Source organism: Rhodnius prolixus, unplaced genomic scaffold (assembly GCF_049639745.1).
Source record: "Rhodnius prolixus isolate KJV_2025 unplaced genomic scaffold, Rpr scaffold_6, whole genome shotgun sequence".
In the NCBI taxonomy this organism is placed as follows: domain Eukaryota; kingdom Metazoa; phylum Arthropoda; class Insecta; order Hemiptera; family Reduviidae; genus Rhodnius; species Rhodnius prolixus.
In genome coordinates this window covers 13,267,452-13,811,350 of record NW_027411634.1, presented here as the reverse complement: position 1 = coordinate 13,811,350, position 543,899 = coordinate 13,267,452, and the positions used below count along the sequence as shown (strand labels likewise).

The 543,899-nt window shown below is 33.3% G+C and overlaps 7 protein-coding genes, 1 long non-coding RNA gene and 2 other non-coding genes across 26 annotated transcripts; 7 read left to right on the top strand and 3 right to left on the bottom strand.

The window, feature by feature from the left end:
- Positions 1-42,179: 42,179 nt before the first annotated feature.
- On the top strand, positions 42,180-74,440 carry LOC141461157 (protein yellow-like). 3 transcript variants are annotated; one of them, XM_074141925.1, is made up of 5 exons: positions 42,194-42,340; positions 56,571-56,769; positions 62,164-62,358; positions 66,492-66,677; positions 73,305-74,440. In XM_074141925.1, the coding sequence occupies exons 2-5, from the start codon at positions 56,739-56,741 to the stop codon at positions 74,120-74,122; spliced, it is 1,230 nt and encodes a 409-aa protein (XP_073998026.1). In that variant the 5' UTR covers positions 42,194-42,340; positions 56,571-56,738; the 3' UTR covers positions 74,123-74,440. The 3 variants fall into 3 exon arrangements, with proteins under 3 accessions (XP_073998025.1, XP_073998026.1, XP_073998023.1); XM_074141924.1 differs by lacking the exon at positions 56,571-56,769 and having other exon boundaries at positions 42,180-42,340; XM_074141922.1 differs by lacking the exons at positions 42,194-42,340; positions 56,571-56,769; positions 62,164-62,358; positions 66,492-66,677 and adding an exon at positions 66,708-72,122 and having other exon boundaries at positions 73,305-73,449.
- Positions 47,102-53,654, bottom strand: LOC141460895 (uncharacterized). Its single transcript, XR_012462418.1, has 3 exons — positions 52,028-53,654; positions 51,406-51,591; positions 47,102-48,897 (listed from the first exon to the last, which is right to left on the bottom strand). It is a non-coding gene; the product is annotated as an uncharacterized lncRNA (long non-coding RNA).
- Positions 74,441-76,306: 1,866 nt separating the features above from the next.
- Positions 76,307-83,349, top strand: LOC141461161 (uncharacterized). Its single transcript, XM_074141933.1, has 5 exons — positions 76,307-76,441; positions 77,903-78,039; positions 80,010-80,308; positions 81,278-81,377; positions 83,211-83,349. Exons 1-4 carry the CDS (start codon positions 76,323-76,325, stop codon positions 81,365-81,367), a joined length of 645 nt encoding a protein of 214 aa, XP_073998034.1. The 5' UTR covers positions 76,307-76,322; the 3' UTR covers positions 81,368-81,377; positions 83,211-83,349.
- A 2,544-nt stretch (positions 83,350-85,893) lies between these two features.
- On the top strand, positions 85,894-101,867 carry LOC141461159 (arylsulfatase B-like). Its single transcript, XM_074141929.1, has 8 exons — positions 85,894-86,133; positions 91,835-91,994; positions 95,165-95,391; positions 96,438-96,693; positions 97,171-97,328; positions 97,665-97,800; positions 98,241-98,396; positions 99,859-101,867. Exons 1-8 carry the CDS (start codon positions 86,014-86,016, stop codon positions 100,278-100,280), a joined length of 1,635 nt encoding a protein of 544 aa, XP_073998030.1. The 5' UTR covers positions 85,894-86,013; the 3' UTR covers positions 100,281-101,867.
- Positions 101,868-115,677: 13,810 nt separating this feature from the next.
- Positions 115,678-168,554, top strand: LOC141461158 (arylsulfatase B-like). 2 transcript variants are annotated; one of them, XM_074141926.1, is made up of 11 exons: positions 115,678-116,095; positions 120,318-120,546; positions 145,571-145,730; positions 147,516-147,742; positions 154,984-155,091; positions 159,231-159,492; positions 163,037-163,200; positions 163,462-163,597; positions 165,392-165,577; positions 166,503-166,642; positions 167,797-168,554. In XM_074141926.1, the coding sequence occupies exons 2-11, from the start codon at positions 120,436-120,438 to the stop codon at positions 168,082-168,084; spliced, it is 1,782 nt and encodes a 593-aa protein (XP_073998027.1). In that variant the 5' UTR covers positions 115,678-116,095; positions 120,318-120,435; the 3' UTR covers positions 168,085-168,554. The 2 variants fall into 2 exon arrangements, with proteins under 2 accessions (XP_073998027.1, XP_073998028.1); XM_074141927.1 differs by lacking the exon at positions 154,984-155,091 and having other exon boundaries at positions 115,680-116,095.
- A 45,185-nt stretch (positions 168,555-213,739) lies between these two features.
- Grd (gamma-aminobutyric acid type A receptor subunit Grd) lies at positions 213,740-412,499 on the top strand. Of its 3 annotated transcripts, none has more exons than XM_074141930.1 (13): positions 213,740-213,847; positions 344,515-344,611; positions 358,204-358,304; positions 377,976-378,043; positions 378,606-378,826; positions 387,543-387,625; positions 391,855-391,989; positions 407,810-407,962; positions 409,921-410,054; positions 410,480-410,611; positions 410,683-410,778; positions 410,866-410,947; positions 411,851-412,499. In XM_074141930.1, exons 2-13 carry the CDS (start codon positions 344,523-344,525, stop codon positions 412,072-412,074), a joined length of 1,518 nt encoding a protein of 505 aa, XP_073998031.1. In that variant the 5' UTR covers positions 213,740-213,847; positions 344,515-344,522; the 3' UTR covers positions 412,075-412,499. The 3 variants fall into 3 exon arrangements, with proteins under 3 accessions (XP_073998031.1, XP_073998032.1, XP_073998033.1); XM_074141931.1 differs by lacking the exon at positions 213,740-213,847 and adding an exon at positions 317,900-317,914; XM_074141932.1 differs by lacking the exons at positions 213,740-213,847; positions 344,515-344,611; positions 358,204-358,304 and adding an exon at positions 374,521-374,718.
- Positions 260,130-290,782, bottom strand: LOC141461156 (uncharacterized). Of its 7 annotated transcripts, none has more exons than XR_012462634.1 (3): positions 290,586-290,772; positions 290,363-290,520; positions 260,130-261,135 (listed from the first exon to the last, which is right to left on the bottom strand). XR_012462634.1 is itself a non-coding variant. In XM_074141917.1 (3 exons), the coding sequence occupies exon 3, from the start codon at positions 278,022-278,024 to the stop codon at positions 272,799-272,801; it is 5,226 nt and encodes a 1,741-aa protein (XP_073998018.1). In that variant the 5' UTR covers positions 278,025-287,570; positions 290,363-290,520; positions 290,586-290,782; the 3' UTR covers positions 271,888-272,798. The 7 variants fall into 7 exon arrangements, 5 of the variants coding, with proteins under 5 accessions (XP_073998018.1, XP_073998022.1, XP_073998019.1 ...); XR_012462633.1 differs by having other exon boundaries at positions 261,117-261,135; positions 290,363-290,469; positions 290,586-290,745; XM_074141917.1 differs by lacking the exon at positions 260,130-261,135 and adding an exon at positions 271,888-287,570 and having other exon boundaries at positions 290,586-290,782.
- LOC141461526 (5S ribosomal RNA) lies at positions 370,342-370,460 on the top strand. The gene has a single exon (XR_012462965.1). It is a non-coding gene; the product is annotated as a 5S ribosomal RNA (ribosomal RNA).
- Positions 404,836-404,907, top strand: TRNAW-CCA (transfer RNA tryptophan (anticodon CCA)). Its single transcript has one exon. It is a non-coding gene; the product is annotated as a tRNA-Trp (tRNA).
- Positions 412,500-415,118: 2,619 nt separating the features above from the next.
- Positions 415,119-540,073, bottom strand: LOC141460100 (uncharacterized). Of its 6 annotated transcripts, XM_074139767.1 has the most exons (5): positions 506,476-507,915; positions 451,858-452,088; positions 422,429-422,481; positions 418,345-418,750; positions 415,119-416,423 (listed from the first exon to the last, which is right to left on the bottom strand). In XM_074139767.1, exons 3-5 carry the CDS (start codon positions 422,479-422,481, stop codon positions 416,151-416,153), a joined length of 732 nt encoding a protein of 243 aa, XP_073995868.1. In that variant the 5' UTR covers positions 451,858-452,088; positions 506,476-507,915; the 3' UTR covers positions 415,119-416,150. The 6 variants fall into 6 exon arrangements, with proteins under 6 accessions (XP_073995868.1, XP_073995864.1, XP_073995869.1 ...); XM_074139763.1 differs by lacking the exons at positions 451,858-452,088; positions 506,476-507,915 and adding an exon at positions 539,090-540,073; XM_074139768.1 differs by lacking the exons at positions 451,858-452,088; positions 506,476-507,915 and adding an exon at positions 512,092-512,772.
- Positions 540,074-543,899: the final 3,826 nt, after the last annotated feature.

The window sequence follows — 543,899 nt, the reverse complement described above, 5'->3', positions numbered from 1 at the left end:
TTTAGTTTCCTTATAAATTTTGTTTTTAATCCTGTAACATTAAAGATACCTTTTGTTGAATGAATAAAGAACATCTTATTTTGATTTTTCATTAGAGTTATCATTTATATTCTCGTAGTTGTTTACAATTATCGTGATGTTCTTTTAAGAAATAATTTAGTTTCGATTCTTTCCAATGAGTAATCTTTTTTATTTATTGCCAAAAAAATTGTTACTTTTCATATGTTTGGGTGCTCACAATATTTAATGATTACAAAATCATAAATAAAATAGAGATTAATTGGTAAATGATTAAAGATTATAGTTTTATTTCCCATAGATTGTCTGTTTTGTTTTTTTTCAGCTTTCTTCTGAAACTCTAGCATGCTCTGTTGGATAAAATCTTTGATATGTCCAAAGTTGAGGATTCAACAACATATTCTGTGAATTTTTTATTGTAATAGAAAAAGTATAATCTTATTTTGTTTTTTGAGAGAGTTTCAGGACAAATAATATTTATTTATTTGCGCTATTAATTTTATTGTGTTATTTCAAGAAGACCCATTTGTTTTGTTTTTATATGCTTTGAAACTTTCTTAATATGAGAATGTCGGCAATTATAATTTATGTTTAAAAATAAAAATTAAACTGGTGTCGATTACAAACTTATTCACTTCAAATTAACTTATGAAAGGCTTTTTTTCTTTTTTCTTTTAATGATCCTGTTAATGAATTTATCATAATCGATCAACCGGTCATCTGCCCAGAATATGAGTGATAGATTAGCTGGATTTTGGGAGCAGGGAGAGAAGAGAGAGTATATAATGTCCACCAGCTTATCTTAATGTCTACTATAAAAAGCTGAACGTGATAAACTGTGAAACGATTTAAAAAATAATAATAACATGTCTAACCACAAGAGGAATTTAAAAAATAATCTCTTAGATGTTTATTCATACAGAAATCTAAAACTTGTAACTTTTTATAATTTAATCATGGCTAATCTGCTTGATCAGCAACCTCCTTTGCTAAAAAAAAAAAATCTAATTTGGTTCCTTGAGCAATACCAACTGTTTTTAAGTACACATATTCACATCCTAAACTCGATTATACTTTGTGTATTTATTAAGAACGTGTTGTTAAGTTGTTCAATATTACAGTGCACGCATACTGTCTATTATTAACTTGTAAATTAACAGGTTTGCGGTTAGATAGAAATCTACCAGCCTAGAAAGCGGCAAATCTATTAGGAATTTCTAATCAGATTTTAGAAAATACCTCTCTACAGCTGATAATGTATTTTCTGTCGCCAGTTTAATTAAACAAACTTGGGAAGAGAACAGACGGACAAAGTCTGTTTCACATCTGCAATAGTGATTGTAAACATCTCAACTATTCGCTAGTCAATATACTGTTTTGCAAAGGCTATCTACCGGAGAAATTTATTTGTTGAAGGCAGTTGATTTAAACAGTTACTGATATTTAAGTGCAAGCTACTTCTTTCAGTGGCTTGTTAAAATTGTAAATTAATCCATCAGATCTACTTAAACTCAATGTTCGCAAAAATCTTGTTGCTAGTACAGAAGCTGCGTTCAAAACTGATAAGCCAGAAGACCAGAGATTATTCTTCAATTGATCCTAGGTAAAAAAAGGAATCGATGAGGCTGACCTGCTTGCAAAAATAAATCCAATTACTTTTAACAGAGCTAAAAGAGACCATACATATTGTAATTCGCTTGCTCATGACCGTTCCAAGAAGTAAGTCTGTTACTTCTTTCAGGTTACTTACTATTTACGAATATCACCATGAAGAACTACCATTTAATTTGAGTCAAAGACAGCCCAACATGTGTTCTGTACAATATGGACGATATGAATGCTGATTACCGCAGCATCTGCGCTTCTCTAGATGATATAAAAGAATAGTTAACAGTTAATGATAACGAGAAAACAAAATTCATAATGAACCTCGCAACACGACGCCTCCCCCCCCAAATGCAGAGCTAAATCTTACTAAAATTGTTGGCGGTCGGTGGCTACTCAGTGCTCTACGGCATTCCCATAATTCTCTCGTTGCAGGCAATGTTATTAATTGCCGAAAAGTAACTTGTAGAGTTCACATTCTATTTTCACATTCCAAGCGTAAATTATTCGGCTAGTTTTAATTTTAGAGATACAGTAAAAGTAAAGAAAAATGAAAAATCTTCATTAGTTTTACTGGAATTCCCTTGTTTCCTGTTTCTACGAATGTATCATTAATAATAATAATGTTTATTGATAATTTTGTATACTTAAAATAATATTGAATGTATCATTATGTCAAGTACACATTGTACACCTTAGGTCGGCTAGTTTAGGGCAGTAGGGTGTTTCAAAAAATGATGACTTTTAAATTTTAAAGAGCGCCGGGCGGAAAATCAAAGTTCATTTAAAAACAAAAAGTTTCGTCCGTATTAGAGCGAAATCGATTAATATTTAGAGGTCGCTACAATTAATTAATTGTAGAAGATAAAAACTTTTAGAAGATACAAAACATTTAATGAGGATTTTATATGAAAAAAAGCAAACCAAAAATTTTTTGATCGATGTTAGCGACCTCTAAATATTAATCGATTTCGCTCTAATACGGACGAAACTTTTTGTTTTTAAATGAACTTTGATTTTCCGCCCGGCGCTCTTTAAAATTTAAAAGTCATCATTTTTTGAAACACCCTAATGTGCAGGTTTCCAAACAAGAGAAAAATCTTCATTAGTTTTACTGGAATTTCCTTGTTTTCTGTTTCTAACTTTGTATTTTTATTCCAAGCGTATATTACACCACATTAGGTCGGCTAGAATTGGATGTAGAGATTTAGAAAAATAGGCTTTCATTTCTTCCATATCTAATATTGATGGCTTCTCAGCGCCTTACGGTTCCCGGTCAGTCTTCTCTCTTTGCAGAAAATAGCTGGACAGTAACTTGTAGGATTACTTTAAAAAAGAAATCTGCTTCATTAGCCACAGAGGTATTCTCTTCTCTTACTTAAACTTCTTTAAAGAAAACCGTTAGTTTGGGACATTAAGAAGTTTTTGGACAATATATTTTTATTTAAACCATTTATTTAGAAACTTATTTAATTAAATAATTCAAACGGTGGAGTAATATTACAGCATCCCACTAAAAACAATTTTGTCAGAAAGAAAATATAATAAAATTTAAGTTGAAACATATTGAACTGCAAGTATGTCAAATAATTTATTGTAATCTACATTCATGTAGTGTTAACCTAAAGTTTAGAGAATTGTATAGTACAGAATAGATCAGTTATTATGAGGAAATGGCAAGCAACAAATATATCAATAAAAGAAAATAAAAATGTAATTTGTCACTATATCTTTTGACCCTCTATCATCACTATATTAAAACTGTCCGGTAGGACAGTTGTATAAGGGTTGATCGTCAAAAAGTGCACGAAAAAGTGTAACGTTGAAAAACACCCAACTTTGACAATTTTTTTCTCTTTTTCTATAAAAGATAAAATTCCCAAATTTTCTTTAAATCTTACTCCAAACCCTCCTTTATAACTGTAATTTTTTTGCAACAACCCAGATCTAATAGGTTTTGAGAAATACATTTCTGAAAATGAGCAAAAACGGCATTTTCAGAAAATGTTCTTGTTCTTGTTCTTCTTCTTGTTGTTGTTGTTACCTTTTTTGTAAACAACGTAGCGCCTAAACGCGCGAACCGATTTTAATGGATGAGATGTCATTCAATTCGGAATTTTATGTAGATGTGCCTTTTGGGGGTCTCGACGCTGTATATCGAATGGGAGAGGAGTTAGCCCCCTTTATGTAAGGCCCCCTTCAAAATTATTATTACTAATTACTCTGTAAATCTTGGCCTGATTTTGATAAAATTTGGTAGGATGATAGAGTTAGGGCTCCCGTAGGTAACATTAAAGCGGCGATCAGTTCTTACACTTGTTAAGGGAAAGTATAGCGATCGTTTCAAATTATCGACACGTGAACCGATTTTCATGAATGAAGTGTCATTCGAATCAAAATTTTGTACAGATTTGCACTTTAAAAGTCTCGACGCTATGCCTCATTAGGAGGGGAGTTTGCCCCACCCAAGTAAGGTCCTTTCTAAAACTATTATTACCAATATTTCTATAGTCCGATTTTGATAAAATTCAGCTCGAATAAGTGGTTAAAGCTCCTCTACGTGGCTGTGAAGTGCCATCATGCTCTTACACCTACTAAGAGGAAGTACTGTAATCGTTTAAATTATCAATGAGTGAACCGATTTAAATCAATGAATTGTCGTTCGATTAAAAAATCTTTGCCTCTTTGCCTAGAAGTACTGCAATCGCAGTTTATTTTTCTTACTCCTCTTAAAAGGAAGTACTGAAATCGCAGTTTAATTTTGCTATTTACGTACAAATACCTTCCTATGTTATTCAAAACGCTTTTTTTTTAAAAAAAAAAAAATTGTTATTGAGGATGGTTTGGGGGACCGCAACTATAATCATTCTTTAAAAAGATCTCTCCAGTGGTAGTTACGGTTCCGACTTAACACCTTATCAGGTTATAATAATAGAATTGCTTATTCCAAATTTTAAAAAAATCTGTAAAGCAGATATGTAACTTTGCAAAATAGACAAAAAGGAAAATCTATCCAAAAGGTACAAAAATCTCCTTAACAAAAACTTACAGTTTAAAAAGTTAAGTATAAGGGTTGATTAAACGCCAAAAGGTACACAAATCAGCAAGCACCCAACATTTCATTAATTCTTCATTAATATTAAGTAATTTTACTGCATTATATTTAATAACATTTCTATTACCAATAATTGTGTGATTTAGTTATACAAATTAAACTGAATTCTGCCAGAAACTTTAGGCTAAGTACAGTTTTTCCTCTCTAGGATAGTTCTATACGGTAACAACAATATCTCAGCATCTATGTGCTTCTTTGGAAGATGTAAGAGGATAGTTAACAGATAATGATAATGACCAAGCAAAATTCATAATACGCTGCGCAACACGATGTCGCCAGATACCGAAGTTGTCATAAAAAGGCGACGCAAATGATTAAAAAAATAAATAAAAACAGAACTGACTGTGAAAAAAAACAATAATTATTTAATTTAAAGCGTCTGGAATTGTGACCTACATAAGACAACTTATTGACGATTTGTTAAGAATTTATAGTTATTTAATTCAAATATTATGTTTTGAAAATAATTTATTGCTCTCTTATCTGAGTTAAAGGATTAATAACTCCCTAAATATAATGAATATAGTATTTATATAATCTTATATTACTTTTACTTTCACTATATGTATTCAATCAAGTGTGAACTGAGTCACACTAATTTTTATACAACATTAATAGATGTTTAGAAGACGTGATACGACTTTTTTTCTGGTTGGCATTCGGTTATTTCATATTTTGAAGTAGTCGTTTGGATATTTATTGTGAAAGCTTACTTTAGAATTTTGGAGGTGCTTAACTTTATTCTTTCATGCAAAATTCAAGAAGACTGATTGAACTACTCACTTAGTTTTATACTGGCTGAGTGAACAATGCAGCTTGCAAGAGAACTCAATGATTCTTTTGAAGATGCTTGGATGCCTTTTACTGACCGAGGATCTTTTGAAACAGTGACTAATTACTAAACTTAGGTCGCCTTCTTTTGCAAGATCAGCCTATTTTTTTGTTGTTTTTTTTCTGTTCAACCTTTAATGCCGAGGAAGAACTGTCATGAGAAGGAGTTATATTCCATTTGACGTTCAGGCTTAAAAAATATGTTGTATAGCGTCGGTGCCATAGATATTTGGAATAGTCAAGATCCAGTCTTACTAAAGAACAACCTAACCAATTTAAAAATTGTATTTCAGAATAACCTTTTGTGTAAAGATGTTAAATAATGTTCTGAATTCCAGGATTAACTTCCATTTCAGGTTATTAAGTGCTTTAGGCATCGAGGAGCATTTTCTTATTGTCAACATGAACATTGCCATTTTAAGATTATTTGTACAGTTAAGGCTTGTTAGCAATAAATCTCCTAGTTTGTTCATAATGGGAAGGAAATTTAAATTTAAGCCAGAAAATCTCTGTTTTACCTGTTCCTGGTTTAAATCTGACAGGTTAGAACATTTCTTAATAGAGTACCCTTACTACAGTCGCTTAAGGGATCAACATTTAAATAAATATACATTGGAAATAGTTTCCCTTTTGACTTTCCACTCTAAATTAGAGTTATAGAACTTGTACCATTTTGTAACCCAAGCTTTGAAAAAGCGGCAAAAAGCAGGTGAAATATTAGGGCTCAAGTAAAGTTCTCAGTTGAGTGTATTAACTAAAAAATAAATTGAAATAACAATAATTCTTAGTAAAATGTATCATTTTATTTTTGTTTATGTTTATATTATTATTTTTTTACATTCTATTCACTTCATGTATAACATTGAAGTTTATTTTATGTTTAGCCAACTCATTGCAAAAAGTTGTAAACTTATAAGCAATAAAGTTATTTATTTACATATTTATTTATTTATATTCCATTTGACAATATTTCCGAGATTTGCTACATACAGTTAGGTTCAAAGGAACCATATTTGTAATAAAATACATTGATCTGCTTCGATAGATTATTTTCTTTGTTATGTTCCAGTGGTGATCGAAAGAAAGGTTAACTTCTTACAGTTTTATTTTTTGATAGAAATAAGTATGTAAGTGATCTTTTTGTAGTGTTACATGAAACGGAGGAGTAACAACCATCTATTTCATGACTGACTGTTTAGTAGGCGAGGAGATTAGATTTAGAATTTTGGGTCGAGATAGATTAGGCTTTGGAGGAATAAGTTTTTTTTTGTTTTCTTTTTTTGGCATTGGCTTTCGCCATACAGCCAGCATCGTCTAGGTCAGGGGTCGGCAACCTATTTTAAGTAGAGAGCCATTTCTCCGTAAATAATTTTAATAAATCTTACCAAGAGCCGCAAGGATGATAGTGTAAAAACCTCTGAAGATCATTTGTATTCACAAATTATTATTTTATGATATTCAATAACATTTAAATGTTTTATATATAGGCATGCAGCCTGAAACCTCCTTTTAAATATATTTGTATAAAACCATTTAAATTGTAAATAAACATTTTCAAATTCAATATATTTATTTTCACATATTGCAAAGTAAATAAACAAATAGATAATAACTAAACCTGTGTTTGAATGAAAATGGCGGCAGTCCTACATATTACGTACTGCATTTTAATATAATTCTATTCAATTTCAAACCTATCACATTTAAAATTCTTTTTGAAAAAATATCTTTACTTTAATAAATGAAAGTTTCATTTGTTTCAATAAAATTGAAATATACAATTTATTTTAAACAGGCTGAAGAGCCACAAAATTTGGATAAAAGAGCCGCATGCGGCTCGCGAGCCGCGGGTTGCCGACCCCTGGTCTAGGTGCTTATCACTAGAATATCACTCACTCTCCATTCTTACTTATAATTACATTCGCTTCACACATTCAACCCTCTACTAGTTATATCGAACTACTTACATATACTACAACTAATGGATGGATCAGTACTCTATATTCCTACCATCCTTATAGCTTAACCTAAATTAAAATCACGTAATCCTTCTCTAATCATTTTCTTGCATTCATTCTATAACTTTTAAATACATTCATATTTCATTGCTAGCTCTGCTATAGACTTAAGCACATATATGTTGGTGGAGAATATTATGTCTTCGTAGCGAAATGGTGCATCTAAATACCTGTATATGTCGTCAAACATTCGTTTCCTTTCTACCACATAACGTGGACATATGTTATCATTATTATATGTTTGAAATCCTCCTCCTCATTGCAATCTACGCAAAGAGGAGTGGTGGACCTTTTGTTGATCCTGTGTAGATACGATCCGCACACCGCGTGCTTCGCACTCAGCCTGCTTATTGTCGTAACAACCCATTTATTAGTGACAGTTCCCTTAAACCATGGTTGTCTAGGAATAAGTTATTGAGCTAGGCATCGGATTATAAGACACATTATAATAATACTGATTAACAACCTGTCGATAGTGAGTAATTTTGTCAGCAAAAAATGACCACCTAATTTTTTTTTTTTTGCTAAAGCAGAACACTTAAGCATATTTTAGCTTTGGTAGAGATAATTTGGATGATAATAATAAGCGTGAGTTTTCTGTTTCATTAGTTTAATAATTCATCAACTCTTAGTAAAAGAAGGGTATATTTAATTTAATATTCCCAATGGTGTACATCTACAACTACTTAAAACGGAGCACCCAACTCTACGTTGTTATCTGTTAACGGTCACGCAACAATAATGTACCAAAAGAGCCTTTCGCCACATAACAACTCTACAATATATTAAATTTAACTACTTATCTAGTGGGTAGCTGAATTATAAACTAGAAGTATTAGTAACAATTTATCCATGAGTTTTGTAACCTGCAATACTGGTTTGTTATAAACAACAACAAACTATCGATTCCAAAATTCGGCTAATGTGTCGAAATTGTAGACATTCTATTTTGTATTTAAAAAAAAAAAAAATAATGATAGAGGTGAAATATTAAACTAACGGCTTAAATAAAAATTATTTTCCAGAAAAAAAATATTACCTTTCCTAGAAATAGCTTGTTGTGGTTAACAGTTTAGGCCAGGGGTTTCAAACTCAATTTACCCGGGGGGCCGCTGGAGCTAGAGTCTGGGTGAGGCTGGGCCGCATCAGGTTTTCCACAAAGAAAAACTCTTACAAAAACATTCTAATCTTATCAAATGCCTTTATTTTTTCATCGTATTTTGTGTGAATAAAACAAAAATAACTGCCATGCATTGCAATCACAGTGAGCAACTCCTCTAAGACTTCAAAATTGTCATTAATACCACGAACATAGATTGCGAGATGGGCACAGTGTCGGTGATGTCTGTGGTCTCATCAAGAGCGACTGAGTATACACTGAAACATTTTATTTTCTCACACAGATGATCATAAATAGGGAACGGATTCGTATGCATTTACACATTTTTTTCTAGGCAATTTACAGACGTTTTTCAACTAGAAGTATTCATACTGACACTTTTTAAGCCGTTTGAGTCTACTTTTATTTCATATATTTCCACATATTTGGATGTTATCGCATATTTATACATATTTGATTAAAATAAATAAATATTTCTACATATTTAATCAAAATATGTACATATTTTTTCATATTTTTCATTTTGGGCATATTTTCATAATTTGGAGATGGTTGACAGGAACTGTGAACCACAGACTGTAGGGCTGTGAATCACAGTGGGCACAATGGTTATTGTAATTTACACAGAATGCTGCTAAACAGTGACGGGCACTTGTTAGTTCTTTGAAGTTGTCTGACGTTGTCTGTTTTTTCAGCTCGTTCGTTGAAGTGTCCAATTCATTTCGTTCGGTCACTTAGTGTATTCTTTTTTGGGTGAAATGCCACGAACATCGGCCTCAAACAAACAACTGGTTGCTAAATATCTTCGCGAGTTTCCAGCAGAACTTTTTCGAAGTGATGGAGACATTTTGTACTGCACAGCTTGTGACAAGCGCGTTTCTTGCTCTCAACGTTCCCAAGTCACCCAACATATTGCCACCGGATCGCACACAGAGAATAAAAACAGAAAGAAAGAGAGGACGTCCTATCAAGCCTTCCTTACATCTCCATCATCAAGTAAGTCTACTCTGAGTACAGATCTGTGTCGGGCTTTGGTTAGAGCAGATATCCCTTTCCACAAACTTATTTATAATTGTAAAAATGTTCTTTTCTTGTATAAATAATTATAATTTGCCCCCCCCCAAAAAAAATCCATTTTCATAAAAAAAAATGTCTATTTTACTTAAATATTCCAGAAAATATTTTAAGAAAATCACATATTTTCCACATAATTGACGAAAATAAATGCATATTTTAATTAAATATTTGGCATTTTTAAATACATAAAAATCCGTTCCTTAATCATAAATGTGACTTGACAGGTCAGAAATGCGCTCTGCTTCGGTGTGGGCAGAAAGGCTGATGTTGCTTAACTGACCTTTCTTTTCTGGACAGGCAGCTTATAATGTGCACTTTTTTACAAATTCACCTTCTTTGAATGGCTTTCCTGCTTTAGCAATCCATCTCACTAACCACGTAGCTAGAGCTTCGACTGCTGCATCATTCTTAAAGAGATCTTGTTGCCTCAGTAGGTATGTTCTAAGATTAGCAACCCGGTTTGCTCTCTCATCTCCCTGGTATTTTGCATACTCCTCAGCATGTCTAGTTGTGTTTAAAATTGTATTCTTTGTGCACGGCAACTTTCTCTGCACAAATAAGACACGTGGGGGATGCCCCTGTGCTCATCAAAGAAATATCGCACTTCCCACTTTTCCTGAAATTGTCTGTGCTCATCACCAATCTTTCTCTTCACTGCAGGGGCTTTGAAAAAGACATGTTTGGGACTGTGTAATATATAATTCCACTTGGTGTCACTGTTTCAGTGTTTAGCCGATGCGTCTTTTCGGCTTCAGCGTCCGGCTGAACAGCAATTTCCGCGGCCGCCTTCGCTTCTGGGCTTCCAGGGTTATGGCACAAGTTCGCAATAAACCCGGCTGATGTCCCACTTTCGAGAGCAATATACCCCACCTTGATTGGTAGGTTCATTCAGCTCCGCACACAACACTGAAAAGTGCAATTCGTATCAAACTCGGGCCGCACTAAAATTAAACTTTGATATTGAGGGTGGGGGCCGCAAACTATTGTCCGATGGCCGCGAGTTTGAGACCCCCTGGTTTTCGAGCAATCTTTCTACCAGCTGTGAAACTTTCTCTGATACGATTCCTTGAGTTTGGAATCAATTATCACCAGGGTTCAATTTTCAAGTTCTACGAAATTATCAATTTTTTCCCCATAAAGTGAGTGTACTTCGATCCGTACCAGTGATTGAATGGAACTATCTGATGTAAATAGAAGTTCAATAGTTTCTAAGTTCTGAATTTTTGCGTTAGTTTTTATGGGAGATGTGCACTAGCGATGTCTTGCAGGAACAAAACTAGAAATGCAAGCTATGTAAACAAGGATAATGAATAATACAACTTTAGCTTATTTGTTTCGTGTATTACTATGGAATTTTGGTTTTAAAAATAGATAAAACATTTGCAACTTGGATTAATTGGAAATCATAAATCCTGTTTAGTTTAAATCTTGCAAAATACTAGTCATAATTATGAAATTAAAGCTAATTATTATAAATTTTGTAACCTTTTTATTCATACTATAACATGCACTTTTTTTACCATATATGTTCATGTGGCTATAAAGAAAACTTGAAGTTTTAAAATGTAAAAATAGTTATAAAATAAATAAACTAGGGCTATTTTTCAGAAACATCTAACTGCTAATAACTTTTGAAATGAATATTTAAATGGAATCAGAAATATTAAGAATTATGGGCCTTTCGATTAATATCACCAAACACCTGCCAAATTATAGTCTCAATTAAGTTGCAATTATAGTAAAGGATAGTGCTATAAATTAAAGGGAATCAACTTTCATCCAAATTGATGGCTCAATCAACGGCAAGAGTTTTTTTATTGGCACTATTAATCATCTGGTTCAGAGTGAACTCTCTCCGTCTTACAAAATGTGGTTAGATCCGCAATACTGGATAATTTCCGTAATTTTTATGCAGCACGCATGTTACTTATAAACACTGATTGATTTCTGTCAGTTAGTGCAATGTGAAATGGAAACATGATTAAAGTCTTACCAAACTGATTAAATAAGGCCTTCATCTATATTTTTTTGTACAGACATGCAAATTGAAAAATTTCATTCTGGTAGAACATATTTGCATGCATATTAACAGCATTCGTTTCCTTGTTTCAAGTTCCTGGAAATCAATACATTTTATTTGATTACTTTAAATATAAAACAATATAGAGTACAAATATTATTTTACCGAATTCTCTTCCTTTTTTTTAATCAGGAACTTTTTGTTAGAAGCGTATAGAAGCCACAAAATAAATATTTCACGCGACTTAAAAACTTATTTCCCACGGACATGTAATACAAAACAAACCTGTTATGTCCTCTTATAAGATCATATAACTGATATTATAAAATATTTCCTTAAAAGGAAAATTAAAAATATACTAAATGAAATCAAAAACAACTTTATTTCCTTAACAGTGCATTGCCAATGCTCGAACTTAGTCAGTTATTATTGCCAATGTGGAGTCATATCAACTCCATAATTTATTTGTTTACATTGATTTCAATTTTAATAATAAAATTTGCATTAAAGGATGTGAAAGAATAGGAATTAAGAACGAAAAAACAAATTTTGTCCACAAATCGGCATTAACATTTCACGCAGAAGGAATTAACTTCAACTTAGGATCGCAGTAATTTCAGTATTTTCTAGAATCCTGATTGGCTGCCTTCTGATCAGGGACATTTTCATTTTTTTTAAATTACATACAGTATTTTTTCAATTACTGTGCGCTGTTGACACGGATCGAAAATTACCCAACTCGCTACAAGTTTTTGCTGCAATTCGGACAGGAAATCAATTCTAGGACGAGACTCTTTTTTTGTGCCTTGATACTTTCTATGAAAATTATGTAAATTTATCACATAAGCATTTAGACAATAAATGTTCATCATATTAAAAAAGAAACACAATGACTACCTTCAAGTTTTACGATTAGCACACAAATTTCGATGCACTGTATCATTACGTAAAGATGAGTGCAGCAACCCAGTTTATTGAGCTTCCCTTTGTACGATACCGCGGTAACATTTAGCTCAAAAAAGAATAAACATGAATGAATCTTGCTTTCGATTTTCATAATCTATGGAAATATAAATTTTATGACACTCAAAAATATCAAGAGGAAAATCTCAGAATTCTTCGCGAGGAAGACAACAGAGGGTTTGAAGTGGAAGTAAATTTCCCTGTAAGGGCAGACCAAATTGGTAATCTGGAGTCAAGTTAATATCAGAAAATCTCGGAGGGAAAAGGCACCATGTCAATTTTTTTCGATTTTCAGATTTTGGCATCATTTTACAAATTTTTTGTTGCTCTTTCTACAGGTGTAAAGCACTATGCCCTATGTTTATTATTAAGCGATTTATGTATTTTTAAAAAGCGCTATGATACTTCATTACTTAAGGGTAAAAGGCACTACATGGGCATAAATTTTTTTTACAATGGAGATCAAAATAAAATATTTTAAAATATGGGAGGTTAAGTGGCCATACCAACTGTAATAATTATGGTGAGAAGTACAGGAAAGAGTATAACCGGAAAAGTGGAACAAAAAATGAATTTGGAAAAATATCTTTATTTGGCTCCCCTGTAAAATTTACTTTTTGTGACATGGTGCCTTTTCCCTCCGAGGTACAGATTTATATTACCAAACAGGAGTCGAAATGACTCCGATATATTTACGTGTAATGCCAATCTGGTGGCAAAATTACTCCTATGATTCAAGTAAACCAATCTGCCAAAAGAAACTAAGAATTCCATGGTCTTCAGCTCGTGACTATCAAATGGTGAGAGAGTGGGGATAGCTTATCTAAGACTCCAGATTGGCAATGCAGTGTTAATTTTAAGAAGGTTGCTCCCATCTACTTCAAATGAATCCCCTTACCATGTGCAAACTAATGATAGGTAGGCCATGATATCTCATGAAATCCCCTTTCTAGATTTAATTGACTAGACATGACAACTACTATAACCTTTGCTATGAACTTACTCGTAACTACCATTATTGGAGAGTATTATACCCAGCAATTATATACGACCTATCTGCACTTACGAATCTGAACTGTGAGATACAACTTAGTTCTAGAATTCCTCTCGCTTAACGATTCATATTACGACTACTGATTGTCTCTAATCCTACGTTATGTCCCAGTATGCCTTTTTTCCTGATCTAGTTATTCGCGTTTTAGAAAACTCCACTCCAGTCTATCCATTCAAGCGGATCCCCTGATATACTCATTATAACCAAGATAATCAAGACATCTCTTCAGGCATAAGTATCTTCAAGTTCACTAGAGCAATCAAATTATGATTAAACTGAAGAAAATTCAGCACAAGGTGTGTCCTTCACTTTATCTCTGGACTCACTTTTACTTATTGCATCACATCGCAGAATAGCAAGTGTATAAAATTTGAAAACAGGTTTAGTTTAGAGGAGGAAAATTTTTTTACTGCAACTGCGCCTGGCTTTCCATTTCTGAGCCCTTCGTGAATATAACCTTACACATAAATGACTTCAATATATTATTAGTAAATGAATAAACCAAATTGAATCTGATTCCCAATAGATTACCCTTAATCACGCAATATTACTGCGCCAAAACCAAACAATCCTTCAAGACATCTGTTAACGTCAAGTAATTCTTATTTGGCGTTTGGCCTAGCTCAATAAAAAGTAGCAGTTTACGGATTCTCTGATGTGAAAATGTCATTGAAAACCGATTTGATTTTTCAGTGTGAAAGAATATATATATTTTTGACAATGCAAACTTTTAAAAATTGAGTTCTTTCGGGGGAAAAAGTACAAAAATATTTGATGATATGTTCACTTAAATGGATTGTTTTAAAAATGAAATGAATATGAATCACACTGTAGGTTTGTCACGAAAAAATGTCGATGATTGTTTCTCTAGTAAATTTGTATATGGTTTATTGAGAGAACAAAACACTTCTTACGAAATAATTGTTCTACATATTTGGTCACAATTATAAATCAGGTTATTATTACCTTATTACCACTTATAACATATGACACAACTAATAATGCTGCTTATAGATATGTACATTTCTAACTAGCTTTTTCTCAAACTAAGAAAGAAAGCTATTTTTAGCTCCAAAAGCACCTAATAAAAGTAACAATTAAGTATCATGGTGTCTAAAAATTGAAATGTGGCTTGTTATGAACAATGAAATAACTTAAGAAAATTGAGGTTTATTATAACTAAATTCCCACCTTGTATTCATCTACTAAATCTTTTTGTAAATATATCTAAGTCCAGAATTATTATCCAGCTAAGACTTGCAAATCTAAATAAAACAAGTATTTACATTAAAGGTACTAAATATATTTTTGATTCTTCTGTTATTTGTACTCTTGTGTAAGGTTTTCAAGCCCGACTCACTCTGTCAATTTATGTTTAGAGTGCCCACCTTTTGCGCCACTTAGAATTCAGTTAGCAGAAAGCCTAAATATGGATATGTCCTGTCATAATAATTTATTAGAAAAATAACTTGTAATTGAGTCCTTAGTCGAGGCCAACTTGATATACGTATAACTATTTCTGTGCAGCCACTGCACTCAGAAGTTTCCTATTAAATGAGTAATCTACCTCTGTTAATATAAATTTGGACAGGTTTGTAGTTAATTTTGTGTTTGTCTAGTTATTATTTTAGTATACCTGGTAACAAATCTATATCTAGTTTGTTGTCTTAGACTTGTATTTTTCAGTTTTTATCTTTTTTCTACTAAGAAAGTAACTATTTTGTTTATTTATTTTTCTGAGAGTGAGATAGCTGTGTTAAATCAATCAACAATAGTTATTTATTTAACAAGTGTGGAAAGTAGTACTTTTCCTCACGCGAGGCAGGGTTTGCACGCACGAGCGAGCGAAGCGAGGCGAGTGCAAGTGCAAATTGCCGAGTGTGAGGAAAATACTTAACACTCGAGTTAAATATTATATTTTTTCTGCAACCATTTATTAACTAATAAAATTAAAAATTTCATTTTTACAGTCTACAAAAAGTAATTTATTTATTATAAACATTTATTGTTATATTACAATTATTTACATTACTTACGTATTTACATTACTTATTACATTTCTGCTGTTTCTTTTATTGATGGAGGGGTGTTTTCTAAACAGGCATCACTAGAATCCATTTTAAATTTCTATAAGGTAACACTACAACCTTTTTAACTGTTATAATTAAAAATATCTAATTATTTATTAAAGTATTATTTTTATTTCTATATTCCTTTCAATTTTTATTTTATTTTTTAATATTCGTTTTTTAATTATTTAAATAAAATAAATTTAAATACGCTTATTAGAGTTTTACAGAAAATATTTATGTTAATAACAAAACTTCTTATATCAAGGAAGCACAATAAAGTTTTTCCACACACAAGTGCGGAAAGTGACACTAATGGGAATTTCCCCCCACTAGTACGGGAAGTTGGGCATTACACAGCTGATTTTAATTGAGTAATGAGAACTTCCCTACATGGTTGCAGAAAAATATTTTTTTTATTATATTACTTTGTCATATTACGTTATATTGATTTAGTTTTTCTTGACTTTTATGGTATTACTTTTATTTTTGATTTCGTTTTATTAACAGTGATTTAATTTTTATTATATTAAAATTATGTGGTAAATTTATTTTTGTACTGTATATTTTGAACTGTATTTAGTTAATAATTTAATTAATTTTTCTATATTGAGCCTAACACTTTTTATGAGTTGTATTACTCGAAAACAATACAATTTTTTATTTGATTTGATTTGAAATCTTTTTGTAACAATAAGATTTTGGTTCACAGCTTGGAAAACTCTCAATGCATTATTAAACATCCTGCTATTAACTTATTTAGGCCTTAGGTTTCCTTTAAATAAAATTAAAAATCCATAAAAATAAATTTGACCTTATGCGTGGATCAATAAATGGAAAGTTGAAATATAAATTAAAAAGTAAAAAAAAAAAAACAACGTCAAAATAACATGTTACGAAACTGTATGGAAATGAATCCTGAATGAACGAAACAAAGAGAAACGTCAGTTTTAGGAAGTAGGAAGTGAGATTTCTAACGGGAATTAAAAGAAAAGGCCGAATTAAAATTGTTGACAATCGAGAAGCTGTCAATATTCATCTGATGTAACTGGAATGAAAAGTTAGAGGAATTGGAAAAAAAAATAAAAGGAAAAAAAAAACCTCTTTTATGCATGGAAGGTTACAAAATTCTGTCAGTCTAAATTGATAATGGCTCGGGCGAAAGAGATTTTTGACAGTTCAACCCCTAAGAAAGGGGCTAGAGTCTGTGTTAACTATCTAGGTTTACGAATATCCCTTTTTGGATTGGAGCTGTCCCGTTTTGAAGGTTCCAGTGAAGGGATCATTTTGTGATATGTTATTAACAAAATTTGAAAACATTTAAATTATAGAATATATTTTCAGACCTTGCAGACACATCTGCATCCGTTAATGAATAACAAAAATTTGTCCTTAAAATGAGGAAGAATGCTTGAATCACCAGTAATTCGGCATCAAACTCAACTGCCATCTGAATTTTCAGAAATTAAAAATGACTAAGTCCTTTTGTAAACAAAGTTTTGAGCTACTGATTAATATTAGATTAGATTAGATTAGACTAGGGCGGCCTCAAGGCCTACGCCACTGCGACCCCTTTGGATCAATTGTGGCTCCCCTCACTTTAAAGCTCACCCTCCAGACCTGTCCTTTTAATCAGACTCTTAATGCTGGAGAGTGTAAAGTAATCGCCTATTTTTTCAGGCGGGGCTTAACGTCCAACTACCATTTAGTTACTAGGTGTCGTGGACGAAGGCGACTAGCAAACGTACTTTACTATTTCTCATTTAACCTTTAAATAAAATCCAAGGCCTCTAGACCGGGAATCGAACCCAGTACCACAATGCATATTAGCTTCGCAGGTCTCGCCTCTTAACCCGCTCGGGTCCGATATGTCCAAGTGTACCTAGGTCGTCATATGGCTTAGCCATCAGCGAAAAAATCTCAAGTTTGTCTAAAGACAAACTCGAAGCCCAATGCTGGAGAGTGACTCTTGAGTAAAGCTCACAGACCTTGGTTTTTCCTCCCCGAGAAGTAACATCCTTAGCCACACGAGTCCCTCACACTGACACAACACGTGAAGTGCCGTATCCTCCTCTTCCTGACAGAACCTACAGAGGCTATCATCTGTCAGGCTCATGCGATGCATGTGTTTTCTGTGCCTGCAGTGGCCGGTTAATAGGCCTACAATCATCTTTATAGCCCCACGGCCTTGACGGATTAATTCTGCAGTCAGCCTAGAAGTTACTGATTAATATAAAATACTTTTTAATAAAATGTTATGTTCATTTAAAAATTATTACTTTTTGTTAACGAGTTCTGTTTTTGGCCTTTTCAGTTATAAGTGCATAGCGTAGGAGACATTAATTTCTGTTTTGAAAAAAATCGATAAAAATGGCTTTATTTTGAACATTCGAGAATATATATTTATATTCTGGTAAGTCTAATGATACCTAATCTATGAAGTGATGAAGCAAGAGACAAGTTTTTTTTTATTGGCAGATCTCATCAGACGGCCATTAAATACATATATCAAAATAAAATATAAATAAAACATGTAAAATAGATGGAATAGAATAAAATCTTCTCTTCGGTATTCTTAGATTCTGTAATCTTTGAGCACTGGAAGGCATTAACATTAATTACAATAAAGAGATGGATTGAAGTGATTGGATACGATAAAGGTTCGAATGTTTGGCTGCCCCTTATAGTTCTATTCCTTATGTCCACCATACAGGCTAGTAATGAGTAGTACATCCGTCTTCTGCTACGTAATGTCAGTTTCGAAAGTTGGTGTATTAGTTCTTTCAAAAGATAATGATCTGTTATTTAACTCAGTTTGTTTTAGTCGAGTATGAGGATTCCTGGTTAATGGTTTGTCGAGGTACAAACCAAGGTAATGATTGATTAGGAGAAATGTATGGTAGGGAACGTTTTCTGGTTTAACCTGAAGAGTATGTGTTTGGATTTCTGTTGATTAAGTTACTCAAAATTAAAATTCTTCATATATATTAGTTAAAATTTAAGTCTAAAAAAATCTTCTCAACATGAAATTAATTTCCGATTACAAGTATTTACTATTAATCCGGACTTTCTGGAGCTAATATAAATGATCAATGTTAAAGATATTTAAATCATTAGTCGTTTACCTTCCTCGAACGCCCAGCTAAATATAGTGGCATTCGATTCCTTGAATGTCATTTGATCAGTTGTTACGTGAAATGTAAATAGATATCCAAATCCGCTCACAAAAGTTCGGTAGTTGGAAATTTAATTATTAAAAATTTTAATTATCTTGCTAATTACGAAAAAGGAGATTCTCTGTAAAAATGAGAACACCAAGCTCGTGCCTAATTATCTCGCAGTAAAAACCGCCCGTCATTTTTCATACGTCGGTCCATTACAACAATCAGTAAAATAAACAAAGAACATAATATCTAATTTTAAAAAAAAGACTCCAACATATACGTACATAATGTATATGTATATCATTTTCATTTTCCGCACTAAACATTACACATTTAATATTAATAAAGTTCAATTTTAGATTAATATATTCCTTAAACTATTGACCAGTTAAGCGTTTTTGACGTGTATACACGTCAAACCAAATCTCTATCAAGGTGCGTTCGGCGTGTATACTCGTTGTGAAAAATATAAAATTGCCATTAACTATAAAAACTCGAAATTTTAATCAAATACAATAAGAATATTATTTGGTAGGATGTTTCCTTTATCTTACCAATAGAACTGCCAAGTATTTTATACGGAGAAGGCGGTGGTAGTCAGCCAAATGATAAGTGGTTGGTACATGTTTGGTCTCTGCATTAGAGATTGGGAATTACGCACACAAATAGAAACTCTCAACCCTTGTGCAATGCCGTTTTATACCTTAGATAAGGCGCCACAGTAGCCGAGCGGTTAAGAGGCGAGACCTGCAAAACTTATATGCATTGTGGTGCTGGGTTCGATTCCCCGGTCTTAGGCCTTGGATTTTATTTATAATATATAATAAAGCCTGTATTTATACAAAGGATATACAAAAAAAACATATATGTATATAATATGTACAATTTTAAATTAAAATAAATAATTATCGTTCAGATCAATAATATATTACATAAGAAGTATTAAACTTAAAATATTTTACTTAATTGGCATAATTAACATTTTTCCCTAATTTTTTATATTTTTATTTAATTTTTTTTATTTTTTATTATTTTGTTTATTAATTTATTTTCCTATTTATTAAATTATTTATCTATTTTATTTTTATTTATTTATTAATTTTGTTATTTATTATTATTATGTTTTTTTCCTTTGTTGGATTTTATTTAAAGGTTAATAAAAGAAATTTACAGTAAAGTATGATTGCTAGTCGCCTCCATCCACGACACCTAATTGGTAGTTGGACGTTAAGCCCCGCCTGAAAAAAATAGGCGATTACTTTACTTTACTTTTACTTACTTTTTTTTACCTTAGATAGAGGTTCAGACCTCAGTACGAGCATGATTTCATTTTGCACAGAATTCAAAGCTCTTTTCTTCCTTGTAAAAGCTCTTGCGTCCCTAGTTAACTAGAGCAATTCATACGTGAAGCGGTACAAGTTTTTGAAATGCACAGAATGTTCTGTAATCTCAAGCCCGAAGAGATTGCAGAAAAAGTGCTTGCAGTGACTATTACGACGTTGTAAACTTTTGGTTGTTTTGCCTTGCTGCGTTCGACGTGTATACACAGTCATTATCTGATTTTAATTCCGCACACTGTGGGGGGATTTTTTAAAACTAAATTCTACGCTTAACTGATTTAAGAAATGAAACTAAACAATAGCAATAACACGTCTTCTTGTACTATCCAAAAACAAAATTCAACTTAGCATTTTTACTGAAAGGAATTTGATGAATTTAATCAAAGAGTGAGTGGTCAGTTAAAAAGTGGTCCAGTTTAACATAGGGTTGTAAAAAACAAATCAAAACAAAACAAAAACAAGCCTGACATGGTTAAACATGAATTTAATTAATAAAATCCGTATTTCTAAATTTTTAATGGCTTTTTTAAAATTTAAAACGTTGTTTATTTTTATGATTTTGTTTTCAGCTTTAATCTGCCGATTTGCAATACCGACAGTCAAAAGGCCGCATATGGTAGGATTACAAAATAATTTGTAGAAATCTATACAGGGTGAACCAGTAAGTATTGTCCATAGGCCTACTGTGTGTAGTACATCTAAAGTGGAGTTCAATGACGTATAGGCTAACTTCATATTTTCCTCTGTTCTTGAGTGACGTCACTTTAATTTTTTTTCTAAAATCATTACTTTTTTTGCAATAGAAATGTTATTACTCAGAAAGTTTTATTTCGAATTCGATTCTGATGACACGGTTAGAAAGACAGATAAATTTTCTAAAAATTGATACCATTTCGAAGCATAAGTTATTCTCCAAACAGCCTTAATCTTCCTCCGAATGCTGGAAAAATAAAAGTAATCGAAATTTTTAAGAAAACTCATTAAGCCCTTACGTGATCATTATCAGACCCTAGGTGCTGGCACTTTTTATAAAAAAGTTTCCTTGTCTAATGGGCTTTCAAACGGTATATCATTTTCCAGGATTCCTTTTATCTTCGTATGAGAAATTACGTTTGTTTTACAAGAAAACGTGTTCACGAGCACTCAACAGTGTTAGTTATCAAGTTGTTTAATTCATTGAAAACTCTTTTAGATGGACCAGTAGTCAATTTTTAAGGTAGATTGTCTTAAAATAAGGAAGTCAAAGGTTACAAATTGCACTTAAAAAAAAAAAAAATTACTTCTGATCTCTCTGAAATATTTGAGAAAATGTTAGGGAATATTTTAAACAAGTACTATTTTAATAAACAAAAATTCATATGTACTTACTCCAAATTACGATTTCACACATAACTACACTGTTGAAAAAGAAAAGCATGTGAATAAACTTTAAACTTTATTTTTACTTTATTTATTTTTTATTTATTTGGAAAAAAGTAATGATTTTAGAAAAAAAAATTAAAGTGACGTCACTCAAGAAGAGGGGAAAATATGAAGTTGTCCAATACGTCATTGAACTCCACTTTAGATGTACTACACACAGTAGGCCTATGGACAATACTTACTGGTTCACCCTGTATATGTTACGTTGGATCTGAAATTAATTTAACTAAAAAGACAACTGTGCACATTTAGGAGAAGAATAGCTGCTGGCTGCAATTACGCCTTACATTTAACGAAAAATTGAGTCTAGATTTTCACATGCTTCACAAATCTGCATCCTTAATAATTGTTAAGAAATTGGTCATGTTCCGAAGTATAATGTGGTGAGAGTAAAACAGGGAAATCTAAGGTGGATGGGCCATTTACTTTAGAATTGAGAAACCTGAGATAGGAAGGAAGATGGTGAAAAAAGAAAATATAGGCAGTTCGAGACTAATCTGGATCGAAGAGAAGGATTTTGTTTGAATATTAATAAGGAACACGCTGCATAAAATGCAACAGGCTGGTGGATGCAACCACCTGTTATTATTATAATAGCTATTAATATTTAGTTTTAAAAATCATGAAGCTTTTAGTGAATGAAAGGCAATATTTCACACCTGTTTCAAAGCAAAATGAAAATATGTAAATAAATAGGCCGCACAGTTGTAGAATGAAATACAGGGTGACCAAAGTTACAATATATGCTCCACCCACTTTTTTTTTAAACGGCGGGAAATACCGAAAAAATAAAAACACGCATTTAATCATTTTTAGTCTAGTTTATTTTCAGGGACTTTTTTTAAACCCCTGTATCTCGAGATACAGCATCCAACTTCTGTTTTTCAAATGGAACGTTATATTTTTTTTGCATATTTTTATAGTATTTGAGCTCCTAAAAAAAAAAATTTTTTTTTGAAATCAGTTAGGTTTTTCAAAAGTTATGGTAATTTAAAATATGAAAAACAAATTTCAGTTTATTGTCAAAATTACTTTATTCTTTTTAACGAATCTGTTCAAACTGGGCACCATCAACGGATAGGCATGCCAAAACTCTGGACTCCCACGTTTTGCTTGTAGCAGCACTTATGGTGGCGAAGTCAAGATCTAGGCAGGCTAGAGTTTCAGATCTAGCCGACGTTGTAGAGAAACATCTTCAAGCAGAACTGGCAAAATGTCTCTTGAAAAAAGTTACGATACCTTGCACCAGTAAAGTTCTGGGGCCGATAAGTTGATTTCCTAAAACTCCACACTAAACGTTTGTAGAAAAAACAACAATCTGAACGTCGAATAACTCTAGCCGGCCTAGATCTTGACTTCGCCACCACCATAAGTCTCTGGGAGACCAGAGTTTTGGCTTGCCTATCCGTTGATGGTGCCCAGTTTGAGCAGATTCTTTAAACTAATTAACGCAATTTTGACAATAAACTGAAATTTGTTTTTCATATTTTAAATTACCATAACATTTGAAAAACCTAACGATTTCAAAAAAATTATTTTTCCTTTTTTTTAGGAGCTCAAATACTATAAAAATATGCAAAAAAAAATATAACGTTCCATTTAAAAAAAAACAAAGTTGGATGCTGTATCTCGAGATACAGGGGTTTAAAAAAATGGGTCAGTCACTAAATATAAACTAAACTAAAAATTATTAAATACGAGTATTTTATTTTTTCGAAATTTCCCGCCGTTAAAAAAAAAAGTGGGTGGAGCATTTAACTCCAGATACATATTTCACCCTGTACAGTGGGAAGTCAGTATTTACATCCTTGATCTCATCCTTGCTCATTACTAAGACAAGTAACTAAGTTATTAACATTAAGAACTAATGAAACACGACAGTTATTTATATAATCGTCACATGAGTGCGCCATTTAATAAAAATCTATTAAAAATGAATATTTTGTTTGGTGAAAGTTTTAGGTTGGTATGCTGTTTGTTGATACTGGAACAGTACTGGTTTGTGTTTAACTACCAACTTCCTCGCAATGTTTTCTCAATTAAATAACTTTTGACCGGTAGAACTGGAATTTAAGTGTTTGAAAAACAAATTTAAAAAAGAAAGAAGTATACTGTCTATCACCAAATTTTATTTCGATAAAACAACTCCTTAACACATCAAGGAAACATAAATATGATATTACATGGTACACTTAATTGATTTAATGATAAAATTTATTGGTGATACACGATGTTTTACGGAAAATTGAATAAATAAATTAGCTACATCAAATATGTTATAAATATTCCCGTTAAGTAATTAATTCAAGCATAAAGTTCAACATTGACTAAAGGTCATCAAACTTCCTAATAAGGTGTCTTATGATATTTTAAATTAATTAGAAAGTAAATTGTTGTGCAATACTTGAAAAAAGATATCTGATAAATTTTTAGGAATATAGTATCTCTAAAACTATCTATCCCGGAATTTGACAAAAGATTGCAAAATAATATCGAATATGGGAAAACGCATTTTCCGTAAAAAAAAACTTTAAACTTTTTAAATTGGAAAAGGTTTATAAATTACGTAGATACGCTTACAATAAACGCACAGATTCGCTTTAATTTTTATTATATTCTTTGCTACAATCAACGTTGGCAAAATTTAATCCCCTTTATAATGTACGAGGTGTGGCTATTAAATAACGAGACTATTGATATAAAACATTTTATTTTAAATTTATACAAATTTAGTTATTGTCACCTTCAATATACACCCCTCCCCTATCCCTACAACGTTCCAAGCGAATTTACCATTGTTCGAAACCATGCTGGAAGTCTTTTTCTTTGAGCTCCAGCATGACGCGTGCCGCTTTTTCTTTCACAGCTTCAACGGACTGAAATCGTGTTCCTTTTAATGCAGATTTTACTTTAGGGAACAGATAAAAGTCACATGAGGAGCAAGCACCTCACGGTAGTAGTAATGTTGATTAATTATAATCGATATTTTCTTCCGTTTTGGACGTGAAAGGGCGTCCCAGGCGGTTATCATCTCCGACGTCTTCTCGGCCATCTTGGAAACGCTTGAACCACTCAAAAACTTGCCGCACGTGATAAACATTCATCGTCATAAACTTCTTTTAAAAAAAGATAAGTTTCAGTAGCGGTTTTACCCGGTTTCATGACAATTCGTTGCTCTACTACATGTGTAGTATCATGTTTTCGGCAAAACGAAACTAACACCTCTTATACAAAAGGACGGTCACAGTCAGACAGATTTCTCTACAAACACGTGTGACGCTGGTAACCGAAAGAGAAGGCTTTACGCTGCACAGCTGTCGGTCGTTAGGATTTGGCGCATGCATATTTCCATTAATTTTGCGACCACAACTGCTGAGGTGTGAGCTGGTGCGTTGTCGTGATGGAAAAGGACTTTTTTGTGGGCCAATCGTGGGCGTTTTTCTTGCAGCTCGGTTTTCAAACGGTCCAATAACGATGAATAATATGCACCTGTAATAGTTTTACCCTTTTCCAGATAGTCGATGAGGATTATTCCTTGCGAATCCCAAAAGACAGTCGCCATAATCTTTCCGGCCGAAGGAACGGTCTTCGCCTTTTTTTGGCGCAGATTCCCCCTTGGTAACCCATTGTTTAGATTGTTCTTTGGTCTCAGGAGTGTAGTGATGTGTCCATGTTTCATCCACAGTGACGAAACGACGCTTAAAGTCCTACGGATTCTTCTGGAACAGCTGCAAACCGTCCTTGCAACACTTCACACGATTTCGTTTTTGGTCAAGCGTGAGCAATCGCGGCACCCATCTTGCGGATAGCTTTGTCATGTCCAAATGTTGATGCAAAATATTATGTACCCGTTCATTCGAGATGCCCACAGCACTAGCAATCTCACGCACCTTCACTCTTCTGTCATCCATCACCATATCATGGATTTTATCAATGATTTCTGGAGTAGTAACCTCAACAGGGCGTCCAGAACGTTCAGCGTCACTTGTGCCCATTTGGCCACTCCGAAAATTTTGAAACCACTTATAAACTGTTCTAATCGAAGGTGCAGAGTCACCATAATGTTTATCAAGCTTCTCTTTAGTCTCCTGAGGCGTTTTGCCTTTCATAAAGTAGTGTTTAATCAACACACGAAATTCTTTTTCGTCCATTTTTTGAAAATCACTCGACTTCCTCGATTCAAACGAATGCCAAACACAAAGAAATTGACCGATCTGGCTGAAACTTGGTGTGTGTTCTTCCAAGAGATGCTACTAACTAAACATAACCTCGATACGCGCCAGTGGTGCTATCTCTCTGACTTTGCACGGACTTTTCAAACGACCCTCGTATATCTCTTGACCCTCTATCATCACTATATATTTAATAACATTTCTATTACCAATAATTGCGTGATTTAGTTATTCAAATTAAACTGAATTCTGCCAGAAACTTTAGGCTAAGTACAGTTTTTCCTCTCTAGGATAGTTCTATACGGTAACAACAATATCTCAGCATCTATGTGCTTCTTTGGAAGATGTAAGAGGATAGTTAACAGATGATGACCAAGCAAAATTCATAATATGCTGCGCAACACGATGTCGCCAGATACCGAAGTTGTCATAAAAAAGCGACGCAAATGATTAAAAAAATAAATAAATACAGAACTTGGTGTGTGTTCTTCCAAGAAATGCTACTAACTAAACATAACCTCGATACGCGCCAGTAGTGCTATCTCTCTGACTTTGCACGGACTTTTCAAACGACCCTCGTATGTTCAGAGCGATCAATAGAATCGAGTTTCTACGTAGATGATGTCTAGTTCGTATTGTCACAGGAATAGTTTGGACTTCGACAGAGTTAAGTATGAGTTAGAGTGTAGTAAATAGTAGTCAGTAAACATTATATGTCTGGAAAGTTTCTCCAATCAGCTCTTTTGAGTTTAGAGAAGTATTTATTAAGTTCATTGGTGAAGGAGAAACATGAGCCTAGATTGTAGATGACAATTTAGTATTTTGTATTAGTTTAGAGCTATTTTTTTGGTTAAATAAACAAACAAAGATTACTCTGACGAGAATAAAACCCTGCAACATAATTTCTGACAATAGAATGATTTCTGACAAACTGTTTAATACTCCTTATAACAAATAAGTGTAATTTCTGAAACCACGTTTTATGGAAATCAAGAAATCTTTATTCTATAATGAAGACAGTAACATACGTACTTAATTTTCCCTCGTAAAGTGTTTCCCTTAAATGTTTTAAAATATACGCTTCTAGAAGAGTTGCCTAGGATTAGCCATTACAGTCAGGATTTGGCAACTCTAAACTCAACTTACACCAAACATTTTGGAAGATAGCAGTAAGCGCATTACTATATCGAGAATTAGATCCGACATTCGGAAGTTAACTAAACTAAGATAATGTCAATTAACTTGAGCCAAACTCAGTGGTACCAAAGTTTCTGTATCGTCGTCTCTCATCTTGTTATCACATCTTGGGCATTAATGTAATCATTCAACAAACGATTTTCAATATTTTCACAAGTTTTAATGACTTTTTTTTTTCAATTTATTACAGATATATACAATAAGTAAATCAGGAAGTACTAAGATCAATTGGTACGTGAAGAGCAGGAGGAGTGAAACTACCCAGTGGTAGCACTCTCTACGGGATATAATGATCTTTAGTTCTTCAGACCTCAAGGAAATCGCGGGGCCACTGGCGATTCAGTCTGCGAGCAGGATTTTTAGGGATGTCAGAGGAGGCGAGAGACTGTACAAGAGGATTGGAGCAAGTGGAGAGAGCAGTATGGAACTTTTGATATTTAGTCTTGGCGTGTCTATGAAGGGAATGTTGAAGTCGCTGTTGAGGTTAGTCACCGTAGAAAGGAGCGTCAACTATCTGCCAGAGTAGTTTTTATTGAAATGTCTGTACAGTCCGTATGTTTGTAGGTTTGGCTGAACCCCACAGATCTAGTCCGTTAGTCCACATAGGTTTGAGGATAGTGTTGTATATTAAGCGTTTGAGTTCAATGGGTAATTTGGAGCATCGTCCAAGAAGTCTGTAAAAAGCAGTATAGCACGTTTCGCCATTGCTTGTCTTTTAAGTCTAGTATGTGGGTTCCACGTGAGTCGTTTGTCTATGTAGAGCCCAAGGTAGCGCACCAGATCTGTACAAAGGAGAGGATTGCTGTTGAAGAGGACAGGTGGACAGGAGACCCGCCGTAGAAAAAAAATCTAAAATTTATTCATTACAGAGTTTTAGTTCTAGCTTGCAAATTTCTCTGAATATACCTACTATTTTTCTTAATATCTACATCAGATGTTTATATTTTGGCGTAATGAGACACTAATCAGTTAACACTCTTGTTGCGTCTTGTTTTCTCTTATAAAGATAGTTCCGTTAAAATATGCTTCCTAAATACTGAATAAAGTTGGCCTTATTAAATGGTTGATAAATTTTTAAAAAAATAATATTTGAGAGCTATGAAGTTCTGTCAATATTGACGATTGTTGTGAAAATGCAGTTATTCTAGTTTACATCTCCAAGTTCCCGCTCTGTAAAATAAAAAGTACTAGCTGGGTGTTTTAATAGACGTGGCTTTCGGCAAAGTTTCGAACCCAGGAAACAAAAAAATCCTTTTAACATTTTTAAATTTTCTGCTGGAATCCTACCTGACCGAATTCAGAATGATTTATTTGCAATCTGTGCCGGAGTGCATTATAGAACTGCATAGTTAACACCTTTTTGAAATAAAATCTAAAAATTTGGTGTAAAATCTGGCGAATAAAGCAACCTAGCCAAAAGGAACCAGATTATATTCTTATGACGAGAATAACATGCGAACTGTTACAGATCAATATTACAGAATTCCAACTTCCACAAGCTACATTATCTTGGACACTACATAGACTGCCTAACATGGTACCCACACTCAAGACTGAAAAGAAAGAAACTAAACAGACTTCATGGTGTACTCAGGTGACTTCTTGAATCTACCATGACAGTACATAACGTACTCAGTTTTCACAAAACTCTGTTCAGATCGATTTGAACAGCAGAATTGACTCCAACAAACCCTCAAACAGAAATCCCATACAACTCTTCCAATAAATAGTCCTTCAGTGAATACTTAATGAACCCAATTACGTTTCCAACCGTACCTTCATCACAATCTCAATGTTAGATTTGTAACCGAATTGTGTTATTACCATTTCAATAACTTCCATACCATTGTAAAGGGAAGGGGCCGTCCTAATTCTCTTGCAAAATCTCTCTATACCTACCCTCTACCCTGAAACTCACCGCAATGTTTGAAACGTCGCTGGCCACTGATCTTCTGACTCGAATTCTAGCGCTGGGTGGTGTCTCCCATGAAAAGATACTACACTACTTGCTACTGAATTTAGTTAACTAATAACTATTGATGAAAAATATTCCCAATTACTTCGTGATTCTCTTTCCCAAATTGAAATTCCATTTTCAAAAATTTAAGAGAAATCCGTTTTTAAATAGTTTAATGATCAATGTCCTTTCTCGCGTAAGTATTGGGTTGTCCGGAAAATAACGCAGGATTAGGGTTTTAAGAGAAAAAAAAAAATTATTAATTTATAACTGTTTTTATTAATCAAAATAGTATCCATTACTTTTTATACATTTCTGCCAACGTGTGGGTAACTTTTCCATACCCTCTGTATAGAATTTGGAATCCTTAGAATTTATAAACTCAGAAAACGCATTTTCTAATGTTCTTTGGTCAATAAATTTTGTTATTTTGTAAATAGCGGTCCAGGTGTCTAAAAAATAATGGTAATCAGTAGGCGAGAGGTCCGGTGAGTAGGGCGGGTGTGGCAGAGTCTCATAGCCAAGCTCCAACAATTTTCGGGAAGTCAAACGTGAGATAAAGTGGCCGAGCGTTGTCATGCAACAGAATGGGCCCCTTTCGATTGGCTAAAGATGGCTTCATTATTGCCAATTTCTGATGCATTACTTCAATTTGGTTACAATACGATTCGGCATTGATGGTTTCGTCAGGATTCAAGAAGCTGTAATGAATCAGATCAAATGAAGCCCACCAAACATTAACCATCACCTTTTTTTTGATGATTTGGGGGCTTTAGAAAATGTCGTGCTGCTTCTCCTTTGTCAAGCCACTGTCCAGGGCGTCCTGCTGTTGTCGTAGAGGATCCATTTTTCATCGCAAGTCGTAATTCTGGACAGAAAAGGATCGCTGTTGTTTTGGGCAAAGAAGTGCAGCATAAATTTCTTACCGCTGATCTTTTTGGCGGTCGTTTAATGAGTGAGGAACCCAACTTTAAAGCTTTTTCACCTTCCCAATCGCCTTGAGATGGTCATCGACCAGTTGATTTGCTGACCGAGTTTCCCAGCCAGTTTTCGAACAGTTGTTCTGGGGTTCTCTTCCACCAAAGCTCGGAGAACATCGTCATCAAAGGCAGAACTTCTTCCACGGCCTTCTTTGTCTTTAAGGCTCAAGTCATCCCTCTCGAAATCTCTGGAACCACCGTTGAACAGTGCACTCTCACTTATACTGCCTTCGCCCTAGACATCGTTGATATTTCTGGCCGTTTGGGCCCCGTTCCGGCCGAGTTTGAACTCCGTAAAAACAAAATTATGCGAAAATCACGCTTTGGCATCTTAGTAAAGACTGAATTATTTCCAAGTAGCAAAATGTTAGAGTTAAATAAACATTTTTGTTTGAAAGGAGATTAATAAGTGTTTACATGTATAAAAGTCAAAAGTCCAACAAACATAGTTTACTATTTGGAGGGTTATTTTAAAGAAAACATAAAATCCTGCATTAATTTCCAAATTTAGGGGTTCAAAGTTGCTGTTGGTGGCCCCACAATTTTTTCCCTTGATACATTTGCAAACGTTCGTGTTCTTGACTTTCCGCCGATGTATGTCCTAATTGATAAGTGATGTACTTAATTTTTTCAATGATCATTCGTTGTTTCTTTTAAAGTACATGTTTATTGTGGGAATCAATCAAACTTGGGAGATGTGCGTAATGAGTCTTTCGAATGACTTTCAACACCAAAAAGAATTAAGCGCGTCATCAATTTTGTTTTTGAATTTGTTTTTATCTTTGAATAAACATAATTGCTGTAAAAACTGACAATAAACTTTGTTTTTCTGCAACCATTTAGGGAAGTTCTCATTACTCAATTAAAATCAGCTGTGAAATGCCCAACTTCCCACACTAGTGGGGAAAAATTCCCATTAGTGTCACTTTCCGCACTAGTGTGTGGAAAAACTTTATTGTGCTTCCTTGATATAAGAAGTTTTGTTATTAACATAAATATTTTCTGTAAAACTTTAATAAGCTTATTTAACGTAACTAAATAATTAAAAAATAAATATTAAAAAAATAAAATAAAAATTGAAAGGAATATAGAAATAAAAATAATATTTTAATAAATAATTATTAATTATAACAGTTAAAAAGGTTATAGTGTTACCTTATAGAAATTTAAAATGGATTCTTGTGATTCCTGTTTAGAAAACACTCCTCCATCAATAAAAGAAACAGCAGAAAATGTAATAAGTAATGTAAATACGTAAGTAATGTGCAAACCCTGCCTCGCGTGAGGAAAAGTATTACTTTCCACACTTGTTAAATAAATAACTATTCCCAGTTGTGAGAAATTAAAACAGGTAGAATTACTTTAAAAATGGAATTACCAGTGTACTGGTATAAAAATTTAGATTCTTAACAAGCAAAAAAAACTGCATTTTTATGTAAATTAAAATTAGCCACAGAACTTTAACGGTTATTTATTAATTAATCGATTTTAATAATAGCTCTGGAATTGTTGATTATACGAGATTAATATTAATGAATCATATTTTGTCTATAAATAAATTTATATTAAGTGCTCCCCTTCTTTGGATTAAATCTGAGATACATTTAGTGAAAATTAACAACGTCAAAATTATTATTATTAAAGAATTAAGGTCTCATTTAAGCCGCTTATCGCAATGACGTTACCCTATCTGAAAGGCAACCTTTGTTTCACGATAATGCTCCGCTCGTATGAGCCACTCAGTTAACGTTACTTTGTCAACCAATTGTATACTAAATTCTTCTCATGCAAAGCGGAGTGTCTTTCATTGATTCTGCGTGGCTTTGTTATTTGGCTCATCTAAGCTTGAAGAGAATGCTTTTGTAAATTTGTAGGGGAGGTTGAACTCCTCCAACTGCTCCACAACTTACTCTCAGACGTTCCACATTATGCCTTCTAAAACAGTCTTAATATTTCTAAAGAGATGGATCAGTAAGGATTATTTTTTGCAATTTATAACAGTATTTGTTTTAAATTTTGAAATAAAGTGTTTCTTTCAAATAAAAATCACAAATTCTTGCTGTTCAATTACAGTAATTTATGTATTAATGATTCGCAGTTCTAGTTAGCCAGTCCTTCTATTACTACGACCTAATTGGTCATATGGGAATCGACTAAACTCTCTACGCATCCAGTCATTAAAGCCAAAAATACTTCGAAAACTTCTTAACGCTCCGTTCTAATGTATCTAACCTCACCATCCATAATGATCTCAAAATCCCTTTCGTTAAAGTTCTTGCTAACACTCGTTTTTTCAAAAATTCATTTCTCTACAGCAGCTCATCCTAACTCTCTAATCGTACACTTACCTTCTTCTGCAATACCAGGTAATCCTCCAAGGAGATTGAAGAGAAGATGTATTATTATTGTGTTCTTTTTAAAGGTGCTCAACATCTAAGGTCCTTCGCACCTGACAATGTTGCTGTAAGACACTACACTAGCTCATTCTAAACTAAAACTATCATTCTAACAAATAAAAACACTCATGCATATAAATACATTCATCCAAATAAATACAATCACACACATTAAAACTAATCGCGATTTGTGATGGAGTACTTGATATTCCTCGCATCACATTAATAACCTAATCTAAGATAAAAACATATTTACTTACTTTCATAATTAGAGACTAGCATAGTGTCATATTTGACTATATAAATCTATATCTTTAAGGTATTGCAAGGCTTTCCTTGCATTGTCTTCATTATCGTCCAGGATCTCTTTCATGCTATTACCCATGTTTAACTTCCGCCTAGCCCATGTATATCTGGTACATTCTACGAAAATATGATGGACGGATAGTATTACATTGCAGGTTCCACATATGGGTTGCTGCTCACCTCTAAAGATATAGCCATGGGTTAACATCGTATGGCCTATTCTTAGTCTTGCAAGTATGACTTCTTCGTGGCGGGACTGCCTACTTGAAGTCATCCATTTCAATGGTGTGGATTTAATATTTCTCAGCTTATTCATTAATGGAAGTGTTTCCCATTCCCGTTTCCATAGCAATAAGGCTTGGGTGCGCAGATAAGCCCTCCAATCCAACGGCAGAACATTTTCCTTTGGGTTACTTATTAAGGCTGCATTCCTAGCGGCCTTGTCGGCGATTTCATTGAATTTAATCCCTGAATGTCCGGGAGTCCATAGGAAAACGACTGTTTTTCCAATTTCAGCACAAAGATGCAGACGTTTATGCACGGTCTGGATGAGTAGGTTGTCTGTATCCAACTTACATATCGGAAGAGAAGATGGCCCCGCAATCTACTCTCATCATAAGAGCAGTATAAAAAGAGCACGTTAATGGAGTGCCTTCTCCTATCCATATTCCTGATACTGTTTTATCTTGTGCCACATTTACTTGTTGCACAACAGTTGTAAATTTCAATAAAAGTTTAATAAAAATAATTAGCGAAGCTCAATTGGTTTACAAAATCGGGTATGATTTCCAGACATAAGCTTCAATTTTATTTATAATAACAAGTGAAGTTATTATTAAGTATAATAATAATATTAGGTAACCTAATCGTTAGTTGGGTGTAAAGCCAGTGGCATTACTGTAAAAATAAAAGATATTCGCGCTAACCATCCATCCTAGGCTCTAGATCAACTGGCTCGGCATAATAAAGTTCGACTGGAGTGGGTGCCGGGCCACGTGGGGATTAAGGGGAATGAAATAGCTGATCAACTAGCCAGGAATGGAGCTAGAACTCCTTTCATTGGCCCAGAACCAGTCCTGGGGATCACCAAGTGTGCAGTTCGTGAGGCTCTCAGAGATTGGATCTGAAGAGAACATGAAAAGTACTGGGTGATGCTTCCTGGGGTCAAACACAGCAAGAGGGTCATGCCCTTGTTGTGCAAAGAACTAAAGTGACTCTAAGTTTGGGCAGGAATCAGATCACTTTGATTACAGGCCTATTCACAGGGCACGGTAGGTTCAGAAAACACCTGCAAAAGATAGGGCTTATTAGCTCGGAACCGTTGTGAAGATTGTGCTAGGAAGAGGAAGAAACGGCCTTTGCAATCGAGTGACTGCGCTACGATATCTTTGGTACCTTGAGGCCAAAGGAGATTGTAGTGCAGAAAGAACTGGTTGGGAAAGCCCTCAACCTTCTTAGAAGGGGAGGTTTCATATACCAGACTTAAAAGGGAAGGCACAATAAGCCTCTTGGTGGCTGCGGTGCCGTGGGGCATAGGTCCCGTCCCGCCGTGTAAAATCTAAAAATTTAAAAAAACCATCCATCCTACTAAGCGGCTAAAACAGAAGTTGCTGGCTTCTTTTCCGTTTGTTCACATTTTATACCACAAAAGACATTTCTCTGACAGTTAGCACTTTCTTTTCCTTTTTTTAAATAATCTGTCCTTATTTTTATTATCTATAGTCTACCGCTTTCTTTCTATAAGTATGCTGTGTGTAACTTGGGCAAGGACCTTATCTGATAGTCTCCTTTTAAAGGAATGGCCATTCCATACCCGTCAAGTTGTTTTACTAATGATGTCCCCATAATTAACAAGCTATTAATAGTTTCTTTCCTTTTACATGTAACACACTCTTCTAGAGCCTGCTTTGCAAAGTTTGCAGCTAATTCTCCGGGAGCTTTCATATGTGAAATGAACAGATGTAGGTAAGAGTACCCGTATACCAATAAAATTAGAAGATTTTTTCTATTTAATTGGTTGGTCTTCAGTAATAAGTCTACCATTAAAGATGCGATCGAAATCAATTTCTCTTATCTTTAAAAGCAGGAAATCTGATAGCTGAGCCAACTGACTAAAACAGTAAACATGTTTTGTAAGTGATAGCCGTTCATGATGGGACCTTTACTTTCTTAATCAAGGTCTTTTAGTTTCTAGGGTTAAACACTTAACCCAATTTCACAATATAAACTCGTCAAACTGAATGCAAAAATAATAAACAAAATCCTGAGGAACGCTATCCTATGCATTTTCAAATAAGTATTTGGAATTACTAGTTGTAACACATGTTCTGTACATTTACCCTTTTTTTGTATCGTTTCTGCTATATTTTCATGTAGATTTAAAAGATTTAATCCTCCTTTTCTGCAAATGTTTATATTTATTTTTCTCTTTGTCTATTCAGTTTGAAAATAAATAAATACCTGTAAAGTTTGTTTTTTTATATAGGTTTAAAATTGGACATTACATGTACCTGCTAAACATTCATAAAACCTACAGCGAAAAGAACTGCTGCAGATCACAAAACTCAGTATTGATTTACGACTTTACCTAAAAAATAAAGAATAATGGGACGAAAGTTGTATTAATAATAATAACTGTATTTTATGTAAACTTACACATTACAGGGGTCCTGTTTTACAGATTACATTTCATCAACAATCTTAATGATTAATGTTCAGAAAAATAAATAAAATTATACCTGTAGTTTCACAAATAAATTGCAATAATAATAGGTAAAATATATAATGACAAAAATAGTTAAATAATAGTACAAAGTAATAAAGGAGTTCACCGTCTCTCTTACATACCATAATTATACCAAAAAACAATTCTTATTGCTTCTTTAAAGAAAGAGAAATAGGTAAATTAATAATAATAATTATTATTATATATTTATCTATTTGATTTATAGGACTCACGTCCTGTCTCAAATACAGTTGGTTACAGCATAAATTAATACAAATATATACAAACATAGGCACCAAAAAACTGAAAGAAACACTTTGAAATATGTCATTGAAATAAGCTCGAAGGAACAGCTCCATTGTGGTATTCCATGGTATTTTTTAAGTCCTTGAAAATAAGTAAAAAGATAAATAAAGCCAAAATAATTAAAAAAGAAATAAAATACAAAACATAAATTAATTTTTTAACTCATTAACTCCTCCCTTAAAGTGAAACATTCACACAGATAACAGAATACAGTTTTCATTACAGCTCTACTGCACTGAGTTAACACAAAAAGGTAAACTGAAAGAAGCTCTGTCCTTGTACTTTTCTTGGATGCTAAAATATGCAGGACAAACCATGAACATATATGGTACAAATCCTCTTTTAGAACATTGCCACATAAAAGGCAATTACTGTTTAAATCAATTCTGTACGTGGTATTTCTTAATTTTAATGAAAATGTGTATTTATTAATTGTCCTAAGTTGAGCAAATAAACGTGTGTATGATATGGGTAATTGAGTAAGGAGATATTGTTGCGGGATCGAACTACGAGGGTCGTTTGAAAAGTCCGTGCAAAAATAAAAACTACTTAATTTTTTGGGGTAAACCTTTTTTATTTTTCAACATAGTCTCCTTTAAGGCTTATACACTTCGTCCAACGCTGCTCTAGTTTGTTGATCCCTTCCGAATAATAGGATTTGTCCAAGTCTGAAAAATAGCCATTCGTTTCTGCAATCACCTCCTCGTTTGAATAAAATCTTTTTCCCGCCAGCCATTTCTTCATATTGGGGAACAAATAGTAGTCCGAGGGAGCCAAGTCTGGAGAATAGGGGGGATGTGAAACGAGTTGTAACCCTATTTCCATTAATTTTGCGACCACAACTGCTGAGGTGTGAGCTGGTGCGTTGTCGTGATGGAAAAGGACTTTTTTGTGGGCCAATCGTGGGTGTTTTTCTTGCAGCTCGGTTTTCAAACGGTCCAATAACGATGAATAATATGCACCTGTAATAGTTTTACCCTTTTCCAGATAGTCGATGAGGATTATTCCTTGCGAATCCCAAAAGACAGTCGCCATAATCTTTCCGGCCGAAGGAACGGTCTTCGCCTTTTTTGGCGCAGATTCCCCCTTGGTAACCCATTGTTTAGATTGTTCTTTGGTCTCAGGAGTGTAGTGATGTATCCATGTTTCATCCACAGTGACGAAACGACGCTTAAAGTCCTGCGGATTCTTCTGGAACAGCTGCAAACCGTCCTTGCAACACTTCACACGATTTCGTTTTTGGTCAAGCGTGAGCAATCGCGGCACCCATCTTGCGGATAGCTTTGTCATGTCCAAATGTTGATGCAAAATATTATGTACCCGTTCATACGAGATGCCCACAGCACTAGCAATCTCACGCACCTTCACTCTTCTGTCATCCATCACCATATCATGGATTTTATCAATGATTTCTGGAGTAGTAACCTCAACAGGGCGTCCAGAACGTTCAGCGTCACTTGTGCCCATATGGCCACTCCGAAAATTTTGAAACCACTTATAAACTGTTCTAATCGAAGGTGCAGAGTCACCATAATGTTTATCAAGCTTCTCTTTAGTCTCCTGAGGCGTTTTGCCTTTCATAAAGTAGTGTTTAATCAACACACGAAATTCTTTTTCGTCCATTTTTTGAAAATCACTCGACTTCCTCGATTCAAACGAATGCCAAACACAAAGAAATAGACCGATCTGGCTGAAACTTGGTGTGTGTTCTTCCAAGAGATGCTACTAACTAAACATAACCTCGATACGCGCCAGTAGTGCTATCTCTCTGACTTTGCACGGACTTTTCAAACGACCCTCGTATTGTATAGCTGAGGGTAAAGAACACCACTATGAGTCTATGTAGTCTCATGTAGTCTATCCAAATCCTGATTCACAAGAAAGTCTATATTTTTCTGAAGTTGGAGAAATCATTGCTGAAAAAACTTCAGGGTCAGATATTCCTAACAGGCTAGACTCAACGCAAAATTAATAATAATAAATATATCATATAATTGAACATACGGTGTACCAAATTAAAAAATAAATAAATACAAATGAAATGAAATAATAATAATAAATAAATAAAAATGAGTTCTGAACAAACTTAAAATATTACTTTCATATTATGGCTTGAATACATTAAAAAAAGGTTAACAAAATTAGTTTATCTTTTGAAATAAATTTAAGAGAAAGTAATTATTGTTCAATTAGAAGGATAAAAGATTGTCCATGAATTCTTAATTATTATTATTAATATTATTCTTTCACCATGATGGATCTTAACTTTAGTATTTCTATAATATAAATAGTACACACTATTCAAATGTTGGATTGAGCAGATTGTGAGAAGACCAGTAAAATTGGTGTAATTATCTACATTGAGTATATATTTACATAGACGATGCCTTCTAAGTGGTGAATATATTGAACAGACCAGAAGAATGTGCTCCAGGCTCACCTTTCAGTTTAAGTTACAGAGGGTACTGGCAGAGACTTGTCTTGGGACGAAAGTTATATCGAAACAGACACTTTTTAGTCAGAGATTCTTGTTATCCACCAGATTCTTTTGTTAATATCTTCAGATAGGAACCCACTGAGGGTCCCAAACAAATATAACAAAGAAACACTGTCATCCTGAACATTTAAATCCTGCATTGGGTCCTGCAGAGAGCGGTTGACGTGTGTAATAACTATTTGGGTCTATCGTGTCTAAAGTGCAAACTCTTAATTCGAGTAAAAAATGTCTACCTCTACTATAAGAAGGGAAATTCTAGACCACAATCAAATTTTTCAGTTTAATCATAAAGTTCGCGCCACATCCTAAGAAAAAATAATAATAATAAAATAATAATTTTGTAACTCGAAACCCAAAACTTTGTTCATTGTTAACTGTTATCATTAAATGTTTTAGAAACAGCACCGGAAATAATTTCAAATAATGCAAACAATTTTATCATTTATCTTTTAGTTAAATTTTACAAAACAGAAAGTTCATTTCAAACTTTAACTTTAAACTTTGTTCGACTTGTTTAAAGGGAAACATTATGCTTAGAACCAGTTAACTGTTTCGACCTTGTTGGAAAAAGTGTCCCCTACGTGCTTCGTACAAATTAAGCAATTCGTCAAACCCAGAGTATGTTTGATATGAAATTGGGTTGCAATGAAATGACTATTATATATTTTTTTTTCGTTATTTATTTCGTGTACATTTATTCATTTATTTATATTAACATAAATAAGAACCAAAAACATCAAAAATAAATTTCGTTGCACTCGAATTGTTGTTGATCTGGTAACACCTTGCTGCACACTGATTTACTTTCTTCGATCGGTCAAAAATATTTTCTAAATTACCTTATTATCTCAAATACGCATACAAATGGTAGTGTTATGAGGAAATCCGACAAAGAATCATAAAACTTGGAAAAACCTGGTGCCACTAAATAAACTAAGCAGCTTACTCCAATACTGTCCTTGCATAAATACCAAATTGCAAAGAATGCACACTGCTGCAATTATCCCGAGTAGGTTGCAACATTACAGGTCTGGTATTTATGCATCCCTGACCAGATGATAAAATACAAACAATTATGCAGGTTAGTAGCCCACGACGCAAGTTGCATGATCGCTAAATCTTGATCCCCGCACATGAGCCAAAAGCTCCGCCCCTTGAATACAGGTAAATAAGGAACAAAAGGATCCTCATCCCGTTTTTTATAACCAGGCGCGCCACTTACTGCATAGTCCAGCCTAGCACAATATATTATGAATTCGTTATTGATTCAGTGATGACTAAGGAACGGATTTTTATGTATTTAAAAATGCCAAATATTTAACTAAAATATGCATTTATTTTCGTCAATTTTGTGGAAAATATGTGATTTTCTTAAAAAATTTCTGGAATATTTAAGTAAAATGGACATTTTTTTTTATGAAAATGGATTTTTTTTGGGGGTGGGGCAAGTTATAATTATTTATACAAGAAAAGAACATTTTTACAATTTATAATAATTTATTAGGAACAAAATAATTTGTTTTTACAAGTTATAATGATTTATACAACAAAGAACATTTTTACTATTTATAAAAAGATGTGTTAAATTTTCAATTTTGAAAACTTCACTCTTCGAAATTGTTTGCAACCACATGAAATTTCAAATGTTGGAACGTAAAGTGACGACGATCTGGGCGTAAGATGTAACGACTAAAAGATCGTTCAACATCTACAGATGTTGTAGGTGCCTTGCTGAAAGAAGTTATCTCGTTGGTTGTAAAGGGTATACGATGTTCTGAGGTGACTTCTGTTCCACTGATATCAGAAATCTGGCAGATGGTCTCCCACCCTTTGTTCTTGCTCAGTACTTCTACCAGTTTTGATCTGATCAGATCTCCCTTACTCCCAGGTATTCCTTTCACCTTTTCGATGACTTTTTTAACGTTGGACACGTTTTCTGTCAGTCGAACATTTTGGGACTCAAGTTGGGTAATGGCTTGTGCAAGAAATACGCAATTGTCAGAAATGAATGCAAGGTCGATCCTTAAATTAGGTTTCTCGAATAAAGACTTGGCTGTATTTATTGCTACTGCTTCGTCTTCGAGATGTGAAAGGACATTCTTGATTTTATTGTAGTTTTCATAGTAATACTGAGCTGCTTCCAGCCAAGTACCCCATCTTGTCAATATTGGTTCAGGTGGAAGGCACAAGTCTGGATAGAGATCTTTTAGCATTTTAATGCGACTTGGTGCTTTTAAAAACACTTTTTTAACCACTGTGATTCACAGTCTGTGGTTCACAGTTCCTGTCAACCACCTCCCAATTATGAAAATATGCCCAAAATGAAAAATATGTACATATTTTGATTAAATATGTAGAAATATTTATTTATTTTAATCAAATATGTATAAATATGCGTTAACATCCAAATAATGTGGAAATATGTGAAATAAAAGTAGGCTCAAACGGCTTAAAGAGTGTCAGTATGAATACTTCTAGTTGAAAAACGTCTGTAAATTGCCTAGAAAAAAATATGTAAATACATACGAATCCGTTCCCTAGTGATGACTAATTAAAGACAAGGATACATTTACGAAGACTAATTCATACTATATCTATCTATTAGTTCTTTTTGTTTCGACATGGCCTCTAAAATATTCCAAACTTCTTGCAGTTTACGAATATATTTTAGTTTTAACGAAAATTACAAAATTAACTGTCGATGGTCACTACTGAAAACGCATGACCAATATACTCGTCTTAACACAAAATTTTACACCTTTTTTCATGAGGAATATCTTCGTCATAAACAGTTAATTGGTTAAAATATATTTAAACATTTCCCTCACTTTTATTAGTGTACTTCTAATGCTGGGCATGATATTTCAGGGAAATACCACCGGTATTTCAGTACTTCCGTTAAAGTGCGAAGTCAATTTACGTGAACAATTCACGGCTCACCCGGAAACTTTTAAGAACAAGTTTCTGAATTACTTTCTTAATCCCTGAATGCTAATTGTCTTTTCGTAACAAATAATCCGAATTATTTAAATACATCAAACATTTCCAAGAAATAATTGTTTGTAGAGTTTTTTTTTGAACCAGCCTACAGCTTTGTTTGTTATCTAATTGTTCTGGCTAAAGAAGAAATATATTAGCGAGCTGTAAAAGTGCAATTATCTTTAAAAAAAATTGTCTATTATAATCCAAATAATAGCAGTAAAAGAAAAATCGTAGAAGTTTTTCCACTACATATTTCTGTTTACTACTCTTAAGGTTCAAAATTTAAAATAACACTTAATTTTTTATTCTTTCATCCAATGAATTGTGATTAAAAGAAGAAGAATAATAATAATAATCAATCAAATGATGCCAAGAACAGGTACGAGTATATTAAAAAGGAAATTGGAATCTGCCAGAAAACAGTGAGAGCACTCCTTTGATAAAGAGATTTAGCAAAACGTTTCCTTCCTTTTTAAACTAAAATAATTAATTGAAGACGAATATAATATTGAAAGAGGATTTGTTAATTTATTAATACAATTATAAAAGTATCTTTTACTCCTTTGATAAATACTGCTAAACCCCTTCCAGCAAATTGCAGCCCCAATGTGAACTATAATTACATATTGTTTGTCCACATCTAGTTCACTATATATTTGGTGCGCTTATACAAACAGTTTCAAAATATAGCACACTGGTTTATTACTGAACTCCAGTTGTCAAATATCTAATATCAATTATACTGGGTATAATTATTGAAACTTATTGTATAAACATAGAATATTATCAATTTTATAATAATATTGATAGACAAAAACATATTTCGCACTGTCCATTCAAACAAGTTGACTTATACAAATAAACACCTGCTACTTGGTTTGCGTAACATGCATTTATGTATATATACATATATAAATATAAACTCACGGCACGCAACGTCCAGTTTTATGGTGCCCATTGCCAAGAACGAACGCTATGGATTCTCAAATTCTTATCAGCATTTTAGGTAAGTTCGTCACAATTTTTCTTCTAATTTCAATTTACACCCTAAGAAAAATGTTTGTTATCAATAAATGTTTATCAATTTGATAAACAATTATTCGAGTGCCTTAAAATTTTAATTGTGGGAAAAATTAAAAAGCAAAAAAGAAATATAAGATGAAATATTGTTTGAGATGAATGCTAATTTTAAATGCAACACTAGGACAATAAATGAGTGCATTCTTTGCTACTTTTTTAAGGCGTTAATATTGCTGATCTTAAAGTTTGCATTAAGTTTAACAAATTTATATTAATAATTGATTTGTGAGAAACACTTCGACAATTACAGAAACAATTCTGATAAATAAATTTAATAAAAATGTACTTTAATTTCTTCCTAAATCCTTTTCTAAATCTTAACACTCACTGAGAAAACTTTTTTGGAATCCAATGTTTCAAAATAATTTGTCAAGCCAAAGACAGTTTGAAAATTCAATATTTCTTTTATTAAAAAAGAATTGTAAAAATTCATTTAAAAACCATAATCATCTTTTCTCTATACATTCATTAGGTTAATTCTTGCCCTGAATTCGTGTAGATATATGATTTTAATTATTCTCGAATTAAACACATTTGAGATCTGCTAAATAATAAAAAAAAAATGATGTTTTTATAAATTGGGTTCAATCAATAGTGTGGGTGTCCTCGTTTCTAATCTCTTTCTGTATATTTTGGTTTATGTGGTTAGGATAAACAAAAACGGGAAAAAATCACAAAAACTTCACTTGGTATTTGATTTAGGTACATCGTACAAGCTTTTAGCGAAAAGGTCAATGGAGGCCTATTTATGGAATAAATTTGACGTTTTTTTTTGTATTTTATAATATTGTGTTTACGATTCTCATTAAATTTGGTTTGGTAGATTTCTTTTTCTCGATAGATTCTGTATTTTCTATTTGTGGAAGTTCAGAGAGAGACGGACAATTCAGCATCCTTTGTAATAAGTAAAATCTTTCTAATTCTTGACTTTTCTTTAGATATGTGTCAGATATTTTCCTAAATTCAAAATTTGTTGAAAAATCGTTTGTCCAGAAGAGCTGAACAGTTTTCACTTTTTCTTTTTCTTAACATCGATTCCATCGATGATTTTATCTAATCCTTTACTGTCACCTTTACTGCATAATCTTTCTGCTAAAATTTATTTATTTATTTTCTGAGTTCCGGAAGAATCTTTCCGTAAGACTAATTATGGCATGCTCACAGTAGATTTTGTTACAATTTCGTGAAAGAAATACAAATTTTAAAATAACTTCAGATAGTGAAATGCAGCATTATTTGTGAGGAGATTGGGCCTACGAGAATTATTAATATAAATAATGTGGTTGGAGAAGGCTATACATTTTGTGTGAGTAAGAATTAGACCTCCTGCTGTTATTCTTACTTAGCACGTATTGCAGACATCTTTCTACTTCCATATTGTCTTTTAGCCTTAGCTACTTTCTCATTTACCAGTCCTTTGATTTGGTTTATCTTTCAAAAATGTACCTCATTTAAGAAAAATTTTCTTTTTGGCTGGAAAAAGAGCTTAGTAAATTCGAAACAATTCAGTTTATTGTCTTGTTACCTGTGTTAGACAAAATAAAATAAAGTGCACCTGGTGGGCGAAAAATAATGATACGACTTAGTCTTTTTAATAAATTACATTGTTCTAAATATTTAATTTGGCTGGCACGGGCTGGTGTACCTCAAGGTAGTATTCTCGGACCGCTTCTCTATACTGTGTACACATCTGACCTACCAACTGACTCAAACACAGTGCTCTGCACTTACGCTGACGATACTGCAATTCTCTCTTCAAACTCAGACGCCACTACAGCTTCATCTCATCTACAATATCATCTACACAAAACCCTGGGCCAAGAAGTGGAGAGTCAAATTCAGTACTCAAAAGTGAGAACAGATAACTTTTACTCTGCGTCGTAATTCTTGTCCCACTTTAAAATTTAACTCAATTCCTCTTCCTTCTGCTAATTTAGTTCGCTACCTTGGGATGTACATCGACAAAAGACTAACGTGGAATCCGCACACTAAACTGAAAAGACTTGAACTCAACCGACGAAACAAATTACTACTGCGACTAATTGGCAGACAATCTAAGCTGCCACTGGAACATAAAAGACTAATATATAACTGCGTACTCAAACCGATCTGGACTTACGGACTCGAACTGTGGGGTTCAGCCAAACTTTCTAATACAAAAAAGATCCAGTCCTTCCAATCCAAAATGCTCCGTCAGATTACTAATTCTCCATTTTATGTCTCTAACACCACCCTCCATAACGACCTCAAGATCTCAAGATACGTAACTGACGAATCTAAATCTAAATATAGAAAATTCTTTGACTCTCTTCCACTCTGTACCAATCCTCTTGTCCGAAATCTCGCCTCTAAAACGATTCCAGATCGTCCTCTACGACGATTGAAACGCTTTGGCCTCGTGACCAGCTTCAATAGTACAAGAAACTCCAGCGAGAGTGTTGCCGGTGGGCAGCTTCTCTCCTCAAGCTCTTCTCAAGTGTTCTCCTCAAGCTCTTCTCTCCTCAAGCCTCTCCTGTCATGAAGTGTTCTTTTATCGTATTCACTCATTAGTCATTACATTTTATTCTTTGTAGATTGTGAATAGCCAATTAAAAAAAAAAAAAAATATTTTATTTGGATGTAAGTAATTCAAAGAATCCTGCCTTAAAATAAATATTCATGAAATGAATTTTAAACGTAATCGTCAGAGCAATATCTGTGGAAATTTAAGAAAAAGTCGGTCCAAAAAATTTTATTTCCCTTCTGATATAAAAATTTGCTTTTAACTCGAAATTAATAATACTTAATTCTCACTAATACTAAATAGTAACATTGTATCATTCACTGAAATCGTACTACAATAGAAAACGTCCAGTTCAAAAACGGTTTTCTAGAAAAAAGTTGTAGGCTTACAGGTGTGCAATGAGTGTACTAAATTTAGAAAATTCATTGAAGAAATCTTAAAACAAGAGAAATATACTAAATTTGATCAAGGATTTCGTTAACTAATATATATTATGTAGGGTAGCAATAGTCTCTCTAAATTCATTCCACAAATCATATGTCTAACTTTTTTCAATCTTTTTTCTTGCCAAAATAGTAAATAGTTTCCAAGTTTTCTTTCGTTTTTTGCAATGAGTGAAAAAAAAGAGTAACAATCGCCTCAGTTGTAACATTTATATTAAATGTTAAATTAAATAAAGGATTATTTACTTTGATTTGAAACATTGTCAGGACTGTTTTGGATGAAAGGTGGAAAAATTCCCAAATTCTTTATTATTACATAAGCATTTCTATGTAATATGCCATCCTAATACTTACTTAATCTTATCGAATGCTAGATCTATTTACAAAATTTCAAGTTTAGGGAAATTGGCGTCACTAGAAATGCATATTTTCTGATATCTTTTTAGCTTTTAAAACTCAGCGATTGCTTCTTATCATTCTTCAATGTTAATTTCCTTAAATTGGATTTACTAATTCTTTTCATATAAAGGAATAATTATAATTTGTAATTTTATCCGCAAACATGAGATCCCTTAGACTTGCCCTCAAATGTGCCAGTTCAGTGAACTGTACAGGTTTTACCACCACAATATTTTAAGAAAGTTGCTTGAACAGAGGTAGTGCGTATCTTTTGAATGATACTTCCTTTCTAATTTTTGTAAAAACCCTTGGCGAAGAAATGAATTTTTTTTATTTTGAAATTCTTTTTATAAAACTTCGTTTTTAGAGAGTACACGAAGTTTCTAACAAAATTACTTTTTTATTGTAGTGTAGAGAAGTAAAATAAAATTAATTACAAATTTGAAATTTAAATAAAATGAGTAAATACCTTTAGAATTGCAACAAGAAAAAGTATTGTAAGTAAATCACAATCATAAAGAGGTAAATCATATATTTGGTGAGCTACGAGATAGTGCGAATAACTTTTTAATAAAACAATTTCTAGCTGGTCTTACTTTAAGTGGATGATATGTTTGATCTAATGAATATAGACTAAATCTCAAATTAACGAAACAAAAATATCTCAAATTAAGATAGGGTAGTATAATTCTTTAGCCTAACAAACTCCAAAATTTATTGACAACGATCATGAAAAAGCCAATAAATACTCGAATCAGCCTTACACTAATAATTTCGCAAGTAATGAAAAAAACCTTCTTGCAGCAAGGACTGTGCTGAAACTTTTTCCAAGCTGATTGTTACTGCAATCAAAAACAGTTATGCTGAAATATTAAATATGCATTTTGAATATTCCAGTTCACTGTAATATGTCTCATAGTACAATCTTATCAATGCTATTGATCCTTCTGAGTATAGTTAAGACCCATTCTTCATATACTTCAGGCATATCGTGACTGAAAAAACTGCAAAGCAGCATTCTAGTACTGAATAAACTTCAAATATTCTGAGAAATCCTGATATTACGCATCAAATACGCTATAAATACTGTGAACCCACAATTAAAATTATCGAAAGATTTCTCATTGATTTTACCGTTCTTATAATGTTTGCTTGCACTCTTGGTGACCTGGTAAACGCTTGAACTGTTTGGAGTGTACTTGATTATTACCTTTATTACAATGATGGTTCCAGAATGAAACATACCAGCGGTCTCCTTTGACAATGGAGATCTCTTATGATGCCTCTTGATCGCGGTTTATCGATTTTTTTTTACTTGTATTTTAGTTCGACGAATAAAGGTCTTTTTCTGCAACCATGTAGGGAAGTTCTCATTACTCAATTAAAATCAGCTGTGTAATGCCCAACTTCCCACACTAGTGGGGGGAAATTCCCATTAGTGTCACTTTCCGCACTAGTGTGTGGAAAAACTTTATTGTGCTTCCTTGATATAAGAAGTTTTGTTATTAACATAAATATTTTCCGTAAAACTCTAATAAGATTATTTAACGTAACTAAATAATTAAAAAACGAATATTAAAAAATGAAATAAAAATTGAAAGGAATATAGAAATAAAAATAATACTTTAATAAATAATTAGATATTTTTAATTATAACAGTTAAAAAGGTTATAGTGTTACCTTATAGAAATTTAAAATGGATTCTAGTGATGCCTGTTTAGAAAACACTCCTCCATCAATAAAAGAAACAGCAGAAAATGTAATAAGTAATGTAAATACGTAAGTAATCTAAATAATTGTAATATAACAATAAATGTTTATAATAAATAAATTACTTTTTGTAGACTGTAAAAATGAAATTTTTAATTTTTTTAGTTAATAAATCTAATGGTTGCAGAAAAAATATAATATTTAACTCGAGTGTTAAGTATTTTCCTCACACACGGCAATTTGCACTTGCACTCGCCTCGCTTCGCTCGCTCGTGCGTGCAAACCCTGCCTCGCGTGAGGAAAAGTATTACTTTCCACACTTGTTAAATAAATAACTATTCCCAGTTGTGAGAAATTAAAACAGGTAGAATTACTTTAAAAATGGAATTACCAGTGTACTGGTATAAAAATTTAGATTCTTAACAAGCAAAAAAAACTGCATTTTTATGTTAATTAAAATTAGCCACAGAACTTTAACGATTTTAATAATAGCTCTGGAATCTAATCTAAAATTCAACCCTAAGAGCTATCCCCTAACCCTAAATACATTTCTCATAAAAATAAAGTTATTATCATCGGAAATATAAGGATTTTTGTAAATTCAATGATAAATCCTTATATACAGGGTGACCAGAGTTGAATGCTCCACCCACTTTTTTTTTTAACGGCGGGAAATTTCGAAAAAATAAATTACACGTATTTAATCATTTTTAGTCTAGTTTATTTTCAGTGATTGACCCATTTTTTTAAACCCCTGTATCTCGAGATACAGCATCCAACTTTGTTTTTTCAAATGGAACGTTATATTTTTTTTGCATATTTTTATAGTATTTGAGCTCCTAAAAAAAAAAAAAGAAAATAATTTTTTTGAAATCGTTAGGTTTTTCAAATGTTATGGTAATTTAAAATATGAAAAACAAATTTCAGTTTATTGCCGAAATTACTTTATTCTTTATAAAGAATCTGTTCAAACTGGGCACAATCAACGGATAGGCAAGCCAAAACTCTAGACTCCCACGCTTTGCTTGTAGCAGCTCTTATGGTAGCGAAGTCAAGATCTAGGCAGGCTAGAGTTATTCGACGTTTCAGACCATCGACTGAAGCCACGGGATTAAGGTTACTGTACACTTTATTTTTTAGATATCCCCCACAAAAAATAGTCCATTAGGGTTAAGACCAGAGATCGAGGTGGCCATTGGATGGGACAATGAGTCTCTAAGCACTTTTCATGGAAATTTCTGTCCAGATAACCTCGAACCACTCTCGCATTATGTGCCGGGCAACCATCTTGTTGAAAATACATATCTAGCCGACGTTGTAGAGGAACATCTTCTAGCAGAACTGGCAAAATGTCTCTTAAAAAAAAGTTAGATATCTTGCACCAGTTAAGTTGTCTCTGTAGAAGTATGGGGCCGATAAGTTGATTTCCTGTAACATCACACCAAACGTTTGTAGAAAAAACAACCTGAACGTCGAATAACTCTAGCCAATAAATTAACTGTACTAGGTGAATTACTATAATTTACCTCACAATAATATTTTTTACATAAATTTATAATATTCTCATGCCAAAACAGTTTTTTATTAATAATTTCTTGAGCAAGTAACTTGGTTAACCTGGAATTATCTAATGGCAATACTTTATGGATATACTTGATGTGCAAAGATAAAGTAAAGATACTCGTATATAACTGACTGTCCCCTGTTTCCAAATATATTATACAGTCCGGAGAATTTCGTGAAAGAGAGAATGTCAATTAACTTTTTATCGTATAAAAATTTAAAACGGAATTTTACCATAAATGATTATAAGATCCGTTTGGACAGGTGGAGTTTTTCCTACCAGTAACAGGTCCTGGACTGTCCATTAGGCAAGGCATTATCTTGGAGGGAATTCATTAAGAACACGACAGGTAAGGCAGAAAGTTAGCACCACATCTTGAAATCAATCAAAACCAGTTTGAAGCAAGACTGTGATACTACTAAATAAATGAATTTAAATTGTCTAAGACATCCGCAATCTTGTAGCTGATGCGTTAAGACCACTTCGCTAAAGAACTCATTAAATTTGACCCGAAAATTATTATTTTTTGGTAATCAGAATCAGATAAGGCACAATATTTTTTGTTAAACTAACAAAAGTTTGTAATGGTCTGTTATTAGCTGTTCCTCAGTGCCAGTTTAGCAACTTTCCCATTAGGCTTTGCCCCTCTATCTCTAATAAGCCAGTCGCTCCAAGCTCTCTATTCGCTCAGCTAATAGACTTACTTTCTCCGCTAATAAAGGCCTAACCAACCAGTTGGCCGTAGTTCCACATCAACAAGGAATACAAAGAAAGTTAAAAAAGCATTGAGAATCGTTATATTGGGGAGTATATCCTATTTGAAGACCTAATCGAAGGACTAGTTCTGCTGTCTATTGGTTTTAACATTAAGAAGTTTACCAATTGCATAGCTTCCAATGTTTTTTTAATAATAAAAAACCATTTTTATTACCGCGGTAAATAATGCCTCATTTAGGGGGCGTGATTAGCGAGCCTAAATCCTTAGAAACTTGGTTTAAACAAAAAATAATCCTTCATCATAGGCAACATTGTAAGGGCGAACCACGCGGTGTGCGGATCGTATCTACACAGGACCAACAAAAGGTCCTCTCCTCTTTGCGTAGATTACAATGAGGAGGATGATTTCAAACATATAATAATAATATGTCCACGTTATGTGGTAGAAAGGAAACGAATGTTTGACGACATATACAGGTATTTAGATGCACCATTTCGCTACGAAGTGCCGGGCAACCATCCACCAACATCTATCTGCTGAAATCTATAGCAGAGCTAGCAATGAAATATGATTGTATTTAAAAGTTACAGCCGATTAGAATGAATGCAAGCAAGATAATGATTAGAGAAGGATTACGTGATTTTAATTTCGGTTAGCTATAAGGATGGCAGGAATATAGAGTACTGATCCATCCATTAGTTGTAAGTTTTCTGTAAATAGTTGTATATAGTAGAGGGATGAATGTGTGAAGCGAATGTATCTATAAGTAAGAATGGAGAGTGAGTGATATTCTAGTGATAAACACCTAGACGATGATGGCTGTATGGTGAAAGCCAATGCCAAAAAAGAAAACAAAAAAAACTTTGTAAGGACATGGTTTCCTCAATTTTTTTGGGGGGAGGAAGATCTCTAGTTAAAATGAGCATATTCATTGCCATGATTGCCAACTGCATTACTTGTTAGTGAATTTCATAAACAACCTAGTGTTTTTCTTAAGTTAAACGATATGTTTAAAAAAAAATAACACAGTACACACGAGGAACACAACGTACATTCTGTCAGAAAAAGCCTCTAAGATAAAGGAAAATCAATAGAAATGTCTTCAGCAGCTGACGTGGATACGTTTCTTACAAATTCAAGTTGCTAACATTAAATTAAATTTTCGTTGTAACAAAAAAAATGTTTTTCCGCCAAAATTGAACCTTGAGTACCGTTAATTCTAGAATAATTATTCTCAAATTAGGTTTTATGAAACCACTCATTAAATTACATTAATTTTAACTCACTATACTTTCTAAAAATCAGAACGAGGTTATAAGAAAATAAGAATAATTAATTTCTTTTATTTCATTTATACTATCTAATTTATCATATTGAAGTAATTATATGCCCTGTTAGTTAAGTCACGAACATTGATTGACTAGTTCATGAAGTAATACTTTAAAAAAAAAAAGTTAAAATATAATACGAAATCGTATTTAAATATTTAGTGTCAAAATGTTAATTAATCAGGAAGAAATTTTTAATAAACGTTTCCTTGAATAGAAAAAGAATAACTGAATAAATCTTCCATAAAAAACACTCTCCCAAATTTTTTAATTCGAGACATGCATTTCTTTTTCTTTTTGGAAGCTATTCTAAATGTTTAACTTACGACATTGACGTTTCGACGACATTCATGAAAATGCTTTTTGCAACAATAATAGTGTGCATAACAAAAAAGATCTGCCAACGTCTCTTAACCAAAGCTTCTGGTGTGTCACTTATGGATGGATTGCCGATAATGGCGCAGTTAGCAATGGATAATTTAAATCCTTTCTTTAGAGTCTTTAGAAGCTAGCTAAAAGATGGAAATTTAAATCGAATTAAAAACTAATTCAATTTCTAATGTTATTATTAAGAAGATACGTACTTCCAGTCAAAAATATGATCTTAAATATTATATACTGCACGAGTGCAGGTGTAAATTTCAAATAAAAGATATAAAAAAAATATATATATATATTATATTAGCAGTAAAAAGAACATATTTAACGGTAACAACTTTACAAAATTACCACATTGAAAGTGAAATTACATCAGAAATAAACAAGAAATTTTATCTGCCTCCAACGTTAGCCAACGTTGCAAAGTGCACTTTTAAATTAAATTGCTTGTCTGGGCGCCAATATTTTCAACTTCGACCCTACATTAAATAACTTTAAATACTAAAACTTCCGATATATATTAAATCGATTATCTAATAATTCAAAGAGAATTATAAATTCAATTCTTACCAAATGGAAGTCGATAAACTTTACTCCAACGTCTCCACCATAACATTCCATCGAACATGATTACAGTAAAACTTCATACGAGGGTCGTTTGAAAAGTCCGTGCAAAAATAAAAACTACTTAATTTTTTGGGGTAAACCTTTTTTATTTTTCAACATAGTCTCCTTTTAGGCTTATACACTTCGTCCAACGCTGCTCTAGTTTGTTGATCCCTTCCGAATAATAGGATTTGTCCAAGTCTGAAAAATAGCCATTCGTTTCTGCAATCACCTCCTCGTTTGAATGAAATCTTTTTCCCGCCAGCCATTTCTTCATATTGTGGAACAAATAGTAGTCCGAGGGTGATCCACAGTGACGAAACGACGCTTAAAGTCCTGCGGATTCTTCTGGAACAGCTGCAAACCGTCCTTGCAACACTTCACACGATTTCGTTTTTGGTCAAGCGTGAGCAATCGCGGCACCAATCTTGCGGATAGCTTCGTCATGTCCAAATGTTGATGCAAAATATTATGTACCCGTTCATTCGAGATGCCCACAGCACTAGCAATCTCACGCACCTTCACTCTTCTGCCATCCATCACCATATCATGGATTTTATCAATGATTTCTGGAGTAGTAACCTCAACAGGGCGTCCAGAACGTTCAGTGTCACTTGTGCCCATATGGCCACTCCGAAAATTTTGAAACCACTTATAAACTGTTCAAATCTAAGGTGCAGAGTCACCATAATGTTTATCAAGCTTCTCTTTAGTCTCCTGAGGCGTTTTGCCTTTCATAAAGTAGTGTTTAATCAACACACGAAATTCTTTTTCTTCCATTTTTTGAAAATCACTCGACTTCCTCGATTCAAACGAATGCCAAACCCAAAGAAATAGTCCGATCTGGCTGAAACTTGGTGTGTGTTCTTCCAGAGATGCTACTAACTAAACATAAGCTCGATACGCGCCAGTAGTGCTATCTCTCTGACTTTGCACGGACTTTTCAGACGACCCTCGTAACTTAGAATTACAGGTTATTATCTAATAGTAGATGTGGTACAGCCAGGAACTAAAAAAAAACAGCTACCTCCTTGAGCTAAGCACCTTGCCCAACTGGCTATAAAATATTTTCAGCTCACAAAATTATTTAATACAGAAATAGAAATTAAAGAACCAAATGAAAGAAAAGAAAAATCCACAGTGTAAAATGTAATGTGTAATCTGTACAGGGTGTGGAGAACTTGAATGATTGTTCAAAACCAAGAGTTATGGCCTGTATCTTCGCTCTCTGGACCACATTGTTTTTAGCTTCAGATATGCTATGAAATCCACAGAGAACTCCAAATAAAAAAAAAAATAGCAGCCTTGATGGACTAGATGACAAGTAATATCTCCCACTCGTAAAGAAATATCTGGGTGCCAATTTCATACTTATTACATCCCGATTTCACCACATACTGCAACATTTGCAGTCAATACTGCTATCCTATCAAGACTTTGCTGATCATGTTACAGCAATATCTCGGTGCCATCAAAACAAACTGCAATCAAAACTAACTGTCAGAAATCTACATACATTTCATTCTCTCTGCGGGAATGTAAATGCCCGACAGTTCATTCATCTAAACTTCTTTCCCACAGAAAACTGTGATTCGCTGCTATCTAAGACTCTATTTAAACCTTCTCACTCACTAGATACAAAAGACAAGCCTTAAACAACAGATTTCTACTACTAAAACGATTACTCATGAAAAAAAAATTAATAACCTCTTCATGATATTCATTTACAAAACCATAATTAGACCTGTATGGTCTAACCTTGCTGTATGGTTGAGAAGATGCGCCAAATCTTCCTACTCCACAAAATGTAGACCTTTTAGTCTTAACATTTACTACACAATACTGACGCACATTACTATCTTTTAAAACCTTAACATACACTTTGTTAATAATACATTTAAAACAAATTACAAGAACTTCTATGTAAAATAACCCAGACTAACTGATCTCACACAGCAAATTTCAGTACACCTATATGTACAATATAACACTGCAATGACGAAGTGGCCTAAGGATACCTTGGATAAAATTGGCTTGAATGATCTCAATCTGGAGTTTCAATTTTTCAATAAATATCTCAGGGGATCTAATAATCTAATCTACTATTCTTTTAAATGAAAAAAGAAAATGGAAAAGAATGTATTCTGAGATCATTTAATGTGGAAAAATTCTAGATTGAACATTTATTCATCTAAGTTTGCCTTGCTACATTTCCTACATTTCTTCAAACTATCAAGTTATAAGATTGTTAATTGGCTTGGAATCTAGGTAGAAAGATCAGGTTGTATAAAAGGAATGAGGTTAAATACTTAACTCAGCAGCTAGAAATAAAAGACTGTCTAGTAAAGCCAAAGTTGCCATCCAGAGAAATAGTTGAATAAATTTACATTGTAATGCCCAATTCACCTGGCCTCAATGCATTAAATGAACTCCTGCAGTTGTGGAGGTAATAGATGATTCCGCGTACATTTTACTTTGGACTTATTTCGAAGTATGGTGTGTACGTACGAGGTGGAATGGAAAACTAAAAAAAACTTTGTGAAGAAGAAGAATTGACTGTTATAAATAATGCGAAGGTTAGATCCCTCACATTGGATCGAGGAGAATCCGGATTCTAGCAAGGTTAGATAGGTAGTAGAGTTTAAAAATGTGATTAGGTTATGCCCATTACTCAGTCAGCAGGTGTAGTGCGAGACGGAAGCAATAATGAAGTCGAAATCTCTACACAAAACTGATTTATCTAAGTCTAATGGTAAATGAAAGTCTGAAACAGGTCTGGGATGCAATAAACATGCGTGCCTACGGGATTAAATCACAGAAATTAAATTATATATGTGAGTAACTGTATGTCTGCAGGTAAAGAAATATTTACTAACTCTCTTATATTATGCTCTTTAGATCAAAAGTTCTTTCTCCCGTCAAAATACTGCCTTTTTTTTGCATTGATCACTATTTTACTGGTAGATAACTGGCTCGCGGAAAAATCTGGCGTGCACACACTAGACTTTCTCTTTTTATAATTTACTTACGTGTGTTGCGAGATATTTATTCTGTAGATATTTATTTTGTCAAATAAATATTATCGACTGTTATAATTAATTTTAATTGCTCTTGAGAATAAAAAAGTTGTTTCCATAATTTTTACTTTTTTTAAGTGATAGGGTAATTATGTGTGGTTTCAGCAGTGCAAATCACCCTCAAAACTGGGCAAAACAATTTTCAATTTCTTTTTATTCTATTTTGAGAAAATAATAAAGTAAAAATACAAATTAAGTCTTAAAGTAAGTAAATAAATTCATTGCTATGAAAGTTTTGTGAGTAATTTAAATGTTTGTTTACTGGTTGTCAGGAAACAAATACTTGGAATTGAGTTTTTAGCTGAATAATTTCGGGCAGATTTGATTTCTAAATTAAAAAATCGAAATAAAGAATGAAAAGACAAATAATATTGTTTTAAGTACCACCTTCTATTTTATACTATTTAGTTAAGAGTTAATTATAAACAGATCGCTCATTCTCGTTTTTGATTCCAGCTACCAAAGATTAGGTTTACTTGTAGTTAAACCCAGCACGTGCATGGAGGATATCTGTACAGGCTACGCTAGTTCTGAAACTGCAAAAGCAAGTCATTAGAATTATTTTCAGAACTCACAAACTTTAGTAGTTTCTGCCATTCATCCTATTGATATTGCTTTGCTTTTTTGTTTTTCTTTGAACTATTTTTAGAAAATCAGTGTCTATCACTATAATTATCGTGCAAGGACTACAATAAAATTATAGAATTATTTAAATTTAGTTTTTCACTTTATTTCTTTTTTTGTTTCGATTGATATTGATAGTTTACTTCTTGTTTTAATTTTTTATAAATATTACTTTTCAAATCCTATTCCTTTTGTTGTTCAGGGGTAATGGAAGTAAATAAAATTACTAGAGAAGCACGTGTTCGGAGAAAAAGCGAAACACGTGTCTGATAACATGTTTTGCTCAATTAAGCCAATAAAAGAAGACATTCCTTACTACCGCAAGGTCAACATTCTGAACATCGTACACATCGGCATTGGAATGTGAAAGAATTCAATGTTAAACGAGAGAAATTGTCTTTCTCTTCTTTTTTACTTAGTTTCAGTTATTCTTGTTTTTTTTTTTTAAGTAATTCCTTTTTTGTAATTCCCTTTGATTGTCTAGATGTCGACTCATAATTCTTATAATTGAAATTTTTTGTAAGTATTTAACTTAAAATTATAATCGACCATTTATATTAAACTTACATTTTAATTATTGTTAAAAGGTGTTAGATGGTATTGGTTTGATGTTAAAGAAAGGAATCATTTCCAACTTAGCACCTTCTGAACTCAAAACTGATGACTGAACCAATTTGCATTGGTTGTTCAAGATATAGATTTTTTATTTTTTTGCTTTGAGTAGAGTTGAACAGAGTGTGTGAGATAAGCATGCTGTTTCCAAATCTGTAAGAGAAGAAGTACTTACATTGAGCAATTTCTTGCAGAACGTTTGCAGAATTTCGCCTGCTTAAACTTGGCTATATGAGTTCAATATTTACGCTAAGGTTATAGAGGAACTTTCTTGGTTCAACGATTGACGATTGTAAAGGGTTGAACTAGATGTCCAGATCAACTAAACAAGGCGGCTAAAGAGACTCGCCCGTGACACGATCATGCGATTTTCATTTGACTGCGTAAATAAAAGTAAAAAATACAATTTTAAAATATTAAGAACTAAATAACATTAAGAAAGGCAAGAGAGATGGGCTGTTATAACTTTACAGCTGAAATACTACAGAACTCATAATGTTTAATTAAAAATAAGATTTGTAATTTTCAATATCAATATTAAAAAATAAAATTATAATTCACAAAAAAATGCCACAAATTTTAAATGAATTGAAGCAATACGACCATTATTAAACATTATTGTTATTATAATCCATTTCTATATCGTGAAGTAATTAAACATTTTACCGAAAGAGTCTCTTATTTCCAAAATTAGCAAGCACTTTAGAATGGTGAATATTAATTAATGTTAATTAAATTAATTTGGTTAAATTCCTTGCTGTTGACAAGTTGTCAGTATAGTTTTCAGTTTTATAATATCTGTTTATTTTTCTTATTTGAAAAAATTTCTGCTTATAATCAACTTCAGCCAGGAATATTTTATTCGATATCTACAATCTATACAATAAATCCGTGCTCATGCAGAGAGAGCAGCAGCGACTAATCCGACGTGGAGAGTTGTCCAGTATTGTAATGCTGGCCATATTTTACATTGATATATTAGAAAAACGTTATGTAGTATCTTTGGCCTAGATAATTAAATAGGTAAAAACGGGCAACTGTAATTTGATGGTGGAGAATTTTAGATTAAAAGGCCTGAATAGGAATTTTTAATTTTTATTTTTAGGTCAACTTCTATAAATGGTAATTAATAGGCGTTTCTTACATAATAAAAATACCTTTTTCTGTAATACTTTTCTTTAATTAAAGATTGTATTTGTCTTTTTAGCACGCCCCAACTTTTTCAAAAAGTAATTAGTTTCCTATAAAAATAAATTGTATGGGTTGAAAAAAATAATTGTTAAGATTGTGCAAAGTTTATAAACAAAACAGAATAAAATCAAATTGAACAATGATAGTAAATTAAAATCAAAATAAAACATTCACCCTGTAATACATAAATATTGTGTATAAAAGAAAAATTAATATTATTTATGAATCAATTTTCAGAGATATGTTCAGTTATCTAAAATCTAAAATAGTAATTTTCAAGTTTTATGACGTTTAGCTAATAACGATGTTAAATTTATCTTAATTCTACAGAATTCAAAAGAAATTATTTAGTCAAGTAATAGTTTAATTAATTCTCTTGTGCTCTACTTAAATTTGTTACTTTTTATGTTTACATTAAATAGTAAGTTACGATTGTTTACTCATATTAATAATAAATTTACTAAAAAAAACAAGTTATATAATTTGTAACGTTGAATAATACATGAAAACTAATCATATGATATTTTATACATAAACAATCATAATCAGTTGGCAACCGTAATTAATCATGTGAATATCTCCCCTTTTTTAAACCAGACTAATTTTAAACTCAGATCCAGTTCTTTTCGTCTGGCATGTTGTGCTCCTGCCACCTTCTACCTTACCATCGTTTAGAGGGGTGATTACCTGGCGTAAATTCTGATTTCGACATTAAATGGTCCCGGCTACCTCTATCAGATAAAATCGCGAACTTATTCGTTTCACAATTCTACCATTATAGGCCTCTGGAGTGAATTTTACTCTTATTACATCATCGATGGCTAGTGCTGGCAGAAATGAAATGAAATGACTTTTTTTTTTTGTTACTCTTCTTTTCTTGCTTTTGATTCTCCTAGTCATACCTTCCGCAATCTTTGGCTTTAAGAGATCGTCTAAAACTGGAAATCCTATCATTAGCGATCTAGAAAATAGTCTCGATGCTGGACTACTATTCATCTCTGAATTAATTTGGTGCGTTTATCCATTTCAATCTCCTTAACAAAAACTTACAGTTTAAAATGTTAAGTATAAGGGTTGATTAAACGCCAAAAGGTACACAAATCAGCAGGTAACCAACATTTCATTCATACTTCATTGATATTATTTAAGTAATTTTACTGCATTAACTTTTTATTAAATTTTTTAGAATTTATTAGATGTCACAGACCCTTATGCTGGCCATTTCATTCATTATAAGTTTTTTGATATAATAATAAAAGGTGAGTAATATCAACATAATTAGTTATAAAAATTTAAGTAATTTTACTGCATTAACTTTTCCTTCACATTTTTAGAATTTATTAGATGTCACAGATTATGAATGAAATGGCCAGCATAAGGGTCTGTGACATCTAATAAATTCTAAAAAATTTAATAAAAAGTTAATGCAGTAAAATTACTTAAATAATATCAATGAAGTATGAATGAAATGTTGGTTACCTGCTGATTTGTGTACCTTTTGGCGTTTAATCAACCCTTATACTTAACATTTTAAACTGTAAGTTTTTGTTAAGGAGATTTTTGTACCTTTTGGATAGATTTTTCTTTTTGTCTATTATTTGGGTGGGGCAAACTCCCCTCCTTATGAAGCATAGCGTCGAGACTTTTAAAATACAAGTCTGAACAAAATTTCGATTCGAATGACACTTCATTCATGAAAATCGGTTCACGTCTCGATAATTTGAAACGATTGCTATACTTCCTCTTAACAAGTGTAAGAGCAGAATGTCGTTTTAATGTTACGTAGGGAAGCCATAACCCTATGATCCTACCAAATTTTATCAAAATTGGGCCAAGATTTACAGAGAAAGAAATACCTTTTTTGTAAACTGCGTAGCACCTAAACGCGTGAACCGATTTTCATAAATGAGGTGTCATTCGATTCGGAATTTTATGTAGATGTGCCTTTTGGGGGTCTCGATTTACAGAGAAATTAGAAATAATAATTTTGGAGGGGGCCTTACATAAAGGGGGCTAACTCCTCTCCCATTCGATGTACAGCGTCGAGACCCCCAAAAGGCACATCTACATAAAATTCCGAATTGAATGACACCTCATTCATGAAAATCGGTTCGCGCGTTTAGGCGCTACGCAGTTTACAAAAAAGGTAACAACAACAACAAGAACAACAACCATTTTTGAAAATGTCGTTTTTGCTCATTTTCAGCAACTTTTTTCTCGAAATCTATTATATCTATGTTGTTGCAAAAAAATTACAGTTGTAAAGGAGGATTTGCCCTACATTTTAAAGAAAATTTGGGAATTTTATCTTTTATAGAAAAAGAGAAAAAAATTGTCAAAGTTGGGAGTTTTTGAACGTTACGCTTTTTCGTGCAGTTTTTGATGTTCAACCCTTATACAACTGTCCTACCGGACAGTTTTAATAGATACTGCAAGAAATCAAAGCCTTCCCCAGTATGTTTGGATATCTTCACTGCAGACTTCGCTTTTGTTTTCTAGACTGTGGTAGGCGATGATATCATATGGTCGAAATCCCAGCCTTTAGCAAAGGTCTGAAAATTCTGAGCTCATAACTAACTGTTGAGTAGTATCACTAACATCCAGCTTTGATATACCATTGCATGTAAAAAATTTTCTTGAAGCCATTGTTTATTTCTCGTCCATTTCGAGTAATAATCAGCAATTATCTGATAATTTTGGTCTTTGAACTGAAAGTTATCTACGGCTTTTTTGCCCAAGGTAGATCAGGTGGTAAGAGTATTTTCATTGGCCTTTTTGGTTGGACAGTACTGAATTCTTGGCAGACTTTCAATTGTCGAATATACAAATTAAGATCGACTTCCATACGAGGCTAATATTTCTCTCAGGCTCTGTTCAGGCTGGTACTAATATCACTGACGGGTTGCATACAATTACCTCATTATGTCAGATGACAGCATTAGGGGTGTCTGCTTTTTACCCCAACTAGTTGAAAACATAGATTCCATTTTTTATTTCATATCTGGCAATTCATTTTCTCTATTTCAAAAGGCGTTAGAATTTCACCACCATAGCAATGGAGTTTAGTGAGGCTCCCTACCTAAAATCAATTGATTTTCCCCTTGTGATATAGCAAAAATCTTTCAAACTTACTGGGAGCGCCACAATATAGCTGGCACTTTAATTCAGACCTGAATAATTATACTCGAACTATTTTTATAAGCTATTGCTTGTTGACTGGTGAGGATACTCTTATGAGTGATTCCTCAACACTGTTTTCTTCGGAGTTTGAGTCATTTTCATTCAGCCTGTTCATCGTTTGCCAAATGCTTTTAAACTTTTTTCCTCCTTGAGAAATGGTTTGTGTAATCCATAATTTTTATATCTCGAACCCAATGCAGGGCAGGGCAATTCTTTCTGGTTTGTATTTTGCTTATATCCGCAGTATTAACGACTAATAATAGCACCATTTGCTTCTTAAGCTTTAAATACTGTTGCTTGACTATAGGTTGGGGACAACTGCGAAATAATGTTATGAAACTGAAAATCTATCTTCTGCTTGGCGATACAGTTGGATAACTCTATTTAAAGTAAGACTAGGTTCATTTAACAGACGCTTTAAATGTGATTTATCAATGATGCCTAACATTAATCTAGTCTCGGAGAAATTCATTTTGAAAATAGCCCATACTCGTACTCAGTTTCCTGAACCTGCATATTTATTTTTCGATATTCATTTTCTCTTTTCCAAACACATGCCTCTCATAAATAATATTCTTTCGGAGCAAGAAATAATTATCAAAAATGTTTTATAATTTTGAGCTTACTTTTTGGCAGATAAGTTAAATATTTTTGCACAATCTTAGTCTAACCAGTAAGTGCTATTTGAATGTGGCCACTTCATACTTCATCGGCCATGCCAGCTGCTGTAGCAAAGTTATTTTACTGTTGTCTAAAGAAAGTTTTCTGCAGCTACTGTATTAAACTTAATACTCACCACCATCTCTGGAGGTGGCACTTGAAAAACAGGACTTAGAATCTTTTCTCCTTTTTCTTCATTTTGTTTTATAACATTGTCACCATGCTTAATTGTTTTAATTATGAATAGACTAAAAACGAGTTACAGAGAATATTGTTGAATAATACTTGAAAAACTAAAACTCATTACAAATTTTTTAATAAACTAATTGCAGCCAGCTGGGGAGTTGTCCCCAGCACTTGCGATCTTTCTGTTAAATGGTGGTGGTTGTAGACGCCTCTTCTACTATCAAGTCACACCTCTTATAAATACAGAACATTTTTGTTAGCTGAATTTAATTTCTAACTTAAATTCCTTTGAATTTATAGCAACATGGAAAAGTTTACTCATGAATTATGTTTTTATGTGAGCAACAATAGTTATTAAGCAACTCTAGAAAGACGGTAAAATACCAAGTCGACAAGTGCTTTTTGTTTAACTTGGTTACTTTATATCAGGATAATATGTAGTGTTTTCAATAAGTCTTTTGTATTCTAACTACAGCCAGTCTTTACTAACTTGTTCTTCAAATTATTTCGCATACAGGAATAAATAATATTTCTATTTAAATCTTATTTAAAGCATTTTCTATGTTTCAGCTTTGATTAGTTGTACCAGCGGTGTTCAATTATATCAGAAGTTTGCTTGGCGATCATTAGATTATGCGTTTCCTTCGGAACATTCAAGAATGGAAGCTTTATTTAATGGAGACTTTGTACCTGAAAATAATCTACCTGTAGGAATTGAGATTTGGAAGAACAAATTATTTGTGACTGTCCCCAGATGGAATAAAGGTAAAGTGAAATAAAATAAATTAAAATGCACTCATAAGTTATATAAATTAAACAAGAAGGAGTTTAAGATCTTTCATATTTATATTTTTTAAAAAAAGTGAATACTAGCTCTATAACATATATGTATGTAAAATTACTTTATAATGTTGTTCCGTTGCGTTTTATTGGACTAATATTTATATTCATGCTCTCGAAAAATGATCATAAGCATGGCTAAAACAAAGAAGATTACTCAAATCATTTTACATCACTTTTCACCATGCATCATTATTTTAATTGGACATGGCTTTGGTAAAAGATTAGTTAGCTAAACTTTGTCTTCAAAAACCGAAACTACGGTAAGTACTTAATTTGAAGAACTTAATTTGAAATTATTAAAATACATATGGGCATATGTATATGCGGAGGCAGATTTAAGTTGGTTCAGGCCCAGTATGCAGAAAAAATAAATGGGCCTTTCTATCCCAGAAAACTATTGTTACCAAAAAGAAATCTGGTGTGAAGATTCACTCGACTTTTTTTTTTACAATCTCGAAGTTCTGACTTTTAGTTACATTTTACCTTACTCTTCAAAATCCTTAAAACAAAATTTGTTAGAAAAATTATTCAAAAAAAAGAAAAAAAAAAAAAAAGCTTTTTGTTTATTGTGCGCATGTAAAATATATACGAGGGTCGTTTGAAAAGTCCGTGCAAAAATAAAAACTACTTAATTTTTTGGGGTAAACCTTTTTTATTTTTCAACATAGTCTCCTTTTAGGATTATACACTTCGTCCAACGCTGCCCTAGTTTGTTGATCCCTTCCGAATAGTAGGATTTGTCCAAGTCTGAAAAATAGCCATTCGTATCTGCAATCACCTCCTCGTTTGAATAAAATCTTTTTCCCGCCAGCCATTTCTTCATATTGGGGAACAAATAGTAGTCCGAGGGAGCCAAGTCTGGAGAATAGGGGGGATGTGAAACGAGTTGGAACCCTATTTCCATTAATTTTGCGACCACAACTGCTGATGTGAGCTGGTGCGTTGTCGTGTTGGAAAAGGACTTTTTTGTGGGCCAATCGTGGGCGTTTTTCTTGCAGCTCGGTTTTCAAACGGTCCAATAACGATGAATAATATGCACCTGTAATAGTTTTACCCTTTTCCAGATAGTCGATGAGGATTATTCCTTGCGAATCCCAAAAGACAGTCGCCATAATCATTCCGGCCGAAGGAACGGTCTTCGTCTTTTTTGGCGCAGATTCCCCCTTGGTAACCCATTGTTTAGATTGTTCTTTGGTCTCAGGAGTGTAGTGATGTATCCATGTTTCATCCACAGTGACGAAACGACGCCTAAAGTCCTGCGGATTCTTCTGGAACAGCTGCAAACCGTCCTTGCAACACTTCACACGATTTCGTTTTTGGTCAAGCGTGAGCAATCGCGGCACCCATCTTGCGGATAGCTTTGTCATGTCCAAATGTTGATGCAAAATATTATGTACACGTTCATTCGAGATGCCCACAGCACTAGCAATCTCACGCACCTTCACTCTTCTGTCATCCATCACCATATCATGGATTTTATCAATGATTTCTGGAGTAGTAACCTCAACAGGGCGTCCAGAACGTTCAGCGTCACTTGTGCCCATATGGCCACTCCGAAAATTTTGAAACCACTTATAAACTGTTCTAATCGAAGGTGCAGAGTCACCATAATGTTTATCAAGCTTCTCTTTAGTCTCCTGAGGCGTTTTGCCTTTCATAAAGTAGTGTTTAATCAACACACGAAATTCTTTTTCGTCCATTTTTTGAAAATCACTCGACTTCCTCGATTCAAACGAATGCCAAACACAAAGAAATAGACCGATTTGGCTGAAACTTGGTGTGTGTTCTTCCAAGAGATGCTACTAACTAAACATAACCTCGATACGCGCCAGTAGTGCTATCTCTCTGACTTTGCACGGACTTTTCAAACGACCCTCGTACAGTGGTATTTGCAGTTTTGGGATTTTATTGTTACTTGGAATTTCAGCAAGTATTTATAAATTCCTTAATATTGTAAAACACTCACTTACTTAAAAGGTATTTTAGGAAGGCAAATGGCCCCCTTTATCGAATTTTATTTTAAATTTATTCAAATAAAAGTTTCAAACCTATCCTAGGGCAATGAGGATAAAAATATGTTATAGAGAAAATAGATTGAGCATTTTTCATAATTTCTTAAAAAAGTGAATAATCCAATAAATGCAATGTTACTTTCAGTTTGTAGAATTTGCAACAAATTCTTAATTTATGTATCATTCTTAAGCAGTCCTTAATAATAGGAAATAAAATAGTAAATTTCATCAACCCACATTGACCTTAGTTGAATTTTTCTGGAAAAAAAGGTTTCAAATAAAAAGTTGTAGACCACCATGGGTCTAAAGTTTTTGAAATCGAAAAATTGGCGAATATTGTAAATCATTCCTTACCTGGTTAGAGAATCTGCACAAAGTGGGGGCTTCTTAGCTCGGAACCGTTGTGCAGAATGTGTCAGGAAGAGTAGGAGACGGCCTCTCACCGGTTATGTTGCAATCGAGCGGTTGTGTTAAGAAACCTTTGGAATGTTGAGACGAAAGGAGATTGTAGCGCAAAAAGAACTAGTAGGGAAAGTCCTCAACCATTTTAGAAGGGGAGGTTTCAACTATTAGACTCAAAAGGGGAAGGCACAATAAGCCTCTAGTGGCTGCGGTGCCGTGGGGCGTAGGTCCCGTCACGTTTTCTAATCTTAATCTTAGTTAGAGAAAGTGAAAAACCAGTTGAACATGAATGAATCCAGATGAACAAATATTGCAGGGAATGGTTAATTGTTAACGATCTTCATGATAAGTACGAGAGCTTTCTAATTATTTTCATGACGAATTTGCAATCAGATTTTGGCCTTTTACTCTTTTTTTTATTAGAAATTTATTTATTATTTAAATTAACCAATAAATTGTTGATGCCCTTGTTATTTATTTAATGGGTTTTAATAAGAACAGTTTTTATACAGAACACGTGTATCAAAAGATAACCAGAAGAACACACACAGCAAAAACTGCATACAGAAGAAAAAACCGCCAACAACGGCCAACATAACAACAATATTTTTCTTAACAGCCCTCATTGAAAATGAAGGCAGCGCCTCACTTAAAATCCACCTCTGCACGTAAATATGTGATAAATACATATTCATATTCTACATAAAATGTGAGGCAATATCTATTTATACAAAAATCCTGTCAAAATTGCATCTTATAGAAACCATACATTCGGTCTAAAAAGTTTAAATTGTACAACCTCTGTAACCTTGAAGGTTAGAGTTTATGTAAATTTCAATCAGGAAAGAAATCATCATTAATTACTCTTTCAAAATTTTAGAAAACGCATAAAATCGACTTTTTTAAATAAATGATCCCATGCTACACCCAGAAAAGCCCTCAATATTGCCTTCTGGGTCCAGGATTTCGTTTCTCACAACATATTACCACTTTTTGGCGGAAGTATTTAATGGATTTTTCACAGATATATTGATAAGTATCCATTTTTTTCTTAGCGACTTTTTGAGAAAGGAATAGGCTACATTTCCTTTTCCAAGTTGCATATCTAGGAAATAGCTGCATCAATGCCTTTAGAGTGTCAGTTCTTCGACAAATGAAAGAGTTCTTGCTAGAGCAGTTGACTCAAGATTTACCCGTAAAGCCTCACTAACCTCTCAGATAGCACACTGGAGCTGGTTCCTTTAATGGCCTTGTAAACCTATTAAATTATTGAAATTGCCACACGCAGATTATCAATCAAGAATATTATCTATTTCAGTTCCTCATAGAACTAAAAAACATTTTGGGAAATTCTTCAGAAAATAAAAGTTTTTTCTAATATAAGTTTTAATAAATTTACTTGATGTGAATAAAGGAATCATCAATTAGCATTAAGGTTATACTTCAATTGTGTTCTTTCAGTGGTTTAGAATAGAGAAAGAAAATCTAATTATTCAGTGAGTGATTCCATAGAAACCCTCAGATTGATAAAAAGAACTTTTCCTCTTCTATATTCTTCTTTAATCTTTGAGATTTTCTTTATTTTTTCTTAAAACTTTAAACATTTCGCAATTAAGATGGAAATTTCTTTTTGTTCATTAGGTGTACCATCAACTTTGAATTACGTTCCCTTGGACAATGCATATGACGCTTCACCTAAACTAGTACCATATCCTAACTGGAGTACAAATAAAGAGGGTAATTGTTATGGCCTCACAACAACTTACCGAGTCAGAGTTGATGAATGTGATAGATTATGGGTGCTAGATTCAGGAACTGTTGGTATAGGTAAATATTATCATTGTTTTTATTTTTGAGGTGCTTAATTTCTTTTTTAATTAGCGGTAACTATTTAAAATTAGAAGTTTTTCTAGATTTTTATTTATAAATCACAAGGTATGTTCAAGTGGTCCAATCAGGTCTAATATACCCTTCTTTCAATTACTTTCTCTCAGAATTAGTAAATATGGCTTTCATACATTTTTTGATTGTAAGTAAATTGTTAATCAAGAAATTAATAAGTAAAATAGAAGTAACTGAACTTTGGAAACAAGAGAAATACAATCAAGAAATCTTAAGTGTATTTATTGGAACTTAAAGAGAAAAATAGAGGTGAAATTGTGATAATAATAATATTTCGTATTCACCAATGTTTATGGAAGTTATATTTGAAATTGTTTAGAAAATAAAGTTTAATAGTATATTACTATAAATAAAGGAAATATCAATAGGAATGAGTACACATTCCTATCTATAAATTCGGAGGCAAATGCAATATTAGCAATTATCGCCCTATTGCTATATTACTTGTTATTCCTAAAATGTTTGAGTCTAATGGTGAGTAGACTTTATAATCTCTCCATTTCAATAAGGGTTTGTAAATAAACGATCGTTCTGTTCATATCAATCAACTTAGAATATTAATTATTTTGAATGAGATGAAATTTGAAATCTACTTAATTTCTTGACCCTCCACCATACCTTGCTAGGCAAGATATTGTACTGGATGCCAAACCGGAGAAACGTCATAGAACAATCCATCAGTTTGGATCAGCTGAGAGGCGCTAATGACCATAGATATCGATGCTCGAAAAAATTAAAATATAAAAAACAAAATCTAAAAAGCATCATCATGTCTCTTTGTCAATTCCTGTTTATATACATTTTTGATGTAAAGCATTTGATGCATTTTCTCGCAAAATATTAATAAAAAATATGAAAGGTACTAACTATTTACTATTGTTTGACAGAAAACTTATTACCGTGGTTTTGATCATACTTGAGTAACCTCTAACTTATAATATTGTTGCTAGTTTCAGTCATAATTTTGATTTCTTTTATTGCTTAACATTCAACTGACCTAAAGACTAGATCCGGATTGTGGAATATATTTTATGGAAACAGATTACAATATTCTTAATAAGCGCCAGATAAATAATGGGTGTAAACTATTTTTTATATTATCAAATTAATGTGTATTGTAATCTGTTTCTGTAGAATATGTTCCAGAGCCCTAAAGATTACTAGTCCTTAGGTCAAAACTTGGCATTAAAAATGAATATACCAAAATTAAAAAATTAATACATACATACACTGGGCCAAAAAAGTCTGTGAACACTAACCTAAATTTTATTACTTTTATTATTATCTTATTAGAAACTTCTTTTATTTTCAAATGAAATATACTATTCGATAGAGAGAAACCAGAGTTTTTCATTTTATATTCAATCTTTTATTTTTGTTCAGCAGGAATATCACAATTAAATGTTTAACAAAACAACACCCCAAACGAATGCAAAAAAAGTCTGTGAACAGCTGTATAAATATGTAAAAACATTAAGATAACAAACAGAAAAACGATTGAATAAAGTTTCAAAGTTCTCTATTGTATTGTAGAAACCACTACAGTCAGTTTTGTGAATAAATAATCTAATTAGTACATATTTAACCACTAATATGGAAGTTCCCAGACCAATTCGAGAACTTATTGTGACGTTGCGAAATGAAAGAAAAAGTATTCGAGAAATAGGGAAGATAGTTCAAAAAAACCCTTCAACGGTGCATAATATAATTAAAAAGTACGGAAATGTGATTAGTAGGCCACGCAGTGGACGGCCACCAAAACTTAATTCCTTTCATAAACGGCAAATTCTGAAGTCTGTTCGAGAAGAACCCAGGACAAGCGCTCAAAAAATCAGTCAAGAATTATCAAGTGGTTATGTGTAAGCGTAACACCACATACAATTAGAAATAAATTACATGAATACGATTATTGCGGTCGAGTCCCGAGGAAAAAACCTTTAATCAATAAAATAAATAGTAACCGCCGAATGGATTTCGCGAAAGAATATGTTTCTAAGCCTTCTAGTTTCTGGGAAACCGTAATCTTTTCAGATGAGTCGAAATTCAATGTATGTGGGTCTGATTGACGACAAAAAGTGTGGCAAAAAAGAAATGAAGCTATGAAAATGAAAAATATGAAGCCTACTTTTAAGCATGGGGGAGGCAACATTCTGGTGTGGGGTGCATGAGTGCTAAAGGAGTGGGCAAGTTAGATCTAATTAATGGTATGATGGACCAATATGTGTATGTGGATATATTAAGACGCAATTTAAAAGAAAATTCAAAAAAATTAGGGTTGAAGGGAACGTTTGTCTTCCAACAAGACAATGACCCGAAACATACCGCACCAAAAACTCGGGAATGGCTTTTAAATAATACACTCTGGCGCCTAAACACCCCTCCACAAATGCCAGACCTTAACCCAATAGAACATTTGTGGGATGAAATCAGCCGCGAAATAAATAAACGAGGAATAAGAAACCGTGAACAACTAAAAAACGCTATTTTCGAAGAGTGGGATAAAATTCCAACATTGACGACCACAAAATTATTAGGATCGATGAAAGCTCGTTTGTTGGAAGTGATTAGGAACATAGGAGGTCCTACAAGTTTTTAAAATTTATAATTCACGTACAATGTGTAACAATGATTTATTTCTGCAAAGTGTTCACAGACTTTTTTTGCATTCGTTTGGGGTGTTGTTTTGTTAAACATTTAATTGTGATATTCCTGCTGAACAAAAATAAAAGATTGAATATAAAATGAAAAACTCTGGTTTCTCTCTATCGAATAGTATATTTCATTTGAAAATAAAAGAAGTTTCTAATAAGATAATAATAAAAGTAATAAAATTTAGGTTAGTGTTCACAGACTTTTTTGGCCCAGTGTATGTATCTTAAATGAAATATGAATGACAAAGAAACTATAAAGAATAAGTTAAAATGAAATACAATAAAAAGAAAAGGTGTTATGTTACACTAAACTTTTAATATAGTTTAACAAGATCATTTCATAATTTTATCCAAAACCAATTACAAAAACAGGGTGAGGGGCCAAAAAAATGAAGTTCAAAAACTTTAATAAGTGATTCCTTCAAAGATATCTTCAATGTTTTTAAAATAAATTGTGTTAATGATTAAACTGTTGAAAAAGTAGTCAATTAAAATTTATTATCAAAGTGAATCGATCGTGAAATGATTTAAGTGGACGATATATGTATTCAAAGGGGAAGGTTACAGTTTGGATAGTATGGATGTGGATTGGTGAAGAGAAGGTAGTTTTAGGTTGCAGGCGTGATTATTGTTATGGAATGAATCGCTCTTTGAGAAATGCAGACCGTTCAAAAACAACTGATGGCAATTACCACAGAAGGCAACAGCCTCGTTCGGGACATAGAACACGAGGTAAATATAATTATTATAAGAAATTCTGTGGTCCAACTTATGAAAGAACCCGGTATCCACAAAACTCAAACTGTTCTGATACTGTTCAAGAATCATTTAGAAGTGAAAGATGCGCTCCTCCCATTTTTGTGAGAGAATTTGAAAAAGGAATTGACGTTCCACAAGAAAATGTTAATGATTCTTTGCATAATCAGGCTACATCAGTCAGCCAATATCCTGAGCATAAAGATCATCTTACACACCGTTTTTCATCTTGCAGTGTTTCTTCCTACAATTCTTTTAGCAATCAAGTATCACATTCAGTGTCTTCACCTGATAAATCTGTAAATATTTTTTCTTCAGAGAAAGATAATACAAACGAGATCAATCAAAGTGAAGGGCAATTGTTAGGGCCGGATAAGGAAGAGAAAAAAACTACTATAATGGAATTAATTCAACAAGTATGCAGCGATCCTGGCGCTGATGAATCCAATGTGACGGACAGGTTTTTTCGTGCACTAGTATCAACTCTGCTGAGTATAACTGATTCATGTCCTGAGCAAAAATCATTTATCTATAAGATTTTATCAGATTTAGTAAACGTGGGATTGTCTTATGCACAGAATCAAGATGATCAGGAACATCCGCATAACCAAAACACAAAGAAACTTAAAGTAGCAACACCATTCAAATTTTTACAGTCACTTACAGATATTGACTTACTCATTCAGGCCTTGATGAAGCACAAGTTGGATATTTATGATAATATATATCAAACAGTTATTATAGATCACGTAGCACAGCCAACGTCAAGTAAAGAACAATTTAATACAATAGATAAGGTTACATTTGAGATGAGTATTGAAAAAGTGAAAAGTGAAATTGTGCAAACAAATCGTTCCTTTAATGAATTACAGGCCAAAATGTTTACGGAAGAAGAGACAAGAAGTGAATCACAAGTTAATCAACTTTCATCAGCACAACCTCTTTCCAACGCTGGAAATAACAATGGAATTTTGGTGCAAGATAGTTTTCTAAGACTGCCTTGCCGAAGTGATGCATCATCTAAATCAAGTACTATTGAACGGATCACCGATGCCATTAATGATGATCAAGTTTGTATTAGTTATGGTGCTCTTCAAGGTACAGAACTTTCAAGTTTCTGTATCTACGACAAAGCCATTATTGCAGGTTATAAAAATGGGACCCTAAGGATTTTTAATTTAGAAAGCGGGGCACTTTTAGATAATGTAAAACCTCATAAAGAAGCTGTAACGAGTATCCATGTGTACCAGGACATTGTTATAACTACATCTTTAGATAGAACTATGAAATTGTACGATTTAGTTCATCATACAACAAAAATGGTGATTGTTGATCAAGAGATATTCACTTCATGCCTTTTTAAAGATATTCTTTATTTAGGGACTAAAAGAGGTTTAATTTTTCGATTGAATGTTAAAAAGATGAAACAGATTTCACACCCGTTTTGTGTTTGTTTGAAAACTGTAAATACAATACAAGTTATAGAAGAGAAAGGTTCTGTACTGATGTTTATAGCAGCTGAAGATTCAGTAGTAAGTATTCGTGATGGAACAACTGGATCTTTGCTTCAAGTATTCACCGAACTTTCAAATGCTAGATGTATAGTATTTCTTGGCCATTTAATATCTTCACCTAGAATTTGTGCTGGATTTAAGGATAAAATGTTGGCTATAGGATTACCCGGTAGTTCATTAAATGCCATCACGAAATTACATTCAGTCAGTTGTATGATCGTACAAAAAGGAATATTATTTGCAGCATCTCAAGATCACAAAATATTCATGTATGATGAAAAAACCATCGACTTACTTAATAACCCGATGGAAGTTAATGGAGAAATTAAGAAGATGGCCGTTTGGGGAAAAGTTTTGGTTGTGGCAACAACCACATCAGGAATAACTTATCTAGATATTCCAAAAATCGTTGTTGATCGATGGATTAACAAGGAAGATTAAATACTGTGGTATGCATTTTGTAGTGTTGTTTTGTAAATTAATGTAAATAGGTTTTTTTTTTAAATTTTTAAAACATTTTTGTTACAATATACTAAGTTGAATTTAATCATCCTAAACAACTATTTTTTTGTTTTTGGGTACTAACCCTATAAGTGAAACTCCCTATAGTTTACTCCATATTTTAAAACGTTAAACGTTGAAACCTTACGTTTCAATAAGCTCTTTTTATATGCTCGAATGTGGCACACATAATATCTAAACTTAAAAAATCAAATTGTACACCTCATTCTATTATTACCTCCTGTTGCTCAGCTCATTTATACTTACTGTTTATTCCTTAATGTGACTTGAAAAATTTAATTGACTTGCAATTGGTTTAATACAATTACTTAGCCTAGGTTGAAGCACCCAATATAAATTACACAATGTTCAAAGACAAATATTTATAATTTTGTCTTTTTTAATATATTTTTTAAAATTCATTATGTCCGTTGCAAACAGTTCAATAACATTCTGCTGGTTCAAACTTTGATCTTTCAAATTTTTTGTAAAAGTAATCCATATTTTTTCTAACTTTTTCAGCATTCAGATAGCCATTTTTGCAGATTACTTCTACCAGCTGGTTTTCGAGCAGCTATTTTAGAGATTTTTCGGAAATATTTTACCCTTGATCTCAACCACTTTTGGGTTTAGGATTACCAAAATTTAAGCCACCAGTTTAACTTCATTTTTTTTTTTCAAAAATTAGTTTCTTTCGAAGACACTGCTTTAACAGCAATTTTTCGGAGTAGATTCATCTTTCAATTAAGCGCAGGTTTGCTCATCATCACATGCTCCAAAAACTTTTTTTTTTTGTTAAGACAAGTTGTTTTACTCCAGAAAAAGTATAATGAAAAAATTTTTTTTGGTATTCTATGTTCATAACCAAAAACGAGAAGAAGCAATGTAGGTTTTTCCAAATGCTCCTCTGGCATTGCCATGAAGAAATCTCTTAATTTAAGTCCTAAAAAATTTGAAACCAGTATTAATATTCGTTTTGTAATTAAATTTGTAGGTAATTAAAGTATTATCTTATACAAACAGCAAACATTGAAGTAATCACATTGTTTGTGAACAATTCATGCTAGTCCTACCCAAATATTATTATTAAATTTAGCTGCTCAACTCATATTCAATATTTTATTTTACAGGAAATACTACTCAACAAGTTTGTCCATATGCACTTCATGCATTTAATTTGAAAAATGATCGTCAAATTTTGAGGTATCAGTTCAAAGATGATGATATCAATGGAAACACTTTTATAGCAAATATTGCTGTAGAAGTTGGTGATACGTGCGAAGATACTTTTGTATACGCCTCTGATGAATTAGGCTATGGTTTGCTTGTTTACGACTTAAAGGAAAATGATTCTTGGCGATTTGAACATGGTTTCTTTCATCCTGATCCATTAAAAGGTGATTTCAACGTGGCCGGACTAAATTTCCAATGGGAAGCTGAAGGAATTTTCGGTCTTGCGTTATCACCTAGATCATTTGGTGATCGTTTGCTTTTCTTCCATCCTTTAGCAAGTTACAGAGAATTTGTTGTACCAACTAATGTACTAAAAGCAAAACCTGATGAAAAATTTTATCATAAATTTATTCCACTTAATGAGCGTCTTGGACATTCAACAGCCGAAGTAATGACTGAAGATGGAATCCTCTTATTCAATCTCATTGACAATAATGCAATAGGATGTTGGAACTGGAATAATCCATACGATGCAAGGTACCATGATATTATTGCCAAAGATGATGTTGGTCTAATATTTCCGAGCGATATACGTGTGGTCAATGGTATAGTTTGGGTTATATCGGATCGTATGCCAGTTCATTTGATTTCTAAACTTGATTTTTACGACGTCAATTTTAGAATTATATTTTTTTCGTTAGATGAAGCTGTATCAGGTACAGTATGCCAACATAATAGTAAATATGTTTCAAATAACGATCTTCACTCTCACTAATATGTTTGATCAGTAATAAATTAAAAGCCACAAAATAATGAAACATACGCTTATGATTATTAAAAGCGATTAGTAACAAAAAGTTTTGATCCGTTACAAACTTCCTTAAAATTACCAAAAATAAAATGTGCTCTTGATATTTGTTTAGACAATGTTTAAATTAGAGATATTTAAGTGTTCGATGTTTATAATGAAAAAAGTTGTAATTTTTTTCCAAAGATAAAAACATACATATATTTCCAATTAAAGGAGCTTAAAACAGAAAAATGCTGTGTGTTCAGAAAATTGTAGTTCAGAGCAAAAGAACTGGTAAAAATGCAGATACAGATCTATAGAACAGTTCGGAATTGTTCATAATAAAACATTTATTCAACACCTTAGTTAGCAAAATGTATTTTGAAGACAAATATTTCTTCACTTTATTTCACAATTGATTGATTAACTTTCGATTAGAATATTGCTCCATTAAGTCGAAAAGTTAATCCTAAAAAGTCAAGAGAGTTTAGGATGTAAAAGACTCCACTTCGTTTTTCCACTGAAATGGACAAAGTACATAGTCAATCTAGATGTTATCTGGTTTCTTTCATGTTAAAAAATGAGTAGAAATAGTTTTGCTAGCATCAGTTACTTCAGCATATAATTGTGTCCAGGAAATTCAAAGCTCATCACTTTAGAATACTTCACTATGGAATATATGTAAGTATATAAAATAGAATATAGTTGTATATAGCACAATTTGAATTACTGTTAAAAAAACTGTGTTTAAACAAGTTTCATTTAATAATTACGACCTAGAAATTAAAATATTTTAAAAACAAATCAAGGCAAGCAGTGTACATTTTTAACATACTCAAAATGGACGAATAAGCAAGATGTTGATTAAAATAAAAAAAAATTGAGCATCAGCTTGTTATCTGTAATTATAACATATTGGTACAAATGTATTTGTACATATACAAACATATTGGCACAAATGTGTGTATTTAAATGTTTTTATTTATTGTAAAAAACTATTTTCATAAGTTTTTCTACCTTTGTACTTCAAGAATTAAAAAATAAATAGCTTCAGAAATTTTTTTTTTGCATTATCCAAAACCTATTATTTTTTTCTTTTAGATGTATTCTGTTTTTTAAAAAAAGAAGGCCATTATTTGAGTCAACATATAAAATTCATACACTGGTTTTAAAATTTATTTAAGTAATGCTTTTTTCCAGAAAATTTTATTTTTGGGGTTCCTGGATAATTAAAATGCCAAACTTGCCACTGAAATGCGTTTCCCCTATCGTACATAGGTAACATTTAAGTTTGTATTTTACATTTAATTTTTTCCTGCCATTTTGAGGTATTACAAACTTAGAGTGAACCAAATTATAGACTCGTTCCGAGTGAGTTGGAAGACACTTACAAAATTGTTTTAGGTTTGTTTTGCCTCCTGAACTTGGAGACTATTCATTAGTACAATTTTAACTACTTGACGTGTGATAATAATTACCTACAAGAAACTGAAGTTTTCTAGTTCTGAAGGCCAAAATAATAATTGGGGAAGTTGATTTGTTCATGTGTAAGTTGTATTACCTTTTTTATTTTTATTTATCATTAATTCAGATTATCTCAATTTGTGATAAATAAAAATGAAGTGAACCCAAATTTAATTCGAATATATGTCTCATATAATTTGTCACTTGGAATTTTCAGCTAAGCTATTTCAATAGCAATCTTCATCTGTCCTAATCTGATTTTCTAGTCTATACATTCTAGTTTTCTCATATCATGTTTTGCAACTGGAATATTATGGTAACAGGGACAAAACAGCTTTAACCAATTAAGATTCTATATTTTTTAAATTTCTCGACGAATAGTTTTGTAGTTGGAAGAAGATGATATCGACAAAAGTGGCTTACAATTTAAGATTGTGCTGTTCTTAAATTCATCATTGGATAGATATTTGTTTTTAAGAACAAAAAATATGTTTGTCACATGACTACATGACATATGGCTCTTAATAAGTTTACAATATCACATTAAGTAATTAAAAAAAAAAAAATGTATAATTTAAAGAAGCAAAAAGTATAGAACTATTAATTGTTATCTACTTTGTTATAAATAAATGAATGTTAACAGTGAATTTAGTTTCCTTGGAATCCTCAGATAAAGGTGAAAATTTGAACAATATATTCAGTTAATGTATTTAGTACAAAAATGGCTAGAAGCTGGAATAAAGTATTTATTATTATTTTGCAACTCGCCAGTACTACTCTTGATTTAACCAACTGTGGTTTAACACTATCCAAAGATGCCAATGATAAATTCTATTATACGTGAGTAATAAATATTGGATTGTACAATTTAAAATAGATATGAACGTTGAAGGACACAAGTTTCTTTAACATTAGCTTAGCTGTGCAGCTGGAGTATTACCAGTAATTGAACCCAAATATGATTCCCTCTTCTACAATTTGCTCTTTTATTATTTAATTCTTTCCTCAGGCAACGATTAAGTATTAGATACTTCTTTAAATGTAATTTATATTCACATTACTGGTTGTTATTTGAAATCTTTGGCCAGGCCATGTCAGCTCAACCACTCACTTATCTTTAATATAAAAAACCGTACAATTGTAGGCTAGTCTGGCCAAAAGAATGATTTCATAGGTTCCGATTGTGCACCATGTTAGAGAATTTAAATTGAAAGTTATTGAGAAAATATCAGAAATAGAGAAGGCCCTCATTTGAGCACTTTCTGGTATTTTAGCAATACACTTATCAATTAAATATCCCAAGCTTAATAAAATGACGGTTCACTTAATTGAGTGAGAAGTAAACGTTTACTTTTTTAGGGTCGCAATCACTGGTTATCACCATCATATCAAAATAGGTAACAACTGAACCAAAGCTTTTTATTTTTTTAATAATTTTCCAGAAAAAATATTTTTAGTTTTCTGGTAATCTAAAATATTACACTCCCTTTTATTGTAATAAATCTCGTTAATGGTGTAAATATTTAAAAATAAATATATACAAATATATTTCAATACAAATTTTAGCTCATTTGAAAGGAAACAATCGGCGACTCAAGCAATCGGTGAACATGTTCCTCCGAGGTTCTGAATTCTCTCGTTAGAGTTTTTCATTCTAGGCCTCATTGCTTTCTGTCCTACTAGAATAACTATTTAGAGGTTGTCAGCGTGTGAGGTGAAATCCTGGATGCAAATGATTTCAGATTACATATTCATAATTATATTAATGTCCTTGATCACATAAAATTATATGTTATATTGTGTGTAAAGTTATTTGTTAACTAAATTCTTTCAACTAAACTTTGAAAAGTGCAGTGTTTTATTTTATTATATGTTTCTTTTTTTTTATCCTACTCAAAATTTGATGCTACCACAGTACTCTTTATTTCCAGCAGTAAGAGTATATAAAATTATAAAAACAATAACGTACTGCCCGATAAAACATTGATGTTACTAAGAGTTATTAGTTCGTTCACAAATCACATTACTCATTTATTATGCCTAATAAAGTGAACCATTAAATTTGATGAGGGCATATCATTTAATCAAAGAATTTGTCTTAGCTGAGTATAATAGAATTCATTTGAAAAGTAGAACTATAGATACGAAAAATATTAGATGTAAAAATATGAGTTTTTCAGGCAGAAAACAATCCTTAAATATTTTTGAGCTTATTAAGACCCTATTTTCTAATTGCTATTACATTATTTTGTATTTTACCATTTCAATTATTTATTTATTTTTTTTGTTTTGTTTTATCAGAGTGAATGGACATGACTTCCCAGTTGATTTTGATGTTGGAGCAGAGATTGCTGGATTGCAGGAGAAAATCATGTTCCCAAGAGATACAAAAAATGAGAAAAAAGTTGCACCCGTTTTGAATGCATCAGAAGATTTAGGTAATGATATAAAAAAAATAGAACTAAATATTCGTTTGAGATCAACATTTATAATTGCCAGTACGCTTTTATGTGATTGGGATAATATGATCGTTTTCATTTTTTACTGATGCATATATTTCAGCTGAAGGAGGAAAGTATTTCGATCATGTAATGAATTAGAAACTAATTGTTCACGAGAAATACAAGTTTATAATTCAAACTTTTTACTTATGATTTTACAGGGTATAGGTTAAAGGAATTAATACCATTAAAAATAATTAAAATAAGGTAGCACAAAAAGTTTACATTTATAAAATATAATCAATAATCCGATCAACTTTCGATCGTTTAGTTTTTTAACACCTTTTTTTTGTGAGGAATCAATATGATAAATTAGTACTGACTACTTTTTTTGAAATATTGTCCTGGAAAATTTAATTTATAGACGTTAGGAAGAAGCTGCATTTTTATACAATGCTTTGACAATAAAATGAGGTTAAAGATTCAGATCGTTAAATAAGAAAATAAGTAATGTTTAATTTAATATTACAACATAGGAAAATCTGTGAAACTGAAGTGTTGTCATGAGCTAAGATACACTGGAATCACTAAATTTAAAGGTTCGGAATAAAATGTAAACATTCATTTCTGCACAAGCATTAAGGGAAAGTCAAAAGTTTTTCTGGCTATCTGGATACGTTCTAACATTTCAGACAGAATTAAAGAGTATAAATATGGTTTGACTTCACTTTGGACTAGATGTAACATGGTTTCACATGATGACAAACTGAGAACGGTCCAGAGTGCTTGATTTGGCAGTCTTTGTTTATGACTGACAGATAGTGGTGGTTAAAGTAGAAGCACAGAACAGAGGAGACAAAAAGCCAGAAATATATGATTGTATTCATAAAGGCTGCATGAAGAGATGAAAGGGAGAAATAGAAAATAATGAAGCCTACTTAAGAGAAGTAACAAGAGAATCTTGACGAGAGCAATTCATAGGTGTGGAATTATCTTTAGAAACTGAAGCTCCATCATATGATGGACAGTTAAAACCCTGTAATATTTAAAATGTTTCGAACGGTTATTTCTTTTTAAATGGTAAAATGGGTTAATCTTTCTGCTGAGAGGATTGATGAAGGTGACAGGGCAACTTCTTACTTTGCTGTATGAGAAAATAACAAATACAATTCTGATGAAAATTTGTAATACACAGATATTATGAAAAAATACTTGATTTAAGATTTCAACAATTTATCGAACGATTCATTAGAGAAAATATTTTTGGTACACTTTCGTTCTTTCATAGTGTTTAATGGACTTTGAACAAAAAGGGATAATCTAAGAAAAATTGTATTGAAGTACTTAAATATGATCAATTTATCTTTATTGATATCTTTGGCACCATTCTCACCTAGAAACTTAACAATCTAGCTTTTAACAGTAAACATAGGGTTTTCATTATAAACAAAACCAAAAAAAACTAGAAAACAACTTTTTTTGTTAACCTACAAATATTTGTTTTACTTACTTTTAATTTACTGCTTCTATATTTGAAGTCATTCTGCTCGGAGCACAGTGTCGGCGTTCGAAAATTGAGCTGTAAGAGACTAGGAAGAGAAAATCTATGAACATATTGGAGTCTCGAACCCAGATCTCCAAGAGAAAGTCTAATGCACTAACCATCGAGCTAATCTCTTCTTTAACCACTAACCTAATGAGTTCTCTTGTTAATTTTTGGATCAAGTCGAAAACTATTTAAGCCCACTACACTAATTGAAAATGTTTGTAAATTGTTTGACTAAAAAGAAATGAACTTAAAAATATAGATTGCTTTGTCGAATGGTAACACCAGGTTTGGTGCAACTTCCAGCTTAGAAAGCATTTTACAAAAACCAAAAGTTGATTACAACTTCGATATTACCAATACCATATTTTCGGCAAGAACATTAAAGGGTTATTTTTCTTTTAAATTCCTTATTTTTCAGGATGGGAGGATCCGGTTAAACGTTCTGTAAAACCTTCTAAAAGATTCAAGAAAAAAGATATGGAAGATAAGGAAGCTGATGATGGTAAAGATGTAAAATTGGAGGAATATGAATATGCAGATGATGATGCTGTAAGTAATGATGATGTTTATGAAAATGAACAATCAAATGAAAATGCAGAAGACATTGAATTGGTTACATCAAGACCTGCTGTGGCCAATAAAAATCACCATCGAAAAATTTCACACGCAAAAGGTAGTGATCGTCATCAAACGCAGTACGCTGATGAATATTATGAGGTAAAAACACTCTAGATTAAATGTACCAGAAATTAAAATGCTAGTGCAATCAGACTATTAGCTTAAAAAGCAGAGTGGTTTCATTAGAGTTATTATGTAATGATGGCTCGCCTTGTCAACTGCTAGTCGCGGAGGTTTTTAGTCTTCAAAAAATTGTTGGGTAGCTGCTAACAGTTTCGTGACCAGAGTTTTACAGTTTGATTAGTTTAAAGAAGGTAAATTGGGACGGAATTTAGTTATTCTTCAACAAAAAGTATTAGTATTAAATATTTGCCAATAATTTAATTGGGTAAAGAAGTCTTTTTAACCGTTGATTTCCCATGATTATTTTGTATGTTTACACTGGTTACCCTGATTTAGTGTGCTGTACGGTTTAACTAATATTAATTAATTAATATTAAGTAATATTACTAATAATTAATCAAAATTATTCTGTAGAACTTTGCTCAGTACTAGAACTGAAAATCAAGGACAATATAAGGACAAATATTTAATTTCACAACAATTTATCGATTGCGTATCCTCCATGCTTAAATGAAAACCTTTACTTAAACATTCAGTTAGAGTAAAGCTTACTAACAGCTTAACCCGCGAGAACTCATACACGATTTATGTTTAACAATTATTTATGTTATTTTTCGTATAAATAATTCCAGCGCAACTATTTAATTTCAAAAGTCTTAGTATAATGAGCTATTTGTAAGACATGATTAGTCACGTTTTTTTATAATAATCGAAAATCAATCAATGAATTTTTAAAGAGAAAGTTATTTATTTAGTAAGAGAATGTAAATACTGATTTATGTACCGAGGATTTTTATAAATGAGAAAGAAACCAAAAATACTTCCTCACTTTAATGCGTAACTCTCGAGCAATTAATGTCTTGAAAAGAAGAAATATTTTAATTAACTGTGGTATACATTTTTTTGCGCTCTACAATCTCTATTTTTAATTATTTATTTTATCAGGAATATGAGGATGACACTGCGAACAACAAGAAATCTAACAAAATGAGTAGTAAATCGAGAAATACGAGAAATGATGTGATAAGAAGGTGATTCCTCACAGGTGATACAATAAATACTATTTAATTTAATGTTTTGCTATAATTATTTTTGTGTAAGTTCTAGTGATGTTTATTTAACTTCTAAGTAGAATGAATACAATTCATTGATTCGTTATTTTACAATCTTGATTTGCAACAAACCTATCGGTATTTCAATAGTTCACTTATAATGTATTACGCTAGATTCTTACATCAATAATTTACTGATCCGTTTGATTTAAGTGTCTTTACTCTATTTGACTTTCCTCATTTTTGCTATACTTTTTTTGCTCTAGCAAAGTTTTGGCTGTTTTTGCACAAACATTGCCTTGTTTTTATTTATTTATGTAAATCATTTATGTTAGTCATTAAAAATGTCCAAATTTTATTTTACATCACTTTTGTTCGCAATCATTATAAGCAGTTTCGCATTTTTCTTTGGATATATTTGGCGGCATGTGAAGAATGGTAATTTCTGTAGGCTTGCATCTTTTGTTTTAGAAATAGTCTTCACGTAAAAATAGCTAGGGAAAATAAAAGCGAACCGGCTATGCTGAAACTAAGATCATATTGTTAATACTCGGTAAATGGAAGCTTTTAAAATCTTTATCTACTTAAGTAAAATTTATGGTAACTTATATTTATTATTTTTCTCAATGGTTTGACGAAGAGGAGCTTAGATCTCACCGTTTTAATGCACACTAAGTTAAAAACCTTCTTTTTTTTCTTCTTTTTTTTAAGAGTATGACCCAAAATCTCCTAAATTATCATTTTATTGTACAGTTCTTATTAATCGGTTGAAGATTTTTCTGTAAAATTAACATAACTAATAAAAATAATTGTCTGCTGAAAACAGATTACCAAGTTTTAACATTTTTTTTGAACTTTAACTTTTTTGAAACTTAGTTTCCTCCTTCTTTCTTATTATAGAGAACGTTTCCGACCAGTATTTATCATCTTTATTTTAATAATAAAGTCCATTGTTGTGACATTAAATTAACTTTAATGATATTTAATGGTTGAGGTTATTTGTTATTTCATTGTGACTGTGTAGGGAACAGGTTAATAGTATATTTGATTGTTTGAGAAGAAAATATGCTTGTATATTATACTTGCCCACATATTTCTCGGTTTTCAGTTTTTTTCTCCATGTCATTTGTTTAGTAATATTAAGGTTCTGTTTCCCACGAACAAATATGGTCGTTGGCTGCCCAAAAAAATAGACACACTATTATTATTTTTTTTTTTTAGCACATCAACAGCTGAGGTTATTAGCGCTTGGAGCTTTTTTCAGTGCACTGCCGGCCTCCGGACAGTGTTCTCTCGTTACAGACAACACTGTCCATCACCGGACAGTGAGCTGAAAGAAGCTCCTAGGAAGAGAAAATCTAAGGGTTAGCAGCTGGATTTGAACCCTGGACCTCCGCGTGGGAATCGAGTACGCTAACCACATAGCTAATCCCTCTCCTGACACACTATTATTATTATTATTATTATTATTATTATTATTATTAGTGAATGTGTTTAAGACGCGTCAACATCTGGGGTTATTGGCGTCTGCCAATTTTTTCAGTCCACTGCCGGCTTTCGGACAGTATACTCTCGTTACAAACTCTCCTCTTTCCGGAAAATGAGCTGTAAGAAGCTCTTAGGAAGAGAAAATTTAAGGAACCAACAGCTGGATTCGAACCCATGATCTTCGCATTGGAATCCAGTATTCGCTAATCACACATCTAATCCCTTCCCTCGCACTTATTATCATTATTATTTTTTGGGTCAGCTCTTTCAAGGCTGCAAGAAAAATAAATGTAAGTTATTTACCTTTTTTTATTATTAGAAATTCTTAATTTTTACAGATTTGTACTTGAAACTTTAAATCTGAAAGGGCCAGAACAAATCAGGACCGTAATAAATTTAATACAAAAAGATATTGATGAAGAACTCACTCGTAGATTGTCTATGAAGAAAATAAAATTATTAAAAGTGTAAACATGAGCGCCTTGTTTTTTTTTTGTTTTTTTTATATATATAAAAGAGCAAGAATTTCTTGGAAGAAAGTCTGTAGACCAGATGATTCAGAAAAAGTAGTGATATTAGTTTTTTAGAAGAACGAATGTTAATTCCTGATATAATAAAGTACCTACGAATGCTCCAGAGAGAAATACGGCTGTCTGAATATTTACTAAAGAAAGTCAAGTTGGGTAGGCAGTACTGGAGGAACATTTGAAGTATATCATATTTAGAAACAACAAAATAACTATTTGGTTGATAAAATAGCGGTATGCTGATTTTGATAAAAAATCTTTTAATTATCATTGTCTCTGGAGGCAATAAGCCGAAATATCGCATTTAAACTTTTGTTACACACAATATACGCAGACAAGTAGGTATATAAACATTTCATTGTATGGCACCTTCAAAAATGATTTCTAAAAACTCAAAATATTAACAATACTTTCGAGTAATCAGGTTTAAGATATGGTAAAAATTATGTCCAATAGTCTAATCAGGCATTACTTTATTTGTTTCACGCAATTATTTAGTTACATAATACTTGATCAGTCATAAAAACTAACCGCGTTCACATAAGCAATTATTTTGGTCGATCAAAAGAAAGAGTTGTAAGCACAGCATACACATATGCAACTAAATTGGTTCGATTGCATAACAGTGTTTTAGACTAAAGTTTTATGAGCTAGCTTTAATTATATGCATTTTTTAGTGGATCATCGGTTGCATTTGGTTGTGATTTTGTGTAACAATTTCGATGAATTCATTTCGGATAAAGGTTATAAAAAATTTATACCAGGGTTTTTACTGCTGTGTCTAACAAATATGTTTTTTATTGCAGAATATTACTATTTTTTAAAGGTGTAACTAAAGAAAATACTGAAAACTTAAAACATTATTCAACAAAAAAATAAATAAATAAATAAATGGAAAGCTCAGAAGTTAATTCTCACTTACTGCGCTTACCAACATTGGTAATCCTCCAACTTAGTTTTTTACTTCACTGCACTCGCTGAGGCAGTAATAGCATGAAGGTGGCCTTATGAAGGGCAAGAATACTACCTTCAAATTGCTTTCTTAAAATTTTATTTTCCTCATTAAAGCAGCTGAAATTAATTCTTGTTTAAAGACTTCATTCTTTTTTTTTTTTTTTTTTTTTTTGCAGTAATCAGTAAAACTATGTTGCATTTTAGATTCTCAAAACTTCAGAGTCTACTAGAAAGAACGAAGCTAGTCAGAGAACTTGTTTTACCAATATTTTTCATCTTTGTAGTAATGAATAATATAATAATAGTTAAGAGCCTAAAAGTATAATACCTACATACTGTAAACTCTTTTATGTTGCATTTCAACGGCTTGACTTCATTCTTAGATGAACTTTAGATCAAATTGATATTAAGTTTAGTGATAGCCTCACTTGAAAACTGTACCTTAAACATCATTGGTAAATGTTCATAATTATTCTACAATTCCTGGTACTAAAATTAATTTTATTATTATATTAGACTAAAAATTCAACATTAGTTTTGTTTTGATTTTCTGATTTTTGTAATTAGGCAATTTGTCCGTAATTTAAATACAAACATTATCATTCTTGAACTAGTCATCTTTGTTTGAATAAACTGTGAGAATTGTATGAATAAATATTCTTTCTTTCTTTCTTTTTTTCGAATGTAACGTTGGATTTGTTTGTTGAAATGAAGTTTAAAAGTGTATAGATATGAGATATCCCGGATCTCGAATGGAGGTCTGGAACATTCATATTGAGCGAAGTTTAACCCTACTTCTTCACCAGTAATATTTCAAATAAAAATTAGACTTCTATAAATGTGAAATGTGTACACAAAATTTAAAGAAATTCGTTTTCGAAATAATGTCAAAAGCTAAAATATCCTTTCTGAAGAGTTGCACATCGATTTATCTTTATGATCATACTTACCAAATTTTTCTTGTAACCATTTTCAACAAAAGTGGTGTCGTTTGAAAGTTTTTCTGGACCTAATTTAACTAATCATAATGATTGATAAGAATTGTGTATTTTTTTTTTAATTTTTGTTTTTCTGTAATGCAACGAATCAAGATAGCTTTCTGCTTTGTTATTGTACATCACTCACGTTGATGACAATAGGGTCGGCTAAATCAAAACTATAAACTTCAACTCTTAGAATATATCAATTTGACAAGATAACCATCAGATAACCATCAAAAGATATCCTATTTTATAAATAGATTCATACTGTTTATCTGACATAAAAAGTTTATTTACAGCCTACATTTTTTGTTTTTGTAAATATAAAGAAATACAGAGAAATCATTGTATTTCTTTTAAATTGATGCCTTTTAAAATAAATAAAAATACACAGAACCTAGAAAAACAACAATGAAAATTGAAAGCGTCATATTCCAAAAACTTATATTTATTAAATTGAAATAGATAGTAAATCACGTAGTTTGACACTTCGAACATCGTTGGTAGCTTGGTGGTGTGGGGTTTTTAAATACCTCAACTTGGGGTAAAGTGATTGAGAAAAAGTTTGCCAGAGTCTATGGAGAGTAGTTGCATTAAGTTTAGTGGGAGATATCAATAGTGTCTGTGTCCAGTGTCTAACAAATACAACTTGACACCCTACCCATTACTTAGTTAGTACTATGACAGTACTATACCTCCCTCTGTTGGCAATCAAACTCAGTATCCCTATTTTGATTAGTGCCCAGGTTCCAGTGCCCGTACAAAGGCCGAATATTATCTTCATACTTGCTGATGATCTTGTAAGTTATATTTATGTACTCGATGATTTTATTTTTAAAGAAATTTATATCTCTATTTTATTAAATAAAAATAGAACAAAGTTCATGACTTGTAAACAATAATTATATTCCACCTATAAGTTTATCTTTAAATCTTCAAAATTTAAGCTAAGACAAGCCTTTTTCTTGACAAGCCACTTGAACACCGCCTCTGCTTTATTATTACTGCTATAGTGGCAAATATTTTGGTTGTGTCAACATTTTTTATGCTAAATTTTAATTGGAAACTTATGTTTTGATTTCCCCTAGGATTGGCAAGGTGATTTTCAAAAATTCCTTTGAGTTTATGTGCAAAATAAGTTATTTCAAAAATCATGTTGAAACGCAAGAACCACCGTAGTTCATAAAATCACTCCACCCGAAACATCACGTTTTTTTCTTCCTTGATTTTAGGAATAGTCCAGGATTAAACATATTAAAAAATTATATTAATAAGAAAAATTATGAAAAGAAAAAAATTAAAATGATTGCTTCACAAAAATCTAATGACCCCTTATCTAATGTAAAAAAAAAATCTAATGAATAAAATCATTCTGAACACTCTTGAAACGCTCGTATTCTTAAGGAAAATTTTGCCAACTTATTCTTAAATTCAAAACAGTCATTTGGAAGTAAACCTTACAAAGGAATTGTATTAATGGCAGTCAGAGAATATTATTAGTCACTTTGTCTTATTTATCTGCTCTGAGAGCACAAAAGAAAGCTTTTTACGATTATAAAAACATTTTCAAAGTATATATAATTTCTACTTATTTTAGAAGAAATAACAGACTTGACATATTTAAAAATTTATTTAAAAAAGAAAAGAAAAGTTTTACCTGATTCTGAAAGCTCTGCTAGCCAGGGATTCGGACGAGGCTATATCAACAGGAACTCTACAACATGGGAACAGTTATCGAAATAACAATAAAAACCCTGATATAATTTGGTTTTATCTCAGAAAAATGTAAAAAATTGAACAAATATTAATTGATTTGTTCATTTATCTCAGAAAAATGTAAAAAATTTAACAGATATTAATTGATTTGTTCAAATTCTAATAATAACTTTGTGCAATTTGAAGATGGTGATCACGTATTCGATTCCAAGGTTGGTTGCCTAAGATAATCCTAACCATTATTGGTGCCTGGGTTTATGCAAAATAACTGTATAACCTTGTTTCGTTGTATTTGTCGTTTTATTTAGCACTTTTGCCCAAATCGACCCCTAAGAAAAGTTGTAAGTTAAAACCATTTAACATTTCCTCAACTTTTTTTTTTTTAGGAATCAAAATGTTTTATTGCAGAAAGTACTTGTGGTTTATTTTATTGCGATCTATGGTTTTTAAAAATAATTTGTTTTTCATTTTACTTTTATTGTTGGGTCTTGTTTGTAAGGTTACATAATATTATTATTTCTATTATTTTTCTACAATTTTCATTTTCCCACACTACTACTTTTTATCCATTAACTTGTTAATGGATGAAATAAAGTTCAAGGCAAAAAAACAGAGTACTGACTTGACTAAAGATTAAAACTTCCAGTTTAAACGAATAAAATCAAAACATAAAGTTATTCTTATTTAGTATAGGCAGCTTGAATAAACAGTTTAATAATTTTTACTTCATTCATCTACCATATTGTATTTCGTCAAATATTCAATCGACAAGATCAATCTACTTATGGAAACTATAGAATGCAGAATAAGAGATTGCGTTCTGTATTATTCTTGATTTATTTAAAAACCGTTAATTATTATTTTTACACATTCAATGCCAGTTTACTTAAATTAGTTTTTTAAACATGTTAATTGGCTAAAACTATTTAGCACCTCTGACAAAATTGCAGCACACTGTTGCCTTCGACTAATCTTACCTTTGTTTTTTCACTCACCAGCATTTATAATAAAAATAAATATAGCATACATACACAATTATTCTGTATTCAATGTCTGCTCAATACAACACAGTCTTGTGCTTATTTTATTCATAGAATCAATCATGTTTCAATTGGTTAAATGATTGAAATAGTCGAACATTGCAATCTATTAATTTGATTATTGTATCTTACGAGTCTTTTTGATTGTTGCCCAACCATAGCTCAGTGTTTGAAGGCAAGGACCTCAAAGCTGGCATGAATTGCGGAACTAGATGTGATTCCCAAATTTTATTGAATTCCAGTTGTATAAAAGTCACCTGACTTGGTTCATGACACCACATTGGACAATCTAACTCGACCTGAAAAAAGAAGCATTATTTTGCTTTAGAGAATTCCCCAAAGAAAAGTTTGAAAAAATCATTCTTGCTTTTTGAGAAAATCAAAAAACAAAACATACTTTACATTCAGACTTTATTTAAAGTTATTCTTTTAATATTTCCATAAAAAAACGTATTTTTAAATTAAAATAGGATGCTTTTGGTTTACTAATTATATTAGTCGGAAATAGTCTTATAAACACTTTTGTAACTTACTTAGAAAATTATATAAAATATTATTCGATTTATTTACTTACTTCTGTAACTGCTCAACACTGACCGTTAATTTTAAATAAGTCGAAGCAGGGCTTTGTTAGAGGGTGCGGCTTTTACTGAACTTTCATCGGAAATATATTTTCATCCCTGCGTAAAAATAAATAAATAAAAATAAAATGATAATAATAATGAACGAATCTGAAATATATTTAAAATCATTGAACCTTACAAGGTCATTCAAGAAAAAAAAAGAACTATTGTAATAGTTGATTTGTTATCCAGACAAGTTGAGGGAATTTGGCAATAATTTTCAGATTTACCTTGGTTAAAATTTGGCCTTTAGTTGGTGAAAATGTAATTTAGTAACCTGGTAATTCAACCTTAAATGCTTGGGATTATGTCATATTTTCGACAATGGTTTTTCTCACAAAATGTACCAAGTTTTAAAACCTCAGGTTTACAAAAATGGTATTTGTTCATTGATTTTTTTAAAATATTGACACTCTCCTAGGGAACGTTAACAAAATGCAACTTTAAACTTTGAACACTCATACACAGATTATAAATATCACTTCTTTTTATCTCAAAAACCTCTAAACATATATTTCAGATGGAATTTCTCGAAGCAGATCGCAATACCTTCAAGAAAGAAATGCGTTATTAAGTTAGCTAAATCTACAAATGATTCCTATATTATTTCACATGACATCCCATGAAATAACTGTTTGCCAATTAAAAGAGGAAGTTTAAAAGTGAAAACACTAATGAACTTGGAAGTAACTTTTTCTAAAACACTTATCAGACAACAGATTTCACTTTTACTGTTTTAGAATTGAGGAAACAACGCTGACAGATGCTTTTAAGTAAAAACCCAGTTCCTATGTTCTTAATATTATAAAAGAAAACTTTAAGTTAAGGAAATTAAGGAATTATAATCTTTAAGAATTTAATAGTCATGAATTCCATTGAAATATTAACGTTTTAAATAGGATTAGGCCGAATATAAGGGTAAAAATACATATTTTAAGCTACTTATTTTAAGTTATTTTAAATATTTACCTTCTGGATAGAATGAGCCTTAGGTTCATGAATACTTACTTTTTTTTTTAAATACTCAACATCTTTAAGAATACTGTTACTTGTGTTATAAAAATCTGTTTCATTATCTATGTAATAATACAACAGTTACATAAACTACCAACCATGAGCTTGTTAAGTGTATTGGTCATTTATTTTAAACAATTCGACTGAGAAATTTAAAAACCACAATCAGTGGTTATGAAATAATTACATCTCTTCCAATAAAATTATTAACGTGCTATTTACTGAACTATTATGATTATAAAATATAATTCGCATATAAATATAATTTTACTGTAATATATTGGCCATTGGTTTGTTCATATGGTAGATTATTATTAGAAGTTGTGAAAGGTTTTATTTATACGTAAGACAAGAAAAAGAGGAAACCTGACGTGTAAGGCTTTCATTCACTTTCTGACAATCTACTTTAATAAATGCTGGAACAGCATAGATAACATTAATTAATTAAATAATAATAATGAGGTGAACAAAAATGTTAGTCATACTGAGGAAACGGTTTCTAAAAATAAAAGTAATATTTATTTATAAGTAGTTCTACATAAAAGAGCTTAGTATACAAAAGAATTTGTTCTTAGTCGACCTAATAAACATTCCTTCTTATAAATGATTTTTTTTTTTAAACCTACCATGTAGTGGTGGCCATAGAATCAAAAGTTTAAATCAAAGCCCAGTAACCTCTGACTTTCCTTCCTTTTTTATTTCTGATTCATCTTTTTAATAAGTTTATTTACTAAAGAAAATGTTCTGCTACAACCAGGAAGTTGGACATCTGGTAACCAAAATATGTTCTTGTAACAGATTATTAACTGATCCGTTTCACTTCTTTTAATACAATAAACGAAAATTCAAATAAGTTTAATACAACTTTTATTCAACATATTTAGGTTACTTCTCAATAGATTCTTTTCCTTATTATTTATTGATTGGAAATATGAATTGGTAGAGAATTTTGTTTCTGTAAGTCAGGACTATGAAAAATTTCAACTGTCCAGATTGAGCTTATTCATTACTACAAATTTAAAGATTAATAATAATGCAAAATTTAAGCTTATCAGTTTATCAATGGAATTGCAGGTGGAATGTTCAAAATTTAAAAAAAATTCTCTGATAACTGACACATTGAAGGAACCGTTGAAGTTGGAAGACATTTGAAGTATATAGGTAAAACTATCTATTTGAACCAACTAATGTTTTGGAAATAAAAGTGACGAAGAATAAAAGAGTTACTATGACGTTACTATAATCTTGGAATGCAATAAAAAAGACTACTAACAAGAAAAACAACCCAAAGAGCAATTGATGGAAGCAGGAATGTGTTAAAAAATAAAAGACAAAACATTAGTTCAATGATTTGAAACGGAACGAAATTGAGAGTCCTAGGAGAGACCGTGAAGTCACTTAAATAGAAATGGGCTGGACATGTCATAAGATGCATTATTGTAGGAAGACATGGTACTTTCTGGAGCCCTTCTTGGTAGATGATAGAAAGGAAGACAAAAGCTACTGTGACAGGATGACAAAGTGACTGGGATAAGTGGAACAAAATGTAAAGGAAAGAAAATGGATCAGAACGAGAGTGGTATATAATTAATAAAATTAATGATTTCTGAATTGTGACGTAAATTATTTTTTAAAAGTAGTATTGATAACTACTTCTCTCTTTAATACTTAAAAATAGAATCTTTCGAGCTACGGTTACTGGTAAATAAGTGTACATTCTAAATTTTGTCTGAATACTGAATTTATTCCATCACATAATTGCAATAAAAGTATTTGGGATGACCACATTTTCTTTGAATTTTTATTTTAATTTTTATGGATAGATGCGGCGGTGCATTGTGGACTGATCTTTAAGGTAGACAGACATGCAGTTAGTTTCGAAGTACACTCACTACCAAAGTAAATGGTACACTTTCTTTCCTCCTGTATTCAAAACAATGTTTAGTCCAGAATTATGTACCTATTTCTCAAGTAGAATTGTAAAAATAGGAGAAAGGAAATAATAGATTATTTAAACATAGGACTTATGGAATATAAACTCATTGATCAGAATGTTAGAAGAAAGACGATTATGAAGTCAATGGTAATAATTACTTTTATTTGTACAGGGATGGAACGATGTGGGATTTCACGGTACAACAGAGAAGCTAACACCAAACATCGACGCTTTAGCGTATAGTGGAGTTATTTTAAACAGTCATTATTCTGAAACATTATGTACCCCGTCAAGAGGAGCTCTGCTTACCGGCAAATATCCAATACATACAGGTATGTGGATCATATATTATTACTTTATTAAGTTGCTATCCTAGAAGAATATGAATTGAAACAAATTCTGTTAAGGAATAATAATAATTTATAACTACATATAACCTTTCTAATCAGTTCACCTCCATGCGGTACTTTTAGTTTTGAACCTTGTTTTTTGTAAACAAATTTTGATTTTATCATACAGTGACTCCCATTAATATTGGGACACCTATTACAAAATGATTTAAAAGGAAAATGAAAACAACATACAAAAGTTTGGAATTTTTTTTTTTTTAAATAACATTAGCAACATCTGTAGAAATTATATATAAGTATAAATCGATGAAATTCCAAACTGTTAGAAAAAAACAACATGGTTGTCCAAATCCAAATAAAACAACTATGTTGCAGAAATCCACTTGATTGAACCATGTTTCCATCATAAGATTCAATCTAATTGAGAACTTGTAACAAAATGACTAAATATTCAGAAGGTTTCAAAGAGATTAATAGCTTTTTGTTAATTAAGATATGATCAAGTCTGTAATTGATTGCATAGATAAATTCTAGATTGCAATGAAGATTGTGTACTTCTTGCTTAGAGTTCGTAGCCCAATGCTAAGTAACCAGCTAACACTCCGTAATAATGGAGTCATAGAATGTAAAATCAATATAAATGTACTCGAACACTGTACCAGTAATTTTCCCTTTTATCACTTAGTTTTCCCGACTTAGGTCCAATTTTGAGAAAAGTTTTAGATCAGGAAAACCTCTAAAAAATCAGTTTAAAGATTTGAAGTTTTTCTGGAATAGGGTACTTCAAATAAGTACCAAAATAAGGGCTATACATACTAAATGAAAAGCCCTTTGAGAAGCTTTATTTATTCTAGTTAGCAAAGGGAAAAGGGTATTTTGAGTTTATGGCAATGGCTACTTGGGCCGGTAAAAAATGTTACATCTAGGGTGGACCTTTTGCTTTACATATGTACATAATTTCTTTCTTTATATTGATTTCTGATTTTTCTCTGATTTCTTTGCAATCAATACTATTTATTTATTGAAAACCTTGCTTTCGCTTTTGAAGGAACAAGCTTTGATTAAAAAAGAAGAGTTAAAGTTAAAATTATAATTTTAAGAAAAGATTAACGCAAAGTCGGATTAATGAATGATTTGCGATAAGTTAATTTAGTGACAGCATTTACATCACAAAGTACATTCCTCAATTATATCTTAACTAAGTAGGTACACAGAAATTAGTGATAAGATGTCTTTTTAAGAGGTTATATTCGCTTGAATGAGAAATTTGTTTAACAATGTTGAAATTGTTAAACTTAATAGTATTGAACATTTCCTGCATTAAGAGGTTGCAAAATGGCAGTTTTGTTTGGTTAGTGCTGTTGATAAAATTCACTTTACTTGGATGTGAAATCGAGACTGATAACGGTGAACGACTAGTTTATTTTCTTGGGCTAAGGAAAGTAAATAGTAAAAAGAATATATTTACCAAAAATAAACTGTTAAGAAACTATCAACAAAAAATCATTACAATTTATTAATTAATATTAATTTTGTATCATTTTTTAAAAATAATTTTAATCACACTATGAATATATACCAAACTTATGTGTTTGTCTTTCCTTTAAATTATTTATCAATTCTTGGACTAATAAGGAATTGTAAGCTGTTGATCTGAATGTGCATTTGAATCTCTGAATTTCCAAAATTCACATTATTCATAAAAGAATATAATGAAAATATTACGTACATTTCAATTTTAATAAACTCAAGAAATAGTAAGTGTTAACTTTATTCACAGGGTTTTACCCGATACCAACATTGGATACTGATTTAATTTTTGCTGTGAGAGTCCTGTCGACTTAGATTGATATTATATCAGTTTTTTTTTTCTTCAGAATAAAAAAACAAAAATCTGGTTTAACAAACGGTACAGCATAAACATCCGTCGAAGAATAATAATCAACAATTTATTTACTTTGATGTTTTACTCAGAGATGTTTAACGAAATTTGTTGAGGCACAGCAATACTAAATAAGCAGTTTCAAAAATTAAATAATAGAATTTATGATGCATTTTTATAAAAGTGAAAGTAATTCATTGAGAAATCTTAATTTAAATAATGAAGATATACTTTCAATTTAATTACTTTTAAGATTTTAAAATCTCTTTTGTAAATGAATAACAAAGACTATTTTTACTAGGTCTGTAGAACAATGACTATATTCATTCAATTATAAGATAATACATATTTAAAATTATAAATATAATTAATAATCTTAAAAAAAGATATTGTACTCATGTCATGAATAGTTCATCGACTACCAGATATGTCAAGAACATTCTTTTATTTGAAAAGTAACCTTGATTACGGAGCTTTACTTAGCTACGTACAAAGAATACGTTAATAATGCACATCTCTACGTTTATAAGATGTTTAATTGTTATATTATCTTTATTTGTTTACTCTAAATGAATTCTATATACATAATAAGCATAATCAGCATTTATTTATTTATACTACCAAGTTCAAATTCATTCAATAATAGAATTTGTTTATTTATAAGGCTGACATTACGTAATATGGTGGATCATGGATGCTATGTCCGATTAATGGATTACATCGGATGTTTATAAAGAAGAAGAGGCGTTTTTTTCTTTGAAACTGAGTCCAGGGGTACCACTACTTCATTTTCTTCTTCTTGCTTGAGGCTGCAATTGATTACTGCCAGTCAGATCCTAACTATTAAAGAGAAACTAACGTACTCGCAACACCCGTCTGCTCAGTTTGGGTGGACCAACATTTTTTAGTCTCTCCACGCTTTCTTTGCTTATCAAACTCGCACCTCATTATCTTTCATTGTGAACCAGCGACGTTTGCTAGGTCTAATTACTTTGGCAAGGCTCCAATTCTTAAAAACAAAGTCATAACCTAAACATTAGGGTCTTCTCCTCCAAACGGCTTCCTAGCTGGGCTGCAAATAAGACTGAGTAAGTGAGAGCTGAATTTGTAAAAACTATTTTTTTTTCTCTCAGGCTATCTTAAAAATTGAGCAATAATCAGTGAATTTGTAAGTAATAAAAACTATAGAGTTTGCCAATTGTTATTGTTTCTAACTTTTTCTAACCCAATAATAATAATAGTAATGAAAAAGAACAATAATATGTTCCAGGTACTCAGCACAATGTAATTGTCGAAGCATCACCATGGGGATTACCACTTGAAGAAAGTTTATTGCCACAACATCTAAATCGACTTGGATATGTTAGTCATGCAATTGGTAAATGGCATCTTGGTTTCTATAGAAAAGAATATACTCCGACTTACCGTGGATTTGCTTCACATTATGGATTCTGGAATAGTCATCAGGACTATTACACACATACTGTACAAGCTTCGGTAAGTTATCAAGCACTATTTAAAAAAAAGCTAATCTCAAGTTTTATTAAAATAACTATTATATTTTTCAAATCGCTGTTAAAACACATTGCCAACCGAAATCTCCTCGTTTGACAATGCCATGCAATGGAGTACTGAATACATGGTTTTATATGCAGGCCTATGCTATCTAGCGGCATTTATTCAAACTAATAAGCAAATATAGTTCCAGCTGTCGCGACTAAGTTGTATGAACATGAATAACAAAACAATACGAAAAGCTATGGGTAAAAAAATAGATACCAATGCCTAAAGACAATGTAGAGTCTGTTCTTCATTAAAAAAAAACTGGATATACTCGCTATATTTGTAAAAGTTGTGGAGTACCATTGTTTCGAAAGATACCACACTTTACAGAAATACTAAATTTTACAAAATACAATTTCATGTCATTTGAATTAAAATAAATGAATATTAATTATCTTATCACTAGTTTATTTCTTTCAATGTTCATAAATGCGTAATTGTTGCCTATATTTGAGAACTGCACTACACTACTGCACGTAACAAATGCGCGGTGGATAACTTATATTCAGTTGCAACTCGTGCGGTCGGCAATGTGTTAAGATGTAAATCACTTTAATTGATTAAACCATTGAATCGCTTTATTTAATGATGTTTTGCTTCATACAAACTGTTTTCTCTTTGCACATGATTCTGCATAATTGACTGAATAGAATATTTAATGATAAAATCACATTTTCTTGCTCATCTTCGAGTTGTTTTTACATTTTCTGAACATTAATAATATATAGAACAGAAGCTACTGTTGCATTCTATTTATTTTTAATGCTACTATCACCTTTTTAAAGCTTAAGTCACAGTATGTAGTATGAAGCAATTCTTAATTAAATGTGTTTCTTGTGAAATAATTTTTTAAAATTGGCCGAAGAAAAGTAATTTTAGTAACATAATTTCCTCATCAACTTTTCATTTGAACCACTTATTTATTTACTTAACTTCTTATTAACAGCACAATCTAATAATTTACTTCACATATATTACAGTTTTCTCCATTCGAGGGAATGGACATGCGATGGAACATGACTATTGATTGGGACAGTGTGGGACATTACACTACTAGACTTTTGACAGAAAAAGCTATAAAATTGATTGCTGAACATAATAAGAAAAATCCACTTTTTCTATATTTTGCTCATGCAGCTTCACATGCTGGTAATTATGAACATCCGTTGCAAGCACCTGAAGATACTGTGAAAATGTTTAGCCATTTGAAAGATGAGAAAGCTCAGGTTTATGCTGGTTAGTATAATTGCATTGTTATAAAAAATGGATTAAAATTTTGGAAAGGTCAGCCAAAGCATATAATGTCGTCATAAGCTTAACTTTAAAATTGAAAAAGTATACTTTATTTTTGCTAATAACGCGAAGCACTCGGATTCTTCACGATATTGAAGCATAAAAAATATCAGTTAACCCATAAGCATATCTAAGAGAAAATCCAAAGCAGGGCAGAGTTTTTGTATCGAATTATTGGAATATTCCATTAAAATTTATAAAAATATTCTTAGCTCCTGGCAAAAAAGAACTTGTCCCTCCAAAGAATACTTGATTTTGAAAATTCCACTCTTATGGGGTATGGTAGCAGTCATCTCACTCTTAATACATGAAATTTTCTTTATAATCTAGGTGACATTGGCGCCTATGGCTAATGCTGGCCCAACTATTGTGATACTTTTTTTAAACAAATTTTTTTAACATTAATTTCTATGCATTCAGCAATGATATGGGAACTAGATCAGTCTGTTGGAAAAATAGTGACAGCATTGAAAAATAAAGGAATGTTAAATAATACAATTATTGCTTTTGTGAGTGATAATGGTGGAGCAACTGAAGGTCTGCATAAAAATACGGGTTCAAATTTCCCACTTAAAGGGGTGAGTACTAATATTATTTAAATTATTAATTACAATAAGATTTCAATTAAGAAAATAATGTTTTTAATGATTTCACTCGTTTATATCTAAAGATGATTGCTTGTACTTTAAAAATTCACCACTTGAAACGAATTACGATGGATATTAATGTCATTAAATTTATTAATATAAATTAATAAGCAAATAAATAACAATTCCTCAGTGAATGAGCTTTAAAAATATCAGTCGATTAATTTTATTAAAATGTCTACTAAAATTTACAATGTTTAGGCATGAAAATAACCAGACAATAAAGTGATTAAATTTGTCTTATAATTCTCAACTATTCTGTTCCAGGAAAAAGCTACGCCTTGGGAAGGAGGAATTCGCACATCAGCACTCTTGTGGAGTCCAAAATTGAATAAGAAGCACAGAGTATTAAATAATTTAATGCATATAAGTGACTGGCTTCCAACATTATATACCTCTGCAGGTAAATCATTACCTTTAAAAATACTACGGATATCACTTTTTAGGATTATTTTTAAAACAAAAAGTGTGTATAAAAGTTTAACTGTAAAATATGTTGTGAGAAAGTTAGAAGTAATCCTAAAATTTCAGACCATTAAGTAAACCATTAAAACCTATTCTTTCTTCTTGTCAGAATGAAGACATTAATTCTAACTTCATTCTAACTTATATTATTTAAATGATTTAATTTATTTTTCTTTTTTTCCCCTTTAAATTTGAATATAAGTGTTTTGTTTATGAGACAGTTCAGGCAGAAACTTCATATCTTTAAGAAAAATGGTTCCACCATAACCTAGTCCGAAGGAATTTCATTATAATTAAACAAGCATAACTTTTTTTATCTTTAAGCTGGTAACTGAAGGCTTAGATTAGTTTAGATTAAATCATGTTTTTCTTTTTTAGGTGGAAATTTAGAAGACTTGGGAAATATTGATGGTATAAATCAATGGTACTATTTTGTTAATGACACTGCAGAGCCTAGAAATGAAATATTACAGAATATTGATGATATTCACGGCTATTCTGCGATGAGATTTAATGAATACAAATATGTGAATGGTAATGTTAATTTTATTTTATTTATAAATGTCTTAATGAAGTTCAATGAAGTCACAATAACTTTTCATCCTAACTTTTTTTTATTAAATTGCTTTAATTTTTTTTTCTTTTAATTTATACGTAAGGGTATCGCTTATAAAATCTTTTTTCTTCTTAGCCTCAGATTTTAAACACGTTTTGTGGTTTGTAGGTTTACTAAGATATGTGAAAAACAAAGCAGAATTCAAAATATTCCTTAATATGATAACATGATTGTTTCGTTTCTAAAAATAAGTGTTTTTTTTTCTGACATGTTTAAATAAAAATATTCTTTTTTCCAAAAATGACTGCAGTAAAGGTTTAAAATTAGGGTAGCTAGACTTAGATATAGAAGAAGGCAAGAATCTTTATTTATTAAATCGTGGCAACTGAAAAGGTTTAACTTTTAAATTTGAAGTCTGAATTTATATTCATAAGAAATAAATGTCGCACGTATGGTGTAATAACATATTCATTGAGGCTTCGGATGGCAGGCCCGAGAGCTTTTCCATAGAGAAAAAATAATAAAAACATTCATAATCATATAACTTAGCTATTTACAAGTGGATAAGAAGATTTGACAACTGTACAAGAGAATTACTACTGGTGGTTCAACCTATTGAGATTTTATGGAACTAAAAATAAAGATACATGGTCTGGTTGGTTGTACATACTTTTTTTATTTTTTAAAATTTTTTTAGTTAAATAAAATGCATTTTCTGGTTGGTTTAATCCATACCTACATTTTATCAGAAGCAGCCTCGACCAGTTGGATTTTTCAGTAATGAGTGTTTAAAAAAGTGGTGTAATCGACTATTTTTTTAGGCGGGACCTAACGTTTAATAACCTTATTAGACTATTGAATGGGGTAACAGCAAGACAGCACATACGATACTTAACTTTTAACATTTCTAACAAAGAAAGATTTCACCTGGGCCTAGAATGCGACTGCACATTTAGATTTTGTGGGGAGTTGTACATTATCTTAAAGCTATAGCGTTAATAGAAGGCACCTCTTGATACACCATTTATATCGTAGCTTATAAATGGTCTATATGTGGGATAACACTTGATAGATGAACGCAATTTTTCATAGCCAGATAGGGCATGTCATCTCTACCTCTGTTAGTGTTAGTTTTAGTGGGATGGCCAGTTAACGCTTTTCAATCTGCCCTTACATTGGCCCAGCGGTAGTAGCGTCCTTTAGGCACGTCTGCACCGGTCTTGCACATCAACCCAGATGAGGCAATGAAATCTTCTTGTAAAACGATCCCAGTGCTTGAGTAATCCCTTAAACATACAAATGTTAAAGGGTAAAGATGAAAGAATGTACCTTGCTTCTTGTACTCACTATCTGTCTCATTTTATAACAATGGAAACGGTACACTTGTATTATAGCTTTCTTTTGTTGTAATTTTCGGACTAATGATCTTTTTTGTTCTAGGTACAACTTTCTTCGGCTTTTTAGACTATTGGGGTGGCAAGGAAGACAGCAATAATTTACAGTACAACACAAGCGCTATCCTGAAATCAGAAGTAATGCAATCATTAACTAATTCTTTGAGTGAAGAATTGATAATAAAATTGCGTAATGCAGCTAAATTAAGTTGCCATAAAAGTAAACAAAGAGAAATTTGTGATTCGAAAAAATCACCATGTTTATTTAATATAAAAGAAGATCCATGTGAGACTAATAATATTTTAACAAATAACAAAAAAATTGTTCGTGAAATTGAAAGAAAATTGGTTGCTTTTCGAAGAACTATGATTCCACCGAGAAATAAAAGAACTGAAAGTATTGCAAATCCTAGGTTTTATAACAATACTTGGGTAAACTGGGATGATTATAATAACAGCACCAAATGATTTTTTATGATTTAGATTTAAATAAAATATTTTAATTGGGAAATAGTTAAACAAAAATGCTGTGTATAGAGTACAGTCAACCCTCCTATAACGCGGTGAGTGCGTACCGCGCTATATGGAAACCGCGCTATAAGAAACTCGGATTTAACTGTACAAACCAGGCTGATTCGTAGCGCGTTGTATGGAAACCATCTACCGCGTTGTATGGAAACCGTGCTATAAGAAACTCAGAATTAGTACAAATCACATCATCCGTAGCGCGTTATATGGAGACCAATAAATACATAAATTATAAATTATTTTTATTGAATTGAAGAGTTCATATAAGGAAATGATAAAAAAAATGAAACAAAAATTGAAAGGAATATAGAAATAAAAATAATATTTTAATAAATAATTAGATATTTTTAATTATAACAGTTAAAAAGGTTATAGTGTTATCTTATAGAAATTTGAAATGGATTCTAGGGATTCCTGTTTAGTTTTTTTTTTTAGTTAATAACCCTAATGGTGGCAGAAAAAATATAATATTTAACTCGAGTGTAAAGTATTTTCCTCACACTCGGCAATTTGCACTTGCACTCGCCTTGCTTCGCTCGCTCGTGCGTGCAAACCCTGCCTCGTGTGAGGAAAAGTACTACTACTTTCCACACTTGTTAAATAAATAACTATATTATTATTATATTAGAACAAATGAAGAATATTACTTGCAGTATTGTGTAATGTTGTCCAATTAAAAACCACAAATAAACCGTTTGAGTGCAACAGAGCGATTTTGCGCTTCTTCGCTGTCGCTAGAACAGTGCTAGGAACAAAATTTTAGAAAGAATTGGTCACCAACGAAACGTACTGCGAAAAAGCTCTGAGACGACTGAAACCGATGTCGTAAACGGCTAAGAGATAAGCTTGAATGTTTATATAAACATATCCAGTTAAAATCATTCATTGGTTGCACGGAAAGAACTGATGGGACGTTATTGAACGGAAACCGCGCTGTAAGTGTACCGCGTTATAGGAGGGCTGTCGCAATTTCAGCTCCGCGTTATATGGAAACCGCGTTCTGAGAGTACCGCGTTATAGAAGGGTTGACTGTATTAATTTAGGCTGAAACAAAACTGAAACATTACAAGTTATTTATTTTTAATATTTATATTATTATTATTATTATTATTACCTACATTAAATTTAAAATTATGTAATCTAAACATACGAAATGTTTATAAGAAAGCAGATGATCTTTCTTATTCTAGTCATATTTTTATTTTTTCATTTTGTAAATTCATCGGTCTTATTTATTCTGAAAACAGGGTCTTATCTAATTGAAAACTACAGCAACATTTAAAAATGATAAATGAAAAATTTTAATAAATGAAATAACAAATTAGTGTTTAAATAAATTTATTATTTTATTTTTAATTGAAAATATATTGCGCAAAAAAGAAGTGTAATGAAGTAATACATAATGTAATAACAGTAATAGATAATGAAAAATTTTTTTAATTGATTATCAATAATAAACGCACAAATAGTCAATTGATTTGGTTCAAACATTTATTTAAATTTGACCCAATATTTATATAATTCAAATCGGTATATAGAATTGATAAACATATCCTTCAAAATGCTTATAATTTAAAATGATTACTCTATAATTATTGTACACTAATCTTAGACAAAAGAAATAATTAAAACATTAAATAGAATTGTTTTATTTTTGAATTGTTTTGAGGGTCGTCAAGGATAGATTGTCATAAAGTAAGGTAATTAGTGAAAATATTGCCCGAGGTTAAGCATAAAATGTAAGATGTTTCCGCTATTATAATTCTAAGCAGATTTTATCTTCAAAATTCAAATACTCAAGAGATTGTTATAATAAATCATTGTTGTACATACATTGTATTAAACTTTTCCTGAAGTAAATAGTTTCTCTAGCCAGTTTTGAAAGATTCTACATTTGGAATGCTTACAGGATGCAGATTAGACGGTCTTGTTTCCTTCAATTAACTTTTTTTTCTCTCGTATTAATATTTTAATATCTCTTCTACGTCACATTGATTCTTCCAGTTAGGCGATAAATTAAAGGCGGCTTTATTTTCTAATAAACTCCTATGCACAAGATGATAGAATCGCGTATCTTTTAAACATTTAATAATCTTTACTATTAGTAGTTTACCATTAATGAACTGCAAGCTAATTGTGGGGTTTTGACAAGTTTAGGCTACTTAACTAAAAAAAAGGCAAGCAAAAACCCTTTTACATTTTATTAATATTATGTTTATTTATTACTTATGTGCTCATATTTATTCTGTGTTAGCATATTTTGCGGTTTTGATACAAAGAAATCATACAAGTTGATGTAACGTATGTCAGAAATTTGACGAAGTAATTGTGTCTCCAGCTAACTATTTTTTTATTTTAAAGATAGCTTAAACCTAATTTCCTCATTAAGCCGATTAGGGCTAAAGCCTAGGGAAATAAAAAAAAAAAAGATATCAAAAACCATCCATAGCCACAGTGTATGGTGGTACTGCGTTCGGTATCGGTCTAGGCCAGGGGTCGGCAACCTGCGGCTCGCGAGCCGCATGCAGCTCTTTTATCCAAATTGTGCGGCTCTTCAGACTGTCCAAAATATATCGTATAGTTTAATTTTATTGAAATGAATGGAAATTCCATTTATTAAAGGTATTTTTTCAAAAATAATTTTAAATGTGATAGGTTCGAAATTGAATAGAATTATACAATATCAAAATAAAGTACTTGATTTATATTGTAAGACTGTCGCCTTTTCATTCAAACACAGGTTTAGTTACTATTTATTTGTTTATTTACTTTGCAATATGTGAAAATAAATATATAAAACATTTAAATGTTATTGAATATCATAAAATAATAATTTGAGATTACAAATGATCTACAGAGTTTGTTTACACTACCATCCTTGCGGCTCTTGGTAAGATTTATTAAAATTATTTAAGAAGAAATGGCTCTCTACTTAAAATAGGTTGCCGACCCCTGGTCTAGGCGAACCTTTTTGAGACGTGGGTCAAATTTTGTACATTTTTTTTTTTTTTTAGTACTAGCTCTTGGGTTACTAATGCCCATTTGCACAAGAGTTAAGTTTAAAAATTTTAAACTGAATATTTTCAAAACTAAACATCTTTATAATTCAGTTGGCTTAACGGGTAAAGTGCAATGGAAGTCTCTTTTTACAAACCTAACTGAACAAAACCTTACAAAAGTGTGTTTTATCTGAAGAAAAATCTAAATACGGTTATTTGCTTTGGGTTGTCGATTTTTTTAACAAACAAAATATGAGTAAAATTATACATTTTATTTGATATTTTGTAAACACTTTTGCTTTATTTCAAATACTACAAAAGCATTTGTCGTCATTTGCGTTTTTAGAACTGTAATGATCAAACTAAAGGTTATAGATAGCATTTAAATTGTTTTTGTGTCAATGCGTGATTGAAAAAAATACAGATAGAATATAAATTATCCACACAATTAGAAAATCTAAATCAACCCGCGTAAACCAACAAATGGTTGCCTAGCAATTGTGGGTCAGTGAAAAAGCTTGCGCGGGTCAGTGTCTGACCCGCGGGTCATAGGTTCGCCATCACTGGCCTTGGATTTCAATTAATGGTTATTGTAAGAAATTTACAGTAAAGTATGTTTGCACCCCGTCTCCGTCCTCGACATCTAATTTGTTAGCTCGAAATACAGCTAAAGTCCGCCCGAAAAATTTTTCCATTCTGGCGAAAACGTAAACGACATCTCAAGATATTGTAACAAAAGGGTAAATTAGCCAAAAAAAAAATTAAATTTATCAGAAACGCTCTAACTGAAATCATTTTATTCAAATCTCATCTTTACACTTCCAAAAATAAGGGGAATTCAGAAATGTAAACAAAGCAGGCTTGCAAGGACCATTAACTCCATACTATCAGAGAGATAATCTTTTGATAAATTAATTTCTTCATTAATTAGTTCTTTTAAGTACTTGTAGTTGAGATTTATTGATGGAAGAAGCTATTTCCTGGGGTTTAATAGAACAATTGAGTTTCACTGAATTTTTTCGTTTTCATAAAAAACCAAAACTAAAGACAAGAGTAAATATCTAATTACATTGTCTAAATTAATTACCTTCTTAAACTAACAAATATTAGCGGTGGTCGAGCGGTATGTTTTATCGTGAAGGCTATCTTCATTCTACTATACCTAATTTTTATTCTTTGGAGGTTAATGTTATTTTTAAAAAAATTAACTTATACATGAACACTCAAATTTGCACTTGTTTGATCATTTTTTAAAATATTTTCTTCACATTAAGAGCTGCTGTTCTTTCTGAAGCATTACTTTATATTGTGGTTCGTAGCCATATTTAATTAAATTCGTAAAAATAATTTAAACAAATAAATAATCTGTGTACATAACTTTTTTAGGAATAGATATATGATTTAAGTAAATTTTGCTTTCAAGTAATACCCAGTTAAAAAAAAAGTGATAGATGGTTCAGCCAAGATTGTCAAAACTCCTTAATCAAATTCGCTAAATTAAAAGTGCAAATTAATCGATAAAAAACATTTAAGATACAATGTAGTACTAGCTAGATTGAAATTTTAAAGGGTTGTTTTTCATGTTGACATGTTAGAAACGCGTTTTAGTTAGATGTGCGTTCACTAGATCTCAGGAGCATCTGTGAATGCTACCAAGTATTATCAAATTTTTTAAGATATTTTCATGTCACCAGTACATCTTATTTTCTTCATAATTAATAACATTTCCAAAATTTGATTAGCATTAGAATTAAATGCCTTTAGAAGGTTGAGTTCAGGAATCTCTTATTTGTATTGAAAATATTTGATTTTATAATATTTTAATGACAACCCATTTTTAAGGCCGGATGGTGATTTCAATCTGAAAAAGATATATTATTCACAGTTTTCCGTCTCATTTTCCCTAAATAGGCTACTAATTGTGGGATGTATCATCAAAGCCTGACTTAAATTGTACAAAAAATAAAAACCAGCAAAATCAATGGTTGTTTGGCCGTTGTTACAGTAAGTTACACTACTGTAAAAAAACAAAATACTTTGCTGTAGGTTGTAACAACAAGTGAAGACGTCTAAATAAAATTATATCTTATTAAGGGAATTAAAAATAATTGTAGACAAATAAAATAAAATAAAAAAATGGATGCTGATATTCTTTAAATTAAATTAAAATTTGTTTGTTTTTTTTAAATTTAGTTTGCTTAATTTATTTAAGTAGATTATGTTTTGTACTTCATATAGTAACAAAAAGTTTGGTTGGTATAAAGCATCAAGTTAACTTTTTTTCTAAAATCACCTTGTTTTTCACAGTAAGTACCCAGCGATTACTATCTCCAATTACGATTACAGTTTATTTATAAGCCCAGTGTTATCTATGTTGTTCATAAATTTTTTGCATAGTATGCAGTCTTTTCTGGCTTCAAATTTATATCTTGAAGCTACATTTCAACACCACACCTGTAGTCAATCCACTAATTAATAGTGTTCAGGTATTTAATAAAACCTAAAGGAAAGAAGTCTTGATAGAAACTTGAAGGACCAAGATATTGGAACATGACTATTATAGTACCCATCAGCAAAATAAATTTACGATGGAGGCGTTGATGTTTAAAGCTAACTGCAACCTCCTGTCTCTTAAATGTAACCACATAAGATGTCAATGTCAAATATTCTAGTATGTTTGACAATGTGTTTCATAGACAATTGAGAAACCGTTTCACCATTTAATGTAGTTTCACAAAAAAATATCGCCTAACAATTCGATTTCTTCTTGTCCTCTCACGAATGTCGGTTACGAAAGCTAGATGCAATAATGGAAATAGCTATTTTACATTTTATCGCCTTTAATGTAGTCAGCTACAGTTTTATTTATTTTTCAATAAAGGAGAATTATTCTTTCATTTAACATTAAATGTGAATTAAAATGCATTCGAAAAAGGAGGGAATCATCAAATATTGAATTTCTGTGTGCATTTATAATTCATATAAGAAGCGATAGTAAACGTTTAGATCATTGTAAGTTAATAATTCGTTACTGAAAAACCAAAATTTCATTAACGTCCAAATAATAAATGATAAACATATTTTATCATTTTCTGAAAAAAACAAATCAACAAACCTGAGAGAATATAATTGTAATAAAAATTTTACCGTTGTAGTTTTTATTAGTGAATCATCTCCCAAAAGATTATCTGAATCAGCGAACCATTAAAGATACAGAAATAATCTCTGATAAAATCAACTTAATTAAGGGCTGACGTCCGCGGAAAACATCCGGGTATCTTTTGATAGAGAAATCTGCATGTATTTATTTATGTATTTTTAAAAAAAAATAAATTGTAACCACAAGTTGAAGTTTTCTTTGTTGTAAGTTAATGGTTATTCTATAATAGAAATAATTTAGTTATAATGAAGAGGTGATGTGGGCGGAAAAAAGTTATGGAAAATATAAGAACTCAATGACTTCGTCTATCAGAGGCATACCACAATAAGCTTTGACTATAAAATAAATCAGTCGAGCTCCTTTCTGTGACGTTTCAATACATTGTATGGTCTTAACAGCAATAATAATATTTATGAGTGTCAATATGTTGCGGAAATCCCGTTCTGAAAGAATTCATTTTACTGGACGTGTTATCAAATAAAAATTACACTTATGAGTTTTGTGACAAGTCACCAGATAGACCTAAAAGGTTTCATTTGAACTTACCTTAGGACTTCCTTAAACATATTTTAACATAGTGAACTTTTATAATATTAAAACTAATTTTTGTTTTCTGTAAACATTTCTACGTTTCAAGATAATTTCATCACACAAAATACACGAGAAAATAGCGTGAGGTATCGCACCAAATTTGTTAAGTGCAACAAGGAAACCGACAAGCCATAATTATTCTGAAATGGAATCAAATTAACAGAATATCTGTTTTAATCATCATTAAGATTGGGTTTTATGATTTGCCGGCCATTTAACATTAAAAAAAAAAACATAATTAATGATAATTTTCAAAAATATAGGAAGGAAAACATTCGCACGATGGGCTTATTTGTTTCCTGTGACCTTTACATCATTTTAATTAAACAGACCTTTGCATTCACACATGTAGTTTTACACCGTACCGTATATCAGTTTTAAGTATGTATTGTTCTCATTTAGTTCACCCTGTGCATTTTTTGTCTTTTAAAATACTTTTTAGTCATTTACATCTGCAAATAATTACAATAGAAATATATGGAGTTCTAGTTGAAAACCATACGAGCTACTTGAGAAGAGAACTGGTCCATTGCGAGACTCCTTAGAATCTAGTGATCTTGCCAACAGTCGTAGAATATAATGAGCAATTATAGAGTAACGAAGCCAGGGTCTTTCCCGTTGTCTGGGAAGGGTTATTTGGAAGAGGTGAAAAAATAGGCGGACTTAATGGAAACACTAAGATATTAGTATGATATTTGATTGATTTTCATATCATTTGATATGTTAATCACTTCATAGAGGAAGGAAATGTTGAGATCTTTATGCAGAGTAATATTAATTACTAATAAAGCAAATTGCAGTGCTCTCCATGCCGGAGGACTTCCTTCCTGCGACTCTGGATTTCCGTAGGATTTACGGGGTTCAGATACTATCAAGGGAGGAGGCTTGTGCTTCGGCTGATGTGCTTCCAACAAACGCCATTTCTGTTTTTACGGATGGTTCATTGATGGATAGGGCAGGTGCTGTCCTCTGCATCTGGGCACCCCAGTTTGGGCTCAGTTGGGAACGCACCTCCCTTGACCTTGGTAATTATGCATCTGTTTTTCAGGCGGAGTTGTTTGCCATTGAGATGGCAGCTACCTTACTCCGCTGGAAAGAATTTGCCAAAACTGATAATAGGTTCTTCACGGATAGCCAGGCTGCAATTAAAGCTCTGGCCTCTCTGGTCAATTCTTGCCATGTTGTTCTCATTTTGTTAGGAGCTTTGAATACTGTTTCGGTTGCTTGGTCCCCTGGTCATTCCGGGATTCCGAGTAACGAACTTGCTGATGGAACAGCAAAGGAAGGAGCTGCGTTGATAACAATGACTCTTCAGCTCATTATCCCTATATCCTATCGACGTTGTAGAACAGAGGTGGAGCAGTGGATTTTTGAAGGAATATCGGAAACGGTGGAGATCCCGAGCTGACTGCTGCCAGGCTAAGGAAATCCTTGGCCTGTCAAAAACGGGTATAGTCGGTTTTAGCAGGTCCCGGATCCGCCAGTTGGTTCAGGTGTTGAGTGGACATGCGAATTTAGTGTACCATCTTTTCAGATGCGGCCTCTTATCCAGTCGCCGAATTGTGCTGGCTGTGGTGAGTCCGATGAAACTGTGCGGCACTTTGTTGAGGTGTGTCCAGTTTATTCTAAAACTAGATTCCTCGTCTTCTGGAGGTTAAATGTCTCCCTATCGGAGATTGTGGCATCTGGTAATCTTTACCAGAACTTTCTAGGTTTATTCAGTGCACTGGGCGATTGAGTCGCCATGCTCCCTAGTGTCCTGTCACAACTTTATTAGTTTATTGTATTGGCATCAGGCAACCTTTAGCCGGATTTGTTGTTTTAAAGCCCCGGTATCTCTCATGAGATGAGGGGTGGGCGGGGAACAATGGGCATTTTGGATTGCCTGCGTTCCTTCCCCTCTGTGGTGGAGCCACCCGTCTAAAACAATCTAATGTAATCTAATATTAATTACTAAGGGGCACTAATTTATAAAAAACAGTGATTGTAATTTAGATCGTCTATTAAATTTCTGATTTTTTAATAGGAAAAGAGTATTCCATGTGAGTCGTTTGTCAATTTACAATCCCAAGTAGCGTGTACGGACACCTGGAGGAAATTCTATTCAGATATAATATCAGACCGCCTTTGTGTAAAAAGTTGTGTGTTGGCTTATTGCGTCGCATTAATTGTATTAATGTATGGATGTATTCTATCAATTATTATTGTTAAAAAAAGCTTCAAAGGTAATGAATGGATTTCAAATGGATGCTTTCAATTTATTGTTTCTATTAAACAGGATTTCTGAACTCTTCGGAACCTCTTTTTCATGTTGATATATTAGTTTTTCTGTTAACAGAATACTTATGTTATTTATATTAATTCATTATAATTGCTGTTATGGTTTTATATGTGCATTTATTTCTTTTTGTCTGTGACTGTTTAATTAATTTTAGGTTATTCATGATCAACTTCCAGCATTATCAAGCCTTTTCTACTTGTATAATTTCTTGTATTTTTCCCCCCTAACAAGAAGAAGTGCCCAACCGGCCATTTGATTACCGTTTCCCATAAAAATCTATAGTAACAACCTCCGGTTAGAGTGTATATCCAAGAAGAATCAAATATCTCCTGAGCCTGCAATGCTCGTACAGCAAACTCGCAAGAATTTTTTTTACAATCCATCGATACTGGCTGGGTAGATCAGATAGTTTAAGCAAGAGAATTAGAATATAATCTTTTGCCTGTCTATGTTATCATGCTTCATATTCGTTGCACACCCAGCACTTGAAGATTCTTTTCGTAACTTCTTGAACAAACAGCAGAAGAAGTGTTTCGGACCCTTAAGAGGTTTCCTAGAAACTTCGAGGAAACATTTATCGGCCTTCTCACGGCCCACATTTTGCTTTATAACTTCGCGAAAAGGATAAAGTGTGATTTAAACCACATCAGCTTAGTATTTACTTAGTAGGCACTGATGGCATTTATTTTTTTTTGTAGCTAGTTCAACATAATAATAAGGTTTGTTAATGTTAAAAGCTGTTAAAAATTATGTTAGAATTACAAATCTGAAGAAAATAGGAAAAAGCTATTACTTTTAATTGAAAATGTTTTCAGTAAAAGTTTATTCCATAGGGTTGAAGGAAACGTTCCAGCATTTGATCATTTAAATATTAATTTGAGATTATCAACTGATTAAAGAGTGACTCTGCATATGGAGGACAGCTGGACCAATCATATTTACTTATTGTTTTCTCTCGCCATTTAAAGCAATCAGGTGTTCAAATGAAATCAATGTTTCCTGTAAATAAATTTTAAAAAAAACCTATCAGAGTAAACTATGGGCAATGTTATGCATATCAATTTCTTTACGAGTAATGTTGCTTTATCATTCCAAATCTCTACCTCTTAAAACAATCTTCAAAAGAGCTGCTTCTAAGTGCTTTTCGAGGTCTACTTTCCCGTTATGTTCTCTCAGACTTCCGCTTTAGTATCTCATCAGCGATTACCTAGTAAGGAAAACTATTTACTCATTTCCTCTCACCTGGGAATCTAATTGTTTTATAAACTTCAATGATTTTGCATAACATTTTTATGAAATATTTTATTTCTTAACAAGCGTAGTTGTAATTAAATTTGTCTCTTTTCTTTTTTTATGAGTAAATGTGATAAAATGTTAGGAAAATGTTTTTTGGGGCCAAGGGGAAGGATGCAGTAAAAACTATTCTGTAATGGCTTAAGTTCATGGTTCATTGGGAGTGTTTTTATGGTTAAATAAATCCATTAACTGGAAAAAAAATATATATATTTCTTTGGAAAGTTAATTTTAGAGAAAAGTCCTTCATATTCTATTCCCAGTTTAAACAAGAATTACAAATTAGCGCTTTTACTAACCACATCTTATATTCATTCTTTGAATTATATTTTCCAAAATTTAATAAGAAATCGTTACCTAAATAATTATGAGATAGATTTTGATTGATTTATTATCTATCAAATGATATTCGAAAAAATAATATGAACATCAAATTTCTTTTCTGCAAAAACCGACTTAAAGTTCACACAGGTTAAGAAGATAATTTTTTCTACAGTAAAGGCATTCTTGATACCTAATGGCTCTAAGTCAGAATACATGTTTTTTTTTTTTTATTTATTTGGTAATTTACAATCTGTATAAATATATACAATAAGTAAATAGGAGGTGAATGAGATGAACTGGAGCGGGAAGAGCAGGAGGAGAGAAGCTACCCAGTGGTAGCACTCTCTAGATGAGATAGGGGAATGTGAAGAGGAGAATATGAGTGGGAGAGAGGAGAGATTTAGTTCTTCAGACCTCAAGGAAGTCGCGGGGCCACTGGCGATTCAGTCGGCGAGGAGTATTAGGGATGTCAGAGGAGGCGAAAGACTGTACAAGAGGTTATATGTGTTAAAGAGATATATGTTAAAGAATAGTTATTTATTTAACAAGTGTGGAAAGTAGTACTTTTCCTCACGCGAGGCAGGGTTTGCATGCACGAGCGAGCGAAGCGAGGCGAGTGCAAGTGCAAATTGCCGAGTGTGAGGAAAATACTTAACACTCGAGTTAAATACAGTATTTTTTCTGCAACCATTAGATTTATTAACTAAAAAAATTAAAAATTTCATTTTTACAGTCTACAAAAAGTAATTTATTTATTATAAACATTTACTGTTTACAATTATTTACATTACTTACGTATTCACATTACTTATTACATTTTCTGCTGTTTCTTTTATTGATGGAGGAGTGTTTTCTAAACAGGAATCACTAGAATCCATTTTAAATTTCTATAAGGTAACACTATAACCTTTTTAACTGTTATAATTAAAAATATCTAATTATTTATTAAAGTATTATTTTTATTTCTATATTCCTTTCAATTTTTATTTTATTTTTTAATATTCGTTTTTTAATTATTTAGTTATGTTAAATAAGCTTATTAAAGTTTTACAGAAAATATTTATGTTAATAACAAAACTTCTTATATCAAGGAAGCACAATAAAGTTTTTCCACTCACTAGTGAGTAAAGTGACACTAATGGGAATTTTCCCCCACTAGTGTGGGAAATTGGGCATTACACAGCTGATTTTAATTGAGTAATGAGAACTTCCCTACATGGTTGCAGAAAAAGAATATTATCCATACAGATCATGAAGCATTACTTTTATTTGAAAGATCTTTACCAGGAAATTAATGTTATGAGAGTTTGATGTATAAAAGCTGACCCACAAAGAAATATTCAAGCGGGGCTTAACGTCCAACTACCATTTACTAGGTGTCGTGGTCGGAGGCAACTAGCAAACATACTTTACTGTAAATTTATTTTATTAACCATTAAATAAAATCCAAGGCCTAAGACCGGGGAATCGAACCCAGTACCACAATGCAATATGAATTGCAGGTCTCGCCTCTTAACCCGCTCGGCTACCGTGGCCCCTCCCACAAAGAAATATAAATAATTTTTAACCACTAAAAGATTATAACTGATGACAAGTTCTAATAGAACTTCTAAAGATTTTAAATGATGATAATTCCTAGCAGAATTATCAAATGATCCTAACTCTCATATTGTTAGTAAATTCTTATTTTATTTATTAATATTTTTTTTTAGTAAGACTATTGAGGTGCACAAATAGTAGAAAATTACTTCGTTTGAGATAAGATATCATTCGCCAATGAAACTGTTAATAATTGATTATTTTATGAATTATTATAAGTTAAACATTATGGCGAACGACAAAGAAACTTCTCTACTAATTTGCCTAATTATTATTTGAATGCTCCATTTTTATGTTCAATAAAAACGAACAGTTTTGAAGAATTAATTACCATTTAGTACATATTGTTAATTAATGGCAATATTTCCAAGTTAAATGCACAGTCATTACTTAACATTTTATTGGTGTACATTTCTATATTTTATGTACCTCACGGTATGTAAGTAGTACCTAATAAAGTATCTAAAATAGTTTTATTTCAAAGTGTTTTTAAATACTTAAAAGTGTGATTTCAAGTTAATGTATTAGTTAGAGTGGTATGGTTTAAATCATTACATCAGTATCTAAACAACCTATGGTAACAATTTTGTTTAAAAGTTCGATAGCGTAGTTTTAAGAATCTTAGCCAATAATTCAAGGTTCGGCGAATTCATTTATTTTCTTGACTATGTCTATGCAGTCGTTCATTTCTTGTTTTGTATTATTCTTTAATCTAATTATCAATAATGTCTTAGTTTCTCCTTGATAATTTTCAATTCGGTTTTTGTTTTTTAGCTCTGAAAATGAACTAAATATATGTTCGAAACTTAAAGATTTTTTTAAAGTCCAAAACTCAAGATTCCACGAGAATAATATCAACTTGACTGGTTAATAACTGCTAACATCTTCAATCGTTTCTTGATTCCAGTCAAAACTTTCTGTATATTTCATGCTTTCGATATGAACTGCACTTTAAATTGCAAGAGCTAGGCACATTTTCTGAAATGTACTATACTCCTTATAAAAGACAAAGAAATAAATTCTTTGATCTCAATCTGAATTAACTCACTTTCTCAGCATCATTTACTTGATTTTTGATGGTTTGTCCGCATTCAATAAACACCCTCGTAAAGTTATGAACTTTTCATATTATTTCAGAATAATGGTAGCATTTTTAAAGCAAACAAAAAAATGTCAATAAAGAAATATTTGAACGTTATGACTTTACACATTGAAAATATTTATAAAGTTTATGAGATCTTTCAATTATTACGCTATGGTATGAAAGAATACTAGACCCATGTTTGCTATTCAAGTAGTTGGAATTTAGTAATTAATTCCTCTTATAAAAAGAATAGAATATGGGACACCAGATTTTCTAAAATTAGTTTTGTTCTAAATTTTAAAGATTATTTTATTCGTCTAAAAAATAAGAAAAAAGTAATTGAAAGGGCAAAGTTAAGGGTCACTACAGCTTTCTTGAGGTTCCCTTGAGGAACAAGATGTTCCCTTAAAAATGATAAATGTCTTTCTTTTTTATTTGTATATTTTTTTGAGACAGTCAATTTTACTGAAACTGTTTTCCGCTTGGAAGTCATTTTATCTAATATATTTTTTCGTATTTTGCGATTTTCGCGTGAACGATGCTGCTACGATTAAATTCAAACTTTGTAAAGTGATTAGAAACATATAAATCTACATTTATAAGTTAAAATTTTTAGAATAATAATAAAAGAATATCGTTGGAGTTTTCACATAACATTTTATACATTATTTTCCTCATTTTTTCCCCTTCTGATATGACAAAACACTCATTTTTCTTTTAATTTTTCACTCTCAAGGTTTCCTTTGAACAAAAAAATATTTTTGTTTAAAATGAATTGTGTGATAATGTGTTTTTAATCACTATGCATAGTTAAAATTAAATCGTAGTAGCTTTTACGAGAAAAATAACAATCTATTGAAATTTGCGACTGCAGCGGTTGTTGCAACAAGCAAATGTGATGTAATATAATGTCGTGAATGAAGATAGGAGAAGGCACCCAGTGGCGACACTCCATTAACGTGAACCAGATACACTGTACTGCTCTTACGATGAGAGTAGATCGTGGGGCCATCTTCTCTTCAATCTCCTTGGAAGGTTACCTGGTAATGTGGAAGAAGATAGGTGTTCTATTAGATGGTTAGAATGAGCTACAGTTGAGGAATGAAATTTGAGGGAAACGAGTTTCAGCAAGATCTTTAACGAAAGGGATTTTGAGAGCATTATGGTATGGTGAGGTTAGAAATATAGAATGGAGCGTTAAGTAGTTTTCGTAATATTTTTGGACTGTAAAGTCTAAATGCGTAAAGAATTAGAACGTTTAGTCGATCCTCATACTTCGATGCCGAATGACCAAATAGATCGCAGTAACAACAGGTATAATAGTCTTTTGTAGGTTGAGTTTAGATCGTTTGTCAAGTAGTCTGGCGAGCAGTTTGTAGTGTTGGTTAGTTTATACAATCTAAATTGGTAAATTCTAATTCCATTCATTAGAATTTTTTTCAAATTTTAGCATATAGTCTCTCATTAGATTATTATTATAATTATTAAAATAGGTGGTAAGGTATAATAATCAATTGTAATGGCTTTTTAGATGATGCCTAAATAACCAGTCCCCTCTTCAAGAAGAACTCTTGATTGAATTTTTCTTTTAAAAAAAATGTTTGAACATTATATCTACAAACGTGAAACTGCTACACTAAGTTCATAAAAGCCATTTTTGAGAAAATCCCTGCCAAAAAATAAAATATGGATTGTGTAAAGTCTTCTGATTGTGGCATGATGTATTGTCAGCTCATTCTAAATGTGAAATTTGAGTTTTCTTCCTCGTTTTTGAGTTACAATGGCTTCACATAATACACACGTAATGAACTCAGAATTGCAATCCTACACGAATTCATTACCTTCCCTTATTAGTGATAAACAAATGAGAAAAACCTAGGACAACGGGGAATACTGATTCTAAACACCTAGATCCCCAGACTGTACTATTTACGTTTGCTCAATTCTACTAATCTTTTTATAGTAACTGCATTCACACGCGCCCAGCTACACTTATTGCCCTAGTCAGTTATATATTGAATAAGAAATACTAACACATTATATCAAACCTTCCACAATATCCCTAATAAACCCACCTGATCTTAAATACAATCCCCTCCTCAGTCTATTTGTACTTGTGTGCGATGATGTGTCTTTTTTAAAATAATAATTGTCTGAGTAAATTGTGTGGTTTTTGGGGGGTTAATGTGACTTTATTTTGTGTTTTGTTTAAATATTTATAGAAACGTCATTATACCTCTTAGTCATGTTGTTTTCATTTCTATAAAGACAGATATGTAAGGTGTTCTTCTAATTAACCTATTAGTTCGAAAACTTTATATTTTTATTGCTACACATGAATTAAATTTGGTTACTGAAAGACCTGCAGATTATGTGAAAAGTTGCACCAGAAAAACATTACTAATTACTGATTTCAAAAAAAAGGTAAATTAAATCTTTGTAATGTGTTCGTTTTCAAATGCAAATGTTTGTTATATTATAATTACGAAACAGTACTCGTTTAATCTGATTAACTTTATCGGAACACTGTAAAGCATTCTCCTCCAAAATTTGTAGAACTTTTAACCAATAGTCTGTATTTAATGTAAATTACGATTGTAAACAATTACGTATATTAATGAGGAAACTCGGCTAAATTGAATTTTTGGGCACATAATGTACTCATCTACCACAAGATAATTTCAAATAACTAAAAAACTAGTTGAACTATTAGGTATATGCAAAATTTAAGTTTTTCTTTTTTTATAAATTCAGAAATAGTTTTCTTAGTTACACGTGTACTGACTGATTATGGCTAGAGAGTCGATAATGATCACCTCCATCAATTTTAATAATATACTACAGTCTAGATCGACCTCGTCGAAAGAATCCAGTGACGTTCCAGCGATTATTTACTTAGCCACAAACCACAGGCGATTTACCTCTCGATTGCATTCGCCAAACTATTTATCTGTACCTCTGGGCGAGACAGTTAATCATTTAGCAAAAAAAAAAAGCTGCACTTTCCACTGTCTACAATGTTTCATTGCTTTGTTTCGTTAGTTTGAAATCGTTGTGTGACATCGAGGATGTATTTTTGTGGCACTATAGGTAGCGTGTACTTCGCATAACCATTGTCATCCACAGCATATACTTTTCTCGAAGCAGGTTTAGTTGAAGTCTATAAGAATCTTCGTGATGGAGTTCATTATTGCCTGCAATGCCTATTTGACATAAGCAGAATATTGTTTGGGCAGTTCCCGAATAGATGCATGGACTTTTCATTTTCTCTGCCAAATTTGCGGCACTGATGTCCTGCGTCTTCTTTAAAATAATGGCATACACAGGGGACACTCTTTAGAGGAGAGTCAGCTCATATTCAGTTTCAGAGAGTTGAACCTATTTAATGACAGAAACTATTTGCTTTTGGCCCAAAAAAAAAAAGTAATGATGGAATTTAGGGCAGTTACTGTTGTTGCAGCAATGTTTTAGGTGATATCTAAACCGGTTATCAAATTTGAATTTCCTCCAATGTTTACTTTTGGAAGTTATGCGATCACACACCGAACTTCACCATAAAAAATACAGATCACACTTTCATACTGAGGGAGCCTAACAACGAATATTTCAGGTAAAAACGGGTACTGGAAAAGACGAATCAATCTCAATACTTCTTCATACCTGAGTAGTATTAACTTCGGAAAAATCCACCCTAAGATAATATTAACATTAGTACGGACAAATGGTTACAAAATTACAGATGAATGTAAATAGAAATAGGAGCGAAGTGTTATACAACCGGATTAGTGCTTTGCAACATCTCTTTAAAATGTATATATTTGTAGTTAGAGAGGAACGGATGATGGAACTGTTCACACATATGGGTCCTGCACTTTCTGTGACTGTCCGAATAAAACTTCTCCCTAATTGAGTAATAATTACAAAATAATATAAAGATAAGTTATTATTAATTATAAAGTTAGTTACCATTAATTTGTCAAAAATTATAAATTAGTTTGTCAGGAAGAAAATCTTATTTAATGTAATTGACTCACGACTTATTCAGTGTTATGAAATTGTAATGTTTTTAGCTTTTCATTTTAATTGGCATAAAATTTATTTAAGTAATTTTTAGAAAAAATGAAGAAATTAACTAGATTTTTTTTGTTTAATTAGAGGTTTTATAAAAGTTTGGATTATTCAGTTAGCATTTACAATTTTAGGATAAATAACTAAAACAAACAAACCTTCAAAAAGTAACCTTCCCTTTTTATTGAAATTTGCTTCTTCTCTTTACGTAAATTGAATATATTAAAGTTAATGCTAATATTCAGAATATAGTAAATCATGGTGACACCAGTTAACCATTTCACTGTGAGATTCTTGGAACTAATTTAAAGAATGAGAGTTCTCGCATCGGTGAAAAGAGCTAAATTGTAAAGTTGCCGACCTCGAAGGGAATGAGTTACCCTGTGCGGAAGAAATGGTAATCTGTCGGTGTCATATTGGGGCGGTGTTTGCAAAACATTTTGAGGATTTCAGATTCTCAAACTAAACCCTGCAAAAAAGAATAAGAACAAAAATCGCATTAAATTTTAATATTATTTTTATCTGAATAAATTAAGTTTTTGTTTTAAGAATTGCAGCTTATTTGTTCTCCGATGTTATTGTTACTAGTTGTTTTAATTATTACTAATTTTTATTTGTCATTGTTTTAAATAATATTTATATTTGATTGAAACAAATACCTGTTTAACCTACAACTACATTACAAAACATCTGACTGTACGGCCCGCTTAAAAAATATATTTATTTTTTGAAAATGGCTCGCTGCCTGAAAAAGGTTGCCGACCCCTGTTCTAGATCAAGGTAGAAGTGAGAAAACAGCTTTACCGTCTGGAATGAATTCATAATGTCTGAAACAATTCTCTTTTTTTTTTGTTTATACTGAAATCGTTCTCTAAAAGCTGAGATGATTGGGTCATAAAACTTAAATATCATCAAATTCAATCAGAAATATGACTTTAGATTCTCCTTTTATCACGAGAGAATACGATTTTTGTTATAGCTTCCCTTGCACTTGACCATATAAAAATGAAAACTGTCTTTCCAATATTGCTACATTAATGTTTCTTTATTAATGTGTCTTCATTCCCTATTTTTTTGTTCTTTTTTTGCGATAATTGGGGGTCTTAGTGAGTTGCGGAATCAAGGGTCATAGCTGAATTTCCATTTTCCTGCCAAGGAAACACAGGCATATCTAGAAGATCATTTCAGAGCCTACAATTTGCACATTTTTCCACTCAGCAAACTGATTTGATGTGTCCTTCACTTGGTAATGGTGACACATCACAAAAAGAATATTGTTCAGATAATGCTTAAGCTCCTCATTGTAGCAGAAGGATAGAACACTTTCCGATAATTAGCAACTAACTTCATGTACGAGTGAAGCGTATTAACATTGTTGGTTGTCCATTCAGGCAGAAAACAAGTCGTACTCACAGATATAGCCGTTTGCTTTAGGCGTATCTTCCAAATTTCCAGCCATGTTTTATTCCACTCCTTAAAAGCTCGATAATACTTCACCTAGTTTTGCAATGTTAGTAACTCAGTCGTTCCATACCATCTTCAGCTTCATCACCCGTAGGTGAATTTGCCTTGAAACTGTTGAACATTAACTCTAGATAATTTTTGAGCGAGATATCATTGCTAAGAAGAGCGTTCAACAATGTACAATAATTCCAGACCTTGTACCGCCTTGGTGAGTGAAGTGTAGCATTCGATGCATCCAGAGAACCTTTAAATAGCATCAGTAATTCCGGACTCAACGTATTTAAGGGTAAAGTTTGCAAAGGGTTCGTAAGCAAAATTAAAACATAATAAATTATTTGTTTTTTTTTAATTGAAGAAATCTCTGTACACAATTTTAGAAATATACTTAAATTTGAGTATAAATTAGTCACTGTTTCAGATATTTTATTTCATTGATGCAGTAATTATTGCATCCATTAGTGTAACTAATGCTATAACAATTAATTATGTTCGCACAATTATTGAAAGTTAACCAAAACAAAGTGATAATATTAAAATACATGAATACCCAAGTAAAAAATCCAAATCCTTTGACAGAAGAATACTACCCAATTAATCTGAATAGGACAACAAGACGCGATACTAGCGGTAGACATGGATGAAACTGTAACTAAGGTAGTATAATGATGGTTACCGCCAATTTCAGCTTTATTTTATTTTGAGTTCAGCATTAGGACTAGGTCATCTTCAGGGCTTGCACTGATACATTAACAATTACTCAGAGGACTTAATGTCAATTTTATAGTGGTACTTATTATTTTTTCATAGTAGCTGAATAGAAATAACCTCAAAAGATAACTGTAGATTGTTTCTTTGGATGTGACTGTTTGGGTTAGTGCATGCTTGGCAGAAATAAATAAGGTAGAAAAAAGGCAATAATTTCTTTTACTTAAATGAATCAGGCACCAAAAAAAGTGAGGAATAGAATACTATAAATAAATAAGGTGAACATACACCATAATGGATACGTTAAATAAAAGTTCTAGAAAAATGAAAATTAGAGAATAAAATGAACTTAATTAATTAAATTAAATTCCCAACAATTTTATTAATGAATGCGATGGTATGTTTTCAGTCGACGAACCAAAGACGATAGAGGGGGGAGGATTAAAGCGGTGGTTGGAGGTGTTGGGAAGAACGTGCGCTACTACCTTTGTGAAAATCCGCCAGTCCTTGCCGGGCTACTAACAGATATGGGCTGCCAGAGGATGCTGTCTTATCTGTGCATTATTGTTCTTACATCGATCTACGGGATATCAGCAGCCATTAGGCCGCATATTGTAATTTTCATTGCTGATGATTTGGTAAGTACAATAATAAATTTGGTTATAATTTTTGCCAAACATGTGGAACATTCGAACTCCGAACATTTGAATCATATTTAATTCTTACCAACAATATAATTTTAGCTAGGAAGCCTATTCTAACCGATCAATCTCTAGTAACTGCACTAAAACGAACATTTCTACAAATATTATTGAAGTTAAGTTAATAAATCAATGTGTATGTGTAATATATAATCACGGGGTTTACATAAAAGCCAAGAAACTATTTTGAAAAAAAGTGTATAATCCATCAAATGAAGAAGTACTCCCGTTGAAGATTTTTTTTTTAAAATTCGATTTTAGCAAGACTTTTTTATCTCTTTTAAACGGTTTACAAGAGTTAGAACAGTGCATCACAGAAAATGGAAATGCGGAACCCAGAGCTTCCCTAAATAACAGGACAAAGGAAACTGTTTCAAATAAAAGTATAGGTCTATAAATATGTAATTGATTTCAGTCTGAAACAATGCCTCCTCTATATTAACATTCAAAATTGCTGAGAGTACAAAACTTGGGTCCATTAATTGGATCATTTCCCAGGTGGGCATCTATTGCTCACAAGCAGTCAACTCGCTAAGAACAATTGCATAAGTTCATAAATAATACTGTTCGAAATAAAATTACCATTTCTTGTGAAAATAATTTCTTTCATCACATACTTAATATTTCCTAATACAATCCAAGTTTAAGTGAATTAATAACATATAAACTTGAAAAGTTCAAAGTAAATTTTGTTTAAATTCACCTCGTGTAGTAAAGTTATAGATACATAATTTCCTCTTTAATAACTGAAAGTAAGAAGTGTGTGTACAAAAACGATGAAATATTGTTCTTCTTTTATACTTTTTTTACTTGTTCTTGTCAGTCCTTACGATATTTTGAGATAATATTTTGTTCTCGTTTTCGGTGGGAATACAATTTGAGTTTGCCTGCTAAGAAAAGTAATCGCCTATTTTTCCAGGACGAGGTTAGAAACACAAATGTTAATTTACTGTTAACATGTTCCTATCAAATAAATAGTAGCTACACGTGAGATTTGGGGATCTTCCTCTTGCAAATCCACGCTTTATACCACCGCATCTGTTGCTATAACTGTAGTATTTTTTTTTCTCAGTTGAGTGCATAAAGTAAGATCCAAAGATACAAATCTTTGTTATCTCTTTTAGATTTTATTTGTACATTAAATTGTTTTTTCTTTTCTCCTTCCAATAATGTACCAATGAATTTCAGTTAGCTATAAGTTCATTTCATACTTTTACTTCAAACATGTTTTCTAAGAATATTGATTTTAAAACGATGATAAGGCGAATATCGTTTATTTGTAAAGCTTCCCTTCATTTTAGTGTGCACTTTTTTGGACAAGATGCATTGATCTGTCAAACTTTTTTGAGCTGTAGTACTTCTTTACCATTGAGCAATAGGTTTTTACTCATTTTAATGTTTTACTAATTTGCTAGCAAAACCAGTGAATGATTTTATTGCTCTAAAATGGCCAAGGTTGTAAAGAAAAAGTTTGTATTGAAAGAAATAGAACATTTAATGAAGATTGGAAGATAAAGTATTTCCTTATTTCTTAGAAAAGATTAATCCTGTTTATATTATGTAAGCTAGTATTTAGAATATTAATAAATTCAATGTAAATCAACACTTGGGTTCTTCTCTTAATTTGATTCTTCATAAATATTAAATATTTTATTCATGCTACTACTGTTTTTGGGTGCCTTTCCTTTGGACGATCTCCTGGAATATAACACAGTTCCAGCAGGGCTTAGCCCAAGGAAAACACCTAACGCCTTTTTCTTCGGCGTCTCGATGAAATGGTGAGGATCTCCGCTTGCTTGAACTAGTGGATAGTGAGCCATGCATTTTACACATAAGTGGTACCAACGGAGGTCCCTCTTAATTTAGGAATCATATTTAGGTTAATAGGAATTCGGTCACTGCAACATAAGATTTTTTTTTTAATTTATTTGCTATTCACTATCTACAAAGATTAAAATGTAATAAGTGAATACGATAAAAGAACACTTCATGACAGGATCAGCTTGAGGAGAGAAGCTGCCCACCGGCAACACTCTCGCTGGAGTTTCTTGTACTATTGAAGCTGGTCACGAGGCCAACAGCGTTTCAATCGTCTTGGAAGACGATCTGGAATCGTTTTGGAGGCAAGATTTTGAACAAGAGGATTGGTACAGAATGGAAGAGAGTCAAAGAATTTTCTATATTTAGATTTAGATTCGTCAGTTACGTTTGAGATCTTGAGGTCGTTATGGAGGGTGGAGTTACGAGACATAAAATGGAGAATTAGTAATCTGATGGTGTATTTTGGATTGGAAGGACTGGATCTTTTGTGAATTAGAAAGTTTGGCTGAACCCCCCAAGTTCGAGTCCGTAAGTCCAGATCGGTTTGAGTACGCTGCTGTATATTAGTCTTTTATGTTCCAGTGGCAGCTTTGACTGTCTGCCAATTAGTCTTAACAGTAATTTGTTTCGTCGGTTGAGTTCAAGTCTTTTCAGTTTAGTGTGCGGATTCCACGTTAATCTTTTGTCGATGTACAACCCAAGGTAGCAAACTAAATTAGCAGAAGGAAGAGGAATTAAGTTGAAACTTATAGAGGGACAAGAATTACGACGCAGAGTAAAAGTTATCTGTTCGCACTTTTGAGTATTGAATTTGACTCTCCACTTTTTGGCCCAGGGTTCTAATTTGTGTAGATGAGACTGTAGATGAAAGGTAGCTGTAGTGGGGTCTGAGTTAGAAGAGAGAATAGCAGTATCTAAGTGCAGAGCAGTGTGTGCAGAGTCAGTTGGTAGGTCAGATGTGTACACAGTATAGAGAAGCGGTCCGAGAATATAAGATATTTAATTTAATTATTACACTAAGTGCATAACATATTATGCAATTTACAACGATGAGAATTGTTGAACAGTTTGATTTTTATTCGTCATAAATTCTTTGACTGACTTTTCTTATAACTGCCTTATTATTTTTTTTAAAGCTTTCGAACACTTCTTTCTTGATGATCTCCTTTTTAACGGATTCTTTTTTTTGGCATTACCGAGAGCACCGTACCATAATACAAAGGATTATGCCCGATCAGTATAAATTTAGAACCAAAATTCAAGAACAAACCAGACTATTCTGGTGACTAGGCCTCCATACAGTGTTCTATGAATAAGAAATGCATGTTCGCAGGATTGGGGCTATTTAACTTGTTACCTCTGTGTAGACTTTGCCAAGGGTAAGATGAAACAGGTTCTCATCATCTGACTGAGTAGCTGAGTCGCGAGGTTCAGTATGGGATATTTGGCACTCTGCGGACACAAGAGATTATTTCAGGACGAAGTTTAAAGGGGTAATTAACTATAATCCATCGACGGAACCAACAAAAATGTATTTATTTATTTAATTTTTTACAACTGGTTTAACCATAAGATATACAGTTGGAGATGGACCTCGAAAAATGCAAAAAATAAATAAGTAAATCAAATACATAATTAATAAAAAAAGAGAAAATAATGGATGCCAAAATTTTAAATTCTGACATAAAAATCTCATGCGGCAAAAGATAAACAAAAATACACAATAGTACCAACAAAACAAAAAAATAAACAAATTAAAAAATACTTCAATAACCTTATTAAGTAACAAAAAATTCGAATCCTCCTATTTCAACAATAAATAAATCTAAGATAACTTATTGTAACAAAAAACAAAATCAAAATAATAATAAAAATAAAAAAGGTAAGAATAGTACAAAAATAAGTAAAATGATACTAAGACAAACTGTAAATAGTAACAAAAAACTGTTCTAAATTTAAAAATATTTAGACAGAAAACAGAGACTTTGTTTCAACTTACTGAGATGATCTGGATCCTTAAAAGATAGAAGACGTATAAAAATTTCATTATAATTGTCCACAGCACCACAATATTTTTGAATAAGTGGATCTCTATATGATGAAAGAGTAGGACACCTTGCGATGGCATGAGCAATATCATCAGTAGGGAACGGATTCGTATGTATTTACATATTTTTTTCTAGGCAATTTACAGACGTTTTTCAACTAGAAGTATTCATACTGACACTTTTTAAGCCGTTTGAGTCTACTTTTATTTCACATATTTGGATGTTATCGCATATTTATACATATTTGATTAAAATAAATAAATATTTCTACATATTTAATCAAAATATGTACATATTTTTCATTTTGGGCATATTTTCATAATTGGGAGGTGGTTGACAGCAACTGCGAACCACAGACTGTAGGGCTGTGAATCAAAGTGGGTACAATGGTGATTGTAATTTACACAGAATGCTGCTAAACAGTGACGGGCACTTGTTAGTTCTTTGAAGTTGTCTGACGTTGTCTGTTCTTTCAGCTCGTTCGTTGAAGTGTCCAATTCATTTCGTTCGGTCACTTAGTGTATTCTTTTTTGGGTGAAATGCCACGAACATCGGCCTCAAACAAACAACTGGTTGCTCAGCATTACATTATTAACAGTAAACAGCTCAGTATTACTATGAAAACTACAATAAAATCAAGAATGTCCTTTCACATCTCGAAGACGAAGCAGTAGCGATAAATACAGCCAAGTCTTTATTCGAGAAACCTAATTTAAGGAACGACCTTGCATTCATTTCTGACAATTGCGTATTTCTTGCACAAGCCATTACCCAACTTGAGTCCCAAAATGTTCGACTGACAGAAAACGTGTCCAACGTTAAAAAAGTCATCGAAAAGGTGGAAGAAATACCTGGGAGTAAGGGAGATCTGATCAGATCAAAACTGGTAGAAGTACTGAGCAAGAACAAAGTGTGGGAGACCATCTGCCAGATTTCTGATATTATCAGTGGAACAGAAGTCACCTCAGAACATCGTGTACCCTTTACAACCAACGAGATAACTTCTTTCAGCAAGGCAACTATAATATCTGTAGATGTTGAACGATCTTTTAGTCGTTACAAGTCCATCTTACGCCCAGATCGACGTCACTTTACGTTCCAACATTTGAAATTTCATGTGGTTGCAAACAATTTCGAAGAGTGAAGTTTTCAAAATTGAAAATTTAACACATCTTTTTATAAATAGTAAAAATGTTCTTTGTTGTATAAATCATTATAACTTGTAAAAACAAATTATTTTATTCCTAATAAATTATTATAAATTGTAAAAATGTTCTTTTCTTGTATAAATAATTATAACTTGCCCCCCCCCCCAAAAAAAATCCATTTTCATAAAAAAAATGTCCATTTTACTTAAATATTCCAGAAAATATTTTAAGAAAATCACATATTTTCCACATAATTGACGAAAATACATGCATATTTTAATTAAATATTTGGCATTTTTAAATACATAAAAATCCGTTCCTTAGTCATCAGGTTCGTTTAACGAGCACAGTTGACACATCTTATCACTATTAAAATCAAATCTTTGACGATTGAAATATACTTTACCGTTTTTTTTTTTGTAACTTAAACGAAGTTGAGCCATTCTCAGTTTTTAAATATGAATATTACAAGTAAAGTAAAGTTCCTCCCAAGTTTAAATGACTTAATTGTCTGTAAAACGGATTATATCGACTATTCAGTACTGATATCTTTAGACAGCAAATTGTGGAACCAACAATAATGGTAGATAATTAGGCAGCAAGAAAAGGAGAGACTTAGTTAGTTAAAGAGAATCATGTTAAAGGTAACTATTTACAGAAAACATTAAATAATAAAAATTAGATTATCTAGCTACATCAAAATATTTAAACTAAAATGAGTGACAATATGGTAGGTGAGAAGAATTGATTTGTGCAGATCAAGATTAGGAATCGCGATGATATGACGAACGATGATTCTCTTTGGAGTTTCAAAACGCACTGAGATTGATTCGCAAAGATTGTGGCTTCAATTGAGAGTGGAATGATACGATGAATGAGGTCGAGGATGAGTTAGTTGGCACGCGAATGTCTACGTGTCTATAATTTGCCGCTGTAACATCTTCTGAAGTTATAAGTTTCTCAGTTGCTGTTCCTCTTCTACAAACCGCCTTCTTATCTAAAAAATCAATTGCTCTAAATCTTTTTTTTCATGATTTGTACATTAATACTGTTTGTACGAGCACTTTTATCTGATTCCATAGAATCACAAAAGTGTCGACTTAAAGTCCGTGTGTTAGTAAAGTCAAGTATTTAATTTTTTTTGCACTTCTTAAAAATATTCCAATCACATTGTCGACCGTAGAGAGTATGAGAAATTAAATAATTAAAACTGAAGATATCTGTAGAAGATGATTTGTGATGAGAAAGAAAGATTATTTTCTTGTCATTAAAGGCGCAAATACTTAAGACTTTATATGAAGTACATGTGAGGATATCTTGAAAAGGTATCAGTTTTAACTGATGAACCCAGGAGATGGCTTTCCTAAAGAAAACCATATCAAAAGAGTTGATTGTTTCATACCAAGAACTATTTTCATTAGTAGATTAATTTAGTGGGTTTTTAAAGTAAACACATGATGGATACTATAACCAAGAGAACAGATTCAGACAACTCATCTTTAGGCCGATTAAGAAGTAGTGGTGACAAGTCTAAGAAGAACGCAGTGCCTCAAAAAAAATAAACAAATTCTGGCTAATAGTAAGACCGCGAAGATACTTGTACTTCCACAGTCGAATTGGGGATAGCAGAAAAAACTGTTCAAACACTTCAAACTATACAAAAGGCAGTGGATAAAAATAAGAAGAAAAAATGGAAGGAAAGGAAGCAGTTCAGGTGCAAAAAATATTATATAATTTCCTTTATTAAAATAAAATTTCTTTATTAAAAGAAAATACTGCGGCAAGAAATGTTATTTAGAATATTGGAAATTAAAAGATAATTAGATGCAAAAGAATAAAATAAATATAATTTGAAGATAATAAAGAATACAATCAGCTGATATTTGCGTGGCATTAGTAAAGGGTTGGCAAGAATGAAAGCAAATAGCTAAGCTAAAAATGGAAGAAGTTCTGTTTATCCTGTCCTCTGTGGTACCAAGAAGGTTAGACTGGGTGGAAAAGTAAAATATACTTTTTCAAATTGTTTTTATGACCTAACCTTCAGTCTAAAACTGTTATTCCTAATTTAAGTTCAATTTTTTACTAATATTTTCAATCAGAAAGCAGCTAAATTCTAATTCTTGTTGAAAAATCTGTCTTCCAATTCACCTTTTTGTCGATAATGAGAACATTTGTTAAGACATTCATTTATGAGGGACCAATGATTCAAGACTAAATTGTTCCTTAAATTTTAACTCCTTTTTTTTTAAAAAAAAGTGCTGAATTATCGATTAAGTTCCACAATAACATAACAATTAATCGAAATAAAACTGTAATGAAGGTCAGTGAGCCAGCTGGCGCACTCATGGAGCAATGTTCTTACGAACAAGGTCACGGCAATTATGTAATTCAATTTTTTTTATATATATTATTGTTTATGTATTTAACGATATGTCAATTTTTGTTTTTTCTTTATTATTTCTAAATTCTTCACGATTTGCTATGGGTCGATGTTTGTAACCTGTCAAATCCTGTCATTCATTAGCCAATAGTGCGTTAATGTTTGACCTGTTTTTATTGGTGGGGAAAAATAACTGGTTGATGAAAAATTATCACCCCTTAATTTTTCTTAAAAATTATTATTATTGTAGTTTAGATACTTTCAATATTTGATGGCGTAAAATTTTATTAACCAGCAGGAAACAACAAGTTTTAGACTCTGAAGTCCATCTTAACTAACAGTCAAAATTTAGAATTATCAGGGGAAAATGTTCCAATTACGAGGGTCGTTTGAAAAGTCCGTGCAAAGTCAGAGAGATAGCACCACTGGCGCGTATCGAGGTTATGTTTAGTTAGTAGCATCTCTTGGAAGAACACACACCAAGTTTCAGCCAGATCGGTCTATTTCTTTGTGTTTGGCATTCGTTTGAATCGAGGAAGTCGAGTGATTTTCAAAAAATGGACGAAAAAGAATTTCGTGTGTTGATTAAACACTACTTTATGAAAGGCAAAACGCCTCAGTAGACTAAAGAGAAGCTTGATAAACATTATGGTGACTCTGCACCTTCGATTAGGACAGTTTATAAGTGGTTTTTAAAATTTTCGGAGTGGCCATATGGGCACAAGTGACACTGAACGTTCTGGACGCCCTGTTGAGGTTACTACTCCAGAAATCATTGATAAAATCCATGATATGGTGATGGATGATTGCTAGTGCTGTGGGCATCTCGAATGAACGGGTACATAATATTTTGCATCAACATTTGGACATGACAAAGCTATCCGCAAGATGGGTGCCGCGATTGCTCACGCTTGCCCAAAAACCGAAATCGTGCGAAGTGTTGCAAGGACGGTTGGCAGCTGTTCCAGAAGAATCCGCAGGACTTTAAGCGCCGTTTCGTCACTGTGGATGAAACCTGGATACATCACTACACTCCTGAGACCAAAGAACCATCTAAACAATGGGTTACCAAGGGGGAATCTGCGCCAAAAAAAGGCGAAGACCGTTCCTTCGGCCGGAAAGATTATGGCGACTGTCTTTTGGGATTCGCAAGGAATAATCCTCATCGACTATCTGGTGAAGGGTAAAACTATTACAGGTGCATATTATTCATCGTTATTGGACTGTTTGAAAACCGAGCTGCAAGAAAAACGCCCACGATTGGCCCACAAAAAAGTCCTTTTCCATCACGACAACGCACCAGCTCACACCTCAGCAGTTGTGGTCGCAAAATTAATGGAAATAGGGTTCCAACTCGTTTCACATCCCCCCTATTCTCCAGACTTGGCTCCCTCGGACTACCATTTGTTCCCCAATATGAAGAAATGGTTGGCGGGAAAAAGATTTTATTCAAACGAGGAGGTGATTGCAGAAACGAATGGCTATTTTTCAGACTTGGACCTATTATTCGGAAGGCATCAACAAACTAGAGCAGCGTTGGACGAAGTGTATAAGCCTAAAAGGAGACTATGTTGAAAAATAAAAAAGGTTTACCCCCAAAAATTAAGTAGTTTTTATTTTTGCACGGACTTTTCAAACGGCCCTCGTAAAGTAAAGTAATCGCCTATTTTTTCCGGACATTTGGGGCTTATAGTCCAACTACCAATTAGGTGTCGTGGACGGAGACGACTAGCAAAGCAAACATACTTTACTGTAAATTCCTTTTATTAACCATTAGATAAAATCCAAGGCCCTAAGACCGGGAATCGAACCCAGTACCACAATGCATATTAGCTTTGCAGGTCTAGCCTCTTAACCCGCTCGGCTACCGTGGCGCCTTATAACTTTAAATAAATAAAATCTTTTTTTTTTTTTTTTTTCAGTTAAACGCTGTTGGATTTTAGAGTTAACTTAGAGCTAAAGAACTATGTGCACATAGCTCTGAATTCATTTTAAATTATTTATTATCATTATTATTTTCAATCTCATTGACAATTTTTTTTGGTATTCAGAATGTTTAGGTGACTATTCACTAAAACATAACACACGGACACTTTCGGACCCTTAGATTTTCTCTTCCTAGGAGCTTCTTACAGCTCACTGTCCGGAGGCCGGCAGTGCACTGAAAATAGCTCCGGGCGCTAATAACCTTAGATGTTGACGCGCCTTAAATAAATAAATAAAAAAAAATTTTAAATTATTTTACTTTCTCTTAACTCTCTCAAGAGAAAGTACTGCGATCGTGCTCACCTATTTACGGTAATGTGATTATACTTGATACTTTAAAAGGTGTTAAGAACCCTGAATTTTGAGATGTACTGCTATTATTCACTTAATTTTTTTTAAAAAGAAAAAGGAGCTAAAATTTATGGGGGAAATTGTTCTAATGAAGAAGTTGATGCCAATTTCGGAGCAAAACATTTATGGGAGAAGTCACAGGAAGTCGATAGAAAGACGCTGATATTTCAGAAGATTGAAGAAAGGTTAAACTTTATTTAATGACCCCGAAAAGAAATGTCATTAGAGTGATTCACATTAAAGATTTTTATTTTATTTGCACTCAACACCATCGCAGAATTCCCAGCTTCGAATCCAGCTACTACTTCTTAGATTTTCTACTACAGTTTCCCGTAGTGATGGACAGTGTTGTGTGCAACTAGAGAATAATGTCCGGACGACGATAGTGAATTGCTCCGGATGCTAAGGGGGTCTCTGTTTTGACTATGCACCTTGAGTACAGAATTGAGAAAATTTGAACATTTCATTGTGCGCAATACTGGCTGACGTATTTACACCGGTTAATCTGCCCAAAAAAGGAGAGCTATTTCGGAAGTTTATGACCCGATAAGAGATTTTACGATCTGTAAAACATTATGGTTGACATTTTATTCCTTTTTCCTTAAAATTTTCTTTATCTGTAATAATTGCTTAATGATTTATTTAGAGAATAACAAAAAAGGATCCATTTTAAGATTTTGTTACTATTTGGTCGGATACTTTTCCTTTTTTACTTTTATTTGAATGTTAAAAATGAAAAATTTAATAAAAAAATATGTAGCTTCCATAACTTGATTGCATTCGGCCAAAGCTTAGACTTAATGATTGTCCTTTTTGTAATGGTTTTTTAAAGGAAAATAGCAATTTAGGTCAAATTTTAGAGAATTTTAAAGTGACTTTAGAACTGTTACAGAAACAGGATAAGGGAAACTTGAAGACTGATATTTTATAAAAGAGAACCTTTAAGAATAGAGCAGCGTTTCCCAACTTGTGATATGCGAGTTGCTGGTTGGTGGTACACGAAAAATAATCAATAATGGCGGACATTAAAAATTAAAGCATAAAAATACCAGAGAAACGTTTTTTCCTGTAATACATAAAAATTATTTTAATTAAATAATATTATACAGTAAAGTTGTTAATATGTACAGAAATAAGGTTAGTCTGTCTCAAGATATACGAGAAAATATTTAACACATTTAACAGGATTAAAATTGTCTTTCATGGAGTACTTTTCCAAAACCCGAAAACACAAATAATAATTGGGATTCAAACCCCTTCTATAAAGAAAATTTAGGAAAAACTACATCATTATCGATAAAAGATAAAGAAAATTTACTAGAATTATCATGTGACAGAACTTAACTATGTAAAAATCTGCTTAAAGAGACTGATTGTAACGAGTAAGCTCTATCCAAGCAACATTAAATTTAATTGGTACTTACAGGTAGTTGGAATGCTTACAAGAGATTAATTTAGAAGATTTGGGCACAAATATAATAATCCTAAAAGAAGAACTTTGTAAATTAATTAATAATTTTGAAGAGAAAAATATGTACGCAATTTTTAATTATTTAAAAAAAGTTTTAAAACTAAGATCTTACACTTTACGAAGTTTATAAAGTAAACATGAACTTGAACTCCTTTGCAACAGATACATATTTGTATCTCTATACAAATAAAGATAATAATAATAAAATAACGCATTCAGAATAACAAATTTTACGAAATACAATCATTTTTACGAAGTGGTACAATTTAGCATGATGTACTACCAAGTGGTACACCTGCCAAAAAAGGTTGGGAAACGTTGGAATAGACAATGGTACCATCCTTTGCCATAATGCACTAAATTACTCCAGTAAACTAAAAAAGCCATCTCGTCCTCCAACTTGAGACAATTTAATCTTCATGAACCAAACCAAAATATGTATTTTTTCTGTTTAGGAAAACTGCATAGAGAACGATGTATCCGACCAGAAGTACCTTTTTTTGAAAAAATAAAATAAATAAATATAATTACTAAATTCATTTCATCATAAGTATCTAATTTAACTTTTTTTTATTATCCGTTAAGTAATCACATTTTTGCAATAATTAAGCAATTAAGCACTTGGCTAATCTAATCAAAATTAAAGATAATTGAGCTTATCAATACAAAAAGCAATTAGAATCACTTTAACTATGTTTATACTATCTGAAGTAAGCATTGAAAGTTTAAACATTAAGTTAACGAATTAATAACTTTCTCTATTTCTCAGAAGAAGAACATTAACAAAGCCTGTGAACATATAAACAATACTGATCTGTGAGACGCCACGGTAGCCGAGCGGGTTAAGAGGCGAGACCGCAAAGCTAATATGCATTGTGGTACTGGGTTCGATTCCCGGTCTTAGGTCTTGGATTTTATTTAATGGTTAAATGAGAAATAGTAAAGTACGTTTGCTAGTCGCCTCCGTCCACGACACCTAGTGAATGGTATTTGGACGTTAAGCCCCGTCTGAAAAAATAGGCGATTACTTTACTTTACTCTACTTTTACTGAACTGTTAAGGGTTCTCCAATTTTGACAAGAAATGTGGTCTATTTTCTTTCGTAGGCGATAAAACTTGCTGACAATGGTAGATCATACAGATAAGGTTGTTTAATTTCAAAAATAATGTTAAACAAAAAGAAAAATTAGAAATTGTTACAATTACTCGCTAGGAAAAAAGTGTTTTCTGTTGTTTTCAACAGAAAGATAAAACAGGTTTGGTTGTTATATATAAAGGGTGATCCATTTAAAACGCACCAATCGCTAATAACTTTTTAGGAAAGCAGAATTCCGAAAAAACCTACGAAGTAAACTATATGTTTTTTTTGGTATAGTTTTCAAATTTTCCACCCCCGATGCTGTATCTTCATTTTCAGCGGAGTTACTGGCAAAAACCCTGATTGCGGTTTCATAAGGACCACTGGTTTTGACAATGATTATGAAAACTACATAAAAAAAAACTGTGAAAAATGACGTTGACTCCCGTTTCGATATCTCTAATATTTGTCGAGATATTTAAGATCAAAGTTACAATTTTATCTTATTCGTGATCGGTTTTCAATATTAATTTTCCACCAGAAATAAACCTTTTTGGGAGGCCCTCTGACTGCAAAAAAAAAAAATGTGATTTGTGAGGCAAATAACAAAAATAATAATAATTGAAGATTTTACGAGGGTCGTTTGAAAAGTCCGTGCAAAGTCAGAGAGATAGCACTACTGGCGCGTATCGAGGTTATGTTTAGTTAGTAGCATCTCTTGGAAGAACACACACCAAGTTTCAGCCAGATCGGTCTATTTCTTAGTGTTTGGCATTCGTTTGAATCGAGGAAGTCGAGTGATTTTCAAAAAATGGACGAAAAAGAATTTCGTGTGTTGATTAAACACTACTTTATGAAAGGCAAAACGCCTCAGGAGACTAAAGAGAAGCTTGATAAACATTATGGTGACTCTGCACCTTCGATTAGAACAGTTTATAAGTGGTTTCAAAATTTTCGGAGTGGCCATATGGGCACAAGTGACGCTGAACGTTCTGGACGCCCTGTTGAGGTTACTACTCCAGAAATCATTGATAAAATCCATGATATGGTGATGGATGATTGCTAGTGCTGTGGGCAACTCGAATGAACGGGTACATAATATTTTGCATCAACATTTGGACATGACAAAGCTATCCGCAAGATGGGTGCCGCGATTGCTCACGCTTGACCAAAAACGAAATCGTGCGAAGTGTTGCAAGGACGGTTTGCAGCTATTCCAGAAGAATCCGCAGGACTTTAAGCGTCGTTTCGTCACTGTGGATGAAACATGGATACATCACTACACTCCTGAGACCAAAGAACAATCTAAACAATGGGTTACCAAGGGGGAATCTGCGCCAAAAAAGGCGAAGACCGTTCCTTCGGCCGGAAAGATTATGGCGACTGTCTTTTGGGATTCGCAAGGAATAATCCTCATCGACTATCTGGAAAAGGGTAAAACTATTACAGGTGCATATTATTCATCGTTATTGGACCGTTTGAAAACCGAGCTGCAAGAAAAACGCCCACGATTGGCCCACAAAAAAGTCCTTTTCCATCACGACAACGCACCAGCTCACACCTCAGCAGTTGTGGTCGCAAAATTAATGGAAATAGGGTTCCAACTCGTTTCACATCCCCGCTATTCTCCAGACTTGGCTCCCTCGGACTACTATTTGTTCCCCAATATGAAGAAATGGCTGGCGGGAAAAAGATTTTATTCAAACGAGGAGGTGATTGCAGAAACGAATGGCTATTTTTCAGACTTGGACCTATTATTCGGAAGGGATCAACAAACTAGAGCAGCGTTGGACGAAGTGTATAAGCCTAAAAGGAGACTATGTTGAAAAATAAAAAAGGTTTACCCCAAAAAATTAAGTAGTTTTTATTTTTGCACGGACTTTTCAAACGACCCTCGTAAAACATGTAGTGTAATGTAATGGTTGTGGGTGAGTCAGGATAAATTTGTTTTATGATCAAAATAAAAGCAATCATTATATCAGTTTAATGTATCCCGTATACAAGAATTTTTGACCTATGATTAGGGTAAGAATATCTTGCCAGGGTGTTGTTAGTGGTCAAGAGCGTGGCTTTGTAAGTGGGAGATCACCCAGTTCTAGTGTTGCATGCATGGAAATTCTGTTTCAATTATTTTATTTTAATGTAATATTTGATTGAAAATATATAAAATAAATGGAAGTATTGCATTAAAAGGATAGAGAACATTGCTAACGGTAATTTTGTTGCTCTTTTATCATTCTTCCATAAACGGCAATAAATATATCTAAATTACTTCCTCTGCAAGTTTCTATTTCACAACGCCTTGCGTCATTGGCGATCAGCCAATTTAGTTTTTATAATAATTAAACTTGTCATTTTACATTAGGAATTATCTAATACTTAGTTTTACTGCTGTTGACATTACTAGTGAAGTCTAATGCACACTCATAATGTGAGATAATACAATACACTGAAATGGCATATTTTTAAGGAAGAACGAATTACTATGTACTTCTGCGGCCGCAAAAACCTTTTCCTTCAAATCCTCCGGTGAATCAAGACTGTTGCTCTAAAAGACAAGCAGTGACACGTACAATATCCTTTAATGTGTACACATTTTAAACCGTCAATATCTGTAACTCCAGCTGGGTAATTACGACGAAGGATCTAACCGTTGACCACGATTTTTTTAGTATTTGACACGTTAATTCAAATGGATGAAGTATTAAAATGCATTTCATTCAATTTAGTAACACTTTGCAACAACTTTACATCGTCTATAACAGGGATGGCGAACCTTTTTGAGATGTGGGTCAAATTTTGTTCATTTTTTTTTTTTTTTGTAAGTACCTAGATCTTGGGTCACTAATGCCCATTTGCACAAGAGTTAAGTTTAAAAATTTTAAACTGAATATTTTCAAAACTAAACATCTTTAAAAATTCAGTTGGCTTAACGGGTAAAACGAATATTTACAAACATAACTGAACAAAACCTTACAAAAGTGTGTTTTATCTTAAGAAAAATCTAAATATGGTTATTTGCTTTGGGTTGTCGATTTTTTTTTAACAAACAAAATATGAGTAAAATTATACATTTTATTTGTTATTTTGTAAACACTTTTTGCTTTATTTCAAATACTACAAAAGCATTTGTCGTCATTTGCGTTTTTAGAACTGTAATGATCAAACTAAAGGTTATAGATAGCATTTAAATTGCTTTTGTGTCAATGCGTGATTGAAAAAAAATACAGATAGAATACAAATTATCGCACACAATTAGAAAATCTAAATCAACTCGCGTAAACAAACAAATGGTTGCCTAGCAATTGTAGGTCAGTAAAAAAGCTTGCGCGGGTCGGTATCTGACCCACGGGTCATAGGTTCGCCATCACTGATCTATAACTTGTTTACGTCTTTTGCGAGGAAGGTTTCTATCTCTTGTTTAGGTTAGCCATAATTCGGACACGCTGCGGTCTTTTACCAAAATTTCGGATAACTGGGTGAATAGTTTGGCAGTAGCCTTGATAAAGAGTTTTATCTTCTTTTTTTTTTTTATGGCGAAAGAGAGAGACCTTAAATGATGAAATAGTTTTAATGCAAGGCTTACTCAGAAATTTAGAGGTATGACCAACTAACTTAACTGCCAATGCATACTTTCTATAGCGTAATTTATAAAAACCTTCTAAACTGTTTGTTTTCGAAATAACTATTTCATCTTAACAGTTCATATCAGTTGAAAATAAATTAGTTATGCATTTGCGCTTTCGAATCGAAGCGTTTTAATTGTACACCATACGCGAGACTTTCGAGCTGTGAACTCAAACAAATAAATAAATAAATAACCTTGACCCAGTGTAGGTAAGATTTAATTAAAAAAAAACGAAAAAAAAACACAATTTGGAGATTAACCATGTCACTTATCACTAAATTCAGTGATAATAATTTGGTAAATTTTAAAAGCCTTGAAATTTCCTTAAATAAAAAAAACAAACAATTTAACTGAAATAGGCATTTAAAAATAATACAACAGTATTATTTGAATTTTTTTAAAAATATTTTCAACTATTGAGTTGAGAGTCCCTTACACACATTTAGATTACAACTTGGCACATAACTGTAGAATTATATTTGTAAATGGTATGTGCTTGGTTCACGTAAATCTAGAAAGAGCAACTTAATGAAGGTTTCAAAAATAAAATAATGTTTTTTTTTTGTCTTTTCAATTTTATCATTTATCATAAATTAATTTAAAAAATATATACGAGGGTCGTTTGAAAAGTCCGTGCAAAAATAAAAACTACTTAATTTTTTGGGGCAAACCTTTTTTATTTTTCAACATAGTCTCCTTTTAGGCTTATACACTTCGTCCAACGCTGCTCTAGTTTGTTGATCCCTTCCGAATAATAGGATTTGTCCAAGTCTGAAAAATAGCCATTCGTTTCTGCAATCACCTCCTCGTTTGAATAAAATCTTTTTCCCGCCAGCCATTTCTTCATATTGGGGAACAAATAGTAGTCCGAGGGAGCCAAGTCTGGAGAATAGGGGGGATGTGAAACGAATTGGAACCCTATTTCCATTAATTTTGCGACCACAACTGCTGAGGTGTGAGCTGGTGCGTTGTCGTGATGGAAAAGGACTTTTTTGTGGGCCAATCGTGGGCGTTTTTCTTGCAGCTCGGTTTTCAAACGGTCCAATAACGATGAATAATATGCACCTGTAATAGTTTTACCCTTTTCCAGATAGTCGATGAGGATTATTCCTTGCGAATCCCAAAAGACAGTCGCCATAATCTTTCCGGCCGAAGGAACGGTCTTCGCCTTTTTTTTGGCGCAGATTCCCCCTTGGTAACCCATTGTTTAGATTGTTCTTTGGTCTCAGGAGTGTAGTGATGTATCCATGTTTCATCCACAGTGACGAAACGACGCTTAAAGTCCTGCGGATTCTTCTGGAACAGCTGCAAACCGTCCTTGCAACACTTCACACGATTTCGTTTTTGGTCAAGCGTGAGCAATCGCGGCACCCATCTTGCGGATAGCTTTGTCATGTCCAAATGTTGATGCAAAATATTATGTACCCGTTCATTCGAGTTGCCCACAGCACTAGCAATCTCACGCATCTTCACTCTTCTGTCACCCATCACCATATCATGGATTTTATCAATGATTTCTGGAGTAGTAACCTCAACAGGGCGTCCAGAACGTTCAGCGTCACTTGTGCCCATATGGCCACTCCGAAAATTTTGAAACCACTTATAAACTGTTCTAATCGAAGGTGCAGAGTCACCATAATGTTTATCCTAGCTTCTCTTTAGTCTCCTGAGGCGTTTTGCCTTTCATAAAGTAGTGTTTAATCAACACACGAAATTCTTTTTCGTCCATTTTTTGAAAATCACTCGACTTCTTCGATTCAAACGAATGCCAAACACAAAGAAATAGACCGATCTGGCTGATACTTGGTGTGTGTTCTTCCAAGAGATGCTACTAACTAAACATAACCTCGATACGCGCCAGTGGTGCTATCTCTTTGACTTTGCACGGACTTTTCAAACGACCCTCGTATATATTTGTGTTCACATTCTAAAAATTACAAAATAATAAATTATCAATAACACTTTTAGAATTATTGGTTTGATTGTAAGAAATGTTGACTTTTCCTCCTTGTAAAAGCTGTTGCGTCCCTAGTTAACTAGAGCAATGCATACGAGAAGCGGTGCAAGATTTTGAAATGCACAAAATGCTTTGGTAATCTCAAGCCACAGAGATTGCAGAAAAAGTCGCTTGCAGTGGTGACTATTACGACTATTGTAAACATTTGGTTGTTTTTGCCCTGCGTTTCATTGATTTTAATTCCGCACACTTTGGTGGGTTTTTTTAAAAAATTTAAATTCTGCGCTTAACTGGTTAAAAGTTTTTGCATATCAGAAAAATGAATCAAAACTCTCCATAAATTAAAAAGTGCAATTGTGCACATATTACTTCTAACTTTAAAGATTGTTTGAAAACTGTTATTTTATGGGTTAAAGACCTTATGAGGTTAGGCTGATTAAATTCGCAATTAAGATCTTGTTGCTGTGGACGGAAGTGCTCTCTGCAAGAAGTTTTTTGTTACGTTTCAATTTTAGATTTCGTTTCATCTTTTATTTAATTTACACTATTAGGTTTTCCCTTCCGATACAGTCCTGTTTTTTTCGGTATGAAAAAGATCTCAATCATTCTTATTCTCACTCTCAAGACTGTAAATTACAATTACAGTACGAGGGTCGTTTGAAAAGTCCGTGCAAAGTCAGAGAGATAGCACTACTGGCGCGTATCGAGGTTATGTTTAGTTAGTTGCATCTCTTGGAAGAACACACACCAAGTTTCAGCCAGATCGGTCTATTTCTTTGTGTTTGGCATTCGTTTGAATCGAGGAAGTCGAGTGATTTTCAAAAAATGGACGAAAAATAATTTCGTGTGTTGATTAAACACTACTTTATGAAAGGCAAAACGCCTCAGGAGACTAAAGAGAAGCTTGATAAACATTATGGTGACTCTGCACCTTCGATTAGAACAGTTTATAAGTGGTTTCAAAATTTTCGGAGTGGCCATATGGGCACAAGTGACGCTGAACGTTCTGGACGCCCTGTTGAGGTTACTACTCCAGAAATCATTGATAAAATCCATGATATGGTGATGGATGACAGAAGAGTGAAGGTGCGTGAGATTGCTAGTGCTGTGGGTATCTCGAATGAACGGGTACTTAATATTTCGCATCAATATTTGGACATGACAAAGCTATCCGCAAGATGGGTGCCGCGATTGCTCACGCTTGACCAAAAACGAAACCGTGTGAAGTGTTGCAAGGACGGTTTGCAGCTGTTCCAGAAGAATCCGCAGGACTTTAAGTGTCGTTTCGTCACTGTGGATGAAACATGGATACATCACTACACTCCTGAGACCAAAGAACAATCTAAATAATGGGTTACCAAGGGGGAATCTGCGCCAAAAAAGGCGAAGACCGTTCCTTCGGCCGGAAAGATTATGGCGACTGTCTTTTGGGATTCGCAAGGAATAATCCTCATCGACTATCTGGAAAAGGGTAAAACTATTACAGGTGCATATTATTCATCGTTATTGGACCGTTTGAAAACCGAGCTGCAAGAAAAACGCCCACGATTGGCCCACAAAAAAAGTCCTTTTCCATCACGACAACGCACCAGCTCACACCTCAGCAGTTGTGGTCGCAAAATTAATGGAAATAGGGTTCCAACTCGTTTCACATCCCCCCTATTCTCCAGACTTGGCTCCCTCGGACTACTATTTGTTCCCCAATATGAAGAAATGGCTGGCGGGAAAATGATTTTATTCAAACGAGGAGGTGATTGCAGAAACGAATAGCTATTTTTCAGACTTGGACAAATCCTATTATTCGGAAGGGATCAACAAACTAGAGCAGCGTTGGACGAAGTGTATAAGCCTAAAAGGAGACTATGTTGAAAAATAAAAAAGATTTACCCCAAAAAATTAAGTAGTTTTTATTTTTGCACGGACTTTTCAAACGACCCTCGTAATGTTGGTATTACTGATTGTAACAGTTTGCTTGTTGACACTGTTACTTCGGATTTGTTAGTACCAACTCTTTAATAATATCAGACTACTGCCAAACAGTTGGTCAATTGATAAATTTTTTTTTTCACTCACCAGGCATTACAAAAAAATGTAGTATTTCTCTAGGTTGTTGCAATTTTATGCGCTGAACATAAAACGAAAGTAAGAAATGCAATATAGCTATAATGAAAGCAATCTGAGGATCTATTTTTTAAAAAAAAACTTCCTTAACATTTCAATATTGTCATTTCAATTCAACATATCTAGTTTCCCACATACTTCTGTAACAGATCACGCAAACAATCGAACAAAAGGACTGTCTCGTCTCCTAGTGTGGTTCAATGTTATCTCTTAAATACTTTCTGCCATTTCTGTAGTAGCTGAATTAAAGTTGAATCTATTAAACTTTCACCATTTGAATACTTGACAATATCCTACTTTTAATTGCAATGTTATAGCATCCTCCACAAATTGAACTATTCTTTGCGGTTATTGTTTAATTTAAAATTAAACAAATGTATGTTACATAACTTTTATTTCTCGTTTATTTTTACTACAATCAACGCTATAAGTAACAACGTCGACCAGTGAACAGAAGAAGTAAACGTGTAGATAAGCTACTCAGTGGTAACACACCAAAACACCGAACTATTAGGCCATCTCTTCACTACAGAGAAGATCACACGAGGCCGCTGCCTTTTAAGACGTCTTTTTGGGATTGTCAGGAAGAGTTCTAGTAGAAATATTTTGTGTTAAAGGCTTTGTCTGTGATTGCAGGTTGAAATGAAGTTTTCTGTATCGTTTTTTCAGCGACTTGGTAGATGAAAGTAATGCTCAAATCAACCAGTCTGTGTAGACAAGTTAGAGACACAAAAAGGAGCGTTTGCTATGGATCCAAAAATTTTACATAGTAGAGATTGAGTTCTAAGTTACATAACTACATATAAAAAAAAATCCGTTTGTTTTGTTTAAATTAAACATTTATCAAACACGGAATATTTTCAAAGTTAATTAATAATTCATGAAATAACATTATTGGAAGCTAGAGATAGGATCTAAAAAATTAGCCTAATTTGATAACTGCAATCATTTTCTCATCTACCTTTTGGTATTAACCGCTCCAGGTTAAGTTTATTATTGAGCTGAATAGACCAGAAGAATAGTTTTTTTCGGTATGAAAAAGATTTCAATTATTCTTATCCTTACTCTCAAGACTGTCAATTACAATTACAGTAATGTTGGTATTACTGATTGTAACAGTTTGCTTGTTGACACTGTTACTTCGGATTTGTTAGTACCAACTCTTTAATAATACGAGTATCAGACTACTGCAGAAAAGTTGGTCAATTGCTACCTTTTTGATGTCTATAGCTGTCTTACAGTTATTTTAAGCATCCAACTCTTTCAATTAAGAGAGATTGGTTTGAAGATCTATTAAATAGAGTAATCGCATGTTTTATAAGGAAGGACTTAACGTCCAACTTCTAAATTAAGTGTTTTGGTTTGAGCCCAAGAATTTAATTATTATTGGTGACATTTTTGTAACAAATAAATCTAGTTACAATTGTGACCCTTAACTAACAGTTCTTAAACCAGCGTTCATAACCACTTCACCAAAACTGTCACAAGATTTTTGTTGTTCTATAATCAACCACTATCTCGCAGTGAACAAGGTTGCCACATATCTTAAGGCACAAGGACCTTTGGCTACCCCTAAATAGCTGGAGCTGAGCCCTTCAAAATTATTAGTGAACAATTGCTGTCCTAACATCTGTATTATTGCAAACACAGAGTATATTATTCGTCTAGAACAGAGGTGGGCAAACGTTTTCTGTAAACTACCACAAAAGGTTGTTGGTTTTATTAACGAGGGCCGCTAACAGGGTGTTCAGCATAAGACTACCGTAACTTCGGGAGGCGATTCTGGGCATCATTTGCAACAAAAAATTCCATATAAACAATGGCTCGATTCGGCTCCGTTTTATAGATATTTTTAATTTTATGTTTTTTCAAGGTACTACTACTTTTTAGCAAAACGTTGTCTATATCTCTCAAACTATTAGAGCTACAGCTATTTTAATAAGCTCATTAGAAAGAAGGTTAAATTTCCTTTTAAATAAGCTAATTTGTATTCTAAAATAATAATATTAAGTATTTCACTTTGTGGCTCAAACATAAGAAATAGCAAGTTTCTAATTTTTTCCAAAAACTTTGACTTCATTTTTCTCAAAAACATTTTATATGAAAAAACCGTGCACTATTCAGGAAAAACATCTACATACGATCATCTTTCGAACGGTATACAATAATTGGGATTATGTTAAAAATTGATGCAGAAATCTGTGATTAATTGCAAAAAAGTAGGTCTCAAAACATCGTCGGCATTATGAAAGGAATTCACCTACAAAATCAACATAAAAACGGCATTAGTGACTTTTAATGGAATTGCTTCACATCTTTCTTCATAATTTTTTCTATGCCTAGTTCAAATTTGGTTGTATTTATTCTTATTGCTGCTGCCAAGTGGCCATCTTTAATTCTCCTCCTTAAGGGATTTCGTATTTATATTCATTACAGAAAATGTTTGCACGCAAATGTACGTTGATCCAAAAATTACTAGATATTTTCAAATTTAGAAAGTTTAGAATATTTGTAAATTTTTTTTAGCGCATAAAGATTTGTAGAATGATAATATTTCCTCATATTTGTATATTTCCTGTATTATTGCATTGCAGACTAAATCTATCATTTCCAGTTGTACATATATCGGTTGATACAGAATCAATTTGTACAGAAAATGGATTACGTACGAGGAAAAAAGTAGTTTCTATTTTATCGAAATCTTCAAATCTTGTTTGAAATTCGGTGAGCTAGGCGGAATGTTTTTTTTTTTTTGTTTTTTCTTAAATTTTGTACTCATTTTTTGGTATATTATTTAATGATTTCAATGTTTGAAAATGACTTAACTCCTTCTTTTTGACTTGTTCATTCGAAAAGAATTCAATTCCATTATCATTACCCTGCAATGTTGTGTTTAAAATATTTAAATGATTAATGATGTCCAGCGTGAACGCAAAATCACACTGGTGAAACTAGAAAGTTAGTCCCAATTTTTCATTTCTAAAAAATAAATCAATTTCTTCCCTTTAATTCTCAGCATCTTTTAAGAGTTTTTCCGAAACTTAACCATCGAATATGGTTATAATATAAGACATCGGAATTCCAAAAATGCTATGAATTTAAGATGATTTCATCCTCTCGAAAGAATAAAATTAACAATATTACTTATTGTTGATTTTATTAACTATTGCAAAACATTTTTGCACAACACTTGCAAAATAATAAATGGAATAATGGAATGTTTTGTGCAAAAATCTTATCTCCGTAAACGTTCTTTTTCTGTTATGAAGCTAAAATTGAGTAAAAATTGGAAGCTAGCAAATGTATCAAAGTATTTATTGATTCTGACTCTGGTTCATTGCAAAATTTATGCAATTTAAACAGAATTTGGTAGCCAAATGCACTGATTGTTCCTGTAGTTTCTTTTTTTATTTCATTTTTAGATTATTATTAAGTAATGCATATACGAGTAATTAATTTCCGAAAAATTTTATCTACAATAAAATAGGAAATTTCATAAATGTGCAAATAAATATTCATTACTGCGTTAAATTTATTCATGATGCAATTACGAGTATATCGTAATTATGTTCTGATTTATTTCATGAAGTAGACAGTAAAAGTAATTGTTAAAAAAAAGATTACTCGGTGTAGGAGAAAAAATTGGGTAATATTTTGAAATAGATTTTTTATCTAAAATCTACATCATTATTTTAGTATATTTTTATTTTACCCCAAATATGATTAGAAGCAACATTTATTGAATTATCTGACTGGTAGAATAACAGTCAAAACAGAAAGAAAACTAGTTATAGAAGTAGAAATAATGTACGAATCACTTAAGAGTCTAGATCATTTAAAAACTTTAAGCAATAAATAATAAATTTATTTATATTTCATCTCTTTTCCAAGAGGAATTACTGCAATTACACTGATTCAGTTCAGATCGGCCTTCTTGAATGGCTTTACAGTTTATATTAAAAATGTTGCATCAAATAAGTTTGATGAAATTGGTTAAGTTCTCATGAATGTCATGTAAGAGCAACCACCCGTTGATGGAACTCTTTCTCAGGGGATATTACACTCACATCTGTAGGTCCCTAGGCCACTTCCGCTTCAAGCGACGAGGAGGATTGTCTGGAAGGTGAGGAGAGGAGAGTTGTTGGACGAGAGGATTAGGATGGAGAGAGAGCTAGGGGGCTGTGAAAGTTGCGGTAGCGAGACTTTATTAGATCGGTGACAAAAGGGATGTGAAGGTCAGTGTGTATGGTAAGGTTAGAAATGTAGTATGGAGCATTCAGAATTTTCCGTAGGATTTTAGACTGTAGTGTCTGCAGGCGTTTCGAGTTACGAGGGTTTGGTTGAGCCCTACACTTCTGCTCCGTATGTCCATATCCGTCTTATAAATTGTCAGTTTGTGATTTAAGTCGAGTTTGGATCTGCCGGTCAAGTAGTCTAGTAAGTAGCGTCTGTTCACGTCTTGTCGTTTCAGTCGAGTATGTGGGTTCCACCAGGTGAGTCTCTTGTCAATGTACAGACCTTAAGTATCCTACTACGTCAGCTGGAAGAATCGTTACACCGTTCAATTGAACTGGTGGTCTCGCAGATTTTCGTAAAGTAAAAAGTTGTGTGTTCTGATTTTTGATCCGAGCATGTAAATTCAAAAGTGTATTCGTTAAAAGACAGAGGCAGTATTTTCTTTTAAATCTTCCATTGTTTTTATAATTTAAAAGAAGTATTTTCATTGGAGATTTTGTTTGCCACCATAATGAGACTTTGTCAAGATTGCAGTACTTTTAACTGAGTAAGGGGAACTAAAAGACTCTCCAATCCAGAATTTCTTTGAATTCATTTTTCCTTCGAGAAAACTAAGACAATTTAGTAACAAAATTCAATATTTTAATATAATGTTCCGTACATATTGCTCTAGGTTTATTCAAACATTTATACTTTCAATATTTTAACATGCTCTTTTTTTTTCTTTTTTTTACAGGGATGGAATGATGTAAGTTTCCATGGATCGGATCAGATACCTACACCAAATCTGGATGCTCTGGCTTACAACGGTGTAATCCTAAACAGACATTACGTACAACCAGTATGTACTCCGACAAGAGCTGCATTACTCACCGGCCGATATCCAATACATACAAGTGAGACTGAGAACAGGTTTCTAAATATGTCCTTGTTTTCATAAATTGTATTATTTACATTTTATATTTACTTTACAAACTGCGTGCCAAAAAATAAAGGAAACAAAGATATTAAAAATGTATTTAAATTAATCTTGTTATAAAATGATTTCCATTGTGGGGGCGCAATGGCAATTAAATAATTAGTAAACAGTACGATGATTGAATAGTGAATAGCCTAGTTCATGTGCCAAAAATGCATGAAGAGAATGAATACATGTACTTTATAAGGGCTGGATTAAAGGCTAACAGTTTAGGCTTCTAACTTCTTCAAGAATTGATGCAGCTCAGTACAGCCAAATTCTCTCAATAATTCTCTGGCATATCCATCGAGTTCTATGATTTAAAGCGACCATTGCGTCTTAGCTGAGAAGATATTGCATCAGTGAGTCGACAGTGGTCATTAAAAAGAAAAATATCCCAGCTTAGGGCATTTACTGGACGAAGGCACACTCTTGAACGCAGAATATACTATCTAGCTTTTGCCGTGGCGATCCAATCCTCTTAACACATATCAGTCTATGCAATTTTAAAGATTGTCATGTTTTTATAATCAGAGATACATACGAAATCAACGAAGGATTGTCAGCTCTTTTCTCTCGATTAGATCATCCGTGGAAGGTTATAAATAATATGAGAAACAAATGGCGAGCACCGTTCTTGTAGTGTTGGTCTAGTGCAGTGATGGCGAACCTATGACCCGCGGGTCAGACACTGACCCACGCAAGCTTTTTCACTGACCCACAATATTGCTAGGCAACCATTTGTTTGTTTACGCGGGTTGATTTAGATTTTCTAATTGTGTGCGATAATTTATATTCTATCTGTATTTTTTTCAATCACGCATTGACACAAAAACAATTTAAATGCTATCTATAACCTTTAGTTTGATCATTACAGTTCTAAAAACGCAAATGACGACAAATGCTTTTGTAGTATTTGAAATAAAGCAAAAGTGTTTACAAAATATCAAATAAAATGTATAATTTTACTCATATTTTGTTTGTTAAATAAAATCGACAACCCAAAGCAAATAACCATATTTAGATTATTTTTCTTCAGATAAAACACACTTTTGTTCAGTTATGTTTTGTAAAAAGAGACTTCCATAGCACTTGTTTCGTCCCGTTTTACCCCGTTAAGCCAACTGAATTTTAAAGATGTTTAGTTTTGAAAATATTCAGTTTAAAATTTTTAAACTTAACTATTGTGCAAATGGGCATTAGTGACCCAAGAGCTAGTGCTAAACAAAAAATGGAACAAAATTTGACCCACGTCTCAAAAAGGTTCGCCATCCCTGGTCTAGTGGTTATGAAGCTTAGAATTGAAAGTAACAGATCCCCGGTTCAAATCCCGCTTGTAGTGACTTTTTCTTTGTTAGAAAAAATGTTAATACTGAAGTATGTTCTTCCTCACGTACTTTCTACAACTGATTGATTAGTAGTTAGACGTTAAATTCCACCTGAAAAAATTGGTAATGACGTACTATAATTGTTTTAATAAATATTATAGATGCATAAATTATAAAGGACAGTTGATAATTTTAGTGGTACTAACTTAATAATTCGTAGTAAGTAATAATGTATCAGTGCTCCTGTAACGTTACTTTCACTGTCTGTTTAATTGATCTTTATCTGGTTGAATGTCCATCTTTAATTTTAAAATGGCATTGCAGTTACACACAATAAATTTCAGACATTTGCTGAAAATCGTAAATAAATAAATTTTTCCTTTTTCATAAAAAAGGTATGCAAGGAATTCCAATACTATCAGCTGAACCAAACGGTCTTCCTTTGGATTTTAAACTACTACCAGAATATTTAAGAGATTTAGGCTACAGAACTCATATAGTTGGCAAATGGCATCTTGGATATTTTAGAGAACCGTACACACCTTTACGCAGAGGATTTGAAACTTTCCTTGGTTGTTATAATGGTTATACCGGTTTTTATGACTACATAGTGGAAGCTCAGGTGAGTCACAATGATTAAATCTATTATTGTATATAAAATTGTTATTATTTAAGCTAATATATTTTATTGTGAGGCAAGGCTCGCCCTACTGTTAAACATCACAAGATAATCCTTAATAAGCTGTTATTAAGACCAACGATTAACCCTCTTCCTCAGGATCACTTTCATTGTAACAAACGCTCATACTCATTTGCTGGCATCTATGTATTCGAGGTGTGGCTATTAAATAACGAGACTATTGCTGTAAAACATTTTATTTTAAATTTATACATATTTAGTTATTATTACCTTCAATATACACCCCTCCCCTATCCCTAGAACGCTCCATGCGAATTTACCATTGTTCGAAATAGTGCTGGAAGTCTTTTTCTGTGAGCTCCTGCATGAAAGCGTGCCGCTTTTTCTTTCATAGCTTCAACGGACTGAAATCGTGTTCCTTTTAATACAGATTTGACTTTAGGGAACCGATAAAAGTCACATGGGGCCAGGTCAGGCGAATAAGGCGAATATAGCCTAAAACTAGGATGTTGTACTTGGCTAGAAATGTACTTGACAGACAATGCAGTGTGAGCTAGCGCGTTGTCTTGATGGAGAACCCCGTGACTTGTTCTTCCACAAATCTGGTCGTTTTTTCCTTATTCTTTCACGGAGTTGAGCAAGCACCTCACTCAGGTAGTAATGTTGATTAATTATAATCAATATTTTCATCCGTTTTGGACGTGAAAGGGCGACCCGGGCGGTCATCATCTCCGACGTCTTCTCGGCGTCATCTTGGAAACGCTTGAATCTCTCAAAAACTTGCGCACGTGATTAACATTCATCGCCATAAACTTCCTTTAATAAAAGATAAGTTTCAGTAGCGGTTTCACCAAGTTTCATGTGAAATTTCACGACAATTCGTTGCTCTACTACATGTGTAGGTATCAATGTTTTCGGCAAAACGAAACTAACACCTCTTACACAAACGACGGTTCCGGTCAGACAGATTTCTCTACAAACACGTGAGACGCTGCAATAGAAAGAGAAGTCTTTACGCTGCACAGCTGTCGGTCGTTAGGATTTGGCGCATGCATAGGTTCATCTGTAGCAGCATCAGTCTCTTTATTTAATAGCCACACCTCGTATATCAATCAATCTTACACATCTTTATTTGAATTGGCTCCATTAGACTTTGTACAGTGCTTTTCTCAGTTATTGTTAAATAGCAATCTTTTACTTGTACAGCTCCTATCTGTTACGAGAAGAGCAGACTCTTGCTGCATTCAACGAATAATGTACCAAAATATTTAATGATAATTTTTTTAAGATTTAAGAAATCTGTATACTAAATTAATTAAAGGTACATCTTAAAATTATAAAATTCATTTTTCACGATCTTTGCATAATTTTTTTTTCTATCGTCTTTATTTTATTTTATTACATATTCATGAGTTAAATGTAATTAGAGTGTTAAATTCATTGGGGAATCCCATAAAATATTATGGTAAGAGATAACTTATATTTTTTTTGGAGGAGAGCTTTTTATTGCTTCCACAAATTTTAATACTTTAATTGTCAGTTAATGTTTCTAAGACTGGATGTCATAAATTTATCCTGATTCTAGCTCATTATACTTTCTCTTAAATAACCAATTTGATGTTCAATTGATATCATTTCATCCTTCTAATCAACTGGAGCTTTTAAAATAATTACCGGCAATCAAGGAAATATTTTTAAGGATTGCATTTTTTTAATATAATTTACCATAATAACTGTACTGAATTTCTGAAACTTATTTATAAACCATTCCCAGTTTAATATTCGGTTTTAGAGTGGTTTCTAATTGCTTCTTTCCTGTGAACTCTTCACAAAGGAACCCATCTAGTTTGGAAGCTAGCGTAATGATTCGGCTAGACGCTAGAACCATCAACGTCTTTATTATTTTCTAGATTCTAGATTTTTATATTTTGTTAAAAGCTCATTTGTCTACTTAGATTTTAATATAGAAATTTAGGCTGCTACGAGGGTCGTTTGAAAAGTCCGTGCAAAAATAAAAACTACTTAATTTTTTGGGGTAAACCTTTTTTATTTTTCAACATAGTCTCCTTTTGGGCTTATACACTTCGTCCAACGCTGCTCTAGTTTGTTGATCCCTTCCGAATAATAGGATTCTATTTCCAGAAGTCTGGAGAATAGGAGGGATGTGAAACGAGTTGGACCCCTATTTCCATTAATTTTGCGACCACAACTGCTGAGGTGTGAGCTGGTGCGTTGTCGTGATGGAAAAGGACTTTTTTGTGGGCCAATCGTGGGCGTTTTTCTTGCAGCTCGGTTTTCAAACGGTCCAATATCGATGAATAATATGCACGTGTTATAGTTTTACCCTTTTCCAGATAGTCGATGAGGATTATTCCTTGCGAATCCCAAAAGACACTCGCCATAATCTTTCCGGCCGAAGGAACGGTCTTCGCCTTTTTTGGCGCAGATTCCCCCTTGGTAACCCATTGTTTAGATTGTTCTTTGGTCTTAGGAGTGTAGTGATGTATCCATGTTTCATCCACAGTGACGAAACGACGCTTAAAGTCCTGCGGATTCTTCGGGAACAGCTTCAAACCGTCCTTGCAACACTTCACACGATTTCGTTTTTGGTCAAGCGTGAGCAATCGCGGCACCCATCTTGCGGATAGCTTTGTCATGTCCAAATGTTGATGCAAAATATTATGTACCCGTTCATTCGAGATGCCCACAGCACTAGCAATCTCACGCACCTTCACTCTTCTGTCATCCATCACCATATCATGGATTTTATCAATGATTTCTGGAGTAGTAACCTCAACAGGGCGACCAGAACGTTCAGCGTCACTTGTGCCCATATGGCCACTCCGAAAATTTTGAAACCACTTATAAACTGTTCTAATCGAAGGTGCAGAGTCACCATAATGTTTATCAAGCTTCTCTTTAGTCTCCTGAGGCGTTTTGCCTTTCATAAAGTAGTGTTTAATCAACACACGAAATTCTTTTTCGTCCATTTTTTGAAAATCACTCGACTTCCTCGATTCAAACGAATGCCAAACACAAAGAAATAGACCGATCTGGCTGAAACTTGGTGTGTGTTCTTCCAAGAGATGCTACTAACTAAACATAACCTCGATACGCGCCAGTAGTGCTATCTCTCTGACTTTGCACGGACTTTTCAAACGACCCTCGTATTTATTCCGACATTTGAACCTCAACAATGCAGCTAGCTGCTTCTTACTGGCCTGTGCAAATTACATGTGTTGCCCCATCTGGTAATGCTGGGCTTCCTGTCTGAGTCCAGATCTTATTGGAGATCAAAATGTGTTCATTGGAAAAAAAAAAGTTTACGGTTTTTTCATCAGTATTCTGGAGATCATTATTTTGTGAAAATTTATTCAAACTTCTTAAGAATAATAATTTACTCGCTGATCAATTAAATTCAGCGTTTCCCAACCATTTTTTTGGCTCGCGTACCACTTGGTAGTACATCATGATAAATTGTACCACTTCGTAAAAATGATTGTATTTCGTGAAAATTGTAATTCCGAGTGTATTATTATTGTCTCTATTTGTATAGAGATACAATATATCTGTTACAAAGGAGTTCCAAGTTCATGTTCACTTTATAAACTTTGTAAAGTGTAAGATCTTAGTTTTAAAACTTTTTTTTAAATAATTAAAAATTGCGTACATATTTTTCTCTTCAAAATTATTAATTAATTTACAAAGTTCTTCTTTAGGATTATTATATTTGTGCCCAAATCTTCTAAATTAATTTCTTTTAAGCATTCAACTACCTGTAAGTACCAATTAAATTTAATGTTGCTTGGATAGAGCTTACTCATTACAATCCAGTCTCTTTAAGCAGATCTTTACACAGTTATCATGATAATTCTATTAAATTTTCTTTATCTTTTATTGATAATGATGTAACTTTTCCTAAATTTTCTTTATAGAAGGGGTTTGAAATCCAGTTATCATTTGAGTTTTCGGGTTTTGGGAAATACTCCATGAAAGACAATTTTAATCCTGTTAAATGTGCTATTAGATTTTCTCGTACTTATATCTTGAGACAGACTAACCTTATTACTTGTACATATTAACAACTTTACTGTATAACATTATTAATAAAAATAATTTTTAATTATAGAAAACAACGTTTCTATGATATTTTTATAATTTAACTTTTTTTTTTAATTTTTTATGACCGCCATTATTGATTATTTATCGCGTACCACCAGTGGTACCACAGGTTGGGAAACGCTGAATCAAATGAATGTCTACAATACTCGTGCTTGAGTAAAAAATAATTAATAATTTTTATTGGCGCGAAACTGACACGTTGAGGGCTCTTCGTAGAACTGTAGGAAATAGCTTAGAAAGTGGAAACATGAGAAATATAATTTTCAAAGACACTAAGACTAAATATTTCAAGAAATTTGTACAGATATAAATAAAGATGAAAGCTAGGATAAAACATCTTTTTTTTATTAAAATAGTAAATAAAGCTTGGAGTGTTCTAATTTAGAAAAATGCGATTTTTCACTAAATGTGTCATCTCATTATAATCAAAATGGAAATAAAATAAACAAAACTCATCTCAACCCATGTTATTTTAGTAAAATATACACCTTTTGCAAATAATTTGGCGTTGATTCTATTTTAAATAAGGATCTCCAAATTTTTTTAATGATCATTTTTAAGTAAAACTTCTTTTTTAAAAAAATAACTTAAAACATTGGTTATGTACGGAAGAATAAAACCAGTCAATCTTAATGAATATTCCAACCTATTCAAAATGGATGGAATTCAAGGTGCTATAACGGACCAGTTCCTCAAAGAAACAATTAACTGGAAAAAATAGATAATAATTATTTTTTTACGATTTTTTTTTGTGAACTTGTTTCAATTTTTAGTTTTGTTTTGAAGTTTATTTATAAGAAGTTGATGAATCTGTGGTGACGCAGTAAGGAAATACAAATTAAAACTGTACAAAAAAGCAAAATGTTGAAAAACATCGAACTTTGATAATGTTTTCTTCGTTTCGTTAAAAAAGTTAAAATTCCCAAATTTTCTTTAAAATAAAGTGCAAATCCTCGTTTAAAAACTTAGTTAATGGTATAGAATGAAGTTTTACTATACATGAGTATTTAAAAGTAGTCGCAAATTAACCAATATGTTTTATAGGTCCTTTGAACTTAGGTCAGGTTTTAGGCTAGTTATATTTAGAATTTCAAAAGGGCATAGTTTGAATGTAGCTTTTGATGCAAGAAATTGCACTTACCTTTGATAATTATTGTTCCATGATTTGGGCAAGAAGATGCTATGCTCTACCTTATTCCTAACCAATACTAGGACTTCGCCAGTGTTTTTGAGACAGGTTATTGTCGTCGCTAGTTTTTTTAAAAATTTAAATCAGGGTAAATCATTTTGTTACTGCCACGTTCTTGTGGACGGCTTCCAGTACCTCTACTAAATATTAAGTTATAAAGGAATCGGTTATTAGCTAAAGAACTGTTGTGACTTGCTACCGGGAGGGAATCTTGGAAAGATTAAGGGAGATGAACTGTCCGATGTATATCTTTCAGTGGTGGCGTCATTTTTGCGGGACAGGGAAGTTTTTGTGCGATCGGATTTTATCAGCGGGTCTTTCGGAACGTTACGCAGGTTTGCCCGCAGGGCTCTATTTCGGGGCCAATTCTGTGGAATATCGTCTACGACTATCTGTTGGCTGGTGACGTTCCGGGATTTGCTGGCTAAGGTCGCGTTCGCCGGCGATTTATTTCTCGTGTTAGGGGGCAGTTGGAGGCGAATGCGACGTCAGGTTTGAATTATGTTTGCACATGGTGTAAGCATAATAAACTAAGGATTGCTCCAAATAAGACGGTGGCAATGTTGCTGAGGAGGGAATCGCTTGCCCCTACCCGTCAGCCGGTAGTCAGATCCTGCGGCGATAGGCGGTGTTGGGTGTCACAGGTCAGATACTTGGGGATGATTCTGGACGCGAAATTAAGCTTTGTGCCAGATGTCAGGGATTTAAGAAGGAAGGATAGTTCTTTGGTAGAACAAGGAAGAAGTGGAGATTGAAAAGGAGGTAGTGAGTACCCTATACCGTGGGGTTCTGGTCGCTCGGGTGACCTACTGCGCGTCGGTTTGTGCCCATCGGGTGGGAACCGCGATTGTGAGGACGTACCTTATGGCCATGCAGCGTTCTATTCTGTTGCTCATGGGGCGTTATAACCGGACAACATTCACGGAGCTTTGCATGTGCTAACGGGGTGCTTGCCATTGGACTTGGAGGTGGTTTAGGCCGCAGTGCGTTATGGTTTGCGAAGGGGTGTGAAAGGGGTACCCCATGGTTAGAACCAAACGAGTCTGACCATGACTGAAGATTATCGGGTATGTTTGGGGAAAGGATGTGTGGTGAAGTGGAAGAATTGGTGAATCGGGAATGGAGGAATAGTTGGCGAACTTCAACTAAGGGTAGAACCACATTTAGCTTCGTCCCCGACGCTGTCGGAGGTAGACGACTGGTTCCCACGGAGATGCCATATGCGGTTGCGCGACTGGTCCGTGGGACATCGTATGTTGCGCGTGCGGAGATCCGGAGACGGTGGAGCATGTTGTCTTGAGCTGTGACCTTTACGACGATTTGCGATCTATTATGTGGCGGAAGTTGGAGTTTCCGTTCCGCGTGGTTGGGGACGTTTTCCCCCTGATATTGGAGAACGCATCAGCGTTGGTGGCTTTCCGTGATTTCTTGTTGGCGGCCTTCGACAGACGGATGACCTCGATGGTGGTTGATCTGATTGGTCAGCTGGGGCGTGAATGTTGTCTGATTGTTGGGGTTTGGTTCATGTGTGTTTCTTCGGGTGTCTACGAGTGTGGTTGTACTTTGTTTTGTTTTATTTATATTTGTATAATTGTTGGCTAATATTGCTATTGTTTTTGTCTTGTATTTGGCGATTGTTTGTGGCTATTGCTTTCTGTTGACGGAATATGGATGTATCCGTGTTTATGTACAAATGCGTCTTTAAACTATTTTTGTCCTCTCTGAGACGATTTTCTCTGTGTATAGTCTCGAAATGCAGCTGTTTTCTGTGTGGTTAAGCTTCAGAGCTATAAAATTGTACTATTAAATTGGCAAACAGCCACTCGCTATATCTTTTAATTTTTATTTCTTTTCATTAATTTTTTTTTTTTTAATATAAAATCAAAACCTAATTATTTGCATGTTTCTACAGAAAGATGGAGTATTAGACTATGGATCCGATCTAAAGCGGAATGAAACTTCAGCATGGGATTTAATAGGCAAATATGCAACGGATGTGTTTGCAAATGAAGCAGTTCGCGTAATTTATTTATTTATTATTTATATATCTTCCGTTACAGTCAAAGACAAAGAGAAGGGTTTGGCACAATTATAAGTATAAAAAAATAAATAAATAAAAAATAAACTAAAAAGTAATAATAATAAATAAAATATTTCTCCATCAATAATGAAGAACCAAACTGTTTACAAATTAAAGTACCTATCTCGAATAAATTGAAAGTTTTCTAAATTTAAAGTAAGCAATTTAAAAAATAAAAATAGTAATAAAGTAAAATAATAATATTAATAGAAAATATCATAATACAAAATTTATAAGAAAAGAAAAATAATATTAATAATTATTATAAAAATACTAAATTACAAATCAAAATATATAGAGCAATTTTCAAATACCCATATTATTCTCCTAACCAAAAATTAATTTTAATAATCATTGTCCAATACGGCGATAAAAAAATAAATAAATACTTTATAAAACTAAAATAAAATGTGCAAATATAGAAAAAAAATAAATAAATACTTTATAAAACTAAAATAAAATGTGCAAATATAGAAAAAAAATAAATAAATACTTTATAAAACTAAAAAAAAAAGGGCAAATATAGAAAAAAAATAAATAAATACTTTATAAAACTAAAATAAAATGTGCAAATATAGAAAAAAAATAAATAAATACTTTATAAAACTAAAATAAAATGTGCAAATATAGAAAAAAAATAAATAAATACTTTATAAAACTAAAATAAAATGTGCAAATATAGAAAAAAATAAAATAAATACTTTATAAAACTAAAATAAAATGTGCAAATATAGAAAAAAAATAAATAAATACTTTATAAAACTAAAATAAAATGTGCAAATATAGAAAAAAATAAATTGTCAGTAAAAAAAGAAAAAAAAAAGTCATTTAATTTAAACTAATGCGATGGCTCCAAGAAGGTCAATAAATGTATTAACTGTAGCTCCATTACTAATGGAAGGCAGAAAATGTTTAATTATAAATTTATTTCTTAACATATCAAATGCTGGACAGACAATAATATTATGAACTAAAACATCAGGCTGGTTCAGGTTATAAAATTTACAAAATACAGTGGTGTCAAAACGAAATTTCTCTTTATTTATATAAATGTTAAAACACTTTTTATAAGATAAATGTTGGTTGTGCGATTAGTCTCAATTTGTTATTGTGAGCATTGAAAGTAAGATAGAGTTCGCTAGAGTAAGAGAAGTTACAAAGAAAAATCTATAAATGGGTACTATAACGACTATCTAGAACAAAATCTAATATCCTAACTGAACTAATTGTTTTTGAAAGCGACCAACAGATTTTAGTAGTTATCGTGAAATGTTTAGGAATCGTGAGACTGCCGAATATGATCTGCTCCTATAAAAAATTAAATATTTTCTCATTTCTGCCGCCCAATTATATGGCACGGTAAAATTAAACAGTTCTATCAGTCTAGAATAGCATATTTTAGGGCAATCGAGAATTTGGCATTACAAGTAAAGATTGCCACCAATTTAATATGCGTTTAAAAATTTTAAACTGTGTATGTCATCTACCAGTTTCCAGTAAGAGTCAGGCGTGGTTCTTGGTAAGTGTAATAATTTTAAAAATCTTAATTGGCCCCTTAAAGCGAATCCCCCTTTTTTTTTAGTTTTAGTATTTTTAGTAAATTAGTTTCATTCATATTAGTGACCAAACTGTAGAGGCAAATTCATAAAACTTTTCTTTATAAAAATATTTCAGTTTTCCTTAAGCTCTGCCATTTTTATAAAGTTTCCGAGCATTCGAATAATAAAATTAGTAATTATCCCAAAATATAGGGGGCTGAAAATTATTTGAGGTTGAGCCAAGTTTCGCAAAAAACATAATACGACAACACTTAAGAAAGATTCAATTTCATCATTTAGTAAATTAAACAAGCAATTAAAATTAATTAAAATCCAAATTTTATATAATCAAAATAAACGCAGGAATAGACTCGAATTTAGAATTTTTATAAGCTACTTACCTTTCTTGAATAAATTATCTCCATTGATTTAGATTGTTGAAGTCCTTTCGTTGTTCTTTTCCTTTTCGAGATCTTAGAAACGCTTGAGGTATTCGAATAAAAAATTTCGTCTTAATTAGAGGTGTATCCAGAAGGAATTAACTGCTCAGAGGATTTAAAAATCATCAGATCATCTTTACATCTAATCATATTAGGTTTATCATTTGTATTTCTTTTTATCATTGTTCTACCGTTTTTATGCCAGAAAAATTCCTTGCTCCTTTAAATCTCTGGCTTGCTGAAATTGTTTGTTAACGAAGAACGAGGTTCATTGAAGTAGGTAAATCTCTTTTGCTCAGCATTTATTTTTTTTTTCTTTATTCTACTTAGCATTTATAACAAATTTTATTTATCTAAAGTTAATGTTAAATTTAAACAGATGACACTTTTCTAAGACCACTGAGAAAAAATAAGAATAAAAATCGGGGTAAAAATCACTAAAAAATTAGTATAAATAGCAGAGCAAAACATGTACATCTACACTCAATGACGGCTCAAGGTCAACTTCCCTCAGCTATATATTAGATTATAAAGGCATTGGATATTAGTTAAATCTATTCCGACCCAAAAGATCTATTGTGACCAGTTATATGCTCCACCCACGTTTTTTTTTAAACGGCGGGAAATTTCGAAAAAATAAAAAACACGTATTTAATCATTTTTAGTCTAGTTTATTTTAAGTGATTGACCCATTTTTTTAAACCCTTGTATCTCGAGATACAGCAACCAATTTTTGTTTTTCAAATGGAACGTTATATTTTTTGTTGCATATTTTTATAGTATTTGAGCTCCTAAAAAAAAACAAAAAAAAATTTTTTTGAAATCGGCTACGTTTTTCAAAAGTAATGGTAATTTAAAATATGAAAAACAAATTTCAGTTTACTGTCAAAGTTACGTTATTTTTTTTTTAAAGAATCTGTACAAACTGGGCACCATCAACGAATAGGCAAGCCAAAACTCTGGACTCCCACGCTTTGCTTGTAGCAGCACTTATGGTAACGAAGTCAAGATCTAGGGAGGCTAGAGTTATTAGACGTTTCAGATCATCGACTGAAGCCACGAAATTAAGGATACTATACTAAGGATACTGTACACTTTATTTTTTAGGTATCCCCACAAAAAATAGTCCATTTGGGTTAAGTACGGAGATCGAGGTGGCCATTGGATGGGACAATGAGTCCCCTAAGCACTTTTCATGGAAATTTTTGTCCAGGAAACCTCGAACCACTCTCGCATTATGTGCCGGGCAACCATCTTGTTGAAAATACATATCTAGCCGACGTTGTAGAAGAACATCTTCAAGCAGAACTGGCAAAATGTCTCTTAAAAAAAAGTTGGATACCTTTCACCAGTTAAGTTCTCTCTGTAGAAGTATGGGCCGACTAGTTGATTTCCTAAAACTCCACACCAAACGTTTCTAGAAAAAACAACCTGAACGTCGAATAAATCTACCCTGCTTAGATCTTGACCACCACCATAAGTGCTGCTACAAGCAAAGCGTGGGAGTCCAGAATTTTGGCTTGCCTATCCGTTGGTTGCGCCCAGTTTGAACAGATTCTTTAAAAAAAGACTTTGACAGTAAACTGAAATTTGTTTTTCATATTTTAAATTACCATAACTTTTGAAAAACCTAACCAATTTCAAAAAATTTTATTCTGTTTTTTTAGGAGCCCAAATACTATAAAAATATGCAACAAAAAATATAACGTTCCATTTGAAAAACAAAAGTTGGATGCTGTATCTCGAGATACATGAGTTTAAAAAAATGGGTCAATCACTGAAAATAAACTAGACTAAAAATGATTGAATACGTGTTTTTTATTTTTTCGAAATTTCCCGCCGTTTAAAAAAAAAGTGGGTGGAGCATATAACTCTGGTCACCCTGTATATGTAGACATCTGTTTTTATCCTCTCTGAGACATTTTTCTCTGTTTTCAGTTTCAAAATGCAGCTGTTTTCTGTTTGATTAAGGTTTTTTAAGCTTCAGAGCTATAAAGTTACACTATTAAATTGGCAAACAGCCACTCACTATATCTTTTAATTTTTTTTTCCATTTTTAGGTTAAATCAAAACTTCTAATTATTTACATGTTTCTCTACAGAATGATGGAGTATCCTACTATGGATTCGATCTAAGGCGAAATGAAACTTCAGCATGGGATTTAGTGGGCAAATATGCAACGGATGTGTTTACAACTGAAGCAGTTCGGGTAATTAAATCACACCCAACCAACGAGCCATTATTTCTATACATGGCGTATACAGCTGTTCATGCCACTAACAGAGGTCGTTTTTTGGAAGCGCCTCAAGCTAGAGTTAATTCTTTCAAATATATATTAGATCCAAATAGAAGGACTTTTGCAGGTAAATAATTTTAATCATTTATTTTTTAACACATTTTGCAGAAATTCATCTTATTAAGTAGCAATAAGAATAAATGCCTCTATCGGAGACTTTCCAAAAATATTGTATTATTTAGTTTTTGTTAGATTTTAGAAAAGGAATAAACATTTTTCTGCAACCATGTAGGAATGTTCTCATTACTCAATTAAAATCAGCTGTGTAATGCCCAACTTTACCTCACTAGTGGAGAAAAATTCCCATTAATGCCCAACTTTACCTCACTAGTGGGGAAAAATTCCCATTAATGCCCAACTTTACCTCACTAGTGGGGAAAAATTCCCATTAATGTCACTTTCCTCATTAGTGAGTGGAAAAACTTTATTGTGCTTCCTTGATATAAGAAGTTTTGTTATTAAATATTTTCTATAAAACTTTAATAAGCTTATTTAAATTTATTTTATTTAAATAATTAAAAAACGAATATTAAAAAATAAAATAAAAATTGAAAGGAATATAGAAATAAAAATAATACTTTAATAAATAGATATTTTTAATTATAACAGTTAAAAAGGTGTAATAGTTATTTATTTAACAGTGGAAAGTAGTACTTTTCCTCACGCGAGGCAGGGTTTGCACAAGTGCAAATTGCCGAGTGTGAGGAAAATACTTTACACTCGAGTTAAATATTATATTTTTTCTGCAACCATTTATTAACTAATAAAATTAAAAATTTCATTTTTACAGTCTACAAAAAGTAATTTATTTATTATAAACATTTATTGTTATATTACAATTATTTACATTACTTACGTATTTACATTACTTATTACATTTTCTGCTGTTTCTTTTATTGATGGAGGAGTGTTTTCTAAACAGGCATCACTAGAATCCATTTTAAATTTCTATAAGGTAACACTATAACCTTTTTAACTGTTATAATTAAAAATATCTGATTATTTATTAAAATATTATTTTTATTTCTATATTCCTTTCAATTTTTATTTTATTTTTTTAATATTCGTTTTTTAATTATTTAGATAAAATAAATTTAAATAAGCTTATTAGAGTTTTACAGAAAATAATTATGTTAATAACAAAACTTCTTATATCAAGGAAGCACAATAAAGTTTTTCCACTCACTTGTGCGGAAAGTGACACTAATGGGAATTTCCCCCCACTAGTGTGGGAAGTTGGGCATTACACAGCTGATTTTAATTGAGTAATGAGAACTTCCCTACATGGTTGCAGAAAAAGTATTTTCCTCACACACGGCAATTTGCACTTGCACTTGCCTCGCTTCGCTCGCTCGTGCGTGCAAACCCTGCCTCATATGAGGAAAAGTACTACTTTCCACACTTGTTAAATAAATAACTATTAAGACGATGAATTGTACCCAAAAATAGAAAAGAAAATATAATTTACATGAAGCAATTTTTAAAATCTATTTCTTTTTAAATTTGTAGCTGAGAGTTTTCTCGTTTACAAGAGATCTTTAAATTTCAATAGCAGTTCACGAACTGATTCGTAAATCCATTTTAGACTCCACTGAAGACGTAACAAAGTATCTTCTTGTTAGGAATGCTTTCTTTGAGATTAAAGAAATCTCTTTAAAATATGTGGTTTATGAACTAAATATAATCTTCTGAAGGTTTAGTTTCTTAGGTATACAAGAAAAGAACGCTAGAATCTTTAATCAGTCCATTTATGACCCAAAAATTCCATCAGAAAATGATCTTCCAATTTATTGAAAATTCTAAAAAAACTTGAGATTGGCCATGGAATCAAAATCAGTGTCTGGAGACACAAATTTAGATGTGGTCTTATCTTATTTTATTTATGACTAGAAGATAAAACCAAACAAAAAAAATGCTAGGAAATTGTATGTTCAAGAAGTAATAAACTTGAATAATATTCAGTTTAAATCCAAATTTTACGCATTAGTTCTTGATAAATTTAAACAGGTGCAACGGTAATCTAGAATGGGATAGGTCGTGATCGTAAAAAATAGCTAGACTTCCTTGATATAGTCCTAATGAGTAGGTAAGGTAGCCAAGAATTTAACTGTTAGCTAATAAGCAACAAAATACGTTGAAATGCTAACAATAATCTTAGCTTGCTACAGAATGTCAAGCTTGTAAAATTGATAAATTATAAATATTAAATGGTTTTTGTAACTGTAAGGCATTACAAGGTATAAAATAAATTGCTAAAGCAGATTTGGGTGAAAATTTAAAAATTTAAATACTGTCCTTTTAATCGACAAAATAAAAATAAAAAAACTCAGACCCAGTTTTTCTTTTGAAATACTAAAACTACATATATCTCGATCATCAATCTTAATATTTCGCAATGGCAAAATGGCAAGTGTAAACTTATTTTCTATAAAAAAAAAATAGAATGTAGGTTGAAAAACGAATCTGGCTAAGTTATTGAAATAAATGTTTAAATAAGGAGTAACTGACTTCAATACTTACAAGTAATTAGGTTCCGTTAGTATTGAAACAATTAGCCTGTACTCTCTGAGAAATTACTGATGCAAATCGGAGCAAATTGACCTTGGAATAATGTTTAATTTTGAACATTATTACCTACTTGTGAAAGATTTTTCATAACTTCTCTCCATTTGGTAATGAAAGATAATGAAAACCAATTCGAAACCATTTTAATTCCTTTTGGCCTGTGATTCTAGTATGAATCAGTCTTCGTAACAAGAACACTTCGAAACTTTACTGTAGGTAATTACCTTCTTAAAATGAGCTTATACATATGCCTCCAATGTGTAGAAGAAATCAGCCAATGTGCACGCTGGTAGCAGTCAAAGAGGAGATAACCTTAGTAGGTTGCAGTTATTGTTATCCTGAAATTATCAGACATACGTACTTATTCCTTGGCTAGTTCGGTTTTACAGATCCTCATGGCAATAGCATTATGAAAATAATTGTCATGGTGTACGCTCAATAAATAAAAATGTACAATGTTCGGACAGATGACTGTACTTAAAAAAAAAATAATTGTGAGGGTTATAAGTTATTAAATGGTAAGTAGTATCTCAAATGTCCTCCAAAACTTTTTCTCAGATTTTAGTTCAAGATAATTTTTTCCTTTTTTCTGTGGAAATCTGGAATGAATATTGTTGGCAAACATAAAGCAGGGTACTTTTATTAAATTAGTTTCTCTTTGTTCATCTCACAATTTAATGATTTCATTTTCAAAAATGTATACCTTTACTTAATCCTGAACTATATTAAAGCAAAATGATTCGAACACAAAGTTTTTGGAACGCTGAATGTGGAAACCCAACGTAATGTAAGGCAGTCGAGCCTAACGTTGATTACGGGAATTCCCCATATCCTGTTCATTTCTCTTATTTCTGCGTTCTATTTCCTTGAAGTTTTTTCCAACGGTAAAAAGAAATGTAGAATAAAGTATGATAGCTATATATTTTTCGCTCATACCTGATCGGTGGTTGGACTAAAATCCGCCAGAAGTACAAATTACATTATTTACTTTTACTGAACTTAGTTTGAATATTTACAGTTATTATTACTCTTATGTCTTCTTCCAGGTATGTTGTCAAAAATGGACGATAGTGTTGGAGACATTGTAGACGCTCTCAGTGAACAAGGGATGTTGGACAATACGATTATCTTATTTCTGTCTGACAATGGCGCTCCTTCTCCTCCGCAGTCTGTTTACCCAAACTGGGGCTCCAATTTTCCATTGAGAGGTGTAAGTATGTTCAATATAATATTAATTTCTTTGTACCTGCTTCTACAAATATCAGATGTTGTTGATCATTCGCTTTCACTACTTGATTGAGTGATTAGCTGTGGAAGAGACAGACTATATCTTGAAAGGCCAGCGGTATATCTTTTATTGAATTTTGTGCCCCACTTTATTTGGAGAGTTTGATTGAAACCGAAACTTAGATTTTGAAGCTTGTATCTGCTATTAAATTAGTTGATATTAAAACTTTTTATTTTTATGCAGGCAAAAGAAACATTATGGGAAGGCGGTGTTCGTAGCCCTTCATTTATCTGGTCTTCTCAACTACAAGCTCATCCTAGGGTTTCAAACCAATTGTTCCACGTCACTGATTGGTTACCAACTTTGTACATTGCTGCAGGTAAACAGTACTGTTCTTTACTTTATATTATAAACTTGTAAAAAAAGAACCAACATGTTCAATTAGAGGTCGGTTGATTTAACCACAATTTTATTTAATAGATATACTGTTTAAGAAATTTCAAAGCTCATAAAAAATAAGTAAAGTTAAAATAAATAAGTCTAACATAATAATGTTAAAAATTATTTTTACTTTTAAGCAATAAAATGAAATAAAAAAATTCCATAATAATTTAAATATTTTTTTCTTCTTATAACAACCTCCAAGAAATAATTATCTGAATCAAGGTTTTTGCATTATCTTATTGCGGAAATAAGAGCAGTTTTTGTCGTTTAAAACTGATCCTCACTTGAGAAAAATGTTAATGATAATTACATTCAAATTGCAGTTTACTTTAATAATTGCCTTTACCTTTCAATAAAATATTTTTTTGTTTTTCCTATTTGAGACCTCCATTTTAAATATGAGCCTTATCTAAACGATTTAATTTTTAAGAAATAACAAATGTATATTCATTATTTTGACTATATTTAACGTTTCCTATTTAAGTACAATTTTGTATTATCTCAAAAAACAAAATATTGAAGTTTTAGTTCTATTATAGTAATGATTATTTATATTTAATTTAAATTAATGGAAAAGTTAAGCTTTTTTCTTGAAAAATAATCGTTTTGGATCTAATAATAATAATAATAATAATAATAATATACATTTATTTTAGAAGATATAGTACATAATATTTTTTAACAATGTACAAAAGGCATGGCTAACGCCGTCTGCCAGAGTTTGGTTACTAAAATGAAAAGAAAGAAAAAACTTAATAAATTATATGAAAATAAACTTAATGGCACAAAAAAAAAAATAAAATAAAATAAAATAAAAAAAATAATAATAATAATACAACAATAAAATAATAAAATAAAATAGTACACTGTGAGCGAAAATTAAAAGTCAATTTTTTAAATCAAATTAATTGTAATTAAAAAAGCAGTATTTTCAAAATCAAAAAATTAATAATTGAATTCTCTAATGAGACTGTATCTATAGTTCCAAGCCTGCCTGGCAAAACTAATCAAATCACTGCAAATATGCTGATTCCCCAAAACATCAATGACATATTGAGCATCTAAGAATTTCACACCGAGACTCCTCAGTCGAAATTCCGAAAGGATTGGGCACTCGCAGAGGAAGTGATACAAGTCCTCCCTGCTATTCAAATTGCATAATGCACATTTCTCTTTTTGGGCAGCTTTATCAATCCATGGCACATAGTTCAGATAAAGCATTTCCCCTCTAATTTTAAACCACCACCTCAGACTTGACATGCCCAACTGGGTGGTAGAGCCAACTTTAAAGATCCCAAGCCGTCCCCTAGTCTCAAGCAGTGTCCCATAAAGGATAAAACGCTCGGATTTCAAAGCGCGGCCCACAGATTCGTCCAGACAAGCCTCTTTCATCCTGCGCGTTTTGGATCTATATAGTATACAAGGACCTCTTTCGTGTTGCAATGACAGGGATCTGGATTAGTGAATTACGAAGGTCAAGAATACTATGTTTTAAATGATATTTAAACTAATTTTCTTATCAATAAAATTGTGGATTTCAATTTTTTGCGCTTTGGTGGGCACTCAATGGCACGGGGCTATCTGTGTCATGCCACCGCACCAATCGCATATCATTAATACGCCTTGTCATCTAAACAAAAATGCAAATATAGGTAGTTTTTTTTTTCAGCTTAACTTCAATCCCAACAAATTTTTAAATTATGTATGTTTGAATTACTTAATTGTTTAGGAGGTGATCGATTTCAGTTACCAGTAGACTTGGATGGAGAAGACCAGTGGTACACTTTACTTTGGAATTTGCCATCAAATAGAGCCCAAGCACTTCTGAATATTAACGAAAGAGAAAGATCCGCGGCAATAGTTACAAATTTTAAAGCACCAGATGGAGGTGATTATCTTTGGAAACTGGTTGTCGGTAAGCTAATCTTTTTTTTTTTTGTTTACTTTTAATGCTTAAGATTATTGAAATTCTGCTAGGTTACTTTCATTCGCCTTAAGAAAATCATATTTCTTGTAAATATGAAGCTTTTTATTAAACGAAACATTTTTATAAAGTCTGAGGTACAGCTCATTGATGAAATCCTTATTTGGATTTTGTTGAAATAGTGCTGCAACCTCACGACTCCACAGTCCATATTGTACCTTGGCCTCTTTCATGATTACCTTCTTGGCTCTTCAGCGCCTTTCCTTTCTTCTCTGCAGCCTCACTCCTAAGCGCTGCAAGTCCTCCATATCCTGCAGCCATCTAAGCCTTAATCTCTTCTCGTTAGATATTGCCCAAATAATTAATATGAATTTTATTCGTCGCAATCTTTCTTTTAAACGGCTACCAAGAAATCTTGTTCTATGGTTTACAGTTTATCGTGGCCTAGTTCACTCCGTAATCGGATTGAACATTCTTTATAATAAGGATAAAAGTACGAGGGTCGTTTGAAAAGTCCGTGCAAAAATAAAAACCACTTAATTTTTTGGGGTAAACCTTTTTTATTTTTCAACAAAGTCTCCTTTTAGGCTTATACACTTCGTCCAACGCTGCTCTAGTTTGTTGATCCCTTCCGAATAATAGGATTTGTCCAAGTCTGAAAAATAGCCATTCGTTTCTGCAATCACCTCCTCGTTTGAATAAAATCTTTTTCCCGCAATTATAATTGCGTTACCTTTAAGTTTGAAAAATCATTCATTTTTATATAATATAATAAACAATTTATTAAAGTTATTGCACCTTGTCTAATTAGAAAATTGTCAGAATTATACTAGAAGAAATTCGAGTTAGTTTCTCACGATAGATTTGAGAAACATTTAGTGGATTAATGCTACATTTTTTCAATCTTTCTTTTAAGGTACAACAGCTGGAGGAAGATATGACGGTTTTTATAATGATGTGAGTTCTCGCATGAATCCTGTTTATGATGTAGGCAGAGTTGTAAATAGTAAAGCATATCGAGCTGTTAGTAGCGTATATACACCATCATCCAACGAGGTAATTATTAATAAAGGACTTTTGCTTCTATTCGTTGGTAATTTTTTAATAGTCTCAGTGCAATATTTGCTTCTAAACATGTTCTGTCATTGCTGGCAAAGCAAAAATTCTTTTTTTTTCTCAGATTCTCGAATTTGCACTACCGCTAGCTAATCCCTTCTCTTAGTTAAAATTTGTTTGTTTTTCTTCTGTAAAATAGTATGATCTTTGCATACAAGAAATAACTACTACGAGGTTTGTAAATTAAGTAATGAGACTGATTTTTTTAAAATTTTTTTTATTCAAAAAGAATTACAATTCTATATTGTCACCTTCAAAATAACTTCCTTCTGAGTCTTGGGTGGCTCCTCAGCCTCCTTATTCGCCTGACTTGAGTCCTTGTGACTTTTTTCTCTTCCCGAAGATGAAAAATCACCTCAAGGGAACTCATTTTGGGACAGTCGAACGGCTGTAACCGACCAGCTGAAGGCTATTCCAGTATCGGAGTTCGAGCACTGCTATGAGGGGTGGAAGAAACGTCTCCAGCGCTGTGTGGCTTCAGAAGGAAGTTATTTTGAAGGTCACAATACAGAATTGTAATTCCTTTTGAATAAAAAAATTTAAAAAAAAATCAGTCTTATTACTTAATTTACAGACCTCGTATATCACTTGCTAAACTGAGAGCAAAATGTTCTTAATTGCAAAACGTATTTAGTTTAAGTTTTCGCTAATCTATTCAGCATGCTGGATAGAATCGAGGCCTTTGATGTCGAGAAGTAATAAAAATCAACTTTAGAGGCTAACAATCTTGTCGTTAAATTTTATTCAGTTGATTTATTTGTCTTGCTGAAGGAAAAAGAAAGACAAGAAGTGGCAGCATTTTTTAGCAGCTCCAACTTTCCCAAGTGTTTAATGTCCTTGAAGATGTTCTACGAGAAACAATTTTGATAAAGATGGCTAGTTGCTGAAACTGAACTGGTAACAATCAAGGGACTGAAACTTAAATGTTTTTTTAAAGGCGAGAAGTAATTTTATTTGAATTCTGCTAGACATTTGGGAAAAACTAACCAAACATTAAGCTGATTAAATATAATTTTAAACACATTTTAATTTAAGCATATGTGAACTGAAATAGTAAAACCTTAATTAAATAAGATTGTTTTGTTTTTTTTCAGGGCACAATGCTGAGTTTACGAGCACAAAGTGAAGTAGTATGTAATAAAGATGTATTCGCCAGTTGGCGTACACCAGATTGCAGTGTACATCCATGTCTTTTTGATCTACACAACGATCCTTGTGAATTTGTCGATTTAGCTCCAAATAATACAGCCATAGTTCAAAGGTTATACGATACTTTAAAATTATTGAGGAGAACGTTAGTCCCTCAGTCCAATCAACCTTCTGACTATGTGTCTGCTGATCCAGCGAGATTTAATAATACATGGTCTCCTTGGTCTTCTTAAACAAAAAGAAAAAAAGGGAATAAGTGTAATTTGAATTACATTTTATTAAAAAAAAAAAGTGCTCTATAAATGAGCGTTGTTCGGAAATTCCGAATTGGAAATGGAAGACATTCAATTTCGGTTGATCGCTGTCATTTTATATTTCTACTGTCGTTCTCGTAGAACTATTTCTATCGACTATACTGAGTAGTAGATTAGTTGTTTATTTTAATGACCGTTGGTAATATAATGAAATGTACTGTTACAAAAAATGAAAAAAAATAGAAAAATAGTTATAGGAACCATTAACTAATCACCCTCTGTTTTAATGAAATGAATAGATTCAAATACTCTGAGAAAACACTCTTATCAGTTTATCTTCTTAGTTTCCCCATTAAATAAGTTGAAAGGTAATTCGAAAGACATTTTACGCCAACTGTCCTAAAAATGAAACCAAAATGGAAGGTATTGAGTTCAAAAAAGAAAAAGAATATATTCCAATATCCTTAAATATCCTGTAATCTAAACATTTCCACAGCTTTTTTATCTCTCAGGGTCTAGATTAGATTAGACAAGGGCGGCCTCAAGGTCTACGCCACTGCGACCCCTTTGGATCTATTGTGGCTCCTCTCACTCTAAAGCTCACCCTCCCAGACCTGTCCTTTTAATCAGACTCTCAATGCTGGAGAACGACTATTGGGTAAAGCTCATAGGCCTTGGTTTTTCCTCCCCTGAGAAGTAACATCCTTAGCTAGACAAGCCCCTCACACTGACACAACACGTGCAGTGCTGTTTCCTCCTCTTCCTGACAGAACCAGCAAAGGCTATATCATCTGCCAGGCCCATGCGATGCATGTGTTTTCTGAGCCTGCAGTGGCCAGTCTCACAGGGACTATTAATCATGGGTTTTATTTTTCTCCCATTTTATTCTATGTATGTAATCCAACTGGACAGTTTTAATTCATCCTTCATCATTAGCTCATAGGGTAAAGAGAGGAAATTAATTTTTGTTAGCGAAGCTTTATAAATGAGCAAATAAGACTATTGATAGTTTTGAGGTTTCAATTGCAACCAGGCGCTGCCTAGGTCAGATTAAGTTTAATATCTAACTATTCTTCTTGTGATACTTAACATAGTATTATCTTTGAATTTATCCGTCATGTTTCTGCATCACTGACCGGATTCAAACCCTCCATCCATCTGGTGGGTTAATCTGTTTAGTGTAGAAATTTTGACTTCATTTTCGTTACCATCTTGCACTACACTTCAGTAAAAATCTAGAAGGACATTTTTTACTAAAAGTCCTGATACAGTTTCATAAAACCAACCCAAATTCGCTTTATGAAATTCAAGATAGAGGTAAACCCAAGTTTGTTTGTTAGTTAGCTGTTTTTGGAATTAGCCTCATCAATTCTAAAATAACTTTCTTGATTTCTTGATGTAAGCATACGTTCCACCAGCTTAAAACGTCGGTTATTTGAATTGCTTTTTAATCATCATTGAAATTTTCTAAGTTCTCTGCAAATGGTATTGTTAGCAGTTTAATTTTGTTTTATCTGCATAAAATATTTCAAAAATAATAACAAACTCAAAACCTTCCAAAAATATACTAATTGATTTGGTGTCTACTATTATCAAGCAGAGTTTTGGTGCTGTGCAATTTAACTTTTCATTATATTTTTCTTGAAACATTTGTGATGTATACTTTTTATTATCATGTGATACATTTGTATTCCTTAAAAGTGTCATAAGTTAATTTCCTAGCTTTTAGACTAATTTAAATAAATAAATAAATAAATATGGAGCTTATTTGTAAATACAAGAAAAAAACAAGTAGAAAATTAAATTATTTTGGAATAATTCATTGTTATCAGATCAGTTAAGAGAGAATAGCTTGTAAATCACAATCGAGGTTTGTTAATATTTTTTTTTTTTATAGATTAGAACGTAACAAATTTCAAGATAGTTATTGAAAATGCATTTCTGCTTAATGCCATTGACTGGATTTTTTTATAAGGTTATTTCATAAAACTTAATAAATTATATGGCTAATGTAAAGAATAGTTACCCGGAGGTGTGGCCTGATTATTTTTAGGGCATGCGCAGTACAGCACACTTACCGTTGAGTTTTTAAACTACTTCCCGCCAATGTACTGTATATAATTTGTTTGAATTTCTTACTTCTTATGTTTCGCGCGCATGCGCAGTACACTTACTGCATAGCAACTGCTTCCTTTTTTATGTATTATCAGTTCCCGCGAGTGCCCTGTTTGTGACTTGAGGTGCCTTTTTTTTGTAACTTTATGAGTATGAGCGTTTCAAATTTGTAGTTTTGGCTAATCTATAGAATAGCGCCCCGGGGGCGTGGCCTGTTTATGTTTAGGGGGTGGGAAGTACAGCGCACCTACCGGGGAAAAGTTAAACTACTTCCCGCCAATGAACTGTTTCGGATTGTGCGAATTTCGTAACGCTTATGTTTCGCACGCATGCGCAGTACACTTACTGCCTAGCAACTGCTTCCTGTTTAATGTATTAATAGTTCCCGCGAGTGCTCTGTGTGTGACCTGAGGTGCCGTTTTTTTGTAACTTTATGAGTATGAGCGTTTTAAATTTGCAGTTTTTTTTTTAAATTAAAGCATGAGTGTAGTGTGAATGAGGTTGGAGTAATGAATGTTATAAAATTTTGTATGGATGTTGGTTTGATCAGTAGGAGATATGTATGTCCGAAGTGTAGATGTGAAATGAAAATAGTTAAAAAAAATAGTGTGATTGATAAGTATGTTTGGAGGTGCCGAGGCTATTCGACCCCGCCAAGTATACCCTCCTCAGGAAAAGGACTCCACAGAATAAGGTAAGTTTCTTTTGTGTTGTTCTTTGTAATTATTGTAATGAATCTTGTGACTCAAATTAAAAAATTGAGGGTGATTAGGTAGGTTAGGAGGTGGTGTGGGGGCAAAGCCCCCACATAAAGGGGGGTTTAAATAAAATTATCAATCTTAAATAAATAAATCGAAGTGATTCTGATTCGCTGTTACCATATAACCCGCCAGATTTAAATGTAAATATAAAATAAAGAAATAGTTTTATATTTATATTTGAATATGGCGGGTTATATAGTAACAGCGAATCAGAATCACTTCGAATTAGGCCACACCTCCGGGTAACTATTCTTTACATTTACCCAAGATAGTTATTGAAAATGCATTTCTGCTTAATGCCATTGACTGGATTTTTTATAAGGTTATTTCATAAAACTTAATAAATTATATTAATGTTAAAATAATTTTGTTCACTTGTAATCTGACAAGGTGAATTTCATAGTGATTTCATTTCAATTACTCCTAATTGGAGTAACTCATTCTAAAATTCCGTTTTTGTGGTAATTAGTTTTGACGTTTACATTACTTCTACTTCAACGCGCAAGGTTCTCGAACAGTGAAACTCCAAATATTTATTGTTTTACCAGAATTTAGTTCTGAATTTTTGTATGAAAAAACAAAATCTCTTCAAAAAAAATAAATTATATGTTACCAAATAGTTTAGGATGCCTTTAAATTAGTTATAATGGTTTAAATCATGCTTTTCAATCAATGTTCTATAAAGTACTTCCTTTTGTTAAATTTATTTTTGTTGTAGAAAAAAAGAAAAGAAATACATCAAAAAATTATGTTACCGATTAATAATTGTATTTAGTTTTTTGATACACAAAGTACATTTTACTGTTTTTGTTCCTTTTATCTTTTTTCTGTTCATTGGATACTTAATATTTATTAAAATATAAAAAATGTTTTGTAAATATATGTATATAGTAACATAATAATTTCTTTTGTTTAAAAAAAAAAAACCTTTGAAATGGCAGTCGCCAGTTCTAAATTTTACTGAGGTCGAGGGCGAAAAATTGTTTTACTGAAGTTAACTAATTACCACTTTTATAGCTTAGCAGTAGCAAAATTAATACTTACAAATTTATGACGAACATTGAGCTTTGTTAATCAATTTTTGTAACATTATTGTTGCTCCCATTATTTTAAAATGGTTATTAGCACAAATGAATGTAGAACTTGCATTTGGTGCAACATAGTAAGGAAAAAAATAGCTGATAACATTTGTAAGATTTAAGAATGAATTAATCAATTCTAGTAAAAGTAAAGAATAAATAGGTCAGACATTTTGGCTTTTTGAGATTCTGAATGTATGTTCTTTGTTTTAAGCTCACTTGAGACTTGACCTTTTAACTGAATTTATGCTTTGTTTATCGATACAAAAGAAAAATTTCTTCGTCACACTCTACCAAGCAATCATTGATCCTCAATAGAGCATTTACTATAGATGTTTTTCTAAGAAAATTGATTTGAATAAACATCAATCTGTTTCAAGGTTTCTCCATCAGCAAATTTTTAATAGAAAATAAAATTGCTACGCTTTAACTTAACATTTACTTATTTAAAAAGAAGTGAAGAGCTAAATGTGCTAAGTACAAAGTTAAAAGATACCATTAGCATGTAAAAGTTGCTGTTAGGTACTTTTTTTATAATAACGTAGTAATTTGTAGCGATTTTATACCAAAAAGTAAATCAGGTTAGTTTGATGTGAACTATTTGATAGTTGATGGAGATGTAAATTAGATGGGATTTAGTGACACACAGGCTGATATTACATCTCTCCACCCAACTTGCTAACCACATCTGTCACTCTTAAAAGAAAGTCAGCGTCAATCAATAATTTTTAAATTATTGTACTTCATTTGTAAATTTCCATGAAAACTATTTGCTGGAGGCACTGTAAGAACTTAACTCAATCACACTTTCATATTCCCCACAATTGAACTTGTAAAGAGTTACAGCAGAATGTAATAAGCCCACTATCTGTTGACAGTTTAGTGAAGCACTCTTATCAGTTAGCGCCGATAGATGGCATAAGAGTGCAATTTTTAATCACCATCACTCTCTCTATATACATATATATTTATATATGTACCTAATAGACATTTATACATACATTTAAAAAATATATATTTTAACCCTGAACGTGCCTGACATTGGTGCCTGAAGCCTTTTTCAGTGCACTGCCAGCTTATAGAGAGTAAAAATTACACTGATCATCACCTATCAGCGAGCTGCTTAGAGGCTCCTAGCAAGAGAGAATCTGAGGGAAGGTTGCAAGTCGATTCGAACCGCCTAACTACTCATCTAATTTTTGTTTTGTTTTTTTTCTGGGGAACTTCAATAGACCTATTCTGGAAGACATAATTTCCATCTTTAATGGTTTTGCTAGATTACACTACTGAAAATTACGTTGAATAAAATGGCTAAATTTAGTTTCATTACTGTTCCCGGTAAGGCAAGATCTTTTCACAGCAAGTCAATTCAAGCCACTGCTTTACAGAAGGTAGAAAAACAATTTAAAATTTGATCGAAAATAGAGTTAGAGGTTTGATAAATTAGGCCAATGTATTTAGCGTTATCATATTCAGTGGAATTAATAGAAAATTGAAGTGAGGGTTTTGAAAGAGTTGCATCTTGAAGTTTAACGTAAGTACAATGCAGGATTACAATAATTAGTATTTCTTAAAGTATAATTTAACAAAATTTTCAAATCTAAACAAACTTGTGCAAATGTAACTTTAAAAATTGCTGCAGAAAGAGAGCTGATTTTTCTGAAACCCTTGTAGACAGGCATTTTTTACACATTTTCTTGATAAAATTCCATTTTATTTTTAACGACACTCAGGTAATCGAATTACACTAATAAATTTAGACAAAAGTTCAGGACAATTCAACTTTAATAGGAGATCTTATGCTGAGAGAATAAGAGCATCTTAATGCAATTAGAGAGAAATGGAAAATATATTTCTATGCGTAGGCGTCTATTTAATACTGGAAAGAGTTCTCTTGAAATGAATGAGAGCAGAAATAATCTACTTATTAAGAAGAGTATTTTAGAAAATGTTAGTAAAAATGCTTTTAATATTTTTTATTTGTTTACTAACTTATAATTAGTGTATTAATTATTTTGATGGTAACAATAATTTATGGAATTTAGAATTTTCCTCTAGAGCAGCGTTTCCCAACCTTTTTTGGCTCGCGTACCACTTGGAAGTACATCATACTCAATTGTACCACTTCGTAAAAATTATTGTATTTCGCGAACTTTGTTATTCCGAGTGTGCTATATTATTATTATTATCTTTATTTGTATAGAGATACAATGTATCTGTTGCAAAGGAGTTCAAGTTCACTTTGTAAAGTGTAAGATCTTAGTTTTAAACGTTTTTTAAACAATTAAAAATTGCTTACATATTATTTCTTTTAAGCATTCAACTACCTGTAAGTACCAATTAAATTTAATGTTGCTTAGATAGAGCTTACTCATTACAATCCAGTCTCTTTAAGCAGATTTTTACATAGTTATCAATTATCATTTGGGTTTTCGGGTTTTGGAAAAGTATTCCATGAAAGACAGTTTAAATCCTGTGGAATGTGCTGTTATATTTTCTCGTATAACCTTGAGACAGACTAACCTTATTATGTACATATAAACAACTTTACTGTATAATATTATTAATTAAATTACAATCAGTCTCTTTAAGCAGGTATTTACATAATTATCATTTAAGTTCCGTCAAGTGATAATTCTATTAAATTTTCTTTATCTTTTATCGATCATGATGTAGCTTTTCCTAAATTTTCTTTATAGAAGGAATTATCATTAATTATCATTAATTAATATATCCAATTATCATTTGTGTTTTCGGGTTTTGGAAAATACTCCATGAAAGACAATTTTAATCCTGTTAAATGTGCTATTATATTTTTTCGTATATCTTGAGGCAGACTAACCTTATTACTGGTACACATTAACAACTTTACTAAAATAATTTTTATGAATTATAGGAAACAACGTTTCTATGATATTTTTATAATTTATTTTTATTTTTTAATTTTTTATGTCCGCCATTATTGATTATTTTTCGCCTACCACAGGTTGGGAAACGCTGCTCTAGAGTTCTCTTTTGGTGATGACTGAACAATATAGTCTTTTAACGACAGAACAGTTTTAGGAGTCTGGCTGTACAGTTTATGTATAAAAATGACCCCAGGATTCTGTTAGGAACTAAAGATATATGTAGTAAAAATTTACTCTAAAGATATATTATATTCCTTTACTCCATCAATATTGAAACCAGTTTTGTGTTTGAAATGTCTGACACTTTAGAATTGTTACTGTACTATTTAAAAAGTATATACACGTTTAATATTTTGTATTGAACAATATTCCTTGATCCGGAACAAATTTAAAATAAATATCTGCGGTTAAATTGTTTTAAACAAGATAGTTTAAATGTTATGGCGACACACTTTTACAACTTCTAACATAATAAAAATCCCATGGGACAGACCAGGATTTCTCTGATAAGAGCACAAACCTCTCTACATTTTCCACCACGTTGCTATCTCGTGGTGTAGATCTTTTTTCCATGTAGAATTTTATTATTAAACATTTTCTATATACGTATGTGTATGACAAGTAGTTATACGTATCTGTTTTCTGTATAAATCTTTATTTTTTTTCACCAAGTAAAGAAAAGTTATTGTCTGTGAAAGTTTATTTCCTCCTGCAGTCTTATTCTTTTGTTCCATCGATTTAATATTTATTTAAAAAATATTTTTACAGAAATATTTATAGAACAATTAACGTTGACTGAAAAAAAACAAAACAGGTACTGGAATTAACCAAAATTTTATGTCTTCTGCAAATAAAACCCAATTTTAGGGTGTTACATACAGCCAGCATCTAGGTGCTTATCACTAGAATATCACTCACTCTCCATTCTTACTTATACGAGGGTCGTTTGAAAAGTCCGTGCAAAAATAAAAACTACTTAATTTTTTGGGGTAAACCTTATTTATTTTTCAACATAGTCTCCTTTTAGGCTTATACACTTCGTCCAACGCTGCTCTAGTTTGTTGATCCCTTCCGAATAATAGGATTTGTCCAAGTCTGAAAAATAGCCATTCGTTTCTGCAATCACCTCCTCGTTTAAATAAAATCTTTTTCCCGCCAGCCATTTCTTCATATTGGGGAACAAATAGTAGTCCGAGGGAGCCAAGTCTGGAGAATAGGGGGGGATGTGAAACGAGTTGGAACCCTATTTCCATTAATTTTGCGACCACAACTGCTGAGGTGTGAGCTGGTGCGTTGTCGTGATGGAAAAGGGACTTTTTTGTGGGCCAATCGTGGGCGTTTTTCTTGCAGTTCGGTTTTCAAACGGCCCAATAACGATGAATAATATGCACCTGTAATAGTTTTACCCTTTTCCAGATAGTCGATGAGGATTATTCCTTGCGAATCCCAAAAGACAGTCGCCATAATCTTTCCGGCCGAAGGAACGGTCTTCGCCTTTTTTGGCGCAGATTCCCCCTTGGTAACCCATTGTTTAGATTGTTCTTTGGTCTCAGTAGTGTAGTGATGTATCCATGTTTCATCCAAAGTGACGAAACGACGCTTAAAGTCCTGCGGATTCTTCTGGAACAGCTGCAAACCGTCCTTGCAACACTTCACAAGATTTCGTTTTTGGTCAAGCGTGAGCAATCGCGGCACCCATCTTGCGGATAGCTTTGTCATGTCCAAATGTTCATGCAAAATATTATGTACCCGTTCATTCGAGATGCCCACAGCACTAGCAATCTCACGCACCTTCACTCTTCTGTCATCCATCACCATATCATGGATTTTATCAATGATTTCTGGAGTAGTAACCTCAACAGGGCGTCCAGAACGTTCAGCGTTACTTGTGCCCATATGGCCACTCCAGAAAATTTTGAAACCACTTATAAACTGTTCTAATCGAAGGTGCAGAGTCACCATAATGTTTATCAAGCTTCTCTTTAGTCTCCTGAGGCGTTTTGCCTTTTCATAAAATAGTGTTTAATCAACACACGAAATTCTTTTTCGTCCATTTTTTGAAAATCACTCGACTTCCTCGATTCAAACGAATGCCAAACACAAAAAAATTGACCGATCTGGCTGAAACTGGGTGTGTGTTCTTCCAAGAGATGCTACTAACTAAACATAACCTCGATACGCGCCAGTAGTGCTATCTCTCTGACTTTGCACGGACTTTTCAAACGACCCTCGTAAATACGTTCGCTTCACACATTCATCCCTCTACTATATACAACTATTTACATAAACTACAACTAATGGATGGATCAGTACTCTATATTCCTGCCATCCTTATAGCTTAATCGAAATTAAAATCACCGTAATCCTTCTCTAATCATTTCCTGGCATTCATTCTAATCGGCTATAACTTTTAAATACATTCATATTTCATTGCTAGCTCTGCTATAGATTTAAGCACATAGATGTTGGTGGAGAATATTAGGTCTTCGTGGCGAAATGGTGCATCTAAATACCTGTATAAGTCGTCAAACATTCGTTTCCTTTCTACTACATAACGTGGACATATCATTATTATATGAATTTTAGGGTTTACTAGCCTGTTAGCAAAGTTACTTTTACGAAGCTATTTCATAATAAAAACTCTAAAAGTTAAATTTCCTTACAACATTCTCACACTCTTACATTTTCATCTCCTGCGTTATCATTTCAGTTATAAGGACTGGTTATAAGGACCAGTTTCTAAGCATATACCATTTAGAGATTAAAAATTCTTTTTAATTCTCTGATTTAATATAGTCACGCTATATTCTTTTATAAACATTGTTTCTGTTTTAATAAATATGATTAGACATTAACCTGTGTATAATATAACATATGATAACATACTCGTATAAGGCATCTTACCCCAAGCACTGGAGGAAGACGCCACATAGGTTTATTTTTGTACTAAGGCTTCAGTCATGTTGTTTCAAGCTAACACGTACTCACCAAGATGAACACGACACAAATATCACCGAATTATTACGTTTAATCTAGTCAATCCATCACCAAACCTTAAGTATCGACAACGAAATATTATAACATGGGTACTCACCAAGTTCAAAGAGTTGAATTTTCAGTTTAACGACGATTAAACTAGATATAAATAGAAATACGAGTACTCACAAGCACGGTATTCACAGTTGTTTACTACCGACTTTAACGTAGGAATTGCTGTCATCCAGTTGTAGATATGCAAAATCTGACGATACTTGCATCTTCCCCCCACTTACCTTATGTAGTTTTCTACATGAATTGAGAAAATAGAATCACCCAAAAAAGATATTTATTTTCTTACGGTAAGATAGAGAAAGTGAAACAAGTTTTCTGTACTTAAGTTTTGGCGAACTTAAAGATTTATCTCAGGGTTACTTTAGTCAGTTAAGCATTCTTCCAGAACGATAATTTCCATTCTGTAGGTTTCTGGTTTTCAGACAAAACAGACATTGAAAGTAAGTTTACTCTGAGATTGATCTATTGTTCGCTCATAACTTTGCAATTATTAATATAAATAACTGACAGTGGTGTATTTTTCAATGAAGGCAACCATCGCTTTATTTTGAATAATGCTTGTATTTATTGCTCATTTTTGGGCGACATTAGTATTTATTAATTTTGTTTTTATTAAGGATTGTATTTCGATTTCTTTTTGTCATACTTCAAAAATAAGCTTTAAATTTAACCCGAGCTTAAAATGAATGAGTAATAGCCATTCGCCGCCACAATTATTCAAGAACCAAATGATCCATCAAACGGTAGGACTTCATCTATTAAACAAAAGTATTCGCCCGATAATTGGAAGTATTTACGCAATAAAAAACTCAAGATTAGGGTGCTAAGTATGTCAATATAATCTATCGAGGCTTAGACAATGCTGTCGGCTACTTATAGAATCTTCGTAGAAACCATATTGACTGGTATTGAAGATATTTTGTTTATTTCAACGGAGAATTCTAATCCCAAGCCGTTTGAAATAACTTACAAGATAATCAATATTTTAAAGAACACTACTGTTTAGCTGGCATGATTCTTTTTTTTATGAGGATCATTTTTTAAAGTAGTAAAAGAACTTGTATCATCATAATTTTGCTATCTTTAAGAGATGTTTCAGTAAAAATCAAGTGATTCTGAATTTCTTCATAATACGGTAATTGTTCATCTATTTTGGAACTCTCGTGTACAGGAGTATCAAATTTTCCTAAAGTACGTCATTTCAAGATTTCCTAGCTTATCCGTTGCTCGTCAATAACAATGGTTTCTAAATTCCAAATTATTTAAAGTGAATGTTTTCTCTATTAAATTGAACTGTTGACAATTAATGAAAGTTTTTTTCAAACCCAGTAGATACGACAATATTATTTTTATTAGGAAGAAAAAATAATTGCCATTTCAGTCGTGATACATTTATTCTGGCGATCTTTCGACCTAGGGACTAGGTCAACTTCAGGGCTAGTTTGCAAAATAATATTTTTACATTACAGGGTTGGTGTGTCTTCTGTCTTGTCTGTTCATGGACAGATCCTTAACCTTAAGAATGAAATTGTAACCTTAGGCTTGATTGTAACCTTAAGGAAGAAAAAATAATAAAATAAATGGACAAGAATCTTTTAAGAGTCCATGAACAGACAAGACAGTAGACACACCAACCCTGTAATGTAAAAATATTACTTTGTAAACTAGCCCAGAAGATGACCTATAGTCCCTAGGTCGAAAGCTCGGCAGAATAAATGTATCACGACTGAAATGGCAATTATTTTTTCATCCTATTGAAACTATGAATCAGTCGCCAAAAATAATGAACAACAGTTATTTTTATTGCTTACTCCATGCGATATCGCTTTATTAATACTAAAGTAAAGTAATCGCCTATTTTTTCAGGTGGGGCTTAACGTCCAACTACCAATTAGGTGTCGTGGACGGAGGCGACTAGCAAACATACTTTACTGTAAATTTCTTTTATTAAACATTAAATAAAATACAAGGCCTAAAGACTGGGAATCGAACCCAGTACCACAATACATATTTAGCTTCGCAGGTCTCGCCTCTAACCGCTCGGCTACCATGGCGCCACTTTATTAATACTACTTGCATTTGAATCTTTTAAATTTACATCAAAATTTGATCATTGGAAATGACACTGCTACGCTTTAACTTAACATTTACTTATTTAAAAAGTAGTGAAGAGCTAAATGTGCTAAGTACAAAGTTAAAAGATACCATTAGCATGTAAAAGTTGCTGTTAGGTACTTTTTTTATAATAACGTAGTAATTTGTAGCGATTTTATACCAAAAAGTAAATCAGGTTAGTTTGATGTGAACTATTTGATAGTTGATGGAGATGTAAATTAGATGGGATTTAGTGACACACAGGCTGAGATAATCACATCTCTCCACCCAACTTGCTAACCACATCTGTCACTCTTAATTATCAACTCCTTCATTTTCTACCGCTTGCCAAACTAGACTTTACCAATGCAACTAACTAACCTATTTAGACACGTTTCTGTTGACAGCAGTTACATTGACTCTATTCATTATTATTTAATATATTGGTAAAATGAACATAATTTTGTGAGTAATGAATTGTTAGGATGTAAAACATGAAATGTCCCATTTACTTTACCGTTCTACATCTATTCCTATTAAAGTAAAATTATGTTCATTTACCAACGAAGTTTATCATTAATTTACAAAAACATACACAAATTTCATATTAACTTGCAACTTAGGTTCATCTTTTAATAGCCAAGAAAGTCAAGCATACTTTTTTTTTTGTAATTAAACTAAAACTTTTTACCTAAAGAGCTGCTGAAATTGGGAGAATCCGATGCACGTTTTTAACTAAAAGATTTCATTTTATTTGCTTCCGCGATATCAGTGTGAAAAATATTGATGTCATTCGTTTGCTTTCTCTTGCCTTTATGTATTTTTAATTATATAATTTTAATTTTTTCGCAAATAAATTTAGTTTAAAGTCATTTTAGTAACTTGATTTTTAGACAGATTAGAATTTTTATAAAAAAAGAAGTACTTTAGTGCTATAAGAGGTGTGGCTATTAAATAACGAGACTATTGCTGTAAAACATTTTATTTTATATTTATATATATTTAGTTATTATCACCTTCAATATACACCCCTCCCCTATCCCTACAACGCTCCATGCGAATTTACCATTGTTCGAAACAGTGCTGGAAGTCTTTTTCTGTCAGCTCCTGCATGACGCGTGACGCTTTTTCTTTCACAGCTTCAATGGACCGTAATCGTGTTCCTTTTAATGCAGATTTGACTTTGGGGAACAGATAAAAGTCATATGGGAAGCCAGGTCAGGCGAATAAGGCGGATGGCCTAAAAAGTGGGATGTTGTACTTGGCTAGAAACATTCTTGACAGACAATGCGTTGTCTTGATGGAGAACCAATGACTAGTTCTTCCACAAATTGGGTCGTTTTTTTTCCTTACTCCTTCACAGAGTTGAGCAAGCACCTTACGGTAGTAATGTTGATTAATTATAATCGATATTTTCATCCGTTTTGGACGTGGAAGGGCGTCCCAGGCGGTCATCATCTCCGACGTCTTCTCGGCCATCTTGGAAACGCTTGAAACACTCCAAAACTCGCGCACGTGATAAACATTCATCGCCATAAACTTGTTTTAATAAAAGATAAGTTTTAGTAGCGGTTTTACCCAGTTTCAAATGTGTAGTATCATGTTCACGGCAAAACGAAACTAACACCTCTTACACAAACGACGGTTCCGTTCAGACAGATTTCTCTACAAACACGTGAGACGCTGCAATCGAAAGAGAAAGCTTTACGCTGCACAGCTGTCGGTCGTTAGGATTTGGCGCATGCATAGTTCTTCTGTAGGAGCATCAGTCTCGTTATTTAATAGCCTCACCTCGTTCACTACGCTAAATGAAAGGGATATTACCGGCTAATTGCATTCTTCGAGATTCATAATCCCAATGGAGGGTACGATGAAGTAGTAGGTCAGCAGAAGTAGCTTTCACTTCAGTTCTAAATAAGAACGGGTGTATGTTAATAGTTGAAAATAAGGAAGACCACCTGCGAAGGAGGCAGGTTGTAATTCATCACTTGCGGTAACGTTCAAAGCAGAGAAGAGGATGTAGCTTTAAAAAAAAAATGGTAATAGTAGACAACTAATTTACAAGACTGATTATGCAAAAACAGTATTTGTAGGTCACAGCAGGAGTTCTTAAGTGTGGGACAAAATGGTTGGCTTCATGCTGTTTACATCTTCCTTCATCTTATCTTTAATTGACTTTAATTAATGCAAAACGTGTATGAAATTTCTTATAACAGCGTTAGCCGTCAAGAAGGTTACCGTCAAGTGAACCCTGGTACTGCCAGAAAACATCAGACCCTCAGTCTTCATCCTTTATACGGCAAATCCTCCAACATCACAACAGTCTTCTGTAGTACCCTTTTCTTTCACTGCTTCATTCGCTGTGGCCATCTCACGGCAGGCATCCACCTTATAACACCACCTCATCTTTAAATTAATTATTCTGTCACGATGGAAGAAACACAAATTTTAGATAACCAATATTTTTATGTAACTTTTTGTTTAAATAAAAACAGTATCGTTACCTACTTGAGAGAAAAAGCAGTATCTTTCATGTACTACTCTTGTAACACTCTAAAATCCAACACATTGAAAATTGCATATGCAGCTAAACATGCTTTCTTAGCTACTGATAACTGTGTACTCAGTATTCATATAGTTTATTGCATTGCAGTATTAATTTCCTCTTCAGAGATTGCAAGACTACTTACCACAAGTATCTAGATGTTTGTCTCCAAACAGGACACTTCTTATAATTTTCACAGCATCTTGAACCTTCGTAACTCAAAAGTATCTTTTAAAAAAAAGAAGAGTATTCCAAACTAGAGTTGAAATTGAGCTCAAATTTTGGCATCCTCAAGAAGTACAATTTTCTTTTTATATTCCAACAAAATCAAGTTAATTGAAACCAACTCTCAAAATATTACTTTTACTCTCCGCCGCATCACTCTTCCTCCGATCTTCTATGAATCAATTCAAATTCCTCCTGCCAATGTTGTCCGTTATCTTGGGCTGTATTTAGACAAAAGACTGGACTTGGAACCCGCACACACGACTTAAACGAACTGAAGTTAACAGGCGTTATCGACTACTTAAAAGACTACTAGACCAACATTTCAAAACTTTCACTTAATAACAAACGACTGATTTACAATTCTATACTAAAACCCGCCTGGACGTACAGGTATTGAACTGTGGGATTCAACGAAACGCTCCAATCTTCAACGAATTCAATCTCTTCAGTCTAAAATTCTCCGCACTATCGTTAACGCTCCATTTTACGTTTCAAATCTAACTATCTACACAGACCTGGAAATTCTGTTTGTAGGTGTAGGTTGCTCGAACTCGCTATAAACTTTTCATCAGAACTTGCACTCTCCATTCTAATCCTCTTGTCCGCGCCATTTATCCTCTCATAACCTTCCAGGTCATCCTCCCAGACCAGGGGTCGGCAACCTATTTTAAGTAGAGAGCCATTTTCCTTAAATAATTTTAATAAATCTTACCAAGAGCCGCAAGGATGATAATGTACAAAATTCTGTAGATCATTTGTATTCGCAAATTATTATATTAAGATATTCAATAACATTTAAATGTTTTATATATGTATTTATTTTCACATATTGCGAAGTAATTAAACAAATAAATAATAACTTAACTAATGAAAAGGCGGCAGTCTTACAATATATGTAAATAAAGTACTTTATTTTGATACTGCATAATTCTATTAAATTTCGAACCTATCACATTTAAAATTATTTTTTAAAAAATACCTTTGAGAAATGTAATTTTCATTCGTTACAATAAATTTAAAATAGACAATATATTTTGGGCACGCTGAAGAGCCACACAATTTGGATAAAAGAGCCGCGGGTTGCCGACCCCTGTCCCAGACGATTAAAATCAGCCAGTGGCCTCGCGATTTTCTCTCTTCTGAAGAGAGTAGCTAATCCTGGAGACGATTTAGGGAGTGTTATCACTGGGTAGCTTCTCCCCTCAATTAGTTAGTTCGATGTCAGTTATTGTCATTGTTACTTATAGCGTGTCTAGCGCCGGTGTAAATTTAAAAATAAATTAAAAAAAAAAATATTCCAACAAACCTCTTTATGACATAAAATTGTATGTGTAGCAGTAATTTTTATATTTTTTAAACCACTACAAATCAAAAGAGAAATCTCTTATGGTCGTACATATGCAGTGCAATGTAATAATGTAACAAATAAAATAGAGATACGATTTATTCAAGTGTAATTTTTAAGAAGTAAATGTTCATGGTACAGAGCCAGGATGTTTGTTGGGAATAAAGATTGCAAAGTAGGAAAATGTAATATTCTTATTTATAAAAATAAAAAAAACTAGCAGACTGAGAGGTATAAACTGCAAAGAAGCGAAACTTGTTATAAAAACAGGTGACAACAGAATTATGCCACGTGGAAAAGGGGATTTTTCAAATGAATGGTATTGTAGCTAGTCAAATATATATATACAGTATACACGTAAATTGTATTCAACGGTTTATTTTCTATTGTTACAATAGAGAAAAGAAATCTCTCAAGGATTTTGTTGCAAAATTATAAACATTTAGTAAGAAGATAATTTTAATGAGGTATTTTTTTATAATACTAAATACGTAAGTATACGTATATTTATTTTAAATGAGAGTCTTCATTCAATAGGTTTGATTAACACTAAAAGAAGGTTATCTTTTCTGCTATAAAAAAGAATTTTAACCAATACAAACAAAGCAATCTAAATTAAAATATCAGTAACAGATTTCTGAAGAGGAAGTTAATTAAAAGTGGTAATGAAAGTAATTGGAAATGGACAAGGGACGAATGGTAAATCACTAGTCGAATTATGGAAGCTGAAATAGATCGAAAAGAGCTCCGACTTAATGAGAAATACTATGGATAAAAGGAAATCTCTCTCTCAGATCTATGAGCATTGAGAACGTTTTTTTTTATATTTCCATTTAATACGTTCTAAATAGCAGTTCAGATGGGCTATAAATTTTTATTTCTGTGACTGCTCGTGATGTAAAGAACTTCATTGACCTATCTCAATGGTTCTTTCTCCATTAAACTGTAAACATTATATAAGAAATCATTATTTTTTATTTTAAATATTAGGAAATTGTCATATTAGATGAAATTTATTTGTTCGTTAATTAATGTTTATTTCTGAGAGCTGCGAATCGAAATTTTCCTTAAAGTAATGATGGCAAGACAGGGGTTTCTAACCAGCAATCCCATCTGTGAAGTGAGTTCAGCCACGGGTTACAATCTAAAGCAAGGGTGTCAAACTGGCTGCAGCCGAGGTAATTTTTTGTGGCCCAATTTATACTGAAATAAAATTAAAATAGAAAAAAAAAAATTGTTATTAAGAAAATAGCGCTTAGGTGGGATCAGGGCACTACCGTACCACCCAATTCCCTCCCTTGTTAACACTTTATGTTAGCTACTGGAGACCGAGTATACTGGTGGCCCCAGTGCGTGCCCGTGAAGGCCTGCGGGCGTAAATAAACATGCTGACTCAGTTTCGGCGACGTTTGGAAGTAATATGTCTGCGACTTTACGTGGAATTCCAGAATGATTCGGTTTTTAAAAGACAAAAAGAGGTAGGTATTCCCTAGATATATTCTTACGTTCCCAGTCTTTGAATCCAGATATAGCAAAACTTGTACGAGGGAAATCGTTGGCCAAGTTTCTGGTAAAAAAGGATAATTTTCGTTTTATAAATACAATTACCTATATACGAGGATCGTTTGAAAAGTCCGTGCAAAGTCAGAGAGATAGCACTACTGGCGCGTATCGAGGTTATGTTTAGTTAGTAGCATCTCTTGGAAGAACACACACCAAGTTTCAGCCAGATCGGTCTATTTCTTTGTGTTTGGCATTCGTTTGAATCGAGGAAGTCGAGTGATTTTCAAAAAATGGACGAAAAAGAATTTCGTGTGTTGATTAAACACTAGTTTATGAAAGGCAAAACGCCTCAGGAGACTAAAGAGAAGCTTGATAAACATTATGGTGACTCTGCACCTTCGATTAGAACAGTTAATAAGTGGTTTCAAAATTTTCGGAGTGGCCATATGGGCACAAGTGACGCTGAACGTTCTGGACGCCCTGTTGAGGTTACTACTCCAGAAATCATTGATAAAATCCATGATATGGTGATGGATGACAGAAGAGTGAAGGTGCGTGAGATTGCTAGTGCTGTGGGCATCTCGAATGAACGGGTACATAATATTTTGCATCAACATTTGGACATGACAAAGCTATCCGCAAGATGGGTGCTGCGATTGCTCACGCTTGACCAAAAACGAAATCGTGTGAAGTGTTGCAAGGACGGTTTGCAGCTGTTCCAGAAGAATCCGCAGGACTTTAAGCGTCGTTTCGTCACTGTGGATGTAACATGGATACATCACTACACTCCTGAGACCAAAGAACAATCTAAACAATGTGTTACCAAGGGGGAATCTGCGCCAAAAAAAGGCGAAGACCGTTCCTTCGGCCGGAAAGATTATGGCGACTGTCTTTTGGGATTCGCAAGGAATAATCCTCATCGACTACCTGGAAAAGGGTAAAACTATTACAGGTGCATATTATTCATCGTTATTGGACCGTTTGAAAACCGAGCTGCAAGAAAAACGCCCACGATTGGCCCACAAAAAAGTCCTTTTCCATCACGACAACGCACCAGCTCATACCTCAGCAGTTGTGGTCGCAAAATTAATGGAAATAGGGTTCCAACTCGTTTCACATCCCCCCTATTCTCTAGACTTGGCTCCCTCGGACTACTATTTGTTCCCCAATATTAAGAAATGGCTGGCGGGAAAAAGATTTTATTTAAACGAGGAGGTGATTGCAGAAACGAATGGCTATTTTTCAGACTTGGACAAATCCTATTATTCGGAAGGGATCAACAAACTAGAGCAGCGTTGGACGAAGTGTATAAGCCTAAAAGGAGACTATGTTGAAAAATAAAAAAGGTTTACCCCAAAAAATTAAGTAGTTTTTATTTTTGCACGGACTTTTCAAACGACCCTCGTAATATTTTAATTATTCTATCCATATTCTTGAATCTTTACTTCAGAATATAGATTTAACACGATTTGAAAATGTGATGTGGTCCGCGAGAATCTTGCCTGTAGCACCAATTTGCTCGAGTTTAAATTGAGTTTGTCACCCCTGATCTAAAGAAAACAAACGGCAGAGTCAACCGAATAATCTACTCGTATTTAAAATTGGGCAACAGTTAGCCAGGAATAAGATTTATGAACTTATCAACTGAAAGCATCTGTACTTTTATTTTGTTTTATTCTTTTGAATTTAACCAGCTAACTGTTTCGACCTTGTTGGAAAATGTGTCCCCTACGTGCGTCATACAAATTAAGCGATAACGAATATATTGGTCAAACCTAGAGTATGTTTGATATGAAATTGGGTTGCAATAAAATGACTTTTATATTTTTTTCGTTATTTATTTCATGTACATTTTATTCATTTATTTATATTAACATAAATAGGAACCAAAAACATTAAAAATAAATTTACGAAAATATATTTTAGTTTTAACTAAAATTGCAAAATTAAGTGCTGATGGTCACTACTAAAAACGCATGACGAATATACTCGTCATAACACTAAATTTTACACTTTTTTTCATGATGAATATTTTCGTCATAAACAGTTAACTGGTTAAGTCGCGTTTTCTATCATCTGAGCTTTTGTCGCTCTCATTTTCAGAGCAATGCTGAACTCCGAATAGAAATCTCTCATTGCAAGCGACGGACAATGAGCTGTAAGAAGCTACTAGTTCAGTGATGGCGAACCTTTTGATCTCGGCGTATTAAATATTTTGAAAAACCTTAACTCTAGTGCCGCATCAAATATAGAAAAATTCATAATTTTTTGATATTTGCAACCATTAGTAGAAAAAAAAGATTTATTACTATAACAGAGGGAAGAAGGAGTTACCAATGTTACAGGAGGGTGAAGAGGTGATGGTACAGAGGGAAGGAAGATGGGAGCCAGGCAAAGTAAAAGGAAACCATGGTGATAGGAAGAAATCTTACGATGTAAAGATGAATAAGGGAGGAGAGCTATGGCGGAATAGACGATTCATAAGAAAGGTTAAAAGGCCAGAAAAATATAAAGACTACGATTGTTCTTAACTTTAAAGTAGCGAATTAAAAGAGGGAGATGTAAGGGATCGAAGTTGAGTTATCAATGTTTTAGTTAGGGTAACATATGTTTTAATAGCAGTATTGTATTATTATTATTGTTGATGGTAATTGCAATAAAAGTTGTTTTCTATAATAAGAAAGTATTCATTGACAGCACTTTGTTCACACCAATACTCCTCCATTAAATTTGTATTTTAAAATTAAGTTTAAGTGATTTTAAAGTAGGATACTGTTAAAATTGCTGAGTCATTAACGGAAAACCATAAGTAGAATAAATTGTTCGCCATCTTTTCCATTTCCTCCTTTGAATTTACCAAATTAAATAAGGACATTAATAAAATAAATTTTCTTGCCCCGTTCCGGCACCGAAGGCTGAAGGAACATAATAAAAGTAGAGAATGTTATTGGTTGGAGATTGATTGAAAACGTAAGCGATTAAGCCAGTGATTTTCCTTGTATCTTATTTAGTTAGTTTTCTGCTAGCTGTTGGCCGAGATTGCTATACAGAACAATCAAAGATCTATCCCTCAACACACTGTATAGCTACTCTTAGTTGTCACATACATTACTCATAAAATTTTGAAATAATGTCTCGCACCTATAAATATGTCATTTACGAGTGTAAGATGAAGATCATCAATGTAAATTACACAAGCTATTATTATTTATTAAATTAGATATCTTAATATTTTTTATCTTTATTCAAATCAATATAATTTACAATGTTACATCCTTTTGTTTAAATTATTTATATATAAAAAAAAAAAAACTTGTATGTACGATCAAATTTCTGTTAACCCTTCAGCCGCCACGTCGGGTCATATTGACCCAGCTCATACTTTCAAGCCTTCTATTTTAATATCTATAAGGGCTGGGCTCGCGAAATTTTTATTTATCTCTTTTTGACGTATTTTGATTGAGATGGCATAGGATTTTTTCCCGCCGCCTGCCGTACGGGCTCGAACCAGCAATTTTGACCCGAGGTGACGCGGCTTGTGTCATTCATTTCTTAGTGTTTTGATCCGAGGTGATTCTTTGAGTAACATTTTTCTCCTCCAATAAAACTGTTACCGAAGCAAGTAATTCTTTAATTTTATTCAATAAAAAGCTTTCTTTTTATTGTTATTGCTATTAATAATATTGTACGAGTATCAAAGTTGCCTTGCCGCCGAGGGGGATGTAGCTATTGTCCGTGGAGATTGTTCTGGGAGTTTAGTGACCGAAGTCTATCGCGGTCCACCACTGTGTAAAAGCTAAGGGAGCGACCCCAGTGGGAGTGGGAGTAGGATTTAATGCGTATATCACATATAAAAATAATGCTCAACGTAAAAATATAAATTTCAAAATGGACCGACGCACCTTCCTCAAAAGTTTGGGGCATCAATTATAGCGAAACGTCATTATCAGAAGGTCGCTGAGCACCGTGATCTCACGGGATTTGAAGGTGAGGATCAATATTTATCTGCAAGAAGAAGGCGCAACAATTCTTCCGATTACAACAAATGGAGAAGACATTCCTAACCCTAAAAAATGAAGAAGATGCCACATATGCCCTAGTACAAGGGACAATAAATATCCTACTTTTGCAGTAACTGTAAAAATTACATATGTAAGATACATTCAGTAACTATTTGCACTAACTGTAGAAATAATTGTAATTAATTAGCTGTTTTAATTTTAATTGTTAACTATAAATATTTTCTCTGTTTTTCATTACATGCTAAGCAGCACCTCATTTAGAAATTACATCTTTATATTATTGATTTTTTTTTAAATTTGTATTTCTGTTTTATTAAAGTATAAATAAATGTTTTGTCTTCGATTTCTATTCCCTATAACAGGATATTAGTTAGTTTTTCCTTTTTATTTAATAGTTTTTATTGCTGGGTCAATATGACCCGAGGTGACGGATTATAGCACTTTACGAAAGGTGACGGCTCAAGGGTTAAAGTTCATAAAGTACCTATCTTTAATTTTTTGTTTCAACCTTCTCATTTTTAATAAATGTTTGTTTTAATTATATTATTATTGGCTGCAATAATTTTCTCGTCATGCAAGCACGCGTGAACTCAGGAAACTTAAGCTAAAAAACTATTCTTTAGTTAGAACACTAATGGCCGAATACGTGTTGTACATTTTTATAAAGAAGTCTAGAAATAAGGAGATAACTGAATAGATTCTAAAGAACGCTTAGTAACAAAAGGAATAAAAAGATAAAACGAAAAAAATCTTCAAGGAATGTGTAGCTTCCATAGAAAAGTAAATTTAAAGTTTAGCAGAAAATAGTGTATTTACTAAATTTTCTTTTCCATTATAGTGGGTTTTCTTTATGTGCCCTAATCAGGTCAAAGTATAGAAGAACAATTGATTAGGTTTTTGTAGTATGGTTGCTCAATGAGCTGACATTCAAAGTAATTTTGTAACTTGTTTCCATTGGATTAATTACAGGTTTTGCACTATTTCCTTCTTATATTTTTGAACAGTCTTTCTCTACACGATAAACATTTTAGATATTTATTTAAGAATAATTGTTTTCTCATATTTTGACTGAATTGAGGCAGACTAATAAAGATTCTTTTAAACAGGTGTCCTAAGGCCATAGAACCCAAAATGCGAGTGAATTCCTGTTCTATCTGATAAAAACCCCGACTGCTCATCCAACTTTTACATTCAATCCTCACACTGGACCTCCCTGCATCAAATTACATCTTTTCGTCAGAGACAGGTTTCTAACCTTAATCTTAAACAAGTGGTGAACCTTGGTGTACGAGGTATGTAAATTAAGTAAAGAGACTGATTTTTTTTTAAATTTTTTTATTCAAAAAGAATTACAATTCTATATAATAATAATAATAATAATAATAATCCGAAATCCGAACCTTGTACTGTAGAAAGCGGTCTGAAGCTTGGGCCGACACTACGGCCTCCTCCCGGGAGCGGGATGCGATAGCTGAAAGTAACGTGGAGAAAAAGAGCTTCCAATCAGCCATATTACTATTGCTAAAATTAAATGAGCAATCATATTTACTACAGAGTACATTCCAGTGGGCAAACCAGGAAGAATTATGCCTAATTACTTCCAAGGCAGAAACTTTAGGCAGGCGGTTATCTGGAAGCTGCAGGGATTTCAAGACATATTTGAAATGAAGCCTCAACGTAAAAACTAAAATTAATTCAACAGAAGTTTCCAGATACACCATATAATTAGGGGTAGAACTCGGCAAACGAAACAATTTTTTTATAAAAAACCTCAGCACTCTTTCAACAATCTCATATCTTTGGTACCCCCAAATTTGGCAAGCGTAACAGAGGATCGACCGAGAAATCGAATTAAATAACTTATATTTCGCTGACAGTGGCACCTGATTCTGCGACATAAAATCCGACCAGATGCTGTTGAGCCCCTGTTTCGCACTGGAGACAACCTGAAGTAAATGCGGAACATAGGAAAGACGCGGAGTCAAATTAATCCCTAAGTACCTGTAGTCCCTAACAATTTCAATTATAGAACCTCCATATGACCAACGATCCTTTTGAGCCAATCTACCGCCCCTTCTAAAAACCATGACCTTGGACTTAGAAAGGTTAACCGTCAGGTTCCATTGTGTACAAAACTCCTCAAACAAATTAATATTTCTCTGCAATCCCAGGGGATGGTCGGCCAACAACACAACGTCATCCGCATACATTAAAACCTTAACTTTGGTGCCTCCCACCAAAACACCACTTTCCAAGACATGGGGGAGATCATCCAGAAAGAGGGAAAACAAGAGAGGGCTTAGGATACAACCCTGTCTGAGTCCAGAAGTTACTGGGAAAAAATCCGAAACTCCATTAGTCCCCCTTACAGCCGAAACAGTTCCTTCAAAGAGCACTTTCAGGATATTACAATTCTATATTGTCACCTTCAAAATAACTTCCTTCTGAAGCCACACAGCGCTGTAGACGTTTCTTCCACTCCTTATAGCAGTGCTCGAATTCCGATACTCGAATAGCCTTCAGCTGGTCGGTTACAGCCGTTTGAATGTTTTCAACTGTCCCAAAATGAGTTCCCTTGAGGTGATTTTTCAACTTCGGGAAGAGAAAAAAAGTCACAAGGACTCAAGACAGGCGAATAAGGAGGCTGAGGAGTCACAGGAATGTTTTTACTGGCCAAAAACTCGGTTTATTGAAATTGAAAAACTGCAAGGATAGCGAAGTTTCATACTAATCAGTGCCACTAGGCTTTAGACAATTCTAATTCCACTTAATACCCTCAAGGGAATTCTTAAGCTTAAACTATTGTAGAAATCTCTCCGTCTTATTCAAGAATTAAGTTTATACCATCCTTTGTCCATCTCTCCCAATTTCCACACATTGAATTTGGCCTATCAGAGATGCTCTGAGACCAGTATAGTCCACCATATCCACACTAATCAGCTATTTCGTCATCCTGGATTTCATTGCTTAGCAGAACAGCCTGCATTCGTTTGATACTAACTCAGGATTGATGTACGTACCTAAAAATAAGTTTTAGGATGTTCTATTTTATTATAGAACATAAATATTTTAGATGTTCTTACAAATAACTCTTACTTTCATGGTGATAATAATATTAACAGTTTATGACAAAAAAAAGAAAGAAGGTAATATTGGTAAAATATAACCTCTTAATACTATTATTGCTGCTATAACAGTTTGATGAACAATATAATTGAAAATAACAGCGTTCAAACCATGAATCTGCAATATAGTGATAAGAAACGAGAAATTACAAAAATAGTTCCTCACGTACATAGGTTCTAGGCTTCTATCCAAGTCATAAAATAGAATTTTCCTAGGTTTATATTCTTTAGTTTAATTTTCTGCAGTTCAATAGTTTGGACAAATAGTTATAGTAATCTTGAATAAAGATAAGATTACTATTACGAGGGTCGTTTGAAAAGTCCGTGCAAAAATAAAAACTACTTAATTTTTTGGGGTAAACCTTTTTTATTTTTCAACATAGTCTCCTTTTAGGCTTATACACTTCGTCCAACGCTGCTCTAGTTTGTTGATCCCTTCCGAATAATAGGATTTGTCCAAGTCTGAAAAATAGCCATTCGTTTCTGCAATCACCTCCTCGTTTAAATAAAATCTTTTACCCGCCAGCCATTTCTTCATATTGGGGAACAAATAGTAGTCCGAGGGAGCTAAGTCTGGAGAATAGGGGGGATGTGAAACGAGTTGGAACCCTATTTCCATTAATTTTGCGACCACAATTGCTGAGGTGTGAGCTGGTGCGTTGTCGTGATGGAAAAGGACTTTTTTGTGGGCCAATCGTGGGCGTTTTACCCTTTTCCAGATAGTCGATGAGGATTATTCCTTGCGAATCCCAAAAGACAGTCGCCATAATCTTTCCGGCCGAAGGAACGGTCTTCGCCTTTTTTGGCGCAGATTCCCCCTTGGTAACCCATTGTTTAGATTGTTCTTTGCTCTCAGGAGTGTAGTGATGTATCCATGTTTCATCCACGAAACGACGCTTAAAGTCCTGCGGATTCTTCTGGAACAGCTGCAAACCGTCCTTGCAACACTTCACACGATTTCGTTTTTGGTCAAGCGTGAGCAATCGCGGCACCCATCTTGCGGATAGCTTTGTCATGTCCAAATGTTGATGCAAAATATTATGTACCCGTTCATTCGAGATGCCCACAGCACTAGCAATCTCACGCACCTTCAATCTTCTGTCATCCATCACCATATCATGGATTTTATCAATGATTTCTGGAGTAGTAACCTCAACAGGGCGTCCAGAACGTTCAGCGTCACTTGAGCCCATATGGCCACTCCGAAAATTTTGAAACCACCTATAAACTGTTCTAATCGAAGGTGCAGAGTCACCATAATGTTTATCAAGCTTCTCTTTAGTCTCCTGAGGCGTTTTGCCTTTCATAAAGTAGTGTTTAATCAACACACGAAATTCTTTTTCGTCCATTTTTTGAAAATCACTCGACTTCCTCGATTCAAACGAATGCCAAACACAAAGAAATAGACCGATCTGGCTGAAACTTGGTGTGTGTTCTTCCAAGAGATGCTACTAACTAAACATAACTTCGATACGCGCCAGTGGTGCTATCTCTCTGACTTTGCACGGACTTTTCAAACGACCCTCGTAAAGTAAATAAAAATCTATTTCTTTATTATAATTTTAATAGTAGCAATTGAGTTTATTTAAACTTGAAATTTGACTGAACGATACTCGTAAGAAAAACTGGCCGTTAGCGATCATTATTTTACTTTTTATACAAATTGAAATGATTTTTTTAAAAATATACGCATTATTAGATATTCCTTTATCACAAAAGAGTTTTTGAGAATAAAAGTATTTCATTTTGGGCTCTTAGAAGCATTAAAAAAATAATACAGATACTTCTATTTTAGCTTAGTTTTTGGTTTTACTTCTTAGAAGCTACTTAAAGCTCACTTTCCATTAATAGACAATAATTGTCTGAAACGAAGAAATATTTCCCAGTGGCCGACAGTGTATTGAGAGAGAAGACTTCGGTCGTCAATAGACCCAAATGATGATAAGAATGCACCTTAAAAAGAGGCCGAAATTTCTCTTAGAAGAAAATTTAAATAACTGTTCTAGTTTGTTGGATTTCTAACTTTGAATAAATTATTCTGTAGGTCCTGGTCTATTGACTTCTTAAGATATTATAGGAACGTAAAATGACGACGTCCATCTGGGCGTAAGATGGACTTGTAACGACTAAAAGATCGTTCAACATCTACAGATGTTATAGGTGCCTTGCTGAAAGAAGTTATCTCGTTGGCTGTAAAGGGTACACGATGTTCTGAGGTGACTTCTGTTCCACTGATAATATCAGAAATCTGGCAGATGGTCTCCCACCCTTTGTTCTTGCTCAGTACTTCTACCAGTTTTGATCTGATCAGATCTCCCTTACTCCCAGGTATTCCTTCCACCTTTTCGATGACTTTTTTAACGTTGGACACGTTTTCTGTCAGTCGAACATTTTGGGACTCAAGTTGGGTAATGGCTTGTGCAAGAAATACGCAATTGTCAGAAATGAATGCAAGGTCGTTCCTTAAATTAGGTTTCTCGAATAAAGACTTGGCTGTATTTATCGCTACTGCTTCGTCTTCGAGATGTGAAAGGACATTCTTGATTTTATTGTAGTTTTCATAGTAATACTGAGCTGCTTCCAGCCAAGTACCCCATCTTGTCAATATTGGTTCTGGTGGAAGGCACAAGTCTGGATAGAGATCTTTTAGCATTTTAATGCGACTTGGTGCTTTAAGAACACTTATTTAACCGAGGAGATTAAGGAATCTACGTCACTGAACAAAGATAAAAAAAAAAAATGAAAAATATGAAAAAATATGTACATATTTTGATTAAATATGTAGAAATATTTATTTATTTTAATCAAATATGTATAAATATGCGATAACAACCAAATATGTGAAATAAAAGTAGGCTCAAACGGCTTAAAAAGTGTCAGTATGAATACTTCTAGTTGAAAAACGTCTGTAAATTGCCTAGAAAAAAATATGTAAATACATACGAATCCGTTCCCTACTTATAACACTTAGAACATGTTAAAAAATAAAGAAGTTTATGTGGAATTGATAAATCTTAATCTGATAGAGAAAGGTCTGTTTTTAAATTTAAAGTTTTAAATTTAAAATAGTTGAAAGAGGCTTCTCAAATTCTGGTTCACTTCTGGATTGTCCATGACAGATCTAGATTATTCTGAGGAATATAAAGAATGGAGAACAGCCCTAGTGAGTGATTTGTGATTTTAATTTGATAAAGTATTTTTTTTTTATTTATTTTTTTTGGCGCATCAACAGCTGAGGTCATTAGCGCCCGGAGCTTTTTCCAGTGCACTGCCGGCCTCCGGACAGTGTTCTCTCGTTACAGACAACACTGTCCATCACCGGACAGTGAGCTGTAAGAAGCTCCGAGGAATGATAAAGTAAAAAGTTGTAAGTGAAGTGAACTAAAGTGAATCTCTAAGAAAAAGTGAATTAATGGAACTCTTGTACTTTTTCAATTAAATTGTCTTGCATAATTTATCGAGTTGTGTATTAGAGCTGTTGGTAATATTAATTTTAGATTGATTGATCATAAGGTTATTTATGTTGCTAAGCAACAAAATGAGATCTCGTTTCTCCCCAACATTAAAAACCGTTCCACCTAAGATTAAACGTTACTCAGGTTATCTCTTGTTATCAAAGCTATCAACCCCAAAATAGAATTAAACAGGTCGTTAAGCGAAGAAATGTCGACTGAAACTAAAGAGGCTTGAGGTTATTATAAGGGCTTAGACTTGATTGATGTTCGGTGAGAAATTGAAACAACAGAGAACCTTTGTATTTTCTACTTTGTATTCTGTGGATTTGTTAGGATAAAATGGTTTTAGTGGTTGCTGAATTAATAGACTTATTAATTTGGAAGACAATGCGGCCTAACAAGATCATCTTTACCCTATGTACAGCGCTAGGAGGATATTAAAAATTACAATTATTAATGTTATATATTTTACAAAACGCTAGTATTTCATTAAAAATTAATATTACACAAGAGCTGACGAAACTCATTTTAGCTCGAAACGTCCGCGGAAGTACAGAAAATTGAGGAACATCTACTAATTAAGGAATCACGAAACATTACAGCAGTGATCAGTAACGTACCTTACAAAGGGGACATTTTTCAATTATTTTTTCACACAAATTTTTGCTGGGTGGGTCACATCATTTCCATTTTTAGTTTACATCTCAGAATACAGAAAATGTGTGTTATTTGTGCTCACGAATATTTCGGTAAGACGAATTCAAGACGGTAGCCGACTCTAACTTTGTCTTTTTCTACTTTAACATGCATGTACGTATATGTGATTTATCATAATTATAACAAAAAAATATTATAAATGAAGTGGCCAGCATAAGGGTCTGTGACATCTAAAAAATCCCAAATTTTCTTTATAATGTAGGGCAAATCCTCCTTTATAACTGTAATTTTTTTGCAACCACCCAGATCTAATAGATTTCGAGAAAAAAGTTGCCGAAAATGAGCAAAAACGGCATTTTCAAAAATTGTTGTTGTTGTTCTTGTTGTTGTTGTTGTTGTTACCTTTTTTGTAAACAACGTAGCGCCTAAACGCGCGAACCGATTTTCATGAATGAGGTGTCATTCGATTCGGAATTTTATGTAGATGTGCCTTTTGGAGGTCTCGACGCTGTACCTCGAATGGGAGAGGAGTTAGCCCCCTTAATGTAAGGCCCCCCTCCAAAATTATTATTACTAATTACTCTGTAAATCTTGGCCCGATTTTGAAAAAAATTGGTAGGATGATAGAGTTAGGGTTCCCCTAACATTAAAGCACGTAACATTAAAGCGGCGATCAGCTCTTACACTTGTTAACGGAAAGTATAGCAATCGTTTCAAATTATCGACACGTGAACCGATTTTCATGAATGAAGTGTCATATTATTCAAAATTTTATGTAGATTTGCATTTTAGAGGTCTCGACGCTGTGCATATTTGGGAGGGGAGTTCGCCCAATGTATGTAAGGCCCCCTCCAATATTATTATTACTGATAACTGTAAATCTTAGCTCGAATTGATAAAATTTGGGAGGATGAAAGGGTTAGGGCTCCCCTGCATAACAGTAAAGCGATGGTCTGCTCTTACTTTATTATATTATATCTCCTTAACAAAAACTTACAGTTTAAAATGTTAAGTATAAGGGTTGATTAAACGCTTATAACTGTAAGTTTTTGTTAAGGAGATTTACAGAGTAATTAGTAATAATAATTTTGGAAGGGGCCTTACATAAAGGGGGCTAACTCCTCTCTCATTCGATGTACAGCGTCGAGACCCCCAAAAGGCACATCTACATAAAATTCCGAATTGAATGACACCTCATTCATGAAAATCGGTTCGCGCGTTTAGGCGCTACGCAGTTTACAAAAAAGGTAATTTTTAGTACAGAAAATAAGAAAATTATTCAGTTGGGATAATCCAATATACCTTAAATAGATAATTACAAAATTTATTATCAACAAATCCTCATTTATAACTTAAAAGAAATCAAAAAGTGTTAGCAGAAAAGTGAAAACCATGTAAATAAAATGGAACCCTATTTAATTTAGAACATTTAATCATTTTAATGACTTCCTTGATGCTGTTTTATTATCCCTGTAAGCTTTGAGATATTTGGTTGATGGTTGGTTTTTAAAAGAAAACATGATTCTGAATTTTGTTAGTTAATCTGTTTCGCGATGAACTGTGAATGAATTTCATTTAGAAGAATGGTAAAACGAAACCAACGAAAACGCTGATGGTAAAGCGAAACCAACATTCTTTACCGAAGAAAACTTGGAACGAAATGATTGCCCAACAAGTAGCAATCACGCTTAAGAGATTTTCATCAGTAGTTGCAAGTTTATCTTCTAAAAGAATACCTACCGATCATCATAATTACGTATTGTTTAATGTAGTCACTAAAATCTTCCAAGTGGGTCACTAGGAGTACGTTCCACTAAGCGCTCACAACGATCAAAATGTACCTTCAGCCGTTCCACTGTACGACCGCGGTCGTTGTGGACATGGTGAAAACGTCACTAATGCAGTCATTATTTTCGCTCACGCGAAACTCACAACGCCTCACCTTAAGAGCTGGGTCGAAGTGGGCGTTCAAAAAATCTGGCGCAATTTTTAAAAGCAAAGATGGCGACCGAAAAAATTGTCTCATGTAAATAATTGAATGTGTTTCTCGAAAGTCTAAAAAAAAAAATAATAAAATGAAAAATTACTTATCCCTTTACATACTAAATCACTGAATAACGACCAATTACACTTTGATAGTTAATAATACGTGGCTTAAGTTTTCGCTTTTCACCATTACGATTTTGTAAAATTGCATTCCACTCTTCATCGGAACTAGATGAAGAACTTTCTAAAGCATTATTACGTTGCATTAATAAATATCCTAATGTTGCCATAAAAGACATTTTAATTTTATTTAAACGTAAATTTTATAAATACTCCTCCACTAAAATGTAAAATAAAAATTGAATTATATATATAGTTTTAATATAAGTCAACTTTACCATTAATTAATAAAGTCTATTATAACTGCATATAAACGGGGTTAAAATTAAAAAAACTACCTCTTCAAGCTTCTGACTTATTTTCGAGGTCACCATTTGTAATGCTTACATGAACGGTTAAAACGCCCCATAGTCCATTCCACTTTTTTCGATTGTAGCACTCGCAAGCAAGTAAAACGGGCAAAACCGCGGTCGTGAGCGTGATCGTTGTGAACGCACTCTAGATGACTCGCGGTTCATAGGTTGCTGACCAGTGCATTACAGTACATTCTGAGAAGTAAAAGAAGATTATGAAGGCTTGTAATACTTACTGTTTTAGTATTGAACAGTTCATTTGAAAACTCCGCTGTTTTGTTGAAGAACATTCATTCTTTTTTTGATGGGACTATGAAATAAATATTATTGGGATGAAAGATTTCCTTGCAGCATCATTTTTTTAAATAAAAACAAAAAGAAAACAGAAATTTAAATCATTTAAAGATTAAAAAACTGAAAAACAATTCTTTACAAAATAGCAAATACTTTTGATTTATGGCTGAGTTTTTGTTTAATATTAAATTTCAATAAAATGAAATTTAATTTAAAGTTTTATAAATAGTATTTATTTATTAAAAAAGAATAAATAAAATAAAGGAAGAGAGGGGATAAAAAAGCAGGTTATTAACAAGGAAATGATTGTGGGGAAAAACATTTGTTGGAGCAAATCCATTTATCATGAATAGAGACGGAAAAAATAACGTCAGACTGCCGAACTTTCTCTTGGGACTGATCTACAAGTTGTGTGACTAAAGTGCAAACTGTATTTTTCTGCTTATTCCCAAAGTTATAACTTGTTTAAATAGTGTTTCAAATTTTGAAACAGATATGTTGAAAGCTAATTTTAATTTTGTGTTCTGTTTTTCACAAAAAAAAATTGTTTGCTGTAGAAAACATCTATACAATTTTATGATTTTGGACAGTAAATTTCAGAGGTGGAAAGTAAATTGAGGAAAATGTTTTTATAAAATAGAAATTTAAACCGCTAAGTTATTTTTTAGCTGTAAAACTGTTGACCTTGGTTTAACATGTAGTGGTTGAAACTAAACGGTTTTTACCAAAATTTCTGCTTATAAGAAAATTTCTTCAATCAGTATCGTAAAATTAAGCTAAATTCATGATTTTATATGCTTTTATATTTTAACAAATATAGAAAACAATGTTTTGGGCCGCAAAAATATGTTTTAGAGCAGTGATGGCGAACCTTTTTGAGACGTGGGTCAAATTTTGTTCATTTTTTTTTTTTAGTACAAGCTCTTGGGTCACTAATGCCCATTTGCACAAGAGTTAAGTTTAAAAATTTTAAACTGAATATTTTCAAAACTAAACATCTTTAAAATTCAGTTGGCTTAACTGGTAAAACGGGACGAAACAAGTGGCTATGGAAGTCTCTTTTTACAAACATAACTGAACAAAACCTTACAAAAGTGTGTTTTATCTGAAGAAAAATCTAAATATGGTTATTTGCTTTGGGTTGTCGATTTTTTTTAACAAACAAAATATGAGTAAAATTATACATTTTATTTGATATTTTATAAACACTTTTGCTTTATTTCAAATACTATAAAAGCATTTGTCGTCATTTGCGTTTTAGAACTGTAATGATCAAACTAAAGGTTATAGATAGCATTTAAATTGCTTTTTTCTGCAACCATGTAGGAATGTTCTCATTACTCAATTAAAATCAGCTATGTAATGCCCAACTTTACCTCACTAGTGGGGAAAAATTCCCATTAGTGTCACTTTCCTCACTAGTGAGTGGAAAAACTATATTGTGCTTTCTTGATATAAGAAGTTTTGTTATTAAATATTTTCTGTAAAACTTTAATAAGCTTATTTAAATTTATTTTATCTAAATAATTATAAAACTAATATTAAAAAAATAAAATAAAAATTGAAAGGAATATAGAAATAAAAATAATATTTTAATAAATAGATATTTTTAATTATAACAGTTAAAAAGGTTATAGTGTTACCTTATAGAAATTCAAAATGGATTCTAGTGATTCCTGTTTAGTTTTTTTTTAGTTAATAACCCTAATGGTTGCAGAAAAAATATAATATTTAACTCGAGTGTAAAGTATTTTCCTCACACTCGGTAATTTGCACTTGCACTCGCCTCGCTTCGCTCGCTCGTGCGTGCAAACCCTGCCACGTGTGAGGAAAAGTACTACTTTCCACACTTTTTAAATAAATAACTATTTCGCCAATGCGTGATTGAAAAAAAATACAGATAGAATATAAATTATCCACACAATTAGAAAATCTAAATCCACCCGCGTAAACAAACCTAGCAATTGTGGTGGGTCAGTGAAAAAGCTTGCGCGGGTCATTGTCTGACCCGCGGGTCATAGGTTCGCCATCACTGTTTTAGAGGGACTAAAACTTGATCACTAAAATTTGTTGACGCCATCTTTAAAACCCCACTATTTACGTTAATAATGTTGGGTAAATTTTTATTTTTCCTCTGTGAATGTGTGAATAAAAAATAAATGAATTATATGTGAATTAGAACGGAGGAATGAAAAAAAAAGGCGGATAGCTTTAATGATTGATATGAATACAGGCAGAAGACGTACGACTTGAAAAGGGTCAGGAAGAACCACACTTGTAATGAATAATGTCTTAATAGAAGTGAGGCTGGTGAATAAAAAAATAGAAAAAAAAGTTCTCAACATGTATAATACAAATGTATAAAATAAGAAATCTAACAGAACACAAATGACGACCCTCACTTTGTAAGGATACACGTCTGTCGTAGTAAGATTTATTGTTGCCAGTAAAAATAGGACAAACCAATACGTTACAATGCTCATCTAACTTCTTGTTAACGTTACAGCTCTACTTCTGTGAGCATAAAGCCCTATTCTTGGTAGTAAAATCTGGTTCACCTTTTTTTGTAAAAACTAAAAGACATAAACTGCTTTACAATGTGACTATAATAATCCTAGTACTTTCAATTTAACTATTTTACACTATTCATCTACTTTTAAGGAGTCACTACGAGGGTCGTTTGAAAAGTCCGTGCAAAGTCAGAGAGATAGCACCACTGGCGCGTATCGAGGTTATGTTTAGTTAGTAGCATCTCTTGGAAGAACACACACCAAGTTTCAGCCAGATCGGTCTATTTCTTTGTGTTTGGCATTCGTTTGAATCGAGGAAGTCGAGTGATTTTCAAAAAATGGACGAAAAAGAATTTCGTGTGTTGATTAAACACTACTTTATGAAAGGCAAAACGCCTGAGGAGACTAAAGAGAAGCTTGATAAACATTATGGTGACTCTGCACCTTCGATTAGAACAGTTTATAAGTGGTTTCAAAATTTTCGGAGTGGCCATATGGGCAAAAGTGACGCTGAACGTTCTGGACGCCCTGTTGAGGTTACTACTCCAGAAATCAATGATAAAATCCATGATATGGTGATGGATGACGGAAGAGTGAAGGTGCGTGAGATTGCTAGTGCTGTGGGCATCTCGAATAAACGGGTACATAATATTTTGCATCAACATTTGGACATGACAAAGCTATCCGCAAGATGGGTGCCGCGATTGCTCACGCTTGACCAAAAACGAAATCGTGTGAAGTGTTGCAAGGACGGTTTGCAGCTGTTCCAGAAGAATCCGCAGGACTATAAGCGTCGTTTCGTGGATGAAACATGGATACATCACTACACTCCTGAGAGCAAAGAACAATCTAAACAATGGGTTACCAAGGGGGAATCTGCGCCAAAAAAAGGCGAAGACCGTTCCTTCGGCCGGAAAGATTATGGCGACTGTCTTTTGGGATTCGCAAGGAATAATGCTCATCGACTATCTGGAAAAGGGTAAAACTATTACAGGTGCATATTATTCATCGTTATTGGACCGTTTGAAAACCGAGCTGCAAGAAAAACGCCCACGATTGGCCCACAAAAAAGTCCTTTTCCATCACGACAACGCACCAGCTCACACCTCAGCAGTTGTGGTCGCAAAATTAATGGAAATAGGGTTCCAACTCGTTTCACATCCCCCCCTATTCACCAGACTTGGCTCCCTCGGACTACTATTTGTTCCCCAATATGAAGAAATGGCTGGCGGGAAAAAGATTTTATTCAAACGAGGAGGTGATTGCAGAAACGAATGGCTATTTTTCAGACTTGGACAAATCCTATTATTCGGAAGGGATCAACAAACTAGAGCAGCGTTGGGCGAAGTGTATAAGCCTAAAAGGAGACTATGTTGAAAAATAAAAAAGGTTTACCCCAAAAAATTAAGTAGTTTTTATTTTTGCACGGACTTTTCAAACGACCCTCGTACTACTGGAGGTAAACTTGCAAAAATGAATTTTGAATTTGTTTCAACTGACTCTGACGAACAAACGAACTTTATATACCGCTCTACTTGCCCCAATATGGACGTACGGTATACAACTCTACGGAAGTGCTAAAAAAAATCGAACATCAACCGACTTCACACCTTACAATCAAAAATTCCAAGAACAATAGTTAACGCTCCCTTCTACGTCTCCAATCATACTATACACTCTGATCTAAATATTCTTCTCGTCTCTGAAGTAGCCCCAATCTCGTTACACAAAACTCCAATCAAATCTACACAGTCACTGATCCAAAACATGTCTACTACAACACTTCCTTCAAATCCACATCGCAGACTGAAGCGGCGGTGGCCATGCGATCATCTCAACATATAACGCCAACCTCCTAGGATGGTTGCTGTGTAAGCTTGCCAATCTGGCGAACTAACGGCTTCCATCACTGGATGGTCGTCGTTCACTCTAATCACGCCCTTGGCGCACATGCATGTGCACGTATTTGTATGGATATATACGTGCATGTGTATTTGAGCCATCCCTTTTCATTCATCACTTTTGCTTGTTGTACTGCATACAGTTGCAAAATAAATAAATAAATAAAAAAAAGAAAAGAAAAAAGAATTCGTTTCAGATTTTCCGATCACAAAATGAAAATTCTATTAATTAATTATAATACAAAATCTCTATCAAACCACAATTATTCTTTCGGCAAGTATTCTTCTTTTGAAGATGACAAGATACTTGCTAAATAGAATGCAAGGTAAAACGATAAGCTTTATGAATTATGATTTATGATGATTTTTATGCTTTATGATTATGAATACAGTAACCAAAGCGCAATTGGATGGAATTGATTTCAAAAAGATTTAGCCATCTTTGTAGATATGTAAAGGAATTTAACTAATAACAATAAGCTAAATCATACAACTCTTCTATTGGCTAAGAAAGTCTACATTTAGTATTCAAATATCAGAGAATCAATTCGCATTTTAAGAAATTCGATTCCAGAAAATATATTTTTGAAAAACTGTTCGTTCAGTACCATCGTTTTTAACATCTTTTTGAAATTATATAAAGATATATAACAGTAATAGTAATATATGATGCATTGAAGTGTAAGTAGTTGTCTTTTTTTACACACATTTTCATTACCAATATATAAATTAAAATAATTATTAGAAAATAACATTTTTTGAAAAGTTATTAATAGCAAACCGCTTTTAATACTTAAACAAAAATTCAATAAACCGAGACCGAGATATCTCGACGAGACCGAGACCGAGACTTGGGCGACCGAGACCGAGATCGAGACTGCATAAAGTCTCGCCTCGTCTCGGTCTCGTGCAGCATTAGTAACAAAGTATTGGGTTGCTGCAAAAATAATGCAGGTTTTTATATGCCAAAAAAAAAATTATTATAATTTGTATAAAACTAAGATTATTTATTCAAAATATGTTCCATCATTATCAACACATAGTTGCCAACGTGTCAGAAGCATTCTTATTCCAGTTTCTAAAAAATCTTTATTTAAACTCTCAATAAACTCGCGGAAGGCATTTTCGGTTTCACTTCGGTCCCTAAAATTTTTTCTTCTTAAGAAGTTGTCCAAATGTCTAAATAAGTGGAAGTCCGTCGGCGAGAGATCGGGGGAGTATGGAAGGTGCGGAAGTGTTTCATATTTCAATTCCTGATTTTGCTGATTTTTGAGCAAATGGTGCAAAAATATTGATGCAGTCGTCGTCGTCGTCAAAAGGTGAATCATCAGATTCTTTATCTTCACCAACAGCCGTAACTAATGGAGCGGGAAGTTTGTTGGGAGGTGTATTTTTTATTTCACGTAAACAAGAATTCAAAAAAAACCGAGACCGAGATATCTCGACGAGACCGAGACCGAGACTTGAGCGACCGAGACCGAGACCGAGACCGAGATCGAGACTGCATAAAGTCTCGCCTCGTCTCGGTCTCGTGCAGCACTACAATCAACGCATTTTGCGTTATAAGCAACAATGATAACAATAAATAACATACACATATATCAGATTGGAGAAGTTACCCAGAGGTAACACTCCAAAAAACATTCTAAATTCTACTGACTCTCTTCATCAGAGAGGAGATCGCCGAGGCCACTGTCTTTTAAGACGACCTCTAGAAGTGTTGTCTGGAAATGTTCTGGAAGATAGATGGTTGAACCAATGGATTGTGATGTGTTTGAAGGTTAAGATGGAATTTTGTGTAACGTGTTTTCAGTAACTTGTATTGCACAAAAGGAATGTTTTAAGTCTGTGTGAATGGTTTGATTGGTGACGTAGAAAGGAGCGTTTAACTATAGAGCGAAGAATTTTAGACTGCAAGGACCTGGATCCTTTGCAGATTTGAGTGTTTGGTTGAACCTCCACAGTTCGATGCCATAAGCCCCCAGACTAGCTATAATATACTCACATAAATCAAGTCTTTTGTTATCCAGAGTGAGTTTTTTGATCTGTTGTCGAGTAGTCTTTTCAGTAGTCGGAAGCGTCTGTTGAGTCTTTTAGGTTTAAAAGCAAATTTCTACTTCTAATGAAAACTCTGCTTCAAGGATTTGATGCAAACGTAATATTATTTTTGAAAAAAAAATATAGAACTGTAATTTTAATTATATTTCTATATTGGTTCCTTCTCATAAACATCTTTTAATCGAATAATGAAACTGTTGAAAAGTAAGTATCTTGTTCTAGCTAAGATCTTTTACAGATGAAAGAAGATTTTTTGTTTTTAAATAATAATTACAAGAAGACTCTTCCAAACATGAAATCATTATTGGCAATCTTTAATAGTTTAATATTAAACATACCAGCGATTAATTATTTCAGGGCGGAAAAAAAATGAAAGACGCGCAGGGTGAAGTGGAGGGGCCTCTCTTCTTCTTGGATCTTGAATACCCCGCGGGTATCCCAGCTTTGCAACATAAACAACGGCTTTAAAATATATTTATTATATGTCTTAAAAAAATTAGCCACGAACCGGATAATTTATAATAAAATAAGCCAATTAAATACCGAAGTCCTCACTCACAAATATTGGACAAAAAAGAAAGGCCCCATTTTCACAGAAAGTTTTATTAGAATCTCTACCTTTAGAGATAAGGTATATTCTAATAATAAGTTAGATGTGTACAACTTAAAATACGAACATTTATTGAGCGAATTAAGTGTTAACACTTCCTTCGACTTGATAAAGGTACCGGAAAAGATGAGAACCGCGGCCTTCGAAGATTACATTTCTTCCCATTATCCGGGCTCATATCGTTTATTTATGGGTCCAAAATCAATAATAAAGTCGGAAGTGTTGTGTATGATCCGGTTAAGAACTATTTTACGATAATTAAATTAGAAGATGAGGCGTCCATCTATACAGCGGAGCTAATTGCTATTTTAACGGCTTTAAAATATATTTATTCGTTGTCGGAGAAAAAAATATACCATTATTAGTGACAGCCAGAGTGCGTTGTGTAAATTATCACATATACACAACCAGTCTACAGGAATGAATCACATTATCGCAGAGATTGTAGAAACTATTGCCATTTTTAAAGAGAAGGGAGTCTGCATTAATTTTTTGTGGGTAAGGGGTCATTGTGGTATAAAAGAGAATGAAATTGTTGATACACTTGCAAAGGAAGCCACCAATAGCGGGGGAAATGGCTAATTATAAATTACCACACACCGATATCAAGGGTATAATTGCAAAAGCAGCACTACAAAAATGCCAGACAGATTGCAGTAATGGTAATAAAGGAAGATTCTATAAAACTATGGCAGATCAGTTACCTAGACAACCATGGTTTAAGGGGAACTGTCACTAATAAATGGGTTGTTACGACAATAAGCAGGCTGAGAGCGAACCACGCGGTGTGCGGATCGTTTCTTCACAGGATCAACAAAAGGTCCTCTCCTCTTTGCGTAGATTGCAATGAGGAGGAGGATTTCAAATATATAACAATGATATGACGTTATGTGGTAGAAAGGAAACGAATGATTGACGACATATACAGGTATTTAGATCCACCATTTCGCTACGAAGACATAATATTCTCCACCAACATCTATGTGCTTAAATCTATAGCAGAGCTAGCAATGAAATATGAATGTATTTAAAAGTTATAGCCGAATTAGAATGAATACAAGAAAATGATTAGAGAAGGATTACGGTGATTTTAATTTCGGTTAAGCTATAAGGATGGCAGGAATATAGAGTACTGATCCATCCATTAGCAGTAGTTTATGTAAATAGCAGTATATAGTAGAGGGATGAATGTGTGAAGCGAATGTATTTATAAGTAAGAATGGAGAGTGATATTCTAGTGATAAGCACCTAGACGATGCTGGCTGTATACATAGACGATGCTGGCTGTATGGCGAAAAAAAAAAAAACCATAACGCACTGACACCCCTAAGCATTATACTAATCCTAAGATTCTAATTTCAACTTATTAAATTAAGCAGTTACTTGTTTAGTTACTCTTAGTTTTATGGTACACTCTCTTACCCTCGTCAAATAAAAAAATAATTATATTTATTAAAAATTTTTAACATAATTTATTATTATAATATTTATTATTATCAACATCTGAGGCCATTCAATGTCGCGAAGAATGTAGCCGCTAAATAAACTTTTAAAAGTTTTACTGATAGCTAGTGTCCTAGTGACAATCAGAGAAAATTATCTGCAACAAATTCAAGCATAACCAAACATATCTCATCATATCTTTCCACTGTCTAAAGACTCAAGTTCAGCGAGACAAAAAGAAACATTAAGTTAAACTATAGTTACAAACAAATTACATTTTCTTGTGAAGGAAATGAATTTGGCGGATGCAGCCTCCGGGTTAAATTCATTTGAAATTATTTTCACAGCCAACTAGATTTATGCGGAGTTCTTGAGAGAGTAGATTCATTTGATCGTGGTAGCTAAATGAGCTAACCAGTTTGATTATTTATTATTACTGTTATTGCATTGATAAAGGTTAAATATTTTATTCAATTTATTAATCTCTTAGCGAATATTTTCTTCTAACACTAGGCACCATCTCTCTCAGTATATTGCAGCAACTTGATACATAGTATGTTGCATAAAAACCTGGGACCCTTAAATGGAAAACAAAATGTAACTTACAAGAGACCGAAAGTAATACTTCAGCTATAAAAAAAAGAAGAAAATATATATTCAATGTCAAGTGTAGAAAATGGCAACAAAGAAAATCTTCAATAGTTGAGCACGTTTTTGCATTGATTTTAATCGTTCCCTTGGGTGCATTGATTTCTCTTATTACGGTAAGTAGAAATACAGCTCTTTAGAACAATTATCCAAATTTTGTTTTTTTAAAATAAAAATGTATGATTCGAAGTCCTCTAAATGGAATTATTTATTTTTAAACACTGTTTTGATATTTTTTGTAGCAATTTTAGCTAGGCACCTCCTTATAGTACTTTGTTACTAATGCTGCACGAGACCGAGACGAGGCGAGACTTTATGCAGTCTCGATCTCGGTCTCGGTCGCTCAAGCCTCGGTCTCGTCGAGATATCTCGGTCTCGGTTTTTTGAATTTTTGTTTAAGTATTAAAAGTGGTTTGCTATTAATAACTTTTCAAAAAATGTTATTATTTTCTAATAATCATTTTAATTTATATATTGGTAATGAAAATGTGTGTAAAAGAAGACAACTACTTACACTTCAATGCATCATATATTACTATTACTGTTATATATCTTTATATAATTTCAAAAAGATGTTAAAAACGCGCCAAATGAAAGACCCAAATAACATATCTGCCTGCTATAACAAGTTGATTCGTGAAATAAAAAATAAACCTCCCAACAAACTTCCCGCTCCATTAGTTATGGCTGTTGGTGAAGATAAAGAATCTGATGATTCACCTTTTGACGACGACGACGACTGCATCAATATTTTTGCACCATTTGCTCAAAAATCAGCAAATATCACCGAAGCATGGAAGGCTGAAATAATTAATTACACCAAATTAGACCAAGCACCAGTAGACGTTGACATTTTAGAATGGTGGAAAACACTTGAGAATCCCTTCAAAAATTTGTCTAGAATGGCGAAAGATATTTTTAGTATCTGTGCAACTTCAGTGCCATCGGAAAGATTATTTTCGCAAGCTGCGATGATAATGACCAATAGAAGATCTTCTCTAATTTCTGACTCAGTAAAAGCTCTTTTATGTATCAATGCTTGGGCAAAGTGTATCTTAAAAACGAAAATTTGTGGCAATATTTTTTAGGTGCATAGATAGTCTTTTTTTTTTCAAATTCACTAATTCCAAAATTCTAAAATATAATTCAAATGATATCATAGTTCAAAGTATTAGATTATTAATAGTGAAATTTATGAAATTGAATGAATGAATGATATGAATAGTGAAATTCATATTTAGTGAATTTATGTAAAAAATTATGTAATTCGAAGGGGGCCGCCACGGTAGCCGAGCGGTGCGAGACCTGCGAAGCTAAGTGTATTGTGGTACTGGGTTCGATTCCCGGTCTTAGGCCTTGGATTTTATTTAATGGTTAATGGTTAATATGAGAAATTTACAGTAAAGTATGTTTGCTAGTCGCCTCCGTCCGCGACACCTAATTGGTAGTTGGACGTAAAGCCCGGCCTGAAAAAATAGGCGATTACTTTACTTTGCTTACTTTACTTATGTAATTCGAAGTCAAATAGATGTAGTAATATTGAACATATATAATAAAATCGTATCTTTTAATAATTAATTCAATACCCGTAATGATTATTTATTAATAAAGAACACAATTTTATAATTTTGTAGCTAAAAATTAATATTTGAAAAACCGAGACGAGACCGAGATTTCTCGACGAGATATATATCATGTCTCGATCTCGGTCTCGGTTGCTCACGTCTCGTCTCGGTCTCGTTTCTCGTGCAGCACTATTTGTTACTAATGCGTTTTATTGCTACTTTATTTTTTACTTCCGTTTTATTAAATTCTAATTGTTAAAAACTAATATGGTTACTTTTCTTTTTGTCCCTTCTCCAAAAATTGACATTTGAGTAAATTAGTAGTGAAAAGTCGGTTACCAAAATCCCAGTTTTCTGCATTTACACCTCTCTGTTCGGGGTAGGGTTTTATTGAAAACCAAAAAAAATCCATGTGGTCTTGAAGCTCAGTAAATGCGCAACTTTTTCTGAAATTATGTGATTCCTTGATTCATTAATCATTGAAAAAAATGCAGTTGAAAATTTTAACAAAAATCATCGAGAACGAATTTTTTAGACATTAAAGTAAACATTTCATTGTTATAAGAAACGTTTTGAGACTCGGTATTAAGCAAATTTATAGGAAATTTAATGCTCTTTCCTTTGGAATAATCAGATTTGTTGTAGGATAAAGGATAGAAAAGTTATGGACGTTTATATGGTGGAAAACGCGAATATCGACGGAAAAGTTAAAAATGCAAATATCTTGGGACACAATTGAGAATCGGGCCAAAGGGAAGAGAATATTTTTTGTTGCATTTGAGCTGCTGAATCACCTCCCGACGTTTCGACCACTCCTCCGTATACACCCTGTATAGTACAAAATTAAAATTATAGCAGCAACTAAAAACAATTCCCATAATCAAAAATTAAATTAACCTTCCTGTTAACAACAGACGTAAATAAAATAATAAGAAATAATAATTGCACTTAAAAAAAACAAAAATTATATATCTTTAGAAGAGATTTTTATTTAGATTTGATCAAATAATCTGTTTAATTAATACTGTAGTTAATCATTTAAATACAAAATTCTTAAATTTTAATGAATTAATTGTAAATAAAAACAAATAATACCAGTCTTACAGTTTATGAGTGATTTCATAGTAGTAATAAATAGTAATGAGGAATTTACATTTACTAACTTAAGCACAAAATGTGTTCTTTGTGATGCAAAAAGTGACATTTAACATAAAAATGAAAACAATCAATTAGTTCATCATCCCTTCAATACACACATTCTTCAGAATGCTTTAAAATTTCCAAATGGAATAAAGTTAAATTTTGCAAATCGTTAACAAAAATGTGGTTTTGTTTTGTTTTTTCCCAACAGCATAAATTAAAAACTTCATTATAAGAAGTGTAAACTTTGTATTCTCATTTTAAAGTACAAAACTTTTATCTTGAATTTGTATGATTTATTAAAGAGGAGATTACGGACAAAATCTGTCTTTCAAAAATCCATTGTGTTTGTTTTTTGGTTTAGGTTAATGTATGGAGTGTTTCCATTTTCGCTGAATATTATTATAAAAATACTAATAACGAATTAAATTGTTGAGCGGCTCAAGGTGAATGGTACGAGGGTCGTTTGAAACGTCCGTGCAAAGTCAGAGAGATAGCACTACTGGCGCGTATCGAGGTTATGTTTAGTTAGTAGCATCTCTTGGAAGAACACACACCAAGTTTCAGCCAGATCGGTCGATTTCTTTGTGTTTGGCATTCGTTTGAATCGAGGAAGTCGAGTGATTTTCAAAAAATGGACGAAAAAGAATTTCGTGTGTTGATTAAACACTACTTTATGAAAGGCAAAACGCCTCAGGAGACTAAAGAGAAGCTTGGTAAACATTATGGTGACTCTGCACCTTCGATTAGAACAGTTAATAAGTGGTTTCAAAATTTTCGGAGTGGCCATATGGGCACAAGTGACGCTGAACGTTCTGGACGCCCTGTTGAGGTTACTACTCCAGAAATCATTGATAAAATCCATGATATGGTGATGGATGATTGCTAGTGCTGTGGGCATCTCGAATGAACGGGTACATAATATTTTGCATCAACATTTGGACATGACAAAGCTATCCGCAAGATGGGTGCCGCGATTGCTCACGCTTGACCAAAAACGAAATCGTGTGAAGTGTTGCAGGGACGGTTTGCAGCTGTTCCAGAAGAATCCGCAGGACTTTAAGCGTCGTTTCGTCACTGTGGTTGAAACATGGATACATCACTACACTCCTGAGACCAAAGAACAATCTAAACAATGGGTTACCAAGGGGGAATCTGCGCCAAAAAAGGCGAAGACCGTTCCTTCGGCCGGAAAGATTATGGCGACTGTCTTTTGGGATTCGCAAGGAATAATCCTCATCGACTATTTGGAAAAGGGTAAAACTATTACAGGTGCATATTATTCATCGTTATTGGACCGTTTGAAAACCGAGCTGCAAGAAAAACGCCCACGATTGGCCCACAAAAAAATCCTTTTCCATCACGACAACGCACCAGCTCACACCTCAGCAGTTGTGGTCGCAAAATTAATGGAAATAGAGTTCCAACTCGTTTCACATCCCCCCTATTCTCCAGACTTGGCTCCCTCGGATTACTATTTGTTCCCCAATATGAAGAAATGGCTGGCGGGAAAAAGATTTTATTCAAACGAGGAGGTGATTGCAGAAACGAATGGCTATTTTTCAGACTTGGACAAATCCTATTATTCGGAAGGGATCAACAATCTAGAGCAGCGTTGGACGAAGTGTATAAGCCTAAAAGGAGACTATGTTGAAAATAAAAAAGGTTTACCCCAAAAAATTAAGTAGTTTTTATTTTTGCAAGGGGTTTTCAAACGACCCTCGTAAAAAAGCAATGAATTTAAATACAAATAACTTCGTTGGATTTATTAATTACAAATAAATTTTAATATAAAAACTTAGTAAAGGAGGTAAAACTATACTTGAGTCAACAATTCTAACGGAAATGGTGATGAGTGAGGGGGGGGCGAAAGAAATCTCGTAAGAGGATAGTGGGTGATGAAATAGAGGAGGCATTGGAAGGCGGCTAAAGAGAGCCGAACAGTAGACTGCCAGTCTCTCTGCGATAGTCGAGCAAGTAACATGCTGGAGGTTACAGCTGCGGCTTATCTGTAAACACGATACACGTAACTTTTATCGTTCAATCATTTGTACCAACCTAAAACAAAAGACAAAAAAAAATCATCATATAGTTGTGATTTTCTTTTTTTATTTTTTTAATTCAAATATTTATTTTTATTATTTTTTTTTTCAAATATCGAAAGTAAATTGGATCGATAAGCCCCTTAAACTCATCCTCCAACACGGGCACTTTTTGGCAGAAAGGTAACAAAGGCTGAAAAAACTGTATTAGTCGTGTAACTATCTAGAATGGCATGAATATTTTGTAAGTGTATTTATATGGAAACACACATTAATATATATATAATTTGTAGAAAATTAAAACAAAAACCATTATGCACATGTAAATATTCTTAAAAAAAAGAGAGTAACAAACAAGCCTTGTGGCCAAATTAACAATAACAATAATTACAAAATATAGATTAATTTTTTTTTTTTTATAGCGACCTACCAAAATTATTATTAACTTGCATGCTTTGCATTCGCTTATGTAGAAACAATATCGCTCACGCAAGCTATGTAAATAATATTTATTAAATGGTATTGTTAAAAACAGTTTACGTAAAATGAGAAAAAAGAAAAAAAAGTATTTTAATTTTAAACAAACTAAATGACATCAAAATGAATCAATTGATTGATTTACTTCAAAAAGCATACATCAATAGATTACATCTTCTGACTACCCACAACAATTGCTGTCTATTATCTGTTAGCAGTATTTAAATCTGTTATTTCTGTAATTCGCAATTACATAAAGTTGGAAGACTTCTTGAAAATGGGGGGGCTCATTGGGCGGGTCCGATTAATTAGATGAGGCCGAGAATATGGAAATTAATTATAAATATTTTGACAATAAATAAGGGGTGATTAATTCAGGCACATAATCAGTGTGATTAAGTGGGCAATGTATTTATTTAATTAACAAAAAAGAGTACAAAAAAAAACAAAATGGAAGAAGAATAATGTAATTATTATTGCTTGGAATGATTTTATAAAGCGATTAGCATCTACATCGTTAGGTCTCCAGTTTGGGTTCTTTAATCTGCAGTAGGCAGTCTAATCCACAGTTCGACTACATTTCTCAAAAACCTTCATTTCATTTCAAATCAAAAGAGTATTCTAACTCTCTCTTTCAACCTCAAATTTGAATCTGGTTGCTTCATTCGAAGAATTAGACCTCTGTAATTCTAACCTTACAGTTCCAAAGATTAAAGATTCCTTTAATTCGAATCAGAATACGAACCCCTTATTATGCACATTCAGTAAAATGTGATGTTTCCAATTATTGTAGCCCTAAAAAAAATCCGAATTTAAATTATTATAAAATTAATGGCCAGTAGAGCTAGAAAATATTTTAATTAAATATTTAAATTAAACACATGGATAATTTATTTTAACTGAAGATTCTTTTAAGTCTTTCGGATAAGCTCAAAAGATAAAACCAAATTTTTTTTTATTTACTTGTTACAAAATTCTATTAAATTTTTTAAATTTAAAAAAATGTTTTGAGAATTATTTATTTAAAGTAAAGTAATCGCCTATTTTTTCAGGCGGGGCTTAACGTCCAACTACCATTTACTAGGGGTGTCGTAGACGAAGGCGACTAGCAATAGTTATTTATTTAACAAGTGTGGAAAGTAGTACTTTTGTGAGGAAGATACTTTACACTCGAGTTAAATATTATATTTTTTCTGCAACCATTTATTAACTAATAAAATTAAAAATTTCATTTTTACAGTCTACAAAAAGTAATTTATTTATTATAAACATTTATTGTTATATTACAATTATTTACATTACTTACGTATTCACATTACTTATTACATTTTCTGCTGTTTCTTTTATTGATGGAGGAGTGTTTTCTAAACAGGCATCACTAGAATCCATTTTAAATTTCTATAAGGTAACACTATAACCTTTTTAACTGTTATAATTAAAAAGATCTAATTATTTATTAAAGTATTATTTTTATTTCTATATTCCTTTCAATTTTTATTTTATTTTTTAATATTCGTTTTTTAATTATTTAAATAAAATAAATTTAAATAAGCTTATTAGAGTTTTACAGAAAATATTTATGTTAATAACAAAACTTCTTATATCAAGGAAGCACAATAAAGTTTTTCCACTCACTTGTGCGGAAAGTGACACTAATGGGAATTTTTCCCCACTAGTCAGGTAAAGTTGGGCATTACGCAGCTGATTTTAATTGAGTAATGAGAACATTCCTACATGGTTGCAGAAAAACGTACTTTACTATAGCTCATTTAACCATTAAATAAAATCTAAGGCCTAAAGACCGGGAATCGAACCCAGTACCACAATGCGTATTAACTTTGCAGGTCTCGCCTCTTAACCCGCTCGGCTACCGTGCCTCCTAGATTATTTATTTATTTTTTTTGGCATAAAAGTTGAATGTTACTAAAACGGCATAAATTAATTTTGTTCTACTTTTACTGAAATTTAGATTCAAATTAAGTCTAAAGGCTGGCTAATATTTATATTTATTTTATTTATTTATATTTATTATTTATTGATATTTATCGCTTTTCACCGTGGCCACTTGAAAGAAAATCAAAACGATTTGTTTTTTTGTATTTATTCATGTATCAATTACATAATAGCATCATACATGAACGCTAACTAATAGTAAAAGATTTCGAGGCCAACAAAAAAACGGGTTTAAAACCCCTTCCTTCCTCAAAACGAGGATTTCCCAAACGTTAATGGATCACAACCTACATTCAAAACATGGAAATCATTCTTAACTCGAATTAGCGAAGCAATAAAGAGAAAAAAACCGCAAAGAAACCTCCGCACTAGAATCCCAGTATACGGCTAACCACTTAGAGCTAATCTCTTCCCTGATTACAGTGTTTTTTGCTGGACAATTTTAATTTTCTTATTTCAGGTTTCCTTATTTATGACACTCTTTTTTTTATCCTCAAATTTGAAATTAAATTTTTTTAGAACTTAAATTTTAAATCTACTTTAGTCAATTCCGAATCACTGACAACTATCAATTTTAATTGGTATTGTTTTTAACTACTGCATATTATTCATTTGTTTCCAAACAAACCCAACGTTATTTTGCTAACATAAACTTTTATCAGATTTTGAAACTAGAAATTAACATCGTACTTTTTGCGCAAAGTTTCAACTTTTTTATTGCATACTAGATAATTAAAACTGAAAGTAAATTACATTTTTTTAATTTTGTTTTTAACGTTTAGAAAATAGAGAAAAATTCCAGTAAGTTCTTCTACGAATTGTTTTAAACTGTTATCCTGTTTATTGTTTCAAAGTGGTATCAAGTTTGTTTTCAAAATAGTATTTTCCAATAAAGCATTGAAACAAAAGTTTGACTTACATGTGGAAAAAAGTAAAACTAACACTAAAACAAACAAATCTTTTTAAGAAATACGAGATTTATGTTTTGATGTACTGAAACTGAACACTGCTAGTCGAAATTCTTCTTAACTTAACAAGTTTGGCTTAAATACAAATTACTCGTATTTAGAAATAAAACTAATAATTTGGATAATCTTCTACTAGATATTGGTTACAGTTTTAACTGATTAAAAAAAAATACAATCAAATTCTTCTACAAGGAATTTGTTGAATTCTTCTGCTTGTTTGACTGAATTGTTGTTCAATGCTTAGATTGCATTGTTGCACAATCCCTCAATGGAATTAAATGACATAATTGTTCATTATTTTTGTTTTAAATATTCAACCGGATAAACTATATTCGTAGGTAATATTTACGGTCTAATATTGTACTTTAGAATATAGAAATTCAGAGTTAAAAATGTAGGAGTAATCAATTTGTTTACATATTAAAATAAGTCATTGGGTCATCTTATAGAGTCAAGTATGTTCAATATTTTATGAAATTAAATCTTAAGGCGTTGTCTAAAAATGTTCCAATCTCCTGAAACCCAAATACAAAATACATCAATGTATGTTTTCTGAAAGGTGGCCATAGACAGCAGAAAAGTACCCTAAAATAGGACGTATCAGAACTTTGTAAAAAAGTACCATCACCAGTGAATCATTCTTTTATTTCTTCTTTTGGCTTTTCTCTGAATGGAGACAACAATTTTGTTTTCTTAATTAATAGACCGTGAGTTATGTAAGGGATTAGCTATGAGGTTAGCATACTGGACTCCCACGCGGAGGACCCGGGTTCGAATCCAGCTGCTGACCCTTAGATTTTCTCTTCCTAGGAGCTTCTTACAGCTCACTGTCCGGTGATGGACAGTATTGTCTGTAACGAGAGAACACCCTTCGGAGGCCGGCAGTGCACTGAAAAAAAGCTCCGGGCGCCAATAACCTTAGATGTTGACGCGCCTTAAATCATTAAAAAAAAAAAAATCAGACCGTGAGCAGTTATACGAGGGTCGTTTGAAAAGTCCGTGCAAAAATAAAAACTACTTAATTTTTTGGGGTAAACCTTTTTTATTTTTCAACATAGTCTCCTTTTAGGCTTATACACTTCGTCCAACGCTGCTCTAGTTTGTTGATCCCTTCCGAATAATAGGATTTGTCCAAGTCTGAAAAATAGCCATTCGTTTCTGCAATCACCTCCTCGTTTGAATAAAATCTTTTTCCCGCCAGCCATTTCTTCATATTGGGGAACAAATAGTAGTCCGAGGGAGCCAAGTCTGGAGAATAGGGGGGATGTGAAACGAGTTTGCTACCCTATTTCCATTAATTTTGCGACCACAACTGCTGAGATGTGAGCTGGTGCGTTGTCGTGATGGATAAGGACTTTTTTGTGGGCCAATCGTGGGCGTTTTTCTTGCAGCTCGGTTTTCAAACGGTCCAATAACGATGAATAATATGCACCTGTAATAGTTTTACCCTTTTCCAGATAGTCGATGAGGATTATTCCTTGCGAATCCCAAAAGACAGTCACCATAAACTTTCCGGCCGAAGGAACGGTCTTCGCCTTTTTTTGGCGCAGATTCCCCCTTGGTAACCCATTGTTTAGATTGTTCTTTGGTCTCAGGAGTGTAGTGATGTATCCATGTTTCATCCACAGTGACGAAACGACGCTTAAAGTCCTGCGGATTCTTCTGGAACAGCTGCAAACCGTCCTTGCAACACTTCACACGATTTCGTTTTTGGTCAAGCGTGAGCAATCGCGGCACCCATCTTGCGGATAGCTTTGTCATGTCCAAATGTTGATGCAAAATATTATGTACCCGTTCATTCGAGATGCCCACAGCACTAGCAATCTCACGCACCTTCACTCTTCTGTCATCCATCACCATATCATGGATTTTATCAATGATTTCTGGAGTAGTAACCTTAACCGTCCAGAACGTTCAGCGTCACTTGTGCCCATATGGCCACTCCGAAAATTTTGAAACCACTTATAAACTGTTCTAATCGAAGGTGCAGAGTCACCATAATGTTTATATCAAGCTTCTCTTTAGTCTCCTGAGGCGTTTTGCCTTTCATAAAATAGAGTTTAATAAACACACGAAATTCTTGTTCGTCCATTTTTTGAAAATCACTCGACTTCCTCGATTCAAACGAATGCCAAACACAAAGAAATAGACCGATCTGGCTGAAACTTGGTGTATGTTCTTCCAAGAGATGCTACTAACTAAACATAACCTCGATACGCGCCAGTGGTGCTATCTCTCTGACTTTGCACGTACTTTTCAAACGACCCTCGTAATTTAAAGGTTTCCTGTGTAAGTGTTACCAACGTACTTTGTTTTATTTATTTATAAAATAAATGAAAATCTATTTACAAGTTAGGCAGTGAGATTTAACTGGAATACATATAAAGTTGGAAACATTTAAATAGTGAAGGGAAATTTTTGTTTTTTTACGAGCCAACAAAACACGTTAGCAAAGCCACCACGAATCTCAGTGCTGCCAACATGTACCACTTGTGAGTCCCACATTTTAAGGATCATCCTATTTATTTTCTGAGCACTCTAGTAAAAACAAATATGGATTACATCCCTTCCATTTGACAGCATCAAATATGAACATGAAGTAGACCGCTATAAATAAGATGGATCGTTGAATATAATAAACATTTTCTATTCGGCTAAGTAGTCAGACCTGCTACGAATAAAAAAAGAAAAAAGAAAGTATTATAAAGAAAAAAATTTGTATGAGTTCTTGTCATGTGTTAGATGATGGAGTGACTCGCCAACTTACGGCTGGCCAGTAGCTTAGTGATCATTTCACTCCAAGCAAAACTTTGGGAGAGCTACATGGTGTTGTGTATCGGAAAACGCTCTCTCAGTTAGTTACAAACCAAGTCACAAACAAATGGCGTCAATTTCGTAATTATTGTCGCATATTTTTGGTTTTCTTGTATTATATTAATGCGAGGCCTCCGACAATAGATGTTAACGATGAGAAAATCATTGCAAGATAACAGTATTTACTGTTTACAAAAAACAAAAAAGAAGATATTACTAAGTCTTATTTTTTTTTCACGTACGACGATTTAATTGCAATGAGAGATGTCTTTAAAAATTTTTAAGTTATCGTTCCACAAACACCCACAACTTGACGGCTCAGAATATTGTTATTTTGATTGAAATTCAATTTTGAAAATTCCATAGAATTAAAAATTCTGCCTCTTTGTGTGAGATTAAGTTAAAAACAATAATTATTATTATTTAACTCCTTAACAAAAACTTACAGTTTAAAATGTTAAGTATAAGGGTTGATTAAACGCCAAAAGGTACACAAATCAGCGAGTACCCAACATTTCATTAATAGTTAAGTAATTCTACTGCATTAATTTTCATTAATAAGTTATTTTTTAGAATTTATTAGATGTCACAGACCCTTATGCTGGCCATTTTCGTCTACAAAATATATGTTCAAGTAGCACTGTAGATTGACTGTAATATCTAGTTATTTATAATAATCAAGCTATTAATTACAGGTTAAAAAGAAAAACGTTATAAAAAATTAAAAAAAAAAATAGGCTAAAAAATTCAAAACTTTTTTTTATAAAAAACTTACACCAATGATTTTGTTTATTTTATTTATTTATTTTTATTTTAAATGAAAATCGTCGGTTTAAGTTCATTCTTTGATTAAAGTAATTGTTATTTTATGTAGTAGTCAAACATTTATAATAATTAATAGGTAATAATTATCTGGCTTTATCGCAAATAATATAGTTTTCTTCAATTACATTCTCAATCTAGGTATTCATCCCACAATGTTGTATATATGTAATATAAAGTAAATAAGATATGCATATTTTTAGGGCAGCTAATTATTCCAGTATTTTACTATAAGTAAAATTAGGGGAACTAAATTAAATTACAATTGAGAAATGAATAATTGTTGTTGAATAATCTACTTGTTATTAACTGTGTGTTATTTGTGCTCACGAATATTTCGGTAAGACGAATTCAAGACATTAGCCTACTCTAACTTTGTCTTTTTCTACTTTAACATGCATGTACATATTTATGTGATTTATCATAATTATAACAAAAAAATATTATAAATGAAGTGGCCAGCATAAGGGTCTGTGACATCTAATAAATTCTAAAAAATAACTTATTAATGAAAATTAATGCAGTAGAATTACTTAACTATTAATGAAATGTTGGGTACTCGCTGATTTGTGTACCTTTTGGCGTTTAATCAACCCTTATACTTAACATTTTAAACTGTAAGTTTTTGTTAAGGAGATTTTTGTACCTTTTGGATAGATTTTCCTTTTTGTTTATTTTACAAAGTTACATATCTTCTTTACAGATTTTTTTAAAATTTGGAATAAACAATTCTATCATTATAATCTGATAAGGTGTTAAGTCGGAACCGTAACTACCAATGGAGAGATCTTTTTAAAGAATGGTTATAGTTGCGTTCCCCCAAACCATCCTCAATAACAATTTTTTTGAAAAAGCGTTTTGAATAACATAGGAAGGTATTTGTACGTAAATAGCAAAATTAAACTGCGATTTCAGTACTTCCTTTTAAGAGGAGTAAGAAAAATAAACTACGATTGCAGTACTTCTTCCTAAAAGGCAAAGAGGCAAAGATTTTTTAATCGAACGACAATTCATTGATTTAAATCGGTTCACTCATTGATAATTTAAATGATTGCAGTACTTCCTCTTAGTAGGTGCAAGAGCATCAGCAACGTAGAGGAGCTTTAACCACTTATTCGAGCTGAATTTTATCAAAATCGGACTAAGCGTTATAGAAATATTGGTAATAATAGTTTTAGAAAGGGCCTTATTTGGGTGGGGCAAACTCCCCTCCTTATGAGGCACGGCGTCGAGACTTTTAAAGTGCAAATCTGTACAAAATTTCGATTCGAATGACCCTTCATTCATGCAAATCGGTTCACGTGTCGATAATTTGCAACGATTGCTATACTTCCCCTTAACAAGTGTAAGAGCAGATCGTCGCTTTAATGTTACGTAGGGGAGCCCTAACCCTATCATCCTACCAAATTTTATCAAAATCGGGCCAAGATTTACAGAGTAATTAGTAATAATAATTTTGGAGGGGGCCTTACATAAAGGGGGCTAACTCCTCTCCCATTCGATGTACAGCGTCGGTACCCCCAAAAGGCACATCTACATAAAATTCCGAATCGAATGACACCTCATTCATGAAAATCGGTTCACGCGTTTAGGCGCTACGTTGTTTACAAAAAAGGTAACAAGAAGAAGAAGAAGAAGAAGAAGAAGAAGAACAAGAACAAGAACATTTTTTGAAAAAGCCGTTTTTGCTCATTTTTGGCAACTTTTTTCTCGAAACCTATTAGGTCTGGGTTGTTGCAAAAAAATTACAGTTATAAAGGAGGGTTTGCCCTATAATTTAAAGAAAATTTGGGAATTTTATCTTTAATAGAAAAAGAGAAAAAAATTGTCAAAGTTGGGTGTTTTTCAACGTTACGCTTTTTCGTGCAGTTTTTGATGATCAACCCTTATACAACTGTCCTACCGGACAGTTTTAATTTATTTATTTATTTAGTTTAATGATTTAAGGCGCGTCAGCATCTAAGGTTATTGGCGCCCGCAGCTATTTTCGGTGCACTGCTGGCCTCCGGACAGTGTTCTCTCATTACAGGCAACACTGTCCATCACCGGACAGTGAACTATAAGGAGCTCCTAGAAAGAGAAAATCTGAGGGCAACAGCTGGGTATTCCGCGTGGGAAACCAATACGCTAACCGCATAGCTATCCATCACCGGACAGTGAGCTGTAAGAAGCTCCTAGGAAGAGAAAATCTAAGGGTCAACAGCTGGATTCGAACCCGGGACCTCCGCGTGGGAATCTAGTACGCTGCTAACCGCATAGCTAATTCCTTCCCTATATTATTGTTATTATTATTATTATTATTATTCAACAGGGAAGCCGTGTCCAGGGAGGAGCGTTCCCGCACCGTCCTGGAATGGCAGGCTACTTGGGACGAGGAGCCGCGTGGCCGATGGACAGCCAGACTTATAAGAGATATAAGCATCTGGATAAGGCGGTCTTTCGGAGAAGTGGATTTCTACCTTACCCAACTCTTGAGTGGGCATGGCTTTTTTAGAGCATACCTCAAGAGGATGGGGAAGGAGGCCCAAGAAGATTGTTTATACTGTACAGGAGTGAGAGATGACGCCTACCATACCCTTTTTGTGTGCGAAAGGTGGGGTCGCCTCAGAAAGGATTTGGAAATGATAATCGGGCGGTTGACTCCTGAGATGTTGGTCGAGGCGATGCTCTCTTGCAGGACTAATTAGTCGCTAGTGGCTAGTTTTGCAAGAGAAGTACTCGTCTCTAAAAAAAAGGGACATGGAATACGTATAAGCAGGGTCCCCTGGGTAGGGGCAGGATTGAGGCCTAGCCTGTTGTAATGCTGACATCACAGTGAATTCAGGGTAGGTCCGGAAGTAGGGGGGTGTTTTAGCCGGTAGGCCGCGAGGGGGTCCGGCACAATGTGCGTAACTTGCATTTCACCCCCTTAAGAAAAAAAAAATTATTATTATTATTATTATTATTATAGTATTATTATTATTATAGTATTATTATTATTATAATAATATAATGTATGGGGCAGAAGTTTGGGCGGACGCCCTCAACAGAGAAACATATAGAAAACGATTGGCACGGGTGCAGAGGCTCGGTGCTCTCCAGATAGCCTCTGCATACCAGACTGTTTCGGAGCCAGCTGTGCTGATAATTGCGGGGGTCATTCCTATTAAATTTCTCGCCTCCGAACGAAAGAGACTCTTCGAAAGAAGGAGGGAAGTGGACAAGGCAGCAGTTACTCGAGAGGAGCAGCTGTGTACTATGTCGGAATGGCAGGCTGCATGGCTGGAGGAGACCAGAGGAAGGTGGACTCGGATGTGTGAATAGTTGGACCGGGAGGTCTTTCGGTGAGGTAGATTACTATCTCTCCCAGCTCCTCACGGCTTCTTCCGAGACTATCTGCGGAAAATGGGCAAGCGGCCGGGAGGGGACTGCCCCCATTGTATAGGGATGAGAGACGATGCCCATCACACCTTTTTTGAGTGTGAAAGGTGGGGTCGTCTCAGAAGGGATTTGGAGGGGAGCGTCGGCCGGTGGACTCCTGACCGATTCCAAAGCGTAGTGCTCACAAGCAGAGCGAATTGGAGAGCGGTCACAACTTTTGCCAGAGAGGTGTTAATAAGTAAAAAAAGGGAGTTGGATGTTAACCTAGCTCCAATTTTTGAGATAGTTGATCGTCTCCTGAAGAATGATGATATAGAAACACAGATTGTCGTTGATTTTAATTGTCGTTAAATGCAAATAACCATAGAAAAAAAAATATATTTAAGCACCTATTTGATTATTTTCCATTATATAATTTTTGAGGTAGCCACAGATCATTACCAATAAATTTATTTTTTTGTGAAACACGCCAAAAATATGAGTTCCCTCTAGCCTGAGCTTGTCTTCAGGAAAGTTGGCAATATTTTTTTGGTTTCAAACCTGATTTTGTGGCAGTAATCATTAAAGCATTAGACATCTTAATTTAACGTTAGATACTGAGAAAAAGAAAAGCATCGTATTGGCCGGCCAATGTTTAGTCCTTAACTCTAAAATTACGTCAGAATCTTGTTTAAAATGCAGAAAATAGATTCATAATTTCTATGCAGATGTAGCATGGTATAACAATCAAGCCTATTAATCTTGTCTTAGAGTTTAAATGTACATGGTATATGTAACAATTTAATTTTTTGTAACACAATATTGTTATTAAACAACCTCTAGACCACCTCCTGCTCCTGGATACGCCTGTACATGACAACATAATCATACGAGGGTCGTTTGAAAAGTCCGTGCAAAGTCAGAGAGATAGCACTACTGGCGCTTATCGAGGTTATGTTTAATTAGTAGCATCTCTTGGAAGAACACACACCAAGTTTCAGCCAGATCGGTCTATTTCTTTGTGTTTGGCATTCGTTTGAATCGAGGAAGTCGAGTGATTTTCAAAAAATGGACGAAAAAGAATTTCGTGTGTTGATTAAACACTACTTTATGAAAGGCAAAACGCCTCAGGAGACTAAAGAGAAGCTTGATAAACATTATGGTGACTCTGCACCTTCGATTAGAACAGTTTATAAGTGGTTTCAAAATTTTCGGAGTGGCCATATGGGCACAAGTGACGCTGAACGTTCTGGACGCCCTGTTGAGGTTACTACTCCAGAAATCATTGATAAAATCCATGATATGGTGATGGATGACAGAAGAGTGAAGGTGCGTGAGATTGCTAGTGCTATGGGCATCTCGAATGAACGGGTACATAATATTTTGCATCAACATTTGGACATGGCAAAGCTATCCGCAAGATGGGTGCCGCGATTGCTCACGCTTGACCAAAAACGAAATCGTGTGAAGTGTTGCAAGGACGGTTTGCAGCTGTTCCAGAAGAATCCGCAGGACTTTAAGCGTCGTTTCGTCACTGTGGATGAAACATGGATACATCACTACACTCCTGAGACCAAAGAACAATTTAAACAATGTGTTACCAAGGGGAAATCTGCGCCAAAAAAGGCGAAGACCGTTCCTTCGGCCGGAAAGATTATGGCGACTGTCTTTTGGGATTCGCAAGGAATAATCCTCATCGACTATCTGGAAAAGGGTAAAACTATTACAGGTGCATATTATTCATCGTTATTGGACCGTTTGAAAACCGAGCTGCAAGAAAAACGCCCACGATTGGCCCACAAAAAAGTCCTTTTCCATCTCGACAACGCACCAGCTCACACCTCAGCAGTTGTGGTCGCAAAATTAATGGAAATAGGGTTCCAACTCGTTTCACATCCCCCCTATTCTCCAGACTTGGCTCCCTCGGACTACTATTTGTTCCCCAATATGAAGAAATGGCTGGCGGGAAAAAGATTTTATTCAAACGAGGAGGTGATTGCAGAAATGAATGGCTATTTTTCAGACTTGGACAAATCCTATTATTCGGAAGGGATCAACAAACTAGAGCAGCGTTGGACGAAGTGTATAAGCCTAAAAGGAGACTATGTTGAAAAATAAAAAAGGTTTACCCCAAAAAATTAAGTAGTTTTTATTTTTGCTTGGACTTTTCAAACGACCCTCGTATGTGTCATCTACTAACGGATTTTTCATAATATGATCAGATGTTCAGTTGAACAGGCACGAAACCAGAGGGGAAGAAGCAAGAAAATATTAATATTTAATGTCACAGGCAAATTTAATTATCATCACGACAAGCTCAAAGTTTATTTATGTCTTAATAATAATAATCAAAATGAGCTGAATTTAATAATAACGGAATTGGATAAGATTAACTGTCATAGCAGAATTAACTGGCCAAGAATGGTTTAGGATAGAGGCCTGCGGATGACATGTTAGAGTAGGGCGGAAATAAAATACCATTCTAATCTGTCATGTGATACATAAGCACTATCACTATATACACGTCTGGTAGGATACATAATACATAATATACCTTTATTAATAAATAAAAATGTATTCATATCACAAAAAGTTAAAGTAAAATAAAAACTGATTATCAATGTCAGATGAGTATAAAAAGAAAAGTTAGATCGAATAAAATCTCAAGTTCTACAATCACGATTCTACAGGATCGAACAAAATCCGAGTCGATTATTTACTTGATAGAAAGTTTCAGTACTTTCTAGATTTAAGGCACAACTAACTAACTCTGGGCTTTAATATTCTGATCACCTTCTTAAACTGAGCGGGAGACAGAAAGAAAGAAATAGTCATGGCAGTTTCAAAAATTGATAATATTAAGAAATTATTAACAAAATAAAGTTTACATAGTTTTTTTTTTAAATTTGGATTAAAGGCGCAACAACCATTGAGATCAATGGCGCCCAGAATCCTTTTTTTAAGTTCGTCGGCGTCCATTTTCGTTACCAGACTAAAACTATCCATCACCAAGCTGTAATAGGAATCCAGCGCGGTAACTTTTAAAGCTGTCCTCGTCTCTTAATTAATTTTAACCCTCAACTGGGTATCGTCGGGTCAAATTTGACCCGCGCGTTTTTTCTTTTGTGTGGCGTTTTGTAGGAATTAACTATAAACATCTCCCCTTCTCTGAACTCTCCTCTTTCATCCTCACCAACAATCGACCAGACAAATCAGTCGTTCTTGAGCAGTGCAAGTAAATAAAATATAGGTTTTGGGTCAAATTTGACCCGACAATACCATTTACGTTATAACTTTTTTTCTTGATATTTTTATGTTTTGGAGTTTGTTTTCTGTTCTAGTTTTTAATAATATTTTATAATATTAAATATTATACAGTAAAGATTACATAATATTTAATATTATTGCTGATAACTGGTTCTCTTCAGTTAAGCTGGTTTATGAGCTAGGAAAGCTAAATTTGCCTTACTCGGGAACATTACGAAAAAAATAAAAAAGAAAACCCCTCTTTTATGATTCAAAATTAAAAAAACTACCGTCGGAACTCCATTGTTTGTTTTTACTGGCAACAAAACGGTGGTTTTTTGAACCAAAAGAAAACAAGTATGTTATAAACGCATCATGATAATTCGGTACTTGCAGAATTATGGGGAAAAATGCAACTTTTGCATTTTTAAACTATTTTTTTTTATCTTATGAAACAAATTTTTTTATTTTTTTTTTATTTATCCTTTTAATGTAATTTACACCTGTACCCACAGGGTACAATAGGTAAATGTGATAAATGTATAAACAATTAACGTGTCAAACGTGAATGACGGTCATCCAGTGATGGCCGCCATTAGTCACCCAGTTGGTCAAGGGGCCAACGGCGCCTCAGCCGTCTTCGAGGATTGGAGGGTAGCGTAGTTGTAGACAGGTTTGCAGCTAAAGGGTTGGAATGAAATGAGAGATTTTGATGAAAATTTTTATAACGGATTTTGGCAAGTTCAGAGATGAGTGGAATTTGGAGATCTGTATGGATTGTGTGGTTACTAACATAGAATGGAGCGTCTACTATGTGGCGGAGAATTTTAGATTGGAGTGTTTGCAGTCTATTGATGTTTGATTTTTTAGCTGTTCCGTAAAGTTCTAGTCCGTAAGTCCATATTGGTGTGAGAAGAGCTGTATAGAGTCGTCGTTTGTTCTGCAGTGAGAGTTTTGAGCGTTTGTCGAGTAGTCTGGCTAGAAGTTTGTATCGTTAGTTTAGTTCGGTACGTTTAAGTCTCGTATGGGGGTTCCAGGTAAGTCTCTTGTCTAGGTACATTCCAAGGTACCGCACATGGTCGGCTGGTGGGATAGGTGTATGATGTAAGAAGACAGATGGTGGAGTTTGACGTTTGAGTGTGAAGACTATGTATTTAGATTTAGTTGGGTTAATTTTTATACGCCAGTTTTCTAACCAAGGTTCTATTGAGTGAAGGTGAGACTGTAGAGAGCGTACTGCGAGGATAGGGTCAGAGTGTGTGGAGAGAATGGCAGTGTCATCAGCGAAGGTGTAAATAGAGGTATTAAGATTAGAAGGTAAGTTGGCAGTGTAGATTGTGTAAAGTAGAGGAGCTAAGACACTTCCCTGTGGCACACCAGCAAGGACAGGATAGATGGAAGAGTGAGTAGTGCCTTGAAGAACTTGGAAGAATCTGTCAGAGAGATAAGAGCTGAGTATGAGGTAATAAGTGCTAGGAAGGATGCGTTTGAGTTTACATAGTAGACCTTCGTGCCAGACTCGGTCGAAGGCTTGCGATACGTCAAGGAATACTCCAGCGCAGTATTGTTTTCGCTCGAGTGAAGAAGCGATGGTGTCTACAACACGATGGGCCTGCTGGATCGTCTAGTGGCAGCTTCTGAACCCAAACTGATGGTCCGGTATAATTCCGAGAGATTCTGTAATTTCGTGGAGGCGTGGTAACAGAAGTCTCTCGAATATTTTGCTCAAAAAGAGGCAGTAGGCTTATCGGTCGATAAGAAGAAGAAGGTTAACAAAATATTCATAATTTTCGTTTGCTAAATAAATTTTCTAAGAAAAACTAAATCGACTTTCAATTATATCAATGACTTTTTAAAAGTAATGTGCATTTAAAGTTTCGGGTCAAAGCTGACCGGAGATACCAGTTGAAGTAGAGATTTTGAGGATACCAGTTATAGGTTAATAAACATATTTTTATTAGTTCAGGGCTGCTTGTTTACATTGTTATGTGAATTTTTAGGCAGCCGTCTGTGTTTCAAAGAGATGGTCACAAAAATGTGTTTAACCGCTTCGAATTCAATGTGTTGCTCCCGAAGTTCTGAGGGAGACCTCTAACGTCAAGTTTACTTTGAAAGTGATCGTTTTACTGTAATGAACATGTACAGTAGTGAAGTCTACTTTATTTTAAGTAAAGATTCTGAGATTTAAGAAAGATTAATTAAACAAATAGTGGGAAATGAATTACAAGTGATTGTACTTGTCAGTTTTCTACAATTACGAGGCAATTATCTTTATCATGTGGTTCCTTCCAGATAAATGCATAATATGGAGGATATAATGGTTCTATTGCTGTTAAAAAAAAAGAAGTCAAAGAAATTGCACTGTTATCCTGCAGTCTAGATTAAGGCCACACAACACTTAAATCCTTAATTTTCCATCCTCAATAATTTTCATACTTCAAAGCCCTATTTGAAATAAAAAATTTTTTGGAGAAAAGATTGAAATTTTGAATTATTTAAGGAAATAAAAATGTTCTAAGTTCTCTCCACAGTATGTGTACACATCAGATATACTATACAACCCTCTACACTACTCTGTACAGCCATATTAGCCACAAGTACACATCCTTCATCAGCTTCATACAAGTTACAGACACACTTACATCAAATAGAATCCTGGGCCAAGAAGTGGCGGATTAAAATGAACCCACAGAAATGCCCAGCATGCCACGTTTACTCTCCGGCGGGGCTCCTGTCCACCTGTCCTCTTCAACAGTAGTCCTCCTTTCTTGTACAGATCTGGTGCGCTAGCTTGGGCTCTTTATAGACAAACGATTCACGTGGAACCCAAAACTTAAAAGACAAGCAATGACAAAACGTGCTAAACTGCTTTACAGACTTCTTTGGAGGACGCTCCAAATTACCCATAGAACTCGAAACGCATAATATACAGTACTATCCTCAAACCTATGTGGACTTACGGACTAGAGCTGTGGGGTTCAGCCAAACCTACAAATATACGGTCAGTACAAAACATTTCAGTCAAAACTCCTCCGACTCAAATAGCTGATGCTCCTTTCTACAGTGACTAGACTAACCTCACCCTTCAAAACGACGTCAACATTCCCTTTGTAGACCAACTCGCCAAGACTAAATATCAAAAACACTCCATACTGCTCTCTCCACTTGCTCTAAACCTCTTGTATTGCCTCTCGCCTCCTCTAACAATCCTCCTAACAATCCACCTCGCAGACTGAATCGCCAGTGGCCCCGCGACTTCCTTGAGGTCTGAAGTCCTAAACATCATTAATATCCCGCAGAGATACCAGCTACCACTGGGTAGTTTCTCTCCTCCTGCTCTTCACGTACCAATTAATCTTAGTACTTCCTGATTTACTTATTGTATATATGTATATACAGATTGTAGGTAACTTAATAAATTTAAAAAAAAAGTTTTAAAAATATCCGTAAAATTTTTTTAAAAAAGATCGAAATTCTATTCAGTAAATTTGCACTTTACACTGATTTATTTTCTACCAAATTTGAATTCTGCTTTTTATGTAAATTGTAATAAAAGTTTTCTATTTCTTTTTTAAAGAAGACATGATAGCTCCTAGCCTCCTATCAATTATTCTCTCTTATTCTTATATCCACAAAATCTCCAAATATCCTGTTTCTTTCACCGAGTTTTATAATATCTCTTCCACGACATCACCCAGCGTAACACCAGGATTAGCCTCCTCCTAAGTACCCTTTCCAGCAATTCCATAAAAATTTTAGAATCCTCCATTCTTATTAGGTGCTGCTAGCCATTACATATAATTTTCATCTTGATCCATTCGACCAAATCCTATTCCTGGCATAATTCTTTTATCTTCCTATTTGTCCTTGTTTTTTGTACTGTTTCCTACCTTCATAGTACCAATGGTTTTTCCTGTGGATCTTCCTATCATAAGTGTTTAACGAACAGTCATCCTCTTTGGTTAACACGCAGCCTAAAACTATCAGCTTTGCCTTTCTAAATATCGGAAACAAAACTCTTTCTTCAAAGCCCAAAAGTACCAAATACCAACAGGTATCCAGCTTTTTATTACTTCATTTACGTCAGTTTAAACAGACGCTAGATATTTGTTAAAGCCGTCTTCTTCTAAACTAATTCGGTTCTAAAATAGTTGCTTCATCGCAACCCAAGTTCGCAGTGTAGAAACTATAATTATAATTTAATTAAAAAAATATATAATTTTTATTATTGATTTAATTGTTCTGAAGGAGAACCACGAGAACCATACGCATTCAAAATCAGGGAAATTGTTTCAAATATAAGTTGAGAGGTATTTATGTCATTCGGAGTTTATAGAAAAATCATAGACGAAGAATAGAAAAATTATTCCTGTGAAGCTGCACCAGGAATGTTGTAGCGTTCATCTGTCTTATATAATAAAAAGTTTCTCATGTCTCATGTATGATTCATTACAACTTTGGATCTATTTAAATTTTATGTATCATTTTCTAATTTGCATATCAAAGCAGTTATCAGTTCTAGTATTAGATAATTCTGTTTACAAATTGCTGATAATCATAAATTAAAACTGTACGGTATGATAGATAGGATCAACCTGTAGGTTGTTCGTCAAAAAAACTGCACGAAAAAGGGTAACATTATAAAACACCCAAATTTGATTTTTTTTTTCTCTTTTTCTATAAAAGATTAAATTCCCAAATTTTCTTTATAATATAGGGCAAATCCTCCTTTATAACTGTAATAATTTTGAAACAACCCAGATCTAATAGATTTCGAGAAAAAATGTTGCTGAAAATGAGCTAAAATGGCATTTTCAGAAATTGTTCTTGTTGTTGCTGTAGTTGTTGTAACCTTTTTGTAAACAAAGAGCGCCTAAACGATTTTCATGAATGAGGAATCATTCCGTTCGAAGTTATATGCAGATGTGCCTTTTGACGATCTCGACGCTGTACATCGAATGGGAAAGGAATTATTATTGCAAATAACTCTGCAAATCTTAGCCAGATATTGATAAAATTTGGCGGGATAAAAAGGTTAAGGCTCCCCTACGTAATATAAAAAGCGACGTTCTACTCTTACCTCTATTAAAAGGAAGTATGACAATCGTTTCAAATTATCGATGCGAGTACCAATTTTCATGAATGAAATGTCATTCAAATACAAATTTTGCATAGATATGCATTTTAGAAGCAACGTCGCTGTGCCTTTTAACAATGGGATATTTCCCCACGCAACCCTCTCTAAAACTACTATTACTAATATTTAAAAAACGCTTAGTCAGATTTTGATCACGCAGAAGCGGTTAAAGCTTTCCAACGAGACTCTAAGGTGCCATAATGCTCTTACACCTACTAAAGGAAAGTATTTCAATCATGCGTATAAGAAGTTTAAGCTTTGCCTTTTAGGGACAAGTACTGTATTCGCACTTTAATTTTAAAATTAACGTACAAATACCGTGGTCTTATTATACAAAACGTTTTATATCAAACGTCCACGACACCTAATTGGTAGTTGGACGTTAAGCCCCACCTGAAAAATAGGCCATTACTTTACTTTACTTTTACTTTTTACAAAACGTTTTCTCAAAAAGATGTCTTAAAAAGGTTCTCTTATTGTTCCGATTTCAATGAATTCTTTACCCAATTGTAGAAAAAAGTTAGCTCTATAATTGTTATAGATCGCAATGTTTTAGCAATAATAGGTAATGGGATATAGAAGGTTAAATTTTGGTGGTTTCTGAACTCGACAAATTTTAAAGCTTTATTTCTCTCTTCATATTGTTCAGATTTCAATGTATTCTTTACTCGATTGTAGAGAAAAGTTAGCTCTATGACTGGTACAAATCGCAATGTTTTAGTAATAATAGGTAATGGGATATAGAAGGTTAAATTTTGGTGGTTTCTGAACTCGACAAATTTTAAAGCTTTATTTCTCTCTTCATATTGTTCAAATTTCAATGTATTCTTTACTCGATTGTAGAGAAAAGTTAGCTCTATGACTGGTACAAATCGCAATGTTTTAGTAATAATAGGTAATGGGATATAGAAGGTTAAATTTTGGTGGTTTCTGAACTCGACAAATTTTAAAGCTTTATATCTCTTCATATTGTTCAGATTTCAATGTATTCTTTACCCGATTGTAGAGAAAAGTTAGCTCTATAACTGGTATAAATCGCAATGTTTTAGCAATAATAGGTAATGGGATATAGAAGGTTAAATTTTGGTGGTTTCTGAACTCGACAAATTTTAAAGCTTTATATCTCTCTTCATATTGTTCAGATTTCAATGTATTCTTTACCCGATTGTAGAGAAAAGTTAGCTCTATAATTGTTTATAATAGGTAATGGGATATAGAAGGTTAAATTTTGGTGGTTTCTGAACTCGACAAATTTTAAAGCTTTATATCTCTCTTCATATTGTTCAGATTTCAATGTATTCTTTACTCGACTGTAGAAAAAAGTTAGCTCTATAATTGTTATAGATCGCAATGTTTTAGCATCAATAGGTAATGGGATATAGAAGGTTAAATTTTGGTGGTTTCTGAACTCGACAAATTTTAAAGCTTTATATCTCTCTTCATATTGTTCAGATTTCAATGTATTCTTTACCCAATTGTAGAAAAAAGTTAGCTCTATAATTGTTATAGATCGCAATGTTTTAGCAACAATAGGTAATGGGATATAGAAGGTTAAATTTTAGTGGTTTCTGAACTCGACAAATTTTAAAGCTTTATATCTCTCTTCATATTGTTCAGATTTCAATGTATTCTTTACCCGATTGTAGAGAAAAGTTAGCTCTATAATTGTTATAGATCGCTATGTTTTAGCAATAATAGGTAATGGGATATAGAAGGTTAAATTTTTGTGGTTTCTGAACTCGACAAATTTTAAAGCTTTATATCTCTCTTCATATTGTTCAGATTTCAATGTATTCTTTACCCGATTGTAGAGAAAAGTTAGCTCTATAATTGTTTATAATAGGTAATGGGATATAGAAGGTTAAATTTTGGTGGTTTCTGAACTCGACAAATTTTAAAGCTTTATATCTCTCTTCATATTGTTCAGATTTCAATGTATTCTTTACTCGACTGTAGAAAAAAGTTAGCTCTATAATTGTTATAGATCGCAATGTTTTAGCATCAATAGGTAATGGGATATAGAAGGTTAAATTTTGGTGGTTTCTGAACTCGACAAATTTTAAAGCTTTATATCTCTCTTCATATTGTTCAGATTTCAATGTATTCTTTACCCAATTGTAGAAAAAAGTTAGCTCTATAATTGTTATAGATCGCAATGTTTTAGCAACAATAGGTAATGGGATATAGAAGGTTAAATTTTGGTGGTTTCTAAACTCGACAAATTTTAAAGCTTTATATCTCTCTTCATATTGTTCAGATTTCAATGTATTCTTTACCCGATTGTAGAGAAAAGTTAGCTCTATAATTGTTATAGATCGCTATGTTTTAGCAATAATAGGTAATGGGATATAGAAGGTTAAATTTTTGTGGTTTCTGAACTCGACAAATTTTAAAGCTTTATATCTCTCTTCATATTGTTCAGATTTCAATGTATTCTTTACCCAATTGTAGAAAAAAGTTAGCTCTATAATTGTTATAGATCGCAATGTTTTACCAATAATACAGCTATACTTTGCAATAATAATTGATTATACAATAATACTTTGGGAAACCTCAACTATAAGCATTCCTTTAAAAAAAACCTCTCTTGTGGTAGTTACGGTTTCGACTTAATACCACATCAGGATTCAATTAAAGTATTGCTTATTCCAAATTTTAAGAAAATCTGTAAAACAGATGTGTAACTTTGCAGAATAGACAAAAAGGAGAATAAACCCACATGTTTTACAAAATTTGTTAACAAAAACGTTTAGTTAAAAATGTTAAGTATAATGATTGATTAAACGCTAAGTGGTGTACTAGTCAGCAAGTACCTAACATTTCATTAATACTTTATTGATATCATTTGTGTAATTCGACTGTATTAACTTTTCATTAAAATGTTTTTGAAATTATTAGATATCACAGAAGGAAAGACCATTGGCATGTGAGCTAATAATTACATCAATAGAAAGTTATAAAATGGAAATTTATTGAAAAGGAGAAATCTGTTGCTATTTCAACTAGAAGAATAGGAACACGAAAACAAAATCACGCAACATATCAGTTAGACAATGATGAAGATACGGTTTGGATGGACGACCTGTTAACCGTCACATCTACACTTGCCAGCCTATTGCTTCGGATAACACTTTGTCACCTTTGAATCCAATGATTTTATCTAGCTTCTCTTTTATCTTTTTGTACCTCTAAATGGCTACTGGTCTTCAATATGTCTTCTTAAGAAAAATTATATCTTGTTCAATAAAAAAATTTTCCTAACTGTTGTAAAGTTAATACAATATCTTGCTTGTCTATCTTGCAATAGAGCAACATTAAACGGCATAAAAGTCTTGGAATTTTTTCCGTTTATTATTCAAAAAGGTGGATGCACAATCGCTTTCTATGGAGTCACATGTCCTGATTTATATAAATATATATTTTTATTTCTGTTATTAAAACTGTCCGGTAGGACAGTTGTATAAGAGTTGATCGTCAAAAACTGCACGAAAATGCGTAACGTTGAAAAACACCCAACTTTGACAATTTTTTTTCTCTTTTTCTATAAAAGATGAAATTCCCAAAATTTTCTTTAAAATATAGCGCAAATCCTTCTTTGTAACTGTAATTTTTTTACAACAACCCAGATCTAATAGATTTCGAGAAAAAAGTTGCCGAAAATGAGCAAAAATGGCATTTTCAGAAATTGTTCTTGTTCTTGTTGTTACCTTTTTTTTTGTAAACTGTGTAGCGTCTAAACGCGTGAACCGATTTTCATGAATGAGATATCATTCGATTTGTAATTTTATGTAGATGTGCCTTTTTGGGGGTCACGGCGCTGTAAATCTATTAGGAGATTAATGACTTTAAATTAATGACAAAGCAGATATTTGCCACTAAAATTAACTTTTCATTAAACCGGGCGTAAAACTCGATTAAAAGACCAAAGTATCCGTCTCACAAATATTCTTAATTCTTCAACATGTCTTTTAAAGAAAAAAAAAAAAAATATATGTGATGAACGTTTGCCTATTTTCAGCCGAACTTTTCAACGATTTAGTACAATATTTTATAAAACACTTAATTAAATCCTAATGTTCTCTTTATTTGTTGAAGGAATATTGTGTGGTGCATGGTAAAAGTTAATGCAGTAAACTTAATTTACATTAATTTTCAAACAACCTCACGCGATGGTTTGATAGGTCGCTGCCCTTCTAAAAATTGCAATTTTAAAATTGAAAGCGTCGAAATAATAAGATTTGCCTTCTTTAGAAAATAAAAGAAATAAATTATATATACACACGCATATTATTTATATAATATAAAAGGTGTCTTGCCATGTGTTAAATTGTATTCAATTAAAGCATTGTCGCAATAAATTATTCTGTATTAATACTTTATAAATACGATGGATGTAATTAATTTCTAGACAACCTAACCCACTTGTCTATTTTAATTAAAGTACATTTCAGCTTACAATTTAATAAAACTCCGGTTACTTGTTTACAATTTGATAATTATTTAACCAATTGACAGTTTTCAGCATTATTTACTGTACAAATTTGTTTGTGAAAACAAAAACAGATTTTCAGTTTACCTGTTTTTAAAAATTAGCTCACATTTAATTTTTATTTTTTTTAATCTGTGTCAAAGAAGATAATAATTAAAATATGGATTTTTACTGATTGTTTCTTAACCTAATCACTACTTGATTATCTACATAGTACGTACATCATTTAAAAATAACATAAATGTAATTTTTCTTCAGCCAATCAGTTCAGTGGTTGTCCATAGTTAATGGATGATTTATCTATTTAAGTTTTTAATTCAAGCTTTTATTTGTAACCATTTAAAAGTACAGGTTTTTTTAAAAATGTTCTCAACATTCAATACCTCTCTAGTTCTCTTCCACTTCACTTAAATGATAATTCACAAACGTTATCACTTACAAGCGCGACTACCTGAAAGACGTTCCCAATCTTACATTGACAATGTACGAATTCGACTCACAACTGAAATCAATTTTTATTTACAGACTTATATATTGCTTAGCCAAACATTCTAATATCTACCGTCTCCAATCATTGCAGTCCAATATTCTTCAGCGAATATCTAATGCTCTTATATTAGGTTTCCAGAAGAATAATCCATGATGATCTTAACGTACCGTTTTACTTAACATCATCAAGCTGTAAAAAGTATCATTCTCCTATATCTGGTCATCCTAATCCATTAAATCCATCAGCTCTTAACTCATACTCTTCTAACAGTCCTATTTCAAGTTTGCGACTGTACTGGCACGATTTCCTCATCGTTGGAGGTCGCAGTAGTTATTGATTTTTCATTTTTTGGATTATGTGAGGTTTTGAGGTAGTAAATTTAATTTTAAAAACTATTTATTTTTAGTTATTTTTATACAGGGTGTTCATTTTAAGACGGCTCTAATGCATTTCATGCTTAAACGGTTGATCTGAGCGAAAAATGGTAGAGGAAAAATTTGTTGCCCGTCACCTCTAGTTTCAGAATATTTGACTTGATTTTAGATTCCTGCCCGCATACGCGGGCAAAAGGTGCTTCCTCTAGCTCGCAAGGGAGATTAGCCTGGAGGTTATCAACTGCTCTCTGTATCTGAGGAGGCACCTTTGAAGGCACAGTACATGCTTCACAAGTTGAGTAAAGTGCATTATTTGATAAATTAAGGAATAAGTTTGATCCTTTACATGAAAGATATTCACCACTTAAATACGTGGCTGGAGGTTTCCAAATTTTTTTTTTTAATTAAACGCAACTCTCCCAAAATTACCAAATAATTATTAAACCTTCTTGTTTGTAACAGATGTAAAATTAATTTTTAGCCATTTTGTGTATGCTTGAGAACATCTAAAGCTCTTAACATTTGATTTTTCTTAGAAAAATCACTCGGAAAACGACTTATTTCCCGATATTATGAAAAATACTAGCTTTACTGCCTTGGCAATATTTTTAGTAGAAAGGGGATGAAAAAATACATAAAAATGACCTATCGCGAGCTCTTCTTTCTCTTTGATAACAAGTCAAAAAATTGAAATATGATTAATAAATACCAGATTTTGAAATGGCCTAGCGCCTTTAGTTTTGAAGATTTCGAATTGCGGTTTCCGGTTTCTTTCATAACTTTTTATACTCTTTAAAACGGTGTGTATGTAAATGGGGGTCAACTGCGAACCCTCACTTTTGGACGCGCGTCTGCCGCGTATGCGCGCAGGAATCTAAAGTCAAGTTACATATTCTGTAACTAGAGGTGACGGGCAACAAATTTTTCCTCTACCATTTTTTGCTCAGATTAACCGTTTAAGCATGAAATGCATTTGAGCCGTCTTAAAATGAACAACCTGTATAAAGTAAAATAAAGTGTCCTGCGTACAACAGCACTAAATACAAACAATGGTCAATCGAAATTTTAAGTCAATCGATCTATCGTAAAATATTGCTTAAGTGTTTTCGCTTATTTTTTAACCAAGAAGAAAAAATATTGAATTTGTTTTAAACTAGTGGTTTGTACGTCTGGTTTGTTTTTTAAACATAATAGCTATGATGATGCAGTTGATCTTATAACTAACTCTACAAATTTATATTACCCTGAGGAAGACAACAAATTTGCCGAAACGTCGGTATTAAAAAAAAAAATTTGTCTACAACAAATATTCCCAAGAAAAATCTATCAACAACGGTCGAAAACTAAAACCATCTCACGCACCTTCACTCTTCTGTCATCCATCACCATATCATGGATTTTATCAATGATTTCTGGAGTAGTAACCTCAACAGGGCGTCCAGAACGTTCAGCGTCACTTGTGCCCATATGGCCACTCCGAAAATTTTGAAACCACTTATAAACTGTTCTAATCGAAGGTGCAGAGTCACCATAATGTTTATCAAGCTTCTCTTTAGTCTCCTGAGGCGTTTTGCCTTTCATAAAGTGTTTAATCAACACACGAAATTCTTTTTCGTCCATTTTTTGAAAATCACTCGACTTCCTCGATTCAAACGAATGCCAAACACAAAGAAATAGACCGATCTGGCTGAAACTTGGTGTGTGTTCTTCCAAGAGATGCTACTAACTAAACATAACCTCGATACGCGCCAGTGGTGCTATCTCTCTGACTTTGCACGGACTTTTCAAACGACCCTCGTAAAACACTTAAACTTTTCTTTTTTTATTTTTGAAAATATTCTCTTATTTTCCAAGCCGGCCTTTCTTCATGAATATTTTCTTTGCAAGCTGGAGAGGGGTGTGTCTTTGTGAAGACCTAATTGTTATTCAAGGAAAGCAGTTTCTTTCTTAAAAAATAATAATAAACAGAATTGTCATCACTTTGTTCAACAAGTAGTACTTACTCTTAACTTTAAATAAATTAATTAAATACTTTGTGATAAATTAATTAATTTTAAAAAGGTGAAATTTGAATTTGCGTTAAAAATTTGTTAATAACTACCTACTTCTTTGGAGTAATTACTTGTACTTTTTAGAATCATGGAAACTGAAATTTACTTACGTATAATACATGGTTTTTGTAATGCGCTTTTGTGTGTTTATATATTGTAACGAAGTTGACCTGGCCAGAGAAGAAAGGCCTAGATTGTTCTAGGGGTTGAGCGACCAAAGTCGGTAACAGGCCGACACCGTGTAAAGAAAAGGCCGGTCTCTACCTGAGCCAGAGGAGAAAGGGCTAGATTGTTGTAGGAGTTTAGTGACCGTAGCCTGTAACGGACCTGTGTAAAAGCCAGCTAAGAGAAAGGCTCCAGTTGGGGTGGTGGCAGTATGTGTTTTCCCAGCCAGTGATTGACAGGTAGGAGTGAGAAAGACAATTGGAGGAGGGCGGCCCCAGTTGGGGTGGTGGCAGCATATGTTTTCCATAGCCAATGAGCGGCCGGTGGGCGTTAGACAGACGGAGTGGGGCAGTCGCAGTTAAAGGGAGGCAGACACAGCTGGAGAAGTCAGTTTTTAGACAGAGTTTTTAATCAAGTTTTGAGTTAGTCTATGAGAGACAGTTTTGGAGAGACTTTAGAAGGAACAGTTTGAGAGAGTCAGTGTTGCGGAGTGCTTCAGTGTTAGCTAGTTGGGCAGTTAGTCAGTTAGTGAGTAGAGCTGTGTTAGTGCAGCTGTAACTAGTGCAATTCGGTGCAGTGTGGACCAGCGGTCGGTCATGGAACAGTTTTGTGGCGTTTTGTGGCGTTACGAAGTGAGTAAGTAACAGTAAACTGTTGGGACTGTTGTAAATGGTAACTGTAATGAATAGCGTTAGTTGTTAGTAAATGTTAATGTGTTAATAAATCAGGTTATTACTTACAACTTTAGCGAGTTTTATTATTTATCAAACCCACATATTATTTAATAACTAGTGGCAGGCACTAGTTGTAGTTGTTAAAGTTTTTAGTAAAAGATAGAAAAACTTTACAATATAAACTGATATCCCTCCGATGGTCACTGATCATGAGTACGTCTTGTTGAATTAAGTATATTGAAAACCAGATGTAAATAAAAACTGTTATATTATTACAAACTGACATTGTTTTAAAGTTGAATACTCAGTATCTCTGTGAAAAACCTTGGTATCACTTTTGACCAAAACCTATCCTGGAAAAACCATGTCGTTCCAACCATATCCTAAAGCAGTTTAATAGTTCCCTGACACCTTTTTCCCAATTAAGACCCGGCAACTCCTAGTTTCCTCTCTTATTTTCCCCCATTTCGACTACGGTTGCTTAGTGTATAGCGCGGTCTTTCTGGTGATATTGAAGCTAAGCTCAAGCGCCCCATGAACTCGCTTTATAAGATTTATTTTTAGCATTTCCAGAGACTCTCGCATTTCGCACTGCTTCTGTTGAAGTGGCTTTTTCCTGTCTATCGTCGCCAGTATTTTTTGGGCTTCTTTCCTTTTTCAAGTCATCCAGTCTCTCAAAGGCCTTCCTATATTTTTCAACTCCTTAAGTTTAAATCCTCCATCCATTCCCGTAATACTAGATTTCGCTCGTTCGATCTCTATATTCCCTCACACCGTACCTCATCCTTTGACAAATCCTTCCTTATATGCGCTACCTCTCTCTGGAACTCCTTACCATCATCTGTCCGCCATGCTCCTACCCTTTTTATCTTCAAAATCCCGTCTATTCAGTTATCTCCTTTCTAGCCAGCTTCCTCCGGAATTTTAGTTGTTTTAATTTATTTCCTTATCACTTTTTGTAAATACTTACGTATATTTTCTGTTTAATCACAGGCCTAACTAATAAACTAATAAATTTATTTTCTATTCTATTCTTTCTATCTCAGGAATGGTGGATGGAATTTTGAGAAGAGAAGAGAATAGAATAGAGAATCGTTAACAAATTTGTGATTTATTTAACTGGTATTCTGAACTGAAAAATTCTTTAAAACATTAGAGAGCACAAGTTTTGATTTTAACAGGTTGCTCCAATCAGTTAACGAGAAACTCAACAATGTTGTCAAAGAAATAGCTAACCATATGTTAGAAATACAGAAAATATGTCACAGAGCATTGAATTAACTTATAAAAGGTTAACTAGATTGGAAGAAATCCATGTTCAACGATTTCGAAGCAGATGCCTTCGAACAAGATTATGGAATATTTACTTGTTTGTCATTTGGTGACGCAAACATCTACTAAAGTAAACAGTGAAGTTCATTAGCAAAGAGCGCTTTTAGAAGGGTAAACTGGGGATATTTTGTAAGTAACGGGAGGAATGTCAACTTAATGTAAACCATATTGTTCTATGTGTTCAGTAATAAACTTACGCTTCGGCGGATGCAATAATTTTAGGTAAACAAAAAACCTTATAGCCTAAAAAAAATTGCTGTAGCTTTATTTTTCTTGCAGATAAGGCATAAAATAATGCAAAATAAATATGGGTTTTCTAAAATATGTACATTTACAAAAAAAAAAAAAAATAATAATAAAAGATGTTATAAAAGAACTAATTGAATGTTTGCCTACTTAGTATAAGAGGATTTTTAATAAAGGGCTCTTTTAATGAGATTACGAAATAGCATGATGTTAAACTTTCTCCTTAGTTCGGACATCAGAAAGAAAAACACTCAGGTGCATCGCTGGCCAAAATCTTCCAAGTTTCAAGCAGGAAGATTCTTAGTACAAATACGGCAGTTGATAAAAAGATATTGTTTATAGTTGGATTATAACAGGGATGCATAACCTTTTGATTTGTACACAACAGATGATGAAAAGCCGCGCACTAATTCGCCTGGTGAGGTGTTTGGTAACTACTATTGAACTCAACGCTAGATAGTATCTAATCCAAGCAATAAAGAATGATTTGTTCAGCAAGTTCGAGGGGAAACACTCTAAATCCTTCAACTCAGCTGTCTAAACCCGGACTTATTACATCCCCAAACAGTCAGTGATCAAAGCGGTTAGCCTCTTTCTCCTCACAAACTCTACCAGAAATAAGAAAGTCTGCTAAGATTAACTCCATTATGTAGAGATATCTTAGTGAAATCACAATGTCCAGCTAGGAAAAACAACCTTAAATCTTAGAGATGCCTGTGAATGTAACAGCAACTTCCAAAAACAAAACTTTTTTTCAACGTGAATACGTCTTTAAATTTGCTATCATATGGAGGCAATCCAAAAAAGAACCTAATGATAACAAAATCGGGGGATACAGTTTGGCTTTATAGTTTCGAATCTATCGTCTACATCCAAAATTAAATTAGACCACTGGATAGCTAAAGGATCAAAGAATTCATTACGATAAGCGAGGACTGTGACGCATCGAGCGCGATGGAGGGGTAAGCGCCGCCATTTTGAGATCATTTTGCTGCGTATCGAGATTTGCAATTAGTATAACTTTTGACTCGGAGAAGCTACGATGTTCGTTTAAGTTTTGATCGTCAGCTGTCGTCACTATCTATCGATTGTATATAAAACATTAGTGTAAAATAGTGACAGTGAATAATAATGAGGTGTTAGAATAAAAAATTTTTATCAAAAATATATAATGTCGGCCTACACGCGTCGAAAAGCCAAAACCAAATACAGAGATCGTATATGGTTGGAAAGGGCTCAAGAACAATCGAATGGTAATAATAAAACACTATATGACCGAGTCAAGCTGTGCCTAGGAACGTAAAAGAATGAATGCGGCCAAGCGGCTCAACGCCGGTGACAGTACATCTGCAGCTGGGGCAGTTGAAATTATGCAAGAGGATGATGAATTACATCGACAACGGACTGGTATAGGCATAGATTGTGTTCGATCTTCGATTATGAAGACACACTGGTGCAGCAGCTAGTGCACGTTTTTCACTACGACGTTTGTCAACAATCCATTCGGACATAAGTGTGATATGTGTGATCATCTATGGTTTCTGCGCTCATTGAAGCTAACAAAAGAAAAACACACATCCTAAATACATGAATAAAAATATTTTATATAAAAAAATATAACCCGTTACGTAAACGTATTCACGTACAACATACGGCCGTGAACATGACACAGCTACTTTCTTTCACTAAATTTTAACTCATTAATTGCTGTAGGATATTGTTCAATAACTACTCACTTCTATACGGATTTTGACATATTTTCTGGAAATCCAGCCTAGATTTTTTTTTGACACCCCCCAAAAAAACTCAAATTGCGTACAGGAACAGCTAGTGGTTCTAGATAACGACTTCGTTTGTAATACTCACTTATAAACTAAATCTCCCACTATCTCACATTGATGATAGAAGTGGCAAATCCAATTTCCACTTCAAGGATCCGACAGATACAAACTTTAACTTCATTACCAGTTTATTTTTTATGAGTCAAACTCATGAAAGATATTTTATTAAAAGGAATTTTATTATTAAAATAAAATAAGTATAGCCTGAGTATGCAAACCTTATGTAACGTAAAATACACATGGAATTCAAAGTACTGCGAGGATATTAAAAAACATGGATGGAACTAGAGAAGGGTTACGTCAAAGAGAGAGTTAGTAGTTGAGTTGATGGGACCGAGGGTAAGTTGAACCTGAAATGAATATGTACTCTAACTGTAGGGGAAAAAATCTTTTACTATTTCTTTGTCCTTCACTACAACTAAACTTATTTTGTATTTGTAGACAATAATAAACCCAACTACAATAAACATATTTGCATACCTTTCTTTCAATATTCATATTTCTTCTCTTTGTGATAAATTCTAAGATGACCACTTTCTTCTTTATTACGCCCATCTTGTCTTCAAAATGAAGAGAAGAAATAATAAAGAAGAACGATGACTTCAAACCTAAGAAAATAATAAAATTTAATATACAAACCGTACTATGAAAATTAAGAGGGTGTTAGCTAGATAAAAAAAAATGAAATGGTCTTTGTTTGAATCCCTCATTGGGCAGTTGAAGAAACTTATACTACTCTTTTTTGTCCCCCCCCCCCATAAAGGCCTGCCACTTCTAAGTTCAAGATGGGTTTCCTGGTTCCAGGAAGAAAGAAAGAGTGAGAATCTTCTGTTCAAATCAAGACCAGGACATTCAACTAGAAAACATAAGCTCTTGGCCTTTGAGAATTAAATTTTCAATTTCTTGTATTACATTATTAAGTTTTTACTTTCTCACGCCTGCCCTTTGAAAACAAAATCCTGGAAAATAAAGAACTAGGATAGGGATTAAAAATATTTAAGTTATCAAAATTTAAGGGAAATGGGGCGGACGAAATTTCCGTTTATCATATAAATATTGCGATTTCAGGCGATTTTACTAAGTTTCAATAGACATTCTTTACGTAAATTTTGATAAGAAAATGCCTAGTGAGTGTTCAAATGTATTATTCCAACCCTTCAATTAATTCCTAAATTGGCCTTCCTTAATTCCTAACTTGGCCTTCCTTAATTCCTAACTTGGCCTTCCTTAATTCCTAACTTGGCCTTCCTTAATTCCTAAATTGGCCTTCCTTAATTCCTAAATTGGCCTTCCTTAATTCCTAAATTGGCCTTCCTTAATTCCTAAATTGCATTGCAAATTTGTATTCTGTGACAATTTTAACTAGGCAAATTTGTTACTTCATTTCCGAATACCTTGTTATCCAAGGTACTGTAACCAAACCGTCTTTTTGAATGAAATAATCGCCTTCTTCCTTGCAGAGGGTTTCTCATCCATTATCTAATTTTCTCAATAAACCTACAGTAAACAGTAAGATTACCAAAATTTTGTAAACAATTTAACACGTAAAAAGAAAAACATCCCAAATTATAGATGAATTGTTAAATCGTGTTTATGAAGTAAAGATGCGTGGCCAATTCTTAATATTGTAACGAAGTTGATCTGAGCCAGAGAAGAAAGGCCTAGATTGTACTGGGAGTTGAGCGACCGAAGTCTATAACGGTCCATCACTGTGTAAAAGCAAGCTAAGGGAGCGGCCCTCTGTTGGGGTGGGTAGGGGCAGTGAGTGTTTTTTTTCCCAGTCAGTGAGTGGCAGGTGGGAGTGAGACAGACGGAGTTGGAGTGGGGCAGTCGCAGTTAAAGTGAGGCAGACAAAGTTGTAGTCAGTCAGTTTTGAGAGACAGTTGGAGTCAGAGTTGGAGCCAGTCAGGGAGTCGGAGTTCAGTAGAGTTAGTTAGTCGGGCTGTTAGCCGGTTAGTCGATGAGCCGGTTAGTTAGTTACAGTTGGAGAGAGTCAGTGTTGCGGAGTGCTTCAGAGTTAGCCAGTTAGGTGGTTAGTCATTTAGTGAGTAGAGCTTCGTTAGTGCGGTTGAGACTAGTGCAATTCGGACCAGTGGTCAGTCGTTCTTACAGTTTTGTGGCGTTACGTAGTGAATAAGTAACAGTAAACTGTTGGGAATGGTCAATGTAACGAATAACGGTAGTTGCTAGTAAATGTTAATGTGTTAATAAATCAAACTCATTATAAGTTTAGCGAGTTTTATTATTTATCGAACCCACACTTATTATTTAATAACTAGTGGCAGTCACTAGTTATAGTTAAAGTTTTTAGTAAAAGGACAAAAACTTTACAATATCTTTAGGATACAAAGAGGAAAGTTATATTTTAGGATAAAGGGTGAATGTCAAAAAACTATGAGATAGAAAAATATCAAAGCATTCAAAAATATCCAGCTTGAGGACGCTGAGGCCACCATTTTTAAATAATCCGTTCAAGGATAGTCATTAATATCTATAGAAAAGAGAAGTAAGGAAAATTTGCTGTGATCTCTTTCCAAGAGAACTCAATCCTGTTTCAAAACTTTGACAGCTTAAATAGGTAATAACAATCCACTTTCCATTGAGAAAAAAATTATTTTTAGTTAAATTAAAACCGCATTCATTAAAGGTGAAAACAGTCTCTTTTTTTCAATATACTTAGCAGTAATCTTGTTGGCCAGAGTTACAAATTTAATGTACTTCTACTCGTATTAATGTCAAACCAAATTTTAAGCTTAGTGTCTCGTAGCACCAAAATAACACTAACTTAGTGCTGTCGACGGTTGCAGTTAAAACAAATGTTTAATAGTGTATTAAAACTTAATGACGTAAAACAAACATCAATATAGTGTTCAAAATATTAGTCTTAAAAAAGCTTTAAAATATCAATAACTTAGGTTTTATCAATTTTAGTAAGAATGTTGACTTTACGGTGTCAATTAAAAAAAACATTTTCCGTCAAAAGTATTTAATTTCAGATCATATTCAATTATGAGAGATGGGTTTTGTGACAGAATTGAAAAGTCTTCAAAGGACCACTGATTTAATTTCCAAAAATGAAAGAGTAATTTCATTTAGATGTCTAAGAATTCTTCTGAGAGAATTTTTATTACATAATAAACATAGTTTTGAATTTTAATTATCTGTACCCGCACACACGACTTAAACGAACTGAAGTTATCGACTACTAGACTACTAGACCAACGATCAAATCTTTCACTTAATAACAAACGACTGATTTACAATTCTATACTAAAACCCGCCTGGACGTACAGGTATTGAACTGATGGGTTCAACGAAACGCTCCAAGCTTCAACGAATTCAATCTCTTCAGTCTAAAATTCTCCGCACTATCGTTAACGGCTCCATTTTACGTTTCAAATCTAACTATCCACACAGACTTGGAAATTCCATTTGTTGGTCAGGTTGCAGGAACTCGCTATAAAAGTTTTCATCAGAACTTGCACTCTCCATTCCAATCCTCTTGTTTGCCATTTATCATCTCATCACCATCCAGATCATCCTCCCAGACGATGAAAATCAGCCAGTGTCCTCGCGATTTTCTCTCTTCTGAAGAGAGTAGCTAATCTTGGAGACGACTTAGGTAGGGTACGTTCACAACGGAGCTGTGAGTATAGATGATAGCAGAGATGATAACTGATAGAGTAAAATATAATCGCTGATTAGTGTGCACAACGGAGCTGTGATACATGCAACATGCCCGAGTAGTGAAGAAGAGTTTTTATGTTCATCAGCAACGAAATGGTATATTTTAAAGAGAAAACGCTTTAGAAAATCTCATGTACATCCCATAAATCAAAAACGAAGTACTTTGGGTGTATTTCACTATTTATATAAGGAACTTAGAAATTATCCGGATCGTTTTTTTGAATATGTGAGGATGGGTCCACCCACATTCGACTATATTTTAGAAAAAATAAGGTCAAAATTAAGAAAACTTTGGAAAAATTGTCATGGAAATCCTATAACCATAGAAGAAAAACTAGTGATTACTCTTAGGTAAGTTTACTAAGGGTACGTTCACAACGGAGCTGTGAGCATAGATGATAGCGGAGATGATAGCAGTGATGCATCAGCGCTTATAGAATAACCTAGTACATTCTTATGTGAGCGTGCACAACGAAGCTTCGACTAGTGACTCATACTCGCTGGTATAAACGAGCATAGATGATAGAATTGAATTTTTCATTTTTCTGCTAGCTGAACTCCAGTATCGGAGCTTCAAAATGGACATAGAAAAATTATTTAGTGCTGTCTTTACTCATTATTTTTGGTTATTATTTTATTATTTACTTTTAAACAATATTTTGTTTTTTAAATCGTGCTTACATTTATTTTTATGTGTATTTATTTGTTTTTCCTCAATATAACCTTACCTCAGAGTTATCACTAGTTTTTCTTCTATAGTTATAGGATTTCCATGACAATTTTTCCAAAGTTTTCTTAATTTTGACCTTATTTATTCTAAAATATAGTCGAATGTGGGTGGACCCATCCTCACATATTCAAAAAAACGATCCGGATAATTTCTAAGTTCCTTATATAAATAGTGAAATTCGCCCAAAGTACTTCGTTTTTTTATTTATGGGATGTACATGATATTTTCTTAAGCGTTTTTTCTTTAAAATATACCATTTCGTTGCTGGTGAACATAAAAACTCTTCTTCACTACTCGGACATGTTGCATGTATCACAGCTCTGTTGTGCACACTAATCAGCGATTATATTTTACTCTATCAGTTATCATCTCTGCTATCATCTATACTCACAGCTCCGTTGTAAACGTACCCTTAGGGAGTGCTACCACTGGGTAACTTCTCCCCTCAATTAGTCAGTTTGCAGTGGTGTCAGTTAATGTCATTGTTACTAATGGTGGCTGGTGTAAGTTAACAAATTAATTAAAATAAAAAAATAATCTGTAAAAATGTAATTTTTCACCCTTGTAATATTTTATTAAATGATTAAATACATTTACAATAACTATTCATTTTAACTATAATTATAGCTCTTATTTTAAAAGAAAATTATTGTTTAAAGATATTTTTCAAATATTTTGATTTAGATAGTCCTAAATGTGATTGCAATAGCGGGGAGGATGGGGACATCGATCACCTCCTCTTCAGATGCAGCAGATATAACAGGAATAGAGACAAGTTCCTACAGGAATTGGCAACACATGTTCGATTTCCCTGATGCGCTACGAATTATTTACAAATTCATTAGAGGGAATAAAATAAAAATATAGGATGCAGCGAGACTCCATAGTTTCGATTTTAGTTCTTAATTACTCACACAAATACTATCATAACTACACTACTAATTACACCATTCTAAGCTCACATCAAATAACGAAGTCATATTCAGAGACCATTGTGTTGTTCTAGGAATAAAGTCAGTATGCAGCGCTCAAGATATCCTTATATCACGAAGCCACAAAGCAGAATGTAGTAGAAGAGTGGCAGTCATGATGAAGAAAGAAGTGAAAGAGGCTGCGCTATTCCTCAAATTGTATATTGGGAAAAGATAGGGCTGGTTATTTCCACCAATGTATTGGTAAATTGAGGCATTAGAAGCCAACAGTAACTGTCCGTACCAATATGTTGGCTTTTACCAGCCCTCATATAAAGTAATGGTTAATGTGCAAACAAGACCTCAAAACAATAAATAAATATTTTGATGAGGACCACCTTGTGGAGAAGATAGATGGAATAAGATGGATAAAATTTGAACAACAGAATCGTTGGCATTAAGTATGAATCTTGGTGAAAAAAAGTTGCAGGTAAAAATAATGTCAATCCTGTTTACTAATTTGGAAAGAGCAAAGAGAAATATTTACCACAACACGCTTGATACTGAGAAGGAAAAGCAAGATTACAATTAAAGTCAGATAATTTATTTATTGCACTAAGCTGGTGAAAGGAAGAGATGAAGGAGAAAAAGTTAGAGAGAAAAATAATATACATCTATAATTGAATTACTTCTTGAGAGGGAGTTGTTGAAGGAAGTCACGTCCGGGCTATTCGAAAAAGGAAAGGCCCGCCAAGTTCCTAGGAAAGCTACCCACAAAAAAGATACTTTTTTATGAACTATAAACTTTATATTTCATACTTATTTGTTAAGTGGAACAAACTACAGTTTGATATTAAAATAAAAGATTTATAGAAATTAAATTATGAAATGTTACTAGTTATTGCATCAGGAATCTTTTTGTCTTTCTTGCACTTTGCAAGCTAGGGTTTTAGTTAATTATTTAAACTAAATAATTTTAGACAGGTAACTATAAAACATTTGCAGTTATTAGTGTTGAGGCTACCTACTTTCCTACCTAAAACAACTAGTTCTTGTTTAACTCCTCTACCTAATTCTTTCTTTCAAACGTCTGAATCCCTTCTAAGTCAAATTTTCACACTCTTAGCCAATTAGGTTCTTCCCAAATACAAACTTTTAATGACACATCTACAAAGAGTTCCGTAACTATCATTTTCAGGAATACTGATGGTTTGCATGCCCACTGACAAGAATTACAACACGTAATCCCATAGACATCGCATTCATATTCTTCCAAATATCGATTAAATCATATACAGAATCGATTATCCAAACGATACTGTCCACGGAGAGGTGTCAATCTTTATCTAAAATTCCACTTACCACCACCGCAGATAACATTCATCTTGGCCATTTTTAATATGAGATGCACAAGCTTCTTGAATGGCATGAGGTTTTTATATGTTAAGCTAACGGAAAACATCTTGAAGGTTATAGTGGAACATTATTCCTTGTTAATATTTTATATATATTCCAAGTTATTATATTACAAATATTAGGTAAGCAATGTTTTAATCAAAAATAACATTATTTCTCAACTAAGATAAACACAGTGAATGAACAACCTATTAAGATTAAATAAATCAATGTAAAACAATTACATTGGCTGTAAATAGTATCCATATCTTCAGCTCTCAACAGTAGTTAACTTGAGAAACAAAAGAGTTAATTTCGCCTTATTATAACCGTTTAACCCTTAGGGACATAAATATCTTCAGTGGACAATGGTCGTCTGTTGATCAGAAGAATGGTTTCCTCAATAAATCTACTAAACTACTTTGAAAAATAGAATGAAACCATTTGGCACTCATATGTAACTCTTAAATGGGACAACATTGAATTAGTGAAGATTTTTTTTTTAACGTTTATAGATCAATATGTTTTAGCGAAGGGGTTTATATTATCTTAAACTCATTAGAGATAATTTTCAGAAATAATAATAGGTTTGATAAAGTGTGTTTTCCATGCAAATAATTTGTGCATTAGTTTAGTTTTACTTGAAGACCAATTTATTAAGTCAAGTTTATCACTTGGAGGGGAAAAAAACAATTAAAAATACCTAGAGTCAGGCTCATGGTTAAGGGAAAAATTAATAAAAACTTAACAACAAAAATTATCATTTGTTTTGCAAGAATATTACTGAAATGACTATTTAAAAAAATATTATAAACCTACCTTTTACAAAATTAATTAAAATCTTTTCTTAGATGGTTTCCTTGTTAACAGATACAGAGACGTCACAAAAGAAAAGTTTGTTTTTTTTTGCTATTCACAATCTACAAGAGAAATGTCATCAGTGAATCTGATGAAAGAATTCTTAACTGGATCAGCTGGTGGAGACAAGCTGCCATATTAACAATCCTCTTGCTAGTATTTGTTTTACATTTTTAAAACGAATTTATTTCCTAATAAATTTAATAAGTATATTAAAATGAAATTTTCCTAGAATCATCTTACAAATTCGTTGTTGTTAATAATTCTATTTAAAGTGTATTTAATGGTTTAGTTAGGAGATTTTAATAGGAAATTTAAGAGGACCGGTGAAGCTATCAACTCAAGCTATTTAATTAACTGAACTGTTAGGTTAGACCGGTCAGTGTTCCAAGCCAGTTGTTAGTAAATACTCGTACACAACCTTTATATCTTAGAATAAATTTGTTGTTTTTATTTGATATTTTGGCAGAAATTATATCTATTCAATATAATTTTATTATGAGATAAAACAAAATGTCTAATTTTATAGAAACTTTAAAAATAAATAAATAAATTTTATTGAAACGTGCTGTTGTTTTAACTGAAATTAATATACCATTTTCTTTGCAATTCTCACCAATTTTCAAATGTTCTGTTTGTAAATTCTGTTTGTATAAAGTAAGAAAGGTAATTCGTTTGATATGGGTTACATATTGACTCAGGTGTGCAGTAAATGAGTAAGGATTTCAACTCTAAGCTGGTTAGGTTAATTTTTAATTATTCTTTTTGCTCATTTTCTCAGGTTAGCTTTACGTCCAACTAACAATTAGAGGCGATTAGCAAACAGACTTAACTACAAAGTTTTCATATTGAACATCAAATAAAATCCAAGGTCCTAGGCCGGGAATCGAAACCCAGTACCACAGTACATATTAGCTTTGCAGGTCTCACACCTAACCGCTCGGCTACAGCTCCGTCAATGCCACGGCGATTACCATTTAAAAAATAAAGGAAAAATTTGTTCATTATAACTAAAGGGTGGTAGATTTGAATATTTTTGTAAGATTACCTTAAATTCTCTCTTACCAAGTTATTTATTTATTTTTGAAGTGAGTACATTCCTTGCGCTTTCTTAACGTCCACCTTAAAAGAATTGTATCTTTTTTCCAAACCAAAATTGCGGTTTTTCCACACTATATTACCGATCACCATGCAGATCACTTCCTCCACTGTAGAAATTCAATTACCATCAATACTTTACACGGGAAAATTGAAGGTAAATACTTATTTATTACACGCTTATCACACAAAAAATGAAAGGATTATTGTGATTATTTTCACAAATTATCAAAATGTTTAATTAAATAGATCGAGTTATGGTAGAATTATTGAAAGAAACATCGTAATGTAATAATTATGGTAAAAGAAAGAGAGCTAAGCATTTCTTGTGGTAGTTTAATAAATATTTTCTAACCTAGTTAATCTAATAAATGCAGTCAATTTTTTGTTTTCGTGTGTCTACTCAACATTTCCTTCCAACATTAGATTTATCTTCTACAAATATTATCTCTTCCACATAACGGAACCAAATTAACACATACTTCCTCATTAATAATTTATTTCTTAAATAAATGGATTATTCTTTAATGCGGGATGTAACTTTATGAAAACAATTATTTCTGAACACAGAATTACTATTTTAAACAACTGCTAATACATATTTTTTTTTATTGATATTAGCGAAAATATAAGAGATCTACCTACAGTGGCGCCCAAAAGTATTTGCACAAGTGAATTATTTCCTATTTCTAAATGAGTACACGAAATAGGATCCCAAAACTTTTATCATTATAATCTTTAGTTCAAATTAAGTACATTTAATAACAAAACGAGAGAAAACATTAACGTGTAAATTAGTATTTCACAAATTAAAAAAAATTGACCGTTCTAAAGTATTTGCACAACCTAGAATGAATATGCTCATATTGACTAATTTTAATTATATTCACTAGAAAAGTCAAATTTAAAGTTGTTTTTGTCATTTTTCATTTTCCATTGTCATTTGTTTATATTATGTACCAGTCTTAATAGAGCATGGTATCAAAACAGCCGAATTATCCCTCACAACCCGAGAAAAATCGTTTTTTTTAAAAGAAATATGGTGAAAACTTACCAGGAAATCGGAAAAATTTTGAATTGTGCTTTCCCACAGTGCAGTACGTAATTAAAGGATACGATAAAATGGGGAAATGCTTAAATAAACCAAGAAAAGGTCGACCAAAAATTGTAACGGCAAGTGAATGTCGGAACATTATCCATGAGGCAACAATAAATCCATCATCGAGTGCTTGGCAATTGGTTGAAAAGGTGGAAACGACTTCTCAAAAGAGTGTTAGCGTTACTACTGTAAAAAGAATGCTTAATCAAGCTGATTTATAAGGGTGCGTTCCTAGGAGCAAACCATTCATAAAGAACTCAACCGGAGGAAGAGGCTCGAATTCGCCAAAACCTGTTAAACATGCCTATAGAATTTTGGCAAATGTACTACTTAGTGATGAAAGCAAGTTTAATGTTTTTGGAAGCGATGGTAAGAAACACACTTGTCAAAGGCCAAATCAAGAACTGAAAATATTGCATGTTAGACCAACTGTCAAACATGGTACAGTGCATGTTATGGTATGGGGATGTGTGGCGTGCAGCAAAGTCGGCGAAGTGGTACAGATTCATGGCAATATGACAGCAGATGGCTATGTGAGTATATTGCGCGACAACTTAAAGAGCAGAGCTGAGAATTTGGGCACACAAAACACCTTAATCTTTCAAAAGACTAATGATCCAAAACATTCAGCTAAGAAAACAAAAGCGTGGCTACTGCAGAACGTTCCCAGAAGACTGCATACGAGGTGTGTTCAAAAAGTAACGGGAATTTTCGTTTTTTGAAAAAAATATTTATTTATTCATCTACATTAATATTGTCGCCTTCAAAGTAGTCCCCTTCGCATACAATACACTTGTGCCAGCGCTTTTTCCAATCCTCGAAACACTTCTGAAACTCGATCTTTGTGATAGCTTTCAGCGATTCGCTTTTAATGTCATCTATGCTTGTAAAACGACGGCCTTTTAATGTTCTCTTTATATTTGGAAATAGAAAAAAGTCACATGGAGCCATGTCTGGCGAATATGGAGGCTGGGGCATCGTTAAAGTTTTGTTTTTGGCCAAAAATTCACGAACAAGCAATGAAGTGTGAGCAGGTGCATTATCGTGGTGCAAAATCCATGAATTGTTTTGCCACAAATCCGGGCGTTTTTTTCGGATTGCTTCACGCAAACGGCGTTGAACTTGTAGGTAGTACTCCTTATTGATTGTTTGACCTTGTGGCAAGAATTCATGATGCACTATGCCATTAAAATCGAAGAACACAGTGAGCATAACCTTCACATTCGACCGCACTTGTCGAGCCTTTTTCGGTCTTGGCGATCCAGAATGCCTCCACTGGGACGATTGAGCCTTAGTTTCGACATCATATCCGTAAACCCATGTTTCGTCACCTGTTATAACACGTTTCAGTAGATCCGCATCGTTGTCGACTTCATTGAGTGACTCTTGAGCAACTTCCATTCTCCGCTGTTTTTGTTCGAAATTCAACAATTTTGGAACAAATTTTGCTGCCACACGTTTCATACCCAAAACATCCGAAAAAATTTCATGGCATGAGCCAATTGATATGGCAACATCATCAGCGACTTCTCTGATTGTGATTCGGCGATCGTTCATAACCATTTCTTTCACTTTTTTCACGTTTTCATCGGTTGTTGATGTGCTTGGACGTCCAGGTCGTTCGTCATCTTCAACGTTTTCGCGGCCATCTTGGAAACGCTTATACCACTCGTAAATCCTTGTTTTACTCATAGCAGACTCACCATATGCCTTTATTAACATTTCACACACTTTATTACACTTTATTTCATTTTTTACGCAAAATTTAATACAAATTCTTTGATCCATTTTTTTTAACAAACAAAAATCGCCAAGCTCGAAAAACACGTCTAACCTTAACGGCTGCCACTTAAGAAGTAAACAATGAATATTACTGAAAATTTTATCGTACTTCAGGGGCATGTGTACCAACATAATAAAAAAAAAAAATTACAATCAGACTCTCCAAACCCGCGAAATTTAAAAATTCCCGTTACTTTTTGAACACACCTCGTACAATCCCCTGACTGAAACCTAATTGAAATGTGTGGAGTATTCTGGAGCAGAAGGTGCGCAAACACGCCATTACGAACAAGGGACCGTCCGGTTGAGGTTTTACTCGAAGAATGGGAAAAACTTGGTTCCAATCTTAAAAAACTTGGTTTATTCAATCCCTAGAAGACTTCAGGCCTTAATTGAAGCCAAGGAACTTCATACTAAGTACTAAAATTAAAATTATGACATCTTATTTGCAAAATAAATTTGTTGTGCAAATACTTTTGGGCGCCACTGTAAATTGTATCATATTGCACTAGCCACAACCTTTAAAAAACTGCATTTTTTCTTTTAAAAATAGCAGTAATTTCATGATTTTTCCTTCGTTTTTTGCTATGTACTCGTATGTTAAGCAAAAGGTCCACCCTAGATGTAACATTTATTACCGGCCCAAGTAGCCATTGCCATAAACTCAAAATACCCTTTTCCCTTTGCTAACTAGAATAAATAAAGCTTCTCAAAGGGCTTTTCATTTAGTATGTATAGCCCTTATTTTGGTACTTATTTGAAGTACCCTATTCCAGAAAAACTTCAAATCTTTAAACTGATTTTTTAGAGGTTTTCCTGATCTAAAACTTTTCTCAAAATTGGACCTAAGTCGGGAAAACTAAGTGATAAAAGAGAAAATTACTGGTACAGTGTTCCGAGTACATTTATATTGATTTTACATTCTATGACTCCATTATTAGGGAGTGTTAGCTGGTTACGTAGCACTGGGCTACGAACTCTAAGCAAGAATTACACAATCTTCATTCCAATCTAGAATTTATCTATGCCATCAATTACAGACTTGATCATATCTTAATTAACAAAAAGCTATTAACCTCTTTGAAACCTTCTGAATATTTAGACATTTTGTTACAAGTTCTCAATTAGAGTGAATCTTATGATGGAAACATGGTTCAATCAAGTGGATTTCTGCAACATAGTTGTTTTATTTGGATTTGGACAACCATGTTGTTTTTTTTTCTCGGCTTGTGGCTCAGTAAAACTTCATTAAAAGTCACCTTTAATTGGATTCATCAAAGTAGCATTTTTTGGTTTCAATTTCTAGCAAAAATAGAATTGGAAACTGTTTCCATAATAAGTCAATTTCCATCAAGCTTTCGTAAAGAACTCTTTAAAGAAAGGTTAGGTCTAAATTTGTGGATTTTAATTTTCACTATTTAAATTTAATAAAGGCTGAGATCTATTTATCTAATAAATATTCATTTTCAATTTCATTTTTCTGGAAAAAAATCAATAAAATTACCAATAAATATAAATAAAATTGATAGGTAATTAAGTGGGTAAATAGTATTTGAGTTTAACTTCTTTGAAGACGATTTTTAGTTGAAGGATTTGGGCCAAAAAAACTGAGTAAATAATGTGATAAAACAGCAAAACAGAATGTAAAGTTTCGAATTGTTTGTGGCTTTTAGTTTTTGAGATATTCTGTTCAAAACTCACTCACAGACCATTTTTCTAAATTTCGTATTTCTCACATTAAAAAAGCTTTGCCACTTTCGCAAGGAGCTCTTTCCTTGCCAGAAACAAGAGGAAGTAATAAAGGCAATGAAAATGACCTAAAGCTACAAAAGACTGCTTATTAAAGGAAACAAGAAACAGGATATAAAAAATATTGGAAAGAGGACTGATTTTCTGAATTGGATACATGAAATATGTCCGGTAAAACGAACATTGATTGAAATGTTTACTGTGAAAATTCATATAGATCTTCCTGGGTGTAAATGGAAAGCACGGCTTACCCTATTCGCATCACTGTGGTCCTAAGGCTAAGCACAAATCTTGTTCTGGAACTCTGCTTCCAATAGTTTCCTTTAATAAATCTGCAAATGGAACATTGCGCATTTATTCTTAATTCCGTTTAATTATTGAACAAATAGAGGAAGGAACTGTAATCATCGGATATTTGACCAAATTAAACAATTTTATTTTATTTTTAACTAAAAAATGAATAAAGGGAGAAGTACCTGCCAAGAACATCATCCAAGTTAATTATAAAATGCTAACCACTTCGAAAAAAATAAAGCCTGACACATGATAGTTGATATACGCCGTACGGCTTTGAAGTTTAACCAGCTGGAGTAGGAGATCCCAGTGAACATGTATCCGCTGTCCTTAACTCTTGAAATGTATAAAACCGCAAATGATGAGCTAAGCGAAAAATTGGGGCATTAAATAACAACTTCGGTCTAAACTAAGTTAATAATCTACGTGTACAGTTTCATATTATTTTTATCATTAGTAAGTAATTTTAGAAATGCTCATCCATTTTGTATATTTTTTGAAATAATTCAGACAAGAATACTTGTTTTTAAATTTTTATATATATTACAAAAAAATTAAATAAGTAAAAAATGCAACTTTTATCTCTGTTCAAGGGACGTCAGGTTATTGATTTTTGCTCTACATTGACAAAACCGTCATAACTGAGAAGATAAAGAGGGGTGATGTTTATTGGCTCATGAAGGGCACCAGAACTTGTATGAGAATAATTTTAAAGCTCATAATAGGTCCCGATAGAGGACAAAATGCATCTAATTTCCTTTAAGGGCCGCGCTTTGTAAATTAGAACAGGGTAGGCATTTGTTATCTTTTTCATTTTAGGTTAATTAGAAAATTAGAGCTTTTTAATTCGTAAATAAAACAAATGTTACTAATTTTTCGCTTACCTCAAGCAGAGAACTGCAAATAATACAGGTAATCTTTCAATGCTTTTTTTCCTTTATATAGTCCAACGAAACCAATAACTTTGTACAGCCAAATGCATTGAAGTGGATAAAACGCATTCAGTTTAAAGTTTACAATTCAATAACTTTGGTTATACTGAATGATAGACTGGTGGCGCTAAAGTCTACAAACGACATAAACAATAACTAACCTCTACGTTGTTTAAGAAAGCTTCCTTAGATATTAACTAACTATCTCGATATCGTTGATTTTATTCTTCGTGGCGTAGGTTTATTTTATCCCTGACTTTCTTTCATCTTCTGTTTTATGACGAAATGTTCATTCATTTTGCCATCCTGTGGCACTACACTTGCTATAAGATACAATCTTGCCTGCAGAGTACGCACTACAAGAATCGGTCACACCAATGAGATGTAGAGTTTCTGGAGACAATCGGGACCAATTATTGTCCGAAACAGGCTATCAATTTAGACTCTAGGGTGAATAGCACTACGCTCGTTTAGCGGTACTCCACTGCTAACCTTCCGTTAACTAATATCCATGAAGCACAATCCGCGAAACGGCTAATTATTACTCTTTTAAAATATAAAAAGGAAATGCCCAATTCTAAAATTAATTAAACAACAAAAGAATGTGCTTTTATGATACTTTATGAGACATGATACTTTTAATAGATATAATAGGTATAACTAAATTTTAATTTGTTTAATAAATAAATAGTGGCAAGCCCAATGATGACATAACACAAAAGGAAGAAAAGTAAAGAGTAATTTAATTAAAATTACTGAGTAGTGATCGTCTTACAATGAAGTGAATCCAAACCTATAAAGACTGCTTTCCCGTGTACTTGACCTACATAAGCACTAAACTAAAGCAAATTTGCATAATTGTAATTGTATAAATCCCAGCTAATGTGAAAACCGTTTAGCAGATTGTTTGTTTTAAGACGGTTAAGTGTTCAGCTTAAGGTGAACAATTTATAATTGAAGACAGTTAAATTTAGCATATTTTATGGTGTAGATTGAAAACTATTCCTCTACAAAATTAGTACTTTCTTGTAAGTAATTGCCACGCCTTGTGAGAATGAGGTATCTTTTGGAATGGAATACTAATGGAGTAAAGACTCTTCACAAATCATAAATTTCAGCACGAGATTGTACTGAAGCTGTTTAGTTATCTTCATCAATTCATTAAAAGGATAAATGACTTTCCTGGTTAAGAACATACTACTAGATCTACCTCTACCTGCTTCAATATTAATCATTATTATCTTTGACTAACCTCCATTCTCTTCTGATCGACAACTTCAGTTATCGATTTTCAAGTTATAACTATCGACCAAATACCCTTAACTTCATTTTACCCTAATAAATTGTTTAAAATACAAGGAAAAAGCACGCCGATTTTATTGGAAATTAAGGACATATTTACGGGATTATTTTTGAAAAAATTCGAGATAGGTGTTTTCTAAAATTGTATTTTCCTTTAACAAATTAATTCCCTTCAAATTTAGAATTCTAGAAATGCTTTCAACATCGCTTTGGGAAAACTTAAATTGTAGGACCCAGACATTCAGCCCAAATATATATCATTCTGGTAAATAATTCAAATAAAATTGTTCGACATTTTGGTTGGGAAATGGACAGGAAAAATGCAACTTTTTTTGGAAAATGTTTGAAAGAGATGTAAATTTTCCTGTACTTTAATTTAAACAATGAAAAACACTTAGTCCTAAGCTTAATTCTACTGAAAATAAGCTTAAAAGATAAAAAATTAATAAAGTCCATACAAGAAGATTGGATTATTCCATTCACGCTAGTTCTGTCCGGGTTGAAAGGATTGTTTTTTATTTTATAATTCTTAAAACGTGTGAATAAAAAGCGCCTATTTACTGTGATTAAGAGGCAAATAAAGAGGTAGCGTTTTCTAAAATAATTTATTTATTTATTTATTTTTCTCTAGGGTTCTCCACAACTCGTGGTTCCCTTCAGCCATCGCGAGTAATAGCCTTCTTCCAAGCGACACGATCCTCTGCCTGTTCCTCTGTCAGACCATATCCCGGCCATCATCTACTTCACCTGGTCCCTCCACCACACTTTTGGGCCTTCCATCTCGCTGTCCATCACCACCTTAGGCAATCTCTCTCTCTCTCTGGACCCATCCTCCTTACATGTCCATACCAAGTGAGTGCCTTAGCCTCTCTAATCTCCAGGACGTTTCTCTCCACTTCCATCCTTTCCCTGATATTAACATTCCTCACTTTGTCCCGCCTCGAACATCCTGCAGATCTCCTCCAAAAATCCATTTCTACTGCTAGGAGTCTCTCGCGCTGTCTTCTGTTCAACACCCATATTTCTGTACCGTACAATAGGATACTTTGAAGAATCGATGTAAAGATCAGCCTCTTGATTCTGGGTACCCAATTTCCGCTCCACAGCACTGGGTTCAATAGGCCTATTACTTTTTTCCCCTCCCTGATTCTCCCCTCCTTTTCTACTATTGACCCAAGGTATCTAAAATGATCCACTCTTTTACTGCGCCTAACTTCTAAAAAAAATAATTTATTTAAATTAAAAAAAAAAACAGAAGGCAAGTTTTGATTATAATTAGAACCTAGACAATCGTTTTATTGAACGAACCAGATCTAATTTGGTTCATCAACAACGTGTCAACATCTGAGAAGTCATGCAAAGGGACTCCTCCAGTTCTCTGTCTATCATCGCAGATATTTCATCTAATACTATTTATCAACACTTCCAACCATCAGAGTATAGAATTACGAGGATCTTTAAAAGAGGTAATCAGAAGGTAACCAGCTGAGACTTGCTGTTAGAGAAACCGATGCTGAAACACTTCACCAAAACGTATAAAAATATTAGACTAGGTTAAAAAAGAAAAAGCTGTATATTTACTGCATAGAAACATTTAGGAACGCCATCTCAAATTACTAAAATATCAACTAAAATGCAGTTGAAATGTAAATGCTGTTATTATTTCGAATTGAACATAAGTTAGTAAAGTAACATATGAATAGTTTTGGCGTGGTTTGAATTGTTTCAACTAGTTTTGTGGTCCGCTTCTTGTGGTTTTGTTATAAATAGTACTTTTGGAAGTTTACATTATTGAGAGTTATACATGAAATAGAGGGCATTTTTGACTGCGGTTTGTTGTTGACTCTGTATTTATTCTGTCCTTAGTCATTTTATATAAATGAATTATAATAATAGATATAATATTCAAGCAATTGGTATTGAAATGGTAATATCATGAGAGGTTATAATAATTTTTTGTCGGTAGTTTTTAGTATATTACACGTATTTCTTGTTGCTAGAGTGATATTGTCTAATGAAAGCAAGACACGAGTTATTCATATCAAAATTACGACTGTTATTAATAATAGACATATCTTAAATGTAGATCTCAGTAGACAGACTAATCTCCAATAATATCAAGTGCAAATTGAGCATATTTAAATTAAAATTGAAGAATATTGTTGAAATTAATAATACATTTTTTAAAGGTTTTTTTTTTTAAATGGCGTTGAGCTTTTTTGTCTAAGAGTTGGATCGGTTTGTTTTCTTTATTTTCTAAATATGTTTTGAAGTGCATCGGACTAAAGAATGTTTTTCTTCCAATTCGAAGATGTTAGATCCTAGAGAAACCTAAGTGTATCTAGCGCGTAAAAGTCGAGGAGATTTCCAAAGACATATATTTATATATACAGCGCTTCCTTCCTTACCCTAACAACCGTCCATTTACCAGAGTCCCTTATGAACGCACCAGTTGATTCCTGACAGACACTCGTCTGCTTAAATGTGATAGGTTAGGATGTCATGTTGAAAATTCAACGATAAAGTAGACTGGTTCTAGCACCTTTATAGTCTTACAGACTCGAGCTTCATTTTTTTTAAAAAGTGATGAACAAAAATGACCTTCTTTGAAATTAATTTTTAGGATAAGTTTAAAACAGAAAAAATATTTTTATTTATGAACCTTACCTTAAACCCCCACACTATACTTAAAAAGTACAGAACTAAACAGACGCTATCGACTTCTCAAAAGACTCTTAGACGATAGATCAAAACTCTCTCTGGACAACAAAAGACTGATTTATACTTCTATTTTGAAACCCATCTGGGCGTATGGAATAGAGCTGTGGGGTTCAACCAAACGCTCCAATCTCCAAAGGATTCAATCGCTACAATCTAAAATACTTCGAACTATCGTAAACGCTCCATCTTATGTCTCCAACCTGACTATACACACTGGCCTTAACATTCCTTTTATCGCACAAGTCGCTGAAAACACGATACAGAAAACTCCACTTCAGCCTGCAATCTCATATAAATCCTCTAGCTCAAAAATCTTTCTTCTAGAACTCTTCCTGATAACCCGGACAAGACGTCTTAAAAGACAGTGGCCTCGTGATCTCCTCTCAAGTGAAGAGAGTGACTAACCATCTAATGTTTTGGAGTGTTACTACTGGGTAACTTCTCCACTCGTTACCTTATCATTTATTACACTATTGTTGTCATTGTTACTTATAGCGAGCGCTAACGTGCTGATTGTAGCACAATAAACGCAAAAAAAAAGGATAAGTTATTTTATTAATGACTTTCAAATGTCTTTCTTGTAACAAATTATTAAATTTAACCTGTAGACTTTCAGAAAGCATTCGATTCTGTTTATTTTTACTTTATTAGTAACATTTACAGCTACAACAAATGTTGCAACTAGTAAATTCGATCTTATTGGCTCAGTTCACCTGTAAGGTCGTATAAGAGAAATTACAATTGGTGAAACTTCACAATCGTTTACACTCACATCAATAACTCTCTAGGCCACTTCCGCTTCAAGCGATGAGGAGGATTATCCGGAAGAAGAGTAAAAGAGAGCTGTGATGTTACCTAACAAAAAAACCGAAAAAGGAAATCATTATTCTAATTCTCAGCTTAAACCCAGCTGTCTCCAGACGTAAATTCTAAAAACAAACCCAGTTGGTTCTTTTTCATTCCCTTTCGTATCTTTTTCTCTTTTTTTCAAGCTACATTATCATAGACACAAGCATCTCTTGCTCGAAGAGTTGTGAAATATCTTTCGTGGGAATGGGTAAGCATATTGAGCTAAGAGTTGGGCAATTCTTCTTGTCAGAAATGGTAATCAGATGTTCCAGTTGGTGAAGTTTTAAAATGGCAAAGCAAAATAAGAAATTAATTGAAAAATATCTATTCCAAAGTAATGAATTTAGATTATTATTATTATTTTTTTGATATTGAGAATTTCAAAAAATACCACTGGGGGTTCATTATTTATTTGTTCTTTTCGACCAGAATTTTCCAAAATTAGGGCTTGCATCTTTAATGTATACCAATTAAACCATAGTATAACTGCTAAGTAGTAAAGATATTACAATTTTTTAACATGTTCTAAGTGTTATAAGTAATCTTAATGGAGGATTTTAAATTAAAGTAATATACAGATATTGTACAATACTTGTTCAGCACATGTAGTTCTAACCTCTGCGGCTAGAGATCGCGACAAATCACTTATTGTGGGCCCACGTCTTCTACCATGTTATACTACATAAAATGGTTATGAACAAATAAGAAAATTATGCTTTTGTTAATACATAAACTTTATACATTTAAACTACATACATATTCACCTAGTTACAAGATAAATAGGGCGCTACGGTAGCCTAGCGGTTAAAGGCAAGGCCCTTAGTGCTATAAGATGTATTGTGATACTGGGTTCAATTCTCGATTCCATGGGTTTAATTTTAAAAGTTAATATGAGAATTCACTAGTAAAAAATGTTCTTTGATGTCCACGTCACCTAGTTTGGTAGAACGTAAAGTCTACCTCTGATAAAATGCGCATAATAAATAATAATAATTTAATAATTAATAAATTTATTTAGGTAATCAGAGAAGTATTATTTCGGGTCAACGATGGTTGTCAAGGAGGTCATTATTAAAACATTAGAGATGCCATTTAAGTGTCAGATCTAATACTTATTCTAAATTTATAAATTTCTTAATAAAGGTAATAATAATTTTCAGCAAAATTGTCTGCAGTTACTTTAAATGTAGGCCCTCAGCAAAAAAATATATCTCCGGAGAATTTTAAAAATAAAATAAAGTATAGAAACGGAATAGTAAAACAAATAACCAGTGAAACTGTAATTGGTCAGTCTGCAATAAAAAATGAAAAATATACTAGAAAAGAATTTGATTTTCCCTTAAAATTTTATGGAGTTAAGCTTCGCCAAATCAAACACAAAAAACAAAAAATACAACTACAAGGCTTTTTTTCTGCTTGAACAGAATAATAAGTAAAATAATTAGAGAAAAACGTTAACAAACCTGTCAGCAGATAAATTAGGGTAGTGATGTTAAATTATATTATTCACTCCGCTGGTGTGTTGTTTTTCAACTCGATGATTCAAACAAATTTAAATATTTAAGACATCTGCTCGCATACATCTGACCTAGTATCAACATTAGCCCTAACAATTACGAAGAAAGGATTTTCGTCAGTTTGGGAAGCATTACTGCTAAGTGATTCATCTAATTTTTGCATAAATTAAGAACATTTTGGAGGCTACATTGTGATCAAAATTATTTTTAAACATTTGTGAATAGTAAAGAAAGAAATATTTAATTTAATATTATTCTTACTAATATGTTTTAGCGATTAGCATTTGTTGATGTTTTATTGTGGTTAACCTAATTAACAGTTTGGGATCCAAACCTTTATGCACAGAAATAATGTTATATATATATATTTTTTTGTTGTATTTAGATCTGATCTGAAGAAAAAAATTGGACTAGCTACTGCTTTAGACTTGGTCATCCCCAGGGGAAACCCTGCTAACAACATGAACGACACCAACATCGGTATCCTCTTCAATACTAAATGTAGGTCGGATGTGTGCAACTTCTTGGGTCTAGTGCACACAAAAAAAGTGACTCCAGCTTATCGCACACAAACACTCACACTTACTTATTGTATAACGACAACACTATGCGATTGTGTGCAAACTGTGTATCTTACAAAAGAAAAGTGCTGCTGAGCTTTAGAATTCCAGTGATTTGATATTACTGCCATTCTATAATATCTTCATCTAAATCCTATAACCTTCCATTGTGATTATTATTTCTATTTTTTTTTTTTTAATCCTTCCAGCTAGAAGTAGTTTTGTAATCGAATCAAATTTTTGAATTTGAGTTTTCAATGTTTTTGTTTTCAGTTCGCTTCCAGAGCTATGATAATTCTGGCAAGTGACCTTTCTCTTGGAGCAGGTTGGTCTGAACCAGGATTACTACCCTGGCACAAACATGAATATAAGCGTGAATGCCTTGGGTGCAGGATATAAAAATGTGTTAATTTTTCATAATTTGCCTCACAGAAGTGCGAATTTTAGAGACACTATTCTGTAGTTTTGCGGTTTTCCTACTTTAATTTGTAGCATTTTCTTAAAACATTGATTTTTCTGGCAAATTACCTTGGTGAATCAGGGCCGGATTTAGATGAAAAGAGGCCCTAGGCTATTCCACTTATGAGGCCCTTTCACCTACCATTTTTAAGTTTGTAAATTACATGAGAGATAATAAAATACATCACTACTGTGATATATATCAATATGTTAAATGAAACATGTTGTTATTGGTACTAACCTTTACAAAAAATGTGGCAAGGATAATAAATTAAAAAAAGTCGAGAACACTTATTTGGACATTTATTCTCAGCACCATATATAGTACTTGTAACAATAACTAATCAAACATAACCCACAACATTTACAACAAAATAAAACCAAAATCAAATAATGAAAATCTTTGACAACGAAAATAAAATACGCGATAAAAATTATTATATTTTCAATCAAATTACATTAAATATATTCAATACATTGAAGGTTAAACCAAATTCAATTCAGTTAAATTTATTTCATAGTAATTCGCATTTAATAACCAATACATGTTTATTAGTCTTGTGCGTAGAATTTCTCCTTATTTTCGGTTCAGTGTTTTAGTGTTTACTATTTTTAGAAGAGTGTTATTTTAATTTTGCTAACAATTTGAATGTAGCCTCTTGATCTTGAGGCCTAGGTGGTGATGTACAAGGGTCGTTTGAAAAGTCCGTGCAAAGTCAGAGAGATAGCACCACTGGCGCTATGTTTAGCGTCAGGTTATGTTTAGTTAGTAGCATCTCTTGGAAGAACACACACCAAGTTTCAGCAAGATCGGTCAATTTCTTTGTGTTTGGCATTCGTTTGAATCGAGGAAGTCGAGTGATTTTCAAAAAATGGACGAAAAAGAATTTCGTGTGTTGATTAAACACTACTTTATGAAAGGCAAAACGCCTCAGGAGACTAAAGAGAAGCTTGATAAACATTATGGTGACTCTGCACCTTCGATTAGAACAGTTTATAAGTGGTTTCCAAATTTTCGGAGTGGCCATATGGGCACAAGTGACGCTGAACGTTCTGGACGCCCTGTTGAGGTTACTACTCCAGAAATCATTGATAAAATCCATAATATGGTGATGGATGACAGACGAGTGAAGGTGCGTGAGATTGCTAGTGCTGTGGGCATCTCGAATGAACGGGTACATAATATTTTGCATCAACATTTGGACATGACAAAGCTATCCGCAAGATGGGTGCCGCTATTGCTCACGCTTGACCAAAAACGAAATCGTGTGAAGTGTTGCAAGGACGGTTTGCAGCTGTTCCAGAAGAATCCGCAGGACTTTAAGCGTCGTTTCGTCACTGTGGATGAAACATGGATACATCACTACACTACTTAGACCAAAGAACAATCTAAACAATGGGTTACCAAGGGGTATATTGTAGAAAGCTGTTATACGCAGCTCATTGTTTTGCAAAATTTGAAAGACTCTGAATTTGTGAATATAATTACAACTAGAATTTGGAAAGTAGAGCGATTCGCTGCTTACTGTTCCCCTACTGTTAAATAATCTTTGGTGCACAGAGTGTGGTTAGCTTACTAATATAATGGTGATCTTTAAGCTATAAAATTTACTGAACCTTGAAACAAATGCTAGGGAGTTTATTATTAGATAACTTCAAGATGTAGCTAAAATTTTAAAAAAATGAGCAGTTTGTTGAATATTCTCTATCGTTTAATCATAAAGATTTAGATATCAAAGCATTTTAAAGGCAAAGGACAAAAAGAGTGAAAAGTTAGTAATTATCTGTAAAAGTAGTCATGATCAAGGGAGAATACTATCGATGGCTAAGAGGTTAGTACTTAGTTAAGTAATGGAATGGGTGTGAAGTACTAAGTGCTCCAAGTGTTTGCCATTGTCTCATGTTAGAGATCATTTTACTGCTGATTCATCACATTCTGCATTCTCTCAGGTGAACATGTTTAAAAACTGAAGCCAACTACCATTTTCTATTATTTCTAAATATTGTGAAAATTGCACATGCCAAATTTCGACCAGTTCTAATTTAGGAATGATAATTTAATTGTTATTTCAGCTATTCGGTGTGTTTGTGACATGATGGGGTTGGTTTTAGAAAAAAAGATTTATAATAACTAATTAATCTTTCCTTTTGCTTCCCAAAATATATTGTTCACTGCGAACACAGAACAGTTTTGTTTACAGATCCAGAAACTAAGTTCGTTATCCTATTATTGTAATACTTTATAACTAGATAAACAATTATTTAAGACACTCCTTAAAGAAAAAGGGTAGAAAAACAGCGATTTTCATTTCAAATGCCCTAAAATAGATCTAACAAATAGTTTTTCTTATTTTTTAGTAACTCATACTGAATTTGTTTTTTCTTTTCTCTTAGTCTATTAATTCTAAAGTTAATATCTCCCTGATGGCAGCTTTGGATGTGCTGTAGGAGACAAAAAAAACAGTCCTGGAATTTTTATGATTATTGTCAACATTTCTCTAATTCATTCGTTGATTTGTTCTCTGTCTAAATGAGAGCAATTTCTTTAGCAATCAATTTAGAAAAGAATTATGGCAGCCATTAAACATTTTTTTCAATTTAATAGAAACTCTCCTAAATTTTAATCATACTGGGATTCTATTTTTTATATTAAGTTTTATTTATTTATTTATTTATTTATTTATTTATTTACAACCTGTACATATACATATACACAAGTAAATGTGATCTTCATTTAATTATGCACAGATTGTAGGCTGAATCCTGGAGGATCCAGCGCCACAATCGGGAAGGCATGCTGAGAGGGGCCAGCCAATGTTGGAACTCTCTAGAGGTTGGAAGGAAGTTTAGGAAATTTGTAAAAGGTCACGGGGCCAACGTCGTTTCAGGCGTCGTGGAGGACTGTCGGGATGGGCTGTGTTGTGGATAAGGCTTGTGCTGTGGGATTAGGATGTATTCTTAGGCTATTATGGAAATTAAGGAAGCGCGAGTGGATTAGGTCAGGGATTGGCAATCCACGGCTCGCGAGCCGCATGCGGCTCTTTTATACAAATTTTGTAGCTTTTCAGCCTGCCCAAAATATATTATATATTTTAATTTTATTGAAACGAATGAAAATTCCATTTATTAAAGGTATTTTTTCAAAAATAATTTTAAATGCGATAGGTTCGAAATTGAATGGAATTATACAACATCTAAATAAAGTACTTGATTTATATTGTAAGACTGCCGCCCTTTCATTCGTTAAGTTATTATTTATTCGTTTATTTACTTTGTAATAAGTGAAAATAAACACATAAAACATTTAAATGTTATTGAATATCATAAAATAATAATTTGTGAATACAAATGATCTACAGAGGTTTTTACACTACCATCCTTGCGGCTCTTGTTAAGATTTATTAAAATTATTTAAAGAAATATGGTTCTCTACTTAAAATAGGTTGCCGATCCCTGGATTAGGTCATTGACAAAAGGGATATTGAGGTCTGTGTGGAGGGTTAAATTGGATACATAATAAGGAGCGTTGACGATATGCCGAAGGACTTTAGATTAAAAGGATTGGATTCTTTGGATATTGGAAGGTTTCGCAGAGGCCCACAGCTCAGCTCCGTAGGTCTAGATGGGTCTTAGTAGTGTCCTGTATAGAGTTGCACTTATTCTGTACATTCATGGCTGATCTCCGCCCTAGCAGTCTTCGTAGTTATCCGTATCGTCTATTGAGTTCTTGTCTTTTCAGTCTAGTGTGTGGCTTCCATGTAATTACGAGTAAATTAAGTTAGAAATTCTTAATTAACTCCCAAATTGATGATTTGCTGCTGAAATAGATAGATGTAGCTTAGGGTTTGATTTTTGAAAAATAAGCTAAAATCAGTTAATTGTTGCAATTAGAAAATTTGGGATAAATTTAAGCTATTTTAAAGTTATAAAAAAATACTATAATTTTTTATTTAGTAAATTATACTATTTACCTATTTGGTCTTTCGGCATCGAAGTATGGGGATCCACAAGGCGTTCCAACTCTCTACGCATCCAGACTTTATACAGTCAAAAATACTACGAAAACTTCTTAACGCTCCGTTCTATGTATCTAACCTCATCATCCATAATGATCTCAAAATCCCTTTCATTACAGGTTCTTGCTAAAACAAGTTTTCTCAAATTTCACTCCTCTACAGCAGCTCATCCTAACTCTCTAATCGAAAAACTATCTTCTTCTGCAATACAGGCGATCCTCCAAGAAGATTGAAGAGACGATGGCCACAGCGATCTACAGTCATAAGTGCATACATATGTCCAAGACGATGGAGTGACACTGCTAGGTGCCTTCTCCAATCGTATATTTTCCCGTTTTTTTGTTTAATCATGTACCATATTTACTTTTTGCAACAATCTTGTTGCAGTTGTAAATTCAATAAAAGATTTTAAAAAAAAAAACTAAATTATAAATATTACCTACAGTTTTTATGTGTATGGAAAAAGTCTTCAGTTTGTATTTAATATTTATTTAGAATTAAATTGGCCGGGATGTCAACACCAGAGTAGGGCTTGGCACTTAGATCAGATTGAGTCATGCTTTCCTCTGGTACTGACTCTCTCATAAGCCTTTTATATGCATGATTAAGGTGTCAAAGCCGTTTCCACCTCTTTCCCGCTGATGGATAAAGCTTAGGAAGGCAAGGATTTTACGTCTCCTTCCAAGATAGTACTTAACTGGAGCATAAGTACACAAAAAAAAAACGGGATAGGTTTTATAAAGTTTTCACTTCTTCCACTAGCAGCCACAATCTCTTCCTTTTCTTTCTCGCTCAGGCTTGGCATATTGACATGCGTATGATGCTTAAGATATAAATAGAGTCGAATTTTCGTAACCTACCAGAACAATGTGACGGCACTACAACGCTTGCTCCTATTGTTTATAGTCGCGTGCCATTGTGATTGAGACCAGTTACTTTATTCGTGTTAAACTTGCGAGATTTCGCTTTTTTAATAGTTCTTGAGTTCATTCTTTTTTATTACTTGGAGGTTATTTTAGGATATCAGTTCCGCCATAAGCCGTTTGGGCTTCCCAGTACAATAAATTTTATCTGCTGAAGAGGTTGTTTCAAGCTAAATTCATCCTGGAGACTTCCAAAGAAGGACATACTTACCAAGATGGTCTAAAGTCTTATCCTGGCTTCCAGCGCAACGTAAGATGGATCCGTTGCGATCTCTTTGCGCTGTAGGTAGGTTTTCTAAATAATCATCTTCTGTGAGAAGACGGAAGCATGCAGGTTCCAAGAGAATTCATCTAATAGTTTTAAACCTTAATAAACTTGTAATAATCCAATTATAGGTCTTTTTCACGAAACCCTCCTGCATTGAGAGTTACTATTTCATTTATTTTCAAACAAGAAAATTTTAATCTAATTTCTCCGTCAGTAATCCACTTCCAAATTTACAGAATCTAGTTTTAATTTCTGTCTGTGGGTTTATGTTTATATTTATTCCTCAGGAATGGAAGTTAGGTACCATTTAATAGAGTTAACAGAAAAAGAGCAGTCTTTGATGAATGTTTATTTTTCATATCTTTACCCATTTATATTTTTATTTAAATTATTAAAATTTTTAAAGCAGAATTTGCTTGGAAGGGTGAGTTGAAATTAATACTTATTGTCGGGGCGTGATAGGGTTCCGTGCGGAACCTTACTATTTCCGCACCCTGTTTAAAGAAGGTAGGCCCAATGGGGATTGGAGGGTCCTTAAATACAGAGAAAATGACCGCAATTACCACTTAGCACTTATAATTATAATTGAAGTTAAATTATAAGGTTGGAATGGATGCCCAAAACATAAAAATGTGAAAATAATTATTTTATGGAATAAAAAGTAAAGTAAAAAAGTCTAAATACCGATTTGATGCTGGTGAGAATCGAACCTGCGGTGTGTAGCGTTAGTGTCAGCAGTCGCTCACGCTACCATTAGGCTAAGCCGCTGGCTATATATGGTGTGCTTCTCTACTAACGATAATCGTAGGTATGCGCCTGCTGGACACCGGAACTGCTCACGTACATGTACGAGGCGTTATCGTAGGCGGAAACGTTCGAGCCTTCCACTACCGCACTTGCACTCACTATTTTGTTCTTGATTTGCAAATTAATAACAAAGACGTTGTGGTTGCACAAATATAATTATAAACGTTGCAATTGTACAAGTATAATTATAAGCGTTGTAATTGTACAAAACGTAAGTATAAGACAATGTAAAGAAATTGAGCAAGGGATAGGCGAGGTAAACAATACTCCGACTGAGCCCTGATGTCTGCTCGTATGTGGCTGGCACCGTACTACTACTGAGTACTGACTCTTGTTGCTGGGCACAGCAACAAGGTGCAAAGTTTAACTTTTTTGTTTGCTGTTAGGCAGCAAACAGCATAGACTGTAGCCCTTCTAGAATTTATTTTAATATTTTAAATTATAATTTAACTTCGGGTACAGTACACTCCAAAACTTATAATGTGGCCTGAACATACCGCCCACCAAAATTATATTAAATTTTCCAAGATCTATAGTTCATTGTGAAGCAGCGAGATCCGCGGAAGATTGTCTATTCTGGTTCAAGGGGTAGTAAGGCTAGGAGAAGGAGTTTACGAAGGGTTGTAAAGCTGCAGTTCGGTCGCTACGGAAAGACTTGATAGATTGAAATGAAAGTTAAATAAAGGGAATGATATGGATGCTTGGCATCAGTAAGCAAGCTGGTGCATTGCGCACGGCTTGAATGTATTAATTTGATAGTTAGGATTGTTGGTTAAGAGGCGCCAAAGGAACCAATTTGGCTACGGGCCTCTTGTAGGTGCCGGTTTTAGTCCGTATCGTAACTACCCGGACTATACCGTCGCTGCCGGGATGTGTTTCTGTGACTCTAGCTAATGGCCAAGATTTCTGTGGGGAATTGGGCTCTTTGAGGATAACCAAATCTCCCACCAGAATATTAGGGGTGCTCTTTAGCCACTTCTGGCGTTGCTGGAGGAAATGGAGGTACTCCATGCGCCACCGATTCCAGAAATGCTGCGTTTTGTCCTGAATAAGTTGCCAGCGCTGAGATAGTCTTGTGCTCCCAGGAGAGTGCTCCTCGGGTAAGGCGGTTATGGATCTTCCGATGAGGAAGTGCCCTGGAGTCAGACAAGCTATGTTATCTGGGTCGGATCCCATAGGTATAAGGGGTCTAGAGTTGAGGATGCCTTCTATTCTGCAGAACAATGTAGCCAGTTCTTCGTAAGTAAGCGCGTTCTCCCCAATCACCTTGTGTAAGATGGTTTTACAGGACTTGATGCCGGCCTCCCATAGCCCTCCAAAGTGGGGAGCTGAAGGTGGATTGAAAGACCACTCAATCTCCTGAGGCACGGTATATTGAGTGATCCGTTCTTGCGCTTGAGCCGACCTAAGTAGCACCATTAATTTTCTGAGGCGATGAGCCGAGCCGATGAAATTTGTACCACAATCCGAATAGATGTGCGCCGGCTTTCCTCTTCTGCTGACAAAGCGTTCAAGTGCTGCGAGAAAGGCGTCAGTTGTGCACTTGGATACTAGTTCCAGGTGCACGGCTTTAGTGGACATACAGACAAATAGGCATAGGTATGCCTTCCCGAGAGCAGCCTTTCGCCGCAAGGATTCACGTATGTAGAACGGACCTCCAAAATCTACGCCAACGCGAGCGAACACCTGCCCCTCCTCAAGTCGTGAGGAGGGCAGATTGCCCATAAGGGGAGCTTGAGGAGCGCGCGTTGTCTTGTAGCATGTAACGCAATGGAAAACGCGGCGGCGAATTATTCCCCTGGCTCCGGGAATCCAGTACCTAGTCTGCAGCATGGCTTGGAGCGCTGTGCTTCCTGCATGCAGATAGGTTAAATGATAATGATCGATCAACAATTGTGTAAGGTGAGATTTGGAGGGAATAATGTAAGGATGCTTGGCATCATATGGGAGGCGAGAGTGTTCGAGTCGTCCACCCACCCTCAAAAGGCCTTCCTGGTCAATAAATGGACGCAGGGAGGAAAGGGATCTAAGGTTTACTACCTTGCCGTCAAAGGTCACATAGCAGCGTTGTGCAAGCTTTACAAGAAGCTTTCCGGCCTTCCTATATTCGGGAAGCGATATAGGGCCAATGGGCAGTGCACGGTGTTGCAACTTGTTTATGAACCTTAGGACATAGGCAGTGCTGCGCACCAGCTTGGGGTACGTACTGAAACGCTCAATCCAGTCGAATGCGTCTGAGTCAGATGTGGTATTGAGCGCGGTGATGTTTTTTAATTTAAGTTCAGGAAGAGGTTGGTCGTGTGGAGCGATTGGCTCGAGCCAATTACTCGGTATGGTACGCAGCCAAGAGGGCCCCGCCCACCATAGAGGATGGTGGAGAAGTTCACCTGGAAGAGTGCCTCGCGATGCGCAATCTGCAGGATTTTCCTGGGATGGCACATACTTCCATTGGTTTCTCTGGGTATTGTCCAATATAGCGACAATTCTGTGGGCTACGTACGTGTTAAGCAACTCTGGTGGAGTGGAAAGCCAACCCAGCACCACCTGAGAGTCTGTGAAGAAGATGGATTCTCTGATGCCTAACCTGGTCACCAGCCCTTGACATGAGTGGAAGAGCTTGCTGAGAAGTAATGCTCCACACAGCTCTAGGCGCGGGATTGTGGTTGGCTTGATGGGTGCAAGCTTTGTTTTTGCCTTGAGCAGGGATGCTTGGACACCCTCGGGAAGCGTGGCTAGCAAATATAGAACAGCTGAATAGCCTCGCTGTGAAGCATCGCTGAAACCTACTATTAGGTGTAGCGTGGCGTTTGGTGACGTAAAGTGGCGGCAAAGCTTTATTTCGCTTAAACAGCTAAGCTGGTCTACGAACAATTGCCACTTGTTCACGATTTGTGAGGGGCCTACCTCATCCCAACCAATTTTCGCTACCCAAAGGTCCTGGAGAAGCGTCTTAGCGAAGAAAATTGCCGGGGCTAAATATCCCAGGGGGTCATAGATGCGGGCAATGGCGGATAGGATCGCTCTCTTGGTGAGTTTCAAAGGTGGAATGCGTATTTGATATGAAAGCACGTCCTCGCTGGGGCTCCATTGAATGCCGAGTATCTTGATAGCGTGGCTATCGTCGGACAGGGCTATACAGGGATCACCAATTTCATCCTCGCGGAGAGTATGCAATAAATCTAGGGAGTTGGAGGCCCATTTACTCAAGTGGAAACCTCCCTTGCCCAGCAGGGTAACGAGCTCTTCTTTAAGGCGCATGACACCCTCGATGGTCGATGCCCCAGTGGCGATGTCGTCAACGTAAATATCCTCGAGTAGAGCTCTTGAAGCTAGAGGATATGAGTCGCCTTCGTCATGCACCAGCTGTTTGAGGGTTCTCTGGGCCAAGAAGGCAGAGGCCTTCTCACCATAAGTGACCGTACATAACTCGTACTCTTGCAGGGGTTCGTCTGGGTTGAATCTCCACAGGATGTGCTGATACTTTCTGTCGCTTGGATCCAACAGGATCTGGCGATACATTTTGACTATGTCGGCAATAAAAACGAACTGATGTACGCGCAAGCTAGTGATGACATCGCCTATATCCAGCTGTAGCTTAGGACCAGCAAACAGATGATCGTTTAGCGATCCACCTCGAGTGCTGCATGATGCGTCAAATACAACGCGTAATTTCATCTGGCCATTCTGTTCTTTGTATACCGCATGGTGAGGAATGGTGTAAAGGGAAGTGTCCGAAGGGGCTACCTTCATGTGGCCTAATGTTAGGTATCCCATCATGAAGGCATGATACTGCTCTTTTAATGAGGCATTTCTTTCGAGCTTGGCTTCCAAGTTAAAAAACCGGGTTAGCGCTTGCTGCCTGGGGTTATCCAAGTTACAGATGGAATCTTTGAATGGTAAAGACACTATGTAGCGTCCCTCAGGGGTTCTACTATGAGTAGAAATGAAATGGGATTCGCAAGCATTTTCTTCCTCTGACACAATGCGTGTTTTAGGCAGTTCTTCCACTTCCCAAAACCTTGCCATGATGTTCTCCATATCACTAGTGGAAGGCGCTAATAGAGTGGATGACTCTTGGCATAAGGTGGAGGTTTTAGTGGGGCCCGCTGCCACAAAACCGAATATTGTTGGAAGTAGCTTAGGTGAATCAGGACCTAACGTAAGAGGCTTCCCTTTGATTATGTCATAGAATAGATCGCCTCCTAGCAAGAATTCGATTGGAGCTGGCTTCCAGAATTCTTCGTCGGCGAGTACATATGATCTATACAAATTTAGCAATTCGGAAGGAAGTTGCTTATGAGGGAGAGGGCCAGTAATGCGCGTGACTACTATGACCTCTGGGGCCAAGTCTGCGCGAAGATCTGAGTAGAGCGCTGATCGAATGTGACAGGTCAATTTGCCCACTATGCCACTAAGGGGTGCCTGACCAATGCCGGATATGCATTGTGCATAGGGCTGCGGGATCAGGCCTAACCTCGTAGCGCAGTCGAGGGTCATAAACGAGTGCTGACTTCCATTATCAAGGACCGCGCGCACCCTTTGGTAACGGCCTTGGGCGGATTGCACTTCAATCACAGCTGTGCCCAACAGAACCTCTGTGTGAGTGTTTTGAGTACCCAAGGTTATGCCGCTAGTACTTGGTACTGTAGAGGATGCGGAAGGAGTAGGTTGTGTTGGAGGTTGCGAAAGGTGTAGCCAAGTATGATGCATTTTAGCGCAAAGCTGGCATCTTCTTTGTGAACTGCATGAATCCTTCCCATGCTTAGCGGAAAGACAGTTGGTGCAGCCCTTCCAATCCTTTAGCAGCTTGATGCGCTCTGAAGGAGAAGCCTTGCGGAAAGGGTCACATTGATATAGACCATGGGCCGATTTGCAAACAGGACATGATATTCGGGCAGCCTTAGATGAATCAGGATACGTTTTCTTCCTTTGTAATGGCGGATTGCCTACAACCTTGTTATCAACAAGAAGAGACGCATGAGATGTACCTCCCCTTCCGTTTGTCGGAGGGTGACTAGCTCGCAATGGATTTGAGGGAGGGCCTGAGTCCTCATTAGTTAGTTCCGAGGACCTCCACTCTATTCTAATAAAATCTATAAGATTTTGATAGGTGGGAAATTCTGTGCGCGCGTACTGCGTTTCAAAGGCTGTCCTTGTGCCCTTATCTAAGCAACGGAGGACCAGATAGAATAATAAGTAGTCGTCCGCTTGAGGAATTTTTAACTTCCGGAAGGAATCGATGCACTCAACAACAGTAGTCAGTAGATGCTTAATGGAATTGGAAGTTGGCTTGTTTTTAAGAGGGGTATAATCCAATACCGTCTTGAGGTATTTATTCGCCAATCTGCGCTTGTCATTATAGGTGGCATTGAGCAAGTGCCAGGCTTGAGAATAGTTGGCCTCCTCAATGTCGATCCCCTTAATTAAGGTGAGGGCTGGACCCTTAAGGCATGAAATAAGGAAAAGAAACTTTTCAATTCCAGATAAAGAAGCATCTGAGTGAATTAGGGCAGTGAAAGTGTCGCGAAAGAGCGGCCATTCTGCCTGGTTCCCATCAAAGGTAGGAAGATTTATCTTAGGATACTGAGCTCTTATAATACGTGATTCGCTTAAGGTTGAAGCCTGGCCAGATGCTGGCGCAGGAGCTGCAACAGGAGTTGGATTCATGTGATGCTCATATATGGCGCTAATTTCATAATAATAGCGTTTCACAGTCTGCTGTAATTGTTTATCTTGTTGACTGGGAAAGAGGCTAGCTAACTGCCAGGAGAGTACTAGCTCTATTATTTTGTCCCATGTAGACTGGAAGGTGTCAAAATAAGAATCTAACTTCTTGTACATACCCTTGAATAGAAATAATTGGGAAGGGTCCTCAGTAATGGATCGCCCTTGCTCTAAAATAGCTTTAACCTCATGAGCTAAGTTTTGAAGTTTTGACTTCAGATGAGTGAGCTCTGCGGTTCGTTCGGGGGTAAGACCTTCCATTCTGAGCAATAGAATTGATGAACTGCTAGAAAATCAAAATAAAATCCCTAGAACCAGAAGAGAAATGCGGAAAGTTGAAGTAAACACAAAGCAATTATATGAAAATGCTGCCAATAGTTAAATATTTTTTCTGCGATGAGCGGAAGGGAGATATGTTATGGCCAGCGTACAATAAACAGTATTCCAGAAAGATAAATTCTGTTTTGAGAACTAACTATTAATAAACAAAGGGCTAAATGAGCCAAATATTATAAACTATAATCAAGAATGAATACAAAACACTTTTTAAAATGAAGAAATAATAGAAATAATTATTATTGAATTAAATGTAATTCGATTAAATTATTAATTGCGTTTAAACAATTCAAAATTTATAATAAAGTCTAATGTAGACGTAAAGAATTAAGTGTAATTCAATTAGATTTTTAATAGCGCTTGAAGCTCACAATTAATATTAAGTCTAATGTAGACGCAAAGGTTTAAGTGGTAATTGTGGTTTTAAATAAATATAATAACTGAATGATTGGTAATGCCCAATAGTTATTAAAGAATAATTTGTATACTTCCGGGATGCCGGAAGAGAGAGAATAAAAGTAGAATCAGACTGTACTAGTTCGCGGGGCGAGAAAATGAAATAAAATGAAATGAAGTAAATATTTGAATAAATATTTATTATTATGATTATTAATTTTTATTATTATTATTATTATTGTTGTTGTTAATAAACATTTACTATTCGGGCAGTGCCGAAATGTAGGGTTTGTGTCCCTGTTCGGGCGCCAGAAAATGTCGGGGCGTGATAGGGTTCCGTGCGGAACCTTACTATTTCCGCACCCTGTTTAAAGAAGGTAGGCCCAATGGGGATTGGAGGGTCCTTAAATACAGAGAAAATGACCGCAATTACCACTTAGCACTTATAATTATAATTGAAGTTAAATTATAAGGTTGGAATGGATGCCCAAAACATAAAAATGTGAAAATAATTATTTTATGGAATAAAAAGTAAAGTAAAAAAGTCTAAATACCGATTTGATGCTGGTGAGAATCGAACCTGCGGTGTGTAGCGTTAGTGTCAGCAGTCGCTCACGCTACCATTAGGCTAAGCCGCTGGCTATATATGGTGTGCTTCTCTACTAACGATAATCGTAGGTATGCGCCTGCTGGACACCGGAACTGCTCACGTACATGTACGAGGCGTTATCGTAGGCGGAAACGTTCGAGCCTTCCACTACCGCACTTGCACTCACTATTTTGTTCTTGATTTGCAAATTAATAACAAAGACGTTGTGGTTGCACAAATATAATTATAAACGTTGCAATTGTACAAGTATAATTATAAGCGTTGTAATTGTACAAAACGTAAGTATAAGACAATGTAAAGAAATTGAGCAAGGGATAGGCGAGGTAAACAATACTCCGACTGAGCCCTGATGTCTGCTCGTATGTGGCTGGCACCGTACTACTACTGAGTACTGACTCTTGTTGCTGGGCACAGCAACAAGGTGCAAAGTTTAACTTTTTTGTTTGCTGTTAGGCAGCAAACAGCATAGACTGTAGCCCTTCTAGAATTTATTTTAATATTTTAAATTATAATTTAACTTCGGGTACAGTACACTCCAAAACTTATAATGTGGCCTGAACACTTATATTAAGAGCATTACGCATTCTGGAGAGATTTCAATTATAACGTTACACCTTTAGCTAAACGCTCTACTAGATAATCCAAATAAACAATTTTTTTAATCGGCTTTAACAGGTTATGAAGTTTTTTATTTTTTAATTTATTTTATTTTTTGTTTTTTATGCTTAAAAGTAAATTAATACTCGATTTATAATACTTAATCAGGCTTTTCCTCCTCTTCATTATTATGGCATAGATAACCAACTGGAATTACTATTTCATTACCCAAACCCAGCAGTATTGAGTTCGATTCTTGGTCATAGCTGTAAGTTTTGCGTTAATTTGAGAAAGTTGTTGCAGACTAAGTGTTTTCTCGCCGTCGGTATGTGTACGATGATAAATAATTATTTTAATTCAGAAAGTCCTATTATATTCTTCATGTTTTAAATTAAAATTGAAATTTCTGTGGTTATAAACTATGAAAATAATATACGACCATTTTACATTTTGGTTTCAACCTTTTCCATTTAGTACAGATTGTATCTTCTTTATTCAAACTTTTCACATAAAATTCCCTAGACATGTACAAGGGATTTATCGTTGAACGCAGGTACGAAAAATTGTTCAATCGATTCAATCTATCAAGAACTACTGATGCCATAGATCGTGAACGAAATGTCAATATTTTCAACATCACCTGAACTACTTCTCTTGTGCTGTTCTTAGTGTATCCTCTGAGTCGTAGATAAAATTTAATTGAGAAGAATTTATTAACTGTGGAGTCTAACTTCTCATATGTCTTTAAGATCTCTGAGGAATATCTTGCTAGGGATCTTCATGATTTCAATTAGATTACTTCATAACATTGTGGAATCATATTCTGGAATGTTATGAGTTATGACCATCAAATAAACGACACCCTCGCTCAGAAATTATTTGTCTAGCACTGCTTAGAACCTAAGCATATCCAGATCTATAGGCAATCGCAAAAAATCTACTAGGCTTTTAAAATTGTCAAATAAAAAATAACTGTCTTTTATGTATAAGAGGACTGACCTTAACCTACAATTTTAAGAAGCTACGCGGTTCCATGCAAGTATTTATCGTATAAAAGTTGGGTCATACTTTTGAAAATACAGTCTATTATGACTGTAATCTTTGTTTTCACTTTAAATTAGTGAATTTTAGTTTCATTTCATACGAAGATATTTATGACCTTTACTCATCAGATTTTTCCTAAGTGCTGTTCGTAATTTTAAAGGAAATATTTATTGCTTTCAATTAAAATATTTTTAATTTAAGTTTTTAGTGAAAGTGTTTATTTGCAAGAATATAAAATGAAAATGAGAAAATGATTTTAGTATAGAATAACACTAACATTTGATTTTGCAAATTTGTATGGAAATGGTAGCGGCAATTAAAGGAACAAATTTGTTAGTGCTTAGCATTAAATTTTGCTAAAAATATGGAATTCTTTTTTTCTCGTAATGATCATACTTGAATAGAATAGAATAGAATAAATCTTTATTTCGATAAAAATAGGTACTAAAACAATAAATATACGAAGTATCAATGTACAAAACATTGTAACCTTCATAGCAAGTGATATTAGAAAGATTAAGATGTTGGATAAAGAATGCAGGGACCTTCAGCTAGTGTAGAAAGTTAGAGAAGTATGTGTTTGATTCTTTTGTGCCTGTACGGAATAGAAGGATCTGTAGGAGGCTATGTGGCGGCAAAGTGGATTAGGATGACAGTCTAGGATGGAAAGGAGTTTCTGCAGATGATTTTGGATATAGGAGTGTACAGGATGTAGTCTTGAGAAGTGAGCCGATGTTAGTGCGTCGTGGAGAGTCTGAGAGACTTGTTCTGTGTTGCCTGGAGGGTCCTTGCTTGAATATTAAATTTAAATTAATTTCTACAATAAGTAATAAGGTAACAGATGATAGAATTGCTAAATACTTAATTCTGGATTAGGACATTGAAAGTTAGTCTCCTCTTTACAAGCTGCTAAAAACTCTTGACTTCTATTCAAAGCCAAATCATTAATCTTAATTTTCTTTTCCTCTCAACTTTTCTTGTTGCCACCAAATGTATCTTCTTCGTTTTTCTTATTCTTTTTACAGAAAATAAAATTGTTCCAGCCACCAAACCAAACGAGAGAGAAAAAACAAACAATTTTTAAACTTGAATAAAATGAAGATAAAGTATGACTGGTTTAACTTCCTCCCACAAAATGTCTTTCGTTTTTACCACCTCTTATAGTTAATTTACTTTGTCTTGATTGAAGAAAAGACAATGTTACTGATGCTCTCCATCACCGTCAGCTCATTAATATTGTACTGATGGATATACAAGAAGCTTTTGATAGTCTATGGCAGGAATGGCGAACCTTTTTGAGACGTGGGTCAAATTTTGTTCATTTTTTTTTTTTAGTACTAGCTCTTGGGTCTCTAATGCCCATTTGCACAAGAGTTAAGTTTAAAAATTTTAAACTGAATATTTTCAAAACTAAACATCTTTAAAATTTAGTTGGCTTAACGGGTAAAACGGGACGAAACAAGTGCTATGGAAGTCTCTTTTTACAAACATAACTGAACAAAACCTTACAGAAGTGTGTTATATCTGAAGAAAAATCTAAATATGGTTATTTGCTTTGGGTTGTAGATTTTTTTAATAAACAAAATATGAGTAAAATTATACATTTTATTTGATATTTTGTAAACACTTTTGCTTTATTTTAAATACTACAAATAGCATTTGTAGTCATCTGCGTTTTAGAACTGTAATGATCAAACTAATGGTTATAGATAGCATTTAAATTGCTTTTGGGTCAATGCGTGATTGAAAAAAATACAGATAGAATATAAATTATCCACACAATTAGAAAATCTAAATCAACCCGCGTAAACAAACAAATGGTTACCTAGCAATTGTGGGTCAGTAAAAAAACTTGCGCGGGTCAGTGTTTGGCCCGCGGGTCACAGGTTCGCCATCACTGGTCTATGGCATGCTAGTCTGCTCTCTGGACTTATTGAATGTACCTTCCCTCTTCATATTGCCAAGACTATGCCCTCCTATCTCTAAAACTGGAAATTTAGTTTCTTCATAAAATCTACCCAGTCTGATCCTTACAAAATTTGCTGCTAAGATTCTTTAGGGCTCTATCATTGGTCCCAGAGTGGTATTCTTAATCTCCTTCAATACATTGTCCCATCCGGAGAAGTTTAGCCTAGTTTTGTACGTTTATGACCTCGTTCTCTACACTTCAACGTGCAGAATAGAAGCAATTGTAAAGAGTTTATCTAAAGTATTGACCTGAGGCCATAATTATTACCAAACGCCGACTCGGCCATTCGGTATCTTGGTCGAAAACTGTTCTATATCTAGACGTACAAGCACTTTTCCCACATATTTTCAGAAAATCTAAATTGTTACCAATCAAGAAGCTGTTTATGCATGGAGTGGATGTAAAACTGATGCTTCTGTACTCTCATCCCTCCGAGAGCAACAACACATGCCACTCTAATATCACTAGACTTCAAATTATTCAGAATAAGTTTTTAGCCGAGCGACTAACTCATCTGGTTACATGCGAATAAGGGTTGTCCCCTTATTGTTCTAACAGCTTTTGCCAGAGGGTCTGGTTACAAAAAAAAAAACGTTATTCTCTGAGCAGATAGGTTTTTAGTTCTTTTAGAGAAAATAGTGACCCGCTGGGCAGAAAGGGACCGACATTAAGTACAGATATCCGATAGCAAGAAACTTGCTCACCAACTAAAATGGTTCTTTATAATTAAGGTTTTTTTAAACAATTTTTTCCCTTAATTGTTTCTACTCTCAGATGTGTGCGTAGATAACTAATAAATTTGCAGGAAGTCATAGTATAATACTGTAATTCCTGCATTAAAATTTTAATACTGTATACATATTTTATTCCATATATGGAAGTCACATATCCGCCGCTCACTGCACAAATCGATTAACTCTATAATATCTTTACTATTACAAGAAAGAACTCTAGAATTATTCTAGATATTCTTTATTAGCATTTTATACAATTTTGTATTTCAACTAAACTAAACATACGTTATTTTTATCACATGGCAATTAATACTAGTAAGTATACAACAATATAACACATCTCCCCTCTGAATCTCGCTTGCCATCTCTCACCCCTCAGCCTTTTCTAAATCGACGTCCCGAACGAGTGACACTTACTGTCTCTGGCAAATCTCTCTGCGCCACTTCCGCATCTTCTCCTCCGCTCATTTCGGTCGACTTGCCGATGAGGCTCAAAACCATCTGAACCTGCCTTTAGTAACTGATCAACGTGCCGCCTCAAAAGCCGATCACCCTTCATTCCTTTTAACAAGTATACCCTATCGCCTAATTTTTCTTCGACTTGTGCTTTTCTCCAACTCCAGTGAACTGGATCGCTGAAGTCGCGGGCATACCCTCATAGCTTCTATCTTTCTCATAGCAGTTCCGGGGAACATAAATCCCTAAGATACTTATAGGCTGCCTCCCCTAACAAAGTTAACAATAACGGTACCTTTATGTTTTCCGGAATATTAAGGAATATTATTGGCGATGAAGTATTGTTCCAACCGTTCTTCATAGATCTGCCAATCATCCGTTATGATGTTGAATTACGGAATACTCCCAACCTGATACATCATACCTGTTGTCGGTACTTCACCTTGACTCTTCCTATTCTTTGGAGGTGCCATAATTTCTTTTACTCGTCGCCAGTGTAATATCCCTACTATTACAAGAAAGAACTCTAGAATTATTCCAGATATTCTTTATTAGCGTTTTATACAATTTTGTAGGCGCCACGGTAGCCGAGCGGTTAGAGGCGAGACCTGCAAAGCTAATATGCATTGTGGTACTGGGTTCGATTCCCGGTCTTTAGGCCTTGGATTTTATTTAATGGTTAATAAAAGAAATTTACAGTAAAGTATGTTTGCTAGTAGCCTCCGTCCACGACACCTAATTGGTAGTTGGACGTTAAGCCCGCCTGAAAAAATAGGCGAATACTACTACTTACAATTTTGTATTTCACTCAACTGAACTTACGTTATTTTTATCACATGGCAATTAATGCAAGTAACTAAACAATAATAAAACAAACTCCACTTTATGGAATATCTTAAATTTAATTATCAAAGCACTTGGTTCAGTCATAGCTTTTTATACATATTTATAATAAATTCCCAAATTAAAAAGATTAACACCATTAAACCACAAACGTCTTTTTTGGCCATAGAATAATAAATAATTTATATCTGAAGCCACTTTGATTAATTCCGTGCACTGTAATCGTTCCAATAATTCAACTCAAATTCAGTAGCTGGCGCTGAATGATAACGATAAATTTATTTGAATTTATATTATAAACAGGAATTTTAAAAAAACAATGTACATTTATTTCATCGCATTTCTCCATTTTTTGTTTTATGGAGTTAAATTAAGTTTTGCAGCAAACGGCTCAAATGATGGTGTAGCCTACAGAATTTTTGTTAGTAAATGTTGGTACTATAGTTGTTAATCACATCAATTGGATGAGCAACCAGTCTCTAGGAAAAGCGCTAAACTAGATAAGCACAAACAGTTTCAATAAACCAGAGCCAGCAAACTAAGGATCATTACAAACTCAATATGTACATTAGAAACCACACCAAAACGGACTTGTTCACAGAAAACGGAAGCCAAGAAACTAGAATCTTCTCTCAGTTTAAATTTAATCACGATAAAACCTTTTTCACCCAGTAATTGAATTTCTATTCGTTAAAGTAGTTATCAGCCAAAAAAAGGCAAAAAAAAGATAATTAAGATATTGATTTGATTTAACGAGAAACTGTTTCTTACCTTACAGAATTTTATCTTCACTTTACTTGGCTCATTTTTTTGTTAATCTTAGGTTAAATTATGATTTAAATCAATCGAAAAAGCTTTTTTTTACTATTTTTAACGTTCGTCCCAAGTACAATCAAATCGACCAAATACGTTTGCTTAAAACTTCTCACAACCACTGTAAAGCGTTGCTATTTACGTAGGGCGATTAAGTTAACATCAGTTTTCAATCTGGATTTTTGTGTTACTTTTTTTTGGGAGGGGGGATATGGCATTGGCTTCCGCCACACAGCCAGTATCGTCTAGGTGCTTATCACTAGAATATCACTCACTCTCCATTCTTACTTATAAATACATTCGCTTCACACATTCATCCCTCTACTATATACAACTATTTACATAAACTACAGCTAATGGATGGATCAGTACTCTATATTCCTGCCATCCTTATAGCTTAACCGAAATTAAAATCACCGTAATCCTTCTCTAATCATTTTATTGCATTCATTCTAATTCGGCTATAACTTTTAAATACATTCATATTTCATTGCTAGCTCTGCTATAGACTTAAGCACATAGATGTTGGTGGAGAATATTATGTCTTCGTAGCGAAATGGTGCATCTAAATACCTGTATATGTCGTCAAACATTCGTTTCCTTTCTACCACATAACGTCATATCATTGTTATATATTTGAAATCCTCCTCCTCATTGCAGTCTACGCAAAGAGGAGAGAGGACCTTTTTTGTTGATCCTGTTTAGATACGATCCGCACACCGCGTGGTTCGCTCTCAGCCTGCTTATTGTCGTAACAACCCATTTATTAGTGACAGTTCCCCTTAAACCATGGTTGTCTAGGTAACTGATCTGCCATAGTTTTATAGAATCTTCCTTTATTACCATTACTGCAATCTGTCTGGCATTTTTGTAGTGCTGCTTTTGCAATTGTACACTTGATATCGGTGTGTGGTAATTTATAATTAGCCATTTCCCCCGCTATTGGTGGCTTCCTTTGCAAGTTTATCGACAATTTCATTTTCTTTTGGTTACTTTTTGATAAAATATTTATGTTTGCGAACAAAACAAAATATTGGAAGGGTGATTGGGTCTACGTAATAAAAATAAAAGTGCATTATTTTTACATCTTATAAATGTAGAAGCGCAGACCACTTTTATGCACCACATCCAAAGCGAATATGAAAGATCTGCCGTTCAGGCTGTACTGTTCATAAGATTACATTTTTCCAGAATAACTGATGGCAAGGGGTATTCTGGAAGATTGTTAGGATTAATTTCAACTGCCTTAAAGGAAGAAAGTTCTCCGGAAACGAAGTCTCGTCGCTGGCCAAGACTGGCTAAGAGGTAACTGTTATTTCGGAGAATATCTGATTATTCGTGCGATTTCAGTTTAATCTTTTAAAGAGAAGAAGAGAAGAGAACAAACTCTGCGCTATTCAAAGTCCAAGAAAAATAACAAAAAAAGTTCTAATAAGCTCAGAAAGCAACCTATTATGGCATAAAACTCGAGTCCTGACTCAGACTTAACCCAAGTAAAACTCTCGGCAGGTTCAAGACGAACCAGATAACAAACTAAGAGGAATCTGTCTCATTTCTTTCAAAGATAACATTTTCCAATTAAAGATACGAACCATAGATTCCTCAAACCCTAAAAAATCTATCAAAAGATGAAAGGGTTATTCTTTTTATCATACACTCTCTACAAAAGATGGCTGTCATAAAAAAAAATTAACAGTTGAATTGTCTTTCAAAACCTTGATGCTCATTAAGGTTAATTTTATTTACTTACGCATTTAATTGCTTTTAAGAAATACAATTCTCATAGCAAACAGTATCAATTTGATTATAACATACAGTACTCAGAAATAACCAAACAGAAATAACTTTTACAACCAAGGAATTGAAAAATAAAATACAAATTAGTCGAAACCAAATATCAATCAGATCCCGCAGGATACTACAGGAGGCCCTCGAAACATCTATGCATTTCTCCTTTTCCTCTGGTCGGACCACCAAATTGCACAATTTTCAGGCTAACTGAACTAAAACTCCAATAAAAAATAGTATTATAAGATTTATATTTTCTCAATAAAACTTATGAGATCAAATTGAATACGTAATACCTAACGTGAAACTCCAATAACTTTTTTTAAAGTTAAAATAAGATTAAACTTACAAATCTAGAATGTATAAGAAAAAGTTCATTTTTAAATCACCAAACTAGTTAAAAAGTTTACAATGATTAGTTCAGAATATATTCTAACGGAAGTTAAGAATTGGAAAGGATTTCTAGAGATTTAACGTGAGCATTATGAAAGTGGTGAAGGGGATAATCTACTGAGAGCAGACGCATATCGCCAACTAATCGATATTTTTTGTAGTGGCGATAGGTCGAGAATTTATACTGACACTACTAAGTTTACTTAAAAGATTGTAAATTTTTTTACAACTTAATATGATCGCTTTCAAAATAAAGTGATTTTTGGCACTCTATTCTAACCTTGAAGGCAAATAGATTTATAAATAATAAGCTCAATAAACCCAATTGTATAATTGTTATAGAAAATTTGTTAATATACGAGTGTGAATTGTAATTTGAAAATTGTCTTCAAGTTTAAGTCCAGAATTTCTTTTCATTTTAAAATGGATAATATGAAATAACAAAAACTAAGAAAGAATAGAATACGGTTAATTGATGAAATTACACAATTAGATTGTCAATTTCGGTTAAATAGATTAAATTATTTGACAACACTTTGTGGACCTTAAGTTGTATCTAGATTTAATTTAATGCCAATCAATTACTTTTCATTGTCACTAACCCATTAGAGTGGAAGAGCACTTTAGTAGGTCTCGGTGAAGGATGGGAAATAAATGAAGAACTAATTTTCCACAGACAAAGGAATCCTTTTAAAGAAAAAAAGTAAAATAAAACGAATTCTTAAATAAAAAAAAAAAAGGTTGGAATGTCATTTTAATCAGGGGCTTTAATTTAATAAACATTCCAGCAAAATTAATAAAAGTTTTGTTTTATTATTTTAAATGAGTAATAAAAAGGGACGTTAGCGTGAATAATGGAATACACAAAACCTTTGTGAATATTCTTCTACGCCTTGTACTCAAATTATACATACGTGAGTGTTATTTAAAGGTACAATCTCCTACGTTCTATTCAAAACAAAGCAAAATTTTCAAGGTAGGAATTAATCCTACCCAACTAAATTAAGATTTCTTCATTTCGAATGCTTTAAAAGAAATTATATCAAGCGTCTGTAGAAATAGTTCCTTCCATTGTAAATTCTCTGGCAAGATTATCCACTCTGACATCATTGTATACATGACATTGAAGGAAAAATCAAGGTGTAATTAGTTTTTAAAAAAGGCTTTATTAAAAAACTACAAAGGTTGGTTACTGCCTTTATTCGAGCGAAACGTCTTTAGAAGTCTACAAAGAAGACCAGTAGGGACAGTCTAAAGTGAGTTACAGAATAAAGGTTAAGGTTCTAAATGGAAGGGTAAAATATAACTTTACGTTTGACATAAATATAATTCTTGCCAGGTAAAAGAGGTAGATTTAAAGGTATATACTTACTTTCCGTCACTCAGCTCCAAAATGATAAGCTGAAATAAAGTGGTTGGATTTCGGTAGATGTGCAGATGCTCATACAGAAATCAGAGGACTTTGCTTTTTTCAAAGGTATTTTAGGAAATATATAATAAATGAGGCTGCATAAAAAATAAGAATAAGGACGGTGATAGCTAGAAAGCCAAGAAGACTTGACCTGTAGCACTCAAGCATTGAAGTTGACTTCTAGTGGCGAAATTTGAGTGGCACAAATGTCTTGAAAACTTCTATAGTATTGGAATTGTAACACTAAAATGGTAACCGACTAAGGCGAATCAGTAACTTGAGAGTTTTGAAGTTGTCTCAATTAAGTAATAAAGGCTTTAAGAGGAACTTTGAAAGGCAGATGAATAAGTAATTGAGAATAATTTGAAAGCTCAAAATGACCAACAGTCTTCAGAGTGGTGTGAAGGTCAGGGGAAAACTGTTCTCAAAATTAAATTGAGAGCAACGAGTTAATGAAACGCAGTGAATGGGTAAAGCACTGACTAGTTGATAAAAGAAATGAACTTTGACAAAACATTTTACACAAAGCACATTTAATGAGAAATTAGCGAGTCTTAGAAGTGAGAAGAGCTGAAAGAAGGAATTATGTAGCCAATTATTGGGAATAGAAAAAAAAAATGTATTCAAAATCACGTACCAATCACCTGGCAATAGATGTTTTTAAAAATAGATTTATTAAAATATTTAGTTTCACGTAGATACTATAATATTCAAAAAATAAAACTAGAACATTTTACATCAAAAACGTTGTTATATTTGTTTTCATTTAAAATATATTTGAACACTAGCATGACTTTTTTCAATTTTCATAAATACTCACAGAAACCCAGTAAATTTAAATTTTCAACAAAAGTATTTAGAATAAACGCAACATGTGGCTTTGTGTTTGTTTTAAAGAAAATGAGCGAAAAATCTATTATTATAAGTAATATCTATAGATTTAACAATAAGAGTTTAAAATATAAAATGAGCTAAGAACACTAATTTCTTTAAGTGTCCTGCTTTATGTAAATGTTTCGTAATAGCGTAAGCATAAGGAAACTGTAAGCTATTAACTCACTTAAATATGCCCTTTATACCACAAGCAGTGAACGAGCAATCACTGACAATTAAAGAAGCACCAATTTTCTGTTAAGCTGGTGCAATAATTACAAATTTAATGAACTAATAGTATGTATTTTTGGAATATTTTTGTATAAGAAAAAAAACCTTGGAATCCTGATGGTTGATCTTCGTCTTGGCAATAATATTCCTGGGAGCGACAATATTACATCTTGCACTGATGAGTTAAACCATTATTAGCCTTCAGGATTATCCTATTGAGAATAAAGTTCACTTCACCAGATTTATTATATCAGTTCTTGACACTTTAAAATCGCATTATTAGTTTATAGCATAGTATATATTATTATTTAATGTGCTATACACTTACCTTCATTCATTATTCCAAATTATACTTCTCAATATTATGATGTACTGGTAATTAGATTCAACATAAGTCGTGAGGCAGAGAGGTTACACTAACCTATTCCACATTTATGAGTATTGGGCCAGTATTACGACTCCAAGTAGCAGTGGACTCCTTTCAATGCAATAATACACTTCATGCCATCTGTTGAGTAGACTGAGAAGGACTTTTGGGCTAATATTACACTAATAGATTAGCATATGGATAATGCAAACATGTTGATATCTCAGTTTCATATTTTTGTGGGTTGAGCCGCTGTTGCGTTGAGCGCCTCATATTTTTTACTTGGCTGCCCATAAAATAGAGAATTGTGAGAACCATGGTTTTTGCGTGGGAACTCCATGAGTGGTAGAGATACAATATGCCATTTGTGAAGTGGTTTTATTTTTATTTTTTCATTTTTAAAGCGAAATAAAATCTGTTTTTAGAATAACAAGAACCTGTGGCTTTTTTTTTTTACGCCTACTTTCCATCATAAAATAATTACTGAGAAAATAAGTGACTAGCTAAAATCCAGACTGACATTACACAAAAGAAAGATAAATCTATAATAAGTTTTTTAAGGCGGCATAGATTTAAAAAATTTAAGTAAAAAATTTCACACGAGTGCATTCATGTGTGAATGTTTTATTCTTTAAAGGAGTAATTAACTTTTATTCCATAATTAACTGTTAAAACAAGATTTAAAAAGAACTTGGCAGAGCTTAAACTATCAATCTAGAAGATCAGCATTAAAACGTCCCATTAAATGTTTTAAAAATTTTGCTTGACCAACTTTAAAAACTAATATGCTTTGGTTGCTTAACCAACGGGTGTAAGTGACCTAGTTGATTATTATAAGAATTCTAAACGCCATGCAGATACTTCCATTTTTTGACGATTTTAGACTGTGTAAGCTGCCCGCATTAATAACATTAGTTGTTATGGTCATCTCGTTTTAGCTAAGATGGGAAAATTAGTTTTTTCAGTTTTATAAACTTCTCTAAAGCCCTGATTTCCTATTCTGTTGGTCATATTTTTAAATGCGAATCGTTTTATATTTTTTATTTATTTTTAATTTTATATATATATTATATATTTATTTATTTTTATATATTTATTTATTTTACTTCTCGGAATCGTATGAAATGGTCAAAGAAATAATGAATATTTCTGTAAAAGCTGAAACATCTACCTCTTTGTTTCTGAGAGGAAATTAAACGGATGTCACATCAAGGTTACTTTTAAAACCTCTGGAATTAAAAATTCCTTGTCTTACAATGTTACTGTAGAATCAGTGATTTCTTTTATTTTTTTGCATTCAGAACTGGCTTTTAGGCAGGAAAAAATAGAGTTTTCTTTTAACAGAGCTAATAAAATCATTTCTTTTTAAAAAAAGCCAAAGCTTACTATTGTGTTACTGTTTCTAAATCCTATATTTTAGAATTTAATCTTGATACAGTCGAACCTCTCAATATCGGAGACTGGCGCGGGAAAGCAAAGTGGCCGCAGTTTGGAGGTGGCCGTTAGAAGGAGGTAGGCAAATTTACTAATGAAAAAATATGTTGTTTTTTCCCAAACATCTATTTAAAAATTGTTTATTTTATTAATAGATTTAAAAAAGTACATAATTGCATAATTATTTAGCTATATCATATGCATCAAATTTTTCTTAATTATCCAAATTTATCAAAATACTACATATTATTGACTTAATTAATAATTTTTATGATAATCATCACATTTATTTATAACAATAATAATTTATGGTAAAATTATCATCATACTAAAAAATAATATTTTATTTAAAACATTTCTTTGATAATTATCATCAAAAAAAATCATAAATACAAATAGCAATATAAATTTACATGGCATTTTTTATCCACATTTAACTTTTTTTTATTACTATTTGAACGGTAAATTTTTGCTAAACTTAATGGTCAGACGCACTTTTACTGTATCACTCCTCAGCATTGTAAAAATAATCACTAATTTTGTTTTGCAAGCCATTTTGTTTTTTCAACGCGTAGATTCCAATCTCGGTCCTTCAAAATATTGGTAATCTGCGATTTTCCAACTCCTTGTACATAATTAACTTTTTGTTAGAAATTATGCAAACTCACAGAATAATTGAATTTCTTAGAAAAATAGAACAAACCTTTCGGTAAGTTGACGATGGCTCGATTTGGTGTTTTCAAAATCTTTCAACACATTTATTTTCTCTTCTAGAGTTAACCACTTTCGTTTGAGAGACATATCGGAAAAAATAATATTACTCGTCCAAAGTAATATTGAAAAATGATTAAAATGGTACAAGATGTATGGAGCTTATATAGGAAACTTTAGGAAAAACCAGAAAAAAAACAAAAACTTGAGAGGGGATAATTACTTTGATCACCGCGTCAAACGCACTATTAATAATAAGGTGGTCGTTGGAGGGAGGTGAAACATATAATCCGTTCCCCAAAATCAATGCCAGCGGTCGCTATGTAGAGTGTCCGTTAGACGGAGGTTCTTTTATATAGAAAGTGTATAGGGGTAAAAACGGGGAAATCCAAAAACTGGTCCGTAAATGGAGATGGCCGCTAGTGAGAGGGTCCCTTTATGGGAGGCTCGACTGTATTTATACAGTCCATACAGACCAGATAAGTCGGAATTTTCATCTAAACAGAATCTGTGCTCCCGCCTCCGTTAATAATATTTACGTAACAAGCATTCCTCTAAAGTTGTAGATACTGAAAATCAGAACGATTCACAAAGTAATAAGTTTGTACCTTCTGCCCAATTTGATGATGACTTCTGCCAGACTCCTAATTACAATACTGGCTTCCTGCCAAATAAACACATTCATCTAATCAATTTTCTTGACAACTAGTTCTAGCATGTCTCTCAATTTTCACAAAGTTTACTTTTAACTAAATTTTTATTCTTTTCTATTCTTCGCTATTTGTTTTCTTTCATTTAACATAGCTGAATTTTTCTTTTAATAAGAATCGTTTTTTCTTAAGGTTTTTCCAATGTTTTTTTCCCCACTTTCTAAGTAACTATAAAAACATTTATATATTCCTAAAGTTTTAATGTAGATAATAAAACAATGCAATAAGTGAAGTGGCTTTAGAGAGAGAAGCCCTAACCAAACGCTTCATTTCTTCGTATAAAGAGTCATTTACTTGAGAAACAGTTAGTTGTTTAACTGAGTTTCACAATTCACTAATCAAACAACACTTAAAAAGCTTAAAATTAAAGCTTACTTAAAGCTTAAAATTTTCTCTTTCTATGAGCTTCTTACAGCTCAACTTTTCGGTGATGAATAGTGGCGTCTGTAAACTCGTAAGAGGACGCTGTCCGGAGGCCGGCATTTCAATGAAAAAAGCTCCAGGCGCCAATAACCTCAGATTAATTGATGTGCCTTAAATTTAAAACAAATAAGGAAGTAAAGTAAAAATTATTAGAATAATGTTAGAACTAATTGGCATCAATTGTTATATAAATAAATATTAATTATTAAACGTACAATTATTACAATGTGTTTTCCTTTCTAAGTATTCCTATTTCTTGTATATTTTTCTTTTTTAATTATATGTTTTTGGCAGTTAGCGTAGAATATTGTGTTAATCGAAATTCTGATCAATAACTTGTAAGTTCCTTATAAAGAAAGAAAGATTTTCTTTTACTAATTACACTGTTCTATTTTTCTTTGCACGTATTACTGGTTACAGAAGAGTTCGGAAAGAATTAGCTTAAAGTATTGTTTAACTAACTTAAAGACCCTCTTGGGTTTTCGGTATCCATTGTGGCAATAATCTTTGACAACATTTGGTCTACTAAATGTGAGAAAGCAAATTGGAATAGGAAAATAGAGGAGATAGGAACTGTATAATGTTCCACGTTAAGCACAAGTTCAGTAAAGAGTAATCTTAACGCAATAAATAATCAATGTAAGCATGTTTTGAATTTAAAGACTGCAAAAGATAATGCGTAAACATGAGCTGAAATACCAATGAAATAATTCTTCTTATCCACTGAACAGAAAATCAACTTTAATTATAGACTAAAAACTGAGTTACAACATATATGTAATCAAAAACAAAACCTGATACATTTCTCTTTCTTTTGACAAACAGAAAGTAAAATAAAAAGAAAACACATAAAAATATCTACTAGATTAAAAAACAAAAGTGACTTTTTTTACAAAGACTGAAAAAGATTTTAGCCCTCAGGCCCTAATAGTCCTGCTTCAGATCAGTTTCTTTTATCTTCTGACCTACCTTTTAATTAAATGGTTTTCTCTAGGTTTTCAGTGATCAACTTATTGATTTAACAAAATACACACTTTATTTTTAAGAGTTGTTTACTTTTAAAAATTCATTCTTTATATATATATATATATTTATATAAAATCAGAAATGACATACTCTATTTTCTTTCATTATGGTTATGTTTTTTTGATTTTGAATTCTGAATTAAGCTAGAAAAACTTTACTTACACAACTAATGCCTGCCACTAGTTACGTTAAATATTATGTGGGTTTGATTAAATAATAAAACTCGCTAAAGTTGTAAGTAATAACCTGATTTATTAACACATTACCTTTATTCACATTAACATTTACTAGCAACTAACGCTATTCATTACAGTCACCATTTACAACAGTCACAACAGTTTACTGTTACTTACTACGTAACGCCACAAAACTGTTCCCGACTGACCACTGGTCCGCACTGCACCGAATTGCACTAGTCTCTGCTACACAAACAAAGCTCTACTCACTAACTGACTAACCGCCTGACTAGCTACCACTGAAGCACTCCGCAACACTGACTCTCTCGAACTGTCACTTCCAAAGTGTCTCTCCAAACTAACGTCTCTCCAAGACTCACTCAAGACTAACTGATTAAAACTGATTAACAACTCTAATAACTCCTTAAAACTCTAAAAACTGACTTCTCCAGCTGTGTCTGTCTTCTTTTAACTGCGTGCCTCCCTCCAACTGGGACTGCCCTCCTCCAACTCTCTGAGCATAAGTTTCCACGCCCTCCTGACGTTCATTGGCTGGAGAAAACATACTGCCACCACCTCAGCTGGGGCCGCCCTCCTCCTACTCTCTGTCTCGCTCCTACCTGTCAATCACTGGCTGGGAAAACACATATGCCACCAACCCAACTGAGGCCTTTCTCTTAGCTGGCTTTTACACAGGGCACTAACTCCTTGAACAATCTAGCCCTTTCCTTTCTAGTTCAGGTAGCGACCGGCCCTTTTGTCTACACAGTGGTGGCCTGATACCGACTTTGGCCGCTTAACCCCTAGAACAATCTAGGCCTTTCTTCTCTGCCACAGGTAGATACCGCCCTTTTGTTTATGCAGTGGCGGCCTGTTACCGACTTTGGTCGCTCAACCCCTAGAACAATCTAGGCCTTTCTTCTCTGGCCAGGTCAACTTCGTTACAATATGTAACTTGCAATAACATTATTTAGGTGTTAAATGACATTAGATGAGCGGTAGAACGCTAAGACCACAAAGCAAAGATGTATTTCTAGATACAATATCCAACTTACTGGTAGACCGGAGATGATTCTTTATACAAGCAAATCAATCCGAAACGGTTCGAAGGATCACGGAACAGTTTGCATTGTGTCATACAATTCAATCACATTGGAAAAGACAAGAAAACTCTAATAATGAGCGCTTTATGATTTAAACGGTCGGCAGAAATGGTTTACTTTGTAGGTTTGTATTTCATTGTTTTCGCGTGTGCAAAAAAAGGGCACATTTTTGGATTAGAATCGTGAAAATGTTTATGATGTATAGAAAAGTGGATCGATCATATAGGACGGAAGGAATCGTTTTTGACAGTTGTTGGACAAGGTTGAGTCCCCCAGACACTTTCCAAATGCCGACAAACCCATATAGATTAGAAAACAGGACGGGACCGCAGCCACCAGAGGCTTATTGTGTCTTCCGCTTTTTGAGTCTAATAGTTGAAACCTCCACTTCAAAAAAGGTTGAGGACTTTCCCTACCAGTTGCTTCTGCGCTACAGTCTTCTTTGGTCTCAAACTTCTAACGCAACGCAATCGAACAACAAGTGAGAGGCCGTTTCCACCTCTTCCTGACATAATCTGTACAACGGTTCCGAGCTGATAAGTCCTACCTTGTGGAGGTGCTTTCTGAACCTGCCGTGCCCTGTGAAAAGGCCCTTTATCAGAGTAATCTGATTTCTATCCAAGCACAGAGTCTCTTTGGCTCTTTGCTTACACAGCCAAGGCATCATAGACTAGCTGTGTTTAACCCCAGTACATTTCATCCAGTTCTTTTCATGTGCTCTCCAGATCCAGTCTCTGAGAGCTACACGAACTGCACCCTTGGTGATACCCAGGACAGGTTCCGGACCAATGAAAGGAGTGTTGGCTCCATTCCTAGCCAGGTGATCGGCTGTTTCATTCCCCTTAATCCCCACATGGCCCAGCACCCATTCCAGCCTAACTTTATTGAGCCGAACCAGTTGTTCCAGAGCTCTTTTACATCCCCAAACCAGGGAAGAGGTATTAAGGGCCTTTAGTGAAGCTTGGCTGTCCGAAAAGGTGCAGATCTTCCTATTTCTAAGATCCATTCGCAGGTTTTCCTCAGCACAAGTTTTGATGGCAAAGATCTCGGCCTTAAAGTAGGTGGCATATCTCCCAATAGCTCTCTCAATGAGTATCTCAGGTTTAACCCCTTACACTCCAGCTCCGATCCCACAGGCCATCTTGGAGCTATCCGTGAACCACATGACTCCATCCAGTTCACCCTCCATCCAGTCCTTGATCTGAGGAACACCTGAAATGGAGCCTCGAAACTGTATCTAGGACAATGTGCCCAGCCATGCCTATAACCAGTAAAGAATCGGACCTTCTCTGTAATAAAAACCCATATAAAGGTTACTAAATATATTATAGCAAAAACAACTTTGCGATTCGATAAAAACCATCAATGCAGAAACATATTTTAAAGAAATCGACGAAACATTGCAGAAATTACGCTAACACCTTTTTTGAAAGCCTTTTCAAATAACTGGATTTGGTTATCGTCAGAACCTTCACCTCTAAAGACCAAACAAAAACGAGGAACTTATATTCTGAATGAAGAGATAAATTGGCTTTTATTTATTGTTGATGCTAATGGTGCTGTTTCAATTAGACTGAATGGTCTATTTTAAAGTATAATTGCCTATTCTCTTAACAGTTTTAATTCTTTAGATTTGGCAACTTTCAATATTTCTGCTCCTACTACAAACAAAAATAAAGGTTTGAAAATATTGAACAATTGATCAGTTTTCAGTTCAGTGACGTTGCTATTTTTCTCATACATCAAAAAAAGTTTCATCTGAAATTTAGGTCACGTAAGTGAGTTGTATATATCCGTTTCACTTTATAAACTTTGGCATTGTTTCTAAAGTTAACCTTCTCACACATCATTGCGTGGAGGTTTGCCAAATGTGTATAACATTTTCTTTACTTATCTATATACTTCGATTGGTACTGTCATATACCCATTAGTTAATATTAGGGACATTTTATGATCTTTATTTTTTATGAATTGGCCCGTACAATAAATTCTCGCATTTTTAAATAATAAAGCAACAATGAGAAGTGACGAGTACACTTGTAATCTTATTGATAGAATCTCAAGATACTTTTAATGTAGGAAATTGTGTTATTGTAACGCAAAAAGCTGTTTCTACAGGCTTCACTTATTGGAAATCCTCTTGGCGAAAAATTCTTATATTTTTTACTCACTTGAGGTTTTCTTATGCTGGTATTTGCTATTATTTGATAAGCGGTATGACAATAAAGATACGCAAAATCTACAAATTCAAATTTATTATGTACTAAAAAAAAAAGAAAATGGAAGAGATTTTCTTTCAGGAAAAATTTAATTAAAAGACGACGGTTTCTCATATTTATTTAGCTCGATTCAGTTTATGAAAACATCTGGTGTGTATACGCATTTCACTTTTTTCTTTTCCTTTTTTTTTAAAAGCTAACATGTAGCTTTTCTTGAATTTTTAGCATCATAATGATTTTTCCAGTAATAATATTGTAAAGGACGTTAAAGTACAATGCACAGAACTGTAATTTCAGCAGGAATCCTCAGTACCTCCTTCCTCAGAATTTGCCCTAAATTTTCCAGGCAATTTGGGCTCTCTAGTAGTTAATTGTACTGAGAAACCTAATCAGCTGAGGTGTTTTTCGAGTTTTTTTGCCTCATTATCCAATTTTATGTTTTATATTTTGTACAATTTTTGTAATTATTATGCAGGAGGTTATAGTATTCGTACTGGCATATGTGCATTGGTTATTTCGAGATATTTAAGATTTTGCGGTTCAATAAATTTAAAAATATTGGTAAATATTAATAGACATATTTTTTGTATTTTGTGGTGTTAGATAATGTAAGTTTATAATCCAATAGTGTTTATAGTGCTGGCTAAGAAAAATAAAGGTTTTATTATAACTAAATGGACTTGCCTCACTTTCAAAATTAATGAATTATTGTAATCGTTGATTTAAATGGATAATATTTCCGTTGTATCAGTCTTTTTTAACAATAAAAACAAAATACTAATCGATAGTCCAACTATCCTTCTTCTTTTTGAATCATTTTGGTCCGAATTGCCTTCGTATTCAGATTCTGATTCCACGATTCTTCTTTTATTACCGATTCTCATGGGTCTTATTTCTACAAACATAATAAAATTACTTGCAAATGAGGATTTCATAGTAATGGCGTTATTACCCAGAAAAGTATTTTTATTTTATATTTGTAACCTACCAAATTCACTTTCAGATGCATCAGAGTTATAATTACCGTTGTAATCGGTTTCAGCCATTTTTTCCTTTTTATAAAATAAACCACAATCCGTAATTAATTTTCAAATAATGAAACTTTTTTCGTACACCGAGCACAAAATAACACAACTTACTTGATAGCCGATAATATAAGTCGAATGTTATACAATTTACAGTTTTTCAGAGCCAATAGTACTAAAATTTCCGGATGTTGGTGTTATTATCGAAACACAAAATTAAGATGTACTTATTATTATTAAATAATAATAAATTTTATGAAATATTGTACAATCACCGATTACCAATATTAAAACTGTCCGGTAGGACAGTTGTATAAGGGTTGACCATCAAAAACTGCACGAAAAAGCGTAACGTTGAAAAACACCCAACTTTGACAATTTTTTTCTCTTTTTCTATAAAAGATAAAATTCCCAAATTTTCTTTAAAATAAAGGGCAAATCCTCCTTTATGACTGTAATTTTTTGCAACAACCCAGATCTAATAGGTTTTGAGAAAAAAGTTGCTGAAAATGAGCAAAAACGGCTTTTTCAAAAATTGTTGTTGTTCTTGTTCTTGTTGTTCTTCTTCTTCTTCTTGTTGTTGTTACCTTTTTTGTAAACAACGTAGCGCCTAAACGCGTGAACCGATTTTCATGAATGAGGTGTCATTCGATTCGGAATTTTATGTAGATGTGCCTTTTGGGGGTCTCGGCCCTGTACATTGAATGGGAGAGGAGTTAGCCCCCTTTATGTAAGGCCCCCTCCAAAATTATTATTACTAATTACTCTGTAAATCTTGGCCCGATTTTGATAAAATTTGGTAGGATGATAGGGTTAGGGCTCCCCTACCTAACAATAAAGCGACGATCTGCTCTTACACTTGTTAAGGGGAAGTATAGCAATCGTTTCAAATTATCGACACGTGAACCGATTTTCATGAATGAAGTGTCATTCGAATCGAAATTTTGTACAGATTTGTACTTTAAAAGTCTCGACGCTATGCCTCATAAGGAGGGGAGTTCGCCCCACCCAAATAAGGCCCTTTCTGAAACTATTATTACCAATATTTCTACAAAGCTTAGTCCGATTTTGATAAAATTTAGCACGAAGAAGTGATTAAAGCTCCTCTATGTGGCTGTGAAGTGCCATCATGCTCTTACACCTACTAAGAGGAAGTACTGCAATCGTTAAAATTATCAATGAGTGAACCGATTTACATCAATGAATTGTCGTTCGATTCAAAATCTTTGCCTTTTAGGGAGAAGTACTGTAATCGCAGTTTATTTTTCTTGCTCCTCTTAAAAGGAAGTACTGAAATCGCAGTTTAATTTTGCTATTTACGTACAAATACCTTCCTATTTTATTCAAAACGCTTTCTCAAAAAAATGGTTATTGAGGATGGTTTGGGGACCGTAACTATAATCATTCTTTAAAAAGATCTCTCCAGTGGTAGTTACGGTTCCGATTTAACACCTTATCAGGTTATAATGATAGAATACCTTATTCCAAATTTTAAAAAATCTGTAAAGCAGACGTAACTTTGCAAATAGACAAAAAGGAAAATCTATCCAAAAGGTACAAAAATCTCCTTAACAAAAACTTACAGTTTTAAAAGTTAAGTATAAGGGTTGATTAAACGCCAAAAGGTACACAAATCAGCAGTTCCCAACATTTCATTAATACTTCATTGATATAATTTAAGTAATTTTACTGCATTAACTTTTCCTTCACATTTTTTAGAATTTATTAGATGTCACAGACCCTTATGCTGGCCAGTTCATTCATAATATTTTTTTATTATAATTATGATAAAATGAGTGATGAATTATTCTGAGTAGTCACATATACATGCATGTTAAAGTAGAAAAAAACAAAGTTAGAGTCGGCCACTTTTTAAATTTCAATCACGGAGGATTCAAAACAATATTTCAGTCTTAAATTCGTCTTACCGAAATATTCGTGAGCACAAATAACATACATTTAATAACAAGTAGATTATTCAACAATATTTACTCATTTCTCAATTGTAATTTAATTTAGTCCCCCTAATTTTACTTATGGTAAAATACTGGAATAATTAGCTGTCCTAAAAATATGCATATCTTTATTTTCTTTATTTTATATTACATATATATAACATTGTGGGAAGAACACCTAGATTGAGAATGTAATTGAAGAAAACTATATTATTTGCGATAAAGCCAGATTATTTATTACTTATTATTACAAACGTTTGACTACAACATAAAATAACAATTACTTTAATCGAAGAATGAACTTAAACCAATGATTTTTATTTAAAAATAAAAATAAATGCATAAAATTATTGATGTAAAAAAAGTTTATGAATTTTTTAGCCTCTTATTTTTTTTATATTTTTTATAACGTTTTCTTTTTCACCTGTGATTAATAGTTTGATTATTATAGATAAATAGATATTACAGTCAATCTAAGTTAAATGGTGTGCTACTTGAGTAAATATTTTGTAGACGAAAATGGCCAGCATAAGGGTCTGTGACATCTAATAAATTCTAAAAAATGTGAAGGAAAAGTTAATGCAGTAAAATTACTTAAATTATATCAATGAAGTATTAATGAAATGTTGGGAACTGCTGATTTGTGTACCTTTTGGCGTTTAATCAACCCTTATACTTAACTTTTAAAACTGTAAGTTTTTGTTAAGGAGATCAAAGATAGATAGATAAGACATGATGTTAAACCATCACATTTGCTTCACCATACAGCAACCGGAGTTAAATTTTGCTGTACGGTTAAATAATTTTAACCTAAGATGGACTTGCACCATTTTCAAATTAAACATATTTACAATATTGTTAAGAGCTAAAACTTCCCTCTCCCAAATATTAGGATTCTGAATTTTTTTTGACTCTTTTCATCCATAATTACCATTATCTTCATTTTTTTCAAAAATGGACTTGCCCCACTTTCAAAATAAACGGCTCATACATATGTATTTATTTCATCTAATAAATAAAAGTCATTCATTCATTCATACAAAGAAACCAACTGTTTTTCGAGAAAATAACAAACTAATTGTAAAATCGAACTACTAAAGCTATGATTTTTTTCGTTTAACCATGCTGCTAGAACCACTGGCTGTGATTTCACATTTTTGATAATAAATAAGAGAAAACGCAAAACTCCAGCTGTTTATAGATAAAAGTGTAGTGAAATACACTACAGTAGCAGCGAGTGGTGGGGGCCTCTGTGGAGGGGGAAGGCCCCAACAAGCAGTGGAGCTAGCTAGAGAGTAGGAGTGAGTGAGTCAGCGCTGTGTGAGAGACAGGTGCGAGTGTAGACCGTCTCGCTTAGCTAAATTGATTTCTAAAGGGCCCTTTACTGGACTATCGCCATCCCTATTCAGGTGAAAGGAAGTACCGCAGGTGAGCTAGCTTTGTGTGGCGGTGTTGGTGTTCCCTTCCCCTCCCCTACACGGGGCATCGACGGCCTACTTGGTGGAAGACGGGGCGGCTCAGCTACAACTAACAATACAAGAGTGTGACCGGCTAAAACTCATATTTATGTTAATAGTAATTAGTATAAAGAAGATTGTATATAATTGTATTGAGTGTAAGTGTGTGTATATGTACCGTGTGTATGTGGGAGTACGCATGTGAGTGAGTGTGCTCGTGCGTATGTGTGTATATAGTATACTTAGCGTAGAGGAAGTTGTTTGATGTTTATTTTAAACAGTTACTTATTTTGGTGATATTTTCCTTTGAGAATCATAAGACAAAGATAGTTACTTTCTGTTATTATTTGTATTATTTCTATTACTTGTATTATTTCTGTTATTTGTAACGATAGGAAATATATCTTTTATTTTGTGAACCTAACTCTGTGATTAACCACCCCCTTTCCCATAACCTAACATAACATTGGTGTCAGGTGTGGGGTCAATTCAGATGCTATTTACTGGGGCGACAGTTCAAGTTAATTACTGATCATTCTGCGATTCAGTGGATGCTAAATCTGAGGGATCCGTCGGCACGTCTCACGAAGTGGGCACTGAAATTAATGGAGTATAATTATCAGGTAATCCACCGGCCTGGGGCACAACATAAAAACGCCGATGCTCTCAGTCGCTCCGTAGGAGGGGTGGACTCAAGTCCGGGAGAGTTTCCCACGGAAAGTGTATTGGCCCAGGAACAAGAGAAAGACGAATGGTGTCGCAATTTTGCCCTCTCCAGACCTAACCAAGTGCAGAAGGGGCCGAATGGGTTGTTGTATTTCACAGATGGGGAAAGCGACAGCGAGAAATGGCGAGTGGCAGTTCCCAAAGCATTAAGAGCCCACATCCTGTTTATGCTCCACGATACACCATGGTCCGGGCACCCGGGGATGGAAAGAACCTTTTCTAGAGTCCGTAGATGGTTCTATTGGCCAAACTTGCGTAGGGATGTAGAGAATTACTGCAGAAATTGTGTGCTATGTACGGAGCGAAAGACCCCCAGCGGATTAACGGCACCTTTAGGAGAGCCCTTCGAAGCAACATGTCCATTTGAGCAAGTGTCCTTAGACATTGTGGGCCCTCTCCCTCTAACCAAACAGGGCAATCGCTTTCTCTTGACATTCATCGATAACTTTAGCAGATACGCGGAGGCAGTGCCCTTAAGAGAGCAGAGCGCTGAGGCGACGGCACGAGCCTTTGTGCGGGAAATTGTACTCAGACATGGAACACCCAGAAGGCTTCTAACCGATCAAGGAACGAATTTTACGTCGGGGGTATTCAAAGCCATGTGCCGCATGCTCCAAATAAAGAAGCTGCAAACTACCGCTTATCACCCCCAATGTAACGGATTAGTAGAACGGTTTCATAGAACACTAATCGACGAAATCTCCTTCTTTGTGCGAAGGGATGGAAAGGATTGGGATCAGTGGTTGCCTTTTGCTCTGATGGCCTATAGGTCGACGCCGCATACATCTACCGGGTATAGCCCACATTTTCTGTTATATGGGAAGGAACTAGAAATTCCGTTTGAATGCCCCTTGGATTTGACCGTATACTCAGGCGGGGTAGAAGAATACGTTCGGGACTGGCAAAAGAGAATGGACATGGCATTGCAGAGTGCCTGGGCAACTATGAAAGACGCAAGGGAAAAGCGTGCCGAGTATTTTAATGCGGGAAAATCGTTAAGGGAATTCAACGTGGGACAACGTGTTTATTTGTTCGAGCCGGCCACCCCAGTCGGACATGCTAGGAAGTTTAGGAGACCATGGACGGGCCCACACACGGTAGTACATAGAAAATCTCCGTGGGACTACCAAATTTCCTTAAGGAAGGGGGGATTCGTCGTTGTCCACGCTAATCGCCTCAAAGCGGCAGCACCCGACGAGGATAACCCGGAAGGGAATGGGTGTAATTTGGAGGAACCTCATAATATTGGTGATCCGGTGGGCGAAAATGATATCGAAATAAACAGGGAGAATATGGCGGTCGGCGGGGGATCAGGGGACGAGGATGAGTTCCGCCAAATAACCATCGCGAGGGAACAACCCAGCGGGGCGGACACTGATGACATTGAAGCTAGGGCTGCACTGGACGAGGATACCGTGTGTCCGGACGTCTCAGATTGGGAGGTCCGCGATTTTCGGGATCAAACGTGGGCACCAGACCTGAATGAATCTGATACTCTTTTAATTCCGCGGTCACCATATGGGTTAAGAAATGCCGCAACGATACCGCCGGAGGTACGGATCAATGCAAGGCCGCGACGTCGCGGAGAGCGATCATCGGGGGCGGAAAGCTTGCACGGAGGGGAACTGGCCAGCCTTGCCGATGAGGGTGATACCAACTATTCCTCTTAGTAGAGAGCAACCCTTCCTTTTTATTCCGTCTGGCTGAAATGTAAATTTGAAATAGGTAGGCAAGAAAGAAATTTAGAGGAAGACTTGTACCAACAGTGGGAGGAATCAACACGCCCCGTAGGAGACCTGAAACAGAAGAGTATCCCCGGCGTCATCCGGAGAAGCACCGCTAAGAAGATTCGAGGGGAACATGTTTCACTTTTCTAAAAGGGGAAGTGATGTAGTGAAATACACTACAGTAGCAGCGAGTGGTGGGGGCCTCTGTGGAGGGGGAAGGCCCCAACAAGCAGTGGAGCTAGCTAGAGAGTAGGAGTGAGTGAGTCAGCGCTGTGTGAGAGACAGGTGCGAGTGTAGACCGTCTCGCTTAGCTAAATTGATTTCTAAAGGGCCCTTTACTGGACTATCGCCATCCCTATTCAGGTGAAAGGAAGTACCGCAGGTGAGCTAGCTTTGTGTGGCGGTATTGGTGTTCCCTTCCCCTCCCCTACACGGGGCATCGACGGCCTACTTGGTGGAAGACGGGGCGGCTCAGCTACAACTAACAATACAAGAGTGTGACCGGCTAAAACTCATATTTATGTTAATAGTAATTAGTATAAAGAAGATTGTATATAATTGTATTGAGTGTAAGTGTGTGTATATGTACCGTGTGTATGTGGGAGTACGCATGTGAGTGAGTGTGCTCGTGCGTATGTGTGTATATAGTATACTTAGCGTAGAGGAAGTTGTTTGATGTTTATTTTAAACAGTTACTTATTTTGGTGATATTTTCCTTTGAGAATCATAAGACAAAGATAGTTACTTTCTGTTATTATTTGTATTATTTCTATTACTTGTATTATTTCTGTTATTTGTAACGATAGGAAATATATCTTTTATTTTGTGAACCTAACTCTGTGATTAACCACCCCCTTTCCCATAACCTAACATAACAAAAGCAAGAAGCAGAGTAATTTGAGAAGTTGTTTTATAAAACTTTTGTTGAAAGGTAAAGGTGATTGAGATAGCAATTTGACGTGAAACTAAATGAGATGAGCGCTTGTGAAAAAGAAAACTAGAAAATCAGTTTGGCAGTGGCGTAACATCTTATTGGGTTAAGCAAGTGGGTTTAGGAATTTCGACTATCCGCTGCAGTAAGTTAAGGTTAGTTCTTGGAGGTTAGTATTAAATTAGTTGGAGGTATTTGTAGTAAAGAAGAGTCTGAGATTCTGTTCAGTCAGTTCTGTCAGTTGAAGCTCAGGATTTGTTCTGTTCAGTCAGTAAGAAAATTGGAGAAATAATGAGATTGGAGATTAAGTATTGAAGGAGGGTGAGTATTTACTGGTTTGCCGTACAGAAGACTCTCAGTAATCAAAATGGTGCTGTAAAAGCTGTAAGAAAAGATTATGTAAAAATCGTTGGTATTGCTTGTGCCGAACCTGTTTTGCAAGCCTCAAGTTTGTGCAAATAATATCCTCTATTAATCGGTGCTAACATATATCGTGATTTAGCCTACTGGAGTTTTGTCTACAGAGTCTAGGGAAGATTTGTTTGTGGGCATAATCTTACAATCATTTAATAGTGTCCATCCCTCATACCATTTGGTACACTTCTTGAACCTAAGAGACTGATTATTATGAGACAAGATACGTTATCATCTGTATGTTTACGAATATGGACGAACGCCAAAATCAAATCATTACAATCATCATTATTATCGCTGGAAAGATCAGTTAGTTTTAAAAGTATTCTTTGAATGTTTGTGTAAAAATAAATCCGTAAACTAAAACTAGTAATAAACATAAGTTAAAAAAGAAATTTTATACTTTATAAAAGAAAGTTTGGCAAACAAATTTAATCTGAATCTAGCAATAAGATTATATAGAAGTCAATATTATCATTTAGGGCAAGAAAGAAACTCAAATACAAATAGAAATCTAATTACAAATTTTATTTAGAATAACGGTAATAATTTTATTGAAGCTATAAAAAATAATTGCTAAAGTTAATCTTCAAAACAATTATTAAAAATGTTTATTCAAATATTCTAAAATAAACGAATATTATTCCTACTCATAATTTCTACATCTAAAAATACATTATATTTTACCTCTATATGGAGACAACTTTTGTCTATAATAGTATAAAATTTCGTATAAATCTGTCGAGTAGGAAACGAGATATTTAGAGTTAAACTTTGGTTTCGTTTGAAACAGTGAAATCTTTAACTTCAAATATCTGGAAAACTACTCGATAGATTTTGTTTATATTTTACCGCTATATGGAGAGAACTATTGTCTGTAATTGTATAAAATTTCGTAAAAATCTGTTGAGTAGGAAACGAGATATTTAGAGTTAAATTTTGGTTTCGTTTGAAACAGTGAAATCTTTAACTTCAAATATCTGGAAAACTACTCGATAGATTTTGTTTATATTTTACCGCTATATGGAGAGAACTATTGTCTGTAATTGTATAAAATTTCGCAAAAATCTGTTGAGTAGGAAACGAGATATTTAGAGTTAAATTTTGGTTTCGTTTCAAACAGTGAAATCTTTAACTTCAAATATCTGGAAAACTACTCGATAGATATTGTTTATATTTTACCGCTATATGGAGAGAACTTTTGTCTATAATTGTATAAAATTTCGTAAAAATCTGTCGAGTAGGAAACGAGATATTTAGAGTTAAATTTTTGTTTCGTTTGAAACAGTGAAATCTCTATCTTCAAATATCTGGAAAACTACTCGATAGATTTTGTTTATATTTTAACGTGAGCCTCAGAGTATAGTTATTTCTTGTCAAAAATTTACCTAAATACAAATGAATGAAATAAGTCAACCATATTAAAGACTTGAAAGAGAAGAAGCTTTGTGATGATTAAAGTAATTAAAGTGAGTAATGTGTGCTAAAGCTTTTGTGGTTATTTATTCTCTTTACACATTCTTTTATTTTACACTCCATTATCTATAATGTACGAAGTATTTGAATAAATTAATTTGGACTTAAATGAACAAGGGGATTCTAAAAAATATTTTAGGATAATTGGCCTGCTAATTATTGACCTTATTTTAAAATATAATAGCATGAATGATGAACTTTGTGGGTTGCAGTATAAAAAATAAAAACAGTTCAGCACCATTTTTTCCAGTTTGTTAAAGAAATACTGAAGAACTTAATTTTTATACCATGTTTTTGTAAAGGTTTAGAAAAAATTCATTGAAACACTAAACATCAGAAACGTATGAAATGAACATTCAGATTCATAATTCAATGTAATTATTTAACAGAAAAGGTACTCACTTTACAAGCAGAATGTAGGATATTTCATCTGCAAATTTGTACAGTACATAATAACAATTATAAAAGTGTTTACATTTAAAATGCCAGTAATTATTTGACATGGATTCGTTATACTTTTAGAGAGCAATTTGGTATTAACAAGTCCTTTCATAAACTATGTTTAAGAGTAAGTGTTGTAAGTATTATGTTTTAGATTTAATTCAATTACTTCTAGTGGTTGTGAGAAATTATCAAAACCTAGTGAATGGTAAATTAAATTATTTTCTAAAATAAGTGGATTCGAATACTGAAGGGATCTAACCATAAAATTTTATTATATAATTTTAAATTTAAGTATGTAGGTATGGGTCAGGTATTTTAACAGATAGATGTAGAGAATCAATGTTTAAAAATGAAGAGTAGAGATAATATAACTATTTAAGTTCAGAAGTTTGTATACAGGGCGAATGCGAAGAAGTGGTCGAAACTTGGGGAGGTGATTCAGCAGCTCAAATGAAACAAAAAATATTCTCTTCACTTTGGCCCGATTCTCAAGAGTGTCCAAGATATTTGCTTTTTTAACTTTTCTTTCGATATTCGCGTTTTTCACCACAAAAACGGCCGTAACTTTTCTATCCTTTATCCTACAACAAATCTGCTTATTCCAAACGAAAGAGCATTAAATTTCCTATAAATATGCTAGGTACAGAGCCTCAAAACGATTCTTATAACAAGGAAATTTTTACTTTAATGTCTAAAAAAATCGTTCTCGATGATTTTTGTTAAAATTTTCAACTGCATTTTTGCAATGATTAATGAATCAAGGAGTCACATAATTTCAGAAAAAGTTGCGCATTTATTGAGCTTCAAGGCCATATGGATTTTGTTGGTTTTTAATAAAACCCTACCCCGAACAGAGGGGGTGTAAACGCAGAAAACTGGAATTTTGCGTAACCGACTTTTCACTAGTAATTTACCTAAATGTCAATTTTTGGAGAAGGAACAAAAAGAAAAGTAACCATTTTAGTTTTTAACAAGTATTAAGCAAATTTATGAGATATTTAATGCTCTTTCGTTTGGAATAAGCAGATTTGTTGTAGGATAAAGGATAGAAAAGTTACGGCCGTTTTTATGGTGAAAAACGCGAATATCGACGGAAAAGTTAAAAATGCAAATATCTTGGACACTATTGAGAATCGGGCCAAAGTGAAGAGAATATTTTTTGTTGCATTTAAGCTGCTGAATCATCTCCAGAAGTTTCGACCACTCCTCCGTATACAACCTGTATATAACACATTATTTTTTACTCAAACCGAAATAATTTGGAGAGTTTGTTCAAAACAGAATGCAACATCTCGGGCACTGTAGGGCTCTTAATTGAAAAGATTTGATTATTTACTAATAAGCAAGAATTTTGTTGTAATCATGTTTTGATCGACACTGACTTCACTAATTATAATGAAATTAATTTAGGCTTACCAAACTCAGCCAACCATTGAAGTTTGTATAAATTAATTTAATTTCTCATTGTTCAGGGAATCATTTGCAAATAACTTCTTAAATTCATTAAGTTAATGTAATGTGACGATAATTGTAAATATACCTGTTTTGATGTTTGCTCATTGTAACAATTATACATTTTTTCTGTTTATTTGGTTGGTAGTACAGATAACAATATGAGACCATGTGGAAACGTACTTACTCAAGTCAGTGTTTCTTTTAAGGGGAAATACACTCAAAAATTGAAAATGGGCAAGTTGTAAGTACTTACTTTTTTAAATAGAATAAAAGAAAGTAATAAAATTAGACATATAATATTCGAAAATGACATTTTATGCACTCCATTACTCTGCTTTCTAACTAATTTATCTTTTACGTAACTAAAAAAAGAATACTCTGTAAAAATAAAAAAAACTGAACACTCTGACAGAAGGAAGACTAGTTATGTCCATGGAGGATAATCTTGGCAAGAAGCCAAAGTTTCTTTTATAAAAAGTAAAAAGGATCTTATGATGACATATTTCTCCAGAACTAAATGACCAGATTCATAAACTTTAAATTTTGATATTTACTGCTCTTAATGTTGGTTCAATGCTCAAATTTGATAAAAAGAAATTAGTTTAGTTAGTTGAGTGTTTATTTTAAAAAGAAACGTTGTATTTAGCAGTATTTAATCGGATTTACGTCTTCCAATGGGTGTTATAAATAAATCTTTTGTCTGGACATTGGCACTGCCTAAATTATTGTTGGCGTACATGCGCTCTTATTAAGAAGCTAAAATTTAATGATGGTTACCGACCGTTGTTAATGAATCTTAGAAAATATTGAGGTGCAGACAAAAATTGTATAGACAAATTTCTTTTTTACCAACCTTTTTGCAAATTTATTGCCTTCAGGTTAATGTTGAACGTTTCTAAAGAGATGAAATTACAAGCTGAAGTATGAATGAAATGTTGGGTACCTGCTGATTTGTGTACCTTTTGTTGTTTAATCAACCCTTATACTTAAACTTTTAAACTGTAAATTTTTGTTGAGGTTTATTAAATGGATTCAAACAAATCCTATTCAATTCTAGTGTTAAGGGGCTTCTATCATCTCTTTAGTAGATATAGGTTCTGTAAGTCCATGTTTAACAGGTGATTCATCTTCATTGCGGTTGTTACATGGCACTACAAAGGGACTATCTATTGTCTGGAACTTCCTAATTACTAAAACGTATAACTTAGATGTGCAAAGAGTCAAAAGCTTTAGCCTCCTCTGTTGAAGCTTATTCTATTTCCGGTAAATCACTTGATGCAATTAAGAGAGAGAAGAAGGATTTCCTGTTTTTAACCTGAAAGAAGTTAAGTTGGGCTTTAAATTGTGCTTTGAATAGCTTCCGTTTTATGTTATAATAACATCTTAAGGGCAACAAACAGTTAAATAAGAGATAGCTACAAAATTATCTGCTTTTTTAAACTAACTTTAATGTTTAAAACCTTATTTTGTATAGAAGAAAATATTATCATCTATAATTTTTAGGAATTGAGTTTCCACTGGCATTATTCGGTTACCCTGAGTCCGAAAATTGAAAAATTAAATTGGTTTCGTTTAGCAAATTCCCAGGCAAACTAGCTTCAATCACTGAACAAGCACATGGTACACTGAACAGACACTAACTGTAATCTTAAACAACTGATTCTTAAGGGAGACTTTTTTGGTTCGAAAGCTTGCTTTACAATATAATCTCTGAACAAATTTTAGTCTTTGCCAAGATACATAGATGCATCTAACTTCTAACCTCTTCAACATACTAATGTTTACAGAATTAACATATTGTAAAGTTTTTCTTGTCCTTTTACTAAGAAAGAACTTTACTTACACAACTAGTGCCTGCCACTAGTTATTTTAATATTATGTGGGTTTGATTAAATAATAAAACTCGCTAAATTTGTAAGTAATAACCTGATTTATTCACACATTAACTAACATTAACATTTACTAGCAACTAACGCTATTCATTACAGTCACCATTTACAACAGTCACAACAGTTTACTGTTACTTACTCACTACGTAACGTCACAAAATTGTTCCACGACTGACCACTGGTCCGCACTGCACCGAATTGCACTAGTCTCAGCTGCACTAACACAGCTCTACTCATCAACTGACTAATTGCCTGACTAGCTAACTTTGAAGCACTCCGCAACACTGACTCTCTCAACACTAACTCAGAACTTGACTAAAACTCTCTAAACTCAATAACTAACTGCTCTAAAAACTGACTTCTCCAGCTGTGTCTGCCTCCTTTTAACTGCGTGCCTCCCTCCAACTGGGACTGCCCTCCTCCAACTCTCTGAGCATAAGTTTCCACGCCCTCCTGACGTTCATTGGCTGGAGAAAACATACTGCCACCACCTCAGCTGGGGCCGCCCTCCTCCTACTCACTGTCTCGCTCCTACCTGTCAATCACTGGCTGGGAAAACACATATGCCACCACCACAACTGAGGCCTTTCTCTTAGCTGGCTTTTACACAGGCCACTAACTCCTTGAACAATCTAGCCCTTTCCTTTCTAGTTCAGGTAGAGACCGTCCCTTTTGTCTACACAGTGGTGGCCTGATACCGACTTTGGCCGCTTAACCCCTAGAACAATCTAGGCCTTTCTTCTCTGCCACAGGTAGATACCGCCCTTTTGTTTATGCAGTGGCGGCCTGTTACTGACTTTGATCGCTCAATCCCTAGAACAATCTAGGCCTTTCTTCTATGCCCAGGTCAACTTCGTTACAATATTAAAGCCAACAAAAGATGTTGAGCCTTGAAAAGAAATGTTGAAGTATTAGAATGATTTGACTTACGGTGGTCAAAAAAAGTATTCATACACAAAGTTTTCTTACTTTATCTTCTGAACTTTTGTCTCTAGGATGACTATTTCTTCAGCACTGAAATCGAAGATAGTAACAATGAATTTAATGCTCTCATTTTCTTTTATAAACATAAAGAATTGAGTAAAAAGCAGAAAAATAAAACCCTATTGAAAATTCATGGTCTTGTTTGGAGCGAAAAATTCGAAAATTGAAATGTTCTTCCAGAAAAGAGCTCAGAACCAATTTAAAGAAATCATGGGCAGAAATCACACATCTCAAGAGACACTAAACCTGGTGGAATCTATGCCAAGGAGGCTTCAGGCAATAATAAATGCAAAGGGATTGCTTACAAAATATTTTAGTCTTTAGTTTTGCGTTAATTATAACATTCAGACTGAGTGTATGAATACTTATTTTGCATAAAATAAATTATTTTTCTGCTTACATCTGAACGGAACAATTGTGGTGTAGGGTCTTTTAGTTTTGTGAATAAGGTATGTAAGGTGTTGGTGTTCTTCAAAGCTGTCGAAATATTATGTTTTTTGAATATTAATGATATTTTTTCTGAAAGGCCGTGGATAAAAGGTATGGAAATATACTTTGGTGGTTGTGAACTAGAATGTTGTACGGAAGTGTCAATGTCAGACCCTGAAGAAGGTAGTAAAAATTACCGAAACGTTGGTATAAAGCAAAATAGTTGTTTTTATTCAAGACCGCAAGATTCACCAAAAATAATTAAATTCATTGTTACTATCTTCGATTTCAGTGCTGAAGAAATAGTCATCCTAGAAACAGAAGTTCAGTAGATAAAGTAAGAAAACTTAGTGTATGGATACTTTTTTTGACCACTGTATTTATATAGCTTCTCCGCAGAACTAAGTCCTCAACAAAATTAAACACAGACTAAGTAAAAACATATCGCAGCGAGAACTTTTCATTCACTTTACTACGTTGAAAGGAAGAAGTAGTACATAACCAAGTTGCACGATATATTCGAGATTAATTTACAAAAGACGGTGTTCTGCAATTTCAAACAACTTTAAACTCAAAGCACTTTATTGAGTGTAAGTATTTTACTGGTAGAATAATACAAATGATTGTAACCATTTCCGTTAAGAATGTTCTGTTTACTATCAAATTACACTAAGTGTTCGGCCAAACAGACTTGCGTGAATTCTACAACCCACTTACTTTTTCTTTAATCTCTTTGCTTTTACTTCCTTACAAAAGTCTTATAGTGATTGACACCGTCTCTGGGGAGAATAACTCATTCTTGTAATAACATGAAGTGAATCAAAAGAAACGAAACTTGACATAAACAATAGAAGAAATGTTATTTAATTAAATAAATGCCAGAAATTTTCAGACTGAGAAAAAATCCAATGAAAAAGTGATTTAACTTAAAAAAGTAATGTTGAATTGCTTTCGTTTTTTCTAAACTTCCCTAATTACCAATATTTGATTTTGAATTTGGGATGTTCCGTCCAGCGAGCAGAATGGTTCAAATGGCTTAATGTAAAACTGTAAGAAAATGGTCAAACGTCCAATCAAGAAGAATATGAAGGTGATTGGTGAGTAATAAGATTCTTATGAGAAGCAGAGGGTCTGATTCTTAAGAAGGAGGCTTTTTATAAAACATTATTTTAGGCACACTTGATTTTAGATGAATTTTGTAAAGAGATTTGAGCCCAATCAAAACACAGAGTTTAATAGTTGTTTTTATTAAATCCAGTATACGTAGCAGTATCTATGACTAACGATTAGTATGGCAACAGAGTCCAAACCTAGACCCTAGTGGGCGATTGCAAGCTTTCATGGTTTTGACCGATTTCGATTGTGGTGGGATATGAAAAATGTGTTCATTATATCCAAATATCTGAAAAGTGATTGATGATATTTAACGAAAAAAACAACAACAACAGAAATTGGATGGAAGTGATAATTAAATTGATAATTTATTTGAAGTGCCTTCAAACATGAATAACTGATGAAATTCTGTTACCTCATCTCTTGTTCTCGTTATTAGTAAGCTTAGAGGCAATGGTACTTGCTGACAACAAATAAATAAGAACTTAGTGAAGAATAACTTCAAAATGGGTGATTTTCAAGCACGTGTTTATATCCTTTTTATGATGAGAATACTCAGGTTGTAATTGGGAGTTATTTATTGTAGAGTATTTTATGTTCTATACCGCCGTATTAAACTCCCTTTATAGCTTGGACTGTGTTCATGAGATTCGGGCAGTTATTACATGATGATATGAAGTTTGTTGAAATAAATTCTACCATCTTTTGTTGCTGTAAATCACGCAGTACAGTATCACTGCTTAGAAGATTTGAGTTAGATAACATATGTAGTTAGTTTATACATCTAATAGTTATTTAAACTTATCTCTATTTCTTATTCCAATCCTCTTGTCCGCCATTTATCAATTCCTCACAGTCCAATTCATCCTCCTAGTCGAATAAAACACTATTATTTTCTAACTTCTGAAGAGAGTAGTTAAACCTAGAACTGATAGTTGTTACCGCTGGGTAACCTCTCCTCAGTTAGTGTGTAGTAGTATTATTGTAATTGTTACTAACAGTGCTGCTAGCTCTTGTTTCAAAATAAAAGAAGTATAATAAAAATTATTTCGGACTCAAAGAACTTTTAAAAAGATATCATTGCTGAAAAATCAAAATAGAAAATCTGTGCACAATCAAAATACCATCTCTAAAGTAGTAGAGTAAGAAAAAGCAATAATGTTGGCATTACTTTTTTGAAAGAGCTCCCCCTCCAATCGCCGCTACCAAAGTTATATACAATATTACTTCATCATTCGTCCAGAGTTATTTCTATTGTGTACGCTTTATGTAGAATAACGGGAGATATGTAGAGAATGAGATGTCATAGGTAGATAATTTGCAGAATAAAAGGAAACCAGTAGTCATTGAAATAGGTAGGACCAACCTGAAAAAAAATTGTATTCAATCTTGGGACTCACTCATAACAAAAAGAAATGAGTGACAGATATAGAGGAGATCTTTTCTTTTCACTTATTCATTCTTCTTCAATTTCTTTCTGTGTTTTCTGTCAGTTTTACTTAAAGAAATAATATAAATAACTTCAGGAGACAAAAAAATCTCAGGCTAACAATAAGAATATGGAAGCTAAGCCATTTAAAATCCATGTATTTTATGAAAACAAAAAAATTAGGTGAACACTCTCGGATTTTCGCAGTTCTGATGGCCCTGTGATCTGACTTCTGATGTCCAATTTTTTTAAAAAGACAGAATTTTTGCTAAATGTATTGTTAAATATTTGAAAAACGATTATTTAATATACTGTGGTTCTAAGCCATTTAATTTCCGAACAACTGTTCTCTCAAGTAGGTAATCTCTTTCACCAAACGGTGGTTAACTACTTGGTATCCCTGTGAATATTCCAATCTGAGTGAGGAGACCGTTGGCTTGTTTCATAGATGGAGCCTGGCAAAACAGCAATAGCCTTGTTGAATCTGGTATTTGAATCTCTAACCAAAATAAGTTAGGATATTGGATAATTCTACCTTACGGTCACATGGTTGCTGTGTTTCAATCAGAAGTATGGCAAATCTTGAAGTAGCACGCATGGAATTATGTATTAGAAATCAGTGAAGGTTAGTATCTTCTTCGAGAGTTAGGCTTCTTTAAAAAACCACTGACTGTTCTAAAGAGTACGTAAAGTTTGTCAGAGAACGCAAAAGAAGACTTAGGATATTGATATATTTTTGTTTTAATGAGAGAATCCTGATTATTCACAAGGTGGCCCAGCTAGGGAATGTAGGTTCATTTTAAAAATTCCTTAGACCAGCACCGGTGATAGCCATTCTGTAGAAATGTTAGAATTAAAAAGTAGATGAGATTAGCAGATTGCAAATGAAAGATTGACAACGGAACTGACAATAAAATCTTTTGATTTGCAATCATTTTTAGAGATTTATTCATAATGTATAACTACAAATATCTTTACCACCGGCATTGATTTGAGAAAAATGAGATGAAAGTTTTAATTTCTTTTAAGCGTTCTCGAAGAAAAATATTTGAGAAGGACTTTTCAGCTGTAACAATGAGAGAATTCATTAGATCCATTAATAAATATGTTATTGTAAGAAATAAGCTTTCATTCGTAAATCCGGCGGAGTTGCTAGTTTTTCAAAAAAAAGGATCCGCGTTCAAAGGATTAAATCTTATTTAAGCCAAATTCTATTCTAATGCTTTACCATTATTTTCACAAAATAATATTTAAGTTATTATATTAAGTTTGCACAATAAGCCAGCCGTCATTAGTATACTATCTTATTATACCGTTCGTGAATTAAAGACTCTTGGAGTTAATGAGATTTGTCTTTGTTTATATTAATCCTCAATTTCTGAGAATTTGAAATAATACGAAAGTTTCTTTAAGCACAGAAATTAAGACGCATTTCTTGATTTTTATTTCGTTTTAATTTTTTATTATTAATATTCGAATTCTTACAATCGATTTCTTTGAAGAACTCGATCGTCTAAAAAAATGTTACATGATATACGAGAATCGTTGTCCGCTTGGAATAGTTAATTTTATGAAAAGAAAAAAAATTTTTTTTGATTAATTAGTTGTGCTTCTAATAAATGTAAGTGGTGGAAATTGTGGATATAAAAATAAATGTAAAAAATGGCTTATAAAACCACTTCTGTCTAATATACAACTCAAACTATTGATGCAATATTTTTTAAGTCGAGTTAACACCTTACCTGCGCTTTCTCATTGGTAAGCAATGTCCTTCCCTCGACTGTGAGCTGTTTTATCCTAAGGTTGAGAAAATCTAAGAACACCTAAGTGAATTGAGACGCAGGGCCTCAATGTACAACCTTCAGCTAATCTTATCCTTAAACTGTTATATTAAAAGTAGGTTATTGTTTTTGCTTGACTCTTTATTGTAAGAAAATCTAAGAAAAAGTCAAATTGGACTCTAGTGTTTGGTGCTTAAGTATACTTTTGGATACGTTCCGCACAATTGAACAATTCACAACATTAATTAATATTGTAAGTAATGCAGACATTTATATAGTTACCTAAAACACAATTAATTGAATGACCATTCAGGTGGTTACCCTTTGTACAATTACCATTCAGATTAGAATGATCTAATTTACCGCCAATTAATTTACTATTTCATTTTCATATTCAGTTAAACCATCCGACACCTGGGTATTTTGTTCTATGTCGATTCACATGTAGCCTGCTCTCTAAAACGAAGCAATTAACTGAACTCAAATGTATTATGAATTTTCAATCACAATGATTCGTTTTACCAATACTATTCCCTCCTGGCAGAAATACAGAAAATAATCCTTGTTTTTGTTTTGTTTTACTTTTTTTAAAGAATAACTGTATAATTGAACTTGGTCTCTTTGGAAAATTTTCTTAAAAATAGAAATGAAATAATATTTTGACGTCAATGACATTGTACATTAACTAGCATTAACTGCAGATATTTTTTTTCATGATTTACGTTTACTTTAGGCGAATAGGTATCAGGGTTAAACAGTTATGATACATTGGAATACTAAAAAGGGACTTTTAAGTTTTTTATTGGCTTTTTCTTGCAACACCTGACGATATTAAGTTTATTTATGGGTGGAAAACAACTCACTTGAGACAAATTAGGGCCAATGGTAACTACAATATTTTTCATGTTGGAAGGTCACAGTTTATACATAGAAAATAAATAATAGGTATTAATTATTGTACTGAGCAATATTCGACACATTTGAAAGCACCTGATGTAGTTTTCATTCGGTAAATTCCAGACGAACGTTCCTGAAACGCATCGCATAATGTTAGATTTTATTTTAGTAAAAATTCACCATATTAGTTACTTTCTACTAATTACCACTGGAGGAATGATCGGCATTTGAAGAATCATCTCGGAATTAAAATGTTTACGAATTTTTACCCGAAATATACCTTTCCTTGCTAATAAATATATCCTTCGATTAACTACAAGGTCAGTGTAACAAGTGCCATAGAGAAAGTGTCATCAAGAGGCAAGAGTTTGACGTGTGAACGAACAAAGGCTTATCTCTGGGTTAAAAATGATTTCATTAAAGATAAATTGTATAACACTACTTAAATGCAAATGGAAGTACTATTCAGTGCGCAGTTTCGACATTAAGAGCCATTAGCATTCTCAAGTAATATTTTTTCTGGGTCATCAAGTGCTTGGTAGTAAAACGGGAGTAGATTTACTAAAGTAAGAACAAATACTACTTCCTTTTTTTTGTATTCTTTTACTATGTATTGCACGAAGGAAGAAGATTAGGAATTCAATGTTTTTTATTTTGAAAAATATTTGTAATACAACAATTTGGATGTGTTCATTTTAAGACGGCTCAAATGCATTTCATGCTTAAACGGTTAATCTGAGCGAAAAATGGTAGAGGAAAAATTTGTTGCCCGTCACCTCTAGTTTCAGAAAATGTGACTTGATTTTAGATTCCTGCCCGCATAAGCGGCTGACGCGCGACCAAAAGTGAGGGCTCGCAAGCCAGATTAGCCTGGAGGTTATCAACTGCCTCTGAGGAGGCACCTTTGAAGGCACAGTACATGCTTCACAAGTTGTGTAAAGTGCATTATTTGATAAATTAAGGAATAAGTTTGATCCTTTATATGAAAGATATTGATCACTTAAATATGTGGCAGGTGGTTTCCAATTATTTTGGTAATTAAACGCAACTCTCCCAAAATTACCTAATAATTATTAAACCTTTTTGTTTGTAACAGATGCAAAATTAATTTTTAGCCATTTTGTGTATGCTTGAGAACATCTAAAGCTCTTATCACAGAAAAATCACTCGGAAGACGACTTATTTCCCGATATTAAGAAAAATACTAGCTTTACTGCCTTGGCAATATTTTTAGTAGAAAGGAGTTAAAAAAAATACATAAAAATGACCTATCGCGTGCTCTTCTTTCTCTTTGATAACAAGTTAAACAACTGAAATATGATTAATAAATACCAGGGAGGTCCCGGGTTCGAATCCAGCTGCTGACCCTTAGATTTTTTCTTCCTAGGAGCTTCTTACAGCTCACTGTCCGGTGATGGACAGTGTTGTCTGTAAAGAGAGAACACTGTCCGGAGGCCGGCAGTGCACTGGAAAAAGCTCCGGGCGCCAATAACCATAGATGTTGACGCGCCTTAAATCATAAAAAATAAAAAATAAATAAATAAATACCAGATTTTGAAATGGCCTAGCACCTTTAATTTTGAAGATATCGAATTGCGGTTTCCGGTTTCTTTCATAACGATTTATATTTTTTAAAAGTGTGTATGTGAAAATGGGGGCCAACTGCGAACCCTCACATTTGGTCGCGCGTTAGCCGCGTATGCGGGCTGGAATCTAAAATCAAGTCACATATTCTGAAACTAGAGGTGACGGGCAACAAATTTTTCCTCTACCATTTTTTGCTCAGATTGACCGTTTAAGTATGAAATGCATTTGAGCCGACTTAAAATGAAAACCCCGTATAATGAAATGTTTCCTTATGAGTTTAGAATTCTGTAGCTCTCTTAATTAGTTCAATGGCAATAATCTCAGATCCGGTGACGTACCCTTCTTCATTTCATTGACGTTAGATCTTACATCTTTTATCGTACTTAATTCTAACTTCTGATGTCTCTTCTCTTCTGGCAAAGAGGTATTAAGGTCTCTTCCATATACACATTCAGGAACTTCCATAAAAATATGAATAAAAAAAGAGGATACATGAACACAAATGTTTATTAGCGCCAGTACAGTGTCAGTATCTCAACATTGTTCTCAGCTGTAGAAGACTCCTAGAAAGAGAAAACTAACGGCTGACAACGGAAATCGAACTCTTAATTTTGAGGAAACCCAGTGCATTAACCACTAAGTTAATCCTTATCGTTAAGAATACCTCATATTCTGACCAACCAACATTACTAAAACTCAATACTACGGATTTTATCTTCCGCAAGAACGTCCAAGCACAGTTAATCAGGAATTCCTAATAAATTTCTTTTAAAAAAATTATTTACATTTTAAGAATGAATCTTCTTTAATTGGCCAATTTCCAAAACTGCATTAAATGGAATAAAAATTGAGATATTTTATAATTTTAAAAAATGTAATTCAATTTCCCTAAATTTAAATTAGATTTATTTAACCAAACTTTAGTCAGATTGTAACAGGATGCTACGTCATAATACACTAACAACCCAATTTCCTGTTCGAGGCCCTTTTTACTTCCTTTAATGATCTTCATTTATCTTTTGTTGATTAGATCATTTGGTCAGCATCAGTTTTATTCTGGTTTCACTTTATAAAACTCTTTTCAGCCTAAAAAATGTATTATTAAATTAATTTTTGTTAACATTTAAATTAAGTTATTGAAAATTGGTGTATCTACGAGGGTCGTTTGAAAAGTCCGTGCAAAAATAAAAACTACTTAATTTTTTGGGGTAAACCTTTTTTATTTTTCAACATAGTCTCCTTTTAGGCTTATACACTTCGTCCAACGCTGCTCTAGTTTGTTGATCCCTTCCGAATAATAGGATTTGTCCAAGTCTGAAAAATAGCCATTCGTTTCTGCAATCACCTCCTCGTTTGAATAAAATCTTTTTGCCGCCAGCCATTTCTTCATATTGGGGAACAAATAGTAGTCCGAGGGAGCCAAGTCTGGAGAATAGGGGGGATGTGAAACGAGTTGGAACCCTATTTCCATTAATTTTGCGACCACAACTGCTGAGGTATGAGCTGGTGCGTTGTCGTGATGGAAAAGGACTTTTTTGTGGGCCAATCGTGGGCGTTTTTCTTGCAGCTCGGTTTTCAAACGGTCCAATAACGATGAATAATATGCACCTGTAATAGTTTTACCCTTTTCCAGATAGTCGATGAGGATTATTCCTTGCGAATCCCAAAAGACAGTCGCCATAATCTTTCCGGCCGAAGGAACGGTCTTCGCCTTTTTTGGCGCAGATTCCCCCTTGGTAACCCATTGTTTAGATTGTTCTTTGGTCTCAGGAGTGTAGTGATGTATCCATGTTTCATCCACAGTGACGAAACGACGCTTAAAGTCCTGCGGATTCTTCTGGAACAGCTGCAAACCGTCCTTGCAACACTTCAAACGATTTCGTTTTTGGTCAAGCGTGTGCAATCGCGGCACCCATCTTGCGGATAGCTTTGTCATGTCCAAATGTTGATGCAAAATATTATGTACCCGTTCATTCGAGATGCCCACAGCACTAGCAATCTCACGCACCTTCACTCTTCTGTCATCCATCACCATATCATGGATTTTATCAATGATTTCTGGAGTAGTAACCTCAACAGGGCGACCAGAACGTTCAGCGTCACTTGTGCCCATATGGCCACTCCGAAAATTTTGAAACCACTTATAAACTGTTCTAATCGAAGGTGCAGAGTCACCATAATGTTTATCAAGCTTCTCTTTAGTCTCCTGAGGCGTTTGGCCTTTCATAAAGTAGTGTTTAATCTACACATGAAATTCTTTTTCGTCCATTTTTTGAAAATCACTCGACTTCCTCGATTCAAACGAATGCCAAACACAAAGAAATAGACCGATCTGGCTGAAACTTGGTGTGTGTTCTTCCAAGAGATGCTACTAACTAAACATAACCTCGATACGCGCCAGTAGTGCTATCTCTCTGACTTTGCACGGACTTTCAAACGACCCTCGTATATTACTTAAATGTTACTGTGGTTTTTCAAATTGTCATTTGATCAGAACCATTAAAAATATAAGCGAGCCTTCTACTTCATTATCGAGAAGAATTTCTCAAAAACCGAAAATATGTAGGAACCTCAATTTTTTTGTACACGCCATTACTGTTTGGTCAAAATTCATCAGCACCAAAGTAAGAGTTTACAGAAATGTTGTTTTAATTATCGTTTTAATCCACGAAAATGGTTTCAAACTGGATTATTGTAGAAATCCGTTTCAAAACAGAATTATGGTTTATTTTATGATTATTTGAATTAAAAATAACTGAAAACTTTCCTGTAGTTGTCCCACAAAATCGGGTACCTTGTAACCATGAGTTCTGTTTGCAGTTAAATACTTTGAAAAAGGGATTAGGAATAATCCCTAACATCGTTACCTTCTTCAAAAATAATACCGATGATGTTAAAATCGTGTGCAAAAATTTATCGTCTAAAGTTAAAGTTAAAGTTGCATAATTATTTCGCATTATCTGGATTTTTCATCGCCTCTCCTTCTACGGAATTCGATCAATGGGGTTTTCCCTATCTAACACCCAGCATCTAATATTATCCGTTGCCTAAAATGAATTCACACCAAAATCTTATGAAATTTTCCATATTCATGCAAATTGGCGTGCTTTACCATCTTACAAGTCCCTCTTTAGTGTCCACAATCTAAGTTCACAAGTAAGGACCAATAATCCTTGATTAATACAACAGAAATTTGTAATTCTGGTGGTGCTATAAGTGCTTCCATTTTGGGTCACACTGGAAATCTCATCATTAAAGTTCTCTTCTCTGGTCACAGTCACACTAAATTCAATTGTTAATTAAAACTGGTTGGGCGATATAAATTTTATGGAGTAGTTTTTATTTAATTATTTATTTTTCATTTTCTTAATTGTTTTTCTTAATTTATCAGCATTTTCATCGATGATTTTCTTCATATTTTAATTTCTTAGTTTTCTGTCTCACCAGAAACTGAATTTCCAACAATATGCATCCTTTCTTTTGAATGATCTCCATCTTTCTTTGAACCTAACTGGCTCTGAGAACTACAGTAAATAAAATATAAAATAAGTCTAATCCTTCATTTTCTTTTACCAGTTCTGAATGAAAAAGAGTTGTGGTAACAACTCTGGTTTCCCTCTGTTCCATCTAGGACCAAACTTTTGTAACCAAAGCTTCCTCAAAGCCTTCTGCCTTACTGATTAAATGAATGATAGACATTTCTTTCCAGATAAAAAATCATTCTAAACCATTTTGGTGGTCTAGTTTGTGTCACATTCAGTTTCAGTCAGTTTTCTTCTTCTTCTCAGTTTTATCTATTTTCTATTTCCCCAGAAGAAACAGGATAATTATTATTATTATATTTTTTATTTGTTTTATAGGTTATAAACCTGTAACAAAAGGAGTTGTTTTTATCCTTAACAACAATGAATACAACTTGGTACAAAAAATGCAAACAAAATAATAAAGATCTAACGTACAATTAAATTCAAACATTACTCATTTAACAGAAATGACCGTAATATTAGTTATATTTTTAACATATTTGTACACTCTGAGAATGTTTCTATGAGAGTAATCATTAGCTAATCTTTCCATTTCTCTCGCTAAATAGTTGTTATCAATGTTTAAACTTTGCCTATAAATGCTATATGAATGCTATATATGAATTTGGAATAGTCTTTTATAAAAATTTAATTGCACCCTTTCCAAGTCCTCTAAATGCCTGAGTGCCCATACCGGTGAACAATACATCAATGTATTCCTCACCAGAGAGTCAAACAGATACACCTGGGAATCCCACGATTTGCATTTACCTCTACATAATATTTGCATTACTACACTGGTTACTGCGTTACACTTACAAATAAACGCCTGAGAAGTTTGATTGTACAAAGCAGATTTAAAAAATGGTATACCAAGATATGTAAACCGATTTACCAATTCTATTTTAGTGTTATTGTAATAAAACTGTCTATGTCTGACCGGCTTTTGAGGGGCATCCTGGGGGGAAAAGACCGCGGGGTAGACCGCGACTCCGTTGGCTGCAAGATGTGGAGGATGACCTCCAAAAAATGCAGATACACCAATGGAGAAGAAAGGCAGTAGATCGAGACGGCTGGTCTAATCTGCTTAAGGAGGCCAAGGTCCTACAAGGGCCGTAGTGCCAAAGGAAGAAGAAGAAGAAGATGTCCGACCGGACTTCTACCTTTACCAAACTTTAATATTTTCGATTTATTTACATTCACAACAAGCCTATTAATAGAACAATATTCCTCTAAAATCTTAATTTTTTGTTGTAAGTCAGTGAAACTATCACCAAAAATTACTAAATCATCTGCGTATGATAACAATATTACATCCGATTGGTTATTTATTCTAATTCCACCAAAAAAGTCTCAATATCCACCAAATATAAGTTGAAAAGCATCGGACTTAATATCTCGCCCTGTATGACACCTCTGGAAAGGACCATCTCTCCAGTTCTGAACGTATTGCCCCTTATGCTTACCCTCATATTTTCATAAAGACACTGCATCATTCTAAACCATTTTGGTGGTCTAGTTTGTGTCACATTCAGTTTCAGTCAGTTTTCTTCTTCTTCTCAGTTTTATCTATTTTCTATTTCCCCAGAAGAAACAGGATAATGGTGAAATTACTGTGTAATTATCTTCTTCAAGAATTTGTTAATTAACAAAAGTTAAACCAATTACTATTTAAGCTTACTTGTTTACTTAATGAGTTAAGGTAGTTTTAATGAGTACGAGGTTTTTTCTTACTAAATAATTATTTTGAGGTTAATTTTAGTATCGGTGTTTATAAAATTTACATCCATTCTCTTACTTGAGAAACTCACATTTATGTATATAGCTGAGAGTCACGTAAGACTCATTGTGAAAGAGTAATATCATTTAGTGAATGGTTCTAAGTATCCCTCGATGACGCTTAATCTTCTAATTTATTCACTACCTTGTGAATGGCTGTAGAACTGGTAATTTGTTACGTACTATCGTCAAGTTTAAAAGTCCTGCTATTTTTTATGATTTAAGGCGCGTCAACAGCTGAGGTTATTGGCTCCCGGAGCTTTTTTCAGTGCACTGCCGGCCTCCGGACTCACGTATTCTCTCGTTACAAACAACACTGTAAACACATTGGACAGTGAGCTGTAAGAAGCTCCTAGGAAGAGAAAATCTAAGGGTCAGCAGCTGGATTCGAACCCGGGACCTCCGCGTGGGAGTCCAATACTCTAACCGCATAGCTAATCCCTTCTCTCTTTATAAAATATTATTATTTCTATACTTCCAATCTCAGATATCCTGGTAAGTAATAACAATGGACGGACGGGCAAACAAATCTAGAAATACGTGGACAATGTGGCATGGGTTTAAGATCACGGCTTTTTACTGCAATCGGATATTTCGGTCCAATCCTAGCAATAATGTTGTGTAATTCCAGTGTGGAATGGAATTATGCCAGTTCCTACCCAGACCGTCTCTACTTCTCATAGTCTTCTTATTTCCAAACTCTAGTAGCACATATTTTTGTTTTGTCACTCGTGGAACTTTGAAGGCGAGGATTGTTATTTGATGGGAACAGTAATTCGTCTTTCTCATGCAGCAGGAATTCTGTTCAACACTTTGGACTGTTGTATCGTATTAGTCGTATTTAAATCTTATCAACGACACTCAAGTTCATGTTGAGACACATTTTCGTTAAAAAATCTTGGGAAATTTTGGTCGTGTCCGATGTTGATAATCTGACTAAGGCAACCATTTCCACCAGCTTATTATGAGCTGTATAGTTTCTGGCACAGTCTTCTAGGTTCCTTAATCGTGTACCTCTTTTAATAAATTATTATTCTAATTTCCACTTCTAATGCAAGATGCAAAAAGAAAGGGCAGCTACCTGTTACCAGAATGAACAGGCCTCCATACCACCATCCTTTCGATGAAGATAAAACCTGGCTACCGTAATATTAACGATCTTCAATCAAGATCCTGCATAGCTATTTTCATCGTATGGAGAACCCCAAATGCATACGCAGCCACTGTTACATCCCAATTGTTGATGACCGAAACTAAGCTCCTGCCATTCAACAGAATGTTGCAAACTTTAGCAGTACAATGCTAGTATACGAGGTCTGTAAATTAAGTAATGAGACTCCTCATAGCAGTGCTCGAACTCCGATACTGGAATAGCCTTCAGCTGGTCGGTTACAGCCGATTGAATGTTTTCGACTGTCCCAAAATGAGTTCACTTGAGGTGATTTTTCAACTTTGGGAAGAGAAAAAAGTCAAAAGGACTCAAGTCAGGTTGTAACCTACCAGCTGAAGGCTATTCCAGTATCGGAGTTCGAGCACTGCTATGAGTAGTGGAAGAAACGTCTCCAGCACTGTGTGACTTCAGAAGGAAGTTATTTTGAAGGTGACAATATAGAACTGTAATTCTTTTTCAATAAAAAATCAGTCTCATTACTTAATTTATAGACCTCGTATTATTGTAGCAGATCTCCAACTCTGGTATCCTGAATTTAAGAGAGTTGCCACAAACTGAGATGTTTGTATGACCTCTCTTGTTTGAGGTCTCGAATAGTTGTAGCACACTTCAGCAGAGTCAAAGAAGTTTCGCTGTTACAGTTGCAACAGTAGCCCGAATTCGCTGAATCTAACGAAGAGTTACTTAGAGAAAGTAAAAATTTATACATAAATTTTTTTTTTTTTTAATTTATTTATTTTCACAACTGCAGAATAATTCTGCATCAAGTGAAGCTGATACAACATGATACATAGAATACATACATGAATACATGAGGGGAGAATTCACCCATTGGTGAAACTCCCAAAGTGGTACAGTTCACTACTGTACATTGGCTCTTACTTCATTTAGAAGATCGCGTGGCCACCTGCGCTTCAACCGCCTGGGAGGATTTCCTGGTAGAGTGGTAAGTTGAGCTACTAGAGGATTAGGATGTGAGGTGATTGATGTGTGGAATTTAAAGTATCGGGATCTTACAGCTTCAGAAACATAGGGAACAAGGAAATCTCGGTGCAAGGTATGATTGGAAACAAAGTAAGGAGCATTAGCGATTCTACGGAGAGTTTTTGACTGGAAGGATTGGATTCTGTAGATATTGGAAGCTTTGGCTGAGCCCCAAAGTTCCATTCCGTAAGTCCAGGCAGGTTTTAGTATCATAGTATAGATAAGTCGTTTATTCTGTAGAGAGAGTTTAGATCGCTTGTCAAGATGTCTAGAGAGAAGTTTGTATCGTCTGTTCAGTTCTTTCCGTTTGAGTCTAGTATGTGGATTCCAGGTTAGGCGTTTGTCCATGAAGAGTCCTAGATACTTAACACAATCTGTTGTGGGAAGAGGAGTGAGGTTTAGGTAAACGGGTGGAAGGATAGTTCGCCTTAGGGAGAATGTAATGTAATTACATTTATTTTCATTAATTTTAATTCTCCATTTCTTTAGCCAAGGCTCAAGAGATTCTATATGGGATTGGAGGAAGCGGTAGGCAAGGACCGGGTCTTTATGAGGAGAGAGGATGGCCGTATCATCGGCATAAGTAAAAAGGAAGGTACGAGGATTGGTAGGAATATCAGCAGTGTATATGGTGTAGAGTACAGGCCCAAGGACACTTCCCTGGGGAACACCTGCTCGAACTGGGATACATAAATTAAATTACAAATAAAGTATTTGCAAACCACAATTATAATATTTATTATTTCTTAATTATTCCTATAAGTTTATCAACTCGACAATATTTCTCCTTATTTAAATAAAATATTATATTTAAAATAAACAACTAGCTCACAATACATAAACTTGAAAAATAGATTCTCTTAGATATTAATCAAAACTGTCAACTGCAATCTTTTGTAACAAACTTAGTTTGAATAATCTACGGCCAAAGAAAGGGCTATTGTCTACGTTAATATTAAATGTGTTCAGTTCATTTTAAGTCGTCAGAAAAGTTAAAAAAATAAAAAAATAAATAAATAAGAAAACTAATTTGTTTGATGAATTATAGTTTTGAACTGAATTTATCAAAACTTTTCATGAAAATGCAAGAAATTGTTGATTACAAACAAAAGATTCTTTTACAAATCTGATTAAAGTTAAATAAATGTAAAAATAGTTGATAATTTGTCTTGAATATCTTGCAGTTAATGGAAGATATTTGCTTTTAAAGATCTCATTTCTACAAAAGTTAGAGATTATAGTCTTTGATAGGCCCAGATTAAACTAGAGCCAACGTAGCTTTTATTTTACGTTATGATTCATTTCTTTGGTATCCAGCTGATAGCTTGAAATTCAGCCTAAATCGCACCTTCTAATTCATTCCTTTTGGCATTCTGAAAAACAACGTTGCATAAATCCCCCCCTAGTTTGTAGATATAGGAGTGGTTACGAGTCAAATCTTACTGCAACCTAAACTTTCTGTTGTAAGCAACCTTGTAACCTCTAAATTGACAGTATTTGTGCATAAATACCAACTGCTAAGCGATAAGTTTCTGTAGAGCGATGTGCAAATGTTGTAAATCGGTGTGTTTTCATTATGATGAGCTCACAATGGTTGCTCACAATAACTGTTTCTGCAGCCTCTAAAAAATTGGGTTGATGTTTAGGTTGTCTGAGTTGTTCGTGTACTTAGGACTGGTTAGTCCACATCCCCTTAAGAAATATGCTACAATCTAAGCACACACCTGCAAAAGCTTTAAGAGAAAGGTCTTTTTAGGAATGATTCTTCAATAAGAAGCTATTATATTTCAAAACCTTTATACTATGGGAAGGTGGTAATATGGGACAGTCTTTTTTTTATCTTGCATATTTTGAACACTACTGAATATAAAAATCTACTCTGAAGTAAAATCATAGACATAAAATTATTTGTCTTTGTAAATTTGGAGTCCTGAGTGGATTACAGCAAGGGGTCTGGAGTTACACTGAAAAAAGTCTGTTGGCTTTCTGAAAAGCCATATTGGGTTTTCAGAAAGTATGGTGGGTAATATGGGACACACATAATAATTATAGTTAATGTTCTCATTTCTACGATGTACATGAATTGAAAAAATAAGACTTAAATATGCCACAAAACTATATTTTACACAATTAAGGGTACATTAAGGATAAAAATTAGGGTGTAATCAGTTTTCTTAGAGAAATGTCAAGAAATCTTTGAAATGATCTGTTTAGGCCCTGTATAGTAAGTACCCTGTAAAAAAAAAAAATTATAAGACACTAGTTTCGTCCTCAGTGCCACTTTTCACACTACTTCGGCAGACGATTAATGAGGTTGTTATATGGGACAACGCTGTCCCATAATACCACCATACACCTCGTACAATATAACCTCATTTTTTTCCCCAATATACATTCATATTTGAAATCCATAATACTGGCAATTAAAACTCTCTACTTTCTACATTTTTAATGTCTAAGGGAAATTATTCTAACTTTCCTCGGTATTAACCAAAAGCAGAGGAAAATCAACCTTAAGACAACTTTTTAGCATTGACAAAATCAACACGGTCCTCTCTTGGACAAAGCTGCCACTCGATTGACGCACTGCCTTCTGCAGCAGACAAAGCCTACCTAAAAGAGTAGTAAGGCACCAAAAACTAGCAGATAGCCTCTACTGGTTTCACAAAAACAGGGGTGTCCCAATCTCCAGACTTGGTTGATCGTCATGTAGATCTCCAGATATTCCCTCAGATACTAGCCAAGGCTTTATTGAAGATTTCAAAAATGATTGCTAGAAAAACCATTCATTCAAATGCTACTAAACCAACCCTCTGAGTTCGACTACTGTTCGAAGTGCTCACTATTTGGTTTTCGAATAAAGTATATTGATTGTTGGCTTCATAACCACTATATCCTTAAAGTAAATGTAAATAAATAAGTTCCTTAAACACTCTTGCATCATTGGCATCCGCAATAATTAAGATTAATTTAGATTAAGATAATTTAGCATCACAAATTTCCCACTAAAATGAAAATTAAATTATATTCAGAGTTAAGAAATACTAATTACACACTAATACGCACTTAATACGTAATATGTGTTAACTTTTCTAATCATTAAACAGTACAAGTTAAATATTTTCTTGGTCGCCAATCTTAGCCGCACTCAGCTCACCATAGTGTTTAATGTGCGATGGCCGGAACAAAGACCTAGTTTTCGTTTGTTACTAAAAGACATTATCAACCACAATCAGTGCTGATAGGATCATTTACTGTAGCCACAATGTCCTTGTTCATTGCCACATGATCTTTAACAAATATATACTACATTCACCACAAAACCATTGTCTTTTGTTTGTTTTGTAGTATTTCTTACTTAAGAATTCTCTGTAGACATTTATTATGTAGTTTCTAACTAATTAACATCATAATGCATTCCAATCCAAGTTTACGAATTGGTTTCATTTATCATTTTGTATGCCAATACCAATCACAGATCAAAACCTTTCTCAACGGTCTAATTAATAATTATTTGAAAAGTGTTGGAGTAACGTTTATGCTGGCGGAGGCAAGGCCTGGTGCGTACTGACTAGCGAGAAATGGACAATGGAGGCGCGTTAGTTCCTCCATTGGACTATATGAATATCACAGACAAGGTCGACCCTTTGCCGGTTATAGGCATGGTTGGGGACAGTATCTGGCATGGTGGGGACTGAATGGAGGGTAAACTGGACAGAACAGTGCCGGAAGGAAGTCATGTGGTTTACGGATGGCTCCAAGATGAACTGTGGAACCGGAGCTGGAGTGTAGGGGGCCAAACCTAACGTACTCATTGAGAGTGCTCTTAAAAGATACACCACCGGTCTTTCAGGCCGAGGTCTTTGCTATCAAAACTTGCTCTGAGGAAAATCTGCGAGTAAATCTTAGGAATAGAGAGATTTGCATTTTTTCGGACAGCCAAGCTGCACCGAAGGCCCTTACTTCCTTCAGAACCACCTCTTCCCTGGTTTGGGAATGTGCCCTAGATCAACTGGCCCGGCACAATAAAGTTCGGCTGGAATGGGTGCCGGGCCATGTGAGGATTAAGGGGAATGAAATAGCTGATCATCTAGCCAGGAACGGAGCAGGTACTCCCTTCATTGGCCCGGAACCAGTCCTGGGGATCACCAAGAGTTCGTGAGGCTTTCAGAGATATTGGATCTGGAGAGAACATGAAAAGTACTGGGTGATGCTTCCCGGGGTCAAACACGGGAGAAATCAGATTACCCTGGTTACAGGCCTACTCTCAGGGCAAGGTAGGTTCAGAAAGCAACTGCACAAGGTAGGGCTTAACAGCTCGGAACCGTTGTGCAGATTGTGCCAGGAAGTGGAGGAAACGGCCCCTCACTTGATATTTGATTGCGTTGCAATTGAGAGACTGTGCCTCCGATATCTTTGGAACTTTGAGGCCAAGAGAGATTGTAGCGCAGAAGCAACTGGTTGGGAAAGTCCTCAACCTTCTTAGAAGGGGAGGTTTCATCTACTAGACTCAAAAGGGGAAAGCACAATAAGCCTCTAGTGGCTTCGGTGCCATGGGGCTTGGGTCCCGCTTTTAAAATCTAAAACATTTATGCTTCTCAAAATTAATTTATTAAGGATTAGGTCAATCAATCGATTTCAGTAAACATTCAGCAAAGGTTTCAATAATTAGGTTTCCTTCCAAAGGATTTATATACTCGAATGTAACCAACAAATAAAGAAAAATAAAATTCAATTTAAATTTAATAATTTGAGGGATTCTTTTTAACAATAACAGTAAGCTATCCTCACTTTTTGTTTCACAGAACTTTGGAAAATTTAAATGATTTTGATTCGGTCATATCAATAACTTTTATACAAAAAGAGAAACTGTTGTTCCTAAAATTTAACAAAGAAGGAGACCAAAAAAACCGAAGAAAACACAATTGTAACCAGGTGTTCTACCACTCAACAAGAAGCCTGACAATTCTATAAGCCAATTGAATACAATAACAGAATTCATCCATCTTGAAGAGTAGAGAAGATGTGGTAAAATTTTTTCTGTCTGTTATTTCGATTTTGTGGCTTCTTTTACGTAAAAAATGTGCAAATTTGAAATATTTTAGTTAAAAATTTGTTCTTTTGGAAGACCGAGCATATTAGTATGGTATACAAATCTATCATAATGTTTATTAGATATTGTATTCTTCTCAAATAGACTATTACACTATCGCAGACTAACAGTGCATCAATCTTGTAGCTCACCATAAATAGTACGACATTTTATCCATTAGTGATTTATTGCAATTCTAGCTTACATTCACTTGGATGGTTTGACATAGTTTACATATTATCAAATCATATCTGTACTTAATTTATTTATTTATTGGTAATTTCAAAAGATAGATTTGTGCTACCTTGTTTTTATATATCATGTTTTTTATTACCAATTACTGATCATTCCAGAATTGAACAATTAAATTTAAATTAAATTGAATTAAAATTAAACATTAAGGCAATTCGATTGTATCGACAATTCAACGAACTAAACGACAAGGATAAATGTGTGTCTATAAGCAGTTTAAAATGTGATTATTTGCCTAGTTTAATGTGTCCACTGTAAATGATTCAAATTAGCAACCTCTTCTGAGTGATGCAATGTTTATAAAGTAGTTAAAGTATGACAAATATTCATTAAGGATTCATTATTTGAATATATTCGTAGATAAATGTTTACTCGAGTGTCAGCCCTCTGTACATACGAGGGTCGTTTGAAAAGTCCGTGCAAAAATAAAAACTACTTAATTTTTTGGGGTAAACCTTTTTTCTTTTTCAACGTAGTCTCCTTTTAGGCTTATACACTTCGTCCAACGCTGCTCTAGTTTGTTGATCCCTTCCGAATAATAGGATTTGTCCAAGTCTGAAAAATAGCCATTCGTTTCTGCAATCACCTCCTCGTTTGAATAAAATCTTTTTCCCGCCAGCCATTTCTTCATATTGGGGAACAAATAGTAGTCCGAGGGGGCCAAGTCTGGAGAATAGGGGAGATGTGAAACGAGTTGGAACCCTATTTCCATTAATTTTGCGACCACAACTGCTGAGGTGTTATCTGGTGCGTTGTCGTGATGGAAAAGGACTTTTTTGTGGGCCAATCGTGGGCGTTTTTCTTGCAGCTCGCTTTTCAAACGGTCCAATAACGATGAATAATATGCACCTGTAATAGTTTTACCCTTTTCCATATAGTCGATGAGGATTATTCCTTGCGAATCCCAAAAGACAGTCGCCATAATCTTTCCGGCCGAAGGAACGGTCTTCGCCTTTTTTGGCGCAGATTCCCCCTTGGTAACCCATTGTTTAGATTGTTCTTTGGGCTCAGGAGTGTAGTGATGTATCCATGTTTCATCCACAGTGACGAAACGACGCTTAAAGTCCTGCGGATTCTTCTGGAACAGCTGCAAACCGTCCTTGCAACACTTCACACGATTTCGTTTTTGGTCAAGCGTGAGCAATCGCGGCACCCATCTTGCGGATAGCTTTGTCATGTCCAAATGTTGATGCAAAATATTGTGTATCCGTTCATTCGAGATGCCCACAGCACTAGCAATCTCACGCACCTTCACTCTTCTGTCATCCATCACCATATCATGGATTTTATCAATGATTTCTGGAGTAGTAACCTCAACAGGGCGTCCAGAACGTTCAGCGTCACTTGTACCCATATGGCCACTCCGAAAATTTTGAAACCACTTATAAACTGTTCTAATCGAAGGTGCAGAGTTACCATAATGTTTATTAAGCTTCTCTTTAGTCTCCTGAGGCGTTTTGCCTTTCATAAAGTAGTGTTTAATCAACACACGAAATTCTTTTTCGTCCATTTTTTTAAAATCACTCAACTTCCTCGATTCAAACGAATGCCAAACACAAAGAAATAGACCGATCTGGCTGAAACTTGGTGTGTGTTCTTCCAAGAGATGCTACTAACTAAACATAACCTCGGTACGCGCCAGTGGTGCTATCTCTCTGACTTTGCACGGACTTTTCAAACGACCCTCGTACTTCCTTCAAAACAAAAATAAAATTTTGATACCGTAATGTATGCTTTTGGAAAGTTGTTTATGCTTCTCTTATTTTTAATCATTAATTTGTCTAGTATTCTAAGACTCTCAGCTGCCGCAACCTACTCGACGACGCCTATGATTAGTATGATAGATTTGCCTTTAATGGAGATTCCATATCCGAAGTAATTTACTTCATTTTAAAGATCATCTAGAAGAAATACAATATAGTGAGGTGTATTACCATACATTTTTAACTTTCTGTAACTAGAGAAGAAATTTTGAGGTATCCAAAATCAGAAAAAATGGTGTTCAGAAAAATTCACGTGAAATGTTCACACCAGTTTTTTTCATTTAGTTTCCAAACTATGTAAAAACCAAATTCCATAAAAAAAATATATATATATGGTGTTGGGATAGAGATTAAGATTATATTGGAAACATAATATCAATTTAGATTATGTGGAAATTGATAGCGTAATGTTATCCCAAAGATATCCAGGCGTTAAAGATAAATTTATCGGATCGATGAACTTGGAAGGGTCAAAAGTTAGAAAAGGATTTCAGGTACGTACATAAGATTACCCTTCTCCTGCAAATGTTTATAGAGAAGTATCTTCTAAAGTATATTTCATTTTTAAAATAATACTTATTATACTTCTTAAATTCATTTTTAGTTCTCTCATTCGTTTATTTACATTCCCTATAATGTAGAACTCAGGTGTGCTCAGCGGAAAGCTTTATTAGCAAATGATACTGATGAATTATTGGGCTGGTGTTGGTCTAGTGGTCAAGAGCGTGGCGTTTGGAGTCGAAAGTCCTCAGTTCGAATCCCGCGTATGGCTACTGTTAATTTGTTAGGAAAAAAATTGTTTATAGTAAAGTATGAGCTTCCAACCCCGTCCACGACACCTAATTGGTAGTTGGAAGTTAAGCCACGCCTGAAAAAAATAGGCAATTACTTTACTTTACTAATTAATTATTTAAATTAACTTAAAAGACTGCTAGAGCAACGTTCAACACTTTCACTTAATAACAAACGACTGATTTACAATTCTATACTAAAACCCGCCTGGACGTACTGGTATTGAACTGTGGGGTTCAAAGAAACGCTCCAATCTTCAACGAATTCAATCTCTTCAGTCTAAAATTCTCCGCACTATCGTAAACGGCTCCATTTCACGTTTCAAATCTAACTATCCACACAGACTTGGAAATTCCGTTTGTAGGTCCAGGTTGCACGGACTTGTTATAAACGTTTTCATCCAGAACTTGCACTCTCATTCCAATCCTCTTGTCCACCATTTATCATCTCATCACCTTCCAGATCATCCTCCCAGGCGATTAAAAACGTCAGTGGCCTCGCGATTTTCTCACTTCTGAAGAGAGTAGCTAATCCTGGAGACGACTTAGGGAGTGTTATCACTGGGTAACTTTTCCCCTCAATTAGAGAGTTTGTTGTGGTCTCAGTTATGTATTGCATTGTTACTTATGGCGTATCTAGCGCTGATGTAACTTAACAGATAAATTAAAAAAAAAAAAAAAATTAATTATCCCACTTACTGTGGGATGTGCAAAGAATATTTGGTGGTTCTGATTTTAAAAATCCTAGACAAATAAAGTTAACTGACATTAGTATGTAATTATTCATTGAAAAATAGAAAACAAATAATCTAAAAGAACTACGTTTACTCGTTGAAATTGTATGATATTATCGATAAATCAAATATGTACGGCACATAATTTATCAATGAAACTTGACTAATCATATTTTAGTCCCCTAAATTACCCACAATGATCAATATTAACGTTAAAAATGTAAAAAAAAAAAAGACGACAAAGAAGATCAGACATGAAAATCATAATCTCAATAAAATGGTTACAATTTGCCAAGCCTTCTGACATCATTTCTATCACAAGATAAATATCCCTAATTGAGTTAAATCTATGAAATGAGTTGCTGAGATTGGTATTTAGTTTCCCCTTGGAAACCGTCAACGGCTTCCACTTAACACTAATAATTTCTACCAATTGCTTTCTTATCAACAGAACTTAGTTTACAAATTGCCAGAGAACTCTTATTATTAACTTTCAATAAACGTTGTTCATAAATACAGTCAGAGTCATAAATATTCGTACACCTGCAATTTATTCAGAAAACATACACAAAATTGGAGTTAAAAAATAAAAAATAAAACGCTTTGCCCAACAATTGTTTTATTAACTGTTTTATCAATTGAAATTTTACCATTTAACGTCTTTTAAAAATGAATAAATATTTAATATACAAAAAACATATGGGTTACGAAAAAGCAATATGTATCAAAAGTATTCATACACAACTAGGTATATGAAAATTACACATTTATAACAAAAACAATATCTTTTAGGAATTAATATTTTGTTGACCCCCCTTTAGCCTTTATTACACATTCCAAGCGCCGTGGCATGGAATCTACTAATTTTTGTGTGACTGAAGCGGGGATTTGATTCCATTCTTCCAAGATTGTGTCCTTTAAGTCTTGCAAATTAGTTGATGGACGTACGCGTACTTTTCTTTTTAAGTACCCCCCAAACATGCTCAATTGGATTGATGTCAGGTGATTGCGGAGGTGTCACCAACCACTTTGGAACGTTGTGAATGATCCACATTTTAGATTTCCATGCGGTGTGCTTAGGATCATTGTCTTGTAGGAAAATAAAATTTTGCCCAATTCCTAATTTTCTTGCACTAGAGTGAAGATTCCTTCTCAGAATGTTTATATACTTCACATGATCCATAATACCATCAATAAACTCAAGAAAGCCTATACCACCGGCACTCACACACCACCAAACCATGACTGATTTGCCACCATATTTTACCGTTGGAATGAGATTCTTAACATTCATGGCATCATTTTTCCTCCTCCATACTTTTTGGTTTCCTCGGGTACCAAATAATTCTAATTTAGACTCATCAGTAAAAATCACTCGATTCCGGAAATCAGGGGGGTTGTTTATATTCTCTTTAGCAAATTCTAATCTTTTCTTTTAATTAGCATTACTGATGTAACTTTTTTTCCGAGCCCTTCTTCCAAGTACAAACACCTTCTAATTGTGCATGAACTTACTTGTCTTCCAGTTTCAGAATAATATTCATCCCCCAATTTCGGAGCACTAATTTTTGGATTTTTTTTAACTTTTCTCACTATGACCCTTTCATCGTGCACACTTAATTTTCTTGGACGTCCACAACGTTCTTTAGAAATAAATGTCTTCCTCGCACTATATCTGTCGATAAAGTCTTTAACCGTAGTATGGGGCCTATTCACAATTTTACCGATTTCTCGGAGCGATCGACACTCATTGTAAAGACGAATAATAATCCGACGTTCTGATTCGGAAGTTTCTTTTGATTTGCGCCCCATTTTAATTTTTTTTTTGGCTAGTTTTAACGTACTTGCTAATTGTATGTATTCGACATAAACTGAAAGTTAAAACCTGACATCTTATCGGCAAGATAATATTAATGGATTACAGTCTTAAGTCCACTGTACGAATACTTTTGACCCCCATCCGTTTACTTGTTTACTGTAAATTGAAAACATAATCAATTGATGAATGAATTCAAATTATAATCAAGCTTCATTTTGTTCGGCTTGGATCACATTTAACATAAAAAGTCATTATTGGAATTATACACAGGAAAAAAAGTATTAATTGAAAGATATGCTGGTGTACGAATATTTATGACTCTGACTGTAAGTGTGTAGCGATATTTTTTGCATTAATATGAAATTTGATCCATTCCTTTATTTTCTAAATGTTTGAATCCTGAAAAAAAATATATTGTTACCTTCTCAATAGTTCTAGGTCCTTCGAATTTTTAAACTCATTTATAGTTTTTATTTTGAATAAAATGAAGAGAAAAAGCACGTGGTTGACATTGGATTATCGTTAAATAAAATGTATGCAAATGAACTTTTGAACTTTACATTAAATAAACATGTAAAATATGAAATAATCATGAATACAGTTTTAAGCCACGAAAGTTGGACAAAATAAAATTATGCTATTAATAATATTTAAATTATTAGGTACACTGTACAATTAATCACCTAAAAAAAAAAAAAGCTTTACATTTTTTTTTTTTTAGATCTTTTATTGTAACTTACCACTGCAACAGTGTTGCAACATGCAAATATGGTGAAAGAGAAAAGAAATAACAGGAAATCACGAGTGGAGAAGGCATCCCAGTGGTGTCACTCCAGTAACGTGCTCAGCTACACTGCTCTCACGATGAGAGAAGATCACGAGGCCATCTTCTCTTCAATCTCCTTAGAGGATTACCTGGTAATGTGGAGGAAGATAGGTGTTCTATGAGAGGGTTAGGATGAGCTGCTGTAGAGGAATCAAAATTTGAGAAAACGAGTGTTAGCAAGATCTGTAATGAAAGGGATTTTGAGATCATTGTGGATGGTGAGATTAGATACATAGAACGGAGCATTAAGAAGTTTTCGAAGTATTTTTGACTGTAATGTCTGGGAGACGTAGTGAGTTTGAACGCTTAGTCGATCCCCATACTTCGATGCCGTATGACCAAATAGGTCGCAGTAACAGTAGATATAAGAGTCTTTTGTTGTCTAGGTTAAGTTTCGATCGTTTGTCAAGTAGTCTGGCGAGAAGTTTGTAGCGTTGGTTTACATTTTTAAATCAGTTTCTAGAAGTTTGAATGGGTGAATATTGGAATGAGAGCTTACTATGCCCTCACAGTTAAACCTCTTAATTCTTGTTGTTTTTTTTTTTACTCCACTTTTTAATAAATTTTGAGAAAACTTTACTCGAATAAATTAAACAGAGTAGTAAACATGCAGACAAGTAAAAAATGCATATTAATGTGAAAGAGATCACAATGCGTTTTGGGATAATTCTCAATTCTTAATTAAACTTTACTAGTTTGGCTTGTATTGAAATCAATTCTGAGTTTGGAACGTTTGGAATGAGCCATTCATTCATATGCCCACTCATTAAAAAGAAAAGAAAAACAGAAGCTATTTTTAATAACCAATTTATCTCAACACTCAGATACCATTTTTTAAAAAGAAAAATCTCGTAAATTGAATCATGATAAAGTGCTCTTGTGCTGAAATTGAAATTCTAAAAGGAATCTAATAAAACTTCAACACAAGTATATTGTTATTGTATTCATTTTACTTTCTAATTTATTATACCACTCAGATTATGCACTTTTTTTTAAATATTTAACTCAACATAACACTACCCTTATAATATAAAATGAACATATAGTTATTGAATACTATACAAAAACTCGTTTGCTGTGTGACAAGGAGTATTATCAAGATGCAACACCCCACTTGTTCTTGATGTTTGGTCTCACACGAATGACCCTTTTTTCAAAGTTTTTTCAAGAACCTCTCGGTAAAAGTGTTGATTGACAGTTTGACCTTGAGGTAGAAACTCTTTGTGGACGATTCCGTGGATATCGTAAAAAAACAAATCAGCATGCATTTGATCTTCGACTTCGCCATCCTTGCAATTTCAATAAACAGAGTTTTTTGGCCAGTAATAACATTCCTGTGGCTCCTCAGCCTTCTTATTCGTCTGACATGAGTCCTGGTGACTTTTTTCTATTCCCGAAGTTGAAAAATCATCTCATGGGAACTCATTTTGGGACAGCCGAAAACATTCAAACGGCTGTAGCCGACCAGCTTAAGGCTATTCCAGTATCGGAGTTCGAGCACTGCTATGAGGAGTGGAAGAAACGTCTCCAGCGCTGTGTGGCTTCAGAAGGAGGTTATTTTGAAGGTGACAATATAGAATTGTAATTCTTTTTGAATAAACAAATTTAAAAAAAATCCGTCTCATTACTTAAATTACATACCTCTATGTCTACACAACAAAATGTTTTTTAAGAGTTCTGAAACTAGTAATTAAAATATTTAAATATTATTTCGTTTACACAAATACCGCTATTGAAGACAATATGTGAATTACAGTTCAAAAGTTTGGGAAAAACAAACAAGCAGCTTGTTGTTGAAGACTTTATATCAGGCTTTTTTTTTTTGAAGTAAAAAATTTAAACGAATATTTTCAACAAAAATATAAGTTTTAAAGAGAACTTATTTGTACACTTGCCGAGTCCTCAGGAAAATATTATTGGTCTTAACTCTCTTCATATGTACAGACACTCTCGACCTAACTCGTCCTAACATCGATTATACACAAAATAAGTCCTGTTTCGGTCCAGACTCGGTAACCAAAAAGAGGTTTTATTCTGTCTAGCCATGTTCAACCTTCAATCGCATATTCTCTTTAACTTTATTTGGCCCACACTGTTGCTATTTGCCAACTTATATTTTCTGGACCAGTGGTTTGGTAAAAGGAACCATCTCTTCATCTTAATTGCGCAACTTGTTTTATTTTAATCAATCGGCACTTTTTTTTGCGCCGAAAATGTTAATACCTAAGGTCCCGAACATTTACAAATGACTAAGGTAGATTTAGTACGTACCAATCAATCGATAAAAGCTCAAGAATAATTACTTAGTAGTGATTAACGTCTGGCAATAACAAGTAATACTGATACTTGTACACATATTTACAACAAGGATTAAAGGACTTGAAATTTGGAGATCAGCTAAGCATTCCAAAGCTGAAGTCTATAAACATTATAATCTAAAATTATTTGCCATATTACCGATTCTTCAGATTATATCTTTAACAGATTACCCATAATGAAAATTCCCTTTTGTTTTCATCAACAAGAACAATAATAAATTAAGAAAGCTTGTTATAATTTTTTAATTTCCAGAAATCAATTTAACAATCCGTATAAATAAAATAACAAATTTAATTGATCGGTAAATATTTTTGCATGAGATATTAAGATCTCGGGTGCTGGTATCAATTATTATTTATAACTTTCTGGCGTAGAAAAATTATTAATAAGAAAAGCGACCAATTATTTCTCTCAGGAGTACCAAAATAAAGCATCAGTTCATTTATATTAGTGTTTAATATCATTTATAATAAATAACTTAAACCTCAGAAGTACATCAAGAAACTTGGGAAGTCTGGATAATCGAAAAGAAAAGTTTAAGTTTTGGCATTTCATCGTGTGTCTGACGGATCATTTCTTGATGACCCCTTCTTCTTTATCTAGTAAAACTTTCCTAAACTTTGGCGAATAGAATTAAACATGAAATGGAGGGGATCATTATCTGTAAATAACATTATCCAACACAGATCCATTTTATTCAATAAACACTCCATCTATATTTTAATAAATATCATGTTAGTGAACAAATTTTTACAATCTATTAATTATTATTCTGACCGAGTAATGGCGTATCTTTTCTTTTCTTGTGCAGCCCTGTGTAGACCGTGACAAGAGGAGCTTGTGGAAATAACCTCTTGTAACCTTTTCGCTTGAGACTAATTTGCAGTTTGGGACCTCAGAAGTCGATGGTATAAAAGCGTGCAAAGAGAATGCTAGACGTTGCCATAATGAAAGGATTTCCTACTTGATTTACAAGGGATTGGCAAAGTAAGTCTTTTAGGCTGCAATACCTGAAGCACAGGTCCTACCCAAAGTAATTCTATTCTACGCTAGGATACCCGCAGATTTTCGAGGAAAATTATTCTAGTACTTTTTATAAAAAAAAAGAAAATATTTTTTTAAACTAAATTTTAAATTAAAATATATTGTTTAATGCAAAAAAGAGGAAATCATAAAAAAGGTGCACTGAGCCGTAAAGAGATTGTTCCGACAGTTCCACAAACTTCTTGAATGGATATCTGCTTAAAAGAATTCTGTCTAACAGTCTAGTACCATCTTAGTGTGTTATTTTATAAAACATCAACTCCACCCTCATCCTGAGGATCACTATCTACTTGTGTTTAAGAAATTCCATCCCTTTACTTTCTCTACTTTAAATTGCCAGTGGCCAGTCTGTTCATTTTGTCTTACAGTTGCTGGGGATGTTCTTACTCGTTTATAAATTACTTATTCATTTAGAGAGGAAAGTGGAAAAAGTAGGTTCCAGTCATATTTAAAATTAATGTATGTATGTATTTGTATATTATTTTATTTGGCGTCCTTATTTCCCAGCGAGAGAAAATACGGTAGCTAGTTAGGAAAAATCAGGCACCAAGAAAATAACCAAAAATAATTGCAATGCTACATTATTTCTTCTATTTTCTTTTGATATTAAATAGATGAATTTATTATTTCTTTTAAAATGTCATGAATGCTGGCATCAGGTTAAAAAAAATGTTGATAATGAACCGCCTCTGTCTCTCAAATTAGACACTATTATTTTCACTTCACTTGTAAATTCTCCAGATTAGGTAGCCCTCCTATCTGTTGAGAGAAGTGCGTACTAATTGTGATAAAACTGTACAATATGTTTAAAGCATTCCGAAGCACTTAATATGACAAAATTTAAATAAATATTAATGATTAAAATAAAATATAAATTGAATAATAGACTAAGTGAAAGTGATTGATTCCTTAGATAACTATGAAAACTAATTTAATGTATTCATACTTATGATTTAATCAAATTATTGACTCTTTAATTAGGATTTGACATAGATATTTCAACGATCATAAACTTTTGAATGTTTCACAAGGTTGAGGATGAATTAAAATTAAAAATTACAGTTATTTATTTATAACAATTTTTTTTGTTTGTGTGACTGTCGCAGAGTAGCTCAAAAAGAAATGTTTTTGATGAGAGAAGATTTCAGTGGAACAGCTTTGTACTTCAAGTTTGTAAAATTTGGCTTAAAAATTCATAATTTTGAAGAATTGAATTCAAGTAGCAGACTGAAAACATTATTATATAATAAAATAGGTGCAACCTTAACTGATCGGTGGAGGGGTTTCTGAGCATTAGGTAAAGTAAAAGTATTAGGTAAAACGCTAATTTTTTAGGCAAGTTTTAACGTCTAATTAAGTGAATGTAAATGTGATACGCAACTTTATAATTTACTATTAACATGTTTTTAACAAATAAATATTCATACGCGGGACTCAAGTGGAGCTATCCCATTATCTTCAAGCTAACATGTATTACTAACTTGATTAACGTCGCCTTTGGTGCGAGTTATGATTATATGAAATTTACAGTTAAGTTTGTTAGCTATCGATTTCTGCCTTAGTCAACTGTTCATTGATCGGCGAAACTTAAATTTGTGGGCGTTTTTGTTTAAAAATTCCAGAACTCTTTATTTGTTTTTCCAAAATAAAAGGCACCACCATTAATTGCGTTCAGGCAAGATTTGTATGGTCATTAAATGGTTCTTATGATTGCTTCTATGTAATGTATATACTCTACTGGTAATATACTCTTCGAAGTTGTAAACTACCATTTGCAACAGGAAGTGAAATCATGTTACATTCTCCCCAATAAGTAGATGGATTAAAACTTTTTCAACGTGCATTACTGCGGACATAATGTGCAAAGTTCTCTCAAGAAGAAAGTTCTGTATATCAAGCATAAGCTTTTCGATATCGTACTTGAAAGGATGGTATATGTTTGTTATGTGCAAGCGAGAGAGAGAGATCAGATTAATAGATTATCTCAAGATATAAGTACTTAAAATTATTCATCATCACACCTGAGAATTTTAAAGTCCTTGCATATTAATGAGTTTGTAATTATTACTAATCCTTGGACATACAATATACTTTTCAGAATTCACAAAAATAATTGCTAAGATTACTTCAGTAAAAATATTTATGAGCTTCTTCATAAGTTAATTTTTTCTTTTTTTAGAAAATATGTTTTATATTAATGAGAATAATGAATTAATTAGATATTTTCATTTCTTCAGCATTAATAAAGTAATCTTTATATTCTTGTTCCAGGTGGCTAAATGAAATTATTGCTCAGCTTCTGCATTATACAAGAATATATATTACTGCTTCCAGCTAATACACCATCAACTAAACAGACTAAGGCAAGGTAAGTAAGAATGATTAAGCATGTATTATATTTGTATATGGTTACTTTAAGCGACCATTTTATAACAAAAAATGAATGTCCACTTAGGCCACAAGAGGGCCTATTATGCCTCCTGTAGATAACAATTCAAATTAGTACTGTATCATTAAAAAACGCCCGTGGTGGAAGGCTTCGTATTACTGGTAATAAACATTTGGAATCTTTTGGAGCGTGCAATAAGATGGAAATGCGTTTCTGCATCTTTTTAGTGATGCTGACCACTCTCAAGCACGCCCTCAGGTCACTTTTTAAAAATACAATATTAATAACATTAATAATACAAATAGTTCTGTCTATAATTTAGGTTTATAATTAAGCTTTAGCATTTTATTTTACCTTTTAGAGGTTATTATACATATTTATACAATAAAAATAACTCAAAGAAATGGTTGTCATCTGGCTTTATTTATAAAATTTTGTATATTTGTGCCAAAGAAATCTGAGTTAAAATGATTGGCTGTCCGCATCATACGAAAGATAAGGGAGTAAACAACGTAATTAGTTTGCAGTTCGGTACATTGAAAGGAGAAGAATGTCGTGTTGTATGGGATGAGATATTAAAAGAAATTAGAGAAAGAAGGTAAGGACAATCTATTTGAGAATGGAGAAGAATTGCAGAGGAAAGAGAGATCATAATAAACTCTTCTGGTGACAAGTGGAGGAATATTGAGAGTAGATCGGAATAGATAAGGGTTTCTTTAGGGATTTTCAAACGGCAAGCCAACCACCGAAAGAACTTGTACTGAAAAGCCTCAATAGAAGTCATATGTACCTTGCAAAACGGACTCCAAATTAATGAACCATATTCAAGATGGGGGTCTTACAAGAGATTTATATAATGTGATATAAGAACATGGCTTTTCAGAGAAATTCCTCGTATTCCTAAATATAATACAAACCCAAGCATTTGTAGAGATTTGCTTCTGGTCCTATTCATGTGCTCCATAAAAATCCAATTTGTTAGTTGAACGTGATGCCCAAATCCTTTACTGACGATACTCTAACCAGCAAAAGAACCGTTCAGCGTATAGCAAGACACGGGGTCACGCTGCCTAGTGAAGGAAATTACATAATTCATTTATAAACACTACGAGCAAAAGAATTACAACTTCCAAAATTTTGGCACAATCGTGAAATTCTTCTTTTGCTGTGGCAAGGTAATTTTAAAAAAATTTCTTTGTTTGTTCTAATTTAAAAAAAAAAAGAACTCAGGAGGATGATGTGTTCTCCACTCATTTCAATTTTCACTAAACAAACATCTTAAATCCATATTTCAAACGAATATAAGTGAGTTATTGAATTTCCCAACAATGAGATTGTTCTTTGACGTATTACTCTAGTAAATTAAAAAAGAGCTGGCAGCTTTGGTAGATCTTGTCGGTTACCCGCATAGGAAGGGAAAAGTTAATAGTTGTTTTAGGAAACTCGAGTATTACATTTTAATTAAAGCCGTATAAAGATGGATCTTTTCATTAACTACAACTGCAAAAACCACTTAAAACTTCTCATTTCTAGTCCAGGAAAGATTATAAAACAACCCACAGAATAATTCCTAAGTAAATAAAGTGAAAAATGCTTTGATTCAGGCTGTAAATGTTTAAAGAATGTTACATATTCCGTTTTTTTTCCAACAAAAAAATATCCTGCAAATAAAAAATATAATATTTATCTTTTTAAAGAATTAAAGAATTGACCTGCTCTCTAGTTGTTAAATGATGTACTACAAAAGTAAATAGAAGAATGAAACAGAAGCACCCTCGTTGCAACTCATATGTAGAGCAAAAAACATTGCTCTCCTAATTGTCCAAACAGATATTTAGCTGTTCCTAGAGTGTTCGCTAATTACATTTATGAAAGTATTTAGTTACAACCCATGGTCCTCTATTAACAAAAAAAATAAATAACTTAGTTGCTGAATTAGCTTTCTCTTTATTTAATTAAAGCAACTAAATTAATGACTTTTTTTTCTTTTTATCCTTTGGGATTATTTGATTCTGCTTGAAATGTAGAATGTCATAATATTACCTAAATCCTGGTATAAATGTGGCAAGTTTTCAACTTTTATTAGAAGTATTTTCTGAATAATCATTGGGTGAAAAAATAAAATTTATTCTCTCGCTTTAATATAGACATTTATTAATATTAGATTGACATTATTTATTTAATTTTTGCAAGCAGGTACGGAATTAAACCAAACTCTTTCATTTATTCTTTTAAAACAATATATTTAAAATTGCGGTTTTTGCATCTTGATGTTCTTTTTTTCAATCCTACTGTCTGCACACCTTTTTGCAGCTCGTTCGTTAAATCCAGTGGTTGACAAGTACTATATTTATCTTCTATATTATCCACTTCTTAATTTCGTCGCCTAACTTTGTATATATATCTGCTTTTCATTATTTTTCTCGCTCAATTTTGCAGCTTATAATGTAGGTTATTTTTTTTTTAATACCAAGCGGTATCTTTCCAGAATGCTCATTTCCTGAAATAACTAATAATTCCGGCTTCTTTAAAGAACCATGTAGTGTTTTGGATTTAGACCTGTATTCGAAGTAACTAAAATAAGTCTTTACATCTCTTACACAGCCTCCACTTGCTAGGCTCTAATGATTTCCTCAGAAAGTTCGGTATACTTCTTTATTTTATTTTTTCGGCTAAGTGCCTAAAATGTGGTGGACATAGGGGACAGTGAGTTCAACTGAGTACACTTGCTTACCTTTGACAATAAATGGCTAATCGTTCTGACATTTGCACTAACCTGTCATAAGATTAGTCAGAAATGTTTCTAAAGCTGACATAGGCGCAGCCATGTACTTACGAGGGTCGTTTGAAAAGTCCGTGCAAAGTCAGAGAGATAGCACTACTGGCGCGTATCGAGGTTATGTTTAGTTAGTAGCATCTCTTGGAAGAACACACACCAAGTTTCAGCCAGATCGGTCTATTTCTTTGTGTTTGGCATTCGTTTGAATCGAGGAAGTCGAGTGATTTTCAAAAAATGGACGAAAAAGAATTTCGTGTGTTGATTAAACACTACTTTATGAAAGGCAAAACGCCTGAGGAGACTAAAGAGAAGCTTGATAAACATTATGGTGACTCTGCACCTTCGATTAGAACAGTTTATAAGTGGTTTCAAAATTTTCGGAGTGGCCATATGGGCACAAGTGACGCTGAACGTTCTGGACGCCTTGTTGAGGTTACTACTCCAGAAATCATTGATAAAATCCATGATATGGTGATGGATGACAGAAGAGTGAAGGTGCGTGAGATTGCTAGTGCTGAGGGCATCTCGAATGAACGGGTACATAATATTTTGCATCAACATTTGGACATGACAAAGCTATCCGCAAGATGGGTGCCGCGATTGCTCACGCTTGACCAAAAACGAAATCGTGTGAAGTGTTGCAAGGACGGTTTGCAGCTGTTCCAGAAGAATCCGCAGGACTTTAAGCGTCGTTTCATCACTGTGGATGAAACATGGATACATCACTACACTCCTGAGACCAAAGAACAATCTAAACAATGGGTTACCAAAGGGGAATCTGCGCCAAAAAAGGCGAAGACCGTTCCTTCGGCCGGAAAGATTATGGCGACTGTCTTTTGGGATTCGCAAGGAATAATCCTCATCGACTATCTGGAAAATGGTAAAACTATTACAGTTGCATATTATTCATCGTTATTGGACCGTTTGAAAACCGAGCTGCAAGAAAAACGCCCACGATTGGCCCACAAAAAAGTTCTTTTCCATCTCGACAACGCACCAGCTCACACCTCAGCAGTTGTAGTCGCAAAATTAATGGAAATAGGGTTCCAACTCGTTTCACATCCCCCCTATTCTCCAGACTTGGCTCCCTCGGACTACTATTTGTTCCCCAATATGAAGAAATGGCTGGCGGGAAAAAGATTTTATTCAAACGAGGAGGTGATTGCAGAAACGAATGGCTATTTTTCAGACTTGGACAAATCCTATTATTCGGAAGGAATCAACAAACTAGAGCAGCGTTGGACGAAGTGTATAAGCCTAAAAGGAGACTATGTTGAAAAATAAAAAAGGTTTACCCCAAAAAATTAAGTAGTTTTTATTTTTGCACGGTCTTTTCAAACGACCCTCGTATAACGGGGGATTTCCATGAGGAGGTGAGGTGAAGACGTTGGAGAAGCAATCAGACTTGGACGCCCCATTTTCGTATTTTTCAGGACATGTAACTTCAGATGGAGGAGACAGACTCACCTTTTTTTGTGACGCGAAAGATGGGGTGAAAGAACAGAGGCCTCCTTCTAACACTTCTAACGACAAGATGTTGTAGGAAAAGCACCTGGAGCCAATAGTAGTGGGTTTTTTTTTTTAAGGATGCACTCAAAAAATGGCGTCAAGTGGTAATGCAACCTTAAGCATCCCACTAAAGTACCACCACATAGTGATAAACCGTTTTGCCAGCAACATATTATTAAATAATACTATAGATATAGCCAGAATAATCAGTTAATCGAGAAGGACGACAATCAATAAGTTTCATATTATTTTCTAAAATTTCTCTAACGATATTTATCAAACTTAGAATGTTATTTATTTTTAAATAAAGAAAAACTTTTAAATGTTAAATTTTGGCAAAAAAATTAGAACAAAGAGATTCTGGCGGAGAAAGATCTTTCTAAAATTAATGCATATTTTCAACAAATGATGTAGATGTCGCTTCTGACTGTTTTATCGATCAAATAAGTTATCTGCACTCACCAATTTTAATGGTCCACCAATTTATATTTCATCAGTTAATGAGTGCTTCAGTAAAACCAAGAAAAGAATTTGGGAAATTTTAAAAATTAAAAGTGCAAGATTTATTCTTGATATTTTATAGTTTATGCAATAACTATTTAATATTAATTTCTTTAACCTAAACCTTGCAATCTGCTTGACATGAACAAGGTTATAAACTTACTGTCTTTCCTATAATGGATATGAAATTAAATTAAGGAAACAAGGGCTTAATCTGATACCTTAGATTGAGTGTTAATCCAAGTTTGACAAGTTGAATCACGTATTTATAGAAATGGCATTTTGAATGCACAGTAAATTAAAATCGATTATTCATCGATGCTATGGGAATTAATACTTATCCTGTTTATCTTTTGTATATCTAAATTGTTAATTTTAATGGTGATTACATTGTCAGAACATTTAGCAATTAGGGTGAAGGGACCAGTAATTGACTGCTTAAGAAAAAATTCGAGTTTAAGATAGAATAACTTCCGTTATTTTGGCTCCAGGTGTAGGTTATAAAATTGTACCGCTCCAGTAGGATGTATTTTATTTTATTAATATTTTAAAAGCAGTAAATTCGATCTTAATGTCAACCAAAAATGATTTTTTTTGGAAGTATGTCAATGTCCCGCTGATTGACATACCGAATTTTCGGTGGAACCAGTGTTTGACATGGGGTGGGACCAGTAATTGACATACAAATATATTCATGAAACGACATAAGGTATGCATTCAAAATTACTTTTAAATCTAAATAAATCACTTAAATCTCCTAAATCACTTTTTCAATTGGATTTATAACAAAAATCGGTCTTATTCATAATTAATTACAATCAGTTTTTAAATAGGCAAACCTAAATAATCTAATATTTTTTCAACGTTACTCTTTTTTATGTAGCTTTTGACGATCAACCCTTACACAACTGTCCTACCGGTAACATCACAAATATCACAAAGTCACCAACTCTCCACGTATGATTGATTTCGCACCTGGTACTTCTCTTGAGGGAGCTTCATTTTTCCTCTGGCCGTTTTCTTTGATGGAATTCTATGGTTTAGCCATTTCTTCTTTGTCATGTGGCTAGGACCCAAAACTGAGGGAGAATGAGAGATTTTCCAACTCCGTTACGTGGGCGTCGTTTTTATTAGTCACGTAGGCCTCGGAAGCTGTTCGGCGATCACGACTATTCCAGTTTGTTGTTCATACATTGTTGTTCTCTACAGAATAATCATTCTGCATGCCCTCTTGAAATAAGGCGTACATTTGCTAATTCATTAATTTAAACATACTTTGTTGGAAGTTTTACTATTTATTTTATGTTGCCGATATTTTTTATCAATGATTTTATTTTACAATGTATTGAATTTTTAATTATAATAAAATTTATCAACCTATCTTATCATTTTCCCAGGAAGTCAATCACTGGTTTCAAAAAAAAAAGCTGTAGGACTAGTAATTGACCTACACGTCAATTACTGGGCAGATTGCCGTTTCAAGGACCAGTGATTGACAGCCCCATTTTAATCCTCAATGCTTCTTATAATTAAAAAAAAAACTACATAAATGAAATCTACAAGTAATACTAATTATAACAGAACATTGATAACCACACAAATATATGAACAAATAAACGAAAAATAAGAAAAAAGAAAAATTATTTTCTTATCAATCCTCCTTAGCAACGGCTTGTTTTTTCCTTGATTTTGAACTTTTAACACAAATAACCTTCCACTGATACCAAGGAACCTTCCAATAATTAATATTTTTCTGGAACTGCTGCCCAAAGGCTTCTCAATAACGAAATTGAAAGAATCACCACTAAAAACGGCTCATATCCCTTATAAATAATACCAGTTTATTTCTGGTATGTCAATTACTGGTGCCCAGTCAATTACTGGTCCCTTCACCCTAGTGGGTAAAAACGTATTATTCTAAGTGGAATATTCAATTGCTTGCTAACCAGGTTTCTAGTTCAACTTAAGTATTAAGATCTCATTGAAATATTTTGTTAGTTTCATAATTTTTTTTTAAATTGAGATTTTTGTTAAATGTAAGGTTTATTTATCATTTTTAGCCTGAAAATTCTTACCGTTACGCTGGGTATTTAAAATTCATACATTAAAACCTATAAAAATTATTCATCTCACTTGAGAATCCCTGTTAATCCTTGAATTTTTCAGGAATTAATAAAAACCTTAAAGACAGGTAACTTTACCACCCTAATGACGTTTTTTTTTTTTTCAGCACAAAATTAAAGTTTCAGCAAAATTTAGGTACTTTAATAATGGGTAGAGTGGCCTGAATTTTCGCAATATTTTTTGTTACAAATTACCAAAACTCACACAACTGACTTGTAGTAAAATTTATATTGACAAGTTCGATAATTTCATTGCTGCATTTTGATCTAGCATATTTGAGAAATAAATTCCTTGGCAGGAATACTGGTAAAGCTGGCTAATGAAGCAGCTTACTAGTTTTCTGCATAGGTTTGCATTGCAAAGACTATAGTTACAAAAGCTTAGACATAGTTACAGACTTGTTGAAGGAGATGGTATGGAGTCTCTTTATCACCTAAGGCATCATCGTTTGATCTACTTCTAGTAAACAAGTATCACAATGTAAACCACCACAATCAGAGCTACGTATTAATTACATTTCCTTGTCTTACAAATATAACGATTCATGGATCTTTGTATTAGTCTCTCTTTACATCAGTCTTATTGCCCTTGTCTTTTCGAAAATAGTATTATAAAGTGGCATTCTTAAAAGTTTTAGCGTTTAAGAGCAATTACTTATCATGTAATGGGGCTTACTTCTAGTGTTTGAATCTTCGATAGAGGCTGATATCTTAGACTTGTGAGAGGAATGTAGCTTATTTTATTTCACTTTTTGAAGGTTAACACTGTTCCGGTTCTAGACTCCTTAGCAAGTTACGTGCGCAAGAATACGAGGAGTGGCTTATTAATAACGAGACTGATGCTGCTACAGAAAAACTATGCATGCGCCAAATCCTAACGACCGACAGCTGTGCAGCGTAAAGCCTTCTCTTTCGATTGCAGCGTCTCACGTGTCTGTAGAGAAATCGGTCTGACTGGAACCGTCCTTTTGTATAAGAGGTGTTAGTTTCGTTTTGCCGAAAACATGATACTGCACAATGTTGTAGAGCAACGAATTGTCATGAAACCGGGTAAAACCGCTACTGAAACTTATCTTTTTTTAAAAGAGGTTTATGGCGATGAATGTTTATCACGTGCGCAAGTTTTTGAGTGGTTCAAGCGTTTCCAAGATGGCCGAGAAGACGTCGGAGATGATAACCGCCTGGGACGCCCTTCCACGTCCAAAACGGAAGAAAATATCGATTATAATTAATCAACATTACTACTACCGTGAGGTGCTTGCTCAACTCCGTGAAAGAGTGTCAAACCCGATTTGTGGAAGATCAAGTCGATGGCTCACGCTGCATTGTCTGTCAAGAACAGTTTCTAGCCAAGTACAACATCCCAGTTTTTGGCCATCCGCCTTATTCGCCTGACCTAGCCCCATGTGACTTTTATCTGTTTCCCAAAGTCAAATCTGCATTAAAAGGGACACGATTTCAGTCCGTTGAAGCTGTGAAAGAAAAAGCGGCACGCGTCATGCAGGAGCTGACAGAAAAAGACTTCCAGCACGGTTTCGAACAATGGTGAATTCGCATGGAGCGTTGTAGGGATAGGGGAGGGGTGTATATTGAAGGTGATAATAACTATTTATGTAAAAATTTAAAATAAAATGTTTTACAGCAATAGTCTCGTTATTTAATAGCCACACCCTGTATCTATTAAATAAGATGTTATTCACAATAACTGATCTAATAGAACAATTTAGAACCTCCAATAATAATTTAATAATATTTGATTTAGCATAAAATATTACTATATGATTAATGCTAATAACAGTATCCAAAAATGAATCAAATCAAGAATATTTGTTCCATGCTTCTATAAAGAAAGATTCTAATGTAAAATGAATACTTTTTCATCAACAAGGAAAGCGATTTGGAGCTTTTTGAATGTTAAGCTTTTAATTTAGGCAGAAGAGAAAGTGCAAATATCTTTGAAAGACTTCCCATAATCAACATGAATAATAACGGAATGTTGCTTACAATTTCTTAATGTTCGTCTCTACACCGCCAGAAGTAGTCGGTTTTTACTTAACGGACCTTCCCTCAACAGTTAAAATATAGAACATTTCTTTATATATCTCTTTACATGTTTCTTTTTATGTAAAATCTTCTTTATTTCAAATTTCATTTGAAAAGGTAACTGGTTCACTTTATTGAAAGTTTATTGTTAAATAGGCTTACGGAATACATAATTTCCATCAAAAAACTGCCTTCCTTACCCTCTATTTCAGCCTGTTTCTTTGCATTATTACCCATGGCCTACATACGAGGGTCGTTTGAAAAGTCCGTGCAAAGTCAGAGAGATAGCACTACTGGCGCGTATCGAGGTTATGTTTAGTTAGTAGCATCTCTTGGAAGAACACACACCAAGTTTCAGCCAGATCGGTCTATTTCTTTGTGTTTGGCATTCGTTTGAATCGAGGAAGTCGAGTGATTTTCAAAAAATGGACGAAAAAGAATTTCGTGTGTTGATTAAACACTACTTTATGAAAGGCAAAACGCCTCAGGGGACTAAAGAGAAGCTTGATAAACATTATGGTGACTCTGCACCTTCGATTAGAACAGTTTATAAGTGGTTTCAAAATTTTCGGAGTGGCCATATGGGCACAAGTGACGCTGAACGTTCTGGACGCCCTGTTGAGGTTACTACTCCAGAAATCATTGATAAAATCCATGATATGATGATGGATGACAGAAGAGTGAAGGTGCGTGAGATTACTAGTGCTGTGGGCATCTCGAATGAACGGGTACATAATATTTTGCATCAACATTTGGACATGACAAAGCTATCCGCAAGATGGGTGCCGCGATTGCTCACGCTTGACCAAAAACGAAATCGTGTGAAGTGTTGCAAGGACGGTTTGCAGCTGTTCCAGAAGAATCCGCAGGACCTTAAGCGTCGTTTCGTCACTGTGGATGAAACATGGATACATCACTACACTCCTGAGACCAAAGAACAATCTAAACAATGGGTTACCAAGGGGGGATCTGCGCCAGAAAAGGCGAAGACCGTTCCTTCGGCCGGAAAGATTATGGCGACTGTCTTTTGGGATTCGCAAGGAATAATCCTCATCGACTATCTGGAAAAGGGTAAAACTATTACAGGTGCATATTATTCACCGTTATTGGACCGTTTGAAAACCGAGGTGCAAGAAAAACGCCCACGATTGGCCCACAAAAAAGTCCTTTTCCATCACGACAACGCACCAGCTCACACCTCAGCAGTTGTGGTCGCAAAATTAATGGAAATAGGGTTCCAACTCGTTTCACATCCCCCCTATTCTCCAGACTTGGCTCCCTCGGACTACTATTTGTTCCCCAATATGAAGAAATGGCTGGCGGGAAAAAGATTTTATTCAAACGAGGAGGTGATTGCAGAAACGAATGGCTATTTTTCAGACTTGGACAAATCCTATTATTCGGAAGGGATCAACAAACTAGAGCAGCGTTGGACGAAGTGTATAAGCCTAAAAGGAGACTATGTTGAAAAATAAAAAAGGTTTACCCCAAAAAATTAAGTAGTTTTTATTTTTGCACGGACTTTTCAAACGACCCTCGTAAGAGCTGATCAGCTGAACGTTCGGAGATTCCTGCCCATCTCTATTGGTAGTGCTGTGGGTATAAAAAAAGGAGACCCAGGTACCACAGTCATATTTAGAACCCATGATCGTTTCCGAAAAGAAGTAATGAATACAAAATAGCAAAATGGGGGATAGCAAAAAAAAATTAATTCATTAAAGAGGCTATTCTGGTTAATGGTTATTTACCAAATTCTTCTTGCCAGATGCTGTGGTGAGTACCAAATGTGAACTTCCTGCGATAATTCTGTGTGAAGCACTTAGACGATTTCCTCCATTAGAAGTTAAATCTAAAGAGACTAGAGGGTGGTAGAGAGATTTCGTGAGTGTCCGAGTGACGAGATTATCTGCTTTCAATGAACCAGAAGAACTAGTACACTAGGTTTGCTCTCTGTGTAAGTTACTGACAGTCTTTACTACTACACAGCCATATTAATTGAAGCCCCATGTTCAACCAAGGACTTGGTTGTGTCCCGTCATTGCAAGCCAGATGGAGGGGTCAGGGCTTTGTTGGCGATTGGATCCTAAACAGTGAAGAGAGTACTGCCCCAACTAAGAACAATCTTAACCAACCTAACAGCTTGAGAGTGGCTTTTGTGTTGAGAAAGGAGCTGTGTGTTTTGCTATTATTACTTATAATGATTATATTTCTAAGCTTTCATTTCATATTTCCTTATTTAAGTAGACTTTAAGTAGTAATTTTTAATAATTAAAGAGTATTCCAACCTAAAACAACCAAACATTTTAAAATGGAAGTAATTTTTAAAATAGCTGAGACTTTTTACGTAAAAGTGGATTCATTCTGATGATCATAACGGGTCTTAAACCTTACATTAATATTGGTCATTCAGTAAAATGTGTTATTAGTTAAATACAGTTTGATGTATCATACATAACTATTTATAGATTAATTGCAGTTTTTTGAATAAAAGAAAGTAAATCTTCTTTAACTTACACCAAACATTCTGTTAATGAGTGTTACTTAATTTCTTGAAAAATTTAAAAAATAAATATGTATCATTACGCCAGATTTAACAAATAAATATAAAGATCCGATATATTAGAAATACAAATATTTGCTATTGCATTAAAAAAAGATGAAATGATGAATTAACTGATACAATATGAATCGATATGAATAATCAATGAAACTGTTAAAGTAAACGTTTTGATGAAATATACATTTTACACACTTACCTACTGATCAAATTTTACATATTTATAAATTAAATTAATATATAATAACTAAGGAACGGATTTTTATGTATTTAAAAATGCGAAATATTTAATTAAAATATGCATTTATTTTCGTCAATTATGTGGAAAATATGTGATTTTCTTAAAATATTTTCTGGAATATTTAAGTAAAATGGACATTTTTTTTTTATGAAAATGGATTTTTTTGGGGGGGCAAGTTATAATTATTTATACAAGAAAAGAACATTTTTACAATTTATAATAATTTATTAGGAACAAAATAATTTGTTTTTACAAGTTATAATGATTTATACAACAAAGAACATTTTTACTATTTATTAAAAGATGTGTTACATTTTCAATTTTGAAAACTTCACTCTTCGAAATTGTTTGCAACCACATGAAATTTCAAATGTTGGAACGTAAAGTGACGACGATCTGGGCGTAAGATGGACTTGTAACGACTAAAAGATCGTTCAACATCTACAGATGTTATAGGTGCCTTGCTGAAAGAAGTTATCTCGTTGGTTGTAAAGGGTACACGATGTTCTGAGGTGACTTCTGTTCCACTGATAATATCAGAAATCTGGCAGATGGTCTCCCATCCTTTGTTCTTGCTCAGTACTTCTAACAGTTTTGATCTGATCTGATCTCTCTTATTCCCAGGTATTCCTTCCACCTTTTCGATGTCTTTTTTAACGTTAGACACGTTTTCTGTCAGTCGAACATTTTGGGACTCAAGTTTGTTAATGGCTTGTGCAAGAAATACGCAATTGTCAGAAAAGAATACACTAAGTGACCGAACGAAATGAATTGGACACTTCAACGAACGAGCTGAAAGAACAGACAACTTTAAAGAACTAACAAGTGCCCGTCACTGTTTAGCAGCATTCTGTGTAAATTACAATAACCACTGTGATTCACAGCCCTACAGTCTGTGGTTCACAGTTCCTGTCAACCACCTCCCAATTATGAAAATATGCCCAAAATGAAAAATATGAAAAAATATGGACATATTTTGATTAAATATGTAGAAATATTTATTTATTTTAATCAAATATGTATAAATATGCGATAACATCCAAATATGTGGAAATATGTGAAATAAAAGTAGACTCAAACGGCTTAAAAAGTGTCAGTATGAATACTTCTAGTTGAAAAAACGTCTGTAAATTGCCTAGAAAAAAATATGTAAATACATACGAATCCGTTCCCTAATAATAACACACCTTTTGCATTAATTGATTTTTTTAGTAATTTTTGCATGCAAAAGTTTCACGAGAAAGTGCTCTAGAATTGAGATATTAAATAAACTACGAATAAAAAAATAATTTTTTTTTTTTACAGATTTAAAAAAATTCTAATCCCAAGATAATAGATTTCAGTAAGTCTAGGATTAAAATTTAATTTATTTGGTTTTCCAGTTTTCCTTTATTTAACTCAGGATAAAGTAAATAAGAAAAAGGAAATAGCTATTTTGGTAACTGGTGCGGGGAGAGAACATTTTAAATTATTTTGTATGTTTGCGAAGAAAGAGAAGTGGATGAAAGAAAGAGAAGAATATTTAAAGAAACGACGAAATCGGAGGAAGCGGAAATGTTTTGTTTCTATCTCAGCTTCTGGTTAAAACTGAACGATCAAAATTTCTAAGCCAGACCCAAAATAATACTTAAATTTCTCTCAGAAGTGCAGTGTAATAAATGGATCATATAGCATCAAGAAATTTGACGATAACGTAGTAATTTTTTGTTACCACTCAAAAATTATTTTTAAAAATAATAATAATAATAATAATAAACTGTTGCTATTATTCGTAACAGAAATATTATATTTTGTGATTTAAATTTATTTGTTTTGCAGAGGAACTTTGGGCTTTGAAAGAAATCACCATCGTAATGTTTCGGAGCTACTAGATAACCTACTCAGAGGTTACGACAATAGTGTTAGACCAGGATTTGGAGGTAACAAAATTGTTTAGTGAATTATTTTTAAAAATCTAAACAAATTTCAGATCAATGACACAGTCATGGTTTAAAAAAAAAAAAAAATTATCTGATTGACTGATCATTTTAAAGGGACATATCCAAGAGCTAGTTTTGAATCATACTAAATACTTTTAGTTGACGTGCCAATTAATCTTATCTTAGGTAAAACAACAAGAAATCTGTTATATGTCTCAAAGAATGTCAAAAATTCTAAATAATATTGTTCTGAGACAAATATGAACAAAAGAAAAAGAAGTCGTACTTTGATTCGGAAAGATAAAAGCAAACTTAGGAACAAACTAAATGCTCTTGTTCCTCGATTAACATTTATTCTTTATTCTCAAGGTTATTTTCATGGAGTGTGGTAGAATCTAGCGATAATCATACAAACAAGAATCAGTAAATCAATCCTTCAGTTGTCTCCAATACAATTTTTTATTCAACCCGTTATCAACGTCTTTTACTATCTCTCTTCATTTATACTGATTTGGTCTTCCAGAAGAAAGAAATAGGTTTTTAAGGGAACAAACACGTTAAAGGAACATAGTCAAGCTTGGATCAAACAACTTTTTGGAACAAACGCCACTTTTAAATACAAAAACAACAGGAAAGTACATTTGTTATTCATTTGAGATATAAAATATATTGACTTTAAAAGTAATTCCTGTCATTTACATTTTACGTAGTAAATGTTTTGTTCGAACTAATTTTAGAATCTGCCTCTTCATATTAAACAGTTCCTGTTTTAAAAATGAGTGAATTCGTTATTAAAAGCAGTTTTATATATTTGATTAAAATTGTTCAAGTTGGTGATAGGCCATTTAAAAAGTACAAGTTGTTATGTTGAATCGCTTTTAATAAATAAATGTCAGCGTTTGGATTTTGTACAACTGGGGCGTCTGTTAGAATCTCCTCCCAATATGAATGGATGGGTTTAAAAAAAAAAAACAGTCCCACATCATGATATGAGATATTATTTTAGGAACTGATATAAATAGAAAACAACACTCAGTAGTTATTGGTCCGCTGTTGAATTATTAAGTGATTTATTTATTCCATAGCAACCGTAGAACCATGGTTCAATAACTTATATTGAAAATTATCATTAATTAAAACGGCAGTTACCGCCTAACCACTCCTCCTGACCTATTATTTAACAATTAGTGAACTTTACTATCAATTTTCGGCTTCTCCATCAAGCTGGCCAGCTATATAAAGCAAACCCAAATGTTTCATCAAAGTTTCCTTGTTCAGATATTTTAGCCGTTTCATTAATTTCTTTGATGCAATATATCACGCTAAATTGCTTTATCTGATCATTAGATTGTGAAAAACGAAAATCAGCCTCCAAAAAAAAATTTGATAATAACAAAAAGAGAAGGTTATTTAATTATAAATAGGGAGTTTTCAATAGTTGTTTCAGCAGTAAGTATTAAAAAAAGTATAAAAGTTAAAAATTTTAATTTTAATGTCAACATCAGAATTCGTAGATGCAAACATATAATTTAACTTTATTTAAAAAAAAATTCAATCAAATTTTCAATTCAAAGAGAACCTAAATTAAATTTTATAAAAACAGACTCTAAGGAGCCATGTTTTTTTGACGCTAGAAATTGTAGCGCTTTCAAAACTTCTTATCTTATTACATTCACTTCTGGATAGAAGAAATATTGCAATCTTCAATACTAGATTTAACTTAATCTATGCGTTTGCTATTAGGGTTGTTTGAAATAAGACGTTTTTTATAATCTCAATATTGTTTTTTTCTTTAATTGTAACTATCCAGTCTAAATACATTAGCAAAAGTGTACATACATAATAAATAATACAAATTGTGTCATAGAGCTAGCTCAGGCCCCACAACCAAGAGAATTCCTTGAGATAAACTAGCGCTCATATAATTAAAAAAGACTTTGAAAACAAGAGTTCAGCTCAAGCGGTAATTCTAAAATAATTATTAGATAAATATATGAAATAACCATCGTAAAAACGCCAAAAATCATATTGATCGCATAAAACCCCCTTCTTTTCATCTTTTTCCGATTAGAAAGTTCATAACGTAATGATGCCCCTCATATAGTAAACAATAAAGGTTTAATTTCCAAAAGAATTGGAAAAGAAACTACAAAAGGAGCAGAAAAAATTACCCAACGTTACATTCTATCACTTAGAATAGCTAAAATAGATACAATAATCATAGACTTCATTATAACCTTATCCTGGCAAAAAGAGGCTGCGAAGCGAAGAGGTTGCAGAATACGAGGGTCGTTTGAAAAGTCTGTGCAAAGTCAGAAAGATAGCACCATTGGCGCGTATCGAGGTTATGTTTAGTTAGTAGCATCTCTTGGAAGAACACACACCAAGTTTCAGCCAGATCGGTCTATTTCTTTGTGTTTGGCATTCGTTTGAATCGAGGAAGTCGAGTGATTTTCAAAAAATGGACGAAAAAGAATTTCGTGTGTTGATTAAACACTACTTTATGAAAGGCAAAACGCCTGAGGAGACTAAAGAGAAGCTTGATAAACATTATGGTGACTCTGCACCTTCGATTAGAACAGTTTATAAGTGGTTTCAAAATTTTCGGAGTGGCCATATGGGCACAAGTGACGCTGAACGTTCTGGACGGCCTGTTGAGGTTACTACTCCAGAAATCATTGATAAAATCCATGATATGGTGATGGATGACAGAAGAGTGAAGGTGCGTGAGATTGCTAGTGCTGTGGGCATCTCGAATGAACGGGTACATAATATTTTGCATCAACATTTGGACATGACAAAGCTATCCGCAAGATGGGTGCCGCGATTGCTCACGCTTGACCAAAAACGAAATCGTGTGAAGTGTTGCAAGGACGGTTTGCAGCTGTTCCAGAAGAATCCGCAGGACTTTAAGCGTCGTTTCGTCACTGTGGATGAAACATGGATACATCACTACACTCCTGAGACCAAAGAACAATCTAAACAATGGGTTACCAAGGGGGAATCTGCGCCAAAAAAGGCGAAGACCGTTCCTTCGGCCGGAAAGATTATGGCGACTGTCTTTTGGGATTCGCAAGGAATAATCCTCATCGACTATCTGGAAAAGGGTAAAACTATTACAGGTGCATATTATTCATCGTTATTGGACCATTTGAAAACCGAGCTGCAAGAAAAACGCCCACGATTGGCCCACAAAAAAGTCCTTTTCCATCACGACAACGCACCAGCTCACACCTCAGCAGTTGTGGTCGCAAAATTAATGGAAATAGGGTTCCAACTCGTTTCACATTCCCCCTATTCTCCAGACTTGGCTCCCTCGGACTACTATTTGTTACCCAATATGAAGAAATGGCTGGCGGGAAAAAGATTTTATTCAAACGAGGAGGTGATTGCAGAAACGAATGGCTATTTTTCAGACTTGGACAAATCCTATTATTCGGAAGGGATCAACAAACTAGAGCAGCGTTGGACGAAATGTATAAGCCTAAAAGGAGACTATGTTGAAAAATAAAAAAGGTTTACCCCAAAAAATTAAGTAGTTTTTATTTTTGCACGGACTTTTCAAACGACCCTCGTATAGTGAGAGGATTCACTGTATCAGTTTGGAAATTTGGGAAACGGGTAACTTCATTGACGTAAGGACACCTAAGATCAGGATGAAGGGCCAGATTGGAGGCAAAGTAAGGTGCTTTTACAATTCTTCGAAGGACTTTGGAAGAATTGTATAGGTTAAATGTTGGAATGTACAGAGGAGCCCTAAAATTGTGCTCCAGAAATCTGTAGTGATCGAAGCAATACTTTTGTAAAGTTTGTTGTATAAAGGGTTTAAATCTCAATGGATCTCCTGAGTAGTCCTTAACGTAGTCTTTACGTTTATGACTTTTAAGTCTTATGAGAGAATTCCACGTTAGACGGCAGTCTACATAGAGCCCTAAGTACCTAACTCGTGTAAGTAAGTGTTTGGCAAATCTGTTTTTATAAAGTGAAATTTACAAGTACAGCATTTAACAGTGTTCAGTTTAATTCCCCATTTTTGAACTAAGCTTCAGTAAGCTCAATTACTTCTTATATAAAAGGGAAAATAAAAGGGTAGTATCATCGCGCAGATTGTCTTTAGAGTTTTGAGGTATCTTCATGTAGTAAATTGTAAAGGATGGGTCCTAGAATGTTGCCCAGTAGGCACGTCAGCGTTCTTAGTTGTAATAACTCACTTCTGCATCTAAAGCCAGAGGTCGATCGGATAGGATTGTAAGAGAAGGTTAAACGAAATTTTTTTTTTGTAGGATGGAAGGTATTCTGACCGTAGACTGGTAACAGAAAGTAAAAAATATTTGCTGATTCATAGAAATAGAAACGAGGATTGATTTAAAAGATTCAACGAAAGAAACTTTTTACTTGGTAAAACAATAAAGAAAATTAAAAGTAATCTCTAAAAAGATTTCTGTTTGAATAAAGCAAAGATGAGATTAAAACCAAAACAAAAACTTGGCTTAGTATGAACTATTATTAACCGAGTGCTGTGAACTTAGGCCCAGTTCACAATGCCACAATCCCATGTTATAAATTTTTGTTAATACAGAGGTTTTTTTTGTACATTTTGAAGTTATTTTTGCAGGTTTTATCCCCAGCTATTATACTCACGCAGTTGTTTAATTCTATAAGTTGGACAAGAAGAATTAAATTAGCCTAGAAATTCACTGAAATTATTTAGGTGTATTTGTGATTAAAACTGACGGTGATGTAGAGGTTAAAACTCCATCACATATCACTGTTGACGGGTTACGTCAGGCCAAGTGGCTTTCAATCTTCCAATTTTGGTACTGAATAGCCCAGCAGTCAGTACTTCTATTGTTTTAATTTAAAAATAATTTTAAATTGAAGGATTTCGTTTTCTTTTAATAGCCTTTCGTTCTAAGATTTTAGAATTTTTTTACAGTTCAGCATATTCACTTCGATCAACTTCTTCTTTTTACTTTATTTAAGAATTGAAACTTCAAAGGACAAAACTGCATTAAACAAAGGAGCACAATTCATAAAAATCTCAGTTAATGCTAAAGTTCTTGGCGACAATTAAGAGAAAATATCACATCTTGTAGCCTAATATGAGTAAAAGAGTAAATAACACAATGAAATTATTTGAGAGCAAAAGAAATAATTATTATTTGTTAAGAAGTTATTTTTCTGTAATACAAAATAAAAAAAAATATTAATACGAGGGGGTACCCAAAAATAACCGGAATTGCGTTGCCGCGCATGGAGCTTATGTAGTACGCATTTCTGCCGCTAGACGTGTATAGCGCAATTCCTTGCCAGTTCAGTCCTGCCTATGTTGTCTGCCTGGCTTGTTCTGTTCATCTGCAGTGATTGTTTTTACCAGCGCTGTTTTGTTCTTTTTTCGTTTTTTATGATGGCAAGTTTAAGTGAACAACGTGCAGCTCTGAAATTTTGTTTTCTACTCGGCAAAAATGCTGCTGAAAGTGTTTTAATGTTGAAAACAGCTTACAAAGATGACGCTATGGGAAAAACTCAAGTATACGAGTGGTTTACTCGGTTTAAAAATGGCGACATGTCGATTGATGACAAACCTCGTTCTGGACGTCCATCAACTGCCCGAATCGACGAAAATGTTGAAAAAATTCGAGAGCTGGTGTTCACAGACCGTCGACAGACAATTGATCAACTGTCAGAGAGTAGTGGGTTATCTTGGAGCTCGGTTCAGCGAATTTTAACGGAATATTTGGGGATGAAAAGGGTTGCTGCCAAGTTTGTTCCTCGAGTTCTGACTGACAATCAAAAAGAACATCGAGTTGAAACATGTCGTGCTTTGAAACAACAACTTGAAACTGATCCAGACTTTCTGTCAAAGGTCATCATTACTGGTGATGAGTCATGGTGCTATGGTTATGACCCAGAAACAAAGCAACAGTCGAGCCAATGGAAACGTCATCTTCACCCCGACCAAAAAAATGTCGTCAAGTCAAGTCAAACATCAAAACAATGCTGATTTGCTTTTTTGATGCTAAAGGCGTAGTCCATTCAGAGTTTGACCCCCAGGTCAGACCGTCAATCAAACCTTGTATTTGGAAGTTTTGAAAAGATTGCGCAATAGTGTTCGCCAAAAAAGACCCGATTTGTGGCAAACAGGAGACTGGTTCTTCCACCACGACAATGCACCTGCACACACAGCCATCTCTGTTACACAGTTTTTGGCTAAAAATGGCATGGTTCCGCTGCCCCACGCACCTTACTCGCCTGACCTGGCTCCGTGCGACTTTTTCTTATTTCCACGCATGAAAAAGGGCATGAAAGGTCACCGATTTGACAACATTGAAGAGGTCAAGAAAAAAACGAAGAAGGAGCTGTCAGCCATTTCTAAAGATGACTACAAAAAATGTTTCGAACAGTGGAAGCACCGGTGGGACAAATGTATTAGTTGAAATGGAGAGTATTTTGAAGGGGATAAGGTTGTTCTGTAAAAAATTTGTAAATAAATAGCTTTTAAAAAATAATTCCGGTTTTTTTGGGTACCCCCTCGTATTTGATTATTTTAAGTTTATAAATGGGCGTATGTCTCAAATATTTCTTGTGATAATTGTTTAGTTTGGCTTCCAATTGTAAGATGGCGGTCCCAGTCGGTAGTATATTCCAACATCTATAAATTTCGGATCATCCTATCTAAAAAATATTTTATCAGTGGTATTTCTAATTAATGAACTTGTTAATTGCTCACGAATTGAGATGCACTCAAAGCGTTGCATAGAACTTGGTTTTATAATATTTAAAGTTTTTAATAGCCTCCACCCTGACTGGAGTATGTAAAGTAGAGGTATATTTTTCAATCTTCTATCATAATTTTGTGGTTTCAGTGAGGTATGTCCATTAATTAGAGAATAGAGCTTACTAAGGGTTATATAGGCATGTCTTACTTTTAACAGCTATGTGTGGAGCCCATGTTGGTCTAGTGTCGAGTTGAAACCTAAGGTATTTTAGGACCACGAACGTCCTTCTATGAAATTATTAATTAATACAAATATTTGACTAGTTGTGGGCTTGAAAAATTACGTATAATACCCAGAAATAATTCTATCTCTCTGTTCGGATTAAATAAACACTTTAGAATTAAATAATCAGTAATAAAATTAACATTATAGATGCAATGTTAAAAAACACAAAATTATCTAAATTTTATTCTAATGATTTAGAGTTGCGGTATTCACTAATTATTAATTTACTCCTCACATAATTTTATTAATAATTTTTACAAATTTTCTTTACTGTTTGCTTACTAATGGAAAATATAATATTAACAAATGATAAGAGATATGTCTTTCCGTTCTAGCGAAAGAAATTCTTTGCCATATTTCTGTAGAGATGAACTAAATAACTAGTCAGCAACAAAAAACCTGTTTGGTAGTGAAGTAAAAAATTGAGGGTCCATTTTTCCGTTGACAAGATGTACTTCTTGAACACGTCTAGATGATCATCATCTACCGTTCTTTCATTCCTTCTTTTAAAATCTCGTTTTTCTTTTCTTTTTCTGCTGATTGAGCAAGCTACTATGATAAGTCATATTTCTGACATTGAGTTTTTTTTTTTTTTTAGCAGTAACTTGGGTGTAAATAGTAACAAAACTGATGAAAACATTAATCATATTTTATTTTACTTAATTATATTTTTTTACTTGTTTATTGTTACCAATGCATTTACATGAGCCATGTAGTTCTTTTTTTCAATTTAAGGCGAGTCAACGTTTGTGTTCCAACTTTTTTTTATAGAAATAGAAATAGAAATAGAAAAGAAATTTATTATCCTGGGACAATTGTCCCCTAAGAATAAATACAGGAACAAATAGAGGCCTTAACAGTTTGGCCTGTGATTATAGAGAAATTAAATAAATAAATATTTACAAAAGTGAAAATATAATAAGTGAAAATGAAAGTAAAAATAAAATAATAAAACAGCAGAAATTAAGGAAATAAATTAAAACAATTAGAATTTCGGAGGAAGCTGAATAGAAAGTAGATAACTGAATAGACGGGATTTAAAGATGGATAGGGTAGGAGCATGGCGGACAGATGAAGGCAAGGAGTTCCAGAGAGAGGTAGCACGTATGAGGAAGGACTTGTCAAAGGATGAGGTACGGTGAGAGGGAATATAGAGATCAGATGAGCGAGATCTAGTGTTACAGGAATGGATGGAGGATTTAAACTTAAGGAGTTGAAAAATATAGGAAAGCCTTTGAGACTGGATGACTTGAAATAGGAAAGAAGCCAAAAAATATTGGCGGCGATAGACAGGAAAAAGCCACTTCAACTCATCGTAGCAGTGCGAAATGCGAGAGTCTCTGGAAATGCTGAAAATAAATCTTATGAAGCAGTTCATGAGGCGCTTAAGCTTAGCTTCAATATCACCAGAAAGGCCGCCATACACTAAACAACCATAGTCGTAATGGGGGAATATAAGAGAGGAAACTAGGAGTTGCCGGGTCTTAATTGGAAAAAGGTGACGGGAACTATTAAACTGCTTAAGGATATGGATGGAACGACGAGAGATTTGGGAAACATGGTTTTTCCAGGATAGGTTTTTATAGTGCATTTACGGTCTCTGGACAGACAATACTGTCCATCTCCGGATTTTGAGCTGTAAGAAACTCTTAGGAAGAGAAACTCTAAGAGCCAACAGCTGGATTTGAACCTGGTATCTCCGCATGGAAATACTGTGTCCTATTTCTTCTTTATTCTTCTTCCCATGGTGCTACAGTCCTATAGTAGGACCTGGACCGCATTCAAGAGAGAGTGCAACTCTTCCCTGTCATCGACTTTTAGGCGCTATCTTCTAACACCCACCTTTCGCAGATCTCTTTCTACGTCATCTAACCATCTTATTCTGGGACGACCTCTATGTCTTGCGCCCCCCGGATGTCCATATAGTACTTTACTAGGAACTCGGTGATGGGGCATCCGTTCACCATTGTCGAGCCACCTCAGCCTGCCTTTTTTGATACAAGAAACTATGCCGGGTTCTCCGTATAGTTTCTTGAGTTCTTCTTTCTTTCGGAGCCTCCATTCACCGTCAATGTACATCGGGCCGTAGATTTTCCGCAACACTTTTCGCTCCCAAATCCACAGCATATTCTCACATTCTTGTGTCAAATTTCTTCCTTTATTAGTGTCTATTATTGTCATTAGTAGTAGTATTATTACAACATTTACTTTTATTGATTAACTTTAAATAATCTATATTTTCATATTCTAAGAAGAATTCAGAATTGAAATTTCGTTTTTAAATCAATACTAACCTTCTTTTCCCTCTGTTTTGATTAGAGAGTGCCAAGTTCAATTTTTTAAAATTAATAAAACAAAATAAAAGCCAGTTAAAGTTAATACAGAATTTTGAAGATTTAAAGTATATATTGCTGTTTCAGAAGCTGCATTATTGAATTTTAATATTATTTTTACAAAAATTTAGTATAGTTTACGGTTCAAAAGGAGAATGTTGAAGCATACAGAAAGCCTCTTGTTGCGGGAGTAAACGGTTTAGGTCAGGTAAGAAAATGAAAAACTAATTCAAATAAAACACAATCTTTTTTGAATATTTGTAACTAACTGGCAGAAATATGAATAAAATACTTATAAATAATAGAATTTTCCCAATAAAAACCATTCATAAAAAAGTTTATACAATAAGTTTTCGAAGATAAATTAAATAAAAAAATTAATAAGGACATTTTGAGAGTGCAACCAACTAATTTAACAGTTTAAATAACAGAATGTGAGTGTAAGGTGGTCCTATCTAAGTCTAGTGAGTGATAAACATGTTTAAATGTGAGTGTAAGGTGGTCCTATCTAAGTCTAGTGAGTCGCCAACATGGTTAAATGTGAGTGTAAGGTGTTCCTATATAAGTCTAGTGAGTGGTAAACATGGTTAAATGTGAGTGTAAGGTGTTCCTATCTAAGTCTAGTGAGTGGTAAGCATGGTTAAATGTGAGAGTAAGGTGGTCCTATCTAAGTCTAGTGAGTGGTAAACATGGTTAAATGTGAGTGTACGGTGGTCCTACATACGTCTAGAGACTCGTGAAGAAGTCCAAGTCTACAAATTGAAGACTCCTAGGAAAAGGGCCTCGCCAAAACGTGGTTTAAACCATTGGTTGAAAAGCCATAAAAGTGGACGATTAAATTAGTTTGATTAACGATTAAATTTGGAATTTAATTGTTTTTTTAATCAGTGCCCAACTCTGAGGAAGGGTGTAGTTGAAACAATTTACTGGCCTAAATAATTCAAAAACTTATTGATTGTTGACGACCTATTAACTGTTCTTTTGGTTGATTGACAGATCAGTACGATTTTGAAATACATCTGCCAGTGGCAAGTTGAGGGTCAAATCAATAACCAAATATATTACAAAGGAAGAACTTTATTTGATAAATTGCAAGATTGTGATTGGTTGGTTGTTGTGAGCTAGGATTCTACTCAAAAAACGTTAGTAAATTTTTTTTTATTTCTTTTAAAAAAAGAGATTACCAATGAGTTTAGAGAGTAAACTGTTGGACAAAGCATGTTTAAACTAGGTAGGTTATCTTAACTCATTAAGTTAAAAATGCAATTCAATTTTTTAATACATTGAGGGTAGAATAGAGCTTTTATTCCCGTATTTTTATTCAGATAAATCCAGATTATAGTCTCCAAATTATTCTCCTAAATTCCAAGATGAGGTCGGATAATGTTTTCCAAGACAAAATCTTTTTAAGAATGATATAATTTCCAATTTTCAAGTGAATTCGAAAATTAAAACTGGGAGTGTAACAATGAGGTTGAGAAACCAGAGTAAAGGACCACTACGAGGTATGTTCAAAAAATAAGGTGAATTTTCAAATTTCGCGGGCTACGTACATTCGAATTTCGATTGTCTTTTTTTTTATGTTGGTACTCTTGTCTCGAACATATTTTCAAAGTTGTAGCTATATAGCATGTTTAGTTTGTATGTTAGAGGCATAAATAAGACAAGTGTTTTGCGAGTTCGGCGATTTTCTTCTGTCGAAAAAAATGGATCAACGAATTTGAATCAAATTTTGTGTAAAAAATGGAATTAAGTGCTCAAAAACACTTGAAATGTTGAGAGTGGCGTACGGTGAGAGTACTCTGTATCAAAAAAATGTTTACAAGTGGTACAAGCTTTTCACAGAAGGTCGAGAAGATGTGAATGACGACGCTCGCCCTGGACGCCCCAGCACATCAACAACCGATGAAAATGTTGAAAAGAATCGTCGAATCACAATTAGAGAAGTTGCTGAGGTTGTCGGCATATCGGTTGGCACATGTCCTGCAATTTTTTTCGGAAATTTTGGGCATGAAGCGTGTAGTAGCGAAGTTCGTTCCAAAATTGCTGAATTTTGATAAAAAAAACCGTCGCATGAGCATCGCTCAGGAATTGTTGAATGACATTATCATGTCTCAGTCACCGTATTCACCAGATTTGGCGCCCTGCGACTTTTTCCTGTTCCCATGATTGAAGAGACCCATGAAAGGACGGAGATTTGCGACGATTGAGGAGATAAAAACCGAATCGCTGAGAGAGCTCAAGGACATACCAAAAAGTGCATATCAGAACTGTTCAGAGGATTGGAAAAAACGCTGGCACTTATGTATTATATCTGAGGGGGACTACTTTGAAGGAGACAAAATAAAAATCGATGAATAAATAAATATTTTTTAAGAAAAATGAAAATTCACCTTATTTTTTGAACACACCTCGTAAACCTCAATAAATCTTTCTCTGATTTTTAATCATTTTATATAGTTAAGTGCTTAAAATTTAAAAATAATAGAAGAAAACTTGAATGGCCATAGTAATTCAACTACAATCAATTACAAATATCACAAAGGAATTTTTATGAAGTAACATAAATACCAAAACTTAATATGTAATATTCCTTATAAGATAAATGTTCCATAAGACAAATTTTAAACATTTTCAAAACTATAGCACTAGAAAATGAATGTCAAAATTTTCCAATATGAATAAATATATAATATAATAGCCAACGGCCATACCATGTTGAACACACCGGTTCTCGTCCGATCACCGAAGTTAAGCAACATCGGGCGTGGTTAGTACCTGGATGGGTGACCGCCTGGGAACACCGCGTGCTGTTGGCATTTATTTTCCCTCTGATGGTTTATAAAACCCAAGAGTATTATCTTTATATTCTCAGTGATTGTTTTGTTTTATTTCTTTTTAATTTGGCTTAATAAAGATATTATTATTATTATATAATATAATATTGAAAAACTTACTGAGGTTTGTAATTTTTCTAGAATATTATCGACCGAAAGTGCCAATTTACGAATTTAATGTTTTATTTAATTTTCTTTGAGATTTTCTCAAAACAGCTCCTAGAATTTTCTTTTATTTATTTATTTTTTTCCTTTTCTAGGAAAGAATGGATTTTGCGTAAATATTGGAACTTACTTCCCTCTTCGTGAATGGTACTGCAAAGTTAAGTAATGCACTTCACGTTGTACAATGTATGAGTTCTCTTTGACTTTTGTAAAGGATTGGTCAAGGCAGCGGTTAATCGAAGTAACCAGTGTAACAATGAGGTTTTTATTCATTTACTGGAGTCAGAGAAGTGTGAAAGAGAATATTTCTACTGGTAGAGCCAGAGGTGGATGGCAGTAATCTATTCGATGTCAAAAAAAATTATTTTTTTTATTTTGGTCATTTTGATTAAGAGCGGTGAAAAGGCCGTTGGAGTACAAGAGAGGATATGTTTGTATTTCTTAATGTTTCTTTTTGATAAGAGAAGAAGAATAGAGTTTGGTATTTCTTGTTTTGTGTTGTTCCATCAGCAAGAACGATACCAAACAATTCTTAAAAACAAGAATTTCTACAGAATATTGTACACGAAAGGTTGTTATAGCTCAAAACTGGCACATATTTAACTTATTCGAGTACTTTTTTTTCCTCCCATAACTTTCAACGCGACCCCTTCCTTAACTGGGTTTATTTTTTAGCAATGTCATCCGCTACAATCGGGTGAGCAAAGGGAAAGGATATTTATTTTACACCTACTTCAATCTAAAAAGTGGTCCAATTGAATGCATGAAGGCTCTTTATACGATATTTTACTCCTGGTAGGTTTAACTGAATAAACAAAATTTCGTGAAGACAACTATCCAGGAATAACTAAAACAAATATTAAATTTAAACTTCTCGAGTTGTTCCGTTTTTTATCTATGCTAACCAGTAGGTACAGTTTGGTTTGGTGGTTAAATGCGTGGTTTGTAAATAGAAAGTCACCAATGCGAATCCTGCATTAAAATTACAGTTTTTCAGTTGTACAATTTTGAAATTAGAGCCACAAAAATTGTTTCTTATTTCACGAATTATAAGTAAAATCACGTGGTAAATTGGAGTTTTGTTTTTTTTGCTTTTAAGGCACTAATAACCTCTTCCAAATACATGAATGCCAATTTCTAAAACTACTTTTTCGAACTTAGAGAAGTTTAAATCTTGTTCTCTTAGTTGTATCACAATTTCGGGACGTGGTACTTACTTTGTGTTGCAAGCCCTAAGAAAACAAAACATTCACTTATAAAATTGCACTAATAAATAACATTGAAAACAAAATGAACAGTTCTTAACTTGTAATAATACACGAATTTAATTAGCTGAGTAATTTATAGTTATAAATATTCAACCTACCAGTTTATACACAATCCATGCTGAACGTTGAAAATAATTAAAAACACAAAATAAAGATCCTTGAAAAATAGAAGTGTTCTAGTTCTAGAAAGAAACTGAAGAAACAGTCAATTTGATGAGACGTCATGTTTGGTAGAGAGTCTAATGTAAATACTAATACTGCGCTGGAGGATTGCAGACATTGTCACCATCACCGGCAAGATTGTTGTTACCACCCAAGTCAAACTTGACTTTCCCCAGAGTTCTACCTTATTACATTTCTACCCATCCTTCATTCAAGTTCACTAGCTGCTTCATCAAATTCGTCAATATTTGGGTAGTCAAATAACGGCTGTAAGTGCATATTTACTGATCCGTGCCTTACTAACAGCTTAAATAAATATTTAGTTGAAATATATTTTTCTTTTTAAAATGTTAATCAGTTATGAACACATTATTCTTTTTTCAACACTACCTAAACAATGGGCTCATAACTTAATTGTAAATTTAACATGCTTTTCCAAAATGAGGTATTCTTTAGAAAAATCAATGGACCGCCCATTGATGTACATATAGTTCAATGTTTATATAAACAATATTCATACAGTTTTCATTGATTTTAAAAAAGTCTTTGAGTCAAGCAGCAATAATTAGCGTTGCAAAATTAAAGTCGAGACAACATTTTCCGATTCTTTTCAATAATAGGATGACTAATGTAAACAACACAATTTAAAATGTTTATATAGATGTAAAAATGGAATTGAAAGCTCTGGGCGTTGCCACTGAGGGGAAAGCATTGCTTCTTGGTAGCTGGAGATGAAGATTAAAGAGTATATCGTGTTAGGGTTTTCATCAATTTTTTTAGTTTACATTAATGAATTCCACTATTCTATAATAAATGTGACATAAATTATAATAGTAAAAACACCATTATTTGTTGCAAGTGTTTAATTAATTAATTAAACTATTTTGAATAATTTTGAAGAAAGAAGTATGTTAAAGTCAGCAGTATTCCAAATTGACCTTTACAAGTTTCAGCAATAAATTGTTCTTGCCTTGGACACACAGATTAAGCCAATTTCCTCGTACATTAAAATGATGTTTCAATCTGTTTAACTTGAAAACTGTACTCGGCAGTTTTGTCAACGTCTTGATTAATCCTAGCCAATCTCTGTTACTCATATTTGTTAGAAGTTTAGCCAACTGAAGGTTGATGCTGGACAAACCAACGGATTTGTGAGTTTAATCTTTATGTAGGGTTCTCATAATGCTTGCAGTTGGAGGGAATAAATTGTTATCATTAAAATAATAGTGTGTGCTTAACCTTATCTAAAAGAAAGGTAGTTTTTTTTGAGTTTAAAGAAGCTTCATGTAATATATTTTATTTAAAAATAAGCGCTAGTTCTTTTATACTTTTTATTACGAAAAAGTTAGTAATGAGGTAGAAAGAGATAAGACAATGCTGATGCAAGACACTTTTTTTACTACACGAACACGATGAGAGTAATTATTTTTCTTTTTAGCTAATTCACAAGCAAATTCTACCTCAACCCATACGTTTATACCGTCACGTTTGAGGGTAAGTTAAGCACACTTACCCACTGGATTATTACATTCCTCCAAAAATCTGTAACTTGAGAAAAACATTCCATTAGTAATGGTCCAAACATTATTGTGAAATTCTTGCCGCTTTCTACTTGAAAAACGTAAACTAAATTTAAAACTCTTATACAACACTTTCCTTTAGCTATGTGGATCCTTGGAGTCTAGCTAAGCGTTAACAACTTCCTAAGAATCTAAACCTTGCAGTCTAAAATCCTCCGCACAATCGTTATTGTTCCCTTCTATGTAACCAACCGACTCATTCATTATGACCTCAATTTTCCTTTCCTATCGGATGTAACCTCAACCCATCATTGACAAAAAAAAAATTGCACAATAGCTGATTTGCACGTCAGAATCTTTTTGTCCGTCACCTCTCTTTTGTCGAACAATTTCTGACCATCATCCTTGACGTCTTAATCACCAATATCTTGTGATTTATTTCAGTGAATATTTCGAGGTTAAGCTGTTAATAAGATTAAGTCCTGTGAGTTGACCACTTCCATGTCTTTCTCTTCTACTTCTAACACTCTTCCTTTCATCTTTCAATTGGTATTAGAAGATTAATGTTAGATAAACGTCTGATTTTACCCAAATATGCATTTATTGTTTATAAGAAACTGACGACTTCTCAATTTTTACTCGTTCTTACAACCAATAGACTGCCTCTAAGTAATTTAATAGAAGTAAAGAAATGTGTTGTCTTTTGGGCGGGCTTTACAACAAAGTGCAGGTCAGGTTTTGTAGGTGCTTAAATCCCTAGCACTCTGGTTAGCACTTATAAAAATCTGAATCTGTTCATCTTTTATTAGAAAATAGAGTAAATAAAATGAAAGAGAAAATAATTTTAATGTGAGGGGCGCCTGAGAAAGTGTGAAAAGAGAAAGCAGCGCCCTGGTGGCGTGAAGAGATAACGTGCAGTGGCGGGAGTCCTTTTTTCTAATGGGAATTTGGTAATGTCAGGTTACTTCATTATTGGAAAAATATTAATTGTGAAACCGAATGAAAAAGTTGGACTTTGTTAAGAGTAAATAGAGTATAAAAAGTTTTCTCGAACGGGGACTTAAACAGAGAAGAACTTGAGAAAACGCATAAGGAACATGTAAAGTGCACTGTATTGTAGTAATTGTGAGTAACATTGTTTTATTAGTATGTATTAATTGAAGAAAGAGCTTTCACTTACTTATGAGCTTTTTTTTATGTTTTTTTTTTTTCCTATAATCAAAATGCAATAGCGCGGCCAACATACGTGCTTTAGTCTAGGACTAGTGTTGTCATTCGTAGGTGTTGCCCAAGATTGCAATTCGCAGCAGTTCATGCTCAAATGTTTGCCCTTTTTAATTAATTGAATTATTTTTGATAACCTCAATACATTTTTTGTTGTTCCATTGCCATAACCCTGTCATTATCTTTCTAACACCTTCCTATCATCCTAATCCTTGTCTTTTTCTTAGGTTACTCGTTATCCTCTTTCCTTTTCTGGTAAACGCCGTGATACTCTACGAGCTTCTTTCACTTTTGAATAAACCTCTTTCTCGATTGACAAGGCTTCGTGCCAAAGTAGAAAGGCTTAACATTGTGAGACTGACTTTATTCCTGTATTTTTTTCTTGCTTTTTTTTTTTACCTTGTCAAAATAATGACCGATTGGCCCCCAAAATGTATTTATCGCAGTAGAAACTAAATTTAAAATGTACCAGACAAGTTCACTATTTGTACTACAGCCCAAATAGGGCATGATGGACCTCCGTAGTATTAGTTCTCCCAAGTATTTCTGTCCTGAGCTTCGTTCCCCCATGCCTGATTCCAGCTTTATGAAGTCCTCCTCCACTTCTAGGTCTCCTACTTTCGTCTACCCTCCATTCGAACCTTATACAGCTTTTTAACTCCCTGGATCGCTCTCCATTCTTTCGATATGTACATGCCAATTCAGTCTTCTTACTTTTACCTCGGCAACCAAACCAACTGTAACTTTTTCACAGTTAATTTTCAGCGTTTTCTTTATATTGCTTTCTTCCAAAGCGTACATAGTTCTTTCTAGAATTACTACGTCCTTTGCCTATACTAAATACAAGTATTATTTGGTTTAATTAAATATTGTACCATTAGGATCTTTTTTCTGTGTTCCTAATAACTTTTTTTTTAACTGAGATTAAACTTTATTGTGGAGACAACTTCGCCTTGTCTCAGTCTCTACTTCTAAGAAAATCTGGGAATAGTTCCCATAAATCCTAACTTTGGCTAATGTTTAAGGGGCCACTCTTCACTAGATTAATGAGCGGGTCCGGTTAATTATTTATACGATTAACCAGTTCCCAATGATAATATTTGAAAATTGTAATAAGGAAAAAAATGAGTACTTCAAGTAATTTTTTCACAGAAAAATTAATCATAAAAATAATCAAGACATTTAGTAATTAGGTTGGAAAATTCTAACAGCAATCTTAAGTAATTAAAATTCAACTGCAGACACCTTAATTGTCTCAGCGCTTTATGGGGAATTAAAATATCATTTAGCTATTTTATGCAATCATTTCTATTCACTGGTTGTCATCTTAAAGAAAACAACACCTCTTAATTAATTTCTTTCCTGATTGTTACACTGTGATTTTCATTCTAAAGATTAATGGGGAAAATTTAAATTGGTGTTTCCGATTACTAATGAGGATACTATTTTCATAAGCTGTTGGTTGAAGTGATACTTTACTGATTCTTTAGTTCTCCCCAAAAATGGCTTCTACGACTTTCTTTAAACAATGCACACTCATTGCAATAATAATTGAATAATTTTTCTATTAAAATTCAATTTAAGGCAGTTATGAGGACGGATGGGAAGGTAGATTTTCTTCTAAAGTTTCATTTCATTGGGATCAACTGTTCTGAAACAGAATAATGAAAGTAAGATTTAAAGATGGACAATTCCAAGTACGAGTAAAAGGTAGATTAGAATTTGGAAATTGCAGCAAAAGCTGTAGCTTCATACCAAAGTTAATATTTTCTCTTATCTCTCATAGCAGGAGAGCATTCTTCTAAAGTAGCATTTTTTTGTACATAGTACGGTTTTAAGAACTTTAAATAATAAAATTGGTGGCAAACATTCCAATTTTGGAAAGAATCTATTAACGGAAATAGCGACTTTACTGGTCATGTTAATTTTTATACATTGTTGGGAACTGTTACTTCAGGTAATTACTAATTATTCTAAATAGAGACGTGGATAGGCGTAATACAGAAAGATGATCTTTGAAAGCCTTCATTTCAAGTTAGTTTTTGAAAGGGTGATGCGTAACTCTGAATACAGGCAGGTAGTTTGACATTCCACAAAAGTCTAAAAAAATCTTGCTTATACGATCAACACAGATATTATCAAAATGTCGTTCGATACAATGAAGAATAAGTTTCTCGATTTAGAGAAGGTAGGTTGGATTATTAGCTATTTTTCTAAATAAGACACTGGAGGTGCAGCTGCGACAACGTTAAGGCAATTTTATGTAACTGTAGATGGCTACAGTTACGCAAGCGAATAAGGCTGGAAACATAGTGGAGCGGCGAGCAAAGCGGCAAAAACAAAAACTAGAAATAGATAGAGTTGCTCTATCTTCGCTTTGCTCGCCACTATGCGCGGTCCCATATGTTAACTTGTGTTTGATTTGATTTCGCCGCTTTGCTCTTCGCTATCATCGCCGCTTTGCTCGCCGCTCCACTATGTTTCCAGCCTAATATATTTAGCCGAATCCAGGGGTTTAAAAGTCAGGTTTCCAGTAACACACAGGTGTTTAAAAAAATAGAGAATGATAAAATCTAAAATGTCAAGTCTACTGCATTAGATAAAATATAGTCGACAAATAAGGCGCCACTTATTAGGTAGCCGAGCGCTTAGAGGCAAGACCTGCAAAGCTAATTTGTATTGTGGTACTGGGTTCGATTCTCCGGTCTTAGGCCTTGGATTTTATTTAATGGTTAATAAAAGAAATTTACAGTAAAGTATGTTTGCTAGTCGCCTCCGTCCACGACACCTAATTTGGTAGTTGGACGTAAAGCCCGCCTGAAAATTAGGTAATTACTTTACTAGTCGACAAATATAAATCCAGAAGAAAAAGTTATAGAATTTAAGAAGAGGACAATCTTAGCTCTAGGTCGATGTCTGAATGGCAGTTAATTAGTGACGTCCTCTCCTTCGACCTATTTTTTTCTTGTTTCGATGCCGTATTTTTTTACCGAGCAGTGTAGAGACTTAAAAGTTAATTTTCTTTACCATTGCTAAAGAATACTTCCTATATCTTTCTCCATGTCCAAAGAAGCACTTATTAGCTACCAAAATCCTTTCAAACATTATTTTAAAAATAAATTCTTGATTTAAAGTAATTCTGGTGTTTACATTTCTAGGACCACCAGCTGTAGTAGAAGTTGATATAATGGTAAGGAGCATGGGGCCAATTTCTGAAGTAGATATGGTGAGTTTATTTTGAATTTTTATGTGTTTTAAGCACAGATTCATTTAGATGGTTAAAGAAGTGTACAAAGTTAAGTACAAAAATTGGGAGATATTTTTTCTTCATTTAATAGTAATTTCATAATAGTAACGTTTATCCAGTTTAGTTAAAGAAAAAGAGATTTCACTTTTAAACTGTATGTAAAAGAAAATGTTAATACGAATAATTTAAGGACCTTTAAATTTTACTATTAGGGTAATTTGTACTTGGAGTATAGTTTACAACTTTACACGCTTCATTAGCAGTTTCAATACTAATTATACAGATGCTAACTAAAATCAGTTAGTTGTGGCCTTCTCTGTCTAAGCATAACTTCAAAGTTGTGTGTCTACACACCATACCGTGAATAAAATTTTAATGAATAAGGGTAAACCTGTAATAACAAATTTGAATTGGAATTAATGCCTCTAAATTGTTAAATAGTTAATTGTGGTTACAAACTAGGTTAATGTGTTTAACAAATTCGAATTTTAATCAATTGAAAGTTGATTTTTTTTTTTCTTTTTGTTTTCCTCTTTAACAGACTTACTCAATGGACTGCTATTTCCGCCAGTCTTGGGTGGATAGAAGATTAGCTTACAGTGGACACAAAGATACGCTCGCCCTGAGCATCAGTATGCTAGGTAGAATCTGGAAGCCGGACACATATTTCTACAATGGAAAACAAAGTTACCTACATACGATTACTTCGCCCAATAAATTCGTTAGATTATATCAAGATGGCAGAGTGCTCTATTCTTCCAGGTATGGTGAATTTTGTACGCAATATATGTATGTTCCGCTATTTTTTAGAAAGATTAGATTCTCCAAGGTAATTCATTTTTAATTTAAAACTCAGGCACTTGCACTTTCGTTACAAGCAACACACTGTCCATCAGCATGTAAGGTGGACTGTATGTTGTTCCTATAAAGAAAAAATTTAAGAGCTAGCTGCATTCTAACCCAGGATCATCGCGTGGGAATTCAGTACTTACTGGTTCACCCTGTATATATATATATTGTCCATAGTATATATACATTGTTATGTATAGTAAGTTATGTCCATAGGCCTACTGTGTGAAGTACATCTAAAGTGGAGTTCAATGACGTATTCATATTGACGTATTCAATGAAACTTCATATTTTCCTCTGTTCTTGAGTGACGTCACTTCAAAGTTTTTTTCTAAAATCATTACTTTTTTCAAATAAAAATGTTATTACTCAGAAAGTTTTAGTCCGAATTCGATTCTGATGACACGGTTAGAAAGACAGACAAATTTCCTAAAAATTGACACAATTTCGAAGCATAAGTCATTCTCCAAACAGCCTCAATCTCGCTCCGAATCCTGAAAAAATAAAAGTAATCGAAATTTTTAAGAAAACTCATTAGGCTCTTATGTGATTATTATCAAACCTAGGTGCTGGCACTTTTTATAAAAGTTTCCTTGTTTAATGGGCTTTCATTTTCCAGGATTCCTTTTATTTTCGTATGAGAAATTACGTTTGTTTTTACAAGAAAACGTGTTCACGAGCACTCAAGAGTGTTAGTTATCAAGCTGTTTACAGTATTTCACACAAACTACCCTGTTGAAAAAGAAAAAAATATGAATAAGCCTTAACAACCCTTTGAACCCACTAGTAACCAATACAACTAGGTGCCTTACAAATAAACTTCCCTTATCTGTTAGACTTGGTTTCAAAATTTTCTATTGTACCATAACACTGTTGAGTGCTCGTGAACACGTTTTCTGATTGAATAGATTCTTTTCTGACAAATATGTATGTTTCACAGCTCTAAAGAAGTTGTTGGGTTGAAAGCTTGGACAAAAAAAAAAAAAATAAATAAATAAATAAAATAAAAAGTAAACTGAAAATCGTTGTTTTTCTTCTGTTAGATCAGTCACTCACTCAAAAATATGAATTACTTTTGTTTTATTGTTGGGATTAGAAATAGAGATTAGGCCAAAAACTCTAATTAAACTATACCTAACACATCCTTTACTGAGAACTCTTTGAATTTGCCTTGTAAAACATGATTGTTTTTTGCATTTATTGTTGGGATACCAAAAATACTTATGTAGAATATAGAATTGGAGAGTGGCGAGGAATTTTTTGTTTGGTTTTTTTGAATTAGTTTAAAATGCCGGGACTAGGGTTTTGTGTTAAGGGATCCCAAGTTCTTCAGGTCAAAACACGTGTTGTTACGTCAGACCAGATGTCAATACGCACTCAAGTGCCATTCTACAACCTCCAGTCATTCCCCTACATTCTCTAGGAGCATATTTGGTTAACACCATGAGGTGCTGAGACCCAACTCGTATTTCTTCTATACAGCTGATTTCTTCTATTCATTAATTGGGCCCTTTATTTAATTTCTTCTCCATTGGTTATTTTTTTCGTTACTTATTTTACCCTTAGTTTAACTTGAATATTTATAATCATAGGCAAAAAATTTAAATATAACCTTAAGGATTCAAAATTGGCGAGGAATCGGTCAAATAAAAACTACAACTCGTATTTTTGCCAACGTTTCGACAAATATATTGTCTACTTCAGGGCCTGGATATTACAAATACAAATAATTTAGAGGATCAGTAATATAAAAATAAAAATAAATAAAATAAAGTACAAAGATTTTTTTATAATTATTGAAACTACGTGGCTATGCGGGTTGGTTGAGTTACAGAAAACTAAGAGCCAGAACTGGAGAACAGGTATGTACACAGATATAACGGGACTTACACGGGAATTTTGGTAATGACAATTAAGAGATGGGACAGATACAATAGACTAATAACAATGTTCAATTTTGACAAAAGAGTAAATAAAATAGATATTGGGAAATTTCTTTTAATACAAAAACAAACCGGAAAAACCAAAAACCCTTATGAACTAATTACATACCATACATATGAACCAAATGATCAGAAGTAAATTGTAAAAAAAACACAGCAATAATTTTGTACAGAAGTTCGATATCTTTTTATTTTTTAATGATAAAATTATAGCAGTTGGCTAAATTCGACGTGTCTGTTCTAAAGTTTACTGTGTTGTTTTGTTTCACTATGTGGCACATTTCTAGAAAATTTCGTTTGTACTGATTCTTTTCCCTATCGAGTACTGTCACATTCTGGAAGTCAAAATTATGTTTGTTGTCAATGTGGTGTCTAAGTAGCGCGGTGGAGTTGTCGTTGTTTTTTTTTTGTCTTACAATCATACTGATGCTGGTACAACCTTGCCTTAAGATACTGTCTTGTCTGGCCTACATAACAACTGTCAGTCTTGGCAATTTATTTTATAAATAATGTTGACTAGTTTGTTGGAATTTTGCTCTTTGTTTTGGTGAAAAATTGTTGGTGTTCCCCGATTTCCATGCGGGGATTATGTTATAGCTATGAAGTAGTTTGTTTTTCCGACAAGGCATTAATGTAAGGGAAAGCAGTGTAATGTTTCGCAAGAGTTTCTTGACAGTTCTTGAATCCTTAATTTAATAATTACGAAACCTATGTTATATTCTTAAATATAACCCTTAGGCCTATATTAATTTTCAAGTTTATTTTAATAAAAGTGTTCTAATTCACTTCAATATTAAGCAGAGTGCTTAAGCAGGTGGGACAGAAGGCACCAACCTTACATTTAACAATATGTAATTGAGCTGTTCATTGCCCAGATCGATTAACTCCACTTTTTGAAATAACTTAAATTTAAGTGTCAATGCACTTGGTTCAGTCAAAGCTTTTTATATTTATAATAAATTTCCCAAATAATAAAGATTAACACCATTAAACGACAAAAATGTTTTGGCCATTAAGTAATAAATAATTTATTTTAAAGCCATTTTAATTAACTCAATGCTCTTGTGTAAATCGTTGCAATAATTTTACTCCAATTCAGTAGCATGCGCTGAATGATAACGGTAAATTTATTTGAATTTATATTGTAACGAAGTTGACCTGGGCATAGAAGAAAGGCCTAGATTGTTCTAGGGGTTAAGCGACCAAAGTCGGTATCAAGCCACCACTGTGTAGACAAAAGGGCGGTATCTACCTGTGGCAGAGAAGAAAGGCCTAGATTGTTCTAGGGGTTAACCGACCAAAGTCGGTATCAGGCCACCACTGTGTAGACAAAAGGGCCGGTCTCTATCTGAACTAGAAAGGAAAGGGCTAGATTGTTCAAGGAGTTAGTGACCTGTGTAAAAGCCAGCTAAGAGAAAGGCCTCAGTTGGGGTGGTGGCATATGTGTTTTCCCAGCCAGTGATTGACAGGTAGGAGCGAGGCAGTGAGTAGGAGGAGGGCGGCCCCAGTTGAGGTGGTGGCAGTATGTTGTCTCCAGCCAATTAACGTCAGGAGGGCGTGGAAACTTATGCTCAGAGAGTTGGAGGAGGGCAGTCCCAGTTGGAGGGAGGCACGCAGTTAAAAGGAGGCAGACACAGCTGGAGGAGTCAGTTTCAATCAAGTTTTAATCGAGTTTTAAGGAGTTCTAAGAGTTTTACAGTCTTGTAGTTTTGAGTGAGTCTTGGAGAGACGTTAGTTTGGAGAGACACTTTGGAAGTGATAGTTTTTGAGAGAATCAGTGTTGCGGAGTGCTTCAGTGGTAGCTAGTTGGGCAAGTAGTCAGTTAGTGAGTAGAGCTTTGTTTGTGTAGCAGAGACTAGTGCAATTCGGTGCAGTGCGGACCAGTGGTCAGTCGGGGAACAGTTTTGTGGCGTTACGTAGTAAGTAACAGTAAACTGTTGTGACTGTTGTAAATGGTGACTGTAATGAATAGCGTTAGTTGCTAGTAAATGTTAATGTGAATAAAGGTAATGTGTTAATAAATCAGGTTATTACTTACAACTTTAGCGAGTTTTATTATTTAATTAAACCCACATATTTAATAACTAGTGGCAGGCATTAGTTGTGAAAGTAAAGTTTTTAGAAAAACTTTACAATATTATAAACGGAATTATAAAAAACAATGTACATTATTTCATCGCATTTCTCCACTTAGTGTTTTATGGAGTTAATCGAGTTGTGCAGTGTACAGCTCAATTGTCAATAGCATAAGATCTGAAGATGACCTAGGTCGAAAGTTTGGCAAAAATATAAAAAAATAATGACTGAAATTTGCAATAATCTTCCTTCCTTCTTGAGAGTTCGATTAACTTACCAGTCACGACACTCTCCGGAACCTTTACCTTACCTAAAGGCAAGAATTCCAGTACTAGCAATAAGCGCTACAATCCTTTACAAAGTAGAGTAGCTTAGTTTTATTCTACATCACATGCTGCTCAGATTGGTGACTGGGTAAGGATGCAATGAAATAAATAAATATAGTGAAAGATAATATATTAAAAGTTCGCATAAATTGGTAACAGAAAGTAAAAACAGGATCGAACATTTAAAATACAGGCGGCAGTTCTCTGTTCGCCTAGAATGCCGACAGAAGACGCCTATTAATTGGTTCTAAAGAGTGAAAAATGCAGTTTTCAACGGCATTGGCATGCAAAAAAAAAAAAAAAATACTCGTCTTTTTTATTAGTGCATTACATGTTAACATAAAATTACCTGCATATGTTTACGATCTTAAAACATAATTTAAAGCAAAAAATAATATAAGAGTGGTTAAAAACTGTAAATACTCCTACCCATATAAGAATATATAGATGAAATTGGATCTATAAAGATGAATAGGGTAGCACAGGGTATGTTTAGACATCCAGATAGCCAGAAAATTAAATTCCGCCCACTTATGTAGTTCAAGGGTTTCTAATAGGAGACCTATAATAGAATATTGTGCAAAATGATAATAATATTTTGAAATAACATGCAAGGGTAAAAAATGTTTATCACCTTCTCTATTAAAAAAGTTTAAAATGAATAGAAATACAGTTTTTGTTTTTAGAATAACAATAAATGCTGGTAAAGTTTGCAATGATACGTGCTAAACATTGTCTAAAACACAGTAGATTTATTAAAGAAAAATAGCTAATTGCTTTATATAAGTTATCTATCTATTGTTTATGATTGAACCGTTTTTTCCTATAAAGTTTTTTTAATTGATGAACTAATGTGCCTGTGCCAGAATTAACCTCAAAAAGTTTTCTTTCATCAAACCATAAGTATGATATAACACAATAAGCCCTTCTAAAAAACTAAACAAAAATTATTATCTCTTCATACCAAGAGTTAAACTGTACCAAACAATTCTTGAACAATAGAAACTTCATTTCTTGTATTTCTACTCCATCATTATCCCACAAACATCATCTTTTAGAAAATGCTTTTCGTTTTTCAAGAGGTTCAAAAGAAGTCCCCACAACTCCCTTTAAGTATTGCAAAATTCTGATATTTCTTATTGTGATTTTATTATATTCGATGCCAAATCATCAATTATGAATAGATCTTAGAAGTATAATGCATTAGAAGTACCCAGTAAGTCGGAACAAAATTTATAAACCATTATTATAGTGTACCTCTCCTTACATTATCATACTTTATCAAAAAAAAGAAGTTTAAGAATGCTATAGAGGTATAAGAAAACGCCAATGAAGGTATTTTAGAGATATAGCTATACAATAACTAAATGTAAATTGAGAAAATATAAAATGGTTCTCTTCAAAGTAGAGCACTTGTAGCACAAAGTAGAGTACTTGTAGCACAAAGTAGAGCACTTGTAGCACAAAGTAGAGTACTTGGAACTCAAACCAGTTTTCTACCATTTTTGTTCATATTGATGCAAAAATAAGTAGATAAATAAAATAAAACTGCTGCAGATATAATTCATAGATAATTGACAAGCAATGTTTAATAATAAGGTACAGTGAATATGAAGTTTGGTAAAATCTAAATCTTAGTCTCAGAGATCCCTTGGAATTTTATCGGACACTTGATTAAGCTTGTTAGGTTGCTGCAGATGTCTTAAGATAAGAAAGATGTTTGATAAAAATGAGGGTAACTGGCGAGAAGAATCACAAATGATATAGTTTACAATATTTACTAGCGATTAATTCGCACATTTGGGTAATATTGCCTGAAATTTTATCTAAAGCAAGCCATTTGAACTTTACAAACTTATCATTTGGGAGTTTCTACGACTAGTTAAATGATGTAAAGTAATTAAATTTATAGGGTGCTCTAAAGCAAATATAAACAAGTTTGAGTCTTAAAAAACGATATACAAGTGCAGGTTATATTTCGATCAATTACTGTACTAAAATTTGATCAAAGTTTTAGCATTTATTGGTATGTATAATCATGGTAAACAAAACAAAATAGTCAGTATTTGTTATTTAAAAACAAACAGGTCAAGTCATTTGTTTCATTAACTTGGTGGAGAATTGAGACGGAAATGGTGTGCTTCATTATAGCTGATTATGCTGATATTGTGTTCATTTATGGTTTCTGTGAAGGTAATACTCTACTTACATCAAGAGAATTCCAAAGGAGATTTCCAAATTGACGTCAACCTTCTCTTAGGGTGTTAAGCCTTATATTCAAAGAGAATCAGGAGACAGGAATAACTGCTATAAGTCATCATAGTGATTTTCTCACAACATTTCCAAAACAGCTTTGCTTTGATATGCTCAAGCACTGGCTCCGGCCTGCGCTTGAAATGGGGGGGAAATTCCTCTCCTACAGTCCTGACTTTCAAGCACTATACAGGTAAACTATCTTAGCTTCAACCTTGTGGCAACCCACCCGATTGGTGCCAAGTATGGGCTGCCATTCCATAACATTGGACCATTCCTAGTTGCTAGAATCGGTCCTTAACCCATGTGTCGCCTCTTACGTGACTTTATAGATGTGAATACCGGAATACTTTTCAACCATTACTATTCTCTAATCCGCCCACTTTCATCCAGAACACTCCCTAACTTACTCTTCTCACAGACCCAGGCGTCAATGGCCCCGTAACTATTTAACCACATAACGTGATCGTTCTAGATTGGCTGATATGTCTGCGGTAACAGCTGCTGACTAGTGGCTACCTACTCTGGTTGGTCGCCGCTCAAGTTACCACGCTAATGCGTGCATTTGTGTATTTGAGAATATATACGAGGGTCGTTTGAAAAGTCCGTGCAAAAATAAAAACTACTTAATTTTTTGGGGTAAACCTTTTTTATTTTTCAACATAGTCTCCTTTTAGGCTTATACACTTCGTCCAAAGCTGCTCTAGTTTGTTGATCCCTTCCGAATAATAGGATTTGTCCAAGTGTGAAAAATAGCCATTCGTTTCTGCAATCACCTCCTCGTTTGAATAAAATCTTTTTCCCGCCAGCCATTTCTTCATATTGGGGAACAAATAGTAGTCCGAGGGAGCCAAGTCTGGAGAATAGGGGGGATGTGAAACGAGTTGGAACCGTATTTCCATTAATTTTGCGACCACAACTGCTGAGGTGTGAGCTGGTGCGTTATCGTGATGGAAAAGGACTTTTTTGTGGGCCAATCGTGGGCGTTTTTCATGCAGCTTGGTTTTCAAACGGTCCAATAACGATGAATAATATGCACCTGTAATAGTTTTACCCTTTTCCAGATAGTCGATGAGGATTATTCCTTGCGAATCCCAAAAGACAGTCGCCATAATCTTTCCGGCCGAAGGAACGGTCTTCGCCTTTTTTGGCGCAGATTCCCCCTTGGTAACCCATTGTTTAGATTGTTCCTTGGTCTCAGGAGTGTAGTGATGTATCCATGTTTCATCCACAGTGACGAAACGACGCTTAAAGTCCTGCGGATTCTTCTGGAACAGCTGCAAACCGTCCTTGCAACACTTCACACGATTTCGTTTTTGGTCAAGCGTGAGCAATCGCGGCACCCATCTTGCGGATAGCTTTGTCATGTCCAAATGTTGATGCAAAATATTTTGTACCCGTTCATTCGAGATGCCCACAGCACTAGCAATCTCACGCACCTTCACTCTTCTGTCATCCATCACCATATCATGGATTTTATCAATGATTTCTGGAGTAGTAACCTCAACAGGGCGTCCAGAACGTTCAGCGTCACTTGTGCCCATATGGCCACTCCGAAAATTTTGAAACCAGTTATAAACTGTTCTAATCGAAGGTGCAGAGTCACCATAATGTTTATCAAGCTTCTCTTTAGTCTCCTCAGGCGTTTTGCCTTTCATAAAGTAGTGTTTAATCAACACACGAAATTCTTTTTCGTCCATTTTTTGAAAATCACTCGACTTCCTTGATTCAAACGAATGCCAAACACAAAGAAATAGACCGATCTGGCTGAAACTTGTTGTGTGTTCTTCCAAGAGAAGCTACTAACTAAACATAACCTCGATACGCGCCAGTGGTGCTATCTCTCTGACTTTGCACGGACTTTTCAAACGACCCTCGTAGGTTCTTGTATATGTGTGTGTGTGTATATTGTCACTTATTTAGCATTTTTACTTATTGCATCATTGTATACAGTTGTCAAATTCGTAAATGAACTTTTAAAAAAAGAGGCACTAAGTGTTAATCATTTTTGTAATATAATTTTTTTTCCAGGCTTACAATTAAAGCTGGCTGTCCAATGAGCCTAGAAAATTTCCCTATGGATACCCAAAGATGTCCACTAAAATTTGGCAGCTGTAAGTAATCTTGAAAATAACTTTAGATACCTTACTTCTCTTCCCAGGGCTTAATTTAACAAAAGATAAGGTCAGCGTGGGCTAAAAAGAAGACTATAGATTTTCACTGCAAGCTTTCATTCGATTGCCTAGGCTTCTAATCCTCAACATAGTTCGCCATATTTTGCTTTTTTATGGTGAATATTTTGAAAATTTGGAACACTCGGTTATGCGTCAAAATGGGGGGGGGGGGGAAATCCACCAGCGCAACTGTGAAGTTTTTCAAAAATCCACATGGTGGACATCAAATTATTCATTACTAATCATTCTAAATATTCTAATAGTAGAGCGAAGTATAACTGGGAAGGTATTAATCGTGTAATTAAAGTTTTATGAATTATTTTTAATCTACTGTCAACTAGTCAGTTATTGTCCAAATAAAAAGGCCTTGAACGTATATTGCGGTGATTAGGTTGCAAGTTTAGAAATGGAGCGTTTACGTCCTAGCTGAGAAGAGAAAAATTTGAATGTAAAGGCAGGACTCTAAGAAAGCTAGTCAGAACTGAATAACGCTCTTTATGTTAGGATTGTCGAAATAAATCCTCTTTTCATCACAAGTTGTATCCCTTTTGATAATAAAAAAAAATAAATAAATTCGGATTTAGGACACCAAGCAGGGTACGTTTTATTGGAATGTGCTTTAGCCATTTATAGAGATCATGCCCGACTGCTCACTTTTGATGGGTCATAGCTGAGAATATGATATACCCTATTCACTTAAAAGTTTTCTGATGGTGGTGCAAGGTTTTTCGTACAACTGCCGTCAGAAGTGGTGTATCCAAGGATAGGGGCCACCCTAGACAAAGTTTTGCTTATCAGGCGAAAAATCCATTCTTTTTGAACTTAAAATAGATCTTTAAAGCTTAACATCTACTTCATTAATTTCAAGAGTTAACCCCACCTATATTTTTTAAATTACCTTACATCTTGGATACTTTTGTAAGCCATCTGAAAGTAAGGGTAGCTGAAAAGAAACTTACAGTAAACAGCACAACTAAGGTTTATTGAATAATAAAAAGAATAAATTAGTTACAGTCCCGTACGAAACTTTGTATTATTAACTTTAAATACAAAACTCTTCAATAAATAAATCTAAACTCAGAATGCATTTAACTGATACTGTATTATTATATCTCAGATAGTAAACATACTGTTTCTATTTATAAAGAATAAATCTTTTAAAAGCAGCATTCAGGGCCAAGACGTTCTTATCCTTTCTGAAAAGAATAAATCCCTAACATCTGCTACTTTACCAATCTGGATATTACTGCTAAATATTATATAAAAAAAATTGATCCGTATTCTACTCCAGCAAACATCTATTTTTGTGTGAGTATAATTTTTTTTTATATATATAAGGGTATCGCCATTACTAGCAGCATTATTTGCATTTGTATTAATTGACATACTGAAAGTGCTGAATATGCGCGTTTATATTTACTACAAAATTAGATTATAATCTATTGAGATTCATTAATGATGTTTATGTAATTAAAATAAAAATAGTGATTTAAGTTTAAGTCCAATATTATAAGTATAATTTCAATTTGAAATTTATTATACAAATTCACATGTTAATTTATAGCGTACAGAACAGAATGCGGTGTGGACTTAGTATGTAAAAACATCAAGTTGGGGGGATTGATTTTAGGCATTCGCGACATTATCGGATGAGATCGATAATAAATATTTTATTGTTTTAGAATTACAGCCTTAATGAGAATAACAATGTACCTAGTTATTTTTTTTATTAATTACAACTTTCAAATGAGATTATTCAATAATGAACTTTTTAAATTAAGCTTGTAAATAGATACTTCTAAACTTTCTTTGCAGTGCTTTTTTAAAGCATTTATCTTGGGGGGGGGGGGGAAATCGGTTATCGGTACTGTTAATGGTTGTCGAGCACTTGAATTAAATTCACCATGCTGACAATGAACCTAAGAACTTAGAACAGCGTCTTTGTGATGGATCTATGAAATGAGGTCACAGCTTTTAACCAACTCACCTGGTCAATTAAGTGGGACAGTTGGCAAATTCTCTTCTTTTTTTTTTTTGCTTTACAACGTGAGTAATATTGTGGGTTCTCTTTTACGGTTTCTCTCACAGCCGCATGTTCTTCTGCCGTGACAAGAAAATATTTCATTAGCTAAAGAATTATTAATTGTAGGATACCTGTTATATCATTTTTCTGCAACCATGTGGGGAAGTTCTCATTACTCAATTAAAATCAGCTGTGTAATGCCCAACTTCCCACACTAGTGGGGGAAAATTCCCATTAGTGTCACTTTCTTTACTAGTGAGTGGAAAAACTTTATTGTGCTTCCTTGATATAAGAAGTTTTGTTATTAACATAAATATTTTCTGTAAAACTTTAATAAGCTTATTTAACGTAACTAAATAATTAAAAAACGAATATTAAAAAATAAAATAAAAATTGAAAGGAATATAGAAATAAAAATAATACTTTAATAAATAATTAGATATTTTTAATTATAACAGTTAAAAAGGTTATAGTGTTACCTTATAGAAATTTAAAATGGATTCTAGTGATTCCTGTTTAGAAAACACTCCTCCATCAATAAAAGAAACAGCAGAAAATGTAATAAGTAATGTGAATACGTAAGTAATGTAAATAATTGTAATATAACAATAAATGTTTATAATAAATAAATTACTTTTTGTAGACTGTAAAAATGAAATTTTTAATTTTTTTAGTTAATAAATCTAATGGTTGCAGAAAAAATATAATATTTAACTCGAGTGTCAAGTATTTTCCTCACACTCGGCAATTTGCACTTGCACTCGTGCAAACCCTGCCTCGCGTGAGGAAAAGTACTACTTTCCACACTTGTTAAATAAATAACTATTGTTTCATTCTAAACTTCTTTAAGTTGATTTTTAAGTTCATTATAATTTTTGTCCATGTTGAAAGCATTGCATAGTCTAACCTTTATATTCCAAAGGCAGAGAAAAAATAAAAGCATGCTAAAACAGCCCAAAATGTTAATTTTTTTTTAATCTGTGTAGAAAGAACAATAACATAACAGTTTTAACATACAAAACACGCATGTGCAAGATTTTTTGTAAGGATTGGCAAAATATAAAAGCAAATTCCCTTAACCATAGAAAATAAAACAGCTCTGCACTTCGTGAACTGAGATGTTTAGGATGTCCGCGTTGTTCGACTGAGATAGCTGCTAGTATACGAAGTTCGTTATAGAAATAAACTTTTTCTTTTCACCTATTGGGTGAACTTTCTTTCAAAATTTATTACAAAAAAATGACGATTTTTGCTGAAAAAAAAATAAATAAATACAAAGCAAGTAAAATGAAAACGGGAATTTAAAATAAATATTATAAATATTAAAATAGGGATTCGTTTATTTATTTAGTTTTTAATAAATGAACAAATTATTGTATTTTCATTAAAATTTAATTATTTTTTCCATGTATGACCTTAAGTGGAATAACATTTCATTCCTTGATTAATATGAATGATTTAAAATCCTTAGGTGTGAGTATTTCTTTCTTTTAAAACAAGCAGGAACATTAAATAATGACCCAGAAATGTAAATCGAGGTCGTTATTTCTTGATAGTTTGCATAACTAACGTAACTGTTTTTTTTTTTTATTCTAATACCTCAGCATATTGTATTTCCCAGATTCATTAGTTTAACCATCCCACTAGTTTTTTATGCTACTTGAATTTTTTATAGAATATACTTGCAACTAATTTCTCCTAATAAGTCGATCATTGGAGCTGTTTCTAGCGTTCTAAATTTGGGCTTCTAAGTTTGCTGCTTCTAAATGACAATTTTGTGGTGCATAATGACCTCAGTATTTCGTCTTTTTTTTAACCCGATTTTATAAAGCCCATTTAAGTCCATTATTAAAAAAAAAATCAAATAAATACAGGCATCCCCTAAACTTATCTCTCTATCTCCTCAGTCAAGTACCATTTGTCTCGTAGCTTGCTCGTGACTACATTAATTAAGTTTCTTTTGCTGTGAGCAATCAGTGAGGTAAACTCCTTTCGTTGATTATGCGACAGTACCAACTGACTAGCTTGCTGCCTATCTCTGACGTTCTAATTATCAAATTAAATTAAGTATTTAATTAATTTTACCTTTCACAGTGTTTTATATTTCTGTCTTATTTCCGATTTTTTTTTTTTTTTACATTTACAGTCGGGTACACAGTACGAGATGTCGTCTACCGGTGGAAAATAAAAAAGCAGGTTGACATCGCAGACGATATGAAATTATCTCAATTTGATTTGATTGGAACACCCTCTGCAAATCAAACAGATCAACTAAAATCAGGTAATAATCTGTTTCTTTTTTTCCCCATTTATTATTCTTGATAGTGAAATCATGAGCTGATTACATTCGCACAAATTAAGCTGATGAAGCAGGGCTAAGCATTGTTACTGCAAGTGTGCCGTGTGCTACTTCTGTCGATTTGCTTACTGATGTTACAACCCTTTGTTCTTGGGTTTGCGCAATGTTGTCAGTGACGTGAACACTGATTGGCGATTTTTTTTGCTTATTGTACGATATTGCATTGTTGTGCTATTTGATTCCGTATGAAACAAGAGAAATTAAAAGAAACAACTTGCTTAGGAATATGATAATGATGCAATTACAGAGTATAAGATATATCACTTCTTTTTTCTTTTTTGAAACTCAGGGAAGGGTAAGTAAATATTTATTTTAAGTCGTCTCAAGTAGCTATGAAGGGAAGATTAACAAAGAATTAGTTTTGATTAGATAAATAATTTTAAAGTAAAGTTTAAGTATAACACTTTCCAATTCTTTATAAATCTGGCCATAGAATGATGTATTTTGAGAGAATCTCCTGTAACTTTTGGTTGTAGCGTTTCATTCTAGATTAAAGGATGTACGATAATAAATTTGTTTTAAATTCAAAGTATTTATTTCAATCAATAAATTACTTTGTTAATTGATTTTTTTCGAAATTGTTTGGAATCAAATCGTGGTTTGGTAAAGAAGATTTTTATTTCTGTCAATTTATAACTAATTTGATTTTCTTTACGACTATTTGTTATTTAAGTTTTGGAATAATTTCAATTTTGATTTGGTATTTAATGCATGTCATCTTTTTTTTTTTTGTTATAACTATTTATTCTTTTGATTCGTTTGATAAAAATTTATATAAGCTTGCTTGTTTACATTAATAGCTAATAATAAATCTTGATCACTTAGTTGTTATAAGTTTGATTTACGTAAGTTTTATTTTATAAATAGTTGTATTTTGAATATATATTTAATTAAAATTTGTTATTTATTAAATTATCATGAGCGATTATATCGATATGTGCATTATAAAGTAGTGAGGCCATACGAGTCAATAAAATGGCAGTAATTTATATAATAATAATAGGTAATAATTAATTTGGGTTAATATTAAATAATATAGTTTTCTTCAACTACATTCTTAATTTAGGTGTTCCTCCTACGAATTTGAAATTGAAATATGATCATATTTGAAAATCTTCAAATTTTAACCTTCTATATTTCATTATTTATTACAACTAGAACATTGCATTTATACCAGTAATAGAGCAAACTACTCTTTACAATTCCGTAAAGAATTCGTTGAATTCTGATCATATTAAGAGAGATACAAAGGTTTGAAATTTGAATGAATTCGTAAACTTTCAAAATTTAATCTTCAATATCTCATTAAGCATTATTACTAGAACATTGCATTTATACCAGTAATAGAGCAAACTACTCTTTACAATTCCGTAAAGAATTCGTTGAATTCTGATCATATTAAGAAAGATACAAAGATTTGAAATTTGAATGAATTCGTAAACCTTCAAAATTTAATCTTCAATATCTCATTAAGCATTATTACTAGAACATTGCAATTTATACAAGTTATAGAGCAAACTTTTCTCTACAATATAGAAAAAGATTTCATCAAAATCTGAAATATACGAAAAGAGATATAAAGGTTTAAAATTTAACGAATTTGAAATTGAAATATGAACGTATTTGAAAACCTTCAAACTTATACTCTTATTTTACAAGGGGTTGAATAAGGTTTTCTAAACTTCCATCTAGATATTTTAAGGTTTTACTACCTCTAAGTATTTGATTATTAAATTTCTAACCAAACTTCCAAGAAGAAAGCAAATCAATACACCAGAAGTGTAGTTTTAAAGAAAGGCTTTTTCTGTAATTTACTATGAATTTGCCTAAGGTATTCATTTAAAGCTGATGGCTTAAGCTAATGGTACTTAAGCTTAAACGTCAGTTTTACCTGTAATTTTTTCTTAATTAATGGTCTGGTTCAGGGGGAATGTGTCGCACTCTATCGACATTATTATTAATTTGATCTCTTTTTTTCTTTTTATTATGCAATTCTAAGTTACAAAAAAAATTCAATTATATTCGTAAATTATGGTAAGAAAAAGTCATATGAGTGTTCATACGAGATTCTTTTCTTGAGAAATTAACGTGAAACTTTCGCATATTAGCGGAAACTATTCGAAAACGATCTTAACTTAATAAAAAATTTCTTGGAAATTTAGAATTTAAAAAAAAAATAATTTGTTAGCATTTCTTCTTTTTATTTAAGTAAGATTAATATTATTTCTAAAATAACAAAAAATGTTATTAAAATATGAGAAAATATTTAAAGATTTAGAAAAATAAGTGAAAGATTTTGAAGCACCATTGTTAATACGCTTTGACCAGCTATGAATCGTTTTCATTGGACGGGGCGTGACTACTGTAAAGGTAGGCATGACCCGCCCACAGTCAGCAACCATACTACATTGTGATTGGCCAATTCTTATATCTAATAATTTCAATGAAATAAGTAATTTAAAATTGTTTTTCCAACATTTCTCCCATAGGTATTTGATAAACTTTCGAATTAAGCAAGAAAAAAATTTCCCTTTAAAAATACGATAAATAATATTTCTTTTAGAATAATACTTCATGTTTTACCCAATTATTGCTAACAAAAACAAAAAAAAACAGAATTTTTATTGTTTTATCTTGAAATAGATATAAAGAAGAATGGGCACATTTTAGACTTGTAAGCCGCCATTACTGTAGGCTGTAAGCTTACTTTATACTCCATCCTGTGGAGAACTCTAGTGGCGATTTCTGTAAACATAAATGCAGTTTCTACATTCACGTTTAACCATGTTGACTACTTACTAGCTTATGTTATATAAAGTAAGTAGTAAAAAGTATAGTAATCGCCTATTTTTTCAGGCGGGGCTTAACGTCCAACTACCATTTACTAGGTGTCATGGACGGAGGCGACTAGCAAACGTACTTTACTATTTCTCATTTAACCATTAAATAAAATCCAAGGGCAAGACCGGGAATCGAACCCAATACCACAATGCATATTAGCTTTGCAGGTCTCGCCTCTTAACCGCTCGGCTACCGTGGCGCCTTACTAGCTTATATAGGACTGACCACCTTACACTCACATTTAACAATGTGACTTACTGAACTTTACCACATTTTCACGACTCACTAGACTTACCAGCCTATACTCACAAGAGTATTAAACTTATTTTTTACCACATAGCATGTAACTTATTTATGAATCAGTCTTTTATTTTGTCAATCTATCCACTTCACATCTCCATGTTAGTGATGTAAGTAATTTGAGCTACCTCATTTTCATCTTTGCTATTACACTCTGGTGGAACCTTGTTTTTTAGGACGATCCTGGATTAGATAGATCTTACTTAAGGCTACATTACTCAGTTAATTTGTGAGTAATTGTTTCAGTTTTACGCATACATTCTCATTTTATGTTACATTGAACTAACCTTGTATTGACTTGCCACTTACAAAGTAGGCGAATACTACTTTGATGTAACCTTCTTTTTCATCTTTTTGTGCGGACTTGGTTACTAAATGCGGATAGAGAGAATGTAGTTTATTCTTCATTTATCAGTGTTTACCGTAAGCTGGTAACACTTTGCAAGTTAAAAATATTACTTGTTAAACCTCCAGTAAACTATCTATTATAGCTATTAGTTTTATAGTTTTCAATTTCAAAAATCCTATTGATCATGGTGCCCCACCAAACAATTGCTCCAACGATACGTCAGTGGAGACGTAATCAGAACTTATTTCAAAGGCTGAAATGCTACAATTCTCAAGCACACAATATGTTGAGATGTGGACAAAGGGAGTCAACCTCACAATTTTATAAAGTAGGATAAGGCTGCTTAGTGCAATTTTTTTGTTGGCAGAACACCTGTCTTAGCCCTCTCTTTGTTCCAGTATATACCTGCAAGGGATAGTTTTTAGGTCGTTGACATTTCCTTGCAGAGGTCATGAGTTATTCTGAACTACAAAAAGATGAAAAATGTCCTATATTTTAAATCTTGATGTTTTCGATAAGAATGTGCTATTCCAGTACACACTGTTAGAGTAGTATAGAAACACTATTCTAGTACTTCTTCCTACCGACAGAAGGAGAAGGTAAAGAAGTAATCTTCATTAAAAAATCCTCATACAGAATCGCAAAGTATAACAATAAAACGTAGTCACAGTTCCAATCACAAGGTAGAATAGTAAAATACAAAAGTAGATAATTGCTGACGAAATGGATGGCGGCTCTAATGACTTTGCACAGTTATAGAGGACATTTTTAACCGCACACTTGGTGAATACGCTGGCGACAAAAAAAAAAGAAAAAAAGGTACTTCACAGCAGAAGCGTTATGATTGTTTTGAACAGGAAACTTTTAGAACATGTTGGCTTCAGGGTCAGAGGCAAAGTCGTATCTTGATAGCCAGTGAAATATGGTTTCATATACCAGAAAAATAACGTTTATTATTTCGCCATCCAGTTTATTTTTTTTATTTCCACATTCAAAACAGTAGCTAGACTTGAACTACAGTCATTCCGAATTATGTGGAAGTAATGTTCGATATTTAACTAAGTTTGTTGTTTTTAATTAAAAACTATTATTTCTATCTCTGCTAGTCCCAGTGACATAAACATCAATGGCGTTCTGTTGTATCCATAAAATTTCTAATACCTGACAACAAATGGTCGTTTCCAATTTAATGTATTACAGGCGTTCCATTACATCAAGAGAAGCTAGATCAAAACTGATTTATTTTCACCGTACAGATCTCAATCCATGTAAGTTTCTTTGATTAAAAATAATTTTTCTCATTTGGGCAGTTTCAAACATGGCTACTTTGTCATTTGGCCAATTTCAAACATGGCTACTCTGTCATTTGGCCAATTTCAAACATGGCTACTCTGTCATTTGGCCAATTTCAAACATGGCTGCTCTGTCATTTGGCCAATTTCAAACATGGCTGCTCAACTTTCTTGAGTTGCAAATAAATAAGTTACTGATCATTCTATTCAAGCAATTTCCCCAAAACGCTCAAAATTTGTACACCTTTCGTTAATGTATAAAGTAAAGTAATCGCCTATTTTTTCTGGCGGGGCTTAACGTCCAACTATCAATTAGGTGTCGTGGTCGGAGGCAACCAGCAAACATACTTTACTTTAAATTTCTTTTATTAACTATTAAATAAAATCCAAGGCCTAGGACTGGAAATCGAACCCAGTACCACAATGCATATTAGCTTTGCAGGTCTCGCCTCTAACCCTCGGCGACCGTTAATGTATCCACCAATAAAAAAAATCTGGTATGAACATTTGCAAGATATTTTCTTATTGCAGTAATTTAGTAATTCAGCAATTAATTTAGTAATAAAGATCATTAGGAACGAATACAATTTCTTTTATTCATCTTAGTAACTTACTGCCAATTATTTGATAGCCTCCGACATGTGTATATATTTTAATTGGTACTAAATTGATAATTTAATAGGAAGTTTATCGCTACAAAAGATTGCAGGATATTGAATGTTATTGCCACAACATAAATAGAAATGGCTTTATCCTTTAGCAAGCAGATTAGCAATTGTGCCAGAGGCAGGAGAACAATGCCTTCCTATACTATGTAAATCTGTTGCCTTAACCCGGAATTAAATAAATTGTTTGACCAACAACCCCCGAACTGGGCGTCGACTGGGATAGTTTACTTTCAACAAGCTAACTTAGATTTTACATTGAATGAAATTCCATAAATTTTCATAGTAATTAAACTTTAAATTTGGAACCTGGTTATTGCTAGCCAAAGTTATAATGTAATATTTAAATAATTTCTAAACTAATCTGATGTTTTGATCTTTCTTATACTTTTTTTTTTTTTTTTTTTTTAATTATTGTAAGAAGAAACATATCGTATTACTCAGAGAAGGCATTGCTGACGTGTCAAATTTTCGAGATTGGGTTTTCTTCAAAAGCGATTTTGAGAACTAATAAATATAAATGCGAGAAAATTGTTTGTGCATGTGCATATATCTTAATGTGCAGTGTGTAGGCAGTCAAATTCAAAAATGAAAATCACAGACACTTCAAATTTTATAATTATATTAGGTGCAACATTGGACTCTATATGAAACAGTATTGTGATGCGTCATACCAGATTTTGCCGGCAAGAACACCTTACGCCCTTTAAACTTTGAGTGGATGAAAAGAGAACATAGATTTAAACTAGCCAATGGCAGTTTATTGTGCTTACGTCATATAATTAGCCGGGTACCTGAATGATTTGGCTCTAGTGCTACTCTAGTAACCCCAATCAAGATATTTAATTAAATAAATTCATAAATAAAATTATAGTATTGAGGTTCCAAAGGCTATCGGGTAATTGTCTCAGTGATGAGGTGCGTTTTTATTCCATGTAAGTTTCTTTGATTAAAATTTTTTGTCATTTGGGCAATTTCAAACATGGCTACTCTGTCATTTGGTCAATTTCAAACATGGCTACACTGTCATTTGGCCAATTTCAAACATGGCTACACTGTCATTTGGCCAATTTCAAACATGGCTACTCAACTTTTGCATTTCACTTTTTGGGCACTTCAATTTTGGAGCAGAAAAAAAAAATATTAAATACTCAGTTAAAAATATCTAGGGCAGAATATTCGTTCAATTCCGAACAAGCGTACTCGTATCACTGATATCATACATATGTTCAAGTAATTTATTTTCTAATAATTAATAGGATAGTAGAAAATTAGTCCTTACTGATTTGTAATTAATTCGTCTGCCTTATTATTTGTATATGACAGAGTCTTGGCTTTGACGAAAAAACAAAAATTTAACGGATAATTTAATAGGATCTACTTCTTTTTTTATCACTAAAATAATTAAAATATTTACTGAAATATCTCGTTAAGAATGCTTGATGGGAAATTGAAACGTCATTTTAAGAAACAATTTCGAATTTAAATTAAAATTAAAATTTTTACCGGGTATTCTTTTTTTATGAGACAACTCATGGTATGTTTTTACATTGTGTATGTTATGACCATGGTTCAGATTAGTCCATTACAAGTTACCCATGTTAGTTATCTGAAATTCGAAGGAGTTCTTCAAGAAAAGTTTTACAGATATAAATATAGGAGAATCACGCCCCCAGATACTGTCTAAACAGTTGAAATATCCTCATAGCACTACAGGATTGGTATAATCACCAATTGTTTTGAAGACAGCCTTCAGTATAACTCAGTATATTGTAATGTCTTGAAGTTATTCTTATTAAATGCTCACTGCTACAACAATATACGAGGTGTGTTCAAAAAGTAACGGGAATTTTCGTTTTTTGAAAAAAATATTTATTTATTCATCTACATTAATATTGTCGCCTTCAAAGTAGTCCCCTTCGCATACAATACACTTGTGCCAGCGCTTTTTCCAATCCTCGAAACACTTCTGAAACTCGATCTTTGTGATAGCTTTCAGCTCTTTCAGCGATTCGCTTTTAATGTCATCTATGCTTGTAAAACGACGGCCTTTTAATGTTCTCTTTATGTTTGGAAATAGAAAAAGTCACATGGAGCCATGTCTGGCGAATATGGAGGCTGGGGCATCGTTAAAGTTTTGTTTTTGGCCAAAAATTCACGAACAAGCAATGAAGTGTGAGCAGGTGCATTATCGTGGTGCAAAATCCATGAATTGTTTTGCCACAAATCCGGGCGTTTTTTTCGGATTGCTTCACGCAAACGGCGTTGAACTTGTAGGTAGTACTCCTTATTGATTGTTTGACCTTGTGGCAAGAATTCATGATGCACTATGCCATTAAAATCGAAGAAGAGCATAACCTTCACATTCGACCGCACTTGTCGAGCCTTTTTCGGTCTTGGCGATCCAGAATGCCTCCACTGGGACGATTGAGCCTTAGTTTCGACATCATATCCGTAAACCCATGTTTCGTCACCTGTTATAACACGTTTCAGTAGATCCGCATCGTTGTCGACTTCATTGAGTGACTCTTGAGCAACTTCCATTCTCCGCTGTTTTTGTTCGAAATTCAACAATTTTGGAACAAATTTTGCTGCCACACGTTTCATACCCAAAACATCCGAAAAAATTTCATGGCATGAGCCAATTGATATGGCAACATCATCAGCGACTTCTCTGATTGTGATTCGGCGATCATTCATAACCATTTCTTTCACTTTTTTCACGTTTTCATCGGTTGTTGATGTGCTTGGTCGTCCAGGTCGTTCGTCATCTTCAACGTTTTCGCGGCCATCTTGGAAACGCTTATACCACTCGTAAATCCTTGTTTTACTCATAGCAGACTCACCATATGCCTTTATTAACATTTCACACACTTTATTTCATTTTTTACGCAAAATTTAATACAAATTCTTTGATCCATTTTTTTTAACAAACAAAAATCGCCAAGCTCGAAAAACACGTCTAACCTTAACGGCTGCCACTTAAGAAGTAAACAATGAATATTACTGAAAATTTTATCGTACTTCAGGGGCATGTGTACCAACATAATAAAAAAAAAAATTTACAATCAGACTCTCCAAACCCGCGAAATTTAAAAATTCCCGTTACTTTTTGAACACACCTCGTAAGTATTACTACGAAAGCAATAAACCATTATTATAAGATCTTGCTAGAATTAATACTAAAGCTAATAAATGAAATAGTAATCAAAAGTGGATGCTTTTATTGCTTCTCAACGTTAGATTGGAGATCATATTTAGTAATAAAACTTTATTAATCTCCGAGGAGTATCCCCGAGCTTACCAAGTGAGAAGTATAAAACATTTCTTCTTGGAAAAACGATTTATTGTGTCTTGTTTTCCTTTTAGATAGACGATATCTTTCTTTTTTTTTTTATTAATGATTATAATCTTAATAGAAATAATGCTATTTCACCCTCAACAAAAATAATTTTGTATTATATACAAAAATTATGTAATTTTACTACAATAAGTAATAATTTTATTCTATTTAAACTTAATTCTTAAGGAAGGCAGATCAATTTTGTGACATCCCTACCAGGGAATACAGTCAGATTTCGGATAGAATTCAAAATAGAGAAAAAGAGCAAGAAAAAGTCAAAAAAGTAAGGCTGCAGTACGTCAGGGGGCTGCCAGACTGACAAAATTTTCTTCTAAAATTATTAGTAAAATTAAAAGGTCTCTGACTTGAAAAATCATCTCTGATCTTGCATTGAGTGTACAAGTTGGTAAAAATGGTAATGTAACCGCCGACGGAAACAATACTAATAATGAAAACGTATTAACAATAGGATACCACTAATAATAATGATTTTGAAGTGGAAGATAAAAGGAATTGAAACTTCGAGTTCAGAGTGCAATTTTAGGGCTCATTCAGAGGTAATGAACACTAAAATAGGGAACGCAAAGCACTCCGCCAAGATTCTAACCCTAAGTTCAACACCTTTTAGAAATACTCCTTAACAAAAACTTACAGTTTAAAATGTTAAGTATAAGGGTTGATTAAACGCCAAAAGGTACACAAATCAGCAAGTACCCAACATTTCATTAATAATTCATTAATATTTAAGTAATTCTACTGCATTAATTTTCATTAATATTTTTTAGAATTTATTAGATGTCACGGACCCTTATGCTGGCCAGTTCATTCATAATAATTTTTTTGTGAAAATAATAATAAAATGTATATTTCTTCATCATAACTAAATAGAAGCTTATTTTAACTCTATTCCACATTATTTTTCTGATTTATCTCTATTATGCCTTTTATTCTGTGTAATCACATACATATGTACATTAAAATAAAATAAAAAATTGAGTGTAGTTCTGATTACTATTTCAATTTGAATCACGAAGTTAGAACAAAATTTGAATCTTCAATTCGTCTAACAGAAGTATTCGAGAGCACAAATTACACACAGTTAATAACAAGTAAATTATTCATTTCTCTAATGCAGTTCCTTTAATTGAGTACTTGCAGTAAAATACTTTAATAATTAACTGTCCTAAATATGTGCAAATTTTATCTATTTTATATTCCATATATACATACAAGATTGTGGGAAGAACACCTAGATTAAGAATGTAGTTGAAGAAAACTATATTACTTGCGACAAAGCCAGATAATTATTACCTATTATTATAAACGTTTGACTACTTCATAAAATAACAATCACTTTAATCGAAGAATGAACTTAAACCGAACTTAAAAACTAAATAAATAAAATAAACATATAACTTTTCTTTTCAACCTGTGATTAATAGTTTGTTTATTACAGATTAATAGGCATTACAGTTAATCTAAGTTAAATAGTGTGATACTTGAACAAATATTTTGTAGATGAAAATGGCCAGCATAAGGGTCTGTGACATCTAATAAATTCTAAAAAATATTAATGTAAATTAATGCAGTAAAATTACTTAAATAATATCAATGAAGTATTAATGAAATGTTGGGTACTTGCTGATTTGTGTACCTTTTGGCGTTTAATCAACCCTTATACTTAACATTTTAAACTGTAAGTTTTTGTTAAGGAGATTTTTGTACCTTTTGGATAGATTTTTCTTTTTGTCTATTTTGCAAAGTTACATATCTGCTTTACAGATTTTTTTAAAATTTGGAATAAGCAATACTATCATTATAACCTGATAAGGTGTTAACTCGGAACCGTAACTACCACTGGTAACAATTTTTTTGAAAAAGCGTTTTGAATAAAATAGGAAGGTATTTGTACGTAAATAGCAAAATTATACTGCGATTTCAGTACTTCCTTTTAAGAGAAGTAAGAAAAATAAACTGCGAATACAGTACTTCTCCCTAAAAGGCAAAGAGACAAAGATTTTGAATCGAACGACAATTCATTGATGTAAATCGGTTCACTCATTGATAATTGTAACGATTGCAGTACTTCCTCTTAGAAGGAGTAAGAGCATGATGGCACTGCACGCCTCTAAGTGGCTACTTAGAGGAGCTTTAATCGCTTCTTCGAGCTAAATTTTATCGAAATCGGACTAAGGGTTATAGAAATATTGGTAATAATAGTTTTAGAAAGGGCCTTATTTGGGTGGGGCGAACTCCCGTCCTTATAAGGCACAGCGTCAAGACTTTCAAAGTGCAAATCTGTACAAAATTTCGATTCGAATGACACTTCATTCATGAAAATCGGTTCACGTGTCGATAATTTGAAACGATCGCTATACATCCCCTTAATAAGTGTAAGAGCAGATCGTCGCTTTAATGTTACGTAGGGGAGTCCTAACCCTATCATCCTACCAAATTTTATCAAAATCGGGCCAAGATTTACAGAGTAATTAGTAATAATAACTTTGGAGGGGGCCTTACATAAATGGGGCTAACTCCTCTCCCATTCAATGTACAGCGTCGAGACCCCCAAAAGGCACATCTACATAAAAGTCCGAATCGAATGACACCTCATTCATGAAAATCGGTTTGCGCGTTTAGGTGCTACGTTGTTTACAAAAAAGGTAACAAGAACAACAACAAGAAGAAGAAGTGTAGTATTGGAGTATTGCTCGAGTAGTATTGGAAAGTGACAAGAATATTATATTAGTGGGCGCTAATGGCCAAGCAAAAAAAAAAAAAACAACAAGAACAAGAACATTTTTTGAAAAAGCCGTTTTTGCTCATTTTCGGCAACTTTTTTCTAGAAACCTATTAGATCTGGGTTGTTGCGAAAAAATTACAGTTATAAAGGAGGGTTTGCCCTTTATTTTAAAGAAAATTTGGGAATTTTATCTTTTATAGAAAAAGAGAAAAAAATTGGCAAATTTGGGTGTTTTTCAACGTTACGTTTTTTCGTGCAGTTTTTGACGATCAACCCTTATACAACTGTCCTACCGGACAGTTTTAATTAAAAGTAAAGTTTGAATATATATGTATAAAAAAAATCTAGATACAAAACAAGCGCACAACTTTCCGCAAGTATTTCATGAAAAACTAACAATTTTCTACTAACATTGTTTTTTTAATTGAAACTAAAATATTCTATTAAAAATTTTCCAACTAGAAATGTGTTAACATTAAATAATGACCCCAATTTGAACTGTATTTTTGAGAAATATTCTGCAAAATGGATCATAAAATACTGATTAACTAAACTGATTAAAATACTCCCTGATAATTAAACTTCAAATTTAAGACATCTCCAAATATTTTAACGGTGGTGGCCTAAAGTTATTTTAACAGATTGACCTAACCGCACGCATTGCGGTGCCATCTATTGAGAGACATAACAATTATTTCATTCAAGGTTTCTTCGTTTTAAAAATTAACTTTCTTGCCATGTGATTATTAAAATTACTAAAATTTAAGAAAAATAGTAATAATAGTAATAGTAATAATAATAATTGTAATAATATTAATAATAATACATTTTAAGCACATTGTTTCAAATTGATGCTGAAATAATATGTAATAAAGCTACAATTATTGCGTAGGATGTGATTTCTCTGGCATTTTTTTTAAAAAAAGAAGAGATCATATTTGGGTGAGTTAGAAAAAATACATAAATATAACAGGAGTTACATATTTTCGTAATAAAAATTAAATAACTGACAAATATTATTGTTTTAATAATTATATTTATTTATTTTGCAGGTCAATCTAAATCTATTGAGTATTATAAAAGTGTGTAATGGACGTAAACTATTTTTAATATTAGGTGTTTTATTGTAAAATTTATTAAATTGATGGTGTTAATCTTTTAAAACAAATTGAAAGCAAATTTTCATTTGTATTGCTGTGAGGTAACACTATCATTTCAAACCCCTCATTCCACAAGACTCCGTGGCGCAACGGTAGCGCGTCTGACTCCAGATCAGAAGGTTGCGTGTTCAAATCACGTCGGGGTCATACTAATTTTTTTATTCTTACTACTTTCTTTTTTATTTTTTATTAAGTACTCAGCATACTGTGCGAACATTAATTTTGAGTTGTTATAATTTACTTATTTTGACTGTGAACTTTAACCATTAATTAACTATTGTTAAAAAGTTGACTGAATTATCTTTTTTATGTTATTAATATTAGTTTAGAACGGACAATTTTTTCTCCGAGTCTGTCTTGACTAGTGTATAGATTACGTTGGTTCTCTACCTTCCGACTTTCTTTGGAATTTGTTCGTCGCGAAATCCATAGTGCTCCTAGGCGATTCGCTGCTCTTTATTTTTGTAAACTTGCAGCTTATTTCGTGCAGTAATTCTCTGTGTATAGATACTTACAACATTATTGAACCATGAAAGGTTTCAGTAGTGTCCGTCGATTAATTAATGAATTTCAGTAGTATCGATTAATGAAAGCTGACTCAGAGATTGCTAGGCTTGTCATAATTTCAGTGCAGAATATGAGGTTATTCCTGTGACAAGTATTTAGAGTTATTTTGTATTATATGGTTGCTACTGGTAACCAATTCGTTATTTGACCATTTCTATTAAAGCCACAGTACGTTTGCATTACTTGCTGTTTCGAACAAACTCTCTAAATTGCTCCAATTAAAGGAAGAAATAACTCGTAACTCTATAACCACTTTTTGGACTCAAGAATGTGTATTTCGGTGAGTGTAGAATTTATTTAAAAAAAAAATAAATAAATACAAAATCAAATAAATGATTTTGTAAAAACGAATAATAAGATATAATAACAGTCAGGTCTGTTTAATACACTTGGGCAAACTTCACACCAGATAAACAAAACAAATAGCTGTCTTTATTTTTTTCTTCGCCTCTTGTTCTGGACATTTTTCAAGCAACTAGTCTGCACGTTCAGTCAAGCATGAATCGTGAATGTTGGTGGTAAGTTGTACTTGAACATAATAATATTGCCAGTACATTGCTTGGTATATAAATAAATATATATAAATATAAAGTATATACGTATATCTTACATTTATCTACACTTGGTGCCCTTTTGCAAATAAATATTTAAATAAAGGATATCTCTTAAAAAAGTAAAGACTTGTTACAACTATAATTGTTAATTTAACAGTAAAGTTGTTTTAGTAAGAATAGAGTCGTTTGAACTATGTATTTGTTTTTATTTCAACAGCAGCTATAGTTACAGTTATATCAGATAAACAAAAGTAGTTTCTCTTTTTGTCTCTCTCTCTCTAGAGAATAGCGAATCATTTTATTTAACTGTGTTTACAATGTGGTTTTATATTTTCAGCTATAAATTGCGAAAATTCTCTGCTCACTTGATATTCATATTAGGAGACACTTAAAGATCGATCGGTTTAAGTCTGGATTGAGGTGACGGAGGATTGCTAAATTGAATGACATTTATGGGTAGTGAATTTAAAAAAAAAAGAAAAAAAAAAAGTTTTAACAGATGTTTTCAGTATTTTCTCTTTTTGTTCTTCATTCATATTTTCTGAATTATGTTATCTTTATTTTATTAACTATATTTATTATTTACTGAGGTGTAAATGACAGCAGAGATCAGGTATCTCTTGAAATGAGGGGTAACGATTTAAAGCTATAAAGCTACAAACATGTTCATCGTTAACACTTTATGATTAAAAAAAAATTCTTGTTTTTCATTGATACATACACAGTTCAGATTGATTCTTAGACTGTTAGACATATCATCCAGACTCACTATTAAAGCTAACGATTTATAAAACAATTTCTTGACTAATTTAGGCAAACGGGTTTGGAAAAATGGGGCTCAAATCAAGCGAAAGAATCTCAGTATATAAATTCTTAAATCGACTCCAAAATTTCTTACTACATATCTTACCCTACCCAATGAGCTGAAAACCGCTTCCATTTAAGAAATCGTATCCTTCCGTTAGAAATAATTCTATGAATTCCAACTTCTTCATTCTAATTCTCTAGTCCTACAGTTCAGGTAGTTCTCAACTTCGCTTGATGCGTCAATGGCCGCAAACAAAGTTGCCTTGGACAAACCAATAATTTGTTTAATTTGGTTGATAAATAGTGCACCTCTCAAGAACACATATAATAACAATAATAATAATAAAGGGAAGGGATTAGCTGTTAGGTTAGCATACTGGACTCCCACGCGGAGGTCCCGGGTTCGAATCCAGCTACTGACCCTTAGATTTTCTCTTCCTAGGAGCTTCTTACAGCTCACTGTCCGGTGATGAACAGTGTTGTCTGTAACGAGAGAAAACACTGTCCGGAGGCCGGCAGTGCACTGAAAAAAGCTCCGGGCGCCAATAACCTTAGATGTTGACGCGCCTTAAATCATAAAAAAAAAAAAATAAGAAGAAGAAGAAGAAGAAGAATCTTAATTAAAAAGTTTTACATAATTATAAACCTTTAATTTCAAAATCATTAAGATAGACATATTCATGGTCTTTAGACCGTCTGAAGAGTCGTCAAACACGAAGTAATTTATAATTAGCATATCAGGCTTCAAAAATACTTTATATAATTAAATAAGGTTCTTCTTGCTAAGGGGGGTAATGCTACAAAAAGCACACGAAAAGAAAGAGTGACAATGAAGTATATACTAATATGCAGTAATGTAAAAGACAAAAACAATGAGGTGAGAAACAGAAATTATAAAGTTATAAAAGGAAACTTCTAAATAAATTAAATCAAATAAAATCATGAAGCTTATTCCAAGTATAAATGTAATTAGTATCACATAAACTGTTCTGTTTATTGTATTGTAACAAAAATAATTGTAAACATCAATAAAAGTTTCACTAAAAATATTTAAAAATAACTTTAACAATGTTAAAGAAACAATAATTCATTTTTATATTATATTAATCGATTATTTTTAGGAAGATATTCCATGTTGCTGGTCAGCTTTCATCTACAAAGACATATGGGCAACTTTTTGATCCAAGTTTATGGACCCTGCGTACTATTGGTCGTCCTCTCTTGGGTTTCTTTCTGGTTGAACAGAGAAGCAACAGCTGATCGTGTTTCTCTAGGTAATTATAAATCTATACCAACTTTTAATTATTATAAATTGATGTTAATGCTTTCATAATATTGAAAGGTAGTTATTTTCAAGGACAATCGTTTGAAGTTTATAATTTAGTATTGCAGCCAAGCGTATAAATTGCTTCTCTTGTTTTATTTTTATTCTATTAATCAAATTTGTTTTACAAGTCAGCTGTAAGAATTTCAAGATATTATTCAAAAGAAGGTAGCTATTAAACTATCGAAACAACAATTGAACATCCACTAAAATAAACTTAATTGTGAAAAAAGTTTTACTGATAATAGAAGCTTTAACAATGGCCTATGTTTAAAGATAATTGTTGGAATCTTTTTCAATAAAAAAAAAACGCAAATACTAAAAAAAAAAATTAATTAATAAATAAAAAGAGTGACGACACTATTAGGTTTTAACCGTTAAAATTAGTCAAGGGATAAAGGTTAGCAACCTGGTATAGTAATGTTTAAATAAGATTGAGCTAGAAGTAACTTGAAGCTCACTTCTTAGAAATCTTTGTAATTGTTTATATTGTTCTATATTAAGAACTAATCGGATTAAGAATGTTTAGTTTGAATGTGAAAGAGTTAAATTGATCCCAATAATTGTATTTAAAAAATGGTAATAGAGTTTATTTCAGGGCGTTTTAATTAATAAATGGGTTCAATGTGGCAAAAAGAAGAAACAATGGGCGAAGAAAGGTTTAATTTGAACGAAAAAACTTTAAAGAATAGTATCGATAAGGTAACAGGTATATCCGATTAAAAATGTTAAATTTCAATAGAAAATTATTTAATTGTAGAAGTAATATTAAAAAAGTCAGAAAAAGTTTAAGTTGAATTGGTAATGAATAGGTGTATGTAGTGACAAACTAAAATCAGATTAATTAAGTTGTAAATAGACATCTTCATTTCTTTTTAAAATGATAATAATAACCTGATAGGGAAGGGATTAGTGAATACTGGTTTCCAACACGGAGATCCCGTGTTCGAACCTATCTGCTGATATATTTTCTCTTCCTAGGAGCTTCTTACAGCTCACTGTTCGGTGATATTGTCTGTAACAAGAGGTGCATTGACCGGAGGCCACAATAAAATAAAGGAAATTCTATTTTATTGAAGGAAGAACATTCCATAATTTTTGTGTTTATTTTTCAAAAAAAATATATAGCAGAAAAAAAAACTATTAGATAAACCTTCAAGAGTTTTTATCGCAACTTGTCTGTTGAGTACTTATCTTTGTCACTTAATAACATTTATTCGTTATAAATGGCAGCTCGCAGTTTGAAGTATGAAGATAAATGATTGATAAATATATACTATTTTTAGATCAAACTTTTTATACTTCTAAATTCGCTAACCAATAGAATTTGTAACTTAAATACAAAATACTCTTGCCAAGAAGATATACTTTATAATTGATAAAAAATATAATTTTTTATAAACCAAGTGAAGGGGAACTTCAAAACAAAGGATTTCTTTTGATAAATTTGTATTATATCTTGAGTTAGTCCAAGACATTTTCCTAGGAACATTAAATTTAAAAAAATTGACTGAGATTCCTTAACCTAATTCATAATAATAAGTATTAGATACAAGAATGAAAACACCACATCGTGGAATTTTAAGGAAAAGAGAAATAAATATATTTTTGCCTAGTACGAATAGGTTGTAAATAAACTCGATCTGGAAAAAAAAACCTTATTTACCAATTTTATATTATTTTAAATTGTTAAACTTATTTATGTAGGGTTACACTAAATTCTGTGTAAAATCTTTATAGTAATTCTTTCCGAAGATTCAAGCCGAATAAAAAAGCCCTGTCTGTGATAAACGTGCAAAGATATTTTCTACAATACCTGAATGAATAAATAATAATAATAAAAAAAAGTGATCACAAATAATTTAAACGAAAAAAATAACATTAAGAATCTCTGTTTGCTTTTTATAGGAATAACAACAGTGTTGACTATGACCTTTCTTGGTTTGGAAGCTAGAACGGATTTGCCAAAAGTACCTTATCCAACTGCTTTGGACTTCTTTGTATTTCTCTCATTTGGGTTCATATTCGCTACAATTATACAAGTTAGTATTATGTATGTATAATAATCAATAGTAATTTTTCAAAAAAACATTCAGCATTATTAAAAATCAGAAATTATTTCCATATTAACTTGCTCCATTTTGTAATCTGGACTATTAACCATATATTAACCTCCCTTCTGGTAGGCGCCTCGGTAGCCGAGATGTTAGAGGCGAACCCGCAGACCTGATACGTATTGTGGTAGTACTGGGTTCGATTCGCGGACTCAGCCTTAGATTTTATTAAATGGGTTATATAAGAATTTAACGGTAAATTATGTTTGCTCGTCCCCTGCGTCCAAGACACCTAATTTAGTAGTTGGATGTAAAGTCCAAAATGTATATTTTACAAAGATTAAATCAAAAGCCTAAAATATTTACTGCCTTGTCCAGATTATTTATAAGTGAAAATGGTTTTATGCTATCAGTTTGCAGTTGTTCATTACTTCACTAAATACGGATCAGGCGAATGTTACTTCAATTACGATTTAAGCTCGGAAGAATCGAGTTCGGATGAAGAAATATGGTCTACAAGTGGATCACGTGCCAGAGTACCATCAGTAAGTATGAGAGATTCTTGAGGTGCATATATCATAAAAGTAACTTAAAAAAAAAAAAAAAAAAATCTTAGGTATCAGGCAGTACTCGATCGAGAACTTCTAGTTTTACAAGAAGACGTTCTAACTGTGCTCCCAGTACAATAGAACAACCTCATCAACATTTAGAAGTATAATAATTTACCTACTCATTTGTTATTGCTTATTTATTTTATTTCTACTATTTTCTATATTTATTAAATAACTCTTGTTTTTAGGTTATTCCACTTTCGGTGTGTACAATTTCTCCAATTATCGGCCGAAAAGAATCTTGGACAAGTGGATTACCGTCATGTATAGGTAGTTTTTGAATAGAACTAATACCAAGTCAGATTTGTTTTACAAAAAGTTATTTGTTGATAAATTAATTAAATAGAAAAAAAGAATAGATAACCTAACTAATAAACTAAAACAGTGAAGGTTAGTGACTGTTACATTTGTCTAGAACCATTTCTATATCCAAAAAGGTATTATAAAATGTAAAACTAACTTCATTATTAGCTCCACAATACAATCGCACTGGTATTTTCCTTGAATTTTAGCCTCTTCCTACAGGTAAAAAATTTGTCATGAGACTCTTCATTTCTAAATTGAGAAGAGGGCCTAGTTAAATTGGAATGAGAACCAAGTACTTGCTCTATTCGGCCACAGTGTCAAGGAAGTGTTAGTGCATTTGCTAAATGTTTAGCCTGCGAATTTCGAAAAAGGAGAGTGTTTTAATTTTGCTTCAGTTTTCGTCGTTGCCTGCTGTCCTTATCGTTTCTTTTTAGAGAACGTTTCTGGTCTCTCTTGTTTATTGGTAATATCACATTGTACGCTGATAAGTTAAACAAAAAATATATAATAAAAAAAAGTCGAGCTGGAAGAGAGCTCACCTCGCAGAAACTGAGCTTAGTAAGATAACCGCTGTAACCTTAGCGCCCTCTAGCGGTTGTAACAGATACCTTCATCGCAGGTTGCATTTCTTGTTGATAGTGTCAGCTGTTATAGCCTTAAAATCGGTGGCATACAATGACTCGCTGGAATCTCGTTCTTCAGTTATGACGGTATGAGTTGTTTTGTTTTTCTTATTAATTGCTAACCCGTCAATGTCTGCAGCAAACTTCTGGAATGTAGGAATAAATTTATTCCATAAAAATCGTAATTAAGTACACATTTTTACTAAATAATATAGACTGCTCACTTTTTTCTTTTTGTCAATAGCATGTCCAAGAATTGAAACACCAGAAGAAAGAGTACCTACGCCGCCTATTGAACGACCAATCAGATCAAAAAGAAGAAAAAGACGAGCTCCTAGATTTAATAGCGTGTCGAAAATAGATAGAGCTTCGAGAATTGTATTTCCTTTATGTTTTCTAGTAATTAATTTATTTTATTGGTATACATATTTAAGTAGAAGTGAAAGAATTAGAAAGATAAAAAACTAGCAGAATTGAATGTAATTATAAAATTGTTTTAATTTGTTGGAAAGAAGTATACTGTGCTCATGCCGTATAATTCTAAATGACTACCTACTACTTCATAATCTGAATACTTGAAGTTTTAGTTCAGTTATTTGGTTAACAAGGTTTTGAGCGTGATATGTGTACTGACTCATTCGGTTAAATGAAAGTAATACAAAAGATAAATGTTAAAAGCGTAACATTTTAATTTAAAAACCTGTGATGAATATGTGTTATATGTTCCGAACATTATTGTTTGGCAGAGGTCATAAATGACTATTGAAACAAGTACTGTCAATAAAATTAAAAAATAATAATAGTTACGAAAGTGTAATTTGAACTTATAATCTGGAACAATTAGAAAATATTTAAAATTGTAAGAAATATAATTTTAATCTTGGTTTTCTAAATTTTTTTTATCACTATTTGTCCTTTTTTTTTTTTTTTTTTACAACAACGCCAACTTTTTTGGAGTTGTTTAAAATAATGCCTGCGGTACAAATTTTAACCAAAGGGTACCAGGGGGAAGATAATTTATTGCCGATTGAAGTCATATTACTTCCTTTTATTTGTTTTAAAACCAAGCTTTCGATTTAGGGACTAAGTCAACTTCAGGGCTGTGGAACGTATTTACAGCAACTGATTACAGTATAAACTTATTCGATTACATAAATAGGTTACAAACATTATTTTTATTATACTTATTTAAAAAAAAAGGCACCACAAAATTTTAACTTAATAAAGTCTGGAAGGAAGAAGGAATAAAACCAATTTCAATTCTATTATCAGCAAAGGTAATGTATACAAATAAACAAAAATAAAATAATAGTTTTTCTTTAAAATTTTATGGCAATATTAGCAATATAAAACTAATAAGAAATCATAACAACACATCTTAAGAATTCAGTGAACGTAACAATTTCAGCAAAATTTAGTTTTAAGTCCAAAATTCAACACTATGTTGATAATTAGAGCTAGATTCCACTAAAACATTATTAGTGTTAAAATACCGCAATTTATCATCAATTAAAGCGTATATAAGCGTTGAAAAAGAAAGAAACGGAAAGAAAATCGTAATCGTAAAATACTTAATAATAATTATTAGTTACTGTTTCTTACAGAGATCTTGTTGTCTAAATTATTTTGTAAACATTTCTCAGAATCAATCCCATTTAGATAAAAATAAAATGTAACACCTTCACTTCTGAAAAAAATCTTGTCCATTTGTATGAATGGAAAAATTAGAAATTGACATGCCCGCTCGATCTAGCGGCTACTTTAAGAACTAAAAGCTATTTGTAGTTCATGTATTTTCTGCTAGATCGTTCTAACAGTACTATTTTGAATTAAAAATTTAATCAACTAAGCTATTGTAGTTTTTTCTCTGATTAAAGACGCCACTGCTTGTCGTATTTTTTCTTTTAGACTATTTCTTTTTTTTAAAACATCTTCAACGCTTTCTTCTGTAGTTGATTTTCCCAAGTGTACGATTCTGCTTACTTATTAAGTAATTAAGAAATTAAGGCTTACTTTGATACAATGAAACAATGGTCAGATATTAACATATTAAAAGCTAAAATTATGCCTAATAAAATAATTAGGTATTTTGAAATTTTGACACTTAGATAAAATAAAAAGAAACTATAGCTATTAATTAATCATTGATTGTATAATTTTTATTAATAAAGAACTACGTCTCCACAAAGCTATTGTTGAAGTAATTACTACGTCTGGAAACTTCGCATTTACATTCCCTGCAAAATTTCTAATTTCTGTTTTTCTAATCAATATACCATTCTCTGTCTTCTTTTTTATAACTCTTATGACTCAATTATTTAATGGAAAAAATAGTTCTCCATATTTCATGCAATCTAGTTTGATGATAGTTTTTTTTTTCAAGTCTAACAAAAAATTATTATTTTATTGAAACATTTTCATGCTAAAATAAAAGCAAATACAATTAAATTAAAAAGACAACGACATTTGTAAAATTGCTCTGTGAGTCGTAAAATGATTTGGTTTTTAAAAAGAAGCGTTTATAGCCATATTCTATTTAACTTCTTCTTCTGATAATACTATTTTTTCATCCTATTGAAACTATAAATCAGTCACCAAAAACAATCAACAACTATTTTTTATAGTTTTCTTCCTTTTAAGTGAGCAATACGAAGCTTTTTTAAAATTTGGCTGATGCTTCATTCTGATTGACTTATGTTGAAAATCTTAAATTTGCTAATAGTTCTTTATGAACAAATGCATGACAAATATTTTAGCCCCTGATTTGTAATTGTAAATTTAGAGAATTTATTTGGTTGTAAGAAATTTGATTTTATTACATACTATAACTCACTCTGACTCTCCTCCGTTTAAATGATTCTACTGGTGTCTCTATTGAGAATTTAAAAGCTTGTCCTCACTAATCTACGAATGTACGCCAAGTGTCCTCTAAATCCACGTAAAGAAATACCTACATATCAGCTGATATTCAGTTACGAAATTAGCGAAGATGTATTTGATTTTTTTTTACAAAAGATTTTTATCGACCTCTGGTGATTGCCACGTGAAACCTGGTCAATCCTGCAATACATTGATTAAAAATGGCGTCAAAAGGATAAATAAAAGTAAGTAAATTGAATAAAAATAATAATAAATAAATTGGAAGGCAACAAGTTATTATAAGTCTTTTGATCTTATTTATTTAATTTTATTTATCAATTTTACAACAAACTATTTTTTTTATTTAGAAATAATTTACATTATTTACATCGCTTTGTATTTTAACAATATTTTACAAAATAATAATAATAAAATTAAATCAAACAAACAAATTAGTCGCATAATTTAGAAAACAGTCCATATTATTTTATTTCTTTAAACAAATTGCATTAAGAATTCTGCCACATACACAGATTAATTAAATGTATCAAACATGGTTAGTTTTTTTTTTTTATTTTAAACAAAATGATTCCAACTGTTGTATTTATGAATATAAAATCTGTAAAAATATATAATAGTATTGTTTTAGCCTCTTTTCAATTTATCTGAATATTGGTTCACTTTTAACTGAAATTACTTTTAAAAAGATCATTGAAAAATATTTTCGTCTATTTATTTTTTAAAATTTTAATTACATTCACACAGCACACTTTAATAATAATATTAAAAAATATATATATTTATTAGTCTTTAAAATCAAAGAGTATTCCTTGAAGAACTCTTTTTCTTTTTAATAGAGTTCATTAAAAAAAAGAAATTCTTTGATACATCACAGTTAATACAGGTTTTAATTTTAATAGTTGGGGTAACATATAATGAAGGTTGGTGATTTTTGTTTTGGCCCCCCCCCCAAAAAAAACTTTTAAATTCCTTGTTTACAACTTTTATCATTATTATCTTCAAGGCATTGATTTATTTCAAAACTTTTTTCTTGATTTCTGCTAACTTTGCCTAATCAGATACCTTTAAGCAATTAAAGAATTTACATTTGGGCCAAAAAAGGGGGAAAAAAAAGAGGAGTGATAGCATTTATTCAGCTGATAAATGAAGGTGATAAAGGTTATGTATGTAACTTTTAATGTTTATAACAGAGTAATAAATTGGATTAATTAAAGTCTAATGACTCAATAGTTTCATATACTTCTTTTTTTTCTTTAATTTAGAATAAAAAATCACAGCTTAAATTCCATGTCCCTTTTTATTTATTAATTTATAGTTAGGACATTATTTTAATAAAAATTTAAATTTACAGAACGTGTTATACCTTCGCCTTCTATTTTTTTTTTTTTTTTTTTTTTTTACTGCCACTTCATTACTCTTCACTTCATAGGAACTTTTATTTATTTACTTATTTTAATCAAATTATAAATGTTTGACTATATTTCTTCAACTTTCAAGTTCAAGGTAAACATCAATATTAGTATGAAATATTCGCTATGTTAACTATTTTGATTGTTTAAATAAATAAAATTACAAAAAGAGTACTGAGATCGTAATAAAACAACAATTAGAGGATCACTGCCTCCAAAAAAAAAGCATACGAACAAAAAAAAAAAAAAAATAAGTCACTCAGTTAAATTTTCCGACACAATTTCCCCAGGTAGATGATGTTTCCAACTTCTGAAAAGATATCTAGTAAATTTTCTAAGTTGTCTAAATTTACAATATGTAGCTCCTTGAGCACTTTCCAATTGTTGTGTTTGTATAAGAAAACCTTTTTCTTTAAACGTTTGTTCAAGTTTTTCACGAGCTAATGATTTACGCGATTTTTTACGCGCTTGTTCACGTTGATTTTGATCGTAATAACGAAAAGCTCCGCCTGCATCAACTGATAATACCTGTAAAATTTGAAAATATAATATTCGCATTAACATTTTGCAATCATACACTTATGTTGGCTTAAAAAATATTAAAATATCTTGTTATTAAAATTTGTTTAAACAGACACACTGTGAAAAGTAATGTTATTTTGCTCATTAACCACTCGAGCACACAAATTCACTTTTTTTTACAAATAAAAACTTTATCTTCAGAAGTCTAAAAATATATGTACAGTGGAACCTCGCATAACGAGCACCTTGCTTAACGAGTAATTCGCATAACGAGTAAAACAAATTGATTCTTATAGCGAGCGATGTTTCGCATAACGATAGTTTTCTAATGACATTTCGCTGACTGCGCAGTTTTCGCTGACTCATCGAAAACTGCGCATTCTTCGATTAGTCATTCCTGTTTACGCATATGCGTTTCATATTCTCCACGTATCTAATGCACTGATACAGTCGAAACCGAACTTCACCGAATGAGTGGTGTATAGGGAAAGTCCATATAGTGACATTTGTGTTTAAATATTGTAACGAAGTTGACCTGGGCAGAGAAGAAAGGCTTAGATTGCTTGTACTGGACAATGCTCCCGCTCATCCTCCAAGTCTACAAAATGATCTTCTTGACGAATTTCAATTTATCAAAATTCAATATCTGCCTCCTAATACTACACCGTTACTTCAGCCTATGGATCAACAAGTAATTTCCAACTTTAAGAAACTGTACACTAAAGGTCTCTTCGAACATTGTTTTGAGGTGACTGAAGAGACAAACCTTACTTTGCGAGAATTTTGGAAATACCACTTCCATATTGTTACATCCCTCAAGATAATCGACAAGGCGTGGGACGGGGTTACCAAAAAAAACTCTAATTTCTGCATGGAAGAAGCTCTGGCCTGAAATCCTCGTCGAATCTGGTTTTGAGGCGATTGAATCCGAACCTGTGGAATCTCTAGATAATGAAATTGTGTCTTTGGCCACGGATATGGGATTGACAGTTGATAAAGATGATATTGATGAGCTTGTAGCAGATCATAGTCAAGAGCTATCCACAGAGGAACTTGTTGAGTTGCAACACATTTCACAACAAGAATTGGTGGAAGAGAATTTATTAGACAAAGAGGAGAAAATATCAGAGGAACAACAATCTTCCAGCGCAATAAGAGAAATGTTGAAAGCATGGGAAACTGTTGCAACACACGTAGAAAACTATCACCCGAATAAGGCTGTGGCTATGCGATCTAAAAATTTATTTAATGATAATGCTGTGTCACATTTTGAAGACATTTTGAAGCGACGGCAGAAACAAGGAACATTGGACAAATTTATAATTAAAAAGGATTAATTATGAATGTACATATTTATCTCAATTAATATATGTAATTTATATTATATTACATCATATGTACATATGTATATAATTTTTTCGAAATAAATGTTATAAAAAAAAATTTTATCAATATTTTTTTTGCATGGAACCAATTATCCCCTTTTATTTTAATTTAAATGAAAAAAATTGTTTCGCTTAACGAGTATTTCGCTTAACGAGTAAGGTTCTGGAACGAATTATGCTCGTTAAGCGAGGTTCGACTGTATTTCGCTTAACGAGTAAGGTTCTGGAACGAATTATGCTCGTTAAGCGAGGTTCGACTGTATTTCGCTTAACGAGTAAGGTTCTGGAACGAATTATGCTCGTTAAGCGAGGTTCGACTGTATTTCGCTTAACGAGTAAGGTTCTGGAACGAATTATGCTCGTTAAGCGAGGTTCGACTGTATTTCGCTTAACGAGTAAGGTTCTGGAACGAATTATGCTCGTTAAGCGAGGTTCGACTGTATTTCGCTTAACGAGTAAGGTTCTGGAACGAATTATGCTCGTTAAGCGAGGTTCGACTGTAATTCTCTACAATTATTTCATTTAAAGATTAAGTGAATTACCTTTTTCTCTTTGAGCGACGGCGTGGGTCCACCAGTGAATTTAAATTTGCACATGGACACATTATGTGTAGGCACGGCAGTGGTTGCCGGCGAGGAACACGGTGGCAAGGATCTAGCCTGTAAATGATCTCTAATACACAAATTTAATGGTTCATCCACCACAGTTGTTCCATAATTTTTATAAATTAAATGGCAAATATCAGCTTTTTTAGGTTTACGACCACGTCTCGGTCTGGCGTTGTCAAGCGTCATCTCGCCCATATATGGCAAGTCTGTATAGCGAACAGTGGTCGGACCGGGACTTGTCGGCCGGCTCAAGCTTGCCTCATAATGGTCCAGATATTCGGCTGGTAATGCTTGATGATGGAACTTCAACTTCCAACGTGCCTTTCTTTTACTTCTGCAACTGAAATAGAAATATACAGTTATTAAAATTATTTTTTAACAATATAATTAAATAGTATGACTAAAAAGAAGATGTTTCAACACTTTCAATGTAGAAGTTATACAAGTTTAATGCCAAGCAGAGTATGATTTTTTAATTTAACAAAATATTAGGATGAATAAATAATAAAATGTCTTTGAAGTTGGTTTATTTCTATCGCTTTTAGGACTCTATTTATTGAAACTGTCCGGTTAATCGTCAAAAACAGTAGTGTTCAAAAGCAACAAACTTTGAAAATTTCTTTCTCTTTACAATTTTACCTATGAATGATATTATCTTAAAGCTTTTGTACGATAACCAGCGCGTGGGTACCTCTTATCCTGAAAAATAGTAACAAAAATATCCGCTAGATGGCATAGGCTGTACTAGTTGGCTATATTTTATTACAGTTTTAAACTAAAGGATAATCTGTAAATGACTTTTGGACTGAAATACTCCAAGGAAATGTTTACCGTTGGTAACAAAACATTATTAGTAAACTTAAATTACTGTCAGGCCAGTGTAGCTGCATACCATAAACATTTCTATCGCCTCTTGTGAGTACCAAAATTCACAATTTACGTGGGTTATTTTTTGACAGCTGGTCGCACTTCAGAATACTTATCTCCTTAACAAAAACTTACAGTTTAAAATGTTAAGTATAAGGGTTGATTAAACGCCAAAAGGTACACAAATCAGCGAGTACCCAACATTTCATCAATACTTCATTAATAGTTAAGTAATTCTACTGCATTAATTTTCATTAATAAGTTATTTTTTAGAATTTATTAGATGTCACAGACCCTTATGCTGGCCATTTTCGTCTACAAAATATATGTTCAAGTAGCACTGTAGATTGACTGTAATATCTAGTTATTTATAATAATCAAACTATTAATTACAGGTTAAAAAGAAAAACGTTATAAAAAATATAAAAAAATTATGAGGCTAAAAAATTCAAAACTTCTTTTTATAAAAAACTTACTCCAATGATTTTGTTTATTTTATTTATTTATTTTTATTTTTAAATAAAAATCGTCGGTTTAAGTTCATTCTTCGATTAAAGCAATTGTTATTTTATGTAGTAGTCAAACGTTTATAATAATAGGTAATAATTATCTGGCTTTATCGCAAGTAACATAGTTTTCTTCAATTACATACTCAATATAGGTATTCATCCCACAATGTTGTATATATGTAATATAAAGTAATTAAGATATGCATATTTTTAGAACAGCTAATTATTCCAGTATTTTACTATAAGTAAAATTAGGGGGACTAAATTAAATTACAATTGAGAAATGAATAATTTTTGTTGAATAATCTACTTGTTATAACTGTGTGTTATTTGTACTCACGAATATTTCGGTAAGACGAATTCAAGACAGTAGCCTACTCTAACTTTGTCTTTTTCTACTTTAACATGCATGTACATATATATGTGACTTATCATAATTATAACAAAAAAATATTATAAATGAAGTGGCCAGCATAAGGGTCTGTGACATCTAATAAATTCTAAAAAATAACTTATTAATGAAAATTAATGCAGTAGAATTACTTAACTATTAATGAAGTATTGATGAAATGTTGGGTACTCGCTGATTTGTGTACCTTTTGGCGTTTAATCAACCCTTATACTTAACATTTTAAACTGTAAGTTTTTGTTAAGGAGATTTTTGTACCTTTTGGATAGATTTTCCTTTTTGTCTTTCTTTTTTCGCAATCTTTACAGACTTTTTTAAAATTTGGAATAAGCAATTCTATCATTATAATCTGATAAGGTGTTAAGTCGGAACCGTAACTACCATTGGAGGGATCTTTTTAAAGAATGATTATAGTTGCGTTCCCATCCATCCTCAATAACAATTTTTTTGAAAAAGCGTTTTGAATAACATAGGAAGGTATTTGTACGTAAATAGCAAAATTAAACTGCGATTTCAGTACTTCCTTTTAAGAGGAGTAAGAAAAATAAACTACGATTGCAGTACTTCTCCCTAAAAGGCAAAGAGGCAAAGATTTTTTAATCGAACGTCAATTCATTGATTTAAATCGGTTCACTCATTGATAATTTAAACGATTGCAGTACTTCATCTTAGTAGGTGCAAGAGCATCAGCAACGTAGAGGAGCTTTAACCACTTATTCGAGCTGAATTTTATCAAAATCGGACTAAGCGTTATAGAAATATTGGTAATAATAGTTTTAGAAAGGGCCTTATTTGGGTGGGGCGAACTCCCCTCCTTATGAGGCACGGCATCGAGACTTTTAAAGTGCAAATCTGTACAAAATTTCGATTCGAATGACACTTCATTCATGAAAATCGGTTCACGTGTCGATAATTTGCAACGATCGCTATACTTCCCCTTAACAAGTGTAAGAGCTGATCGCCGCTTTAATGTTACGTAGGGGAGCCCTAACCCTATCATCCTACCAAATTTTATCAAAATCGGGCCAAGATTTACAGAGTAATTAGTAATAATAATTTTGGAGGGGGCCTTACATAAAGGGGGCTATCTCCTCTCCCATTCGATGTACAGAGTCGAGACCCCCAAAAGGCACATCTACATAAAATTCCGAATCGAACGATACCTCATTCATGAAAATCGGTTCGCGCGTTTAGGCGCTACGTTGTTTACAAAAAAGGTAACAAGAAGAAGAAGAAGAAGAAGAAGAAGAAGAACAAGAACAAGAACAAGAACAAGAAGAACAAGAACAAGAACATTTTTTGAAAAAGTCGTTTTTGCTCATTTTTAGCAACTTTTTTCTCGAAACCTATTAGATCTGGGTTGTTGCAAAAAAATTACAGTTATAAAGGAGGGTTTGCCCTTTATTTTAAAGAAAATTTGGGAATTTTATCTTCTATAGAAAAAGCGAAAAAAATTGTCAAATTTGGGTGTTTTTCAATGTTACGCTTTTTCGTGCAGTTTTTGACGATCAACCCTTATACAACTGTCCTACCGGACAGTTTTAATTTGTCGGGAAACATTAATGTAAATCCCACTTCAAAATCCAGCAAGTAACAAAATATATGGATACCAAAAAATTAATGTGTAATGATAGAGATAAAACGTTTTACAATCGGAAGCAAATTTGAAAACATGAAAGATAACATTATTTTTATTCACACAGTCTTTTCTTTTTCGTTTAATATTCATGCTAAATCAGTGATACTTTAATACGTAAATTTATTTAATATTTTGCCAGATTTAGTTTATTAAATCTTTTAAAGAAAACTGAAAATGTATCCGGATGAATAACACAAAAACTTGTTTTAATTCAACTAATTTAAATCAACCATTCTCTCAGTTACAACATGATGAAACTCTACTATAAGGTAAGGCAGTTTACAAGTTTTATGTTGACATTCGACAACAGCAAAGAGAGGTCTCACAGTTAACTACTTATGATTGCCATTTTTGGAAACTTCAATAAAAGATTTTTTTAAAAAAACAAATTTCACAAGAAGAAAGAAATAAAACACATTTAAACTCCAAATTTGAAATTATTGGGACAGTCAGTATAAGGAAGAGGATCGCCCACACACGTTCACATATCTCCTTATAAAAAAAACTTTTCTAAAATCCTCCTTAGTTTTAGAAATTTTCCCTACTAACCTAATTATTATTTTTTAGTTTTGAAAAGAAATTATAATAATATACCTGACTGATTTTGAACTTTCAGAATTGGTTGCTTCTTGCGAAACGCCTTGCATCTGTAACAAAAAAAAAAAATATACATTTTTAAAAAATGTAAATAACCTTTAAGATGCGTTTTGACATGTTCCAGTCGTGGCAACTTTAGACAGCATTCATAAGAATTTAGAGTGGCAACGTATGTACGAGGGTCGTTTGAAAAGTCCGTGCAAAAATAAAAACTACTTAATTTTTTGGGGTAAACCTTTTTTATTTTTCAACATAGTCTCCTTTTAGGATTATACACTTCGTCCAACGCTGCTCTAGTTTGTTGATCCCTTCCGAATAATAGGATTTGTCCAAGTCTGAAAAATAGCCATTCGTTTCTGCAATCACCTCCTCGTTTGAATAAAATCTTTTTCCCGCCAGCCATTTCTTCATATTGGGGAACAAATAGTAGTCCGAGGAAGCCAAGTCTGGAGAATAGGGGGGATGTGAAACGAGTTGGAACCCTATTTCCATTAATTTTGCGACCACAACTTCTGAGGTGTGAGCTGGTGCGTTGTCGTGATGTAAAAGGACTTTTTTGTGGGCCAATCGTGGGCGTTTTTCTTGCAGCTCGGTTTTCAAACGGTCCAATAACGATGAATAATATGCACCTGTAATAGTTTTACCCTTTTCCAGATAGTCGATGAGGATTATTCCTTGCGAATCCTAAAAGACAGTCGCCATAATCTTTCCGGCCGAAGGAACGGTCTTCGCCTTTTTTGGCGCAGATTCCCCCTTGGTAACCCATTGTTTAGATTGTTCTTTGGTCTCAGGAGTGTAGTGATGTATCCATGTTTCATCCACAGTGACGAAACGACGCTTAAAGTCCTGCGGATTCTTCTGGAACAGCTGCAAACCGTCCTTGCAACACTTCACACGATTTCGTTTTTGGTCAAGCGTGAGCAATCGCGGCACCCATCTTGCGGATAGCTTTGTCATGTCCAAATGTTGATGCAAAATATTATGTACCCGTTCATTCGAGATGCCCACAGCACTAGCAATCTCACGCACCTTCACTCTTCTGTCATCCATCACCATATCATGGATTTTATCAATGATTTCTGGAGTAGTAACCTCAACAGGGCGTCCAGAACGTTCAGCGTCACTTGTGCCCATATGGCCACTCCGAAAATTTTGAAACCTCTTATAAACTGTTCTAATCGAAGGTGCAGAGTCACCATAATGTTTATCAAGCTTCTCTTTAGTCTCCTCAGGCGTTTTGCCTTTCATAAAGTAGTGTTTAATCAACACACGAAATTCTTTTTCGTCCATTTTTTGAAAATCACTCGACTTCCTCGATTCAAACGAATGCCAAACACAAAGAAATAGACCGATCTGGCTGAAACTTGGTGTGTGTTCTTCCAAGAGATGCTACTAACTAAACATAACCTCGATACGCGCCAGTAGTGCTATCTCTCTGACTTTGCACGGACTTTTCAAACGACCCTCGTATAAACCGTTTTTACAGTAAGCAATGTTTTTATTCTACATAATATCGTTGGCACAGAAAGTGGATAACGTACACTACTTAGCAATGTCAATACGAAATGAGAAATAATATCCGTGGAAGCAGAATAGATCTAAAATAGATTTTTACTAATCTGATTACAAATTAATTTTGAAAGTAGGAGAAAAAAGATCAAGATCTAGCATTAATTGCTATATTCTTCAAGATATAATTTTAAAATGGTTATAGTTTATTCTTATTTCTAGTCATTGTGATTAAATTACACTTCTCAGTGTAAACCTCCTTCCCTTCTTTTTAATATCCAGGAATCTCTTTTGCAATTTAAGTCTAACCGATGAAGCTAATGAACAAGAGAATCACTGAAAGAAAATAGTACAATCAAATCACAAGAATCAGGTGTCTCATCAACCCATAAGTTATAGATTTATTCTATCTAAGAACTCGTGGAAGCAGATCACAAAAGAATCATCGCGGTTAAATAAAAGTCTTTTTTTAAAAAAAATCATAACAACAATAAAATACAAAAGTACAATAAGAAATGGTTTGACCGTTGCATCCTTTTGTTACCATGACAAGGGACAATCTCTTTTTAAAATCAAGCAACTTGAATTTTGCAATTTTTGGACAATGTATTTTATACTAGTACAAAAAACAAAACAAAAACTCATTTATTTAACAAAGTGTAAATTTTAATACTTCACATTTAGAAATGCTTCATTTATTATTTGGTAAATAAGGTTACAAGCACAGAGAGAATAGCAAGCCAGAATAAGTTGAAATATATAAATTACAATACCTACTCATAATAATTTTTCTTTTTATTTATTAATCATTTTTTTTAAAATTATTATTGCCACACCTAGGAAGTAACCAACAGAGAAATAATTTGGCTCAATTTTATTGGCATAATGCCCTTAACTTTATAGACAACTTCATATACAAATAGACATAGTTGTTCTTTGACTAAATATTTTAATGTCGAAAGTAACTAAACATTTAAATTAATACCTATTCTTCAGATTGTTTACACTTCATTATATTTGGTATTCTCGTGAGTATTTATTGATCTGTGTTTATTAAATATATCTAAACAATGTTTATTTTTTTGTATTAAAAACCTTACATTTTATACATATTTATGGTTGATAGTTTTATTTATGGATAAACTAAAAATCGAAATTGGCAGATAAGTAGACAGGACAGAAGATACACTAACCTTTTAATAATGTAAATTATTATATTGACAATAAGCCCTGAAGATGACTTAGTCCCTAGGTCTAAGCAAAATGAAAAACTCATGGCTGTAATTGGCATTATTCTTTTCTTTTCTTCCTAATAAATTAATGAATCAATCAACAATAACTGGCTGCTTTGGTTAGATTAACATGCTGTAAAGATTTATGAAGGAATATTTCTTTATGAGTTTTGTAAAATCAATGATTATGAAAGTAACAGAATAATTATATTTACTGTTGCTTCTACATTTTTTTTTTTTTTGCCCGTACTTAGACTTGTATTTTATTTTAATGTATAATTTGAGTAATTTGTAGAAAATTGTGTAGCTATCCGCCTCCGTCAACGTCACTAAATTTGGAAGTTTGACCTAAAACCTGCCTGAAAAAGGGGGCATTATTTTGCTTTCTTTTTTTAAGAATTAAAACTTTTTTCCTTAAAAGAGACAAAATAACAATTACAAAAAAAAATGTAACGCCATTATCTAAAATAAAAAAAATAGCACTCTGTTAGTAATAATGAATGTAGGAATAAAGAAAATAAAAAAATAGTAACAGCCTTCGCAGAGATGTTTGATGAATGGGACCACAAGACGTATAAGAAGAAAGTGAAGAACAGTAGTAGGCGTCCTGGACCATTAAAATGATTGAAAGGCGTCCATCAACACCAATCGCCTATGACCATCCGCCCACATAACACGCGTTCACACAACTACACTCCACCAAATACAGAATGTTCGTCTGCGACTGAAAGGCAGACTATTGTTTGCATCTTCCTTTAGTGAGTATGTGATTATCAAGAAAAATATAGTTAGACAAACCTAAAAGTGATGTTATCACTAGGCAACCCTTTGACATTGTCAATACTGTTATTGGTTAAATAAAATAACACAATAGAAAAGTTATTCTAATCAGAATAATAATACAAAAACTGGATATTATTATTATTAATACAAGTAGTTAAGTGTCGTTACTGCCCACTTGTAAACATTGTCCACTCTTAAGGTAATGACTTGGCAGAAAATCTCTACAGAAATTATTATTTTTTTTTGCATACCATTAATAGAAGAAGTCATCGTGACTCAGATAGAAATTATAAATTCATTACCACACATAGATTAAAGGAAAAAAGATAAAGATAAACTATTTAAAGGGTCTTGAAAAAAATAAAACTCATGAATAACTCATCTGTTTTAACATGAAGTGGTAATGTTTAGCACATCAACTGAGCAGAAAACCTACTAGCAGCTGACTTAATAGATTTTTAAAAATAAATCATTGTTGATGGCAGAAGATAAAAACATGTAATTATTCACTTATGATTAGAAAATTTATTTATTTGCATGCACACTTTATGAATTAAACGGTAGTCTTGATTCTTTAATATTACTTGAAGATCATTCATAATTTCCAACAAACCTAGGCATCAAATCTTAAGTCTTGGGGTAAGCCATGAATTCGAGATCAAGTCGGCCAAAGGCTGTAGAAAAGGTTCACAATAGTTAAAATCGGACTCTGAAAAGTCCTCAGAAGGTCTACTGATTGGACAATTTAGTCTTCGGCAATATTTAAAAAACCTTAACCTTTATGTTAACTAAAACCTTCTTAACCTTTATGTTAACTAAAACCTTCTTAACCTTTATGTTAACTAAAACCTTCTTAACCTTTATGTTAACTAAAACCTTCTTAACCTTTATGTTAACTAAAACCTTCTTAACCTTTATGTTAACTAAAACCTTCTTAACCTTTATGTTAACTAAAACCTTCTTAACCTTTATGTTAACTAAAACCTTCTTAACCTTTATGTTAACTAAAACCTTCTTAACCTTTATGTTAACTAAAACCTTCTTAACCTTTATGTTAACTAAAACCTTCTTAACCTTTATGTTAACTAAAACCTTCTTAACCTTTATGTTAACTAAAACCTTCTTAACCTTTATGTTAACTAAAACCTTCTTAACCTTTATGTTAACTAAAACCTTCTTAACCTTTAAGGTTCTTGGCCCTTGTACATTTTTGAGGGGCGAGTGTTGGTCTAGTGGTCATGAAAGAGGTCTCATGTTTATTGTAAAGTATATGAGCTTCCGTCCCGTCCACGTCACCTAATTTGGTCCCCCGCCTGAACGAATAGGTGATTCCTTTACTTTACTTTTACTTTAATCTACAAAGCTGTCATGAGCATGAATTCTTGCCAAAAATGATGAGAGTGTGCTCTAAGCCATTCGTGATCACACCGCTTGGCTCACATTGTATTCTTTTTTGTAATACATACAGTTGTAGAAGAAATATTTTAATGGAGCGTTGAAGATTGGAAAGACAACATTGAACTTGTTTCTAGTACCGTTTAGACTTAGTGACTATTATGAAATTAAAGATCCTTATGGAGAAGAAGAAGTCAACTTCTTACACAAATCCTTAACGTTACCATTACATTATTTATTTATTTTATTTTAGGGTTTCCTTTATAAAAGTCTGATCAGCCTAAGAAATCGGATTTTATTATTATGAAAATACAATATCAAGGGAAAAAAGTAATGAAGAAGACATGAGTTAATTCCAATGCAACATTTTGGTTGGCTAGGGATTACCTTGTAAGAATCTAGATGCCTGATAAGAGTGATACTTCCAGATTTATAGATAAACATTTATTTAAAACGTGTACAACAATTACATCTGAATTCATTATCAACCCTGTGATTCTGTGATTAAATAAGAATCACACAATAAAAGAAATAAATCTGATACATATAAATTAGAAGAAAAAATAAAAAGAAATATATGGTAATGTATGAGTTGAAATTAAAATAAAGGAACTAATTGTTGTTGTAGCTAGTTAACATTACAAGCTATATTGCTGGCAATTATTAGCAATAAATATGTTCCTTGCTAAAAAAAAATAAATAAATAGATAAAATTGAGAAACATTTTTAATAAAATATGGCGTGGGCATCATCGTTTTAATCTGCGTTGCAAAGATTTTATATTTCAACGTATTCTCTCGCCCATATTTGTATAAATTATGATGTAATCACTAATAACAAAAGATCCATTGATATGGAAGTTTAATTTGTAAATAATTAATAAGATAAAATGATAATTTAGTAACAAATGAATTGTCTATATAATTACAATATGTATAAGTAATAGTATATATGAAAGTATGGCGTCAGAAAATTATATTGGAACATGTAATACTCTTTTACTATAATGATTCAACAAGTATTCACTCAGATATACATGGCGTTAAGGGATTACATACCAGATTCTACGAAAGTTGGAGAAAAATCATCGTCAACGCGACCAAGAGGTTATATGGAAAAAAACCTTAAATTAATATTCCATTAGAATTAATGAAAACAAAAAGAAAATCAACGAGTAATGTTAATTTTCCACGGAAGTGAAAATGTTTTTAATTTCAAAGATTATTCTTCATAAGCATTTAGCTAAGATATTATATTCAGAGCATATATTGTGTAATTAACATTTTAAAAGTGGTTTTGATTACATATTCCAAAAATGGACTTAAATTAGTTTAAAATGAGTGTTAATCTCAATTTTTACTAAATTATTTTTGGTTTTGAATGTTTGCTATTGTTTCTTCATGTTTGATATTCTTACTAATCTCTGAATATTCAATTTTATGATCTAGATCCAGTATAGTGTGTAAGAGAAGAAAATTTCATACGAATATGTTGTTTACAGAGGAAGATATAGAGTGGGCGTAATTTTACAGGATTTCAACACCCACAAAAATTTCAACCCTTTATATCTTTTCAATTTATGGATCTGTACACAAATAAACTATAGCTTAGAACTGAGGAAAACAAAGTGTATAAGAGAACAAAATTTCATACGAATATGTTGTTTACAGAGGAAGATATAGAGCGGCCGTAATTTTGCTGGATTTCATGACCCAAAAAATTTTCAGCCCATTATATCTTCTCAATTTATGGATCTGTACACAAAAGAACTATAGCTTATAACTGAGGAAAACAAAGTGTATAAGAGAACAAAATTTCATACGAATATTTTGTTTACAGAGGAAGATATAGAGCGGCCGTAATTTTACAGGATTTCATGACCCACAAAATTTTCAACCCTTTTTATCTTCTCAATTTATGGATCATCACACAAATAAACTATAGCTTATAACTGAGGAAAACAAAGTGTATAAGAGAACAAAATTTCATACGAATATTTTGTTTACTGAGGAAGATATAGAGCGGCCGTAATTTTACAGGATTTCATGACCCACAAAATTTTCAACCCTTTATATCTTCTCAATTTATGGATCATTACACAAATAAACTATAGCTTATAACTGAGGAAAACAAAGTGTATAAGAGAACAAAATTTCATACGAATATGTTGTTTACAGAAAAAGATATAAAATGGGCGTAATTTTACAAGATTTCATGACCCACAAAATTTTCAACCCATTATATCTTCTCAATTTATGGGTCTATACATAAATAAACTATAGCTTATAACTGAGGAAAACAAAGTATATAAGAGAACAAAATTTCATACGAATATGTTGTTTACAGAGGAAGATATAGAGTGGGCGTAATTTTACAGGATTTCATGACCCACAAAATTTTCAACCATTTATATCTTCTCAATTTATGGATCTGTACACAAATAAACTATAGATTAGAACTGAGGAAAACAAAGTGTATAAGAGAACAAAATTTCATACGAATATGTTGTTTACAGAGGAAGATATAGAGTGGGCGTAATTTTACAGGATTTCATGACCCACAAAATTTCCAACCCTTTATATCTTCTCAATTTATGGATCTGTACACAAATAAACTATAGATTAGAACTGAGGAAAACAAAGTGTATAAGAGAACAAAATTTCATACGAATATGTTGTTTACAGAGGAAGACATAGAGTGGGCGTAATTTTACAGGATTTCATGACCCACAAAATTTTCAACCCTTTATATCTTCTCAATTTATGGATCTGTACACAAATAAACTATAGATTAGAACTGAGGAAAACAAAGTGTATAAGAGAACAAAATTTCATACGAATATGTTGTTTACAGAGGAAGATATAGAGTGGGCGTAATTTTCCAGGATTTCATGACCCACAAAGTTCCAACCCTTTATATCTTCTCAATTTATGGATCTGTACACAAATAAACTATAGCTTAGAACTGAGGAAAACAAAGTGTATAAGAGAACAACATTTCATACGAATATGTTGTTTACAGAGAAAGATATAAAATGGGCGTAATTTTACAGGATTTCATGACCCACAAAATTTTCAACCCATTATATCTTCTCAATTTATGGGTCCATACACAAATAAACTATAGCTTATAACTGAGGAAAACAAAGTATATAAGAGAACAAAATTTTATACGAATATGTTGTTTAAAGAGAAAGATATAAAGTAGACGTAATTTTACAGGATTTCATGACCCACAAAATTTTCAACCCATTATATCTCCTCAATTTATGGGTCTATACACAAATAAACTATAGCTCATAACTGAGGAAAACAAAGTGTATAAGAAAACAAAATTTCATACGAATATGTTGTTTACAGAGAAAGATATAAAATGGGCGTAATTTTACAGGATTTCATGACCCACAAAATTTTCAACCCATTATATCTTCTCAATTTATGGGTCCATACACAAATAAACTATAGCTTATAACTGAGGAAAACAAAGTATATAAGAGAACAAAATTTTATACGAATATGTTGTTTAAAGAGAAAGATATAAAATAGACGTAATTTTACAGGATTTCATGACCCACAAAATTTTCAACCCATTATATCTCCTCAATTTATGGGTCTATACACAAATAAACTATAGCTCATAACTGAGGAAAACAAAGTGTATAAGAAAACAAAATTTCATACGAATATGTTGTTTACAGAGGAAAATATAGAGCGGCCGTAATTTTGCAGGATTTCATGACCCACAAACTTTTCAGCCCATTATATCTTCTCAATTTATGGATCTGTACACAAAAGAACTATAGCTTATAACTGAGGAAAACAAATTGTATAAGAGAAGAAAATTTCATACGAATATGTTGTTTACAGAGGAAGATATAGAGTGGTCGTAATTTTACAGGATTTCATGACCCACAAAATTTTCAACCCTTTATATCTTCTCAATTTATGGATCTGTACACAAATAAACTATAGCTTAGAACTGAGGAAAACAAAGTATATAAGAGAACAAAATTTCATACGAATTTGTTGTTTACAGAGAAAGATATAAAGTGGGCGTAATTTTACAGGATTTCACGACCCACAAAATTTTCAACCCATTATATCTTCTCAATTTATGGGTCTATACACAAATAAACTATAGCTTATAACTGAGGAAAACAAAGTGTATAAGAGAACAAAATTTCATACGAATATGTTGTTTACAGAGAAAGATATAAAGTGGGCGTAATTTTACAGGATTTCATGACCCACAAAATTTTCAACCCATTATATCTTCTCAATTTATGGGTCCATACACAAATAAACTATAGCTTATAACTGAGGAAAACAAAGTATATATGAGAACAAAATTTTATACGAATATGTTGTTTAAAGAGAAAGATATAAAGTAGACGTAATTTTACAGGATTTCATGACCCACAAAATTTTCAACCCATTATATCTCCTCAATTTATGGGTCTATACACAAATAAACTATAGCTTAGAACTGAGGAAAACAAAGTGTATAAGAGAACAAAATTTCATACGAATATGTTGTTTACAGAGGAAGATATAGAGCGGCCGTAATTTTGCTGGATTTCATGACCCAAAAAATTTTCAGCCCATTATATCTTCTCAATTTATGGATCTGTACACAAAAGAACTATAGCTTATAACTGAGGAAAACAAAGTGTATAAGAGAACAAAATTTCATACGAATATTTTGTTTACAGAGGAAGATATAGAGCGGCCGTAATTTTACAGGATTTCATGACCCACAAAATTTTCAACCCTTTTTATCTTCTCAATTTATGGATCATCACACAAATAAACTATAGCTTATAACTGAGGAAAACAAAGTGTATAAGAGAACAAAATTTCATACGAATATGTTGTTTAAAGAGAAAGATATAAAATAGACGTAATTTTACAGGATTTCATGACCCACAAAATTTTCAACCCATTATATCTCCTCAATTTATGGGTCTATACACAAATAAACTATAGCTCATAACTGAGGAAAACAAAGTGTATAAGAAAACAAAATTTCATACGAATATGTTGTTTACAGAGGAAAATATAGAGCGGCCGTAATTTTGCAGGATTTCATGACCCACAAACTTTTCAGCCCATTATATCTTCTCAATTTATGGATCTGTACACAAAAGAACTATAGCTTATAACTGAGGAAAACAAATTGTATAAGAGAAGAAAATTTCATACGAATATGTTGTTTAAAGAGAAAGATATAAAGTAGACGTAATTTTACAGGATTTCATGACCCACAAAATTTTCAACCCATTATATCTCCTCAATTTATGGGTCTATACACAAATAAACTATAGCTTAGAACTGAGGAAAACAAAGTGTATAAGAGAACAAAATTTCATACGAATATGTTGTTTACAGAGGAAGATATAGAGCGGCCGTAATTTTGCTGGATTTCATGACCCAAAAAATTTTCAGCCCATTATATCTTCTCAATTTATGGATCTGTACACAAAAGAACTATAGCTTATAACTGAGGAAAACAAAGTGTATAAGAGAACAAAATTTCATACGAATATTTTGTTTACAGAGGAAGATATAGAGCGGCCGTAATTTTACAGGATTTCATGACCCACAAAATTTTCAACCCTTTTTATCTTCTCAATTTATGGGTCCATACACAAATAAACTATAGCTTATAACTGAGGAAAACAAAGTATATAAGAGAACAAAATTTTATACGAATATGTTGTTTAAAGAGAAAGATATAAAATAGACGTAATTTTACAGGATTTCATGACCCACAAAATTTTCAACCCATTATATCTCCTCAATTTATGGGTCTATACACAAATAAACTATAGCTCATAACTGAGGAAAACAAAGTGTATAAGAAAACAAAATTTCATACGAATATGTTGTTTACAGAGGAAAATATAGAGCGGCCGTAATTTTGCAGGATTTCATGACCCACAAACTTTTCAGCCCATTATATCTTCTCAATTTATGGATCTGTACACAAAAGAACTATAGCTTATAACTGAGGAAAACAAATTGTATAAGAGAAGAAAATTTCATACGAATATGTTGTTTACAGAGGAAGATATAGAGTGGTCGTAATTTTACAGGATTTCATGACCCACAAAATTTTCAACCCTTTATATCTTCTCAATTTATGGATCTGTACACAAATAAACTATAGCTTAGAACTGAGGAAAACAAAGTATATAAGAGAACAAAATTTCATACGAATTTGTTGTTTACAGAGAAAGATATAAAGTGGGCGTAATTTTACAGGATTTCACGACCCACAAAATTTTCAACCCATTATATCTTCTCAATTTATGGGTCTATACACAAATAAACTATAGCTTATAACTGAGGAAAACAAAGTGTATAAGAGAACAAAATTTCATACGAATATGTTGTTTACAGAGAAAGATATAAAGTGGGCGTAATTTTACAGGATTTCATGACCCACAAAATTTTCAACCCATTATATCTTCTCAATTTATGGGTCCATACACAAATAAACTATAGCTTATAACTGAGGAAAACAAAGTATATATGAGAACAAAATTTTATACGAATATGTTGTTTAAAGAGAAAGATATAAAGTAGACGTAATTTTACAGGATTTCATGACCCACAAAATTTTCAACCCATTATATCTCCTCAATTTATGGGTCTATACACAAATAAACTATAGCTTAGAACTGAGGAAAACAAAGTGTATAAGAGAACAAAATTTCATACGAATATGTTGTTTACAGAGGAAGATATAGAGCGGCCGTAATTTTGCTGGATTTCATGACCCAAAAAATTTTCAGCCCATTATATCTTCTCAATTTATGGATCTGTACACAAAAGAACTATAGCTTATAACTGAGGAAAACAAAGTGTATAAGAGAACAAAATTTCATACGAATATTTTGTTTACAGAGGAAGATATAGAGCGGCCGTAATTTTACAGGATTTCATGACCCACAAAATTTTCAACCCTTTTTATCTTCTCAATTTATGGATCATCACACAAATAAACTATAGCTTATAACTGAGGAAAACAAAGTGTATAAGAGAACAAAATTTCATACGAATATTTTGTTTACTGAGGAAGATATAGAGCGGCCGTAATTTTACAGGATTTCATGACCCACAAAATTTTCAACCCTTTATATCTTCTCAATTTATGGATCATTACACAAATAAACTATAGCTTATAACTGAGGAAAACAAAGTGTATAAGAGAACAAAATTTCATACGAATATGTTGTTTACAGAAAAAGATATAAAATGGGCGTAATTTTACAAGATTTCATGACCCACAAAATTTTCAACCCATTATATCTTCTCAATTTATGGGTCTATACATAAATAAACTATAGCTTATAACTGAGGAAAACAAAGTATATAAGAGAACAAAATTTCATACGAATATGTTGTTTACAGAGGAAGATATAGAGTGGGCGTAATTTTACAGGATTTCATGACCCACAAAATTTTCAACCATTTATATCTTCTCAATTTATGGATCTGTACACAAATAAACTATAGATTAGAACTGAGGAAAACAAAGTGTATAAGAGAACAAAATTTCATACGAATATGTTGTTTACAGAGGAAGATATAGAGTGGGCGTAATTTTACAGGATTTCATGACCCACAAAATTTCCAACCCTTTATATCTTCTCAATTTATGGATCTGTACACAAATAAACTATAGATTAGAACTGAGGAAAACAAAGTGTATAAGAGAACAAAATTTCATACGAATATGTTGTTTACAGAGGAAGACATAGAGTGGGCGTAATTTTACAGGATTTCATGACCCACAAAATTTTCAACCCTTTATATCTTCTCAATTTATGGATCTGTACACAAATAAACTATAGATTAGAACTGAGGAAAACAAAGTGTATAAGAGAACAAAATTTCATACGAATATGTTGTTTACAGAGGAAGATATAGAGTGGGCGTAATTTTCCAGGATTTCATGACCCACAAAGTTCCAACCCTTTATATCTTCTCAATTTATGGATCTGTACACAAATAAACTATAGCTTAGAACTGAGGAAAACAAAGTGTATAAGAGAACAACATTTCATACGAATATGTTGTTTACAGAGAAAGATATAAAATGGGCGTAATTTTACAGGATTTCATGACCCACAAAATTTTCAACCCATTATATCTTCTCAATTTATGGGTCCATACACAAATAAACTATAGCTTATAACTGAGGAAAACAAAGTATATAAGAGAACAAAATTTTATACGAATATGTTGTTTAAAGAGAAAGATATAAAGTAGACGTAATTTTACAGGATTTCATGACCCACAAAATTTTCAACCCATTATATCTCCTCAATTTATGGGTCTATACACAAATAAACTATAGCTCATAACTGAGGAAAACAAAGTGTATAAGAAAACAAAATTTCATACGAATATGTTGTTTACAGAGAAAGATATAAAATGGGCGTAATTTTACAGGATTTCATGACCCACAAAATTTTCAACCCATTATATCTTCTCAATTTATGGGTCCATACACAAATAAACTATAGCTTATAACTGAGGAAAACAAAGTATATAAGAGAACAAAATTTTATACGAATATGTTGTTTAAAGAGAAAGATATAAAATAGACGTAATTTTACAGGATTTCATGACCCACAAAATTTTCAACCCATTATATCTCCTCAATTTATGGGTCTATACACAAATAAACTATAGCTCATAACTGAGGAAAACAAAGTGTATAAGAAAACAAAATTTCATACGAATATGTTGTTTACAGAGGAAAATATAGAGCGGCCGTAATTTTGCAGGATTTCATGACCCACAAACTTTTCAGCCCATTATATCTTCTCAATTTATGGATCTGTACACAAAAGAACTATAGCTTATAACTGAGGAAAACAAATTGTATAAGAGAAGAAAATTTCATACGAATATGTTGTTTACAGAGGAAGATATAGAGTGGTCGTAATTTTACAGGATTTCATGACCCACAAAATTTTCAACCCTTTATATCTTCTCAATTTATGGATCTGTACACAAATAAACTATAGCTTAGAACTGAGGAAAACAAAGTATATAAGAGAACAAAATTTCATACGAATTTGTTGTTTACAGAGAAAGATATAAAGTGGGCGTAATTTTACAGGATTTCACGACCCACAAAATTTTCAACCCATTATATCTTCTCAATTTATGGGTCTATACACAAATAAACTATAGCTTATAACTGAGGAAAACAAAGTGTATAAGAGAACAAAATTTCATACGAATATGTTGTTTACAGAGAAAGATATAAAGTGGGCGTAATTTTACAGGATTTCATGACCCACAAAATTTTCAACCCATTATATCTTCTCAATTTATGGGTCCATACACAAATAAACTATAGCTTATAACTGAGGAAAACAAAGTATATATGAGAACAAAATTTTATACGAATATGTTGTTTAAAGAGAAAGATATAAAGTAGACGTAATTTTACAGGATTTCATGACCCACAAAATTTTCAACCCATTATATCTCCTCAATTTATGGGTCTATACACAAATAAACTATAGCTTATAACTGAGGAAAACAAAGTGTATAAGAGAACAAAATTTCATACGAATATGTTGTTTACAGAGGAAAATATAGAGCGGCCGTAATTTTGCAGGATTTCATGACCCACAAACTTTTCAGCCCATTATATCTTCTCAATTTATGGATCTGTACACAAAAGAACTATAGCTTATAACTGAGGAAAACAAATTGTATAAGAGAAGAAAATTTCATACGAATATGTTGTTTACAGAGGAAGATATAGAGTGGTCGTAATTTTACAGGATTTCATGACCCACAAAATTTTCAACCCTTTATATCTTCTCAATTTATGGATCTGTACACAAATAAACTATAGCTTAGAACTGAGGAAAACAAAGTATATAAGAGAACAAAATTTCATACGAATATGTTGTTTACAGAGAAAGATATAAAGTGGGCGTAATTTTACAGGATTTCATGACCCACAAAATTTTCAACCCATTATATCTTCTCAATTTATAGGTCTATACACAAATAAACTATAGCTTATAACTGAGGAAAACAAAGTGTATAAGAGAACAAAATTTCATACGAATATGTTGTTTACAGAGAAAGATATAAAGTGGGCGTAATTTTACAGGATTTCATGACCCACAAAATTTTCAACCCTTTATATCTTCTCAATTTATGGATCTGTACACAAATAAACTATAGATTAGAACTGAGGAAAACAAAGTGTATAAGAGAACAAAATTTCATACGAATATGTTGTTTACAGAGAAAGATATAAAGTGGGCGTAATTTTACAGGATTACATGACCCACAAAATTTTCAACCCTTTATATCTTCTCAATTTATGGATCTGTACACAAATAAACTATAGCTTATAACTGAGGAAAACAAAGTGTATAAGAGAACAAAATTTCATACGAATATGTTGTTTACAGAGAAAGATATAAAATGGGCCTAATTTTACAGGATTTCATGACCCACAAAATTTTCAACCCATTATATCTTCTCAATTTATGGGTCTATACATAAATAAACTATAGCTTATAACTGAGGAAAACAAAGTATATAAGAGAACAAAATTTCATACGAATATGTTGTTTACAGAGAAAGATATAAAGTGGGCGTAATTTTACAGGATTTCATGACCCACAAAATTTTCAACCCTTTATATCTTCTCAATTTTTGGATCTGTACACAAATAAACTATAGCTTAGAACTGAGGAAAACAAAGTGTATAAGAGAACAAAATTTCATACGAATATGTTGTTTACAGAGGAAGATATAAAGCGGCCGTAATTTTACAGGATTTCATGACCCACAAAATTTTCAACCCATTATATCTTCTCAATTTATGGGTCTATACGCAAAAAAACTATAGATTTTAACTGAGAAAACAATGTGTATAAGAGAACAAAATTTCATACGAATATGTTGTTTACAGAGGAAGATATAGAGCGGCCGTAATTTTGCAGGATTTCATGACCCACCAAAATTTTCAGCCCATTATATCTTCTCAATTTATGGATCTGTACACAAATAAACTATAGCTAATAACTGAGGAAAACAAAGTGTATAAGAGAACAAAATTTCATACGAATATGTTGTTTACAGAGAAAGATATAAAGTGGGCGTAATTTTACAGGATTTCATGACCCACAAAATTTTAAACGCATTATATCTTCTCAATTTATGGGTCTATACACAAATAAACTATAGTTTATAACTGAGGAAAACAAAGTGTATAAGAGAACAAAATTTCATACGAATATGTTGTTTACAGAGGAAGATATAGAGCGGCCGTAATTTTGCTGGATTTCATGACCCAAAAAATTTTCAGCCCATTATATCTTCTCAATTTATGGATCTGTACACAAAAGAACTATAGCTTATAACTGAGGAAAACAAAGTGTATAAGAGAACAAAATTTCATACGAATATTTTGTTTACAGAGGAAGATATAGAGCGGCCGTAATTTTACAGGATTTCATGACCCAAAAAATTTTCAACCCTTTTTATCTTCTCAATTTATGGATCATTACACAAATAAACTATAGCTTATAACTGAGGAAAACAAAGTGTATAAGAGAACAAAATTTCATACGAATATTTTGTTTACTGAGGAAGATATAGAGCGGCCGTAATTTTACAGGATTTCATGACCCACAAAATTTTCAACCCTTTATATCTTCTCAATTTATGGATCATTACACAAATAAACTATAGCTTATAACTGAGGAAAACAAAGTGTATAAGAGAACAAAATTTCATACGAATATGTTGTTTACAGAAAAAGATATAAAATGGGCGTAATTTTACAGGATTTCATGACCCACAAAATTTTCAACCCATTATATCTTCTCAATTTATGGGTCTATACATAAATAAACTATAGCTTATAACTGAGGAAAACAAAGTATATAAGAGAACAAAATTTCATACGAATATGTTGTTTACAGAGAAAGATATAAAGTGGGCGTAATTTTACAGGATTTCATGACCCACAAAATTTTCTACCCTTTATATCTTCTAAATTTATGGATCTGTACACAAATAAACTATAGCTTAGAACTGAGGAAAACAAAGTGTATAAGAGAACAAAATTTCATACGAATATGTTGTTTACAGAGAAAGATATAAAGTGGGCGTAATTTTGCAGGATTTCATGACCCACAAAATTTTCAGCCCATTATATCTTCTCAATTTATGGATCATTACACAAATAAACTATAGCTTATAACTGAGGAAAACAAAGTGTATAAGAGAACAAAATTTCATACGAATATGTTGTTTACAGAGAAAGATATAAAATGGGCGTAATTTTACAGGATTTCATGACCCACAAAATTTTCAACCCATTATATCTTCTCAATTTATGGGTCTATACATAAATAAACTATAGCTTATAACTGAGGAAAACAAAGTATATAAGAGAACAAAATTTCCTACGAATATGTTGTTTACAGAGAAAGATATAAAGTGGGCGTAATTTTACAGGATTTCATGACCCACAAAATTTTCAACCCTTTATATCTTCTCAATTTTTGGATCTGTACACAAATAAACTATAGCTTAGAACTGAGGAAAACAAAGTGTATAAGAACAAAATTTCATACGAATATGTTGTTTACAGAGAAAGATATAAAGTGGGCGTAATTTTGCAGGATTTCATGACCCACAAAATTTTCAGCCCATTATATCTTCTCAATTTATGGATCTGTACACAAAAGAACTATAGCTTATAACTGAGGAAAACAAAGTGTATAAGAGAACAAAATTTCATACGAATATTTTGTTTACTGAGGAAGATATAGAGCGGCCTTAATTTTGCAGGATTTCATGACCCACAAAATTTTCAGCCCATTATATCTTCTCAATTTATGGATCGTTACACAAAAGAACTATAGCTTATAACTGAGGAAAACAAAGTGTATAAGAGAACAAAATTTCATACGAATATGTGGTTTACAGAGGAAGATATAGAGCGGCCGTAATTTTACAGGATTTCATGACCCTCAAAATTTTCAGCCCATTATATCTTCTCAATTTATGGATCGTTACACAAAAGAACTATAGCTTATAACTGAGGAAAACAAAGTGTATAAGAGAACTAAATTTCATACGAATATGTTGTTTACAGAGGAAGATATTTAGCGGCCGTAATTTTACAGGATTTCATGACCCACAAAATTTTCAACCCATTATATCTTCTCAATTTATGGATCTGTACACAAAAGAACTATAGCTTATAACTGAGGAAAACAAAGTGTATAAGAGAACAAAATTTCATACGAATATTTTGTTTACTGAGGAAGAAGATATAGAGCGGCCTTAATTTTGCAGGATTTCATGACCCACAAAATTTTCATCCCATTATATCTTCTCAATTTATGGATCGTTACACAAAAGAACTATAGCTTATAACTGAGGAAAACAAAGTGTATAAGAGAACAAAATTTCATACGAATATGTGGTTTACAGAGGAAGATATAGAGCGGCCGTAATTTTACAGGATTTCATGACCCTCAAAATTTTCAGCCCATTATATCTTCTCAATTTATGGATCGTTACACAAAAGAACTATAGCTTATAACTGAGGAAAACAAAGTGTATAAGAGAACTAAATTTCATACGAATATGTTGTTTACAGAGGAAGATATTTAGCGGCCGTAATTTTACAGGATTTCATGACCCACAAAATTTTCAACCCATTATATCTTCTCAATTTATAGATCTGTACACAAATAAACTATAGCTTATAACTGAGGAAAACAAAGTGTATAAGAGAACAAAATTTCATACGAATATGTTGTTTACAGAGAAAGATATAGAGCGGTCGTAATTTTACAGGATTTCATGACCCACAAAATTTTCAACCCTTTATATCTTCTTAATTTATGGATCTGTACTCAAATATACTATAGCTTATAACTGAGGAAAACAAAGTGTATAAGAGAACATAATTTCATACGAATATGTGGTTTACAGAGGAAGATATAGAGCGGCCGTAATTTTGCAGGATTTCATGACCCACAAAATTTTCAGCCCATTATATCTTCTCAATTTATGGATCGTTACACATAAGAACTATAGCTTATAAGTGAGGAAAACAATGTGTATAAGAGAAAAAAATTTCATACGAATATGTTGTTTACAGAGGAAGATATAGAGCGGCCTAAATTTTGCAGGATTTCATGACCCACAAAATTTTCAGCCCATTATATCTTCTCAATTTATGGATCGTTACACAAAAGAACTATAGCTTATAACTGAGGAAAACAAAGTGTATAAGAGAACTAAATTTCATACGAATATGTTGTTTACAGAGGAAGATATTTAGCGGCCGTAATTTTACAGGATTTCATGACCCACAAAATTTTCAACCCTTTATATCTTCTCAATTTATAGATCTATACACAAATAAACTATAGCTTATAACTGAGGAAAACAAAGTGTATAAGAGAACAAAATTTCATACGAATATGTTGTTTTCAGAGAAAGATATAGAGCGGCCTTAATTTTACAGGATTTCATGACCCACAAAATTTTCAACCCTTTATATCTTCTCAATTTATGGATCTGTACAAATAAACTATAGCTTATAACTGAGTAAAGTTTAATGCAGTGATGGCGAACCTTTTGAGCTTGGCGTTTTAAACATTTTGATAAAGTTTAAGTTTTGTCTAGTACTGTGTCACATATTGAAGTATTCATCATTTTGTTTTGATATTTTTAACCATTGATGAAAGTAAGTTATTAAATGATCCATTTTTTGATCATTGATCAAATCGCTACATTAATTAAAATTGTTTAATCATTTTTTGTCGATGTCGACGCATGCCACCCACAATGAGTTCTCAGTAAATTTCAATTGCCGCTTGGATTGAGTTAAGCCTAAGATGAGTGATTCGAACAAATCTTGTAAGCATTATCTCATATTTTTCTTTAATATGAGGATTAATACGTATACATCATTTACTTTTAAATTTAAGGAGAATTGTTGCTTCCGTTTTCAGAATTGTTCATATACTTTAGAGTAGGTTACCAAGCTGCACTATCAAACAATATAATTGAAGACCAATTACAAAGACATTTAGTACTTCCATTAGCGAGAAACATGCCTTTAAAACTTAATGAAAGCAGTAATAGAATATCCGATAAGATGGATAAAGTAAGCAATAGGTTTTAGTGAAAGGCTTGAACACAATTTTCTTGTAAATTTCGAATCAATATATAACTAGATATTGCTGCTAAATATAATTCTTCGGATCTAGAATCTTCATCTGACTTGATCTGATTTACTTTTAAGATATAGAACTGATAGAGAATGATAGCTGGAGTAATGGTACTGCAGGCTAAAACTGCATTTTTCAACCTTTATGCAAATCTATTAGATGTTTGAATCTACAGCAAATGTGTAGATAAAAAGATCTTTAGGTAAGAAGTGGAAGATTTTATCATCTCTGAACAATATATGATAATAAATTCTTTAGATAAATTAGCCGATACTGTAATAAACTTCTCTATACTATTTTATATTTAAATCGTAAAGTAGTGTAAAACACATTATGGAATACTCTGTAAACATTGATTGATTCATAAACTGATGGAGTTTATTTCTTGTTCAGTTAATATGCATTGTATTCACTGTAAAAATAGAACAGAAAATCTTATAATTCAAAATTAAATAGACCAAAACTTTGACTTTGAATCTTGAGAATAATAAAATCATGTACGACATTTTTTTTGTTAACGTCTTGTGATTTTTCCTTCTTAAACATAAACTGAAGTTTTTTATAGCCGAAAAGCATTAAAAAAAGAAAAATACCAGCTTTTAAGTTACATTATTAAAAGGTTATATAAAAACTTGTTCGTGTATCGCTCAAAGGTCTTGTACTGGAGTTTTTATTAAAAAATATTTAGTCTTATATGATCAATTACTTTCAACTGTAATGCAATTGGTTTAACAATTATTTTAGATTTCTGTTTAAATAACATACCAAACGTTTCTTTTTATTTTTTTTTAATCGAAATATTGAATCCTCAGAAACATTTTGAGTTGCTTTGAGAATGAACTGAACATTTGTATTCAATAATCACGTCTTTTTTAACGTTCTGAAGATTTTAGAACGGTTTGTGGTTCTCGAAACTGCTTACTACTCTAACTTCTTTAAGACACTCATCAAACGTTAGTATTGTGGAAGAATATACCTCTACCTAGAAATTAGGATTTTTGTATTATACGCATCGACATAAAATCGTAAGCGCACCATTCAGTCGTGATTTATCTCGATCGCACCTAGTGACAGTGTTCTTTTCTTCATTGAACAGTGTTCAATGTAAAAACTGAGGTAATTCCCTATTTTTTCAGGCGGGCTTTGCGTCCAGCAACCAATTAGTTGTCGTAGACGAAGGCGACTAGTAAACATACTTTACTGTAAATTTCTTTTAATAACCATTAAATAAAATCCAAGCGCCTAAGACAGGGAATCGAACCCAGTACCACAATACATATTAGCTTTACAGGTCTCGCCTCTAACCGCTCAAGTGTTCAATGGTTATCATTCGACATAGTACTTTAGCTAGCAAAATAGTTTGAGCGGCAAGTAGGATTTCCAGGTCCATCGGCAATTAATGCGTCGTCACTTGTTTCCAGAGTGGGTTAAGGGATTCGATGTGAACGGTGATTGTGTGGAATCATTTTATGTAGGATTTAGTGGTTTTCTCAACTAACTCCTCTAAATCTATCTTCCAGGGTTCTGGAAACCTTATTCTTTAGAATTAATCTTCTAGGCTACGAGGTGGAGTTTCACTTCCAAGGTTGTGCCAACTCTTATTTTATGAATGCAACAAAGTTCCTTTGTATTTTTATTTTACATTAATTTATTCTGGAATGAATACAATTATAATAGCATAAGAAAACATTAATAGCTATGAATGTCTGTTCAGCGTAATACCTTACAGGCTCACTCGTTTTAAAATTTTGCTTTTATAGGAAAGATAATTTGCATTTAGGGAACGAATTTTAAGATATTCCTTCTTCCCAAACTTCAACTATCGCTATCACTTGAAATGGATACTCTGAACCAAAATCCTATTTTTTTTTTTAACGTAATCTAATCCGAAAAGTTTAAATTCATTCATTCCATTAATCGAAACGTCTAGCATAGATTTTACAACCAATATTTTAAATGGCGGTTGCAAAAGCATTCTTCTGTCTTGGTATTTCTCGGGCTCCTCACTTTGTACAAATCTATAGTTCTTAGTGTTCGTTCACCTTCAGAAACCATGTCTTGTAAATGAATGAAAAATTTTCTTTAGTAAAACATAATTCATATTGTGTAAATCAAACTAAGTGCTTACCGAAAATAAAATTAAAAAACTTACTGCCATAAAACAAATGAAGGTCAGCAATGCAATAAAAGTCTAATCAACTCACAATTTATAATATATTTTATATATATGTATACATGAACACGTTCGTAATTAAATATTTTCAAACATGTTGATACAAGTCCAAAAAAAAGATGTAGTTTTTAAAGGTTGCACAATATTTTGACATCAGAAAAAAAATATAATGTTAATAAAATTATTAATTAATAGTTTGAGAGTAATTATTTCGTTGGGAGACCACACGCATCGTTTAGTATGTTTAGAAATGAAAATATTATGAGATGATGGGGAATATTGGTGAAACATTAAAAACAACCATTTTTATAGGATGGACATTTCAGCCAATAGCCAATTCTAAATTTGCTATTTAGATGCCGGCGGCGCACTGAAAAATGGTCTAGGCGCTAATGAAAGCTGTTAAAGCGCTACGAATATAAAAATTAATATTAATTTCAATTAATTAAGTAATTTCAATTAATTAAGTAATTTCAATTAAACTGTCTCTATTTAGATCAATATATGTGTGTGGGGCATCAATCTAGTCAAATCTTGAACTACGTCAATTTAAAATTGATGAAAATTCTTGATAAATACCTTGAACTAATTGGATCATTGCTGCATGGTTCGTCTACTATGTCTACTAGCATGCAGTTCGCGATGTTGCATATCTGTCTTCATTTGTATACTTCTTGACGAAAACTCTAATTATCTAATTGAAAACAATCTATTCTCACATATCTATCATCAAATGTGTCCCTCATTCACGTAAATACAAAAATACAGTCATAGAAAAGCCCATTTTACTTCAAATCCTGCACAGTTATGGTTCTATACATTTTGTTTAAACATTATTTTAAAAAAAAGTGATAAACTGAGTAATTGTGAACTTAGTTATTTATTTGAAAGTGACTAAAGTAATGCATTTTGTTTTTATAAGCGAGTTTATATTGATGCACATTTTAGATTTTTTTCTGAAACTACATTAAAATCATTTGTACTTACAGGCATTTTTTAAAAAAGACCACAAATTTCCACTACTTTTGAATTTCACTTCACTAATTTTGAACAAAAAAAGTCAATTTTTGGTTTTTGTGTTCGGAAATGGGTTCTACTAACATAAAATTTATCCTAAATTTAAATAAACGACATTTAGTGAACTTTTTTCACATCCTTTTGGCTTAAAATTGGTCGTACTTATCATGAAATAATCAAAATGATGACATTTATTAAAAAGGAGTAATCTTGAAAGAGAGATATGAACTAATTTGGTGTCCTTACACGAAATAAAAAGAAAAAAAAAAAAAAAGAAAAAGTAATTTACATTGAGACCAGCATCTAGATCTAGAGGAATGTCAAGGGCACGTCTGTGGGAGAGAAAGGAAGTTAGAGATAGGGGATTATTTAGGCTTTAAAATCTCTTGTAAAACTGTCGACCGAAACAGACATGTTGGCAACATTTTTGAGTGCCATGAATTTAGGAGAAAAGTTTAAACTTTTTCCAATGGTTTTTACTTCTTGTTTTTTAAAAATCGATTGCGCTAACATCTACACACTAGTACTGACCTTATTATTAACTAGCAAATACAGATATATATATATAGATAGAATATACTATATTCTAATAGGTATATACAATATACGAGGGTCGTTTGAAAAGTCCGTGCAAAAATAAAAACTACTTAATTTTTGGGGGTAAACCTTTTTTATTTTTCAACATAGTCTCCTTTTAGGCTTATACACTTCGTCCAACGCTGCTCTAGTTTGTTGATCCCTTCCGAATAATAGGATTTGTCCAAGTCTGAAAAATAGCCATTCGTTTCTGCAATCACCTCCTCGTTTGAATAAAATCTTTTTCCCGCCAGCCATTTCTTCATATTGGGGAACAAATAGTAGTCCGAGGGAGCCAAGTCTGGAGAATAGGGGGGATGTGAAACGAGTTGGAACCCTATTTCCATTAATTTTGCGACCACAACTGCTGAGGTGTGAGCTGGTGCGTTGTCGTGATGGAAAAGGACTTTTTTGTGGGCCAATCGTGGGCGTTTTTCTTGCAGCTCGGTTTTCAAACGGTCCAATAACGATGAATAATATGCACCCGTAATAGTTTTACCCTTTTCCAGATAGTCGATGAGGATTATTCCTTGCGAATCCTAAAAGACAGTCGCCATAATCTTTCCGGCCGAAGGAACGGTCTTCGCCTTTTTTTGGCGCAGATTCCCCCTTGGTAACCCATTGTTTAGATTGTTCTTTGGTCTCAGGAGTGTAGTGATGTATCCATGTTTCATCCACAGTGACGAAACGACGCTTAAAGTCCTGCGGATTCTTTTGGAACAGCTACAAACCGTCCTTGCAACACTTCACACGATTTCGTTTTTGGTCAAGCGTGAGCTATCGCGGCACCCATCTTGCGGATAGCTTTGTCATGTCCAAATGTTGATGCAAAATATTATGTACCCGTTCATTCGAGATGCCCACAGCACTAGCAATCTCACGCACCTTCACTCTTCTGTCATCCATCACCATATCATGGATTTTATCAATGATTTCTGGAGTAGTAACCTCAACAGGGCGTCCTGAACGTTCAGCGTCCTTGTGCCCATATGGCCACTCCGAAAATTTTGAAACCACTTATAAACTGTTCTAATCGAAGGTGCAGAGTCACCATAATGTTTATCAAGCTTCTCTTTAGTCTCCTGAGGCGTTTTGCCTTTCATAAAGTAGTGTTTAATCAACACACGAAATTCTTTTTCGTCCATTTTTTGAAAATCACTCGACTTCCTCGATTCAAACGAATGCCAAACACAAAGAAATAGACCGATCTGGCTGAAACTTGGTGTGTGTTCTTCCAAGAGATGCTACTAACTAAACATAACCTCGATACGCGCCAGTGGTGCTATCTCTCTGACTTTGCACGGACTTTTCAAACGACCCTCGTAATTTTAGATATTTTTAAATTAATTTATCCCTAGATCGATTACGCTGTATCTTATGTATATGTAAATTGTAAAAGCTAAAGATATGCATTTTTTTCGAGTGAGCAATTATTACTTTACGAATTTTGTTTTAACTCCGTAATTCAAATTGCGACATTAATAGACCAACTCGAACTTTCCCTTTATCTATTTTAATGTACGTTTATGTGATGATTATTCGGAATAAAGGACATAGTAAAGATAAATCAGAAGAACTATTAGGAATAAAGTTAAAATAAAATGTTTTTTTAAATAATAATTATGACGATATTATACACATTTTATTATTCTAACAGAAAAATTCTTATGAATGAAAATGGTCAGCATTAAGCGTCTGCGACATCTAGTAAATTGTAAAAAATATTAATGAAAATTTAATGCAGTAGAATGATATCAATGAAGTATTAATAAAATGTTAATGTAAGATAAATTAATATAAATTCTAAATTAAAGATAAATTTTCCCTTTTATACAGAAAAAAGTGCTCAGAAATTATTTCAATGAGGTTTAGTTTAATGAGGAAAGCTCCATTCTTACTTTGAAGGATATTTCAATGATATATTTCATTTATTTTTTTTTCCATGTAGGACAAAAGAAAAGAATATTATCTATTCAGTGGACTGGTTTAGTCCAGTAGTAATATTCATATGAATAATTTAAACATGGAATTATTATGCAGAACATATATAATATATGAATTGGATAGCTTAACTAAAATAGCCAGTTATTTTTCTTATCCCTGATTGCAAACTATCCAATAATAATATTGAGTCCAAGTTGTGGAGACAGGCAAGGGGAAGTTATTGGGCTGGTTATCTTTGCTACGACCTGGTTCACCCACGTGCAGCGCTGTAAGTTCTTGCAGCTTCTGCCCACATCGCTCTCTCTTTCTCTTTCTATATATACATATATATAAGTACCTGATGGTTCTGCAATGTCCAACTGTTGGCCATCTAGGGTACAGAATTAAGAGAGTTCTTTCTTTCTTTTGAATCCGGCGTGATCTTAAAGGCAGATGTTTTGGTCTTTGAATAATATGAACTGCTTTAGAAAGAAACAAAGGAAATATAGCACCCACAGAACTCTTTTTTGTTTTTTTAACACTAGCAACATTTACCACAAGTATACACCCCACCTACAAAACTAAGAGGTGTGGCTATTAAATAACGAGACTGATGCTGCTACAGAAGAACTTTGCATGCGCTTAAATCCTTTAACGACCGACAGCTGTAAAACCTTCTCTTTCGATTGTAGCGCCTCACGTGTTTGTAGAGTAATCTGTCTGACCGTAACCGTCGTTTGTGTTAGAGATGTTAGTTTCGTTTTGCCGAAAACATGATACTACACATGTACTAGAGCAACGAATTGTCGAGAAATTTCACATGAAACTGGGTAAAACCGCTACTGAAACTTATCTTTTTGTTAAAAGAAGTTTATGGCGATGGATGTTTATCACGTGCGCGAGTTTTTGAGTGGTTCAAACGTTTCCAAGATGGCCGAGAAGACGTCGGAGATGATGACCTCCCGGGTAGCCCTTCTACGTCCAAAACGGATGAAAATATCGATTATAATCAATCAACATTACTACCGTGAGGTGCTTGCTCAACTTCGTTAAAGAGTAAGGAAAAAAATCTACCAAATTTGTGGAAGAACAAGTCATGGGTTCTCCATCAAAACAACACGCCGGCTCACACTGTATTGCCAAGTACAACATCCCAGTTTTAGGCCTTATTCGCCTGACCTGGCCCCATATGACTTTTGTCTGTTCTCTAAAGTCAAATCTGCATTAAAAGGAACACGATTTCAGTCCGTTGAAGCTGTGAAAGAAAAAGCGGCATGTGTCATGCCAGAGCTCACAGAAAAAGACTTCCTGCATGGTTTCAACAATGGTAAATCCGCATGGAGCGTTGTAGGGATAGGGGAGGGGTGTATATTGAAGGTGATAATAACTAAATATGTATAAATTTAAAATAAAATGTTTTATAGCAATAGTCTCGTTATTTAATCATCACACCTCGTACACAAATCATTTTCAGATCACTAATCTACCACCAGACAAACAAGTTCGCCTATTTTTCCGAAAAATATTTATAAATATTTAGTAACCACCTCAAGGATGGAGTGAAAAATGGAAAAATACCCAACCTTAACTGGTTGTTGTTTCAATATTCCATCCAGTCGACCCGGATCTTCCCACTCGTTCAAAAAAGGCAACCTTTTGGCAGCCCCGTTTTTTCCTTTCTTTTTTTTGTCCCACGCAAGGATTTTTCTGTTTTGAATTATTAAAAATGTTTTTGATTTTTTTAATTAACAACATAAGTCATTCACAAAGGTTTGTTTAATTTTTCATGTTTAATTCTTGTCTTTTGCATTGCATCTGTCATCTTCCAGTTCTACTTTTTTTAACTAATTGTTTAGCTTTAGATGTATGTATTTAAGATTTATTATAATTATTCGAGACAGTTGCCCTAAGGCATAGGATCTAGGCCGTGAGTGGGCCCCTAACCTTCTCGTTAGAAAACACTAACTCTCCCAATCAAAAGTCAACTCTGGTTTATCTTAAACTTTACAGAATCTTCTCAAATGCTTCAGTGATAGATTGATAAACTTGTCTCTCTGTACCACCACCATTATTAACTTCTTGTTAATCAAGTGCGTGTCCTGTAATGTCACAATGATCCTTACAACATTCTTGCTTTATTTGATAATCTTAAGAGGATCGTACCCTAATAAATGACCTTGATAAATCACTTCGTTTGTGACGCAAAAGTTAAGTTGAAGCCATCTAATGTCATTTCTTGTTTCATTCCTTGATTCTGGCAGCCATGAGGCTCATCGCTTTCTACTATCCTAATTCACGTCACTTTATTATAATATGATAATTTTATTCAATAATAAAGATATGGGTTCCCCGTGAGATTAAAATGAAAACGATTATGATGTAGATAAATTAAAAGAAAGGAAATATTATTAACCATTAAAATATAAGAAGTAACCTAGACAGAAATGTGGGTTGAGATTAAAATAAAAAATATGTTAAAAAAAAATTATTAGAGCTGAGTGGCTACCCAGATGGCTGGTAGCTACCAAAACATTCTGAAATGAAAATATTATATACAGGGTGTTCATTTTAAGACGGCTCGCAAGCCAGGTTAGCCAGGAGGTTATCAACTGCTCTCTGTATCTGAGGAGGCACCATTGAAGGCACAGTACATACTTCACAAGTTGAGTAAAGTGCATTATTTGATAAATTAAGGAATAAGTTTGATCCTTTATATGAAAGATATTGATCTCTTAAATATGTGGCAGGAGGTTTCCAATTTTTTTTGATAATTAAACGCAACTCTCCCAAAATTAACAAATAATTATTAAACCTTCTTGTTTATAACAGATGTAAAATTAATTTTTAGCCATTTTCTGTATGCTTGAGAACATCTAAAGCTCTTAACATGGGATTTTTCTTAGAAAAATCACTCGGAAAACGACTTATTTCCCGATATTAAGAAAAATACTAGCTTTACAACCTTGGAAATATTTTTAGTAGAAAAGAGATGAAAAAATACATAAAAATGACCTATCAAGTGCTCCTCTTTCTCTTTGATAACAAGTTAAAAAAATTGAAATATGATTAATAAATACCAGATTTTGAAATGGCATAGCACCTTTAATTTTAAAGATATCGAATTGCGGTTTCCGGTTTCTTTCATAACTTTTAATACTCTTTAAAACTGTGTATATGAAAATGGGGGGTCCACTGCAAACCCTCACTTTAGGTCGCGCGTCAGCCGCGTATGCGGGCAGGAATCTAAAATCAAGTCACATATTCTGAAACTAGAGGTGACGGGCAACAAATTTTTCCTCTACCATTTTTCGCTCAGAACAACCGATTAAGCATGAAATGCATTTGAGCCGTCTTGAAATGAACACCCTGGATAAATAAATAAAAGAGACGTTTACAAAAATAAACCAAATTAATAACTTGATTAATTCTATCCCATGTATAAAAACAATTAGAAAACCCAGTTGCAAAAGCATTTCAATATACTTAAAAATGAATTGAATACTAATTAATTTTATCTGAATAATTTCCTTTAATCTTAGATTCCTACTTAAGTTATTATACGTACATTAATTTTGCAAGGAAGTCCTACTTGATTATTCAATCTTGTTTTGCCTTACAGCTGTGCATTAATGGCTTTACTTGGCTTTCGTCAGCTAAATATTTGAAGAATTTGAGAGGTATCCACTGCGCAAAGAAAAAGAAACTATCTCCTTTTGTGGTATAGGTGTTTAAGAAATCCAAGTGGTCTGGGCTGGCCATTTTCAATAAAGACGTGGAACAAATGCCCTTCTTCTAGCTAAAGAAGAAAAAGAAAAAAACAGTCCATAGGAAAAGGAAAAGAGAAAAGAAAAGATGAGGAAAAAATTAAAATAACAATTAAGGAGTTGGCAGGAAAAACTGTTACAAGCTGGCTCCATACTTGGAGTAATATAGGGGAGTGTGTTCTTTGTTCGTCCTTGAAGGCTTATTATTTTATTTTTTTGGTTTGTATATTGTATTGGTTGATGGGCTTAGTGCAGTGTTCCAGAGTAGGGTGTTCGTTCAGAAAATGTTCTTGAGTGGATTGGTGGTGTTTAGAACAAGAATAGTGTTCTAGAATAGCGTGGTTGTACAAGCAAGATGTTCTATAGAGGGAAATGGTTTTACGCTATACATATCCACCAAAAATAAATTTTTCATTATAAAATATAAAGGGCACAGATTGATTATTAGTTAAGGAAAAAACTGTTTAAGAATCAGTTGTAAGTACAATGATGTACGAGGGTCGTTTGAAAAGTCCCTGCAAAAATAAAAACTACTTAATTTTTTGGGGTAAACCTTTTTTATTTTTCAACATAGTCTCCTTTTAGGCTTATACACTTCGTCCAACGCTGCTCTAGTTTGTTGATCCCTTCCGAATAATAGGATTTGTCCAAGTCTGAAAAATAGCCATTCGTTTCTGCAATCACCTCCTCGTTTGAATAAAATCTTTTTCCCGCCAGCCATTTCTTCATATTTGGGAACAACTAGTAGTCCGAGGGAGCCAAGTCTGGAGAATAGGGGGGATGTGAAACGAGTTGGAACCCTATTTCCATTAATTTTGCGACCACAACTGCTGAGGTGTGAGCTGGTGCGTTGTCGTGATGGAAAAGGACTTTTTTTTGGGCCAATCGTGGGCGTTTTTCTTGCAGCTCGGTTTTCAAACGGTCCAATAACGATGAATAATATGCACCTGTAATAGTTTTACCCTTTTCCAGATAGTCGCCATAATCTTGAGGATTATTCCTTGCGAATCCCAAAAGACAGTCGCCATAATCTTTCCGGCCGAAGGAACGGTCTTCGCCTTTTTTTGGCGCAGATTTCCCCTTGGTAACCCATTGTTTAGATTGTTCTTTGGTCTCAGGAGTGTAGTGATGTATCCATGTTTCATCCACAGTGACGAAACGACGCTTAAAGTCCTACGGATTCTTCTGGAACAGCTGAAAACCGTCCTTGCAACACTTCACACGATTTCGTTTTTGGTCAAGCGTGAGCAATCGCGGCACCCATCTTGCGGATAGCTTTGTCATGTCCAAATGTTGATGCAAAATATTATGTACCCGTTCATTCGAGATGCCCACAGCACTAGCAATCTCACGCACCTTCACTCTTCTGTCATCCATCACCATATCATGGATTTTATCAATGATTTCTGCAGTAGTAACCTCAACAGGGCGTCCAGAACGTTCAGCGTCACTTGTGCCCATATGGCCACACCGAAAATTTTGAAACCACTTATAAACTGTTCTAATCGAAGGTGCAGAGTCACCATAATGTTTATCAAGCTTCTCTTTAGTCTCCTGAGGCGTTTTGCCTTTCATAAAGTAGTGTTTAATCAACACACGAAATTCTTTTTCGTCCATTTTTTTGAAAATCACTCGACTTCCTCGATTCAAACGAATGCCAAACACAAAGAAATAGACCGATCTGGCTGAAACTTGGTGTGTGTTCTTCCAAGAGATGCTACTAACTAAACATAACCTCGATACGCGCCAGTAGTGCTATCTCTCTGACTTTGCACGGACTTTTCAAACGACCCTCGTATAACTAAACTAAAATTCAAAAAATGTTAACAATAAAATAACAATTAATTTAAAATAAAGGTGCGATGATACAAGCTTGTGAACTGGTCATGACTTCTGAACTGTCATGTCCCCCAGTTTGTAACGATGACAAGCATGCTAAAGTACATAACACTTGGTTAATTCAGCTATTATACACGACATGAGAGATAGATAGCAGCACCACTCTCTCTCTCTCTATCTCTGTGAAGTTATCTCATTCTGAACTTTTAAAAAAACAGTAGAAATAAAGCTGGTACTCCTTTTTGGTTAAGGAAAGATATAAGAACTGGTTTATACTCTGACTTCATTCAATTAACATCATGATGGTGGATAAAAAGAACAAAAAAAAAAAACTCAAATCAATAGAAAAAATCGTAAGTAAGAAACACTGAAATGTTTCTTATTATAAAATGATTTATTACTGTTTAACACTTTTGCTGTTATTAATTCTTGGTTCTTTTCTAAATGAAGATGGATTATTTTGGTAGAGTTAGCGGTGGTTATAACAGATGGAGTCTTTAACAGTATTATAATAAGACTACCACCTAGTCAAGCTGCTGTTAACTTTAAAACTTGCTTTTTCATTATTCATTCTAACGTTTTGTAATTTAAATAAATTGACAACATTTTGCTAACAAACACTAATATATACGTACAAACGTGTAAATCTATTTATCATTACTTAATAACAAACGTAAGGTCACTATTTCTTGGCTTTGAGCACCAATATCTGAGCTTCCAAAACAGAAACTAACTTACAAATGAAAAAGAAATTAAGTTTACTTAAATGCTGTTTCATTTATTGTTTGTTTTATTTATTGAATTATTATTATTTTTTATTGCATCATTTATAAATCGGGCGAAGAAAATTCAAATGTAATTTTATGAATCTATTAAAGAAATTACTGGGATTAAGCAGTAGATGGAAAGAATACAGCGGACTTTTTTCATCAGTAAACCATGATTTGAAATTCACATCTCTGATTTTATTTTGCTTACCTCTCCTGTTTTAGAATTAACTAACTATTGGCAACAAATAATTGAGATTACTTATAACTAGGGAACGGATTCGTATGTATTTACATATTTTTTTCTAGGCAATTTACAGACGTTTTTCAACTAGAAGTATACATACTGACACTTTTTAAGCCGTTTGAGTCTACTTTTATTTCACATATTTCCACATATTTGGATGTTATCGCATATTTATACATATTTGATTAAAATAAATAAATATTTCTACATATTTAATCAAAATATGTACATATTTTTTCATATTTTTCATTTTGGGCATATTTTCATAATTGGGAGGTGGTTGACAGGAACTGTGAACCACAGACTGTAGGGCTGTGAATCACAGTGGGTACAATGGTTATTGTAATTTACACAGAATGCTGCTAAACAGTGACGGGCACTTGTTAGTTCTTTGAAGTTGTCTGACGTTGTCTGTTCTTTCAGCTCGTTCGTTGAAGTGTCCAATTCATTTCGTTCGGTCACTTAGTGTATTCTTTTTTTGGGTGAAATGCCACGAACATCGGCCTCAAACAAACAACTGGTTGCTAAATATCTTCGCGAGTTTCCAGCAGAACTTTTTCGAAGTGATGGAGACATTTTGTACTGAACAGCTTGTGACAAGCGCGTTTCTTGCTCTCAACGTTCCCAAGTCACCCAACATATTGCCACCGGATCGCACATAGAGAATAAAAACAGAAAGAAAGAGAGGACGTCCTATCAAGCCTTCCTTACATCTCCATCATCAAGTAAGCCTACTCTGAGTACAGATCTGTGTCGGGCTTTGGTTAGAGCAGATATCCCTTTCCACAAACTTATTTATAATTGTAAAAATGTTCTTTTCTTGTATAAATAATTATAACTTGCCCCCCCCCCATAAAAAAAATGTCCATTTTACTTAAATATTCCAGAAAATATTTTAAGAAAATCACATATTTTCCACATAATTGACGAAAATAAATGCATATTTTAATTAAATATTTGGCATTTTTAAATACATAAAAATCCGTTCCTTACTTATAACACATGAAGGCAAAATGGCTGTAAAGATTTGAAAGAAACTGAATGAGTCAAGTACGACCATCATTTGATTGCTAACACAGAATACAGTGAAGTGAATTCAACGTACATCCTTTCCATCTATCTGTCGAAATACAGGCCGTTCGCAAAAAAAAGAGTTTTTATTTTATATCTTGAGTATCTGAATCTGAATCTATCTATTTCAAAAAGAGTTTATTTGGCACAAACACGCAAAAAAAAGAGCTAATTTATTTGAAATGATAGAAATCATTAGGCAGCTATAATAAGCTATAAATTTAATTAAGTGTTTTATTGTACCTATTAAGAAACAAATTAGTTAAATTCATTGTCTTCATTTATTTACCAATGTATAACATTAACCTAGTTTAAGCCTAGTTTCTTTAATGTAGCCTCAATATAAACAACGCCTCTGGCTACGTACTGCAAATCATATGTTACAGTAAAAAATAACATGATATACAAATTTCACAACCGGTTCAAGTACAAATCAGATTTTGTGTAGGATGATCCTTTATTTCTTTACTCTCGAACAGCCACGGCTTGCTTAATCTCTCTTATTGCTTACACATGTATATATTTTAATAGAAAGTTTCAACTACTATCTATTGTAAATGTTTCCAGTAAAAAGTGATGTATTCTCCATGAATCATTTAAAAAGAATTTAAAAAAGTAGCATGAAGTCAGTTATTCAAGAGTTAAATTTTCTCCAGATTTCACATATAACGACATTAAATAAAATCGAAGACCAAGAATCAAACGTAGTATCACAATAGCTCTTATCTTTGCTGCCTTCTCTTGACAATCTTCCCTTGAGTTGTCTGTACATGCAAGAGATACTCTTAATGATAAAAGTTGATTGCTTATCATCAAGATTGTTCTAAATATTACGAAAAAAATCAAAAATATAAACTGAAATTTATATACAAAAAAAAGTTTGGTGTTTTAAATTAAAAAAACAGTTCCTTACAAAAATTCTTCCATAAATAGTTATTTATTTAACAAGTGTGGAAAGTAGTACTTTTCCTCACGCGAGGCAGGGTTTGCACGCACGAGCGAGCGAAGCGATGCGAGTGCAAGTGCAAATTGCCGAGTGTGAGGAAAATACTTTACACTAGAGTTAAATATTATATTTTTTCTGCAACCATTTATTAACTAATAAAATTAAAAATTTCATTTTAACAGTCTACAAAAAGTAATTTATTTATTATAAACATTTATTGTTATATTACAATTATTTACATTACTTACGTATTTACATTACTTATTACATTTTCTGCTGTTTCTTTTATTGATGGAGGAGTGTTTTCTAAACAGGCATCACTAGAATCCATTTTAAATTTCTATAAGGTAACACTATAACCTTTTTAACTGTTATAATTAAAAATATCTAATTATTTATTAAAGTATTATTTTTATTTCTATATTCCTTTCAATTTTTATTTTATTTTTTAATATTCGTTTTTTAATTATTTAAATAAAATAAATTTAAATAAGCTTATTAGAGTTTTACAGAAAATATTTATGTTAATAACAAAACTTCTTATATCAAGGAAGCACAAAAAAGTTTTTCCACTCACTTGTGCGGAAAGTGACACTAATGGGAATTTCCCCCCACTAGTGTGGGAAGTTGGGCATTACACAGCTGATTTTAATTGAGTAATGAGAACTTCCCTACATGGTTGCAGAAAAACAAAATGTTCTGTCTAATAGATTTGCAAAGAAATTTTTAATAAATCAATCAATTGAAAAAAAAAATCGCAGGTAGCTAAAACTTAAAAAGTGAAATGAAAAAATGAAATTTAACATTTAAAAAAACTTGAATTTCTTCCTTTTCTGTTTCAAACAGTATTATTACGCCAAGGGTAAAATATACCCTTTACGTCAGCTAAGTTTTGAAAATAGGGATCTCGAAAACAAAAGGAAAAACAATATCTGTGGCAATTTTACTGAATTTCCTTCATTTTTGTATCTAACGTTGAGTTCCTACGCCAATGGTGAAATATACACATTAGGTCGGCTAGTTTTAAATGTAAAGTACACGAAAAAAGGGGAAAAATGCACAATCTTCAATAGTTTTACTGGAATTTCCTTCTATACTGAATTGTAACATTGTATTTCCGTGCCAAGAGTGAAATATAAACATAGGTTAGTTTTAAATGTAGAGATTAAAAAAAAAAAGGGATAAATACAAAAATCTCCCTTAGTTTACTGGAATTTTCTTGTCATCTATTTCTAATATTGTATTTTCACGCCAAGAGTGAAATATAAGAATTAGGACGGCTAGTTTTGAATTCAGAGTTGAGTTAGTTTTTGTTTTGAAAGCTCAGAATTTGCGGGAAAAAATGTTAATATTAAATTTAAAATTTAAAAATGCTAATTTCCACAAAGATTTGGAATAATTAAGATGTCGGAAAAAAAGAGTTGGTATCTCCAGTCTGTCTGATTCTGTCAAGGTATTTAATTTACTTTTCAACCTAATGCACTAATGCATGTTTTTTACCGATATAGAATAGAATAGAATATATTATAATGCTAATTAAAAGCGTCTCTAATTCTTAGTAATGAATATTTTGAGAAATGTAGTAAGAAAAAGTTGTGCTTTCAACAAGATGGCTGATAAAAATAAAAGCAGTGCTTATAAATTAAAACCAAACAAACAATATGTCGTCAGAGAATTTCATTAGCAACTGAATATTAATAATAATGACAGTATTCTTCAATAATTCCCTAAATGTTGATCGCTGATTAGATAATTTGTAAGCAAGGCGTGTAATTCCTAGTTAGTCAATATTATACGTATTAAACGTTACTAAATATGACTACGACAATGCTTGCATTTTTTTTTTTTTGTATTCAGATATATTTGCATTCATAGTTGGCAAAAGTCTGTGGGCCTCATTGGTTTTATTTTAATTCTATTCACTCCACCGTATAATTATATATTTAAATGCTTTTTATACTTTGTATAATCTGGTTATTAAATGAATAATACGGTTTAGAAGTAAAATATACTACTTAAGAATATTCAATTATAATTTATCATATATGTACGTACATGATGTATCGTGGGAATAAAGTAAATAAATAAATACAAGAAAGGCAATTATTGTTAAAGTAATTTGCTAATTATTATTTGATTATAAAACTTCTCTACAAGTATTCATTACTATTATTATTTTTGCAAGTAGTTATTTGTTATTAACTGTGTATAATTTGAGCTCTCGTATTCTCCTGTAGCAAAATAAAATCCAAATTTAAATAAAGTTGACTTATACTTTCGTTTGTCAAATGTAATAGAATAAATAAATGAAAAATACAGATCTTCCATTTTATTACGGGCCAAAGAGGGAGTGCTGTGGCAGACATGGGAGTAGGCGTGGTTTAATAAACAGTTTTCGCTTCTGATTGGCTCTTGAGCCAACCTACTTTTCACACTTCCATTCTGCATTGTGATTGGCCAATTCTTTATTATTAATTATTTCTATGAAAAATAAAAGTTTAATTTTTTTAACTAATTTTTCCTACATAGGTATTTGATGAAGTATCAAGTTATGTAATAAAAAACTTTCTCAATGAAAACATTAAAAATAAAAGATACCAATAACGTAAGGGTAAACAGAAAATTTGGAATAATGGTTATTTTCTTGGAAAGCAGGTAAAAGAATAATTATTGGTCATTTTTCGTGTTCATCCATTGTTTCAGGTCATTTCGTATGTTTATTTGTATAGAGATGTTATAGTTATTGTACCTAAGAAATTATTCTGCCTAATATAGAAGAATGTAAAAAGGTGTCTCCTAAAAAATATTTTTCTGATATTTCTGATTTTATTTCGTTTTATTCTTAAAAAACACGAATCACAAATACTACTGCCATTGGGTTTCGCGCAGTCTCTAGGGTTCAAGGGAATTTACAGCTTTCGAAGCTTAACTTGCTCTGTTAGCCCATTAGTACAGAAATTAAATTGAATTAGATTCTACAAGGGCTAGGTGGAGAAAGCTTCCCCGCAGCGACCCAGAAGTACCCATTGTGGTACCCACTTCCTCCCGTCCTGTCTGTTTAACTTAAGCGTATACTAAGAGACTCCTGGACAAGTATGTAGGCGTGGATTTTTCTTTTCTTAAGTGACTCCTTACGAAAACAGCCGTTTCATCTTCTCTAGAAAAGGTTCAGGTTCTATTAGGCCTAAAACTTTACACAATATAAATGGAAAGGCATGTACTGAGGTCAACGATGCATGCAACTTTCTTGGTTTTGGAAACTTTGAGTAAAGGTCACAGATTTGGAACTAGTCTTCTTATGATATTTTAAAAAAAATTGTCTTACAATAATCCCTGACTTTTATTTAATCCATGTTGAGTTAGATCTTTAAACAGTTAGGTTGTAAGAAAAGTAGAGGCAATACACCATCGATTTGCAAACGGGATTTAATGCAAAATAGTTGAAACATTGTGAAGATATAGGTCCACTTGTGTATTTAATATGGCTTACAATAAAAAATATTTTAGACCAAATATTCAAAGAGATATTTAATAATAAAAATCAATATATTCCAACCATTTATCTTTCTAAATGAATAATGTTCTCTTATAGTGTCGGTCTAAATGAGAACTCTAGCAAGAGCGTGTAAATTATTTTTAAGCTAAAAATAAATCTAGACAATGTATCAACATCATCTCGTCTATTTATAAATCATCTTGTCTAAGCTAAAATATCAAAACTATAGAAACAACCGATGATAAATTTGTTAGGAAATATGTTGAATTAATCATCCAAAAGAAGGTGCACAGATCAACATAACTAGGAAAGGCATCTTATTTCTAAAAAAAAAAAAATAATTTTAAAGTGACTCACAACTCTGAATGTGAATCACAGTTTGCTATTTTTGCTATTCTCCACTCTCAACGGTGTTGCTATTTTTAAGTTAAGAAAATATTTTTAATCTTATTTATTTATTTATTTAATTGAAATTATATGAGTAGATATTTTTTATTTTAATTTTTTCTTCATTACTATTGATAGATAAAGATTGTTAAGAGAACTGCAGAAATTAAAAATTGTAAATAGCAAAAACTAGCTATTAACTATTGAAGTCACTAGAGGATAGTGGACTCGCCACTTGTTCAGGGAGTATCTTAGCGTAACAGCCACTGACATATACTAAGTAGGTACTTATTGTGTGTAACTGCTTGATTTTTACCGAACACTTTAAACTCTAAATAATCACTACACTCAAATTCAAATTAACTCTTGAAACTTAAACCCAAACAGAAATATGTAGATGTCTATTACTTAACGAGAAATTTAAATAAATATTATGTAAACTATGTAGTTTTTGACAAGCTTGAAATATTGTCTGTTGTCTAGTTTGACTTCTTCAAAAACGAATCCTTAATTGCATTTTTTTTCTACCAATTCTTTAATGTATTGAATGCAATTCTTAGTAATACGTAAAAGTTCAAATAATGCTTATAATGATTACTTCATATGTTGCAGGCTGCGAAATAGTAAATTGTGTTGAAGAAGTTCTCAAAATGTATCCGTAGTCCATAAAGTTACAAGAAAATACACGCGAAAAACTAAAATAAAGTTTTTCGGAGTAAAAGATACATTTTACGTTGATGGATTCCAGTTAAAATCGTAATACTTATTAATGGAGAAGTTGTCATATAACCTATTACAACCTTCTGAATACCCTATTATAAATGTATAATGTATTAATAAATAAAAACCTAACACTTTAATTATTTTTAACCAATAAACCGCAACAAAACGCTTCCATGCTAAACAGGTAATCTCATATTAAACTACGAGGGTCGTTTGAAAAGTCCGTGCAAAGTCAGAGAGATAGCACCACTGGCGTGTATCGAGGTTATGATTAGTTAGTAGCATCTCTTGGAAGAACACACACCAAGTTTCAGCCAGATCGGTCTATTTCTTTGTGTTTGGCATTCGTTTGAATCGAGGAAGTCGAGTGATTTTCAAAAAATAGACGAAAAAGAATTTCGTGTGTTGATTAAACACTACTTTATGAAAGGCAAAACGCCTCAGGAGACTAAAGAGAAGCTTGATAAACATTATGGTGACTCTGCACCTTCGATTAGAACAGTTTATAAGTGGTTTCAAAATTTTCGGAGTGGCCATATGGGCACAAGTGACGCTGAACGTTCTGGACGCCCTGTTGAGGTTACTACTCCAGAAATCATTGATAAAATCCATGATATGGTGATGGATGACAGAAGAGTGAAGGTGCGTGAGATTGCTAGTGCTGTGGGCATCTCGAATAACGGGTACATAATATTTTGCATCAACATTTGGACATGACAAAGCTATCCGCAAGATGGGTGCCGCGATTGCTCACGCTTGACCAAAAACGAAATCGTGTGAAGTGTTGCAAGGACGGTTTGCAGCTGTTCCAGAAGAATCCGCAGGACTTTAAGCGTCGTTTCGTCACTGTGGATGAAACATGGATACATCACTACACTCCTGAGACCAAAGAACAATCTAAACAATGGGTTACCAAGGGGGAATCTGCGCCAAAAAAGGCGAAGACCGTTCCTTCGGCCGGAAAGATTATGGCGACTGTCTTTTGGGATTCGCAAGGAATAATCCTCATCTACTATCTGGAAAAGGGTAAAACTATTACAGGTGCATATTATTCATCGTTATTGGACCGTTTGAAAACCGAGCTGCAAGAAAAACGCCCACGATTGGCCCACAAAAAAGTCCTTTTCCATCACGACAACGCACCAGCTCACACCTCAGCAGTTGTGGTCGCAAAATTAATGGAAATAGGGTTCCAACTCGTTTCACATCCCCCCTATTCTCCAGACTTGGCTCCCTCGGACTACTATTTGTTCCCCAATATGAAGAAATGGCTGGCGGGAAAAAGATTTTATTCAAACGAGGAGGTGATTGCAGAAACGAATGGCTATTTTTCAGACTTGGACAAATCCTATTATTCGGAAGGGATCAACAAACTAGAGCAGCGTTGGACGAAGTGTATAAGCCTAAAAGGAGACTATGTTGAAAAATAAAAAAGATTTTAAAAAATTAAGTAGTTTTTATTTTTGCACGGACTTTTCAAACGACCCTCGTAGTTACAAACTTGATGCTTTTGCTCAACATTGCCAGCAGAACAGACTTCTAGATACCGTTTTTCCGATTCGTAGTGGTTGGTCACATTGGTTATCTGGCATTCATTCAGATTATGCTCAAAAATCTGTAGTATACGATACACCTTTTTCAAAATGTTTTTATTAAAATTTAATTTTCTCTTGAAATTTTGTATGGACTTTTTTTCTTGAATCAAAATATTTAAAATAGCAGTAAACAATCATCTTTGCGTGCATAGTAATAAAAATGAATTCAATATAAGATGATAGATTAACAAAGAAGGTAATGATAGAAGAGAAGTAATACAAGAACATGTCCAAATACGTCAGACTAAATTCGAACAGTTCTAGTTGTTTGGCATTAGGCCAAAATTGGGGTGATATTTTCAGTTAGAGAGAGACCACAAACCATTACGAACGACGAAAGGAGAGAGCTGATAATTCCACTCTCTATTCTCTTTCAAAACACATTCTGAGTACTCTGCTACGGTAAACAAACGGAGCGCCTCCATTTACCGCTCTTTTAAATGGTTTTATTTGTAAAGGGGAAAAATATTTACGCACCGTTTCTTCAAGCAATGCCATTAAGAGTGTTTCTTCTTCTTCATCATCTAACTTCTTACAAGGAAGTGCTAACTCAACCAAATCGATTAATTGAAGACATACACATTAAACTTCAATTAGAGATGAAATTCCAATCGAAGAGTATAAGACGATTGGTAACAGGTACACCAATTTCTTTTATCGCAGATCACCCAGTGCTGATTTTCCATACTTTTTAATATATTTCGATAGGCGTATTTCCGATTGTCGAATTATAGCAAACAGGATATGAGAAAGAAATTAGTCATCTCTGTAATTTCAACATTCACCTCTTAAAATAGTTAGTAAACTTTGTATGGTTTATTTAAAAAAATTAATAAATAAAGAAAAAAGTGATATTTTAATAATTAAAACTGTTCGGTTATGAATTAAATTAGTGATGTTTGTGTACACACAGTCAGATTAGTTTAGAATGTATAGGATTCTAGCTTACGCAAATAATTCTTACTGTCATGGTTTTAGGAGGAAAATATATAGAAAAATGATAAATGAATTGAAATATCTAGATGTTACAAATAGGGATGAGTAAATGAGAGCCGAAATTACAATAGATTGAAATACCGAGCGGAATAATGACTAGAATTCATTAAGGTAGTTAGGTAACGGTTAAAAAATTGGTTTTTAGTTGTGGTTTCAAGCTTTGTTTTGGGAAATCGCTTTCTTCCAGTATCCATCTTGTTAACTATACTCGCGACACTTCAATAGAAGAGGAAGTTGGATTATTGTAAAGGTAAAACCTTTTTCTAACAGTGGTAAGTTCTACTGTTTCACAATTATATAAATAACCTAAACACACATTACATTAACTGGAGATAGTTAAGAGGTGTGGCTATTAAATAACGACACTGATGCTGCTACAGAAGAACTATGCATGTGCCAATTCCTAACGACCGACAGCTGTGCAGCGTAAAGCCTTCTCATTCGATTGCAGCGTCTCACGTGTTTGTAGAGAAATCTGTCTGACCGGAAACGTCGTTTGTGTAAGAGGTGTTAGTTTCGTTTGGCTGGAAACATGATACTACACTACTAATACTAATACTACTAATTGTTGTGAAATTTCACATGATACTTGGTAAAGCCGCTACTAAAACTTATCTTTTATTTAGAAGAAGTTTATGGCGATGAATGTTAATCAAGTGCGCGAGTTTTTGAGTAGTTCAAGCGTTCTCAAGATGGCTGAGAAGACGTTGGAGATGATGACCGCCCGGGTCGCCCTTCCACGTCCAAAACGGATGAAAATATCGATTATAATTAATCAACATTACTACCACGAGGTGCTTGCTCAACTCCATGAAAGAGTAAGGAAAAAACGACCCGATTTGTGTAAGAACAAGTCATGGGTTCTCCGGCCGGCTCACATTGCATTGTCTAACGCAAGACGTTTCTAGCCAAGTACAACATCCCAGTTTTAGGCCATCCACCTTATTCGTCTGACCTGGCCCCATGTGACTTTTATCTGTTCCCCAAAGTGAAATCTACATTAAAAGGGACACGATTTCAGCCCGTTGAAGCCGTGAAAGTAAAAGCGGCACGCGTCATGCAGGAGCTGACAGAAAAAGACTTCCAGCATGGTTTCGAACAATGGTAAATTCGCATGGAGCGTTGTAGGGATAGGGGAGGGGTGTATATTGAAGGTGATAATAACTAAATATGTATAAATTTAAAATAAAATGTTTTACAGCAATAGTCTCATTATTTAATAGCCACACCTCGTATGAATGTTTTTGTAATTAAATATGGATTCATCAGGCAGTGAGTTTTGACTAACTATAAGTATTAATTCTGTTCAGCAAAATCGTGGGGTCTATTTTTGAAAAGTGTCTCTGTGAATTAGTAAGTAAGTAAGATTGCTTGAAAAATTGGAACAATGCAGATTATGTTTATATCTAACCAGATTAATTACTGATTAACGTAAACCTTTAAAATTTCGGAAAGTTTTTAAGGCAATCACACAGATCGAAGAACTAAATTATTTTTAAAGCGTTGATAGATCAAGCGTAACATTCATTAGTAAAAGTTCTAATTAGGTATGCAGGTGAAGTATAAAAATAATTTGTATTCGGTTTTATTTCACACCTGGATATCTGCACTTTATATTCACCAAATATGGTTATAAAAGTAAAATGCCTTGCAATTGCATTACTTTAAGTGACAATATTAACGATAATATAATTTTTATAAATTAAAAAGCTACACTAATTAACTAGCAGCGAATAAGAGAACTGGTTCTATACTATTACTATTATAGTTCATATTACTATAAAAGGGATTAAACTTGTTCTAAATAATCATTGAACTGTAAAGTTCTGCTAAAAATTTACAAAATTCATAAATGTGCAATGCACTTATCCAATTAAAAATGTAATTTAATATTTTATTAATGATATTGTAAAGTTTTTCTTGCCCTTTTACTAAGAAAACTTTACTTACACAACTAATGCCTGCCACTAGTTACGTTAAATATGTGGGTTTGATTAAATAATAAAACTCGCTAAAATTGTAAGTAATAACCTGATTTATTAACACATTACCTTTACTCACATTAACATTTACTAGCAACTAACGCTATTCATTACAGTCACCATTTACAACAGTCACAACAGTTTACTGTTACTTACTCACTACGTAAAGCCACAAAACTGTTCCCCGACTGACCACTGGTCCGCACTGCACCGAATTTCACTAGTCTCTGCTACACAAACAAAGCTCTACTCACTAACTGACTAACCGCCTGACTAGCTAACTTTGAAGCACTCCGCAACACTGACTCTCTCAACACTAACTCAGAACTTGACTAAAACTCTCTAAACTCAATAACTAACTGCTCTAAAAACTGACTTCTCCAGCTGTGTCTGCCTCCTTTTAATTGCGTGCCTCCCTCCAACTGGGACTGCCCTCCACCAACTCTCTGAGCATAAGTTTCCACGCCCTCCTGACGTTCATTGGCTGGAGAAAACATACTGCCACCACCTCAGCTGGGGCCGCCCTCCTCCTACTCACTGTCTCGCTCCTACCTGTCAATCACTGGCTGGGAAACACATATGCCACCACCCCAACTGAGGCCTTTCTCTTAGCTGGCTTTTACACAGGTCACTAACTCCTTGAACAATCTATCCCTTTCCTTTCTAGTTCAGGTGGAGACCGGCCCTTTTGTCTACGCAGTGGTGGCCTGATACCGACTTTGGTCGCTTAACCCCTAGAACAATCTAGGCCTTTCTTCTCTGCCACAGGTAGATACCGCCCTTTTGTTTATGCAGTGGCGGCCTGTTACTGACTTTGATCGCTCAACCCCTAGAACAATCTAGGCCTTCCTTCTCTGCCCAGGTCAACTTCGTTACAATACATTGATATGATGGTAGTAATTTTCATTTTATTAAGTTGACTTAGCTAGCAGAAAATATTTTTTCCAAAAATGGATGGATTTTTAATTTTGTTTAAAGATTCTCTCGATTTACATTACGATCTGCCACATTCATGTCCCAAGGAAACTCAATCTACTCCATTTCTGGATAAACGGTGAAGGGTAAATAAGTATGTATGCTTCCTCTAAAACGATATTATGTAAACAAGAATTGGGGGCGGACCTTTGATGTAGTGTTTATAAGCGTAGACTTGTAAGCAGGAGATTTCCAGGTCGATTTCCTCGTTTAGCCACTCTTAATTTAATAAAAAGAAGTGTAAATAGTGAAGAATGGGTGCTTTCCTCCATTAATACGTTATGTGTTAGTTATCCTAAAGTACAAAAAAAGTCTAGAAAAATAGGCGATTACATTCATTTATTTACTCCTTTTTTTAATCAAAGAGAAATTCATATGAAATCTTTTCTCTGTTTTCTGCCACTATCTCGAATTAGATTCTCCATCTACTCGTAATTTGCTTGTACATGGTGCCCTACTACCGAAGTCTTCTAGAGAAAGAAGACATATAATTTCTAGTTTGTGTAATATCTACTAAGAAAATTTATTTGATAACTCAGCCATTTAAAGTTATTTTATTGAGTATTTTACAATATTAATTAGGATTGAATATACTCGATCTCCGACCGAGGCGGTCTAGTTGTATTACACAATTTTGCATCAACTCTGTCAAACAGAACGCGGTCTACCGTCACGGGCTAGTCTTTGTCGCGACGACAAGCGATCTGGTAGTAGAAAATTACAGATTTCATCGTGACCGCCTTGTCACCTAGTAATACGAAATAAAGATTCCAATGTTAAGAAACTATATTACTCATTTTGTATTTCATTTTCGCGACATACGAAAATGCTAGAAGAACCTATCTTCATGTGACCCCAGTACAATACATAAGCGGTGGTATTCCCCTAATTGTTCTCTCTTCTTATTGATTTCATGCACCCAACTTCGTCTTTTCTTCTTTTTGCTTTGCAAAGCTACGAGGGTCGTTTGAAAAGTCCGTGCAAAAATAAAAACTACTTAATTTTTTGGGGTAAACCTTTTTTATTTTTCAACATAGTCTCCTTTTAGGCTTATACACTTCGTCCAACGCTGCTCTAGTTTGTTGATCCCTTCCGAATAATAGGATTTGTCCAAGTCTGAAAAATAGCCATTCGTTTCTGCAATCACCTCCTCGTTTGAATAAAATCTTTTTCCCGCCAGCCATTTCTTCATATTGGGGAACAAATAGTAGTCCGAGAGAGCCAAGTCTGGAGAATAGGGGGGATGTGAAACGAGTTGGAACCCTATTTCCATTAATCTTGCGACCACAACTGCTGAGGTGTGAGCTGGTGCGTTGTCGTGATGGAAAAGGACTTTTTTGTGGGCCAATCGTGGGCGTTTTTCTTGCAGCTCGGTTTTCAAACGGTCCAATAACGATGAATAATATGCACCTGTAATAGTTTTACCCATTTCCAGATAGTCGATGAGGATTATTCCTTGCGAATCCCAAAAGACAATCGCCATAATCTTTCCGGCCGAAGGAACGGTCTTCGCCTTTTTTGGCGCAGATTCCCCCTTGGTAACCCATTGTTTAGATTGTTCTTTGGTCTCAGGAGTGTAGTGATGTATCCATGTTTCATCCACAGTGACGAAACGACGCTTAAAGTCATGCGGATTCTTCTGGAACAGCTGCAAACCGTCCTTGCAACACTACACGATTTCGTTTTTGGTCAAGCGTGAGCAATCGCGGCACCCATCTTGCGGATAGCTTTGTCATGTCCAAATGTTGATGCAAAATATTATGTACCCGTTCATTCGAGATGCCCACAGCACTAGCAATCTCACGCACCTACACTCTTCTGTCATCCAGCACCATATCATGGATTTTATCAATGATTTCTGGAGTAGTAACCTCAACAGGGCGTCCAGAACGTTCAGAGTCACTTGTGCCCATATGGCCACTCCGAAAATTTTGAAACCACTTATAAACTGTTCTAATCGAAGGTGCAGAGTCACCATAATGTTTATCAAGCTTCTCTTTAGTCTCCTCAGGCGTTTTGCCTTTCATAAAGTAGTGTTTAATCAACACACGAAATTCTTTTTCGTCCATTTTTTGAAAATCACTCGACTTCCTCGATTCAAACGAATGCCAAACACAAAGAAATTGACCGATCTGGCTGAAACTTGGTGTGTGTTCTTCCAAGAGATGCTACTAACTAAACATAACCTCGATAAGCGCCAGTGGTGCTATCTCTCTGACTTTGCACGGACTTTTCAAACGACCCTCGTAATAGCAGAAGGAGTTGTTCGTCCGAGCTCCTACTCAGTACATAAAAATTAAAACAAAAGAATCGCGTCCCCGTATCGCAGACCGCCGCGACGACCACTGGATTGCTGCCCGCCACGACTGGCCACTTTCTGTGTGCCCAAGGCCTAAGAGTTTACAGAAACTTTGTCAACCATAAAAAGATGAACACTTGAATGATTCGACTTTAATTTTTCATAAACTGTATACTTAGTTAAAGACTTTCAGCTTTTTAAAATATAGAAAATATGACTGGGTCTGCGGTTCTTGATAACATCGTTGACTTTTGTTCGTTGCTTTGTTCACAGAAAAAGACTTCCAGCACTGTTTCGAACAATGGCAAATTCGCATGGAGCGTCGTAGGGATAGGGGAGGGGTGTATATTGAAGGTGATAATAACTAAATATGTATAAATTTAAAATAAAATGTTTTACAGCAATAATATGGATGTTTTTGTAATTCGTATGAATGTTTTTGTAATTAAATATGGATTCATCAGGCAGTGAGTTTTGACTAACTATAAGTATTAATTCTGTTCAGCAGAATAGTGGGGTCTATTTTTAAAAAGTGTCTCTGTGAATAGTAAGTAAGTAAGATTGCTTGAAAAATTGAAACAATGCAGATTATGTTTACATCTAACCAGATTAATTACTGATTAATGTAAACCTTTAAAACTTCGGAAAGTTTTTAAGGCAATCAATCACACAGATCGAAGAACTGATTAACTATAAGTATTAATTAACTATGAAGTGAAAATTGATTATAAGAAGCTTTTGTGAAGCTGTAGTGTTATGCATCGCTCGAAATTTTATTAGAGGTGCGTCAACTAACATTTAGTACAAAATTTATAAGTTGTAACTTTTAAAATTGTAGTAAGCAAAAGCCCTGTGTGCTTTTCGTTCTAAGTGGATCTCAAATTAAAAATAATTGAACAATTTTACAGTCTTCTTTCTAAGAGTCGATAAATATTTACGAAAATAGTCGACGTTCTGGAATAACTTTATCATTTGCTTAACAAGACCATCCTAAATTGGGTTAAAACCCTTGGAAGAAATGCTATGAAGCGGTAAAAGGGAATTAGGGCTCAAAAGAGCCAGAAACTTAACAAACTTAATTCTTTTAATTTTTTTAAATGTATGCCCCTGACTCCTGTCCTTCAAATAACCGACAAATAATTTTTAAAAAATTGGAACAACATCTAAGGAATGCCCATAGTTTCTAGGAAGAAAAAGTAGGTGGACAAAAAAAAGATTTAATTAAATTTAAATGAAGAAATAATTAACCTATTTCCATAGAATTAATTCTCCTTAGTGCTACATAAATGGTAAACTATGTGTAGGATGTATTTGGAGTTAGATTAAACAAAAAGGGTTTTTAAAAAAGTAAATAAAAAAAACAGCTGTGGGTTCAAAGTATAATATAGTCCAAAATGAAAGGCTCATTAATATGCAATCAGGTGAAGAGGCGTAAATTATGGAGCTTAGAGAGGTTTTAGTTAAATTGAGATTAATTAGTAAAAGAGTTGGTACATTCAATCTATCGCCAGGTTCGTGGTTGTTGTTTTTTGCCTTAAATCAAATCTAAATTCACCAGATAATTAGCATTATTGTTCTAAAATTGGGTTTTGTTTTTAGTTAAATAGTTTTCTTGGTTCATACGAAATAAACAAACCCAAGAACTACAGAGGCTCTAAAATACCACCCAATTCGTATAGAAAACAGAATGATCTATAAACCTAAACTACCAAAGAACGTAGTTCCTAAGCTAACAAATAGTTTGAAATATACACAATGTACGAAATATTAAAATAATTTTCCTTTTCTTTAAAACCAATTCAATTTCATTTGGACAATTAAAACGGGTAATTATTAACACAGGACTGACTCAATCAAAACAAAACGTACGAGGGTCGTTTGAAAAGTCCGTGCAAAAATAAAAACTACTTAATTTTTTGGGGTAAACCTTTTTTATTTTTCAACATAGTCTCCTTTTAGGCTTATACACTTCGTCCAACGCTGCTCTAGTTTGTTGATCCCTTCCGAATAATAGGATTTGTCCAAGTCTGAAAAATAGCCATTCGTTTCTGCAATCACCTCCTCGTTTGAATAAAATCTTTTTCCCGCCAGCCATTTCTTCATATTGGGGAAGAAATAGTAGTCCGAGGGAGCCAAGTCTGGAGAATAGGGGGGATGTGAAACGAGTTGGAACCCTATTTCCATTAATCTTGCGACCACAACTGCTGAGGTGTGAGCTGGTGCGTTGTCGTGATGGAAAAGGACTTTTTTGTGGGCCAATCGTGGGCGTTTTTCTTGCAGCTCGGTTTTCAAACGGTCCAATAACGATGAATAATATGCAGATAGTCGATGAGGATTATTCCTTGCGAATCCCAAAAGACAGTCGCCATAATCTTTCCGGCGGAAGGAACGGTCTTCGCCTTTTTTGGCGCAGATTCCCCCTTGGTAATCCATTGTTTAGATTGTTCTTTGGTCTCAGGAGTGTAGTGATGTATCCATGTTTCATCCACAGTGACGAAACGACGCCTGTCATCCATCACCATATCATGGATTTTATCAATGATTTCTGGAGTAGTAACCTCAACAGGGCGTTCAGAACGTTCAGCGTCACTTGTGCCCATATGGCCACTCCAAAAATTTTGAAACCATTTATAAACTGTTCTAATCGAAGGTGCTGAGTCACCATAATGTTTATCAAGCTTCTCTTTAGTCTCCTGAGGCGTTTTGCCTTTCATAAAGTAGTGTTTAATCAACACACGAAATTCTTTTTAGTCCATTTTTTGAAAATCACTCGACTTCCTCGATTCAAACGAATGCCAAACACAAAGAAATAGACCGATCTGGCTGAAACTTGGTGTGTGTTCTTCCAAGAGATGCTACTAACTAAACATAACCTCGATACGCGCCAGTAGTGCTATCTCTCTGACTTTGCAAGGACTTTTCAAACGACCCTCGTATGTATAATGGAGCCCAGCTATAAAATGATTCTACTAAAAAACTCCAGTTCGAAAAATGAAGGAGAGATAAAACTGAAATGTGGGCAATGCTACCAATCTACTCAAAAACAGCCAACACCCAAAATAAAGAAATAAAATCCCAATGAATATCTATCCCAAAAATATCAAAGTACAAGACTTGATTACAAATTTGCATATTAAAGCTTAGTAAATAAATAAATCAGATAAAAATATAATTCCCTCCCACAGTGAATTCTAATCTTTATGATGATTATTAATAATAAAATATCTATAATAATGATTACTGATCATATAGGAAATATAATCATTAGCATAATTATTAAATTGGTGCAAGTTATTATTTGTTAGAGATTTTGTTAAAAATAATTCATTTTCACAACGGGTGGTAACTGGCCACAGTCAGTATACAGATTTTGCCACGAGACAGACTTATCATGTCTCTGCTTGACGGTTTGTGTAAGTCCCTTCTTCGTAATCTTGAAGCTCACCACAGGATACGATGTGACTGAGATGTTTTTGGGGGCTTCTATTCTAATTAACCATTTTTTATTATTATTATTATTATTCTTTTATTAAAATTGTAATGTCAAGCCATCGAGAACAATTAAGACTATATTTGGTATTAATTTATGTATGTTTATGTTCTGACTAAACATCCTGTTTGCATGTCTAGAAACAGACTATAGTTACTGCGATAGCTATGAATATAGATTACCATATAATCAGGAAATAGTCTTACCTGACGTTTGGGCTTGGTAATCGATTATATTTCATAATTTGACAGTTTTAATACAAACAGTCTAGATCAGCGGTTCCCAATATTTTTTCATTAGTGTACCCCTTTACCTGATTGTTTCCTTAGTATATATATATATATATATATATATATATATATATATATATATATATAAGGTAAGTGGGGGGAAGATGCCACACCTAACACTTATTTCCGTTTTGTAGGAAACTGGGTTATCGAAAAACAACACCAAATGTATCAACGTCCAGGTTGTTTTTTATTCTTTAATTACATATATATATTAGTATATTAGATTAATTGCAAAACCATCAAAAATGCATTTGAATGAAATTTGTAAAAACTGGCATCTTCCCCATCATGTGGGGAAGATGCCAGTTGGTGCGGGGGAAGATGCAACAATATCTTAAGATATAAATTGAGAAAGAAAAAATTACAAATTTAATGTTAGGTAAACAGCAAAATATTCTCATTAAACACTGAGGGGAAGGAACACCGAACAAAAGACATTTTTCGCAATGCAAATTGTCTTTGCTGCAAATTTCATGTAGCCATCTCTTGCATGTTTTGCATTGAAGCCAATCGCATTTTGGGCCCTTCCTTATCATAAAAATATCCTTTACACTCAATACAAAAATCATCGTCCTCCTCTTCAACGTCACTCTCACCACTGGTCATTACCAAATTATCGGGAGCGGAGGATGCTAAAGATGAACTGTCCTTCCTTTTCTTTTTCTGCTGTACTTTTCCCCCTTTTTCTGTCGGCAGAGTAGCCTTTCTTCTCAATGCCTCCCGTTTCTCCACCGTCGTAAGGACTTCAGCAGTTTGTTTCTTTCTTCGAGTTTGCTTGGGTTACTGAAATCTGGGGATAGGACTAATTTCTTCAAAAGAAGTGATGGCACCGCTGCTGCTTGTTGAAGCTATTGCCAGAGGTGCGTTAACTTCTTGTGTGGCATTCAAATTTTTTGTATTCTGTAAATTCTGTAATTTTTTGCGGATCGTATGTATAAATTCCGCATGCAGAAAATCCCACGCTGCCATTTCCAACAGTTGCTGCCCTATTCCACGCGGCGCTCAGCAAAGACCCAAATTGAAGTTTGATGATTCTGCGTCCCGGGTTAGAATCCAGTTGTTAAGGGCCTGCTGCCAAAAAGTTTTGTCTTTGATTTCTATTCCCTATAACATGATATTAGTTAGTTTTCCTCTTTATTTAATAGTTTTTAACGCTGGGTCAATATGACCCGAGCTGACGGCTTATGGCACTTCACATAAGGTGACGGCTCAAGGGTTAATAATATTAATGTATTATACAAAAAATATATTTCGTGTGTCAGTAATTGTTTTATATTGATTTTATATTATAAAATATATCATTATAATGTAATAATGAATGAGAATCAATATGAAATTGAAACACTTCAATAGGTGACATCTTACTCCAAGCACTGGAGGAAGACGCCACATAGGTTTATTTTTGTACTAAGGCTTCAATCATATTGTTTCAAGCTAACACGTACTCACCAAGATGTACACGACACAAATATCACGGAATTATTACGTTTAATCTAGTCAATCCATCACCAAACCTTAAGTATCGACAACAAAATATTATAACATGGGTACTCACCAAGTACAAAGAGTTGAATTTTCAGTTTAATGAGGATTAAACTAGATATAAATAGAAAAACTCACAAGCACGGTATTCACAGTTGTTTACTACACACTTTAACGTAGGAATTGCTGTCATCCATCCAGTTGTAGATATGCAAAATATGACGATACTTGCATCTTCCCCCCACTTACCTTATATATATATAAAATATATATAAATAAATAATCGTATTCTTGATTGTACGTATTGTAACTTTAAATTAACAGCAAAACAATCTGAATATAATGTGTCTTGTAAAGAACATAAACATATATGTTCCTATTAAAAAAATCATCTATGAATAGGTGAACATTTCAAACCAATAACTATTGTCTAGATCATTAGATTCTTCTATCGAACACATCCGAATAATAGACTTAAGCTCTAGCCTGGAGTATGAAGCCAACCAGGGAACTTGATCGAGTTGGTTGAGCAAGATTCACAGAATGTTTGGAAAAACTCAACTGAATTGTAAATGAATTGAAAAATTATGTCTACTTTGAAAAGAATTACTTAAAATCAGTTGGCAAAGCCTTACTTTTATCAACCAATTTTATTGTCTAATGACAAAAATATATTATTATCAAACTAGAATACTTGTAAATAAGCTAGACCTTACTTAAAAGATACAGAAACCAAATAAGAAATAAAAGACGAAAGTGAACTTGAAGTGAGTAAAAACAGAAGATTGGCTAACTATTTACTACATCGCGCATACTACAACCTGTACTAAGGACTCTTTTAATGGAAGAAAGGCAGGAAGACATGTTTATGGAGAGGCTGGTGCCACAGGTACAAATCCTTATTGAATGACGTCATACAACTCGTTCAACAGGATACGTCTCTACAATTATCTCTAGAACTAATCACTATTAAAGTGGTATACGTGGCGTACACATCAATTTCAAATAGTCACTAAAAAAATAAAGGAAAAAAAAAGAAACTAACAATTACAATTTCAAATTGAACGAGACAAAAGTAGAAATAGATATCTATTATTGTTAAAAAGGTATCTCTTACTTCCGTTACGGATAACATTAAGTTTTATTTTTTGCTACAAAAAATACTGAAATTTATGTAACAATGTCGTATACTGTAAGTGGGTTTATGTAATGAACAGTTTTAACCACTTTTATAGAAATAATTAAATATATAAATTCATAACGCACAATTAAACACAGTAATTTCAAGCTTGTTCAGTTAAACATGAACATTACTTCTTTTAAAGATTCAATAGATTAGCCACAAAACTGAAACTAACAAAAACTTCATCAAAGGTGTATGATTGAAAATCTTAAATGTATTCACGAATATTTAAAATGTCTAAATTGCCATGTATGAAATCTCCATAAGATATATTATGCTTATATCCGCAGTATTATTTGACGTGAATACGTCTTTAAATTTGCTATCATATGGTGGCAATCCAAAAAACCTAATGATAACAAAATCGGGGGATACAGTTTGGCATTATAGTTTCGAATCTATCGTCTACATCCAAAATTAAATTAGACTACTGGATAGCTAAAGGATCAAAGAATTCATTACGATAAGCGAGGGCTGTGACGCATCGCGCGCGGTAGAGGGGGAAGCGCCGTCATTTTGAGATCATTTTGCTGCGTATCGAGATATGCAATTAGTATAACTTTTGACTCGGAGAAGCTACGATGTTCGTTTAAGTTTTAATCGAAAGCTGTCGTCACAATCTATCGATTGTATATAAAACATTAGTGTAAAATAGTGACAGTGAATAAAATAAGGTGTTAGAATAAAAAAATATTATCAAAAATATATAATGTCGGCCTACACGTGTCGAAAAGCCAAAACCAGATACAGAGATCGTATACGGTTGGAAAGGGCTTCTCAAGAACAATCGAATGGTAATAATAAAACACCATATGACCGAGTCAAGCTGTGCCGAGAACGTAAAAGAATGAATGCGGCCGAGCGGATCAACGACGGTGTCAGTACATTTGCAGCTGGGGCGGTTGAAATTATGCAAGTGGATAATGAAATCGCTTCTACATCGACAACGGACTGTATAGCCATAGATTGTGTTCGATTGTCGATTATGAAGACACATTGTTTCATCCTAAATACATAAATAAAAATATTTTATATAAAAAATATAACCTGTTACATAAACGTATTCACGTACAACACACGGCCGTGTGCATGACACAACCACATTTTTTTTTTTTTATGAATAAGAAATAGTTATATCCGTCAAAACTTGCCAAAAGTAAATAAATAAAACAGTTTTTGAAATTAAAAATACATGGATAGTTAAAGTAGTTAAAAAGCATTGATTCGGAGGAAGATATGAGATCAGCAAGAAAATTTAGAGGGTCAGAAACAGTGAAATAAGAGAGATATAAGTAAGATATTATATATATTGACGTATAATGTAATTATTTGGAAAGAAGTTCGTAAAATAAATAGAAATACCTTTCGTTGGTTTAGATTTTGAAAAAGAATGGACGACCATTTGCTGCACCCATGGTACATTATTTTTTTTCAGTATAGCTGTATTTTCAGTACGCTGATTTTGTCTAAAAAATTTTCAAATTGGTGACAACAATTTGAAAAATGATATTTGAACATTCAGCGTTTTTATATTGTTGTACAAAATTCTACCACTAAAATATTCTACTTTGATTGATAAGCTCCTAAAACTGTTGTAATCAATCTTACCTCTAACTTTATACTACATGTGGATCACAATTATTGGATCTAGTACAGTGGTTCCCAAACTTTTTTGACCCATGGACCCCTTTTTATAGTCAAAACTTGCCCATGAACCCCTTTTTATAGTCAAAACTTGCCCATGGACCCCTTTTTATAGTCAAAACTTGCCCACGGAGCCCCAAGAGAAAAAGTTACATAAATGTATAGTATAAAAATAACAAATTTAAAAAAGCATTTTGTTGAAGAAGTATTTATTGAAATTATAACTTTTGTATAAAATAAAATTAATAATTTGGATGAACGTGATGAGAAGTTATGAGTGTATTTATATCCGGCTCAATGTTTGTGAGTAGCAACCGCAAATCCCCACGAGTAATCTTTGGTTCAGGTCTGCATGAAGAGCCGTTAAGTGTTCCGACAGTGAGCAAGCAAATCTTCATCTCTATTTTCGCAATTTCGAAAGATTTGGAAACTGAGAACGTTCTCCCTCTTCCCAAGTTTTGTATTTACAGAAAATGTTTTGCAACAAACGCAGAAATAACGCTTTTAGTTTTGATTAAATTTAATTGGTCACCTTGTTAGTCTCTAATTTCCATAATAATAAAAATGGATCACAGTTTTAATGATTTTATATTGAACCTTGCGCGGACCCCCTGACGTTGTTCAGGGACCCCCAAATCAATTTTAATTTTCCACGGACCCCCTGAATGATACCGGGGACCCCTGGGAGTCCGTAGGGACCACTTTAGGAACCACTGATCTAGTACATCAAAACAATGCTATTAAATTTATAAAAATAAATAAATTATTTTATTTATTTTAAGTCAGTTGCAGTTCTAAAGTGATCAGAAACGTGTCAACAACTAAAAAAGTTTTTAAAACTATATTATAAGAATGGAAGTTCATTCACTTTGGTTTAGCTAAGAAGTGTTTCTAAATATACATTCATTATTTATTGAATGAAATAATCATCATTTATCAAATCTTTTAAATTAAATTGTGTACTACTAATCATGAATTATGTTGAACAAGGGTTATGCAACGAAATCACAAATCTATTAATCTTGAAATAGTTCATTGAATGTTGTATGAAGATGTTCATAACAAGGTAAGCAAACAACACAAGACACAAACACCAAGTATGAAATCAATCAGAACAGTATTTGTGTCACAATGGCATTCAAAATAGTAAATGAACGGTAGCCAATATTAAGTTTACGGTATTGTATGCAAATGTAAAATATGTACTGGGGACAAAACTACTTAAGTTGTCTTGTGGTAATATTTCTTCTTTTGGCAAAGATTAATCATCACGATTTGTATTTACCTGTAATTCTGTGTACGCGTGCACTTTTTTATACTAGTATTTCTTTCATTCAACTTAATCAAGTGAAGAACAGAGAGAAGAGATATAACTGTTATAAAATAAGGAAGTATTAGAACATAAAGGAGTTAAGCGACGAAGTTTTGATTTACATCAGCGTTTCCCAACCTTTTTTGGCTTGCATACCACTTGGTAGTACTACATCATGCTAAATTGTACCACTTGGTAAAAATGATTGTATTTCGCGAAATTTGTTATTTCGAGTGTGTTATTTTATTATTATTACCAACTAAAGCCAACTAAAGGTATAACAGATACCTTGTAACTCTATACCAGGGGTGGCCAACACGTTGACCGTAAAGGTTTTTAAAGTAGCCCGCGAAGCTAAAGTTGAACAACTTGCTTTCACTTAAATTAATGTTTGAAAACCTTAATTCGATAATTTATTCTTACAATAATAGGCTGTCTGTGCAATGTCCCCATAATGTTTGTATTTATCCCGATGAACAATGCACGTGAATTTTAACGAGATTTGGAGAACTTCTGCCACAAATATGCTTATATTTACGAACTAAAGGTGATTCATATCCACAATTAAATGATGAAGAATGACTTCTTGATCTTGCTTTTTTTCTGCGATGTTACTGAAAAATTACACCAATTAAATCTGCAACTACAGGGTAAAGGTGAAACAGTAACAGATATGATAAGCATTTTGAAATCATTTAAAGTGAAACTTAATATGCTTGCAATGCAATTAAAACGTCGTGATTTAAAGCATTATCAAAATCTGGCTGATGAGTCTAAAAATAAAAAGAATCTTCCTTATAACAAATATGCCGATATTATTGCACTGCTTCTAAAAGAATTTGAAAGAAGTTCTAACATTAAGTGAACTTGAAGATATTGCCTTTTTTTTGTCTTGCCCATTTAATGACAACATCGATGTTGAAAGTGTAGCTCAGAAACTAAACAACTTTCTCGGTACTACAAATTTAGCAGGCTTTGAGAAGAAATAATAAATATTAAATGGGACATATGTGAGATCTTAAGTCACTGGTTTCAGATTGTAATTTTTGGAAACTGTTTAAATAAAGATAAATATCCAAATATTCGGACAATTGTTGCCCGTTTTAATGCCTTCTTTGGATCAACATATTTTTGTGAATCCGCATTTTCATTTATGAATGCGATCAAAACAAAACATCGATCGCAATTAACAAATCAACATTTGGAATCATGTTTGAGAATTGCCTTAAGTTCATATGAGCCAAATTTTGAAAAACTTGCTGCTATTATGCAATGTCAGGTATCGTTCAATTAAACATTGTTATTCGTTTGCTTATTTACAATGTACTTACTTTTTTTTTAAGTTAGTAAGTATTTCAACTCAAAAAAAAAAAAATTATTTGTTTTCTTTATTTGTCATATTTTTTTAATTGAAATTCTTGTTAATTACTCGTATTTAGTAAAATATCAATGAAAAATTCTAAAATAGTTTGCCCATATTTAAAGTCGCCCGCAGACTAAATTTTTCAGAATAAGTAGCCCCCTAAGGGATAAAAGTTTGGCCACACCTGCTCTATACAACTGTATAGAGTTACAACGTATCTGTTATAAAGGAGTTCATCTTCACTTTTTAAACTTTGTAAAGTGTAAGATCTTAGTTTTAAACTTTTTTTAAATAATTAAAAATTGCGTTAATTTTTGTCTTTTTAAGATTATTGTACTAAAAATAATTCTATTAAATTTTCTTCATCTTTTATTGATAATGAAGTACTTTTTCCCAAATTTTCTTTATAGAAGGGGTTTGAAATACAATTATCATTAGTGTTTTCGGGTTTTGGAAAATACTGCATGAAAGACAATTTTAATACTTTTGAATGTGCTATTATATTTACTCTTATATCTTGAGGCAAACTAACCTTATCTTATTAAAACTTTACTGTATATTATTAATTAAAATAATATTTATGTATTAGGAGAAAAAACGTTTCTATGATATTTTTATGCTTTAATTTTTTATATCCGCCATTATTGATTATTTTTCGCGTACCACCAACCAGCAACTCGCGTACCACTGGTTGGGAAACGCTGATTTACATGATTCAAGGGTGTGAAATATGGGGTTTAATTCCTGTTCTTTATGACTATCCGATCGTTGTAATTCTTTTTTATTTCTAAACTTAACGGCTTAAACCCAAGATAACAGAGACGCCGTGCCGAGGTGTTAAATGCCACCTGACCAATATCTCTGACAGAAACTCTAACAGACCAGAAAGACTTCTTTCTATTGCAGTTTTTTGCCACAAAAATTTACTGTCTTATTAAAATTTTAACCAAATTAAATTTCGGCGAGTAACTTGGGCAAAAAAATGATAGACAAAAGGATTATAAGATCACGAAGGACTCTCTCGTAGAGTAGGCCGACTACTTACGGAGAGATTACGCTGCAATTACGTCAGAAGTGCCCAAAATTAGGCCTAGTGCACTTCTCATTAAAAAAAATGAGAGACTCCATAAGTTAGATAAGAAAATTGAGTCCAGACATTGGACTGTCATTCCCCAATAATGTTGCTACACAAATGCCAAAAATCCCTTGGGTTTGAGACTAGCCGGGACATCTTTTTAAGTAGAGGATGGCCAAAGAAGACTTATCGCCTCCTGAACAGAATTCAATGGCTCGGATAGATAGTTTATCTAAATATAAGCGGAAATATAACGAAGGCCATGGGCGTCTACAGCTTCCTCAGTAACTATGTCGGAGACCGCTTATGTGTAGAGACCTTGTTCTCAAGAGATTATTCTTAACGCCACAACAGGTCATCATCATAGATGGTCCACAGATTTTCATGTGCTCCTATAGAAGTGCTACTGCAGTTTTGAATTCTTTATTGCTACTGCAAAAAAAAAATGGAATTTATGCCTTTCTGTTTGTGGTTGAAAGTATAATTGGAATAGGCGAAAAAGGATCGACTGCAGTGCTGTCGATAGACAGGAACGAGTAGAGACTGACTGAGATTGCTGGAGCAATGACTACCAATAGATCACCATTTAAAAAATTCTGCCACGATCGCAAAATACCTCTTGCAGATGTAGGAGTTTGTAAACATCAAAAAATCCTTTTTAATAACAGCATTTATTTGCCCTGAACCTTTTTTTTTCACCTACACTCAGAGGTACCAACTAACAAATACGATGATATTATTGTTCAATGATTAAGTAATCTTATATGAAAAATTGTTTTAGGAAGTATAAACATGTACTGTTTCTCAGTTGGTAACACTTTTGTAACAGATGGTGTATAAAAGATACTATAATTCTCCAGTTAAAAAGTGAGGAGTGCCAGACTGCTGCCTCTTATACTAAACCATCAAAACACAAATAAGACGCCTCCCTAAAAACTAATCTGACAAAATGATTAATCGATATATCTTCATAAATAATCGTTTTGATACACAATAGATGAAGGCATTTTATGTACCCAAATATAAATAAATTGTAGAGCTTGTATTATTCATTCATACTGCTTCATAAGATAAATATATCTTTTCTTTATTCATATATGTATCTATTTTGTATTCGTTTTCAAATTTTTGTAGGTGTGAATGAAAAATTTGAATGGAATAATCCTTGAATTAAAAACAGACAATATTTCTCTCATTCAACATAAATAATGAAGAAATAGTAATAAGGAAGGATCATTGGACGCTTTCCATTGTTTAGTTATGTTAGTCAATACAAGAAAGAAGTCACCAATTGTACACGAAAAAGGTGAATAACTATAATCGGACTGAAATCTTAATGAATTTAAATATTTACTGGAACAAAAATTGCCAAGGTGTACTATTTTTCCATTTATGATTAAATATTGTAGCCATTTTTAGCCTATTTTTTTTTTTAAAGAGGGGATAACTAATCTGTACATTTAACAAAATTAAAGCTAAGAACAAATTTCTATTTAGCTTTATCCTAATAAATAAAAAAGAATAAGGCCGATGACCTGGAAAGAAGGCACTGCATTCACCATAAGGAGCTCAAACTCTTCAGGTGAGTGTAACGTCTGGCTTCTCCAGGAAGAGGCTAGTAGAAGTGAGCTCCGAATTGATCTTCCCCAGATAGGCGAAGGCCTTTCTGGACAATTAAAACCATTAAAGCCAATTTAGAGGACACCTTAAAAGTTGAACCTAGAACAGAGGAGGTTTTTTTAAGGTTGCCGAAAGCTTTCATTGTCTTCACAAGCTCAAAATGAGAGATTCTAGTCAGAAATCCGTCTGGTATCTACCAGTCTATATCTTTACTACTTTAAAAGATTCTGAACGACTGCCTTAGTTACCAAAACCATTTTGAACCATTAAGTTATTGCCCTCTACATTTAAATTTAATTCCATTCTTGTTTATTTTTAAGCTAAGAATCTTAAAAGCTGCTCTGTTTTAAATCTTAAGTGCACCTGCTTTTCTTTACGGAAGTACCGAATTTAAGCCATGCAATTTCTCAATACTGCTCGCAGCTTCTCTGCGGGTATCCCCGACTAAATACCATGAACAGATCTCTGACTTTCCAAACTCGCTTTTGGGTCAAAACAAACTCTAGTCCACATTATTGTACACGTTCACAATACAAACGTTTGAAAGCCCAAACTATAGGGAGCCTCAATGTTGGTCAATGTTTATTGGTTGTGGCTACTCTAAGATTAAATAACGAGACTATTGCTGTAAAACATTTTTTTTTTTTTTAATTTAAACATATTTAGTTATTTTCACCTTCAATATACACCCCTCCCCTATCCCTACAACGCTCCATACGAATTTACCATTGTTCGAAACAGTACTGGAAGTCATTTTTCGTCAGCTCCTGCATGACGCGTGCCGCTTTTTCTTTCACACCTTCAACGGACTGAAATCGTGTTCCTTTTAATGCAGATTTGACTTTGAGGAACAGTTAAAAGTCATATGGGGTCAGGTCAGGCGAATAAGGCGGTTGGCCTAAAACTGGGATGTTGTACTTGGCTAGAAACGTCTTGCGTTAGAGAATGCAGTGTGAGCCGGCCGGAGAAACCATGACTTGTTCTTCCACAAATTGGGTAGTTTTTTCCTTACTCTTTCACGGAGTTGTGCAAGCACCTCACGGTAGCAATGTTGATTAATTATAATCGATATTTTCATCCGTTTTGGACGTGGAAGGGCGACCCGGGCGGTCCCACATCTCCGAAGTCTTCTCGGCCATCTTGGAAACGCTTAAAACCACTCAAAAACTCGCGCACATGATTAACATTCATAAACTTCTTTCAGTAACGGTAAGTTTCAGTAGCGGTTTTACCAAGTATCATGTGAAATTTCACGACAATTCGTTGCTCTACTACATTGTGTAGTATCATGTTTTCGGCAAAACGAAACTAACACCTCTAGTACACAAACGACGGTTCCGGTCAGACAGATTTCTCTACAAACACGTGAAGCGCTACAATCGAAAGAGAAGGTTTTACGCTGCACAGCTGTCGGTGGTTAGGATTTGGCGCATGCATAGTTTTTCTGTAGCAGCATCAGTCTCGTTATTTAATAACCACACCTCGTATTTGCTATCTCTCCATTCGGACCAAATTTACGCTGATTCTCCCTCCTAATGATCCCTAAACGAAAAACCTTAGGATAAATTCCTAAGTAAAATTGGACTGATATTTTCTTAAAAAGAAATAAAACTTGTTAGTCTGTTACTAGGCCTGTGGGTTTTCCACCCATTATTCGCACCCTGCTTTACATCCCACTTTCATTTCTTAAAAGTCAAGGCTTATGGGACAGTTTTCTTTAACACCAATGTATTTAGCAACCCATTACCTCCTCAATATTATCATTATACCTTGAAAGTCCGGACATTCAATTAAAACTATTTTAAGGTAACCATATCTCATTCAGCATAACAAATCTTAATTAAGAATTCCAAAGTAAGTCTTGAATCACTCAATAGGGAACAAAGTCTCTCAAAGCCGAGAAATTGTATTTCAGTAATTCATTATTCATTTGAGATTTGCTTAGAATTTGTCATTCAATGGAGGAAAACTGCCAGCACGAATTTTTCTTTCAAGTCAATTCAAAAGTCATAATATTTTTGGTATTATAAAAGTTATTTGGTTGTAAAAAAGGACATGTCATGAATAACCCTTGTGGCAGAAAGTAACAATTATATTTATATTTCATGAAACACAAACTGTAAGGACTGCAAAAATATACATATTTCTCGCCACATTTTTACATTGTTCTTTATTTCGAACTTGTTAAATTATTAAACAAAAATCGGATTACTTATTTCTTTTTTTGTAAACCTGCCTTTAGGGATTAGGTAGGCAGTGCAATCTACGGAAAGCAATAAACAGTAAACCTTGAGGTATTTCCGTCAATACAATAATAGAGTATGCACACCCAAAACGTGTTGTAATGTGATCCAATTGCACTTAAGAGGAAGCTACAGATATAACGATTATACAACACACTTGCACACTAAATACCATTGAGGATTTCCTGTCTCCTAACTCCTTCAAAAGAATAAGACAGACTTAAAGAAAGACATATAATTAAAGGAGTTATATAAGGGGGAAAAAACAAACACCACTACAATGTGGTCGTTGGAAGAAGGCTTAGTGAACCAAAGCGATAAGAAGACGAGAGGAAGACTTTAGACTGATTTGTGATTCAAGTGGAGTCTCTCTATACATAGGGTGGAGTGTGTGTGTGTGTTTGTGAAATATAATGCACGTGGTATGTGTAGTGGTGACAGGGTTGTCGCAAAAAAAAAAAAAGGTAACAAAAAAGTCCCCCGTCCTACCTCTAGTCGTGCGGGAATTGAATGAAGTATATTATGAAAGAAGGAGCAGAACTGTTTGAAGAAGAAGGAAAGCCAGAATGAGATTGTGTCCAGCATCCGTAGTAGATCAGCCCCGGCCGCAGATAGAGAGAGGTCTGAGAACTGCCTTATCCAACCAAATATGGTCTCACAGTTCAGCCAGTATAGCCTTCTAAATGAGTACACTTGTTCTCAGACTCCATTATACCACCCATCGCTTATCGTAAATCCACAACAAGAATTGACTTGGTTAGTAGTTACGACCGGCCTCCTCCACAAGACTTCCATCAAGTAAGGGTGAAATAAAAGCAAGGATAAAAAGAGACAAAGAAGATAAAAAGAAGAAGAAGAAGGTCCCTTTATATCTCCCTTACTATTAACAAACGCACACACATAAAATGCACATACACGTACACACATTTACTAACAAAACTTACGTCAGAATTATATCTAAACGGATATCTCTATCGCAGTTGCCAGTATAGGCATAACAAGCACCACATCATCAATCAATTCGTCAATTCTGTACCAGCATCAATTATACATTTTCAGATTGCGAGGGATTTAAAAAAAATAAATGTTTCTTACATTCGAAATACACTATATATATTCGTCAGATTTTCAACAGTTGTTTGGTTACATGTTTGGCTACCACAAATGAACCAATAGCAGAAGAGTCGCTTTCCACCCATATAAATCAATCATTTAAATGAACTGTTCAAATTTTGACGACTACTTTTAGAGCGTTTAATCTTAATTTATACATACATAGGGTGCGTTTCACTAAGCGCTAACAACGATCAAAATGTACCTTCAGCCGTTCCACTTGACGTGGTCGTGGCGAAAACGTCACTAATAACGTCACTATTTTCGCTCACGCAAAGCTCACAACGCCCCACATTAAGAGCTGGGTCGAAGTGGGCGCTCAGAAATTTGGCGCAATTTTTAAAAGTAAAGATGGCGACCGAAGAAATTATATCAGGTAAATGAAAGTATTATCTCATGTAAGTAATTGAATGTGTTTCTCAAAAGTCTAAAAAAAATAATAAAATGAAAAATTACTTATCCCTTTACATACTAAATCACTGAATAACGACCAATTACACTTTGATAGTTAATAATACGTTTTTGTAAAATTGCATTCCACTCTTCATCGGAACTAGATGAAGAACTTTCTAAAGCATTATTACGTTGCATTAATAAATATCCAATTGTTGCCACAAAAGACATTTTAATTTTATTTAAACGTAAATTTTGTAAATACTCCACCAAAATGTAAAATAAAAATTGAATTATATATATAGTTTTAATATAAGTCAACTTTACCAATAATTAATAAAGTTTATTATTATAACTGCTTATAAACGGGGTTAAAATTAAAGAACAACCTCTTCAAGCTTCTGACTTATTTTAGAGGTCGCCATTTGTAATGTTTACATGAACGGTTAAAACGCCCCATAGTCCATTCCACTTGAGTTTACGATTGTAACACTCGCAAGCAAGTGGAACGGGCAAAATCGCGGTCGTGAGCGTGATCATTGTGAACGCTTAGTGGAACGCACCCATAGTTATATAATATTTAAATATTAGGCGCTACAGTAGCCGAACGGTTAAAGGCGAGGCTCGCAAAGAGATAAGATGTATTGTTGTTACTGGGTTCGAATCCCGGTGTAGGCTTTAGATTTTATTTAAAGGTTAAACATAAGAATTCATTGTAAAGTATGTTAGCTAGTTGCCTCCGTCAAGTACTTCTAAATTGGAAGTTAGACGTAAAGCCTGCATGAAAAATTAGGCGTTACTATATTTAAATATTTGAACTTGAGACTGCAAGAACAAATCTGCTACAACGAGTAAATAATGTCAACAAACCTGTAGTGATAATCCACAGTTAGTATTTATCAACACCTCCATCGTCGAGGAAATCGTGTGACCAGCGCCGCTTTAGCTAACGAATTAGGATATAGGGTAAAGTAGGGTGAGATGGCCACTCGGGAGAGATGGCCAACAGCCGAAATTTAACCGAAATGTCGTCCGACGGAGCTGCGTGACCTCTCTACTGATGAACCTTCATGTCTGACTACAGTGAGTTCATTTTGGTTCTGCGTCAAAGCGTTATTAATTAACTCAGAGAATAAAAACATTATCGTCTCAACAAAATTTTTTATGATAGTTGCATATTGCGTGCTGCAGCGAATGTATGTGACGAAATTTAGTGTGGTTTTCTACATATTAGGAAAGTATAGAATACATTAATGAATCCTAACTTCTAAAACTGTCAAAAAGTACGCGTTGAGTTATGTTTATCATGTAGGCCATCTCTCTCTAGCATTCGGGACAGATGGCCATCAAACAGTAGGGATAGATGGCCAATTATTTTTACTTTTTTTCTGTTATAGTTTGGCTCAGTTTCCAATTCAGTGCAGAAAAATGTCAACTCAGCATAAAAGACAGAACACTAACCGCCGGAAATTATACTGAAGAAAATTTGAGATCGTATTAACCCCACACCCAAACTGTCGTCTCTGCAAGAAAACGAGCCAAGTCTGTTGTCACTTTAATTAACTTCTCTCGAGCACATTGCTGTTGTGAAAAACAGAGTTGCAAAGAAATCCTAACCAACAAGAAATATCATCCCCAAAGAGACAATTCTGAAAGAAAGGATTGTCCGAAAAAGAAAACGCTCACCTTCCCAAAGTTCCGATGAAGAAGACGAAACAGGAATTGAATTTGAAGAGGAAAGTGATGCCGTTTTAGAAATCGATGAAACTGAATGTACAGGATATGGGGAAAGCTACAACAAGACCAGAAGAAAAAGATTGGTTGGAATGCATAATATGCCGGAAGTGGTTCCACGAAAATTGCTCTTCTTTTGCATACGCTTGCCAAAATTGTAGTAAAAGCGCATTTAAAAAGAAGAATAATAAGTAAATATTAAGTAACCATTCATTTTTTTCTGTTATTTTTACGTTTTACTAGCGCAATTTCATTTACAATACGTGGCCATCTCTCCCAAGTTACCAACTCACCCAACCCAGTGGGGATAGATGGCCAATTGCTATTTTTTAAGAATAAAAAAAATGTTTCCCTTAGCATTTTTTCTGAAATTTTTACCTTATCTTATGTTTGTGAGCGTAAGAGGTTTCCAAAAATAATAATAAAGTAAGCCTAGCCCTTACCAAAAATTTGCAGGCACGCTCCAAATAAAATGGTGGCCATCTCACCCTACTTTACCCTATATAAAGAAAATTAAAACATTTGAATGCCCAAAGCAGTAAAAATGAAACTTTTTTAATGTGTACCCCTATTGTTGGTCTCTTGCTTCAAGAAACCATTTCTGATGATTTTGAGCATTCATTTCGATTTGGCTTCGTACTTTTGAAGATGATTCACGCTGACAGTTCAGGAACTTTAAGAAGCCATGGAAGACCGTGTCAGAGGCAGTTGGTGATGAAGAAAAAAAGATTAGAAAGTTTGGAATACGAAGTTGAAGTAGAGAGAATCAAATGATGGTGAAGCAAGATAGTTAAGCAGATCCTGTTCCTTAATAGTAGCGCCGGAAGAAGAACAACAAGATTAAGTTATTGAAATAAAACGCTATAAAGAAATATCGTTAAACTTTAGTTCAATTTGTTTTAATAATAACAGTAAAAGTTTTTATTGACAATTTCTCGCTTCCTTCCCAAAACCAACCAAACTTGATATTAAATGACAACTTTCGTGTTGAAAAAAATAATAAATAATCATTTTGAAAGACCACCGGAAATAGTCAACTCTCTTTTAACTAAAATATTCAGTTTTCAGTTCTTTTTTTTTACCTAAGAGGTTATTGTCGGGAATCCAATTTCAACAAACTAGTTACACACCCATCCGGTGTGTAAACAAACTGCTTTTTTATATATACATACAAATTCAGGAAATAAAAAAAAAGAAAACGATGTTTTACAAAAGAATTCAAGGCATGACCTTCTTGATTAGAGCTTTAATTATTTCGATTATTTTGTTTCAGTTATAGAGATTTCATTAATCGATAATAATACGACAAATTCGGTTAGCTTTAGATAGTTTTATAAAATAACCATTTCTTAAGGTTCCACAGACTTTAAACGTGAGAATATAAATGAAAATATGCATCAACTTAAGCATGTTTTGCTCAAAAAAAAATAATATATATTATGCAAAATTTTGCAATGCCACACATTTAACATTAAATTAATTAGAAATAAGAATATAAACAGTGGCCATTTGGCGATCATCCATTTGTCAGTCATCCAGGTGTGCTTTCCTCATCATAACAAACATAATTGTGGCAAAAACATTATCGCGCCGACAGCACTGATCTCAAAATATAGTATGCATTATTTATCAACAAAAGGAATGCAGAATAAAAAAAAAAAAAAAAAAAATAGAAAAGAATAGCGATTTAAATAATTTACTTAATCAATTATTATGATTAAATCTATGTAGCAATAATAAATTTTACTTTAAGGGAATCCAAACAGTACATTTAAAAGATTTCAATGTTTTAATGCATAGCCACCCAAATATTTCACCACATCATCAATACCAATATCATTATTGGTATTGTGCGTGGGTAATGCATTTATGAAACTCCTTAACAAAAACTTACAGTTTAAAAAGTTAAGTATAAGGGTTGATTAAACGCCAAAAGGTACACAAATCAGCTAGTACCCAACATTTCATTCAAGCTTAGTTGATATAATTTAAGTAATTTTACTGCATTAACTTTTCCTTCACATTTTTTAGAATTTATTAGATGTCACAGACCCTTATGCTGGCCAGTTCGTTCATAATATTATTTGGTTGCGGTCCCCAAACCATCCTCAATAACAATTTTTTTGAGAAAGCCTTTTTATATAAAATAGGAAGGTATTTGTACGTAAAAAGCAAATTCAAACTGCGATTTCAGACCTTCCTTTTAAAAGAAAAATAAACGGGCGATTACAGTACTTCTCCCTAAAAGGCAAAGAGGCAAAGATTTTGAATCGAACGACAATTCATTAATGTAAATAGGTTCACCCATTGATAATTTTAACGATTGCAGTACTTCCTCTTAGTAGGTGTAAGAGCATGATGGCACTTCACAGCCATGTAGAGGAGCTTTAATCACTTCTTCGTGCTAAATTTTATCAAAATCGGACAAAGCGTTATAGAAATATTGGTAATAATAGTTTTAGAAACGGCCTTACTTGGGTGGGGCAAACTCCCCTCCATATGAGGCATAGCGACGAGACTTTTAAAGTGCAAATCTGTACAAAATTTCGATTCGAATGACACTTCATTCATGAAAATCAGTTCACGTGTCGATAATTTGAAACGATTGCTATACTTCCCCTTAACTAGTGTAAGAGCAGATCGTCGCTTTAATGTTACATAGGGGAGCCCTAACCCCATCATCCTACCAAATTTTATCAAAATCGGGCTAAGATTTACAGAGTAATTAGTAATAATAATTTTGAAGGGGGCCTTACATAAAGGGGGCTAACTCCTCTCCCATTCGATGTACAGCGTCGAGACCCCCAAAAGGCACATCTACATAAAATTCCGAATCGAATGACACCTCATTCATGAAAATTGGTTCACGCGTTTAGGCGCTACGTAGTTTACAAAAAAGGTAACAACAACAACAACCACAACAACAACAACAACAACAACAACAACAAGAACAACAACAATTTCTGAAAATGCCGTTTTTGCTCATTTTCGGCAACTTTTTTCTCGAAATCTATTAGGTCTGGGTGGTTGCAGAAAAATTACAGTTATAAAGGAGGGTTTGCTCTATATTTTAAAGAAAATTTGGGAATTTTATCTTTTATAGAAAAAGAGAAAAAAATTGTCAAAGTTGGGTGTTTTTTAACGTTACGCTTTTTCGTGCACTTTTTGACGATCAACCCTTATACAACTGTCCTACCGGACAGTTTTAATATTATTCTGCAAGAATATTCCTCTGCAGGAGGTCAGCGTCGAAATGCGAGAAGAATTTAAAACGGTATTAATAAAAGTAAATGCAGTGCGAAAAAGTAGTTGTAATTATTACTTTAATTATAAGTTGATACAACACCCTCTAGTAAGAAACTCTTATCTACGCGATAATGACAAATCGTGTGAACCAAAGGTTGGTCCAAAACATTTATTACCAAGTCTGGACGTAGTCTCAAAATGAATATCTCAATCTTGACCCAGTGAAAATAGTAGTTATTAAGCAATAATTGGCTTACTAAACAATCTGGTTGGTTTGAGATTTATAATCACCATTATCAGAGATTTTTCTCTCTTCTTTGGTCCATGAGTTCCTGTCGAAGGGCCTAACCTTTCATCCGTCTGTTTTTGGGCGAATTGATATTTCTTATTTCTTGCAACACTTCGAAATGCCTCATCTTGCTATCTCAAGTGGTAAGTATGTATCCACTTTCTCTTATTTCGCCTTTATTGTTGACTTCTTTCCTTTGAGAGTTTATCTCTTTTAAAGAGACTATTTCTCTGTTTCCTTTCAAGTACTCGCTAATCATTCTGTTTACTTCTTTTTTTTTTTTGAACTATTGCTATTTCCTTACCACAATCAAATTCCATCTGGCAGGATGTCTGCCAAGCATAACCTGAATTGTCGCTTTAAAGATCCTTTAATGGCATGCAATGACTTTACTGATACCTTCACTGACATTCTCTACAAGATCTTCCTTAATTGTCCTCTTTTCTTTTTGGAAGGCAAATGTTGTAATAATCAATTGGAGAAAATCATATGTATTGTTGTTAGAGCGACTAATTGCATTCTAATATTATAGTATTTATTTAAAGCTCAATTTACAAAACGTTAAATAAAAATACATAATCAGGATTTTTTTTTTTTTTTATATAAATTGCAACACCAAAAAGAGGTCCTAATCATTTCAAAAAAACGGAATTCCCAAATCTGATTTCTCATTAAATAGTTCAACTCGTGAATCATTGCAGTTTACGAAATCTCGTATTGCAACAAAAGTGAAATGGTGTACATTAAATTAGCTAATTTTACAAAATATCATTCTTGAAAAAATTGTAAGTCATGAAACAATTCTTGTCTCTACCAGTTTAAACGTGTAACTATTGTTTGTTTTGGATTTAAAAAATGTAAATAGTATTGGGTGTTTTCATTGACAAGAAATTGAATTAGAAATGAGAGAACTAAAAAGACTCGAAGCCGACAGATGTTACTGACTATAAAAGAAACTTATTGATAACAGATCCAGCCTCTGGCGTTAGACGAATTATATCACGTTCGCCTAGAACGATTTTAATTGAAGTTCACCAACATGAAAAATTTTTCTTTCTCCTTATTATTTGGGTCAAAACTAACCAAAATCCACTGAAAACCAAATCGGTTTACGTTGCGGATTTTTTTTTTTTTAATTTTTCAGGTCAAAAAACGGCTTTTTTAGCATTGTTAAGCCTAATAAATGGAAAAACAATACAGTTTTTTGCAAAACCAATGCATGCATTTTGAAGCTTAGGGAATTTCCGACAGATTGATGTATTTTATAAATGATAAAAATGAAATTTCGACATTCAAAATCAATAAAAAAGACATTTTTGAGCAAAATAAGGCAAATACAAGGGTTTCTCGCATTTCAAAGCTTACTTAACAAATAAATCATCGTTTTTTTGTAGAAGGGAATGGGACTTTTCAAAAATGAGAAAAATTCCTGCAAAATACAATATTTATACACTGGAAAAGTGAAATTTTCCAATTCAAATTCATTTAATGAAACTTTTTGGATTAAAAGAGCCCAAATAATTTTTTATCGCATTGCAGGGTTAGTAATCCAAAAAGTTTCATTAAGTAAGCTTTGAAATGCGAGAAACCCTTGTTTTTGCCTTATTTTGCTCAAAAATGTCTTTTTTATTGATTTTGAATGTCGAAATTTCATTTTTATCATTTATAAAATACATCAATCTGTCGGAAATTCCCTCAGCTTCAAAATGCATGCATTGGTTTTGCAAAAAACTGTATTGTTTTTCCATTTATTAGGCTTAACAATGCAAATAAAATAGCCGTTTTTTGACCTGAAAAATTAAAAAAAAAAAATCCGCACGTAAACCGATTTGGTTTTCAGTGGATTTTGGTTAGTTTTGACCCAAATAATAAGGAGAAAGAAAAATTTTTCATGTTGGAAAAACCAATTAAAATCGTGCTAGGCGAACCGTGATATATGTTAAACCTCCATTTGAAAATCTATCTGTAAGTATGGAATTGAACTATAGGATTCAACTAAACATTCCAAACACCGAAGGGCATTAATCTGTTCAATCTAAAATCCTCTACAACATCCTCTAGGCTCCCTCATAAACTGTCCATCTTAATCTGAGTCTTCTACCTTAACCAATCAGAGAAATCTAGTAAATCCTTTCTCCAGGATAATCGTCCATTCCCGCTATATCATGCAGCCCTCCATACAAGCTTCACCTAATCCTTTAGTCCTCCTAAATCTTAATATCCCACGCTTAAAGATCAGATAATCCTCCCAGGAGAGTAGAAGGGCAATAGACTGTTTCTTGATTTCCTTTCTTCAAGTAATAAGAGCTACCGCTAAGTAGTTTCTCTCCCTGGAAAGTGCATGTGCACGAGAACTTCATATTTAAGTGAATGCAGTTTTAGAAGTATTAATGCAGAGGATTTCAATCCGAACAAAGAAGTTTATAAGCTTACACCTCTCGTCCTCGACACCAAATATGGACAGATGGACTCCATCTGACAAACTAGACAATTACTTTACTTAAACCATTCTAATCATCCAATAAAGTAATCAACTACTTAACGTTGGCTTATGTTGTAATAAAGAAAAAAAGTACAGTTAATTTAAAGGTAATAAAATGTATTTTAAGTACAAAAACTCTCGTAAGTACTTTTAAAATTATTCTTCATACTGTCTGGTAGAAAAATGAAGTGTTAAAACTTTTATTAACCAATTATTTTAGAAAATTAACCATTAAAAAAAATCAGTTTGTTTTTACGAGTGAATGAAAGAATAAAAGTACGTAATTTTTGTTTTAAAAAAGTCAAATCATACTTCCAAATTATTTTACGAAATAATAATTTTAGACGTTTGAATGGTTTAATAAAATTTTATCACAAACTGCCTTTTTAGATGATTCTTTTTTTGTAATTCGAAGAGTATCGCTTTGAAAGAGTAAATTTGAATGCATTCCATTATTATTACTACTGAAATAATCCTACAGGAAATAGGTTATTACGAGGGTCGTTTGAAAAGTCCGTGCAAAAATAAAAACTACTTAATTTTTGGGGGTAAACCTTTTTTATTTTTCAACATAGTCTCCTTTTAGGCTTATACACTTCGTCCAACGCTGCTCTAGTTTGTTGATCCCTTCCGAATAATAGGATTTGTCCAAGTCTGAAAAATAGCCATTCGTTTCTGCAATCACCTCCTCGTTTGAATAAAATCTTTTTCCCGCCAGCCATTTCTTCATATTAAGGAACAAATAGTAGTCCGAGGGAGCCAAGTATGGAGAATAGGGGGGATGTGAAACGAGTTGGAACCCTATTTCTATTAATTTTGCGACCACAACTGCTGAGGTGTGAGCTGGTGCGTTGTCGTGATGGAAAAGGACTTTTTTGTGGGCCAATCGTGGGCGTTTTTCTTGCAGCTCGGTTTACAAACGGTCCAATAACGATGAATAATATGCACCTGTAATAGTTTTACCCTTTTCCAGATAGTCGATCAGGATTATTCCTTGCGAATCCCAAAAGACAGTCGCCATAATCTTTCCGGCCGAAGGAACGGTCTTCGCCTTTTTTGGCGCAGATTCCCCCTTGGTAACCCATTGTTTAGATTGTTCTTTGGTCTCAGGAGTGTAGTGATGTATCCATGTTTCATCCACAGTGACGAAACGACGCTTAAAGTCCTGCGGATTCTTCTGGAACAGCTGCAAACTGTCCTTGCAACACTTCACACGATTTCGTTTTTGGTCAAGCGTGAGCAATCGCGGCACCCATCTTGCGGATAGCTTTGTTATGTCCAAATGTTGATGCAAAATATTATGTACCCGTTCATTCGAGAAGCCCACAGCACTAGCAATCTCACGCACCTTCACTCTTCTGTCATCCATCACCATATCATGGATTTTATCAATGATTTCTGGAGTAGTAACCTCAACAGGGCGTCCAGAACGTTCAGCGTCACTTGTGCCCATATGGCCACTCCGAAAATTTTGAAACCACTTATAAACTGTTCTAATCGAAGGTGCAGAGTCACCATAATGTTTATCAAGCTTCTCTTTAGTCTCCTGAGGCGTTTTGCCTTTCATAAAGTAGTGTTTAATCAACACACGAAATTCTTTTTCGTCCATTTTTTGAAAATCACTCGACTTCCTCGATTCAAACGAATGCCAAACACAAAGAAATAGACCGATCTGACTGAAACTTGGTGTGTGTTCTTCCAAGAGATGCTACTAACTAAACATAACCTCGATACGCGCCAGTAGTGCTATCTCTCTGACTTTGCACGGACTTTTCAAACGACCCTCGTATACTAACCAATTCTTCAGAAATCTTGGCTCGGAAAAACTAGGCATCGTTGAGTTCATTATTTTTTTTTGAGCTTATTCAGACCTTTTCTGGAAGGGCCATCTCTTTCATTGGTGGTCAGTGAGAGGAGCACTATACGATATATGTGGCGCTGCCGCAATGCGCTGCGTCGCTCATGTACAGTACTACTTCCGATGACGGACGCGTCACAGCTCCGAAAACATTGTGGAGTAACAGTCAGTAGTAGGAAGAAAGGCAAAGCACTATAACTAAACCGGACATTGGACCATCTCATTAGCCAAAAGCAGGCCCATAGTTCCCATAGAATAGAAATACTGGGCAGTTTGTTGATTTAAATTTACTTGTTCTTTATTTGAAATATTCTATTTGTTCCCGTTTTGTATTTTTACTTTAAAATAGTTTGTTTTATAGTCCGGCCCTCCACCGGTCTGAGGGACAGTGAACTGGCCCTCTGGGTAAAAAGTCTGGGGACCCCTGAGCTAGACTATCGAAGATTACCGGTAACAAAGTCTATAGTCTCATTTCAATTATAGTGACCGAGTCAAATAAGTCACAATAAAGTATTTATACAAAATTTATCTGTGTATAGAAACTAGGGATTCCTTACACAAACACTCTAAAACAGGCCCCCATTGCCCCTTTAATCTCCCACTACAATAAAAATTAATACAAATTATCAATTATGAAAAACTACTTTTGTCCAATATCTTAAAACCCTAAATGTAAACCCGTTCGTTCTACAAGCTGTAGAATATAAACTGAATGTTTATTTTTGTTTTTCTGCATCTATTTTTAGATATGCCCATTTATTAACTGTTTGGTGAATTTAAAAGTGTGTGGCTTTCTTATAAACAAGCATCGCCATGTGAAAGACCATTCGCAGCTGTACTAGCTAATTCTACGCTGCTAAAATATAAGGAAGAAGATAATTGTGAAAAATTATAAAGAAGTGAGGAGATTAAAGGCATCGTATAGTGAACTATCGTATAGTTATATACAGTATAGTTACGGTGACCATTATTTTTGTATCAAAAAACAGGACAAGGAGGAAAAAAACCTATAAAAAATATTAATACGTTTATTAACTCGAGATCGGTTATTACAAAACAATGGCCATATAATATGGCCCATGTTCAACCGAAACTGAGCGACTACTTGCACTATACACTTATTAATTAGTAACAAAATGTAAATAGTAACTCTTGTAAATAGAAAAAATAGTCAGTCTTTTAAAATTACAACAAAATTTTGTTTTAATGTCACATTCTTTAAAACTATACTAACGACAATAATATACAAATATATCTAATTTTCACAATATGAAGATCAGATCTTAACAAAATCATACATAAATCTTCGAAAAAATATTCATATTTTCATTAATTTCATTGAGTATAATTAAAATTTCATTGAAAAACAGTACAAATGAATAAAAAACAGGACATTTATGCTTAAAAAAAAAAAGAAGGACAGCGTCTTAAAAAACAGTACTGTCCTGCCAAAAACAGTACGAATGGTCACCGTAAGTATAGTACATAAGTATAGTTTAGTTCAGTTGACATCAATATGGACTAGAGTTGAGATAAGGTCGCCCTTCGCACAGTTTTCTAGTTCGACTAACACTATAAATTGGAAATGATTAGGTTAGTGGTTGCGCACTGGACTCAGTACACGGACGAATCCGAAATTTAATCCATTTTTGTCCTCTCGCTATTTTTTAGCTCAATATCATAGAATGGAAAGTACCTACAGTCGATACGGAGTCCAACAGATCACTGGAAAAGACTCCGCGTGCCAGATCTTAAGTCTAATGAAGCCCTTAAATTTAAAACAAAAAATTTAACAATATAGAAATAAGAATCGAGGTAAACGATTGCTCCCAGTTGCAGGAGGTCACGGAGTAAAGCTGATGCACATTTTTGCAGGATGTTATTTGCAGTCGGCCTAGTCGTTCAGTCGACAGATTTATAAGGAAACTCTAGAAATAACCTGGTAACAGATAACAGGTAATTCGGCGATACCGGCGATTCATCATAGAATTCCTTATAACATTGGGATTATTCAAATACCCTAGCATTATTCAAATACCCTAGCATTATTCAAATACCCTAGCATTATTCAAATACCCTAGCATTATTCAAATACCCTAGCATTATTCAAATACCCTAGCATTATTCAAATACCCTAGCATTATTCAAATACCCTAGCATTATTCAAATACCCTAGCATTATTCAAATACCCTAGCATTATTCAAATACCCTAGCATTATTCAAATACCCTAGCATTATTCAAATACCCTAGCATTATTCAAATACCCTAGCATTATTCAAATACCCTAGCATTATTCAAATACCCTAGCATTATTCAAATACCCTAGCATTATTCAAATACCCTAGCATTATTCAAATACCCTAGCATTATTCAAATACCCTAGCATTATTCAAATACCCTAGCATTATTCAAATACCCTAGCATTATTCAAATACCCTAGCATTATTCAAATACCCTAGCATTATTCAAATACCCTAGCATTATTCAAATACCCTAGCATTATTCAAATACCCTAGCATTATTCAAATACCCTAGCATTATTCAAATACCCTAGCATTATTCAAATACCCTAGCATTATTCAAATACCCTAGCATTATTCAAATACCCTAGCATTATTCAAATACCCTAGCATTATTCAAATACCCTAGCATTATTCAAATACCCTAGCATTATTCAAATACCCTAGCATTATTCAAATACCCTAGCATTATTCAAATACCCTAGCATTATTCAAATACCCTAGCATTATTCAAATACCCTAGCATTATTCAAATACCCTAGCATTATTCAAATACCCTAGCATTATTCAAATACCCTAGCATTATTCAAATACCCTAGCATTATTCAAATACCCTAGCATTATTCAAATACCCTAGCATTATTCAAATACCCTAGCATACTAATTATAGAAATAATATAAGGAAAAAATGGAAAAGGCAACAAGTAATAAACAATTACATTGCTAAGGAAGGGATTAGCCTAGTTGGAAGCCTATTCTGGATTCCAACGCACAGATCCTGGGTTCAAATCCAGCTGCTGACTCTTAGATTTCCTCTACCTAGGAGCTTCTTTCAGCTCACAGTCGGTGATGGACAATGTAGTCTGTAACGAAGGCCAGCAGAGAAACTGAACAAAACCTCCAAGTCAGAACCTGGATCTGAGACGTTAACGCCCCTTAAATTAAAAATCTCTAGAATTGCCCTAAAACCGTAAGAATTCTGAGATTAGTGAATAGATATACTTTTATTTAAACAATAATAACGAATCCAACTACAATTAGTAAAAAAGATAAAAGTTTAAATAATTATATGCCTTTTAAATAATTTTAACTAAAACTAAAATGTAATGATAAAGACTTTTATAAGTCGTTCATTAACTTTAAATGAATAGTTAGTGCCGACAAACCATTATTACGTTTGATTAAAATTGGCAGCCATAATAAGGACTTAACGTTAGTCATTGTACATGGTATACCAAGTGGTCGCAAGGACAAACTACAATAAATGTTCTCCAAGATGATTTAACAAATAGAAATTGAGTTGGATTTTGTCTTTAACTTTTTATTTAAAAAAAAATATTACTTTATAAAAGTGATTCAAACTAAATATTCTGTTTTAATGAGAAGTAATGTTTATTTTCATTGATTAATTTGATTAATAATTTGTTCTGGATGGATTATAAGCATCTGCAATTCCGCTTGATGGATTTCAAAAGTATGGATTTCAGAATCAATATCATTTTCAAAAAGAAACAGTCGCGAAAACACTCCAAATTCTTAAACCAAACGCTAAAACCATGGAAAAGAAGGGTTAAGTCACCTAACTTTTTACACAGGAGGCCAGTTCACTGTCCCTCAAACCGTTGGAGGGCCGGACTATAAAACAAACTATTTTAAAGTAAAAATACAAAACGGGAACAAATAGAATATTTCAAATAAAGAACAATTTAATTTAAATCAACAAACTACCCAGTATTTCTGTGGGAATTATGGGCCTGCTTTTTGACTAATGAGATGGTCAATGTTTGGTTTAGTTATAGTGTTTTGCCTTTCTTCCTACTTCTGGCTGTTATTTTACACTGTTTTCAGAGCCGTGACGCGTGCGTCCCGCGTCATCGGAAGTAATACTGTACATGAGCGACGCAGCGCTTTGCGGCACCGCCACATATAGTGCTGCTCCTCTCACTGACCACCAATGAAAGAGATGCCCCATCCGTGAAGTGCGGCGGGGGCCGGATAAATGTCCTCAGAGGGGCCGCATGTGGCCCGCGGGCCGTAGTTTTTGGGGACCCCTGCAAAAAGAGTATCATTTAAATATAATGAATCGCCTCGTTATCTGTGAGTTATTAACAATAATTATGTAAGTCAAATTACCAAAATTTGAAGACAATCAAATGAGCAAATGTTTTCAACTTTATTAAATACATTTTGGGCTTTTAGCACAAAATAGCTTCAAGTTAAATTTTATTACGTAAATCGCGCGGTAGGTGAGTATTTCAAATGTTTCAAAATCACAGTTGTTTTCTCGACTTAAAACTTGGTGTGCGAAAAAGTAAAAATATTTAACTGAACAATATTCAGTTTTGTTTTAAATTTAAGAAGAACTGAACGGATTGATAATGTCTGGATTATAAGGAAATGGAATAGTAGAGAATGGCTAAGCAAAGCATAGCTGACGTAAAAGTGGAAATAAAACGTTATATAAATTTAATTGAGTAAATTACTTGAAATGATTATCTGTTTATTTCAATTAGATTAGTCGAATTTAAAAGGAATTTAATAATAAGGATAGAATAAAGCTATAAGCAGGTGCAGAATGGGTGCAAGTTTATTGTGTGAAGAAGGAAATAGAGGTGCATTCATGTCTGCCATTCTTTCATTTCTCGGTGACGTGAAGATCAGTTTTCTAAGAAGGATTTATATTATATAGTATATAAAAATGTGCAGCGTGTGAGAATAACTTCTACAGGTAGATGGAGACTGACATAATGGGCTTTGGACAAAGGGTTAGAAAAAAATATATACAGACCTTGAAAACTTGGGAACTGTTTTCTTAAACGCGAAACGAAGAATGTTATTTAAGAATTGTAACAATCTAGAAGGCACTTGTTAGTAAAGATAAAGTATGTTGGTAAAATTGCTCCCCCGGCCCCGCCATTTGTACAAAGATATTAGACCAATCACAAAGCATTACGACCGAGTTTTTAATATAAGTACGAGATAGATGGTGTGCGAATGATTAATGAGGTATGAAATTCTGCAAGCTCTATAATATTTTCTTTTCTTCAAAGGAACTACTCGGTGATTATCTCTTGTTTACAAAAAAATAAAGGAACAAACTAGCCATGTGAGTGTATGTGATCAGCACAAAACTTCAGATCAAGTTTAGCTAGCTATTTAGATTGATGTATTAGTTGAAGGACATTCCTTGCATAGAAGAAACTTCTACTGGCTCCAGACGTTGCACTATTCTTTACCCGTAACCCGTTCCTTACTGCACTTACGCTGAAGCAGTATTATAAAACATTATTAATTAGTTTTCTAATCGTGAACTAACAAACTAATTCAAATTCTGCGCAATCAAGATTAAACAAAGGAAAAAACAGATAAGTTTTTTGAATTGTAAAGTAAGTAACAACTTGATTTAACGAACTGTTAGAGTACGAGGTGTGGCTATTAAATAACGAGACTATTGCTGTAAAACAATTTACTTTAAATTTATACATATTTAGTTATTATCACCTTCAATATACACCCCTCCCCTATCCCTACAACGCTCCATGCGAATTTACCATTGTTCGTAACAGTGCTGGAAGTCTTTTTCTGTGAGCTCCTACATAACGCGTGCCGCTTTTTCTTTCACAGCTTCAACGGACTGAAATCGTGTTCCTTTTAATGCAGATTTGTCTTTGAGGAACAGATAAAAGTCACATGGGGCCAGGTTAGGCGAATAAAACTGGGATGTTGTACTGGGCTAGAAACGTCCTGACAGACAATGCAGTGTGAACCAGCGCGTTGTCTTGATGGAGAACCCGTGACTTGTTCTTGTCCACAAATCGGGTCGTTTTTTTCCTTACTCTTTCACGGAGTTGAGCAAGCGCCTCGCGGTAGTAATGTTGATTGATTATAATCGATATTTTCATCCGTTTTGGACGTGGAAGGGCGACCAGGGCGGTCATCATCTCCGACGTCTTCTCGGGCCATCTTGGAAACGCTTGAACCACTCAAAAACTCGCGCACGTGATAAACATTCATCGCCATAAACTTCTTTTAATAAAAGATAAGTTTCAGTAGCGGTTTTACCAAGTTTTGATGTGAAATTTCACGACAATTCGTTGCTCTACTACATGTGTAGTATCATGTTTCCGGCAAAACGAAACTAACAACTCTTACACAAACTACGATTCCGGTCAGACAGATTTCTCTACAAACACGTGAGACGCTGGCAATCGAAAGAGAAAACTTTACGCTGCACAGCTGTCGGTCGTTAGGATTTGGCGCATGCATAGTTCTTCTGTAGCAGCATTAGTCTCGTTATTTAATAGCCACACCTCGAATTAGACTAGTTAGTAATCAGATATTTACACAGTAAAAGATTTTACATCTCAGGCGAAAAAGAGGTAAACTCAAATTTGGCTTCTTATTTGGAGGAAGCGTTTGCGAACTCTCCAGATCAAAAAGTAAACAAAACCGGGAACTCTAACTTTGTATTCCTTTTGCGAAATTTCCTTGGATCCGACAGTAACTTATTTATTAAAACCCCTCGATAAAAATTACTGAATGAATCTTTCACTGTCTTTTCGATGCCATTTCTGGAAGTTAGCACTCAATATCCGCAATTTCACCTCATTTCCGAGTCGAAAGAAAATCACGAAAAATCTTTTTCACTTAGAACATTGAAAATTGAAGTAAAAATAAAAAAAGTAATGAAAGATTTATTGTTTTATATTCTTTAACCTGAATTATTATTTAACAATCATCATTTGCAACAAGAACCATGGAAAACTGTAAACATTACATAAAGATGTCAAGATCATTTTTAAAATAATGCTGCCATACAACAAACAAAAATGATGTAAAAGTAGACATTTGCCTGCTAGAAATCTATCAGGTAGGTAGAAAACACCGATATATATATGTATAACTATAACTACTACTTCTTAACAGCATTCTACTGCTTATAAAAACTATAGACACTTATCTAAATTAGTAATTATCTAATAATAAATCTTTATAAGGAATATTTATCTTTTATTTTTAACACCATGTTCTCTAACACCTTATAGACTTTTTATTACATCCTTTAAAACCAAAATTATTAATAAAACGAAATTCTGAAGACATCACTGTAAATACAAAATGAAAGTAAAGTTAAATAGAAGAAGAATCGTAGAGATTAAAAATAGGAAATTGACGAAACAAAACAAGTACCCATTTTTTGATAGACTTGATTTCTAAATGTGTGCATAGTCGTAGATATCCTTTAAAAAGTGCATCTTTTACTTTAATTTCCTAAAACAGCTCATTCATTTCTGTCACTTAAAAATATTTCAATCGATTTAAATTGTACGTTCTTCTTTCACTAAGTTCGTTTAAAAAAAGTCGTGTTTTTGTTGATCTCTGAATAAAATACTTTACTTCTGATAAAAAAAAATGTATTTAAGTTATTAATTAACAAATTTTAAGTTGTAATTGAACTTAAACATGCTTTACCACAAAGAAAATAAGGTAATAATTATAGTAAATTAGGATTTCTAATTGCTACATTAGCACAGATTTACTTGAGATCTTATCGGTTTGTTGAAATTGAAATTCAATTCCAGTCGGGAAATATAGAAGATGGAAATTCCAGAAAAGGTCTGAATAAGCTCAAAAAAAAATAATGAACTCAACGATGCCTAGTTTTTCCGAGCCAAGATTTCTGAAGAATTGGTTAGTATACGAGAGTCGTTTGAAAAGTCCGTGCAAAGTCAGAGAGGTAGCACTACTGGCGCGTATCGAGGTTATGTTTAGTTAGTAGCATCTCTTGGAAGAACACACACCAAGTTTCAGCCAGATCGGTCTATTTCTTTGTGTTTGGCATTCGTTTGAATCGAGGAAGTCGAGTGATTTTCAAAAAATGGACGAAAAAGAATTTCGTGTGTTGATTAAACACTACTTTATGAAAGGCAAAACGCCTCAGGAGACTAAAGAGAAGCTTGATAAACATTATGTTGACTCTGCACCTTCGATTAGAACAGTTTATAAGTGGTTTTTAAAATTTTCGGAGTGGCCATATGGGCACAAGTGACGCTGATAAAATCCATGATATGGTGATGGGTGACAGAAGAGTGAAGGTGCGTGAGATTGCTAGTGTTGTGGGCATCTCGAATGAACGGGTACATAATATTTTGCATCAACATTTGGACATGACAAAGCTATCCGCAAGATGGGTGCCGCGATTGCTCACGCTTGACCAAAAACGAAATCGTGTGAAGTGTTGCAAGGACGGTTTGCAGCTGTTCCAGAAGAATCCGCAGGACTTTAAGCGTCGTTTCGTCACTGTGGATGAAACATGGATACATCACTACACTCCTGAGACCAAAGAACAATTTAAACAATGGGTTACCAAGGGGGAATCTGCGCCAAAAAAGGCGAAGACCGTTCCTTCGGCCGGAAAGATTATGGCGACTGTCTTTTGGGATTCGCAAGGAATAATCCTCATCGACTATCTGGAAAAGGGTAAAACTATTATAGGTGCATATTATTCATCGTTATTGGACCGTTTGAAAACCGAGCTGCAAGAAAAACGCCCACGATTGGCCCACAAAAAAGTCCTTTTCCATCACGACAACGCACCAGCTCACACCTCAGCAGTTGTGGTCGCAAAATTAATGGAAATAGGGTTCCAACTCGTTTCACATCCCCCCTATTCTCCAGACTTGGCTCCCTCGGACTACTATTTGTTCCCCAATATGAAGAAATGGCTGGCGGGAAAAAGATTTTATTCAAACGAGGAGGTGATTGCAGAAACGAATGGCTATTTTTCAGACTTGGACAAATCTTATTATTTAACAAACTAGAGCAGCGTTGGACGAAGTGTATAAGCCTAAAAGGAGACTATGTTGAAAAATAAAAAAGGTTTACCCCAAAAAATTAAGTAGTTTTTATTTTTGCACGGACTTTTCAAACGACCCTCGTACATAGTTCCGACTATGGGATACAACGTTTAGCTTCAATTTCGTGATTGCATTTGGATGAAAAACTCACAATTGAAGAGCTTGGTGCAAAAAGGAGTTATCTACATTTTTTTCAGAAAATGTGTTTAGTGGCGCCCTCTATTGAAGGATTATGTTCAATTCTACATCTTTTGGTGCATAAACGAGTCTTTATGCAGACTCGTTTATTATCACTTATATTACTTATTTTCTTACCTAGGTTAGATTTGGAGCAAAAATGAGTTTTCTACTGCAGATAACTTTCTTTTACATTCCTTACATTCTTTACATTCCTTGGAAAAAAAAATATTAGGTTTATTTAATGTTTATATTAGGTAGATATTATTATTTTTCTTTTTGCAGGCATAATAATATATCTAACATTCGCTTCGACAAGACACAAAATGCCATTTAAAAGATCTAAAACAAGAAATCTGTTGACTAAAGTACTTAATATGTACTCAAGTTTTACTGAAAATTATGGTGCAAAAAAGAGTAAGCTGCAAAATAACTTTTGCTTATAGCAAGCTTAAAAAATGCCCTAGAAAGTTCAAATTGAGCCCCAAATGACCCCATCACAATATATTAACTAATCCTTACAGCAGACACAACATACGGAATACATCTTAAAGCATATTTAGTTTTTTGTACCTACTAAAAATTTTGAAAACCTACAGATAACTCCTTTTTGCACCAAGCTCTTCAATTACTGATTCACTTAATATAAAAACTAAGAGTTAAATAAAAAAAAATGCCCCAAACAGATGAAGTAAAATTATAGACTTCTAACACTCAGTTTATTTTCATTAACGTAAGAAGTAAATCATTTCGATTTGGGAAAAAATGGCCACAATTAAAACAAAGTTTATAAAACAAAGATTAATTTGTAAAAACAAACAAATTTTTGTACTATAAAACAATCAGCAATTATTGAAAATTTAATGACAATAAACAGTAACCATTGAGCAAAGCATTGAGTCATGCATAATGTCTACAGTTACCAGAAAAGCTGGCAAAATAACTTGTCTTTGAATGATTAATAAATATTGATTTACAAGATATAGGTATTATGACTTACCAAGCTTCATTTGAACCGTAACTATTCTTCTGTCTGGTGATAACTGGTCAGAGTAAGACTGAGAAACGAGAATATCGCCTTTCAAATTACTTTAAGAAAGAAGGTTTCACCCTTCAGATGATATTGGGAGTGATAGGATAAACGATTTCAGAAAAATGGTGTCCATTAAATCGATTAAATCTGATAGATTGTGGGTGTGATATTATGATAGGTTGGCGCTAACAACTTAGTGTAGCTGCAACATCGGCTGCAACCCAGGGAAAAGGATATCGATTACCTCATTCAATTATTCATCGAATTATACATTGATAATCGTGGTAATGTATCGCTTGATTAAACTTCTTTAATTATATACATACATTATTTAGCGCAATGTAAATAAATGAGAAAAATTAAAGATTAACTTTTCTATACTGCTTATGTTTTCTCCTTAAACAATTTTTACTATAAAACACGTCGATCATAGCATTAATACAAACATATTGGTGGAAGGGGTTAATATTAATCTTCAACTTCTACCAACTAATTTCTAATTTGTTCTAGATTGGTACGACTGAAGAACTATTATGTCACCAACACAACTTTACATTTTGAATTTGTTGTCCCATTTCGTAGATCACTTTCATTTATCAGAACACTTCTGTCTCTTTTTCAGACAGAATAATCTAAAGATCGAAAATATTTATAAAATAAGTTCTACAAAAAAAAAAATCTTATTTTAAATGTCAGGTTTCCAAATTCGAACGGATATTTTTTGCATAGTATACGAACTAAACTAGAATTATCTGCAAATAATGATATTTCTATCAATAGTTAGTTACATCAAAGCTCTCGTAACAATAGGTAATCTAGATAAAGATCCTCCTAATATAGAGAAACGATTCCCTTTTATCCTAAATCTAAACTCCGTTCTAAGTATGGCCACTCTGCTTGTGAAAGCAATTATACCACAAAAGAAACAAACAAAAAGAAATACAAATAATATCAAACAACTTTGGCTAAATCGTAAGATTTATAATAATAAATGGTAAGTAGTTTAGTTTTATTTCGAAACAATGTACATATGTTCATATTTTTATATAAAGAAGTCATTGTTATGTTTATAAAAACTAAGATAATTTCCAAATGTGAATGAGGTACTCTAAAACAAAGAAGTAGATATAGATTTATTTCTACTGTTAACTGATTCATCATATTTGAATATGGTGATACAATAATAGGTTTTCCTTATTGGTTACAACTTTTACCATATTATTAGACAATGGTGCCACCCTTAAAACCAAAAAAAAAAAAGTGAATAGTTGATGTTTTGATTGAATGAGTATAAAACAGTTCGCTGTAGGAATGGTAATAATCCTAATTATAGCAAATCTGTGAAGTCAGTAACAAGTATTGTGCGAAAACCAACAATTTTTAAACGTTTAATAAAATACTATTTTCTGCAACCATGTAGGAATGTACTCATTACTCAATTAAAATCAGCTGTGTAATGCCCAACTGTACCTCACTAGTGGGGAAAAATTCCCATTAGTGTCACTTTCCTCACTAGTGAGTGAAAAAACTTTATTGTGCTTCCTTGATATAAGAAGTTTTGTTATTAAATATTTTCTGTAAAACTTTGATAAGCTTATTTAAATTTATTTTATCTAAATAATTAAAAAACGAATATTAAAAAAATTAAATAAAAATTGAAAGGAATATAGAAATAAAAATAATACTTTAATAAATAATTAGATATTTTTAATTATAACAGTTAAAAAGGTTATAGTGTTACCTTATAGAAATTTAAAATGGATTCTAGTGATGCCTGTTTAGAAAACACTCCTCCATCAATAAAAGAAACAGCAGAAAATGTAATAAGTAATGTAAATACGTAAGTAATGTAAATAATTGTAATATAACAATAAATGTTTATAATAAATAAATTACTTTTTGTAGACTGTAAAAATGAAATTTTTAATTTTATTAGTTAATAAATGGTTGCAGAAAAAATATAATATTTAACTCTAGTATAAAGGTGATAAGACCGTACACTACACAGAAATGACACTTCAGATGATACATATCCTGCTAACCACCCTCTCTCCGAAAAGTTAGATTAGTGATAGAAGTGTACAGGAAATCGTAAATAACTGTTCAAACAAAATTAATTCAAACAACAATTTTTGAAAAAGCCGTTTTTGCTCATTTTCGGCAACTTTTTTTTCTCGAAATCTATTAGATCTGGGTTGTTGCAAAAAATTAACAGTTATTAAGGAGGGTTTGCCCTATATTTTAAAGAAAATTTGGGAATTTTATCTTTTATAGAAAAAGAGAAAAAAAATGTCAAAGTTAGGTGTTTTTCAACGTTACGCTTTTACGCGCAGTTTTTGACGATCAACCCTTATACAACTGTCCTACCGGACAGTTTTAATATACTTAAAAAAGTTATTTCAGTAATGAGGCTCTTCCGCTAGTTTTCACCAAAAAGGTTAATAATCGGGTCCTACGGTGGCACAAAACCAAAATCTCAAAGTTGTAAGCCTACTTTAATTGATACCAAAAAAACTTCCACAATAAGTCCTCCAAAAGTATAAAGTATAAAACCACTTTTCTTTTAATTCATGCGATTCACTTTCTATGTGAATATCCGGTAAAAATACGATTAAAAAGTGAAAGAAAATAATTAAACGAGCAAATATATAATTAAATATTATCTAAAAAAAAAATGTTGAAAAAATGAACAAATCAAGTACTAATTACCACCTTTAAAAAATATAATTTCAAAAAAGCTATTAACTTAAAAAAAGTGTTGCAACAAAATCAACCAAAACCAATAACATTTAAATAATTTAAGACCTTTGAATACCAATATTTTTCTTTAAATAGTTATTTATTTAACAAGTGCGGAAAGTAGTACTTTTCCTCACGCGAGGCAGGGTTTGCACGCACGAGCGAGCGAAGCGAGGCGAGTGCAAGTGCAAATTGCCGAGTGTGAGGAAAATACTTTACACTCGAGTTAAATATTATATTTTTTCTGCAACCATTAGGGTTATTAACTAAAAAAAAAACTAAACACGAATCACTAGAATCCATTTTAAATTTCTATAAGGTAACACTATAACCTGTTATAATTAAAAATATCAATTTATTAAAATATTATTTTTGTTTCTAAACTCCTTTCAATTTTTATTTTATTTTTTTAATATTCGTTTTTTAATTATTTAGATAAAATAAATTTAAATAAGCTTATTAAAAAGGGAAGGGATTAGCTATGAGGTTAGCATACTGGACTCCCACGCGGAGGTCCCGGGTTCGAATCCAGCAGCTGACCCTTAGATTTTCTCTTCCTAGGAGCTTCTTACAGCTCACTGTCCGTTGATGGACAGTGTTGTCTGTAACGAGAGAACACTGTCCGGAGGCCGGCAGTGCACTGGAAAAAGCTCCGGGCGCTAATAACCTCAGCTGTTGATGCGCCAAAAAAAAAAAAAATAAGCTTATTAAAGTTTTACAGAAAATATTTAATAACAAAACTTCAAAACAAGGTAGCACAATAAAATTTTTCCACTCACTAGTGAGGAAAGTGACACTAATGGGAATTTTTCCCCACTTGTGAGGTAAAGTTGGGCATTACACAGCTGATTTTAATTGAGTAATGAGAACATTCCTACATGGTTGCAGAAAAAAAGGGCTTTTTTTGATTAAAAAATTTTGGTCTACCATCTTCATGTAGAAATAAAATTGAAAATGTTTAACTACTTGTTTTACTGAGACAAACAAAATGACTGTAGGTGGAGAGAGAAGTTAGGAGTTAGTAATTTGTATATTTATTTTCTTTTATTTTTTTTATAATTGTACAGTGTAATTTACATGTACTGAATAGTAAATACAACTATAAAAGGAGTTTAAGTAAAACATCTAGTATGGTAATTTATTCTCTCCTACATTCAAATTATATAAATACAGAATTAGATATCTCTGTTTTGAAATATACTTATATATATTTATATTACATTAACCAGGTTGCGTTTCTAAGTGAATTTTATTCAAGAAATAGACTTAGTTAATCAGCTGAGTTTATACAAGGAAAACAGGAATTTAAAGAGAGTGTTTTTAAAAAAAAAATAAATTAAATTAAATGATCAAATAAATATGTTACAATTTAGGTCATGAAATTAAATTGAAATAATAAATTTTAATTCCTTATTTACCTCATCTTAAAAGAAATAATACTTTATTGGCACGCCTACATAGGACTATCAAGGTTTTACCCACACACAAAAAAAAGGTTATGCAAAGGTTATACAAAAAAGATTTTGTTTATATTTCTCTTTTGAAGTTGTATAATGTGTAAGTGTAGCCAACATTAAAAAATAATAATAATTTTGGGAAGTACAACTAACTAATAATAAAGAGGTATCGCAAACTGTAAATGGTCACAAATTACAAAATGAAATGGACTAATGCAACTACTTTTCACAAAAAAAAATTAAATAGATCTTTTGCAGGTTGTAACCTGTTAAATAGGTGTTCTTTTTTTTTTTTGGAGGGAGCCCTACAACAGACTTCTAATCACAAAAGGACAAACTATAGCTGAATACAAATTTAGGATCATTTTTCATGAACTTGGTGTCACCAGAGTTGTTAGATGCTGCAGCTAAGTTGTATAGGTAATGAAATTTAAAACGAAGTGTAAATTGATAAACGCTATCATTATGAGGACTTAACTTAAGCTAGTCTAAAAGAAATAGGCACGCTCTATTATTCAATTTTTGTAAATTTATCTACATCCTCTAGATATGAGAAGAAGATATGAAATTGTCGGAGCGTAATGCTTATTGCTACGCTACATAAAGGAACTAAAGACATCACATCAGAGGCCATTATAAATTCCACAAATTGTGACAATATTCGATAATAATTATTGTCTTTTTAACACTCATTAAAAATCAAATTTGGAATCAACATAAAAGCAGTAACTAAGTAAAGTAAAGAGCGAATTAACTGAGGTGCCACTACGTATAGCCGAGCGTTAAGAGACGAGGCCCGAATCTAAGATGTGTAGTTGGTACTGGGTTCGATTCCCTGTTTAGGCCTAGGACATTACTTAATAGTTAATAAGAGAAATTAATAGTAAAAGTGTGTTTGCTGGTCGCCTAATTTGGTAGATGGACGTAAAGCCTGTCAGGAAAAATAGAGAAACAAAATTATAAAATTAACAGAACACAGCAAAAAAACAAACAATTTTTTGCCATCTTTTCTCTGTAATTTTGTTTTTTAATTGTGTTAAGCGAACCTAATTAAAATGCGCAAATGCTCGGTAGCAACTTATTTTCTTCAATAAATACGATATAAACGTCCGATGAATTAAAACAATTCAAGGAAAATCACTCATTCCATTGTAAGTAAACATCAGCTTGTTAGTAAAAAACAAAAACAAAAAACAAAGTTAGTAAACAAGCAAATAATTATTTAAAACAAAAAAATTAATAAAAATATTTAACATACCACCAGTGTGAGATAAAATGATAAATAATGATGGCATTGATGTAAACAATTAAAGAGAATATGGAAATTAGAAAAAAAAAATAAATGAAATTAAAATAATGGCAGATAGAAAGAGAGATATGGCTCGACCTGATCAGGACGCAGTACAATGAATGACTGGACCACCGCTGAATGTTAGCCAGCATGAATGGAGCAGTTACAACTAAACCAGCTGCTTCTCGTCATCACCTCACTGTCTCGTCGCCATCTCTGTCTTCGTCGCTCCAACATCCAGCCGGCGGCAACCAACTAACACACGCACACTTCTATAGCGTCCCCCACTATTACAGCTACACAACTACTCACAATATCAAGACAGTCTCTACGCAATCAAAAGACTATCTTAACTGGTGATTTGCTTCTGATATTGTATCACGCGGATTCTTCTTCAAAAATGACTAAACCCTTTTATTGTTGGAGTCGTAATTCCTGTACTTTATTTTTATTATTAAGGGCAGAATATTAAAACAATTCTCTGTGAAACAATTCAGTACTTTCGAAAGAAATCCAACCTAAACGACCATTTTGTTTACCATGTAGATGTTCTCATTTTTGGGGCGTGGCCTAGTTTAAAAAGGTGTGAACCTTTAAAAATCCCGTATTTTTATTGGTCCCACAGACCGCCTGTATTTCACACTTCCAATACACCATAATAATTGGCCAATTCTTTATTGCTAATTATTTTTATTAAAAATGCGATTAAAATTCCTATGACTAATTTTTCCCCATAGGTATTTAATGAATTATCAAATTATGCTGTGAACAATTTTTTTTGCAAAAGCATCAAAAAAAATTTATGTTTCCTGCATTATATTTTTGTATTTATACTTTTAATGTGAGCCAGAAGCAGAAAAGTTATTGTTCTTTTATCGAAAAACGAGTAAATGAAAATTAAGCATATTGTCTAAAGTCAAATCCGCCATTTTCTAATGTTATTGTTTATGGATGCTAATATATATAGTATTTTTGTAGCATTCTCTAATTCATTAACTACTATGTGTTAGGCAGTTTAGAAGAGTGCTGTCGTATATAGCCTATGTTTTTATAAATTTGGCATGACATTAATATGTATACTTTTGTCTTATATAAATCTCAGATGGAATTTTACCAAAATCTCACCACCAATGTGGGTTGTGTTCCTTAAATTTTTTTAAATTACTGAATAGAATTTCCATTACAGTTGATTCTTTCCTTGCAATGATGGTTTCCATCCAAACAATGCTTTATTAATAATTAGAAGATAACCGCTTCATAACCTATAATTCTTCTTATTTCAAAGTTAAATGCTTTAATTTCTCATAAAATTTTAGACTAGACAATTTTATTGAATTATACCTTCAAAAAAGATTAAATTATTTTTTTCAATTTAATCTTTGCACCAAATACGTCGTGTTTATTTATTTTTAATTGCCATCATTTACCAATTAACTAAAAGGATGAAGGTTAGGTTAGGTTAGGTTAGGTTTGGTTAGGTTAGGTTAGGTTAGGTTAGGTTTGGTTAGGTTAGGTTAGGTTAGGTTAGGTTTGGTTAGGTTAGGTTAGGTTAGGTTTGGTTAGGTTAGGTTAGGTTTGGTTAGGTTAGGTTAGGTTAGGTTAGGATTTAAAGCCTTTAAATTTTCTGCTTTTGCGTAGTGTAAGCGTACTCTAATTTTGATTTTCATCTTGTGCGTTATAATTTCTTTTTTTTTTTGTAAGCGTCTATTTCCATTTATTAAATAATTAATTTATCTAGGCACCCTGATGATGCCCGTGAATCAAACTGAGTCCAAGATGATGTATAATAAAACTAAAATAATAACAATAATAATTGCTGCAACAAAATGTTTGATTTCTACACAATTTTTTTTCGCTAATTCGAGCATTTAATTCACTGTAATTAGAGGTTGTTTTCCATTTAAGAAGCTGGGTTAAAAAAAAAAAATATCATTAATAGAACCTATATGGGTGAAAATGGTACCAACTGGTTTAATTATTGAACCTAGCATATCTTGAACATTTATCTTGAAAAAAAAAATGCAAGGAAAAAGAAAAGAAAATCCAGAAAATAGGTATTTGAAAAAATCGAGAGTGGGAATATTGTTGCAATGAGAAATTCTTGGTATTTCCCGCAAGGTATAACGCATACTTATAAGAAAGTGATAATAAAGAGTTTTTACTTGTAAAACATAACAACACACTAGCGATGACAAGTTTTAAAGGTTTGGCCCGTTTTAGCGATGTTATGCCCATAAAGTGGTGTAGAATAGGATCTTCTCTCTTGCTCTAGCTGCAGTCCGTGTCAGAGATACACTTCTTCTTTTTTTTTCATTTATTTTCTCTTCGTTTTTTCTATCTCTGTTCATCTCGCTCGTTCTTGAGAGTTCTGCTTGTTCTTCTTCTGTTCGTATACACACTGTTGTGATCCTTCTCTACATACATATAGTCGGACGATACCTTTAACGTAACACCACCTTCTTACGTGTGGGAATAGATCCTGGGCGGTACTGCGGCTCCAATACAGCCGTTCGGAACACTTTCTCACCGGCGGTCTACGCTTTTTTTTCTTCCTTTACTTTGGATTTAGGTATTTGTCTGTCGTGCTAACTCTTCTGTTTGATGTTTGTCTCTTTGTTCGCCTTTTTTTTTAGCTTTGCTTGGTGTGTGTTTTTTAACAACTTGTAAGCCCTATTCACTCTACTTTTGTCTAATTTTTTTTTGCTCACTTTGACTTTGTTATATTTATTTTTTTTGGTAACCTTTTCGGTATATGTATGTATTATTCCAAATATGAACTTGCTCCCTTTTACTTTAAAGAGAAAACACTGTTATCATTGCTTTAAATTAAATTTTGAACATTCCTTATATTTTATTTATAACTTCTACACCGGTGCCTCTGTTTCTACCTTCTACAACACTAATTAATTCGTCACATAACACTCAATAAGAGTTACGGTCTCTGTATTTTCTTATCTTCTCCAACCAACTTGTAAGCAGAAACAATTTGGTCTTGCCGATTTTTTTAGATTGAATTTTCTTCTGAAAAAAAAAGGTTTTGTGAAGGAGGATGGATCATTCATCTAATGTACCATTTCAAGTTTATGTGCAAACCTATCATTTACACATTATTCGACAAGTTTCATGTTTTGGAGAAAATTCCTTAATCAAATTGAAAAGAAGAAATAGTGACTGGGATTTCTATTTTCTTGGGGAAAAGTTACGCTTTGATGTCCATAGAGGAATGGCTATTAAATAACAAGACTGATGCTGCTACAAAAGAACTATGCATGCGCCAAATCCTAACGACCGTCAGCTGTGCAGCGTAAAGCCTGCTCTTTCGATTGCCAGCGTCTCACGTGTTTGTAGAGAAATCTGTCTGACCGGAACCGTCGTTTGTGTGCTAGAGGTGTTAGTTTCGTTTTGCCGAAAACATGATAACTACACATGTAGTAGAGCAACGAATTGTCGTGAAATTTCACATCAAAACTGGGTAAAACCGCTACTGAAACTTATCTTTTTGTTAAAAGATGTTTATAGCGATGAATGTTGATCACGTGCACAAGTTTTTGAGTGGTTCAAGCGTTTCCAGGATGGCCGAGAAGGCGTTGGAGGTGATGACCTCCCAGGTCGCTCTTCCACGTCCAAAACGGAAGAAAATATCGATTATAATTAATCAACATTACTACCGTAAGGTGCTAGCTCAACTCCGTGAAAGAGTAAGGAAAAAAACGACCCGATTTGTGGACAAGAACAAGTCACGGGTTCTCCATCAAGACAACGCGCTAGCTCACACTGCATTGTCTGTCACAAGACGTTTCTAGCCAAGTAAAACATCCCAGTTTTAGGCCATATTCGCCTTATTCGCCTGACCTGGCCCTATGTGACTTTTATCTGTTCCCCAAAGTCCCAACTCTGCTTTAAAAGGAATACGATTTCAGTCCGTTGAAGCTGCGAAAGAAAAAACAGCACGTGTCATGCAGGAGCTCATAGTAAAAGACTTACAGCACTGTTTCGAACAATGGTAAATTCGCATGGAGCGTTGTAGGGATAGGGGAGGGGTGTATATTGAAGGTGATAATAACTAAATATGTAGAAATTTAAAATAAAATGTTTTATAGCAATAGTCTCGTTATTTAATAGCCACACCTCGTATCTACTGTCGTGTCTCGTTATAAACTGCAAATAAGTTCATAGTTTAAAGAAGATTGTTGAAGACATATTTGTTAAAATTTTGAAAAAGTAAATAGTCCATTTACAACAATACAATCGATTGAATAGAAAGATACTATCGATTGAATACAACGGTACTATCGATTGAGGGCAGTCTCGTCCTCTGGTAGAGTAAGAATTACAAATGTTCATAAAATTCAGAGGTTCTGGATTCTTATTGAATTTGACAGACAATGACAATGAAGCAAATATCTAAACCAAGATAACAGTCACCTCTACGCTCTGTAATAAACCAATGCTTAATTTAACCTATCTAGAGATATTACGTTTATCCACTTTTTGAAAGATACAAAACCAACATTTACAGTTTAATATCAATTAAAACAGAAATACCTTTTACAAACATATCAGGGGAAAAGAAGCGCACAATATTCTGAAATCTTTGAAGGATATGCAATTCAACACTTACTTAGTAAAGTAAAATATAAAAATGTACCATTAACATATTTCATAAAAAACTTCAAACCTAATTACTTTTGTTTCACAATGATTTAAGCGCAACATAAAATCTAATAAAATAAAAAACAAAAATAAATTAATAAATTAAGATAGCTTATCAAATAGCCATCTATTATTAATTAGTAATAATAAAGATATGTTTAATGGAAACAGACTATGGATAGTTTGATGAACAATAAAAATATATTTCTATTCTAGGAATGCGTAGGATAAATTTTTTTTCCTATAGTCACTATCTAATTCAATATAAGGTTAACGAGTTATTGTTTCAATAAAAAGTATATAAAGAAAAAAAAGTCATTACAACAAACTGTGTATAACGGTTCTATCTTGATTAAAATTACTTAGAAACGTGTAATATAATCAATATCCTCTTGGAACTAATAATGAAACAAAAAGAATATTATAAAAGCATATCTTATAGATATATTGTGAACATATTTGTAAATAAAACCTTCGTATCTTATCTGGGAATAAATAACCTAGCTTGACACTGGTGAAACCTTCTTATTGTTGTTGCAGTTCGAATATCAAGACGGAGTTAGTGCTGTGGATGTGTTAAGGAAAGTGTAAAAATTGAGCAACATGGAACATAAAGATTTGGATCTTGCGGAAATGACATATTAACTCAATTTAAAGATAAATAATATCAACATTTTACACCAAAATTTATTCAAAAGATGGAATGATTGTATAGAATCTACACTTCAAAGTAATAATATTTACAAAAAAACAATGCTACCGCCGAAAATATACTTTCTACTGTTCTTATCACCATATTGGGTAAAGAAACTAACAATTAACTTTAAATTTCGGTCTACCCTGTTCTTATAATCCACCATTATTACCAATTTTACTATTAATTTTTGCAATAACTTCAAATCAGGGCTAGCCCTTTGGGTACAATCCACGAGTGGCTTAGTTATTCATACAATAAAGTAGTAACCTCAATCTTTCCAGTCAAACCATATGAGAAATTCTTATTATTCCATTAATTTTGCAATCGTTACTTCTAATTCTGGGTTACCCTGTTGTAAATTCTATTTCTGGCTTAGTAATTAAATGTATAAAGCAGAAATCTCAGTATTTGCAGTAAAACTACACGTGAATTCCTTATTTTACCTTTTATTTTGCACTCGTAACTTCAAATTTGGGCTACCCTGTGTATACTGTAAACCTTAGGCTTACTTCTTGAAGTTACTGAAGCAGAAATCTCAATCTTTCCAGCAAAACTAGTTGCAGTTTATATCAGTTATATAGCTATCTTTTCTCTACAATTTGGTAAAGAATTCATTGAATTCTGATAAATAGAAGAAGAGATATAATCGTTTAAAGTTTGAAGGTATTTGAAAACCTCTAAAATTTAACCTTCCATATCTCAATAACTATTTTCACTAAAACATTGCAGTTTATATCATTTTTCCATTCATTTTACAATCTTAACTTCAAATTAGGGCAACTCTGTACAATCTATCATTGTCTTACTTCTTGATATACTGGAACAGGTAACTCAATTTTTACATTCAAACTAGTCCAGAATTCCTTAATTTTCCATTGCTTTTGCAAAATTCAAATCCTTGGCTACCCTGTGTGTATAATCCTTAATCCACCATTGGGTTAGTTAAGAAGCAAAAATCTCAATCTTTCTAGTCTAACTAGACGAAAATCCTTTATTTTTCCATTAATTTTGCAATCGTAACTTCAAATTTTTGGCTACCCAGTATATACATTCCACCATTAGCTTAATAACTAAATGTATAAAGCAGAAATCTCAGTCTTTGTTTGAGTTACGACTGCAAAAAAATAAAATCTCGTCTTGTTAGCCGGAAAGTTAGAGATTTCTGTTTCTGTTTATTAATAACTATGGCAGAGGTGGAATGTACACACAGGATAGCCTGAATTTTGAGTTACGATTTGAAAATTAATGGAAAAATAAGAAATTCTCGCCTAGTTCGAACGGAAATATTAGGATTTTTGCTTCTGTGTATTAATGATTAAGTGGTGGAATGTATACACACAGCAGTGCCAATGTCAGCTTACCCAGGAAGGAGCTAGTAAAAGGAATCAAGAAGTTGAATCAACAAAGCATGGTTTTAAACAGAATCACTGCCAAAGAAGACGACAGCTAATCTTCAAAATAGCGGCCAGGGGCGTAGCCTATTTATTTACATCGTTTTGTTTACTGTATAAATTTTTAATCTAGCTGGCTATCGCTACACGATTTCCACCAGAAAGAGGGCCGCTGAGGCTTTGCCCTCCCAAGGGCCCCAAAAATACCTGGTGCCGGTCTTGACTTAAAATGAAAGTAAAACTGAGCAAAACTATATTCTCCTCAACTGTGAAAAAAAATTAGTTCAAATAAACGTGAATAGGAAAGAAGAATTCAAAAATTTTAAACGTTATTAACAAACCTAGCCTAACTTGGTAAATGATAATTATCAATCGATAGCTATTTATTTACATCGTTTTGTTTACTGTATAAATTTTTAATCTAGCTGGCTATCGCTACACGATTTCCACCAGAAAGAGGGCCGCTGAGGCTTTGCCCTCCCAAGGGCCCCAAAAATACCTGGTGCCGGTCTTGACTTAAAATGAAAGTAAAACTGAGCAAAACTATATTCTCCTCAACTGTGAAAAAAAATTAGTTCAAATAAACGTGAATAGGAAAGAAGAATTCAAAAATTTTAAACGTTATTAACAAACCTAGCCTAACTTGGTAAATGATAATTATCAATCGATAGCTGCACAAAGGCACGTGCTGTAAAGAATGCAATTAGGCGATGCTAATAAAATGGAGTTTTATAATGTTTTTCCTATTGTTAGATAGTTTTACTGTTAAAAAGAGGTGTCAGTATGTTGTAGAAAGGGTACAACAAGGCACTACGTTGTGACATAGGTTGCCTGACTAACTTTTTGCCGTATTATATTACCAAATCAATAAAAATAGTATCAGTTACACATTTTATTAAACAGGCAGTACATTTGCACGTTGGCCAAGCGTCCATTAAAAAAAGAAAAGTAAAAAAAAAGCATTTAGTATCAACCCTTTTGTTACAAGGAAAGCTTCAGAGAAATGGGCAAACGCTTGTCGTCATCGTTATAGCCTCACTCAGTAAATGAGAGTTAGTGAAAGAGATAAAAAGAGACTGCACTACTCTATTTAATAGAGCATAATTCTCCTCTCCTCTTTGTAAAACACAGAACTATGTACGCCACATACTCATCAAGTGGTCACAAAGAGTATGCGCAAAAGCGGAAACAAACAAAGAGAAACAGAAAGAGTAGAAGTAACAAATAGCTCTAGTTTTTAACCCAACCACCACGTCGAGAAATATACGAGACCGCAGTCTTTCCTTTATAACCACATAACGTTAACTCCTTGTGATTTGTGGCACGTGGACTGCATTTCAGATCTAAAAGTAGATCTTTTAAACTGATAAAAATCACTCAACCGCCCTAATGTGTTACCATATAGAGACTGTTTTCTTTACAAAAATATATCAACATAAAAAATAACATTTTATTACTGGTTAAAAAAGTACAGTACAAGTGCTATTTGAGCTACAGAATACAATCACAAATTTAATAATTAAAAATTACTCTTTGTTCTAGAAAAAAAAAAATGGCAAAACTTAACTTCAAAACAATAAATAAATAAAAGAATCGAATTAGTTGTTTGGCTCTTAATGCCACAAAAATCATCATGCTTACCAAGAATCAAAAACAAAGCCAACAAAAAATACATTTACCAATCATAAAACTTCGGTTAAAATCTATGAACATCTTAGGATCTTAACTTGAGTCTGGTTGTGTTGAAGAATAGGGTATTTATAGAAGTATAAGTGTAAACTATTTGCTGTATCTACGTGAACAGTTCCTCCAAGGATTCTCAATTTATTTAGAATTGCGGAAAACATTTTCATTGTGGAATAATTAGAAAGGAAATAAATAAAGTTGCCAGTTACACTATCAAACATTTGCATGAATTTATTAGTTTTATTGTAATTATCATTGCATTTAAAGATTCATTGAAATCAAATTAATGACTGTACTAAAAATAAAAAAACTAATTCCAAGAGCAATCATTCATTTTTTTCAAGAATATTCCTTTTTAACAGGAATTATCTGTGGTCATTTTTATAATTAGTACTTCTTTACATTACAGAAAGCAGCACTTTATGCAGTTTTTATGTAGTTTAGAAATGCCATGTAGCATGATTTATCCTCTGCTTTCATGATTCCATTTAAAATGAAACAAATTTGATTGACATTATATTATGCAGGCTTTCTAGATAGCGGTATTTGTTAAAAATGATACTTCTGACCATAGAAATGAAGTTAGATTGATGACCTATGCATCAATTCCACTGCAGTTTTTGCTTTTTACGCCCCTGAATAAAGTAACATTTGAACTATTAATTTTTATTATTGTTTTTTTACCTTGTAACAAAAGAGACGGATTCACTTGCTTCATACAATCAATCCGCACAGTTTTAAGGTAGCAAATCAAATGGGTCTTTGAAACGTCTTAAGTTACGAGGGTCGTTTGAAAAGTCCGTGCAAAGTCAGAGAGATAGCACCACTGGCGCGTATCGAGGTTATGTTTAGTTAGTAGCATCTCTTGGAAGAACACACACAAAGTTTCAGCCAGATAGGTCTATTTCTTTGTGTTTGGCATTCGTTTGAATCGAGGAAGTCGAGTGATTTTCAAAAAATGGACGAAAAAGAATTTCGTGTGTTGATTAAACACTACTTTATGAAAGGCAAAACGCCTCAGGAGACTAAAGAGAAGCTTGATAAACATTATGGTGACTCTGCACCTTCGATTAGAACAGTTTATAAGTGGTTTCAAAATTTTCGGAGTGGCCATATGGGCACAAGTGATGCTGAACGTTCTGGACGCCCTGTTGAGGTTACTACTCCAGAAATCATTGATAAAATCCATGATGTGGTGATGGATTTCGTGAGATTGCTAGTGCTGTGGGCATCTCGAATGAACGGGTACATAATATTTTGCATCAACATTTGGACATGACAAAGCTATCCGCAAGATGGGTGCCGTGATTGCTCACGCTTGACCAAAAACGAAATTGTGTAAAGTGTTGCAAGGACGGTTTGCAGCTGTTTTAGAAGAATCCGCAGGACTTTAAGCGTCGTTTCGTCACTTTGGATGAAACATGGATACATCACTACACTCCTGAGACCAAAGAACAAACTAAACAATGGGTTACCAAGGGGGAATCTGCGCCAAAAAAGGCGAAGACCGTTCCTTCGGCCGGAAAGATTATGGCGACTGTCTTTTGGAATTCGCAAGGAATAATCCTCATCGACTATCTGGAAAAGGGTAAAACTATTACAGGTGCATATTATTCATCGTTATTGGACCGTTTGAAAACCGAGCTGCAAGAAAAACGCCCACGATTGGCCCACAAAAAAGTCCTTTTCCATCACGACAACGCACCAGCTCACACCTCAGCAGTTGTGGTCGCAAAATTAATAGAAATAGGGTTCCAACTCGTTTCACATCCCCCCTATTCTCCAGACTTGGCTCCCTTGGACTACTATTTGTTCCCCAATATGAAGAAATGGCTGGCGGGAAAAAGATTTTATTCAAACGAGGAGGTGATTGCAGAAACGAATGGCTATTTTTCAGACTTGGACAAATCCTATTATTCGGAAGGGATCAACAAACTAGAGCAGCGTTGGACGAAGTGTATAAGCCTAAAAGGAGACTATGTTGAAAAATAAAAAAGGTTTACCCCAAAAAATTAAGTAGTTTTTATTTTTGCACGGACTTTTCAAACGACCCTCGTATATGCACCAAGAGGTGCTGGATTGATTTCTATTGTTCTTGGTCTTGGATTTTCTTTAAAGGATATTATGCGAAATTTAACGTCTCCGTCCACGGTATCTGATGGTCGTACAGCTGGTCGAAAAAAGTAGATCATTACTTTACTCTACTCATAAAAAGATTAGTAGAAACTTAATCTACTTTTTTCATTTGGCTTTCGTCAAATGAAATCATAATTGGGCCTATCGTTTCACAGGTTTTGCATAAGTTGGAAATAATAAGAGAATTACATAGCCAGTTATGATTGAATATGATTATAAAAAAAATGAAGTATGTTCTTGTTAGCGACGAAGCAACATTCCATAGATGTGGCACAATCAGCAGCCAACAACTACCGAATTTGGACTGTAGTCTTAAAGCTGAAACGCGGTAAACCAAAACTTGTTGTGGATAACCAGCGACATCTACCAAGAAATCTTGCCTCCATTAATTTGGGTAGAAATATTCTAATTACATTTGTTTTCTAACCAGATAGATCATAGCTTCATTTTGTTCTCAATGAGCATGAGTTCTTAATCATCATTTTACTGGAAATAGGATTGGCCATACTCCTCCAACTTATTTTTTTCTTTTTTCAGAAATTCTAAAGAGAATTGCTTCATAAATTCTAAAGAGTATTGGTGAAAAACATACCTCCCAAAACATAAACACGAATTTAAATATCAATATTTCTTGGCTTAATTGAATGTATCAATTAATATACGGATTTTTTGTTTTTAAATTCAATTCAAAATTACACAATTACAAAACTTAGTTTACCACGAACACAAAAACCAAAATTTAAAGAGCAAATAAGATAATTTTCCTATTCAGCCCAAAAAAGAACTAATTTAACACTTATTAGACCTGCGATGCTGTTAAATAAATACTAAGATTTAAATTTGGTTTAAATTTCAATTATCTAGACCTCACACAAAAACCATTCTGAAAAGAAATAATGACTTTAATCACCTAAAAGTATTGATTTACAGTTAACACTAATGGAAATAATTACAGATAAAGAACATAATGTATCCTGTTCAAAACAATAAATTTCAATCAGAAAAAAATTATTAATTTGTTTATTTTTTGTACTATAAAATAAAATAATTACAGAAAACAGTAAATGTTTTATTTCAGTAAAAGTAACAAATTATAAAGTGAATGTCCTAATGAATTCCGTTGCTTATAATTAAACCAATCTCCTAAATACATTTCAATTAAAATTGAAAGGAATTAATTATCTATAAAATTATTTATTTAAATTGGTTAATTAAAAAAATCTAGATGTAATATTTATTTTCAGCTGATTAATAGTTGATTATAATTCTTTTTAATTTAAAATTTCTCAATATGTTATGAACCATATTGTTGCACTGGTGTCGCCATCCTCCAGGCCAGGGCTTAACTAAATATAATAACACTATAATAATAAGAAAATAATTGTTCTTAGATTCTTGAACCACTTTTAATCTTGTTTTAATAAATTAATCGTATTGGTTAATCAGAACTTAGCCAGTATGTCTGACTTGTTCTTTTTGTTAGTTAGAAGAGCGCTCTTCTTTACTGATGGAACATTGCTGGACGAACAGTAGAACCATCAGAGAGAGCCTTCAACGTCGTCTTAAAGAAAATAACAGATTTAGAAGAGAACAATGTCTTTTAGTTTTTCGCTGGTAAATTTCTTTTCTTATATTGCACTAATGTTGAAACTCTGCTTCTAGGTGCTCCAAAATTGGTAAAAAATTGCAGAATAAAGCTGTATTTTTATTTTATTTTTTTAAATAATTTGTCAAAATTATCAGTAACTGTAAGAGGGATGTAAACTGCGTTACAAAGAAATTGTTCTGCAATAATATGATTACAGTCGGGGAAAGGTGGCATTCAATTTTTTTTACGAGAAACAGTGTTCTTGAAATAATAATTTTAAATTTCAATGAAGTAAAGTAATCGCCTATTTTTTTTTTCAGGCGGGGCTTAACGTTTAAATACCAATTAGCTGTCGTGAACAGGGGCAGAAGCTTATACTTTACTATAAACAATTTTTTTCTAACAAATAAAAAAGTAGACCAACACGGGATTCGAACTGGGGATCTTCCACATACAAAGCCACTCTCTTGACCACTAGACCAACACACGCCCAAACTTTATGCTTTCCTATTATTCTGCAAGTCAATATATTATATAAATTATTCCTAAACTATACTTAACTTTGTCTAATGAAGTTTAATGTAATTTACATGAGCAGTTGTGTTTAAAAAAATAAGTTTTTTTATTTTATCTCAAAATTTTCTGGAACGAAGAGTGTATTTTGAAGGTATAATTCTACTTGCTTATGCCTTTGATTTTGTTTTTTAAAAGTCATTATAAGATAAAAATGAACTTGCTATTATTTTCGCTAAAGATCAAACCCTATTTTTATAAATAAAGATCACTTTTTCGAATTCAGGGATTTTTCAAACCAATTTATATTAAAAACTATTTATTGGGAACACTCGCTTTCCAAACTAAGATATGCTTGCAATATTTTCTGTTCAAAGAGGATGTAAAAACATTGAAATATATTGAAAACTAGAAGGGAAGGACTAGCTCAGCGTTTAGCGTACTAGATTCTCATGCGGAGATCCTGGGTTCGAATCCAGGTGACGGCACTTATATTTTCTTTTTCCAGCAGCTTATTACTTATTAGAAAGTACGAGGGTCGTTTGAAAAGTCCGTGCAAAGTCAGAGAGATAGCACTACTGGCGCGTATCGAGGTTATGTTTAGTTAGTAGCATCTCTTGGAAGAACACACACCAAGTTTCAGCCAGATCGGTCTATTTCTTTGGGTTTGGCATTCGTTTGAATCGAGGAAGTCGAGTGATTTTCAAAAAATGGACGAAAAAGAATTTCGTGTATTGATTAAAAACTACTTTATGAAAGGCTAAACGCCTCAGGAGACTAAAGAGAAGCTTGATAAACATTATGGTGACTCTGCACCTTCGATTAGAACAGTTTATAAGTGGTTTCAAAATTTTCGGAGTGGCCATATGGGCACAAGTGACGCTGAACGTTCTGGACGCCCCTGTTGAGGTTACTACTCCAGAAATCATTGATAAAATCCATGATATGGTGATGGTGACAGAAGAGTGAAGGTGCGTGAGATTGCTAGTGCTGTGGGCATCTCGAATGAACGGGTACATAATATTTTGCATCAACATTTGGACATGACAAAGCTATCCGCAAGATGGGTGCCGCGATTGCTCACGCTTGATCAAAAACGAAATCGTGTAAGGACGGTTTGCAGCTGTTCCAGAAGAATCCGCAGGACTTTAAGCGTCGTTTCGTCACTGTGGATGAAACATGGATACATCACTACACTCCTGAGACCAAAGAACAATCTAAACAATTGGTTACCAAGGGGGAATCTGCGCCAAAAAAGGCGAAGACCGTTCCTTCGGCCGGAAAGATTATGGCGACTGTCTTTTGGGATTCGCAAGGAATAATCCTCATCGACTATCTGGAAAAGGGTAAAACTATTACAGGGGCATATTATTCATCGTTATTGGACCGTTTGAAAACCGAGCTGCAAGAAAAAACGCCCACGATTGGCCCACAAAAAAGTCCTTTTCCATCACGACAACGCACCAGCTCACACCTCAGCAATTGTGGTCGCTAAATTAATGGAAATAGGGTTCCAACTCGTTTCACATCCCCCCTATTCTCCAGACTTGGCTCCCTTGGACTACTATTTGTTCCCCAATATGAAGAAATGGCTGGCGGGAAAAAGATTTTATTCAAACGAGGAGGTGATTGCAGAAACGAATGGCTATTTTTCAGACTTGGACAAATCCTATTATTCGGAAGGGATCAACAAACTAGAGCAGCGTTGGACGATGTGTATAAGCCTAAAAGGAGACTATGTTGAAAAATAAAAAAAAGTTTACCCCAAAAAATTAAGTAGTTTTTATTTTTGCACGGACTTTTCAAACGACTTTCGTATAGTCTGTAACAAAGAACCATATTCGGAGGCTGTCAGTTCACTAAAAAGTGCTCAGGCATTCACTAATGACCGTATATGTTGAAAAATTTTAGTGTCACCAAAACAGCTTCTAAAGACATTAATTAAGAAAGGATTCCAGATGCATACGATTACAGCGCGATAAAGAAGAGAATCAATAGCCCATAAGTGACAAATAAGTGTTAAGTGGGGATTGTGTGAAAGGCCCTAGGTGGCTTTAGGACCAGTTAAATTTTTCATCTGAACGGAAAGAATGTTGTCCAGTTAGAGCGCTACCCATCCATTTTTTTAAAAAAAATTTATTGTAATTTTAAATATCGATAAATAAATTGTACAAGCTTTGGAAGAATATCGCCCAGGATCTGTGCGTATGTCCGCTGGGTCCTCCTTGGTTTCGTCCACTCTATCTTAAGAAGAAGTTGTACAGGGAACATTATTATCACATTCCAAGGTCCAAACTTAGACATAAACTATCTGTCAAATCTGCGCCGGTGGCCTGCTAATAAAATTTTTTAGAAGAAATAAATAAAATTTTAAATACACGTTTATAAATTCCTTTAAATGTTCGTGTTTCTTTTATTTTTACTTTTTTTTACACATTTCGATGAGATTTTTGTTTTTAAGTTTCATTGTTGTTAAGTGCTATTTTTAGTTCTGCTGTATTGAACTTTTTTTTTGAAGTTCGATCGACCATTTATTTTGTACTTTTTATAAAGATAAAATTATGAATGTCCTGGACGATGGTGCTATACTCTAAACGAGAGAAGGTTCACCTCAGTATGTACTCGTTTATGTATAAATATATAATTGGTTGGGGAAAAATAAATCCATTATTTTCTCGGTAGATGGCTGTAGTGATCGATATCTCGTAAAGTATCGATAAGACAATTTCAAGTTTATGCTCGTTGTGAAGGTGACATTTCACACTAAAAAAAATTCTTTTGCTGTTTTTAGTTTGTTCCATTCAGTTGTGAGTTAACAATGGAAATCAACAAAGAGAAAATTCGGTACATTTTACAGTTTTTCTTTGATAAAGGCGAAAATGCAAGCCAGGCCGCTGAAATTGTGAATGGTTTATGGTGCCGATACTGTAACAGCTAATTACGTGCAATTTTGGTTTCGTCGATTCTGTTCAGGCATTTTTGATGTTAAAGATGCACCTCGCACAGGCAGGCCCGTTGTCGAAATATGTCGATAAAATCACAGAAATAATCGAAGTTGACCGGCATGTTAGTAGTCTTTAGCATCGCCCAGGAGCTAAAGATCGACCATAAAACAGTTTTAAACCATTTGCGCAAAGCTAGATTCGAAAAGAAGCTCGATGTTTGGGTGCCATACCAATTAACACCGAAAAACATGATGGATCGAATTTCCATCTGCGAAGCCTTGGCCAAACAGAATGAACATGACCCATTTCTTAAACGGATGGTGGACTGGGGATGAGAAATGGGTCACATACGACAATATTGTGCGAAAACGATTGTGGCCAAAGCGTGGTGATGCAGCTCAAACGGTGGCCAAACCAGGACTAACGGACAGGAAGGTTCCACTGTGTATTTGGTGGGACTTGAAAGGAATCATGAGTTATCTTCCGTATGGCCAAACACTAAATTCAGATCTCTACTGTCAAGAACTGGACCGTTTGAAGCTAGCGATTGACCAGAAGAGGTGTTGTGTTCCATCAGGACAACGCAAGGCCACACACGTCTGTAGTGACTCGCCAGAATCTCAGGGAACTTAGTTGGGAAGTTTTAATGCATCCACCATATAGTCCGGACCTGGCACCAAGCGATTACCACCTTTTTCTCGCATTGCAAAACTTCCTGAGTGATAAGAAATTGGGATCAAGAGAAGATTGTGAAAATCGATTACTAGAGTTTTTCGCCACTAAGGACCAAGACTTCTATGAGAGAGGCATTATGAAGCTACCTTTAAAATGGCAACAAATTATACAACAAAACGGTGCATATTTGACCCAAATCGGACAATCCCAAACATCTTAAATAAAGTTTTAAATTTTACGCAAAAATAATGGATTTCTCTTTCCCCAACCCATTATTATTTCATATTTAATAAGAAACCAACACTCATTCCACTTTTGGCAACTTAGTTGAAATAAGAAAAATAACCTTCTGTACAAAATTAGAGTACATCTCGAGGTAACTTGTCTTACAATAATTATCTCTAACTAAAGAACCATTAAAACTTACTCACGTAAACAAAACGTCAATCTTATAACAATAAAGCTAAAGAAAAACAAAAATTTAAATAGTGCTGTCACTTTGATGCATCCAAGTAATGTTCGAAAAGTAAAGGTCATTCAGTAAATGCGTGGGTGGTTGGAGATTAATGTATCACATCTGTATGTCGGCGGCCAGTATGTCTCTAAAATATGTAACAGTACATTCAGATTACATTCTAGGTAGACAGACCTTTTTAATTATACTGTTTAAAGGGAAATAGAAGTGACGGTTGGAACTGACGAGCATATTCCCTAGTTTGTTATTCTTTTTACTATTTGAAATAGAACTTAGGAAAAAAAATAAAATAGAGTTAAATAGACAAAGTGGTAATGGCTTTTAAAATGATGAGTCACGCGTGATATATAAATGTATTTTTCAACTATGAATGTTTGTGAGTCAAATATTAGATCATGGACATCGCAGTAGGAGGGACTTGCGAATTTCTTCATTCTCCCTCTTTTTAAACTAGAGAAAATATAAACAATATTAAAACAGTATACGTGAATTCTACTATTGAACTTTATAATAACCTGTGTACAAAGTATAGGAATCTTTCAAGTATCGCAAATCACGAGGATATCGTCGAATAGCGGTGTTTTGTTTAGTATGAGATGAAGATTTCATTGTGGTCAGCTTCTTAAAATCAAAGCAAGTTACTTTTAACTGTGAAACAAATTAAAAAAGATGGATACCACGAGAAAATAGTCTTAGAGGAATCAAATTCAATCCTAGAATCGAACACCATTTCTCTTCACTGAATCTCTTGACCACTAGACCAACACCCCGTCCTTAGAAACAAATTACATTGTGCATTATATAAATCTAGAATAAAGGAGGATTTGTCCTATATTATAAAGAAAATTTGGGAATTTTATCTTTTATAGAAAAAGAGAAAAAAATTGTCAAAGTTGGGTGTTTTTCTACGTTACGCTTTTTCGTGCAGTTTTTTATGATCAACCCTTATACAACTGTCCTACCGGACAGTTTTAATTACATTAATATAAGTTGTAAACATTGCTTTCCACGAGATTGTCTACAATATTTTAAAACAACTTTTTAGGTTGATTTAATTGAATAATAGTTGTATTTCTTTTACTTTTTTAAGTTGCCAAAGTTTCGCATAGAATCTAATTTCGATCTTGTTTTCTTTAAAGAAGTTCAGTTTGAACGAAGAAATTTTCTTACATCTACTTTGCGAGTTTCGTCTTCAGTTCACGAAGAAAAATTGTACTGGGCAATATTTATATTAGTTGAATTCAAAACTTTAGAACAAGGCACATACTAGGTTTCGTTAATTTTATTTCACTATTTAAAAAAAAAACAGTTTGCAGGGTAAGTTTGGATCGCACTGGGCGAACCAATGGCGTGGCAAGACCCTTCAGCTTCACTTGCGGCCCTTGGAACTGTAGGGTACTCGAGTTAGTGACCTATATCCAACATAGAAGTAATTTTACCAGTCTCTGATGGTCATAGCAAATGGCAAATCTTCACAAGTTTTGGGTTAAGAGGTTTCCACCCATTTCGAACTTATTCTGGTCATAAAATGGAAACTGCTATATGATTGATTGCGTTGCATTCTGAGACCTTTATCAGTTGAAAACTAGACGAGATTATTCGCAAAAAACTGCTGGTAGTGAAAAAAAAACAAACTCGAATTTTGCAAAAACTAGACCTCAAAGAAATCGCTGTAATGTAAGGCAATTAAAACTTATCCCTAAACTAATTTAATTCCATCTGAATTACCTGGTCTTTGAATTATTTGATCTGTATCTTGATGCTTGCAGATTGTTTGGTGTTATTCAGCGTGAGCGGTGAGAGCTCGTGCTAAAGAAGAAGAGTAGGAACAGGGGTTATTATTGTAAAATCTGCGGTTATTATTTGGCTAAGGTTGCTTAAGAAAAAATGTATTGTGAGCTACGAGGTAGCTATTAGCGTGGCGGAGGTTCAGGGATTTAATGATTTAGAAATGGTTCAGATTAGAAATCATAGCAGCCCCATGATGTTCTAGTTCGTACACACTGGTAGTCTCTATATGGATTGATGATTTGAAAAAGGTCAGACGTGAAAAGATGAAAAATTCTCTTAAATATTGTTTCATTTTCTAACGACTTCAAGACAAGCATTTCTACAAAATCATCTTATAGAAGTAACAGAAACTAAAGAGTAATATTTGGAAGGCATTTTTAAAGAAACATGTTTTAAGAGGTAGTAATGACTGTTTTTAGCCTCTCATTTTTTTTTTAATGTCATCGGGGACAAATCAAAATAAAAGAACAGTTATAAACATGTAAAAAAGAACAGTTAGTGGTAAAACTGTCAGAATTCTATAAAAACTTAAAAAAGTATATGTATACATTAAATTACCATCATAAAAACAAGGAGTTAAGATGGAAGAGTGCATAAATTATCGAGTAAACTGAGGATAAAAAAGGTAGAGACAAAGGCATGCTTAATCTTATTAAGGTAGATTTAAGGTTTTTGGAAAAAGTGTGTGATCGAAGTCAGAGATATCATGTGACAGACTAGTTACTAATCGCTTTAGTGTTGAACGTGAACCAACATTCTTGGCTTGAGTCCGGGAAACCTCATCTCTCTCTGCCAATATTTGTGGCTCGGACTCCGTAACATTTAGGATACAGTTTTGATAATTATATTTGATTTGTGTGTGAATGTAGCTCGTCAAGTGACGAGCACCTTTTCTCGCTTATAAAACGTGCATTTTTCACCACTGATTCCTCGATAGATAATTTTAAATATATTCCAATCCAACCGCTTTAAAATTTACGTTTTTCTTTTTTATCTTTATTTGCATATCTTCAGCATTTAATTAAGTAGCGCAAAATAATTTATTGTCTTATGAATAAATTGCAAAAACACCTAACTCCTCTAGTGATGGTGGTAGTGCTGCACGAGAAACGAGACAAATCTCGGTCTCGGTCTCGGTTTTTCAAATATTAATTTTTAGCTACAAAATTATAAAATCGTGTTCTTTATTAATAAATAATCATTACGGGTATTGAATTAATTATTAAAAGATACGATTTTATTATATATGTTCAATATTACTACATCTATTTGACTTCGAATTACATAAGTAAGCAAGGTAAAGTAATCGCCTATTTTTTCAGGCGGGGCTTTACGTCCAACTACCAATTAGGTGTCGCGGACGGAGGCGACTAGCAAACATACTTTACTGTAAATTTCTCATATTAACCAATAAATAAAATCCAAGGCCTAAGACCGGGAATCGAACCCAGTACCACAATACACATTAGCTTCGCAGGTCTCGCACCGCTCGGCTACCGTGGCGGCCCCCTTCGAATTACATAATTTTTACATAAATTCACTAAATTTCACTATTCATATCATTCATTCATTCAATTACATAAATTTCACTATTAATAATCTAATACTTTAAACTTTGATATTATTTGAATTATATTTTAGAATATTTGGAATTAGTGAATTTGTAAAAAAAGACTATCTATGCACCTAAAAAATATTGCCACAAATTTTCGTTTTTAAGATACACTTTGCCCAAGCATTGATACATAAAAGAGCTTTTACTGAGTCAGAAGTTAGAGAAGATCTTCTATTGGTCATTATCAACGCAGCTTGCGAAAATAATCTTTCCGATGGCACTGAAGTTGCACAGATACTAAAAATATCTTTCGCCATTCTAGACAAATTTTTGAAGGAATTCTCAAGTGTTTTCCACCATTCTAAAATGTCAACGTCTACTGGTGCTTGGTCTAATTTGGTGTAATTAATTATTTCTGTCTTCCATGCTTCGGTGATATTTGCTGATTTTTGAGCAAATGGTGCAAAAATATTGATGCAGTCGTCGTCATCGTCAAAAGGTGAATCATCAGATTCTTTATCTTCACCAACAGCCATAACTAATGGAGCGGGAAGTTTGTTGGGAGGTGTATTTTTTATTTCACGAATCGACTTGTTATAGGAGGCAGATATGTTATTTGGGTCTTTCATTTGGCGCGTTTTTTACATCTTTTTGAAATTATATAAAGATATGTAACAGTAATAGTAATATATGTTGCATTGAAGTGTAAGTAGTTGTCTTCTTTTACACACATTTTCATTACCAATATATAAATTAAAATAATTATTAGAAAATAATAACATTTTTTGAAAAGATTATTAATAGCAAACCGCTTTTAATACTTAAACAAAAATTCAAAAAACCGAGACCGAGACCAAGACCGAGACTTAAGCGACCGAGACCGAGACCGAGACCGAGACCGAGACCGAGACCGAGATCGAGACTGCATAAAGTCTCGCCTCGTCTCGGTCTCGTGCAGCACTAGATGGTGGGTAACCTAATAGCCTTTATCTAATTAAGTAAGAATTATCGCTCCTGACAATGTCATTTCCAAAAAATATCGGGATTGTAATTAAAAAATTAAGAGTATTCACTTACGTATTTCAATTCTTTTAGTTGTGTTAACCCGATCTTAAAGGTAACAGATAAGGTATAATCAAACAGCAATAAAAGTAATATTTCACGATTCAGTGGGACCGTCGCCCTCCTCTATAAGCAAGAAAACCCTCCTTGGAGCCGTTTATCGCGTTACATCAGGATGATTCCTCTTATAATGCTTTTTTAGCCTCCTAATCACCTACTTAGTTCTTTGTATTAGCAAAAGCACAAATCTAGCTTCTGCTTATTATTTCGTAGCTCCATCTCGACGAAAATCCCAGCGCTTATTCCTGGAAAGCATCTTATCGACCATTTAAATTCGGCCTTCATACTGCCTATCTATCGCTCAAGTACCCAGTTGCGGTTCAGTCACAGTAAACGCATGATTAATCACCAATCCTTTCCACCCTGCAGTAGTTCTCAGCAAAATACAACCCGTAATGCTACTTTTCACGTTGTCGTACCCATATGCGAGGTACAGTTGCAATTCTATGTAACCTTTCTCAAGAGCGAGTAATTTCAAGATCTGGAAACTGGCCAGCGATAACTCCATTGACCTGCCAGTACCAGACTTTTTATCTTTAGGGATGTAAAAGGTTAAACGAAACGTTTGAAGGCAAAAATATTGAATAACAAAACAATCAAATAGCTAGCAGCCTTAGAGAAGTATTACTACTCAAATGGCAGAAATAAACATTAATCAAAAATCCATAAATTCTGGTACACCTTTGAAATTAAATTTGATGAAAAAAAGCTTGTTAAGTACTTACATCCTGACTGAAAGACCTACTGCATTTGAATGCACTTATTTTTTTGATACCATAAACAAAATATATTCAGAAATATTTGTCAATTAAAAAAAATAAATAAACAGTTGAACTTAAAACTACCAATATTATCTAAATATTGGCAGTCAATATCTTTTTGTTAATAAAATATGAAGTAGAATTAGTAATAGGATATACGATATCGATTTCCATTTTTTTTTTTAATATACGATATAAATAGTACGATTAAATGCATGGAGAGTCAGGTTTGAAAGCTAAACCTACTCAACGACGTCGGCGAGAGACATGCCAGATTCAAATTTATGTAAATATGACCAAAAAAAAAATTAAACAGAAAAAACAAGTTTTAGATTTTAGATATCGTTAATCTTAAAATGTAGTTATAAAATTTAGATTAGTTATAAACATCTTTTTTGAACACATTAATATATCAATATATATATAGCAATAACTGTTTTCGAACTCCCAAAGTATTATAAATGGGTTTAGGGGCTTTAACATCGGTTCAATCCAAGTAGCAGTTCCGCGATTAGTGCCTATATATTCTACTCAATTGAACTGTTAAAGGGAAGTTCTAAATTCAAAAATGCCAAGTTAATCCACTCTATTTTTAAAATTATGACAAGATTTTTGCAGGAAGTAATACAGTTTAATCTAAAAAAATATATATATATTTCTGCAGCTTCTGTAGTGTTCACGCACCTAGATTATTCGCCTTTATTCATTGGACAAAAGAACGACAGATGTGAATCAAATAACAGCCCAAAGCATCGGATTTTAGATGCAAATTTTTGTTAGAAACCAGATGTTTTTCTGCTAGCCTCGTGGTTTTCTCTAAAAGAAGCATTTTTAACGTTTACTGAGAGTCATAAATATTATAACCAAATTCGGAATGTCCGCAATTAATGAGAGCCCCTTAAACGATTGGTATTTAGTGACAACTTAGATAAAGGCAATATTTAATGAGTCAAGACCTTTATAATGTTTAGTAAAGATTCAGTATTTAAGAAAAATCACTGCCGCTAGCTTTAAAAGTGGATACAAGTTGAAAAGCAAAAGAAAAAGCTGTTATTTTACTTTTATCACTTCCAGTACCAACCACATTTTGCACATATCTAGTTCTAAAACCTTTATTTGTTACTTTTTCACAATAAAATGCTTCTTAAGGCAATCTAGGAGCTTCTCTTTTAATTAAGTGTAACGTCTCATTACCTGTGCAATTTTAATTGACATTAAATAGTAAACACAATTCTAAATCTGAAGAAAATAAGTTTAAGCGAAAATGCCACTTAAAAGAAGTAATTTTATGTAAGTTTTTTAAGCAACCTTTTTTCGCACAAAGTATTTCGCATTTCATCACGTTAATCGCGTCAAGAGAAAGTCAGGTAAGTGTGATTGCTTCACAATTAACTTAATTTTTATGTATCATTCACAAATAAATACTTTACAAGTAATTATCCTACAGTTGCAAAGTTGGTTACAAATGGTTAGTCATTCAAAAGAAAAAGCAGAACAACTTTCAGGCGCATTGGAGGGATATCCTTGAAGGATGCAATTAAGGAATGGGACTGCACTAAAGGATCAGGTTGAAGGGGAAGATGTAGAGATCTACTTTGTTTGAGGATAATTTGAATGAGGAGTTCTTGTGAAGTAGGCCGGAATATTTATGGAGCAAAAGTTAGTTTAAGTCTGATAAGCGAATCCATTCTAAGACACTAGTCCAAGTACGAGCCTAGGTAGTGTCTTCGAGTGGGATGGAGTATTAAATAGGTAAACAGAAGGCGTCTTAATTTGTTTAAGATAAATCCAAAGTATACTGGATGATTTTTAATTCTGGATTTAGTTAAACAGAACTCGAGTGATCCGGAGATTGGCTTTCATTGTACGTTGAGTTCATGATGAAAGTAAGGGAACAAAATCACTATGCCTTTGAGGAATTTTGAGACGTATTCAGTTCTCTCAGAGTGTCATTCTGGAGAAATTTACAGTTTTACAATTTGGATAATCTTAGCAAGAACTGAATATTTGTTTCGAATTTTTTGGGAAAAAATATATAAGAAAGAATTTCGAGAATTGGAGAATAAGTGTACATTGCACGTAACGCGGCGATTTACTCTACTAATATCGCACGTGATCAGGGCGAAGATACCCCAAGAAAAAAATTCTCTAAGATATATGCGGTTCTTATAAATGAATACGAGTAATTTATATGATTTTTATCTGTCATAAATTATTGTGTTAGCAAATGCCAGGCAAGTTTCAGGCTTTAAATTAACATCAAAAGGCTTTTCGTTCAACAGATTCGTTAACAGAAGATTACTTCTACCACTTCTAAAGTTTTTGACAATATGAGACACTAAAGTGAAGTTATTCTCTAATGATATAATCAGAAATTCTAAAGCTTTGTTGGACGGTTAAAATAAATTGTGTTGCCTAGCATTGTCAATCGAATCATGAATAAAGAATTCGTATAGCTTTACAATATTAGCCTAGAAAAAAAACTTATAAATAAATTAATTATAAATCTACTTTATTATGTGTTGAGATCATTTCAGTAAAAATTCATTTAGAAGCATAAATACATGGGAATAATTATGTAATAATAAATTTATACAACTCAGCAGGGCATAAATTATGCATATTTATGTTTAGCCTAATCATAAAACCACTTGGTAATAGTTATTTTATAAATTTCCTTTATTAAAATTTATTGTTTGTGCGTTGAAATTATTGTTATTTAAATTTAAAAGTTTGTAGTTCCATACTACACACATTAAAGTTTTATTTGCAGGATGAAAACTTAATATTGATAAAATTATTGGTGTTCAAATGCTTAGTTCTAGCTGACGTAGTGTTCTGTTCCCATTAATAAAGGTGTTCTTTCTCAAATTGGACTAGTAACAAGGATTTTAGTTTCGAACATGTCAGGTTTCAGGTAAAATCAGTCTATTTTCAGTTACTTTTTGACTATAGGGTGTCATTAAAGAGTTGTAGTTGTTATACTGCAATGATATAGAGTCCATCCGCAAATAGCACGCGAAGATGGTGTATTTAAAAAAGATCTGGACTAAATTTAAGAAAATAGCTTTTAAATTAAATGATCAATATTTTAAAATGAACAAGTGGTCTCGTAATTCATTTTAACAATTGGAAATACTAAATTTTAATATATTTTATTATTTTGGCAAGTCATATTTTGGACAACTTGCCATCATTGTTTTATTAACAAGTAGTGAGAAGTTCCCAATTATCCGCGAAATGTGAATGTCAAAGATTAAGGCTTTAATTTTAAAAATGAATATTTAAAACATATATTTGATGGAATCTCACATTGCGGAAATTCGTGAAAATAAAAATTAAACGTAAAATCTATTAAATTTTCTTTAAGTAAAACTTACAGATCATTTCCAAAAACCAGTTTCCCATTTACTGTTTTGTCCCTAGGAAGTTATAAAATATCACTTGAATGTGTTTGCTATTCATAACTATTCTTTACAAAACGTTTTATTGCAAACAATCGGATTATCAAACAGTTCAGCCAACTTAAATGAAATAATCACTCTAAGCTGATTGGTAAAAAAAAAAAAAAAAAAAACAAATACCAACGCGAAATAAAATTAAAAAAAAAAACACAGATATACAAACGGAAGTAGCCCAGCTGTGCAGGTACACCTCGTTTACAACATATATTATGTAAAGTATACTTTACAACGATCTCCGTCTACATTCGTTAAGATGAATGTCTATTAGTTATTCATGTTACCAACATTACAAAAACTATCACTGCACCACTCATGATTTGCATAAATCTAATATATTACAGTAAATATTTTTGCTAACGATTCTAAAATTATTCTATTTATTATGCATTATTTTAATTACCAAGCATTTAAAAAAGAATGTTTTAAATTGAAAGTTTGTTTTTCTTTAATAGCAGATCTGATCGGTGATGTCTTCAAATGTGGATAGAATTCTGTTTATATTTTCTTAAGAAATTTCATTTTAAGTAAGTTTCAGGTGAGAATTAGATGTAAGTATTCTTCTTAAGCAAAAAATTCTACTAAATTAAACGCTTTCATCGCGTATAAGGAGAATAAAGATGTTGCTGGAATCCCGAGGTTACAGTAAAACGCTTGATCGGAATTATCAATTACATGATCGAATTCTTTTTGTTAACTTCTAATAAGTTATTATTTCTGTTAAATTATTTTCATTGAAATTAAGGAAAGTCTCTTTATCGTTAAGTATCTTTAGTGAAACTAAATTGAAAACAACTCCTTTAAGTATAATTCCAAATTTTTTGGAATATTGAGGTGCGGTCAATCAATCAATATAAATTCAAACACAAATTTTGTTTCATCTCACCAACGTTTCGGTAAAATCTTATTACCTTCTTCAGGGTAGTGTAAAAATTTGTAAAATCCATCATAACTGTTAATGTAGCTTAACGTTAAACTCTGTGGAGTTTATTTTACACTATCCTGAAGAAGGTAATAAGATTTTACCAAAACGTTGGTGAGATGAAACAAAATTTGTGTTTGAATTTATATTGATTGACAGCGACCTCAATATTCCTCAAAATCATCAATTTAACAACGGTCTAAAACTAAAACTATCACTATAATTTCAAAAGTTTTATGGAAATTAGATGAGTTATTGCACCAGATTTTTTTTAAATGAAGAATCAAAATTCCAGAGAAATTTTGTGCTTACTTTCATTTTGAAAATATTGCGTTGTAACCAAAAAAAAAAGAGCTTCTGCAATGAAAATAATCCTTCTATTTGAAACTGAAGTATTCTATTTTTAAAAAATTACATTGAAATTTAGCAGTGGACTACCGGAAAAATGTTCAGTTTTTTACACTGAATCGTTTGCGTCAATAAAATTAACCTATGAGCAATAAATTTAACGTAAAAATCCAGAAATTAAGGGATAATTCAACAAATAGAACTTTAATCTTTTGTAACAATCACAAAATAGTGTTGACAAATAAACATTAAAGAAAGAATGAGACAAATAGGCTGACGTACATACTCGTAATGTTATACAGTGTAACCTGATACCTGACTTAAAAAAACATTGGAATTAAACAAAAATGGATTAAATTAATAAATAATACTAACATTATTGGTTGATAAAGGAGATGGTGGTGAGGATGTCGGTGAACTTGATAAGAAGATATTTGCCTGAGGATGGAATATATTGCGGCCGGCAATTGCCGGAGTTGTTGCTGACACTGTTGTATCTTGAGGAACGATTGGCCATACTGTTGCCATTTTTTTTATACTTTAAAAGAAATTGTCAAAGTAAACAAACATTTAATTCACTTTTGTTTTTCTTTTTTGTTTTGAAACTTCTTTTGAGCTAATTCACTGAAATAATTGTGCACACTGGAAAAAAAAAAAGGTGAGAAAACGGTTTCCCAAGCAGAAAATTTGTGAGAACGCACTTAATTCATTAAAAAAGTAAATAAAAATAATAATAAAAAGAACACTCGACACTAATTACTTCTTTGCTCTTTAAAGATGGGTAGAATTCAATGAAAAATGATAGGTTGGCTGTGAGTAGTGTGCTAGCCAGGTGAGAAAATTTTGTGTATGTATTTGTGTGGTTGTATTAAGTTTTTTGGAGTAGTCGAAGCGGAGGAAGAGGCAACGATAAAGGTAAAATAGAAAAAGATGGAAAAACTAAATGAGTAGGAAGGGGTAGGTAGTTTAGTAAAAGGCGCGCAAGTTTAGTGTGATTTTGAGCCGCCCCAAAGAAACACGAGATTGGTCCATATTTGGCTGGCGAGCGTCGCCTAGCAGGCTATATTTAAAACTGGCCCGGGGATGCAGAGTTAGTAAAGTGAGCTCTCTAACTTAGTGGTGACTACTAAGAGAAACACAGTTCACGCATAACAAAAGAGAATTGATTAAAAATATATCTACATATAAAACTGAGCTTCTCTTCACTTAAAAAAAATAACTTCTCTCGTTCACATTAAATTACAAACACTGAAACACGTTCACTAAGGAGAGAAAGAGATAGTTGCGTTTTGTAAACAGTATGGACTAAGAGAGACAGGGAATCTAGAAAAAAAAGGCGACCACTAAATACCACCACTTCTATTCAGAGTAACTTAGTATAACTTTTTTTTTCTCCTACACACAGACTCCTCCCCTCAGACTGCCGAAGAGAGGGGACCCCACCGTAAATACTCAACGCCAATCAGTGGGGATGTATTTGCAAGAGATTGGCTAGGAGAGGGTGCAAATACAAAAACCCCGTCCGGGGAGCTTACAAAACAATCGTATCCAATAAATTTGTGTAATTTTATATATTAGGATCCACTCTACTACATTTTTATTACACATTACTACAAAAAAAATATTAACCTCATTAACCTAAAAATAACTTTCAGACAGTCTAACCATTATTTAAGGCTGGAACTATGGCCAAATTTAGAAATATTTTTACGATGTCTGCCACAAGATGTTTTACTAAATTTCTGTCCTCAACATTGTCCAGCGAGCGATGATGGAATGATTTTCAAGATGAGATAAAATTAACCACTTCTTTTTATTTATACATTTAATTAAATTGATGATATATTTCTTTTTTAATTTGGGGGTATTAAAATTCAGAGGCATTTTACAAGAATTTGTTTAGGTGGGCCATAATTTGTGAAGTAAATGGTTAATTTGTATTTAGGATGGAAGATTTGCGAGGAATCGGTCAAATAAAACAACTCGTCTCTTTCCCAACGTTTCTGTAACTGTTTCTGTAACTCAACCAATCCGCATAGCCACGCCCTGAAGAGGACAATATATTTATCGAAACGTTGGCAAAGAGACGAGTTGTTTTATTTGATCGATTCCTCGCAAATCTTCCATCCTAAGTTTAACAATTTACGGTCACGAAATCAATATATTCATATTCGTTAATTTGTATTTGTATTTTTTTTTTCACTTTATTCGCCATATTTACAACTACAACAATTGTTGCATCAAGTAAATTTGATCATACTGGTTCAGTTCACTTGTTATGTTATGGTTAGAGCAATCACCCACTCTTTCACAATGATTTAATCACAACAGATCTCATCGCTTCAAGCGACTAGGAGGATCATCTGGAAGGCTAGGAAAGGAGAGTTGTTGCCCAAGAGGAGAATAGGATGGAGGAGAGCTTGTAGGCTGAGAAAATTTGTGGTTTCTAAACTTAATTAGATCAGAGACAAAAGGGACGTGAAGATCAGTAGGAATGGTGAGGTTAGGTATGCAGCAGTATGGTGCGTTCAGGATTTCCTGTGAGATTTTTTGATTGCAGCGTACTGTATGCGTTTGGAGTTTGAGGATTTGGTTAAGCTCTTCTAATCTATATGTCCTTGTCAGTCTTTAACAGTGTCTTGTAGATAGGTTAGTTTGTGATTCAAGTCAAGATTGGATCTGCGATCAAGTAGTCTAGTAAGTAGCTTGAAGCGTCCGTTCACGTCTTGTCATTTCTGACGAGTATGTGGGTTCCAGGTAAGTCTCTTGTCAAAATACAATCCTAAGTATCGTTTATTTAGGTTAAAACATAATTACTTTCTCAAAATTGTTTCTAGTAAATGTTAAAAAACGAAAAAATAGGCCATGCAATTATTAATATGTAGTCATTCATGGATAGTACTTACTTTAAACTCATCTCTACCGGCTCCAACATTCAAGAAAGGGTGAAGGCCAGGGTGAATGCTAATAAAAAGGGTAGATGCTAAACCAACGTTTGGTGTCACAGGAAATCTAAGAAACTACCGGGTTATTCTTGTAGGGCTAGTGGTAATAATCATTTCTGTGAGGATTATAGAAAAGAATTAGCAATTCTCAGGATTGAGGACGGCACCATTGCCAAAACAAGGTCTTACTTGTCTAATTTCAGGAATAGCTGTATGAGACATCAGACCACCTGGCCTGGAAGGCTACTTACAGATGTTCTTAAAGGACCAGAACTTCTTTACAGCATAGTAAGATGATTTATCAGTATAGCCAACAAAATTGTGGATTCACAGGCTCAGAAAAGAACAACTGTTTTCATAATTGATTGATTTAGTGAAAAGACTATAGTTGTGTGTAAAGAGAAAATAATTTTTTTAGGATGTTTGATGACTAATAAGTAGTCTGCCAAGTTGTCAAATCTTTTGAACATTCTAAGGAACTATGGGAATCTTTTATGGTCGATGGCCTCGCGAACAACTGATCACTTGACAGAAAAGAGCATCCTTAATTCACTTCATCTGTATCCTAAGTTAGCCGACACACCATTGTTAGATTGTCTTTTATCAATTTATTTTGCTTTTCATTGTCACTTATTACCAATAGACAGTTGTGAATTAAATAAAAATATTTAAAAATGAAACAAACCAACTGATTTACAAAAATTATTTCCTTACTCAATCAAATTGAGCAAGAATTAAGTTCGGGAAAAATCATATTTTAAAAAAAGCTGCAGATATTTATTCTACAATAAAGTGGAGATTTGAGAGAATTCACCCAGATCTCCTCTTAAAATAACTTTTCATGAATACCATTTCTGAGGAACCAAAAGTGTAGTTCGTTGGACCAGAGGAAAACTTCAAACTTTAAATTGCCTCCTAATCATTTAACGACAAAGAAATAAACTTTTAGAGTACATGATTGGTTATAGTATCTACTAGTTACGTTTTATTTCACCGATAATTAGGTAATATTTTTACCAATAAAATGTTATAAAACTTAAGATATAATTAAAATGGTGAAGAGTAGCGCCATGCCACGTGTAGTGTATTTCTGGAACTAGTATTCTTAATCTATTTTTCTCTGACCGCCTTGACAGCTCTGTCTATCTGTCAGAATTAAGTCAACAAAAATAGACGATCCTCCACTACTGTACGAACAATAATCTAAGTCTACACTACAGGTTATATTACTAAAAGTGTATAAAATAGAGTCTTTCTATTCATATTGATCATGTTCTGCTTCTAAAAATTTGGTTTAAGGGCACTTCCGTTAAAAGTGTCTTTGGACATCTCTCTAAAGTGTCATTTTAAATTGTAAAATTAAAAAAAAAAAAAATTTAGTTGTCTGGCTTGGAACACACATAACATTCTCTTGCCAATTTGTGTCATAAAATTTTTGTTCAAAATATATTGTGCAGAAAAAAATTAAAATAAAATAAAATTATCGATAAATCACAAAATGTTACCATTAATCGATTTTCTGGAAATTTGTGATATCACTTTATATATTTAAACTTTATTGGAATTGGCTTTGGTACTTAAAAATAGCGCTCACTTAGAAACTTGACACCTACTTTTACCTCAAGAACAGAAAATTAAACAAAATAACTCGCTTACAAAAAAAAGGTTATTGCAAATAAGCTATCATATAGTTTCCACGAAGACTGCATAAATAGTTTTTATCGAAGCTCGGTTACTATAAAATATGTATTTTAACAAAAGCAGTAGTAAATTTTTTGATTTATTTATTTCTGTATTATACAAGCAGCGTGTTACAGAAAGAGTTAGCCTTTTACTATACTATAAGAATTAAGATACAAAAATAGTTGAAATAAACAAACTTATACTGAACTTACAACTGCAGGTGAACTTAAAAAGAAAAAGGAAAATGACGATAGTACATATACTGTAGTGCTGCACGAGAAACGAGACAAAACAACAAACACGAGACCGAGACGAGACTTGAGCAACCGAGACCGAGACCGAGATCGAGACATGATATATATCTCGTCGAGAAATCTCAGTCTCGTCTCGGTTTTTCAAATATTAATTTTTAGCTACAAAATTATAAAATTGTGTTCTTTATTAATAAATAATCATTACAGGAATTTTTTTTTTTTTTTTGGCGCATCAACAGCTGAGGTCATTAGCGCCCGGAGCTTTTTCCAGTGCACTGCCGGCCTCCGGACAGTGTTCTCTCG

Bases quoted from the DNA above. Each gene is read 5' to 3' on its own strand.
- LOC141461156 (XM_074141917.1), bottom strand. From the start codon at position 278,024: ATGGAAGGTCTTACCCCCGAACGAACCGCAGAGCTCACTCATCTGAAG.
- LOC141460100 (XM_074139763.1), bottom strand. From the start codon at position 539,242: ATGGCAACAGTATGGCCAATCGTTCCTCAAGATACAACAGTGTCAGCA. The intron at 422,482-539,089 runs GTTAGTATTATT...TTTTTGTTACAG, and splicing joins CTCCTTTATCAACCAATAAT to ATGCAAGGCGTTTCGCAAGA. The intron at 418,751-422,428 runs GTATATTATTAT...TTTCTATTTCAG, and splicing joins GAAAGTTCAAAATCAGTCAG to TTGCAGAAGTAAAAGAAAGG.
- LOC141461158 (XM_074141926.1), top strand. From the start codon at position 120,436: ATGGGCTGCCAGAGGATGCTGTCTTATCTGTGCATTATTGTTCTTACA. The intron at 120,547-145,570 runs GTAAGTACAATA...TTTTTTTTACAG, and splicing joins TTTTCATTGCTGATGATTTG to GGATGGAATGATGTAAGTTT. The intron at 166,643-167,796 runs GTAATTATTAAT...GTTTTTTTTCAG, and splicing joins ATACACCATCATCCAACGAG to GGCACAATGCTGAGTTTACG.
- LOC141461159 (XM_074141929.1), top strand. From the start codon at position 86,014: ATGACAGTACTATACCTCCCTCTGTTGGCAATCAAACTCAGTATCCCT. The intron at 86,134-91,834 runs GTAAGTTATATT...TTATTTGTACAG, and splicing joins TCATACTTGCTGATGATCTT to GGATGGAACGATGTGGGATT. The intron at 96,694-97,170 runs GTTAGTATAATT...CTATGCATTCAG, and splicing joins GAAAGCTCAGGTTTATGCTG to CAATGATATGGGAACTAGAT.
- LOC141461161 (XM_074141933.1), top strand. From the start codon at position 76,323: ATGGCTAGAAGCTGGAATAAAGTATTTATTATTATTTTGCAACTCGCC. The intron at 76,442-77,902 runs GTGAGTAATAAA...TTGTTTTATCAG, and splicing joins AATGATAAATTCTATTATAC to AGTGAATGGACATGACTTCC. The intron at 78,040-80,009 runs GTAATGATATAA...CTTATTTTTCAG, and splicing joins GAATGCATCAGAAGATTTAG to GATGGGAGGATCCGGTTAAA.
- LOC141461157 (XM_074141922.1), top strand. From the start codon at position 69,946: ATGTATTCAAAGGGGAAGGTTACAGTTTGGATAGTATGGATGTGGATT.
- Grd (XM_074141930.1), top strand. From the start codon at position 344,523: ATGAAATTATTGCTCAGCTTCTGCATTATACAAGAATATATATTACTG. The intron at 387,626-391,854 runs GTAAGTAATCTT...TTACATTTACAG, and splicing joins TCCACTAAAATTTGGCAGCT to TCGGGTACACAGTACGAGAT. The intron at 410,948-411,850 runs GTAGTTTTTGAA...TTTTGTCAATAG, and splicing joins TGGATTACCGTCATGTATAG to CATGTCCAAGAATTGAAACA.